A 576,716-nucleotide genomic window follows, 5' to 3' on the forward strand; every position below is an offset into this window, starting at 1 on the left:
TCCAGTCTTTAGAAATCCCATGTAAATTATCCACATTCACAGATTACCAAATTTGCCAGAGGTTATACAGTAACAAAGAATGGGGTCAGGATTTGAAGATGACGGTGTAGACAGATCACGTGTGCTGTGGACACCATAGTCATTTTCACATGCTATTTCCTGCAAAATATGAAGGATTTAAAGGTCTGAATTGTGGATTTGGACCACCAGGCTTTTCCAGCCTCACATATCCATTTCATCCACCCCATAGATTTCAAAGATAGAAAGGCCTCCCTCCCTGTGCCTTTTAACAGACCAGTGCCTTTCTTCAATGTCAGCCATTCACTAGATGAAGCATAGTTGTTCTTTAGAGTGTGTCCTAGATTCTAGTATTTATAACTACTGTTACTTATCTAGTAGCACAGGGACCTGGGTTCCGATCTTCCCTCTCACTATGAGAGGGAAGGACATTCATCCTCTCTGGGTCTCACGTCATTCGTTCATTTAGTCATTTACTGTAGGTTCCAGGAAAGCCACAGTGAATAAGAATAGCTTGCCTTCCTGGAGCTTACATTCATGTAAGGACAGACAATAAGTGGAATAATTATAGAATATGTTAGAAAGGGAAAGTGTCATGGGGAAGAATTTAAGCGAGGAGTGGAATCCAGCAATGTGTAAAGTTGGGAATATATAGACTACTTCAAAGGACTATGGGGATTAGAGGCAACCAAAATACAACCCCAAAAGTGTAGGGTGCAAAGTGGATACTCCAAAGATGATTGTTTTTAAATCACTGTTTCATTCCTACATAAAGTTGATTTGGTGTTGGTGGCAGGCCTTGAATGTCACCATCCTGAGCCTTCTGGACAGACCTCAGGATCTAAGGGTCCTAATGATGGAAAGAACCACAGGCTACCTTAATTTCATAGGCCTCAGTTGCCTTTTAGGGACTCCTTCATGTGCAGGAGACTGTCTTTAAGACTGGAGAACCAAGCTGGTCATCTCTGAGCACTCTCCTAAGTGCAGAGATGCATTTGAGAGACCCTGGTTTCCCTGTGTGTACGGGCACCAAGCACCTGCTGCTGAATTTCCAGTGTCCCACTGGAAAACTCCTAAAAGTTGCTGGTAAGTCTTTTGGTTATAAATTTTCTCTAGACTATTGGAGTTACAGTCCAACTTGGCAGTACTTTTCCTGAGTTTAAGGGCTCTTAGGATTTACAAGACCCAAGTGAATTAGCATGACCTTTAATCTTCTTGGAGTAATCTTTTTGAATACAATGACATTTATTAACACATCATGTGAAAATTGTTAAACAGATTTTCAGAAAATAAGAAGGTGGTGTTTTGGAAGGTCTGACTTAAGATGTAGTCTTTTAATATATTTAAAACTTACTGTTGGAGGTCCCAGGGAAGCTCTTGAAGTCTGTGGCTTTCGGTGCAGATAAACCTCAGAACTCAATTTAACTATTTGAATGATTCAGTTTGAAGTCGTCTGATTTAAAATGAAGGCATATGGGTGACACACATTTCGCCCCAGGTTCTCCTGACAGGTGCCTCAAAAAAATTATATCTGAATGACAGGAACTTGAAGCCAGGAGGCCTAAGGGACTGGTTTTACATGTGATAGACCATGCATAGGGAAAGCCAGAGTTTCAAGTAGCCCCCAATTCAGATACCACCAGGCAGCCCCTCAGAACTGCAGATCCTGGTTTGCAGTCAAACCGCCCCTCCTGTGGAAGCTGTGCAGCTTCCTTTAGGGTAAGGAGCCACCAGGCCTTAACAAGTGCAGGTTAATGATTGCCCCAAATAATAAGGAGCGGGCAGAAAGACAGGCTAGGAAAAGAGGTGACAGGCACATGGAGACAGGGTATTATTCAGAGCTTTCCTGTAAACAGGAAGGCACTTTTTGCACCTTGCAGAGTGATTGAACCTGAATAAAAATACAAATTACTGTATGCTGAAATACAGGCCTTAGCCAGTTTGGCCAAGCTCGTAGGGATTATGGTCGCTGTCAACTTTCTTGCATTTCTGTTTTCTGTCACCTAATGCAATGTTGATTGATTTACATTCAGGATCCCAGAGAGACTTGATCTAGAATATATTCTTTGAAGTCTCTAGCATGGATATTTATTGAAAAATAATGTAAATTCTTCTTGCAGGTGTTTTAGTTCATTCCTTTCATTGGGAAAACATGCATTGATTCTTTCACCCTTTATTCTCACAAAGTAGGGAATGTAAAAATGTGTAATAAAAATCACCAAGAAATTGGTATTTCTGCTGTACAGTGAAGCTCATTTGCCTTTTTTTATTCTGTAAAGATGTTCCTGCACCTTGCATTGCTTTGTGCTATATTCGAAGCCCCAGATATGGTCCTTTGTGGAAAAGTATGGCTTACACTGCTTTCCAGAGAGTCAGTCTTTCTAAAGCCTTCCAGGTCACATTCCATGGGTGCCTCCTTGTGTGGGTTGTGCTTCCTCTGGTGACTTTCCTCTTCATCTTGTGTTCCTGTATTTATTGATGCAGGTGTGAGCAGTAGGTAATGCTGTTGTGTAAGAGAATTAGTTATTTTTCTAAGTAGGCACTGTTTCCTGCCACTGCATTTTTTTTTGCCTCAGCAATCAGTGGAAATGACTGTTAAAAAACCAAGGAGTTCTTAGCTCTGTTTCTCAGATTTACCTTATAGATTCCCCAAGAATATATTGGTGTGGCCTCAGGAGTCTTGAGACATCAATCTAAGCAATACTGCTTTAGGCCATTTGGTAGATTAATTACAAAAGTTGCATCTTAATATATCATGAACATGACAACAATATGGTTACAGTTGATTCCACACCCAGATTTGCACATATTTGTCTGTCATGATAACTGTGCAGCGCAGGTGTACCATTACTGCAGTTTTACAGTGGGGAAGTCTCAAATGTCAGGTAATTATGCTAAAATCCAAACTCATATCCCAGTCCCTTTCAAGCCTCTTTAGTACATACTGCACCCTACCTAATAAGAGTGGCACTAATGCATGACACTGTGCAGTCTATTATGAACTCAACCTGTTATAAAAAGGCAGCACCTGCATAATTTGTTAAATTTTTATCTTGCTTATCAAACTGAGATTTCTGGAGTCAGACCAAGCTGGATTTTAATCTTGACTCACCTGCTTTCTAGTCATATGACGTAAGAGGAAATCAGTTAATCTCTCTGTCCCTCTGTTTCCTCATCTGTAAAATGGAAGTATTATCCCATTGAACTACTGCCATCAGTGAGTTGTATTTGTAAAGGGGCAGAAGTCATCCTAACACAATTCATTGACTGTTACCTGTTTTTGCTGATAAAGCACACATCTCTTACTAAATGTTTATTAACCCTGCTGAAAAGGATTATATAATGAAAACCACTGCAGTGTCAATTTCTCTCTCAGGAGTCAAAAAACAATCCATACAAAATTTGGGAGAAAAAAATTTAAAGAAAAGACTCCATTACTTTATCACCACCATCTTAGTTGCTGAGGTAAGCAGTCCAGAAATTGAGGTTTCTCACTGTGCCAAGAAACCTGGGTAAATTGGGGCAGTGAGGATTCTGATTGTGCTCTAAGGACTTCCTGTCAGTCTAGGACTTCTCCCTCTGTCACTGCTGGCTCTGGCTCACAGCTGCTCCTGTGGACTGCATGTTCTACAAGAGGGCAATTGGGAATCTTCTGCCCTGAGCCTTGTATCTGTCACCTCACAGTGCTCTGAGTTTGGATCTCTGATGAAGCACACATTGATATTCTAAATCATGCATATAAGAAATCTCATTCTCTGGGAATTTTCTTTTTCCTTCTTTTCAGATGGGGGGCGGGGTTCAGAACTAGGTATGAGAGCCACTGTCCCGTGACTGGAGGGAATCTTCCACTTGTGGGTGCTGTGAGTCACATGTTAGACGCATACCCCAACCTCATGTAAGCAGACTACCTGCTTAGCACAGTTTCTATAGTAATTTTTACATATGTTGAATTCTGAGATTATTTTTTTTAGGTGTCTGACAAGTATACATCTTTTGGTGTAAGCCCCTCAGGCTTTTCTGGACTCACCAATAGTTTTAGATTCCTTCCTTAAATCTCACAAGTCTAAAATCCTTGCTAGGTCACTACAGGAAGTACCTAGCCAGTTTCGAGGAGAAAAAGGCTTTATGATGGAATTTCTCTGCCCTTTTGTTATCTATGTGGTAATTTACTTTGTAAGTAATTCATAGTACTCATATATTTTAGGGCTGGACAGTTAGCTGTGATATCATATAAAATGAATCAACTTAGTGCCCTCAGAGTTTTTTAAATTTAGCATAAAGGAGGTTAAAAAATATTGGTATTGTTGAAAGTGACAGGCTTACAAATATGACTTTTAGAGGAGCTGTAACAGTACTCAAAGATCTTGTATGACCAAGATATAAGAAGTCAGGCAGCCCACCTATGTATGTCACAGTGCAGCCTCCAGTCCTTGAGCCTAGGAGACCAAAAGCTGTTTTGATTTTGAAACATTACACCATTAGCTTCATACACTTTGTGTATGATGCTAGTAATAGGGATCCTGGGGATGGAGGGAGGACTATTTCCTAGCCAGCCACAGTTTTTATAACTACCTGCCTTCTAAACGTGTGTGTGTGTGTGTGTGTGTGTGTCCAGTTAAACTTGGTATGAACCTCCCCTCGCTACCTACCTCCCCTCACCATTACAGTTTGAGACCAGTAGTTTTGATCAGAAGAGTCTGTGCATCCCTCTCCTGTTAATCAGTTTTCTATTGACTGTGACAAAATACCTGAGAAAAATCAGCTTAAAGCAGGAAAGATTTATTTTGGCTCAGTTTCACAAGTTTTAGTCCATGATCATCTGGTTCTGTAGCTTTCGGGGCCACAGTGAGGTTGAGCATAGTGGTGGGGAGCATTTGGCAGAGTAGGCAGCTCCTCTCATGGTGGCCAGGAAGCAGAGAGAAAGGGTGTGGGGTCCCTATGTTGCCTTCAAAAGAAATTCCCAAAGACCTATCAACCTAGGCCCCAGCACTTCCTGATATTGCCATAGCCTGGTGACATCTGGCCTTTAGGGGACAATCAAGATCCGAACCATAATAGCAAGGAACAGGGAAGAAAGGTGTTAGCCAAGAGAGAGAAGCAGTGTTGGCCAAGGTTTGGAGAGATGGACATGTATGCATATTGGAGTGCATTTGCGCAGTATGGAGGAAAAAGAATGGCCAAGGACACAGGAAAGGTAGTTCCGAGCCCTGGAAATGCGATTTGGATGTCATGCTAAAGAGTAAGGGATTTTTTTGTTTGTTTGTTTAAGTCAGTGAGAAATCATCAAAGATACCTTTAGGGGTATGCCCTGATTTCAAAATAAAATTCTGGTAGCAAAGGGTGAGTAGCCTGGAGGGGAGAAACTGAGGGCAGGAAAACCAATTAGGAAAGAATTGCAATTGTCCAGGAAAATGAGGCTACTCCAACACAGTTGTCCTCTTTCTAAAATAAGGTACTTACCCCTAGTACAACAACAATACAATAATAAAAATTAAAAAAAAAAATGAGGTACTAATCAACCTACTTGGTTTTCATCCTCGTATTTCTGAGGCAAGAAAAATCCCTTAGCCCTTCTCTGATTCAGAATCCCTCCCTGTTAATAGAAGATGACAAAATATGCATCTTACCTCATGCAGAGAGGTACCGAGAGAGATTTGTAATTGCAGCCAGGAAAGGGGAAATGTTATTTTAAACACCGGTCGCAATAATTCCTCCGGGGGAAAGAAACTGCCTTTCCCCTTAATGGTTTATTATAAAATTTTCAAACCTACAGAAAAATTGCAAGTTGAGTCAACGCACCGGAAGAGCTCTTTGGAAGGAGCTTTTGCAGAAATGCCAAGTACTCCCTTCCCCAGGAAGTGGCATTTCCAACACAAGGACCCATAGGATGAAAGTGCCATTTCAGCCTGCTTGGTTACAAACAGTGTTCTGTAAAGTGAGATTCTGTAAAGAAAGGCCTGTTTCCCATTGTTTCTCATTATGAACAACAGGTAAGGGATGCTACTACTGTTTTTCCTTATGTTGAGTTAAGGGTAAGGGGAGTGCTAGGAGTTTCACACATTAACTGAAGAGTTGGACCTAATGTTTCCAGGCTGTACTTTTTCCTTGAACTTACAGTCTGTCTTTGCATGCCTTTTCCCTCTGCTACCATACCCTTTTCCACAGCTACAAATCCACTTCACTGCCTCTTTTTGGAAAAGGATCACTGGCATATATGAGGGAATGCATGACAGACTGAAACTGCCTTAAGTTTTGCCAAAATGACTGTCTTCTGTGTTTTAAAAAAATCCATGCTCAGATGGGTGAAGCTAATTAAGATACACTGTAAGCACATATGTAAATGTCACAATGAAGCCCCGTAAATATGCTAATAAAAATAAAAATCCAGAAGGGCAGAAGTGTTTAAAACAAAAAAAAGCCCATACTCAATATATGTGCTGAATTGAGCAAGATAGTCTGAGAGATAAAAAGATAAATCACATGTAGGTGGTCCCTTCAAGAAACTTAACCATCATGGTGGGGGCACCATGCTACGTGGGAAGTAAAGGCAGGATTATCTTGAGTTCAAGGTCAATCTGGGCAAAGATAGGGGTAGGACCCTGTCTCAAAAACAAAATTTAAAAGTGGGGGGTGGAGCAGAAGGCATAGCTCAAGGGTAGGATGATTGCCTAGCATGTACAATGTCCTGGGTTTGATTTCCAAGACAATAAGAAAGAGAGAGAGAAGCCGAAAAGTTTGACTGTGATGTCAGGAGGAAATTACAAGAGTAGTATTCAGTGCCATATTAGAATAGTATCAGCATTCATGACCCAAAAAGAAGGCCCTGTTTTATGACTGAGGGAGTCAGTTACGTCAGAGGAATGACTTGACTTCACGGTGAGGAACTCCAAAGTACTTCATTTTATATACGAAAGCTAAATGGATACAGAATGAGTAGACATGTCACAAATACGTATGGAAAAGACGATATATGCTCCTTTCTAAAGCACATTTATGTGAGTAATGAATGATTCGTTCTTTCAAATGGCAGTATTGCTCTAGTGCAGAAAATTGTTCTGATTCATTTGTTTCCTGTGTTCATGGATTTCTTGGAAAACTTACTGGTGAAATCTGTCACAAAGTAATTGGGCAATTACAAAGTACGGAAGACTAAGCCTTTTTAATCCTTACATGTCTTCGTTCTTATTTTAAGGACAGTTTAAATATCACAGATCCCAGCCTGCATTTGCATGCATTCTTCCGCGTACCAGTTAGATTCCTTTACTGCAGAGAGCTCCAGGAAAACAACTAGAAACATGACTGTGCCAACAAGGAGTTGTATAGAAAGGGAAAGCAATGAAGATTTATTCACTTATTAATAAGTTAATGTAGGTTGCTATTTGATAATTCTGATTTAATTTTAGAAGTGATTTATTTGCTTTAAAAAAATGTCTGCACTGCTGCTGTGAGATTTGAAACGACAAAGTAAAATTCACCAACAAATTAGATAAAAAGTCCCCCTCCCCTTTTTTAAACCTAGGCTGGCCTTGAACTCTGAGATCCTCCTGCCTTCACCTCTGAAGTGCTGGAATGCTGAAAGCCCTTTTCAAATGTCTGCACATATTATACCTTCATCTCCTTTTATAAAAACAATAAGCATTATTTTTGAAAAGAGGATTTTAAATATTCTTACCACACAGAAATTACAAATCCTTGAAGTGCTAGATATGTTAACCTGATTAAATCAATCCTCAAGATAGACACATACCAAAACATCACACTGCATCCCATAATTATGTACAATTTTATGTGTCAATTAAAAATAAAACTATTTTTAAGGAGTAAAGCATTGTTGATTTATTTGGAGGAGACAATACTTACGTATGGAATAAAATGCAAAGGAAGCAAATGGGAAGCAGGAAACCTCTTTCTTGGCCACCCAGTTCTCCCTCAAGCTTCCAGTGTTAACTAGCTTCATGTGCATCTACTCAAGAGAGCCAATACCCAGACAATCACAGCATTCATTGTCATTGGTGCAATTACGAGGCAATTCTAGCAGACTAAACATACAGGAATGCAATTTGATTTTTCACTTAACATATTTTGGAGATGGCCTGATAACAGAAAACCACTGTCCATCCTCCTGACTACTGGGGATTGAACTCAAAGCCTTGAGCTTGCTAGGCAATCACTCTTACCACTTCAGCCATCCCTCATTCTTTTTATGGCTACATAGTATTCTATTGCAATAAGCATAGGGTAATTTAGTATTTTTTTTTGAGACAGGGTTGCACTATGTAGCCCAAGCTAGGCTTAAACTCACCATCCTCCTGCCTCTGCCTCCCAAGTGTAGCATAGCCCAATTTAACCACTCATAATCTGCTTTATTATTATAAGCAATTACTGATTTAAAAAAATATTCATGTGTGTGTGAGATGCTAGGGTTTGAACTCAGGGCCTTGTGCCTGCTAGGCAGGTGCTCTTCCTCTTGGGCCATGTTCCTAGCCTTGTAGGATAATTTTTTTTTTTTTTTTTTTTTTTTTTTGCTGTACTGGTGCTTGAACTCAGGACCTACACTTTGAGCCACGCCACCAGCCCTTTTTCTTTTTGTGTTGGGTTTTTTTTTAAGATAGAGTCTCGAGAACTATTTGCCTGGGTTGGTGGTCCTTCTGATCTCTGCCTCCTGAGTATTTAGGATTACAGATATGAACCACCGGTGCCTGGCTTAGGATAAATTCTTAAATGTGTAATTGTTTGGTCAAGTATGTGAGTTTATAGTTTTGATACAGGTATTGCCCAGATCATCTTCATTTTGTATTCCCACCAGCAATATATTTCCGCATACCTTAGCTGACAGTGTGCCCGAAAACACCGCTAAATCTGATAGATGGACATTGATACTCATAACTTTGTTTGCATTTCTCTTATGCAGGTCAGTTAAGCATTTCTCATAGTTTTTTTTTTTTTTTCTGACTATATGTATTTTTTTTATTATTCATTTATTCACATATGCATACATTGTTTGGGTCATTTCTCTGCCCCCCCGCCCCCCCATAGGTTTAACTGCTGTTTCAATTTCCTGTATTTACATTCTTTACCCATTTTAAGTGAATTGTTTTATGCCTTATCTTTTCAGCCACAATATTAAGTTCATTATAGCCAATGGAGTTAAATCCCACTAATGAACCATTAGTTTCACACAGTAAAAAATCCTTAACACATAATTGAGTATTTTTTTTTTTAAGTTTTGTGCGAGCTAGGCATGCGCTTTACCACGGAGCAGCCCTTTAGCTCCTTCAAGCACACTTTGAAACATAATCCACTGATGGCTGACTTTTCCTTTTTCTCTCATTTTGTAATGAAAACTGTCCTTACTGCTTAAGCTCTCTGAAAGTTAAAGAGCCCTGGGTTTTATTTGTTTTATTTTAACCCAAGAAGAGTTATTTCACATAAACTCTGTTTCAGCCATAGACTATTCACACTCTAAGCAGTTTAACTCATTAATATAACAGCCTTAATATTCTCTCTGAATGCACAGTTCCTGCCTCTTACATGAGCAGAAAAGAGAACGTGCATATCTGAAAGCCTTTGTCTTCTTTCTTCCCCCACCACCATAAGAAGATATCATCTTACCCATTAAAGCAAGCTATGGAAAAGTCCCTTTGCATTTTCTCAGTTTGGGGATGGTTTAAAAGTGTCTGTTTACAGTTCCTAAATATCATCTTTCTCTCAGCAGCTGATAGTCCTCGGCTGCTGACTAACAGGTACATGTTTTCCACAAAACAGATGAATGAGAAGGCTTTTGAGTATTAGCCTTGAACTGGCATTATTTTAGGTACATATCTGGAATTTGCTGAATATAAAATGGCAGTGGAGACAGCAGCACAGCTAGTATGATGGCTAGTGGGAAGTACGTTTGTAAATACCTACAGGTAAGATGTATACAGGAAAAGCTACATGCTGGACTGGGAGGAAACATCCAATCCAAGGAAATAACTGCCAGAATACAATCATTTGTTTTTGTTTTTCTTTTGGTACTAAGTATCGAACCTTATGCTAAGCATGCACTCAAACACTGGTACACCTCCAGCCAGCATCCAGTCTTATCCTGGTGAGATTAAACTCACAGGAAAGTTAGATGCGATTCAGGGAACACGTCTTTAAGCTAAAGACACTTCATCAGAGCAACGCTAATCTTAATAAGAATTATAGAAGCTGGGCAACCATGGCTTGCACCTGTAAAACTACCTACTTAGGAGGTAGAGATGAGGAGGATCATGGCTCGAAGCTCACGAGGGCAAATAGTTCTGGAGATCCTATCTCGAAAAAATCCATCACAAAAAAGGGCTGGTGGAGTGGCTCAAAGTATAGGCCCTGAGTTCAAGCCCCAGTACTGCAAAAGAACAATTATAGATCTTCGTCTATCTTATTAAGAGAAAAACAGACTGTAGGCAAGAAGCCAAACTGAGTTTATAACATGGGATTTATATATATATATATTTATATATGTTATATATATAATATATATATTTATATATGGGATATATATATGTATATGTGTGTATATATATATATATATATATATATATATATATATATATATATATATAGTCTTAGCCAAATTCCCTAGAAAATAAAACCTGAGGCAAAGATTCTTTGCTAAACTATGTTGGGAAGTGAAATCCCAAGGCTATAAAAGTGAGGGAGGGAGAGGTGAGTAGGGAAGGAAGGAATGCAAATACTAGGTGGTGTGTTGAGGAACTGGTCAAACTCCACAGGGAAATGCAGCCACTTGTTGGGCCTTTAAGCCCATCAGGTGAGGAGGGTGATGGGAAGGGGGAATTGGAGGAAGAAGAGTATATTTATCTTCTAATCTTCTAGTTCCTTGGTTCAAAATTTAACTACCGTGCATTTCTGGATTGTTATTCTGCCGCCTAAGGGAGAGGGTGGGGAAGTAGAATGCCACATCTCATTAAACTGCCTGGAAGAAGAGAAGGAAGACAGCCATAAACTACAAGGTACGTGAGTCTCATCAGGTCAGACCTCGTTCTGGAGCCACTGAGGTTCCTGTAGCAGCAGGTAGGTGTGGTTTTACCAAAGTCCTGCCCTTTCCTAGCCTCTGATCTATTCAGAAAGAGGCTGAGGTTTGGGGGTCAGGTACAGCTGGGAAATCTTCAGGCACAAAAATTAGTCATGTATTAAAATTATAAGGAATAGTTTTAAAGTCCCTTAAGATCCAAGAATTAGTGCCTTGTGGAGATAATGTGATTGATTTTCAGAGAAAAGTCACCAAATATTGAGGGGGGTCAGAGCAGAAATTCTATCATTAACAAGATTTTGATTGCTGAAATATATTTCATGATTCTTCATGTAGATCTCTGGAATGAGTTTACTCATGCTTAATCAGATGATGTTTATTATTAAAGGTAAGTTTTAAAGGCGTGTTCATTAATAAAAAATGTTCTTAATCACAATCCTTTGTTTCCAACTCATATGTAATAATTTGTGGTAAGACATGTATCCCAACTTCTAGATACACATTTTACCAAAACACCTACTGCCCTAAGGAAAATAGGACAGACACTCACTCTCTGGCATATTTGTGTGTTGTGGTATGGGTCTGGAAGGCAGATGGTGGTGATGGAACTAGGGAAAAACATCAATGAAAGAGGGTTTATCAATAAAATAAGGTTAGACATGTAAAAATAAAATAACAAAGACATTTCCAAGCATATATATGTATGTGATATTTGGAAATTTGAATGGAAGTTAAGGAAGGATTGAATAAATCTTTCTGAGGAAGGTATAGATTTCAAACTCATTTCTGAAGACTGCAGTACACCCCATCACCAAAAGCTACAGCAAGAACCATTTATTAGCTGGTAACTCACGCCTGTGATCCTAGCTACTTACAAAGCTGAGGTTGGGAGGATTGCAGTCCAGGCCAGCCTGGCAAAAAAATGAGAACCCATCAGAACAATAAGCAAAGCAAATAGTTGGAGGCCTGGCTCAAGTGGTAGAGTGCCTGCCTAGAAAGCACAAAGCCCCAAGTTCAAACTCCAGTATTGCCCCAAACAAAAAGAAACCCACTTCTTGTGTTTTCCCTCAATACATTTTTACCTGAGTGTGCCATCTCCCCCGCTACTTCTCTCTAGGCATTTGCAAACCGTTTCTGAGGTCATGGAACTTGCACAGTGGCACATGGGAAATATTCACATAGCCTGCAGGAGAAAAAAGACAGCATGAAACATTCTGTTGCCACTAATTGAAAGTAATTTATCACTTTATTTTGAGAAGGTCTAATGTCAAAACTTCAAGGAGAGGATAAATAGTCCAACCTGGGCTTGAGTCTGGAGTTTGGATGTCTAAGAAGAATGTGAGCGGATGTGGATTTACATGTTAGTACCTGAAAGTGGATGCAGCCCCCCTCCCTGGAATGAATATACACTTCCAAAGGACTTGGTTCCAGAGGGTGGTGGAAGGAATAACAGAGACAGCTATGTGCCCACACGTTCAGCCATCTGCCATTCTAACCACATGTCTCTCCTCCCCCTATTTCCTGTAAATGATTCATCTATGCTTTTTGGCCTTCTTTAAAGAAAACTGTGGAGGCATTTAAGGAGGGAAAGTCATTAAGAAAAGTGGAATCTGGAGTTATTAGGATGAGGTAGAGCAGATTAAACAGTCTGGAATTTCACAAAGCAAACAGTGAGGTGCAGACAGTGCCCTTGTCTCTTCTGCCCACATCATCTCAACAGGTTTGCATCCTTCATGAACAGGTCACCCAAAATGGCTGCATGTAAACTATGAGCACACCGAGTTGCTAAAGAGCAAAACAGGAGACAACAGCAGAAGTCAAGAGAAGGATTTTGGTTTTTCCATCTTGAGCTGCTGTTGCTCTCATCATCATAGATGACTTCTGTCAAAGGTTTTATACCAAGGAATTGGGTTTTTCTGACTTTTCCAAAAAGCAGACCAAAAGACTACCACTAAAATCATGCTTTCAAAAAGGAAATCCCAAACAAGAGCCAGAGAAGGTGATTGTGGAAATGTGCTGTGTGGGGAATTCAAATCCTGACCTTGCTTCCAGCTATATGTTGGACAATAGCTAAGCCTCTGGGGACCTCAGGTGCCTCATGGGAAGGCTCAGGGATAAGGAAACCTACTCACTTCATGGAGTGAGGACTAAAGAGAATAATGTGTGTGAAGTACTTTGTGTGGTCCTTGAGACAAAGTAGATAGGCAACTCCTAGGTGTGCATATTGGGCAGGCACTCTACCTGAGTCCCACCCCAGCCCTGCATGCTTCTTTTCCCTCCCTCCCTTCCTCCTCTCCCTCCCTCCTTTCTTTCCTTCCTTTTTTCCTTTCTTTCTAATCTCTTGTAATTTAAGTTCAGTTTTGCCATGTCCTACACCTGAACACTAGCAGGATAAAGAACTTAGAGGAGAATTAAAGCCACTGGTGAATTCTAGGGTGGCAGAAGAAAGACAAATATGGAAACCTGTCTGTGAGATCACCATGTCAATCCAAGTTACGGGAGAAGGAGGGAACAGAGACACAATCCAAGTTACGGGAGAAGGAGGGAACAGAGACACAAGCAGAGCCTCCAACACCCACACCACCAACAGTGGCCATATTCCTTGGAGCGATTGAAGGGCCCAAGTATTGAGGGACCCTATCACTGCATAAAAGATCCCAGACTAGACCAAGTTCTTCAAGACACCCTAGTACAATGCCTCTATTTTCTCCTCTGCAGTGGGTGTTAGAACAGCACTTGTATCTTCGGTTGCTATGAAGATGAGGATAGTCTATGTAAAGGACAGAGTACAGGGCTCAGGACAGTCAGTAATACACACTTAGTATCTACAGTTATTCTTTTGTATTTCATGTAAATATATGGTATTGATTAACCTGTTAATTGACAGATTTTCATTTCATAAATTACTGACTTCCAGTTAATAAACATTTGGCTACTCAATTATTCCATTTATTTCTCGTCAACCATTTATCAAGATGCTTCTATACTGGTGCTCTGCTGGACTTCAGAGATGCCTAGGATACAAGGAGTGTAAAGGCTAGGCAAGGAGAGAAATGGGTGAGGAAAAAGTGGGCAGGACAAGATGTAGAAGGTATCATCAAAACAATCTGTATAAAGCAATCCTGGAACCAAGGACCTGGAATGGCTTCCCAGAGAAGGTGCTTGATCCTATAGGATGAGCAAAAATTTGGGCTGGGGAATTCCAGGTAACCAAATCAGCTTGCAAAAAGGAATGAAGTTGTGGGAAAATAGCTGGAAACCAGAACTTCAGTGCGGATGGCATTTGGCCTTTCTGCCTGGCACCTTCCCCTCAGTTCCTGAATTCAGTCCTCAACCTCTGACTGGGACCACAGAGACCTACCTGCAATGTAGTCCTGCTACAGGTGCTGGCCTATCTGCTCTTAGTGTGAGGAAATGAGAGAGCTCACTTCATTCAGTAACAGATCAGCCAGGCTGCAAGTTCTGTTCTGAGCTCCTGCCCAACAGCTGCCTGTAGGATTTCCATTTGATTCCTCTCACAGGTTCTGCCTTGTGCCCAGTTCCATAATTGGGTTTTACATATGACTCAAAGTTTCTCTTACTTTTTTCTTACCAGTCCTTCCTAGTGTTTGTATCCTTCCTTTCCTCCCTGGAAGGAACCACACAGGACTGGTTTGTTCACAGATGGTCATCGTTTGGGGGATTTTTCTTCACCCTTCTTCAGGTGAAATACAAACTGATGACTTCTTGTTGCAAATCCCTCATGACAACCAAATGACTGAGCTCCCCTGTTACTGCTGAGACGTAAATTCCCATCCATAACCTGCTTCAACTGCTTGTCAGAACTGCCTTGCCAAGTCTACTTTGGCTCACCCCTGATCAGATTCCTAAGCTCCATTCTGAATATTAGTAATGAAAAACACACTACTTATTACTAGACATTTGGGGGAATACAGGCTATCAGGATGCCATATGCTTTGGTCCATTTCCCACAAGCATTTGGACTTAGAGAAGGCATTCAATAAAAGCTATTAGAGAGTATGCTACCAACGAGCCTTCATGTTAGGTCTAGCCCTGTGTGTGCTAATCAGCATTTTATCGCAGCTATCATTTTTCTTTAGCATTGACCAGGAGATTAAGACACCAGTCATACGCTACCAGCCACAACTTTTTAAAAAAACTAACTTGGAATGAAGTCATAAGAGGAAATGAAGACCATTTGGAAATTTGAGAACTCACTTTTTTTTTTTTTTTTTTAGGAAGAATTTCAGAATTTCAACCTGTTTAATGCTAGCCCATCTGGCTGCTTTATTAATGAAAACAGCAGTGTCTTCTAGTGCTCTTTGCGAGGCAACAGAACTTTCCACAAAAATCACAGAAAGAACTTTTTCATTTGATATACCATGTTTTGTCTTTTTTTTTTTTCTTTAAAAAAAATAAATCCCAACTGTAGAGCGTTTTAGAGAGAGTACGTGCATAGAGATACTCCGTGAGTCACGCTTGGTGGTGTAGGTCTATTCCGGTGCGTGGGGTTTCCAGAACAATTACATAAGTGTCAGCATAGCCAGGAACTTTTGACATTTGTGGCAGTTTAATGGAGTTCTTTTTCATTTTTGAAAATATCCTAATTGTTATTTCCTTAAATTTAAAATGCATAAAACTGGTGAAGCAGCATAAATTGACTTGAGGCATTTCTACCAAGTTTGCTTTGTTGGTGCAGAAACTGAAGAAAACTTATTTGAAATGAAACACAGGTGATCAAGCTGTAACAAATGCAACGATCTAATCATCTAGCAAGAATCGAGAGCACAAATTATAGGTGAGACACTTTTGTGTCTTTTCCTTCTAGCACCCATTGAGATTTCTTTTACATCTTATATGCCCAGATCATATTGTTGATTTGAATAACCTTACATATGGGAATTATTCAATAACTTGATTTTTTTTTTGGTGCTGGTACTGGGATTTGAACTCAGGGCCTTCCACTTGCTCTACAACTTAAGCTACACCCCCAGCCCTTTTTGCTCTTACTTTTGAGCTAAGGTCTTGCATTTATGCCCAGGCTGGCCTAGACTGTGATCCTTCTATTTATGCTTCCCCTTTAACTAGGATAATAGGTATAAACCACTATGCCCAGCTTTTATTGGTTAAGATGGGGATCTCGTGGACTTTTTGTCCAGGATTGACCTTGAACCACAGTCCTCCAAATCTCTGCCTTCATCCCAGATTGCTGGGACTATAGGCATAAGCCACTGCTTCCAGCTCAATAATTCAATTTTGAAAATGCTAGGATTCCAAAAGTTACTGGAACACACCAATGTCTTGCTATTATCTTTCCAATGATTATTCCAAAATGATGTGATATTCCAAGTATCACTAATATATTTATTAAAATGTTAGATTTTATTTTGTGTTTAGGTACACAACTTCCAAGGTATCTTTTAATATGAGAAACTAAAGAAAGATCTAACAAGGTTGTCAGCTCATCCTTTTCCATCTCAAAAGTGAGCTTTTCAAATCCAGAGTTGTGGGGCTTTCTAGGGAGGGTTAAACTCTTAGTTCTTGTAGATGCTTGTTGAGTGACTTGTACAATTTTGCTACTGGTTTATTTTCCTGCCGATAAGAGGTTATAGTTATGGGCGTTACTGTATATATTGGCTCAAAAGACATGGTGCAAAGGACAAGTAGACAGAGTGGACTCTGACTCATAGAGATTACTATCTGCTCATGTTCTATGAGCTCCTTTTGAGGGGAAAACAGTCCACCAAGTCCAGCTCTGCACACCCATGCACTGGTGAATTCTTTCCACATGACCACAGTACTTAAACACTTTTCCTGTGCAGTAGACCTGGTAGCACAGAGCCCCCTGGGTGTCCCTGTAGAGCTGTGATAGGCTGTGTGAACTGCGTGGGCTGTGGTCACATAGGTGGTCATGTCAATGAGATCACAAATGTAGTAAGTATCCTTGTGATACACAGTCGTCATTAGAGTGTACTTGTTGATTTTGGAGTACTACGCTCTCTTCAGGATTGTTTCCAAGAATCTACTTGAACATGTACCCCTGGGCTTTAAGAGAAATGAAGAGTAATTTGGTGTCCTTGCCAAGTTTCCTAGATAATGGAGATAATATTTTAAGAGGAAGTAATGTGTATGTCACAGAGCTGGATGGGTGGAGGTGGAAGAAGACAGCCTGGCAAGTAAGCAAATGCTACCAAAACCAAGGTCAAGTCAGAATACACCTTCTAGGCCAAAAACAAGGAGGCTGCCTTTTTTCATTTCACTGAAAAACACTTCATCTTACTTGTCTGTATTCCTGGCTTACTTCATCCAGTAATCATCAAGACTGGCTCGGTCTTTCTCTTCTGATTCTCTATCTGCCCTCCTTTTTCCCATCTCTCCAGCCAGTGATTTCAGTCTCTTGCCACCACTCACCAGTACGACTGCAATAGCCCCCAACTCCTCTCCTGGCTTTCAGTCTTACCTTAATAACCATATTTCACCAAAAGAATCTTTTATGTCTTTCCATTGCTAAACAATAGGAATTTATTGGGAGTGTCTGTATCAGCTCACAGAATGGACCAGAAGACTCAGAAATGGATAAAAACTGCTGGGGTGGGATAGGATATGTCCAGGAGCCATTCAACAGTGTTGTCAGTACCCTGTGTCCAAACAAATGATCTTCCACAGTTTCCCCAATTTTCTACCCTTTTCCTTTACTTCAGCGAGTGACCATTGTTCCCTCTTGGTTGGGTGGCTGTTTGTTGGTGAGTGGGTTGGTGAGGGTACCCAGATTTAATAGTCTCATCAGACTTTGCTGGGGAAATCAAGGTGGCATGGATACTGAAAGGTTAAAAATCAATACATGTCCATAATATGTTAATTACAGAAGGGGCATCTAAATGCAGTGCAAAGTATATTTTATCTCACTTATTCCAAGCTTATTAATTCATGTCTTCCTCAATAGACATTGAAATCCTTAAAGGAAGAAGTCCCTGAGACCTTATAAGAGGACTTCTTGTTCATCTTTGTATGTCTGGCCTTTCCTAGACACTCATAGACACATGCCATAAATATTCATTGTGTGAAAGAATGAATCAATGCATCTGCAAGAGAAAGCTTTGTGTTGGCTGGTTTATAAGCTTTCAGAGCTGCTTCCCAGCCCTCAGCCCCAACTCTCAGTGATCCTTTCTTCTGACCTAGAACCACCTATCACTGAGCTCAGCAGCACTCATTCAGCCCACCCTCTGGATGTTCCCAAAGGGAGAGGGAGCACCATGAGACAATGCCTCTCTTTTTGCCTCCATTCATCTCTCTCTTCCACCACCATGTTAGTCTTCACAGACTACTAACATGCTTATGTTCCAGGGGTGCTTAATAGTTCCTGATGTAATAATATCTATCTTAGCTAATAGAATGTGCTTTGAAATCAGACAAATGTGAACTCCAGTAGGACTCCATCAATTACTAGTTTTGCGAGCCTAGATACTTTTTAATTTTTTTAAATGGCAGTCCTAGCATTTGAACTCAAGGCTTTGCACTTGCTAGGCATATACTGTTACCACTTGAGCCAGCTCTTTTTGCTTTTATTCTGAATAGGGTCTCATCTGGACCATGTAATCCTTTTATTTACACTTCCTGCATAGCTGGGATGACAGGCATGCACCACCCCACCCAGCTTTTATTGTTTGAGATAAGGTCTCAAGAACTTTTTGCCTAGGCTGGCCTCGAACTGCAATCCTCCAGATCTCCATCTCCTGAATGACCTGGCCTGGATACTTTTTTTAACCTCTCTGGCTCTTGGGTTACACTTATGTCCATTGAAGATACTACCAGTGTTAATGAAATGACATATGCAAAAACACTTGTCAGCATGCTTGGCATGTGACAGGTGTCCAGTGAATGCCAGCTCCATTCTGCTTTGGTGGCTTATATTGATAGAGACATGAGAGAAATTTGCAGGCTAGAGTAGTTAATTCAAACTGAAAGGAAAAAGAGAAAACAGCAGAATGAATATATTGAGTTGCTCTAACATGAATCAAAGTCAGCTATTAGCTTTTTGCAGACTATATGAGACATTAACTAAAGTCTCATATAGTCATACTTATAACAAATGGTTTGAAGGGAGAGAAAACCCAAAGAACAACAACAGGGGGAAAAGAAACCTAAAACAACAGTCTGAGATATTTCCCAAACCAGAAACTGCACAAGCATAACATTTAGCTGGAAGAGATTATTTTTTTCCTAGTGAGGGTTGTTGTTTTATTCCACTCTAGGATGCTTTCAGATGAAACTCTGTGCACTACAGCTTGTTAGCTTGTTATCACCTGAGAGGTCACTTATCTGGAAACCATGGAGGGAGGGTGGGGGCTCAATAAATTCAAGATCTAAGAATCAGGGCAAACCCAAGTGAACCATGGGGCACACTGCCTGGAAACAGAGGCCTGCTCAGTAGCTTTTCTCACTCCTCTGGCTCCCTTATTTATTTTGCTATCTGATCAATAAAAGAATATACTAAATTAACTATACTATATGTTGTAATAAAATTTTACAAAGAGAAAAAGAAAGAGAAATTCTTAGAAAAAGAAATGAAGGAAACATTGTTGATTGGGTTGTTTTACCTTCACATTTAAAATGAACAGAGCTGGGCATGTGGTTCACTTTTACAATCCCAACACTCTGGAAGCTGAGGCAGAAGGATCTTGAGTTTAAGGCCAGCCTGGGGCACATAGTGAGTTCCAGGTCATTGTGGTCTACAAAGCAAGACCCTATGTTAAAAAACCCAGGACTGCTGGCAGAGTGGCTCCCATTGTAGAATACCTGCCTGGCAAGTGCAAGACCCTAAGTTCTAACCCCAGTACTGCCAAAGGGGAAAAAAAAAAAAAAAGAAAAGGTGGGGCTGGGGATGTAGCTCAGCGGAAAAGCACTTCCTAGCATACTCAAGACCCAAGCACTGCAAATAAATAAATAATAATAATAAAAAATAAAAATAAAGCAAATCACAAACAGAAAATTCAAGGTACAGCAGTAGAAATGTAATGCAAGTTCTTTGCAAATTAAAACGAAAGTGTGTTGTCCCAGGGAAGACCGAAGACTTGACAAGCACCCCTCTTGCCTCCAATCCCGGTCCCTTTACCCTCATTTCCTCTTCTCCAAAGTTCTAAGATGCACACACATCTCTGATGGCTAGACTAGTGTGGAAATATCCGGTATGTTGTTTCATAGTTTGGAGGAGTGGGAAGACATGAGGCAGAACTAAAAGACAGTAAGCTAAAAACAGTATAGCCCGCCTCTCTTCAGCATAGTGTCCTATCTTCCCCGGACAGAGGAAAGCCACCATGCCAGAACAGACGGGAAAGAGAGACTTGATTCTCCACTGGGGACCTGCTTTTCTCCTACAGGAAAACCACTGTGAATCATACTGCTTTCCCTCATCCTGGACAAAGAGAGGCTGGATACCTGACTGCAGGTAAGCCTATCAAATGTCCCTGACCTCGACTTTCAATGTCAAGAGAAGTGACACAAAAACCGAGAATGGCTGAAAATCCTTTACCCTGGTAGCAACAGAAATAAGGAAAGTGGTCAGGTGCTGGTGGCTCACACCTGTAATCCATGCTACTCAGGAGGCAGAGATCTGGAGGATCCAGGTTTGAAGCCAGCCTGGGCAAATAGTTTGCCAGACCTTATCTCGAAAATACCCCACAGCCACTGGCAGAGTGACTCAAGTGGTAGAGTGCTTGTGAGGCCTTGGGTTCAAACCCCAGTACTGCCAGAAAGAAAAAAGAAATAAGGAACTACCTTAGTCCCCAAACCATTCCAATATTCTCTTGTACTTTTCTAAAGCTGTCTCTTCAGCTTCTCCTTCTGTTCTGTGAGGTACTCTAAATCTTTCCAACACACTTGTTTGTTTGCTTAACATATCCGGAGTAAGCTTCTGCTACCCACATCCCGGGATTCTGACTAAAATAGCTGCTCACATGCTTCAGGCTCCAACATGCTGGGCGAAAGGTCAAAGTTTGGGAGGTGGAGGAAGGAGTCACTTGGGTCAAACATTTACTAAGGCACCAAGCTCAGTTTTTCTCATCTCCCAAAGGTTGGCTTTATGGTATCCCTTACAGAGTGGTAGCCACACAAGCCTGGGAAGGAAAAGGAACCCTGGAACCAAGTTTCCCAGGGTTAATTTGGTTGTAATCACCAGATTCCCTAGTTATACCAAAACAATTCTAACAAGCCCCACGATTCCATAAAAAAATCAGTGGTGCTGCGCTGGGGGCTAAGTTTCAGTCTTATAACAGGCTTTGACAGTTGGGCAGTAATTACAGAAGAGATCGTGATGGAGGAACAGCCACTGTAAATAGACCAACCCACATTTAAAAATCACTGCATGGAAACTGTTTCAACCTTAACCCTCTATGAGGAACCCGCATTTTCCAGAAGATCCTCATTCCTTCATTTAGGCAGCAGGGTTTTTTGTTGTTTTGTTTTGGTGGTACTGAGGTTTGAACTCAGGGCCTCACGCTTGTAGGTAGGAGCTCTACCACTTGAGCCACTCCACCAGCCATGTTTTGTGTTGGGTATTTTCAAGATAGATCCTCTTGAAGACCAAAAATCGTATGTACTCCCTCATATGTGGACATTAGATCAAGGGCAAACACAACAATGGGATTGGACTTTGCACACATGATAAAAGTGAGAGCACATAGGGGAGGGGTGAGGATAGGTAAGACACCTAAAAAATCAGCTAGCATTTGTTGCCCTTAACGCAGAGAAACTAAAGCAGATACCTTAAAAGCAACTGAGGCCAATAGGAAAAGGGGACCAGGAACTAGAGAAAAGGTTAGATCAAAAAGAATTAACCTAGAAGGTAACACACACGCACAGGAAATTAACGTGAGTCAATGCCCTGTATAGCTGTCCTTATCTCAACCAGCAAAAACCCTTGTTCCTTCCTATTATAGCTTATACTCTCTCTACAACAAAATTAGAGATAAGGGCAAAATAGTTTCTGCTGGGTATTGAGGGGGTGGGGAGGAGAGGGAGGGGGCGGAGTGGGTGGTAAGGGAGGGGATGGGGGCAGGGGGGAGAAATGACCCAAGCCTTGTATGCACATATGAATAAAAAAAAAAAAAAAAGATAGATCCTCTTGAACTAGTTCCTGAGTAGCTAGATTACGGGCATGAGGCAACATGGGTTGTTGTTGTTGTTGTTGGTTGTGGTAGTGGTTTTTTTTGTTGTTGTTTTTTTTGGTGGTACTGAAGGTAAAACTCAGGGCCTTGTGCTTGCTTGGCAGGCCCTTTACCACTTGAGCCAGGCCCCCAGCTCTTTTTGCTTCATTTTTGGGATAGGGTCTCTCTTTTTTTGTCCAGATAGTCCTAGACTGCAATCCTCCTATTTATGCTTCCTGGGTAACTGAGATGACAGGTATGCACTACCATGCCAAGCTGATTGAAGTGTGGTCTCACTAACTTTTTGCCCAGGCTGACCTTGAATGGAGATCCTCCTGATTTCCACTTCCTGAGTAGTTGGGATTACAGGCATGAGCCACTATGTCCAATTAGGCAGCAGTTTTAAATGAGCCCAAACCAACTTCTTGGTAACAGAAACCAAAGAAAGAGCCAAAGGCTGGCAGAGTGGCTCAAGTGGCAAGAGTGCTTGCCCAGCAGGCATGAGGTCCTGAGTTTAAACCCCAGTACCACCAAAAAACAAGAAAGAGCCAGACTGTGTTTTACTGTACCAAAAGCAGCATCTCAATGTCATAGTATTTTGTATTCCTAGAATATTGTCTTTTGAAATTATTGTCAACTTTGGTGCAAAAACTAACCGACATCACCAATAACCAGCCCGCTCCCCATGGAGTTTAGGGAGCAAGAGGAAAGGATGCATGGGAGATGGTCCTAAAACATTTGCCAGAGTCAATCTATTTGAATTACTTCTTCCTCACCTGTGTTTGTTTTTCCTGTGGGTACCATTTTAGCATTCTGATTGGGAATTAACCTCTGTGTATTCTTTCATTTAGCAAACATTTGTTGAGCATCTTAGTAGAGGGCTCAATACATTCTGTACCTGACATTGGTAAGTTAGGCAGACAAAGTCCTTGCCTTTGATTCCAGTGGAGGGAGACAGAAGTAAACAAGATGGTTATAGATTTTCTTGGCCCACAAGAAGTCCCTGGTCATACTGGTGGGTAAAAGATTCTGATGTCCCTACTTTCCTGGTTGAGAAGTTCATTTGTGTAAAATAGCAATTAGTTGGACACACAATTCAGAGAAGGAAAATCAAAAAAGGAATTTTTTATTTCAAATAATTTCAAAGAGCCAGATGCCAGTAGCTCATATCTATACTCCCAGGGAGGCTGGGATCAAGATTCAAGGCCAGGCCCAGCAAAAAGTTTGCAAGATCCAATCTCAATTGATAAAAGCTGGACTTGTGCCTGTCATCCCAGCAATGGCAGGAAGCATAAAATAAGAGGATTACAGCTGAGGCAGGCCTGGACAAAAAGTGAGCCTCTATTTCAGACATAAGCAGAGCAAAAAACGTCTGGGAGCCAGGCACCAGTGGCTTACGCCTGTAATCCTAGCTACTCAGGAGGCAGAGATCAGGAGGATTGCGGTTTGAAGCCAGCCTGGGCAAATAGTTCGTGAGACCCTTTTCAAAAAACACTATTACACAAACACACACACACACACACACACACACACAAGTCTGGAGGCATGAGTCAAACTGTACAGCACCTGCCTAGTAAGCATGAATCCCTGAGTTCAAATTCCAGTACCACAAAATAATAATAATAATAATTTTGAAGAAATCAAACCTTTCAGGGAAGCATTTATTTCCATGGACTGATTTCAGTATGTTCTTCTCATTTGAGACTTTTTTTTTACTATTTGCATGGCTAGCCTCGAACCGCAAAACTCCCAATCTTAGTCGCTTTTTAATTTTATTTTATCATTTTTACATTTACTCACATGTGTATACATTGTTTGGGCCACCTACCCCCAGCCTGCCCCACCTCATTTGAGACATTTTAATGAGTACCTTGCATTTGTGAAATACCAGACGATTGTGCAGAGCCCCTTCCTGCACACAATTTTATTTGGCCCCATGAGAAGGACTGAGCAAGGAATATCCTGACTTTACCAATGAGAAAACTGAGGCTCAAATGGCTTGCCAAGTGCATTTGGCTGACTCAGGTTTGACGAGGAGCCAGGCCTTCCCCGCCCTGCTTAACCCCATGGCCCTCATTTCTCCCCTTCATCTACCTCATCTCCATCTTTCCCATTGATCAGAATGCTTGCATGCTGTGGACTTGAGTGGGGTTAGCCATAATATTTTGATTGGGAACCAGAACATTTCCCCAAATACACATACCTCCACTAAGTGCATACCTTGTAATTTTCTGCCATTATTTATCAAAAATTATGATTTGTAAACCTCCATCTTTTTTGGGGGGGTGCTGGTTGAGAGACCATTCAATAAAAGAAGCAAATGTCCAGTAGCATTTGTTCCTTGTTATAGGTGGTCATGGGAAGCAATCCAGAGAGGACACAACACATTTAATTATTGTTTTGTACTAAACCCATGAGAAGGCAGGAATGCAGTGCCATGGTTCATAGCATCAACCTCTCTGGTTATAAATGAAGAATCTTGATCTTCCCTGACCCATTTGTCTGATTGATTCATCCTTATAAAATTGATCCATTTAATAACGATGGAATGGAAACCACATATAAATTAACTTTATTATAATAATATGGCCTCTACTAATGAAAGGTAACATTTATACAACACATTATAAGACAGGCTGTGTGCTAAGGGTTTCATGTAATTATCTCTTTAACCCTGCCTTTTCAGGTAGGTGCTATTATTATTTTACAGATGCGGAAATTGAGGCTCCAAAAAGTTAACTGGTGTGCCCAACAGTACATAGCTACAAAGCAGTGGTTTGAAACCAGACCTAGCTAACTGTAGAATCCTCTTTCCTAGTCACTATTTTAATCAGAGCCACAGGTTTTTGGAGTTAGTGCTTAGTTCAATGCCTTATTTTAGACATGAAAATGCAGAGACACTTTCAGGTTAAGGATAACTCTCAAAAACTGGAGAGAAGCTAGCATGGATCTTTTGGTATTTGCTTACAAATTTACAGAGGAATACCTTATGAGAGTTTGAGTAAGGACTATCCATGTCATGTTGTAAAGTCTTGACATCCTCGTACTCACAAACTCAGTTGTGAAGCTGTCTATTCAATAGTAAGAAAAATTTTCCAAGGGACTGAAAACCAGCCATTTTCTAGTAAGCAGCTCCAATTCTACCTGGATCTTCTGATAGAGAATGATCCTCTATGTTATAACAGGGCATTTATCTCAAGCTTTCAAGGGATTCATCTTTGAAAAATTAATAAGCAGGAAGTTAACTGCTGTAAAATGGTGATGTGATAGTTCAGGTTTTATTACTTTTATTGTTTTGATTGTTTTTCTTTTATTTTTAAGAACTCAATAAACCACACTGAATGTTAACAATCCATTAGTTCTAAAGGAAACATATTTAGCTCCAAGAAAATGTCTGTTCTTCTCAAATCTGAACTAGCAAACCTTTTCGTATGAAAAGGTTTAGCATTCGTTGTTTCCACAAGATTAGCTCTATTGATCTGAAGCACCTGTGTTTCTAGAAACGTAGGACATTATCAATTTTTTACCATTTGTTCAGGAAGCTGTGCTTGGACTGGTGTTATTTATCCAGCTGGGTATACTGACTAGCACAGAGAAGATCAAAGTAGCCTGTGATTGTGTAACATCGAAGATCAGTGCTGATAATCAGTCAAGCCTGGAGCATATGGACCTGATTACAAAATAGCATCTTCTACTTTCTTTTAGAATGCTGAGCAAGTGGAAGGCAGGGCTTTCTGTAGCAGCCATAACTGACTTCAGGACCTTGTTTGAGGCCATTCACTGTTCTGCTTAAGTTTTCCGGACAGTGAACACACAGAAAGCATGAGATACAAACCCTAACACACAATTTGCATCAATGAGACCCTGGGGGGTTACCAAAAGTACAAATCCAAAAGGGTGTGGGCGAAGGTCTATACAGCTATGTGTTCCACCCCCACATAGAGGGAGCCTACTCAGCCCTCTCCAGGGAGGGAGGGCTTGTAACTGCATCCCCATTGCTGTCCCTTCAGTCTGCACTCACTGTAATGGCAGGAAGGCAGTGGAAAGAGGACACTCATTAGGGTAAATAGCTCTTTCAGTCCTAGTGTTTAACCTTGAATGTTCAGTGAAAGGGCTGGAGTGGGAGAGCCAAAACAAAGAAGAGGAAAAATGTAAGATGGTTTGACTCAAAAGCAAAACTGGAAAGAACTCCCCAATTTTAAACATAAAAATAAAATACAAAAGAAAACTCACAAGCTAAAGGAAATAACTTAAACTAGAGTGATGTCCAAGTGTCCATTGGTGGGGGGAGCCACCCCCACCAGGAAGGCTTCAAGTGGAGAGGATCCATTCAAACCAGGCACCAGCCTGACAAATGATTGCTCGCTGGATGACGTCTGGCCCAGCTGCTTGAAGAGAAGCTTGTACAAGGTAGGAGGAAAGGAGTACAGAGAACCTGCTGGCAGGCGCCTTCCCTTTTTGAGTTGGAATGCTTCTCAGAGAACTTTAAAGGCTGACAGCTAAATTTAATCAGGGTTAAATCACTGAAATGAAGATGATGTTCTTATGCAACAAATGAGAAGCGATTCTGCAAGTGCTTTCCCTACAAGGTAATGAATGGCACAGGCTCCTAGGAGCAGCCCAGCCATTTGGAAATGTTATGAATTCAGCGGAGACAGGAAATGTGAAAGTCTGGTTCACTGCTAATATTGCTTTCCGGGGATTTTAGGCCTGTAGGTTGAACAGGCAGGGCTGCACAGCTGGTGTTGTATAATGACTGAGCCCTTGCCTGCTCTTAGTTTAGTAAAATGTTTCATACACGGCATCCTAACTACATTCTATATTTAAGATAGCATTTTCTCTAAGGAACTCCAAATATTTTTGTAAAGGAGCTTGCATACAGCTCACAACTAGGGACGTGAAGTAAATGAAACAGCATTTGTGTCAAGGTACTTTGGCAAACCAACTTTGTGGCAATTAAATGATTTTAGAAAATGTACAGGTTGAGTTCTGGCTCTAACTGGCTCCCCACATGATTTATTTTCTTAAAAAATTAATTAATAAATCAACAGTTGTTAGTCAGGTGTGCTTTGTGTGATGTGATGAGACAGGTACTTCACCTGTAGAGTTGTCTTTTCAAAAACCCATAAACTCTGTCTAACCCTGGAAAAGTATGAATAAGTCCTCATGGAAAAACTTTCTACAAATGACCTCACCAGTGCTCTGCAAGGCAACCCAAACAAGTCACTGTCCAGAGGAGCCTAAAGAGAGCCACGATAACTAAGTGTAATGTGGAATTCTGAAAGGGATCCTGAATGGAAAAGGACATTAAGGGAAAAAAACCCAAAAATCCTAAGGAAATCTGAATGAAGTTAGAGGCTACAGTCTATAATAACTATCAATTTGGGTTCTTTAGTGGTGACAAATTATGTATCCAGGTAAGATGTGAACAACGGGCAAACTGGTTGTAGACTAGATGGAAACCTTTCTAGTGGCTTCACAACTTTTTTGATAAATCTAAACTATTCTAAAATTAAATGTTTACTTAACAATAAATGTCCAAATTTAGTTTGGCTCATGGTTCTGAAAAACCAATAACTTGAGTCTATTTCAATTTATGGCTGGTTTAAACTCCAGGTGTTCCAAGTATCCCCTTATTATTGTGTTTCAGTAGGTTACTTTGGAGAGGGAAAAGTGGGTGCTAAGGAATGACTTTTATAATGGTGAAATTTCTCAAAAAAAAAAAAAAGGAGGCCATTAGTAAGGATGGAGAGTGGTTCCATTGGTCCTCAGTCCCCTTCTACTCTTTGGACTAGCTCCTACTCAACTGACACAGAGTCAGTATATAAATGCTGACTGTTAAGGTTATAACTTCCTGGGGTCAATCAGAGATAACGCACCGCACCTTCTCATCTCCAGTGTATGAGATACAGTCAGTGTCGGAATGAATCTTGGGGCTCTTGACAGCAGGAGTCAGACTCTGAGATGTGACCTGTACCTTGCTTTCTGGTCTTTAATAACCTGACACATTATTGCCAGTTAGCTAACCAAGTTCTGCAACTGCTGTATCATGACAGAACTTTGGATTCATAAACTGCCGAGTTCAAGTCTCCACTTCCAAGTTTGCTATTTACTGCCTATGTGTGTCAGGCCACTTAATCTCACTGGTCTTCAAGTTTTCCAGCAGTACTAACAAGGTTGATCCCAATCTTGTCCTAAGGACTAACTTCTCTGAGTTATGTGAGATTCCCTCACCCAATGTCTGGAATACAGTAGGCACTGAATGAATGTTCTTTCCCCTCCCACTTTCTTCATTTCTCACAGAGCCAGGACAGTGGGGTCAGGCACAGCCTGGCAAGCTCAGCTCCCTTCACAAATGGTTTTCCCTGTTCTCATGAGATTAGCATTTCTAATAGCATCAGGAATTCTTCTAATGCATTGATTATTAATACTGAGATTTACAAATAATTGCCCTGATTTGTGCAGAGTCAAGAATTCAATGCTCTCTTAGAATATAACTTACTGATTATTTAATTGTTATTTGGTGACTGTCCAATTTTTTCCCACTAGAAATTGTCTAGGTGGCTCTCTTACCAGGTTCAATTAGGTTAATTGAACCCAGGAGCTATGCAAAGCAGATACTAAAAGAGGATTGTTTCAAACAAGACAGGAACTGGCAGCTCACAGGATGCCTTGCACCAAAGGATGCCTGTGTATCAGTAGATTTGTAGGAATGACCAAGCAAGAAGCAAAGCCCTTAAGAATGCTGAGTAGTGAGGAGGCAGAAGCACCAAAAAGGCAAGTGGCCAGATGGGTATAGGCAGAGTCCCTGACGACAGAGAGGGTTGGGGGTGAACAAGTGAGGGAAGTTTCTGATAGGGGACATTAAAGGAAAAGATTTCCTAACATACAAGCCATTTCTGAATGACAGCTGCCTTTCATGGTCAAGGCATTTCTGCTAGTGAATCAAGTGTATCTGTTATGTTAGGTGTGGTCTACTGAACGGACAGTTTACATTGAGCTGATATAACACAGTACCTTTAGGGTACCAGTGGCTCATGCCTGTAATCTTATCTACATGGGAAGCTGAGATCAGGAGGATCAAGGTTCAAGGCCAGCCTGGACAAATAGTTTTCCAGACCCCATCTCCAAAATAACCAGAGCAAAAATAGACTGGGGGTATATCTCAGGTGGTAGAGCACCTGCTTTGCAAGTGCAAAGCCCTGAGTTCAAACTCCAGTCCCACCTAAATAAATAAATAAATAGAGAATGCCTACTTCTCTGTAAACCAAGTCATCATTAAATTTAAATGACTACACCTTTATTACTTGCTGTCTGCTTTATAACACAATCTGTCAAGTCACTTAGGGCACAATCTAAGTGACATGATCTTGAGCAATTCCACAGGAATCTCTCTGCATTTAACGCAAAAGGATCTTCTGAACTGTGAGGGAGGAAAGAAATGAGTTTTTAATGATTTTACTACCAAGTGGTTTTTGCTATGTTATTTTAGAAAACTTTTTTTCTTTTTGGTGCTGGACATTGAACCCAGGGCAACCACAGAGCTTCCCCAACCCCTTAGAAAATATTTGAATAAAACAGTAACAGAGGTTTATAGTGGAAAAGTTTGAAAGTGAGGGCCAGGTAAATAACTCAACATCACCCCTGATCTCATTAGCTAAGAATAACAATATTAACATTGCTGTTTTATTTTTCTTTTGAAATTCTGTTTACACTTTCAACATAAAAGTATAATAGGAAATGTGAGCCAGGCGCTGGTGGCTCACACCTATAATCCTAGCTACTCAGGAGGTAGAGATCAGGAGGATCATGGTTCAAAGCCAACCTGGGCAAACAGTTTTGTGAAGCCCTATCTTGAAAAACCCTTCACAAAAATAGGGCTGGTGGAGTGGCTCAAGGTGAAGGCCTTGAGTTCAAGCCCCAGTACCACAGGGGGAAAAAAAAAAAGAAGCAGTGAAAAATAGGAAAAAGAAGAAAAAACTATCCATAATTATTCTTCCCTTACCACTATCAGAATTTTGTTATGTTTTCCTCTCAGATTTTTTTCTATTTCTGTAAATACTATTCCCTCTATAACATAGTTGCAAACAATTACATACATGGGGTTGATGGAGTGGCTCAAGTGTTGGAGCACCAGCCTAGCAAGTGTGAGGCCCAAAGTTCAAATCCCTGTACTGTCAAAAAAAGTTGCATATAGAATTTAGTGTTAATGACACTTTCACTTGACATTCACAGAAGGTTTTTCAAGATTCCAAGTTTTCTCTTTAAAAATGTTCTTTTCTAGTCTCACCCTAATATCACATTGTTATTGTATTAAACTATCACTCTACAATTAGCATTTAGTTTATTTCCAACTTTTGTTATTAGAAATAACAATGTGTCAACAGTACTGCCATAATCATTTTTTTAAAATTCTGGAAATATGATTTTGTTACCTCAAATTATCCATCACGTAACTAATCTATGCAGGTGCTAAGATACCTAAATGAATAAGGTATCGGCCCTGTACTTAGCAAGGTATAGCAGCATGGTGGACACAGATGGCCGGGTCATGTCTTTTGATTCACCGTGAGAAGTACTGTAACAGTGAGCTAATGTACAAAATCATTTGTACCTTACTTGATATCCAGTTAGTGCTCAGTAACAAAATAATCACGACGATGATTGCCACCAATGAGTCTCTGCTGGAATCATTTAAATGCTTGTTGCCATGATTCACACTTAGAGAAAAATGAAATCAAGAGAGCAACAGAAAGTTCTCCATCAATTACAGAAACCGTGACAGACCGTGTATATTTAGGCGATGCCAGTAAATAGCAAAGGCTATCAAGTTCCCGCTAATCCCTAAGACAAAGCTCCTCACAGAACAGACACTCCTTCCATGGTGATGTTCTAATGGCATGACGTCATCCCAGCTTAAATGCTGTCAGCCAGAATGACTTTGCTTTTCTGATCCTGACTTGGGTCAGATAGACCACTATCAGAAAAGAGATAAGTCAGTTATACTTCTATTTCAGAAAATATATAACTTTAGATTTGAATTGATATCACTTTAGGTACCAAGGCAGGAAGCGGAACTCTAAAAATTTTCCATAGGTAGGATTTTTGGCATAATTCCTGATTCTCACCACTGCTGTTGGCAGCCAGGTCCACAGACCTGGACAGCGGTTAATGTTTAAAAAGGTACAGTGTGTTCTAGTTAACAGCCCTGCTCTGTGATCACAGGAGCCAAGGAAGGCTTTCTGTGACATGAAAATACAGAAGTAATGCCCAAATAATACGTGTGAGATTAAAGTTGCCTGAAGATAAGGAAGTTACAGCCTTAAGGACAAACTTGAGTTGGCTTGGTCGTCTGTGGAAGTAAGTTTACTGTGGTTTGTGGAAATAACCCACAGCCACCACTGAAATGTGTGTAAGGATTTCAGACAGGAAATGAAGGAAAGGCTGCATTAGACTGAAAGCACAGTGGGATTTCAAAAGCCGAATATAGACTCTGGTGAGAATTGGATCATGGTGCTGCTGCATGGCTGGCCCTCTCATCGACAGTAGTGGAAAGAATTACAATGGTCTGTCTATCAAATCCAGAAAATGAAGTGCTTTTCAACCCTCCTCCTTCCCCTGTTATTAACCCGATTTCTCAGTAATCCCTGTAGGATGTTCTGGGAGAGCCAGCTCAGTGTAGCTCCTGACATTTCCCATAAATGGCACACCCAGGCTTCGTCCTACCCATCTGATTAGTTCTGCTTCCTTCAAACCTCGCTCTGAGAAGCTTGTCCTGGTGACCTTACGGCCATTCTTTGTTCTTGCAAACCCTCAGCAGTTATTTATCATTTGATGTGTTCACTATGACTATGGATTTACTTGTGCCTGGCATTGGGGCTACAACAATGAGTAAATCCCTGTCACTGCCCTCATGGAGGTCACAGTTCACATAAAGAAAACATCCTAATAAAATGTGATAAGGGCAATGGTCAAGTGAGACATGAGGAAGCACAAAGACATTCATCCTCCTGGGTGTCAGAGGGCTTCCTGGAACAGCTAATACCAGAGCTGAGTTTTTTGGGAAGAGGAGAAGTTAGCTAGGAAAGGGCCCACAGAGGGGTGGGTTGGCCCAGGTGGTATGTGAGGTCAGTGGGTGGGGCCAGGAACAGATGAGATGGGGTGGGTATGTAACTTTCACTCGATGAGAACCTCTCTGATTTTTGGTTCTTTCCCTAAAATTGAATGATACGAGTTCTTCCAGGTATCACATTTTCTACTTACTCTGTCTTCTTCCCTGTGGGTCTGATATAGTCCTCAGTGATTTTTCAGAGGAAAACATTTTTTCTAGAAAATACACTGCCAGCTCACTAACCTCCTTCAAGCCATGCTGCCCACCAGGGCTAACGAGACCTTGTGAGGCCATGAAAAGATGTGTCATCCTCTCAGCCTCAAGCCTTTATCAGCTGTCAGGATGGAGCAGGGACAATGTATAGGTCTGACTTAGAGTGGATATGGATATGTGTGCCTGAGTGGAGGAGCCATTCAAACCTCTCACCCAGAAATTCCACAAGTTCTCATCATATGCCATCTTTCTACAATTTCATATTCTTACCTTTGTTGTGATGATTTATATTTTGCATCCAAAAAACTACTCACCAATATTCCCATTAAGATTTCATTGGGTAATTAAAATATATTACTAAGCAAGTATGGAAGTTCTAATCATCCAACGGGCACAGAAAGTAATCTTTTTTATGAATTGAGATTTTAAACTTGATGTGGTCGATACTTCTTCTTTATGATGGATGTGGTTGTTACCTCAAAATTTGCCAGTGCTGGGTGAGTCACTGTCCTGCCTTGATTCATCTGAATTCCACACTGGAAATTCTAATTGGGCAACAGGCCAGTGACCTGTGAGCCTTTGTGAGATTTCTTGAGCCCCTCTGCTTCACGGCAAGGTTAGGTCCCTGAGACAGGTGGAAAGTGGGCATGTGTGCACTCTTTCTGGCCTCATATTTGGCCCCTAAGTAAACAGACCTCCACATTCCAATGCTGCCAAATTACCATTTTTCATGCCCGATTAAATCCCAATCCCTCCCCCACGGCCTGGGGTCAGGGGTAGAGGGAGGAGAACAGGAAGAACAGCAACAACAGGGTCAACTCAAACAAAAAAGATGGAAAACAGCACCCAGCAAGTTTTACAGGTCCGCTACCCCAACACTGTCATTTCAAGGTTATGGCTTTAAAATGGCAGAGAAACAGGTTTCCATCTATATCCTCCTCCATGGAAACTGCCAGCATTGAGCCTGCCACTGGGGAGAAGAAAGAGAAATTCTGGAGCAGGAAGCCAGGCAGCCAGGTGGAGAATTTTGGTCACTGAGCCCAAAGCTTTTAGAACGACTACTTAAAAGACCTGGGAACTTTGATCCTAATAGCCCAGAGGAAAGGCTTAAATAATATTTTAGTGTGAAATGAAACTAATGACCTGTTTTAAAATTCCCCAACTAAAGTTTCCAAACCTTGGTGGTATCTTAATAAGCAAACATTCCATTATGAGATGTTTAAATAAAAGCTACTTTGACCCAAGTCTGCATCTCTAGGACCAAGAACGACAAGCAGGAGTTCCTTATTCATTTAATCATAATCAATTAGATCAACTAATGCACTTCATACATCTTAGAACTTGGGTGTGAAAACTTGGGGAAAAGCAAATAGCGCTTCCTGAGTGACTTGTACTCTAAGCCTCTGTGTCCTTACTAATCTGAGAGGCTCATACTTAACTCAAAAGACAGCTATGATGATTCTGTCCCAGATTTTCAAATCCTCACACAGCATTCCCCCAAAGGTAACTTGCAGTCTCCTTTTCTTCCACACACTGAGTCCTTGTCCTTGCTGTCTTGGCAGCTACATAAGCCATTTGTGGTGTTTCTTTCCTTCCATTTTTCTTCCCAGCAGGGTCTTTTTTATTTTATTTTTTTATTATTGTTATACTGGGGGTACATTGTGATATTTACAAAAGTTCTTACAATATATCATAGTTAAATTCACCCCCTCCATCATTCTCCTTTATCCCTCCCCTCCCCCATTCCTGGAATGGTTTCAACAGGCCTCGTTTTTCCATTTCATACATAAGTAGGTAGTATTTCCACCACATTCATCCTCCCACACCCTTCCCTTATATCCTCCCTTCTCCCACTGGTACCAAACCCCAGAGAGGAAATGTTTTACCTTTCTGTTCTCTATTTTTGAACAACAACAAAAAAAGACATTTTTGTTTATTTAAGATAGCTATACAGGGTGTTTCATTGTAACATTTCCATGTATATATGTATTATAACTGGAATTGGGTCAGCCCCTCTATTTTTCTCCTTTCTACCATAGTCCCCTTATGGTGATTTTAACAAGTTTAAAAATTCTATATTCATTTTTGTATAGGAAGTACATCAGTCATATTCACTGTCTTAATTTCCTTCTTTTACTCTCCCTCGCTCATATGTGATCTTCCCTTAGCATGACCTGTTTTTCATAATACTGCTGTATTTGTGTTGGGTCTATATTCCACATGTGACGGAGAACATGTGGCTTTTGGCCTTCTGAACCTGGCTAACTTCACTTAAGATGATGTTCTCTCATTCTGAGTGAGGTTAGCCTGGCCCAAAAGACCAAAAATCATATGTTCTCCCTCATATGTGGACATTAGATCAAGGGCAAACACAACAAGGGGATTGGACTTTGAGCACATGATAAAAGCGAGAGCACACAAGGGAGGGGTGAGGATAGGTAAGACACCTAAAAAACTAGCTAGCATTTGTTGCCCTTAACGCAGAGAAATTAAAGCAGATACCTTAAAGCAACTGAGGCCAATAGGAAAAGGGGAACAGAAACTAGAGAAAAGGTTAGGTCAAAAAGAATTAACCTAGAAGGTAACACCCACGCACAGGAAATCAATGTGAGTCAATGCCCTGTATAGCTATCCTTATCTCAACCAGCAAAAACCCTTGTTCCTGCCTATTATTGCTTATACTCTCTCTACAACAAAATTAGAAATAAGGGCAAAATAGTTTCTGCTGGGTATTGGGGGGGGAGAGGGAGGGGGCGGAGTGGGTGGTAAGGGAGGGGGTGGGGGCAGGGGGGGAGAAATGAACCAAGCCTTGTATGCACATATGAATAATAAAAGAAAAAAAATGGAAAAAAAAAAAAAGATGATGTTCTCCAGTTCCATCCATTTACCTGCAAATGACAAAATTACATTCTTCTTTGTGGCTGAATAAAATTTCATTACGTGTAAATACCACATGTTCTCAGTCCATTCATCAGTCCATACATCTTGGCTGTTCCCATAGTCCAGCAGGGTCTTGAGAACTCTCTGAGGACAGACACCACGGCTGACATGCTGTGCATCCCAACGAAGACTGCACAGAGTGGGTGCTCACCAGACACTGTGCCTAAGTGAGCTGCTTCATTCTTTTGACCTTTCCCCCTCTCAGTCACACACACAAGGGAAGTGGGGAGAGCAAAAAAAACCTTTTCCACACTTCAATGGCCTTTTCCCACCTTTGAAGACAGCAGACCAACAGAGCTAGAAGCAGAAAGATTTTTCCTAAGGCAGCCTGAGACAATGAAAGGATAGTGCCTGAATTTCTCAACCAGGATGGGATTACTGGAGTCATCACCCTCGACATGGCTTTTGAAATCCCTAGAAAAATACAACTGCAGAGCAATTTTTTGTGACCAAGAGTGCATTTTACAGATAACTCCATGGTTTTACTGAGCACAGTTCTGTAACCTATTGCAAAATACTAGAACCCTTGCAAGGCTTTTATTGATGCTGTCAACCACTAGGTGGGAATATCTGGGGAGACCTGAACCTCCACCAATAGATGAATTCTGTACACAGAGGCAGAAAGACCTTCATGACCACACCAGTCCTTCATCTCACAGACGAGCAAGCCAAAGCTAAAGAGTGACCATCTGCCATAGACCAGCTGGAGGTTGAATGGGATGGATGATCCCACATTTAATGGTTTCCAGTCTGACCCATTTTTCATAAGTAAGTGTTAAATGCCCACCACGTGCTTATTGTGTTTGAGATACAGTGATGAACATAACAATGGTTCCTGTACTTGGACCATACCTTCTTACAGGGAATGAAAAACAAATACAGTCACCAGTATAGCAATGTAGATCAATAAATATAAAGGATACCATGAGAGTCAGACCATGAAAATGGAGAGTGAAGATCTGTTTTGAGCCTAAAATCTGAAGGGACAGAGACCTGGTGTTGTGGTTTATGCCTGTGATTCCAGCTACTTGGGAGGTAGAAATTGGAAGGATTGAGATTCAATCCAAAGCAAAAAGTTAGCCAGACCCTACCTCAACAAACAAGCCAGGCATTTTGGTACGTGTCTATAATCCCATCTACTGGGAGGCATAGGTAGGAAGATCAAAGTCCTATGCCAACCCCAAATCTTGAGACCCTATCCAAAAAATAATTAAAACCAAAAGAGGCTGGAGGTATGGCTTAAGTGGTAGAGTGCCTGCCTAGGAAGCATGAGACCCTGTAAGTTTAACCAAGTGCCATCAAAAAAAACAAAAACAAAAAAACTGAAGGGACACCAAAACTCACCAATCAAGATAAAGAATATTATCCTTCATATACTAATAAAAGTTTTTTAACAAAAGGATATTATCTTGATAAAGACAGTATCGTCCTCACTGAGTTTTTCCTTTTAGCTCAGCCTTCACTATGGCTATTACAGTGCCTGCCTTTGACATTTTAGTATTTAGTTTAGCATGGATTTTTTCCATTAAATTTTTTTTTTCATTTTAGCTAGGTGGGGTGACACAAGCCTGTAATCCCAGCACTTGTGAGACTGAGGATCACAAATTCAAGTCCAGCCTGGGCAGCATTTTCAAAAGGGAAAAGAAAAGGGCTAGAGGGTAGCTCAGTGGCAGGCCTTGGGTTCAATCCCTGGTACCATGAAATAAATACCTGAATAATAAATAAGTAAATAAATAAATTCTCTGTGTTGATTAATGGGTTTTTTTTGGTGCCCCCATCCCTCAAATTTTTCACATTAGGCAAGGACCTCACTCTCATCTCCAGGAGAACTTAGCAGAGGTGGGGGTGGGGGTGAGAGGAAAAGGAGAGTCTTTTGCATGTGTCCTAGAAGAGGTGCAAGTGATTAAGGTTCTGTTTCCACCAGGCCTAACAGTGTATAGATCTGCTTTGTTTGTTAATTTGTGAGACGGGTCTGCTGTATTCCTTGCTTGAAAGAATGAAGATCAAGTTTAAGAAATGTTTTATTAGTACTTACAATAATGAGGAAAAGCTAGATTCAAATACAGAAGGCCTGTCACATACATTATGGGGCTTGAGCATGGGGTTGGGAGGAAAGTGGACAAATAAACAAGCTAGGCATAAGGGTTGGAAGAGATGAATTGGATGCTGACTGTCCCCTCAAGGACATGGTAGGTTTCACAGCTCAGCTGTCTGCTTTCCTTCTGAACTTCCTCTCTAGAGCTTGGTCAGCAAATTCATTTGACAGACAAATACAGTCATTTTGAAACCAGAGTTTTTGGACCCCAGGCCCAAACTCCTGGACTTCCACATGTCAGGTCTGGCCATTCACCTGGATACACTGAATAACTAGACATGGTGAAGCACAGAGGAAGATTTATCACATGGCCCAGGACATGCCATGGGAAAAGGCAAAGTGGGCACTCAGCCGGTCTTTAGATATCTTTGGGGTACAGATATGAGCTTTAGCTTTAAATAGACAAAGAAAACAGAGTAGGGACAGAAGGTATGCAGAATTAAACAGCCCCAGTCACAGGTGTCTTCCAATAGTCAAATTGGTCCGGTGGGGCCTGGTTGATCACTATCTCAGTCCTTGTTCTTCGAGGGTTCCAGAGAAGTTGTTGTTGCTATCATCACTTGAAGGGAGCCATCTGGCTCCCAAAATATGATAACTTCTGCTCCAGGGGGCAGTTTCATCATTGTAGGTAATTGTCCTCATTTGGAGGGGTGGTCTGTCCTGCAAGATTCCACCGTTCCTTAGGGGCAGTTTTAGTCCCTTGTCATAAATGTGTTACTGATCATTCCTGTCCTTCCTTGATTCCAAGGTGGCTGCAGGAGAGAATGGCTCAAAGCAAAGCACAACAGGTACAAAATGGAGACAGAGATACCAAGCTTTTCTCCTGTTTTTAGTAATTCATGGTCCCAAGTAAGGAGTCAGTGCTTTTCAGCAAAAGCAGTTTAAGCGCCTCTTACAATTTTACTGAACTAGCATTTGCCCTCTTTGCCAATCACAAAGGACAAAAAGGAGAACTCAAAACGGACTAATTCAATAGTTTGCTTTCCTTAGAAAAATGCTTAATATGTATGTAAGGAGGAGAAGGTCAGAACCTGAGGGGAAAAAATATCTTAGACACAATTCCTAAAATTTAATGAATCCAGCGAGACATTTCTGGAGGCCGCCACTTTGCGCAACTGCAGTTTCTCATTGTGGCACCCTTGGAGTCAGGCAATGCACAGTCAGCTCATTACAGAGGGCAGCAACAGTTTAGGACAGTCCTAGGTGTCTACCAGCAAATAACAGCTTGGGTGTCTACGGATTTGGCTAGTGCATGAATACTAATTCAAACCATTAGGATTGCTCAGTTTAAACAAGCTGACTTCTCAGATTTGGTCAATTTTCTCTAGCAAGTGTTTAGTAATTTTCTACTGCAGGAGAGATTTTCATTCCTTGAACCCCTGCCATTGCTTAGGAAGAAGGTGTGTGTGTCTTGACAATGGTCAGATTCACATATAATAGATTATATGTAGAACAGATCAGGAAAGACCAAGTTTTGTGACTTTCATACACTCCATCAAGATACAACATGGTGTGGAGGGGGAGGTGGTCCAAATAATGTATGCACATGTAAGTAAATGTAAAAATGATAAAATAAAATTAAAAAAGAAAAAGAAGAAAAAAAATACAGCATGGTATTTCTGAAAGCGTACCTTGGATGAAGAGGAGTTCAAAGTTTAAATTACATACAATCAAAAAATTAAAAGCCAGGTGCCAATGGCTTACACTTGTAATCCAAGCTACTTGGGAGACCGAAATCATGAGGGTCACAATTCAAGGTCAGCCCAGCAAAAAATTTGTGAAACCACATTTTGACGGAAAAAAGCTGGGCACAGAAGCACACACTTGTCATTTCAGTGAAAGGGTAAAACAGGAGGATTGGTCCAGGCTAGCCTGAGCAAAAAGTGAGACCCTATCTCCAAAATAACCAGAACAAAAAGGGCTGGAGCAGGGCTCAAGTGGTAAAGCACCTACCTAGCAAACACAAAACCCTGAGATCAAACTCCAGTAGCGCCCCACCTCCCAAAAAATAAAGTAAGATTTAAAACATCATGTGAACACAGGAAAAATGGTAGAGAAGGAGCTGGAGTTGGAGAGGTCCTCAACATATCTATGATATTAAATCCAAGAGTCTCGACTGGGCAAGTAGCTCAGTTGGCAGACCGCTTTTCTGGCATGTGCAAAGCCCTGGATTCCATTCTCCAGCAATGCACAAAACAAAACAAACAAACAAACAAACCAAAATAAAGGCAAGATCCTGGATGAGACAACTGAGACTGTTTGAATGTAGATGCAAATCCTGCCCTGAGCACTTGGGTTAAGGTCATGATGATGAGCAGGAGCCAGGGAGGGATGCTGAGGACGAAATTTCATGGTATAATGCAGCCTAGAGAAAAAACATTCTTCAAGAAGAGGGATGGATGACCTGCGCAGGTACTGATGGTTGGTTATGTAAGGTGAGACTGAAAGTTTTCCATCGGCTATAGCAACTGAGAGCCATAGGTGACCTCTGCAAAAATGGTTTTGGTGAAGAGCACAAGTAACTATGTAACGGAAGAGAGTTTAACAGAGAGTGAAAGAGACTGGAGCCATACCTCCAGTACCTTTTGCTCTGGTTATTCTGGAGATGGGGGTCTTATGAACTCTTTGCTTGGGCTGGCCTGAACATCGATCCTCCCAGTCTCAGCCTCCCAAGTAGCTAGGATTACAGCGGTGAGCCACCTGCACTCAGCTTTTGTATTCTTTTTAAAGAAGGAAAAATGAGTTATTTGTAGATGATGAGATTCATCCGTGGGAAAGAGGGAAAAATGATGGTGCAGGAAGAGAAAAGGACTTGCTGGAGCACTGTCCTCAGAAAGGCAAGGTGGGGTTATCAGTGCAAAGAGAACCTAGTTCTTCCTCTAGTGAACAGGAAGTGGAAGCTATGGCCACAGGCACTGGAAGGGGGGTTGAAATGGTGAGGGGACTGTGGAAACCTCCTCTGGGTCTGTTTTCTCATAGAAACAGGAAGCTGGAAAGAATGGAAGAATGAGTGGCTTAGGGAAATGGGATATGATTCCTAGGAGGTATGAAGGACATATCTTGGAATTTTTCTGAAAGAATGATTGAGTGACCTTGCCAGGTTGTTCACTGGCAGAACCTTTTGTAAGAGTAAGAAGTTAAAAGCAATTGGTTAATGTTGACCATACATTTCAAAGAAAAAGAAAGTTCTCGCATTTGTTTGAGAAAAAAACAAACAAACCTGTGTATCTATCTACATCTATAAGGATCCACAAGTTTAAAATTGGGAATCAGGATAAATACGGATTGCCCATTCTTTCTGGTGACTGTATTTTCTGATTTTTCTAGAGTAAGCAGCATAGAAATTTGTAATGAGAAAGTAACAGTGAAAACCTTTTCCTGTGTTGTGTGGCTCCTTCAGATTCTGGTGACTCTGAGGCTGTCCTGCATCCTGCTTTGTGTACTGCCTCCACCTGTTCTGAACGTCCTTAAAGCTAAAGCAGCCCTGGGAATGCCACAGGGTGGCTACATCACAGTCAGCCACACACCCATCCCAGCAAAAATAATTCCATATTTTATCTGTGCCAAATTCATTTAAAAATACTTCAGTGTTGCCAGGAGCCAGTGGCTCACGCCTGTAAGGTACTCAGGAGGCAGAGATGAGGAGGCTCAAGGTTTGAAGCCAACCCAGGCAAATTATTTAACCTTAGCTCTAAAAAACCCAACACACAAAAGGGCTGGTGAAGTGACTCAAGGTGTAGATTCTGAGTTCAAATTCCAGTACTGCAACAAAAAAAAAAAACAACCCCAAAACCTTCAGTATATTTAGTTTGTGTGTGCAGGCATGAACTCTAATCAACAGATCCAGGAGTATTTATTAGCACATGAAGTGACCAAATCAACTTCTTATATTTGATTATTAGCATATGGAATGTACTTATATGAACCAACACTAGAGGGTAATTACTTATCATAAGAAAATGTTAGAAATAATGTTTTTGGTTTTTAAGACAGGTCCTCAAACTGAAATCCTCCTGTCTCAGGCTCTCAAGTGTTGGGATTTACAAATATGTGCCACCATGCCCGACCCATAACTAATGTTTTATAGGTGATACTGTGAATTAACAGAGGTGGTTCAGGACTCATTGCCTTTTGTGGATGAAGACATGAATTGGCTAAGCCCAAGAAGCTACATCCACTCAGGTCCAGAGTCCCTTAGGCTTGGGTTGTTCTACTCCATGGAGGTTCCTGTTATTCGATCCAACTCAATGGTGACATATAAAATCCTGCCCTGTGTGTGTGAACAAGTCCACTTCTGACTATGCTTTCACCATAAGGTTCGGGAGGCACACACAGTAGTGAGAGAGAGCTGTCCAGAGTCATGAGAGTCTGTGTGCCTATGTTTGACAAATTTGTTCTCAGACTTGCTTGGATTTTGACACACCCAACTGGCTTGGATCAAATAACACTCATTGGCCTGATAGTGGAAACTACCAAAATTAACCAGAAAGAATCTTATACTTGTCTGTTGCCCAGATTGATTTAAGCCACTTATTACAAGTAAGAACAATATTCTTAGGTGTGTATAATGGACATTGCCTCGATAGTATATAAATTGGATGTAAATCATAGAGGATTTTGCTCTTTTAGTGATCTGTTGTATAAATGTGCATTATGACATGGTTTTAAGACAGCCCTTGGCCATATTTGTTTTAGTAAGATTGATTCCCCAAGTCTCCATGGTGTAGATTCTGGTACTGCCTCTTCCACAGGGGATTCTGAGTGCTCTGTAGGAGGCCATCTACTTTGTTTCTACAATGTCCACTTTTCTTTGAAACAGCTTTCCCAGAATTCAAGTTTCTAGCACCAAGTTGGTATCTCTCTGATCTACTTGCAACTTATGCACTGTTAATGTTTGGCTTACACTGGGTAACTTTGGAGGTTAAAATTGATTTATGCAAAAGGATAAGCAGTGGATCCATGACCTAGAATAAACTCAAGGTTTGATATTGCACAAACACATTTTATAATCTGTTTAACAGCAAACTTGATACTTCCTGAATGTGTTAACCATAACACACCCTCTTCTATTAGAAGAGAGAAAAATATTTTTCTTTCTTTTCATAATCAAGGAAATTATTAAACTAAGAAAATCTGGCTACCCTAGTAGTATACTTTCTTGGGCTGTTCTTTTCATCCTGCATTTTTTTTCATATTCTTGTGCAGGGCCGGAGCAAAAGAAACTCTTATATTTGGAATGGTGGCATTATTTTTTAATTATTCATTTGTTCACATGTGCATACCTTGTTTGGGTCATTTCTCCCCCCTGCCCCCACCTCCACCCTCTTCTGCCCAACCCCCTTAGCTTCCAGGCAGAACCTGTTCTACCCTTATCTCTAATTTTGTTGAAGAGAAGACATAAGCATAATAAGAAAGACAAAGTGTTTTTGCTAGTTGAGTTAAGGATATCTTTACAGAGAGATTCCTAGCATTGCTTTCATGTACAAATGTGTTACAACCCAAGTTGATTCATCTCTAACTGATCTTCACACTGGTTCCTGATCCCCTTCTCATGTTGTTTTAAGGTTTCTGTATTAGTTCCTCTGGAGTGGGGACATCAAACGCTTTCATGTTTTGGGTTTTCTACCTATTCCTATATCTCCTGTATGTGCTCTCCCCTTGTCATGTGATCCAAGTCCAACCACATTGCTGTATTTGCCCTAGATCTAAAGTCTGCATATGAGGGAGAACATATGATTTTTGGTCTTCTGAGCCTGGCTAACCTAGCTCAGAATGATGTTCTCCAGTTCCATCCTTTTACTTGAGAATGATAAGATTTCATTCTTCGTTATGACTGAGTAAAAGTCCATTGTGCATAAATACCACGTTTTCTTGATCCATTCGTCAGTAGTGGGGCATCTTGGTTGTTTCCATAACTTGGCTATTGTGAGTAGTGCCGCAATAAACACGGGTGTGCAGGTGCCTCTGGAGTAACCTGTGTTGCATTCCTTTGGGTATATCCCCAGGAGTGGGATTGCTGGGTCATATGTCAGATCTATGTTTAGATTTTTAAGAAGTCTCCAATTTTTTTTCCAGAGTGGTTGCACCTTTGCGACTCTGTGAACATCACCAGTAATAGGACAAATTGACATTATGTGTTCTCTGATCTAACACCCTGAGGGAAACACAGCACTACCTATATGATGTTTCTGGTCAAATGCATGAGGAAACCAATCACAAGGAAATGTCACCACTGAGGGTGAATGTACAAAACTATAGAAGTGAAATCTTCAAAATTATTGAGGCCATGAAAGTCAAAAAAGAGATTGATGAATCATTTCATACTGAAAAAACATCACAAATAAATATAATGCATATCTTGGATTACATCCAAAAACAGAAAAAAAAAATAAAAGCAATGTTTTCTGTACACATTAGAACAACAGGTGAATTTGGATGGGATGAGTGGATTGGATGTGATATTAGCTGTGACACTGTAAGTATCAACTTCTTGCTTTTGACAGCTGAACTGCACTTACGTAGGACAATTCCTGGTCTTTCAGGAAATTCATATTAACATTTTTAGTGGCAGTGGAACATCATATCTCCAACTTCAGTTGTTTCAGGAAGATGACAGATAGATGATAGATAGATAGATAGATGATAGATATGATAAAGCAAAAGCAGCAAAATGTTAGCAATTGGGGAATCTGGGAAAAAATGTCTATGATAGCTCTTTGTATTATTTTTCCATCTTTTCTATAAGCTTGAAATTATTTCAAAATAAAAAGTTAAAAATTAGAAGTGTTAAGTGTGCCTTGAAGTATTAGTTACTTACCATTACTATTAAAGTGAGAATGCTCTCCATCTCCATGAAAGCAATTACAAATATCTATGTGTGTAGATAGACAGTACACATACCGAGGTACAGACAAGTAGGTTATATGATAACTTCATGATCTCTATCTTACATATGTGTATGTAGGCCATCTGTCTAGGATTCTTCAGTCCTGCTGAACTAGAATATAGCTGAGCTCCTGGAAGCTCTGGAGGTAATTCTGGGATGTGTGCCAACATGGCAAGCTCTGAACCAGTCCTCTTAGTTCTGGAGCTCTGGGGTAGGTCAGGAAACAGGAAGATCTGCTTTGTGTCTTTTTAACTCTCACACTCGAAGTCCAGCATCTGCTATCTTCTCTCTCCTGCTCCTTCACCTTCTAAGGTATAAATACTCAGTGTAACTTCCTAAACTATCTTTCTCAAAATACTAATGTATTCCAGAAACATAAAAACAAAACAAAAAACCCCTCATCTGTTCTTAGGTTAAATAAGTTTGTTTAATGTTTTATATGTTGCTGATTTTGGGAGATTTATAACAGGCATTCATTTGCAATTGACTTTTTTAAAAGCCTATTTTACTTTGCTTAATTCATGGCTTCACAAACATTTTAGGCCATGGAAGTCTCACCCTTCCACCCCCATACACACACACATACACTCCCCCCTTAACTCCTGTATCACACAACACCCAGTGACACTTGTGTTATCCAGAGTTCCTTCCTCCAGAAGGCTGCATTAACCATTAAGGATAGTAAAGAGAAAAGCCTAAAGGAGACCAGGCCTGAGACATAGCTCAGTCAGAGCCTGGCTCAAGTCACTGTTACTGTCATTGCTCTACCTTCTTGCGTTTGTGTCAGCTTTATCTGCAGTGACTTGCCTCCTGAGATTTTAACATGCTGTGAGTAATAACTGTTAGAGCTAAGGCTTTGCTCTTCATAGCCAGGGAAAGAATGTGTTTGCATTGTACAGACTAACCTGGATCCAATTGCTGGATATAAGGAACTAGGATTGCCCTATATAAGGAACTAGGATTGCCCTATTGGCTTAGATAAACCTGGGATCATCCTGATGGCCTCTGGTGTTCCATTCACACATGGTGGCTACACCCAGGAAGGGGTGGAATGGTAATTAGAATGTCATCTACAGTGGTGGAAGTGAAATCAGAGCCAGCAGAGCACATGCCTAGCATGTGTGAGGCCTTGGGTTGATCCCCAGCAGTGTTAAAAAAAATAAAGAAAAAGAAAAGAGAAGACACCACCCCCTCCCCCAAGCTACACAGTGTACTGAGTAGTTTGTTCCATTTCTTTTCTTTTTTTATTCCCATATTTTTGCACAGAAAAATTGAATTTTTCATTTTCTTTATCCCCACCCAGATTTCCTGTAAGCTCTGGCTTTGGAAGTACACTGGTTACTGTTGACCTACATTCAGGACACTTCTGAAATGAACAAAGATTGCTCACCAGTTCCCTCACTGGAGCTGGAATTCCAAAGGTTATTTTCTTTAAGACTTAATCCCAACCTTCTACCTCATTATTTTGAAGTAAAATCCTTCTTAAGACAGGTCCTCACAAGGGCTAACAATGCATCATTATGACACCTGCAGAAGTTTCCATACAGCACTGGTGAATTCAAATATTTATAAGTAACTTTGCATGGGTCAGTCATGCTGTGATCAAGAAAACTACAACTCTAGGTTGACACTGGAACTTTGGTTTCATTTCATGGAAACAAACAGAATTAAATGCAAGTCAAATGTTCCCACTTTTTCTGTGAAGTAGTTAACGTTAATGTCAAAGTACAGTGCTTTCATATGACTACAGCTGGCCTTGAATGTGAGCCACCACTCATCCATCTCCTGAAGTAGATGAGATTCTAGAGCTCATCTACTTCATCTAGGTCTGCTCTCTTAGGAAGCCTCAGAAAGCACCAAGTTCCTGTCTCAGAGCTGGTGTCCAATTAGTAATCATCTCTCTCCTTTCTTCTCTTCATTCTCCCCTGTCTTTCTGTCCCTGAAAACACTGCACCAGAGTTGAACATCTGATACAATACTGAACATAGTGTAACAAGTTCTCCCCTACAGCGAACTCTCCTATTGTCCTTGAAATCGTCAGCCAGGTGTGCTCTCCCTCTCTCTCACACACACACTTCTCTTTTTTTTTTTTTCTTCTTTGATGGTACTTGGGTTTAAACTCAGGGGCTCACACTTTTTAGGCAGGCACTCTTGAGCCACTTGAGCCATACCCCGGGCCCTTTTACCTTCAGTTATTTTTTCAGTGTCTTACCTTTTCTTTGCCCAGGCCAGCCTGGATTGTGATCTTCCTATTTTATGCCTTCCATGTAGTTGGGAAAGAATGACAGATACACATCATCACACCTAGTTTATTAGTTGAGATGGGATTTTACTAACTTTTTGCCCTGCTGGCCTCAAACCCAGTGGTGATTCTTCCAATCTCGGCCTCTGAAGTAGTAGGATTACAGGTGTGAACCACCTCACCCGGCCATCTACACATTTTTAATGTGAAATATTCAACACCTCAATTCAAAACAGGGACAAAAATTGATAATTGTTACTCTATTAAGTCAACCTGGAGGTGAATTCAGTTTGAAATTTTTTAGTGTCATTTTGGAATACTAGTGGCCCCTTAAAGCCTACCTCTGGTTAAATATCTGCCTTAAAGCCTGGTATTTCTGAGAATTTCTTGAGGCTCAAAATTCCTCAAGGCCATCTTAGACTTGGGAGTCTCCTCTGTACTAGAAATCTTTCTTGCTTTTAGCTACTCAGCAGATTTAAACCACAAGATCACAATCTCAGGGGAAAAGATCATCATAAACATTTTAATCTACAATTTCATCACCAAGGGCTAATCTAGCCTCCTTTAAACCATCTCCAGGAATAAGCTAACCTGGACCTGTAAAGGAGGTCCATTTTGTTTCCAGAATATACTAATTTTTCCCAAGTATTCATTAGCTATGGTCAAAGTCTACCTTCCTATAGTCTCTACCCTCCTTCTGCCATCTGGAATAATATTTTTAAATGTCCAGAGGATTTATGTGGCATCCTTTGAAATAGCTAGGTCATATTTCCTATAGAGGAATCCTATGGTTGAGCAGTTGGGTCTGCTCCAGGCTGAGGGATGTAGTGTACTTCCTTGTATCTAAGTGGCTATGTTCCATGTTCCTCCTCTGTCCTGTTCAATCTGTGGGCTGTTGCCTATCAGGAGATCAAGCATAAGAATCTGATGGGGTCTGGTGGAGTGGCTCAAGTGCTAGAGTGACTGCCTAGCAAGCTTGAAGCCCTGAATTCAAACTCCAATACCTCAGAAAAAAAAAGTGAATATATTGCCAGGTGTCTGTGGCTCGTGCCTGTAATCCTAGCTACTCAGGAGACAGAAATCAGGAGGATCATGGGCTCAAAGTCAGCCCTAGGCAAATAGCTTGTGAGACCCTATCTGGAAAAACCCTTCACAATAAAAGAGTTAATGGACTGGCTCAAGCAGTAAGTGCACCTGAATAGCAAGTGTGAGGCCCTGAGGTCAAAGCCCAGTGCCGCCAAAAAAATCAAACAAACAAAAATCCGAAAAGAATCTGTGGTGATGGTGACTACCATTATCTAGGGGATTCTTTCAAGAATTTGGTCTGGAAAAATGGGGAGAAGAAAGTTAGATAGTAACCTTAGCAAAGCAGGGACAAAATAAAAATAGCCAAGTCATGTTAATGATGAATACTACCCAGGTTACCTGTAATTTTGATGGACTCTACAATAATTTGGAATAATTTCCTGCCCTGGATCTCAGTTCTCGGCTCAGTTCACAATTCATCATTTTTCCAAGTTTCCACCACTTTTCCTGGATTGCCACAATCAAGATCTTGCCTTCCTTACCTTCACATAAAGCTTTCTGCTCTACCGGAAGTAAATCAAATGAAGCCATAATCTTTGAACCCACAAGAGCCTAACTAACAGTTCTTACATTCTTCAAGCCTTCTCTCTTCAGGCTAAAGGTCTCCAGCATTTAGCCAGCATTATGAGGTGGCTTCCAGGGTCTTCATCTTCTCTATCTCCCGCTGTCTTCCACTGCATACCTCTACATTTCTGTCTCATCTTTTCATCCCTTGTAATCAAGCATCACCAATGAAGATCGAATGGCAACCCGAACTGAGCCCCGTACTCTGCATTCTCCAGCAGAATGCATTTCTGAATCAATACTTTCCTTCCCGTTATGTGAATGATCAGAGCAGCCAATGGAACCCAGGGGCTGTTAGAATCAAACTTTTTGTTGTTGTTTTGCTTTTATTTATTTATTTGGCTTTGTTTTTGTTTTTTGTTTTGTGGTACTAGGGTTTGAGCTCCAAGTCTTACACTTGTTAGGCAGATGCCCTACCACTTGAGGCATTCTGCCAGCCCCAGAACTAAACTTTTGAAAATGAACTTAAATGGATGATAATCAGCCTGCTTTTGGAAGGTATATGATGTGTTCTGTTAATCTCACTAGCCTCCTTCATGGATGATCTCATTCAAAGTAGTAGCTCTTCTTTCAAGTTACAGAGGTAGTACTGGGAAAAGAAGCAACAGAAAAATTCTAAACTCCAGATAATGTGTTTAAATGTATTACCTGAAAGAAAATGTAAATGTTCTTAGGTGTATCCATATTTTTAGCTGCAAGTAATAGAAAACCTAACAGTTGCTTAGACATTAGGTTAGAATTAGCTAAAAAGGGGAGCAAGTTCCATGTTTTGTTTTGTTTTTTTCACTTGAGGTTAGAATCTGTAACTCTGCCACCAGAGTTCTGCTTAGCATTTTCACACAACCATGTTCAAGACTGAAAGTCCTGAAAATCTTCAGCCACCAGAAGACTTCCCCTTATGTCTCATTAGTCAGGTGGAAGGCACATGGCCAATCTTAGCCACAAGGGAAGAAAGGAAGTGAGTGTTTGGCAAAGGGAAGTGGATTGTCATGACTAGGCAAAGTGTCTGTTTTAGAGTGTTTAGAATGTAAAAAATAAAGTTTTATTATAAAATTAATGCCTTTTTTTTTTTTGAGACAAGATCTTGGTGTGCAGCCTAGGCTGCCCTCCAACTCACAATCCTCCTGCCTCAGCCTCCCAAATGCTAAGATTATAGGTGTGTTCCACTAAACGCAGTTTAATGCATGATTATTAAGTGTTTGCAAAGTAGAAGAAAAAGATTCTCTAATACCACCATCCAAAGGCTTTTCTGGATGCATTATTTTAAAGCTATTCTAATTATATCGTACAGAGGTGATTTTTCTTTTTTCTTTTCCCTCTTAACATGGTTATTTAAGGCTCTATGGATTTTGAAACAGATATTTACCATTTTGAAATAAAATATAAACTACAGGAGACAGCGTAGAACAGTGGGTAGAAGACCAGCTTGAGAGTGAAAAGTTGTATTTTTGGCTAGGGTTCTGGCACTAACCTATCACTATATTTCCATTTCTTCAAAATAAAAGAGGTTAAATTTCCTTAGTTCTACATTCTCAAGACTGCAACACATCACACTGTTCAGATATTGATTCAACCCCATAGGCCTGGGCCACAAAGACAGCAGACCAGGTGAATTGGAGGTTGCTGCCATGTGAAACTGAACACCCAGTGTGTAACAATATAATACATAAAATAGTGGCTCTTCCAAGTTTTCAACAGAAGCCAGAAATCTAGATTTTCATGTTAAGTTATTTGATTTTTAAATATTAGCACTTAATTTGAAAACTAAAGAGACATTGCAGAGATCAAATAAAATGTGTTTCCTGAGTATGAGTTGGTTACTCCAGCTAGCTCTGCAGCAAATTAATCATGGAAAGAGGGCTAAGAAGAGCTTATAAAACATTTTGCAGGCTGGAGGAGTGGCTCAAGTGGTAGAGTGCCTGCCTAGCAAGTATGAGGCCCAGAGTTCAAATCCCAGTACCGACCAAGAAAAAAAAATGTTATATAGCAACTAAATTATTACAATGAATCTTAAAAAAACCCTAATGTTTACATTAATGATGAGCAAACATAGTCCCGGGTTTTACCATTTTATTAACTTTTTTTTACATCGGTAGAATAATTACTTCCTCTTAGGACTGGGTTGAGCTTTGAAGTACTTTCTTGAATAAATAGGTGTTGTACTGGAAACAACCAAGTCAGGACCCTGCTAGGTCTCAACTTTTTTTATATGTATTTTTCATGATCACATCTGGATCCATAGCAAATCTTGTGTGCTTCACTTCACTCGCTCAGTTTAAGCTGAAAATGAGAAGGAAAATGAACTTTGAAGACAGGTGTTCCCTTGAGTGAAAGCTGCCGCCTCAAGCAGTTCTTTTCTTCTTCCTCCTTAATCGCTCTTTTTCAGACAAAGAACGATCAACATCCCCAGACATAAGGCTCTGACACTTGCTGAAAGTGGCGCAGAAAGAGGATTTACCAACTTTGAACTTCCCGTGTGATTTTTGCCTTTGACACAGTTGTTATTAGAGTTCTGAAGAAGCAACAGCCCCCTGCAAGAACACCGGCTTTCCAAACGATTCATCTCCCAGACCTTGAGAGTCAGCCCAGGTGCTGGAATAAACAGTACAGCCCTCAGGCTCTATCCTGGGGCTTGGAAAGGCTTCAGTGAAATTCTACAGCAAAAGGCCAGGCGCTTCCCTGACTTTCTCTTTGTTCTACTCACTTTTTATCTCTGAAAAGTAAAGGGATTTCCTCAGGAGATTAAGCAGAGGAACAACCTGAGGGAGGGATAGTGTTTCTTTAGAATTAAGTCGCAAAAGTATCCCAAAGCCATCTCCACCAGAAGTGCCTCCCCCAACCTTGGGCTGCTTCCTGTATATCCAGCACCCAGTGCCACAGATCTGTCCTGCTGAAAGTTTCTCATTCCCGGGCCACCTGAGTATCTTGGATAAACAGTAGCAGATTCTTCCCTGCCCCCACCCCCTCCAGGGCCTACACCTTGAGCCACTCCACCAGCCCTTTTTCGTGATGGGTTTTTTCGAGATAGGGTCTCTCAAACTATTTACTTGGGCCGGCCTTTCTCCTGATCAACGCCTCTTAAGTAGCTAGGATTACAGGTGTGAGCCACTGGCTCTGGGCTTAAAGAATGCAATTTATTTCTTTAGTTTTTTTTTTTTTTTTCATTGGTACTGGTGTTTGAATGCAGGACTCCACACTTGCTAGGCAGACACCCATACAGCTTGAGCCATGCCTCCAACCCTTAGTAGGGTGTTGTTAAATGAGACTGCAGGGTGCCTCACAGAGCCAAAAGAGAAACACACTTTTTTTCCTTTGCATTTTGCAAAATTTTTTTGCATGCATTATTTTATTCATATTCTTTTGAAATAATTTAAAAATCAGTAGATGTTTCTTTCATCTTCCCTTCCCTTCCTCTTTCTTTCCCTCCCTTCCTTCCTCTTTCTGTCTCTTTGTGTGTATGTGTATGTTACTGGGATTTGAACTCTGAGCCTCACACTTTCTAGGCAGGCGTTCTACCACTCAAGCCAAGCCAGCAGTCCTTTTCTTCCTTTTTTTAAGGCTGGTTGCTATGTAGCCCAGGTGGCCTTGAATTTGAAAGCCTCTCGTGTGATGGGATTACAGATATGTTCCACCATGCTTGGCTAGTATCATACCTCTTTTTTGGGGGGGAGCGGGAGATACTAGTGATTGAACCCAGGGCTCACACATCCCCAACTCCTGATTTAATTTTGGTTTTTTTTTGTCATTTTTGTGGTACTGTGGTTTGAACTCAGGCCCTCATGCTTGCTAAGCAGGTACTCTACCACTTGAGCCATTCCACCAGTCCATTTTGTGTGTGTGTGTTGGGTTTTTTTCCAAAAAGGGTCTCACAAACTATTTGCCAAGGCTGGCCTTGAACCTAGATCTCTGCCTCCCAAGTAGCTAAGATTACAGGTGGCAGCTACCAGTGCCTGGCTGATGAATTTTCTTAATGATAGATGTTAGATGTCACTGTATAAAGAATGAGATGGAGTAAAGAGATCCTATTTGCAGAAGGCTTCTAGGTTTTTGAGATATGCAAATTGTTACTCTACTAATTTGCCCTACTCACTTTTTATTATGATGGAAATGGATAAGATTTTGTGTCAAAGCAGCTACAACGATAACCCATCTCCTGTCAACTTAAGAGTAGACAAAGGGAACATATTTAGCCATTACTCAAAAGCCATTAAAAATTCTTGAAATAAATGATAGCATAAAGCACATTTCTATTAGCTGTGATTCTCAAATTTCTACATTCTGATGTCACTATAGTGACTTTAAAAATCTTCACTGAGCTGGGTGCAGTTGCTCATGCCTGCAATCCTAGTTAGTCCAGAGGTAGAGATCAGGAGAATCACAGTTTGAAGCCAACCCTGGGCAAATAATTCTCGAGACCCAATTTCAAAAATACCCATCACAAAAAAGGGCTAGTGGAGTGGCTCAAGGTGTAGGCCCTGAGTTCAAATCCCAGTACTGCAAAACAAAACAAAACAAAACAAAAAACTTCAATGATATGCTTGGCGCCAGTGGGCTCACACCTATAATCCTAGCTACACAGGCAAAAAGTTCGTGAGACCCCCTTCTTCATTTCTAAGGTAAACCTGTCTTTAATTAATTTCAAAGTGAAATGAGGTTTTTCTCTCTTGGTTAATGATTAGCATAAAAAATTCCAGAGGCAGTTATCTTGCCACACTTCTATTTGAGCCTTTTTAGAGTGCACATAAGTTATGGTCACTTTATATTTTTAAGGAGACATTTGGTTCACACTGTAGATACTGCTTACTACATTTTAGGATATCCTTTTGAAACAGTAGTTTTGGACCCCAGGCCCAAACTGCTGGGCTTCCACATGTCCAGTCACTGACATACAGGCCACTCACCTGCATACACCAAATAAACAGACATGGTAAAGGGCAGAGAAAGGAGATTTATTATATAGCCCCGGACATGCCATGGGAAGAGGCAAAGTGAGTATGCAGCCCATCTTTAACCATTTGGGGTAAAGATGTGAGCTTTAGCTTTAAATAGACAAAGTATTAGGGGTAGGGAACAGAAGGAATGCAGAGTTAAACAGCCCCAGTCACAGGTGTGGCCTGGTTGGTCATTATTTCAGTCCTTGTGTTAGGAGGGGTTCTGGAGAAGTTGTTATCACTGTCATCGAAGGGCAAGATAAACAAGTCGTTGTTTGGTAAGTGGTCTTGTGGGTCTCTGCTCTTTCTTAGGGGTAGTTCCAGTCTCTTTCACAAAGATGTTATTGATCATTCCTGTCCTTCCTTAATTCCATGGTGGCTGCAGGAGAGAATAACTCAGAACAAAGGACAATAGATACAAAATGGAGAGAGAGATGTCAAGCTTTTCTCCTGTTTTTAGTTGATTCGTGGTCCCAAGTGAGGAGTCAGTGCTTTTCAGCAAAAGCAGTTTAAGCATATTCTTACATTTCCAGTAAATATTACTTACTAGAGGTTTTTTTTTAAATTCATATAATGACACTTTTATTTTTTATTGTTGTGTTGGGTGGCCATTTACAAAGGTTCTTATAGCATATGAAATATATCATACTTGAATTCACCCCCTCCACCACTCCCCTTTATTTTCCCCCCACCCCTCATTCCCAGAATAGTTTCGGCAGGGATTGTTTTTACCTTCACATACACACGAACACAGTGTTCGCACCATATTCACCTTCCTACACCGGTCCTCCCCCACACACTGGTGACAAACTCTCTACCTGCCCCCCCTCCACAGGACCTGTTCTACCCTCCTGTTCTCTGATTTTGTAGAAGAAAAAAATACGGAACTCTTTACGAGTTTGTGTGTTATCCTTGCGCAGGGGCCCTGCTAATCTTCTCTGTTGTTCCAATTTTAGTATATGTGCTACTGAAGCAAGCAATGGAATTTAAGTTTTCTTTTTCACATATTCTATGTGATTAAGCATTTTTATTTTCATTATTTACTCTTTGGACATAGGGCATTTGGAATTTTCACTAAAACTTTATATCATGTGGTTTAGAACATGATCAACCTTTGTTTAAGATCCCCTTAGGCACAAGGGCAAATTCGCTTATTCTTCGTAGTTAGTTGTTTGCACAAACACTTTCTAATTAATTCTTTGTAATTTTGTATTATGTGGATCAGTTAAATTCTATTTAAAAAATATTGATATTCCCAATTATATTATATAATGCATTTCTGCCAATCTTTTTATTCACATATTTTTTGTTTTAGAGATTTAGAATTTTTAGATGATCAAGTGATTTCTCCTAATTGTTTTTGTTGTGACATCTACTTTATTACGAGAAGAAGCTTAAATCAGAGTCTTTGTTAATAGGAACATTTCTGAGATTTGATCCAGAAGAAAAATACAAGTAAATCCAAGAAAAAGTAAGTAGTTGTGCACATATTTCCCTTCCCCCACACCCCTTTAACCTCTGCCTCTTGGCAAGCCATTGGACCCATTTTCCTAGTAAACCCAGGCTGCAATTGTGTTACCTGGCTGAGTCACAGCTGGGGCTTATGGAGGACAACCTGGCAATCACACTGTCTGTTTCTAGAGTCAATGTACATTTATAAATCCTCTGGTGCATGAAGTCGAAAACCTCACGACTTGCCAATGAGGTTTAAACCATCAGAGAAAAGGCTATAGTGCGTGTGGTGCATCTCACTTAAAAATCTACTATAAACCCATCTATTTCTACTATTAAAAATCGCTCATGGGTTATGATTTTTTGTCAATAACCTCCAAATATTAGAATCACCTTCTTTTCTCTCAGCAGTCAACTATTTCTGTACAGGGACAGATGGTTTATCTTCCAGTCCTCTTAGACGCATACAATTCATGCTGGGGATGAGAACCTCCAAGTGTGCTCTGCACGTGAATGAAATGTTAGGATCTGTACAGTTTTATCTAGGAGAAAGGCAGTAAGTGAATAATCCTGCTTCTCCAAATGGTCAGAGACCAGGGGAGGATGAGTTCCAGGCAAATCTTGTTCTTAACGATGCTTAATTGATTCACATTCCAGTCCCCTCCTCCGCTTCCCGTGTTGCCGAGCCTTTATTTAGGGTAATTATGGCTTTCATATTCTCAGGCTGAATTCCTCAGGAGTTGCTTAATGGCCAGCATTTGGCCAGCACCCGGAGGTTTTCTACGTATGAAAAGCTCATTTCTTTTATATAATTATGCTTTCTGTTGAAATTTTACAAATAAAACATTAATTTCAGATTAATTAAAGACTGTGCAGGTAACTACTGAGCTAGATAATGACTAGCAGGTCATGGTAATGCCCAGTCAGCCCCAAATATCCCACATGTAATTCTTTTTTTCTTTTTTCTTTTTTTTTTTGTGGTACTGGGGTTTGAACTCAGGGCCTACACCTTGAACCACTCCACCAACCCTTTTTTTGTGCTGGGTTTTTTCAAGATAGGGGCTCTCAAACTGTTTGCCCCGGCTGACTTCGAACTGCAATCCTCCTGATCTCTGCTTCCTGAGTAGCTAAGATTATAGGCGTGAGCCACTGGTGCCTGGCCCACATCTAAATTTTTATTTATGCTATTTCTTCCAATCTACTCGCTGTAGTTTTAACTGTTTTGGGCTCTAAGTGAAGTGAATAACAATATTTTAAAAACACCTTTATTCAGCAACACTTTGTTTTGTTATTCCTCCCATGAACCAGGCAATTAATCTAAAAATGACAGTGCCTGCCTTTTAAGAAGGTCAAGATAGAGTGGAGAAAGCAGAGCTGCAGTTGTATTGCAATCTATGTGGTAGTAGACATGCACAGAGTGCTGTGGAAACACAACAGGAAAAAGCATGCAGTGACATGCAGGATCTTTGTAAAGGTTGATCAGGGCTTTTCAGGTGGGGTGACAGCAGGCTCAGTGTAAATGGAGGTGATGAGGGAATGGCCTGGTCCATTTTATAACGGTGAGCAGTTTAGTAGAGCTACGGATCAGATGTACAGTCAAGGACAAGAGATAGGGGATGTGCAGAAAGAGGCATCCAGCGGGAAACGGCCTCTGAAAGGCATGGAAGGGGGGACAGATGGTGATAGCCCTATATCACCATGCAAAAGCCTTGGATATCAAGAGGCCAGGTCAATCAGTGGAGGGGGCTGATGACGACAGGGTATGTATGCCCACAAAAGGATTCTTCTCCTGTCCCACTGCTCAGTTCACTGCTGCCTTGGGTTAGGCAGGTTCAGTATTTGTAGAATGTCTGGTTTGCTAAGACAAGCTAGAGATCTAAATTGTGGTAAAAAATCTCTAATTTTTAAATATCAGTAGGTAACTTATTAAAAAAAAATCTGTGAGTAAAGCAAAACAACTTAGTGACTGGATTTGGGTTCATCCCATTAGCAAGGAGATTGTTCACCTCTGTAGGCAACCAGTAGCTCAAATTTGTCATAAAATTATAAATCCTTAGTAAAACCCAGGGATACTATCATATAATCCTATATAATTAGAAGGGCAAAGCATACCAAATTTACCTTCTTTCTACATGGTAGTTTTAAGTACACTCTATGAACAATTATCAAATAAATAAAATCTTGAGATTATTCTAGCTTAGTTTACTAAACTTCCTAAACAATTCTTTTCTTTCTTTTTTTTTTTGAGACAAGATATTGATATACAGCCCAGCCTCACCTCGAACTCGAGTCTTGTCTCAGCCTCCCAAGTGCTGGAATGACAGGTGTGTACCACCTAAACAATTTTCTTCTGTACTAGTTGAAAAAAAATTAGTCTGCAAGATTAAAGAAATAGTCTATTTGTGGGACGCAAACTAACCTTTAGTATGCTAATATGATTAATGGGGAGGCCATTAGACTCAGGCAGCTCTAGCACTCTTAAGATTCTCTGCAAACAGCTAGGAAGGAAATCCTAACTCAGAGTAGAGTCATATCCCAGAAGACCAAATTTCAGTCATTCAGAAACCACCTTGTAACCTCTTAAATGGAGTTTATGGTTTGCTGTTCCATGTTAACCAATCAAATATTTTCTGTTTTGCTTCCTCAAACACCTTATAAAACTTACCATGTGTGTGAGTTGGTGAAAACCCAGACCTCTTGCAGTTTGACATGGTCTGATTCTTTAGCAGAATGCTGTTTGCTCAAAGAAATAATAAATGTTTAAGATGATGGAAATGTCTATTACACTAATTACATTGTATACATGTATTGAATTATCACACTGTACACCATAAATGTAATTGTTACATGTTAATTTAAAAAATTACAGCCATGTGTGGTGGACTGTATTCCCAGCACTTGGGAGGCTAAGACAGGAGGAAGAGAATTCAAAGGATTCAAGGCCATAGTCACTAAGGAGAGAGTGGTAGCATCAAGTAATGTAACTGAAGATGAATTTTGTTCTTTTGGTGTTTCTTCCCCAATCACAGATAGCCTGAGGACTCAGAAGAGCTTAGCCACACACCTGAAATTTCATGGGCTTCTGAGGCATTCCGCTCAGGAATTTATCAAGTTTGAGAAACCACTGCCAGGGTCGAGGAGGACAAAATCTGCAATTTTGCTGTCCTTTTCATATTTAAGAAACATGTTCTATACTCACTACAAGTAGGCATTGTCACCAGCCCCAGAGCTGTCTCAACAACCGAGGCAGAGCTCACTCTTCAGTAAGACACAGATGCATGAACAAATAAGTAGGTCAGATGGTAATGAGGTCACTGCAGAAAACGCAAGTGTGGTCAGGGGACAGGGAGCTATGGAGGGTAGTTACCGCACGGGGTAGTCAGGGAGGTACCTCTGAAAGGGCTGAAAGGGCAGTGAACAGAAGCTAAAGATGCCTGAGGGCAGAGTCCAGGCAGAGGAAAAGAAGGAGGCCCTGTGGCCAGAGGGCAGTGAGTGAGGGTGACCCAGAGGGAAACTCTGAGAGGAGGTTAGGAGTGAGAAGACAGATACTAGAAAGTTGAGAGTTGAGCTTTAATTCTTAGGTGGGAACATATTTTTGTAGTTATTTTGAGACAGAGCCTAGCTACATCGCCCAGGCTGTCATCCAACTTCAGATCCTCTTGCCTCAGCCTTCAGAGGGCTGGGATTACAGGTATAAATCACTATACCTGACCACATACTTTGACCCAGGTTTTCAAGAACTATTTTGGTATGCTGGGCAGAGAAACCACTTTGGAGGCACCTGCAGTCATCCGGGCAAGAGATGGTGGTAGCCTGGTCCGCGGTGGAGATGGAGGTGATAAGAAGTCAGGGGTTTCACGAATTCAGAAAAGATTTTCTGAAGGAATGAACAGTAGGGTGTGAGAGAAGTGACCCAAGGATGACTCAAAGTTTTCAGCTCCAGCAATGGAAAGGAAGGTGGGCATTTTGAGGTGGGGAAAACTAGGAAAGTTGCCACTAGTGACTAGGGGAGAGGGAAGCAGAACTGACTTTGGACTTATTTGGAGTCCAAATAAGATTTCAAAGAGGACACATTCAAGTTAGGAAACAGAAGGGGCTGGGATCTGATGAAGACCAAGGAGATTCCACAAAGGCTAGGGAAGGGCGGTAGGGATTATAAAATAAACCTCCTGGAAAAGTTTTAAGGTACTTCATCCATATCATTATTTTATGTCACTTATAAAGTTCTTCCACAACTGTAAAAGTATGTGGTAACATCATGTGGTAAGAAGTAGCTAACGTGTGGGCCTCAGGCAAGGGCACCAACTTCACCCATGAGCTTGTTAGAAACGAACGTCACCCTCCTCTCCCAACCCGGTGAGTCATAAACTCTGGAGATAAGGCCCCGGAAAATGTTTGGACAAGCTCTCCAGGAGATTGTCATGTACACTGAAGACTGGGTGAGCTAGATGATAAGAAGTTTAGTATGTCCAGGTTTTAAGCATTGAAAACAAGAAAAGGAATCACTTTTTTTTTAAAAAAAAAAGGGAAAAATGTCTTTATTGTTTAAAGCATAAAAAGGAATAAGCAAAAATTGCTATGACATTTCTTAGTCTTCTCAACGAAGTTATTAAAATACAATGCCATTTGGTCTTTGTAAGCTCTTGAAAATGTCTAGAAGAACACATTTCATATTATATAAAAAGGCACTTACACACAAGATGATAAAAAATAAAACCTACTCATAGATTCCCACATAAATAGGACTTTACTTTTTCTTTTTTTCCAAAACATAGTTGCATTTTCCCCATGTTCCTATAGATACCATAAATGTGGGTCTGCTGTCTCCCACCTGTGTCCTTGATACAGGTTATTACAACAGCAAGCTGCAATTAATTTGCCTGTTTTTTTTTTTTTTCCACTTTACTCTCCATTTTGTTTAATACAAAACAAAAATCTTAATTTATACCCAAGATCTTTTAGAGTACCTGGCTCATTTTCATTTTGTTTCAAATCACAATTCATTAAAAAAAATTAGAAAGACGATGATGCAAATGTGTTTTTAAAATAAAAAAGTACCTATTTTTCAGCTGCCAAAATCACCCTAAGCAACGATACTTCTGAAGCATGTGTACATGTGTGTATATTTTTAAATGGAGCTGTTGCATCGTTCTGGATTTTTGGCATGCTGAAATCACACTAACATAATCTTTGTGAGCTGTGATCACAGGTTCAGTACAACCCAAATCATTCTGTGCATTCATCTGTGATTGAAAAGGTACATGTTCTTCATGTGCTCCTAACTCCTTGTTTTCCTTTAGGTTGGCCGAGGGATAAAATAAACAATGTGCACCATAAACTAAGTAGAAACTCATTGTCCTATGTCTCACATGCTACTTGAATTAAAATAAGTGTATTCTTGATGTGGAAATTCTGTGGTCTTGGTATTTTTGGAACTGAAAGAAACAGGAGTCAGATCAATAACTCATTCTCTACTTTTAGGATGCTGTTTTAGAAGCAAGTAAATCACTAAAGTAGTACATTAATTACTTTGGGGAATTGCCTGAACATGGTCAATCTGAAATGACTTAGCAACAAAATCCAATGATCTGGTTATTTTCCCGGCAGGAGTTGGACTATAAATAAAAACTGACATTTGAAATATGATGGGGGAAATGCAGATTCGCTTGAATGGTTTTCTCTTTATTATTGCAATCAGAACTGGTAGTGATTTAAATTAGTCCTTGACATTGATTTGTGTGCTTAAATTAGTCCTTAAATATGCCTTTTCTGTCTTTTGTTCTGTTGCTCACCCTTTGAAGAAATGCCATAGTAGTTGGCACGTGGTGTGTGGTGTGGAGTGTCTGTGCTACCTTCCTGAGAACATGCACATGTGCCCATTTATCATGATTCTGTTCACACCTTCCTAGTCAACTTTTCTGTTGGATGGCACCAAAAAGCTTGTGCTGATTTTCAAGGCAGTCTTTCAGCTTATCCTCTGTCAAAGTCAGTCGCTGCTCCAAAATTGAAACCGTCTACAAAAAAAGAGGACAAAATAATCAATGCCTGGTAACCTGGTTATTAGGACAATAATGATGATGTCTGCATAGGTGATCCTTTTCAGAACTGGGACACCAACCAAAAAATTGACTCAAAAATGGGCCCTAGCACTTGTTTTGCCTTATTGGGCCCTACCATGGGGCAAAGCACGATCAAGGAGTCTAAGGAATAAACAGAATGGATATACATGAGGAAAAGGAATATAAGAATTGTGAACTATTCTTTTTTATTTTGTAGTGATGGGGATTAAACCCAAGGCTTTGTGCATGTTGGGCAGGTGCTCTACCGCTGAGCTACACATCCCCAAGTTAAGACAATTCTTGTGTCTGATCTGGAAGCTTCAAGGCCAGGAAAGCTAAGTGGTGCCACAGGCTACCTGGAAGTGTGTGGAGTGGTGGTGGAGGGAAAATGCCATATGCCTGGCCCAGGTACTACAGAAATGTCATCACTGGTCATTCTGTCATAATCCAATCCATGGCAAACCATCCCTACAGTATGACAGACAGAGAGCCAGATCACTTTGAAGATACCATAGTGATCGCCATCAGTTCCCTCAGTCCACAGGCTGATGGGGAGGCCTGAAAAGAAGAATGCATGTGCCACTCTTCCATTAGTGCTGGGCATGCAGGGCTCAGGGGATCTTCTTTGCTCATGCTAACTCCCTCAGCATATGATTACATATACTCATTTAGAATATAAATTTTAGAAATCTAATTCTCTTGTTTCTTTTTTTTAATTATATTATTGTTGTACTGGGGTACACTGTGATATTTACAGAAGTTCTTATAATATATCATAGTTGAATTCACCCCCTCCATCCCTATTCCTGGAGTAGTTTCATTTTTCCATTTTCATACATAGCACATAATATTTCTACTACATTCAGCCTCCTTCACCCTTTCCTTATACCCTCCCCCCTCTCATTGGTACCAGCCACCAGACAGGACCTGTTTTACCTTCCTGTTCTCTGTTTGGAAAAATCTAATTTTCTGTGATATTGTTTGCCTTCGGCTTTTGTATCTTTTTTCTTTTACAATCTTTTCATTATAAACTAAAACATCAGAAAGTCACTCAAAAAGCATGTGTCACTTAATGAATTCTCATAAGAGCACTGATGGCTCATGCCTGTAATCCTAGTTACTCAGAAGGCAGAGATCGGGAGGATCATAGTTTGAAGCCAGTCTGGGCAAAATAGTTTGTGAGACCCTATCTTAAAAACACCAACACAAAAACAGGGCTGGAAAAGTTGGGCACTGATGGCTCACACACCTGTAATCCTAGCTATTCAGGAGGCAGAAATCAGGAGGATCATGGTTTGAAGCCAGACTGGGCAAATAGTTCACAAGACCCATCTCAAAAAAACCTTTCACCAAAAAAAGGGCTGGTGTAGGCCCTGAGATCAAACCCAGTCGTGCAAAAAAAAAAAAAAAAGAGAAAAGAAAGAAAGAAAAAGGGTTGGCAAAGTGGCTTAAGTGGTAGAGCCATAATGCTCTGAGTTCAAACTCTAGTACCACAAAGAAAAAAAAAAAAAAGAAAACCATCATAATAACTATCAGCCCATAAGTAGAACCTTGCTTTCCAGGGCCTCCACACTGCATGCTCTGCTCTTGCTCCGCATAGGCTCCAGTCTGACCTTTACAATCACTTTCTAATATTTTGTTATAGGTTTACTTCCCAAATGTAAATCCTGAGAAACTATAATTTCCCTTTCCCATTTTCGAGACCTGCATTACTTTTAATCTGCAGGTGTCCACCTCTTCCATCTTTTCTTGACAGCTTGTCTGTTGGCAGGCCTGTGAAGCTTTCACTAGTCTCGACTATGGGGGTTGCACACTTGGTGCAGCTTAGGCTGTTTCTCCAGCTTCTGCATATCCTGTAAATTGGCATCTGGATCCAAAGGTCTGACAGAGTTGGAGCCTATGGTAAGACTGCAGTGGTGGCTTATCCTTTCATTAGAGAGCATTTTTGTGATGTTTGGTTGTTTCCATTTTAGTGATGTACAGTGACTACTCAATGCCTGGATCTATTCATTACTGGGACCGCAAATGGTAATATTCTATCATTTAAAAAATTTACTAGTTGAGATAATTTGTAAATAAGAGTTCCCTTATCTACTATTTGATTACTCAGTTGTAGAGTTCATATAGGAAAGGCAATAGAAATTCTTAGTCAACAAGTTTCAAGACAATGAATCGATTTTTCCATTATATCCTGAAGGTAACCAGTTTATTATCATTTAAAAACTTTTGCTTATGGGCTGGGGCATGGCTCACGTGGTAGTGTGCCTGCCTAGTAAGTGCAAGGCCCTGCGTTCAAACTCTAGTACTGAAAAAAAGAAAAAACTTTTGCTTTCATATTCCATAGAATAGGTCATGACTAATTAAGAGTTAACAGTGATGCTGATAAGACTTTCTGTCATTTCTTGAGTGCCTAATATGTGCTAAGCAATTTGCTAGACACTACCTACTATATTGTAGTTCCACATGCTAAAGTCAATACATATCAAAATGTTTAACACTGGTTAACTCCACTTATTCACCACCTAAAATGTAATTCAGTTTTAATTGATTCCTGATTAAAATCAGTACAGATGAACACATAAAACTTAGGTGATATAAAGTCACCTATAATTAAAGTGATCCAGAACACATTTATTTTACTACCTGCTCACAGATGCACTTGTTCCCCTTTTGCAAATGTGCTATGGCTGCTTTAATCTCTTTAATATGCAAAAGGAATCCAGTCCTTCAAATGAAAAAAAATCATATTCATTTAGCCTTGAATCATGTAAAAGGGAGAAATGGGGCATAAAATGAAGGAGTAGGGGAAGGAGAGATTTATTTGTGACAGGTTCTAATGAGGACCTGACACTGACAGGTGATAGTTTAGGTAAGAAGTCATGGAGGTATGGGAATCAGGCCAATTAAAACTAAATTGGGCATGAAATTGAGAGGGTAACTTTTTAAAAACTTTTTAGTTTTTTAGACAAGATCTCACTATGTAACCCAGGCTGGTCTTCAACTCATGATTCTCCCGACTCAGTCTCCTGAGTGCTGGGATTATAGCTGTGAACCACCATGCCCCATAGGGCAACAGTCTTTAAAGGAAAGAAATGCGTGGTAAATATAGAGAAAGTCACCAACAGCACAATATTACAAAGTGAAAATGGGTGACTTAAATATGATTTTCATTGAGCAAATCATATATGACTTCAATTCTCACATGGCTCTTTCCCACAATCTGTCAGGAGTCTGAAATTATAAACATGCCTTCAAGAAGAGCTTTCTCATGAGCTCTTGTTTTACTGACCTAACTGGGGGTGACTGGAGATGCAGAAAGGACAAAAGTTAGAAGACAGACAGGTGTGCTGGGCACTTGGATGGAGACACACAACAGCCTCGTTACTTCTTTTCTCTATTATCCTCTTCTTTTACTTTGCTTCTTTTCTCTTTCTTTAAAACCTTACTTCTAAAGTCTTTCTTCTTTTCTGTTCTTTAAAGTCTCTTGCCTTAGACTAGCTCTGCCTCATTGCTTCTTTACTTTTCTTTTACTTTGCTTCTTTTCTCTATCTTCAAAACCTTTCTTGTGAAGTCTTTCTTCTTTTCTGTTCTTTAAAGTCTCTTGCCTTAGACTCACACTGTCCCCTGTTTTCCTTAACCTCTCTTAAAGTCTTGGCCCTCAGACTTGCACTGTCCCATGTTCTTTTTAGCTTTTCTTTAGCTTAGCTTTTCTAAAGCCTATGTATAAAGTTCTCGGTGTAGAGAGCTGCTCTGGTGGAGACACACCAGCCACCAGCAGTGGTGTCAGTGGCAGCCTCACAAGCAGCCCGCAGCCAGCCAATCAAAAATCCATCAATTAATTCATCAATAATCCTTGCATCCTCCTGCAGCAAGTCTTTTATATACAGTGGTAAACAAGGAGGTGGAGCAACAGTTCTCGGGGAGGGGCATGACTTTGTAACAAGAGAAACCTGTGATCCTACTCTCTGAATGTAAACAATTTAGGAAAAGCAGTTGTGCTCCATTTTGCCTCTTGCTGTCTTCTGGGGCTGGGGCCATGCCAAACTCAGCCTATAAGCCCAACTGTGCTTATGTCAGGTTCTCATAGGTTTCTCATAATCCACTCCCCACAATGCCTCTTAACCTCAAAGTCCCTAATATGCTATCTACAGGACACAAATATGCTTTAATTAGTGTTTCTAAATACTGGCTATAAAACAGAATGCCAGCGTCTGAACAGAATGCCTGATGCCAGAGTCCTATCCCAGACCCACAGAAATAGATCCCTGCAAGGGAGACCTGGATGCATGCACGGTTTGCAGCAACTCCAATGATATAATGCACAGTGTTGGGAACTGAGTTAAGTGATTTCTGTGCAGGAACTATTTCATCTTGAAATATTTATTCTAGACAGGTAATTAACATCTCTTTCATTCACACCTTTAGCCTCTTGTTCTGTATAACTTGTGACAATGTCTGCAGGGACAAATACTGTATATAAATATTGTACACATCAAAGAACAGAAGATTACTTCAAAGGAAACACTGAATCAGCAGAGCTGGAAGAGAAACCTTTGGTGCATCCATTTCAACATACAACTTCCTTAGATTATATTTATACTTCCCAATCCAGAGTTGGAAGACTTTGGATAATTATTTAAGATCCACTACATTCCTTCTTCGAAAAAGGCAAATTGCTTCAAAGAACCAGTTATGATTCAAAACTGGGATGCAAAACCATCATCCTTGGAAGAACACTGTATCAATATAGGAAGCTTTGGAAAGAGAAGTTATATATTCGGCTGTCAGTATTTTTAGAGTAAAAAAAATTATAAGCATTGGCAATATTTCATAATAACCAGAAATGTTGACTTCCAATACACTTTTCTTATGGCCCTAAATATTTCTTTGTAAGTGGCTGGATATGAATACACACCATCACAAAGCATCACTGCTTAGAATCAGAAACATCTATAATGTGGAGCACCACTGCTGTTCTTCATAGTCCATGCTGCTTTTCTGGCTCCTCAAAGCGAGAGATAGCACAGTGTGAGTGTGCACGTGTGTGTGGGGGCATGCATGCACACCCCACACACATACATGCACATGGTCTCTGAACTTCTCCGTGAGACACTGCTTAGGGCAGCTAACCCAGCGTGCCTTGCTAATGACTGCTGCCTTGAGTTTGTCTCGCCAATGAAGAAAAATGCTCCCCTGCTCCGTGAGTTTTGCAACCTGCTGTAACCAACAGGGACTGTTTTGCCTACTTTACCCTGAGGCAAAGCACACCAACCCACCTGTGTCAGAACATTGAGCTGTTCCATAATGTGCTCTAGAGCGTCGGTCACAGCGAGAGGTACACTTCTTTGGCCCTCAGAGAGAAGGTCACTTATGTCATCTGTTTTCTTTTTCACGGTTGTTGGTGGACATTCTAGTGGCACCAAGGAAGGGTTCAAGAAATACCCACAGATGTCTTCACTCTTGTCTGGCAGAGTTCTACATGTGGTTTCCATTGTCTTTAGCATCATAGAAAAGATAGGAAGAGTTATATTTTCCAACTTTACAATGATATACATATGTTTTAAATATTACTCTTTAAAAAATTTCAGACTATGGGGCCAGGTGTGGTGACACTCACCTATAATCCCAGTTACTTGGGGGAGGGGCAGAGACTGGAAGGATCACTGTTCAAGGCCAGTCCAGACAAAAACTTAGAGAGATCCTATTCTCAACAAAACAAGCTGGACGTAGTAACACCTGTCTGTAATGGCACATGCTTGTGGGAGATATAGGTAGGAGGACTGCAGTCCAAGACTAGCCCCAGGCAAAAAGCACAAGATCCAGTTTGGAAAATAACTAAAGCAAAAACAGGTTGGGGGCATTGCTCAAGTGGTAGAGTGCCTGCCTTAGTAAGTGGGAGGTCCTGAGTTCAAACTCCAGTATACCACCACCACCAACAACAAAAAAATTCAGACTTGCATTTAATTATTTATCCTCAAATTTATGGATATTACAATTACAATAAAGAAAAAAGCTAACAGTGAATAGAGAAAATTCATAATTTTCCTTGATTTTCTTTTCAATGAAATACACTTTGGATATGTCTGTCTGAGGGATCAGGTGCTCTACCATTAAAAAGATTATTCAATGCAATTTAATCTTTAAAAATAAACATTCATATCTATTATGATGACTATTATCCAAAAAATGGAAAATTACCATTGTTGGTGAAGCTGTGTAGAGTTTAAAACTCTTGTACACTTCCGGTAGAAGTGTAAAATGCTGCTGTGGGAAAGAGTTTGGCAATTCCTCAAGAAATTTAATCACAGAATTGCCACATGTCCCCAGCCAGCACACACAAAAAAAAAAAAAAAAAAAAGAATTAACACATGATTCAGCAGCCCCTCTGATTATTTTACATAAACAGAGTTGTACATTTTGCTTTTTATAAAGTCTAGCTTCTTTAATTTAGCTAAAGATTTTCCAGGTTCATTTAAGTTGTGCAATGTATGAGCATTCTATTTTTTATAGGCAAATAATAATGCATAATTAGGGTATACCATATTTTATCTATTCATCATCATAGCATTTGGGTTGTTTCTTTCCATTTTCTTGGAAATTATGACCAATGCTGCTATAAACATTACATTTTTTTCCCTGAGGATATATGTTTTCACTTCTCTTGGGTTTATACCTCAGAGTGCGAGATCATATGGTAATTCTGTTTAACATTCGCAAGAACAACCAAAGTGTTTCCCAGAGTGACTATAGTTTCCAGTTTCTCTACAACATCACTAACACTTGCTATTGTCCATCTTTTTTGTTTTAGTCATCCTAGTGGGTATGAAGTAATATCAATTACAGTTTTTTTTTTCTTGTATAGTGCTGGAGTTTGTACTCAGGGCTTCATGCTTGGCTGGTGCTCTATCACTCAGGCCACACCCCCAGCTCTCAGTATAGTTTTGATTTGCATTTTCCCCTCATGTCTAGTGATGGTGAGCATAATATTATGTGCTTATTGGCCATTTGTATCTCTTTGCATAAAAATCCATTCAAATCTTTCACCAATTTTTAATTATGTTATTTGTCTTTTTATTGTTGAGTTGTAAGAGTCTTTATATCTGCATACAAGTTTCTTATCAAATTTATAATTTGCAAATATTCTCTCCCATTCTGTGGGCTGTCTCATGCTTGCTTGGCAGGCACAGGCACTCTACTACTTGAGCCACTCCACTCCCCCATTTTTGTGTTGGGTATTTCAGATAGAGTCCACGATCCTCCTGATCTCCACCTCCTGAGTAGCTAGAATTATATTTTAGGCAGAGCCACGGGCACCAGGCTTTTTAATATTTTCTTGGCGATAATCTTTTAATCACATGAAAGTCTAATTTGTTTGTTTTGTTATTTGTGCTCTTAGTGTTGTATGAATGTCTAGTTCGAGATCAGGAAAATCTACTCCTATGTTTTCTTTCAAAATTTTATAGTTTGAGGTCCTTCATTTATGACCTACTTTGAATTAATTTTGTAAGTGGTATGAGGTAGGAGCCCAAATACATACTTTTAAAGGTGAGTATCTAGTTTTCCCAGAACCATCTATTGAAAAGACTATTCTTTCCTGATTAAATTGACCATAAGTGGGAAGGTTTATTATTGGTATCTCATCTTAGTCCATTGATCTGCATGATAATATCACAGTATTATTTGTTTATTTAGGTGGTGCTAGGAAATTGAACCTATGGTCTCTCACATGTCAGACAAGTTCTTTACCACTGAGCTACATCCCAGACCCATGCTGTCTTGATTAGTGTATGATGCAGTGAGTTTTGTCATTTGGAAGTGTGAGTTCTCGCCCTTTTCTTCTCAGTGTTATTTTACCTGCTCTATGTTCTTTGCATTTCCATATGAACATTGTATGACTCCATTTATACAAGATGCATGGAATAAGTAAATTCACAGAGCTGGAGAGTAGGGTGAAGGTTGCTAGGGGCTGAGAGAAGGATAATGGAAAGTTATGGCTTAAGAGGTACAGAGTTTCTGTTTGCCATGATAAAAAGGTTCTGGAAATAAATACTGGTGATGGTTATACCACATTGTGAGTTTGTGAGTGTATTTAGTATATTTAGTGCCAGCAGTTGTACACCTACAAATGGTTAAAAAAAAGATAACTTTTGTGTCATGTACATTTTAGTGCAATAACTGACCCCTCCCGCCCCAGAATAAAAAGGAAAAAACTTCCAACCACATGGCAATAAACAATTTGACCAGGTGCCAGTAGCTCGCACCTGTAAATCCTAGCTATGTGGAAGGATGATTTCAGGAAGATCATAGTTTGAGGCCAGCCTAGGCAAAAAATTCTGGAGGCACCCATCTCCAAAATAACCAGAGCAAAATGGACCGAAGGTGTGGCTCAAATGACAGAATGCCTGCTTTGCAAGCACAAAGTCCTGAGTTCAAATCCCTGTCCCACCAAAAAAATTTAAGAAAAATAATTTCATCTGCAATAGTATCCAAAAAAGTAAAACACTTAGGAATACATTTAACAAAAGAAGTGCAATTCCAAGATGGCGGCTAGAGGGAGGAAGCAGAAAGCGTGCCTCCTATAGTGAAATCTTGGAGAGACACTGGAGACACACCTTGCAGGCAAAACCATCGAGAAGAGGCAAAACTTTGACCCCTCCACACCTCCAGCCTGCGCAGAGAATCTCTACTTCACGTTAAACAGAGAAACCAGGAGGGCCCCTGGGCCGCCAGTCATCCACACCCAGACGGCTTGGGAAGACGCGAACAAGTTTTGTTCTACTTTATGCGTCCCCTTTGATGAGACAACTATAGAACAACATCTGAGGAACCATCTCCAGGATTGGAGGCTGAGATGGACACCAAAATTATTAAGACTGAAACTTCATTGCATTTGAACTTGGAGGATTTTTTTTCTTTCTATTTTTCATTTTGTTTTATTTTATTTTATTTATATATATATTTTTTTCTTTCATTTACTTATTGTTTATTTTTATTCTTAGCTTTATTCTTTTTATTTTTTATTTTCAATCCTCTCTGTCTTTCTAATGCCTGTTCAGCTTACTGTCGATTAGTACACTAATGCTCCCTGTTTATATCTTTGAAACTTTTTTGATTCTTTGTTTTGTTTTTTCCTACTTGCCTGTTTATTTGTTTTTCCCTTTTTCTTTAACTTCTTTGCTTTCCATCTCCTCTCACCCTTCCATTCTAAATATCACCATTGTTATTATTACATTGTTGTTATTAAGCTAGAAAATACTTAATTGCACACAGTACAGGGACAGTAACAACACCAAGGGCAATGATGGGAAGACAGAAAAAACAGGGAAACCAGTTTCCCCTCAGCAAAAAATTAGTACAGGAACCAGAGGGGAATGAAGAAAACAGATACTCAGATCCAGTCTCCAACAAAAGGAAGATAAACTATGCCAAAGAACCCAAGGAAGCCCACAAGAATAATCTAAAAGAAGAAATACTACTGATACTCAATGAGAATTTTATAGAAATGATACTGGATATGGTCAACCAAAATGTAGAGGAGACACTCAAGAAATTCCATGACAACAAAATTGAGAATTAAAAAAAGCAAAAGAAGAAAAAAAGAAAACCATAGAAGCACTGTATAAACACCAAAGTGAAACAGAGAACACAATTAATAAAGAGATAAATGAACTCAGGACAAAAATAGAAAACATTAAAGAGGAAACCACCCAGGATATGGAAAACCTCAGAAAAAAGAACGAAACAGAACTGCAAAACAAAATGGAAGGCCAATCCAGCAGAATAGAAGAAACAGAAGACAGAATCTCAGAACTTGAAGATGGAATGGTAATTAAAGGAAAAACTGAAGAACTATTAATTAAACAACTCAAGACTGTGAAAAGAAAATGCAACAACTCACTGACGCCATCAAAAGACCAAACCTGAGAATCATGGGCATTGAAGAAGGAGAAGAGGTGCACGCAAAAAGAATGTGTAATATATTCAACAAAATAATAACAAAAATTTCCCAAATCTAGAGAAAGATATTCCCATACAGATGCAAAAGGCCTCCAAGACACCAGATCAAAATAGAACTATCCCACGACATATCATCATTAAAACAACAAGTTCAGAAACTAAGGAAAGAATATTGAAGGCTGTAAGAGAGAAAAAACAAATAACATACAAAGGTAAACCCATCAAAATCACAGCAGACTTCTCAACAGAAACATTAAAAGCAAGAAGAGCGTGGGGTGAGATCATCCGGGCACTGAATGAAAATAACTTCAACCCCAGGATACTCTACCCAGCAAAACTATCATTCAAAATAGATGGAGCAATAAAAGTCTTCCATGATAAGGAGAAACTAAAACAATATGTGACCACAAAGCCACCACTACAGAAGATTCTTCAAGGGATTCTGCACACAGAAAGTGAAACCCAACTTAACCATGAAGAGACAGGCAGCACCAAACCACAGGAAAAGAAAAAGCAAGACAGTAGAGAGTAACCTCAGCTTAGGTACACACAATCAAACCTTCAAACAACTAAGACAACTAAATGACAGGAATCACCACATACCTATCAGTACTAACACTTAATGCTAACGGACTTAATTCACCCATCAAAAGGCACTGCTTGACGAAATGGATTAAAAAGGAAGATCCAACAATTTGCTGCTTACAGGAGACCCATCTCACTGACAGAAATAAGCATAGGCTTAGGATGAAAGGCTGGAAGAAGGTTTACCAAGCCAATGACACCTAAAAACAGGTAGGAGTAGCAATACTTATCTCTGACAAAGTAGACTTCAAACCTACATTGATCAAATGAGATAAAGAAGGACATTCCATACTAATAAAAGGGGAAATAGACCAAAAGGAAATAATAATTATCAACCTGTATGCACCCAATGTCAACGCACCCAATTTCATCAAACATACCCTGAAAGACCTAAAAGAATATATTAACTCCAACACAGTGGTTGTGGGAGACTTTAACACCCCATTATCATCAATAGATAGGTCATCCAAACAAAAAAATCAATAAAGAAATCCAAGATCTAAAATATACAATAGATCAAATGGACCTAGTTGATGTCTACAGAACATTTCATCCAACTTTCTACACAATATACATTCTTATCAGCAGCCCATGGAACCTTCTACAAAATAGATCACATCCTAGGACACAAAGCAAGCCTCAGCAAATAGAAGAAAATAGAAATTATACAGTGCATACTATCTGATCACAATGCAGTAAAACTAGAACTCAACAACAAAAGTAAAGACAAAAAACATGCAAACAGCTGGAAACTAAATAACTCATTACTTAATGAACAATGGGTCATTGATGAAATAAAAGAGGAAATTAAAAAGTTCCTGGAAGTCAATGAAAATGAAAACACAACCTACCGTAACCTATGGGACACAGCAAAGGCAGTCCTGAGAGGAAAGTTTATAGCCATGAGTGCATATATTAAAAAGACTGAAAGATCCCAAATCAATGACCTAATGATACATCTCAAACTTATAGAAAAACAAGAACAAGCAAATCCCAAAACAAATAGGAGAGAAATAATAAAAATAAGAGCTGAAATCAACGAAATAGAAACCAAAAAAAACATACAAAGAATTAATGAAACAAAAAGTTGGTTCTTTGAAAAAATAAACAAGATCGAAAGACCCCTGGCAAACCTGACTAAAATGAGGAAAGAAAAAACCCAAATTAGTAGAATCAGGAATGCAAAAGGGGAGATAACAACAAACACCATGGAAGTCCAGGAAATCATCAGAGACTACTTCGAGAACCTATATGCAAATAAATTTGAAAATCTAAAAGAAATGGACAGATTTCTAGATACATATGATCATCCAAAACTGAACCAAGAGGAAATTAATCACCTAAATAGATCTATAACACAAAATGAAATTGAAGCAGCAATCAAGAGTCTCCCCAATAAGAAAAGTCCAGGACCTGATGGATTCTCTGCTGAATTCTATCAGACCTTTAAAGAAGAACTGATACCAACCCTCCTTAAACTGTTCCATGAAATAGAAATGGAAGGAAAACTGCCAAACACATTTTATGAACCAAGTATTAACTTATCTCAAAACCAGGCAAAGACACCTCCAAAAAGGAGAACTATAGGCCAATCTCCTTAATGAACATTGATGCAAAAATCCTCAACAAAATAATGGCAAACTGAATTCAACAACACATCAAAAAGATTATTCACCACGACCAAGTAGGCTTCATCCTTGAATTCAGGGGTGGTTCAACATACGAAAATCAACAAACGTAATAAACCACATTAACAGAAGCAAAGACAAAAACCACTTGATCATCTCAATAGATGCAGAAAAAGCTTTTGATAAGATCCAACACCCATTTCATGATAAAAGCTCTAAGAAAACTAGGAATAGAAGGAAAGTACCTCAACATTATAAAAGCTATATATGACAAACCTACAGCCAGCATCATACTTAATGGAGAAAAACTGAAACCATTCCCTCTAAAATCAGGAACCAGACAAGGATGCCCACTATCTCCACTCCTATTCAACATAGTACTGGAATTCCTAGCCAGAGCAATTAGGCAAGAAGAAAGAACAAAAGGAATACAAACAGGTAAAGAAACTGTCAAAATATCCCTATTTGCAGATGACATGATCCTATACCTTAAAGACCCAAAAAACTCTACTCAGAAGCTTCTAGACATCATCAATAGCTATAGCAAGGTAGCAGGATATAAAATCAACATAGAAAAATCATTAGCATTTCTATCCACTAATAATGAACAAACTGAAAAAGAATGTATGAAAACAATTCCATTTACAATAGCCTCAAAAAAAAATCAAATACCTAGGTGTAAACCTAACAAAAGATGTGAATGACCTCTACAAGGAAAACTATAAACTTCTGAAGAAAGAGATTGAGGAAGATTATAGAAAGTGGAGAGATCGCCCATGCTCATGGATTGGTAGAATCAACATAGTAAAAATGTCTATACTCCCAAAAGTAATCTACATGTTTAATGCAATTCCCATCAAAATTCCAATGACATTCATTAAAGAGATTGAAAAATCTACCATTAAATTTATATGGAAACACCAGAGACCACAAATAGCCAAGGCAATACTCAGTCAAAAGAATAATGCTGGAGGTATCACGATAGCTGACTTCAAACTATATTACAGAGCAATAACGATAAAAACAGCATGGTACTGACACAAAAACAGACATGAAGACCAGTAGAACAGAATAGAGGACCCAGATATGAAGCCACACAACTATAACCAACTCGTCTTTGACAAAGGAGCTAAAAAATATACAATGGAGAAATAGCAGCCTCCTCAACAAAAACTGCTGGGAAAACTGGTTAGCAGTCTGCAAAAAACTGAAACTAGATCCATGTATATCACCCTATACCAAGATTAACTCAAAATGGATCAAGGATCTTAATATCATTGTCTGGTTCCTGATTTTAGAGGGAATGGTTTTAATTTTTCTCCGTTAAGTATAATGCTGGCTGTAGGTTTGTCATATATAGCTTTTATAATGTTGAGGAACTTTCCTTCTATTCCTAGTTTTCTTAGAGCTTTTATCATGAAATGATGTTGGATCTTATCAAAGGCTTTTTCTGCATCTATTGAGATGATCAAGTGGTTTTTGTCTTTGCTTCTGTTAATGTGGTTTATTACGTTTATTGATTTTCGTATGTTGAACCACCCCTGCATCCCTGGGATGAAGCCTACCTGGTCGTGGTGAATAATCTTTTTGATGTGTTGCTGAATTCGATTTGCCATTATTTTGTTGAGGATTTTTGCATCAATGTTCATTAAGGAGATTGCCCTATAGTTCTCCTTTTTGGAGGTGTCTTTGCCTGGTTTAGGGATAAGTGTAATACTGGCTTCATAAAATGTGTTTGGCAGTTTTCCTTCCATTTCTATTTCATGGAACAGTTTAAGGAGGGTTGGTATCAGTTCTTCTTTAAAGGTCTGATAGAATTCAGCAGAGAATCCATCAGAAAGAAAGGTCCTGGACTTTTCTTTTTGGGGAGACTCTTGATTGCTGCTTCAATTTCATTTTGTGTTATAGGTCTATTCAGGTGATTAATTTCCTCTTGGTTCAGTTTTGGATGATCATATGTATCTAGAAATCTGTCCATTTCTTTTAGATTTTCAAATTTATTTGAATATAGGTTCTCAAAGTAGTCTCTGATGATTTCCTGGACTTCCATGGTGTTTGTTGTTATCTCCCCTTTTGCATTCCTGATTCTACTAATTTGGGTTTTTTCTCTCCTCCTTTTAGTCAGGTTTGCCAGGGGTCTATCGATCTTGTTTATTTTTTCAAAGAACCAACTTTTTGTTTCATTAATTCTTTGTATGGTTTTTTTGGTTTCTATTTCGTTGATTTCAGCTCTTATTTTTATTATTTCTCTCCTTCTATTTGTTTTGGGATTTGCTTGTTCTTGTTTTTCTAGGAGTTTGAGATGTATCATTAGGTCAACTATGAGCAACTTATCTTTGACAAAGGAGCTAAAAATATACGATGGAGAAACAGCAGCCTCTTCAACAAAAACTGCTGGGAAAACTGGTTAGCAGTCTGCAAAAAACTGAAACTAGATCCATGTATATCACCCTATACCAAGATTAACTCAAAATGGATCAAGGATCTTAATATCAGACCCCAAACTCTTAAGTTGATACAAGAAAGAGTAGGAAATACTCTGGAGTTAGTAGGTATAGGTAAGAACTTTCTCAATGAAACCCCAGCAGCACAGCAACTAAGAGACAGCATAGATAAATGGGACCTCATAAAACTAAAAAGCTTCTGTTCATCAAAAGAAATGGTCTCTAAACTGAAGAGAACACCCACAGAGTGGGAGAAAATATTTGCCAATTATACATCAGACAAAGGACTGATAACCAGAATATACAGGGAACTTAAAAAACTAAATTCTCCCAAAACTAATGAACCAATAAAGAAATGGGCATGTGAACTAAACAGAACTTTCTCAAAAGAAGAAATTCAAATGGCCAGAAAACACATGAAAAAATGCTCACCATCTCTAGCAATAAAGGAAATGCAAATTAAAACCACACTAAGATTCTACCTCACCCCTGTTAGAATAGCCATCATCAGCAACACCACCAACAACAGGTGTTGGCGAGGATGCGGGGAAAAAGGAACCCTCTTACACTGTTGGTGGGAATGTAAACTAGTACAACCACTCTGGAAAAAAATTTGGAGGCTACTTAAAAAGCTGGACATCGATCTACCATTTGATCCAGCAATACCACTCTTGGGGATATACCCAAAAGACTGTTATTCCAGAGGCACCTGCACATCCATGTTTATTGCGGCACTATTCACAATAGCCAAGTTATGGAAACAGCCAAGATGCCCCAGCACTGACGAATGGATTAAGAAAATGTGGTATCTATACACAATGGAATTTTATGCAGCCATGAAGAAGAACGAAATGTTATCATTCGCTGGTAAATGGATGGAATTGGAGAACATCATTCTGAGTGAGGTTAGCCTGGCTCAAAAGACCAAAAATCGTATGTTCTCCCTCATATGTGGACATTAGATCAAGGGCAAACACAACAAGGGGATTGGACTATGAGCACATGATAAAAGCGAGAGCACACAAGGGAGGGGTGAGGATAGGTAAGACACCTAAAAAACTAGCTAGCATTTGTTGCCCTTAATGCAGAGAAACTAAAGCAGATACCTTAAAGCAACTGAGGCCAATAGGAAAAGGGGACCAGGAACTAGAGAAAAGGTTAGATCAAAAAGAATTAACCTAGAAGGTAACACCCACGCACAGGAAATCAATGTGAGTCAATGCCCTGTATAGCTATCCTTATCTCAACCAGCAAAACCCCTTGGTCCTTCCTATTATTGCTTATACTCTCTCTACAACAAAATTAGAGATAAGGGCAAAATAGTTTCTCCGGGGTATTGAGAGGGGGAGCGGGAGGGGGTGGAGTGGGTGGTAAGGGAGGGGGTGGGGGCAGGGGGGAGAAATGAACCAAGCCTTGTATGCACATATGAATAATAAAAGAAAAATGAAAAAAAAAAAAAAGGATCTTAATATCAGACCACAAACTCTAAAGTTGATACAGGAAAGAGTAGGAAATACTCTGGAGTTAGTAGGTATAGGTAAGAACTTTCTCAATGAAATCCCAGCATCACATCAACTAAGAGAAAGCATAGATAAATGGGACCTCATAAAACTAAAAAGCTTCTGCTCATCAAAAGAAATGGTCTGTAGACTGAAGAGAACACCCAGAGAGTGGGAGAAAATATTTGCCAGCTACACATCAGACAAAGGATTGATAATCAGAATATATAGGGAACTTAAAAAACTAAATTCTCCCAAAACTAATGAACCAATAAAGAAATGGGCAAGTAAACTAAACAGAACTTTCTCAAAAGAAGAAATTCAAATGGCCAAAAAACACATGAAAAAATGCTCACCATCTCTAGCAATAAAGGAAATGCAAATTAAAACCACGCTAAGATTCCACCTCACCCCTGTTAGAATAGCCATCATCAGCAACACCACCAACAACAGGTGTTGGCGAGGATGCGGGGAAAAAGGAACCCTCTTACACTGTTGGTGGGAATGTAAACTAGTACAACCACTCTGGAAAAAAATTTGGAGGCTACTTAAAAAGCTGGACATCGATCTACCATTTGATCCAGCAATACCACTCTTGGGGATATACCCAAAAGACTGTTACTCCAGAGGCACCTGCACATCCATGTTTATTGCGGCACTATTCACAATAGCCAAGTTATGGAAACAGCCAAGATGCCCCAGCACTGACAAATGGATTAAGAAAATGTGGTATCTATACACAATGGAATTTTTTTTATGCAGCCATGAAGAAGAATGAAATGTTATCATTCGCTGGTAAATGGATGGAAGTGGAGAACATCATTCTGAGTGAGAATAGCCTGGCCCAAAAGACCAAAAATCGTATGTTCTCCCTCATATGTGGACATTAGATCAAGGGCAAACACAACAAGGGGACTGGACTTTGAGCACATGATAAAAGTGAGAGCACACAAGGGAGGGGTGAGGATAGGTAAGACACCTAAAAAATTAGCTAGCATTTGTTGCCCTTAACGCAGAGAAACTAAAGCAGATACCTTAAAAGCAACTGAGGCCAATAGGAAAAGGGGACCAGGAACTAGAGAAAAGGTTAGATCAAAAAGAATTCACCTAGAAGGTAACACACAGGCACAGGAAATAAATGTGAGTCAACTCCCTGTATAGCTATCCTTATCTCAACTAGCAAAAACCCTTGTTCCTTCCTAATTATTGCTTATACTCTCTCTTCAACAAAATTAGAGATAAGGGCAAAATAGTTTCTGCCGGGTATTGAGGGGGTAGAGGGAGAGGGATTGGGTGGGGTGGCTGGTAAAGGAGGGGTTGGGGGCAGGGGGGAGAAATGACCCAGGCGTTGTATGCACATATGAATAATAAAACAATAAAAAAAAGGAAGTGCAAGACTATACACTGAAAACTGTAAGACATCACTGAAAAAGATTAAAGTTCTAATTAAATGGAAAGACATCCCAGATCCTGTGTTCATGGATCAGAAAGCATTGTTATTATGGCAGTACTCCCCACATTAGCATACCGATTCCATGCAATCCCTACCAAAATCCCAGCTGATGTTTTTGCAGAAATTGCAAGCTGATCCTAAAATACATTTATGTATCTGTTCCTTGTCCATTGTGTGTCCAGTGGTCTGACTGTACCACACCTACTTTTCTCACACCATCTCCTGCTGAGCTAGTGTCTTGTCTGGCATTTAGCAGGCACTTGAATACCTTTGAATGCTAACCACTTACTTGCAAATTCATTACTATTTCCACAGACGGAAACCAAATTCTCTACAACCAAAAACTATGTGCACACACTGCTACAGGTATCACTATCCACTTTGTAAGAACAGCTACAGCCCTTTGTGGGAAAAGGTCCCAACCTAATTCACAAATCAATCAGGGTGCTTAGTGGAAAAAGGGCAGGAGAAAAATGGGCAAAAATAAAAAATAAGATCATAGATAGTCTAAGCAACAGAAGAACTCCAATATGGCCTTAATAATACTTTCCTGGCTTGGAACCATATAATATTCATATGACACTGTCATACAACATATGGAGAAGAGGCTGGTGGGGTGTTTCAAGTGGTAGAGCGCCTTCCTAGCAAGTGTGAACCGCTGACTTTAAACCCCAGTAACACAAAAATCAATCAATCAACACAAACTACATATGGAGAAGAGTGAAAAAAGCAAAAAAGGGTACAGCAGAGAAGAAAAAAAAAAAAAACAACCCAAATCTCCATCTCACGTTAGGTAACAGACGTTATCTGTCTCTCAATGAATTAGAACCCACATATTAACAGATTCTTCCCACCAACCAATGCTTCCTCTGCATCTTGTGTATACAGGTGAAGAATGAAATGCAGTTTCAATGCACTGGTTCATAAAATTAAAAAGAAACTGATGTTTACAATTCTGAGCTAACAGAAGTATTCATGAAACTTTAGTATTCATGTTTTGAGTACTGCATCACTCAAAGCTTTTATCCATGATGCATGTGCATATGGCCTGGTGTCCGCTCTCAAGGATTCTCTGTGGAAGTTCTCTGTGGTAAGAGAACTAAGTCAGGGCAGGGCATAGATCCCCCACAGGGCCTAGCACATCTCTGATACTGCTGAGTGAACAAGAAACACAAGCAGACAAATGGCTGCAGGGCTGCCAAAATGTAACAATTACTTTGTTAGTTCATAAAAGGAAGAAGTCACACTACGTCCCCTTTTCTTATTTCATTATTATTGCCCACACTTGAACAGTAGGGAAGTGATATATTCATTGGTTCATTCAATAAGGATTTCCTACAGTAGGAAGGAACATATCAGACATAGTATCTCCTTTGTGGAGCAGGGAACCACTTTACCCAAAAGCATGTCAGGGTGGTTACTACTCTTAAGTTCTCCTTTGCATAAACCAATGATTGCCATACCAAATATGAGAAATGCAGTTTGACAAAAGTGGCTGAAATTTTTATCTCTACAGGTTAAAAGGCTTCACTTTTCACCTGAACAAATTAAAATAGAGTAAAACAACAGAGTTGATGGAAGCAAACAACTGTTTCTTTTTCTTTTTTTGGTGGGACTGGGGTTTGACCTCAGGGCTTTGAGCTTGCAAAGCAGGCACGCTACCGTTGGAGCTACACCTCCAGTGTTCTTTAATGGATATGATTTCTTCTATTTTTTGTTCTCTTTCCTTTTCTCTCTGTCTCTCTCTTTTGAGGCAAACAACTCTGAAAGTCGTATTCTGTGGTCAAATGATTCCAGTTCTTTAAATATTGTGGTTAATTTTAATACACAAATCTTCACTTGTTACTTATAAAATGAATTTTAAAATACATATTTTAATTTTAATTGGCACGCAGTAATTGTACAGGTTTACAGGCAGTGTGACATTTCAGTGCATGTATGGAACAGGGTAATGACTAGATTAGGAATTGGCATATCTATCACTTCAGATAAGAGTGAATTCTTTTAACACATCAACAAAGTAAAAATTTTGGCAGTGCTGAACACATTTTTATTAGGAAATTAATCATTCAACAATGTAATCAAGATTTACATATCTAAACTATTATTACCATCTATATCATTAACAAAAGAACATTCAAGATACTGTGGTACTCAATTAGTTATGAAAGTTCACACACTGTATTTATTCCCCTTTCTCCTTTCCTCCTCCTCCTCTTCCTAACCACACTGGGTACTGGGACTACTTTCACTGCTCTGAGACTTTGTACCACCAGTACAGCACTTATCATTTCTGTGTTTTTATGTTTACACATCTGCATTTCTTAGTAGATTATGATCCCCCTTCCTCTATGGGTAGGAGTCATAACTGTACCATCTTTCTTCTCAGGTGTTTCGCATAATGCATGAGAGAGAGCACAACACTGGTCAAACTGAATTCAGACAATTGTCCTGTATTAGCTGAGACATCCATCCAAAAAAGCATTAATAATTTGAGCGTTTGATAAGAAGTACAATCCCAAGGTTAAGCCAATGCTATTCTCTGCTAAAGATTACTACCCTGAATACCTCCTCAAAAGCACGACGAGGGAGCAATGGAAGCCTGTATCACATATCTGGAAATCGCTTCTTGATTTTTAGCCACTAAAAACGTATTTGATGGCTTCTGGTAGAACAGCATAAGGATATTTCTGACAAATGGGAATGCAAAAATAAGCATTTCACTTGAAAAGATTAATAATGACTTGCACTTCAGATATATAATAAATTGTCTAGAATAAGTCAGTTGGTGTTTACTACTAACATTTTTAGTCTTGGTTTAATTCTGTAAGTGGAGAATAAGACAGAAAAGTCTATCCAAAAAGTGATCTTGGCCCCTGTGGCCAAAGTAAGTTTCTTGTCACCAAAGTAGATTTGTGATGGTTATTTGATAGAGATATTACATGAAAAGTACAAGCATCAGATCAGAAATTCAACTGAATATATTTTTGAGTCCTTTCTGTGCTGGACATTCTCAGACTTTTTTTTTTTTTTGTGGTACTGGGGCTTGAACTCAGGTCCTTCACCTTGAGCCACTCTGCTAGCCCTTTTTCTTGATGGGTTTCTTCAAGATAGAGGCTCACGAACAATTTTCCTGGGTTGGCTTCAAACTTTGATCCTCCCAATCTCTGCCTCCTGAGTAGCTAGAATTACAGGGTATGAGGCATTGGCGCCTGACTCAGATTTTTAAAATCTCTCTCTCACATACATATAAAATACTTAAACTAGGGTAACAACAATAATAAAAAAGACTTTTGCTTGAATAAAAATAAAAGCAAATGTTAATTTTCAAAGAAAGGATGCATTATTTATTTGACAATTATTTTTTGAGACAAGGTCTTTCTACATAGCCCAGGCTGGCCTTGAACTCCACAATCCCCCTGCCTCAGCCTCCCAAGTGCTGGGATTACAGACATGAGTTACCATGTCTGGCCTATCATTTATTTTTCAGTGATAACATTCAGAATAGGAACTAGACACTTCAATAGACTCATTAGGGATCTAAGATAGTGAAAACATACCATTTATTCAAACAAAATTATTTCATTTAATACCTATGTGCCAGCCAAGATTCTATGTCCCAAAGATGTAAGAGTATATTGCTTTCTTATTTTTGCTACAATAAATTAGCATAAACTTAGTGGTTTCAAATAATGCAAGCTTATTAACTTATAGTTCTGGAGTCAAAGTCCAAATTAGGTTTTTTTCTTGGGGGGGCGGGGGAGCACTGGGGTTTGAACTCAGGGCCTCAAGCACCCTTACTGCTTGAGCCACTCCACCAGCCCTTTTTTTTTCTTTCTTTATCTTTATTCATATGTGCATACATTGTTTGGGTCATTTCTCCCCCCTGCCCCTTCCCTCTCTCCCCTACCCCCCTCACTTCCAGGCAGAATCTATTCTGTCCTTTTCTCCAATTTTGTTGAAGAGAAGACATAGCAATAATAAGACAAAACGTTTTTGAGATGAGGATAGCTATACAAAGAGATTCCTAGCATTGCTTCCATGCACAAGTGTATTACAACCTGAATTGATTCATCTCTACCTGACCTCTTCACTACTTCCCAGTTTCCTTCCCATATTGACCTCTGTTGTTTTAAGGTTACTGTATTAGCTCCTCTGCAGTGGGCACATCAAACACTTTCAAGTTTTGGGTTTCCTACCTATCCCCATTCCTCACATATGTGCTTTCCCCTTAGCGTGTGACCCAAGTCCAACAACATTGCTGCATTTGCCCTAGATCTAAAGCCCGCATATGAGGGAGAACATACGATTTTTGGTTTTCTGAGCCTGCACCAGCCTTTTTTTGTAATGGGTTTTTTTGAGATAAGGTTTCAGGAACTATTTGCCCGGGGCTGGCTTTGAACCATGATCCTCCTGTTTTCTGCCTCCTGAGTAGCTAGGATTATAGGCATGAGCCACCAGTGCCTGGCCCAAATTAGGTTGTATAGGTCTATAGACAAGGCACTGACTAACTTGTATTTTCTCCTTTTGGAGACTGTAGGGGAAAACCTGTCTCTTGTCTTTTCCAGTTTCAAGAGGCTGCCCACATTCCTTAGTCCATGTTGTATCACTCCAATCTATTTCCTCTGTCATAGCTTTTCTCTAATTCTCATGCCTCCTTCCATGGGCCCACCTAGATAAATCCAGGATAATCCCCATCTCAAGTCCCTTAACTTGATCACATTTGCAAAGCCTCTTTTGACAGATATTCAGAGACTCTGGAATGAGGACATGAATGTATTTCAGCTAACTTCAAGGAGTGAAGAGATTCTGCTATTATAGGATTATACTCCACAGTGGGTATAGTAGAAAAATAAATATATAGATATCTGATATAATACCATGAAGTAACAAGAGTTGTAAAGAAAAATAAAGCCAGGTAATGTGTTAGTTTGTATTATAACTATACTCATGATACAATCTTTAATGGAGGAGTAGCGAATAAATTTTGGACTTGTTATGTTTGAGATGCCTATTGAACTTACAAGTGGAAAAGTCTGTAATACAATAGGAAATACAAGATTCTGCATTTCTTTGGAGAGGTTGCAGCTAGAGGTATAAATTTGGTGATACTGACACAAAGATCTTTACATGCATGGTAGTATAGCCACTCAGGGAGAAGCCAGAAGAGAAGAGTGGCAAAGAACAGGTTACTCCAGAGGCACCTGCACACCCATATTTATTGCAGCACTATTCACAATAGCCAAGTTATGGAAACAGCCAAGATGCCCCACCACTGACAAATGGATTAAGAAAATGTGGTATCTATACACAATGGAATTTTATGCAGCCATGAAGAAGAACAAAATGTTATCATTTGCTGGTAAATGGATGGAATTGAAGAACATTATTCCGAGTGAGGTTAGCCTGGCCCAAAAGACCATCATATGCAGACATTAGATTGAGGGCAAACACAACAAGGGGAATGAACTTTGATCACAAGATAAAAGCGAGAGCACACAGGGAGATATGAGGATAGGTAAGACACCTAAAAAATTAGTTAGCATTTGTTGCCCTCAACGCAGAGAAACTAAAGCAGATACCTTAAAAGCAACTGAGGCCAATAGGAAAAGGGGACCAGGAACTAGAGAAAAGGTGAGATCAAGAAGAATTAACCTAGAAGGTAACACACACGCACAGGAAATTATTGTGAGTCAACTCCCTGTATAGCTATCCTTATCTCAACTAGCAAAAACCCTTGTTCCTTCCTATTATTGCCTATACTCTCTCTTCAACAAAATTAGGGGGCAGAATAGTTTCTGCCGGGTAGTGAGGAGTAAGGGGGGGGTAAGGGAGGGGGTGGGGGAAAGGGGAAGAAATGACCCAAACATTGTATGCACAAATGAATAAAAGAAAAATTAAAAAAAAAACTGGAAGAAATAAGATGAAAAAAAAAAGATTTTAGAAGGCAGGAAGAAGAGGAACAAGAAAGGGGACTGGTGGCCCTTGAGGTAAGAAGGTAACAGCCAGAAGCCAAGTGAGTAGTTCTGGGTAGAAGGAAGGATCACGTGCTGAAGTGCCGGTTTAGATGAGTCATGGGGACCATGGAACAGAGCCTGAGTAGAGTGGATTCAGAGAAATGGAAAATGAAGAAATGAAGGAAGTAAGTCCAAGATATTCTTTTTTTTTAAAAAGAGTTTTGGAATAAAGAGGAACACATTAATATGATAGGAGCCAGGAAGAGATGAGTGGTCATGTGAAGTTTTCCTTTTTTTGTTTTTGGAGGGGGAGGAGGGGCAGTATTAGGGTTTTTACTCAGGGCTAATATCACTTGAGCCACAATCCCAGCCCCTTTTGCTTTTAATTATTTTTTGGATAGGGTCTCACATTTTTGCCTAGGCAGGTCTGGACCATGATCCTCCTACTTACCCCTCTGGTGTAGCTGGAATTATAGGCATACATAATCACACATGGATTATTTGTTGAGATGGGGTTTCAACATGCCTGGGCTGGTCTCAAACCATGATTCTCTTGATCTTTGCATCCCAAGCAGCTGGGATTACAAGCATGAGCCACTGCCCTTGAGATTTTCTTTTTTAAAGATGAGAAATAATGTGTGCTGATGGGAACAATCAAGCAAAAAGGAAGCACAGGATGGTGTCATACCTACTTGGTAAATGGGATAGGCTGGGAAGTGGTGGAGTACCCCTGGAGTAAGACCAGACAGCCAAGGTGTCTTGGTCAAATTCACCTCCTCTGTACAGGTGTAGAGTAGGTAGAGAAACTGACTCAACCCCAGTTGGTGTTTTTCTGGGTGTGGACAACAGAGGGAGAAAGGGATAAGAGCACAGCTATAATGATGAACCATGCAACTAGGATGGGTAAAGGGGATGGGCAGTGAAAAGCCTGGAAGCTTGATGGGTTGGCGACTTCTCTGGGGTTGATGAATCATCAAACAGGAGGAATAGGAGAAGTGGTAGCCAAGGAGTGGGAGGCTGTACGCTGAGTCTACCATCAGCACAAAGGATTCAGACAGTCACAGAGTTCATCTGAGAATCCTGACAGAGAGGGTGCCCATCTTTCAGAAGTGACTAAGTGTGGATCTATTTTTGGTTCTTAGGACCAAAAGCCAGTCCTTGGACCACTCAGGGCAACAGAAAAGGAGCTATAGTGCCACCAAGTCGTCACGGACCCACAATGCAGAGGTCATGCATAATTTCTACATGTCTTAGTTAGGCTGTTGATCTTGAAGGAGAAAAACCACATAATTTCTAACTTTTATACTTGTACAGTATATTATGTATTCTTGTAAGAACATACTCATTTGAATCAATTAAGTCTGATTGATTCAAAAATATTTCTAGGATAAAATCAGAGAATGTCATGTGAAATTTTTTCCTCCAAAACTAAACTTACTGAGTTGAAAAAAATCTTGTTTTTTTCTTCAAGAGATACCACCATACTTCTTTTTCTTTCTTCTTCTTTTTTTTTTTTTTGTGGCATTGGAGTTTGAACTTAGGGCCTCATGCATTCTAGACAGGTGCTCTTACTGCTTGAGCTACTCTATCAGCCCCATCTTTTTCATTAAAAAAAAAAAAGAAGACCTTCAGAGTTTGGGTATAAGATTTTACAGTGGGTTTTTATTTTTATTCTTCAAACCAAATTTAAAATTTCATTTTCAACAGAAGACTTATAAAACCCACCCCTATGGAGCTATCAACTATAATACTTAGAAAAGACTATTGAGGCCACAAATCTATTGCTACCACTTTCCTTAATGTTTATTCTCTTTTCTGTAGAAATTTATTTTGACACAACTAGGACAAATGAAATCTATACAAAAATGTCCTTCCGAAAGTTTCACTTTCCATATGATTAAAAAAAAAAACCACAAACTATCAATTCCCTAAAGGAAGATCTGTCTGCTAAGGCTCTACCCTGATCTAGAAAAGTATACCACACCAGACATATCTCAATGAAAAAGTACTGACTAGAACTATTTGGCATGGGGACAGAAGGAACAGGTACTCAGTGAAAGAGAATTAGTGCTCTCTTCTGAACTAGAAAGGCTACAGGCATATGTTGTCTCAATATTCTGGACAAATGTAACATCAAGAAAGCTTCCTGTAAATTCAAAAGGGAAAATAGATAGCCATTACTTCTTTCATGAACCGTACTGTTATACTTCAAAGGGGACTCAGAGTAAGAGATTTGTCTATATTCCTTTTTTTAATCTATAATTCAAGAACATTTAGTATGTTAAATGTCTAAGTCAGAAATTTATAGTTATCCTCAACTAGCATGCATGAGGCCCTGGGTTCAACATCACTGCAAAAAAGTAAAATAAAAATAAAAATATCTGAGCTGGGCACTGGTGGCTACTCCTGTAATCCTAGCTACTTGGGAAGCTGAGATCAGGAACATCATGGTTCATAGCCAGCCCAGGCAAATAGTTTGTGAGATCCTATCTCAAAAATACCCAACACAGAACAGGGCTGGCGGAGTGGCTCAAGCGGTACTGTGTCTGCCTAGCAAGAATGAGGCCCTAAGTTCAAATCCCAGTACTGCCAGAAAAAATGATAAACAAATAAATGATCTTTGCAGTGCTGGGAATTGAAGTCAGGGCCTTGCACATGGTAGGCAAGCACTCTGTCAGCCCTTTTATTTGTATTTTGCTTTTGAGACAGGGCTTCAAAGCTACCTTTGCCTGAGCTGGTCTCAAACTTGCCATCCTCCTACCTCCAACCCAAGTAGTTGGATTATGGGCATACATTGCCATGACAGGAATTTTGGTGTTTTGTTTTGTTTTTTTTTGAGGCAAGGTCTCACTCTGTAGCCTCCTGAGTACTGGGATTACAGGTGTGTACTACCTTGCCCAATTAAAATTATGGTTTTTTTTTTTAAAGTAGATATTACATCTTGGAAAAAATGAGGGGGGTTCAACTTAGAAAGCCATATTTGGTTTGGTTTCACCCACACCATGTCTCAGAGAACTCACTGGTTTCCCGTTTTAAAATGCTGCCCCTTTTTGCATGCAAACAGCAATCAAATGAAATTAACACACCACACAGATATGTAGTCTCATGCAACACTAACATTATTTGATGAGCCAATAATTCTTGTTTTTGAAATTTGGTAACAATTGATTTTTTTCCCCCTAAATTCTATTTTTTCTAATTTATCTTTAAAGAGTTCTCTGTTCTGGATACTGATACTTTGTTCTATAGAAATGTCTTTATATATATAGATATATGTTTTTAACATAGCCAAATTTATCAAACTTTTCCTTTTGTGATTTGTGTATGTTATGTTTTTTTTTTAAGAAACCCTTGCTTACCCAGAATGTACAAATACATTCTTCTGTTTTCTTTAGAGATTTAAGGTATTGCTTTTCACATTTAAGTCTTTAACCCATCTGGTAATGATTCTGTTCTTGGTTAAAAGTAAGAACATAGTTTTATTTTTCATATAGCTGACTGTCCCAACAAGGTTTATGGATCAGACCACTTAGTGACAGTCCACCTTCACGGATGTGCAAAGTCAAGTCCATATTGGGGTCTGTGTGAATGCTCCCCGTCATGGGCTGTTTCTCCTACAATGACACCACACGTAGAGCTTCGTGAGCCTTCAGTTTTCAAATTTCTTCAAAATTATCCTATTTTCGGCTCTTTGTTTTTTCATGTAAGCCTGACAATTAACTTTTAAAGTTTCATAAAAATCTTACAGGGCTGCTCATTGGAATTGCCTCAAGTTTGTAGATTTGGGAATGATCAGCTTTATAACATTGAGCCTATCTACAAATATAGTATTCCAAAAAACATTGAGTATTTCATAAATTTCATATTATCTTGACATGGAGCCACTTCAGTATTCTCTTTCATTTCAATTTTAGTATGGGTCCTCAGAAGTAAATAAACCATTACCATTTTGTATCCTAATAGTTACACAGAAAGCCAACCAAATGAGCACGTCAAAAGTATGTCTTCAAACAACTAGTCTCATTTTTATGAAACAAAGTTATGACAGTCAGAAGCATTACTTAGAATATGTGTTTGAAAATTTATATTCCAGGTTTGCTTATTCTCTGAAATAAATATTATTATTCCTTGGCTTTTCTTATAGATTCTATTTTCGATTCTTTAAAAACTCTTTGAGTGCCAAATTTAGCAGAAGTGAGTTGTGTGTTACAAAAGTCATGAGATAATTTTAAAACACTGTACAATGAAATCAAATCATGATTTGCTCACTTGAATAAAACTTCAACATCCTACTGTATTTGTTTTACCACTATAAAGAAGTAATTTTAAACCAAGAATTCATTCAATTATTTAACAAAGCTTCATTCAAAACCCTTTGGGCAAGCTGTATGGATCATTTTTTAGAGGACAAATGTTTTATTTATTGTTCTATTCATCATCTAGCATAATGTGAACATTCTCGTGGGATTAATGATAACTCTGTGATTATAGGGAAACAGTAAGATATATTCACAGCTAGGTACTGAGAACCCTCCTTCTGTTCTATTTATTATTCATTAAATCATTTGACACCCAGAAAATGAAAGCTTTCTATGTGGGCTCAATATACACAGTGTACATTATTATTAGTTAACTTTAATTTGCATTTATAAAATAATGAAGTCTTTCCTCATCTTCCCCAAATAGATGCAATCTGCCTCTCCTCCAAATCTCTGTAGTAATTCAGTTTTACTTCCTAAGGCAATTATTAACTTTTGTTTGCATTTCTGCTACTTGTGTTCTAATTATCTGTGATATCACATAAGATGGTGGTTATATAAATGGGACTACAAGTCACAGATTTGGTTTTAATCCTTTCTCTTCTGCATATGAATTATTACTTGTGACAAATTACTTGACATCTCTATGTCTTTGTTTCCTCATCTGTTAAAGGAGGTAACACTGGGCTACAATATATGACTGTGTCGCAAAGATTCAATTTATAGGTTGTGTTAAATTACATACGCTCATCCGTATCATATCATGTCCCTTTGTTCTTTCATTAAATTCTAAGCTGCACTGTTCTAGAAGGTAGATGGCATAAATTACAATCTTTTAGACACCTAACAACATGCTAAATACCTCCTATGTATAAGGAACATTATTCTAGTCTAATAGTATTCTAATAATTAATAAATTTCTTGAATTAAAGATATTTCTCTATTCATTATGCTCTAAGATTTTTCTAATTCCTATCATGTGTATATTTTCTCAAATTAAATAATAAGCTATTTAAAGGCATGTAGAAATTCAATAAATAAATGAGCCATATTAAATAAATGTTGACTGAGTCTTCTTGCCTTTGCACTTGCTGAATTCTATTCCTATTCCCTTTATCAGGCAAATTCTTACAGAATCAGTTTAAATACCAATGACTTCTGTGATACTACCTCTGATTAACTTCCTGTCCCTTGCCTTAATTCTCCAGGGCTCATGCAGGCACACCCACATCCACATTCATATACACCACACATTCTCTTAAACCACTCCACTAATTACTCCCATAGCAACTTAGGTGCATATCACTATTACTGCACTTAGTCTTTTCTTTGTACATTTCCATTACTTGATATGTTACAGCTACTCAGCAAATGTAGTGAACAAAAGAGCAAATACATTCTATCTGACATCTTTGCTCATTCTTCCCCTCTACTCACTCTTCAACCTACTTCATACTAGCTTACACCTGTGTTAAGTCATCAGAAGAGTTCTTCGAAAGGCTAACAATAATGTCTGCTGATTTGATCAAACATTTTTTAAAACTTCCCTGGACTTTTAGTCACATTGACTTGTACGTCTCTTTTTATTTTATCTATCTATTTATTTATTTTTGTGGTAGTGAGGGTTTGAACTCAGGGCCTCAGGCTTACTAGGCAGGTGCTCTACCACTTGATCCACCCCACCAGCCCTTCTTTTGTGCTTGGTATTTTCAAAATAGGGTCTCCAGAACTATTTGTCTGGGCTGGCCTTGAACCACAATCCTTATCTTTGCCTCCCAAGTAGCTAGGATTCTAGGCATAAGCCACCAGCACTGGGCTTGTACCATTCTCTTGACGCGCTCCTCCTCCCCGGGCTGCCATGACCTTACCTCCTCCTAGTCCTTCCCTGCTTCCTTGGCAGGCGTATCCTCTTTCAGCAGACCATTTTATTAAAATTCCTTGAAAGTCAGTCCTGAGTCTTTAAAAATAATTTTAAATCAATATACATATTTTTAGTTGACACAGAGTAATTGCACATTATGGGGTAGAGTGTGGCACTTCAATACATGTATAAAATGTGCAGTGATCAGATCAAGGTTGATGTATCTATAACCTTGGACATATATCATTTATATGTTGCTAAACTACCTCTTTGTGCCCTCAGGCAATCTTATCTAAGCCTGCTGCTTCAATTCCTACATTCATGCAGAATAGCCATATGTTCTTATTTCAATACTAGACTTTTCCTTTAAGCTACATTTACGTGCACACTATTGTATACCTGCCAGGAACTATTAGATATTTTAAAGCCACATTAAATTCAACACATCCAAATTGGAACTGTGATGGAAAACTTGGTCCCTTGGAAAATTCCCTACCTTGATGAGTGGTATAATATTGTATAAGCTAGTAATTCAGGGATTATCTTTGGCCACCTCTTCCTCTACACCAACTCATAATGAATTCCATTCTCTTGATCTCCACTATGGTGATTCTTAGACTACTGGCTATGCTCTTACTTAACTGGTTTCCATGGGTCAAATTAACTGCCACAAACATTATTTTCATGATGTAAAACACAATATGGTGAAAAGGCCTGCATGTCCAGTTTCTATAATCTTCTCTCAATTGGCTTCATAATAACACCGTGCCCTACCCAATCCCTGGGCTCACCCTTCTTTTCAGTTCTAGACTACACTAAGCAGGACAGCCTTTGCACGCACGGTTCTCTGCCTAAAGCGTTCCATTACTCCCAACTCTCTCACTTTGTCTCCTACTGAAGCTTCAGGTCACTTTTCAAGTTCCAATATATAAATCACCTGGGGATCTTATTCAAATGCAGGGTCTGATTTAGTTGAGTCCTGGGTGGGACTTGTGAATATGCCTTTCTGCTAAGTTACCAGGTGATGCTCAAGCATCACCCACGTGTCATATGTGGAAGAGCGAGGTTTTGGATCTCAGCTGCAGTGTCTCTCTGGGAAACTCTCTGACTCCCATCTCATGCACACTAGGCCAATGCTTGCCATTCATATTTTCCTTGTATCGTATAACTCTGCATGGTGACTTCTGCTTACCACTGTAACCCTGCCAGTCTCCCAAGCCCTCCTCTCATCTAGTGTCTGGCACATTGATTTTTGTGAAATGAATGTGGCCCACTGGCTTAGCCCCTGACTTAGGCTGAGGCACTTTCCTTTATGACACTGACACCACAGAGTTTACTGTAGAAATCCAGCTCATCTTCAATTAGCACTCTAATAATTTTCTATTCTTGCTGAGATTCATTCAAATGGCTTGCAGAGAACTGTCCAGAAGAGTAGTTGATTCCTTCTATATTGTCCTTTCTATAGTAAGAATCTGGTTGACCCTAGTCTCAATGTAGTTGACCATAAGGAGCAGAGGAAAACAAGCAAATACTACTTATTGTGGTCAAATCCAAATTGCTGCCTTGGGGTAAGGAATAGTTTAGGAAAAGGTGGAGCCAGAGGATCAGGGAGAAATTTTTTAATACATCCTTAATTTGTTCTATTAAAAGTATCACTGCTTAAACTCTTATCAAATTGATTTTTCCTTACACTTAGGAAAAAATATTGACTAAAACACTGTAGGAAAAATTATATAAATTATTAGCTAGCTAGAACAGCTACAGTCTTTGCATGAAGTAAGTTGTAATGGAAAAATATAATAAAAGAGCTTAATTTAACAAAACGTATGACAGGCAGAAGCAATGTCTCTCTACCAGGGCACAGTTAGAGAGAGATTATTTTTTCCCAGTGATGGAGGTAAGGAGATAACCCTTTGATATTATAAATTGCATTTATAATTCACATAATACTTTACATAAATGATTCCTAGAAAACTAAGAAAATAAATTTTGAAATAGTGTTCATATATTGAAATTTAAAAAATAATTTTACAATGTACTGAACTGTACAGAAAGCACGTTTTCTAAAAGTACAAATTTGTAAGAATATACTTTGCAGTCAAATTCTTTAAATTTCAACTGATTTTCCAAAGCACACAATTATTTTCACTTTATCTTAGGGATAAATTTATAGTTCTGTTTAAAATAAGGAATGATCTTTATGTATCATGTTGAAATTTCATTAAATTGTTATCCCCAAAAACATTTTTCAGAATTTAGGATACCATTTATTCAGCATGGTACTTCACCTGATGCTAAAGGTAATTTAAGATAAATTTATTTGGCATGATATCAACCTTACAGAATGATAAAGTAGGACACAAATTCATTTTACTGAAATTGAAGCTTCAAATGGAAGAACTGTCTAAGTGAGCTATAAAATTTCTTTGAAAGTTCCACCTTTTTGGACAAGGAGATAACACTGTAACACACAAAGCTCTGTTAAATAGTCAGGCCAAGAGATGCAAGGGATGTTGTGGACATGGAGCCTGGATCCCTTGGAACTATGGCCACTAGTGATCTGAGGAATAACAGCAAGAGAGAAAGAGTTGGAAGAGATGACCTTGATTCTGCAAATAGCCACATAGTTATAAAAGTGCCTCCAATCAATAGGGAAAAAATGTTATTTTGGGCTTGGGCGTTCTTGTGATCCTTGCCCACAAGATTTCCAACTCAATAAACTGAGGAATCTGTTTAAAAATCAAAGTCATGGAGGGGACTAATTCAAGTATGATATATTAGATATACTATAAGAACTTTTGTAAATGCTACAATGTCAACCAAGCACAACAATAAAAAAAATAAATAAAAAAGATAATAGAAAAGAAAAAAAAGGTCAACAAAAAATAGGATCCACTTTATAAAAGTCACATTAACCACATCTGTTGCAAAGTGAGATTCTCATCTACTCCACAAAGGAAATAATTCTCATGCCCACCAGAACTCACAGCAATAACACCACCAAAGCAAACTTCTGCACACACAGATTCTGCCACAAAAAATAACAGAAAGTCAAAATTATTGATGGGTATGGGTGGGGATCTTGGTGGAGTGGTAGAAGAATAGTAACAACAAAGCCTGCCAAAGAAGGTAAAGTCATTGCATCGCTATAAAACAGATTAAAGATATGACAGCTCAAACAATTTTCATATCAGGAAGCTATAGTTACACAATTAGGCCTGAACAACCTGTGACGAGCACGCCATATGGCACATCTTCTGGATAATCAGTAAGAGGCAACTATGTCCTGGACACAATTCTTTCTGATGAGGATTCTAACACTAAGTTAAAGATTTGTGCAAGCTGCAGTATGGTACATCCCAAGGATTTACATACTTGGCAAGTGGGAATAGGCAATATATAAAATCCCAAAGTGGCTTCCACAACCAATTACTTACGAGCATCAACTCTAGGCCTGATTTCCCCATCTGGCACCACCCTGGAAGTCCCTAATACTCACCCTTTTTTCTTTTTCCCCAACCAGTGATACTGATCAGGCCTTATTGGTTGTGTAGTACAGTGAAGAAATATTTACTTATGTTAAACCATGCTGACCAGGAAGCTAAGCCCAAAATTCACAGAAATAAGGTATGAGTCTGGTGGTTTTAAGCTTTTGGGGTAGCAGGTTGGGCTGGAGTTCAGAGTTAGGACTTAGACATTAGTCTAGTTCAGGCTGTGCATGCCTTCCTCACTTTCTACCTGTGTAACTGGGGCAAGTTGCCTAATCTCTTTAAGGCCAATTTGTGGAATGAGAGAACGTAGATTGAGCATGTGTTTGCTTAAGAAAGGAGGTAAATGCTATGCAGTACATGAAAAAATGGTGGCTATTTTTATGGGAACCACAGGAATGTAATGAGAATGCTCCTAAACCTGATTCAGTGAAACCTGAAAACACTTATCTATAATGTTGCATTCTTAGATGAGCAACTTCAGGTATAAAATTGGCAGTTCTTTTCAAATTACTTTAAAAGTCCAACACAAAGCCATGCATCATTCCAGTTGGATGTTTTCTGGAAACTGACAACTCTAAAGTTCATATAGATAAATAAAGAGCAAGAATATCCAAAAACAATGAAGAAAAAAATTATTGTAAAACTACAATAATTAAGGTATGAGATGGATCAAGACCAAGTAGAATAGTAAGAAAGAAGAGAAAGTCTCCAAGTAGAATATAATGTTTAATGAAGGTAATTCAAATTAGTGAAAAAAGAATACAAACTGATGGAACACTTTGAACTCTAAATCTGTACCTCATAACTAAATTTATCTGGAACTTAAGATCTTATTGGTAAAGATAAAACTTTAAAAAGAACAGCTAAAAATATATTTTGGTATTTGGGAGGGACTTTCTTTACATAGAATCCAAACAAATCATAAAATGAAAATAATAGTTTTTAAATAGTTAATGCAGCTAAAACCTATCAATGACCAGAAATAAAATTCAAGGGGAAATGACAAACAGGAAAAACATATTCGCAGCATATGGGAAAAGGGTCAACCTTTTAAATTAAGTTGCTTAAAGGTCAATTTTTAAGTGAATAAAACAATGTGAAAATGAGAGAAGTGTACAAATAGGCCATTCTCAGAAACATAAGTGAGCAGTAATCATGAAAACAGGTCAAAGCTCCCAAGTCACCAAAAAAATGAATTAACTTGATCATATTTCTTATTTATTAAACTTTTTAAGGCTTTAAAAATATTAAGTAATTAAAAATTATAATACCTAGTATATTGAAAAGTAGGCAAAATATAAAACTTCATATATTACCAACGGGAATAAACATTCACATGCATATTTTAGAGTGAACTTAACCTTATAAAATTTTTTTAAATGACCTTATTCTTTAACCCAACAGTTCTACATATAAAGAATGTTCCTTGATTACAGGTACTTAGAAATTGCTTTTGGGAAAAAGTACCAATTGCTCACTTAGACCCGCAAGTTACCTGGAAGTAGCATAAAAAGCTTGGCCTCCCTCCCTCCACTGTAGAGCTGTCATTGCTCTGAGCCATTCTCTTTGTAATCACCTTGCAGCCACCTTGGAATCCGGGAAGGACAGAACTGATAGATGACATTTGATAAGAGTTGAATCTACCCCACAGGCAACAATGACTTTCTTAATGTGACCAGGTCCTGACTGACCAAACCTGAGATGACGGTCAACCAGACCACACCTCTGGCCACCTCTGAATACTGGACCACACCTGTGACCAGCACTGTTTAATAATTATATCTTTCATCCCCTGCTTCAATTCTTCCTGTATTTAAATCTAAAGCCCATGTCTGTACCCTGAAGATGGGCTGAAGTGCTTCCTGCAGCAAGTCCATGCTGTGTAATAAGTCTGCTTTCTCTACCCTTCACCATACTTGTCTCTATTTAGTGTATTGGGGCTAGCGGCTAGACCTGACACGTGGAATCCCTGGATTGGGCCTTTGGCCTAGAAGTCTAGTTATAGCTCTTGGTTTTAAATGCACACTTTAGAACTCTGTTTTGTGATGCAGAGACTGGGGCTCTGAAAAATAGTTTCCTTATCAGTTGATTTGCCATCACACTCTGCCAATGACAGGTATAAGATGGAGGTCAGAGGCCAGAGAAGAGCAGAGACTTGCTCTTCCTTGTCTGTTTGCTGTCCTTGTCAGCCTCTTCCCAACAGCGGTTCCTGGATATTCCAACACCAGTTGGTCAGCGCCCCTACTGGTCAGTCCTGAGCTCCTGACGTAAGAGGTGCTTAAGCTGCTTTTGCTGAAAAACACTGACTCCTTACTTGGGACCATGAATTAACTAAAAAATGAGAAAAGATTGGTATTTCTGTCTCCATTTTGCACCTGTTGTCCTTTGCTCTGAGCCATTCTCTCCTGCAGCCACCTTGGAATTGAGGAAGGACAGGAATAATTGATAACACATTTATGACAAGGGACTAAAACTGCCCCTAAGGAATGGTGGAATCTTGCAGGACAGACCACCCCTCCAAATGAGGACAATTACCTACAATGATGATAGTGATAACAATTTCTCTGGAATGCTTGAAAAACAAGGACTGAGATAATGGTTGCCAGGCTCCACTGGACCAATCTGACCACCGGACACACCTGTCTATGCATACCTTTTGTTCCCTGCTCCTAATTCTTTGTCTATTTAAAGCTAAAGCTCACATCTGTACCCCAAAGATGGATGAAGATGGGCTGAGTGCTTACTTTGCGTCTTTCCCCAGCACCTCCTGGGCTGTGCAATAAATCTCCTTTCTCTGACCCTCACATGTTTCTTTATTTGGTATATAGGGGAAGTGGCTGGACCTGACATGTGGAAGCCCAGGAGTTTGGGACTGGGGCCCAAATCTCCCGTTTCACTGAGGCTAGAGGTCAAGGCATATTCTCCAAGCTCCTAGGTCCCAGTAATCCTGATGTTTTCCTGGAAGACTATACTTCAAGATGTTAACAATGGCTGTTTTCTGACTATCTATATAGTTTTTATATAGTATCTTGTGTGAAAGTATATGTGCAGTTTTTTTTTTTTTTTTTTAGTATTATTCATTCTTCCTGGAATTAAAAATGTTGCACTTCAGGAACATGTGCTACATAGTAGTTAAAAGCACTAGAGCCAGGTATAGTTCAAAATCCAGCTTTGATACTTACTGGCTGGATGAACTTGAGGAAATCCCAATGCCCAGGTATATGGCACACATCAGAAACCTGTGAGAAATTCTGTTGACTGGATAAACACATTTTTTCTCTTTATAAAAACTTAATTTTATTTTGAAATGATTTCAAGTTTACAGAAAAGCTGCAAGAATAATAAAAAAGGTCTCATATATTCTTCATTTAGATTCACCCATTTTGTCACATCTGCTATCTTTCTACCAAATATTAGTGATTTTTTTTTTCCTGAATCTTTTGAGAGAGGTTGCAGATACCATGCCCCTTTATCTCAATTACTCCAGTGGATATGTCCTATAGACAAGAGAATTATCTTACAAAACCATGGGATGATTAAGAAAATCAGGAAATTTAACATACTATTATTTAAAATTCAGTCTACATTTGATTTTTGCCTCTTTTTTTTCTTGACGTGCTAAAGACTGAACCCAGGACTGCAATTATATTAGGCAATTGTCAACTGTTTTAATAATATCCTGCAAAGCAATTTTTCTATTGGCCCAAGATCAAACCCAGAATTATACTGTATTTCGTTGTCATTAAACACAAAATGGCTATATAATATTCCATGTATTGAAACTTTTATTTAGCCAATACCTTATTAAAGGGTACACTTTGTTGATATTGTTATAAATAACAGATGCATCCTTGAACAGAAATCTTTGTATATAGATCTTATTATTGTTATTTTATTTTGGTGGTACTGGGGTTTGAATTCAGGGCCTCCTGCTTGCTAGGAGGGTGCCTGACTGCTTGAGCTATAGCTATAGCCCTTTTTGCTCTGGTTATTTTGGAGATAGGGTCTCACTTTTTGCCCAGACAAGCTTAGCCTGTGATCTTCCTATTTTTGCTTCCCACAATAGCTAGAATGACTGGTGGGTGCCACCACACCCAAATTTTTCTGTTGAGACGGGGGGTCTCACAAACTTTCTGCCAGGGCTGGCTTGGAACCATGATCCCTTGTCTCTTGTATAGCTTGGGATGACAGGTGTTTACCACAGCATCCAGCTATATTGGTTGCAATGGGGTTGCATGAACTTTTTGCTCAAGCTGGCTGGGAACTGTGATCTTCCTGATTGTAGCCCCCCAAGAAGCTATGATTACAGGTGAAGCCACTGGCACCTGGCCAGATCTTTTTTTTTTTTTTTTTTCAGTTGTGCTGGGTGGAGGTACATTATAGCATTTATAAAGGTTCTTACAATGTATCAAATATATCATACTTGAATTCATACCCCACTCCCCCCACACACACTGCTCTCCTTCATGCCCTCTCCCCCAATCCTGGAATGGTTTCAACCTTCCCTAACCTTCTATTTCTTTCCCTTCCCTTCCCTCTCTTCTCCTTCTCCTTGTTTCTTGTGGGACTGGGGTTTGAACTCAGGGCTTTGCGCTTGCAAATCAGGCACTCTATCACTTGAACCACACTTCCAGTCCACTTAGTCCATTTTGTTCTGGTTATTTTGGAAATGGGGTTTCACAAGCTATTTGCCCAGGCTGGCCTCAAACCATGATCTTCCAGAGTAGGTAGGATTACAGGAATGAGCCAATAGTGCCTGGCAGATCTTACTGTTTCTTTAGGATGATTTACTATGTATCATACAGGGTCCAGAAGGAAAGCAAAAATGACAAGTAGTTTTAATAGAGAGAACTGGTCAAGGTGGTTTAGAAGTCTGTGAAGGCGCACTAGGAGTTCTAAGGTAAGAAGTGTTAGTAAGTGCACAAAGCAACTGCCTTCCAAAGTCTGGGGAATAAGAGACAGATTAGATCACTAGTAACTAGACATTTGGAGTGCCCTTGCTGGGCTTAAAGGGTTTGTTCATAAGGAGGAAAGAAGAATGTTCACTGAGAAGACATTATGAAAAGAAAGAGGAAATGCCTGGCATTCCTTCTCCATCTCCTCTTCAACCTAAAACAAACAAGTAACTCTCATGTGCTTCAGAAAATACTCCAAATAAATACATGAGAAGTAAAAGAATTTTGCCACCATAAACACTGAAATCTACCAAAATTTTGTGGCGATTTGGTAGACAGATTAAAAAGTACATATGATATATAATCTGGGTTTTATGCTGGTCATCATTATCTCTAGCAAAAGAAAAGCAAAATAATGTAGGAATTACGGAAATAAGGAAATCAAATTATCCTAAAACATTCATTGATTATAAAAGTCAATTCAAATCCATCTGCAATTTACGTGCTGGGGTTTGTTAGTTTATGTAAAGGAACATGGTTTTATTTTTTGACCGACTGTGGACACACTATGGTATCTTCTATAGATGTCTGTCTCAGGAAGCAAAAGGAAGGAAATTGAAGGAGACAGAACTAGGCAAGGACCGGTGCTGGGCCTTAATAGCCAGTTAACAAAGGTCATGAGGCTTTAAATCTTTCTGAAGCTCTAATATATTTTATATGACTTGACTTCATAAAGCACCAAGAACTGTCTGAAAAGTTTATTTTACCAGACTTGCTGACTACTTCCACCAAATAATTTACTGTCAAGTGGCAAATAAAGAAAGGAGTGAGCCAATTAGCTTTACTATCTAAGCAGCACCAAATAACTCAAAGCCAGATGGACAGAGATATACAGAACAGCTGAAAGCTAAGTCCACTCTTTCCCCTGAATCTCCCTCAGTCCCACAAATGGCATTGTGCTCCCTAGTAAACTATCCTCTGGGTCAGCAGGAAGCTCTTTATGGCTGACAGTCCAGGAGACAAGCACTTTCCAGAGTGCTGCCCTAGTAATTTCCTGTGTGAAAAGCTCACTGCTGCTCTTGCATTCCTTAGGGTGCATTTCTTCTCATCTCAGAGGATGCTCTTCTTCCACAGGAAGAGGAAGGAGCCAGTTGTTACTGGATGTGTGGGCTGAGAGCTGTCCGGCATTTTCTGCATGCCTCAGTCTCAGCTGTGGGAACCCAGGATGCAGCTTAGGTTCCCAGGCGGGGGACAGCCAGTATCACTGTGGCAGTGGAGAGTATCTCAGGAATTGGAGAGGCGGAAATAAGACTGGAACTTCAACACCTCAACTTCCCAGAAATGCGCTAGCTTTCTAAAGGAAATTATAACAAGTATTTACTCTGTTGGGCTCCCAATAGCTTGTTTTATAAAATCGTTTTGTAGAGCTTCCTTTTTTCTTTAAACATATTTCACATAGAAAAGTTAAGTCCTAAATCACTTTTATCAGCAGGAATAAGGACCAGTTTGACTGTATGAAGTATTATTTAACTGGGACAATTTATAAAAATTTGATTAGTATAAAGTTTTTGGTACAGTCATTAAGTTTCTTCCCCTGTGACTCTTAAAGGGAAAGAAGCTCAAATTTTCAGTGTATCTCAAATACTTAGGACTTGTGATTTTTATTTAAAAAACACATTTTTTTTTTTTTGGCAGTACTGGGGCTTGAACTCAGGGCCTATGTTGAGCTACTCCACCAGTTCCTCCCTTTTTTCCTGTGTGATGGGTTTTTCAGATAAGAGTCTCTCAAACTATTTGCCCAGACTGGCTTTGAACCATGATTCTCCTGATCTTTGCCTCCTAAGTAGCTAGGATTACAGATGTGAGCTGTTTTTTCTGGTGAGACTAGGATTTGAACTCAAGGCTTCATACCTGCAAAGCAGGAGCTCTACCACTTGGGCCACACCTCCAGTCCAAGAACACATTTAATTTGGAGGAAAATATCATAACAGTAATCTCTTTCACAGTGATACTGTGAAAACTAAACTATTCAGATCTCTATCTTTAAAAAAAAGTATGCCACATTCCTTTAGCAGACTAAAAAATTTTAGTTACTGGTTTAAAAAAAAATCTAGAAACATTTCTTTTAAAAGGTCAGCCTCACATTTACAGCTGTTTGTAGTCTTTATAACATATGGGTCATGGTGTGCTTCAAAAGCAAGGACCTAACTAATTTGGAAAGTGTCCTGCCCACCTTTTATATTTTCTCTATTTTAGAGATTGTCCCTGAAAAAGTATAAAATGTGTTTTCTGTTTCTAAATGGCAGGAGAAGTGTGAAAATGTATTTTTTCTTGTTTACTTTTGCTAATTTTCATGTATGTCCTATTTCTTAAATACCTTTGACAATCTAATTACTTCAAACCTTTCAATTTCAAAAGGGAATGATTTTAGATTATTTCTCAAATCTTATAAAAAATTCTTCTTTTACTCCTATTAAGCATCTTAGATTTTAACATTTAGCTTTTTGAGTTAATGTATAAAAAAGTTCCTGATCTCACCTAATGTATTTATTATCAGTTGAAGTCAAGACTAACAGTCTCTTAATAAATTAAGAAGCAGTAAAATGAGGGAGGCATCAGTTGGAGAGTTCCGTAGCCTGTGGGGACACTCAGCTCATGCTTGAAGATGCCATAATAATGCCTGTTCCCCAAACTCGGTAAGCAGCCACAAAGTTACAAACATACCTACTTTCAAAAGTCATATGCACTAAACTTACAAATAATTATAAAGTTTAAAAACTTTAAGAAGAACCTCCCCTAATACAAACTGAGAATATGTCTATGTGCAAATCCAGGAAATTTAGTACACAGAAAAGTAGAGGAGGCAGGAGGTTTGTACACATAATTTATCTTTACTTTCCTAGAAAAGTAAAGGGAGGATCCAGAGATAATGAATAATATAGCCATTTTATACTTTCAAAGTTACAGATTTTAGTATGGGACATTTAAGTTTGCATAAACTGTGTTTTCAAGTAAGTCTTTCCAAATCTTTGCTTACATAAGCAGTTAAGAACTGAAATAACTCTGAACTAGTTATGCAATGTTGTCTGGTAACCAGGATGCACTGTTGCCACAACATCCATGAAAGCAATCTCTGTATCTGCAACCTACTCTTTGTGTCCATGCATTTTGATCAATATGTGATATTTTTCATGTAGTATATGCCATATGATGGCCTCCATGAAAGTGAGTGACCTTTTTCTTCCTGAAACAGGCTTATGTAAAAATCTTTGCAAAAGACACATTAATGCATTTTCTTGAAAACTCAAATCCAAATGAAATTTAGAAAGAACTATGCTTCCCAAAGTCAGAGTGTCTCTTGCACAGATTCAGCTGATTACTTTTCCTGATCCTAGAACCCAAGACAGGAAAACCACAATTCCTTTTTTCTCAGCAGTCCCTCTGCCAAAAGGAGGAAGAGCCAGGAGATATTGTAAGCCACCCAGAGATTACTCAGGGATACACCTTACGGTCCATGGGAAAAGGAGACAGGGAATCCCACAGCTGACATCCAATCTGTCAGGAAATCCTCTTGGCTCTGCCTTCAAAATATATCCAGAACTGGATCTTCTCTCATCACCTTTCCTGCTACTGCCTGGGTCAAGCCAGTGTTGTCTGGTGTCTGCTCATTGTACTAGCTTCCTAATTACTCTCCTGTTCTCCCCATCACCACTCCCAGCCTGTTCACACACAGTGGTCAGAGAGAACCTCTTAGGGCATAAGTCAAATCCTGTCCCTCCTCTACAGAAAACCTTTTGTTGGCTCCACTGTTCTTCCAGATCTGCTCCTGCTGACCTGGAATCCTTCCCAGATACTCACTTGATTCACTCCCTTCATTCCGGTAGGTCTTTACTCCAGTGACACCTGTCATGAGACTCTTGTCCTGGCCATACTATCTAACCTTGCAACCCTTTTTCTATTCTCTTTCAATTTGCCTTGGTGCTTTTTCCACCATTGTGGGGTTTTTTGGTCCACTATACTACAAACTATTTTTTTTAGTCTGTGAATTGCCTGTTTCCTTGACTAGAATGAAGGATGCAGGTTTCTCTGGGCAGGTATTTTTGTTTTGTCCATTTCTTTAAAGCTAAAAATGGTGAGTGGCACATAATAGTTATTTAATAAAGATTTATTGAGAGCCATTTGTAGATGAGTGGGTATCCTCCATGGTTTCTAACACATTTGTCATTTATTGAGGTAGGAAATATAAAGAGCTCTAAGTAGCTGGACATGGAGGTACATGTTTATAATCCCAGCCTAGGGAGGAGGAGGAAGGCAGATCATAAATTTGAAGCCAGCCTGGGCTACACAGCAAGACCCTGTCTCTTAAAAATAAAAAAATCTGAAACTAGATGAATGTACTTTTATTTCCATGGTACACATTTTCAATTTCTCCAGAGGCATCTGCTTATACCTTGCTTACCTTACCTGGAATGCTCTCATCAAAATCCCACCCGCCTCTGATAAGGTCAAGGACTGATCAAAGATTTTCATGTAGAGAAGTCTTCTGATTTATTCCAGTCCACTGACAATCTCTTCTGAATACTCCCACTAACAACTTTTCCTTGTCAATCATGTATACTTGATAACAAGTGCTTGAAACTAACTTTATCTCTTACACAGTTATTTCTACTTGGCTTAGGGTGAATGTTTCAGGGGGACAGACAACCAATCTGACATCTTATTCAGCATTTCACACCATGCCTACATGCAGTCTGTCTTTATTTTGACTGATGGATTAACAAAAGATTAACCTTGGATTTTTTTCTATAATGTAATAGCAAGTTCTCAGTTTATTATAAATAATTAATTTGACCTGAAGTACTGCCCTTAATTCGAAAGAAAGACATACATATTACATCCATACTCTGCACAGTCACCAGGACAAGGATGAGAACACTGTCTCAGTTATCTGAGAAGGGTCCAGTGTTTTGACAGTAGGAACAACCACAGTAAGATTACCAACTTCATTTTGTTTATTTGTAGGACAAACAATATAAAATTAACACATTGAAACTGAAAATATAATTTACCTCAAGATAACAAACTTCCTTATATTTATCCCTTTTGGGGAAGGAGTAGAGAAGGAGGTCTGGAACACATCCTGTAACCATATCACACATCATCTTGATGCAAATGCCCTCCTACAATTTATTATTATTTCTTCCAATGCTAGAGATTGGACCCAGGGCCTTGAGAATGGAACTCTACTGCTGAGCAATGTCCCCAGCCTGACCTAGTACAACTTTGAAGACAAAAATCTTGGTCTAGTTCTAACTAACTAAATGAAAACATTAAAAGACTCAAATGGAACCCTGAAGTACATAATCTTTAGAAAATTAGTACAGTATATAAGCAGCTTAATATAATCAAAATAAAGTTTGGGGCATTTGAAAAGATTGATGCTCTTAAACTGTGTCTATATGGCAGCCAGTACTATTCTCTTACAGAAACTTTTTTTTTTAATAACAAAGGTTTAAAAGTGCTCATTGCAAATGGCTTATTTTGAGCCCCAAATATTATACTAAATTTTCCGCCAGGCATTAGAGACAAAAGTGTAAACCACAAAGATAATAATTGTTATACTGTATGCCATAATTTCTTCTTCATATTAAGAAAACATCAGAGTGCTGGTGGAGAGGCTCAAGTGGTAGAGCACCTGCCTGGCAAGCATGAGGCCCTGAGATCAAACCCCAGTGCTGCCAAAAAAAAAAAAAAAAAAAGAAAGAAAACATCAGAGCATAGGTAATATCAGTGCATTTAGGTCTCAAAAATCATTCTGAATATTATATTAAGACAAATAAGGGCAGGAATAGAAGCCTATAAAACTTTTTTTAATTTTTCTTAAAAACTTGACAGAATAGTTGGGGAACTAGCTTAGGGGTAGGGTGCTTGTGTCTACCATGCACAGTCCCTGGGTTTGATCCCCAGCACTGCAAATAAATAAATAAACAAAAATGACAGGGTGAATATGATCAAAGATCATTATATACATGTATGAAAATGTCATAATCAAACCTAGTATTTTGTACAATTAATATATACCAATATAAATACATTTAAAAGTAACATATTAAAGGATAATCTTTTTTGGCAGTTCTGAGAATTGAGTCCAGGGCCTTGCAACATGCTAGCCAAGTGCTGTACCACTGAGCTATGTCCCCAGCCCTTTTATTTTTATTTTGTATTTCTTTACTTATTTATTGAGACAAGGTCTTGCCACTACTTTTGTCTGGACTCAAACCTTCATCCTCCTGCCTCTGCCTCCAGAGTAGCTAGCATTACAGGAGTGAGCCACCATGCTAGGCAAGAGTGATCTTTTTCACATCATACCCTCATGAAACTTTTTTCCCCAGTCTAAAAACACCAAATAACCAATCCCCCAAAAGAAAATAATCACAAGAACAAAAACACAAATTACCTTTCAACTGTACTATTTTTAGTTTCCAATATGTCTCTGGATTTTTTTAAAATCAAAATCACATGCAAAGTTCACATGAAAAATATTTAGTGCAATTGTGCTTATGCCAAATCAGAAACACAAGCAAAAAACAGTCAATATATAGAGGAGACTACAGATTAAGAATTACCTGCCACTACATAAATAGGAAGGCAAACAGTTCAAAAATTAATCTCACTTTAGTTTGCCTTGCACCTGCCAGGCAAGCACTCTCCCACTGAGCTACATCCCCGGCTCTTGTTTTTTTTAAGACAAGGCTTCACTATGTAGCTCTGGTTAGCCTTGAACTTGCCATCCTCCTACCTCTGCTTCTGGAATTACAGGGGTGTACCCCCATGCCCAGCATCAGTTTAGTTTTTATATCAATTATCCCTCAGGGAACTAAAAAAAAAGACGTGTACATTGAAAAAAAGAAAACTCTTATAAAAATCTAAGTGCCTTACGAGTTTTGGAAATGCTGGTAAAATAAAGATATTATGCCATATCTAGAAGCAAGCAGCCCTCTTTAGATTATAAAAGAATCTATCTGGGTAGGACTTCATTAGCCTAATCCCAAACCAATCTATAGCAAACTATTTTCTTTTCCTAGGTTTTCTTGATTGCTTGCTTTTTATGTAGCAGGAAGTTCACAACTCAAAATGACAGTGAAATCCTTTCTTTTCATGTGAAGTCACTGATATTTCACTGGTGTTGCTTATAAAATGACAATTTAATATAATTCAATCTAATAGGATCCCTTCTGTGGATAGTAATTGCTGTTTTCAATCTTATTAACTGTGAAATTTGTCATGTGTTTGTTACACAGAATTGTCTGTTCAAAGTCCCTTGTACATAATGTTCCTTAAATTAGGGTCCTAAAATACAGCCTAGTGGATTTTGGCACCTCTGGATTATCATCAAGGGACAGACACCTTCTGTTCCTTGCTAGGTGGCAGTTACGCCCACTTCCATAGTACACTTGAGAATGTCTGGATTCCTCAGGTCATGAGGCTTTGCAAACTTTGAAAAGAGAGTGATTCTCAAAAGGTGGAATGAAGATTTTTTTGGTTTGTTTTTGTTTTTTGAGACGGGTCTTTCTTATTTAGCTCAGACTGGACTTGAACCCAGGTTGACTTTGAATATGATCTTCCTGCCTCTGTCTCCTGAGTGCTGAGGTTACAAGGGCATAACACCACACCTAGCCGGCTGGAACAGAGATTTTTAATTCTCTGTGATAGTTCCTGGGCCAGGTGTAGTCAATTTTAGTCTACTGATTGCCTCTTAAGAAGACAAAAACACATTATAAACCACCTATCTTTTGCTCCCTCTCACTATAGGGTGAAAGACTCAATTCACCAGGATTATAAGGTTTAATTGCATACATTTTGAGTAATTCATGAAACAAATGTATTGATCAGCTGCTATGAGCCAAGCATTGTGGCAAATTTTCAATGTCTAATTAATTTTTAATTGGACAAGACATGAATGCAGAAATGCTGTAGGACTCTTTTGTAAACATGAGCACTGGAAGAGACAAGACCACAGAGCAGGTTGAGGTCCTGGTTGCTATCAGTGAGTCATAGACTTCCCTTTGACAATCAGTCCCTTGTTCACCACCACTCAGTTCTTGTCACTGCAACTTCTCGTGAGAGATCTAGAAGTCTCTGCTGAGGGATTAACACTGAGAAAACCCTTTAATAATCAGAGAACTGTTTGGTACAAGATAGACTCAAAATGGATTAGCTCTCTGCAGAATTCCTCTGTAGTAAATATTGCTATTGACATCTACTGGTGAGTCTGTAATGTCACGGTGTCAGGGTAATTTTGTTTTTGATTTTTTTTTTTTTTTTTTTGGCCACATATTACAAATAATACTTAACTGACACAGTATCAGCAGTGTCACCAAAGACCACGCTGTTCTTCTCATTTGTCCTTACAAGTAGTTTTGCACTAACTGATAGGATTCACTGAAACAATGATTTGCTTGGAAAAGATTAAGCAGACTCCTAAATTGAAAGGCTCAAACTCTCAATCTTTAAAGTCTTTGAACACACTGAATAAATAAATAATATATAATTTTTATAAGTGAAATTTCAAGTATTAGGAATCTTAATCTCTGGATAACCTTGACTGGTATTCTGATAGCTCCCTAGGAGAAATCTAGAAGTAAGTTTAGCACCTTGGAAAGACAAATAACAGAGTAGGAAATGTTCTCTGGGACAGCAAGTGAAAAGTCACCAGGTGTTACCTTAGTAGATGAAAATGAGTATGAATTAGACTGAGCTCAGGGTTTAAAAAAAAAAAAATCTATTCTAGATATTGGCACTGTTCCCCTTTGTGGCCATTTAGATACATTATAAATAAAAGTTTTTGTACAAGGTCTTGCTATGCTAAAATGCCTTTCATCTTTTCCCTAATTCACATATTTTTTAAGGCAACAGATTGCTTTAAATAATTAAATGCACTTAAATTTTTTAAAAAACTTACTGTGGTAGAGTCAAAAGAAAGGACGTCCACAACAGGGGGGGAAGAAAGCTGCAAATCGATTACTTCAAGCTTTGGATTAATCTGTATGTATACATAAAAAATTATTGTGACAATTTTGTACTTACAAAACTGGATGCTATTCATAAAATCCTAGAGGATAACCCTAATATGATCAAATTAAAGTATATTGGTATATTCATTTACATGAATACAAACAAAACGGTTGCAAAATATCAGCTTACTAAATATATCGATGTATAAGATAATGAAAAATAACTGAATTTATCCCAGGGACAAAGTGGTTTTTACATTAGGAAATCAGCATAATTCACCTATAAAATAATACTTTAAAAAAAATGACCCACCTCAAAAGATGTAGAAAAATATCCTAGTCAGTTCATTAAGAAAGGAAATAAAAAGTGTTAAGATGTAAGGAATAGAAAGGAAGAAATAAGTTGTCATTGATATATAAAATGATTACCTATGGAGAAATCTTACAAAGAATCTATTACTAAATCATTAGAACTACTAAGAGAATTTAACAAAATTGAAAGAGATAAAATCAATACACAACATTCAAAATAAATATACAAAGATGAATAAGACCTTATGGATAAAAAAAAGAACAAAACTATTGACATTAAATAAGATGCAAAAATAAGTAGAAAGGAAGACTGCAGAGAGCTCTAAGAAGCAGAGCGCTGCACATATATAAATAAATACAGAAGGAGACAAATGGGAACAGAGATGTTTCGAGTTTTAACACTGGCTTACAACATGGATTCCTGCCTGATACCACTTATGAGGGTAGGCAGCAGACATATTAGAATCTTACATGTTATGCTAAAACTATAAAATAAATAAAAGCATACAAGAATATTTTTACAACCACAGCCTGAACAAGACATGTTAAAATTGCAAAAGCAAAACTGTAAAGCAAGAAAAAAAAGATGTCTGATTGTACTGAAATTCAGGATATCTGTTTAACCATGGACATGGCAAAATTAACACTCAAACACTGGAGCAGAAGGACATGTTATGGAGAAAGATCACTAACATATACATAAAAAGATTTAGAAATCAATGTGAAAATAACAGGAACCACAAGAAAAAAGACAAAGAAATGAAAACCAATCATATGAAGAAATGCTCAAAAATATTACTAATGAGAAGAGTGAAAATTAAAGAAACACACTGCTTAGCATCTACTAGACTGCAAAAACTAGATGGATCAATGCTGTCAACATGGTTTACAGCACGGCTTGTAATGGCCAGCCCTCCCCCGACCTTGACTACAAATCTCTGTTAACAGTGAGTTCCATGAAATATTATATAGCTTTGAAAATTAATGGTAAACAACTTTGTACAACATGTGCCTGTGTACATTCAGATTTTATGTATATGAATCTCAAGAGTTTAATGTGAAATACAAAGTTACAGCAAAATATGTTCAACTTGATTCGTATTTTATATGAAGTTTAAGACTATTCAAAACTAAACAATATTGAATTATAGATTCAAATATATATTACAAAATTATAAAGGAATAATTTCCTAGATTGATGACTACCTCTGAAGAAGGTTGTTTCAAAACTTAAAAAGATCCAAAACACAAAAACTAAAGTTCAAACATCAACACGATACATAAGACAATGAAAGAAGCAGGACTTTATATCAAATGAATACTACCAGCATAAATGTACTGAAGTCCTCAAAGAAAAATCTACTGGCAGAGTGCTCGGAAAGAAAGGTAACCTACGAATTTAACCTTAGAAAAGACAGGGAGGCAGATGCACGCAGCACTCCTCAGCACAGTGGCAGAATGCTGACAGGACACCTTTGCAGGGGGGTGGGGGTAGAGGGCTTGGGGGTGTAGAAATAAGAGGTTGGCAAAAGTCAAATTATGAAGATTGAAGAATTTGAGAAAGCACAAAAAGTTGGAGCCTCAAGTGTTTTAGAAAGAGTGAATACACATCTGTGTAGGAAGAGAACACAATGAAATGCACTGAAAACTGTTGAATGATATGGGGTGAAGGGAAAAGGATAAGAAAGAGTAATAGAGGGGGTTAGACTGATTAAAGTTCAATATATTTACAGGTAAAATGCCAGGGCAAAACTCCACTGAACAATGAACAGACACTAAAATAATGAAGGGCAGGAATGTAAAACAGGTCATGCTGAGGGAAGGGCACTAGTGAGAGGGGGAGGGTGAATGAAGAGGGTAAAGGAGGTGACTATGGTGAATGTATTTTGTATACATGTATAAATATGGAACAATGAAACCTGTCAAAGTCATTTGATGAAAGGGGTGGGGAAGAGGGAGAACAATGGAGGAGACCAACCAAAGTGGGATACATTGTACACTTGTATGGAAATGTCACAATGACAATCCCTGTAAAACTATCATACACTAATAGTAAAAAAAAGTGTTTTAGACAGAAAGGCACTTAGAGAATAAAGAATGACTTGGGGATGACAGTGAGACACCGCAATAGTTAGGACTGTAGAGATGAGGGCTGAGCCTGTGATAAGAAAAGTGGAATGATTTTTTGAAGTCCTTATGCAGTTTTAAATGTCTTTTCCTTTTTCAGACAGGGTCTTACTATGTATCCCAGGCTGACCTCCAACTGGTGATCCTCCTGCCTCTGTCTTCTGAGTGCTAGGATTACAGGCATGTTACACCATGCCAAGGCCAACTGTGTTAGATATGGAGGTGAATAGACCCAGAAATTGCCATGTTACAGCAGAGGGTGAGAATGGGGACTACCAGTCCAGCTAGCCAACACCTTTGTTTCTTTCTGGATGTTTCAAAAGCAGAAAACAAACACAGCCTCATTGTGTTAGCTCTGAATCTGGAGCTGAGGCCATGAAGAGAAGCCTGGGGTGGGGGGTAGGGTGACTTATTTTCCTTTTAATCTTAAACTAACTGTCCAGAGAGTTTGCAGACATTTTATTCTCTTTTATCTACTGCCACCTAGTGTAAATATGCAAATGGTTACCAAAGAAAACAGTTTGGCTTCATCCCAAACCAGAACTTCTCAAAAAAAAAAAAAAAAATCTAAATCATATAGAAAAGCAAGCACCTCTTATAGAAAAATCTTTGATCTTGGACAAGTTTGGAAACTTCAGATGTAACTCATAGTACTTTGCTACATTGTAGCACAAAGTGCTGTCACATGAATAATTAAGAGTTGGCTGAGTTCTTGCCAACTGAACAGGGTATATATCATTGGGACTCATGAATGAGGGAAGAGAGCCTACTGGAACTTAAGGGTCCTACCCCACATTCCATTCTGAGGTTCTGGTATCCATCACACTGAAAGTCTGCGTCTAGAACGCCTCTACCGACAAAGTCCATAAGCCTTCACTGGACATGCTGGGCCGGCCCAGCATGTGCATTGCTGTACATCCTAAAATTAGGGCAATGTCTAGCACACAGACTCTTTAATTTTTTATTATATTGAAGCATTACATGGAAGTAGTTGAAAATACAGAATGGAACCAGAGTACCTGGGTTGAAATTTTAAGCCTGCCACCTACTAGCTTTTAATTTACATGTGGCTGAAGTCTTACGTGGATAAAAATGTTACTTACTTTCATAGGGATTTCAGAAATATTAAGTATTTTATGTAAAGCACTTAGAAAAGTTTTGTATAATTATTAGATATCATTGCTATTATTATCATGCAATCTTGAAATGACATTTATTGAGGTTCAAACCAGTAAAGCCTATACCTTGGTTAGAATTAATATACAAAACTGGTAGACAGGCAGTCATTTTTTATTCTAAATGATAATGTTTTCAACCTTATTAGAAGATTGAGATGAAAACCCAGTCTCAGATTTGAATTGATCATGATCAAACTACCACAAAATATCATTATCCAAATTTTTAGTTAAGAATGTGCTCCTTCCTGCTAAATCTCATGAAGAATTTCATATGCATTTTATAGTTTAAGGTAATATCAAGTGGCAATTATAAAATTGAAAGCCATCAAGATAATTATCTCATTAATAAATTAGGTTTAATAATTTATTACCCCTTCTTACAATATTCTACAATTCTATTATAACTCTTTGATATTTTACTGTCACCAAGATCTATCACTATCCCTTAGAAGGCTTTACTGTTTTCCCATCACATATACAAAAGGGGAGCAGGCTGTACAGGAAAATGTCTACATATATTAAATTCCCTCTTTGAAAGGAAAGTTTGTTTTTTTCTGAGGCAATGCAGTATAGTTCAACTTAATGACAGAAGATAAGGTCAGCATGAACCAGTGCTGTGAACAACACAGGCCAGGTTAAGATACCTTGTGTTAGACCTGGGCTGCTTTTCTACTGAAGAAAGGCATTGCTCTCACGTTATTAATGAAGATGGAGTGCCTAGGGTGGGAAGGCTAACAAGACTTTGTAGACAAACCAGTAGAAAGGATGCGGGAGGTCTGTTTCACACAGCAAGGATACAATGCCTCATGCCTTCTTTCACATGGCTTTCTCCTTTCATGTCTTCTAAAAGCAATCTGGCTATCCCCTCTCCCTCTGTCCATACAGGAACTATTAATTTATATATTTAGGCAAATGGTAGCCAAGATCCAAGACTGCAGAATTCCCCACCTTCAAATATGTAAACGAATAAAGAAAAAATAAAATTAAACACAGTGAAAAAACAAACAAACAAACACTTCAAATTGGTGTTTTTTTGCAAAAGCCCAAACAACTGCACCCAGAAGACTGAGATTATAAATTCAAATGAGCCTCATAGAAAAGATAAGAAAATACCAGTTATAGGAATGCTATCTTGCTTCAAACTCAGAAATAAGGTTCCTGCTAAAGAGAAAATTAGAGAAACTCACATGCTGTTTATTCTTCATATTTTAATAATACCTATTTTTGTTTAAATCATGAGTTCTAAAGAAAAGTTCTTGCAGCTTTAAAATATTTCCAAAGTAACATATGTAACTTGCCTAAAGCTTTGAAAAATTTTAATCGGCAAACTTTAGAATTTTAAGTACAATTTACTAATTATAAATGGATACAGTACAGCTTCTATTCCAATTTACACTATTCCATTTGAGGTGAAAGTTTTAAATTGAGTAGGGTTTTTTGTTTGTGTTTTTTGCCTGTGTGCGGGATCTATATGTGTTAATGTGACATAAAGTCTTTAGAAAACAATTTGGCACTTAATAATTTTTTTATTCATAATGCTAAAGATATCTTCTCTCCAGAAAGCTTTCTACCTTGCCTTTATTATGGGATTTTAAAAAAGGACAGTTACTTATTCATATGCAGAATCTTATTGCCTCTCTGGCATTTCATAATGCAGTACCTGAAAGTGCTTTACAAAAGAAGCCATACGATACACCTAACTTAAAGAACCATAAGTACTTACAGACAATTTAAACCAGGTACATGAGGCTGACTCCCTCAAGGCCACCCAGAAAATTCAGTCACAACCCAGAAAATTCAGTCACAATGCTCAGCATTAAGTACAGTGTAACTGACCTCTAGTTCTATAATGAAAAGTCAGCTTTTAATAGAATTTTTAAGTGTGTATGTGAAAAATACAGTTGAGAGTGGCTTTGCATGGCCTGGGTCATACTGACCTAGCAATCAATGCATCCAGCTGGTTTTATGGCTTTCTGGCTATAACGTCAGAGCACAGCTGCTCAGATAACTTGTTGACATTTTAAAGAAAGTCTAGCACTTAAATGCACTGGGGCAAACAGTAAACCATGGAGAAAATGGTTCAAGTCTCTCTGTATGCTGGGATAGCATGGTATCATGGAAAAGAAACATCACTGAGTGAGGAGGGAGGAGACTCAAGACTCGCCTGCAGCTCTGCCACCCTCTACTCTGCTAAGATGGCCAAGCAGACGAAGGGGCAACAGGGGACTTTCCTCCTAATGAAGTCCAGCCAAGCCACAGAAATGCTAAAATAAAAAATACCCAGAGTCAATAAGCCAGCTTTGGTACACAAGAAAAGGATGCTAAGTTAAATTAAAATATGTATCATATTTATTTTACACAAATATACATGACCACAGGGCATCAACACATATACTTGTAATTGTAGAAAGTAAAGAAGAAAAAATGTGATGAACAACAAGCAAATTCCATTCTTTCTTTTAAAGAATAAAAGAAAAAAATGAGTGCTGGAGATGTGACAGTGTTAGAGCACTTTCCTAGCATGCATGAGGCCCTGGGTTTGATCCCCAGGACCCCCAAAGAAGAAGGAAAAAAAATAATACAAGTAGCATTAAGAAACAATAAAGCAGCTGGGTGCCAGTAGCTCATGCTGTACTCCTAGCTACTTGGGAGGCAGAGATATGGAGGACCACAGTTAAAGTCCAGCAGGAAAATAGTTTGAATCTTGAAAATACCCAAAACAAAAAAGGGCTAGCAGCATGGTTCAAGTGGTAGAGCATCTGCCTAGAAAACATGAGGCCCTTAGTTGAAACTCCAGTAACCCCCCTTCCCCCCAAAAAGAAACAATAAAGCATGGTGGCTAATACTTTACCCAAACTGGTAGATCATCAGAAGTAAGAAAAAAATTAAGAAACAGTCTTCTGGTCAAGGAGGTAAACACCTGCAACCCCAGCATTAGGAGGCAGAGGCAGAAGCAGGAGGATAGCAAGTTTGAGGCCAGCAAGGCCTACATGGTAAGACACTGTCTCAAAAAAAAAAAAAAATCTGTCTGTACATACACATGCACAAGCTGTGACCAATAAGAGTGCCTGAAAAAACACCAAGACTAAAGAAACCCAAACTAAAGAAGTGGTTAGGGTGGGGAATATAGAGATAGGGAAGGTGGTTTGGGATCTGAGCCTGAACCATGAGTGAGGCCACTGAGTATTGCCACTCAAGAATAAGTCTCGAATTCAAAGTGCCACTCTAAGAGCAAAGAAAAGCTCTGAAATGATCAAAATGAAGTCACAGGAACAGATGACTGGGTAATATTCTGTTACCAGCTCTTAGAAGAGAAAAGGGCTTAAGAAGAATGATACAAAATGGTAGCAAAATACTAATAGCAGCTAATAGATGAATTCCTTGTTGAAGAGGAAAACTCAAATTTATAGGACCCAAGGGAATGTGTCAAGAAAACCTACAGTTCTAGAAGACAAAGGTCTAGAAACGATGTGAGCAGCTCCTGCTGGATAAGCCAGTGATTCTGGTGAACAAGTGCGATGTACTTGTCAGGACCTGGATGCTCAGGAGAAGCAGGCCAAAGAAGAAGATGAGCATTTAGAGTGAACTCTGGAGCAAAACAAAGGCAAGATGGCCAAGAAAAAGGAGAAATGTGTTCTTCAGTAGCTGTCAGACCAGAGTCTCTCCAGCATTTTAGGGTTTTGAGTCCCCTGACAGAAACAGTCAGACTGGTTGATTTACAATTTTTAATACTTTGTTTGGCTGGATTGTATCCTGTATACTATCTCCCCTTTTTCTCCTTTCCAGATAATAAACAGAACTCCAAAATAGAGGAAATTCCAAGATGGCGGCTAGAGGGAGGAAGCAGAAAGCGAGCCTCCTATAGTGAAATCTTGGAGAGACGCTGGAGACACACTTTGCAGGCATAATCACCGGGAAAAGGCATAACTTTGACCCCTCCACATCTCCAGCCGGCGCAGAGAATCGCCACTTCACCTTAAACGGAGAACCGAGGAGGCCCCCGGGCCGCCAGTGGCCGGCGCCCATACGGCGTGGGAAGACGCGGACCAGGTGAGCTTCGCGGTACCGCGGTTCCCCCACAGACAAGCCTGGGCCAGAGCAGCACAGCCCACTGGACAGACTGACCTCCACCCGGGAAAAAAGAGAAACAGTACTAAGCAATAAGAACAGTTAAGACACGCTGGAAAGAGGGTGGGGCGCCCTGAGCGCTGAAGATTGGGGGAAGGGAATCCTTCCCGGGACTGTAAATAAATAAGCCGGGTGGGCCGGAGAGGCTCTGGCGGGAGCGGGGCGCACCCAGCAACCAGGAGCGGGGACGCTTGTGAGAGGAGGGAAGACCCACTTCCCACGTGAACTGTAAATAAACACGCAGGCCTGACAACGCCGGGCTGTGTCACCTTTCCCAGTGCTTGGAAAGGGGAAAGCTGTAGCAGAGGCTCATGCACAGGAGAAATCTGAGCAAACAAAGCCTGTGGGACCAGGTGAGTGCTAAGCTCACCCCAGAGATCTGCATAAATAACGCCGCCAGCTACAGGTGGAGAGCAGCAGGCAGGCAAGCCACAGTTGCAGATACCACTCTCAGAACTGCCCCCAGACGCTTTTTTTTCTTTTTCTCCCTACCTTTGATGAGAGAACAACCGAATTACACCTGCAAGCCGAAAAACTTACTGAAACTGTATTGCATTTGAACTGGGGACACTTGGTGGGGCTTTTTTAAATTTATTTTTATTTTTATTTTTATTTTTTTTCTTCTGTGTGTGAGTGTAGTTTTGTTCTACTTTATGCATCCCCTTTGATGAGACAACTACAGAACAACATCTGAGGCACCAACTCCAGGACTGGAGATTGAGACGGACATCCAAATTATTAAGACTGAAATTGCATTGCATATAAACTTGGAAGTTTTTTGGTTTTTTTTTTTTTAATTTTCTATTTTCCATTTTATTTTAATTCATTTTTATATATAGATATTACTTTCATATACTTATTTTTTATTTTTTTATCTTTGATTTTCAATCCTCTCTCTGTCTCTCTAATGTCTGTTCAGCTTACTGTCGATTAGTACACTAACACTCCCTGTTTATACCTTTGAAACTCTCTTGTCTGTTACCTTGTTCTGCTTTCTCCCTCTTGTCTGTATATTTGTTTTCCCCTTTTCTTTAACTTCTTGCTTTCCATCTCAGCTCACTCTTCCATTCTCAATATTACCATTGTTATTATTACAAGCTAGAAAATATTTAATTACACACAGTACAGGGACAGTAACAACACCAAGGACAATGACAGGAAGACAGAAAAAACAAGGAAACCAGTTTCCCCACAGCAAAAAATTAGTACAGGAACCAGAGGGGAATGAAGAGAACAGAAGCTCAGATCCAGACTCCAACAAAATGAAGATAAACTATGCCAAAGGACCCAACGAAGCCCACAAGAATAATTTAAAAGAAGATATACTACAAGTACTCAATGAGAATTTTATAGAGATGATACTGGATAGGGTCAACCAAAATGTACAGGAGACACTCAAGAAATTCCAAGACAATAAAAATAGAGAATTTGAAAAAGCAAAAGAAGAAATAAAGGAAACCACAGAAGCACTGTATAAACACCAAAGTGAAAGAGAGAACACAATGAATAAATGGATAAATGAACTCAAGACAAAAACAGACAACAATAAAGAAGAAAACAGCCAGGATATGGAAAACCTCAGAAAAAAGAACGAAACAGAACTGCAAAACAAAACGGAAGGCCAATCCAGCAGAAAAGAACAAACAGAAGACAGAATCTCAGAACTTGAAGATGAAATGGTAATTAAAGGAAAAACTGAAGAACTATTAATTAAACAACTCAAGACCTGTGAAAAGAAAACGCAAGAACTCACTGACTCCATCAAAAGACCAAACTTGAGAATCATGGGCATCGAAGAAGGAGAAGAGGTGCAAGCGAAGGGAATGCGTAATATATTCAACAAAATAATAACGGAAAATTTCCCAAATCTAGAGAAAGATATTCCCATACAAATGCAAGAGGCCTCCAGGACACCAAACAGACCAGATCAAAATAGAACTACTCCACGACATATCATCATTAAAACAACAAGTTCAGAAACTAAGGAAAGAATATTGAAGGCTGTAAGAGAGAAAAAACAAGTAACATACAAAGGTAAACCCATCAAAATAACAGCAGACTTCTCAATAGAAACATTAAAAGCAAGAAGAGCGTGGGGTGAGATCTTCCGGGCACTGAATGAAAATAACTTCAACCCCAGGATACTCTACCCAGCAAAGCTATCATTCAAAATAGATGGAGCAATAAAAGTCTTCCATGATAAGCAGAAACTAAAACAATATGTGACCACAAAGCCACCATTACAAAAGATTCTGCAAGGGATCCTGCACACAGAAAGTGACACCCAACTTAACCATGAAAAGGCAGGCAGCACCAAACCACACGATAAGAAAAAGCAAGACAGTAGAGAGTAACATCAAGTTAGGTACACACAATCAAACCTTCAAACAACTAAGATAACTAAATGGCAGGAATCACCACATACCTATCAGTACTAACACTTAATGTTAATGGACTTAATTCACCCATCAAAAGACACCGTTTGACAAAATGGATTAAAAAAGAAGATCCAACAATTTGTTGCTTACAGGAGACCCATCTCACCGACAGAAATAAGCATATGCTTAGGATGAAAGGCTGGAAGAAGATTTACCAAGCCAATGGCCCCGAAAACAGGCAGGAGTAGCAATACTTATCTCTGACAAAGTAGACTTCAAACCTACATTGATCAAACGAGATAAAGAAGGACATTCCATACTAATAAAAGGGGAAATAGACCAAAAGGAAATAATAATCATCAATCTGTACGCACCCAATGTCAACGCACCCAATTTCATCAAACATACCCTGAAAGACCTAAAAGCATATATAAACGCCAACACAGTGGTTGTGGGAGACTTTAACACTCCATTATCATCAATAGATAGGTCATCCAAACAAAAAATCAATAAAGAAATCCAAGATCTAAAATATGCAATAGATCAAGTGGACCTAGTAGATGTCTACAGAACATTTCATCCAACCTCTACACAATATACATTCTTCTTAGCAGCCCATGGAACCTTCTCCAAAATAGATCACATCATAGGGCACAAAGCAAGCCTCAGCAAATATAAGAAAATAGAAATAATACCATGCATACTATCTGACCACAATGCAGTAAAAGTAGAACTCAACAACAAAAGTAAAGACAAAAAACATGCAAACAGCTGGAAACTAAATAACTCATTACTTAATGAAGAATGGATCATCGATGCAATAAAAGAGGAAATTAAAAAGTTCCTGGAAGTCAATGAAAATGAAAACACAACCTACCGGAACCTATGGGACACAGCTAAGGCACTCTTGAGAGGAAAGTTTATAGCCATGAGTGCATATATTAAAAAGATTGAAAGATCCCAAATCAATGACCTAATGATACATCTCAAACTCCTAGAAAAACAAGAACAAGCAAATCCCAAAACAAATAGAAGGAGAGAAATAATAAAAATAAGAGCTGAAATCAACGAAATAGAAACCAAAAGAACCATACAAAGAATTAATGAAACAAAAAGTTGGTTCTTTGAAAAATTAAACAAGATCGATAGACCCCTGGCAAACCTGACTAAAAGGAGGAGAGAAAAAACCCAAATTAGTAGAATTAGGAATGCAAAAGGTGAGATAACAACAAACACCATGGAAGTCCAGGAAATCATCAGAGACTACTTTGAGAACCTATATTCAAATAAATTTGAAAATCTAAAAGAAATGGACAGATTTCTAGATACATATGATCATCCAAAACTGAACCAAGAGGAAATTAATCAGCTGAATAGACCTATAACACAAAATGAAATTGAAGCAGCAATCAAGAGTCTCCCCAAAAAGAAAAGTCCAGGACCTTTCTTTCTGATGGATTCTCTGCTGAATTCTATCAGACCTTTAAAGAAGAACTGATACCAACCCTCCTTAAACTGTTCCATGAAATAGAAAGGGAAGGAAAACTGCCAAACACATTTTATGAAGCCAGTATTACACTTATCCCAAAACCAGGCAAAGACACCTCCAAAAAGGAGAACTATAGGCCAATCTCCTTAATGAACATTGATGCAAAAATCCTCAACAAAATAATGGCAAATCGAATTCAGCAACACATCAAAAAGATTATTCACCACAACCAGGTAGGCTTCATCCCAGGGATGCAGGGGTGGTTCAACATACGAAAATCAATAAACGTAATAAATCACATTAACAGAAGCAAAGACAAAAACCACTTGATCATCTCAATAGATGCAGAAAAAGCCTTTGATAAGATCCAACATCATTTCATGATAAAAGCTCTAAGAAAACTAGGAATAGAAGGAAAGTTCCTCAACATTATAAAAGCTATATACGACAAACCTACAGCCAGCATTATACTTAATGGAGAAAAATTAAAACCATTCCCTCTAAAATCAGGAACCAGACAAGGATGCCCACTATCTCCACTCCTATTCAACATAGTACTGGAATTCCTAGCCAGAGCAATTAGGCAAGAAGAAGGAATAAAAGGAATACAAATAGGTAAAGAAACTGTCAAAATATCCCTATTTGCAGACGACATGATCCTATACCTTAAAGACCCAAAAAACTCTACTCAGAAGCTTCTAGACATCATCAATAGCTATAGCAAGGTAGCAGGATATAAAATCAACATAGAAAAATCATTAGCATTTCTATATAGTAACAATGAGCAAACGGAAAAAGAATGTATGAAAACAATTCCATTTACAATAGCCTCAAACAAAATCAAATACCTAGGTGTAAACCTAACAAAAGATGTGAAAGACCTCTACAAGGAAAACTATACACTTCTGAAGAAAGAGATTGAGGAAGACTATAGAAAGTGGAGAGATCTCCCATGCTCATGGATTGGTAGAATCAACATAGTAAAAATGTCGATACTCCCCAAAGTAATCTACATGTTTAATGCACTTCCCATCAAAATTCCAATGACATTCATTAAAGAGATTGAAAAATCTACTGTTAAATTTATATGGAAACACAAGAGGCCACGAATAGCCAAGGCAATACTCAGTCAAAAGAACAATGCAGGAGGTATCACAATACCTGACTTCAAACTATATTACAAAGCAATAACAATAAAAACAGCATGGTACTGGCACAAAAACAGACATGAAGACCAGTGGAACAGAATAGAGGATCCAGATATGAAGCCACACAACTATGAGCAACTTATCTTTGACAAAGGAGCTAAAAATATACGATGGAGAAATAGCAGCCTCTTCAACAAAAACTGCTGGGAAAACTGGTTAGCAGTCTGCAAAAAACTGAAACTAGATCCATGTATATCACCCTATACCAAGATTAACTCAAAATGGATCAAGGATCTTAATATCAGACCCCAAACTCTTAAGTTGATACAAGAAAGAGTAGGAAATACTCTGGAGTTAGTAGGTATAGGTAAGAACTTTCTCAATGAAACCCCAGCAGCACAGCAACTAAGAGACAGCATAGATAAATGGGACCTCATAAAACTAAAAAGCTTCTGTACATCAAAAGAAATGGTCTCTAAACTGAAGAGAACACCCACAGAGTGGGAGAAAATATTTGCCAATTATACATCAGACAAAGGACTGATAACCAGAATATACAGGGAACTTAAAAAACTAAATTCTTCCAAAACTAATGAACCAATAAAGAAATGGGCATGTGAACTAAACAGAACTTTCTCAAAAGAAGAAATTCAAATGGCCAGAAAACACATGAAAAAATGCTCACCATCTCTAGCAATAAAGGAAATGCAAATTAAAACCACACTAAGATTCCACCTCACCCCTGTTAGAATAGCCATCATCAGCAACACCACCAACAACAGGTGTTGGCGAGGATGCGGGGAAAAAGGAACCCTCTTACACTGTTGGTGGGAATGTAGACTAGTACAACCACTCTGGAAAAAAATTTGGAGGCTACTTAAAAAGCTGGACATCGATCTACCATTTGATCCAGCAATACCACTCTTGGGGATATACCCAAAAGACTGTTATTCCAGAGGCACCTGCACATCCATGTTTATTGCGGCACTATTCACAATAGCCAAGTTATGGAAACAGCCAAGATGCCCCAGCACTGACGAATGGATTAAGAAAATGTGGTATCTATACACAATGGAATTTTATGCAGCCATGAAGAAGAACAAAATGTTATCATTCGCTGGTAAATGGATGGAATTGGAGAACATCATTCTGAGTGAGGTTAGCCTGGCCCAAAAGACCAAAAATCGTATGTTCTCCCTCATATGTGGACATTAGATCAAGGGCAAACACAACAAGGGGATTGGACTATGAGCACATGATAAAAGCGAGAGCACACAAGGGAGGGGTGAGGATAGGTAAGACACCTAAAAAACTAGCTAGCATTTGTTGCCCTTAATGCAGAGAAACTAAAGCAGATACCTTAAAGCAACTGAGGCCAATAGGAAAAGGGGACCAGGAACTAGAGAAAAGGTTAGATCAAAAAGAATTAACCTAGAAGGTAACACCCATGCACAGAAATCAATGTGAGTCAATGCCCTGTATAGCTATCCTTATCTCAACCAGCAAAACCCCTTGTTCCTTCCTATTATTGCTTATACTCTCTCTACAACAAAATTAGAGATAAGGGCAAAATAGTTTCTGCTGGGTATTGAGGGGGGGGAGCGGGAGGGGGTGGAGTGGGTGGTAAGGGAGGGGGTGGGGGCAGGGGGGAGAAATGAACCAAGCCTTGTATGCACATATGAATAATAAAAGAAAAATGAAAAAAAAAAAAAAAAAAAAGAACTCCAAAATAGCTTTGCTTAAGGATTTCTGGTGAGTTAATCATTTTCTGTGAAATACTCACCTTGTGAGTAATTGGTACTGGAGGTGTTCAAGAAACTGTTCAAAAGAAAAACTGCTTCCCTTGTTATTTTCCCTCATTTTCTTAGTGGGAGGAAATGTGAAACATTTTTTGTTGTTGTTGGTATAGCAGAATGACAGTGAATGGGGGGCAACAGGGAAATAAAAATGTCATTTTTTCCAGTTAGTCCTGCCATATGTAACATTTACTCTTTTGCCTATATTTCATAGTTAGATCATTTTCAATCTATTTATTAAACTGTGTTCTATTTCTATAGTTAAACTGTGTTATATTTCTATAGTTATTTTACATTTCACTAAGGATAACAGAGTTCCTCTCTGCTTTCCTCTGAAGATAGCCCTTTAAAAGGGAGCCTGAGACAAGTCCTGCAGTTTGAAGGTGAGCTGAGAGGATGACTAACTGACATGCAGCAGTTTTCAGAGACAGTTTTATCATCCAAGAATGCACCACCTTCTTCTCTGGATAATTACTTATTACACCTCACTTGGTTCTTATATTTTGTTGGGTCTCAACATTGACTCAAGAATGCTGTTAATATTTATTCTGTATTGATAAAAGTCTGTCTTGCCACTACAAGTAAATCTCCCCAGTTAATAGTTTCTTCTCTAGCATAGCACTATCATTTTTTGGAAAAAAAAATGTTTATTACAATACTGAGTTGTGTAAATTTTCAACAAAAGAAGATTTCTTACCTTAAAAAAAAAATCTACAGTTAAGTAGATAATTTCATTCCTAATAATACATGTAGACAAGCAATAAAATGGTCTTGTTTATTAGATTTAATGCCTAGATGTTTTCTTTTAAGTGATCATGTAGGTTACAAAAGTTCTTGTCCTTCGTCCCTGTTCTCATGAGACCCATCATATAACCTCCCTAAAAATGTCTAAAATATGAAGTCAACTCAGACTTCACAGTCACCAGAGGCCTTTACTATTATTTTCAATGCAAAAGTTTTTTATTTCATTTATTTATTTATTTATTTATTTATTTATTTATTTGAGACAGGGTTTCTCATGATCTTCCTACCTCAGGTTCTGGAGTACTGGGATTACAGGTGTGCACCACCACACCCAGTTCTATCAATGTAATTTTTCATTTTATTTCTGAGCCTTCAAGAAGTCAATATAAGAGCCTTTAACATTATTACACATTACCATATGCCTATAGTTTTATTTTATTAGTGGAAACAACTGACTTTCTCAAAGTGCTGCTGTTTTAGGGCAGGACTAGGTTTTATAAATTATGTATAATTTCAAGCATCTTGTGGCCTAACAAACCCATAATGTACATAAAGTGTAGGAGAGATATGCACAAAATACTCACTTCAACAGTCTCAACTTTTCTTTCATGCGGATGTGGTGTTCTTGGATAGATGTCAAGAAGGTGTGGTTGTGAATCAAAATGCAATCTTTTGAGATTTCTTTTATTAAGATCTTTACAATGCAATTCATCAAAGTTAGACCTCCACAATAAGACCTAAAAACAAGTAAATGATGTTGGCAGTTATTGACTTGCATGTACAAATAATTGAACTGATTTAAAAAATTGAATATACAGAATTATCCTTCAAGGTAGCCAGAAAGCCTACTATATACACACATATACATGTACATACATCTATACATATATATTTCAACAATGTTACAATTTCTAAACACTTTTTTTAAGGCATGGTGGGGGGTAGATTTAGCATTTTAAATTGTCTTCATGTTTGGCTTAAAGTTCATAGTAAGGTAATACGTTGTTACCTTGAAATTCTACCCCCTCCACCATCACCCAAGGCCCCAAATTGTGCTTTTTGGTTTGATCATCTACTATATTCAATAAATCTGGCTATCAGATGAATGTTCATCATTTCATGTAAATACAGATTTGCATCATAAAAGATTTGTTCTTATTGTCCTCAAGTACACATTATGTAGCTATTTAACACTTGAAATAACAAGTCATACAGGACAATAAATTAGGAAATAATTCAGGTAAAAGGGCTTCACTGTAAAACTGGACATTTGCTGAATGTCAATTACAAGTGTAAGTAAGTATAAAAATGAGCAAAATAAAATAACTGCTGAATTTCAACTGTATGAATTGGAAACATTTCAGCTATTAGACGGCAAACTTCCTGTCACTAAATTAAAATATAAACCCATTGATAATCATCTTAACATACACAAACTATCTGGTTGTTAAAACTCTTACCTGAAGTCAAAGATTCCTTTTATCCAGCTCAAATCCCAGTACCCAAATGAAAGAGGAAGGTGAAAAATGTACAAACCTGTGTATCTGCACCTCCTGATGCAAACAGCTCTCCACCTTTTGAAAATGAAACAGTAAAGACGGGTCCCTAGGAAATAAAGGGATAAGAGAAAAAAGTACTTGGTGAACTTGGTGATGCCTTCTCATGGTCAAGAGGACTGTGAGTAGCAACTCTGAATCTTAGTTTACATAGACTACTTATGCATATTAATGCTGGCAGATTAAAGATAATCAAAGAACCAACCCAATTATATCAAAACACAAGTAAATGATACTAAATAAAAAAAGAAACATTAAGAATTAATGAGCAAATAATCTTTTTCTCCTTTAACGAAATTTGTACACATGTAAGTTGAAAAAAATTTTTGATAAGGTTTTCTAGCTTTCTGTTCTATATTCAATCAATGATTAGCAAATGATTAATACACGTGTGACAGGAATGAGGTTATATAAGCAAAGACCTTTTCCTGATCACAATAGGTTCTGCTGAGTTTTCTTTTCTGATGTAGGCAACAGTGAGCCCCTAAAAGTTTAAGAGAAGAACATAAATAGGAGGAGAGTAGTGATTGATGAGAATCAGTATCACAATTGTAAGAATAAACTGGAAGCCAGTTAAGGAAGTTATTATAATTACGTAGGTGAGAGATAATGAGCCCTTGAAATTAAGCAATTACTGTGGAGTTGGACAAGACTGAATTTGGCCTAGTCACAAGGTCACATAGCCTGTAGGTCAATTTTTCAGTCAAGATAAGAGGGATTATGTCTCATCTCAAATATATCAAAATATTCTGTTTATTTTGAGTAGTCCTTAATCTGTACAAGCAAACTTTGGGAGAAAATATTTTGCATTATTCAAGTACACCATGCCACAGACTTAGGTCATTATAGTTTCATAAACATCCTCACAGCTAGCCTCTGAAACATTCCATCTTTATGTACAGTGTTTTTCTTCTAAAATGTTATGTATACATTTTCCCTATCATTTTGTACTTCCTTCATGGGTATATCAATCACTGGCTACTTTTACTGGTTGTGTTTTTTCAGACTAAATCCATGTGTATTCATGTATCTGAGCTGGTTAGCCCATTTGTGCTTCACCCTAACACTGTTTCAGAACAAAAGCAAAGCAGGAAGCCAGGCAAGGATATATGAAGGTATAAAGAACCCTTCTCAGGCTGGGGGTGTGGCTCAAGTGGTAGAGCCCCTGCCTAGCAAGACTGAGGCCCTGAGTTCAAACTACACTACTGCCAAAAAACTAAACAACAACAAAAAGCCTAAAAAACCTTTCTCTTGTAGACCAAAAAGCCCGTTTGATTAAAGAGCCTATGCTTGGCCAAAATTAAGTACCTAGTGTATTAAAAAAAAGATTTACTTTAAAATACTCAGAAAAGTTTGAATATTACCCACAAGGAAGGATAGTTCTTATAATTATTTTTCTCAACTCTTCCTCTCCATTAGTTCTAAGTCAACTGAGAAATAAGACAAAGGAATAAGGCATATAGGAGTCAAAATATCACCTTTCTCACTAATAAAATTTATAGAAAGAGAATATGGATCATCAGTAAGGCAAATGAGCTTTTTTAAAACTGGTAATGAATGAGCCAGGTTTCACTACCCATTTACAGGCAACAATGGGTAAGGACAAGACTCTCCATAACAGGTATCAGAGGAAAGCAGTGAGGACAGGCTCCCAGCCCAGGGCAGGAGAGTAGACAATGTTGCCAAATTTCTCCTAAACTCACCAATAAGATTAGAGAAAGGAACAAAGGGTGGGGTGGGGGGGTTAGAGGCTATATCAGTTAGTAAAACGGCATATACATAAGGAGAAAGATACGCAGTAAGAAATAAACTTAACCATTGCCTTTAACTAGTCAATCTATGCTACATATTGATGAAGATAATAGTATTCACTTAATTGGCTATTGAAAGACATTTGCTTATTCTTTAGGTGCTAGGGATTGAACCTAGGGCCTCACACATGATAGGCAAGCACTCTACCACTTGATGCATTACCCTCAGCCATTTTATTTTGTATTTTGTTTTTGAGATAAGAGACTCACTAACTTTTGCCCAGGATGGCCTCAAATTTGCAATCCTTCTGAATAGCTGGGATTATAGGTGCAAACCACCATGCCCAGCTCAAAGACATTGACTTTGACAGAAATTATTAAGTATTTCCAAGGGATAGTAAAGCAGTCTGGGAAGTAAAAAAATTTCTGATAGCAGCAATTTTTGTGATGTTCTCCTACACCTAGAAAAGTAATACAGGCATATAATAAAATGAATCAAAAATTTAAAATGCATACTGTTTAAAAGACAAAATTAGGGCTAATACCGTATGTCCTTGAAGTGTATAGATGAGTCTTCCTTCTAAGAGATCCAGAATCTTAAGGGAACCATCAGAAGAGGCAGTGATGAGATAGTTACCCGAAGGATGGAATGATAGACAATTAACTGCACAGCTGTGAACTAATTTGTAGAAAACAAAAGCAAAATTCAGAAAATAACTGCTTCTTTACTATGTCACATGATCTTTAACATTTTGATAGCTGTATTTCAATACAATTGATGTCCTTTGTAATCCTGTGTGCTATTTTTCCTCTTTCAGAGAACAATCCTTAAATTCTAAAGATGTTCATTTGCACTCTTAGCAGTGTTAGTGTGAAAACAAGAATCAATTAGAGGTAATGTCGTTACACCACTAAAATTCTTTATAGCTTGCTACAGCAGATAAACATTTTGGCATTATACAGCATTGCTCCAATTAATGAGACAGAAAAACTTTAAAAAGGAGAATGTGTCATGTAGGGATAATCTTATTGACTACATAATTACAAAGTCTTTGGCTATATTACCAATGTAACAGTTGATTACTACCAGCTCATATAAGGTATATAAGTTAGCCTCCAATTAAATTAATAGGACCGGAGATGTGGTTCAAGTGGTAGAGTGGCAGAACTCAGAACCTTATTTCAAACCCCAATGCCAAAAATATGTTAAATTTAATAAGTTGGGGCTTGGGATTATGGAGTGAAGATGTTTGTGTTTGAGAACTCATTTCTGGACACCATCCTCCCAATAGTAGGCAGCATAATGCAATAATGAGAAGTGCACTCTCTCTTGCACTTTGTCAGCAGGAAGTCCTAAGTTCCATCAATTATGTGAGCAAGTTACACTTTTAAAGCCTCAATTTCTTATGTTTAAAATGGAGGAAATAGTGATACCTATAGATGTGTGGCCATTAACTACACAGTAAACACTGAATGAGTGATAGTTTTTATTACTCTCACCTGTGATAATAATGTGGATTTAGTGTAAATCCACTATAAACCAAGAAAACCAATTCACTTCTTTTTAGTTTCAATACACAAGCACAGTGGAAAGTTGTTTCCTACCAGTTATAACATCCATTTGGACTCACATAACTCCTTGTGATTCAGAATGGAAAGTCAGATAACCAGAGTTTGAAAATTCCACAGTTAACTTTACTTTTGTAGTCCAAGCCTCATTTTTAAAGCCCTCTTACCTCCTCTCCCCTCTTGCATCTGCAGTTGATGGAAGTAACTATACTGTTCTGTAGCTAATTCACATACAGCTGTGACCCCCCTGTGAGGACCAAACCTCACCAAGAAGAAGAATTGACATTTCTCAGAGAAGCCACTGAAGACTGAATTTTTTCCTTGGGGGAACTGTTACCTTGATAATGCTGGAGTAATTTGTTCACTCTTATATCCCATATTTTCACAGTATGATCAGATCCCGCTGAAGCTATGCACGTGCCATTAGGGTTAAAGTCCACAAAATTTGCAAATCTAGGAAGGAAGAACAGCATGGCCTAATGTTTCAATTTCTTTACTCTCATTCCTTTATTTAAATTGTTAAAATGAAGTCTCCTTAGTAAACTGGACTACACAAGTGTACAAAAAGAATAGACTTACCCTACAGAATCTGAGAAGTTATTAACACACTGCTTATTTGTGGTATCCCAAATTTTAATAGTTTTATCCTCACTACATGACACAATTAATCTTCCATCAGGTGAAAATCTAGAAAGCAGAAGAAAGAAGACTCTATTTGGGAAAGGTTCCTGATAATCACCTCCACACCACATCCAAGTCAGGCTGTACCATGCAGCAGTCACACTCTGCGGCAAACATCTTTCCAACTAAGTATCATCATGACAAACATCAAGGGACCATTAAAAGATCAAAATATGCTAAGCAAACTAGCCTTGTTTCTTTTTTCTTTTTATTCTTTTATTCAGAAATTCAGTTTTATGGCTTCTGTTGTAGGTTTTTAATACAATTCTGCACTCTTTCCAAGCCAAAGATCCTGTAATTTTGAACATTCTTTCTCCTATTTCTGTCATTTTTCTGGGGTCATCCATATAACCCAGGAGAGCCTTTTCTACTCATCCTGCCAACCCTGTAGTGAAGCTTTATATTACAAAAAAAAAAAAAAAGACTATTGGTTTGAGTATTAGAATTTGAGTGACATCATCAACAAAAGAACCTAATTTACTAAGTTTCCTGGACTTGAGGCCAGAAAGCTCCAATGAACTGAAGATAGGACAACTCATGCAGACAGAACAGAAACATATGAGGAAAATCTCAGACACCTTGCCTCCTGCTTTTATGCTGTCTGTTCTTTTAAGATCCTTTCCAAGTTTCTCTTTCTTTCTTTCAATACTAAATGCCTTTTAAAAACAGAAGCATGGAGGACTAAGCAGAAAATGAAATGAAGTTTAGATTACTAGGAAACTGTGAGCAGCATTTTTATTATTAATATTTTAGTAATAACAAAACCCAGAAAAGACAGTTGTAGGTCAGTTTTGTTTGTAGTTTCCTCCTACACCCACAGTCCAGATTACTGTAAGTCATCAATTAAGGGTGTGGAATGTAATTGAAGGTTTTCTTTTCATTCTCTCCCCACCCCACTCTTAAGAAAGACCTAAAAATAATTCTTCCCAACAGAAAGAATTTATGGACTCATCATGGGGGAAGAAAAAAACACATTTAGGAGTATTATTAAGTTCAATGTGAATTAATCTTTTTAACTGGTGAAAATAATCTAAGGGAAAGAAATTTTCCATGTTGGGTAGGTTATCCTGGTTTTATAATAACAAGTAATATTTTATTAATCTTTTCTTTCAAAATATATAAGAGATTCAAATATGGAATACAGTATTATAGAAACGTTCCAAATACAGGAACTTATTTCACATAGACTCTGTGGAAGAAAAATTTACTCAGTATCCTCATGAAAATAAACCACATAAAATTATAAACAAGGAATCAAATTGGATTTCTTAATTAGCTATCTTTTAAAAATTAGTTAATATAAACATTTTAGGTGACAAAAATATTTCTAGAGATTATCTGATTCTTATTTTTTGAGAAAGTAATGATAAAAAAATTTATAATACGGAATTATCAGATGAGAACAAAGTATAAAAACACACTGTGGTAGTCAATCTTTTTTGTTTTTTTTGGCGGTACTGGTGTTTGAACTCAAGGCCTACTGTTTGCTTGGCAGGTACTCTACCACTTGAGCCATGCCTCCAACCCTTTTTGCTCTGGTATTTTGGGGATAGGGTCTTGTTTTTCGCCCAGGGCAGCCTGGACCTTGATCCTGCTATTTTATACCTTTTGCCATTGCTACAATGACAGGTGCATGCCACCACATCCAGCTTTTTTCCATTGAGATGGGGTCTTGCAAACTATTTCCTAGACCAGTCTCCAACCTCGATCCTCCTCAACCTTCTAAGTAGTTAGGATTACAGGCTGAGCCACCAGTGTCCAGTTTATGACGGTCAATCTCGATTATCAATTTGATTAGACTGAGAAATATCTAGGAGATTAGTAAAGCACACCTCTTGGAGTATCTGTGATGATGTTTCCAGAGATGATTAGATCATGAGGGCTCTGACCTAATGAGTGGATTGGTCCCTTGATGGATTCCTAACATGATGGCATTACTGGGAGATGGTGAAAGGTAGGAAGCAGGATCTCACTAGAGGAACAGGTCACTGGGGGCATGTCCTTGGGGCTATATCTTGCCCTGGCCCTTCCTGTATTCTCTTTCACTGCTTCCTTATAGATGGGATGAGAGCTTCCTCCTGCTTTGCCATGCCCTCCAGTGCCATGACGAACTGATGCCTCTGAAGCCATGAACCAAATTAAATCTTGTTTCTGTCAAGAACAACTAATATACTTAGCCTATGACATTATTAACCAAACCTTATCACCATCATCACATTATTATCCTATTTACATTAAACACATATGTCCTAGAATACTTAACACTTTACCTATAACAACTAACTTAATCTTCAAAATAACCCTATAAAAGAGGTGCTATTGCTTGCAGATAAATAAACTCATTGATAGATAAATAAGCTGAGACATATAAAGGAGTAAGGAGAGGGATACAGATTTGTACAAGGCTGTTGGTCTACACAGCCAAACATCTGAAACACTCTACTCAAGTCTCTGATGAAAAGGAGAATTTTTTCTACTGGCCATATTATTAGAGCACTGAAAATCTTGGGTAAGTTCTAAACTGGAGGGAAACCATGAGGCAGTGTTCTCCAGAGGGAACAGACCATCCTTTTATAAGCTGTAAGTAAAATAAGCATGGTCTCTTGAGGAATATGGGAGAAGATACTCATTAATTGAATGAGCAACCAGCACTGGGCACCACTGGGTAATAGGAATAAAGCTATAAATGAGATAACATGAAGGTTTCATCCTAGGAAGGAGGGAGGACACACAAATGATATAGTTTTACATAGCAATATGAAAAACGTTTGTAACAAAAAAGGCACCAAAAGCTCTACAGAAGAAACAGAATTTTAAAGAAACTTGTAAATAAGGAAACGCAGGTTACCTTGATCAGCTAAAACCTCATCCTGAGTAGGAGGGTGGTCTATAGCCTGGGAATAAGTTCCCAGTGCTAAAGAAATGAAGGGCTGTGTGCCTTCAGTAACTGTGCGGATGATCACTGGTAAGCAGGTGGCAGAGGGAGGGGAGGCTTCACTTCCACAAGGAAAGGGGGATCAGGGCTAATGCCTTCCCCCCTCTCCGGACATCACATTATAATTCCTGCATATGTTTCTTGAATTTGGATGGCTTGAAAGTGAGGATAGTAGTTTATATCTCCTCCTCCTTTTTGTTTTTAAGTAGAGACATCAAAAAATAAGAAGACAGGCCTCTCTTTAGCCTGACTTTCATAAGGAAAGATTAAGCCCTTATTGTCAGGACCCAAACATTTGACACGGCTGCTAATTTTAAGAATGTTAGAAAGATATAAAATTTCTACTAAGAATTATTAGATTTCTGACTCTCAAATTCAGTAACACCCAATTGCCTTTTAAAACTTCCCCAGAGTGTCACCCAAGATGGGTATTAGTCAGTGGTGACTAATGGATCAGCAGACATGGACTGTCTGAAAGGCATCAGAGAAGTCAACTGAATTACCATTGAATCCCTTAATGTTTATTGGTAGAAGAAAATGAGGAAATTCTTGAACTTCATTCTAGAAAAACTGGTTCACATGTCCTTCAGAGTAGCCCAAATTATATAACAGGAGTTCTTTAGAAGACTACAGTGTACCTGAAACTGTTTATAAAATTTTATGTCTGTATACAGTGTCAAAAAGTTATTTTGTTCATTAGAGAACCATAAAAGGTTTTAAAGTGCTGTCATAAGAAATCCATGCTTTCCTTTAGCTCTCTCCCTTCCCCTCCGCTCCCCTTCCTTCTTCTGCCCTCCTCTCCCCTCCTCTCCCCACTCCCTTCCCTCCTCTCTCTCTCTGTCTCCTTTCTTTCTCTTTCTCTGTTTGTGTGGTGCTGGGGACTCAAACTCAGAGCCTTGCTATGCTAGGCAAGTGTGAGCAACACTCCCATACTCTTTTGGCCATTTGTTATCATTAAGATATATTTTCCATAAAAACATTTCTAGCTGTCAGGCTCTGAGACCAAATATAGTAGGTATGGTTCTATGTTCCAGAAGGAATGAATCATTAGCAAGAGACTCTGAAGTCAGTGGCTCTTCAATAGGAGAGGGAAGCAATAAAAAAGTAGTGAAATAAGACTGCTCAAAAAGTAGAGTCCTGATTTCTAGGTATAGTTCTGCAACTGCTTAGCTATGTATCCTTGTGAAACTTACATTCACACTGGCCATGGTTTTCTATTTGTATAATGAGGAACAGTTTGGACTGCATTTCATATACACTTTTTAAAAAATTGGCAGTCTCAGAGTTTGCTTTGATAGGATTTGGTGTTTATATAATGAAGGTGAAGGTTCAAGACAATACACATAACATTTATATTTTTTCAAGTGTTGGTCAACATTAGAAGAGAAGCCATCTGTTGACTTCAGAAACAGAATTCATTTCTACAAATGAATTTGCTGAGAGACAAAGAATAAGTGAAAATGACATAAAAAGATTACATGTACCATGAAATATACTAATTAGTTGTTTGGTCATTTATCATTTATATGCTGAGATTTCTTTCCTGTAATCTCCACTCATGCGTTCAGATGCCTATCGGGTGTCCCCTCTTGAGTAGCTGGCAGAAACCTCCAACTCTGAACTTGTCCAAATCTGCACTCATCATTTTCATCTCCACATCGTTCCTTCTGCATTCTCTTTTTCAGTAAATGGTTTCTCAGCCTAGAAGCCTAGGAGTCATGCTAATTCCTAATTCCCTTCCATTGCACCACATTTCAATCATCATCAAGTCTTGTTTCCTCCAGACACTACTGGTCCTGTGCTCTTCTGTTCTCCACAAGCAACAAAAGCGATCTTCAAATCGTAAATCAAACAAGGCCATTTTTCAGCTTAAAACCTTTGAGTGGTTTCACACTTGCTGTGGGCAAAAGTCTGACCTTCTTAGCACTATTTCCTGTAGGTCCTCCGGCACTTGCCTCTTGTTTCAGCTTCATCACCCTACTCTTCCTGGAACTACACCCATCTTCTCTTAAGTCCTTGCTCTTGCCTCAGCATTTCTCAAATGGTATCCTATGCATCAAGCCCTGCCTCCCTACCCTTTATTTAGTTTAAAATACACATTAGGGTTTTATACCTCCTTCAAGTCCTCTGCTCCATGTTACTTCCTTAGGACAAGCCTTCCTCAATACTGCCTCCCAAACAGGTTAGCTCCCCAGGGTGTGGTTCCATATTCACACTTATACTTACTACTAAGTGTTCAGTCTGCTTCCCCATTAGAACGTAAGCTCTAAGAAGAGAGAAGCCACAGCTGCCCCATTCACTGCTCTTTCCTAACACAATGCCTAGCATTGAATAAGCCCTCAGTAAGTATTTAGGGAATAAAAAGTTTAAGGGAATTGAGACCAATTTAATATATATAGTCAATGAAAGCTGGTGCTTAAAATCATTTCAGTTCATTGCACAATGTGACTATACTTAATGCCACAGAACTGCATGCATAAAAATGGTTAAAATGGTAAATTTTATGTTATGTATGTGGTCTCTGACTGACAATGGATGGACTTAAGTGCAAAAACTATATGCATTCAGTAGAGATGGTACTTCAAATTTTCACTTCTTCCTTGGGCTGGGGAATTTATACTTCTCAACATTGTAAATTATACTGAAAGCAATACCTTGTATTTATTTATTTGGATTTTTTTTTTTTTTTTTGTGGTGGTGGTTGTTGCTTTGTTTTTTGAGACAGGGCCTCACAGTATAGCCTAGACTGGTCTAGAATTCTTGATCTGCCTGCCTCAGCCTGCCTAGTGCTGAGGTTATAGAAGTGTACCACTACAGCCAGTAAAGTAGTACCTTTTAATACAAATGAGTACTTATTTAAGATAAATTTCCAATTAAGAAATTACTGCAAAAATCCTCATATTTTTGCAAACTGATTTCTAAAATAACTATGCTAATTTATATTTTAAAAGTATAAATATAGCTGGATATGGGGGTGCACACCTATATTCCCAGCTACTTGGGAGGTGAAAGAAGGAGGATCATGAGTTCAAGATGAGCCTGGGCAAAGTCAGTGAGATAAGACACTGTCTCAAAAATAAAATACAAAAGGGCTGGGGTCATAGCTCAAGTAGTAAAACACTTGGCTAGCAAATGAGAGGTCCTGGGTTTGATCCCCAGCACAGCGGAAAAAAAAAAAAAGCATACATATATTTTCTAATAGATAGACTGTCTTAAAGTATTTCTGTAAATTAAGATGCATGGTCATAAACAATGGTTAGTTCAGAGAACTCAGCTATTCATTTCCTCTCACACTAACAGGTGCTAACTATACACCACATAGAATAAGTGTGGGTTCTAGGAACAACCTCAAACTCATGGCAAGTACTGGACACAGAGATGTCCAAAGAATTTTAATTATTTAAGTTCAAGGTGTACATTTAGAGCAAAAATACTAGAGAAACAATTGCTCTTCTGATTCTCTATATTCATTTAAATACACTGCCCACACATTGGGTGAAGAGTAAAGTCACTCAAGTAGTTTTTAATGTTTAGCTGTTCAATTCATGTACAATTTTTAAGAACACAGTGTGAAATAAAGATCCAGTCTTATATTTTTCCAAATAGAAATCTAGTTATCTTAATCATATATTGAATAATCCATGTACTTCCCTATTGATTAGAAACAACATCTTTATCATAAAATCAGTTCCTATATATATATATATATTCCTATATATATATATAGGCTACTTCTGGGCTATGACCTACTTTCCTAATCCTGCACCATTATCAACACATTTTAATTACTGTAATTTTATAGTATGCTTTAAGAGCCGATCAGACAAGTTTCTAATTTTTTTTCTTAATCAATTTTTCTTGGCTCCTCTTGCACATTTATTTATTATGATCACAAGGATTCAAAATAATCTAGTTAGGTTCGTTTGACAGAACACCCACTGGGGTGGGAAGGATGCAATAGTTTTCAGACTTACTCCCTGGCCACAAACAATATACAAACTAGACAAAATACACAAAACAACTGGTTTTTGTTGTTGCTTTTTGTGTTGTTTTTTTGGTGGCACTGGGGTTTGAACTCATGTCCTTGACCACTCGCCAGACAGGGACTCTACCAATTAAGCCACACCTCCAGCCCCAAAGCAAGTGTTTTTAGGCCTTGGGCAAGAGTTAGCATAGGGTTAAGAATCTCAAGAGATGAGAAAGTATGAGATGAGCTCAAAATCACCTAGATTTCTCCCACAGTACTTTCCAAGTTATGGTACAAGGAAATACAGCCTAGGATACAGTGATCTCAGTGGATAGAGGAAAAGAGAAATTGGAATTCAGAAGGGGTAAAGAGCTGGAATTTTGAAGACAGGTTATGAGAAAAAAATCATGGAGAGCATAAACTACCCAAAATTCTACCTAGAAGTCCTTTGAGTCTTAGGTCAGATACAAAACTGTCCATTCACAGGGCAGAGAACAACTATTTGGAGGCTATGTGTTGAACAGATTATAGAGGTTACAGAGCACCAAGACCTTCAAGTTCTGTCCTGACTTTGCTGACCACTATAGCCCATGAGTAAAAGCTACCCTAAATCCACCCTACAAAAGCTAAATAATCTAACCCTCATCAGAATCCAGCTGGCTAGCAGAAAGTCTTTTATTACCAGAAAACTCTAAATAATGATAGACAATCTGTACTCTGAAACATTAGGCAATGTTTGGACATACAATATAAAAGGTCAAAGAACATACAAAGAAGCAAAATTTCATCTAAAGATGGCACAGATGTTGGAATTAGTAGACAAGGGCTGTAAAAATAATTACTGCGATATGTTCAATGACTTTTTTTTTCTTTAAACACAGGGTGGTGCTATATTTGCCCAGGCTGGTGTCAGAACTCCTGAACTCACTTGATTCTCTTGTCTTAGCCTATGGAGTAGCTGAGACTATCACTGCACATCACTGTGCCTGCTTCATGTTCAAGGATTGAAAGGAAAAGTTGGACATCATAAGGGAACAAATGGGGGATCTTACCAAGAAATGGATGACAAATTAAACAGCAAATTGAACAGGAAAAGACTAGTGAATTTCAGGAGAGGTTAATAGAAACTATGCCAACTAAGCACAGAGAGAAAAAAAAGGTGAACAAAGTTTCCATAAACTAATTAACAATTTCAAGTGCTCAAATGTGAATCTGGAGTCTCAAAAAGTGATAAGAAATTAAGGAAGAAGAATATATAAAGAAAATCTTTCCAAAGATGAAATATATCAATCCATAGGTCCAACAGTTCAGTGAACTATAAAAAATAAAATATAAAGCCATTCCTTGGCTCATGATGACAAATTGCTTAAAAAAAAAGAAAGATCTTAAAGCAACAGAGAGAAAAAAGAGACAACATTACATATAGGGCAGTAGTGGTAAAACTAACACAAAAAAAGCCAACGCAAACCAGTCCATCAGGGTTTCTATAACAAAGTACCACAGACTGGGTGGACTATAAACAACAGAAATTTCCTTCTCATAGTTTTGGAGGCTGAGAAGTCCAAGCAGAGTGCTGGTAGATTTGCTATCAGATAAAGGCCCATTTTCTGATGCAGAGATGATACCTTCTTGCTGTGTCCTCACACGGTGAAGAGGCAAGGTCTCCATGGAGTCTCTTATAGGGCATGAATCCCATTCATGAGGATATGGCCTCATAACATAACCATCTCTCAATGACTCCAGCTCCTATCACCATAGCTTTGAGGGTCAAGATTTCAAAATATGAATTTTGTAGGGGACGCAAACATTCACTGTGATGCTTAAGTTTAGGTGACTACTTGACTGGCCTAACAACTACTTAGAAACCTGGAAAAGTATTATTTTAGGTGTGTCTATGAAAGTGTTTCCAGAGGAGATTAGCAGGTGAGCCCGAGTGGACTCGATGGGGAACAAGCCACCCTCAATATATGTGGGCACCATCACAAACATAGAAGACAAATTGGTTTCTCCCCCAAGAAGAGGCATATATTTGTTTCTTGCCTGGCCGTCAGAAGTCAAGGCTCTCTGATCACTGGATTCCAGGACTTACACCAGTGGTCCCCTTCACAGATTCTGGAGCTTCTGGCCTTGAATGGAATGTTACACCATCGGCTTCCTTTCCTGGTTCTGAGGCCTTTGCAAGTGAACTGAGCCACATCATCATCAGCATCGCAGGGCTCTGGCCTGTAGACAATCTGTCCCTTGACAGACTTCTCAGCTGCCATAATCATGTAAGCCAACTCCCTAAGATATCTATATGCATCCTATTGGTTCAGTCTCTCTGGGGAACCCTAATACATAGGCCAAGAGTTAAAGGGAAAATCACCTGTCAACCTAGAATTATACATGACACTAAAATTAAATTATCCTTTATAAAAGCCAAACAAAAAGGTGAGAGGAGTTTTCACCCAGAGACTAGTACTATAAGAAATGATAAATGACATTTTTTCAAGATGAAGAAATGATACCAGATAGAAACTTGGATCTACAAAAAATGAAGGGTGTTAGATCTGGCAAATCTGGAGGCAAATACAGAAGACATTTTTGCTCTCCTCCTTTTGGAAGTACTGAGGATTGAACACTCTATTACTTGAGCCAATATCCACAGTCCTTTTGCTTTTAGTTCGTTTTTCAGAAACGGTCTCTCATTTTTGCCAGGGCCAACCTCAGGAGACAATCCTCCTATCTATGCCTCCCAAGTGTCTGGGACCACAGGCTTGCACCATCATACCTGGCTTGTTTTTATAAGGTCTCGCTAACTTTTGCTTGGACTTGCCTTGAATCAGGATCCTCTTATCTCTGCCTCCTGAGTAGCTGGAATTACAGGTATGCTCCACCAAGCCTGGTCCTTGTTTCTTATTTTCTTTAAGAGAAAATTGACTACTTAACATTTTGTGAGCTTACATCAGATATAGAAGTAAAATTGCCAAGAAGTGGATAATGGAGATGCATTTTTGTCAGTTCTAACATTACTTATAAAATGTCAAAATTTAAGAGCAGATTGTATTAAGGATGTATATTGCAACTGCTAAGGGCTACCACTGAACATAAAATAAGACATGGGTAAATTTAAAAAACATCAAGAGAGGGATACTAAGAAACACTCTGTGCTGGGGGAATGGCTCAAGTGGAAAGCATCTGCCTAGCAAGCACAAGGCCCTGAGTTCAAACCTAGTACCACCACCAAAAAGGAAAGAAAGAAAGAAATACTCAAACCGAAAGAAAAAAAGGACAAAGAAATAACAAACAGAAAACAGCAAGACAGTAGATTTAAATCAAATTACAGAGCCAGTTACATAAATTTATTTATTTATTGGTGATTCTAGGGTTTGATTCAGGGCCTCACACTTGCTAAGCAGGTGCTCTACCACTTGAGTTACTCCACCAGCCCTACATAAATTTAAATGAACTATGAACTGCAATGAAAAAGCAGAAACTGCAAGCCAGGTACAGTGACACATGCTTATAATCTCAGCACTGAGGAGGAGGCTGAGACAGGAGGATTGAGAGTTTGAAGTTTGTCTAGGCTACACAGTGAGGCCCTGTCTTAAAAACAAAAGCAAAAACCCCAAAACAAAATAAAAAGCTGGGAGTGCAGTCTATAATCCTAGCACTTGGGAAGTAAAGGCTGGAGGACTCAGAGTTCAAAGCTAAACTGAATAGCGAGATCCTGTTTCTAAAAAAAAAAAAAAAAAAGGATTGCAAACTCAACTACTCAACTGCTTAGCAACTAAACTATCTTTTCACAATCAAATACATAAAATACATTCAGTATATGATAGTTGCTTTCTTAATAGCAATCCCCCAGACTACATCCAAATGTGCATAATAACTTTTGAACAGCACCTAATGGTGACTCTAGCATAATCCCTAGGAAGAACAGGAATGTGAGGGCAGTTAGTAATTGTCATTAATTGACCTTTACATCCATTTACTTTGATCCTCACAGTGACTGTGTGAGGGAAGTACCTCCTCATACCCATTTTACAGGAAGAAGAGTGAAGCCCAGAGAGGTTAAGTTATGTACACAGGACGACATACTAGTGAGCCCATGTTCTTAACCACTCTGTGCTGTCTCTCTGCTGAAGCTAGTCCATCCACGGAGAGGAGGTGCCCAGCAATAGCGAAAGGCAAAGAGTAAAGTGTTCAGCAAATCTCCATAATGGCTGGGGGAGAGAATGCCTGACCAGCAGAACTGACTACGCAGTTTCCTCAGCAGGAATGCATATGTGGAGGAGCTGGACCCATAACCTCACTTCCAAACATAAGAAAACTACCCATTGAGAGTGTTTTTTTTTTTTCAACAAACTCCCCTTGTTTTGTTTCAGGCCTCATCGAACAGCCTTCTGATTATATTCAAACCATGTTGGTAAAGTAAGAAGGCTCTAACTAAGGCATGCAAGAGTTCTAGGCCCTTGGCAGTTAGTGTTGTCATTATAAATAAGTAAACTGACATCTGGCTTATGTTTCACTCTGCTAAATTTATTTAAGCATGACTCAGTTCCCGATGAGAAATCACCTCTGGATATACAGACTAAAAGCAGGACTTCATATCCTGAAGACCTTTGGAAGAAAGTCCTGGATCAGGATGACTTCATAAGGTTACATGTTCACAAGAAGACATAGAAATAGTCTGGGAGGCCTGAAACTGAGTGGTTAATTGGGCTAACACATTTGTCTCAGTTCTTTCTTGTTCTAACTACAACAAGATGAACCAAGAAGAAATGCTATAATATGTTCACGAGAATTCATTAACATGCCGTGGAGCGCATATGTGGAAAGCTGTCAAAGTGAAACCCTTATTCATTAAATTTAGCCAAATTATTTATCAAATAACACTCCTCCAGGGAGGCCTCTGCAGAGTTTCATGTGAGTCACTCACTCCAAACAGTAAGAAAACAACTCATTAAAAAAAAAAAAAGCCCTAAGAACCACAAGGTACCAGCAGATAAAGGCATTCCATTAAGACCGGGTGTGTGCTGAGTAACCAGCCTGTCAATATGAACAAAGAGTTGACCAAAAAGTACAAGGAAAGTAGCAAAGCCACCTAAACATTTCCACCCATAACATGCATATGTAGTACTCCTGGGTTTGCTATAAAAGATCCCCCAAAATGTTTCTGCCCTGAAAGAAACCCATGGAAACTCCCACCAAAGTTTCCTGTGCAGTAGAGGGCAGCCTACTCTTGATTCATTCAGCCACATTTCTGCATAATTCCTCTGAGCAATCCCCTCTCCAAAGTACTCTACAAAATGGTTCCCATACCATATCTGACTGTTTTGAACACTCATTCTCTGGATACCTACCTCACTAGCTCTCTCAATTCTGTCAGGTCTTAGCTCAAATGTCACCCTGGTAAATACACCTCCCTAAACTCTGTATGTAAAAGAGCACCCCAAAACCCTATCATTCTCTAACTTGTTGCCCTATATGCTTTTCTGCCTGAGCACTTATTAATACATTTGTCTATATCCCTTTGATAGAGGATGCTCCACCAGAACAAGAATTTTGTCTGTTTTACTTTCTCTCATATCCACAGAATTTAGAGCAGTTCTTGGCAAGAGAACAGACATGAATAAAGTACTTACAGCTCAAAGTCTAACAGGGAAGAGAGGCCCAAGGCAACAAACAGACCTCCTAAACAGTGCGGCATGGTGACACCAAGAAATCTTGGTAAGCTTGGGCTAGGACAATAATAAACCTCTGCTGGAGAAAGATGCACAACAGGATCAGGAAGGAAGGCTGGAAGCAGTGGGCACAGTAATGAAAAGCAGCATGTGGAAAGGCTGGGCACAGATCACTGAACATCAAGGAAACTTTCATAGCTGCAAAAGGTGAGTGGAGAAAGGGACAAAAGGACATGTTGTAACAGGAAGGCAGAGCATACGTGGCAGGGCAAGGTGTCACGGAGGGAGATGAAACGGAGGAACAGCACGACCAGATTTGCTTCTTACAGAAGCAGGGGCAGGGTGGGAGTAGGGGTGCGCTGGGGATGGGGTGAATGAAGGTAAATCTGTAGGAAGGAGAGTATTTAAAAGATTGCTACAAAAGTCTCCACAAAAGAACCAATGGCACTAAATCTAAGGCAGTGGGGTTGAAGATGGAAATTAAAAAGGTCATCTTCACTGGATATAAAAATTCTACTTTTTCCATACTCTGTTTCAGTTTCATTTCCTACAGAAAGCATTCTATTTGGAGGAAAAAGCAAAATGGAATATTTCTCTCTCTCTCTCTCTCTCTCTCTCTCTCTCTCTCTCTCTCTTTCTCTCTCTCTCTCTCTCTCTCTCTCTCACACTCACACACACACACACACACACACACACACACACACACACACAAGTATGTCTATATCCAGAAACCAAACTATGGGATCAGACAGTAAGTCATAGTTCTTCTGTCCTCTGAATCAGCATTGTTTTATTTTCAGGTCAGCTCTTTGTTCACAACTTCCCTTAGAACCTACAGGTTTAAGTCTAAAGAGGAAAGACCTGACATTCCAACAGAAGTTGCTCCTACAGAAGGGATGCTGTGCTCCTGCTGGCAAGCCTGAGCTTCTTGTCCACTTCTGGGAAGGAGATAGGGCCACTGCAGCCCATAACATAACTGAGGGAACATGGGGGAAGGCTGATTCCTCAGGGAAAACTCACCACTTACACCAGAAAACAGGAACATATGCCAGGCAGTTGGAAGCTCAGAGTTCCACCATCACATCCAACTAATAAGGGAAAACTACATTTTGAGTGGCTCCTCTCAGTTCCAGTTTCCCCCTAACTGATAGTGCCAGGCTAGAAGAAAGGCAGTCTTATGGTACCACTTAATCCCAATCACTGTGAATTTATACCAGTCCACTGAGCAAAACCTCCTCATTAGTCTTAGTTTCCAAAAGGCTGAGAGTGAGCAACAAACTTGCCCAATGGCAATGATGAGGTGCAGATAGATGACCATTTGGTCTCACTACACTTCCTGTGTTCTGACCACAGCTGAGTAATTCATGTTCTCCAGGGCACATCAGGTTCTCTCAGGCCATGGTTTATGCTGGTTTCCCCCACCATCTTCCAACATGAAAATTTGTTGTGGCCTCCTCTTCTTTCTTTTCCTCAGCTCTGTGCCTAGAATGTCTTTCTTGACTTTTCCTCCAACGAATCTAGTTTAATGCTTCACTCATATATTCCCTCATCATCTTTTGTACCATTTCCCCATAAGACACAGCTTCCTATAATCACTTAGTGTCTATTTTTTTCTATGCAACTATAAAGTTCTTGAGGCTAGGACTGTGCCTGTCACCTCTATACAACACAGACACGTGGGACATGGGGGGCTGTGCTTACTAAAGGAATATTCTGAAGACCAAAACTCACACTGTGGTGACTTGTTGCACGTTCATTTGCCTTACGTTAGCATTACCTTTTTAAAAAGTCTCTTACATGAACAACTTAATAGTACTCTTTCTTGTTACCAGAAAAATGAACACTATTCCAGTCACTCTCATTCCATTAATACTTCAGTGACAGGAAACTCAGGCTAAACATCATGGTGAATTTATAGTATCCAAGGTTATGTGTTTAGATAGAATTGTCTCCATATTCCTTCCAATGAGTGATTTATTCATAGGTCTCAGAATTATTATGAACCATTCATTCTTTTTGGAAGGAAGTAGGAGCCCACAAGACACAATGGATAAATAACAGCTATGAGTATTAGTAAAACTGTAAGTGAAACATTCTATTTACTAGTAAATGAATATTCAGTGTTTTGTTCATTGTTGAGCAATCTGTGGAGGGAAATGCTTCCTTTGCCAAACCTACCCAGAGCTGGCTCATACTGGGAGCAAAATAACTTTTCTCAGTACCCAACCCAGCTGCCTATACCTCTTCCTGTTCTACGGCTCTTACTCTATTTTACAAATAAATGAAAATAATTTGGTCAGCCTGATCGGACCACCACAAATGTCATCTCCTTAGGCAGGAAGCAATTATCAATAGACGTATAGAATTATATCTTTAAAGGCTTAATAAGATGTCCAAGGATGGTGATGAGGATGATGGCTAAAATTCACATAGTGACTACTGTGTCAGAGGTACTATTCTAAGTGCAATCTACACGTTTGCTCATTTAGGTATTAATACAAACTGTATGGCAGGTTGCTATTATTATTATCCTAATTTTATAAGAAAAACTGAGACACTAAAAAGTCAAGTGATATCCCTAAAGTTCATACAACTAATAAGTGGCAGGGCTAGGATTTCAACCTATATATTTAGATCTGGGTGCATGTTCTTAACCACATAGCTATATATAAAGAAATAATACTGAGGTGGACAGAGCCCAAATGTGGCTGAGATCTTTAGAAGAAAAAAACCCTATTCACTAAAAATATGACGTTCTATCCTTTTTAATTTTTGTCAGGCTCATTGCTAGGGATTCTAATCAATACTTCCTGAGCAATAATGCCCCACTGAAACCACAGCAACAGTGTATAATATGGGTTGTAAGGCCAGATGGACATAGCTAGGCTTGAACTCCCACTCTATCACATCCTAGCTTGGGTCATGTGGCTAACTGGGGATGCCTGGCACACTATTCCACTCAGCAGGCACAAAGCAGGGAAGCTATATGGTCAAGTTCCCCCAAGTGACCACACCTGAACCTCTTCTGTGAGAACTATCCTCTATCCCCATGTCCAGAGTGTGTGGTAGGTGTCACCTGCTCCTCATCAGGACAACTGTCTTAGCTAAGCACCTGACTCGGACTGAGGGAATGCTAACACCTTACTGCCAGGCAAAGTGCTTGGAATAGGACCCCAACTGGGAACAAGTCACCCCTGGCACTTTTCTAAAGGAGTGGGGAGGAAGCTGCTGTTCCTCTGCAATCACAAGGCAGTGAGGACTTAAGCCTGGAGCTGCCAGTGGCCTTGGTACTATTGTGTTTGACAGAATGAAGCAAGCATGTGAAGCCCCAGAGACAAGATACCAGGGAGAGACCTGACAGTTTTGGAATCCCTGGTTCCAGTGTTCCCCTCCCTACTTCAAGGTTATCAAACACATCAGCCAGTTGTTCATGTAGGTAGAGAAAATGAATTCACCTTAGTTTCTGTCATTTTCAACTAGGTGAATCCTATCTTTAGCTCTCCAAAACCTATTTTCTTCATCTACAGAAATAAAACAGCTCTACCTTTCTAGGCAGTTCTGATGGGGAAATAAGATATGAACTTAAAGTACCTTGGCAGTATATCTTATGATTAGAAAGGGCTGTGTGGCTGTTAGTTGACAGGTCCACAATAGCATTTGTCTACCTACAGACTCTGCCAAAGATTCTTGAGTTCTTCTTGACTCCTCTCCTGTGTCACAAACAATATGATAGCAAGTACCACTGGTGTAACTTTAAACTCTACATAGAATCTAACCATTTCTCATCTCCACTGCCCCTACCTTTGTCCAGGTAGGGACTTGCACTGCAATAGCCTCCTAACAATATATCCTTATTGTTATTATTATTGTTGTTATTATAACATATATTATTATATGTTATTATTTGTTTATTAATTTTCACATTACTGGCTATTGAAACCAGCCCCTGTGCACACTGGGCAAGCACTCCATCACTGAGCTACATCTCTAACCCTTTTTAATTTTCTTTTGAGACAGGATCTTCCTAAATTGCCCAGGTTGACCTCAAATTTGCAATCCCCCTGCCTTATCTCCCAAGTAGCTGGCATTACAGGTATGTGCTATCATGCCTGGCTCTTGCCTAACTTTTTTTTTAAATTAGTGTACAGTAACTGTACAAAATAATGGGTTCCATTATGATACTTAAACATGGATATGCAGGTATCTCTGTTGTATGCTGCCTTTTAATTCCTTCAGATTTATACCCAGGAATGGTATAGGTGGATCATATGGTTGCTCTATTTCTGGTTTTTTGAGGAAACTCCACATTATTATCTATAGTTGGCCCTACTTTCGACAGTCTGTTCTACACACAGTAGTCAGCAATCCTTCTTCATTAACAGGTAAATTGAAGAGAGGAACATGGTCCAGTGGCATTTCATCTCACTCAGGATACATGTCAGGGCTGTCCTTATTCTGGCCCTGGTCTCCCTCTGGGCCTAACCTACTCCAATCCTGTTCCCTGTTCCCTGTTTTTCCTCAAATAGTCACCAGATTACCACCTCCTTTCATAAATTTCTTCAAGCCTTCCTCCCTGCTTCCTTTAGCTCTCTGCTCAACAGCTACCTTTCTGTGAGAAAGGCCTGGCACACTGTCCCCTACTAATCCTGCTCTGTTTTCCCCCATACTACTTTCTATCTTCTGACCTACTGTACCTTTTGTCCTATTTTTTTCTATTGCCTGTCTTTCTAGAACACAAGTTCCATGAGAGCAGGAGGTCTGATGACATCTCAATGAATGAATATGCCCTCCATCCCTTTTCTGGAGGGTGTTGGGTGGGGGAAATATGGGCTATAGCAGAAACTTTTTACACTTACTTGGCACAGCGTACCCAGTGGGTGTGTCGGTATAAGGAATATAAGAAACGTTGGCGGTGCATATTCCATACTTTGATGGATTTGTCTTCAGAAGCTGTGACTAGAAACTGGCCATCAGCTGAGAAGTTCACACTTCGAACTGGACCTGTATGTGCTTTAAATTCTGAGGATTTCCCTCTCCTGGAAATGAACAGTTTAATATTAATAACTTACTTGACTTAATTATAATTAACATTTAATCACTACATAAGAATTGGAAAAATAGCTTAACTCCGGTAAGCCTAAAAAAAGCATGAGAGGGCTATGTTATATTGTACTCTTCATCAGTATCTCTTCATACTGGTTCATTCATTAAAATTAAAATTGATGCCTAAAATTGTCCCCATCCCCAAAATGCATTTCCTGCTTATATTTTACTTGGAAGGTAGGAAAATATAGTATTTTGAACCCATCTCTACCATGCATTTTAACTACCTGTAGAACTCTCAATCTATAGAGAAGTTACAACCTAGAAAAGCTAAGATTGATGAAATGAATAGCACCAAGGTGTTGTTTTATATCCAGGTCACATGGACGTTGTGTGGGTTTGGCAGTCTGGATTAGGAAGAGAAGATATCCCCTGCATCATTTGCCTTCATACACAATACCCGTAGGTGGTCTTTCTTTCCTCTTCCACCTATGTTTCCAGTTACCAGTGATGAGAACTGAGACCAAGGATGTACTTAAGGCCTTGCTGACTTAGTAGGCCCAATCTTACATTCATAAGCATGACAAAGGATAAATGGTAAAAACATACTGAAATTTCAGAAACATTTTTTTTCTTTGTTAGGGAGGGAAAAAGATAATAGAAATAATGATGGAGTAAACAATGTGAATCATTTGAAGAGAAAAGCAGAAAAAAATGTTAAAACAGGAGCAGCCTGTGTTGCAGTTATAAGGTGATATTTGGGAAATACTCTGTGTTGGTGTTCTTGAGTTCTCAAGGCACTTTCACTTTATAGTATATCCAGGACTTAATTTTTCCGTTTAGAAAATCATATTTATACTAGTGACACCTTATGGGAAAAATTGCCACACTGCTTGAAAAAGATCACACAAAACACAGTCTGGGTTTTCATGTAAGTACTGCATTCTAACTGACTGCACCACTGGAGGCCCTCCATGGGCTTTTCAAATGTTCACACAAATGTCCCACACAACCGTGTCTCATCCTGTATTTGCTACCTTGGTTGGTTAGAGCAACATCCGCCTGTCTCCAAGCCAGGAGCCTGGAAGTCACAAGAAACTCCTCCCCCTTCCTCTCCTCCCACATCAAGTAAGTCAACAAACCTATCATTACCATTTCATACATATCCTTTTAGTACTCCTTTCCAGTCTGTCTCAACTCCAATTGCCTTCAGATGGATATATTCTCAACCTAGATTACTGGAAAAGCCTCTTAACAGGCCTCCCTGCTCTAATCTTCTACCCGCCCCCCACCAGTCACCTACATATTGTGCTCATGACCTTGCTCAAAATGTAGCTCCAAGCACATAAATCAAGTGTAAACATGCCACTAGCTCCCTAACATAAAGTGCACTGCCCAAGCTCTTTGCGTGCCATCCTGCCACTGTGCTGAACTTTGTACTTAGAACAATTGAAGTGCTTGAAACACACCTCCGCCTGCCTTTGCACTTGTGCTTTTTCAGTGACCAAGCCACACTGGCTCAATTGCTCCTTATCTGCTCAACTGTTTTACTTACTACTTGTATCATGGCTTTTAAAAACTAAACCTGTTTCTCTCCCATTAAGCAGCATGTTAATCAATTCATCTCTAGGACCAGCACTTAGCAAAACAAAAATCAATATTCAAAGGTTCTTAGATCTAACATGGCTTACCCTTTCCAGTGACCTGTAGCAGGCAAAGTTAATGTTATCATTAATTTCTATCATCTGACATATTATAATCCACCAGGAATAACTGAAATTATCATTCAACGAAACATTCAGGGATGACTTCAGTGATGTTTCAAGGGAGATCATTATGAGCAGAAATCAGAAGTACAGTTTGGCCTGAATTTAAGCTTAAGACCTAGAGGAAACAAAGGAAAGGCTTGGCATTTGCAAAGAGCGGGAAGCATGAGACAGTCAATCTGTCTCATGAGAATCTGCCCTGATATTTAGTTGTACATTCCACACTCCAGCAGGGTATTCTGCTTGCCTTCTTTCTAAAGGCCTTTCTCAGCTGCAGGCAGGCCTGACCACGAGATCCTGCCTGAACAGGTAGCAAATAAGAAACAAAGAAATTTGTGCTCTGTTTGTTGTGCTGCTGCTGCTTAGCTGGTTTCTCCTCCTTTTGAATCTGAGCTGGCAGTGTGATATATTGCGACTAGCAGAATGTGGCAGAAGTGATACTGAGCAAGTTTTAGGACCAGCCCTTAAAAAGGTCCAGCTGCTTCTGCTTTTACTCTCCCAGACTGAGCTGTCACACTGCAAGAAAATTCAGGTTATCCTGCCAGATGACCAAAGTGCCCCAGCCAATTGCAGCATCAAGGCCCTGGCGCTGTGAGTGCACCCAGCTGCTAGTGCAATGCACCCAACACCAAATGGGGAGAAGATCCACCCTGGCAACCCATAAAATTGTTAGAAAAAAAATCACTTTCCCATTCAAATACTCAGTCTGGGGCACCATTAGGCCATGACAGATAACTGATCACTGATAAATCATCAGCTCCCATTCTGTTGCCATGATCCAACCATTGCCCTGGTTCTACCACTATGTAGAAAGAGAAAGCAGAGACAGCTACACAAACATAATCACCATACTTAGATTAGCCACTACAAGCTAATGACTGAGTGTGATTGGTTTGAAAAGTCTTTTACAGAGAGATTTTTTTACAACAGGATATGATATTAAAATGCAATGATTTATATTTTCATCAAAATTTTTCTTTAATAAGAAAATCCTGAAGCCCCAAAATAAATGATACCAATCGAAGAATAGTTTGGGCCCAGGGGTTTTCAGTAGTGATTGAAGGGTCCCTAAGACATCCTTGAATGGGCATCAGGAGGTTAGTACACTGTAAATTTTTGATACATGTCAAGTATCTTTCTGGGGAGACAATCTAAATCTTACATTAGATTTACAAACAAACTGGTAACTACAAACCCCCCCCTCCCAGTTTTCAAAAAGAAGATGTAATTATGAGGTAAAGATAAGAAAAAAAAATTGTAAGAAATGGTTGATTTTAAAACAAGGGCAATACAGGCATTCCCAAGAATTGCATTAGCAGCAAGGTGCAGCATTCTTCCACATTTCTAAATTCACAGCATATCAAGTGTTTGCTTCTCTTACTTATCAGGAATCCAGAGTCTAATGGTTCTGTCTCGTGAGGCAGATGCCAATAAGTTTCCATGCGGAGAAAACTGCACACTGGTTACAACATCCTTGTGACCCACATATCTGTAAGCTCTAGCTTGTGGTTTCAAATTCCATAGCATGAGAAAGGTATCCCAGGAAGCAGTAGCTATCAAGAAAAAGAACAACAAAACACTGTTTGTTAAGATTCAAACAGGCATGTCTCATTACAGTAGGCAGCACATCTAACAGCAAAGTGTCCTGGTAATAGAGAAGCTGGAGGTTGTAGGGCTGACCGGGTAATAGCAAATATATTAAACCACATTACAAACATGCAAGTCTGGCTGCACCCTATGTAACCACAGCAGGATTCCTGGTCCCAGCATTCAGTGAGAGTTCAGTAACTATTTATTACAAGAAGGCAGCAAAATATTTCAGAGTATATTAGACCAAGAGTCAGTTTAACTCTCACTGTCTGGGTGATTGGGAAGTTACTACACTCTGTATCATGAGTACCAAAAAAAGTTTTGTTTTTTGTGTTTTTTTTTGAGAGGGATGGATAATTTTTAAAACTGTGAAAATAACTTCACACTTAATACAAATCACATTAATATACACTTTGCTCCAATCCACCTATAAGTATTTTGCCCTGTTTGGCTTATAATTTGCTCAGTGTTTTTCTTTCTGTACACAAACACATGTGTACAAACACAACACACAGATAATTTTTTCCTGAACCATTTCAGACTAGGTTACGTAAATCGTGTCACCTTTATTCCTAAATATACTTCAGCATGTTTTTCCTAAGAATAAGGATATTCTCTTTATAAACTCATAGCATGGTCGTCAGCATAAGAAGATTATCATACATGTAACACTTTATCTACCAACTGTATTCTAATTTTGTTAATTGATGCAGCAATGCTTATACTTCAGGGTAAGATGATTTTAAAAGTCTCTGCTCTGCAATTTTATGACATTTGGTGATTAATAAAAGAATCATGTGTATCAGACATTAGCTTAAAACTTTGGGAAGGGAAACAAATGTGATCAGTTATGGAAATAAAAGCTTTGATGAAGAATGACAACAAATGAAAGTTCAAACTTTTGCCTAAAAAACAAATGTTATGTTCGAGAATAGTTCCAATAATGGGAATCAGGTCAATGAAAATCACTAAGTCTAGATTATAGAATGCTTAGAAAAATTGTAACTTTGTAAACTTGATTTGCAGTTAGCATGATTGTTAGAGAAGAAAAAATTAGGGCATGGGTTTATAAAACTACTGAGGCTTTGTAAGTTCTTTAGACAACTCATTTGGATTTAACCTACACATTATCTCCATGTAAAACAGTTAAAAGTGAGTTTATAAATTTTAAACTACAATGTTACTTAGCATTCTCCTTTTTTAAAAAAAAGTATAAAAAAGTGATCCTCCATCATAACTCATTCAAATTATAAAATGTCCATATCAGGGTCTGAATTATCTGGGATTAGTATAGTCTAAACAGGGAAATAATTATTATGTGCATTATGCCCTGGACCCTATATGAATTCTATATATCATGCTGCAAACAAGATATACAAAAGCAAATAAGACAGAATTCCTTCCCTCAGAGAATCACAGTATAGTATGGAGACATTGTCAATAGTATCATACACATACAGAGAACTTTTATATATTACTTATCATTAACAATCTGAGGACATTTGAGCAGACTACTTATCATTAATGATAAAGGATGTGATCAGGTGGTCCTTTTTGAGGACATCTGAGCGGAAAGCTGAGTGAAATAGAAGCAATCCAGGCTAAGATTTAGAGAGATAGCACTCTGGGCAGAAGGAACCCCACATACATACAAAAATCTGAGATGAGAATGCACATGAAGACTGAGGAAAGCAAGGAGTCCAGCATGCCACAGTAAGAAGGGAGAGAATTACAGGAGGGAGGCCTAGAAAGAGGGCAGGCCTCAGGCAAGCAGCCATGGTGAGAAGTGCATATTTTATTCTAAATTCAAAGGGAAACCACTGTAGGATTTTGAAGAGGGAGAATCTCATGATCTGCTAAAAATTATCACTCTGAAAATGCAGAAGACATAGTCTATTAAAAAAATGTGTTGGATCCAGATAACAAATCAACAAAGAAACCTCAGAATTAAATCATAGACCAAATGAACTCAATAGACATCTATACAATATTTTTTTCCAGTACTGCACAGTCCATATTTTTCTCCAAAACAGATATTTTAGAACACAAAGCAAATTTTAGCAAATATAAGAAAGTTGAAATAACTCCCTATATTCCATCAGACTGCAATGGAATAAAACTAGAACACAACAGCAAAAGTAGCTACAGAAAACAAACACATGGAGACTGAGTAACACATTGTTATTTCACTATGAAATAAGGGGGGAAAACCTCAAAAGTTCCAAGAATCTACTGAAAATGAAAACATAACCTATAGGAATCTTTGGGACACAGCAAAGGCAGTGCTAAGAGGAACATTTATAGATATTAGCATCACAACAAACAATAGGGGAGTATCAGAGGAAAGGGAAAGGATACTTGGGGGTGAAGAGGATCAAAACATGAAGACAGCATAATGAAACCCACAAAACACGTTTTGAAAAAAGAGGGCAGAAGAAGAAATGAAAATATAATGAAGGGGATAAATTTGTTCAAAGTACACTGTACTCATGTATGGAATTAATACAATTAAATCCCCTTGTATTATTAATATGTGCAAATTCAAAAATAAAATTTAAAAAAAGAGAAAAAAGACCCACCAGAGATCTTAAGTAGCCTAATAATCACCTCAAGCTCATAGAAAATCAAGAAAAAGCCAAACCCAAATAAGCAGACAAATAAGATTAGGGCAGACATTAATTAAATTGAGACTAAATAAGATTAACAAATCTTTAGCCACTCTGACTAAGAGGAGGAGGGAAAAGACCCAAATTAATAAAATTAGAGATGAAAAAGTGGATATTACAACAAATACCAATGAAATCCAGAGGCTCATGAGGGAACACTTTGTAATTGTAATAACATATGTAAATGTCACAATGTATCCCCCTGTAGAACTATAACATGCTAATAAAAAAAAAAAAACTACACTGCGATTCCATCTCACCCCAGTCAGACTGGCAATTATCAAGAAAACAAGCAACAACAAATGCTGGTGAGGATGTGGGGAAAAATCAACCCCTATACACTGTTGATGGGAATGTAACCAAGTGCAACTACTATGGAAATCAGTCTGGAGGTTCCTCAAAAGACTAAAAATAGACTAATCTTATGACTTCATCATTCCACTCGAGCATGTATCTGAGGGACTATAAATCAATATACAAAAAATATACTTGCATACCCATGTTTATTGCAATTCCATTCAATGCTGCCAAGCTAACACATACCATGGAAAATTACTCAGCTATAAAGAAAAATGAAATTATGTCCTTTTCAGGAAAATGGATGAAACTTGAGATACCATGCTGAGGGAGATAAGCCAAGCTCAAAAGACCAAATATAGCATGATCTTGCTTATTTGTGGAACCTAGATCTAAAATGATAATGAAAGAATAATGCTGGGACATGAATGGAAGAGAGGGACTGTTTGAGGGGACTCGGTGGGGAGGGGGAGGGAGAGAGAAAGGAAAGGATTACTTAGGGGTGTAGAGGATCAAGACTGATATATTCTACATATAAATGTGTATATCTGAATAAAGACAGCACAGTGAAATCCATCAGACACTGTTTGAAAATAGCAGAGCACTAAAGGGGGAATGGGAATAGGAGGGGAAACTTGTTTAAAGTAGACTGTACCCATGTATGGAATTATCATATTATCATATTATCATAATATCATTATGAGTGAAATCCCCTCATATTATTATTGTATGCTAACTCAAAAATAAAAATTATAAAATTGTATTGGGTCAACTGGATTTCATAAAATACTTATATACATATATTTCATATTATATACAAAATTAATTTTATATCAATTATAGACCAAAATGTGAGAACAACAAACTTTGAGAACAGAACACAGAATATCTACCTTGGGGTAGGCAAAGATTGTTTAAACAGGACATGAAAATTACTAAATTACTAAAGGGAAAAAATGATAATTTGTACTATACTAGAAAAATTTTTTAAATTGTTCATTGAAAGTCACCATTAACCAAGTGAAAAAGCAAGCTAGAGTGTGGAAGAAGACATTTACAATTTATATGTCAAACATAACAAAGTGTTCTTAGAATCTATAAAATATTCTACAAATCAATAAGAAAAGAAGGCACATGACAATAGACAAAGGGCTTAAGGAGGTACTTTATACAAGAGGACATCCAAATGCCCAAACAAACATACAAAAAGGTGCTCAATTCTGTTAGTCACTAGGAAAACACATACTAACATCACATCGAGGTATCACTAAACCATCATCAAAACGGTCACAATGAAAAAGATCAGTAATAACAAATCTTGATGTGGATGTGGACTGACTAGAACTCTTATATAATGTTGGTGGTTTAATCACTCTGGAAATTTGTTTTGAAATATTTATTGAAACTGAATATACACATCATCTGCTTCAACAGTTACACTCTAAGATCTATACCCAACAGAAATTATGTATGTTTAGAAAAAGGCATATATCATGTCTGGGGCAGTAGTATTCAAAATAGAGAAAAACGAGAAACCCAATGATCCACCAAGTAAAATGGATACAGTCACGCTGTACATTTTCTATAAAATTAGGTTTTATTTGTATGATGTTTAAGAAGAAGCAAAACTAACTAGTCAGAAATCAATGTAGAGATCATTTGGATGACAAAGAGATAGGATAGTGGCTAGAAGGGACTTCTAGCATGGTACAGATATCGCTCAAAGGCCAATGTATTAAGGCTTATTCTCCAGCCTGCAGTACTTTTGAGAAAGGCTGGAACCTTTAAGAGGTAGGGCCTAGTCACAGGGGAATGACCTTGAAAGGGATATTGGGACACCAAGCCCTTTCTATCTCTTTTTTTGCTTCCCAACCACCATGAGGTAAGCAACTTCTTCCACCATGGGCTTCCACCATGTAGACTGCCTTGCCCACAGGCCCCAAACTGACAAAGCCAACCACCAATGCACTCAAATCTTTGAAACCATGAGTCAAATAAAATCTTTCTTCCCTAAAAGTTGTTTATCTCAGGTATTTTGACATATTAATGCAAAGCTAACTAATACAGGATAGTACTGGTAATGTTTCTCGCTCTGGGTGTTGGTTATATAGGTATGTCATATTGTGAAAATATATCAAGTTGTAAATTATGATTTGTGCAAATTTTTTGTTTGTATCTATTCTTCAATATTTAGAAAACCCCCAAATCTACCACTCCAACTATTGTGTGTAAAATAAACAGGGAACAGGAAACAGAACTGAAGAAGAAAATCAATTCAGAGGTATTACAATAATGAAACCAGGAGAAGGTGATGGTCTGTAATAAGTTTGAGGCTATGAAAATTGAAGAAGTAGTCAAAATTAAGATATGCTGTAAATAAACAAAAAGCCTATGAAACTTGTTCATGAGATGTAAGGGACAGAAAAAAAGAAAAGGAGCAAAAAAAGAGACAGGCTTTTGGACCAGGCATCTAGGCAACCCTTAATGTCATTTAATGAGATGGGAAAAGCTGGAAGAGGTTTGAAGTGAGGCAGGATGGGGTGGAAATGAATAGTTCATTTTCAGACCTAGTAAGTTTGACATGCCAAGTGGACACACAAGTAGAAACATCAGGTGGAGAGATGGATATCTCTCCTGCCTGGAGCCCAGAGAGTTTTTGACCATCCAGAGTCGTGGCTAAAAGAAGCAGCAGCAGATTTAGATTTAGGTGAGGTGACATTTCAGAGGTCTACCAATTATGAGATACCTGAAGCAGAGATGTCTCAATTACAACAGTGTGCTTTATATTTTCTTCTGAATTTCAGGAAATGAAAAAAAAATCCACCTAAGTGTAAACACTCCATGAAGGCACACACACTAAAAAGTATGAAAACCAACGAAGAACTGTTCCAACAAACTACAATGTCATTATTATACAAGGTATTAGATTGTCAATATCAATGTTGTACTGTGTCAACTTGAAATTGCTTTCCTGTTTCCACAGGACAACACCCTATCCAAACATTACCATGTAACTTAAAATGTCAAAACTTGTAGCATTCATCATCCAACTGGTCTACTTTGAGATACAGTGTTAAAAGGAGGAAGCTAAGAAAAAGGTTAGCTAATAAATCTATCAATTTGAAAAAAACCTATTTATATTTTCTTTATCTACATTGATACATTTATTTATCTATATTGACACATTCTTGAAATGACAAGCCACTGTCTGAAGAAATACTTGTTAAGACATAAGAGAAAACAAAGCCCATGCTCTCCTAGGCTATTGCTTTGTCTCTGGAGGTGACAACACAGAACATTCTAATAAGAAGCCTATTTCCATACTGTCTCAAAGGCTGGCAGTTTTTGTGTCAAGTAGCAGTAACTTTCTCTCACTCACTGATTTAAAAACCAAAGATCAACTGTAGTTATTTAGAGGTTTTCTCTAAATCTCTATTTTCTAAAAACAAATGGCTAGTTTTTTTTTTTTTTAAAGAATGATCTCAGGTATCTCTTCAATTATAAAACAGACACCTGATATATAACGCCAATATTACAAAAGGGTATTTAACAAAACCTCCTTCCATTCCTTGGCCACCTGGTTCCCTTTCCTACAGGGAACCTGCATTATTACGCTCTTGGGAATTCTCCTATGTTGTTGTGTCCATTCTCATGTATTTTGTATACAATGGTATATTTGCTCTTCTGCATTTTGCTTCTTCACTCTCTCTCCCTCAGTGCACTTAGTATAATATATGTTGAAGGTCATGTTTTGTTACTATGCAGAGTTTCCTTATTCTTTTCCCCTATTTTTGGTGGATTTTTATTTTGACAATTTTAAGCTTATGGAAAAATTATAAGGTAGTACAAGAAATTCTTATACATTCCCTACCCTACATTTTGCCACTGTTTACATTTTGTCCTTATCATTTTCTCTCTACAAAATATTTATATATGTTTATTTTTCTCTACTATTTGCGATGAAGTTAGAAACCTAACTTTGAATTAAAAATTCAAAACATTAAACACCAAAGAATAATTCAATAAATAACCAATGAACTGGAAATACTTTTGAAAATACAAATAACCAATAAATAAATGAAAAAGTATTCAACATCTTTAACTATCAAGGAAATGAAAATCAAAACTATACTGATATTCCACCTACTAAAAATAGCTATGAACAAAATAAAAATCAACAAATGTTGGCTAAGAATGAGTCCACTATAGAAATTAGTATGGAAGTTCCTCAAAAAATTCAAAATAAAACTTCCATATGATTCAGCTATACCACTTGTTGGTATATATCCAGAAGAATCAAAGTCAGCTTTCCACAGAGATATCTCCATCCCATCATTGCACTATTCATTATAGCCAAGTTATGGAGTCAGCCTACGGACCCATTAATGAATGAATGAATGAAGGTGGCATATATACACAATGGGGTTTTGTTCAGTCATGAAGAAGAATGAAATTATGTTGTCTGCAGAAAAAATGGATGGATCTGCAAAACATCATTTTAAGTGAAATGATGTTTCTTTTTGTACGTGGACTCTAGATGGAAGGGGAAAGGATATGAAAGTACAAGGGGGGCTATTAAGGATGTGGTATGAGGCAGAGGTAGAGATAAGAAAGGGTAATAGAAGCAGTGAATATGATCAAAGCACATTATATGTATGTATGTAAATGTCATGAAAGTCCTTACTTTGTAGAATTAAGATATGGTAATAAAAATAAGCTTCAAGAATTTTTGGCAAATTTTTATTAGGATTTCAATGAAGGGAAATTTAAAAAATTCCAAATTGCATTCTGCTTCAAGAAAAGAAAGAAAGAAGAAATTGACTGTTCTTTACCATCATTTATTCTACCAATATCCCATATGTTAAGTAGGGATTGAGTTAAAGATGGGGTAACCTTGAAGGGGAAAAAAAAGGGGGGGGAGTGACAAATTCAGTATTAAAATTTTGAACTTTTAAACCCAAATTGCTGAAGGATAGCTCAGATTCTGCGAGTCATGTGAAAATACTTTTAAACTCTTTTAATGTCTATCTTGAATGTGACTCTCTGGGAGACAGAAATTGACCTAACAGAAAAGAGTATAGCTCCAGAATCAAGACTCCAAATCAGGCTCATCCAGGCTCTGTTGCTTACCAGCTATATACTTTTAGATAAATTACTGAATTTTCAATTTCTGCACCCATAAAAAAGGTTAACAACATCACAGGTCATTTCCCCCCACCCAATTCCTTCCTCTTTCATCATTTCCCAACCCAGTCTGTGAAACCCAAGAGCCCATACTTTCCAAGAGGCTAATAGTGTATGTGTGTGTATGATCCACCATGCTTCACATTGTTTTCTCCAGAAGTTTAAGCCTTAAGTATCTGTGGCCATTAATCACTGTGTAAACTAGCTCCCCCATAGTGCTCTGAATATCCCCTCAGCTAACACTGTCCTTGTCTCCTTCGCAAAAGCTACCACTGGGTCAGAGGAACCCCCACTGCATGACCTCCCTCCCAGCCAACATCCACCTCTCTGAAAGTTCCTCCTCCTGCCCAACTACTTCAACCCTGACCTAACTGCTTGGGGACACCATGTTTCCTGAAACCCTCTCAAGCAGTGATGATTTCTCTTCTACGCTTCACCTACTTCAGGTAGAACTCTCTTCCTCTCTGTTCTAATTTAACAGCACCATTACTTCATTCTTCAACAGATATCTGACCTCTACAACATGTGGCATTGTGGGGGAAGAGGTTGTACTCAGTATCAAAACAGGCAAAATCTCTAAATAATTCAAGTGGAGAAGCAAAGAACTATATATACATAGGTGAATATATAACTTTGTTTTTTTGTACTGGGGTTTGAACTCAGGGCCTTGTACTTGCTTAGGCCAGCATTCTACCATTTGAGCCACACCACCAGCCCAATAATTTCACTTTTTAAATATATTTTTATGTTGACACCTAGTCACTGTAAATATTTATGGAAATTTCAATATATGTATTCAATGTGTTCTGATCAAATCAAAATGACTATCAAATCTGTTACCTCACATCATTTTTTTGTGTTATAAACATTCAAATTCCTCTTTATTAACTCTTTTGAAATATTCAATTTATTTTTTATTTTTTAAAAATTTTTATTTTATTCATACATGGATACAATGTTTGGGTCATTTCTCCCCCCTTCCCCTGCCCCCTCCCTTTCCCCCTGAAATATTCAATTTATAATTTTAAATTGTACTGAGACATGAAAGATAAAATAGGAAGTCATAATGAGAATTTTGTTTGTGGGTGGAATAATTAGTTTAGAAACAGCAATCAGTGGTATTTTAAGGGGAGTTGAAGGACAAGGAGTCAGTCAAGTGGAGAATGAGGCAGGGAACATTCTACAATGAGAGAAAAACAAGGTCTTTCCAAAGACCTTTTCTTCCTCCTCAGCAATCTATGAGCAATTCTATGGTCATATCCTGGACTTTGTCACCAGCGGACTCGAGGAACCCCTACTTCCCCAATAACTACTTGAAACCCACCATGGCTTCCTCAGTAGTTTCTACTTTATCTAAAACTTTAATCCCAGAGCTCAGTATTCACTTGTCATTGAGTCAGTGTTCTTCATTGAGGTTCCCTTCTCACCAACTTCATTTCCCAATGTAATTTGTATCCCATCTCTCACACACACTCAACCCCTTGACTTTCTCCCTTTTCTCTTCAAGTTCTGCCAAAATCCAAATCATTTTGCATTTTCTCGGACTACATTTGTGCCAGTGAGAATTGCTGGACACCTCTTCCTCCACTGACAGATTGTAAACTAAATTCATGATCAGTAATTTCACACAGGTCTTCCTTTGCACTGCAAATAGTGTGCAATTCTCTATTAGTTCCCTCCCACATTGTCTAACTTCTCTCTCTTCAACATTTGTACCCTACTCTAGACTTCAGCTTTCATGATACCCTATGCAATGGCATTCCCTATCTTTCTGACTACTCCTTCCTAGGTTATTCTGATATTTCCTCTTTCATTCTAAAGGTTGGAGCTATTCAGGACTCAGGCCATTTTCTCTCATTCTTCTGCTTCTTCCCAAGTGATCTCATGCCTTCCAGACTTTAAATCTCACCTATATGCTTGTAACTCCAAATCTCTTTCTTGCTCCAGGCTACCACTCTAGTTTGAAGGCCTCCATCTTAGTATGAACCACAATCATCTCCTGATGATACTTTTATAATGGCTGCTAAATCTTTCTACTTATAGTTCCATCTCCATACAGTACCACTGTGATCTTTTTGAGGTGTAAGTCAGAACATCACTCCTTTACTTAAAGCAATTTTCATAACTGAGAGAACAAAATCCAAAAACATGTCTTAGTTTCTTATGGCTACCATAACAAATTACAACAAACTTAGAGGTAGAGCAGTAGAAATTTATTCTCTCATAGATTTCTGGAAGACAGAAATAAAGTGTCAGCAGAGACACATTCCTTCCACAAAGGGCCTAGGGGACATCACGTTCTTTTTCTCTTCCAGCTTCTGGTGCTCCATGGCTTGTGCTGCATCACTGCATCTCTGCCTCTGAATTCATATGGCTTCCCTTTATGTCTCTGAGTATTTCTCTCCCTTCTTTTTTGGTGACTGGGATTTGAACTTGCAAAGCAGGTGCTCTACCACTTGAGCCACACCTCCAATCCACTTTGCTCTGGTTATTTTGGAGATAGAGTCTCAGGAACTATTTGTCTGGACTGGCCTCAAACCACCATTTTTCTGGTCTCAGCCTCCCAAGTAGCTAGGATTACAGGAGCGAGCCACAGGCACCCAGCCTCTGAGTATCTTTTTTAAACACTTGTCATTGGCTATTTCACAATTATCTCATCTCAAGGTCTTTAATTATGGCTACTAATACCTTTTTTTCCAAATAAAGTCACATCACAGGTTCCAGGGATTAGGATCTAGACATATCTTTGGGTGGGTCACCTAATGCCTACACTATAGCCTCTGAAGCCTTGCCAAAGCATCCTCTGCCTTCTCCTATACCTTCATTTCACTCTTCCAACCAGGTAGAATTCTACCAGATTCTAACTTGTCTGTGGTTCTTTTACATCCTTGATCTAGGACAAGTTCTTTCCTACACTTGGTCTTTGCCTATGCTACTCTCTCTCTCTCTCTAGTCTTTACTTAGCTAACTCCTTCTTTAGGTCTTCAGTTAAATATAGCTTCTGTGTAGAATTACTCCTTGACCCCAAACATTTAATTATTATCTCCACTGTTATCATCCCTCAAAACACCCCTGTTCCTTTTCTTCACAACACTGTTTTCCTTTGTTCCATCAAGGTGCACTTACATGTGGATTTGTGAATTTACTTGCTAATATTTGTCTCCACTGGACCATGAACTCTTCATACCATCTTGGGAAACAACATCTGTTTTATTCACCTCTGTATGTATACTCAGAGCATTGGACAGCATGTGGCATACAGTAGCATTAACTAAACAAAAGAGTACTGAATAAATAGAGAACTTCCCCTTTCTCTTTTGAACAAGATTAGAAAAATGCAAATAAATGGGTTAAAATGGTGACCAAACAGCAGAGCTGCCTGCAAAAGAAACAATAGTACTGATGATGATGATTACCAAATTTGAAGGACTTCTCTGGTCTTCCATTCTGCCATGGACAACTATACAACTCAGGAATTCATTTCACTTTTTACAATAATCTCTCCCTTTTATCCAAAAAGACTGATTGAGGTTTCTCAGAATTTTTAAGAAAAATCCCAATACAAACTGATTTCTATGTTCTACTTACTACAAAGCTAGAGGATTCACATAAATATATAATTTTTTTAATTCTGCAAATTACAAAGTGACTTAACTATTATTAGTAATCTATTCTGTTGGCTGTTCTAAAGTTTACCATCACAGAGTCACAGAGAAAAATATCTTCTCTGGGACACTAAAATTTTTCAATCTAATTTGGATACAATTTACACACCATAAAATTTACCCTTTAGTACACAATTCAGGGTTTTGCCCCAAGTTGTGAAACCGCTGTCACTAATTCTAAGACATTCTCATCACAACCTCCCATTCCCCCCAAAAGTTCTCATTAGCAACCATTTTCTATTCCTCCCTCCCTCAACTCCTGGTAACCAGGAATATACCATCTCTATGGATTTTCCCATCTTTAAAAAAAAAAATTCATGAACCTGAAACAGAGATAAAGTAATTTGCAGTTATAAAAGTCACTTAGTAAGACAGCAGAGTTAAAGAATACATATTTACAGAATTGTCCAAGTATATAAAAACACAGAAAAGTGAAAAGATGTTTAGTATTACCTATACATGTTCCAAATGTGCCTATAAGACATCTGAGATGCTCAAAGTACATTATATACTTATATGAAAAATGCTATAATGAAACCCACTATTTTTTCAGTTAATATACACTAACAACCTTTTTTTTCTTTTTTGTGGTACTGGCATTTGAATACAGGGTCTCACACTTGCTAGGCAGGCGCTCTACCACTTGAGCCACTCTGCCAGCCCTAATAAAGACCTCAGGTAAAAGCAGAGTCCTTAGATAGCCATTCTCAGGCAGCATCTCACCAGGGAGCTGCAGTGGTGCAGGGTGTTGGCCAAGAATCACTAAAATGAAAGGTGATATTGGTGGAGGGGAACTGCACTCATGTACAGGCAAAGAATGAGGTTATGTGGTTTATGGTACAGTTTTCTTTCCAACCCAGGATTCTGAAGTTAGTGCTCAGGTGACTGGGTACCCAGTTACTTCCTTTTATAATGGCCCCAATGAGTCCCAGATATTCTCGATCATTTCCAGTTGTTCCTAAATAGTTAATGCAGTAATAGTGCTAATACCACTTTCTGATTAATGACAACTTGTAGGAACCTTCCCTTTTTAAGTATTCTATTGGCATTTTCAAGTAAGTAAAAGAATTAAAAGCTTAACTTACCTGTGTTGCCATCATAAATGTGTACAAGAGCAGTAATTCCATAGACTAAAATCACTGGAATTCGTTTGCAAAAATAATTAGGCACATGTTTTATTTTATATACTTTACTCAACATTACAAACATCATTAACAAAAAGAAAGAAGGATGAAATTGTTCCTAACACACAAAAATATTCATTGTTCAATAGACAGTAATCTGAACAATATTCTTTGTAATCAAAGATATTATTTAAGAAAATTCAAAAAGACAAACACATCAAAAGCATTTTATTGAGACCCTAAAATAACAATAGTATACAACTTAAAAATAATCTCTTCAACCTAGAAAATTTTGATTTGCTAACATGAATGCATATGCAAAAGCCTACCACTGAGTGAGTAAACAAATTTTCTTTTACAAGCAAGTTATTTTGAGTTGTAAAGACCCTTCTGATGATACGTTTTTTTCTAAAAAAAAATTACTGCTAAAAATGCTTAAGTAGATAGTCAATCTAGTCATTGGTCACTAGTTGACACAATGAATATTTAAAGTGGAAACTTCTTGCCCTTCAAATATTTTCATAAAATTATTATTAAGCATGTAAATTAGCTTAAAAGATCAACTCTTAATTGTCTATAGCAAAAGAGAACTTTGGTATTGGTAAGTTAGAATTAGAGAATCAAAATATATTTCATATGTGTTATTACAATGTATTTTTGGAATCCAATTGAAATATGCCTATGCATAAAAACACGAAAGCCTTTTTCCTCTGTTACATGTACTATTGCGAGGAACGATCAGCCCAATTATTCTGAATTACTGGCATTTATAAAACACCATCCTAAAATTTCTCCCCAAAAGATCTCTGGATCATACCTCCCATTTAAATAAATAATTAAATACTTTAGTTTTGAAATCCTTTTTTTTGCTTTTAATAGAAGTATCAAGATGCTAACAATAAAAATGATTCCAACAGGTACTTTAAGAACGCATTCCTTTTGGTTCTCCCACATAACAAGGAAGCTAAAAAGAACACCAAAAAAAAAAGGGGAGGAGGGAGAAAATTTTACAGGTTAAAAATAGAAATTCATTTTTTAAAGGAGACTAGGCAAGAGGAGAAGATATGTTTAGGAAAATATCACTTGAAAAATTCAGAGTATTATTATAAATCCTCCTTAAACCCAGGGCCAAGCACATTGCACACAGAATATTTTCACTTTAAGAGGCAAAAAAGAAAAAAAGAAGCAAATTAGTCACAATTACATAGCAATTTTAATTTTTGAAATGGTCATCCTAAACAATTTTCTTAAATTCAGATTTCGTGAAGTTCCTACTCCCCACCGAAAACTTCTTATGAAAACCTGTGAGCCAATTCTTTTTGGAGCATACATTTTTCTATAAATCCAAACCAAGGTGAAGAAATTGAGATTTAATTCTCAATTCAGCCTGTGATTTCTGGACATAACACTGGTATGAAACCAGTAAAGACACTTAAAAAATATTTTTACTTCTCAAATACTTTAGTTTGGGAATGTTTATGTTCTTATTCCAAAGGTTACTTTTAGAGTTTAAAAGTTTTAAAAACAAAACTGGTTCAACAACTGCCAAAACTGAAGTGACTACAAACACTGACTACAACTTCCTGCCCACAGAGATAGGTGAGCCCTGCTCACTTCATCTATAAAACTACTTCTCTTTACCAGCTTCACAACTGGAAAGAACATCGCTCAATTGCTCAGCATTGTCTATGTCAAAAATGAAGAGATGAAGTGTTATAGAAACTGCATAGTGACTGAGTGTGAGGAGAATGTGTAATCAACATTTCAGAACTGGAATACCACCAGAAGAGAAAACTAAGGTCCACACACAATAAAATGACCAGACCAAAGTTCACAATACTCAGCTAAGCCATCCATCCATCCATCCATCCATCCATCCATCCACACACTCACTGAAAGCTTCCACAAAGCCAGGCTGCTACGTGCTGACAATCTAGTAGGCAGCAGTCACAACTGCCAAGGCAGTCTCTTTTCCTAACAATCTTAAGATAAATCCTTAAATTTCCAGATTGGTAAGAACTTGTAGAAGATTTCCACAGCTTCTGTAGAACTGGGCCCGCTTTCAGTTTCACACCTTTCAGTAAACACAGTTGGGTTTAACTTCAGAGAGGCCTCAATTGTGTTTACTTTAAATGATTTAAGCACTAACAAAGGGAGGCACGGTGTTCTGAATGAGTCCCTTTCTGGTACATTCATAACTTAAGGAAGTGCAATCAGAAAATGCCCACAAAAAGGACAGCTTACAAAATCAGAGGGATTTGAGGTATTGATATATAGATCAGTTAAGTCCAATAGCTCAGTTGACAAAGTATGGAATATTATGTATCTCCCTATTTTATTCAGACCTGGCCATAGTTTTCTGAGATGCCTGTATGTTAAAAAGACCTTCAGAAACTCACATCCATACCAATGCCAGCTTCCAATGACACACATATCTAAATAAGCCCTTTTTCTCCTTAAGATCAACTTTCTTTGATTTTTATTTGATTAAAGGAAAATTCAAAAAAATCACATTCTAAATAATCAAAATAGCAATAGCTCAAACTGCACATTTCTGAGTTTTGATTTAAAAAATGGCACGTGCAGTGAACTTACCCATCAGCATAAATCATACCTCATTTCACTTGGACTTCTATATTCTTTAATATTACATCTGGCACTTAAGTGTTTTGTGCATCTCAATTCACAGTCAGCTTCTTTAAAGAGAAGTAAGAGACCATTATCGACAAAACTGTTACATAAAATAACACATCGGTAAGGCACTTTGAAATATTAAACAGCAGCACTCTGTGCACCCAGTTTCAGTGTAATATCACCAAATGAAACACAGCTTTCTAGTCCTCTCATAGATTGCTGTTGGGTGACTTCTGGTAAAAACACAATCTCCACTGAGGTTCTTTGCCTTTCTGGAAGCTATTGTCAGCTCATGACAAAAGTGCTGTTGTGTTTTTCTATTTCTCAAAACTCCAGATTTGATTTTTATCCAGGGCATCACAAGTTCTCATCTGTACACTAGGTCGACCCTCAGGTGTCCGATAAGCACTAAGACACATTCCTGAGTGGGGATGAAAAATGGTTCCATCTTCTTTAAAATGCCAAATAATGTTTACAGGGACAGGGGACCCATCTTTAGGACAGTTTTGCATTCCTACATGATTTTTTTGCTCAGGAACCTCCGCACATAACTCAGTCACAGAATTAAACCTTATTTCTTTGTTTGAAGTATATTCAAAGAATTGATTGCCTCCTTGACCATGACATCCAAACAATGAAAGGTGTGCACCTGTAGGGTTGTTCTCAGGAGAATTGTAATCTAAACATTCAGAAGAGATTCCCATACTGTGAATAGCCCCGTGCCAACCTGGCCTATCCTCTGGTACATGTAAGTTAGAAAACACATTTTTCAAATACCAGTCAAAGCTCTTGCATCTCAGCCGTTCTCGTAGTAATTTTCTTTCAGAAATATCTCCATAAGCTTCTTTCCGAGCTGGAGGGTTTCGATTGTAGAAATGCTCTTTGTATTCATCCATCCATACTTCTGCTGCCCGAGCAGTATTCTGTAGGAAATTGGGACGAGCATATGGTGCCCGCTTGGGGAACACATGGCCCACGTGAGAACATGGGTGGATCTCCAATTTGCCACCACACTGCCATACCCTAAAAGACAGCTCAAGGTTTTCACCTCCCCATACTTCCATTCCAGTGTCATATGTTCCCAGGTACTCAAAATATTTCTTACTAACAGCAAACAGCCCTCCAGCCATGGTGGGTGATCTGATGGGGTCAATTCTTGATGTCCGTCTGTCCCTTTCGTGTTTGGGGACAGAATGCCACTGGAATGTTAAGCGCCAGTCAAACCCACCAATCATGGGCTCCCCCGTCTGCATATAGAACTCAAAAGTGTTCCAATCAATAGTATCTATAACAGGACAAACAACTGCTGTTTCATCTCTACCAATCCTTTCCAAAAGTGGTTCCAGCCAACCAGAATTACACTCGCAGTGACAATCCAGGAAAGTGAGGACATCACCAGTGGCAAAAGTGGCCCCAATGAGGCGGGCTCTAACCAGCCCCTCCCGTTTATTGGTTCTAATCAAACGGACTCTATCGAGATTGCTGATGTAAGTTTCAAGTTGTGCCTTCAAATAAATTCTGTCACTCAAGTCATCAACCAAGATGATCTCCTTCAAAAGCACAGCAGGGGAAGTTTCTAAAACACTGTGAATGGTGCGGAGCAAAGTCGACCAAGCTTCGTTGTAGAAAGCGATGATGACAGAGGTGGTGGGAAGTCTCCTGTAGTCGAACTTCTTGGATTTACACTCGTACATTCTTTTATCCTCTATGTGGCGGTGCAGGGAGATCCTGTCACTGAGGTAAATGTTGATGGCATATCGCTCAATGAGCTCTTCTTGTTGCTTCAGTTCGCCCTCGTTGAGCTGCAGTTTGCTGGCTCTCCCCCACTCCCCAAGGGCATGGGAATCCGCAGGGGGCTTCTCATAAAGAGGTTGGGACAAATCCTCTGCTCTCTCCTCAAAGGTTGAGAGTCGACCTGCTCCCTGCTCTCTAGCATGGCCGGCTCCTGCGGAGGCATGGAAAGTGGAGACCGAGAATTCCACTACGATATAAGCCACAGTTAAAAGCGCCAGCAACAGGCAGCTCTTGCCCGCCCAGGTCCACCTCACGGCCATCCGGATCCTCATGGCCAGGGCGTTGACGCGGCCACCGAGCCACCACGCAGGGGAAGTGCAGCGGAGCCCACGGCTTGAGTTCCCGGCTCAGGTAGGGGTGAACTTCCCAGCAGGTCCCTTCTTTCATGCAGACGATCGGCTCCTTTCCCGCCACCGGGGTCTCCCAGAGGTCACTTGAGACGCCTCCCCACCCCCCGGTCCTTGGGCTCCGGTTCAGCCCAACTCCTCAGCCCCTACACTTCCTCCTGCTCCTCTCAGAACTTTTCACAAACTCTGCAGCCAACACCACACCCTCCCCGGGCGGAAGACAAACCCCTCCCCTTCCCACGCACTCCTCCTGGCGGTTAGTTCGCGAACGTTGTGTGTTGGGCCCTGCCGGCAGGCGGCCCTGCCGGGCCAGGCGAGAGCCGGGGGGACCCGAGTGGTCCCCAGTTGCACCCCACCCCATATAGGCGGTTCTCTTGGGGGCCCAGCAAGGGCAGGAGCAAAGGATGACGGCCAAATGAGCTGCTTTTGTCTTGTCACAAAATGAAAAACATAAACGGGAGAGAACTGAGAATGAATGAATAAAACTTACCAAGTTGTTTGGAGTTGGGGCTAAAGTCCACCGAGGTGATAGCAGCTTTGTGGCCTTTAAAATAACGCTCCAAAACGGGGTCCTCCTAGGAAGAAAAGTGGTCAAGCTTTGAAAGCAGGTGAGGACCTCCAAGTCCAGGGGTTCACGAGGTCCTTCCCCGGGGTCCGGCCGCAGTGGGCTGAGCGGTATAGGAGCCCTGGCCGGGCGCCCAGACCTCTCCATGGAGACTCGGGCCCGGTCCCTCGCCAGCCGGCAAAAGCCTCCATTCCGGCTTCCTAAGCCCGGAGCATTCGAGGGGCCACCTGTGGGCCCCCCGACAGGCACGCTCCCGGCCCCGCCCCCCAGGTGCGGAGTCCACAGGTGCCAGCGCGCGCCGGGGCTTGGATCCTTTTAAACCTCCCAGGTGATTCTGACGCAGGCGCTCCACAGAAACGCTGTGTGAGTTCTGGGGGCTATGGGGTCGTCCGGGCTCTGTCCGGAGCTCCGGGATGCCAGCAGGACGGCCCGGCAGCCCCGAGAGCCTAGACTCGGTGACCCCGATGCCCAAACCTAGAGAGTGAAATGCGGGCGCACGGGGACGAGGGGCGGGATACTCCGGAGCCGGCTGCCCCACCTGCCTCCATCTCCCGCCAAATGCCGGCATGATCCCCTCCTGGCCCCGCAGCCGCGGGAACGGCTCGGAGAAGGGATAGTCAGCCCATCCTTACCGGGGCGGAGGCCATAGGGGAAGTGGTCAGTGCTGGGCTCCTGCCGGGGGGGACCGGGGAAGGGAAGGGGACAGGGTAGGAAGGGGGACCGTGCGGCGCCCGGAACTGTCTGCCGGGAGCGGCGGCGCCTCCCGGTCACTACAACAACGGCGGCCCAATCAAGGCGCGCGCGGCAGGCGTGGCCAGACGAACCCCGAGACTCCCCGCGCGCGCAACCTGGAGCCTACTGAACCCCGGGCGGGGCGCTGCGGGGTCCTGCGTGTTCTCACACCCAAGACAACGGTGGCGAACGCCCGCGCGCCCCCCGGGGTTGCTGTCCAGAAGGGAATCGTAACCACAAGGAGAATGAGATCGATGGGAGGGACGCTGGGATCGATACAATCAGCGTTCTATTGCGCGTTAAAGAGACGGCGCCACGGTTTTTAACCTGGTCCCCTACAGCATGCGGTGACGGGACAGGGAGCCTTAATAGGATATGAAGAGGTTTGAATTTGCTTAACCACTGTTTTTCATTTGCTGTCCCCTGAGCGATATAGATACAATGATGGTTACAGGTAGTGAATGAACGTTTTTTTTGAAGTTTGCATTCACTTAATTTTTTTTTACCTCCTGTATGATTTTACTCTTGGTTTTTGAGACAGGATCTCCTTATGTAGACCAGGCTGGTCCTCCTGCCTCAGGCTTCCCAAGTGCTGGGATTGCAGAAGTGCCCCCACCACGCTCGCTGTATGTTTCTATTTTCATCTGCTCATACTTTACAGTGGTAAATTCACACAAATTTATAGTCTTCCAGAAGACTTAGAAACATCTGTTTTTGTTTTAAGTTACTAGACCACATAATAATTACAACCATTTCTACAGTAGGCTTTCTTACACATAGTATTATTTGTGCTTTAGCAACAAGGTGTAGTGGTAAAGTTACAAAATACTACCAACATTAGCAAATTATAAACTTCATTCTTACCTTGGTCTAAAGGCCACACAGAGGTAGCTCTCCCAAGTCCTATCCTTCTTTAAAACCCTGCCTCAAAGCATGTATGACACAGCTGAAAAGTATATATAGAATAAAGATAACTAGCAACAAAATGGCATGATAGACCACCAAAACTGGTTAAGATACATGCTTTATGCAAATGAAAGGTGTACTACATACTTTAATTTATAGGTTCTCTGTAAAATGTCTAAGTTTAGCTTTAATGAGTATTATACATGCCGATTAAAGAGGTAGAAAATGACTTTAGATTGCAATACAGTATTATTTGAATTCAAGTATGTTTATTAAATATCTGCTGTATCATGAAAAAATGCTCACCATCTCTAGCAATAAAGGAAATGCAAATTAAAACCACACTAAGATTCCACTTCACCCCTGTTAGAATAGCCATCATTAGCAACACCACCACCAACAGGTGTTGGCCAGAATGCACGGGCGGGGGAAGGAACCCTCTTACACTGTTGATGGGAATGTAAACTAGTACAACCACTCTGGAAAAAAATTTGGAGGCTACTTAAAAAGCTAAACATCGATCTACCATTTGATCCAGCAATACCACTCTTGGGGATATACCCAAAAGACTGTGACACAGGTTACTCCAGAGGCACCTGCACACCCATGTTTATTGCAGCACTACTCACAATAGCCAAGTTATGGAAACAGCCAAGATGCCCCACTACTGATGAATGGATTAAGAAAATGTATTTATACACAATGGAATGTTATGCAGCCACGAAGAAGAACAAAATGTTATTATTTGCTGGTAAATGGATGGAATTGGAGAACATCATTCTGAGTGAGGTTAGCCTGGCCCAAAAGACCAAAAATCGTATGTGTTCCCTCATATGCGGACATTAGATCAAGGGCAAACACAACAAGGGGATTGGACTTTGATCACATGATAAAGCGAGAGCACACAAGAGGGGTGAAGATAGGTAAGACACCTAAAAAATTAGCTAGCATTTGTTGCCCTCAACACAGAGAAACTAAAGCAGATACTTTAAAGCAACTGAGGCCAATAGGAGAAGGGAACCAGGAGCTAGAGAAAAGATTAGTTGGAGAAGAATTAACTTAAAAGGTAACACACATGCACAGGAAATCAATTCGAGTCAATTCCCTGTATAGCTATCCTTATCTCAACTAGCAAAAACCCTTGGTCCTTCCTATTATTGCTTATACTCTCTCTTCAATAAAATTAGAGGTAAGGGCAGAATAGTTTCTGCCAGGTAGCAAAAGTTACCTGAGAGGTAAAAAGATGTCTGAAATGTTTTCCCTGCCCTCAAGAACCCAGGAATCTAGGTTGATGAGTCTCATTTTAATGTGTCATTCTGACTTAGTGGGTCCATCCCTAGAGATGCTGATTCAATATATATGGGGTGAAATCTAGGGCCCTACTGATGTAACAAGCTCAGATTATTGCTATAGGAATCTCAGCTATGTATGATAAGAAACATTGCTCGAATATAGAAGATGATGTGTTTAGAGTACTGATACTCTTACTGATCTTTGGGGCTTCAATGTGGCCAGGGTTCTTGGGTACAACGCCTAAGATTAGAATGTTGCCTAGGTTTGGCAAAAGAACCAGGAAAAGTAGGAAGATAGTAAAGAGTGATTTATCGGCAAAGCAAAAATATACCTCTGGGCACCAGGCAGCAGTTGGATGAGTCAGGACAGTACACATCAAGGGGATAGGCGGGCAATTGGATATGGACCAACTGCAAGGAATCTGTTGGAGCTTGGGGTTTTACTATCCAATAGGGTGAGGTTATTAGAAAGCATGAAACTGAGGCCCTACCCTGGTAGTCACTCCCAAATTCTTCACAACTTGCAGCAACTGCCCAGGAGTTGGGAAGGCATTCACCTACACATTTGATCCTCTTCCTCCTCATTTGATTCTCCTTTTGCCTTCCCTGGTGTAGTACTGCTATTAGAAGGTCATATAGCAATCATTATACCCTCAAGGGCACACCTGACCTTGATATGGGACGTGAACTCCCTAAAAAGGATATAGGGCCATTATCTTAATCATTGGCCTAGAGTGTAGGCCATCTGGGGTTTTAGAATGGAATCTCATAGCCCAGGGAATTCCATGTTCCTGTTCATGCCTATCTAGCTGCCTCTGCTAACAATACCAGGGCTGGGCTGTAGCTCAGTGGTAGAACACTTGCTTAGCATGCACAAAGCCCTGGGTTTGAACCCAACACACACAAAGAATATTGATACCAGCAACCTGTCAGCAAACTGTAAGCTTTGCTGTTTATTTCCAGTTTAAGTTTGGCATTTGCAGAAAAGACTGATGAATTGGGGACATGGCTCAAGTACAGAGCACTAGCCTAGGAAGGTGAGCTCCCGAGTTCAGTCCCCAGCACTACCAAAGCCAGAAAAGGACTGGCATGCTTAAAAATAATGCTGGAATGCTGATGGGAAATGTAAAATGGTGTGGTGTTGAGGAAAGCAGTCTGGCAATTCATCAAAAAGGTAAACATCATTTACTTTCCACTTTGAAAGCAGGACTCAAACAGATACTTGTATACCACTGTTCATTACAGCATTATTTACAATAGTCAAAAGGTAGAAACAACAAAGTATCCAACAGATGTGTAGGTAAACAAAATGTATATACACTTTTAAGTAACATTTTACGGATTAGTCCTTTTTTGTATCAGTCATCTATTGCCATAATAATGCAAAGTGTTAACAACCAACCATAAAACATCAGTGACATAAAAATTAATTAATTTTTAATTTATTGGTAAACAAAACATATTGAGTAGATGAGAAATTACCTATTGTCCCATCACCTTGTATGTAAAAAGGAATTCAGCCATAAAAGTTAATGGATTTCTGATAAATATTAACATATAGCTGGACCTTGAAAATACGTTGAATGAATAAGCCAGAAACATATATATTATATGATTACATTTATATGAAGTTAGGTGGATTCACAGAGACACAAAGTAGAATAGAGTTACCAGGGGAAAGGGAGAATGGGAGTTTTGTTTAATGGTGCGGAATTTTTTTTGAGACAATGCACTTTTGGAAATAGTGGTGAATTTTTACAACACTGAAAATGTGCTTAAGCATGTGGATTGTACACTTAGAAATGATTAAAATGGTAAATTTTATTTCATGTGTGTTTCACAAAACTAAAATTCATAATGGTGGAAACTGAGGAGTAATCAAACCTCAGGAACTCTCATGGTCATGGTATGTCTAATATCTGGTCAGCAGATTAAAAGGGAGAAAAAGTTGGAAACAGACATTAGCTCAAAAGAAAAAGAATTTAGGTATAAATTTCTCTAAGTGTTTCAGTAAAAGTTTAAAAAAACTTTTCAGTTATCAAAAATACATTTAAAGATAATCAGAAAGACAAGAGGCAAAGCAGGTTATGAAAGAATATCTGCATTCTTACTAAAAAATATCTTTCCTTGTTACTTATTTGTCCCTCTTGTTCTAGTTATCTATTGCCACAATAATGCTGTGTAACAAACAACCATAAGATGATAGTGACATAAAAATAAACAGTTGTTTAATTTATTGGTAAACAAAGTGTGTTATTAATTGAGCAGACGGGAAATTATCTGCTGCCCTATTGCCTAAAGTTGACCTTGAAACCTGTCGTATCTCCAGCATTGCAGCAAAACAATGTTTGTCATATCTTATGATATGCTTGTTACAGTTAGGTACTCTTCTCATTTGGGCCTTTGATCATCAAAATCATCTTATTAGAGAGGTACTAATATTACCATTCCCACTTTATAGACAAGAAAATTAAAGTGTAGAAGCATTAAATTCCTTGCCCAAGACACACAGCTAAGGACTGGTAGAGCTGAAATTAGACCCCAGCAGTTTGCCCCCAGGATCTCCTCTCTTAAGCACTAAAGTCATGATGCCTTTTGCATGACTGCAGTGATTTAAAAAAAATTTTAGAACTAAGCAACCTCTTGCAATTGCTTTAAGTGGGGTGAGGAGGGGGCTTGGAGGAGAGACAATGGGGGCAATGTAAATAATGTACAATATAAGTCTAATCAGAATTGTCACTATGAATCTCTCCCTGTATAATGAATATATCCTAATAAAAATTTATAAATTAAAAAAAAATTTGGTGGTTTTGAGACAGAGTATTGCTGTGTAGCCTAGGCTTACCTCAAACTCAGGATGCTACTGGCTCAGCCTCCTGAGTGTTGGGGTTATAGGTGTGTGCCACCAGGCCTGGCTTCATGATTATAATTACATTGTAAATGTATAAAATTTTGTATCCTAGGTTTTAATAAGTTTTACAAAAATAAAAATAACTCCTTTCTTTTCATTCCACAGTCCCCATTTATTACTCCAAATTGGCCCTCCCATAGTTTTTTTTCCATGTTGATTTTCTCCTTTTCTGCCTTTCCTCACTTTTGCAAATAGCAAAAGCTCAGAGGAAAAGAAATCTGGCCAAAGTTGAAGAAGTATTGTCTAACTCAAACCTACTTGAGTTCGTGTAATTCTTCTCACTATGGTGATTATTTGCCACTTTCCAAAATGGCAAACTTGTCATTATTATGGATGCAACCACAGGCAGGACCCATATTTGAAAATTGGAGACTGCGTACTAGGTAGGGTAATCTGATCTTTGGTTAGCCCTTCTTTTCAAGGACCCCCTCAATCCAGAAATTATCCATCTGAACCATTTAAAGGATTGTTTTAGCTCTGGTCATTCCTTGGTTAGTGGTCTTCAATTCAGGAACAAATGTGCCACCTACTGTTCATATCATATATGGCACTTGGATTAAACATACTTTGATGCTTGTTTATAGGCAGTGGTCCTGTCTTCTTGAAATTATCTATCTATCCAAAGTATAGAGAGGGAAAATATAATATTGATTTGGACTATTAAAGCATAAACATTTCTTAAAGACTTGATTTATTTCAATCAACATCCAGTCTCCAAATCCTATCATCTATGTCCTTACAGTTATTTTTTTATCTTCCTATTTTTCTGTTCTTCTGGCTCCTGCTACTTGCCAGGCTCTTCCTCTGTCTCCTATCTTAGTACACTTTAACTTGTTTTCTGACTTCAGGACTCTTTCTCTCTGCCTGTCCGTGCTACCTACTATTGATAAATACATAAGTATCACCAGGATAGCTTGATAACAATACAAATTCTTGGGCCCCAACACAAGTTGTGATTTAGAAAGCCTAGTGTGAATACTGGAAATCTGTTTTTATGCAAGATTTCTAGGTGATTATAAGATGTATCAATATTTGGGAACCACTGGGCATATTGTGCCACAGGTCTTTAAAACGCACTTTAAGTGAACTTTAAAATGCCTCAAACCAAGCTGTATTTTCTATCTGGCCACACATCTTCCTTGGGACAATACTTAAGCTTTTGCAGTCAACTATGCACATGTACCCTTTGGAGGCTTTTCTAGAACTGTCCCTGTGACTGCAAATGTCCTACAACTTCCACATAAAGAAACCTATCTCAGGACCCAGGAAGATATATTTATGTGAAATTACTTTCTCTGGACCTATTCACCCTTACAAAAATATGACATTATTTCTTCCTTTGTGTCCCCATATTATGCTATTTAGCGTTCTACTTAGCACTATTTTATATTGCTCCATTATGTCTATATTTTATGTGTCTAACAACCCTCATTGTAGTGAAAAGTCAGTAAAGGTTAGAACTGTGTTGTATTCATTTTAGTATGATTCTGCAGCCACCACAATCCCTGACAAGTAGTAGAGGCACAATTAATATTTTCTGTATCTATTGATGATATACAATGTAACTAGCTAGCTCTGTATTCACTAAAACTACCTACAAAAGAAATAGAAAACATGATCATTGTCCTCAAATAGTTTAAAAACAAAGCCAGGCACCAGTGGCTTACACCTGGAATCCTAGCTACTTAGGAGGCAGAGATCAGGAGGATCTCGAGACCTTATCTTGAAAAAAAACCATCACAAAAAAAGGATGGTGGGGTGGCTCAAGGTGTAGGCCCTGAGTTCAAACACCAGTACTGCAAAAAAAAAAAAAAAAAGTTAAAAAAATCAAATTGGGGAGATAGGACGAATTTTATGAGATAATTAGTGAAACAACACAAAAAAAGTTTTTGTAAAAAAACGAAGTTATGTAAAGCAGTAGTACATAGTAACTGTAGGAATGATCCAAATATCTATACAGTAGCCATCCTTTTTCCTTTTCCTTCCTTCCTTCCTTCCATCTGAGACAAGATCTCTCTATGTAGCTCAGGCTGACTTTGAACTCACTTTGTTGCTTACCCTGGCTTTAAGCTCTCGACTCTCCTGCTACAGCTTCCCTGGTACTGGAATTATACTAGTGCCCCCAGAACACCTGGATTATTGCAGTTTTGTGCATGTGTGTGTGTGTGCGTGGTACTGGGGCTTGAACTCAGGGCCTATACTTTGAGCCACTCCACCAACCCTTTTTCATGAAGGGATTTTTCAAGATAGGGTCTCGCAGAACTATTTGCTTAGGCTGGCTTCAAACCACAATCATCCTGATCTCTGCCTCCTGAGCAGCTAGGATTACAGGTATGGTGGCCCTGGGGTTTGAACTCAGGTCCTCATGCTTGCTAAGCAGGCACTCTTACCATCTGAGCCACTCCACCAGCCCCCTGGATTATTGTAGTTTTGTAGTGTGAAATATACTAAAGACATTTGACTGGTCTTTGGAGATATTCTTAGGAAAGATTTTATAGGAGAGGAGGACTGTCAGTTTTTAATTTAAAAATATGGTAGGATTAGTAGTTACCAAGAACTGGAAGAAGAAGAAATGGGAATGATTGATTACTTGTGAGAAAGGGGTAGTGATGAAATGCTCTGGAATTAGATAATGATGATAATTTTACAATTTGATGAATAAGCTAAAAACTATTGACTTAGTGGTCAATAGACTCTCCAGAAGGCCTTGTTAAAATGCATATTTCTGGGAGAGTTCAGTAGGTCTGGAATGGCACCTAATAATTTGCATTTATAACAAAGTACAAATTTCCTAGATATGATGTTGCTGCTACTAGTGAACCATCTTGTAACAACCAGCACATTAAAAAGTAGGGGGAAGAAAAAGAGAAAACAGAATAGTGTTTTCTAGAGGCTGGGGGAGGAGTGGATGAGGAGTTATTGTTTACTGGAATTTCAGTTAGTGAAGTTGAAAAAGTCCTGCAGATGTATGATGGCAGTGGTTGCAAAACAGTGTGGATATACTTAATGTCACTGAAATATACTCACAAAAATGATTAAATGGTAAATGTTGTGTTATGTGTATTTTACTACCCTTAAAAAAGCAGGGAGGTGTCAAAAGGGAAGAAAACACATGACTAAAGGTGTTATTCATGGTATGAAAATACAATGGAAAGCATTATAGTAATGAAGGATTCTGCCATTATTGGAGCAGTGGTAGTAGGACTATAAAGAAAGAGATGGATATTTTTACAGGTGTGAAATGATTAAAATGAAGGGGGCAGGGCAGAAAAAAAAAACAGAGATGCTGTCCTTGTTCCTGAACTAATAATACCTGTCTGCAAATGGTTGCCTTATGACCCAAAGAGCCAGAATCCTCTTCTAAGGTGTATAGTTTTTAAAATTTTTAACATTTTACAAACAACGTGATAGCTTTTACTATCTCAGACAAATAAAATTACATTTTTCCTAGCCAATTAGATATATTTTGATAGTTACAATAGGTTTCTACTTCTAAAAAATTGCATTCCTTTTCCCACTTGGAAAACATGCCTGCCTTCCATTTTCATCCTAACCATAAGATCATGCTTGGGAAGGTCAGTTGATGTGGAACATCACCAGGACTTCCCAAGTGAACGTGAAGAAGGACTTGATGATGACTGGCCAGTCTTTGTTAAAATGCCACTCATTGGGCTGGAATATGGCTCACACTATAAAGCACCTACCTAGTAAGTGTAAGGCCCTGAATTCAAATGCCAGTACCACCAAAAAAATTCTAAAATGTCACTCTTCAAGGAGGTCTCCTAGGTAACTCTTTTTACTGTAGCTTTATCTTCCGGGATTCCTTATTCCTTTACCATGTTTTTCTTTGTAGTCTTTGCTGTTACTTTTGCCTTGTATGCTCCTCTCTAAAATCTTTGACTCTTTTTTCACTTCATTTGGTTCTCACCACCTTTTCTAAAATTAGTGCCCCCTAATTCTTTATTACATTACACTTTTATTTTGTTTCACATGTATGTTACTCCCAACTAAAAAGTAGACAAATTATTGGGATTATATTTCACCAAAGGAGATATATAAATGATCAATAAGCACATGAAAAGATGTCCAAGATGTCATTAATCAATAGGGAAATATAAATCAAAACCACAATGAGATACAACTTCACACACTACAATAGTTCTAGTCAATAAGACATCATAGCAAGTGTTCGTGAGGATGTGGACAAGGTCACGCCCTCATGAATTCCTGATGAGAGTGTAAAATGGTACCACTACTTTATTCCTAGGAGTGGAATTGGTGAGTCCTATAGTAATTCTATGCTTAACATTCTGCAGAAGCATCCATGGACATGCCTTCTGTGGCCACTAAAGGGTTCTTAAATGTTTGGTTTTTTTTTTTAATAGAGTAATTATATAAGCCATCAAATACACTCCTGGGTTTGTGTCCATGATAACTGAACACACATAATTACACAGAAACATGGGCACAAATGTTCATAGCAGCATTACTCACAGTAGCCCAAATAACCTAATGGAAATAACCTAAATGTTTACAAACTAATGAATAAACAAAACAGTGGTGCATCCGTATAGTTGAGTATTATCTGCTAATAAAAAAAAGATACACTGTTTAATGCTACAACATGGATGAAACTTGAAAACATGCTAAGAACCCAGACAGTAATGTGAGATTCCTTCCATACGAAATGTTCAGGCTGAGCAAATCCATAGAGACAGACAGTGGGTCAGTGACTGTCAGGACTGGGGGAAAGAGAGAGTGGGGAGGAGCTACTAATGAGAAAAGGGCTTCTTGTTAGGGTGGTGGAAATATTCTAGAATTAGAAATTGGTTATAGATTTACACCTTGATGAATGTACTAAAACCCACTTGTTTTAACACTTAAAATAATTAATGACTTTATTTAAAACACAGAAGCACAAATAACCACTTGTCTCTCATCAAAATATAAACTCTTGGTTGTAGTTTGGGTCTGGACTGTCTCTAAAGGCCCCTGTGTTAATGGCCTGGTCCTCAGCCCCATGGTGCTATTGGAAGGTTATGGAACCTTTAAGAAGTGGAGCCTAGTGGAACGGTATTCGTCAGTGTGGGGGGTGGCAGACTGCCCTCAGAGGACATGTGGAACTCTTATCTCTTCCTCTCTCTTGTTCAAGGTCATGAGGTGAGGAGACTGCTCCACCACAGGCTCCCCATCAGAATGTGCTGCATTGTCACCGGACCAAAAGCAACATGGCCAATCACAGACTGGAACTTCCTAAACTGTGAGCCAAAGTAAACATTTTCTCTTTATAAGTTGATCATCTCAAGTATTTGTTACATTAACAGAAAGCTGGCTAACACATTTATCAGTAACTTCATGAAAACATGGCATATGGTCAGAAGGCAGGATCATTTGTGGAACCATCACCAGGGTATAAACTTTATGACAGCAAAGACATTATCATGTTAATCTGCTGTGGCTTGAATGCCTCCACCAAAACTCTCATTGAAATTTAACTCCATCTGTCAGATATTAACAATGTCAATACTTAATCCCACACTGTTTGGAGGTGGGACCTCTGGAAGGTAGTTAAGGTCAATAAATAAGATCTCAAGGTTGAGTCCAAAATCCAGTGGGGATCCTGGCTTTGTAAGAAGAGAGACCTGAGCTAGGAAGTTCTGTCTCCCCACGTGATATCTTGTACTGCCTAGGAACTCTGCAGAGTCCTCACCAGAAAGGAGGCCCTGACCAGATATCGCCAGTCTTCCCAGCCTCAGAACTGTAAGCCAAATAAACCTATATTTTTAAAAAATAAATTACAGTCTATGGTCACAGTTATAAAAATAGAAAATGGATTAAGACATTCACTAGATTCCAGAACAATGTTTTGGGTACATAGTAGGTACCCAATACAAATTTGTGACTTATGAAAAACTGAAAGAGGAAGAGACATTTCTGTGTAGAATGATCGGGGTGGGGGGGGGTTGGTGTGTGTGTGTGTGTGTGTGTGTGTGCATCAGTTCAGACTAAACTGTGTATTACAATAGAGTTACAGAAGGAAACTAGGTTGTTTCTTATATATAATAAGAAAATTCCAAATCTAAGCTCTTTCTAATATAATTGGGAATATTTTAAATTTGGACATTCTTAACCAGATTGGGAGGCTGAGATGGGAGGATTGTGGTTTCAAGATAGCCCAGGCAAAAAAGTCTATCTTTATGGAAAAAAGCTGGGCATGGTGACATATGCCTGTTATTCCTGAGATGGCCAAAGTGCTAATAGGAGGACTTTGGTCCCAGCCTGCCTGGACAAAAAAGAACCCCAAAAACAAGTAGACATGGCTCAAGCAACAGAGTACCTGCTTAGCAAAGGCAGATCCCCTGAGTCCCTGTGTTTTCCACCAAAACAAACAAAAAGCTCAGACATTCTAGACTTCTTTCCAATTATTATTGCTTAGTGAGCACTTCCGTTGTATTCATATTCTTGCCCCCAAAACTTTCATTCTATAACCTTGGTCAATTATTGGTAGCCTACTGTCTGAGGCAAGCCCACAGATATGTTTCATTTTAGTGTTCAAACATTAAAAATTATTTCAACACCTAGAGGTATGCCAAGTTTGTTTCAATGTACTTCCTTCTGTTATTGTTGTACTTGGTCTATTTCACACATTTAAAGGATCCTTCTGGCCCTTTGTATCAGTCATAAAGCCCTATGTTAAGCTGCTGTAACCTAAATACTGAATACAAACATACATTTTATTAATTTGACATTCTCAAAACCTTCCCTAGCCGGATGCCAGTGAATCACAGTCCTAGCTACTTGAGGGGCTGAGAATGGGAAGATTGTTGTTTGCCAGCCCTGGCAAACATTTCATGAGAGCCCATCTCAACCAATGGGTGGGTACAGTGCCCACCACTGTCATCCCAGTCTATGCAGAAGGCTGAGGTTGGGAGAATCAAGGTTCTAGGCCAGCCCAGGCAAATGTTCAGGAGACCCCATCCTAATGGGGAGAAAAGCTGGAGGTAGTGCTCATGCCTGTCATCCCAATAATGGCAGGAAGCTTAAAATAGGAGGCTTGCAGTCCAGGCTGAATTGGGCAAAAAACAAGACCCTATCTAGAAAATGATGAGAGTGAAATAGGCTGGGCTGGTGGCACTGGCTCAAGTGGTAGAGCACCTGCTTAGCAACTGTGAGTTCAAATCCCAGTACTACCAGAAAAAAAAAAAAAAGAAAGAGCCTCTGAGGAGGTCATTGAATTTGGTAACACAAGCTTGGCACATAGTAAGCATCTCATTCTTACAGGGCTGGTGGAGTGATTCAAGTGGTAGAGTATCTGCCCAGCAAGCAGGAAGCCCTGAGTTGAAATCCCACAGCCACCAATAAATAAACAAATAAAACCTTTCCGACATGAAAATGAAGAATTGTGTGTATCAGTTTCTCAATCATTTCTATGCTCCAATGCATCTGAACATTAAAACGCTCAGATCTTTGATTCTCAGTGGAGGCGACTCACCCCAGTAAGTCACAATCTTTGATTTGGGGGTGTTACAGTGTGGATGGGGATTGTTCCTCACAGGCTCATGTGTTAAAGGCTTGGTCCCCAGATGGTGGTGCTGTTGAGAGATAGCTGAAGCTTTAGGAGGTGGGGCCTAATTGAATGAAAAAGGTCATTGGAGACATGCCTATGAAGAAGATATTCAGGCCCAGGCACTTTTCGTCTTTCTCTTTTTGCTTCTTTGCTGCCATGAGGTGAGCAGTTTCCTCTGCCACATCTCCTCATCATGATGCTGTGCCTTGCCACAGGTGATAAAGAAGTAGGTCCAAGGGGCCATAGACTGAGTCCCTGAGCCAAAATAAATCTTTCTTCCTTTTAAATTGCTTATCTCAGCTATTTTGTCACAGTGATAAAAAGCTGACTAACATATGGAGAGTAAAGATTGGAGGCAGAAAACACAGGCTTGAGTTTTAGTTTTAAATAAAGACTCCACAGAAGATTCTGGCACTCTGCTGCAAGGTGTTGTATACTCGTTGCCATGATGATTACTCACTTGGAGGCTCATGGCTTTCTTAGAATACACAGATTCAGATAAATAACCAAGATAAGGATGACAACATTACAACAGAGACATAAAGGAATAGTAAAGGACTCAACTGTATGTGTTAAAGTACTAGTGCATTTTCAAGTCAAGATGAATGAGTAATTGGCAAAAGAAAAGCCTGGAAGAGCATCCTGAAGACTTTCATGTATTTCCATAAAGGTAACACAAGTATTGTTACTACCTCCTTCCTGGAAGATAGTGTTTACAGGTGTTAGATCTTTGCCCTTATATCTCCTGATATCCTAAGGTTCAGGTAAACATTCTTATCAGAGGAAGAAGAAGGGAGGCAAGTCACAGGACAACAATGCAGCATCCTGGCTTCCTTAGTCCAATGGATGCCGTGGATTGTCATGGAGAGAGGGAACACAGGCAGTAGCAGAAGAGGCTGTTTCATGACTGTCAGTGAGGCACTGAGCACAGCTATGCTGCTTGGATACCCTAGAGGCAAAGTAGGAAGCAGAAGGATGAAAGAGGAATCTCCCTCCTATGTGTGCATAGCCTACAGCATTATACTGACACAGTGAGGACTGCAGAGACTTTTACCTTGCAGGGTTTTGTGAATTACTCAATTTAAGTGGATAATTTAAATCAGTGGTTCTTATCCAGGGACAGTTCCCCACCCCTTCCCTGCCCCCAGCAGGGACATTTGGCAATGTCTAGAGAAATTTATGGTCATCACAACTGAGAATAATGGCTTCTGGTGGGCAGAGATGATACACACTGCTAAGTGTGCTACATGCATGGGACGATCCCTCCAATAAGGAATACTCAGCGTCAAATGTCAATAGTGCTGAGGTTGAGAAACCCCGATTTAAATGAAAGCATCTGCTAAATACTCAATAAATATTGCTTCACCATAGGTTGATCTTCTTGGGTTTGTACAGTTTTAAATAACTGGCAATTTTCTGAAGTACCCATATATACCAAGGGGGACTTGGTAAATGACATACTTCTTAACAACTTTTCTAGCTTCTTTAACTGGCATATTATGTGGTCATGTATGTATTTTTCTCCTACGAAGCTGTTATCAAATCATGGTAGATATCACTTGATGGCTTTTTTTCCCCCATTGCCTTGTTAGCAAGCTGTCTACCACTTAATCTATGCTCTCAGTCCTTTTGTTTGGCTTTTGAGATAGGATCTAACTTTGTCTAGGCTGACCTCAAACTCAAGGTCCTCCTGCCTCCCAAGTAGCTGGGATTACAGATATTTGCCACTATGCCCTACTAGACGTATGTTTTTTGAGATGGGGGAATCTTACTGTGTTGCCCAGGCTGATCTTGAACTCCTGGGCTCAAGTGATCCTCCCACCTCAGCCTCCTGATTGCTGGGACTACAGGCAGATACACTACATAGCATCTTTACCTCCTGAAAAAGTAGAATACTGTATCCTCTTCTAAGTTTCTTTATTTCTATTTTCTGATTTGATCAAGAATTTTTTTTTATGGTGCTGATGTTTGAACTAAGAGCTTCATACTTGCTAGATGGGGGCTCTATCACTTGAGCTACTGCACCAGCCCTTGATCAGGAATTTTTGAAATACTGCCTGGGGATTTGAAAAATGAGCCTATTAATATATCAGCTGATTTATTATCACCAATTACATAATCATTAATTGCCTTTTCTCCTCCTACTGCTGACTAATACTGCTCTCAAATTCTGCACATGTTAATCTTTCTCTATGATGAATATTCAGAACAAAATAAAAAAAAATAATAACTGGTAGAATCTCTGGAGAGCAGGCATTTCAATTCTCTCCTTTTGGAGATGAGAAACCAGAGATCCATGAAGGCATATTGACTGGCCCAACTCTATTTAGCTAGTTAGAACAGACCAAGCCTTCAAGTCAAGGCTCCAGAATCCAGTTCAGACTATCCCCTCAAATTTTGACAAATGAGCACTCTTTACTCTTGTTGAGTGCTCAATAAGAGATGAGTATATCTTTATTCATCTTATACATCTAGTGACATTCTCCATGAAACATAATTTTGACCCTCAGGCTTTACTGATATATCCATTCCACAAATGGGCCAGGCAGTTATATTAGGCATTGAATGTATAATAATAAGTAACCATGAGTATAAGAGTAGAAAACTCACCTTCTAAGCCCATATGGATAACAAGAATGTGTGAGATAGGGTTCGTAGATATAACACAGGGTGCTCTACTCAATTTCCAGTGGTAGGAGCAAACATTTGCTCTTTGCTCATTTTTGAAGGGGAGAGCATCAATTCTCACAACCTCTGAATAGAAGTCCCCAGCTTCTGCTGAGTAGAACACCTGTCAATAAATCCCTACACCCAGGGAAATGTGTATGTGTAGAATTAGACCTGATTTAATTAATCCAGTCAATGGGACATAATTTCACAAGACCCTCCATAGACACTAGAGGAAAGGTAAACAGAGCCCAAATACACAGCTGCTATTTAATAGGTAAGAAATTATATAGCCATCGGTGAGATTGGGGGTGGGGTGGGGAATGTGTACCAAAGATCGGGAAGGGCTGGATAGAAGACATGGCCTTGGAGATAAGGCTTTAAAGAAGAAAAGAGATTGGATTAGGTTGGGGCCTGTGTGGAGAGTGGACTGTGAAGGGTTGGATAAGGGGAACATAAGGGCCCCGCAGATGGAAGTGTTCATGGGAGAATCCTGTGATATAAACACCATGGTTATATTGTGGAAACTGTAAATAGTTGGTTTGCTGAGCACAGGGTACTGGGGAGGTGGGGAGAATTAAGACTGTTAGGTCAAAGAATTTGGACTTAGATAGTATCAGAAGAACCTGGCAGGTAGCAGACGACAATGTGCTCAGCAGGGTATTGAGGAGAGCTTAATTGAAGCGCTGCTTACAAAGGTGTGGGCAGGATGAAGGAAAACTGGCACGGTGGTTTACAGTGGGGCAGTGACAGCAGGATACCATTTCCATCCCTAGCTCTGAAGGGGGAACGTGGGGGAGGGGTGGGGACAGTGCTGACCAGCCAGAGATCTTAGAGCCTGCACGTCTCCATGATAGGAGCCGTGGCCTTTGGTAGAGGGGTACTGCCTGCCCTTAGCAGCCTGGCTTGGAGGAATAACATTCTTTGACTCCTTTGTGACTTCTTCCCTACTGCACAGGGGGCTGTGGATTGAACACAGGCCCAAGTGCTCTACCACTTGAGCCATGCTCCCAATCCCCCCATTGTTTGTATTTTTTTTAAAATAGGTTCTCACTAACTTTTCCCTGGCTTGCCTGAAACTCCACATCCTCCTGCCTTCACCTACTGAGCAGCTGGGAGTACAGGTGTGAACCATCACACCTGCTACTTCTGGTGACTTTCATTGGTTAAAATCACACTAAGAGTCTGAGAAGAAAGGCAGGCCACCATTGCAGCCTCCACAGGTCAGCATCCTGGAGCCCAGAACAGAGTAGAAATAAGTGGCAAGTAGATCTAAAAGGACAAACAGAAAACACTCAGCACAGAAGGAGGGACAAACATTTGAAGGACAAATGGAAAGTCACAACATCCTTTAGGTCCTAGGAGTGGCAGAGGGCTTTTGAAGGACAGGAGTACCTGTTACCCTCTAGAGGGCGCTCGAGGATTTCTCTCTCCATTCACTGGTCACGGGTGAAAACACTCAAGAAAGAGCCCTTGGCTAGGGGGATAGAGCCAGTAGAGGGATTGCCTCTGGAATGGGAACTCCCCCTTTCATATTGATTGACTCCATTTGGGCCGATGTGTAATAACAATTAAAGTAAACAAAGCTAATACTAAGAATTTTCTGTGTGCCAAATTCTTGAATCTCATTTAGCACAATTATTTGAGGCAAGTACCATAGCAATTATCCTATTATAAAGAGACAGAGTCTGGATTTAATCCTACTACATAGGACTATTCTCTGCTCTGTTGTCCAGGATTGACCCAGTTTAGCACTAGAAATCCTGCATCTTTGAAACACCTCAATTTCAGTACAGCTGAACCAGTTTCACAGGTGTTTTCTCAGCTCATGCCTGAAATCCAAGCTATCTACCTGATAGGTAAAGACAGGAGGATCTGGGTTCAAGGACAGCCTTGGCAAGAAGTTAGCACTTGGCCTCTACCTGGAAAACAAGCTAAAAGCAGAAAGGATTGGGGGTGTGGCTCAAGTGGCAGAATATTTGTCTAGCAGATGTGAGACCCTGATTCAATCTTCCATATGAAAAAAACAAAAACAAGTGAACGAAAAAACCTAGGAGCCCTGAGCAGCCTGAGAAATTTCAGCCTGAGAAAATGCATTATTCAGGCCTATTATAATATTCCAGCCCTATTCTTCAATATTTCCCCCACTTCTTCTGTCCCTCTGTTTCAGCTCTTTTTCCTGCTGTATCCATTGAAGTCTTAGCAGGAAGCAGATGGCACCCTCAAAAAGGCTTAGCTGAAAAGAATTTCAGGTGGGGATTATTTACAGAGGTGTGGGCAGGGTTAATGGAACCATCAAGCACTGGGGATATACTCAGGGATTAGTCTTTAACTCTGGAGTTCTGTGGGGGCAAAGGGAGGGAATGCTGCTACCAACCGGGTAATACCTGGAACTGTGCAGGTGAGGTTGCCATGGCTGGCAGCTGGATCTTCTGCCTGAACTGTGGTGAGGCAGGGAGGACAGAGGAGGGTGGCATCAAATCCCTGGCCACTCCTGCCCTCTGGCCCATTGCCAGGGTCTCATTGCAGAGGGCAAAGAAAGGTAAATTTGAAGTCAAGTTGAGGATAGTCTCTCAGGCCACAGAGCATGATAGGAAAGGGCAGAGAACAGGTCCGTGAGTAATCATCCCAGGCCACTCTGTTGCCACTCAGTTGAAAAAAATCAGGTCCCTGGCACAGGGAAAATAGTCTCATCAGTTAATGTCACTGAGGGGTAATGGGGTTCAGACAGAGTCCTTCCTGGAACCTAAACCATGCCATTAGTCACTACCAGGGTACACAAAAGAAAGAAAAAGAAACAATTAGAATAAAATAAATGGCAACAACCCCACATCTGAGTGGGTCTCATCTGATAATACTGATTTCCTTCTTCTACTACTTATTGCATGATTCCTGACCCTTCCCTGGCACCTTGGCAGTTAAAGTGTTCTCACCTGATAGGGTGAGCCAAACCTTTACCCTCACACCATTCAGGTGCTGAGTGGTTCTGCCTCTTTTGAGTGGCTGCTGTTTCCTGGTGACCATTACTATTGGACATGTGAGTGCAATGAATCTAATGGGTTTAGGTATTCTCTTCCCATTTTCTAGCAATTATCCCAATATCTCCTTGATAATCAAAATCAAGCATACTGGCCCATACAGACACATCATTCTCTGTTCTTGATCAAAGGCATGAATAGCCTGAAAGGTTCATGGTCATTCTTGTGTCTTCTAGTGGAAATATTCCTCTCCATTGGCACAAGGATCTCCAGCCCAGTAGATTCAATGTTTCAGAAAGATGAAGACAATATTCTTGAAGTGGGTAATTAAGTGTAATAGTGAGAGAACCTGCTCCCAAATCCACTCTTGCATTTTTCCAGAGCCATGTTTCCAATACCCTGTACTGGCCACTGAACTGACCACATAAAGGATAGCACCCCACCTTCACAAGATGTTATCTCCCAGCAGGACCATAAGTGAGCATTTAATTGGTAATTTCCTTACTTAAGCAAGCTAGCTATTTCTAAGTGATGGTCAGAAAATGAATTCCATGACATGAGCCTGATTCTACTGATGTTTATACTAAGAATAGTATAAGTGATACCAAGGGGTGAATAAGGCAGTGAATCAACCACCTGTATATGGTGGTGATCCTCACAGAAATATGAACAGGAAAGGGAAGTTACTCTCCAGAATATGCAGTTATTCCCCAAAAGACAAAGTACCACCCCTTTCATAATGAAGAAGTCTAATATAATCTGTCTGGATGACTGATGCCCCTAGGAAATGGTACCAAATAAGGGCTCAGTATTGGCTTCTGTTTTATAAATTTGGGGACTTAGCAGTGGCAGTGGCTAGATCAGCTGTAGTGAGAGGAAGTCCATGTTTTTGCTCCCATATATTGCCTCTAATCTGGTTCCACAACCACGTTGTACATGGGTCTTTTGCCTAAGCATGGATATGGCCAGTGTTCAGACTACTGTTATAAAATACCACAAACTGAGTGGCTTATAAGTAAGAGAAATTTATTTCTCACAGTTTTGGAGGCTGGTAGATCCAAAATCAAAGAACCAGCAGATTCTGTGTCTTGTGAGGTTCTATTTCCTGGTTCATAGATGGCACCTTCTGTGATCTCACATAGTGGAAGGGGCAGTGCAGCACTCTGAGGCCTCTTTTATGAGGGCACTAGCCTTATTCACAAGGGCACTGCCCTCATGAACTAATCACCTTCCCACATCATCACCTTCTAATATATCACATTGGTGATTAGGTTTCGGCATGAGTTTGGAGGGATAGAAATATTCAGACCATGGCAAGCAGGGAAGGTGGTTCACTGGCAATGAACCACCTTATTTAGCCTTCTGTGTAGTAAATGTCTTCTGGAGGACATTGATATAGGACTCAAATTGCCTCAAAGGCTGTAGTCTTCCTCAGAAATCCATTGTATAGCTTCCTTTCAGTTTATCTTGGTATTAGTCTTCCAGGTCTTGGATAAATTGCCTAACCTATTAGCCACTGGCTGTAAGTTTTTCTATTTCAGGAAATCTCAAATTATCCCTTAACTCATGTCTCCAACCATATGAATCTCCTGAAGTTCTGTCCACTGGAAGATGTCCCTCAATTTGTAGGGCAGCCCAATACTGACAAGTTCCTTTCCTTCTCATAAAATGGTCATAGGAAATTCCCCATGACATCAGAGCACAATTTGAGGGAAAGGCGGGAAGCAGTAAGAAGTCTGAGTCATCTACTTATGCAGAAAAAAGAGGTGCTGGAAATAGATGCGGGAAGGTGAGGGAATAAAGAATAACAGCTCACCCACGTATGTGCTGTACTTTACCCTTAAGCTAAAATGGCATGATTCTTTAGCAAGCTTCCTCTTAACTTTGTGTAAGAAAAATCCTGATAAATACAAGTCATTACTATTGTAGGCCAATGAGGCAATCAAGGACTGTCATAGCACCTGACCAACACTATATCTGAGGTAAAAATAGGTATAATCCAATATCTATGTTTAATTGATTTTCTTCCAGAAAGTCTATCTTGAAGAGTGAGGTTCTGATAAACCCCTTCTTCATTTTTGTTTGCTTTGTTGCTTTTTTTTGTTTTGTCTGAGACAGGGTCTTTCTGTGCTCAAGCTGGCCTCAAATTTGCTATCTTCTGCCTCCCAAGTGCTGGGATTATAGATGTGCACCACCATGTCTGGTTTCCTCCTGCTTTTTTTTTAAAGTGACATTTATATATTTTCTTTGTCAGTGAAGGTGAAAAAATCCATTTATATAATATTAGTTTCATGTAAGCATTAATGAAACTGTTGGAATCCTTACATGGATTTAAGACAAATGTGCCTAATCCATGAAATTAGAAGTCAGAAAAGGAAGCATGAGGGGAGTACCTCGGGGTTGGTATTGCTGTACTTTCTTCTCTGAGTATTGGTTACATGGGCACTTCATTTTGTGATATTACAAGCTGTGCACTTATGACAGATATGATTTTCTATACATATACTGTGCTCCCATAAGAAGAGAAAATGAAATCTACTTTCTTGATTTCCCTACAAAAGTTTCCATGAACTTGAAACTAGATGAGAAAATCTCATGAAATACTGCAAATCAGTGTATTCTTCCTTCTGAACAGTCTGTCAGAGACATTTATTGAAGACTTAGAATGCAAGGAATTACTTTAGCTATGCCCTGTAGTATAGCAAGGGGGCAATGTATCATCAAAACAACTCACTCATAAAGCAGTATTTACCCAGCACCTATTGTGTGTCAGACGCTTGATCTTCCACAAGGAGCAATATAGACAGAACTTCTTGTTCTTATTGAACTGAGGCCTAATGAGGGCAGACACAGCCAATCAACAATAAAGCAGTAAATTACATGGTGTTCGAGAAGGTGAAAAGGGTTATTGAAGAAAACTGAGCAGTTAAGGGAGACAAGGAAGATTGCAATTTCGAAAGGTTATTAAGGTAGATATCACTAAGAATGTGGTACCTAAGCCAAGTTGTGAAGGAGGTATCAGCCACGTATATAAGGAGGGAAGAACATTCAGGCAGAGGGGATGGAGCATCAGGCAAGAGAGGACCTGACAATCTCAAAGCAAGGAGGCCAGTGTGATTGGCCAGTGTGAGCAAAGGACAAAGGAACTGATGTGAGGTCAGGGCACTCATGGAAGGAAAGGTAATTGTAGACTGTTGCATGATATCTGTTTTTCTTTTTCCAGAATGAGGCACCACAGCAAGAATTTGACCAAGAGAGTGACATGAGCCAACTTACACCTTGAAGGCATCTTGGGACCATTTTAAGAACAGACTGAAGAGGTGCAAGAGTAGTAGCAGGAAGACCAGACAGGAGGCTATTGCAATAATCCAGGTGAAAAAGATGCTGGATCAGACCAGGCTGGTGGCAAGGGACGTGCATGTAATAGAGTTTGAGAATATTTTGAAGATTGACCAGCAGGATATATTGAAAGGATGCAATGAGATTTAAGGAAATAGAGAAGTCAAGCATGATTTTGAGGTTCTGGTTCTAAGCAAGGGTGAGGCTATCATGAACTCAGATCAGGAGACTGTGGGTGGAGCAGGACTTGGGAGGAAATTGAGAAACTCAGTGTTGTACACCTTAGGTTTGAAATGTCTGTTAACCTAATGGAGGGGGGAGATGGGCATTTAAGTACCTGAGTTTAAGGATCAGAATATATGTGTAGATGCAAATGTAAATGTCACATTAATGGACATAGGCATTATATTTATAAGATTTGATGAAGATAAGAAAGAAGAGAATGTAAAACAGGACTGAGAACCAAGGACTGAGGCCTGGAGCATCCCAAGAGAAGCACCCAATAATACAAAAAGAAGAACAGCCAGTTCTGTCCTAGGTTATTTCAAGCCTGCAACAGGACTAGTTGACTTAACACCACTTACCACTGTAATAATTGCCTCCCAGGAACAAAAGTCTAGGGACATTTTTCTAGTCTCTATGCCAAACCATGATCATGAGTAATTGTATAGTACCTGGCTCTTCCTAATTATTGCAAATTGCTGAGTGAATTATTTCAGGACTCTGGGGACAGGCAAAAAATCTCCTATCACTTGAGCTTTTATTAAAGAGACCTAGTGTTTGAAATATTTAGGTTTCCTCACCTTTGGACCCTCCAGGAAAACTGGCGATCAGATGTGCCAGGGTGGTTCCTATTTAAGACTGAGCTGTAAGCCGTCAGACTATACCATACAATGCATCTGCTCTTCCTCTCTGATCAATTCTATCTGGATCAATTATTTTTGGTCCTTAAACATCTATCCTTCTGCCACAGAGCCTCTAACTTGTTGACTTGTTGATCCCTTCTCTGGATCATTTCCCGTTTGAGTAGCTCACTACTTCTAGTCACCTCTTCAGAATAGGCTACTGTCACCATTTCAGCTCAAACTACAGTGCTCTCTTCCAGTTATTGTGCTGTTTATACCACTTATTACTTCCTACCATTATATTGTGTCTCTTTGGTTGGTTACTCTTTGATTCTCCCTCTAAAATGTCTCCTTGAGGCAGGGTATTCTTTTGTTTTCTTCTCAATCCCCAGTATATAGATCTAGAACAAAGTCTTGCCCATAGCAGGCAATACATGTTGGATTATGAATGAATCAATTCACTCAGATCTGGTCAAGATACATTTAACTAAATAACTATGCGAATGAAGATTAGTGCTTAGCCTAAGTAAAAGTGAAGCATTTCTCATGTGGGATGAATAGTCTGTATTTTCTTCTTATAAATTGTACTTGACAATCCTTTTCTCACCGTTTGGCTTTGAAAAGTGGAAAAAATGGTGTTTCTCACTTCACCAGGAACAGGACAGGAATCCATTATAAAGACATTTATAGGAAATGGCTTGGAGGAAAACTAGGTATCAGGAGACTTTCAACTTGGGACCTTAGAGTTTTGATTAAACTTTGACTTTGAAACCTTTCCGAAGTGTGTGCACGCACACACACACACACACACACACACACACACAGCAGAATTAACAGATTTAGATTGAAACCAGCTAACATAGTGCTACATTGTGTAGAGGCTGATCTCTACTGTTACCTAACTTCTGTCAACACAGAAATACAGGAACCCAAATCAGATGTTTGTGTGCCAAAAGGTAAGGATATCAAGGATACATAAGGTTATAAAAGAAAAAAAAATTACGAAGATAAGCGATAAGGAAAGATTTCAGTCTCACATCTTATTCCACTACTGGGAGATAAAAAGATTTTATTTCTGTCTTACACATAGGCTTAGACAACCCCAAATCTTGCTCTTTGTGATGGCCTTATGAGCAGGGCAAATGGAAAGAGGGAAATTCCTGGCAAGCCCTGGGTTGGAGATGGTACAAAAGAACCTCAGTAACTATTGTGTATTTCCTTCTTTCCTAAATCCATACGAACTTGCCCAGTAAAGCTTTCTTTAGTCTTTTACTGACTCTAAAACTTAACTTATTTTAATTTTTGCCTTTCACTTCTTATTTCCTTTCCCACAGATGGTACTGAGTAAAATAGAAGCCTGTAAAAGTAAAGCTTGAAAGACTTTCTTTCCTTTTTTTGGCTTTAAAATGTTTCACATGACTACATGATAGTCCCACCTCACCCACCCACACTTACATTTTTCTTCTTCTTAGCATTAATAGGTCTAAACTTTCAGTGAGGCAGGAAATTTAGAATAAGAAACTGCATGTGTTTTTTTTTTTTTGTCTCTTAAAGGAGTTTTTAAAAATGCTGAAGGGTCTCTGATTCCAGGTACAATTAAGTGTACTCACATCCATCCTGTTTCTGTCATTGAATGATGCTTTAAAACCAGGAAGTATTATACAAAACATCTGAAGACTAAAGAGTAAATAACAGCAGGCAGATTGGAGAAGACTAAAATGGGGAGTTTGTAATTTTACCCCCTGTTGCATTTCTTGAAATGAACTTAAGACTGCCTGAAACCTGAAGTTGCAACTGAGGCACAGACAGAGGAACACAGAAGAGATCCTCTAATTCTGGCTCAAAGAATAGAAAAGGAAACTCCTAACACTTCAAGAGGCTGGAGATGACCATTATTTTAATTTTTTTTTCCCTGTTCTCCAGTCTTTCATTTACTGTAGCTCATGGGAAGCACTGCAGTGGTGGCAGTCACAGGAGTACACAGAAATCAAAACTCTCAGAGCTGGGTGTTCCTCTTCTACTGGAGGAGCTGTGGCCCCAAGAGTGTGAAAAAACTCCTATGGCTTTTTCTCTATATATGTTCATTTCCATTTAATACGAGATGTGGAGACAGTTGCAGGAAATACAGAATAAAACAAATCTAGCAAAATTCCAGCTTCGTGATCAGAACAGTAAAGAGTAGACTCAGGAAACATAGGAGATATCAGGGAGATCACAGAGAGAAAAAGAGTTCAGTTATTGTATTACTATTATTATTAAAGCTGTTTATGAATTCCTGAGCTCACCCTTGATTTATTTGTGCATGGATATGACTTTAAATCACGTGGCCATTGAGACTTGAACAGCAGAACTGGCCACTGCCAGAATCCTTGTATGTACATTGTATGGCACATTTGTGAGACAAATCTGACTAGGGGTGCATGGGCTTTAAGAACTGGACTGATATTGGAATCACTACCAACAGAAGGCTGGTTGGAACTTTTAAACTGAACGTCCGTTGACATTTAGATGAAAACTGTAAGATTTAAATAAGAACTAGAATTTCATAAAATTCGAAATGTCTAGAATACAATCTCAAAGTATGCAACATGCAAAGAACCAGGAAGATTATGACCCACTTGGCAAAAACCAACCAAGAGACCCCAATGCCAAGATGACACCGATGCTGGAGTTATCTGACGAAGACTTGCTAGCAGGGCTATTAGAAAAATACTCCATCAAGTAAGGAAGTAAACTCATATAAATGCAAGAATACAATGCTTCAGCCAAGAAACAGAAGATATAAAAAGAACTGTTTGAAATGTCAAAACTGAGAAAAATAAGAACTTACAAATAAAATCCTTGCTGGGTAGGCTCAATGGAAAAGTTAACAAAGAAAAAGGTGAACTTTCAGATACAGCAATAGAATTTATTGAATTTGAACAACAGAGAGAAAAAAAAAGTTGGAGAAAAAAAAAAAGATTCAGCCAGGTGCTGGTGGCTCACACCCTTCTCCTGGCTACTCAGGAGGCAGAGATCAGGAGGATCGCAGTTTGAGGCCAGCCCCTGCAAATAGTTTGTGAGGCCCCCATCTTGAAAAAATCTATCACAAAAAAGGGCTGGTGGAGTGGCTCAAGGTGTAGGCCCTGAGTTCAACCTCAGTACCACAATAAATGACCCATAGAATGTAACCAAATAGTCTCACATTCATGTCATCAGAGTCTCAGAAGGAAAGGAGAAAGTGAGGGATAGAAAAAGTATTTGAAGAAATAACAGCTGAAAACACCCCCCAATTTAGCAAGAGATATAAACTAACAGATTCAAGAAGCTCTGCAAACCCCAAAGAGGACAAGAAATCCCTCCCAGATATCATATTCAAACTGCTAAAAATTAAAGACAAAAAAAAAAAGGAAACCAGAAGAAAACAATTCCTTAGAGGGAAAGAATGATTTGAATGACTAGGGACTTCTCACCAGAAACCATGGAAAAGAAAGTAAAACTTTTTTAAAGTGCTGAAGGCAAAGAGCTGTTAAGTCAGAATCCTATAACCAGTAAAAATATTCTTCAGGAATTAAGTGGAAATAGAGACATTCTCATATGAAGAAAATCTAAGAGAAGCCCTGTCCTAAAAGAAGTGCTAAAAGGAATTTTTCAGACAGAAGTGAAATGACCCTGGAAATTTGTAACAGCAATAAAAAATGAAGAAAGAACAGCACACATGGTAAATATCTTAGAAAATAGACAATTTTTCTTTTCTTGAATATTTTCAAATATGCTTCGTGATTGAAAATAAAAAACTAGAACATTGTCCAGTGGACTTCTCAATGTATATAGCTGTAATAAATAAATGCATATAATTACATAAATAATATAATACATTGTAATAAATAAGACAATTGCCACAAAAATTGGGAGATAAAAGAGATCTAGATGGTGGCAAGGCTTCTATATTCCACTTTAAGTTTTGAAAAATTAAGTATGTGCATTAAAATTGATGAAATTCAGCTAAAGCAGTGCTTAGAGGACATTTATCGCAATAACTATGTATTAGAAAAAAGAAATGGTTCAAGTCAATCATCTAAGTTTCTAATTCAAGAAAGTAGAGAAAAAAAAAACCCTAAAGCAATTGAAAAGAAGGAAATAAAAAAAGATAAGACAATATTCAATGAAATCAAAAACAAAAAAGCAGCAGAAACATCATTAAAACTTCAAAACAACTTCTTGATATATATACATCTATCAATACTGAAAGCACACCAATTCCCAATGTAAGGTGTGAAATGGGATATTGCTGCAGACTCCATAGACATAAAAAGGATAATAAGGGAATACTATGAACAACTCTACACAAATAAATTTGGCAACTTAAAAAAAAATCAGCTAGTTCATAGAAATATAAAAAACTACCAACATTTGCCCAACATGAAGCAACCCAAATAGTCTTGCAACTATTAAATGAATTTAATTCCTAGTTAAAAACCTTCAAAAAAGGAAATTTCTGGGGACTGGTGGTTTGTACTAATAAATTCTACCAAACATTCACAGAAGTGACCCTTATCCTACAAAAAGTAGAAGAAGAAGAAACACTGCCTAACTCATTTTAAGGGCCAGCATCAACTTGTTATGAAAACTGACAACAGTACAAGAAAACTACAGATCAAAATTCTTCATGAAAACACATATAAAAATCCTCAACAAAATTAAATACAACAACATATAAGAATAAAATACACACCAAGCAAAACTCATCCTGTGAATGCAAGATTGATTAAATGTTGTGTATCAGTCAATGCAACCTACCTAATTAAAGAATAAAACAAAACCCACATGAGTTACAGATGTAAATATAAAATGTACACTTATAAAACTTTTAGAAGAAGACAGGGTTAAAAATCATTATGACCTGAAATTATGACACTGAAAGTCTGATTCAAAAAAGACAAAATCAATAAAACAAACTTCTTCAAAATCAAAACTTTTGCTAAGTAAAAGACATCATTTAGAGCATGAAAAGAAAAGCTACTGACTGGGAGAAAATCTTTGCAAATCACATTCCCAACAAAGAACTTTTGTCTGGAATATACCAAGAATCCTCAGATTTCAACAATAAGAGAACAATCCAGTTTTAAAATAGGCAAAAGACTTAAATAGATACTTCACCACAGAGGATGTATAGATGGAAAATAAGCCCATGGAAAAATATGCAATATCATTACTCACTAGGAAAAGGCAAATGAACACCACAATATATATCTATTAGATGACTAAAATAAAAAATATGGAGCTATCAATTTTTTTTTTTGCAAGGACGCAAAACAACTGTCATACCTTGCAGATGTGAATGCAAGATGGCACAGGCACTCTGGCAAAAAAAAAAAAAGCTTCACAGTTTTTAAATAAAGTCAAACATTTATTATTTGACTAGCTCCATGTCCAGCAATCCCACTCCTAGGTATTTACCATAGAAAAATAAATGTTACCAAAAAAATCCCTGTACACAAATGTTTATATAGTGGTTCTATTCATAGTCACCCCAAATTGGAAACAACCTAAATCTAAGTGTCCTTCGACTAGTGAGTGGATAAACAAACCATGCTATATCTACATAATGGAATATTCCTCAGCTCTATAAAGAAAGCAGCTATTGAATCATGCAACAAGTTGGATGAATCTCAAAGGCATTAAGCTAGGTGAAAGGAGCCTGTCTCAAAAGGTTAGACTCCATTTATATGAAGTTCTTTAAAAGAACCGTAGTGATGGGTAATAAATCAGTGATTAGTGATCTGTAAGGAATTTGGGATTGATAGTAAGTGTTATGGCAAAGGGATAACATATGGGAGTTTTTTTGTTTTGTTTCAGATTTTTTGTTGTTGTTGTTATTTTTGAGACACGATCTGGCTGTGTAGCCCAGGCTGTCCTCAAACTCATGATCCTCCTGGCACAACTTCCCTAGTGCTGGTATTAAAAGCATGTACCATCATGCCCAGCCTACAAGGGAGTTTTTTTTGGGGGGGATAGGGGGATTGATGCTGTTCTGTATCTTGGCTGTAGTGGTGGTTGCATGAATTTATACACATGGCAAAATTTATAGCACTGAGCAAATAGAAAAGGTCAATTTTACTGTGTGTTAAGTTTTAAAAATAAGACCGGAAAAAACACAGAAGATGGCACAGGAGGCAGAAAAGCATTGCCTTACTTATTTTCCCTCTTTCATTGATCTGAGGTAGAGAACAGTTCAGGCACTGTCCTTTCAGATTTAGTACTCTACATGTTTGCTTATTCCCAGCTCCCATCAAAGCAGCCACGAAACTTGACTCACCCAGTGCAGATCTGGAACAGATAGCTGGGGGAGAGGACAGGCTATCAGAAAGTTAATGACTTGGCAGTATGCCATGGTTTAAAGGAACAAGGAGGATATTCAAAACTTAATGGAAGTATTCAGTTCGTGAGATAAGGAGACATGCTTTAGTTTTAATCATCTATTCCTGCACTATGTTCCAAGTGTTTGTTAGGTCAGCAAATGAACAACTTCAAGTTCTTATATTCACAAGAAGAGAAATCATTACCTTTCTGTTCTTCAAAACAAAACTCTGTAGTCAACAGAAATACGCTACCGAGCCCAAAGTAAGACTACAGATTTGTTGATTTATTATTATTAATTTTTTTTGCTAGACTCAAGATCACTGATGGCTTATTTGCCTGTGCACAATTGTTTCTGGCATCCAGCAAACAGCAGAAGTTCAGTTAGCACTTAGGAAATTGAATTGGCTATTAGAAGGTGAATTTCACTGTCTAGGATTATTTTTTGGATAGGAATTCCAAACTAGATTAGCAATCATAATAAAAATGAAAGGAAAATTTCTAGTAGGAAAAAAACCAGGATGTTGTTGAAATGCTTTTAGGTGTCAGAATATTGCATATCAGATCAGAAAAGGGAGGCATTGACTGGGATCCTATGGGCTCCTCAGCACTCAGAGGAGATGGCATGGTCAGGTGAACACTGGTGCCCATGCCACATGGCACAAAAGGAGGTAGCTTTTAAAAAATACCAAGAGTGATCTGGGAATTTGCTTCGGCTTGGCTTTGCTAACTTTCCATTACCTCAGGAAAAACAGGGGTTATTGTTGAGAACGCTCATGTATTAAGCCTAGAAATAGCTCAGGAACTGAGGCAACACAGCCTAGACCAGCACTGTCTTAGAATGTCTATTGCGCTTGGCTGCTTGTATTATTTTTCCTCTTTTTACCCACCAGCTCCTTCTGCTTCTGCATTTGTTCCAGTTCCCAGTACAAGCAGGCAGAGCTCTTGGAATTTTCCAGTTCCAATGAGTGGCAAAAATCTTACTGGACGATTGTAATACATCATGGCCTAGCCAGTGTATTGGTTGCTCTTGGGTCATAAATGTCTATAGCTAATATCACAAGGTTCACACACACTTACTCTCTCACACACATACTTACCCTCACACACACTCACTCACACACACACACACACACACACACACACAAATGGGGGTGGGGGTAGGCATCTCCCTTTATAAGAGTTGTGAGGGGCAGGAACTAATATTTCAAAGACAGAAGTTCCTCTAGTTTGGGGGACAGGACTGAAAGTAATTTGATGACACCCTTTTTGATCATTTATGTTACACAGCAGGTGGAAGAGTGAGCTGGGGCAGGGGCTTTCTTTAAGACAGAAGGATACATTTCAAAGAAGGACTGTGAGACATAGCTTGTGTTGTTGGTTGGGCACTCTATGTCCAACAAAGAGTTGGGATGTTGCTTTCCTGTCATTTGAGGAGCCCTATGCTGCATGTATTTTAGGGGAGGACAGAGTGTGTTGGCTAAGAGCATGACTTTAGGATGTCTAGGTTCCAATTCCAGTATGGTCACTTGCTTTTTGATTTTTGAATAATTAATCTCACCCTCTGAAGTTCAGTTTTATTAGCTATGAAGTGGAAATGATTATCTCTTAGGTTATTTAGAACAAAATTCCAATTTTTTAGTACCTAAAATCCAGCATGACTTCCCATTGCGCAGAGTTAAAATCCCTGTTTGTTACAATGGCTGATAATGTCCTATACCCTCCTCATTTTCTGGGTCCTCCCCTGGTTGGCTCTGCTGCAGCCATATTGGCCTGTGGGCTCTTCCTTATACATTCCAGTCATGCTCCTACCTCAGACTCCTTGGGCTAGTTGTATCTTCTTCCAGAAAAATCTTAACCTGATAACTTCAAGATTCACTCTATTATCTTCTTCATGATGAAATGCTACTGTCTCCATGAAGTCTCCCCTAAATACTCAGTTTAGAACTGTGGCCGTTCCCCCTCTTTCCTGCATTCTTGATTCCCTGTGCCCTGCTCCACTTTTCCATAGCACATATCTCTTCTAACACAGGACATAATTAATTATTGATCTTGTTTATTTCTCCTTCCACAGTAGAATGTAAGGCTCAGAGAATGGGAGTTTTGTGTTTTCTTTGTTGGTTCATCTCTAGTACCTAGAAGGGAGTGGCACAGAGTAAATGCTCAAAAGATGGTTTTGAATGAGTGAATGTGTGAACATGAGCTCCTTACGGTTTCATTTTCTTCCACTTCAACCTCAACTTTTTTTTTAAGTGATGCTAGAGTTTGAACTCAAGATTTGCGCTTGCTAGGCAGGATAAGCCATGTTCCCAGCCTCCAACCTCAACTTTTTGTGATTATCTGATTGCCCTCTCACCCTTTACTTTTATTATTTGTTTCTTCAACAAGCGTTTATGTGTCTGTTCTGCCCCAGGCTCTGGAGAGAGGGCAGTGAATTAAGTCACCACTGTCCTACTTGCCCACAGGGCAGGCAATGAAAATCTAAACAAATAAAATTGTATTGTAATGCAAGGGGCCATTTTTCACTAATGAAAATACCAAGCAGGTGAGGTAGGGAGAGCAACTAATTGTAGGTAGGATGTCCAGGGAGGTGTCCCAGTAGAACTGGCATTTGAGGAGGATTCTGAAGGAGGTGAGAGTATGAGTGTGTGGCTATGGGAAAAAGGTGTTCCTGGCAAGAGAACAGCCAAGGCAAAGGTTCAGTAGCAGCAGAATGATTTGCATGTTCTACACTCACCCAAACAACTATCTGTTGATATAATCTGCCATCCCCACACTTATATCTGATCAGCCCAACCCTATTGGAGGAGCTCACCCCACCTCGTCAGTGGCACTGGAGGCCTATTGTTTCACCTCTCTGATGGGTTCTCAGCATGACTCCTGTTGTTCTTAGCTCACTTCTTCAACTACCTAAGCATTCACTCCAAACATTCACGTCTCACTTAAGCCAAAAATAAAAAGAACAATAGCAGCAACTAACCTTTATTCATGTGTCCTGTGGCTGCAATATGCTACTTTTTTTAAGACTGAAGCTTAAAGAGGCTGGGCAACTTGACCATCAACTCAACTAGAAACTGGTGGAGCTAAAGGTCAAACAAGAGAAGAGGTTGAAAAAAAAGGAGCAGAGGTAGTACTGACCTCATCCAAACCCAAACCCCATCCCTATGTGTAAACTACCTCACCTCACCCCCACTACTTCATGTGCTCCGAAAACAGAGGGCAGGGAGGTAGTCAAGCACAAAAGTCCTCAGATTACTGACATAGTTACCAGCCAAATTTCTTCAAATCTAAAAGATAATCAATTATATATATATATATATATATATATATATATATATATAAAACACTATGATTTGGTGTATATATAATTATAACACTATGATTATATATAGTTATATATATAATTATAACACTATGATTTGGTGTAATGCTAAGAAAAAGTGCTGCAATTAAAATTGTAAAACAACACTAAGACTCTCCTACAAAAGAGATATTTCAAGACAAAAATAAGCTGTGCTCAAAAATGGATGATTTTTAAAATACTCACCAATATCTGTTTCTTGTATCAAAAGAGAAGTCCCTCCTCAAGATTAAAACCTCTTCCAATGTTTTTGTTTCTCCTCCTTCACCTTTTACCAATACAGCCTCCCTTTATCTACCCTTTCCTTCCCACACCTTCGTCAACCTCAGTAATCACTATTCTAAATTCAAATTGAATTTATTTTTGTACTTCCACATGTGAAAGAGTGCATGCAATACTTGTATTTCTGTGTCTGGCTTATTTTACTCAACATAATGTTCTTCAGTTACATTTATTTTGCTGAACACGACAGGATTTCTATCTCTTTATGGCTGAATCATATTCCACCGAGGACATACATTTTTAAAAATTTATTCATTCTTTAGTGGACACTTAAGCTTATTCTATATCTTAGCTATTGTGAATAGTGCTGTAATAAACATGAGCAGGCAGGTGTCTCTAGTATGCCAATTTTATTTCCTTTGGATATATATCCAGAAGTGTAATAGCTGGATCATATGGCAAATCTAATTGTAATTTTTTTGAGGTACCTTCATACTGTTCTCCATAATGGTTGCACTAATTTACATTCCCATCAAGAGTGTATGGGAGTTTCTTTTTTCTCCACATCCTTACCAGCACTTGTAATTATTACTTTTTCTTACAATAGCCATTCAAATTTCTCTCCAGTACTTTCAACTTTACTTTTGTAAAACTAAATACATTTTCAGATATGTGATGGTTAATGGTTATTTTCAACTTGATTACAACTTGGAAGATTAGTTAAGCATGCCTCTGGGTATATCTGTGAGGGCATTTCCAGAGGAGGATTAACTAATGGTGGAAGACCTATCCTGAATGTGGGCAGCACCATCCCATAGGCTGGGGGACCAGATGGAATATAAGGAAGAAAAGAGAAAGTCAGCCTGTGACTTTTCCTGAGGTGACTAGCCCCTGCCACATGTTCCCTCCAATATAATGTTCTCTCTCACTTGAGCCTAGAATAAATGCACCCAAGAATTATGGACTGAAACCATGAGCTAAAATATATCATTCCTCCCTTAAGTTGTATATTGTCAGATATTTTTTTCACAGCAATGAAAAAAACTGAGTAGCACAAGGTCTATTTCATACTGAAAGTCATCTGGTTGCTTCATTCTAAATCATTCTCTGGATATTATTCCGTTTTTAATCTTTCCCTTCTTATTTCTTCTTCCTTTCTGCTTTGTATTTATGGCAAGACCTATAAAGGCTATCAAAGAGATACTAGATATTTTAGTCCTGATTATAAAGCCCAGTATTTATTTACAGCATCTTTTCGCAGCATATGTTGTGATTGGTTCTGTCCAGCAAACCTCCCACAGGGGAAGTAATCTTGCCCCACATCTTTCCATAGAAATACTGTCTAGTGTACATAGTTCAGGAGGACTGACTGCCCCATTTCCTTCTTCTAGGCTTGGGCACAAGATCCAGGCCTGGGCAGAATTCTACATTCAGTTTGGTTGAAACAAGAATGAGTAAACCACATAAGCTAAGACAATTGGAATCCTGCCCTGAAATTCTCTGAGTGCTCTCAGGAAAGATGTACTCTTCCTGCCAAGATTAGTCTTATACTACTGCTGGCCTTTTTGTCCGCCTTGTGGAAATAGCCTAAGAGATGGAGATAGGTTTGGATTTTTGATGTCATTTCTGATCACTAATATTATCTAGATCCTAGATGCCTAAAATAAGAATACTTCTAAACTTTTTTGGCACATAACAGATAAATTTCTTTTTTGCTTATGCTGTTTGATAAGTGCTCCTGTCACTTGCAATTGAGAGTGTTAATATAGCTTTACAGTTTTCAAAGGGCTTTCGCATGCATTATTTTAGATGAATGCATGGTTTGTGGGGATAAGGTATATGTTGGTGTTGCTCATGACTAAATTTCTGGGCCTAAGCGTTACTCAGAAATACTTGTTGAATGACATGGGCCCCTATGTGTTATTACTTACCCCATTTTGAAAAGCAGGGTTCTGAGATCAGAGCCAGTTAGGTATAGAGTTGGGTTACAGTGGACTAGGTTAAGAGTGGATGGCTCAGGGACTGTGGTGAAAGCTTAAACTGGGAGGGGGCATGGAAATGGGATGAATATAGATTAAAGTATGGGTGTCTCTGGACATCAAATCCAGGTTAGTCTTTTCTGTTTTTCTTTTTGAGTTCTAAAGCAGCTCTTAACTCTATTTCCCGTTAACCGTTGCTCCTCTACAAACCACTACCCACTCAGCAACCAGAATAATCCTGCTTAAGTGTCCAATCAGATCCTGTTACCCTTCTGCTTGAAACTTTCCAATGCTTTCCCTTTACTTCTAGGGGTAAAAGCCCAACTCCTCAACACAGCCACAAAATCCTTATGGTGGTATTAGCCCCTGTCCCTTATCTTCATTCCCTCCAACCTTTCACTGGTTCTCTCTGCTCTGGCTATACCAGCCTTGTTTTCGTTCTAGAAAAATGCATTTCTCTCCCAACTCAAGGCCTTTTCTATTCTTCATTTAGTTAATTCCTTAATATTAAGTTACCAACTCCAACATTATTTCCTCTAGAACTTTCCCTGGGTCATCTTTCCCTACTCTCATTTTATTTTATTTATTACGTAACTTTTGAGAAAAGGTCTTGCTATGCAGCCCAGGCTGTCCTTGAACTCATGATCCTCCTATCTCAGCCTCATGAGTGCTGGAATTATAGATGTGTATCTCCACTCCCAACCAACATGCTCTCATTTGAGATAGAGCCTTTTATATCTAATCTTGCTCCTGTGTTTTGATTTTACAGCAACTATCAGTTTGTAAGGATTATGAACCATAGACTCTTCAAAGACCACCAGAACAACTTGCCCACCAAGTAAAACTTCTATGTGTATCAGAAGGGGGAAGTCGAGTTGATAGTCATAGAGTTTTATCTAGACTCAAGTAGTTTAAGGGGACTCTGATTGAGACTGGGTGAAGTTCTTTATATAATAATTTGGTAATGATGAACAATGATGTGAGAGGTTTGAAGCAATCTTGGTAAGTAAACAGTTGTTTGATGAATGGGTTACATGTTCTACTATCCTGAGAAATAGGCTATTTGAGCAACTAAAGTTCAGATAAATGGATTTTGAGGAAGTCCCTGAACTAAACAATAAAGGAATTTATGGTATATATAATGAAGTCATGTTAGTGTAGGTGGCTTTGATTCTTACCCCTGAGTTAAGGTACCAGGATGTAGGCAGTCTCAGTTCGTATGAGACACCTGTGTTTATGCCACCCCTTCCCCAACAGCACTGTGGCAACTAACTTTACATGTGATTAGTGTCCATCTCTGCCAGAAGACTGTGGGTTCTGTGAGCGAACGATCCATGTCTGTTTTGCTCACCATTTTATTTCCTGCACTGGACACAGTACCTAAGGCATTAAAATTCATCAATTAATATTTACTGTGTGAATGAGACCTTGAACAGTACTCTGGATGGGCAGATGAGGAGAGAAATAAAGAGATTGCTTTATCTTCAGTTCTGAGTTATAGTAGTTTCTAGAACACCAAGGCAAGCGTTGTGAGAACACATTTAGATGGGAAAGATGAGAAACTCCACTTTGGAGCCTGGCTCCCATTACTGAGGACAAGAGGATTGCTAGTTCCAAGCCAACCTTGGCTACACAGTGAGATCCTCTCTCAAAATAATTTTTTTTTAAAGTTTCACTTAGAGGAAACAGTACTACTTCTAACAGGAAGCACACATGTGGAATTCAGGAAAGACAAAAATCTGGGGGAACAGATGCAAATTTTATAAAGTTCATTTCTTCAGAATGGCTTAAAAAAAATCAAAGCAATATGGAGCTGTCAGGTGGCTATCATTTCGTATTAGTCAGCTTGGGTTGCCAAGAAAATACCACAGACTGGGTGGCTTAAACATCAGAAATTTATTTTCTTACAGTTCTTATAGTTCAACATATTAGAAAATTCAGTTCCTGGAGAGGGCTCTCTTCTTCATTTGCAAACACCTACCTTCTTGCTTTGGTTTCACATGGCCTTACTTCTGTGTACACATAGAGAAAGGGCCCTATGGAATTTCTTTGTCTTCTTAGAAGGATACTAGTCTTATTGCTTCAGGATCCCACCCTTCAGATTTCACTTAACCTTAATTACCTCTTTAAAGGCCCTGTCCTTAAATACAGTCACATTGGGAGTTAAGCCTTCAACATATGAATTTGAAAAAGATACAATTCAGTCTGTAGCACATGACTTTATTAGAGAAAAATCAAGTTGATAGTCTTCAGTCTGGAGGTGAAGATTTATTAAATGTGCTAGGTTGTAGAGATGATAATAAATACATATATAACACCTCTGTGTGCTAGTCACTCTTCTAAGAGTTTTACCTCCATTAACTCATTAAACCTCATAATCTCTTTGTGAGGAAAATGCTATAATCATCTCCATTTGCAGATAAGGGACATAAAACACTGAGCAAAAACTGCTTGCAACTACATGAAATAGGACTGGCTATATCAACATAGTTTTATTACTCTGAAACATTCTTGCCTAAGAAGACAAAGTTGCAAAATATTCATTTCAAGAACTTCCTAGGGAAGGGGAGTATCAATGAAGAGGGTAAAGGAGGGTGAATATGGTTGAGTTACTTTCTATAAATGTAGGAATAGGAATATGGATGACTGAAACCTGTCAAAGTCATTTTAAGAAAGGACATGGGGAAAGAGGGAGAATAATGGAGGAGATGAACTAACCTGAGATACAATATATGTACATATGGAAATGTCACAACTAAAGCCCCTGAATAACTATTACATACCAATAAAAATGTTTTTTAAAGAATAACTTCCTAAAATTTTATTTAGCTGAACAATAGACTGTTCAACTGGGTACCCAGGTTCCTTATTGAAGGGCTGTTTACTCACCAAGATTCACTTCAAAACCCATGCCATGCAGAGTTCACCAATTCTAAAGTATCATATCACTAACTTAGTCCAGTCAAAATTAGGTCCCCACACTGACAATTTCACCTTAAAACAGACTCCCTGAACCTTATAAATATCTACCCTCGAAGTCCTTCTGGGACACAACAGATTCTCCCAAGGAGGCATTCTCCCTACTTCATGAGCAATGAACTTGGCTTTGCTTGACCAACAGGTTATTTTGGTCTTTTTCCAGGGCATCAGCAAGTAACAAAACCAAGCGATAAATGCCTTGTGTGAAGTGTTTTGCTACGTGGTCACTAATTTAGAGAAGGAACTAAGGCTAGGGTAGTAAATTCAAATGAACATGCACCTCATTTGGGTGAATAAAACTAAAATTAAATTTTAATTAATTCAATTAAATTTTAAAGGCAGAATTATTTGTATCTGTTATAGAGTTCTGCACAGTACTGAACTGAATTGGATATGAGCCTCGACTAAGGACAGAAGTAAGATACTGAAGCAAGAATTGCCAAAAGCATCATCCAAACTGGCCAGGTGAGGAGGAATACTTGAGTAAGGAAGGTACAGACATTAAAAGCACTGGTTTTTTTATTCAGAAATGAGTTTTAGTACTGGCTTTCCCATTTACTGGTCACTTGACTTTGGGCGTGTAACTTCCTGTGGCTTGGTACAGCTCACCTATAAAGTAGGAATAACATGGATACTGACATATGGAGTTAATATGAAGACCAAATGGGAAAGTGAATGCCAAGAGTTTGTCATGGTCTAATTGGTGGTATTAATTGTCATTATAATTTGCTACAGGATTTTAGGGCTTGGGAAGAAGGACGTTATGATCAGTTGTTTACTTGAAGGGGATGGGAGGATTCAAAAAGAAAAAAAAAAGTATTACAGGCAGTGAATCCAAGATGGGACATTTCTGTAGTAGCTTGGTATTTTTTGCATGAAGACCAGTTACCAAAGCCAGTGAGGTCATTTTCCTAGCAAAACTCTCTTCATTAGGATGTTAAAGTGACACTTCATACTATATTTAAGAGGACTGCCAAGGCAAGGTTTAAGACTACAGCAGGAGCTTGACCTTAAAAGGTCAAGAATTTGGAACCCTGAGAGAGATGAAATCTGTGTACAAAACACCTAAGGCTTCCCTGTGGGAGGTGTAGGAGGTGGTGCTGGTGCTGTTGTTCTCCAGATGCTATCACTGATGATGCAGGAGAAATGAGCTCATGGAGCCCAAGGTTGCTTTTTTCCAAATACGCTCACTCACTCACCAGGTAAGTCCTGCCCAGAAGTCTGGAGAGGTGTAGTTCAGCAAGCCCAGTGCTTACTGCATGTATACCAGTTTGGTGTCTGATCTCCAAAGATAAATGATCTTGGAGAGGAAAGATTCTTTTCTCATTATTTCTACAGTTACAGAGCTGAACTCTGTAATGTGCTTACCATGTACCGCTAGGTGCTGTGCTTTATATGTATTACCTTATTTAACTCTTCCCCTAAACCTTTCCAGGTTTTATTATCCTCTTCATTGAACTCTTACTTGATTTATTTCTACAACTTTGTGAAAGAGCCTTATTGGGGGTCAAGAATAATTCAATGATTTGTGAGCAAACAGGAGGGATGTGATGTGGTATTTGATGGAATACAGGAGTAGAGAAGAAAAAGTATAGAGAATCCACAAAAACAAGCTCAAAGTAATGAGTGACAGGATGGAAAGGAGGTTGAAAAAGGGAAGGTCCAGCAAACTCAATTTTAACAATGTGGACTTGGACAGTAAATACACATTCAAGGGACCGTCTTTTAATCTAAGCACAGACATCTTGAAGGGGATCTTGAGGTGATAAAACTGGAAAAGTTGTATTATTTTCTATTTCTAATATCCCACTTGGGAAATTTGGAATTTTTCTAAACCCCTAGATAATTCTTAGAATAAGGTTAAAATTAGAAAATAAAATATTGTATATATGTTCTTATGTTCATCTCCAACTTGGTTTTATGTGACTTGAGTTTTAGGTTAACACCATCTCAATCCACTCAGTGAAATCCACTGAATTTTAGTAATTTCATTTCATATCTTATCTCTCTAAGAGAAATGCAAAAGTATTCACTTCTACACTAGTTAATATAAACCCTTTCCCAGAAATAGTCAAAATACAAATAAAAATTCTTTAAAAGTAACCTGAGGGCAATGACTGAGCTGTGCCAGTTTTGTGAGGTAAGCTCCAATCCTTTCACAAATGTTCTATTTTGTTGAACAGTGTGTATTTCCAAGTTTCAAACTTAAAGGTTCCATTAATCAATCTTTAAAAAAAAATCTGAAAAAATGAAAATATAAAAATTTCCAAATTCTTCATTCTTCCTTAAACAACAACTTAGCAAACATTCCTTAGCATCTTTTATAGGCAATGGTCTGTAAAATTCTGCACAGGGACAGAGATGCACAAACAGGAACCTGGACAGAAATAACAGCTCTGAGTAGGGAATGCATTAGTGCTGCAAGACACCCAAAGTGCAATGATCTCAGAAGAGAGAAGAATTGTTGGATTCAAGGCCCTAGGTAGTAGATAGTTTTGAATTTGGCCTGCATGGGTAAGTAGTGTAAGGAGGATGGGGGCAAAGAAGTGGGGCTTTAGAGTAAGGAGAATGGTTGGTTACTAGCCTATTTTAATGGAAGTGAGATTAAGACTTTTGGGGCCTGATGATAGCTATATTGCTATAAAGTCATTGAGATGCTTTCTAAAGAGTCATTAAAAATTGGGCAAAGCAGTAATTTCTTTGCACAATGTGAGGATTAGTGCCAGGTATATCTCTCTGCCCTCCAGATATACTTTCTATCTGCTCTCCTCCCTGGCAGGCAGATCTATAGAGGCTACAGTATCAAGGGCTTTTCTTTCTCTGGTTTGGGCAATGGAAGTAAATTCCAAGAGATATAATTTATTTCCCAGGCTCCCTTCTTGGGCTGCTGCAGTGCATATAAGAATCTCACAATTTCTCTCAGCCTTTGGGTTTTGATGACAGTTCTTTCTCCTCTTCTAGTTGGGCACAGAGGTAGTAATAGCCGGACACCGGGATTGCCCTATTCCTATTCCTACATCCTACCACACCTTTGTAAATAGTCCTTTTATTATACCTTTCTCGGGCTGGTGGAGAGGTTCAAGTGGTAGAATGCCTGCCTCGCAAGCATGAAGCCCTACATTCAAACCCCAGTGCCACCAAAAAAAAAAAGTTATTATACCTTTCTCACTTTATACTAGAGTGTGCTTGCAACACCCTACTAAGGCCTCTTATCAGACCTGAGACAGAGAAGCACTAGGCATCTACTCATTTCAATCACAACAGGGGCACTGAACATCTATGTTTATGCTATGGGATCCCAAAATTCAGGCCAGAGTATTAGAAGGACATTTGGACACTTGACCCAAATGAGGCTAACCAGATATTCTTTTTGAGAATCTGCATTAAAAATTGTCCATATGGATGGGAGAGGGTGAACTCAGGAATTGAACTCATTTTTGCCCCCTAAGCAGACTGATAAACAGGAAATTAGTCCGTGGAGAAATTCACTTATTGAAGTTGTCTGAATTTGGAATGGCTCTTCAGTTCTTGTTCTAACTCTTCTTGAGTACCAGGTAATTTCTTGAGCTCAAGTACCATGAGATAACTGTTTTCTTATAATAAGCAACAGATGTGCACCCCCTCTCACACACACATTTTTTTGTTGTTTAAGCATGTTCGAGTTATTTCTTTCTTGCAACCAGTCTTAGTAAGGAGAAGACCCAATGCACATAATCCAAGTTTCCACTTATGGAGTACTTACTGTATGCTAGACTTCACAAGACTTTTCTTGTTTAATTCTCTCCACTGTACTAAATTAGTTTTCTTGTGATTCACATCTTTCTTTGCTTAAAACTTTCTTCCAATAAACTGTCTTTCAATTTTTTCTGTATATCTCCAAAGGGATGTCTCATAATTTCTCATAAACCAGTGTCAGCCTCAGTTACCACACAATCTGTTCTGTTCTCTTTCTTCATTGATGATTTAACTCACAGATGTCACTGCACACCATGAAAATTATAATTTGTATATCCAAGTTATCACCTGGAGAGGTTTCAAAAGTTTTGGTCCTTGGGATGCTCAGACATCCTGAACTTGGTGAAGCTATAGGGGGTGTATCTCCCATTTTGTGCCAACTTAGTTCTTTAGCAGTTCTTCATGTGCTTGTATAAAATCTCCTGATTTGATCTGTGAGTTAGTGGTAGAATTTCCCAACCATATTCTATGGCACACTGGTAAAGCTCCACAGTTACAGAGGTACCAGGATATTGTTACTGTTGGCCCTTGGGACAGCCTGCTTGGTACTAGGAAACTGAAGCTCTGTCATCTGGCTTGAGCAGACTTATTTCATCAACTCCAGTGTGGTCTACAGATGCTATTATTTTCTATAAATACAGTGTCATGAGAAAAAACTCAGTGATCTAGCCATTCACACAATTCCCCCATCCTATGCTAATAGGATGCAAACCCAATCTGTACCAGATCAACAATAGACATTTTGTCACCACTTAAATGTTTGCCACTTCCTGTTCTCTCTCTCGCTTTTTTTTAACTAGAAAACAAAACTTGCATGAAAATAAGTGGAGGCAGAGTATGGTGTGAGTGTGTGTGTTTGTGTGTGTGCATGTCTATGTGTTATTAGGAATAAGAAAGATGTTGTCTAGGTGATGTTTCATTAACTGAACATAAATGCCTTATATATATATTTTCTACACAACTTCATTTTTGCAGAGTTAAGTCACCTACATCATCCCACTCTTTCTGAGGACTCAGTCTTGGAAGTATTGGATTGGAGAGTTAAGTCACTTACCTGAGGTCACACACTAAGTGACAAAGCAGTAATTTCAACAGAGGCCTGTTTGTCTCCAGAGCTTGCTCTTTCATTACTGCCACATCCCTTCTTTCCAGTGCTCCATTTAGGATAAGGCCTTCAAATCCCCATTTAGGTAATAAGTTTGGGTATCTGCAGAAGCACACATCTCAGAACTACCTTCAAAAGGGAACTGCTACAAGGAGTCCTCTCAGGTAATAACTTCCGGCTGCAGCAACTTTGGGGTCTGCTACATTGTTTTGAGGCAAGGACACAGACCCTCCCGGTATCTCCAGGAGAGCTCAACCCCATTCTCCTCTACAAGAAATCTATGAACTGGCATTCTCTATTGAGTACCTCCATCCTACCCCCTTTCACAGCTATCAGACCTGCATTGTGGTCTACAGGCTCACTCTGCTTCCTCCTGATCCCTTACCCTGTTATCGTTCATAGGAATTATCCCAAGTACATCTCTTATAATCTTCTCTCTTGTTTGGTCCCTGAAAGAAAGGGCTATGGCACATAGTTCTATTTATCTTCCACAGCACCTGAACTTTGCACATATGTCTCTTGCTTTTTATTTGTATGAGCAAACAGTTTTTCATGTGCAAATGGGCAGTTTCAATATCTTCCTACCAGTTCTGGGGAAGCTCTTGGCCCAAGGACCCAGAATGATACAGATCAAGGATGGCTTTACAGCATTAGATTCACCAATGGGATTTTGCTTAAATGAGGATTCCTGAGCCCGATTCTCAAAAGATTTTGGCTCAGATGCCTGGGGGAGAGCCAAGATGCTCCATTTCTTATGAGTACCCCCAGGGGATTCTGAGCCAGATGATCCTGGAGAAACACAGCTTTAAAGAAACACTGTGCAGCTACACAGTTCCCCTCTTACCCCACCCCCCAGTACTACATTTCTAGGGTTTGAATGTGTCTCCCAAAGTTGATGTGCTGGAAACTAGATCTCCAATGCATACTGGATATATTGGGAGGTGTAAGAGGTAATTAGGCCACAAGGGTTTTGCCTCCATGAATAGAAGAACTGCTATTGTGAGAGTGGGTTCCTTATAACAGGGAGGATTTCAGCTTCTTCTCTTTTTCTTTCATACTATTTTTGCCCTTTCTTTTCTTTCTTCTCTCTCTCTTTCTGTCTTCTCTTACTTTTCTTCTTCTTCTTCTTTTTTTTTTTTTGTGGTAGTGGGGCCTTACACTTGCTAGGCAGGTACTCCATTGCTTGAGCCACACCCCCTGCCTCTTCTCCTTTTTCTATGGGATGACAGAGCAAGAAGGTTCCTCACCATATACTAGCCCCTTCATCTTGACTTCCCAACTTCTAAAACCATGAGTCAGTGGGCTAGCAGAGTAGTTCAAGTGGTGTACAGTGCCTGCCTAGCAAGTGTAAGGCCCTGAGTTGAAATCCCAGTACCAACAAAATAAATAAATACATAAATAAAACCGTGTGTCAATAAATTTCTATTCATTATAGATTACCTAATCTGGTATTCTGTTATAGTAACACAACATGGAGTAAGATACATGTTTGGTGACTGTAGGTATTATTTGGGAGAATCTTGGCATGTTCCAGGACCAGGATTTTTCTATCTCCTGAATATGTTCTAGTCTGCATTTTGAAATAAATAGGGTCCCTAGAGTAGAGTATGAAGATTGCCTGGGACCTGGAAGACACCTAAATTGGTATTACGAACTAACCTCTGGATGTAGGCTGGGATTATGAAAGATACGTAGTTAACCTCATTTTACAATGTGATTGCTACCTTGTGAGTCATTATGATAGTAGTTCAGGTCAGCCCAACTCTGTCCCTTCAAGGGACAGAGATTCTCAAAGATCACTTTCTGACCCCTCCAAGTGCGTGTCTTTGTCCAAGATCCAATTTCCCCTGTACCTCCTTCCATGAGGGCATACTATATTTAAATGGGTTGTTTCATGGATCTTTTTCATGCATTAGCCAGAAAATTCTTTGGAAATGAAGTTTGTTTCTTCTCATCTCTTTTATTTCAATGACTACCCCATAACCTAGAAAATGTAGGTGTTTTAATGATAGTATAAATGTCTGAATGGACAGGTGGGTGGATGGAAAGAAGGAAGGATGGGAGAATGGAAGTTGGAATGAACTAAAGGTGACTGGACACCTCCATGGGACTGCTCACTCTACTTTACTTCTCTGGTCCATAGCCAAGATCACATTAACTTAAATATAAATGATTGTATCACAGAAATATATACTCATTCTCTTTGTGGGTTTTATTTCTTTAAATCCACTTTAAATGAATTAAAAATGCTTATGAGAAGATTTTTAAAAACTAGAGTGAAAAAGTTTTTCCAGTCAAATTGAAAAACTTAGATTATAGGAAGTATTGTGATGTAGTGGGCTTTGGGACCAGTTAGTCTGAGGTTAAAGTCCCTCTTTGTTAATGGTTGTGTAGCTTCAGTTTTCCCCTCTGTAAAATGGGATAAAAATATTTATACCATAACATTTATATAAACTCAAGCCAAGTACCTGGCATGGAGTAAGGGCTCAGTAAGTATTAACTACCTTCTTCATTTCTGGCCTAAATTTAATAGAATCGTGTGCTTGGAAAACAACCCCATAACATCATTTAAAAATTTTTCTAAGTGTATAGACATTGACTAGATGCTCATCTAAATATATGTTAGATGAATGAGAAAATTGTTTCATTGCCTCTCACTTATTCCAAATTCTAATTTTAGTTCCCTTCAGCATTAGGAAGCATATTTAAAAGCATAGCAACATGACTCAAAAGATTAAGATTTTCTTTCCAGAAGTCTTGATTTAAATCCTCAGTGTTTGACTTTTGAGAAGAGTGCAAATGTTGGCACTATCTTCTTTATTAGCAATTTGTAAAGAACTAGGATCTTACACAGCTGTGTGCAGCTCAGAGAGGTACCAAGCAAAGAATAAACTTACTGCCCACGTAAACTCAAGGCAAGAAAACCTCAAGCTGTTTTATATTATTCTGACAGCCTCAGCAAGGTTTCTTATTTTTCTCATGAAGAAACTTGACAAAATTACAAGAATTCTCTACTATATATAAAATTTTTACCTTATTGGATTGTTAAAGATGATGATATATTTGTTCTAGGAGAAACTAAAGATGCAGAACTATGGGATTTTATAGGTCTTGCTGTAGCAATTCATTAGAGAAGACCTCTTTTAGACCTCAAGTTGACTAGAGGATGATCTGGAGGGGGTCTACTCACACCCCTCTTCAAGATGCATTCTGACTGATTGCATCTTATAGTGTACAATTGCAGTGTACTCACAATTGAAGCCCAGATCAATGTGGGTCAGCCCCCTCAAACCCCTGCTGGAGCCTGTTTCTTATTTAAAATGATAGTACTGGGAGAAGAAGATTCAACAAAAGTAGTTCTGCTTATGACTCTGTTTACTGGGACCCATCAGTACAGAACACTGAGAGAAGGCTGCAGACATCTGCATTGACAGGAAAGCTAAGCACGAGGTAGAGACCAAGGAAATGCCTCTTTTGGGCATTAATTGCATGCAAAGCACTTAAGGTTATTATGTATTTGTGTCCTGACTAGGCAAACTGAGAATACTAAATCTTTCTCAGTGTTCTGTACTGATGATAGATTCTAGTAAATGGAACTATAAGCAGAATGACTTCCATTGAATCCCCTTTTCCCAAATTTTTTAATACTTTGACTCTTTTCAAAAGGAACATAAAGCTGCTTTAGAGGAAAACATATAGAATAAGTGGGGATGCAATACAACAGAAAGTAAAGGATGAAGCCAGAAAAGGTGGCATACATACATACAGGATTCCGTCTACTTGCTTAGCAATGGCCTTCAAAGCTAGCCAGGCAATTCCTGCTAGCTCATGAATGATCCCTTTATATGGCTCAAAGTGTCCAAAAGATAAACGCAAACCTGATAATCTGAGACACATAGTAATTCCTAGTACTGAGACCAAAGGGACATATTTTTTTCCCCATGAGTTGGTGAAAGGCGAGTAACTTAATGTGTTATGGGGGCATTATGCAACCCAGATGTGCTTGAATATACCAATATTATCACTGAGCTCTTATTTCAGGACCCTCTATACAAAAGAAAAAATAGCAGAATGCTAATCAGATTAGTACTTGCTTAATAGATGCTTACCCACCTAATATTTCTGCACTTGAAGGCTGTCTGGTAAAAGCTAACTTTGGCATGAAGCTGAGACTTGAAGCAGAAGTGACTTCTCCCATCTCTTCCTGGAAGTGCACATGAAAGTCTATTAAAGGAGATCAGCCCTCCCCCATTTTTTCTGAGTCTTCTTGTCTACTGCATGGAGCAGGAGAAAGAACAGCATAACTAACCTGAGACATAGGGGGATGTTGGCTGTGTGAAAAACCAATCCAATCTTAGAGGCATAAGACAATTACTGTCTCTCATCATTACTGTTATTTCTCCTAACTCTGAGGGTTAATGGCCCTCAGCTAGATGGTTCACACTTAGAGGCTCCGATACAGATATGGTTAGATGGTGGCAGCAGCTGGAGGCTTTGTTATCCATATGCTGGCCACCAATTGGGACAGCTTCTGGAACTTTGGCTGGCATACCTGTAGCAGGCTCCTCTATGTACACTGTATACTGGGCTGTGTGTCTTACGGCATCATGCCTGGGTTCTGAGAGCAAGTACCCCAAGAGACTGAGGAAGAGAGAGGGAAGAGGAAAGAAAAGAAAGGAGAGAGAAGAGGAAAAGGAGGAGAAGGGTGGGGGAGAGAGAGGCCGAATTGCCTTTGTGTTTTTAAATACACTTTATTTTGGAATAATTTTAGACAAAAAAGTTGCAAAGGACAGAGAGTTTCTGTACATCCCTCACCTAGTTTCTCTTAATGTTCCTATCTTTCCTTATAGCAGAACATTTGTCAAAACCAAGAAACCCCTAGTGGTTCATAAATATTTATTATACTCTAAACTTCATCAGGATTTTACTAGATTTTCCATTAAATCCCCTTCATTTACCCAGGGTCCCTGACATTTATGTGGCATCACTGATCATGTTAACTTGGATCACTTAGTGAAGATAATGTTTGCCATGTTTATCTAAAACTGCTGTTTTTCCCCCTCTCTATATTCTAGTGTTTGGAAGCAAGTCACTAAGTCAAACCCACACTTTAAAAGGAAGGGAAGGCTAACTTTCCATCTCCTGGAGGGGGTAGTTACCTACAAATGTTATTTGGAATTCTTCAGTATGGAAGATTTCTCTCTCCTCATTTATTTATATCAATATGGACTCATGTATATTTATTTTATCCTTTGGGTTATAATCCAATACTATGCTCTTTATTTTATTGCTAAAAAATTTCCAGCTTTGGGTATTGGAGCTCCTTTAGTTTGGTTCCTGTGTCCCTTTGCTAATCACTTCCTTACATTCTAGCACTTCAAGATGCTCCAGGATCACTCTTATTTTCCCTGCCTTAGCTCTAAAATAAGCCATTTTTACAAGGCTTGATTTCTCTTATGACAGAATGATATTGTAGTGCCCAGCCTCACATGACTTTGTCGGTTAGTAGAGTAACAAAGGTCTACTCAAGTTCAAAGGGGGAAGGAACAGAATGGACTCCATGTCTCAATTAGAGAGTAGAAGGGTAACATTTTAAGAGTCTCAGGTTGGAAGATATTGTTATGGATATTTGGAAAATATAAACCATCGCAGAGTATTATCTCCATGAGCAAAGACTTACAGGAGATGAGGAAGTCAGCCATGTGGCTGTCTGTGGGAGGGGTGTTCCAGATAGAGGTAGCAATTAATGCAAAGGCTGTACATGAGACCATGCCCAATGTTTTTAAAAAGTAAATGGAGGAGTAATGTGGAGAATCATAAATGATGATGGAGAGGTAAAGGAATGAGGGCAGATTATGTAGGTTCCAGAGGACATTGTGAAGATTGGATGAGTGGTCATTTCAAGGTATGGACTAGAAGATGACATGACCTGATTTATGTTTTTAAATGATTACTATGACTCCTTTATTGAGAATTGACATTGGGGGCAAGAGTAGAAAAAAGGAAAACTGGGATGCAATTGCAGTAATTTATACAGAATGTAGGTGATGGTGGCCTGGACCAGGGCAACAGAAGGGAAAATGGTGCTGAAATGTCTGGATTCTGAACATCTGAATCTACAGCTAAGAGAATTTCCTGCTGAATTAAAGATGGGGTATAAGAAAATGAGGAAAATCAAGAATGGCTTGAAAATGTGGTATGAGAAACTGCAAAAGTAAAGTGGCTATTAATCGAGATGGGAAAGACCAGGAGCAAATTCTGGGAACTGTTGATTTCTGGGCATCTTTTAGACATTCATAAAGATGTCAAAGTAAGACTCTGGTACATATATCTGGAGTTCAGGAAAGGAGTCTGATCTGGAAATGGATGTGAGTACCTACAGATTAAATTTAAGATAAAAATAGATCACCAAGGAATTGAGTAAAGAAAGAGAAGATAATCGAGGATTGGGCCCTTGGACACTCCAACATTAAGAAAAAGGAATCATGAGAGAAAAATTAACCATAAAAGAGAAAGAGAAGCCAGGCGCTGGTGGCTCACACCTATAATCCTAGCTACTCAGAGGCAAAGATCAGGAGGATTGCGGGTTTGAAGCCAGCCTGGGCAAATAGTTCCGCAAGACCCTATCTTGAAAAAAACCATCACAAAAAAAAAAAAATAGGGCTGGTGGAGTGGCTCCAGGTGAAGGCCCTGAGTTCAAACCCCAGTATTGCTAAATAATAAATAAATAAATAAATAAAAATAAGAGAGCGAGAAACCAATAATATAAGAAAATGCAGTGTCTCAGGGAAGCAATCAAAGAAAATGTGTCATGGAGGAAAGTCACCCCTGTCATATGATGTCACTGAATTCCATAAAATGAGAACGGAGACTGAGCACTGGATTAAATAATACGGAGGTCATAGATTTTTCTTGACAAGAGCAGTTAAGTGGAATCCAAGGGGTGAAGAGATGAGTGTATTGATTTTTAGAGAAAACATGAAGAGAAGACTTGGAGATAGGTAGTATAGATATCTCTTTGAGGTCTTTTGCTACCAGAAGGAATCACAACGTGGTCACAAGTAGGGGAAACAAGTTCAAGGAAAGGTTTCCTGTCCATGGGAATGAGCCAGCAAAAAGTAAAAGGCTGATGATTTAGGAGGGAGGTGACAAGTGCTGAAGTTGTGGGGGCCTGAGGGCTGTTCACAGGGTTTTAGGGGGAGCATGTCTTGCAAGGAGGCAGCAGGTGTGGGTGCAGATGCTGCTGAAAGTCCACTCGTGGTGGGGTTCAGGTGAAATTCTCTTCTGATCGACTTCTTTCAGTAAAGTAGGAAATGAGGTCTCAGCTAAGAGCAAGAATGTGAGGTGGGGGGTGTTTAAGGGATAAGGAAAAGGTGTAGAATAGATATCTGACAGAACAGGAGAGTACATGGATTTAGGACAGCATCCTGGAGCAACTTGAGGGCCCTTGAATTAAATCCAAAGTGAAGCCAGTTGGATGGCTATGTTTTTCTCTATGCACTTTCAAAAGCTGGAGCTCAGAAGGCAGAGACATGATTTGGCCAGGATATGATGAAATGAGAGAGGGGTAATGGAGAGGAGGTTGTAAAGAAGAGAGTGATTATAAATGACTAAGTAAATATTAAGATAGTGAGGACCATCAAGGAGATTAATCACAATGAAAAATTGCAGGATGATTGAATTGATTGTTTGGGTGTACAAAAAGCCAAAGAGTGTCATACACAAGGATTAACTTTTATACTGAATTCTCATGTCCACTTGTAAAATTTAGCTTTATAGATATATCAGTTAATCAGTTCCCACCCCCTTGCGCTGGAAAACTTCCTAAGGAAAGGCATTGAAAAAACTTGGAATGGGAAGGAAGACAAAAATACTCTCACTACCAATCATGTTCACAAAAATTAGATAAGGTAGTACATGAAGTTCTCTGTAAATGCAACAATAAATTTCAGCGTTTTGAGCTGGAGATATAGCTTGGTGGTAAAGTAATTGCCTACCCGTGCATGTGCTGGGTTTGATCCCCAGCACCGCAAACACACCAACAGGAAACAAAATCCTCCATAGAGAACGTTTTTCTGTCTTCAGTGAAGGCTTCCAGCATCATGTGAAGGCAAAATGCTGACATTTAGTTTCATACTGTCATGTGTTGGAGGGTGTTAGCTACACCTTTTGCCCCCAGATTTGTTCAGATGTTGAGACAGATGTTGTCACATGTACAACTAGGAGAGTATGAAGATAATTATTCCTCACAATTTGGGCCTTTCTTGGGGAAACAAGGCAGCCACCCAAGTTAGGCGGATAAAGACTGGAGAGAAAGAAAGGGCCAATGGTGTTTGTGTTTGTGGTTAGGAGGAAGAGGTGGAGGCAAAGTAGGCTTTCTCACTGGGAACACACAGACTTTCTCGTGGACTTTCCTGCATGTGGAGTGAAAAAGAAGGGAAGGGTTGGGACCTACCTGAAAGCTGTCAGTGGTTCAACATTACAAATGGGATCATTTAAACCAGACAGGGTGTCTTACATCCATAATCCCAGCTACTTGTGAGGCGGAGATGGCAGGATCATGGTTCTACGCCAGCCCAGGCAAAAAAGAGTTAACAAAACTCTATCTCAAAGAACAAGCTGGGTTATGGTAGCTCATGTCTGTAATCCCAACTGTGTGGGAGGCAGAGGTAGGAAGATTGTGGTCTGAAGATTGTGATCATAGGCGGGTGTCAGGCTAAAAGTGAGAGACGCTATCTGAAAAATAACTAAGGGAAAAAGGGCTGGAGATGGGGTTCAAATGGTGTAAATCTTGCCTAGCAAGTGCAAGACCCTGAGTTCAAACCCCAGTACCTCCTTCAAAAAAGAAGAGGGGATGGCAGAGTATATACTGGGCAACAAGAACAGCCTGGTGATTAAAATTGCAAGCCCTGGAGTCAGGCTGGCATTTAAATCCTAGGTCCTTTAGCTGTTTGATATGTATTAGCTATTTGACCTTAGGCAAATGACTTGTGTCTCTGTTGTATTTGCCTCATCTGGAAAAGGGCAAGAAAAGTAGTTACCTCCTGAGTCGTTGTGAAGCCCAATAGCACTGGTAAATTGTTTAGTGCACGTTAGTAATTAGCAAAACACTGAAACTTCTGGGATTGACATTTCCATTTCAGATATGCGTGGTCCTCATGGCTGAACCATATCTTGTTGCCAGAGGCTCTGAATATGTAATTTTTCAAACAACTCATTTCCTTTACTTTTGAAAGCATTACGTATTCACTGCATAAACTCTAACTTTTAACTTTATGTTCTGTTCTGTTTAAGCTTCTCTAAGAGTTTATAATTAGAAAATAAAACTTTAGCCCTAGAAAAATTAGGGAGGGAATCTTGGGTGAATCAGTTTGTCAAATAAAGATTTCTTTTAGTTTAGGTATTTTTAATTTATCTTTGAAGTTTCATTTTTTTTCCACAAATAGATTCTCTTAAATCATGGTAAACATTGATTTTGTTTGTTTTCAAAAAGTAAAAGTGTGACTTTCCAATATTCCTCCAGGTGTTTATTGGCATCTCCTGTAGGCTCAATGACTCAGTCATTCATCCACCAAATAATTATTGAGCACCAACTATGACTGGAACTCTGGGACAGTCCCAGATATTAAGCACTGTGAACAAACAGGTAAGACTCATTGCCATGGGCCTTGAGTGGGGTAGATGGTCAATGAAAGAATACCACTTTAAAGTCAGGGCTTGTAATTGCATAAGGCAAAAGTCAACTCTGGTTATCATAAAGAAAAGAGTTTTAGAATAGTACTGTGTTCCCAGTGACACCACGGAAGCCTTTGGGCAATCAGGATAGAATGGAGCGTGACTACAGAAGACTGGGCCCCTGAAACAGATCAAATTTGGTCAGGGCATCCCTGCTGCCCTGAAATCCTGTGTCAAAATCACTGTTGCTAAGGGACATTAATACAGCCACGGTGCTGTCACCACCACAGCCGTAGGAGCCCTACACTGCCCTTGTTTCGTTAAGGCACTTGATTAATATTCGTCAGCTGGTAGGGTCATCTGATTGATGAGCCACAGCTCAGGTAGCTGAGCTGGTTTTCTGTCCTGGGTCAAAGGAAATGCTGGGCAACTGACCAACCAGGGAACATTTGACATCCACAACACACACAAAGAAAATATTCTAATGCTGGCTTAGTGCTTTGAAGAGGAACTGTGGTCAGGGACCAGCCAGCATGGGGAAAGCCAAGCTCACCTGCAACAAAGGCTCAATACACAGTAAGTCCTCTTGGTGCTTCCCAATCTCCCCTGGTGCTTCAACTGTTCCAGAGTCTGGCTCTGGGGGAGGCACCAAGGCATTATGTCCCACACCTGCCATTCCCACGCCTCTTTCCCCAGGTGGCCATATCACACATCTGCACTCACTTTGATGACATCTTTCCTATTTAAATACATCAACCTTTCTTATCATCCATCCAAGTGGAAAGACCAATAAACAGAAGGTAAAAGTAATGAGAGGAAACAATGTTCTGGAGACCTAGCTCGACACCTTGCTGAAGGCTCTGAGTCTGGGGCACTTTCAGCAAGTGTGAGGTACTGAAAACTGAATGGACCACTGACAGACACTGTCCTTGACCTTTCTGGAAGAACTGAGAGCAGGGAAAAGGAATATTTTTCAAAGGGTTTTTGAGGTGGCACCGGGGATTGAACTCAGGGTCTTGTACTTACCAGTCAGGTGCTCTACCTCTTGAGACCCATTTTTGCTTTGGCTACTTTTGAGATAGGGTCTTTTTTTATGCCCAGACTGATCTGGATCGGCTTGCCCTTGTAGCTGAGAGGGACAGGCATGCATCAACCACTGTGCCAATCATTAGTTGAGATGGAGTCTAGCTAACTTCGTGCCTGGGCTGGCTTCAAATTATGATCTTCCCTAGGTTTGAGCCACTGTGCTTGGCCTGGAACAAATTTTTAAACCTGTTTTTAGTGCTTTTTACTCTCTCTGAGGGTTCTTTAAAATGATCTTTCATACTTACAATAGCACCAAGCTTCATGCTTTGGGTGGCAAATAACAGAATCTGGAAAATTTTAGAGAGGCTTTAAAATGGGCAAGACTTGTTTAAATTTTAGTTCCTCCATTTACTAACTCTGTGATTTTAAGCATATTATGCAAAATTTGGAACCTCACAATTCTCATCTATAAAATGTATATAATAATACTGATTTTTCCTGATGTATTAAATAGTCTAGTGCTACTCAAATTGAATTGTGCACACAGATCATGTGAGGATTTTGTGAATATGTAGATTCTGGTTCTTAGTGGGGGAGGCCTGAGATTCTGCCTTTCTAATAAAATCCCAGGGATGGCTGATGCTGCCCTTTGCAGGTCACACTTCACATAGCAAGGATGTGACGCTGTGCGGTCCATATGGTAGCCTTCATACACATGTGGCCGTGAGCCCTTGAAATGTGACTAGTGCACCTGAAAAATGCAATTTTTCTTTTAATTTGAATTAACTTAAAAAACCCCGGTACTTGGTTTAGTTGTTGGAAAACAATTTTTAGTATACTTGGAACAACTTCTGAATCCATCTCTTCAGCTGTTAATTTCATGAGATTTGCATAACCAAACATGTATTTCCAATGAAAACTTAACGTTTGAATTGAGATATGCTCAGAGTGCAAAATAAACACCAGATTTTGAAGACTTAGTTTAAAGAAAGTACTAAAATATCTTGTTAATAAATTATCTACCAATGGCAATTTTGGGTATGCTGGATAAAAATACAGTATTAAAATGAACTTGTTTCTTCTTACTTTTTTTTTTAAAGTGGCTACTCAAAAGTTTAAGGTTACACATATGGCTTGCATTCTGCTCCTATGGGAGAGTTTAGGCCCAGAGCAGTAAGCATAGGGCACAGCTTCCCTGTCAGCTGCCTTCCTCCTGTCTAAATTTGGTGGGTGACCTCTGGCTGGAAAGAGGAAGTGAGGTGGTAGAAAAAGACAAGGTTTCTACCTCCCTCGCCAGAGGCTGTGACAAAAAGCCAACATTTGCAGCAAGCTCTTTAGCTCAGAAACTATTTCTTCTGTGGTGGGTTATTTCTACTACATTCCAAAGGCAGGCTCTGGTTTTTGGAGATGTAAAAAAGTGACATGTCAGCAGTCTGGAGTGAACTGCTCAAAGCTTCCTCTCCTGAGAAGATGCTCACTTTTCAAGAGTGAAGGGTCATGGCAAAGGGCCCTTCAAGTCAGCCTCCTTGGTGACATTAAAGGGAGCTAATTAAAACAGCCTGGTCTTCTGCAAGTGCGCTGCATTATCTCCTGGTCAACTCAGCAGTTCCAAAGGAGGCTAAAACATTTCATGAAGAACAGTAAAGAAGACATTTGCAAACTTGACAATAAGCAAGAAGTTAGCAAAGACATGTGCAGAAATGAAAGTTTTCTCCTAATTTACATTATGGTAACTTCACTTCCCCACTCCTGTAAAAAAATTTTTTTTTTCTTTTAAACCAATTCAGTCAAATATTTACATGTAGAATCAGACCTGGCAGCAAATTCAAAGAAAACTATTAAGGCCAGCAAAAGTTGCTTCTGTATCAGAGGCTTTGAGTCTCTCAGTCTCAATTAACCTTTTTAAATAGGAAGTGACAGCCTTGGATGGAAAATGCGGGGAGATTAAAATGTTTTTGAAGAATGTTTGACTACAAAGTAAACAGTTTGATTAAAAAATATTAAATCAGATGCTGGGTCCACATTCCATAAACCTGAAAACACAGGCAAATGTACTGAATAGTTAAAAAGGCTTGGATAAAGAAATCATGAAACAGTTTAGTGATGATCCAAACTTCATGGAATTTTTTTGTGTTGGAATAAGACAGAGAATGTATTTTTTTCTAATTATGTTAGATCTTGACATGAAGTTGTTCAGCTGGCTTTAGAGGCATAACTTCAAAGATACTCATCTGTAAGCCTTCTTGTTCTTTCTGTCTCCAAATGAAGTGCTGAAAAATATTTGCTAGGTGTATTATTCACTGCACACTAGAATGCCTTTTTGGTAATCAAATGGTATTTTTTTATTTTGTATAAAAGAGTACACTATTCTTCAGATTCAGGATTTATTTTGCTTTACAAGGAAGCAGAAGGAAAGTGAGTTTAGCAAATTCATAGCCTAATGAAAATTGTAAGGGGAAGATTTTCAATGTTACAAAACATGCTAGAAGCACACATTTATAAGCCAATGGTTCATTGTCAAGTTCCCAAAATCTTATTCAAAACAGCATTCTCATCTGAATGCATTTACATCTCTAAAAGCAATACAATCCCTTAAGTCTTTCCCATTAGTTTGTTTTAGAGATTTTTTTACTATATTTTAAGTATCCGTAATTTGTGGGCCTTACTGGGTGAATTCAGCACTGCTGCTTACCTGATAAACTTGTCCATCGGGAAGGAAATACCAGTTTCTCCTGTTCCTTTGCACCAGCTGTTTTCTGTCTGGACTGTTTCCGTCTTTCTGAGCTATTTCTCAATTTCTTGCCCAGGGGAATTTCTCTGCAAAATGTTCTTTAACCCTGCATCCCTATGCTTGTTGGACCCTATACCGTCAATACCCTGTCATGATTACGGCACTTACTGTGTTGTTACAATAGTTCCTGTGTCTTCATTCTGGTCCTTCTACTACCTAGCATAGTTGCTGCATAAGGCAGATGCACCATGGAGTTTTCTAGAACAGAATTAAAAGCATCACTTTGAGGTTTCATGTAACAAGACAGCTTGTTTCTTACTGTCACACTGCCTGGTTCTTGTCTCCTTTGGCGTTGTTTCGAAGGTGGGCCTTCCACGCTTGCCCTGTGGAACTATCACCAATTGGAACTCTTCTATTTAGCCTGAGCCATCTCCCTCTTTCTGATTGATGGAGCAATGGCTTCTCTTTCTCTCAATTTAGGAGAGTCCCATAGAAGAGTGACTTTCACCACTCTTGGGTTATATTGCTGCTTCAGTCTGCATCCAGGAGGCAGCCTGTATGGTTTCTGGGAATTTTTAATCACATAGCTCTTTCCACTCTCACTTCTTTCTCAGTGACAGCCTAGTCTACTCTTTTATCCTCAGCTGGTCAGGTCACTATGATTGATGGGCTCTGCCTTACACCTCTGTATATGTGGATTTTTTTTTTCCCTTTAAGGTGACCCTTGTCACTCCTTATAATTTGGATTGCACTGGGCCCTTCCTAAGTCCATCAAAATTTTTTTACTTACAATATCTGAAACCCTAGCTGTGTACACTGCCAAAGGCTTGGAGGGAGAAGTAACAAAAAGAATAAAAGCCTTTAAATATATACACAAAAATCTTAAGCCTCAATGATGGGTTAAGGGTAGATTTCCTTGTATAATGTTTTGTTAATTTAATCATTTTTATTCTTATAATCTGAATAAAAACCAAAGTTATTTTTACTTAGGAGCATTCCATAACAAATATAATGCAAACTCTTCCATAAAATCCAATGATAAAAGTAATGTTCCAAAAGTAGAAGTGTAAAAAGCTATGATGTTTTCTTAATGAAGCTATTAGCTATAATTCCTTTTAGTGCTATCTTCAGAGTAACTCAATTAGTCACATGATAAATCTCAAAGAGGTTTTTTTTTTTATACAAATGAATAATGGCTCATTTATTTAGCTTAGATCCAACTGTGAATTACACATGTCACCTGCTTTCCAACTCCTTTCTAGAAACTGGGGAGGGGAAGAAAAAGCACACAAAAATAAAATGATTTAATTCAGCTGCTTGTTATTTGCATTAAGCATTGTTTTGGAGAAGAAACTTGAGATTGTATATGAAAGTGGATTTATTATTCATGGGTCTTCCCGTTGCACAGGCAATCAGTAGCCACTGCAGTCTTTTTCCTGATATGCTAATTTACAACCTATAACCTATAACCACCTCCAGACACATTTTTCAAGGCTGTGTGCTTTCAACTGACAGTTTCTACATAGGTTCTCCATTCCTGAAAAAAAAGGAAACTGGTGACACAAATGCAACACCTTTTCAATGCTTTCTTTAAATTTGCCACAAACATTGCAGCAAAACTAAGGCTTAGTAAAGCTTAAACCTTCTGGAAGTTATCAGAAAATCTACTTTTAGAAAGCCATCAGTGACACAGCATTTTGTAGAGGGAAGAGGCATGGAAGGGTTGGTTTACTCTAGAGAATTAATTTATACCCTTTTCCATTATTTAAAAATTAAGATAAGTTTAAGCCTTTTTTTTTTTTTTTTTGAGATGGACTTGAACTCATCCTTCTGTCTCAGCCTCCTGAGCGCTGGGATTACAGCATGACCACAATATCCAGTTTAAAAGTATTACAAAAAAAAAAAAAAAATTAAAGACCACTAAATACAAATACTACTTTACATCAAGAATCACCCTCAACTGGGGCCTTGGGCAAGTCACAACCTTTCAAAGGTCTTAACTCATCTATCCCAGAAAAGCTTGATTATTACGAAGAGCTGGGTTCTTATGGCTCTAAATCTTTTTGACGGGTTGGGTTATAGGTTCTACAAAAATGCCCATGGCAGCAGGCAGGTTAACACATTGAGTGAAGTTGTCCAGGGTGAGAAGTTTTTTTTAAAGTGAATCCTTACTATTTCAAACTTAATGGCCACAAAATATTTCATTTTCCTTTTAGTTCTAGCATGAGAGAATCAATAAATGGTTGCCCATATTGAAAAATGATGGTGGTATGGAGTCTGTGGAGTAGTAAGCACAGTGGTAAACAGAGATGAGGAAAAGCACCAAGCTATTGTTACTGTTTGGGAAGGAAGGCCTAATGTTATATTCCCAAAAACGTGACTGTTTTTAGTGAAACTGAATGTTGAATGTAGATAATCCATGAAAAGAAAAAGCCTTATGGGTCATTATAATTATTGCCAAATATAACACATCTACAAATTAAATAGGGATCACAGGATACTGGTTTACAAGTTTCTCTCATTGTACTGGGGCCATTATATTTAGTAATACAGCCTCAATGAGAATTCTTACTATCATAACCCACAGTGTATTTACTGAGCTCCTTTACAGGTTGTGTTCTGTGCTAGCACTTCCTGACTCTTATCTCATTTGATTACAATAACTCTGAGAAGTAGCTGAATATACTGTTAATCTCACTTTATAGACAGAAGATGAAATAAAGATCATAGAAGCCAAACATATCCTAAACCCATGGAACTAATTTTTCTTTCCTCAGAATCAAATCTAGAATATTAACTTGGAAATACTTATATTTAAATAGGGCAGGCTGAATGAAAAAAATCAGGCTACAAAGTCTGTATGACTTAAAATTGTGTTTATACTTTAGTGACTGCATGTTATTCTGCCATGAAGGTATGTTAACACTTAAAAAAGCATCTACCATTAACCAATTGAGCCTCTATTAAAATCATGTAGGAAAGCATTTTTTAAAACCCTGCACTCATTCATAATCATTAATTGATGGCTGCATGTTAATTACTTTATTAGGTGCTGTCCTTTTCAAAGGAATATTATTATGGACAATGTGTCTCTGGGAAGCAAGATTTATAATGACTAAATAAATAGAAGATAAAGAAAGAAGCCACAAGATTTCTTTGAACTTTAAGAATACACTCAGCTTAGCTATATAAATTTTTATGATGTCTAAGCAATCATCTCTGAGCGAATGGCCAGGTTCCCAGAGATGACGACATCCTCAGCCTCTCATGGCTGGAAAGCAGGCAGGCTTCTCTCACTAGCTAAGGTTAGAGAACTACATGAGGGATTGAAGCAGACTTCTTTGCTAGACATTTCATGAGGCTTTGAAATTTATGATCAAAACTTTGAGAGCTACTCCTATTAGCAGGACATACTTGGGAACCCTTTGTCACCTTTGCAGATGACAAAAAGTAGCTCCATGTCTTTTCTCAATTTCTCACTTAACAGTAGAATACCAAATCTCACGATTTCAAAATAGCTTCCAAGCTGCAAAGGGGGATTACAGACATGCTGGAGGAAAGGGACCAAGATGGTGATGCATTTGAAAGCATGTACTTTTGATCAAATAAGCACAATTCTGAGAGTAAAAGGGGGAGCATTAATAATCACACTGGGATGGCAGGCTTGCAAACTGAACCCATCCCTGATAAACTGGGATGCATAGACACCCTACTGTGAACAGCCATAGGAACTGGCTAGTGAATATGGGAAGGAGAAGATGAGGATGGAATTGACACTGGATGACATGCAAAGCTGCATTTATGCATCTGAAAAATTTCATGAAGAAACTGGTTTGATGAGTCTAATTTTCTCACTTAGGGTGATGACCAGGCTAAAGAGGCTTTTCAGTCTATGTAATGGTTATGAGTTTGGCTGTTGAACGTCTGGATTCGAATTGCAGATGACAGTTGTGTAGCAATAAGCAGGTTCTTAACTTCATTATTGTGAAGATGGATAAATTTGTAATCACTTACTAAACCAAGTGACCCAGAATAGGGGCTCAATCAGTGCCATCATGTTCACTGCAACTACTGCTTGAAATAACACACACAGAACAGATCCCTAGTTCAGGCTGATATGGGATCTTTTAGGGATTATCTGAATGGATGGGTACAGCCAACATTTTTTGACTAGTTTGACTTAGAAATTGCTCTTAGAAGCAAACAAAAAAAAAAAAGAAAAATATTTTTCAATCCGAAAATTTGATATTTCTGTCAAGTGATGATTCACTTTCAGCTATGCAGAAAGCATATTATAGAAGTCAATTTAAAATGGCATATTGCAGCCAAGTTATGGAAACAGCGAAGATGCCCCACCACTGACGAATGGATTAAGAAAATGTGGTATCTATACACAATGGAATTTTATGCAGTCATGAAGAAGAACGAAATGTTATCATTTGCTGGTAAATGGATGGAATTGGAGAACATCATTCTGAGTGAGGTTAGCCTGGCCCAAAAGACCAAAAATCATATGTTCTCCCTCATATGTGGACATTAGATCAAGGGCAAACACAACAAGGGGATTGGACTTTGAGCACATGATAAAAGCGAGAGCACACAAGGGAGGGGTGAGGATAGGTAAGACACCTAAAAAATTAGTTAGCATTTGTTGCCCTTAACGCAGAGAAACTAAAGCAGATACCTTAAAAGCAACTGAGGCCAGTAGGAGAAGGGAACCAGGAACTAGAGAAAAGGTTAGATCAAGAAGAATTAACCTAGAAGGTAACACACACGCACAGGAAATTAATGTGAGTCAACTCCCTGTATAGCTATCCTTATCTCAACCAGCAAAAACCCTTGTTCCTTCCTATTATTGCTTATACTCTCTCTACAACAAAATTAGAAACAAGGGCAAAATAGTTTCTGCTGGGTATTGAGGGGGTGGGAAAAGAGGGAGGGGGTGGAGTGGGTGGTAAGGGAGGGGGTGGGGGCAGGGGGAAGAAATGACCCAAGCCTTGTATGCACATATGAATAAAAAAAAAAAGTAATTAACATTAAAAAAAAATAAAATGGCATATTGCTTCATTTTGAGACTGCATTTCTAAATACATACTTGAATTTTAGAAGTAAATTTTCATTTTGCTTTCTCAGAACCAACTAGATTATTTTAAAGGTGATAATTTTTTTAACTTATTTTAGTAAGCATATTTCCATAAAATACGTATTTGTTTTTAATTGTAGTCAATTAAAAAAACTAAATTTAGTAACCTATATGCTTTCTTCTCTTAAACCGATTTTTAAGATACTAGAGACTTTTTTAAAAAAAGCATTATGAGCAAGTAAACAATTTCTGGTACTAGACATCAATCTTGAGGGGCAAATTTACAAATTACCTTTTATGTTAACTTCTTGCCTTTTAGCAGTGTGGATCTCAATTCTTCCCTTTGTAGTTCCTAAACTTTGGTGGCTTATTAGAATCATCTGGGAATTTTTACAAAAGGCCAGTACTCAGGCCACACCACAGACCACAATGCCTGGGGGTGAGCAGGACACCAGTATGTTTTAAAGTTCCCTCAAGTGACTCTAGTGAGCAGCAGTTTGGAAAATACTGATTTATTTCATTGTTCACTATGAGAAAGAAAGATATGACTAGGAACAAAAAAGGCAATTTAACCTGGGTAACAATCCAAATCATCAGAGCACGAAGTAGTATTCAGCTAAACGATAAAAAACTGGGTCACTCATATTTTTTTTCCTCCCCATACCCAAATGTGCAAAAGGTAAGCAAGTCACTTCTTTTTCAAGGGAAGATTATGGTTGGTATTGACTAAACACACAGAAAAAGTGGAAATTACTTCTAATGAAATGAATCTCCTGGGTAGTCTTCTCAAAGTGTTTATAACTCAGTTGGGACTTGCGTGTTTTCTAACTCAATTTTTTATTTAAACCAAATTTAACAAGGGAGGCAGAAACAGCTTTTCACAGGATTGTTTCAGTAGTACCACTTTACATAATTTAAAGTGCTTTCATGTTTCATGTGACTATCTAAAGAAGAGCAGGATTGCAAAACACAAGTTTCTGTTGAGCAAATTGAGAGCTTAAGGTATTAAAAGTTGGTGTAAGGCAGAAAAGAGATCAGAACTAGATGTGTTGGCTGCTAGGTGAATGCTCTCCTCATATCACACTGCTCCTTCTCAAACCTCTTAGAGCCACTGTGTCTCAGTACACTCTCCCAGAAGGGTGACTTTGTTTTTCTTCAGTGCTGGGGACCAAACCCAGGGTCTAGTGCATGTTTGGTGAGTGCTTACCACTTAACTATATTTACAGCCTTTGGGACAGGGTCTCACCAGCCCAGGCTGGTCTGAAACTCACAATCCTCTTGCATCTGGCTCCCAAGTGCTGGGATTGCCACCATGCCAAGTGAAAAATGCACTCCTATTTCTCTTACAGTTCTATTAAGGAAGGAGAGGGTGGTGCAATGACACTGTAAAAGAAACAAAGTACAAAAGGGGCAAGGAATATGTACCTCAGGAAGGAACTGACAGGACAGGGAAGAACACAGGAACACCTAATGTGCTCCCAGCACCAGAGAAAGAGGGGTAGGTGACAGCCACATGAGGTCAGGCGTTGCTAAAGAGCAAGTAAAGGGCTAGGCAAAGCTTTTGGTGGGCTATTTACTTATTTTTTGAGGAAGGGAAGGATGACATGGGAAAGTGTTGACTTAGGAAGATTGGTGCTGTTGGATGGATTGGTGATGGGATAGACAGAGGGCAGGAATGCGGAGAGAACAGTTAAGAAACTAACTGTATGGGCCTGAGATAAAGAGGGACTAAGTGAAAATAAAGACCCTGAGGAAAGGTTGGAACCAAAGAGGAAATATTTGTAGAAAACAGGAAATGCAGCTGATTGCATTTCAATAAAGTATCATGTACATGTGGATCTGATGGCGTTTAATATGTAGATGTAGGATAATGGAACTTTTCATTAGGTAATCCTTTGTTGAATGACTGGGTTAAGTATCAGTCTGGAAGTGGTTTTGAAAAGTGAGGAAATGGTTGTTTGCAGACCTGTTCATATCTTTTAACCATAAAAAATAGTTCAGTAAAGAAGGAATGCTCCTACTGAGAAGGTTGAGAATAAGTGACAAAATGGTAATTAAAGTGGTGAGTTGACTAAAACAATAGTTTAATAAAGATAGATATAAAATCCTGCTCTTTGGGACCAAATCCCAGTAACAAAATAAGAAGCAGCAGATGTCTGCTAAAATATGTAAAGAAACCCTAGGTCTGTGACAAATAATGGAAAAGATGTATGTGAGTCAGACAAACCAGGTCTTGAAATGGCTTTGAGGGAGAGACAAAGGTCTGCAATAAATGCAATGAATGGCCCTGAACAACATCAAAAAAGATGAATAAAATGTTGGCTTAAGCATCTGTGAGGAAAATCTGGAAATGAGTGTGACTTTTTTTTAATTACCAGCAATACCGTGAGCATTCTATAAAGCTGAGAAGAGGTAATTGATGGTGGTTCAGTTTTAGGCACTAAGGTAATGTAACAGAGAGGAGGAAAAGCCATCTAGGCCAAAGACAGAGCAGAAATGAGCTAGCTCAAGTGCCTTGGTTAGGATGGAGTTAATGAGGGCGAGTAGGCTAAACCAGACAGGAGAAAGAAAAGACTGGCAGTCATGTCTACTAGGAAGAATAAAAGCAGCTTTTACAAAGCCAAATAAAAGGTAGTGTGGAGGAGACACTATGATCTTGGAGACTGAAAAATTGAGATTGGCCATCTTGTATTTCTAACCGTGTTGTTGAGTAACACAGTAAAAGTGAGATTCATGTGGAAACTTGCAGACACTAAAGCAAATGAAGAAAATATATAAGTTCACTAAAAATGGCACCACCAGTCTTGTGTCCTCTAGATGAGCAGAACAAGTATAAACACAAAGGAAATAAAGGGTCCGCAGAAATCTTTAGGGGTGGGGGCTACAAAGCAGCAGCAAAAGCTAAGGTGAAATGGAGCAAGTCTGAAAAAGGCAATCGCCTAATTGGTTTCCTAGCTTCCAATCTACTCCTGTCCACAAAGCAGCCCAAAATCTTTTCAACAGTCAGGCTTCCTTGCTCTTCTGCTAAAATCCTCTATTGGCTTCAGGTCTCACTTAGCCTAAGAGCCAAAGTTCTTGCTAAGGCTTCTAACTCTAAGGTCAGGCAGTCTCCTGCTACCTAATTGCTGGTTTACTCTACCCCACCTACAGTGGCCATTACTTTTTTCTGTTCCTCAAAGTTCCAAAGCACCATATACTACAATCTCAGACTGTAAGGCTCTTGTAGACAGACAAGCCAAGTGGTTCCTTTACTTCCCTTGTCTCTGCTCAAATGTTATCAATGAGGACTTCTTTGACAGGGTTAGGTAACATGACATCATCCTCTACCACTTGACTTGTCTTTTCCACTCACTAGAAAACAAAACTCCCTGAGAGGGTAGACCTTGTTTGGTTCACCTCAGAGTTTAGAACAGTATGAATTCCTCAGGACAGGTACCAAGAATTTGTTGAACAAATGAATGGAGAGCAGGAAGTATAGACAAAAGACAAGAAAGCAGTTATAACAGGAAAATAATAAAGAATTACCTGTTTTGGCAGGAAAACAGGGACAGATACTATATACCAGGCTAGTTCTAAGATGTTGAAGGGGTCACAGACTCCAGACTTGGTATGGCTTTACTGTCAGAATCCTAATCACATACCAGAGGTTGAGACCTACTACCTATCCTAAGTCTATAGCACAAAATGAGATACGATCAGATCCTAATTTGAATTTCTAACTCAGTTTCCACAGCTCTCCCTGAGCTCCCATTCTTACTTTTGTACCTTTGTTGTCAGGCTATTCATTAAGATATGCCTTACATTAGATTTCAAAAGCAGTCTTATACACAAGAAGTTCAATACACTTAATCTTCACTAGACACCGTAATGACCATAGAAATCAACAATCATCTCATTTTTACAGACTAAGGGGGATAGACTATTCACAAACTATAAACCATATTAATATAAATAGTACTAACATGGCAGTGAAAAAATGGCTGCAATATATTTAGTTTAAAAATAGGTAATTTAAAATCCAGTGTGCAACAGTCACTCTCGTGGGTAAAATATTAAAGCATTAAGAATTTTCATCAAGGAAAATACTGTTGGAAGGACAAAAAAATTACTGCCTTAAAAGAGTAAACTATCTAAAAGTATAACACTCTAGTTTTCACAAACTTCAAAACAAATTTTACAAATTTCAAAAACAAAAATGCTGATTACGGCATTGTGATAAATTTATTTTCATTCCAAATTTAGTAGATAAAACAATGACCTGGTTAATGTTTTGTATAAATATGTACATCTTAGAAGTACCGAATCACAAAATTCTTCAAAAGTATGTCATTAAAAATATACTAGGGCTGGGGGCATAGCACAAATGGTAGGTAGAGTGTTTGCCTAGCAAGAGCAAGGCCCTGTGTTCAATCCCCAGTACTGGAAAAAATCCCCATTCTACTGAGTAGAATATATTATAGACTCGTCAGCTAGAGGAAGTCTGAGGAAATCTTGAGTTATATACATCTTAATTGGTTATTTTTTGCCTCAATCTTTTGAGCCCTCAGAAAGGGTATGAAGATTCTTAAGATAATCTCTGAAGCATATGCTATCAGAAGAGCACAAAGGGACCATTTAGCAGTTAAGTACAGATTTGTAGGAACTGGGCCCAGGTTAACAAAATGTTAGTGCTTTAGTCGTGACCATGGGCTCCCAGCTGGGGCTCTTGAAAGGGTCTGCCCTCAACTGTGACTTCCAGCTCTGCAACTGAGTCATCTGACCCAGAGCAAGTGATTTAAACTCTAAGCCTCAGTTCTCCATAAAATGGCAGTGGTTCACAGTAATTATTTACGTGATTCATGCACAATGCTTAGCTTATAGCAAGTTCTCCGTAAACACTGCTTATGTTGTACCAATACCATTTATTTTTATTTATTTTTGGTAGTACTGGGGTTCTAACTCTGGATCTCAAGCACTCTACCACTTGAGCCACGCCCCCAACTCCCAATAAACCTTTTAATAGCTGATGATCTGCAAGGTGTGTCAGAAAAAATGTCCTGATTTAAGAGAATCTTGATCCTGCACTGAATCCAAACCACATGGTGTTACTAATTTGGGAAGTTTTCATAGGATAGTGCTGGTTAAGAAAATTGTGTCAGATCCCTATTTCGGAGCCATTAATATTGTATTGTTCAGTAATGACACCTTGAACTCAGAAAATACAGCTTAAACATGCATGCCTTCAGTATATTCATCTGTAAGCTGAAGTAAATATGTATTTTTAATAGGGAAAATGTCAAAGAAATAGTTCTTATGACAAAAAAAGCATAAAAACCTCCTAAATGAGAGTTTAAGGGGCAAAATTACCTATTTGTTGAATTATTCAAATAATTTCCTTTTGACATATACCAGTGAGAGCAGTACAGGAAGACATTGGCTTCCCTTATCATATCCTTTACAGTGTAAAAACACTTATTCTAAAAGGTATTTTCAGTGATTATTTTTAGCTAAGATGATACAATTATGCAAATAAAAGCATCTTTTTGGTCTGCATATGTATGTAAGAATAATTTTAAAAGATAAGGGTTGATATGTGGTTTGGGCATAAGAGTCTTTAGAGTGGCACAGGTTATAATACAAGAGAGCTATAGAGTAAGATATGAGTTCTCTAAAGGCATGGGGAAGAAAAAATGTTGATAAGCAAAAATCTTAAAGAAACTCCCCTTTCTTATTCATTTAATTTTACAAAGAGAAAATAATTCAGTTCTAATTCATAATACACATATAAAACCCAGTATGACAAAATGGAACATAATCCTTCCTGTGATAAATACGGTACTTAAATAATGCTCAATAACTTAAATAATTTATACTATCAAAAATATGGCATTCATAATTATTTAAAGTTTACTCAGCCATTTCAACAGAATTATTAATTTATGTTAACAATTTATTATAAAAACCAAATTAGGGAAATTTTACTATGTTTTACCAGAGTTCAGATACCTGTTATTGACAAGACTGGATTATTTAATGAAAAACCGACTCTTATACTTGATGTGGAAAACTAATTTGTGCTAAAACCAAAACATTACATTCTCAAGGCCTGCAGAAACCATCTATTGTGCTAGGCGGGTAGAAGCTGTGTGTGGGTAGGAGAGTAGGGGTGATACACCCACTTTCAATTTAGAGGCAAGATCATGCAGATCAGAACACTGATTCACTATAACACAACCGTAACATTTCAAGTGCATTACAGAATTGTAATTAGATTTAAAAAATCTCTCAAGTAGAAAAATGAATTCCAAAATATGTTCAAATCAATTTCAATATTCAAAAAGTTCAGTCCCCATTCAGAAACAGATAAACAGATAAACAGTATATTTATTAAATGAGTTAAGACAAATAAACTTTACAAATAGACAAATAATAAAAGGCTCAGTGGCTAAAATAGATGGTAAGCATCATTAAAAGAAATCAACACCATCACGGTTATCTCAGTTGGCTTACATGTGGAAAAAGAAAATTTTCAAAGAGCAATTTCACAGAAATGAAGCCAGTTTTTTTCTTATAAACAAATCACCATTTCTTGGTTCAAAACTGACATCTGTTATGAAAATTACCATATCACATATTTGTAAGATGACAAGGAGTAACTCATCTTCAAAGTGCAAGTAAGTCTATTTACAACCACAAAAAAGGCAATGATGAGGAGAAAAGGATTTTTAAAAAATATACAAAGATTAAAAACATTTGGGATGCAAAATTAAACAATTTTTTGGTTAGAGGATAAAAGAGAAAGTTATTGAATTACAGATGCTGATTTCAGCTATACATACTATATAATGGGATCCAAGATCTTTGAACAGCTTGCTTGCATTTTTTTTCTACTTACATAATGCTCTGGAAATTTCTGGTAGAAATTACCAGTGTCTCAAAGAGAGAAATACACACTAAGCATGTCTTGCTACTTACTTCATGGATGTCATAAGACCCGTTTATGGATTAGAGTTGGTGTAAAAAGCCATTGCTTTGAGTTGAAAAATGAATACTTTAAAAGCTCAATACAAATCCTCCAAAGCACATGCACTTCTAAATCTTTTGGAAATTACATTCATAGTTAAGCATTACCAAAATAAAAAAGAAAACTGAAAACATTTCCCTTTTCTCTAGTCCCTATGCCTTGTAGGCTTCTTCAGTTGAAAGGGTCAATTCTTAGAGTCAAAAGGGTTCTTGGTTCTTCAAGATGAGTCTAGTCCACCACCCTCATTTAGGGTAAACGATTTTTCCAAGATCATGCAGCACATTAATAACAAAATCAAGACTAGAAAGCAGGTTTTGACTCCTAGTCTAAATATGCTTTCCAGCATCTCATGCTACCTCTTTCTACAGTATGAGTCACTATAAATACCTGATGAATAAATGTACAATGATTAAATGCTGACAGAGCCAACGTGTTTTTTCTAAGACTTGCAGAGGATCACTGCAAAAAAATGATGGAGAAAAAAAAGATTTCCCCCACCCACCAAAAATATCAAGCACCATCAACTAAATGTTTCTTTGCTGGGTCAGCACTCTTGGATGTAGTAGTCCTAGTAAACTTTATGTCAGCCTGAGGATTGTGTATCTGGTGAAATCTGGACCCTGACAAAATACCAGTTTCTAAAGGGTAAAGACAAGAGGCAAACAAGGGAAGACAGAAAATAAAGAAACAGAAGGTTCAAGAACCCAATTTGGCTTAGAGATGGGCATTCCAGCATATGGTTAATCTAAATATATCTGTTTAAAATCCTTCCCTTTTTTTTCAAATAAATATCATTTTTATCTATTCTGTTATTTGGCCACTTAAAGAATAAGGTAAGTGTATCAAAGACAATGGTGGTCAATTAGTTTTTATAAAACTGTGAGACTAACTTAGACAAACTAAATTCTAGGAAGAATATGTAAAATGACAAAATTGTGATCACCACCAAGGAATTAAAGCAGTACTTCATGGGGCTGTTACCATCTTGAAATTTATTCCAATTATGGTTAAAGAAAGCAGACTGATGCACCATATATGCAGAACTGAGGAAAGAAGCTGAAATGTCTTTTAAAAAAACATTGCTGTGTATTTATTTAATAAAAGGGCATATTTATTTATGTTTACAAACAAGTTTCAAAAACAAAGGAAAACATGTATGCTTCTACTTATTAACCTTTTTCAAAATGCCAACAGCCCTCATGCTGTATGAAGGTCTCTTAAGGATTTATTAGAAAAATCAATACAGTTCACTCACAGTTCACCAAGACATCACTAAACTAACATTTAGACAAAAACAAAAATGACTAAAGTTCTCTTGTAGTTTGATAGTTTGATTTAATTTGATTTGCCTGAAATAACAAAAGCATTTCAAGCATCTTTCATTATGTAGTTGATGTCCTGCATTAAACAATCTACTAAATTCTGAACAAAAGGTTATTAGCAAGTTTTCAAAAATTTTAAAAATTAAACAGTTGTTTCAAAACCATTAAGTAGTAAATGTATTTAAGAAACTAATTAGGACAGATGCCATAACTTCATTAGAACACCACTGCTCATGTTTTTTTGTTTTGTTTTGTTTTTTTAAACAAAGCATTAGTGTTATCTATTTGGCTATTAGTCTTAGCAATTTATCTACAATATTTAACAAGGTAAATTGTAGGCAAAAATTTAGTACAGTTTCAATAGAAACACCCCCCCACCCCGTTTTTTTTTTCCTGAAAATACAGCAGTATTTGAAGGACTAATTTTTCTCTGCATCAGTTATAAGGAAGCTTCCCATCGATGAACAGGAACAAAAAAAAGTATCTACAAACCTTGTAAACAGATCTGTATCATTTATAAACATAAATAATCCAAATTATTAACAGCCAACAGCAGAAATTAAAGTATCAATTCAATGATCCAGGGCTCTTTGTCTCGCCCAGCTTTACTCCTCCCTCTCTCCCATCAAGGACTGAGATAAACTAAAGCTCTGCTAATATACTGTTCAGGATCATTCTTGGGTACCACTGATGATCCACGGGTCACTTAAGCTGAGTTACTGTTTATCTGTCAGTTCATTTCTCCCACCCCCCAAAAAGCACCCTCAGTCTGGCAGAAAGCTTTGCTTTTTTTTTTTTTTTTTTTAAAAAAATAAATCTACATTCGTACAAGTGTGTCTTCTGTTGAAGTCCAAAGACAAGAATACTATCTTGTCCATCACAATATGTGAAAAGACCCAGTTTCAATTTGTTTCTTTACAATGCAGCTAGTGTGTTAACATTCGGCTTACAATCAGAGTGATGTTTCCAAACTGTGTAGTGGGCTTCCTGGGGATGAAGAGGTAGCAGACTTGTTCATTTCTATTGTAAGGTGAATTCCACTGTCAACAGCATTGTTATTTTTATTAGGAGAGGGTGGAGGACTGGAGTTACGTTTTGTAGGAGCATCATCTTCAGCGTCAGTATCATCAATAAGGGGGATATGAGGCTCTGAATCTTCTATCCTAAACTCAGGATGTGTCATAAAGTTGTGAATCGAACTTCTTGATTCTGGTTTTTCTAACCCCTCATATAAAGAACTACGAAATGCATTCACCACTCGAATCTGTAAACATCAGAAAACACAGAAAGATGTCAGTACACTATTAACTTAATAATAAATGGTTCATTTATGAGTTTGAATCCACAAACAGCTAGGTATGAGTGAATCATATTTGCATGTAATGCAGTGGAACTTGCAATACACTGTAAAAAAATGAATATTTTAGTAGGACACTACAGAACAACAAAACCACATACTCTAAGAATTATGAGGTATATAGATTCAAAGTAATACTAAGAAAATCTCATTGTCTGTGGCTAAAAATTTAATAGCCATTTTATAGGATTTTTTTCCTAAGAAAACAAAAGCAAACATAAAACAAGAACTTAACCATACACAAGCTTAGCTGATTTTTAAAAAATTAATGTATTTTTCAAAACAATTCAAGTAAGTTAAAATCGAGCACAAAGGGTTACTATTTATCATGCTAGGAATTAGGGTGTCACTGACTATGAAAAAGCCAAGCAAATATAAGCTGAATGCCACAATGAACTCACATGTACCCCACTACTCCCTTAATTAAAAAATAAAGACGAAACCCACAAATATCTATAAAATGCCATTAAACAGCTATAAATATTTGAGTATATGCCATTTTCTATAAAGTATTAGTGTTTTTCCTTTTTCACAGATTGCAACTTAATCACTATAGTTCTTTGGAAAGAATAGATTCAAAGCAAAAATAAAAGTCTTGTGGGATTTTTCTGTGAAAAATTTCCCAAGAACACATACAAAGTTCCAAAGTTTTCTAATAATTCACTCTGAACACAACCCAGCAATTTACCTTTGTGCTTAGAAGTCTGTTGAATAATATGGGGTAGGGAGAAAGGGTAAGGAAGAGTAATAGAGGGGGTTAGACTGATCAAAGCACAATGTATTTACAGTCCATACTAACTTAGTCATTTATAGACAGTATACACAGCAGTAAAATGAGTTTCATCTGCCAGTTACTTAGAAACCCTAGCCAAATAGTTTTCTGCAACTTAACATGGGAAATAACAATGGCACCTACACCTTATGGGGTTGTTACGGGGAGCGGTTAGTACTGCTGTTAGTACACTACAGACTTAAATACAGTGTTAGCACACGTCACTCCAGCGCTTTTCAGACTTTAAAGTGCACACTGACTAGCCAGGGATCTTGTTAAAATGCAGATTCTAATCCAGAAGGAGCCTGAAACCCTACAGTTTTGACAATCTTCCAGGTGATGCTGATGCTGCTGGGCCCTAATCCACACATGGAGCAGCACAAGTCTAGTTCATCTGATCCTGTTATATTACCACACGGTACTTAATAATTCTGCTTTATTTGTGTGTTTGTACTTCCTGGTTTCTTTATATAACATACTAGTGGCAAAACCAAAATTTATTGTTCTTGTCCTCCCCCCTTATTATGATGTGAAGTGTTCAACATAAGGTGTGTAAACATAATGCTATCAGTCTATTAATGTTTTACTTTGAAATCCTATGAGTCACATTTTATACATGAGGACATTTAACAAATATTCTTACTGTTCTAATTGTAAACCATAAAGTTTAAAATGCAAGAAGGTAACTTCCTAGAAAAAAAATCCATTGGTGTCAGCAGCCAGCAGGCATGAAGGAGAATGCAAAGTAAGTGATGGGCCAGCCAACCTGTTCAAGAAAACCCTGCAGTTGTTGCTTATTTTGACAGGTTTTTGGTACTGCTGTAAACAGTGAGAAACAGTTTTCTGTGGATTTTTTTTTTTTTTAAACCAACTTGGGGGTGGGTGCCAATGGCTTATGCCTGTAATCCTAGCTACTCAGGAGGTAGAGATCAGGAGGATCGCAGTTTGAAACCAGACCGGGCAAATAATTCATAAGACCTTATTTCAAAAAACCCTTCACAAAAATAGGGCTGGCAGAGTGGCTCAAGGTGAAAGCCCTGAGTTCAAGCCCCAAACAACAAAACAAAACAAAAAACAACCCCACCCAACTGGGGTATAAAAGAGAAGACTTAAGAATCAAGGGGGAAATAAATTCATTTTTTGAACATATTAAATTTGGAAAATATCTAAAGCTCAGAAGAAAGGTATAGGTTAAAGATAGTTGTGAGTCAGCAAATCTCTAGAAGGGGTAAACACTGAGCAAGTGATGGAAATGGGATGTATGTGTTCACACAATCACACATGTGTCTGTGGCAGGTGAAAACAGTGAAGTCCATTCATTTTACCAAAACTTGGTAATGCCCTCTAACCCACCTGAAAGAATTTACTGAAAGGATATCAGAGGTATTTTATTCTAAGCACTGTAAATGTTAATGGAACTGAGCAAATGAAAGGGTAGGTGGCTACCTTGTCAGGTTACTCTTACTTAGTGCCAAGATAGTCTTAAAACCCACATTTCTGGTCTCCCAATTCCAGGTTCTTTGGAATTCAAAAAAAGGACAAAAACATACATTTAACTTGCTGTTAACATCACTAGAATAAGACATTTTGTGAGATTAAACTTAATGCTTCCTTCTTTTCCTCCTGTGTTTAAGCCATAGGACTGTAGTCATTTATCAGTACAGTCAAGATAGCTTAGTAATATCCCAAAGCAATACAAATTTCAAAGAACAGTTCTCAAATTAAGATACATACAGCAAAACAGACATTAACCAAGAATCACTGAACACGAGTTTTACTGTCTACCTATAAAGAGCATAAATAAGAAGGCATGAATGACAAGGAGCACAATACAGTTCAGATCTTGAATGTCTCTCAAAGGCCCATGTGTGAAAGGTTTGATGCCCAGAAGGTGCTACTGGAAGGTGGTGAAACCTTTGAGAGGTGGGGCCTTTGTAGGAAGTTCTTGAGTTATGGAAGGGCTACACTCTGGGCCTTTCTTCCTTCTCTTTTGCCCTCCTGCTCATAATGCAAGCACTTTGCTCCACCATGTGTCCCCTCACCACATCCTAAAAGTAATGCTTGGATCATGGACAAGAACCTCCAACACTGTGAGCCAAAATAAATCTTTTTTTTTCATATGTCAGTTATCTCAGGTATTTTGTTATAGTGACAGAAAGCTTACCTAATTGTTTCTGTAAAGGGCCAGATGGTAAATAGTTTTTTTTTTTTGAGCCACATGTTCTCCGTCATAACTACTGAACTGTCGTTGTAGTACAAAAACCGCCATAAGATAATGCTTAAGCAGATGGGCATGACTGTGTCCCAACAACCATTTATTGGATTTGGCCCACAGGCTGTAGTCTGCTAATCCTTTGCCTAGAAGACTAAATTTTCTCTTAATTTCTCCTTTCCAGGAAGCTTAATTTAGTAATGGAAGCATGATATCAGAATGAGATAGTTTATAAATAAAGAAAAACCACAGAATGTTTTCTCTAGATCTCACTAATAAATCAGAGGAAGAAAAAAATAACCTTCCAGAGATGCTTCAAGTCTAGTATTTGATAAAGCTGATATGGATTATTATCCATCCTTAGTAAAGCAAGGGATCCAAAAGAACCAAAGAAATTTGATATTCACAAGTATTTCTGAGACTTGTTATTAGGGCAAAAGCACAATGAAATAATTAAACCCTTTATTAAACATACTAACAATTCTGTACAATGGCTGATAGTCTGTACTAGCTAAGATAATACTCCACCGGCAAGGTTCAAAGAAATTTAAGGTAAGAGCAACAGAATAGCTATAACTAGTAGCTATTATGCTCAGATATAGCTATTAGTCCAGAGGTATCCTATATAACTATACAGGTGTACATCAGAAAAGAAAGTGAGGCAGGTGTGTATGTGTTTTTGTTTTTGTTTTTTTGAGACAGGGTCTTGCTATGTGGCTGGCTTCAAATTCACAATCCTCAGGCCTCAACTTCCTGAGTGCTAGGATTACAGGTGTGCATCACCACACTTGGCTGGATTTGATTTTTTAACAAAAAGTCTAGAATACAATTAGACTGAAAAATATAGCATCTACAGTATACCTGAGGTCATGTGACAGCCTTCAAATTAAAAAAAAGAGAGTCCATTATTTAAATTACTGTTGAAATAAAAATAAACAGAATGCACATCACCCATAAGATAAAAAAGTTCAACATGAAGCTCACCAGTAGGAAACAATTAGATAAATCTGGAATACTTTATAAGATGACCGACCTGGACTCTTCAAAAAGAGTCCATGCCATGAAAAACAAAGACAGAGAACAGACCAGGTTAGCACCTAAAGAGTAGTAACACACATTGCTGATAATCCTTTCTTGAGTCCTGGATCAAGTTATAATAGGCATTCTGGGGGCAACTGGAGAAATATGAATATGGACTATGTATGTCATAATACAGTGTTACTAAGTATTTTTTTAAATGTGGTAATAAAAGGCTTTTTATTCTGAAGTATGTACAGATGAAATGTCGTATCTGCCATTTTCAAATAGCTCAGAAAAAAAGTATATGTATGGCAGGTGTCATGCAACATTAAGATGTAAATCCAGGTGAACAGTATTCATGTATTATCTTTCAACTTATGTATGAAAAATTTCAAATTTAACATTTTAAGGCACGGAGAGGGGGGCTTTTCAGGATAAAGTCTTATTTTTGGCTCCTTCTTGTGGAATGTAAACAGACAGATGTTTACTTTCCAGTCCAGCTTCATCAACTTCTTATAGTTTATTCTTCTTTTAGTACCATGGAGGCTTGCTATTCTCAATTAGCAAATTCTATTAGGGTCAACCTGGGGGTTATTTTTCCTGATTTTTCAGGGTAGGTTACAGACCCCAGAAATAAATATTCTGTGTTTCATTATCATATTGAAACTTCCAACTACTTGTCAGTTTCCCTAAGTAGACTTCAGGTTCTGGAGGTTCTAGAATGGCTTTGACATTTGGTAGGCCTTCCATAAATGTAGAATGTTTAGCACCCAGGGGTGGGTGGTAAGAGGCCTAGAGAGCCAGACAATGTGTTAAATCTACAAATATAGGGAAGGAGAATGCAAATGACATTTACCAAGCATAAAGGCAGGCAAACTACATTTACCATTTCATTCAGATTAGTAATTTGTATAAGGAAGATTCCTACTGTCCTTGTAAATGTAATAACCTAATGTTACATGGTCAGTTTATCTGCTCTTTGCTTTATACCATGCTGCCTCTGGTTATTAGCTATGAGCAAATCATTTAAATTCCAAGTTAGTGTTCACACTACAAAATGGGGACAGGTTTTCTTGGGCCTGTTTTACAACAAACACTATGAACAACATCAAATAAAAATCACCAAAGCAAAGAGTGTGCAAACAGGCATGCAACATGTAAGTCTGTATTGTCTCCTTAATTTATCCTCTCTTCAGCTTGCCAAAGCTCCTCCAGGCCTTACCCAGCAGGAGAACAAATGCAAAAGAGGTCTCTAGTTAATTCAAGTCTAACTTTAAGAATTTTAGCAATTTTGGTGGTTGAATTGGGTTTATATTTTTAGTGCCTCTAATATACTATAAACTCACCATGAAATCAGGAGACCCTAATTACAGTTATAAGTCTTTTGGAAAATTACCATTTACTAAAAACTTGAAAGAATATTTGCTCTTCTAGTCAAATTAATGGACATAACATCAAATGGTTGAATATTCATCAACATTTTCCTTACTTTTTTTGAAACTTAATAGAACATTTCTTATCTATTATGTGATTTTAAACTAAATTGATTATGCAAATAGAAAAACAAAGACACCACAAAAGTTTATACAGGGATTCCTTCTTTAAAAATCCACAAAGCAAGGCAAACAAAGTTCAGGTTAAGAAGTCAAGCAACTGGATATATATACTGAGAACTTTTCTTCAGGCTGCCAATATACTTTACAAAATGGAAAAGATAAAAATCAAAATGCTAAATTCATTTATAAAAATGCAATTAATTTCCTGGTTCTGTTAGCTCAGTTTCAAATCACATGCTTCTGGGAACCATGCAGAATGAACATGTTTAAAGGCATATACTCAAAAATTTATAGTAGTTTCACAAATTCTAAGCTACAATTTTATTCCCCAGATTAACTATAAGAGTTAGCATAGAGACAAGCTCACAGATTTCATATCTAATCTTTGGATGCAAATGTTCCACCTGTTCTCTAGCCCTCCATGAAATAAAACAACAACAACGACAACACTTTGAGGTCTCAATCCACTTTACAAAAAGAAAGCTTTATGAAAAGCCTGAACAATGAATTTAAACATTAAGGAGAAAATGAGAAACGTTAGGTGTGTGAAGTAGGAAATGTTAATTTCATGCACTTAGGAACACACACTCACACCCCACAGTAGTAGAAGCAGTAGAAGAGGAAAACACTACATGTGTAGGGGTAGAAATATTTGTTACATCATGATGCTGGCTGGCGATGGAGGGTTGCCGCCTTAGAGCCCCCTGAATGGAACTTCCACTCTGGAAAGCATTCACTACATCCATCTGCAAGGAATCAGAGATTGTGACAGCTTGCTCAGCAAGAAAGAGAGAGAGAGAGAGAGAGAGAGAAAGAACAAGAGAAAGGACCATTCCATCTATCAATATATAAAAAGTAAAGAAAAAGGCACTTTTTACAGAGCAGATAAATAGCCAAGAGTAGCATTTTGAGATGAAGGGAACAACAACAACAAAAAAGCTAGGAAAAAAGGAGCTTAGGGGCATATAAGACACATTCTTTCATAATCAGTTAAAAGTTCAGTCAGTCCAGCCACCAGTAGTATTTTTCAAAAGAATAAATTTTGTGGGTTGGGAAGGCTAGAAAGGAAGTTAAGGAGCACACACAAACCTCCTCCCCTGGTCAGAAAGCCCTTACTCCCATCATCGCTCCTACCTCTCTACCAGGCCCATACCTGAGTTTGGATTCTGTTCAGACCTCTAAACCACAAGATTTGACCACGCCGCAACTCCCTCTCAGCGTGATCAATCTCTTCAACATCCTCTGCTAATTCTTCCTCAGGTATTTCTTCCTTTTGTGTTCCATGACCAGCTTCTTTTAGGAATTTTAAGCGGCTAGTTGGAATTGTTGAAATAAGCTATAACACAGGGAAAAGAACTTAAGAAGTTATGTCAAATTCAGTTAAACTGACCAACTTTATACGTAAGGTATTAAAAGTTCCAAGAGTATTCAACTCTCTTTACCAATGCAGCAATGAGAATCTGTTGGTCTTTCTCTTCCAGAATAAAAAAAATTCTTCCTTTAAGTTATACAGAAGATTTTCAATAGCAAATTGTACAATCATGTTTCGATATATATGTATTTACTTAAACTCCTATTAATTATATTTACTTCAAGTAAGATGAAAGGGCAGTTAGTTTTACTGGATGTAAAATAAGCTTATATTTTATTAATGCTAAAAGAATTCAATGATAAAAAGCATACTGAAATTCAGAAAATCATTGAGTTTATACTGCAAAATTTTATTAAGTATATTTTATAACATGCAACTATTCAAAATTAAGTTAATGCTGATTGATAATGACACCAAATAATAAATGCCTCAGAAAACATAAGGGATACAAAAAACGCCAATAGATATGTATTAGATTCTAAGTATTAAAGGTCATTCCCTGTGGAAGTAGGATTTAATAGGGGAAGAAAACCATGCAGTCAGACACAGAATAATTTGGAGAACTTAGAATCCAACCATCTCATTTCACAGAGGTAAAACTGGCTCAGATACATGAAGCAACTTGTTCATGGAATGACTTAAGAGTCCAGGTCTCCTGGCCACCAAAGCCAGTGTTCCTTGGTAGAGCCAGTGTCTACTGGTAGAAAAATCAACAGACAATGTCAATTTAAGCCTGCTGCTATGGTTATATATGCTGTATTACATTTCCTCTTCCTAAAATTAGCCAGAATAGTTGGAGGTTGTGTTCTGCCTATCAAAGAACATTATGAAATAATCAGAATGGTAATCAAAAGAAATGTGAACCAAGTAGGGATCCTCCTTGAAAGATATCTAAGAAGACATCTTTAAAATGAACAAAAAGAAAAGCTTAGAACTACTATTAAGAAAAAGATAAAAAGGCATGAAGATCAAGCTAAATTTAAGTAAAAACTGAAAGTTTGGTTTCACTTGCAGAATGACAATAAATTACTTCCCACAAGTTATATACTGGACATGCTAACCTGCATTAATGCAAATGTTAGTATAGACTTGCTATCAATTTTGCTGTAATAATAAAGGGCTTAACAACACAATGTACATCATTACTACTTATCTTTAAAAACAATGGTATGCATTTGCAAGTAAGAGACTATTGTAAATATGATTTTTCAGGTACTGTATTTTATATACACACAGTTAGAGCTATTCAATCCAAATACTCTAAAATGCCATTTTGTGGCCCTATTTTCCAGATACCATATTTTTACAGAAAGTTCTCTAAGTAAAGCTCAAATTTTTTCTTATGCTACATTTCAGATTAAATTAGATAGCAAAATATTATACAATTTTTATTCTGAAAATATAACAGGTGATAAAGATACAGATTAGCATCCTAACCAGTTATAAATACACCATCTTTAATAACTGCTGCAAATTTTTTTCTAAAAGTTAAACATAAACAATAGGCATAATGAACAGTAAGTGGTACCTTGGGGCAATTACATTAAAAAAATCCCTGAGAATTCCCTTTCTTGACCCAAATGGTAACTATTTAGAAGCAGATAACAGAAGTGATTAAAGAAATACACTGTAGAAATGCTTTTAAAAATTACTTTACTTTTAACAAAAAATGAGGAGAGTTTTACCTGGCCCCAGAGTAGCGTCCCCATTCCTAGGAATATTGACCATAGCCACTGTTCTACTGAAAGTTCTGAACAACTGAAAGGTTTTCCACCAAACTGCACAATTAATATCTGGAGGAATAATTAACAGGACATTTATTTAAATCTTTTACATTTTAAAATTCATACACTGTTAAAATAAACCAAATTTATAGCCACTAAAGCTCAAGGTGAACAGCCACTACTATTAATAATACAGCAGAAAAATAAAATTGAAATAAAAATCTATGCCCCAAATTTAAAACACATGCACTTTGTTTAAACTATGTTCAGTAAAATTTTTTAAAAATCACATGATTAAGAATAACTTTATACTGTTTCCAATATAACTCCATGTAACTACATTACCCTGTATTTTGTGTAATTCTTTTAGTAATTTACATCTTTCACAAAAGAGTATGGCTTGTGGGAGAGACCATATGCTATGCAGAAGGAGTGGACAAATACATTCCCCTTCCAGACAGCATTCATTCCTAACATTTAGATGTTAAGAGATCTATGAATGAACTGTAAGAGAAAGAAAGCAATTTGCAAAGTTCTATGAAATGTGGGCCGATTTAGTGGATCTGCTCTCCCTTATAAAGAGAGTGAACTCCAATGACATACGTAAATGAAATTCATAATACAGTACTTATCTTCCTTCCTTATTCTAAACATTCTAAAACAGTGTACACAGGAACTTTAATAATTAACAAAATATTCATCTCTCCTCTTCTGAGTTTGACACTTGATACAGTAGTTAAGTAGCTACCAAATGTTGAAATTTAAAAAATAATTTTGATAGTTAATAGTAGTTAGCATTTTTAAACCTTTAAAAAGTTAAAAATTCCACTTTTTACATTTATTTGTTAATTCCACTGTTTTAATACCAAGATTATTTGTATTCTTTTACAGAGTCCCAACTAGTTATAAGCAGTTCATTCAGACAGAATGAACAATCAAGTCTGGATTTTCCTGGAGATATGAAAGTGAAATAATTTTCTTTTGTAAAGCAAGAAAATAATCAATGTGAAAAAGTATAGTACTTATTTGAGTGTTCTTAATTGTTTTTTGAAAATTTAAATGTCTTTTTTAGTATAATAAGGGATGTAAAAAGGAAGATATTAAGATGCTAGGGAAAATCAGTGATTATGCAATTGGCTGATTTAGTTTTTAAAAACAATCTTTCGTTTTAGAGTTGGAAGAAATAAAACTGTCTATGTAGTTGTGGTACTGACTTCTAACAAGAGACCAAGTTTCCACATTTTTTTTAATATACCTCTTAGATCAACATGGAAATACAGATATTACAAGGTAATAATATAGAAGATACCCCACCACAAGGCTGTCAAATTTCTGCTACAAGGTACCTGTTTACCAAATGTCTCCTGTACAATAATTAAATCTGAAACTATCTTTTCCAGTTACCCACCTGTACCACAAAGGTGCCTAAAACAATCGTGCAGAAGATGGCATTATTAAAGATTCCTTCGAACACATTTCTTTCACCATGAATTTTCCGGGCATTTATTTCATTGAAAAGTTGCATCAGCACAAAGGTATTAAAAACAATAGTATAATGCTCTGAAGGAGGGGCATGCAAAGGAGCATTTCTTCCACTATCAATATCAAAAAATTTTTCTCCTGAAAGAATGAAAAATTATTTCATAGTTATACAAAATAACTTAATGTATTTTAAAGACGTATACAATAATAAAACCTAGATACTCTATCTGGTATAGAGCAGTATTATCCTAGTATAACTTTCATTTTATAGATAAGGAAACTCAAGATGAGAGGCATATTTCTACATCGCCACCCCCCTCAACACCCCCACCCCAACTATGGTGCAAGATCACTTATCTAGGTTAGTGGCAGAGCCAAGATGAAAAATCCAGACCATTTCCCCCCCATCATCTATCATGTTTCCAAAAGTTACTCAGCACTCACTGACAATGAGGTGAAATTAAATGAAGAGTCAGGAACAGAACTCAGGCTCTTGAAAAAATTGTAACACTAAAACATACTGGAAGACATTAACTTGGAGTAGAAATAATGAACCAAAGGTTGGGTGTTGCTGGCTCATGCCTATAATCCTAGCTGTGCAGGAGGTGGAGATTCAGAGGATTGAGGGTTTGAGGCTAGTCAGGCAAAAAGTTCACGAGACCCCCATTCTCAACCAATAGTTGGGCATGGTGGTATGTGCCTGTCACCCCAGCAACCCAGGAGGCTGAGACTGGGAGGATCGTGGTTCCAGGCCATCCCAGGCAGAAAAGTTTGCAAGATCCCGTCTGAACAGAAAAGGCTGGGCTCAGTGGTGTGTGCCTGTCATTCCAGCTATGACAGTGAGTATAAATAAGAAAATTACAGTCCAAGCTGGCCACAGCAAAAAGCAACATCCTATCTCAAAAATAACCCAGAGCAGAAAGGACTGGAGGTATGGCTTATGTGGTAGAGTGCCTGTCTATCAAGTGCAAAGCTCTGAGTTCAAACCCCAGTAATGAAAAAATAATGAATAACTAACTGAAGCTTTATTAGACATTAATTCTTACCAGCAAATAAGAGTGTAAAAACTACTACAAGCTGATAGAATGCATGACCCAAAATATTCTTCATCATTGTGCGTGAGATGAGAGGCTTATTTCTACCATAAGGTTTCCGAAGCAAGAGAGACTCAGTGGGTGGTTCCGTTGCCAGAGCCAAGGAAGCGAGCGTATCCATTATGAGGTTTACCCACAGCATCTGCACAGCCTTAAGTGGTGAGTCCTAGAAAAGATACGTTTCCTAATAGACATTCACAACTATTCAGGGACTCAGCAATTCTCAGGAAGCCTTGAGAGCTTAGAAACTTAAGGAACAGAACAGATTACATTTTTTTTAATTAACCTAAAATATTAAGCTTCATTTTATTTAAATACTCAAGTACTTTAAAAAGGCAATTATGTAATTTTTGCTCTAAAATAAGTTTCAGTAAACAAACGTCACCTACTTGAGTAATACAAGCACCCGTGAAAGCAACAATCACTGCCACAACATTAACAGTAAGCTGGAACTGAAGGAACTTTGAGATGCTGTCATAGACATTTCGTCCCCACATAACTGCTTTAACAATACTTGTAAAGTTGTCGTCTGTGAGAATAATATCAGATGCTTCTTTAGCTACATCAGTCCCAGCAATACCCTGTTAAAAAAATTCTGTGAATTAGACTAAATGCTTTATATATTCAAAAGGGCAAGAAATAATAAACAAAAAGTTTACCATTATAGTTAATAGTGACTTAAATTTATGCTAAAAGATGGTAATACAGTTATATTAAGCTGATTCTGAGTAAGACATTCTTTCTGGCTTAGCAGAAATCAAACATAAAGAATAAAGCATAGAAAATAAAGCTCAATTAAGGTTAAAAATGGAGGAATAAACAGAGGCACTATCCAATTTCCTTCTAAATGTCAAACAAAATGGTATATTAAAAATAGTGATTCACAGACAAAATTATAGTGAACATAGTAACTCAGCAGACCCAAGGACACTGAATCCTAAATTATTGGTAAGGAAAGCAGAGAAGTCCCCCTCTTTATCTGTACTTCAGAATACTTCTTTAAGATTCAAGACTTGGCAATACCAGGTAGTGCTAGAAGGATGAAAACAGGAGGATCTCTTAAAGACGCTGAAGCATTTAGAAGCCTCAAACTAGTAACAACATCGTCAGCAGTAGAATGGGATAGATTAACACTGTGGATTAACAGAAATGAATGAACTACAGCTATAGCAACAGATTAAAATGCTTAATAAAAGAAGATGGAGGGATGGAGGCATGACTCAAGAGTTCGGGCACAGGTCCAGCAAGGACAAAGTCTTGAGTTCAAACTCCAGTACCAAAAAAGAAAAAGAAAATGGACTTGGGGTTGGGGTTCTGGCTCAAGTGGCAGAGTGCCCTCTTAGCAAGTTTGAAGCTCCTGAGTTCAAACCCCAGTACTGCTAATCAGTATCCAAACAAAACTAGTTCATTAGTCAAACAAGTTTGGGAAACTTTTGATCAAAAAAGGATAAACCTTTTTTTTAGTTTCTTAGAGTTGTATGCTACATACATGTGTGTGTGTCTCCAAACTTGCTTTTACTGCATTATAAGTTATAGGCTTCAGCAAGAGTGGTTTCAAGTCCAAGCCACTGAGTACTTAGTCTCTCTGTTTTTGAAATAAATTCAGATTTTTGATGAGCTATTTTAAAAGGTGGTGAAACTGGTGCTCTACTGCTTGAGCGTCAACTCCAGAGCTTAAAAAAAAAAAAAAAACAAATGACACAACCCATGTACTACACTTTTGATTGCACTGCTTTATTTGCTTGTATTTACTTAAAGCTCCCAGTATCTGTCTTACACCACAGTATAGGAAGAAAGCTTTTTTCCTCAAAATGCATTCTACATAACTGTTTTCCTAGTCAGCTGTTGGATGAAAAGTAGCAGTAAGAAAATTAAATGAAGTACTACAGCAGTTAGTAACCCCATGTTCCTGAAGTGAGTACAAGGCATAGCACTTAATTATTCCTTGTCCCTTGTTAGCTACTCTTTACAAGTCTTCGAAAGTAATTCCAATGCAACTGTCTATAAATTGGTGAGGGGTAGAGTGAGGATCTCTGGACTCAACAAATTTTGCTGTTAAACACAAAGTTTTCCAGAAATGCAAAACATGAGTTTTGGAATTGATAATTTTAATTATGGACCAGTATTTTCCAAGAAAAAGAAAATTGAGGATTTGGGGGAAAACAAGATTTTTTTTTCCCAATCAAAAGGATTGTATCTCTATATGAAATGATGACACTCAATTACTTATTATGTTTTGGAGGTACTGGAAACTGAATTCAGGGCTTTGTGCTTGCTAGGCAGGTGCTCTACTGCTTGAGCATCACCTCCAGCTCCTTTTTGCTCTGGTTATTCTGGAGATATGGTCTCACTTGTTGCCCAGGCCAGCATGAACTACTATCCTCCTTTTTTAGGCTTCCTGCTGTCACTGGGGATGACTGTTGAGTGCCACCATCATGAGCAACTTTTTTCCACTGAGATGGGGGACCACAAAATTTTTTGCCCAGGCTGGCCTGGAACTGCCATCTTCTCCATGGCTTGGGATGACAACGTCCACAACTGTACCCCAGCTTTTGGCTGTGATGGGGTCTTGTGAACTTGTTCTCTGGGCTGTCCTTGCACCTCGATTCTCCTCCCAAGTAGCTTAGAATATAGGCATGAACCACTGGTGCCTGGCTCAATTACTCTTTAAAATTCATATTTGGTTGAGTAGAAGATTCTCAATTGTATTTTAAATTTAAATACATACCACTATCGTAAGCCTGTGTCCTGCTTAAGAAGGTTGTTTTAAGATTCAGATGAGATGACAGACATTTAAGTAAACATTTTATAGAGCAGAATGTAAATATGTATGATATTATTACAACTGTCCAAAGAAATCATCTTCTAGCAAGATTTCATGGCACCACAAAAAGGTAATACATAAACCAATTACTTATAAACCAATTTTATAAATTCTCCCTTAAATTAATCTCTGAGGGACACTGTTTAAACTGATAGTAATTTAGTCAACAAACAAACATCCCAGCTAGCAAATTACATATAAAAGTTGAATAAGTGGGCCCTACCATTGCAAATCCAACATCTGCTTTCTTTAGTGCTGGGCCATCATTTGTACCATCACCAGTTACAGCCACAACTTGGCGTTGTTCTGAGACAGTGCTGTCAATTATACCTTAAATAAAAGCAAATATTTGTGCTGTAAAAATGTTTTCATTAATAAAGTGATTCTGTATATACCAATTAGTCAGGTTTATAGAATCAAGGTTAAAAATATATAACTGAACTAACACAGAAATGGAAACTGCTTGTTGGGCAAAGACCAGTTCTAGAAACTAAGGTTACGTTAGTAAAGTCCTGCTTTAATCATTCTAGATAAATCCATTCACCTAAGATATCAAAAGGAAATACATTTAGATTTTATTGGAAAAGAGATCCATGACTCAATCTCGTATTCAGTATCTATTATGATTTTAGGAAGCAGAACACTTTCTATATTAAGAAATTGTGAAATAACTAAAATGTACTCACCTTTTACTAGTGTATGTTTGTCAGTAGGAGATGATCTTGCAAGTACTCGAAGCTTTGGCCAAATCTTGTCTATCCGCTCTTGCTCAATCTATAAATTTTTTTTTATCAAAGTTAAAATGAGCCTAAACCTAGTTCCGTAATTCAAAATGAGTTATTTACCATTTTTATTAGTGGTTCTTTTAAGTATGGTTAACAGAGTAATAGAATTAGAAACTCCTGGAAACTGTTAGAAATGCAAATTCTTGGACCTGGCTGGGTCTACCTTGTAAACAAATACTCTTGGGTGGGGCCCAGCAATATTCAGTTTTTTTTTTTTTTTTGAGACAATGTCTAGCCATGTAGCCTAGGCTGGTCTCAAACTTGTGATCTTGCTTCAGCCTCACAAGTGCTGGGATTACAAATGTGTGCTACCATGCCCAGCAGCAATCTTGTTTTAATAAGCTCTCCAGGTGATCTCATGCATGCTTGAGTTTGAAAGACACTGTTTTATACATCATTTTAAGATTAAATTTTAAAAATCCCCCAAATGTCTATGAAAATGGAACTTCCTTGGCATGAAAAGTTCTGAGACTTTGTGAACCTACAATGTGTTCCACAACAGCCTTTCCAAGCCCATCGTGCATGTATGAACTACTCCTATAAAGCATTTTTCCAAGACATGCTCACTCTCATTAGGACCAATTTCTTTATCATTAGTTCTTTTTATCTCCTAAAAAGCTAGTTTTTGCTTAAGGTTGAACAAGTATTTATTCATGGTGCCTAATATATAAGTGCACATTCAATATATATTTGCCGAATGAAAAATCCTTACCTCTCCTTTCTCATTTCGTATTCTTCTGTTAAAATCTTTGCCTTCTAGGCAAAGGAAATCTTCCCCAGGATGTAAAATACCACATTTGGTAGCAATAGCCCGAGCAGTATTAATATTATCACCAGTGACCATTCGCACAGTAATTCCAGCCCTCTGACATTTCTTTATTGCATCTGGTACCTGGTTTACATAAAAAAATCAGATTACAATAGAAAATCAGTATTTGTATGCATCCCAGTGAACAAACCTGCACTACTTCAACTCACATTTTTTAACGATAATAGTTCTTCAATTATTTCCAGTAATCTCTTCTTTTCTATTCCACTGTCACTGTCTTAGTACAGGCTTCATTTTTAGCTGAGATCTCAAAATTTGTTTGCACTACTTATTTACTTTTAAAAGCACCTTTCCCCACTGGTAACCATTAGGCAATTATTTTCTGGTTAGTTTTCTAGCTTTTTGTAGTTTTACTGCCCAAATCACAACTGAGTAAAATGCTGGTGTCTCATTTTTTCCTCCCCTCTTTACCTACTCCCTACTTATGATTTTCAAGTCTATATCCTTCCCTCATCTCATTCAGAGCTGAATTCACACTTCTACCTGAAGAGTGGCTATCAGAATCTGGGTGTCTATAAAGGACACTATGCTTTTCTAAATGTGATTATATAACAAAAACTTAAAAGTCATGTGTACCTCATTTTTTCATTTTCCTTCTACTACACATCCTAAGGACCAATGAGGTTTCTATCTGAAACCTCCCCTACATCATGTCCCTGGTATTCACAGCAATGGCTTTTTGAATGAGACCGGGTATATTCAGGGTAGTATGGCCATAGACTCACAACGGCTTTTTAAATTGGTATCCCTGCCTTTATAGTGTTTCTTTTTTAAAAATATACTTAATGGTAGAGTTCTTTTTCTAACATACCAACACACTTTGTTAAAAATACACAATGATTTCTCACTCATAAACCAAGAAGTTCTCAGTACAAGAGAGTGTAACAATTTGGCCTCAGAATAATTTCTAGATTTATCTAAAACTTTTCTTTCTCATACACGTTGACTAATGCATAGTCCACGTATTTATGTGCCTCTACTGCTGTATCCTTTTAGCTAGAAAATCCTTTTCTGCTCCTCTCTAACCAGAAAATAATCCATATTGATTCTACTTGATCAGAGATGCAAATTCAAATGGCTATAGGACCATGCAGGTAACATAAATGAGGAAAACCTAATGAAGAAGACAAACCCAAGATAAGTACCTAATCAGAGCTGCTCAGCTCTAGCTTATCTTTGTCATGGTGGACTGTGAGTTCAGTGTTAACAGAACTTAAGATTTCAAAAGAAAGCAGAAACTGATTTGTGTGTAATCTCTCCATATTTAAAAATTTACACACAGACACCCAAAGGTAGAGAGAATGCTGTATCTTTGGTGAAATAGTCATCACAAGAGGTATTTTCCAAGAATAGGGCACAATTTTAGACAAGGTACCATGGGTACAATATCAAAACATATATGTAGTTTAATTACAACTTAAATATTTGTCTAAGTTTAAAGATTTACATTGTTAAGTATTTCCCTCAGCTGCTTCATTAGCTCTTAATCATTCAAATCACTGGAGGGAGACATATACATTCATCCAAACTAATGTTTACTGAAGGCCACTCTGTGTTAAGTCCTAGTGATGGAATGGAGTGCTAAAGGACCCAGATGCCCAGACTGTATTTTTAAAAAATTAGTATTTGAGTTTGAAAACACTAGTCAACTACTTAAACGTAATGTATTTCCTGATAACACAAAAGGTATCTAAGTAGTCGATGACTGGAAAGTATTCTAGAATCACTGTTATAGGGAAAAATGAATAAGAAGGAGAAAACAGTCTTGTGTTAAAACCATGTGGCAAATAGTATTTAAGGACAGAGTAGAATGGTGGTTAGGGAAGTTAGGAGTTAGGGGGAATGGGGAGATATTGGTCAATGGGTACTTAGCTATAATGAAATAAGAGGAATATATATGTGTATGTGTATACACATATATATATATATACAGAAATAAAAAATAGACAAGTATCTGCCTGGAGTGAAGAGCAGGGGAGAAATGGAAAATAATAGTAGTAGTTATGGAATTTCTTAGGTGATGAAAATGTTCTATAAAACATGATTGCAGTGATGGGTGTACAAGAATGACTGGACTATCCACTTTAAATGGGGGGGATTGTATAATATGCAAATTATATCTCAATAAAGTTGTTTAAAAGTGGGAAACTTTTTATTGAGTACCTAATTAACCTCCAAGTACTTTTTTTTTTTTTTGGTGAGATTGGGGTTTGAACTCAGAGCTTACAGCTTGCAAAGCAAGTGCTCTACCACTTGAGTCAATCCTCCAGTCCATTTTACTCTGGTTATTTTGGAGATGGGGTCTTGGGCATTATTTGTCCAGCTGGCCTCAAACTAAGATATCCTCCTGATCTCAGCCAAGTAGCTAGGATTACAGACATGAGGCACTGGTGACCAGTTTAATCACCAAATACTTCTATTTAAGATTCACAAACTACCACCAATTTTACAGATAAGGAACTAAAGCAAGGCTAAGTCTCTTGTTCAAGTTCCTATGCATATGTAATAAAACTGTGTTTGTTCTAGATATCCAATTAATCAAGATTCCCTATACCAGAACCACACATTTCAGAAGATCCACTAAAAGAAAGCTGTTTCATATTAAATTGTTTTGTTGTGGTATAAAAGTACTCACTTTATCTTGTGATATTGCAAGAAATAAAGTGCCACTTACATGTTGAAGAGAGAGATAAAACTCTACATCAACCAAAATGTCAAGAGCCTGGTAACAGGTGAACAGGTTTTCCAAAAGACAACATACTAGACATCCTGAGTTAATATTTTATTAGGTAGGGTTTAAGCTATAAATCAATGCATAAAACTTTGGTTTTTCTGGGAACAAAGGTTAGTAAACATTATCCAGCTGGATATTTCATAAGCATTTGCAACTCTAAAACCCAAAGATTTCTTGATCTGGTAACATGTGGTTTCTTGTGATTCTCTATGATGCCGGTAATATCTTCCATTATCCACCAAGTTATGCAAGTTTTTAGTGGCTTTCTTTATGAGACTTCTAATTGTAGTGATACCTCAGCTTCATGCCTTCTTCCCTGGCATCTCCTTGATCTCACTGGTAATTTCTCTGCCTAGATTTCTTTATGTCTCCTATGTTTAAATGTCTACCTGAGATACGATTGATGTTTCAATCACCTCAACAATATAAAAAACAGTATACCCAAACCAGCATTCTTATTCCTATTAATTTACCTCCATTTATTTTGACATCATCCCTTTCTTTCGTCTTCCTTGCCACAACTGTAGTCTAAGTCATGAATATGTATTGCCTGGGAGGACGGCAATAATCTTATTGGCTTCCCTGCTCCTACTTCATTTTCTTTCTAATCCCTTTCTTACACAGTACTCAAAATGGTATTTTTAACACATAAATAATGCTATTTCCAACCCAAATTTTAGAATAAAATTCAGAGGCCTTAGTAAGGCTGAAGATCATCTTATGTTTCTTTACACTTATAGCCACACTGGCCTCCTTTCTATCTTTAAAATAGCTCAATACTTTTTTCTCACCTTCAGGCCCCGCATTTTTTGCTGTTTGTCTAGAATGCTTTTCTCACAGCTATTTATATGTTTGGCTCATTGTGAGCCATCATATCTCAACTCAAGTTCTTAATGTGGGCTCCCCCTCAATAACCTTATTTCATCACCCTGTACATATCCTTTACAGCCCTTACTATACGATGTCTTATTTAATTTCTCATTCCCACTACTGCCCTTACAGTACACACTTCCCCCCTATGGCATTCAAAATGTAAGGCCTAAGAGAAGGAACTAGTTATATTCCTCATAGCATTTTCCCCCACTTATCTATCATTCTACCTATTTGGTTTATCTTTTTCTTCCATAATACAAATTTCAGGACTCCTTTGCTCACTGCAGTATTTCTACTTCCCAGAACAGTGCCTGACACTACATATTAAGGCCTGAATCAGTTAGTTGATATGGTCTTTGGACAATTTTTGTGTTTGTGCTTTTTCTTGTGCTGCTTTGCTCGGAATGTACTTATTGCACTCAAACACTCTCCCCTTGTCCCTTGGTTTAGCTACTATCTCCTGATCCTTTAAGACTCAAAACAGGCAAATAACCTTTAGAAAGTTTTAGTTGATTTTTCTAGTAGGTAATATAGCTCAGTGGTCTTTTAAGCATGTGTTTTAGACAGAACTGGGCTTTGAACATACTAGTTTACTGTCTAGAGTTCTATACATCTCAATTTTTTAAATCTGTGACATGAGAGTAATACACCTCATAGAGTTGAACACTGTATGAATATGTGTAAGGCACCTGGCATAGTATCTGGTACAGAGTTCAACGAAAAGATGCTAATCCTTTTAGACAAGGTTGAAACCTCATGTTTTTTGCTCCTATAACATGTTTTGTATATAAGCAGCAATGCACTAACTTCTTACTTAGGTCAGAATGTGTTTATCCATTTTCACCCAAGACAGCGACTTCTTTGAGGCCAGAGACCAGATCTCTAAACTCTGTATCTCTAGTACCTAGAATAGAATAGTACCTGGCACACAGTTGTTGTTCCATAAACTTAAAAACAAAAAAACATACAAAAAATGATAGAAAGAGAAAAAAGCAAAGCAAAGAACTGCAAGTTATCCAACATGGTAGCCATGTTGAATTTAAATAAAATTAAAAATTCAGTTTTCCAGTTGTACTAGCTAAACTCAAGAGCTCAGCTGTCATATGTGATCAGCGGCTACTATACTAAGCAAAATATAGAACATTTCTCTCATTGTAGAAAACTCTACTGGACAGTGCTATCTAAAAGGCTGAAAACAAATCATTTAATGGCATCTGTTTTAATTATCAACTGAAAAACATACCCAGTTCAAGGCATTGTGCTACCTCATGATGTTGTAAACACACAGGATCCCAGAGGCAAGCTGTCTAATTAAATACCATAAAAAAGTTCATATGCATCATAATAACTACCATTTCACTCATCCTGGGTTTATACAGAAAAACAATAAAATAGCAAACATCAAGAATTTTACTAGAACAGTGTTATAGTTAATGCCTAGATCCTTTATAGTTAAAGAGATTCTGCACATGCAGAACACAGAATGTTTCACCACCTCAGGTCTCACAGGATCTTCAATCCCCACAACAGCAATGCATGTAAGGCCGGTGACAATATCATTTTCATTATCCCACTCTGGTTCTGGTTCTCCTGCTGGAAAATCTCTGAATGCAAGACATATGGTTCTCAGGCCTTCTGATGCCATCGGTTCAATCACAGTTTTTACAATATCATCACGGTCCCTTGGTCTGAATACTTTTGCCTCACCATTAGCACTCAAGATTTTGAAACACCTAAAAGGAAATGTTGAATCCAAATATCAGTAATTAAAAAAATAATGGTTAATTCCATTTAAGTGAACTGGAAGGGACAGAAATTATGGGATCGGGTATCTGGAATTTAAAGAATTATATATGTTCCATTTTTACAGACTTAAATCACATTCGCTTTTCTCTCTCCCCTTTACAAAACAGACAGTTCCAACTTGTATGGTTCTCAATGAATAGTTCTCTTATCAGTTATTATAGATATTCTCTAAATTTCTCTTTTGGACAAGCTACTTTTAGAAATTTTCACAAAGAGGGCCGAGTGGCAAAAGAGAATAAACTACATACATACTTGGCCATTTTGACACAGAATTAGACATTTATTTTTTTGGTGGTACTGGGGTTTGAACTCAAGGCCTCCTGCTGGCTAGACTAGGCAGGTACTCTAACACTTGGACCATACCCCCAGCCCTTTTTTTGCTTTAGTTAGTTTTCACATAGGGTCTTGGTCTTGTATTTTTTGTCTGGAGCCAGCAATCAAACTGTGATGCTCCTACCTATGCCTCCCACGTAGCTGAGATCCAGGCGCATGCCACCTTGCCAGGCTTTGGATGTTAATTTTATTTAATACAAAACTATTTCCTTCTTTTAAAGAAAAGGACCAAATTCAATCAGTCCCTTACCTGAGAGGTTGTTTCGTCACCAATTGTTTTAATCATAAAAGAAAAAAAATCTTAATGTTAATGTAAGCATTCTATCAGGACAAAGACAATGCCAAAATAGTATACTGTTCAGAGAAACTAACTCCAAGCTTTTCTTTAATCATATAGAAGAATCATGATACCTCTCCATAATCCTTTTTCTTGGTATATCACCCTCTCCTGCTTCCATGAAAGTACTTCCCAAATCTACATCTTCTGTTTTGTTTTCTAAAGCATCACTGTTGCAGAGTGCCACACAGATGTTATGTCAATACCTTAACTTTAATGCACAGAAGACTACAAGTTGTCTACTCATTGCCAGTGTACTAGGCATCAACATGATCCTAATTGCTTTGGTAAGTCTAAAATTTCTCATCAATACTTATTTACTTCATTGCCTAGGTAATATTTGCTCCTAAGTCCTATATACCTTTCTTCTGAGTATGTCTACTTTCTCTTTCACACTACTTCTTTCTTTTAATGCATACTTCCTAGCTAAAGCTACTGTAATAGCAAAAACCATTTCACAGTTATCTGGCTCCAGCCAACCCTTGCTCCCCAATCCATTTTATTCCCTGATGCAAGAATTATTTTCAGTAACAACTCTGATGACTCCACTACCTGATGAAAATAACTTCAGCTGCATTCCCTAGGCTATTTAATTTTTATTTTTCAGTCTAACATTTAAGTCTCTACAGTAAAATGCAAATATTACTGTGGAGTCCCTATATACTTAACTATACATGCTGGTATTTTATATGTATTACTTTGTTTAACTGTCATAGAGTTGGTGGTCATTATCCCATTTTCCAATGAAGGACAATGGAAGGTAAAGGAATAATCTGCCCCAGATCACAAAGCTACTAGTTGCAGAGGAAAAGTCAAAGTCTGACTGGTTTTTGGCTAAACAAACAAACAAAAAAAACCCACCTCTCCTTAATCATTAATCTCTTACCAAGCAAGCCAGGGATGAGATAGCTTTTTTAACCTTTCACATTAAGATCGGATAACCAAGTGCACTGTACAAGAAGAAAGCTCTATGTGGACTGTGTTGCTACAGAAGCCATCACCATTAATCTGAACTATACAATTAGATAGTTCCCCAAAGTAACATGCATATTCTCATCTCCTTTCCACTGTTGTGGATTCCTTCACACTTGACATCTCACTCCATACGAAAAACCCTCTTAAATACTGCATTTCTCATCTTAAAACTCTCCATTTACCATATGCTGCTTTTTCTGTTATTTATTTGTACATGTGCCTTGTAATCCTGTAAAAGATTACAATCTTTCAAGTGTTTATTAAGGTAACACTAGATTATAGCCCACATACAAATGAATTCTAATTTTCCAAAACTGCCTAAATTTTTTAACAGTTCTCTACTGGAATTAAATAAAAATAGTTTCCACATCTGTAATAACAGATAAACAATAGTGAAATTATATATAAAATGGAATGTCAAAATCAAAGCTACAGGTCTGTAAAAGGACTGTAAGAAACCAAGATTACTATATAAAATGATAGAAGAAAATTAAATGTGACACTGCAATAGAAGAAATATGGTAAACCTCATTTTGATCTAAAGAGGGAATTTTCAAGATACTATAAAACAATACAAAAGCCATGTCTAAAATCAAATATCAAAGTTTACTTCACTGAATTCACCACATTGAATATAGTGGGGTTTTTTTTCCCTATAGCAAAACACTAAGAAATAAGAGAAGCTTGAGTGTGAAAATGGCAAAACACAATGGGCAAATCTCTGGGTAACATAAATATGCTAAAAAGCAAGCTCTGACATCCTATCAAATGTGATGCTCACAAAATTAAATAATAACCACAAAAGAAAGAAGGCATTCCATAGAGCAAGGACTGTCAGGAATTTACTCATCTAAGCATTTTGCTCTTACTTTTTCAGTATTATTTCAGAGGCACCCTTGCTGAATATTCGGTAACTTCCATCTGAATTTTTCAGGACAGTGCTCATAGATTTCCGAACAGAATTGAAGGTGTAGACTTTGTACAATGCTTCTTCTGGTATTTCATTTCTAACATCCTGATAATCTCGTTTTAAATCCAAAAGAAATCCCAACAAGGCACATTCAGTTTTATTACCAACATGACGAGGTAATCCACCCTCTTTCTCTGGTGGCTGTAAAAGAAAAAGGGATAGAAGCCAGCATCACCTTGTTTCCTATGGAAGTTTCACTAATAAAGTAAAAAAGAATGCAACATTCTAAAATAAAATGATATAGAAAATGTCTGTCTATAGTCATATCACATTTCAAAGAAAGACACAGAACGGTAAGGTAAAAAGGAACCTGGGGTAAGAATGAATGGGTTCCAATCTAGCTCTGCTAGTTACTAGCTATGTTAACTCCTGGCAAGTTACCAAACTGTGTGACCTTGGCTTTAGCAACTGTAAAACAGGACCACTTATGACCCCCAAATTAAGTAAGACATATAAGTTTACAGGTGGTGCTTACAAAGTGGGACTTAATTTTAATTCCATTTTCTCTTCCTGCTTTTACCCAACATTTATAAATTAAATAATTAAAAATAAAATCAATTTTTACGGTTTAAAATTAAAGCTCAGTTGCCTTAATGTATTGTAAAGCTTTTATTTTCATAGCGTTGTCACAAAAATCATGTCATTATAAAATCATCAGAACAGTATTGTGTGCAAATGTGATCATCTTTGTAATTAAAGAAAAAAGCTCAGACTTTCAGCTAGTAAAAGGCAAAACTAGATCTAGAACCAGTATTCCTCAACTTCCCAATCCATTCACACAATTCATGTTTGTTTTCACTAAATAGGCTGCAACATTATTTTCGTTCATGATTTTACAGCCAAATACGATTTTATGCTTTCTCCTAAAAATAAGATTTGTAAAACTTGAAAAGTTAAAAATATTTTATTCCAAGGTGGTACAAATCTGTAATTTCTTTATTAATTCTAAAAAGATCTAAGGACAACCTTATAGGTAGGAACTACTAAGAAACCAAACAAAATACAAGCATATGTAAAACATGTTATTTTAGGTAGAAATCTGGCTTCAAAATTTTCTCTAGAAAATAGAGTTGAGGTAATAGTGCAAGATAGTCAAATAAGATAGCCTAAAAATCAGCCTAATGAGAAATCTCAATATACACTTAAAGAAATGAAGGACAGGAAGGCAAAATAGGACCTAACTGGGAATGGGTAGCAGTGGAAGGGGGAAGGTGTAAAGAAAGGGTGAAGAAGGGCAGATATGGTGAATGTACTGTGTATTCATGTATGAACATAGAATAATGAAACCGGCTGAAGTGTTCTAAGAAGGGGGAAAGAGAATGAGGGCGAACAATGGAGGGGGTAAATCTAATTAAGATATATTCTATGCACATATGTAAGTGTCACAATGTATTCCCCCCCCAACAATTATATGCTAATAAAAAAAGAGTTTAGGCTGCGTGAGGTGACTCAACACTCGTAATCACGGTTACTCAGGAGGTGGCGATAGGGAGGATTGGGTTTGAGGCCAGCTTCCACAAAAAGTGAGACCATATCCAATAGCTGGGCAAAATGACCAAAGTAAAAAAAGTCTGGGGGTGTGTGGCTCTCTGAGCTTAACTTCCAGTACTCCACCACCAAGAAATTAAAATTAAGAATATCTGGGCTCACTTCTGAAGGCTAGAAGTTTGAAATCAAGGCGTTAGCATAAACATTCTCTCTCCAAAAATTCTAAGAAATTTTCCTTCTTGCCTCTTCTAGCTTTTAGTCATTATCAGCAATTCTGGGTTACTTGGGTTGTCATTGAATCACTCCAATTTATGGTTTCTAAATTCTGTTTTTTCAAAATCATGAAAGGAGCTGGGCGCAGTAGCTCACACCTATAATCCTAGCTACTCAGGAGGCAGAGATCAGGAGGATTGTGGTTGGAAGCCAGCCAGGCAAATAGTTCGTGAGACCCTATCTTGAAAAAACCTTCACAAAAATAGAGCTGGCAGGTAGCTCATGGTGAAAGCCCTGAGTTCAAGCCCCAGTACCACAAAACAAACAAACAAACCCCCAAAAACATGAAAGGAGAGAAATGCATAATAAATCACTTAGGTGATAAATTTAAAAAAATAAAAGAATGTGTGCGGATGTATTTCAGTAGTTGAGCAATTGCCTAGCAGGCATGAGGCTCCAGTTCAAGCCCAATGCAAAATGTAAATGAAACAATGTACTCTGGTTATAAGGCTTTGAAGTTTCTAAACACCAAATAGTCACAATACAAAAAGTATAAATAAAATGTGTATGTTGACAATAGACTTACTCATAAAACAAATATATCAAAAGAAACCTATGTACATTATATGGATAGGCGTTAAAAATTTAATTTTCATATAGAAATGATAGAGCTAAAGGATTACATGCGATCTATTACAGGTTTATAAGTTAATATTCATGTATGTAATTATTAAAGAAATCTTACCAATATTTTTGATGTATAAGCACAATTCACAGAAATTCCTGTTACTAGATAGGACAAAATATTTGGTGGAATAGCTTCTGGTTCAGGAACCTTTTTATAATGTTTTTCATTTATGTAAGCTTGAACAACTGTCATTCTGTTCATTGTCAATGTTCCTGTTTTATCTGAACAAATAGCTGTAGCATTTCCCATGGTTTCACAAGCATCCAGATGCCTTACTAAGTTATTGTCTTTCATCATTTTCTACAGTGACAAAAAAGGTGGAATTAGGCTACATAGCAAACCAATGATTGTATTAAAATGATAAAATCAGAATTAAACTCCTTGTCTTATATAAATACACTGTAAAAAGCATCAATTTAATATTAGTAATATTAAAGATGTAACACATGTGACCAATTCAAATAAGCTAAATAAAGTACTAAATTTTCAAGGTTTCAATTGCTTTACTTTTGTGTAACACTCTAATAAATGAATGTATCTATACCTTTATGCAAATCACACTGACTATATGACCATTGACAGGCTCCATCAAGTATCCTGACATTAAAAGAGCAATGACAACGTGTGCTTCTAGTAATGTAAGATAAAGGACTAGGTCTCTTTATTAAGTGGAAAATAAAAGATTCTTGTATCAATCTCCAAAAAAAGTAGGTTTAATCAGATAAAATAAAGAATCTGTGAATATGCAATTGCTTGATTATTCATTTTACTTTGACAGATTAAGTTAATACATCAAAACCGTGATTTGGATCATTTTTACCTATTCCATATGCTAGAAATTCTCCTCTTTAGTATCAAAATGTGTTTTACCACTTTCTTTCATTTATACTAAGAGATGCTTTTTAAGAAACCAAATGCTTCACAAATTCCAAAGGGCATTTGAATTAAAATACTTTGATTCTCAACACATGTAAAAGGGGTTAGGATCTACATAGAATTGTTTAACAAAGATTCCCCCCCACCATGATTAGTATTGAAGATGCTGCAGAAAACCAGGAAGAAATAAATATGGAGAAGAGAAATGTGTACTTCCCAAATTACTTGGGACCTGCAATATTAAAGATGAAAAGAAATTAACAGAGGATACATAAACACTATACTGCAGTGAAACAAAACAGTATTTGGTAATACTAGGACTAAATAAATATTTAACAAAAGCTTAAAGAACATTAGCTACGATGCTCTTAGAGTCATTTGCTATTTAAGGATCACAAACCTATCTCCCAATATCTTTCTGGTCAACTGAAAAATTATTATTATTAATGACTATTCACAATGAACTATGACAGTGTTGATAAAATGACTAACCAATGTGTCTAAAACTTGTACCCTATTTATTTCTAATTATTTTAAAATATCAAAAAAGGACAAATAGATTATTAAACTACATTTACCATTTTATTTTTGAAAAGTTGTTAAATGCCTGTAAAGAAAATAAACTCAATGAAGATAACAGTGCTAGAGCAGAAGCTATGACTAATTATTTTCTTACTGTCAGCACTGTTACTTAAGGAGAACTGCTAATTAACATTTCAGAATTTATGAGAGTAGCATTCTTCTGTTAAGGTAAATTTTTTTTCTTTTTTTTTTTACCCACAAAACCATTCTGAAAGAAGGATCATAGTTGGGATGTTTGAAAACCATCAGGAAGGCTGGAGAAGATGGCCAGCAGGACAGCAGGATGAGTACTGAGAGGTAAGTAAGCAAGGCTAGATTGGACAGAGCCCTGGAGGCCATAAGAAGGAATCGGAGGAAATAATATAATCTGAATTATTTTTTGGAAACGTTAAGTCTGCCTACAAGTGTGAAGACCAGATTGTGGGGCAAATGGGGGAATGCAGGAGTCCACAGAGAGCTAACCCAAGTGAACCTCTTTGCTCTTGTAGCAGATAAATGGTGAATACTCTTACCTTAATTTTACAGATGGGAAACAGGAGGTGACAAAACTTAACAACATAACTAGAATATAATGAAAGTCAGGCTAGAACCTTACCTAGCCGAGTTGTCAAGGCTGCCCTCCACAGAATGAAAGGTGTCTATGCATAGAGATATTCAACTGGGGGAAGGTACAGGGAATCAATGACTGCATTCTAAAGAAAATGGTTATACATTTATTGAAACCCTCTACTTTCCAAACCAGAAAAAGTGTAACAAGATGTGCATTTTCTATACTAGCTGAGGCTTTAAACATCACACATCATCTACTTAACTATTTTCCACTAACCTTGACTGAATAAGCTAGTGAGATAGTGACTGCAAGTGGAAGACCTTCTGGCACTGCAACCACTAAGACCGTAACTCCAATAATGAAGAACTTCACAAAATATTGTATGTAAATTGGTGTGCACTCAGCAAGCCATGGTCTCTTCTGAACCCAGAAGGTATCGATTACGAAATACAATACTAGAATAATAACTGTGATGGCAGACATCAACAGACCTTACAGGACAGAAAAAAAGAAAAAGGTAATTATTTAAATATTCCAAACAATACCTATTTGCCAGTTACATAGTGGCCATTACAAAGAGTTGTAACTGGCTAACAACATTTATTTTAATTTCTCCTTTTAATACTTAAGTCATCACTTATACTGTTAATGATTTGATTTTTGCTTTCAGTTATAACCTGCCCCAGAAATGGGAGAAAAGCATTTATAATTCTTAGGTATAATTCTACCTTCTGCCTTCTACTAAGGTTGAGACAAAATAATAGGCAATGATAAGGAAACACCAAAAGTTTAGCACAATTTGATGCTTTACATGTGTAACAGGTAACCTGGCTAATGCTGAAAGAGAACCTTGTTAAGAATCTGATCAGCTGGGAGGTTTGAAATTAAATACTCAATTCTGTGTTTTAAACAAACACTAGATGTATGTATAACCTGAATTATTATTTATTTTTGGTCTACACTTACTGCTTCATTGGCTTAGAAAAAAATACTTACTGCTTCATTAGCTTAGAAAAAAAATAAACTATGCATCACAAAAATACTGAACTCTATGTTATAGAATATTTACCTTCTTATAAATGTATTATTAAAAATAAAGCAGTCTGGATCCTAATATCCCAATCCAATGGCTACTAAATGCTCTCACCTACAAAGCCCACCTTTTCCCCCAACACTATAGGAGTCAGTATTACAATTTATAAAAGCAAATACTTGTTATTATAAGTTTATTGAGTATAGAAGCAAAAACTTCACTTTTTTCCAACATACTCTTGGAAGTAGCAAAATGATGCAATTTAAGTGATTTTAAAAATGCAAATTGGTTCTTTAGCACAGTGTCTTTTGAAAAGGTGATAATATAGGGGCATGCTCTGTTTATATCTATATGCTATGCTTTTTTTCCCCCCAAAGAGTATTTCTATTAATAGATATTTTCTAGTGAAAACAACAGTTTGTAACTTCAGTCTCACAACACTGAGTCTTTTCAACTGAACTAAGTTGTAATCTTTAGAAAATCACATTTTTTTCATAGATAGGCAGTAAAAGGATGAGCAATATATGCGATGAAAGTTTTTTTTTGTAATTGAATAATCTGTTCTGAATAACTTTATTGCAAGCATTTTCTCTTTACTGTCCCCAGAAATTCAAAGAAAGTTGGAGATGAGTGTATAGGTTTATAAATTGGGCAGATTTGGGCACTAAGTCTAACCTGATCGCTTTTTAACTAGTTGATGGAGGACAATTCCCTTTACATCAAATGATAATAGCCCTTAAGCTGCAGTGGTACGATCAGTATATATAGTAAGGGTCTAGAACACTGGATAAAAATAAACAATATTTTAAACTTCTTTTATACTCAAAAACAAACAATTTCCACACTTAACTGTGTCAAAAGAAAATTTAAAACAAAATGCCTTAATTTCTTCTATATATCATACCTGCTTTGCCAATTTGAACAGCCAATTTTGTAAGTTTCCCTTGTAAAACAGATTTTTCCTTTTTTGGCAAATTTGCTTTCTTTTTGTCCTTTTCATCACCATCTCCACCTTCTTCACTCTTTAGAGGCTGCATTTCCATTGCTGCACCATCCTGGGCTTTTGCTATATTTAAGAGCAAATATAATTTCACTGAATTTTAAAGCAATTTTTAAAAATCAGTTTCTTATAGAAAACAAAAGGAATAGGCACTCAGCTGCTCATGTATGTGTGTTTTTAAACAGAGGAAATAAGATAATAGTGACATTAGACTGTGAAATCATACCAGATTTGAGAATGTCATGCTAGGTGATGGGGGTAAAAGCATAAGAAGAAATAAAGGGTCCTTAAACGAACACTAAGGAATTCTAAATCACTTATTTCCCTATATGTTACATTAAGTAATACCCAAAGATTACAAATTCTTCTCATGTAACTTATGACACTGTACAGAATTATGCATGTATAAACAATATTCACATATTTAAATACTCTTAACATTTGTGCTATGTATTTTGTTTCTTATACACTTTTACTACCAACTATGTGACAGATTACATTTCAAGTATGCTAGAATACTTGAAATATTTAAATGGAAAGTTACCTATATAAGCTTACGACCACAAACCATAATTAAAATCTCCTTAACATTGTACAGCAGCATGACTAATGCACAGGCACAAAGCAAAAGAAGCGAGGTTAATCCAAGTTAGCAAACATTGTTCATGGTCCCTGCTACATGTATCCTAATTTTGGACAGATACAGGCTATAGTAGATCTATTTTTATATATAACGAAAACAAGCTTTTGTCTTCCTGAATTTACCTTTGTTGCGATTCTCAATAGCTCCATCTTGTTTCTTATCTGTAGGAACAAAATGGGAATTAAGCTTCCAAAAGAAATGAATACAGTCATGCTAAATTATGCAGAGGTAGTTCACATTTCTGTAAGAGAACTGTAATGTGTGTGTGCGTATGTGTCTCTATGTGTATGTTTATCTACAAATTAGAAGACATCTGGCTTGTAATGACTTGCTGTGTCAATCACTCCCTAGGTCTTACCATTGGGGAATATGCCAAAATAATTTAGGCATCTATACTTGTTTCATTTTTCCATAAGCCTTTATTCTTCTACAAGCTATAATAAACCCAAATATGATACAAGGTATTTTCAGACTAAATACAGATATAACCCTAAGAAAGCAGAAAAGGACAGGGATACAGAAAGAGGAAGAAATGTCATAAAAAGACAACAGGCATAAAGGAAAGCTTTGGTGGGAGTCAGAACAAAATTAGTGTAAGAGACAGGAGAGGCAAGTTAGTAAGACTAGGGAACAAATGTACAGAGTAAGCCAACAGAGTACAGTCAAGTTAATTCCTCAGAGAACACAGAAAGATGAGAGGTCTGAAGCAAAATCAAGGAAGGGGCAGGTCTACTGTTAGGGTAGGCAATTTTTAAAAATGACCAAGAGGACCAGGACCATTTAGCCTGCTTTTTTTTTTCCCAACGTCTTTATCTGGGAGAACTATCTTCAAATTGGAAAACGTGGAAGAAATATGGTCAAAAAGGAATAGATGGGGAGACAGTAAGAGAATACCTAGCGACTTTCAATAAGCTCAAATTTGGAGAGGCTAGACAGCCACACACCAGGCTACTGAGAGAATGGAGAAAGAGCACCTTGGCCTGCATCTGAGTCATTGCCAAAGCAGTCAAGAGAATGGGAAAAGGGCTCTAAGTCCACAGAAGGAAAAATATCATTGTCTTACAAGAAAAAAAATAAATAAAATGAAAAAATAGGCAATGAATTAAATGTTAATTCCTAGGGATATTCTGGATGGATTAATAAAAATACATAAAACCTTATAAACAGCAAAAAGGTGATTATTGGAAGACACTGTGGGGTTAATAAGAATAAAGTTATGATGTAAACTTCCCTTTATTTTTTAATAGGGTCCAATGACTTCTGACTCCTACATATTAGGACAGAGCAGTGAAGAGGCTTTGGTCTTCTACTGACTAGTGCTCTGACATGGAACAAGTTACACAGCTCCGTAAGTCACACTGCACTCATGAGTAAAAAGAGTAAGTCTTTACCTTGTATGGCTAAGAGGATCAATGAGATGGAGCATGCAAAGCACTCAATAATCCTTACTAGTGGTTTTCCAACTATGCTGCCATCAGCCGTAAGAAACCTAGGGAAGCTCACTGAGGGCTGCCTGGAGTAGTACAGTAGGAAAAACCTAGAATGTGGGGCTTGCCATCATCACTTGCAATCAAAATTTTCACTTTTTTTTTTTTGGTGCTAGGAATTGATCCCAGGACTTCAGGTGTGCCAAGCAAGTGCTCTACCACTGAGCTATACCCTAAACCCCAAGAACTTTTCAAATACATTTTTTCTTGAAATAAGGATTTCATAGCTAAAGATAAAATGCAAAGAACCCAATATTAAAAACTGCTTAGGGATGGGGTTATAGCTCAGCGGTAAAGCACTTGTCAGAGCACTTGTCTAACATATGCAAAGCACAGGGCTTGATCTCTAGCATTATAACCCTCCCCACCTCCAACCCAAAGGGAAAAAAAAAAAAAAAAAAAAAAAAACCATGGGATAGAAAACACTGCCATAGCTATGGCTAACCCAGATTTTTGCAAGGCATTTATTTTAGAAGATCTTAAAAAACACATGTTAAGAAATATACTATCCTAAGTAAAATTATGCAAATCTAAATGGTTAAGCCATGGTAAACTGCTTTCAAGGTAAAAGGAAAAGACTCCTAAAGGGTGCACTTGAGTGAGAGAGAAGGGAGGTAAGGCAGACTCTAAGTAGTAGGGTACAGAGGGCTTTGGCATGCCACCCACCCAAAAGTTCTGAGATACCTCCCTACATATGACAGAGTTTAAGACAAACATAAAGCATAAAGGTGAAGTCCTACCTCATGTGTCCAAAAAGTCATCTGTGTAAGTACAGAATGGAATGTGAATTGTAGAAAACTTGAAGATTAAAAATTCAGGAGATCAAAATGTCATATAGCTGACAAAAGTATCATTGAAATAGTGGGGGTGGGGGAGACAGCAAATAGGAAGTGAGATTTCAATTCATTTTGCTGATCAAATGACAGGAGATTCTAAAACTACAGAAAACAGAACAAAGCAAAAATGGAAGTATTTAAGTAGATGCTGAATCTGTCTTTGGTTGGAGGACTGATGTGTTGACTAAAGGCCCTTAATGGACTATTGAAGAAAAAATTTTCTCTCCTTTAATACTACTTGAAAGCATAATATTAGGCAATTAACTTTTTGCAGAATTTTTCATATCAGAATCTCATGAAAGAAGTCTGTGTTCTGTACCAGTTCTTAGGATCTACTAGCTGTGTTTCCAGATACCAATTCTTATTGCAAATTGCTATTCTTACTTTTCTTTTCTTTTTTCTTCTCATCTTTCTTTTCTTCTTCTTCACTTCCAGCTCCAAGTAAGGTAAAGATAATTCCAGTTTGAGAATTCACACCCACAGCTGTAACTACCATTCTTCCAGAGCCTTCCATGACATGAGTACCTACAACAACAGAGAACTTTGTAAAAATTATAGATACCACCTAATTTCAAACTTCAGTAATATTGTCTTTAATATTCTCAATATTTAATAAAACAAACAGAATAAGATGCTGAATAAATCCTAAATTCTTGTGCTTAAGGTTTTAACTCTATAATCAGTCATGTGCACGTGCAAAGGTTACTCTATCACTGACAATGTGATATTGAACAAATTGTAACATCTCAATTCCCTACATGCAAAAGGGAAATAACAGCAGCTACACTTCAAAAAATGTGACATTTGCATTTTTCAAACATGCCTAGGAATTTGTAGGGAATTCCATAAATGCTCATTATTACTAACTGTAACATAAGGTATAAGGGATATTTCGCTAAGAAATAAATGGTTTATGAAGAACTGTACTTTTAACCAGAAGAATTCCACAGCATCAATGTCCCATTACATCCAACCCCACAACACCTATCTAACCCTGGCTTTCATCCCAGTCTGCTGAGATTACAATAGCTTCCTAACTAGTCTGCCTTTCCAGTTCATCCTGAAATCCATTTTAATATTTCTAAAATGTGATTCCATCATATGCCTGTCATGGCTTAAAAATTTCTGACTCTTCATTGCCTACTGGATTAAATCCAATTCACTTAAAACCAACCAACCTTTTAAACTTTCTTGTCCACTACTCTAACACAAAATTCCATTACAAAAGGCTAGGGAGCAGAGATGGGAATATTACCTTAATTCAGACCATGTCTCTCACAACAATTTTACAAGTTGGGAAGCACTGCTGTTCTTATTTTCTAGCAACTTGCCCTACGTAATACAACTACGAGGTGGCAAGGCAAAGATTCAATCTAGCTCTGTCAGAGGACAAAGAGAATATTCTTACTGTAGCGATAAGTTTGCTTACTGTTCTCCAATTTGTACATGTACATTTCTATATCTTTCCTACTCATTAAAAGGCTTTTCATACCTTAGTTTCAATCTTTTTGTGAATTTTAAACAGGCCTAAAAAAACTTTTTTAAGACTTGAAAAAGTCTTTCTAACAGTTATCATTTTTTTGTATTCTATCTATTGGTTCACAACCTTCTGGAGGGCAGGGTCTCCAACACTTACCACCATCTTACATACCAAATCAATGGTCAAAGATTACATGCAAAATAGTATCATTTTAGCATATGTACTCATTCTAGTACTGAAGGATTAATATTTGGCTATTACTGAGTAGCTTCCCCAATATAAATTTTTTAGGTCTTTGATTTTCTGGCTTTTAAGACTATATATTCTGAGTATTTTATTAATTACTCACAACTATGCCACTGAAATGCAAGGGAAACAAGAAATGAAATCCAAGATAGCAATGTTTACTAAGTACTATGTACAAAAGACAATTTGTTTCTTTTATAATTCTGCCTTTCTGCAGACTTCAATTTTTTATGTTCTGTTCTTCCTTACCACAAGTCTGATTAGATGTTGGCAGTTAATGTACTCAGGAAAAGTAAACAGTTTTTGTTCAGGTCATATCCCCATCACTAATGGAATACTGCTTTTAAAAATCTAAATTTAAGAAACCAAGAATGGCAGTGAGAGATGGCATCATGAGAGTAAATTTAAAAATAAATGTGTGTTGTGTTTTCTAGTACATTTTTGGAATAGGGAAACAAATGCAGAAAAACTTTCCCACCCATACTGTAATAAGGGACTCTACAAAGCTAGTTCAGTTTTTCCTTAAACATGGGAAATTTATAGAGTTTTCTTGGTACACTAGGTGTGTTAGGAACCTGAGTACATAAACTTACTGGTCATCTCTGTTAAAACAAAAAAGGACCAAAGTTCAGTTAAAGGAAATCAACCTGAACAGCTAAGCACTATGTAAATAAGGTAGATGTACATAAACGTTCATTAAGTGTATATAGCAAAAGGCAATAGGAGACTATCTCAGTTTGCCAGTGAGTCTGGTACTAAAGTATTGTTAAATACCTCCCCTCCCCTTAGGAAAGGCTACAGATTTGTTTGGTTAACTTAACTGCAGAGTTTCTCAGAAACACAGCAAAGAATAAGTAAAATGAACACACATTACTTAGATACATTAACCTTACATATCCAGGTTTTCTGTTTATGTGGTATGAATTACAAGCACATAAATACAAAGGAAAAGTCAGAGAATAAGTATTCTAATTGGCCTAGGATATTGGGGTCTAAATCTCAAGATATGTTTCTTTGACAAAACATGTAAGTCTATATTAAAATTGGAAGTTTACCTTATTTAGTGTTTATAAAGGTATGTACAAGTAATTACTCTGGTATCTTACAATAAGATTTCTATGGCACATATATAACTAATTAACGTGACTTTTTTTCCTCTTTGCAGTAAGCTCTTTCATCATTTATTTATAAATCTTAAACGGTAATGGTTAATTTTAGGTTTTGCTCTGAAATTTTAACTCTAACTGACCCTTGTAGATATCAAGTTTGACTGTAGTTTCACGTTCAACCAATTAATATATAAAGGACACAGAGGACTGAAAAATTATAGTTGCCAACTTATTAAATAGCTACATCAGCAGGAATCTTCTGACAATGTATATAATGTTAGTGTTTCAATAGCATCTGATAGTGGAAATAGAAGACAATAGGCAACATTTGGCTTCTCTCAAATTCTAGTATAAAATTCAGTTCTGATAAAAATTGTGTAAATTCTATGAAGAATACTAGAAAGTTAAGAGGATGAACCTGAGAAATTCAAATTTAAAGAATTAACATTGCTTTTGGAGTCAATTTGTGGTACTCTGCTTTTCATTCCACATTTTAGAAGGAAGCTGTTTTTTGCATCATCCCTTCAATTTCACTTCCAGCTAAACTTAATCCAAGTTAATTACACATAAGCTATGACGAGTATCCTGAGTAGACCTAGTTCCCCCCTTACCTACATAAATCCTTCTCTTCTCCATTCTTAAACATGCAAATTTACTACATGTGACTTAATACTCCTTTCCCTAATGTTGGTTAGTCATGTAACTATAAACAGTTTGTGTCAGACTCATTGTTTGCCAGTTAAATGAGGGAGTATACCTGAAGGTTTTTATCAGTTCTTTAAACACACACACAAACAACCGTGTCTTTTGTGTATCACAGAAAATCCATTAATTTCCTTTGAACCCACAGTCACTCTTTGACACTTCAACAGGCATTAAGAATAAATGTGACCCAGAAAAATCAGTATGTATCATGAGGCTTATATCTGAGTTTTATCACTACATTAACATTAACTAACACTGACTTTTAAATCTCTCAGATTTTTAGACTCAAGTTTCCTCATTTGTAAAATATAGCTCTGGATTCCAAGATCTGTAATGTCTCTCATCTTACAAAGAGGAGAAAGTGTCTAATGATTATCGGGGTAAGCTAGCTAGCATAAAATACTGACTCCTCTTCATATTAGTTACTCTTAGGGAAGGAAAAGGCTCAAAGTGCATGAAAGAAATTCATACCTGATAAAAGTAAGGGGTCCTTATCTAACGACTTTTTAACATGATCAGATTCGCCAGTCAATGAGCTTTCATCAATCTTAAGATCATTGCCTTGGATAAGTATGCCATCTGCTGGAAGAAGATCACCTAAAACAAGAAGCATGGAGATGTTAAAATGTAAAGGACATCAGAAAAATTTATGTGTTTAGAGTTAGATATGCTGATTTGCTTTACTTACCGTATTTCACTTGAGCAATATCCCCAACAGTAATGTCAGCTACAGGTATCTGAATGACCTGACCACCCCTGATGACGGTGAACTTTTGTTCCTGTTCAATTCGACTTTGCAAACCCCTGAACTGTTTCTCCTTACTCCAGTCATTGAAAGCTGTCACTAACACCACACACACCACTGACAAGAGGATCGCAGCTCCTTCAATCCAGCCGGTTTCACCTTCACCTTCTTCCTCCCCAACAGAAACTACTCCACAAACTATTTGGAAAGAAAGAAAATGCTTATCACAAAGAGATTTTGAATTAATGACAACGTATTTTAGTGTTAACTATTTGTTTTATTTCATCAGTTTTACTTACGGCTCTGAACATTTTATTTTTACTGTGTCAATTTCAAGTTCCCTGCCCCTGAGATTCTCAACCTCAGGTAAGGAGGTAATTAGGGTACTAGTTAAGAGTAAGCATACTGGAAGAGATCAATTCTTACCCCAAGGGCAAGTTACAGACATACCCTGGAGACATCTGGGGTTTCATTCCAGACCACAGCAATAAAGCAAATATTGCAATAAAATTGAGGTTTTCAAAAAACTTAACATAAAATATTAACTATAAAATTTACTTAACACTTAATATACTGTAGTCTATTACGCATGTAAAATGTACACACCTTAATTAAAAAGTATTTTATTGCTAAAAATGCTAAAGATCATTGAGTCTTCAGCAAGTCCTAATTTTTTGCTGGTGGAGGATTTTGCCATGGTGTTGATGGCTATTAACTAATCAGGGTAGAGGCTATTGAAGACTGAGGTGGAACCAGCAATTTCTTAAAATAAGATGACAGTGTTAACTCTTCGTTTCCCTGAAAGATTGTTCTAGCATTTGATGTTCTTTGATATCATTTAACCTACTGTAGAATCTCTTCCAAAGCTGCAGTCAGTCCTCTCAAACCTTACTGCTACTTAATCAACTAAGTTTATTACATACTATTCTACACTCTACCACTTGAGTCACACCTATAGCCCACAAGTAGTAGTCTAAATCCCTTGTCATTGTAACAATGTTCACAGTATCTTTACCAGTAAACTCCATTTCAAGAAACCATCATTCATCCATTCAAGTTTTGCCATGAGACTGCAGCAATTCAGTCACATTTCTAGGCTCCACTTCTAGTTCTGCTTCTCTTGCTAGATGCATCACATCTGGAATTACTTCCTCCTCTGAAGTTTGAATCATCCACAAATCAATTTCTTCCAAAGTCTTGTCAGTGTTATGAGTTGCCAATGTTCTTAATGGCATCTATACTAGTGAACTCTTTCCTAAGGCCTCCAAGTTACTTTGCCCACATCCATCAAAGGAATCACTATCTGGGGTATAAATAGCTCTATGAAACATATTTCTTAAGTAGGAAGACTTGAAATGTCAAAATTACTCCTTGATCCACAGACTGTAGAACAGATGTGAAAACATTAATTTGGTTGTACATCTTCATTAGACTCTTGGGTGATCAGGTGCATTGTCAATCAGTAATATTTTGAAAGGAATCTCCCCAACTCCCTACCCCAGGGTACTAAGTCTCAACAGTGGGCTTAAATTACTCAGCAAACCATGTTGTAAACAGATGTGCTGTCATTCAGGTTCTCTTGTTCTATGTACAGAGCACAGGCAGGGTAGATTTGGTATAATTCTTAAGAATTTCTGGAATGGTAAAACGAACATTGGCTTCAACTTAAAAAGTCACCAGCTGCATTAACCTCTGAGAGTGACCCTGTCCTTTGAACCCAGGAATTGACTGTTCCTTTCTAGCTCTGAAAGTCCTAAACTATACTACACTAAACTGCATTTAGTGTAGCCACCTTCTGGATAACTTGCTGGTCTTGTGGACTTGCAGGTCTTCTGCATAACTTGCTGCCTAACCTTGCTTATTTTATTGAGAAGTATCCTTTCCTCAAACCTCATCAACCAATCCTGGCTAGCTTCATACTTTTCTTTTGCAGCTTCCTCACTCCTCTCAGCCTTCACAGAGAGTTAGAGCCCTGTTCTAACTTTGACTTTGGCTAACAGGAATGCTGTGACTGGTTTGATACTCTATCCAACCCACTAAAACTGTCCTCATCAGGACTAAGGCTCTTTCACTTGGTTATCATCATGTGTTCACTGGAGTAACCTTTTTAGTTTCTCTTAAGAACTTTTCCTTTGCACTCATAACTTGGTTGGTTGGCACAAAGAGGACTAGTTTTCAGTCTACCTTGGCCTTTGATATGTTTTCCTCATTAAGCCTAATCATTTCTAGGTTTAAAGACATGCTACTCTTCCTTTTACCTGAATACTTACAAGTTACTTACTATGGGACTATCAGATGGGAGTTTAAGTTCACTGTCATATACAGGTGTGGTTTGTGGTACTCCAAAACAATTACAATAGCAACATCAAAGATAACTGATAACAGACCATCATAACAGGTAAAATAGTGAAAAGTCTGAAATACTGCAAGAATTACCAAAATGTGATACAAGTGAACACATGCGGTTGGAAAAATGATGCCAATAGCCAAGTGATTTGCTTGACACTGAGTTGCTACAAACCTCCAATTCAATTTGTAAAAGACAAAAAAATGCAAAATCCAGGAAACATAATAAAGTGAAGTGAAATAAAGTAAAGTATATATGCCTGAACTTATTTTTGAGACTCAGTTTCTTCCTCTGTTAAATGAGGCTACCACCACCTACTCCAGAGTTGTTGTGAAATAAGTGTAACACCTATAAAGCAGTGGTTGGCATATTCTTCACACTTAACCAATGGTTAGTATATTAATGATTACATATGGTGAGCAAGACATACATGAAAAGTTAAAATGTTATGTGTAATACATGAATCACACGTCAATTTTACTGCACTGTGACCAAAGCTTGGCTTCTATAATGTAAAAAGTTAAGGAAAGTGCTACTTGTTGATTCCACTGTATGTGCATCTACTAGGTGACAGGCTATTTTAGGAGGTCAGAATGCAGTAACAAGATCCTTTTCCTCATGGAATCCACATTCAGATTGAGGTAGGGATGGTGTACAAGGAATTTAGATAGTAATATATGAATGACTAACTTCAGGTATCTGTAAGTTCACAAAGAAAACATGGTAATCACGTCTATCTATCTATCAAATAGAGGTCTAACTGAGGTTGAATGAGCCAAAGTCCCTCTAAAGTATCCATGCCATTTGGGCTAGGAGCCAAATGTTAATAGAGGACCAGCCACATAGATCTATGGGAAGAGAAGTCCATGGAGAGATTAGTCAGTACAAATGCTCATGGCAGAAAAAGTGTTCAGGAAAGAATCAGTGAGTAGGAACCACTCAAAAACCTCAAACACCCAAAACTACAGTGTCAGTACAATTGTCAGTAAAGAAAGAATAATGGAATGGTGTATTTCGGACTTTGGGCTGTAATCTACTTTTGAGTCTAAAATCAATTCAGTGGTCTACAACTAGCACTTTGGAAAATAAGAGAATAAAAGCTGTGTACCAGTGGCTCACAACTGTAATCCTAGCTACTTGGGAGGCTGAGACTGGGAGGATCATATGGTTCAAGGCTGTTCTGGGGGAAAAGGTCACAAGACCCCATCTCAACCAACAGCTGGGCACAGCAGTACATGCCTGTTATCCCAAGCTATGTGGGCAGCTGGGCAGTTCCTGGCCAGCCCCAGCAAAAAAAAAAAAAAATGCTCACAAGACCCTATCTCAATGGGAAAAGAACTGGGAGTGGCGGCATGCACTTGTCATCCGAGTGGCAGCAGGAAGCATAAAATAGGAGGATCTCAGTCCAGGATGGCCAGGGCAAAAAAGCAAGACTCTTGTCTTCTTCTTATCTCCAAAATAACCAGCACAGTCCTGAGTTCAAACCCCAATACCAAAAAAAAAAAAAAAAAAAAAAAAAAAAAAAATTAATGTTAGATTGGTGTGTGAGACAGGTTAAAGAGAGTAAAGACAGAATAAGAGCAAGAACCGCTGGGGATGAAGTGAATAATCACACACAAAAAAATCCACAAAAACATTAATAGGATTCAGCTATTGATAGGCGAGGTAGAAGCAGGATGACCCGCTGAGTATTGTCCCCTGCTCCAACTCAAATACTAGAACTTGTATTTTAAATATCTTCAAACTGAAGGAATGACCATTTATATCACTGTGGGTAATAACTGAGTGAATTATGGTTTACATTCTTTTAAACAGTAATTGTAAGAATAACAGCCACTCAACCCTCCCCCTCCACAGGTCAGAGATTAACGCTCTGAATTAGAGCAAATCTGGATTCAAGAAGAGATGAATGTTGAAAATACCATGTTGAATAGTTTCAACAACCTGGAAACAGCTAAAATTCCAAACGAGTGGGCTTTTTGTATCATTTACTAAAAACATAAAAATGTAATACATAATAATAGTGTGCAAGAACAGACTGACATCAGAAAATAGAATTTATCAGTCACCTTGCAACAAAAACTTGTGTAACTGATTGATGGGACTGAGAATGACTACTGATTTAGTGGGTAATCTTTTACTCTCGAATTTATATAATGCAGTGTATTCTCAGCTCTAAAAAAAAACCAAGTTGAGAAATAAATTTTAGACCCAAATTACATTAACATTAGTGTTTTATAGCTATTAAGCAATCAAAAATTCAAACTTTATCACTCCTTTTTATTCTTTCAACTTATACTTCTGGATGTTCTTAAAAATACATACATTACACATACACACGTACATATATAAAACTAATAGATATACCACTTGAAGATATGTGTTCAAATTTTTCCTGATGTAATACAGAACCAAAAAAGTTTAAGACCAAAGCAACAGAGGTTATGGAGGAGCTGTGAGATAACTGTGAAAACTTCACTGAACTGAATATTGCTAAAGAGAGCTTTTAACAAATCGATGACTTATTTCACTTCATATATAATTCTACAGATAAGATCAGGATGATCTTAAAATAGACAGTAGTAAAATATTTCTAGAAATTGAATCCTTTTCCTACTCATGACCATTACAAACTTTTAGAGGGGCTCTAGGGAAAAAGACTAACATCAATTACAAAAGGACTACAAGTTTACAGTTATAGACAAAAGCACTTCAATGTTTTCAGTTCAAGTGAAAATACAGCATTAAAAAATCTGTTTTATCAAAGGGACTGTCTTGTAAATATATTCAACCGAGAGATATGCACAATCTAAAATCCATCTATAGTCTATACCACAAGGCAAATATTCCATTTTAAAACTCTGTGAGCTGTTCCTCAGAGTGTGCGTTAGTAATACAGAGAAGCAGTTCTTAAAGTGCTGTCCAGGAACTCCAGAATGATCTCTGAGATCAACCCTATTTTCACAATATCATTGAGTCATTATTTGCCCCATCTTTTATTAACGTATAATAGAATTTCCTAAATATCACATTATATGGGACAGTGTGACAAGTAGGAGAACCTAGCTCTCTTCAACTAAGTCTGACATTAAAGATAACCTAAAATGAAAAATACCAGCACTCTTTTCATTATTTCACTTAAAAATTATGTTTTGAGGAAAGTTACAATGCCATCTATGTTAATATGCGACAGGCTTATTCTAAAGTACATTGATAAAATTTTCAGCTTTACTAAGATATACTGACAAAAACTATATAGTTTCCAATGAAATATTTTGATACATACATTGTGAAATAATTACCATTATTAATTTAATTAACATATCTATAACTTGACAGTTACCTTTTGTGTGGTGGGAATACATTGACATTTTAAAATTTCTCCTCTTTAGCATACAAAAAATACCTGTAGCTATTACTCAACATAATCTAAAGTTCTACAGAGTTCTTAACACCAAGAGTGTAAAGGGGAGCTGAAGGCATGGCTCATATATATTTGTGCCTGCCTAGCAAATGTGAAGCCAAATTCAAATCCCAGTGGTGCCAAATTAAAAAAAAAAGTGTAAAGGCACCTTGACACCAAAACAGTTTGAGAAATCGCTGGTACCCAGATACTCCTCATGATCACAAATTTTATATATACTGTGTACTATATTTTCATGCCAAATACTACCTGACTGCAAATTTAGAAATAATGGCCTTTTTTAAATGCAAGTTACTACTTCTTAGTGTCAAATGTAACAGGATGAAATGATACTTGCAGTACCCCTATAAATCTTAGAAATACAAAGTACGAAAGATAAATAACTTTTCACCAAAGTACAGAAATATCTTTACATGTAATTCCCTTAATTTCTAGTAGTTAATGAAAGGGCATTGTGATAGCTCTAAATTATCTTCTCAGTTGGATTCTAATACAGGAATCGCCTAACAAATTCGGGAAAATTTGTAGTTACCACATTCTATAAATGAAGTAGCTTGGATTTCAAAAAGATTTTTCCTAGGCCTGGTCGGTAGTAAACGTCACTCCATACTATAGCAGAAATCGCAATAAAGTAGGGTTTTCAATGAATGTTACTTCCTTTAGTTTGTCTCCCCCTGCCCTTTTTTTCATGCCAAATTATGTACTATGTATTTAATAAAAATAAATAGAAGTTGTAAAAATAATTTGCCCAAATACTGATAACAGTATTGTCTAAATGCCTTCTTATTTACATCAGTGATTCTCAACCAGAGGCAATTTTACCCAATGGGACACTTGACAAACATGGGTACAAGTTTGGTTGCCTCAGCTGGGGGGGATAGTACAAAAAATGAAGATGGCTCTGGTTCGAGATTTCAACACCGTTGTCACTGAGAAACCTACTTCACACAGATCTCATAAATTGGCTTACTCTGTGACCAACTTTCTTAAAAAAGAAAAAGAAAAAATTTTCCCATGAACCTTACCCAAGCCTCTGAAGGAATTACTTTGCACTATTACCTAACCAACTTTGAGAATTAGCAATACTTATTTGTTATAGCTTTAAAAGGCATAGAATGAAACTTTCACAAACAAAAATATTATGGTGAATCAGACCTCTGACATATAAAACATTAGTGGATAACTTTACATCTACTTGAATACAGTAACCAAAACCCAGGTTAGATTATCTAACTGCTACAGATTATACTAATGGTAATATTCATTTAAAATAAAAATTTTAAAGGCAAAATAAGAAATTTTAAAAATAAAAAGCATAGAAGGAGCAAAACAAAACCACTTGTAGCCATAATTAAAGCAGATCCATCCATTCTATAATAGTTCACTATAGGTCAGGATACTTTTTACAGAATGAGCATCCCTAATTCAAAAATCCAAAATGCTGCTAGATATGGGAACTCAGTTCTATAATCCTAGCTACTTGGGAAGCAAAGACTGAGAGATCTCAGTTGGAGGCTTAGTAAAACCCCATCTTAACAACTAAGCTGACACAATGGAGTACACCTGTAATCTTAGTTATGCAGGAGGCTAGCTAAGTCATTGCCCAGGCTGGCCTGGGCAAAAAGTATGAAACCCTATCCAAAAAATAACTAAAGCAAAAAAGGGATGCAGGCATGGCTTCGAGCACCTGCCTAGAATATGGGAAGGACCTGATTTCAAAATCTACTAATACACACACACACACACACACACACACACACACACCCCAATAAAAATAAAATAAATCCAAATGCTCAAAAATCTGAAATTTTTGAGCATGAACTGATGCTATAAGTGGAAAATTCCACACCATGCAACCTGGCTTCATTCAGAAAATCATTTAAAATAATTGCATTAAAATTTCTTTGCTACTTATGAATCATAAATAAATTTGGTGTTTAAACAGGTCTCATTCCCAAGATATCTCATTATGCATACATAAATATTCCAAAATCTGCACCCTCTCCCAAAGTAAAAGTCAAGATACTTCCAAGCATTTTGGAAGGGATATTCAACTTGTCATGTAAATGGAAAGGAAATTACCCAAATGTTATGTATAAAAGAACGATTTTACTACTTGAAGTCACAGATTTGTGAAGAGAATAGAATTCTGCTTTTATAATGACATTTTCAAACAGAAGTAAAAAACTAAAACCTTGGCATTGTTTCACAAGTGTTCTAAAAATGTGAGAATTGTGACAGTATAGGCAATCATGTATGTGTATGTCCACATGTAATATCTCTGCACATGTGCTCACTGTGAGACAACTCTGTGCCTCACTGAAAAATGCAGACAACACTAACACTATTATTGTGGAAACTATCTGAGGTAATATACTTAGGACTCTCAAAACACTGCCTAGCACACAGCAAACAATATTGAATGTGTGGCTGCCTGTTATTATAAATTGAGTAAATGAACGAGCTGAACTAGCATTGCACACAAAAGCCTTTTTTTGCCCCCTATTTACTTACGTGCATTATCCCCTTCTGGAGGTTGATAAAAAGAAAGGCCCAATGATACTATGGCTGCAATTTCTAATATAATTAAAGTGACATCTTGTAATGCTTCCCATACTAATTGAAGAAAGGTTTTTGGCTTTTTAGGAGGTATAAAGTTCTTTCCAAACACTGCTTCTCTTCTTTCTAAATCTGCAGGGTTTCCACTTAAACCTAGTAAGAAGAAACAAATTTCAGTGAACAGTTTAGTACTTATGAGTGAAAAATACCTATTACACTTAAACATTAATTTGTTACACTTTAGACTGCAATTCACAAGACCAAAGAAAAATGTTTACTTTTATCCTAAAGGATAAAAGTGTATAGCATTTAAGTCACTGGAAAACATGCACAGTGCTTTATTATAAGAAAAGTAGAGTGGATTGAAAGGGTTGGGGATATAGCTCAGTGGAACAGTGTTTTTGGATAGCCTATGCAAGACGCTGTTTCGATCCCCAGTACTACAGAGACAGAGGAGAGAGAGAGAAATTTTGATCTAAGAATTTTCACTTTTCCAGCTGCTTTTTAAAAAAAAATCATATACCATTTGTGGACTGCAAGAGACCAGAATTGATTAGGACAACCTGACAGTTTTTTATGTTGGAATTAAAACATTTCTATCACCTTAGGGATGTTCTCCCTTCCAAAATGGGCAAGTTTATACACATGCAGATTTTAGTTACTGAACCTTGGATAATTAATCAGTTAAAATGAGTTTAATTTTCATTCTTACTTACTGAAGAACAAGGAACAGTTAATTTATTACCTCTAAAAGATTCTCTACTAAAATGTCTTATTCTTAAATTAATAAAAGATTTGCAAGCCACAAAACATGAGACTTAGAATGACCTTTCAAGAAACAGGTAGTGTTACTGATTGAATACACCCACTATCGGTGTAAGGGAAAAGACACACTGCAGGACACAGTATTTACTGTTTGGAGTATGGGATTAGAAAGATATGAAGGAAGAGGCAGGGAGAGAATTGGATGAACATCCTTTTGCCTTTCCTTTACCCTATGGAGCATGTCCCCTTACAACAACATTGATCTGCCAAACCCAGACATAGCCACTTACCTAGTACAAAGCATATATGCACATGTATGCTGTGGGGGCATAACAATATAGCAGTGACAAATCTCATTTTTTCTTACTTTAAGAATGTTGAAAATGGGTCAGAGATACCAGTATAATACTACTTTTAATTTAGCATTTTAGACCTAACTTCTATTTTTTTTTTTGGCAAGAGCCTATTATAGGAAAAACATGAAAGAAGGAAGACTGTAAAGCAGTAGATTTTTGGAAGGACCTCATTTTTAAGTGTTTTAGCTATTAATCTCAACGCTGAGGTGGGCAGAGAACAGAAGAAAGACAACAAACAAAATACACTGTTAGAATAAGTGAGAAAGGAACATAAAAAGTAATTATTCATTTTGTTGAAGGTACCAACAAAAGATTCCAGAGAAAGTTAAAACCTCCCAATGAGCTCTAAGCTTTGGGACAGTCAATGGAAAGAAAGGCAGTAAAAGACTTCTGTAATCAGGATACTATCAAATAATGGGTAGCTTTGTTTTGTCTAATGTTTTAATTAGAAGAAAAAAAAGTGAGATGCTAATCCTATATTGGGTTTTCTTTTTTGAAGAAATGTGTTTCAATAGTTGATTTATATTAATTTAACTCCATTGAATAAGGACTACCACTAACTGCATACAAATAACTTTATTATTTAAAATATCACCACTAACTACAAAAATAACTAGTCAAATCTTAATTGTTATTGGTTATAACAGGAGCCAATATTTTGTTAATGCTGGAAAGAATATTAGCCACAATTTGTAGTTAAACCCACCTGCTTCCAGCATTCCAATAAACCACACCCACTGTGGAGTCCTTGGACCCAAAAAAACCCCCAAAACTAAGTATCATTCTTTATTTTTCTCTCTCCCCTTCATCCAACATCCTATTACTCCCCAGCTTGTCTTTAAAATTATTTTTAAACTAAAAATAGCTTAAAGTGTATTTTTAAAGGTTTAGAGTTAAACAAAAGCAGCTAATTCTAGGATTATTATAATTCTTCTAAACAACCACCATACACACAGCACACACTAGGACATGATACTAATAAAGTTATCTGAGGATTTAGAAGATGTAGGTTCTAGTTTGCTACTGAAATCTTATGTATGTTACTTGTAGGGAGCACTACTATTTGTTGGCATAACTTGCAAGACTTTTGAAGGAACAAAGGAGAAAGTATGTAATTTATAAAATCAGAAACTATAAAGTAATTGTTATTAAACTAAGTAAGGGGGGAAGACAAGTTATAAATTGAACACTACAACTTTTTTTCTCCTTCAATAATTTTATTTATTTATTTATTTTTTATTATTCATATGTGCATACAAGGCTTGGGTCATTTCTCCCCCCTGCCCCCACCCCTTCCCTTACCACCCACTCTGCCCAATCCCTCTCCCCCCCACCCCCTCAATACCCAGCAGAAACTATTTTGCCCTTATTTCTAATTTTGTTGTAGAGAGAGTATAAGCAATAATAGGAAGGAACAAGGGTTTTTGCTGGTTGAGATAAGGATAGCTATACAGGGAGTTGACTCACATTAATTTCCTGTGCGTGTGTTACCTTCTAGGTTAATTCTTCTCGATCTACCCTTTTCTCTAGTTCCTGGTCCCCTTTTCCTACTGGCCTCAGTTGCTTTTAAAGTATCTGCTTTAGTTTCTCTGCATTAAGGGCAACAAATGCTAGTTAATTTTTTAGGTGTCTTACCTATCCTCACCCCTCCCTTGTGTGCTCTCGCTTTTATCATGTGCTCAAAGTCCAATCCCCTTGTTGTGTTTGCCCTTGATCTAATGTCCACATGAGGGAGAACATACGATTTTTGGTCTTTTGGGCCAGGCCAATCTCACTCAGAATGATGTTCTTCAATCCCATCCATTTACCAGTGAATGATAACATTTCGTTCTTCTTTATGGCTGCATAAAATTCCATTGTGTATAGATACCACATTTTCTTAATCCATTCGTCAGTGGTGGGGCATCTTGGCTGTTTCCATAACTTGGCTATTGTGAATAGTGCCGCAATAAACATGGGTGTGCAGGTGCCTCTGGGATAACCTGTGTCACAGTCTTTTGGGTATATCCCCAAGAGTGGTATTGCTGGATCAAATGGTAGATCAATGTCTAGCTTTTTAAGCAGCCTCCAAATTTTTTTCCAGAGTGATTGTACTAGTTTACATTCCCACCAACAGTGTAAGAGGGTTCCTTTTTCCCCGCATCCTCGCCAACACCTGTTGTTCGTGGTGTTGCTCTAACAGGGGGAACACTACAACTTTTAACTCCATTTTGAGGTCAATTAATTTCTAACAATAAATTTACTAATCTAAATATAATGAAACTATTAGTTTTCTAATGGCAGTCTGTTCCCCCAACAGATGTTTACTGAACATCTACTAACTACTTCCAGAGACTATTCTATATGCTTAGGAGCCAGTGTGAATAAGAAAGTTCTACATTCAATTAATATAAAAAAGGGTCACTACAACACTTAGTGGACTGCCAAGAGTTCTCTTGGTCAGCCTTTTTGAAGACCTAATATTTGACTTGAATCTCAATGGTGAGAAATCAACTACGAGAAGACTAAAGTAAGACTCTAGCAGTACAAAAGTAAACACAGAGGCCCAGAGACCAAAACAAAGAAGATTCAGGAACCAGAAACCTAAAGTCCATTGACCAAGGAGAAGAGAGGGTTAAAATGGCAAAAGCAGCCAGAGGCAAAATCACTGGGGATACAGAGGATTGGCATTCACTTTAAGTATGATCACTAAGAGGTTTTAAAGCAGAAAAATGGTGACTAATCTGCAGTTTGGAAATGTCATTTGAATTGCTATGTGAAGGATAAATTGAAGAGTGTAAGAGTGGAGGGAAAAGACCAGCTGGAAGGCTGTTGCAGTATAAAGTAAGAGATGAAGGTGTTTGAATCTGGGTTTTAGAAGTGGAGGCTGAGAGGAGTAACTGGATCTGCCAGGTACTTTGGAAGGAAATCAGATAACCTGGGGAATGATTGGATGTGGATGAAAGGGAAAGAGACAAAGAATATTTAAGATTTTTTTTTTGGTCCAAGTACTAGAGTGGGTGTGGTTGAATGGAATGTTGGAAGCAGGTGGGTTTAACTGAAAATCATGGGTAATACACAATGGAGCTGGTGGGTGGTAGAGAATTTACCAAAATAGGGCAGACTTTGGGAATTGCAGAATTTATGTAAAAAGGAAGTAGCAATTAATGGTTCTGTTGTACAGACTTAAATAAAAGAGAAAAGTAGAGATGTCTAGTAAATAGCTGCTGGTTAGTCACATTTAAAACTCAGGGGAAAATTTAAGCTAGGGAATCATCAACATACAGATGACTCTGGAGCTATGGGCCAGATGAGAACTTCCAGAAAGCCCGTTAGTGAGCAGGCAATAAGAGAACAGGATAAAGGCTACAACCTTCAGAACTGGGTGGTAGGGCAGTGGGGATAAGACAAAACATGTTGGTAAAGTAACTGCTGAAACCTAGAGAAGAGCTTAAAAGAGTAATGTGATTGACTGGCAAATGGTGTTAGAAGGCTGAGTAAGATGAAGACTGAGAATGGACCACTTCTTTTTCATTAGATGAGAGAGGTTGATGACCTTGATAAGGAACCTTCCACTGTTATGGTGTGAAAGAAAGTCTGATTAGAGAAAACTGAACAGAGAATGCAAATAAGCAAGTGGAAACAGTAAGTACAGACCACTTTTTTCCAGGAGTATAATGTAGTTGGTAGATGTAAAAGTGAGTTAAACTGGGCTTTATTTTCATTTTGTTTTCATAAAGATGGGTAACAGACATTAAAGCACGTTATTTACCAAAGGAAATTATCAAGTCGAGAAGATGACAGTGATGATTCAGGAGATAGAGGGTAATACTGGAGCAAAGCCTGAAGAAGCAAGAAGGAATGGAATTCCAGGGTGGGGTGTTAGCCTAACATAGGAGCAGGAAAGGCCGCCTATGCAAGGAGAAAGCAAAGTTTGTGGGGAAGACATACAGCTAAGCTGACAGAAAGGTGATTAAACAATCTGGTCCTTGTTTTAAAATAAAGATGTATCGACTTCTTAGGAATAACTTAGGAATAAATATGATAAAAAATCTGCCTAGTCCAGTGGGCTCAACTGATGGCAATGTAATTATAATGAGGCCAAGGTCATGCTTGAGATTGAGCTCACAATGGCCCATTTAGCTTCATGAAGAGAAAATATAACCAAAAAAATCATGGAAAGCAGCTTCAGAGTTATATGCTTTCATTCCTGAAAATAGCCTATATCCATTCTTTCAGTAAATACTGGCTCAAGAGTGCTATCATTTATATTTGAACAGAAATAAACATTTTATGGAATAAAATGCAAATTATAGCAAGGTCTTGACAATTTTATTAAAAATGTGGCATCTCAACTGCTGGGACGGACTTAGGAAAGGAGGAAGGGTTTGTTCACTGGAATGCTGGAAGCAAATGGGTTTAGCTAAGAATCATGACTAATACATAGCACCTACTAGTCCTGTCAAATTCTGTACTTGAAACTGTGCTAAGTACACATCATGTGTAAGTATGTGATAGAGGGGGTGGCACCAGTAGACAATCTGACTCGTCTGTGAGGGTCAGAGAAAAATATACAGACCAAGAAAATTTGTGGAAGTTTGTGTTTATGTGCACTCTTCACGGAAAACAGTCTAATACTCTCCTATTCTCAACCTGCAAAGGGAGGGGATCTCTCCTCTGTACCCCTCCCTCAATTTTAGAACCACTAGTCTAAAGTCAAATTTATACATTCATTGCCAAATGCCAAATGCCTACCAGATGCCAGGCAGTAGCACACAAAGGGAGAGAAGAGTCAGATAGGATGCCTTTCCTGGTACTTCCAAAGAACTTAGTTTGGTAGGGAAGACTCATAAACAACCAGTTAGACACAGTCCAGTGTGTCAAGTATTATGATGGGGATGTAAGGATATTATAGAAATATGTGTAGGGAACTGATATCCAAATTTAGGAGACTGGGTAGACAGGGCATTTCTAAAATATCAAGCTTGAGATTTTTAAGAATGGTTAAGAGATTAACAATCTTAATAAGAGAATAAACTATTTTATCCTTTATAGAAGACAGTATTTTAGGTGAAGGTAAACTGTTTTAGATCGAGATCAGTACTAAGATGCCCAGGAACAAGAGTTAGCATGACATAATAGTTTTTAAGAAAACTGTAAATTTTGCTACGCTTCAAATATTGAGGACCAGAGTTGAGGGGTTTGCAAGGGGGAGATGAGATTAGAAAGATCAGCAGGGGTCAGATACCACAGAGATTTAGCTTGAATGAGAAGTCTAACTCCATTCTGAATAGCAGTGCAAAACAAAATCAACACTGGCTATAAACAGGAAAGTGAAAGGCAGTACCAAAGGGAGGCAGAAAAAGAAACCAATTACTAATTCCTGAATTATTGCAAGACAAGATAGTGAACTCAAGGAAGGTAGCGGGAAGGAGGGAAGTACATACCCTTGCTTAAGAGGAAGTTAGGTGTAGTTTCATCAGAAAGGTAGAAAAGAGAAGTATGCTTTCAGAAATTTGGAGATGGAGAAAAAAATGGAGATGTATAAAAGGAATTAGGCCTTCAGGTCAAAACATAGGGGAGCTACTAATGTGGGAATCACCAGCATCCAGATGGCTTATGAAGTCACAGAAGTGTAGGGCATCACCCAGGAGAGTGTATCCATCAAGAGAAATCTGAAGATAACCAATACATAAAGGAAAGCACAAAAGGCTGATGAGACTGGCTAGTCAGGAAGAACAAAAACTAAGAGTATAACATTAGGAAGACAGAAGAGAATGTTATGAAAAGGAAAAGGAAACTGTCTACTGCAATCTGAAAACTAGACTAAAAAAATAAAACTAAGGTCAGTCTACTTTAGATTCTTTCAAATATGACTTTAAAAAAATAATACACATGCTACAGAGCTAGAAGTAATGTTAAAACTATCTTCAAAAATATAAGCAATAAAAACTATTGACCTGAGCAGTTACTAAAGTAAACATACAGTCCTCAAGTATGGCATCAATACATTTCTAGGACAAAATCATACAAGATCATGGATCTGAAACTCTCAATGCTAACTCTATACTCATCTATACATAAAAATACACATGCCCGTCAAACCCTGGAGATGGAAATACTTGCTGAATGTCTGTGTTAACCTACACAACCAAGCACATACACTGGGGCATCAGGGCATTCTTGTAGTGTAATTTATCAATGATAATTTATCCTGGGTGAAGACTGAACCTGGAGATTAAACTCAGGGACTCCCACTTGTTACGCAGGCACTCTACCACTTGAGAGCCATGCTCCCAAGTCCTTTTTGGTTTTAGTTTGTGTTTTTCCATGTGTGAATGTTGTGTTTTATTGTATTGCACCATGAATACGATAAAGTATACCAGTACAGTGAGTGCAAATACAAACTGTCTCTGAAACATCATGGAAACTTGAGGCAACCAAAGACAGCTGCTGTTGACCCTATCCTTCCTACCATATGCCTCTTTTATTTCTCTCTACCACTGTCTCGTTTTCTAATTTCCCCCTTTTTTTTTTCCCACTTCTACCTAATTTTGGCAACCATCACTTTAAAAGTAGTGTCTCATTTGATTTTTTGCCCTTTTTTAGTCCGTGAAGCCAATGCCTCTTACAGAATACATTTGGCATTTGCTTTTAATTTTTATGAATTCATTTTCATACTTTGTTTAATGAAGCATTACTGTCTAATAAGCATGATGCCAGGGCAAGAGATCTGTATTACAGAAATCCTATTTTTAGAGAATCTTCTATACGATTCACTATAAAATATAATACAGATAACACAGGAACGCATTAAAATGTAAAAGATACTAACAGTCATTGTAAAAATAAAAGGATCAAGAAATATGATTTAGAATATGAATAAGAAAGCTAATGTAGGGAAATAACAAAGATACAAAAGAAAAAGTGTTAAAGTAATTTTATGCAGTTAGGATGTTGTAAGCAGGTTATTTTGGTATGAAAGTACATTCTTGGATTCTGGGGACTATAGGACAGATGCTTGCTCTAAAAGAGCTAAAAATATGAAGTTACAAGTCTCAATTCCAGTTAAAATTGCAATTCCAATTCCTTTGCTAGGAAGTTTCTATTATGGAAAAAAAACCCCACATCTGGCTCAAAACACTTCCTGTTGGTCAGTACACATATAGTATTCTTCAGGACAAGTTCAAGAACTACTCTATTAAGCCTGGCATGATGGCATATATCTGTAACCCCAGTTACTTGGGAAATGGAGGCAGGAGGATCATGACTTAGAGGCCATCCTGGGGAAAGTTTGCAAGACCTTATCTCAAAAACAAAATATAAAAGGGGCTGGCGGAATGGCCCAAGTGGTAAAGTACTTGCCTAGCATGAATGAGGTCCTGGGTTCAATGCCCAGTACTGTAAGCAAATCCTCCATCCTCCCTCCAAAAAATCCTACTCTATTAGAAAACAAGTGATAAATTCGTGGGACATAAGGAAGCACAGAAATAAAATTACTTGAATATTTAGGATATGTTTTTAAAGACCAGAATGCTAAATAGAATGCTGTAGCTTGGATCTTGAATATCTTCCAAAGGGCTATGTGTTAAAGGCTCAATCATCAGCCTACGATGCTACTGGGAGGTGGTAGAACCTTTAGGAGGTAGGACCTAATTGAAAGAAGTTAGGTCACTGGGGCATCTCCTTAAAGGTACTAATAATACGAACCTGGTCCCTTCTTCTCTCTTTCTGTTTCTAGTTGTCATGAGGTAAATAGGTTCATCCAACATGTGCTCTTACAGATGAGGTACTACCTTGTTACAGTCCCCAAAGTAACAAACCAACTTATCTATAAAATGAAACCTTCAAAAGTATGAGTCAAAATAAACTTTTCCTCCTTTTGAAGTTGAGAATCTCAGGTATTCTGTCAGTGACAGAAAGCTAACACAGAGGACCTAAATCCAAATTTTTTTCACCATGTAATTAAAAAAAAAAGTCCTATTTCCTGTGTTTAAAAAAAACATTATTAAAAGGAGAACACAGGTTCAGGTCTGTAATCCTAGCTACTCAGGAGGATCTAGGTACAAAGCTGACCTGGGCAAATAGTTCAATAAATCCTACCTTGAAAAACCCCATCACATTAAAAAAAAAGGGCTGGTGGAGTGGCTTAAGGTATAGGCCCTGAGTTCAAATCCCAGTACCACAAAACAAAACAAAAAAATCTTTCTCAGTATCTAATTTTTTCAAAAGCTGTATCAGCTGAACTTTTTATACAGGCAGTGTAATGGAGTGGCTAAAAGCATGGTTCTCCATTAAGAACGACTGCAACTGGGTGCCAGTGGCTCAAGCCTGTAATCCTAGCTACTCAGGAGGCACACATCAGGAGAATCATCGTTTTAAGCCAGCCCAGGCAAACAGTTTGTGAGAGCCTATCTCCAAAAACAAACATCACAAAAAAGGGCTGGTGGAATGGCTCAAGGTATAAACCATGAGTTCAAACTTATTGCAAATTTAAAAAAAAAAAAGAATGAGACTGCAGCTGAAGTGAAACTTTGGGTAACTTGTTAATCATTTTTGTGTGTATACATGTATACCGCTGGATCCTTTGGCCATTCAGAATAGGATAAAGGTGCTGTAAGGATAAAATTGAGTTAAGATTTGTTAAGTGCTAAACTAAAATCAACCTGGCACAAAACATGTGTTATCCATCGTAACTGCTACCTATTATTTTTGTTGTTGCTGCTCCTAAGAAATGTCTTGGCTTGTTCCTCCAGACAGTATACAATCTAATACTGACAGTATTTGATTTTCCTTTTCCATTAATTTTCCTCTTAAGCATGTGACACTAACATACTATACTTTTAATTTAGTTGCTATACATTTGGTGAATTGTCTGTCTCCTCTCTTCTAAGAATAAAATTTTTGTGTTATTCATGGATGTATGCCCAGGGCTTAGAAAAGTGCTTGTGACATAGAAGTTACCTCAAAATAGTCTATTTCAGCAAACCTATGATTCATAGCCTTAGATTTTATTAAAATCTCTGAAACTGGGATGTGACTCCATTATATACTTACAATCATCTTCCAATTACTGCCAACACTTTTTTTTTTAGGAGAATATATAAAACACATGACAACACACTAGGTCTGATGAAAGACTATGTCAATGAATGATTAATAAATGAAAGAACTATAAGGACAGGAAAACAACTTTAGTTTTACCAATCAAAATCCATGCACTTTGAAGATCCATTTTAATTCTGACTTTCCCTGGCTATAAACAGATTGTTCTAATAAAAGAATACTTGTTGTCTAGATGATTTCCATGGGCATACAAACTCCTACTTGCTTATTCCTAATGTTCTACTTATTTTCATTTATCTAGCTGATCAGTGACAAAATGTTCAATAGCTTTCTGAATTAAATAGTAAATTAAACTAAAACTATGAAGGGTCCTTTGAAAATATTTCTATGAAGGCTGCTGTTTTTATTTACACTTTCAACAACTGTAAACACAAATATAATGCTTTCAGTGGACTATTTCATATTCTTTAAGACTATTTCAAAATGACAAACTGTTCATATAACAGTAAAGACAACAGTTTGTAAAAATTTTAGCAAATATTAAATTCACATTAGGAAGAACATCAGCAAGAATTTTTTTAAAAACAGAAGAGGGAAAAATAATGCATTCTTTTATGTAATGGCATAAAGCACCAACAATTCAAATTAAATTCTGAGTGTGGAGTCAATGTTTCTAGCGCTTACTCAATTTTACCACAATGCCAACCAAAAGGGTAAAAAACTACCATTTTCCAAATTTTAAAAACTACCTACCAGAAGCAAAATTTTCAATTAACTTCACTAATTAAACCAAAATTAATGTAAGTAATAACAGCACTAAAAGAAACTGCAGTGCAAACTAGTGAGAAATGTCTAATCATGTTTACAAAAATGATAGGGCACAATGGAGATGTAGTCAGTTATCAGGAAACAAGAACTTTGATAGATAGCAGAAAAATACAAAGACATAGTTGGGGGGAAGAGGAGTAAAATACAGATCTGAAAACTGAAGTTCAATATAACTTCTTCTTTTTGCAGTGGGGAATCGAACCCAAAGCCTCATGCTAGACAAGTTTACTTAATCAATGGGCTACATTTCCAGCCCCTCTATATGAACAAATCATGCTGTGGCACTCAACGATTTTTAATGTTAGTATCCCCAACTAATTTGATGATCATGCAACATTCATCATGGTTTTTAGATGAAATGTAGTAAGTACAAATAGTTTAAGTTGAATTAATGAATCTTCCAACTGAGAACAGCATATAATATACAAACCTAATATGTTTTAAAGTTATGTGATAATTTCAAACTGGTTTTGTATATAAACAAGATATATATATCTTGTATCTTGTCACATTACTAAGATACAGCAGCAAGTCCTCCTTATTAGTGGTTCTGACTTGAAACAATCCAGAAAATCTTTAAGAGTTAATAGGTCTTGCAGGAAAAAAACATACTCAAGGAGTATAAAGACCCCCTTTTAAGACATGTCTGAATACTGACATGGGCTTCTCAATATCATATAACCTCATAGAAATCAAAGGAACTATCATTACAATAGTTAGCAATTCACAAAGAACTATTTCAGAGAATTTTTTGTGATTTAAGATTCTTGAATAATTTTGGAAATTACTTCTTGTTATCACATTAAACATAATCATGAGCAGTTGTGTGGCATGTTTCAGAAAATAGGTATGTATAAAAACAGCACAATTAAAAAAAAATTATGAAACCAAAGCCTTCTTTAAACATAGGGAGATTCAATATAATTCAAAGACTGAAAACTATTTTTAATCACAAAAATGTCTGCTAAGTAAAAACTAAGTATAATCTAATTTATAAATTTTGCTTTAGGACCACATGAACTGATGAATAAAGTTTAAGTTAAGTCCCATAAGCTAAAAACAACTTGGTCAGCTACTGGCAGTGATAACTATTTTAAGCCACTTGGCAAAATGAAGGATACTGAACAGAGTTTTATTTCCACTGAATTCCCTGGGGGGTACAAAGCCTGGTTCCATCCTCCATAGCTCTAATGGAAAGGCAGTCTTGTTATTGTAAACAGGCAGCATCAAGATGTATAATAAGACAAGAGATTTCATCTCTAGGAATGCAACAAGTTAATTTGCAACATTGTTTTTTGATCTAAACATACATTAACTGTACCAATCTGATAACTTGTTGTTAGCACCACTATAAGTATGGCATAATCACACAGTAGCCACACAATATAAGCATGTTTATTTATGGGCTGAATCAACAGCATTCTCACAAAAAGACTAAAAACAAACACAATAAAGGTTTACCTTCATTGGGAGATGTTTTCAACTTGGTGCAAATTCCATAGACATCTCCGTAGCTTTCTTGTATTTTCCGTAATGCGTCTGTGGACCTGAGCTCCATGAGAGCACGTAGCTCTGCGAGCGTAATTCCAAAGTCTCCATCATGATTAGCTTCCTTCAAAGAGTTTTTCACACCACTATATGCAACTGAGTTGTTTGCCATGTCTCCCATGACAAGTACAATTTATTAGGAGGAAAATGTTTCCCAAAAGAATCTAATTTTCACTTGATATACTTCCAAGATGAAAATCTTTTAAATACGAAAATCTTTCTTAAACCAAACACTCATTGTATGACTTTGTAAAGCAGCATCAGCAGCAACATTTCCCAGAGAAGTATCTTGACCTTTGGCCCATGGCTTCCTTCCATCAATCATGAGATGTACACATCTATAAAGAACAAAGTATTCAAAAGTTACTAAGTCCATTTTAAGAGCATTATTCACATATGTATACTTTCTGAATGCCATCAGGTAACTAATCCAAGTACACTGCTTACTTATGAAAATATTTATGAATTGTGGTTTCATGCCTTTAAACTTTTTTGCAAGATAAAAGATCCAAGCACGACTTCTTAAAAAAAAAGTATGTGTATCAAAAGATGTTAGATCTCATCACTAAATGAAACTGCATTTCAGATGACTGAACTTCACATTTCAGTATTACGGCTATTAACCTGTTACCACGGAGTACTCAGTTCCAAGCACTATGCTAGCTGCTTTAAGTTCGTCAGCTCATTTCAGAAGTACAATCAAATGTTATTACTCTTCACTGGGAAGAGTAAGGTTTAGAGAAATTGAGTTTTCAGCTAACAAATGGCTGAAGTACCTGAGGCTGGACTGTCTCTAAGCCAAAGTTCCCTTTGATACAGGGACCTCTCGCTCTAAACCTTTCATATGCAAAGTCTCTGAAATGACAAAAGCATAATAAGCCCTTTAGTATAGTATGGTTTCCTGCAATTCTCTTTGGCCACTCTGTTACGCCCCATCTTTTGGCTTTCTAAAACTATCTGTCACATGTTACTACCTCAGGTCTTCTTCTGACCAGCTGAAGAAATAAATTCTCTAATCCTTAGTCAAAACAAACTGGAAAGCTGGTTAAAATACAAGTTGTGGGGCCCCACCTCCAGAATTTTTAATACAGTAAAAATTCAGTAGAATTTTAAATTGCATTTTTATGGAGTTCCCAAGTGATGCTGATGCTATCTCTCTAGGAAGCATGCTGTGACAACCACTGTACTAGAGAACTGATTAAAAACTTAGAATTTTTAACAGTGAGGGTGACTGGTTGAGTAAACTTTGCCTTGGGCTAAATCTGCAAGGATGTGATAGAAATGGATTCTGTATGATATTTTCTTTCATTGCCTACTTCCTTCCTTCACAAACCCTTATGCTTGCCCAATTATTACCAATTTTACTCATCTCCCAGGCAAAGCAGGCACCCTCTTACTCACACATCAATTATTGTAACACAACTTCAAAAACAGGAGAGCTGAGTTATTTGATAATCTCCTTGAGTTTCCATACCCAAAATTTGTTGGCTCAAACATCTCACCAACCCTAAAACAGAATATTACTTGTCAAAAAACATTAACATTCATAAACCTCTGTGTTGGGGGCATATGTCCTCTGGTTTTCAGAAAGAGGAATTTTCCTCTGTAACTCCTGGCCAATTACCAGCTTTTCCTACAGGAAACAGATATATGTAGCTTAACCTGTCTGCCTTCTTTTGGGAGCCAGATGACTGTAGGACACCTGCATTCTGCTGTGAGATTTTAGAAGACCTCAGGTTAAAAAGCCTACTGTTCTTCAAAAGTGCCTGGAGTAGAGGAAAGTAATGGCTCTGGGTTCAATATTAGGCCCTCACTGTGTCACACAAAAACCAAGCCATTCATTTCAGCTTTTATCAGTAATAAAACTGATTTTATCATTACTATGTGCTAATCTTTGTATTTTCTCTTGACAAAATTTAAAACAGAAAAAAAAAATGTGACTTCTCCCTTAAATTCTTCAACAAGAGGGACATGTAACAGAGCTGAGGTAGGCTAAAATTAGGGAAAGTTCAAGACTCAGAAAAATATTACATCTTAGATTAACCATGCTTTGGCTCAGAACTGTCCATGCCCTCCCCACTCCCTGATAACTGGATGGGAATCACCTGGTTCTCCCCTTCCCCTAGGTGGTCCTAAAAGAACCCGAAGAGCAGAAACATGCTCTCTGAGCTTCCAGTTTCCACCTGGGCCCATTCATGCTCCCCTTTGTATTTCCCTTCCCTAACTTTTAAAAAACTCCATTTACATCCATATATTCTGCAATGGATTCTTCCCACGGAACACAAAGGATTTGGAAGTCTGATCACAGACTGTACCCAGTACCATTAACAGAGGTAGGAAATGAACCTATACTTGTTAATTAAAAATCATGCTTCTTTTACTATACTTTACTATACTGCCTCCACTTATAAATCTTTACATTTACTGGATTATAATGGAAGTTTTCGTAGGTCAAAAAACAGTAAAAGAATATCAAATATACCAATTTGTATAATCGAAAAAATATTAAAGGGACACTGTTGTGGATATTTGTTATTTGCCACCTCATTAACCCTTCCCCCAGCTTTTAGTGATAGCCTCACTTTTGTTTTTTTACTGTCAATACTGTGGGTTGAACTCTGCAGGCTTTGTGATTGCTAGGCAGGTGCTCTACCACTTGAGCCACACCCTCAGCCCTACTTTTTGTTTAGGAATCTGCCCTTTTCCAACAGTTAATAAATCTGAATGGGTTCCATCCTAGACACCCTCCCCTCCCTAGCCCATGCTGGTCACTGGTTCAGGAATATGGATGTGACTGGAAAAGGGCCAATGGAGTGGCAATGATACTTTTGCTCTGATCCTGTGGCACAGACTTGTTTCATCTTAATGAACTTAAATTGAGAGAAATGTGAAGAGCTACTGTGGCCACCTAGTACATATGGATGCAATGGAGAAGATATGGAGCTAGAAGGGGTATAAGGGAGAGGTAGCAAACGTGCCTGCCAATTCTAGGGTATTTGAGTCTCTGGGTCAATCAATGACTAAAGTTTGTCCCATCCTTCATCTTTCAGCAATTTGTTTAGCAAACAATTTCTATTACTTTGAAACCAGCAGAACTTTGATAAGTTCATGATTACCAAATCATGTTCAATTCCCCCACACTAAACTGTTTAAGAAGTTCAGAGAAAAAGCACCAAATGAGGACACATTACTCTCCAAAAGTGGACTAATTAAGTTACTGATTACCTACAAATCATATATCATGCTACTACCTATTTTTCTATCATCTATGGCCTCCCACTTCTGCTATTTTCCTCTTTATCTACTCTTCATTCATCTGTCTAACTGAGTGACTGACAACAGTGCTAAGGACAACAAAAAAGTTTTGCTTTTTACTTGTCAGCCTCAACATGACAAGCAAGAGGCCATACAATTTGTGATTCGGATACAACAGAAAACAGAACATTCATATTTGATTCTCTTTATTCTTCAAAGGAATTTATCTTCCACTTAAAAAAAAAAGAAATGTTAAATGGAAGCTGAGGCCTCAAAGGAGGTGTATTTTAAAGAAAACACACAGTTACTCTATGTAGGACACTTAGCTTACAAAATTTATCCTAGAATAAATGACTTCTCAATCCACTGTTGGTAATCTTTGAGTTATCACAGAAAAAGAAGATAGCTGGAAACTATAGTTGGGCAAAAGTGGCTATAAACTTCAAAAAGAAGAATAAGATAGATTCCTACTGGCACACAAGCTTCCCTGTGAATGCGTAGGGAACCAAAAGACAAAGGATGATTTCCAAGGACTTAGTAACAAGTGGAGCTCATAGGACAATTTCAGTTCTGTCACAATATCATTTGACTTAAAGATCATAGAAAAGTTACAAGAAGTTATCTAGATTCAAAAACAAAAAAAAAATCACTCAGAAACTAAAAGAAATAAGAGAATAGTTAAATTATGGAATGAAATATGGAACTCTAAAAATGCATTTTAATACTTTATAGCAACATGAGATTCTTGTGGGCAAGATAGAAAATATATGTTAATAAGCTAAGAACATTAGTAACAAGAGGATCAACCTGGAAAGTTTTCTGTTTGTTTAAATGTATTATTGTGTACCAAAATGCTAAAAGAGTCTAATCTTTTGTTACAAATTATGTTTATTCAGTCTAGAAATTACTTGAAGTCGGGTAAAAATCAGCAAATATGTTAGATGACAGGATCAGGATCCGAACAGACAGATGGGAATGAGCTAAATTTAATTGGTACAAAAAATAAGGTCTCCTATATTTAATTCCAAAAACATAACGGTATAAACATGATATATAAGAAAAGCGACAACAGGGCTGGTGGAATGGCTAAAGTGGTAGATCATGTACCTAGCCAAGAGTGAGGGCCCTGAGTTCAAACCCCAGTACTTGCCAAAAAAAAGAAAAAGAAATACAACAACATATATGCAAAGACAAAGGTTCAATTTAGTCAAAGCTAAATAAGCATTAACTTGCTATTAATTAGCACTATCATGTAAATATTAAAGTGTCAACCTCAGAGTAATTATTAAATTTTTAGTGTGATTACTCAAGTATGAAATTTTAAAGTTGCTAAACCCAACCAAAATCAGATACTAACAATAAAAAACTCTAAAAAGCCTTCATTTGCTAAGTAATAATTATGAAGGAAAGAATCCTAGAATTTAACAAAGGGATGCCGAAGATCATGTACAAGTGCCTATTCTGTAGCCACTGAAACCAAGCACAAATAATCACCTACTCATAATCATTGATCAGAAAGACACTTATAATAAAAGCAAATATTAAACACTCAAAAAAATCATTGAAAAATAAGAGTAAATGAACATTTAAATAATGGCTGATAATTCATAACAATGTGCAGGTTTTTAAGGCAGAAGTGATTGGAATTATATTTCAAAACAAAATGGGTAATGACATCGTAGCCATCAGATATACCACTTGACTGACAACTAAAAAACAGGTTTTGACAACAGCTTCTCATAAAACAACACTGAAGAGATCTCCCTTTTCTTGTTGTTTTTTCCTTTAACATAAAATCAATTGCTCTTCCTCTGCACCTAGACAGTTAAAGAGAGATGACTACTCTTTCTTTATACCTGTTTCTTACTGTGGTTGCTACTGGCATTTTTTTTCAAGTAAGAGCTCCTTCATAAATTAAGAAATCTAACTCCACCAACCCAACCCTCTTAGGTATCAGTATGGCCCTCAAGTCAGTGTGGACAACCTGAAAATCACTACCTTAAATGTTCCTGATAGGGGCTAGATAGTATCATCACTATACAACTGAACATGGATTTAATGCCTATTACACTGAAAAATTACTTAAAGGCATGTCTTACACATCTCTTATCTTGGGAAGAGTAAAGAGGACTATGATCTTTCAACCTTCTACCATAAAGTCACTTCCTGCATGAGGCAGGGAGGGCTTTTACCTAATTCAAATGTTAAAAACTTGAAGTCTTCCAACAATTAATTTTACATAAATGATAGTTTATTGTAAAGTATTAGATGTAAGTGTAATGGTGGAAAGAAAAGATGAGCTGATGTCATACATATCAAAGAGTATAAGATTATGACTGGTGGGGAATTTCTTTTACAAACTCTGGTATACCCAAATTACTTCATTAAAATGATGAAGAAACCAAAGGATGACTCAAATTTAATATTATGAACTCACATTTCTCATTTTACAAGAGTTAAAAAAAATATACACACTCACATAAAAGGGCATAAAGCCTATATAGCTTAGACAGAAAAGTTCATTTGTATCACATGAAAAATGAATTATGTATACCTATATAAGAGTAAATTCACTAAACAGGATCTCAGTTATACAGAACTGAGACAACAGAAAATAAGCATTGATTACAAGTGGTAATTTATTAGTCTTAAAAGATTCATAAACACCTTCCCTGTGTCTGTGTGGACCTAACATTAGTCCCACTCCCTCAGTAATTTACTTAAAGAGTAAGTTATAGCAGCTGCCAAGTTATAAATCCTGCATGACCACTTTAGCAAGTCTCTCAGAGTGAGAAACAGATTAGAATAGGGGAAGACAATAATTTATTCTTCTGCTATAGCTTTTATCACACAGATGCAGCGATTTGCTTACCTCTCTGCTTCTCCCAATGAACTATGAATTCAAGGTAGGGTTTGCCCCACTTATTTTTAACCCCCTACACTGTCTGAACATAGTGGGGGCTCTATGTTTATGGACTCAAATGCTTTTTTGTTTGAACCTTAAATTCAAATAAATTTGAAAAACAGGTTTTGCAGCACAAGCGATGACAATTCAAACAGCAGAGCAAACCAAAACCTTATAACCTGTTTAAAATAATATGTTAAATATGTTGAGTTCAGAAAAAAATCAGCATTCAAGGAGTTTTCAAACCACCTTGATATGAAAGATACATCAACTTGCCCTCAGTTCCTTTTAGACAACAGAAGTTAAAAGGTATTTCTGATTTTCAAACGAATTCTACACCGCTACATGCCAGTGACTTTTAACCAGAGTCCTAGATCCCTGAGGGCATGCAAAGTAACAAAACTGAGCTTCAATATTTCATAAAGCCTGGGGAAACTGACACATCACTTATTTGAGAAATAATGTGTTAGGGCTACCCATGCTATATAAAATATATCAAACCAGTACAAGAATAAACTTAGCAAGTAGACCTAAATAATAAACAAAAATATTACCCGGCAAAGGCCATTTGGAAAGTAAACTCTCAACCCCACATCTAGCTATCATCCTTTCTGAAATATGCTGTTTCTACTTTATCTCCCACTCACAAATCAACCCATTCCAATCTAGTTTCTCCTATGCTGCGTAGAAGCTTATCTCCTAGGTGACCAATAACCCGGCCATTTTTAAGTCTAATGAATATAGGTAGTCTTTATCTGACCTCCAGAAAACCACTGTTACTCCTAACCACTTCTTCCGTCTGGAAATGCTCTGCTGCCTTAATTCTCTTTTGCTGGACTCTTGTTCTCAACACACTGTCATTTCTGGCTACTTATTCTCACTTTCCACTGCTTGCTCCACTTTTCAAGTAATTGTCAAGGGAATTAGTGGGGAGAGGTTAGGTGGCATGGTAATCTTTATCATAATTGTTGTCATATGGTTTTAGTCAGAAAATATGAGATTGGTTTACAGATAATAACAAAAACTTATTTGCATGTACATTTGTAAAGGTTATTTATGATTTGTTTTTCTTGTATTTCAGAATTTCACAATTCAATTAAAATGATGAAACCACACTATAGAAGTCTGGCTCAGTGAAAGTGTGAAAACACCAGCCGGTTTTCTTATCCTGAGCCGAAACAGCTCTTATTCTCATAACTATTAGTCCATAAAGGTATATGCCAACCCAAAGCAAACGGGGTTCTATAAATTGGTGATTCACTCCCTCTCTGGGACTTTTGATAACTGTCACTTCTGGTACAGATTTTTTTTTATGCCAATAAAATACTTAACTAAGCAGTATATGATACAAATTTAATGTGAATAAGCCCAAGCAGAGCTATCTTGAAGCTAACTATAGACATGTTTGCCCAATCAGCTGGTACTATCTTATCCCAAAATTTATAATACCTGTATCTCTTAGGAGGTTGGCCTAATCTTGTAAGGATGTATTTACATAGTCAAAAAACCACAATCCCTCTCTGAATTTACCAAAACCAACATACATTTAAAAGTTAATTTTACATATTTCCTATTAATAATTTCCAAACTTTAGTGTTCATCAGCATCACCTGAGGGCTCTTGGGAACACAGATTGTTGGACCCCAGCCCAGAAAATGTCTTCAGTTGATGTGGAGCACAGTTTTAGAACTTTCACAGGTAGCAGGGAGGCTGAAGCTACTAGTGTGGAGAACCACCACTGAAGGTATGTGTTTCCTGAGGTTTGACTAGGGAACAAACTGTTAGACTGTCATCTTGATCCAAAAGTTTTGGGACAAAAATATGAGCAAATTACTCATGGTTCTTTATTGTGCTAGTCTTAATTTGCATGGATAACTGAAAGCAGACTATCTTCTAAAAATATTCTGTGAGCTGGTACTTTGAACTATTTTGGTTTTTAATACCAAGTACATTGATCTCTCTTCTAGTTAAACTTATGGTACACAATTACTGTAAATAATTTCCTTCACTCAAGTGAAAGCATGGAAACTCACATTGCTACACTTAGAACATACATTAACACCTTAAATATTAATTTTAACAAAATTGACAGGGAGCTATAATATAATGTAGATACCTACATTCTCCTACTCTCCCCTTAAAATAAACTAAACTTCGTTTTCTTCTATTGTTTTATTTAGGCATTTTAGGAACCTTTCATCTTACAGTAAGCTTCCTAGTAAAAAACAAACTTTAAAAATCTCAAAAATAAGGAAAGCTAATTTTAAATAATTCTGTGCAATTTACCAAATATATGTACATACTATATATCTGGCTAAATATGAGAACCAAATGTTCTATCATTTTCTAGTCTCATTGGTGTTGAAACTTTCAGCTATAGTCAAAGAAGAGATTTCTAAATTAAAACACTGGTTTTTTTTTCCTTCTGTTCAGGAGCTAGAAGGCAATATGAACACTTGAATGTCACACCAGCTGCTCTGTCGGCCTACTCAGTTCTTAAGAGCTTCTATCCTGTCAATTCACAGAACCTACACTTACATGCTTAAGGAAACAGGATGCTCATTATGTCACTGAACAAGCTCACAAAAAATAAAGTTGGCAATATTGGGGGAGGCACAACTTTCTGTAAATTAACATGGCTTTCTATCTTATTAAAAACTCAATTTCAAAGATGGTTTATTTCAGAATTTGCAGACACTTTCCCATTTTTGATGGTCTTTTGTAATTTCCAGTTATAGTTATTAAAGGACAAATCAGTAAATCAATTCTCACTTGAGCAATGTGTTCAAGTAATCTGGAAAATAAGGTAAGTTACATTTTAAGAGGATTTCAGGCAAGAATTTGATTTATGGTTAGTTCAATAAAGGGCAAAGAATGTGGACATTAGGGATGTGTTGAACCATAACCCACTCCTCACATCATACTGATTGATGATCTTTTGAACTCATTTCGCACATCCCTGACCTTCATTCCAAGACTTTATTTGTACTCTGTAACTGAGAGTCATGGTCAGAGTTACACATTAAATCACCACCCGGAATTGTTCTATTTTCAAGATTTTCCTCTTTGGTACAAGTTATTTCTCTTCACTTCTACTGCGTCTTGTGTATACATTCTGACCTCCAATCTCAAAGGCCATCAAGAACTCTTCTGGTCAATTCTAGCCTCTTTCAAAAAGCTACATTCCCAATGGTCTTATATCTGACTTGCTCTTATCCTCCTACTACAACCATCTGGTTAATTAGCTACCCCTTGCACAGACCATCTGGCTGAAGAATGCTAGAAAAAAATTTAAAAACTGAGTTCTTAGTTCCACTAGAAACTTACTTGTCACGGTAATATATATTGCACTGACACATCTCTACTACCCAGAATATACCCTTTTTAATTCCAAGTCTTTCCTATGTTACTCCAGCTTGACTCTGCCCAGGATACTCAAGTCTGCTCTAAGACCTTATTTCGATGATTGCCACTGCAAGTCCTGCCTGCTATCTAAATCCTTTTTCTGCCTCACCAATACTCGAATACATTTTACCCCATCTAAGTCCATGTCTCTCCCTCCTCTCCAAAAAAGCATGCCTCTCCTGGATTTTCTTAACCTATGAAGCTATCTTTCCTTCCCTCCCCCCCTCCTTTTTCTTTTATGCATTCCACTTGGTCTTCATCACCTCTCACTTGAACATGGCAAACTGAGTCCGTCTTTGTGCCCACACACACTGAGATGACTCTTCACAGTGCTAAATGATCTCAGGCTGTTTCTCAGCTTCATCCTCCCCTATATTTTGGTGTCATTATACAGTATTCTTCTGTCTTTCCATTGTATCCATTACTTAGTTCTCATAGGTCTTTAATCCTCCTCTTTGCAAATTCACTGGCTTTTTAAATCTTGCCACATCCTAAATGAGGGCATCACCCAGGGATCTATTTACAGGCCTCTCTTCCCTAAATGTTCTCTCTTGGCAATGCATATCATGACCTACCTTTACCACCTTGACCTAGCTCCAAGTAATGTTACAACTGTTAACAGACATCTCCACTTAAATATTTTGTAGTACTTCAAAAATGCAATCATCAATATTAAATTTATCATTGTCACACCTAAATTTGTTGTTCTTCAAAGTTCATATTAGTCCCAAAGATATCTGAGTAAAGCCTACACCCAAGGATCTGTCTTCATAGAGCTTATAGTCTAAATGAAGAAAATAGCCAAGTATACAAGCAAGTGCAATCAAGTGTTAAAGAGAATCACAAAAGGCACATGAAGAAGCAAATGACAAAGTGTCAAGTGAGAAGACTTTACTGTTTAGATTTCTAAACTGGGTTAGTGTTGCAAGGTGGAAAGGGGCTTAAAAACAGAGGTGTAATCACAGTATATCGTAGTTTGATATAGCCAAACATAGGAGAAAAACAGGCAGCACAGGAAAAAGCTGATATTGTGATTTTTTAAAAGTAAACAAAAAACCACTATCTATTTCTATCTCTGAAAGATTTCTTAAATAAGCTTCTCTTCTAAAACACAACATAAGCTTTCTGAGTGTAGGACAGTAGCCACAACTTGTGTTCCTTTCATAGCTCTTAAACAGGCTAGCAGATTGCTTAACTGATCAATCATTAAAATGCTAAAGCTCCTCTAACAGAAAGATAAAATACAGACACATACATAAAAAAGAAATTTCAGATTAATACAGAACTGAGAGGGGGGGTAAAACATGCAGTTTTCAAAAGTTATTAATTCCCTAACTATTTCTGGTAGCTTTTTTTTTTTTTTTTTTTTTGCAGTACTGGGGCTGGAACTCAAGGCCATACACCTTGAACCACTCCACCAGCCCTTTTTTTGTTTTGGGAATTTTCAAAATAGGGTCTTGCGAACTATTTGCCCAGGCTGGCTTCAAAGTGCTATCCTCCTGATCTCTGCCTCCTAAGTAACTAGGATTATAGATGTGAGCCACCAGCGCCCTGGCTCAGCTTTTAAATAAAGATGAAATCATCTCGTCAGACTAGAAAGATTTGAATCATCTTTTGAGAAGATCAGAACATATTTAATTTCCTTTCTCAACAACTGCAGAAAGTAAATTAAATGAACCAGGAAGATGAGGATTACTTTTAAGATGGAGGTGGAAGCCAGGCGGTATCTAGCTTGTGAACATCAACCCCTCAGAACACTTCAGTGGATCACATATAACAGACCAACAGCAAAGCTGAGATACTGACAGATCAGCATGAACATCATGCACTGATCTGCACTCCCCCCCTCATTCGTTTGTCTCAGTATAGCTCTCAGAAGCACCCCCTCCCATCCCATCTCTGTCTCTCTCTCGGCAAGTAACAGTTGTACTACTGTCAGACTAGTGAATTTTCCCTTACAAAAGCTAGCCTATTCCCTTTTCCTTTTTATTAATTTCTTCTTCAAGGAACAATTACAATGTTCCTTCTACTCTGAGCCCACAGTATTGAACTAATCTGTTTCTCTAATTCTATAGTTTCTTGGAGCCTCTATAATACAGTCAGAATGTGAACAGGAGAACATGTGGCAATGCCTTTAAAGACAAACAGTGGTCCTTCAGTAAGTGAGGGCCATCTCAGGTACCAGCAAAAGAAATCCTCAATCACAGAGAAACAAAAGACTCTTTCAGCATTTAAAATAATACCTGACCCACCACTGAATCATAACTAGGATAATGGCACATCCATAATTTACCTACTATTTCAGCTCTCTAATTTGTAAAGTGGGGATAATAGCATCTGCCTCAAATTTTTAAGGATTAAACAATTCTTGAAATATCTTGAATCATCCTAATGTCTTTGAGCCAGCACCTGATACTTAATGACTGTAACTCTTGTGATAGTTATATCTAGCAATGCCACTTTAGTTTCCAGTAAGCTACCATATTTAGCAATTTATATAATGCTTAAGTTAACTTGGTAATGTAAAAGGTACATAAAACATCATTTGTTAAAGAGGCAAAGATATTTAATTTGGTATTTGAATGTGATAGCCTCATATTTAGTACTCCAAATAGTATTCAAGAATTAAAAAGGACTATGTCACACATGTAGTATTTCATAACAGCTCATCTACAAACTAGATGGGTCTATTTCCAAATGAACAGTAGAGTGACACCCCAGAGGGACAAAAAAGCTTTTTTTCAATTAAAATTAGATGTTTAAGACTCTTAGAGACTTAAAAATAGCAATTAGCAAAGCTAAGTAAAACCTAGAAAACTCTTTATGGCTCAATCTTCAGGTACAAAACAGAGAGATATATGTACTCAGTGAGCGCAACCACATAGAATTTATGTACTATAAGCAGACAAGAACCAGAAAACATGAGGAAGAAATGAGCTATGTGTCCAAGCAGCAATGCTACAGATTATTTTCTAAATAAGAAATAAAAATGATAAATACATTTAAAAATAAAAAACATTCTTTTCTAAATGCCTTAGATATTATTTATGCAAAATAAAACAGAAGTGCTTTTTTCAATTGTTAGGCAATGACTTATCATTTCACTGAAATTCTAGTGCAATGAAAGAAATATGACTATGCTGGTAATGACTCAACAATATCCTTTCCAAAAACTCTGAAACCAAAGTCAGTGCTTAGGATTCAGGATATCATACACGTATACTGAACAGCAAATACTGGTTTAACCATCTTAATAAATTTGGTATGAAATGCAGCATGTACTATCAATTAAGGAAGTATAAGTAATCATGCCTATGTTCAGTGAGACACTAAATGTGAAAAGGAAAAATGATATACTACACAAAAGACACACATGCCCCTCAGAAGAACCTTCTCAGAACCTGAGCAAAAGGGAAAGACGTATAAATGGTTCAGGCCTTTACACACACACACAAAGGGCTGGGCATGCAGTAACACTGTTCTAGAATTCCAGCTACTCAGGAGGCAGAGATTGGGAGGACTGTGGTTTGAGGCTATCACAGGCAAAATGATAGTAAGACTTTTGCTCAACAAGAAAACTGGGTGTTACAGCACCTGCCTGTCATCCAAGCTACTTGGGAGTTGTAAATTAGGAGGCTTGAGGTCTAGGCTGGTCTGGAAAAAAAAAACCAAAACAAACAACAAAAACCCAGGAGACCCTAACTGGAAGTTAACAGTTAACTAAAGCAAAAAGGGGATGGATCAACTTGGGTGCCTGCCTAACAAGCATAAGACCCTGACTTCTAAAAAAAAAAAAAAAAAAGCTTCAGACCTCATAAACTGACAGCTTCTCTTGATATGAACTGGTGGGAACATCGAGGAGGAATTAAAATTTTAAATCATTATATAAGATTAAGCCAAAAACCTGTCACTTTTTATAGATGAAAACAAGAAGAATATCAGTAATTTCACATAGTTCAACCTAGTATAAAAAAGTGATCAGTGCATTCAAAATAAGTATTCTAAAAAGAGTAAACTGGAGCACAGGACTCTGTGATTAAGTAGACGAATAAGTAAATTTAACTCAATGGGGTGGAGTGGGTGGGGCACTGAACAGTCAAAAAAATGGGCTGGTCAACCATGAAAGCACAGGCAAAGGATAGTATTTAGAATAGGAAAAGAAAATCTGACCTTTGTCATTCAAGCAGTGTTATTTAAGAAGGGTCTAAGCTCTCAGTGAGACTTCAAAAGTATTTGTATCCTAACTGTGAAGTAAAACACTGATAGTAGTTATCAGAACTAAAAAGACACATGTGTAGGTACTGTGCTAAGAAATTTAGAGGATGCTGCACAGATCATGTGACCTAATTCTTCTGAAGTCCTACTACTTATTATCCCCAATTGCCAGAAAAGATAACTGGTCTTTGAAAGGTTAAGAAAAACCTGACTCCATTACACATTCCAAAAAGCTTCTCTTGCTAGATGTATTGTCCAATGTAGGAAATTTACAGGGAAGAAAATGTGCTATCCAGGATTTGAGAGTCTGTTTCTGAAGACAGTTTTTTTTTTAAAAAAACGAATTAATAAATTGTTATTCTGAGTTTTACATCAGTATTACAAACTTTATTAATTTAGTCAAAATTAAAATCCATAGTTAGCTGAGAGTTAGTGGCTCATTCCTGCAATCCTAGTTATTTTGGAGGCTGAGATCAGGAGGATCTCGGTTCAAGGTCAGTCCTGGCAAGGAGTTCTTAGGATCCCTTTCTTCAAAATAATCAGAGCAAAATGGACTGGAGGTGCCTGCTTTGCAAGTGTGAAGCCCTGGGTTCAAACACCAGTCCCATCCAAAAATAAGGGGGTTGGGGGCTGGCAGAGTGGCTCCAATGGTAGAATGCCTGCCTAGCAAGCATGAGGCCCAGAGTTCAAACCCTAGTAGCCCCTCTCCCCCATTCCCCCCAAAATATAGTTAAGAATGTAGTTGAGTTTCACAGCTTGTAAGTCTGGCTCTTCACCAAGGTAAATGTACTAAGACATATAATCCCTGTCCTGTGAAGTTCCTTTAGGGATAGCCAGTCCCCTTCTTCCCAAAAAACTCTTCCTTTTTGAAATGTCTTCCAGAAGCAACAACAAAGGGACAAGATTCTAATTCTGTCTCTGCTGTCCTGGCCCTTAATCCTAAACAAATCACCTTCTCTCTTGGTCTAATTTTTCTCATGTATACAGTTGGGCTTAATGACCATTCTTTCCTTATCTAATACCTATGGGTTGTCCATTTATCCCATGAAACACTCATCTCTTACCTTCTATGTGCAATTTCCAGCTCTATCTCCAAGGATTCCTTCTTTTTGTCTCTGACTGGCTCTCCTAACCACTTTCTGTCTCTCTCCTACTCACCACTACCTCCATATAAACACCATCAGAGTCCGATTTTGTTCTCTCTTGTCTCACCAGCACCAAGAATTATGAATCTGGATTTGTATTTACATACTACCTGTTCCCCTCATTACATGATACTGTGCGTCAGTCTAGTACATTTGTGTGCCCTTGAGGTATTGATAACTTGTGCCCCTTATAAGAAAGACCTATACACAATTCAGTAATGCTAAGTTCAGAATTACAACTGCACATTAGTATTTTCTTTTCCAAGTTCTGTCTCTTGCCTATACTTAAGACCACAAAACCATATTTTCAAGCCTCATTTCTTTCTCGTCTCTAAAATCTCTAAAATCTTGCAAGTAATTTTTAGTCCTGACCTCAAAATCAACTCCAAGACTTTATTTCTATCATGAGTCCTCAAATTCCTCTAGACCAGACTTTTCCAAACTGGTGTCCTTAGAGAAGGCTATTCACAGTACATTATTAGCTATGCTGTAGAAAAAAATGTTTTCTGTTCAGCACAGTTAAATATGTTTCTTCATCTTTTTCATAGCCTTGCACACTTGTGAATCTACAAGAAGGAAAAAGTCCACATTGCATTTCCTGAGCTTATTTTGAACTACTCTTTTTCCCATGAAGCACCTACTAATATCCACTAGAACCAGTGCACACAATACTTTAGAAATGCTACTGTACTCTTGCCTATTTTAGCCAAAGTATCTACTACCTGAGTGCATATGCACCTCTGATTTCTTGCTATAGTCCCAATATTCTATCAATAGCTAAATTCCTTTTCTTCTCAATCTTATATTAATCTTTTGTACTCCCTCTGAAACCACCGAATTTCAGACTCTGTCACACTTGCTAAACAGGTGCTCTACCACTTGAGCCACTTGGCCAACCCTTGAGAAGAGTATCACAAACTATTTGCTTGGACTGGCTTCGAACTGTGATCCTCCTGATCTCTGCCTCCCTAGTAGCTAGGTTTACAAGACTGATACCATTGCCTGGAGGAATGTGACATTTTGCTTACTGACTCTTTCATAAGCACTCACGATTTCTCCCTGAAAGGTCATTGGAAATTGTTCTTTATTATACCAAATTTTAATTCAAAGCTTACAGATTTCCATCACCTTGATAAAGGCAGCACTAGTCTTATACATTTTAGCTGGGGGCTCTTAAATGGGATAAATAGGGAATGCAGATAAAATAAAAATGGCCTGAGTAGCAACAGTGATACAGAAAGTACCACAGCTAGCACTAGGTCACCATTACCTGAATTTACAGCTAGTTTCTCATTTAGTCCAGCATTTAACATTTAGTTTTTCAAGCTGAATACTCCACACCCAAACTACCCATAAATTTTTGAAGAGGCAAAGACTATCATTCAGGTACATTGATTTTTAATCCTTTACTTCCATCAGCATGATAGGAGCAAGTATTTAAATATTATTTCTACAGTCAAGACTTATCTGATTTCTAGGTATTGGGGACATAGCAGGGAGGATGACAGAACCATCCTTTTCCCAAGGAATTTATATTCTTTTGGAGAAGATATATAAAGACATGCCTGTTGATCTACTGAAATAATTATTTAACTATAATTGTGGTAAGTATACAGTAGTTGGGTTTTTTGTTCTTGGTTTGTTTTGTTTTTGCTTTTTTTGAGATAGGGTCATTGTATGTAACCCAGGCTGGACTGGAATGATGATTCTCCTGCCTCAGCCTTAAGTGTTGGAATTACAGGTGTGTACCACCACACCTGGTCTTTACACTGGTTATTTTTTTAGCCATGGTTACTTACAGTTCCATAAAATGGAAGAAAAAAGTAGGCAAAAAGCTAATACTGGGTTTAAATATTTTCTGATTAGAATTCTTTGGAAGTGGAAGAAAATGCAAGGAATGTGGAGGAAGACAGGGATGGGTAACCTTTGGCTGTAAGGCAATGTAAGAAGCAAATTCTTTGAAACCTGTGCTTATGATAGCCAGGACACTTCAGAGCAGTACATATTTGACTTACTGCCAAATGTAGGTCAAAAACACTCAAGTCTGAATGCTTCATATACAGACAGCACTAGGCTATCAGTTTTACAAGCAGTGAATGATTATGATAATGATAATAATAGCTAACATTCATAGACCATTTTAATCTACTTTGCTCCTATGAGATTGGTACTACAGGCTAGTAGTACCAAATCCCTAATCCAAAGATGTGAAATGGTCTAAAATCTGAAACTTTTTGAGTGTCATGTTGAATTCTGAAGCACTTAGGACTTCAGGTTAGGGATGTTCCACCCAGTAGGCCATCCATATATTCCAAAATTAAAAAAAAAAAAAAAAAAAACCTCCAAAATGTGAAACACTTCTGGACCCAAGCATTGCAGATTAGAGATACTCAATCAGTACTACTTTCCGTTTTATGGTAAGGAAACTGAAGTGAGATAGGTTAAGTAATATGCTTAAGGTCACATAGCTATTAAGGGGTATAGCTGGGATTCACACTCAGGCTCTGTGTTGCTTCTTCCCTCTCTGCCCTGATTATCTTTGCATGTATTTACAGGAAAGCATGGTATCTCACTGCTCTGAGATGATCATTTATTTGGAATGACAGCAAATATAATAAAAGGTAGCTATTTATTAAAATAAACAAAATAACCTACCAAGTAAATGTGAAATACTGTTCTATATTACTGGAAATGCCATTACAGAAAGTGCACTTACTTGAATCAGATATTTGAGCACTTCAAATGGTCATATGCTATGATAAACTGAAAAAAAATGTATCCCAAAAAAAATGTATGCAAGGAGACAGAGGACTGTTATTTATTAAAAATCTGTACTAAAATTCTTGGAAATTTTAATCTTGAAGCATCCTATGTTTTAAATAGGACTTTCATTGTCATCAATATTTATTGAAGCTCTATGCAAAAAATTGTATTACATTACGAAAATACAAACATACTAAAAAAGGAAAAAGATACTGTCCAGTTTATAATCCAAGAAGATAATTCTTCACTTAAAAATGGAGGAGAGGCCGGGCGCCAGTGGTTCATACCTGTAATCCTAGCTACTTAGCAGGCAGACATCAGGAGGATTATGGTTTGAAGCCAGCCCGGGCAAGAGCCTATCTTAAAAAAAAATCCATCACAAAAAAGGGCTGGTGGAGTGGCTCAAGGTATAAGCCCTGAGTTTAAACCCCAGTACTGCAAATAAATAAATAAATAAATAAATAAAACAGAAGAGAACTGGGGGTGTAGTTCGAATGGTAGAGCACCTGCCCAGAAAACATGAGGCCCTGAGTTCAAACTCCAATACATACATACAAGACGGACTACGATTCTCCAATTTGTTATAGCAATGAGTTGTCCATAAGTAAGACATGTATGTAACAGTATGCCAGGAATCATATGTGAATGGCAATTTATATCTTTCAGAGTCAAAATATCTGAGATAGTAATTAATCTATTCTGGATGACCACTTGTGTTCTGAAAGCAGCATTACTACTCATCTACTCATTCTCTTAAAGTTATTACTCTGAACTTTGAGAGTATTTGCTATTGCCATATTAAAAATGAGCCCAAGAAGCCTTTCTTTTATCCCTAGAGTATGTGATATGGCTCAAAGTAGGCACCTTAATATTTGCTAAGTGAATAAACAGAACCACTTCATTATCATGCTAGAAAAAACACACAAATAAAAAATTTATACTTTCTCCAATGCATACTTATTTCATAGCTTGTAACTGAAACAATAAAGTGCTTATACTATATTCCAGAAATGTGGCCTCTACAACTCAAGATTAAGACTATCAAAATATCTCATGATTCAAACACTAGTTAATACTAAGATAAAAAGAGGTAAGAAAACAGTCCTTTCTAGACTACCACCATAGTAATTCTAGTGTTAGGTGTGCTGTTAGGTGTATGTTTCTGGAAAGATACTGCTTTTACCTTAAAGTTCTGACAAACCAGGATTCATTTTTAGGTGTCATTATTTCATTATCAAATGATGGAAGATTCTCAGAAATAATGTTACTTAAAGAATACTTGATATATAAATCTATTTAGACAGATTCTTTTTTACAAATTCAAGAGATTAAGGTCATTAAGTGTTTCCTCACTGATAAGGGGGTATTTCTAATATGCAAAACGCAAAAAAGGGATTTTGTGTTTTACATATCAGACATAATTAGGGGATGGGCTAAGGAAAGAATTGCAGTGATGGAGAACCTCCAATCCCCTCCCATTACATAAAACACAAACTCAGGGTTAAAAAGCAAAAGTTACCCATTTATTCTCAATGTTAAGTTATTTCCTAAACTCATCTTGGATGCACAGAACCATATAAGGCATGGTAAAAGAAATTACAAACAAGATTTATACATACATTTTCTTAGACTTTGTGTGGGCAGCATCAGATACAACTTCATATGACTTCTAACACTCATTTAAAAACTATAATGTTACCCTAGAAAAGGTCTGAAAAATAAACATTTACTATAGTTCAAATTTTAAACAAGTTGTCTCTATTATTAATAGTTATATAAATATCATTTATATTAACAAGATAATGTGATATGTAAAGTTTGGGGAATTCAGCCTTCCCTAAGTGAAGACATTCTTTTACTTAACCAAGCACATAAAATTACAAACAGACGGTTCATTCCTTTTATAGCTGTTATCACATTCACATAAAACAAAACTTGGTTGTGACACTCTTACAAAATAATTATCCTTCTAAATTCCCATTTTTATAGCTGGATGTGGTGTCTTAGGTCTGCAATCCCAGCACTCAGAAGGCTGAGGCAACAGAATCACAAGTTCAAGGATAGGCTAGACTACAAAGTGAGACTGTCTCAAAAATAATTAAATAAACAAAATAAATTCCTAATTCTTACATTTACAAAGCAGATTTTTAAAAATTTTATTGCTTATTAAAGAACACAAAGGAAAAGCAGTCTTTTTTTTTTAAATGATGGCAAATCACAATCTTTCCTTAAAATAAAATTGTATAGAAACTAGTACCCATTATGGATTTAAAAAGAGTCCTGTCACTCAACCAAAACAAAGCAACAAAAAACCATAGTATCACTCTGAAAACTATTTCATAATTTTAAGTATTAACAACTTCACATATCCAATAGTGCCAGGAAAGTATGTAAGTATCAGCAGCGAGAAGCTTCTTTAATTATTGTCAAATGATACTGAATACAGACTCTGTAGGATATTAAACACCTTGCATTTTACATGGTTCTAGGGTCCAGCTTTTGAAGTACTTCTGTGCAGAGCCCAGCTGTTTTCAGTGATTTATCTACAGGAGTTTAATTTCAATTGTATACTGAACGTGGGAGGCAGTGATTATCCTCCCCCAATCTTTCTAGCACATTAATGAACATTTTATGGAAGAGTCTCCAACTGAGATTCATTTGTCCTTCAAGTATTGTCCTCTTAACTCACTAATGGCAATATCTGATTCATTACACTTCAAATGGAAGAACTCAAGATCAAGGTTAACATGAAACTTATGTTCTACTCATTTTAAACCTGAAAATGTCATAGAACAAATGTATCCTCTTGGCATCCTCCTCTACTGTCTTCAAAGGAAAGCTGTATTGTAAATAATTCCTTGAAAATATAGGAACCAGTCCCTTCAACTCTTTTTTGCACTTGCTTTCTTCTAGTACCAAACTTGAAACCAGTGTTCATTTCCTGTTCAATATAGTTCAGAAAATCAGGTGTGGCTGCTCAGAATTTCACCAGTGGCAGAATATCGGTTGAATTATATATACATCCTTTTGACTGTTTTTTTAAAATAAAAAACATAAATGGAGACATAAAAGACAATTTTTGAATACCACAACCAGGGGAGATCTCCTATACCAGATAGGAGACTACATGTTCAAAAAGAGGACCAAAAAATTTTTTTTTTTAATTTTGAAAATACTAATCCTTCTTTTAGATTTCTTAGGGGGAAGCACACGAAAGTACAGACTGGAGACATCATAAAAAAGGTCTAGGGCTTTTAGTTCTTCTGCCTGTGTAATAATATGTGAAGTAAGCAAGGAAGGCATTAATAGATCTCAAAGTTTTCTGAAGAAACTAGTTAAGGAAAAACCTTATTTACTTGAACGAGTCTCTGATACTGAGAAAATCTGGTCAAACTGAGAGGCTGAGTGCAAGACTCAAAAGCACCAAAAGAGCTCCCTTTTTGTGTGGGTCAATGCTGAAGGCAACTTCAGGAGAAAGTCATTTTGATAGAAAGGGAAACTGAGATGCTTTTAAGGGAAAGCATGAGAACCATCCTCTTGTTAAAAAGAAAAAAAACATATTCTGTTTTCCTGGGACTCAAACAAAAGTACAGGTATATGCAATTCTTTAATTCATAGAGCTGAACACCGATTTTACAGGCAACTGATTATAGATAACCTTCCCAATTATACAGATACACTTTTATGTGCTTACCAATTCTGAAATCTTCTCTTAAAAAAAAAACTTCTTCCACTCTTTGGAACAGGGATAGTCAGAGCATATATAAGAGATGTCACCAGGTACGTTTTCAAGCTTAGTCCAAACAACCCTTAATTGCACTAACAAAACTGCAATGACAGTAGAGGACCACATCACTGTGTATTTTTATCAATATGAAAGAGATTATAACTGGAATTTTAAAATCATACAGACTGGCAAGAACACAGAACTCAGTGGTAAACATGGGCATTTTCCTTTCCTAGTGAAATTGTATTAATTTATTTGTCTTCCCTATTTATCTTCTAAGAATGTAAATACCTTAAAGAAGGATAGTGTACAAGTGACTAAGTGAGGAGGACAAGGAGTATTTGAGTCTCTTAAACTATGACAAGGAAGCAGCCACAGCCATTGACATTGTTAGTCATTGCTAAAAACTGAAACCTCAGTTCAAGTAAGTTATTGTCAAGTGAAGTGTAACTATCCAGATCAACCTTCTAGTAATTATTTCTTCTTTTGGCCAGGCCTTTACCCAGTGACATACAAACTTTGTATATACTGTGGCATATTTTAAAATAAAATATTCTAGCAGTGGATATGGGGGTGGGGAGAAAAACCAATCAAAGAAGCAGAAGATATGGGGGCATTCCTTGTAGAGAAGATATGAGGGTTCCAAGGTAGGAACAAGGCTGAAATGTCCAAAAGGCATATAAAGAAGGCCAACACAGCTAGTGCGATCCATTCTGAAAGGCAAAGATCAGTGAACAATGAGTTGGGTAAGTTAGAAAGGGTCAGGTATTGAGGGGCTTACAGCCCATGAGCAAGGACTCTGAATACTGTATTAATTACAATGTGATATGGTTCCGATTTGTGCCTCAAGACTATTATGACTTCTATGAAAAAAATGGACATGGTGAGGGAAGGAGGGATGAAAAACAATGAAGCTGTACCTACTTTTGTCTATTTTCTTGTTTGGCAAGGGAAAGCCTTAACATCTCCTAATCAGTGGAGGATATTTCAAGGACACAGCATCAGGAAAAATCACTAACCTACTAATGGCCACCCTCCCTGTGAGAAGTCAGTCTGTGTAAAAGACTTACAATGACAGCATCAGTGAATAATGAAAAACAGGATGGATGACTGGTGACCAAAAATAAAGGTGACTAACATAGTGCCTTAAAAACAACCCCCTCCCCCCCAAAAAAACCCATACATCAAACCACTGTTTCCAAAATGGAAGTCAATTCCATCACAGAATACAAAAGGATGAATTGATTTTTTAAAATGTCCATTTGGCTTCTACTTCATGTTTTCTTCTAGCGCTTGGAGAAAGAATCTGTCAGTGAATGACATTCGAAGATGCTCAAACACTAATAAGCCTGCAAACTGAGACTACCTTGCTCTCCTCTCTATAAAGCTATTCATGTTATTTACCCTTTCAAAACAATTTCTTTCCTCCTTACAAGACTTATGCTTGTAAAGCCTCCTGTTTACTACTGCTGCTGCTGCTGCTGGGAAAATCAGAAGTGAGAAGGGTAGTCATCCCCATAGTTAGACTTCATGCGCTCTCTCCAATACATTCAGACAATAGGATTCAGCTTTAGTTAGGACAAGGACATACCCTTTGGCCATAGGAAACAGAAAGCTATTTTGCATCTGTCTTACTAAAACAAATCACGAGTTGCCTTAAGAATTAACTGAACTGCCAGAAGAGCTCAATTTCAGCCATGAAGAGTCAAAGTCATTTTGGAATACATTCTTGAAATCTAAATGATAACTCTGGAGAGATACTTGCAATTTATTCTACAAGGATGTCTAACTCACATATTTACATGCATACTAGATACTAAGAACTGTGGTAGGCACTGTGTGAGGCATTCATTAAAGTGCTGTGCTTGTAAAAATAAGGCATTTTACTGGAGTCATATAAACTTCCTTGGTTGTGTAAGCAGCTAACCAGTAACAACTATATTTATATTTGCCATTTTATATTGCTACTCCTATGCTTTCTGGCTTGTGCTGATTGATTTATACCCCAGAGTAGATCTAAAGCTCTTAAAGCATTAAAAAACATTCCTTATTTCAGGTTCTCAGAAGAAGGTAAATATTATAACTTTTCAGGGGAGTGTTGAACTCAAGACCTCGTGTTTGCTAGGCAGGTGCTGTACACTTGAGCCATGTCTACAGCCCTTTTTGCTTTTTTTTTGAGATAGGGTCTTGCTTTATACCCATAAAGCTTAGTATCTGGTACCCAAGATGATCCTTCTATTTTACTTCTGCTTAGCTGGAATGACAAAGCACGTGCCACCATGCCAGCCAATGGTTGACATAGGCTCTAGCTAACTTTTTGCCTGGGATATCCTCAAATGATGATCCTCCCGATCTCTGCCTCCAGAGTAACTAGGATTATTCATGTGAGCCACTCTGCCTAACTATTTTAACTACCAAGCCAAACTAAGACAACAGGAATAAAAAACTTTTGAGGTGGTCTAAGGCAGGAGTTAGCCAAAATCAGTCTGTTTTTGCAAGGTCAAGGTTGTTTTTTGTTTTTAAAACACATTTTAAAGGATTAAAATTTTAAAAAAAGTCAGGTGTAGTAATCAACCTCTGCAATCCCAGCTACTTGGAAGGGGAAGATTGGGAGGATCGCAGCAGGAAGCTGGTTGGGCAAAAACACAAATCCCTATCTGAATAATAACTAAAAGCAAAAAAGGATAGGGGTGTAGCTCAAGTTGTAAAGCACCAGCACAAGGCACTAAGTTCAAACCCCAGTACCATACAAAAAAATTTTGAGGAGAGAGAGGAAAAAAAGCCACAAACATTCAACAAATACTGTACCTGGTCCCAATAATTTATAACATTTGATACCTGACCCTTTACAAAAGAGTCTGCTTATCCCCAGCTGAGGGTAAGTAGTTGCCAAAACTAGCTCTGTATTCAAGTCATTGAAAGACCTTTTTAAAAAATACAGTCCTAAATCTCACTCTTAACAGAATCAGTGGATTAAGATTTCAGAATCTTCATTTTAAAATGTTCTTCTGGAACTTCTGAGCCAGAAGGATAATGGCAGCAGCCTGAATCTCAATCCCTCACCCCCCAAAAACAGTGTTAAGAGCACAAGGGAGTACAAATAAAGCCACACATGACCTCCAGTATCATCAGGAGATAAAAGACTACATGCTTCATTACCTGTAAGCAAAGTAATAAACACTGAACTCTTAACAAAGCTCCTATTGTCTCTGCAAGCCTGTGGGCATGTATCATAAGAGAGGGGAAGCTTAAGAGACCCTACGAAAAACAGAAGCAATCAAAGGACACACATGAAGCAGACAGAATTACTCACAGAAGAAGTCCAACACCAAGGGCCAAAATGCTGAAAACTCAAATGTGGAGTCTACAACATCAAGCTACACAGGAGGCTGAGAGGCAGCAGCAAAAGAGATGGCATGCTTACACAAACCTCTCTGGGGACAGGCAGATAAATTGCAGCAGGAGTTACTCTTGGAAATATGACAGAACAGGAAAATTAAGGATGCTATAGAAACCAAAGAGAAAAAAAAACACACATAAATTCCTGCCTACTTCTCTTCGCTATCACCATTAACAGTTAAAAAAAAAATTCACTATTTTGACAAGTCCATGATCTGCTTAGGGAGAGGACTATGGGTTTGAAGAAAAAAAAAAAAATCAAATCAAAGTCATATCAAAGTACTGGAGGAAGAAAATAGAAAGTGAAAATCACTTTTCTGTGGATGCACATTCCCCACAAAGCAACAATGACTATACACATACACACACACACACACACACACACACACAAACACCATGAAGCAGAAGAAAACTGTCAGGCTTCAGTTAAATAAAATACCCTCAATCAAGTACTTAGAGATTTTAAAATAAAAAATCACCCAGAACCCCAAATTCAAACACAAATAACAGAAATGAACAAAAACACAGGAAGAAACACAATGAGAGTCTATCAATCTCAGGAAAGGAACTAAAAGACAAAAAGGAAAAACAAATTAAGAACAAATTACAAAAGGCTCAAGGGAGAACAAATCTGAACAAAAATCCAACATCAGACATTGATGGGAAAGAAGGAAAACAAGAATGAAAATGAGATCACAACAAAAAAAGGTCCTCCCCAAAAACAGAAGACATGTAAGAAATCCAACATACCTATAAGTGGAGCCCTTAAAGAAAACAATGGAAGTTGGACACCAGTGGCTCACATCTGTAATCCTAGCTAATTGAGAAGCTAAAATGGGAAGGATCAAAGTTTGAGGCTAGCCCAAACAGTTCTCAAGACCCCTTCTCCAAAATAATCAGGGCAAAATGACTCAAGTGGTAGAGTACCTGCTTTGCAAATGTGAAGCCCTGAGTTTAAACTCCAGTCCCATCAAAAAGAAAAGGAAAGAAAACAATGGAACAGAATATTTAAAACTGTAATTCAAAAAAATCTTTCAAGAAAAGGAAATCTAAATCAGCATACTAAAAAGGTCCACTGTATACCTAGAAAATCTTACCTAGAATAATGTACTTCAAGGCATGTAACTCATTAAACTACCAAAAAGAAATCAAAAGACTTAAAAGCAATAAAATAAAGACTTTAAAAGCAACAAAGAAAAACAACAGTGGTGTATCATTTCCAAGAAATGGGAGCCAAGTGTTCCTTCAAGTATTAAGTCAACAGGAAAAAAAAAAAAAAAGGCTTCCTTTTTGTTTATGGTGCTGGAGACTGAACCAAAGGCCTGACATGTGCTAATTAAGTACACTGCTCTACCACCAAGCTACACCCATGGCCCTGGAAGTTTTCAACGTACAAGGACTTGGGAATACTGAGTACACATGCCACCCTCCTGAGGAGTTTACAGATAATGAACTTCATCCAAGAGTTAACTGGGTGAGCTGCAGCAAAAGGACTAATGGTGAGAATTTAATGTATCTAGATGTACGATTAAGACAAAGGTGGCAATCCGGTTAAAAGAAGAAAATGTACATGCTACACATATTGACAAAGCAGAAAAATGCACAAATATACTAAATAAAATAACAGAAGAGGAAATAATTATTTATACAGAGAAAATTTTTAAAAAAGATTTAAATAAATCTTAAAAGTGAGATGCAATGGGTAATTTCTTAAATCACAGTTTACCAAGACTGACTGCAGCAGAGGTAAAAAAAACAGAAAATGTTACAAAGAAAAACATCCATAAAAGGGCACCATGGAAGAATTCTACCATATCTTTAGAAATTAAAGTCTTAGTACTATATAAATTGCTTCAGAAAACACAAAATGAAGGGAAACTTTCATGTTTCTTATAAAGCAAGTATAACACTGATATCTAAACTCAATAAAAACAGAATAAAAATTACAGATCAGTATCACAAGAACTGATGCTAGGGCTGGCACTATAGCTCAGTGGTAAAGGGCTTTCAAGACACGCACAAGGCCTTGGGTTCAATCCCCAGCACTGCAAAAACAGACAGACAAAAAAGAACTGATGTGAATAGTTAGTATATCTGCAATACTACATTAAAGAAAAAACAGAGCCAGTGTGGTGGCAAAGCTTGTGACCCCTGTACTTAAGAGGCTGAGGCAGGAGAATAGTGAGTTTGAGGCCAGCCTGGGCTGCCTCAAAACAAAAACAAAAAATACACCATGATTAAGTGGAATTTATGCCACGAATACAAGGATAGTTGAATATTAGAAAATCTATCATGAAATAGGAATGAATGGATATGTAACATTATAAATTATATATACCTCAATCCTAAACTCAGTGTAGCGAAATATTGAGGATTCAGCAGAATCAACAGCAAGCAAAAGATATCCCCACTAAACTAACATCTTTATGGAGGTTATCGACCAAAGAATTTGAGAAAACAACAGAGATCTGAGAATTGGGAAAGAAAAATGATCTCTATAAATGACATGGAAAACTAGAGACCTCTAATCAATGAAAACTAACTCAAGAATAAAACTGAGTAAGGCATAATGATTAAAGTTAACAGGCATATATCAATAGTCTTTATATATGTAACTAATAACCAATTAGGTGATATAATAGAAAAAATCCATTACAATAGTAACCAATTTTTTTAATTACTTAGAAATAAACTTTACAATGTTCGCAATGTATATTTAAAAAATATAAACACACCCCTGAAAGACAACAGCACAGATGTGAATAAACAGAGATACAATTTTTCAACATCACTGAATATCAGTTTAATGCAACTCTCCTGAAACCTAGGAAACTAGACAAGGTAATGCTAAAGTGTATATAGAAAAAGAAACACATAAGAATACCAGAAAACCACAGCAAATGAAGAACTATGTGGGACCTTTAGCTCTATCAGATACTAAAACGTATGGTGAAGCCCCAATGAATAAAATAATGCAGCACAGACATGCAAAAAGATCAAAGGATTAAAACAAAAGTCCAAAAACAGACACAACTCTATACGGAAATGAATATACGACAATCACTTGTGAGAGAAGGGAACTTTTCCATTAACTGTGGGACTACTGAATAATCATTTACACAAACTTAAATCAGATCTATCCATTCCTTATAACATGACATAAGCAAAGTCAAGAGACAAGAAACAAATCTAGAGATTGTATTACTGCCATCACAGAAAAATGGCTAATATTCCTAACATTTAAAAAAAAAAAAAACTTTAAAATTGAGGGAAAAAAGATCATGCATCCTAAAGAAAAATGATTAAAAATCACCAAAATATAAAAATAACCCTTAAAAAGGTAGGAAAAGCTGGGTGCCGGTGGCTCATGCCTGTAATCCTATCTACTCAGGAGGCAGAGATCAGGAGAACTGCGGTTCAAACCCAGCCTGAGCAAATAGTTTGCAAGACCCTATCTCGAAAATACTCACCACAAAAAGGTGAAGGCCCTGAGTTCAAGACCCAGTACTGCAAAAAATAAAAGGTAGGAAAAGATGTTCATTATCACTTATAAGAGAAAATAAAACTATGCTGAAATGTCATCTCTCACCAATCATATTAATGAAAATTCAAAAGCTGGAAAATGTACTGTTTGTCAAAGCTTTGGGGATATGTCAATTCACCAGTGAAGTATCTAAAATGTCATATGCAGTCTTAAACCTTAGTTCCAAATTTTTTGACTTACTCACATGAAGAGGGGCGTCTATATCCTCACCTCCCTAGAATTTGGGCAGACTCGTGACTGCTTCACCAAGAGAAGTACCCCAGAGGCATTACCATGAGACTTGAAGCGAGGTCATAAAAGGTCTTGCAGCTTCTGTGTAGCTGTTTTGAAATGCTCCCTCTCCTGACAGCCCTTCTCAGAACCCAGGCTGCACTCTGTGAAGTCCAAGTTGCCCTAAGAGATCATGCATGCATGTTCTGATTACAGTCTGAACTGAGCCTAACATCAGTCATCCTAGCCTGTTCACCAGATATTAGAGAAGCCATTGACACATAATTATAGCCCCTAACTAATCTGGTCACTTGAGATTTCCCAAAGAAACTTCCAGACACTATGCGACAGAGACAAGTCACCCCAATGTCTCCTTTCCAAATTTCTGACCAAGAACTCAGAAGTATAATAAAACAATTGTTTTATACAATTAAGTTTGGGGCAAGTTGTAATGTAACAATGGATAACCAGAAGACAGTATATTGGTATGCAAAGAATTTGACAATAGCTAATAAGACAATTCATTAATTTACTCTTCATCCCAGGAATTTACTTTGCAGATATACCTTAGCAATACGAAAATATATGCATGAAGTTATTCACTGCAGCATTGCCACAACTTTGAAATGCTTAGAACTAATAAAATATTTTTCCCTTAGGTTTTGTATCAAATATATCCTGCCAGAAATGTAAATTCATTTATATATATATATATATATATATATATATATATATGTATCATTATGTCAATTTTAACTTCTTTTTTGTTAACTGTGCTAATTTACACTGACATTCCCCTTCTCCCCCCGCAAAAAACAAAAACAACAACAACAAAAAAACTGTTGGGAACTACCTAAATGTTCAAATACAGGAAACTGGATGCATGCAGAATGTGAAAAAGAATTAAGACAATGTTTACTCTAGGGAGAAGAAACACAGAAAGAATAGAGCAGAAAAAACAAACTGGTTACTAGTAAAAAGAATAAAGTAGGAGGATAAAAAAGGAAAGGACTGAATTCTGTGTATACATATTTTTTGGTGTGCAGTTCTGACATTTGGAAGCAACATTAATATTCCATATATTAAAAATATGGAACTAAACAAAACAGATTTTGGGACAGGGAAAACAAAAAAAGCAAGTAAACAGAATGCAACATAAGTAGACAAGCCCAATTGTATTTCAAATGGATAAAATGACCACTCTGGGGAGGAGAGGGGTCTTATGCAAATAATTTTGGCTAACAAAACTTCAATTTGAGGGAGTAAAAATAAATCTTAAACTTTTCTTAAGTTTTTTTTCATAGTGGTATGGTTGTACAAGTTCTCAAAATCGTACCATGTGTACTTTAGTACTGCACAAAGAATCAAAACTGTAAATGCTGTTCTTGCTATGTAAGTACAGGTAAAGAATAGGATGGAGGAAAGAAAGATCAGGGAAACCAGTGGATAGTAGAATTGGAAGAATGACTGGATCTATGGTTTCATATGTTTATATATAACTATACACACAAGTACAAGCAACATGTATATGTCAATATACTTCTTAAAATAAGGATCTCTATGAAGTTTTTCATTTATGACTATAAAATACATTAGGACTATTTCAACACTCAGCTAAAATCAGTCAAATCAAGAGCAATTTTTAAGCCAGACTGAGAAAGACAAATATCACATTCCTCTTCTCATGTGTGGAATCTAGTCCTTAACAAGGAATGTAAAACAGGTTCTGTTTCGGGATGGGCACCAGCAGGAGGGAGGTAAAAGGGGCTGTGCATGTGGCTGAAGTACTTTATCACATGAGTGAAAATGGCCAGGCCCATGGCTCACACCTGTAATCTTGACAGAGGTCTGCAGAAGTTCAGGGCCAGCCTGGGCAAGCAGTTAGCAAACCCACTTCAGCCAGTAAAGAGCTGGGCATGACGGTGCACACCTGTCATGCCAGCTACTCAGGAAGCATAAAAAGCAGAAGCAAGGTCCAGGCAGGCCTGGGCATAACAATCAGACACTATGTGAAAAACAACTAATGCAAAATGGACCGGCGGTGCAGCTCAAGTTGTAAAGAACCCGATTAGCAAGTGCTAGGCTCTGAGTTCAAAATCCATTACTACCAGAGAAAATTAGAACAATGAAACCTATTGAAATTATTTTAAGAAGGGAGACTAGGGAACAAATGGGAGGGATAGAGGGGATAAATTTGATCAGGACACATTGTATACTCATATGGAGATATCATGTACATGGTACTACTAATATATGCTAATAAAAGATTTTTTTAAAGTTGGTTATATTAGTGCATCTAATGTAAAGCTCTCTCCCTTTTGCCAATTAACCCATATTACTATAATCATGATTCCCACATCTCAGGCAAGCACCAGCTATTTGGTTGTCCTTCCGAATTTTGCTGGCAAATTTTCTTATAGCTGTATTTCTATGGGAAAATCTGTTTCAAGCAGTCAATTAAAAAAAAAAAAGAGCTTTTGTAACACAATCCAATTTTACTCACTGTTTATATTTTAAACCCATAAAGCTCACGTAAACTTAAAATCCTTACAATTTTAATGACTGTCTCTAACTTTGCCTTCTTTTATTCCAAATTCATAGATGTAACTTAATAGGACAGTCATGGAATGCCTTACCAAGAAAGGGACACTGGATCAAAGATTTGAAGATGATAAATATTTAGGGAATTAAGTTCATTAATAAAGTCTACAACTTTTACACCCATAACAAACAACAGAGTACTTGCATTGAATTTTCAATCAAAGTATTTCTTTAACTCACTGAGTTGAGAGGAAACTAAATTACTGCTGTTTCTTCAACACTCTCACTATGTCTTCTATTTCCCACTTCAGTCTGTGTCATCATTCCCATCCTCAGGAGTGTTTCCCTTATTTCAGGGACATTGTTCTGCAACCTCCCTTAACCCACACAGGAAATAAGACACTATCAATTCTCAAAGTATGGTCCCCAGACTAGCAGTATCAGCATCACCTTGGAGATTGTTAGAGATGCAAATTATCAGGCTCACTGTAGACCTACTAAATCAGAAAATTTTGTGTATTGTGGGGGGAGAGGAGGGGTGATAGGAAGAGGACTCGCCAAGCCTTCAAGTGACTCTGATGCATGCTAAAATTGTGTACATTCTTTGTTTCTCTGCTATAGACTGAATTCTATACACCTGAAATTCCTATGCTGACGCCTTCAATTCCAATGTGATCCTATTTGAGATTAGACTTTTAAGGCAGTAACGGAAGTATTAAGTGAGATAATATGGGTAGAACCCTAATCCAGTAAAACTGATGCCCTTAATTATAAGAAGAGGTACAAGAGGTGTTCTCATACAATGTAAAGGCTGTGTGAGGAGACAGAAAGACAGCCATCTGTAAGCCAAAGCAACATGCCTCAGGAGAAAATCAGCTGGGTTGACACCTTGATCTTGGCCCTTTCAGCCTCCAGAAATGTAGGAGAAAATTAACTTCTACTATTTTAACCACCAGTCCATGGTATTTTGTTATGGTAGACCCAAAAGACCAATACATTCCCTTTTACCTTAAAAGCAGTATCTAATTTCATTACTTTCTCTCCTTAGGTATGGACTAAAAACACTGGTCATTGTTAGAAAACTTTGTGAGTCAATCTTTCACCCTTTTACATGGTAAAAGAAGAATTATCTTATACCCAATTCCCTTGAGTAAATAAATCTGATATATATTCAGCTACAGCCGTTAGGAACATGCTTTCAAGTACAAAATAATGCTGCTTCCAATATCTACAAATCCATCCAAATTTGACTCATTACTCTGGGGACATGCCTCAAGTGGTAGAGTGCTTGCCTAGCAAGTGTGAGGCCCTGAGTTCAAACCCCAGTACTAGAAATACTAATGTAATAATTTAAAAAAGAATGCTAGCCAACCAAACTCATAAACAATCTATCTAGCCTAAACACTCCCTAAGCAAAGGCTTCCATATGTTTCACTATGCCTCCATCAGTACAAGGCACATTTTATATGCAATCTCAACATGAAACTATGTGATTTGGGAAGGGTTTCATATTGTGTGATATGCACATTACAGATGAACATGAATTTATATTAAAGTGACAGTAAGTGCTTCTACAGTGGATATGTATACACTAAGAGAAAACAACCAATTATTAATTCAGAGAAAAGTATGATCCTGTTTCTACCAAATTAATTCAATATACTTGGGCAATTACTCATATTTTCTACAAATGACTTAACACAAATGATTAGGCTTTTTAAATTTATTAAGCAGTAAGGCCAAAAAAATAACCAATCTAATCACTTCATCCTTTCATATTTACATAATACTGGCAATACCAGTTCCTATGAAGATGATCACACAAAATGCTATTTAAAAAAAATGTTGTAATTTTAGTTAGAATCTAAGTAAAATATTTAATTAGAAAATTTTTGCTCCAATTGAAGGAGGTCAAATTTTTTTGTTTTTGTGGATTATGGATTGAACCCAGGGCCTTCCTTCCAGAGGCAAGGAAGCACTCTTTACCACTTGAGCTGTGACCTCAATCCTTTTGTTTGTACTTTGTTTTGGGGGATAGGATCTGGGTAACTGTAATTTGGCCAGCCTCAACTTGTGATCCTCCTGCCTGGTAGCTGGGATTACAGCAATGTACCATCATAACTGGCTATAAATAAGATGTTTTAAAAACACATTCCAAGGGCTGCAGGTGTGGCTAAAGAGGAACAGCACCTGCCTAGCAAGCACAAGGCCCTGAGGTCCAAACCTAGTACCACAAAAAACAAAATGAAAATACATTCCAAATATTTTTTAATGAAGTAAGTGCCATAGGTCAAAAGTCAGAGTTCTCACTCTGGACTATACACTTCTATGAAACTATTATATCATAAGTGTTCATCATTTAGCACCAACTATACACTTCTTGAAAGATAATAAATTCCATATACATAGGACAGAGACTACCTGCTTTAATCAGTATTATCCCCAGCACCCAACATATTACCTGAAACTACAGTTGGGATAACTATTTTTTTTGAGCAACCACTCAAATAATTTGCTAAATGAATACTATTTCTATAAAGGCTAAACAATGAACAGTGGAATGGGCAGAAAGATGGGACTTAGAACTGGGCTTTCGTCCTCACTGTATGATCTTGGCCAAGTTTCAGGGTCCCTTAGTCTCAGTTTTCTCATCTATAAACGGACAGTTGGACCAGTTTTCTAAGCTCTTTCTAGCTCTAAAATTCTTTGTCTACCCTCAAAATGCTGTAACCTCATTACATCTCCCAGCTCAAGTACAAAAACACTAGTGTTCCCATTCCATGGGCATATGAGGACTTGGCATTTTTCTACTCTACCAGAAAATGCATGATTCCTCTAAAAAAGTCACAATTTAGATTCATTATCAAGTTTACTTTAATAGTTCAGAACCTTGGTTCACTGTACCAACACAGTTCTTGAATTTAAAAAACTTCTATTCATTCTGATTGGCAATGAATAGATGTTCCTTAAACTTTGTTTTCAATACTGGTATACTTTTAAAAACTTACATATGGTCGACATTTCAGGTTCCTCCTTTCCAGCACAGACAAAAGATTCACTCCATTACTGCCTGTCTTTTTCAGAGCCTAAAAGGTATACCAAATAAAATACAGGACAATCCTGCTCACTTTGATTTTCAGATAATCAGCAAACAATTTTAGTTCCATGTAAGTCCCATGAAATATCTGGAACATTTACACTAAAAAAAATTATTCTTTTTCTATTATTATAAATTACCAGTTTCCAAAGAAACATAATTTTAAAGTACAGATTAAGCACTAACTGTAAAATCTGTCTGTGATTCAGAAAGAAATCGGGTCTTCCAGTAGTTGAGCTGTATCTTACTCTGGTCTCCAACCTACTACATTTACAAAACATTGGAAATGAATAGTAAAACAGCCTCTTCCAACTGGAGAAGTCTAGAAGAACTGGAGACTTAACCAGGACTAGTAACCATTATGCCTCTGACAGGAATCTTAAAAACAAGGAATTCCCAATTTGTAGTTCTGGGGCTGCCTTTAACCCATATGCAGCCCACTCTCAATATGGTTTCTTAATCTTTACCTGTTCTTCAACTTGCTATATTGGTACTTATGTTTATTTTACCTAACACACCCTAAGCCAATTTGGGAGATACTTCTTCCTTCTTTTGTACTCTTACCTTCAGTTCTTATCTTTCCCCATACATGCAGTGAACGCAAGTGCTATGAATACAGAATTTCATCAATTATTTTCTGAATATTAAATAAATGTCTGTAGAACACACTGTACATATAGAAGAATAGAAGATATGATACCTGCATGGAATTCAGACTGATAGTATGATAAACCTGGAGATCACTTTTTTAATAAATTCCTATTAATCTCTTTAGTTTAAGCATTAAATGTATAGAAACCCCAATTATGAACTTTGTAGGTGCCAGGATTCTTTCCAGTTAAGAATTTTCTAGGCATCTGATATATTCTAGAATCTTAGATGCTGCTTGTTATTTTGAATGACTATAATAACTGATATTCAAAATATATATCAGAACATACACAGGCCAATAAATGTTTATTTTCCTACCAAGAATCAATTACCTTAAATTATCCTAATAAGGCTGCCATTGCTTAAAACACCTGTGTTCCTATGTTGAAATTTCCTCTGGAAAGTGAGATATTTAAAAAGAAAGTATCTTCAGTGATAGCAAATCTCCATTTGTTTTTGAAGATACATTTGAAGTAACTGAAGCATCTGAAGTTATCTGAAGTAATTTTACAAATAAATAAGTCTAATTAATAAGATGGATAGCTCACACCCTGTATGCTATCGGGATGTTGGGAAAGAAATTGTATCACAGAAACTATCAGAGGCAAGTCTCTATGAAAGGCATTATTTTATAATACAGAATCTCCTAAAGCAACTCAGAATGTCAACCTCCTCACCCCAAATGAGATGTTCATTCTTGTGAGATGAAATCAACAGAATCTTGGGAGAGAGGTGTTGTTTATTTTAGGGTCTTTTATTAATAATTAACATATCTATTATTTGCCATTATTAACTTTTGGCACTGAGTGTTTTTTTTTTTTAATTTATACTGAGTGCTTTTTCAGGTCTTGAATGTTACTCTTTTCCTACTCCAGACCTTCATGTTTTTCCCCTGACATTATCAGAAATACCAGTTTGTCAACAATTACTATTTTCTCCTAAAATCTGAGTATAAATTCTCCTTTTAAGATAAGGACACCACCAAGTATTCATTTTTGTTTATTACTTTAAATGAGTGGCACAATCTTCCCACAATCTAAGCAGAACTAAATTTAAATCTGTCCTTTACAGTCAGTATTTAAGTCAGCAAGAATAAACCAAATCCCTAGCATCTTGTACATTTTGTATCAATATGTGGGTGAACAGGCAAGGATTTCAAGAATCATCCAAGAAAATTCTAATTCCGAGAAAGAAAAAAGAAAAAAACCTGGTTCTTGAGATTACTTTAAACTTCTGCAAACATATCATAGGCAGAACTACACACAGCAGAAAGAGAAGTAGACTAGGGATAAACAACTGATCCATGTTTTTTCTGTCACTGGCACTTAGGCAGGTAAACAGGACTTATTTCTGTCTACAAAGAAAGGAGCCATTACCATATAGGGAGGGGCTACCATACAGATTAAGGGATACCAACTGCTATAGAAGAAAATCACTCTTTATTCTTATAACCTGAAAAAAAAAAAAGCCAGCACTCCAAATCCATTTTCCTAAACTAAAACATAGATCTAAAAGTCTGTGACTGTTTTCAGTATATATTCAAACTCTTCTTCATGTCAACAGCATTAATTATTCAGCAGAACTTATATATGAGGTATATGTTGTATTGGAAAACTTACTTATAAAGACAGAAATTTTATCTTAAATAATTTACTTAAAAATCTTCTGACAACATATCACAAATTACTCATGATAATTGTTAAAAGACAAACATAACCTAAGATTACTACTCAGTTTCAGACCTCTCATATGCCAGGAACTCTGCTAGGTCCTGGGGACAACTATATCAGAGACCAACACTTAAGGAACTCACTCTATCTAGGGAGACAGAGTTGCAAATAGATAAGTTTAAGATAGATAATATTTTAGAAATACTATATTTCTAATAACTATTCTTTTCACTTCCCAACATTCTTAGTCCCCAATAGGAAAATCCACCCCTTTTCCATGCTTAGTCTAAGGGAATTTGAATCCCTAATTTTTGTTTAAAATATCTTTTAGAATTCTATAATTAACAAGTAACACTGAAACCAAAAGCAAGTTTACACATAGACTGTCACAAGTCAGGCAAAGCCATTAAAAGGAAAAGAATTTGCCATCTCAGGGGAAAAAAAAAAATCATACAATTTTCAAAGAAGATAGTGTTTTCCTTTTTATACATTAGCAGTCTGGATCATCATTACATTAATGAGAAAAATAAAAATAAAAAACCCACAAAGACAAAAAAAGGCTGGATCATTACATTAATGAGAAAAATAAAAATAAAAAACCCACAAAGACAAAAAAAGGCTGGATCATCATAACATTAGTGAGAAAAATAAAAAAACCCACAAAGACAAAAAAAAAAAAAAAATCCCTGAAATAAGTCAATAGGAAATTCACACAAAATCTAGACACTTGGCTAAGTTTCAAAGTTAGAGGTCCATTGTAAAGATTGTTAAGGAGCTTACATCACAGAACACAGGTTATAAAAGGCAACCTGTTACTATGATGTTATTCTTAATACAAGGCCAAAATGATGTAGTTGACTTTAACTTGATTAAAAAAAATAAAAGTCTACTACATATAACCACGGGAAAAAAAAGAATAGAATATGCTTTTGTTGTTACTACAAGTACTTCTGCATACATAGTGTCTCATCTCCCCCACAACTAGTACTGAACCAATCCTTTACTTTCTACCCGATATTTTACAATCAAAGAAATAATGACAATATGAAATGATTGCTTACTGCAGAAAAAAAAGAGAGGGAAGGGAGGAAGGAAGGGAGATGAATGTTTCACAAGACATGGAAATGACTAGGAAAGAAATGGGTCTTGAATCAAGAGCAGTATCGTGTAATGTGAGGAATTTAAGCAAGTGGAATATGATGAAGGCACAGACACTGAACAGGCTGTGCATGTCTGTAATATGCAATTAAGAACTCCTGTATTACTGGAAGTGATCGTTGTGACAGTGGGGATGGGACAGTATAGGGGCTCAGAGTCTACCTGGACCCACAATTAATTCACTAAGTAATAAGTGAGAAGCTCCTAATTTTCCAGAAAGGTCAGGAGGGCTTCATGAATCCTAAAAAGTGACTATTCCAGATACAATGAGAAACACAGAACAATTGTTTTTAAATCAAATAGTCTACAACTATTCAGCTTTATGAAATCTTTGATTTTAAAAACTTCCTTTTATACCATCACAATGTCAATTTTCAATTCTTTCTCCTGGTACTTGTACTTGCCTCTAAACAACTTTTTCTCAAATTTGCTCTCATTTGCAAAGTGTACACACTTTAAAAAAAAAAAACAAAGGACAGGAAGGTAAAACAGGTCTTTTACGGGGGTGGGTACCAGTGGGAGGGCATAAGGGTGAATGAGGATGAATATGGTGGATGTATTTTGTATTCATATATGAAAATAGAATGATGAAACTTGTCAGAACTGTTCTAAGAATGGATAAGGGATATGAGAGAACAATGGAAGATGAATCTAAGGTATAAGCTTATAAGCACTTATGTAAATGTCATAATGTATCCCCCTGTACATTATATGGTAATAAAAAATTAAAAACCTGTTATAGAAATGTTTGTAAAATAAGAGTAAACACACCAAGTAAATACCTAAAGTGGAGTGAGACGTTCAGAGTTTTGATGCAGGGACTCCGGCTTCTTAGATTGCTTTCCTGCCAATTTCCTGGTTTTCTACTTTGCTTTACATGGTTTAGGAAGTTGGATAAACAATAGCCTCAGGCTAGTAGAGAAATTATCTTACACCCCTCCTCATTCTTCTATTTCTGCTTCTTGTATTCCTTATCATTCCAAATAATAATTAATCAACTAAATGACATCCCCAAGACAAGAAGGCTAGTTTTCATTGACTTCAACATTAGATAAATGTCACGTTACAGTAAAGTTGGTAATTTCATCCATTTATAATTTTTATAACAAACTCAGAAACATTATTTAAAAGGGGAAAAAAATCTACCTGTTCTGAATGCTCATCTATGTAGATATCTAACTAAATGTAAAAAAGTTACATTCCATCAGTTAAATAATCTATCCTGATCTTTCTCGCTATCACATCCCACTTCTACTGCTGTCATCTTAATTTAGAAGTCCCCAAATGCCACTATAATCTGTGACTTTCAATGATGACCCTAAACTCTTTTTGTATGTTTGCAGCTTTAGGTTAAACTATAATTTCTCTAGTTTCCCCCACAAACCAATCAAAACTCTGTCAGCAACTGGAGGCCTCTGCCTTCTGGTGCTACCTGATATCAAGTACATGGAGGAAGCATGGCCAAAGAATCTCCCTGAAGGCATTCTCCCTCCTTTCAGGACAAAGACTATAGAACTTGGCATGGGAAACCATTCAATGTGAATCTAGGGCTATATAGCAGGGAGGGAGAGATCTGGGACAAGCCCACAATTATGCAACTCAGAGCTGACAGTCTAACGCTACCTGGTAGTATGTGAAAACACAAGCAAAGCTCAGTGCCATTCAGAAAAACCTTTATCAATAACTCTAAGAATAGGATATAGTGACCAGTGAGGTCTGAAAGCAGACTCCAGAATGCCTCTTTATTTGTAGAACAGCTAGAAACAATACACCTCTTCCATTATAGGAAGAGATCAAAGACCAAGAATGGAACATGTGCACACACTTTGGTTCTTGGAAGCATGTATCACCTGATGAATCACCTGACAAAAAAGGAAACTGAGTAAGATCACTGTTTCTGCAGACCTAAAGTTGTGCCTAACAGTGTCTCTTCTCAGAAGGTTAAGGTCATTACTGTCCAGCAAAGCAAGCATGTGAGTATTTTTTAAAAGAATGTATTTAATCAAAATCTTACATTTTCCAACTCAAAATATGAGGAATTAAAAAAAAAATCAAATCATAAAGCCAGGAATGGTGCTTCATGCCTGTAATCCCAGTTACTTCGGAGGCAGAAACCTGGAAGATTGCAACAGTTCAAAGCCAGACCCTATCTGGCTAAAAATAAAGGGCACGCAAAGGGCATGGCTCAAGTGGTAGAGTGCCTGCCGGGAAAACACAGGCCATAGGCTCAAACCTCAGTAATGCAAAAAAGAAAAGTAAAAATAAAACAGTATCATAGGAATAGCCTAGGAGAACACCTTAACATGTGCTTTAACATCCATTCCATCTGCAATATAGCACCTAAACTTTTCTGGATTAGCAACACACATAGATCTGTACTTAAAAGTTTAGATATTAAATTTTGGAAGTTTTCTCCTCTATTAAAAAAGACAGGTTAAGATACATTCTATTACCAAGCGCTTTAGAAAAACTGTTTATCAGTAAAATCTTAAATGGACAGTAATTTACATTTCTAAGGACTTTTCTTAGTATTTTATTCTACTTAGTTCAGTCTATACTTCTCTTTACAAATGAGTGGTGGAATTCTTGCTTCAGAAAGAATTACATTTAACCAAACAAAAACCTCACAGGTATAAATAGGGTACTATTTAGTCACTTAAACAGTAAAACATAAAATATTAAATGTTTAAATTTTGAATAATAAAGGTGCTATTCTAGAAGCTTAGTTTGCTCTTTTGAGCCAAGCATAAAATAAAGTCTGGAATTAAAAAAAAAAAAAAAGAAACACAGAAAAGCAAAGACCTAAAAGTAGATGAGACACAATGAATATGAAACAAGAAAAGACAAAGAATCCCAAAAACCTCAACAGAAAAGTGGAAGAAAATTTTAATGAAAAGGTCACAAACCGCCACAAGCCTTTAAATCCAGTAATTACAAAGGAAATTATCATAAATGGGAATAAACATCTACAAATAAAAGTGCACACTGAGGATTAGTTAACAGAAGAAAAACATCAGAAATAACCACAGAATATTACCTAATTAAAATGATGCTAATGAAAAATTTAAATACATGAGAAAATAGCAGTTTATAAAAAGCACACAATCATACACCATTCTACATTTTCCAAACATTATACAGTGTTGATACACATTTAATTGGTAAAAAGTTAATATGTCACTGTGCTTTCAGATATATATACATTTTTTTTTTTGGTGAGACTGGGACTTTAACTCAGGGCTTTGCACTTGCAAAGCAGTTGCTCTACTGCTTGAGTCACACCTCTAGTTCATTTTGCTTCAGTTATTTTGGAGATGGGTGTCTCTCAAACTATTTGCCAGAGCTGGCCTAGAAGGGAGATCCTTCTGGTCACAGCCTCCCACATAGCTAGGATTACAGGCATGAGCCACCAGTGCCTTTGAAAACAATAACCCTTTTCATCTTTTTCTGAGGAGTATCTCACTCACAAATTCCACAGAACTCAATCACTTAAATGAGTCATTATTTTTACATTGCTGAGAACGGTATGTGGCAGATATTAAGCAGCTACACAGGTGTTCATTTTACTAAACAATTTAATTCCCTTTATCTAGTTAAGGTAGCTAGTGTTTTAGAGCTGGTCTATTTTTCTACCTTTAGGATGTAAGGCCTAGTCCAAAGAAGTTAGGTCATCAAACTGTGCCCCTTGAAGGGTATCACTGGATCAGTGGGTGCCCCTCCTCTTTCTCTGCTTCCCATGCTCCATGAGGGGAGTGATGCCTCTGCCACATGCTCTGCCATGATGTTCTGCCTCACCACAGGCTAAAACTACAGGGCCAAGCAACCACTGGCTGAAACTTCTGAAATCATGGGCCAAAATAAACCTTTCCTCATTTAAGTTGACTTATATCTGGTATTATGCCACAAATTGTGGTACAGCTATACAGAAAAAGCCATACATGCAATAACCAGGAAAAAACAGTTGTCAGTTGCAACATGGATGAATCTCAAAATAATTAGGCTGAGTGAAAGCCAGACTACAGAACAGCAGTACTGCATGATTCCAAATGGATACATTTCTAGAAAATGCAAATTAATCTATAGTGACAGAAAGCAGATGAGTGTTACCTGAGGAAAGAGGGAGGTGGGGGGGAGGGGATGTGAAGAGGGACATGGAAATTCTTATGGGGGTGATTATGCTCATTAACTCCATCATGGTGGTGATTTCATTGGAATATGTGTACATTAAAAACCCAGGATTTTCACTTTAAATACGTGAAGTTTATTATTAATTATACCTTAATAAAACAAAAAAAATTAAATTACAAGAGAAAAGAACAGGAACAAATAAGCTAAATAGAAGTTATGGACCTGAAAGTGTGGCTTTACTTTGAACAGATGAACACATATACACAATGTCAAAATCTTTAGATCTTTTCTCTTGAGCTGGTCAGAGTACTCACAGAAGACACTTCTATTTTGGCCAGCACTCTTAATAGCTGAGTAGGAGAAGAAGGCTGGGCTCTCACTCAGGTTTCAGTGTGCTGCCTTAGTTTTCAAGTGTTCCCCCACTACAGAGAGTGTTCAGCCTCCTCTGGGAAAAAAAGCTTCTAGTCTGGGGCAAGGATGGGGAAAAGGAGGAGTCACAGAGCTATCCAGAGTGGGGAAAGGTATTTAAGTATCAAATTCTTAAATTACCAATCAGTTCTTCAGTTTTACCTCTTCACCAGAGGGAAGTCATTTTCCCAACTCTGAATTTTTGGGCAATTTGGTAACATAAACTGAGTAGCTACCAGGCTTTTTCTAAGCTAGCTGAGAATTCAGCCTTTCGAATCCACTAAACCACTGCCTTGCAAAATTTTGGTGTGTGTTTCTTTTCCTTCTTGTGGATTTGTAATTTTTAAAAAAGAATTCCCTTACTCTCATTTTAGTATACATTTGGCAGGAAGCAGAGCTAAATGCTAGTTATACACTACCTCTTCAACTGGAAAGCTTAAGTAACGTAGCTTTTTCAATAAATATATTTATCTAGATGAGAGAAGCACAACTTATATTGCATATGAAAAATCAAATGATGATACGGTATAGAAGGCAAATCTAACAGGATAAAACCCAGAAGGTTGAAAAAGATAAAGGGGAGTGGTCTGCTATGGCTATATAAATTTTAAATGAAAGTCAAACATAAAAGAAATTCAGTAATAATTTTTTTTTTTAAAAGACTCTTTACTTTGCACTTTTTGGGGTGGTAACAAAGAAACCAAAGTGATTTATTTACTTAAGGCTATTAGAGTTTGCACTGGCAGTAAAACTCAAACCTAAATCTGGAGAATCCATAAAATACCATAAAGTAAAAAACAAAACTGAAAGTTTAGGTCAAGTTACACCTAGGAGTACCATAAAGAACCAAAGAAAAGTGGGTGGGCACACCTAGCAAAATACTTGAGCAAGAGAGAGGTTCCAATGTTCTACACATATAAAACAATGGTATTTAAACTCAAAGGCAGTTTAATTTAAACTTTACCCTAAATCCACTGTGTGCACACAGAGGGACAGATTCATCTTTGTTTTCTGATACTGGACAGTTTGATGCCTGACAAGCTCCTTTTCCTCAGTTTTGCCTTCATCTCATTCCCATTTCACTGACAGGTCTTCCTTTTTTCAGCCCTCTCTGGGTGCAATGGTGCCCTTTCTTTTACTTGCAGCTCTCCTATCATAGTCTTAGTTGGTGGACGTATACAAACTACACAAAGTTCATGATTCACTTTTTAAACAAACAAAAATAGTAGTTACAGCCATCATTCAGTTGACTGAGCATGAGTAGAGAAGAAAAGGAAAGAATTATAGCAAAGGACAGAAAATCTCATGTAACTCTAGGTATAAGCAAGGCAGTAGGAAGTACATAGCAGCATATGCCATGTGTATTCCAATAAAAAAGATGAAGAGTTATTGCACTAACCAAGTTCACTTTTCTGGTTCCACTGATCTCTAACTTCAGAATTTTCTTTTTTTCCATTAACAAAATCACTTTTGTGCTTTCCTTTGACCATTTTTTATGAATATAACTGCAATGTTAAATAAAGCAGGACCAAGTCCTGAAATTCCTCCTATAAAACCTTATCAACAATTAGATCTATAAAGTTTAAAAGGGTTGGATGAATACTCAATAGCAATTTCATCTATGCTAATCACTGGAAAATGAGTAATTTTGAGAGTTAATTTTTTTCAAGCATTTTTAATGTGACAATTTACATACTAAGTATATAAATCATTAATTACTTAATGTTTCAAATTACTATGGGGTATATCACATAAGCATTCAATAGAAGTGATAAAATAGAGAGGCCGTCTTTCTTGACCCAAGGAAGGCAGGTGAAAGAATACACACCATGCAAACTTTAACAGGCCATATACCTGTACTCGTCTTGATGCCCACAGAGATTGTACACCAGGTCATAAACTCACAGTTGACTCTCAGTTCACAGAAAAGAACCCTCTCAGAAAAACCCGTAATAAACAGATTTCATAACAGCTCCGACAGTACTAACAAACACAAATTACAATTTTGTATTTAAAATTTTAAACTATATGTTTTGAATTATATCATCTTTACATGATGCAGTATACTAATGGATTATAGACCCAATAACATAAGTCCTTAGTCTTTTTCTTTAAAAAGATGGCACAAGCCAGAGTAAAGTTAAGTCGACTTAACTGTTATTAAAATTACTTGCTACAATCAGAATAATTATCTAACATGGACAAATGATTTACCACACTGAAATTTATACAGGGAAAAGTACTTCCTATATAGAAGCTAACTTTTATTGTCATAGAAACACTAGTGTGAAATGCAGCCACCTCCAGGAAGAAAACATACTGTCCTATGCAACCTTCTGAGCAAGGTTAAAATGTTAAAGGTAAAAGAGTCTTAGAAATTCTCCCAAATTTCCTCAATCTTTTCTGCTTTACCTTAGTAACAAAAGCTACACAATGTCTAACTTCTAAATCAAAAAAATACCGATTGAGTATCTGTTCTATAAAATTCTATATCTTCAAGAACCCATGTTTATCTGAGCTCTTCTAGATTATCCCCAAATGAACGAGTAAGAAAAGGGGATATACAATAGATAAAGAATGTATGACCTAGAAGGCAAATGTAGAGGAATTCAGGTAAGAAAATTAATGAAGGATGATTGGAAAGAGAGGACCAATGCTGAGTTTTGAAGGATGGGCATATTTAGATAGACCGGAAGACTTGAGTCCTGTCAGGTAAAAAGAAAAACATACATGTAGACACAGCAAAGTGGACAGGGAGTCTGCAGGACAGTAGACTGACACACAATAAGCAGACAACAGTGCTGCAGTACGCAGCCCAACTCTTAACTCCATCAAGCACAGATCATTTTGAATTCTACGTGAACAGCACCCCCTGGAGGTGTGCAAAATCCTGGTTAGGTAATATTTTAAAGCTGACAAGTGAGATGCTTCACTAAGAATAGTCTGTGAAATAGGCAGACAAAATACTGAACACATTTAGATAGATTCTAGCCACATTCTCATATTAAAGAGACCCAAATGGGAAAACTGCAAAACCAGCATATCCTAGATTTTAGATTTTCCCCCCTTCCCCTACAAAATCCTTAATACTTCTTACAACCAGTGACTTAAAACACCGAACTACTTTACACAAGGCCTTCAGAGTCAAATTGTATCTTCATAAAGAGAAAAAATGAGAAACCACTAAAGTTTTAGAAAAGAAATTATAGCAGGTAAGCTATTTAAAAACAATAAAAATTCTGGCACAAATATGAAAAGTAGCTTAAAGTAGCAGAAATGAGAATTTTGAGAGAACAAGATTATTTTTTCAAATGTTCCTAGGGGAAAACCTCCCTGGGTTAATAAAATGAATAGACCCACATGACTAATAATAAAATTATTTGAAAAGCGTATTTTGGGTTAAACAGTAAAATCCTTTTGGTAAATCTACTTTTCAGAAAACAGATTTTACTCCTGAATTTATCAGGTCTGTACAGTAGTCATACCAGTTTACAGTTAATGCAGTGTAATCTCAGATTTCACTGTAAGTAAGCATTGTCCATTCAAATCTATCCTTATTCTTTCCCCTACATGCCCAGGTGACCTTAATATTAATACAAAAGAAGGTATCCCAGATTTTAAGAAACCATATTGTTGGATATTACTGTATTTACAAATACCAAATAATGTTCTTACAAAAGAGATAGCTAAAAACAACACTGCATACTATTTACAACAGTTCCTATTTAACAGAAAATAGCTAAAAAAGAATATAGGGAAAGTTTGCCTATAGTGTATCTTGATCTCTCTGCCAAAAACTTAACTTAGATATACAATAGTTAGTAAACTGTGGCCCTTAAGATGTAACCAACAACCTTTAGTTTTTAAAATAAACAGGTTCAGTGCTGTATTGAGATGGACTGCTTTGAAACAAATTTTAAGATGTATTTTAAGACTGGCCTTAAATAGGAAAATTATTAAAGGCAATTAAACCATATGCATTATATAATAGTTAAAACAGTTTAACGTCAGATTAAATAGACCTTACAGTATATGACTGAACTACACAAACTACTACTTAACATTTGAGTATAAAACAGCAGTAATGTTGGTTTTAATGCACAGAGTAATAAATTCTCAGTTAGTCTGATATCATTAATATTTTTGAAATGCCCACAAGTCTGGTGTTTCTGAAGTAGTTACTTGCTAAACGAAATTTAAAAGAAATAATTATTCACCAATTTATGCCCCTTTAGTGTGAAGGCCTTTCCCTCTGACAAAAAATAAGAGCTAGAGTATAATCTACATATCTAGTATTATAATGGCACAACAGGCACTACTTTTATGAAAATAAGCCCCTTGCTTCAGATAGCAGACATTAAGACATAAATTTTTTTTTAATTTCTAAAAGTTTACAGTGCTTAGTAAGTAACCACAGACAGAACTTCTGAAAGATTAACAGAAATACTTTCAATTTATGACTTTTACAATTGTCACAAAAACACCTGAATCAACAAATCAAACTTTATTACAACTGTCAAGACTATTTGAAAGTATAAATTCAGCTATATTCAAAATAAATCAATGATGTCCTACCGATTTGTAAAGGCATTTATTCTACATATTAATTTTAACTTACCTATAAATTCAACATAAGATTTTCTCAAAATTCACACTACTGAGCCCCACCCCAAATCTGCTGAATCAGACTGCAGGTGCGGTGCCAGGGAGTCTGCACGTTCAACAACTCCCCCAGGTGATTCTCATGCACACCAATGCTAGAAAATCACTACCTTCCTTGTGAGATCTGTAACAAGGTTTTAGCTTTCAGGAACTAAAATCTCTACATTTGGAACTTTTTAAACTTTTAAATTTCATTCTGTAACAAATAAATATTTAAAAATTTTAAATAAATGTGGTTAATAAATGTGGCAGAAAAACAAGTACATAAAACATTAACCAATAAATAAAAGAAGAAAATTTTGCCATAGCAGATTTTATTTTTAAAATCCATAGTATTCCAAATATATTCAAGTTCATTTATTCAGCTGTTAAGTAAATCAGGGTATGAACTGTTTACACCAAACACAAGCAATGATTAAATTATAAAGTTAAACCCAAACAAATTATTTATATTCCACTATTAAATTGACTCTGATCAGAAGATTATCTTTCATAAATTTACATAAACATATATAATGGGAAGAGCAATGAGCAAAACTAGATACACTCTGGCTATTGTAGCTATGTGATTTAAGAGTCTAGATAAATCACTTTACTTACCAGGAAAAAAAAAAAACCAACCATCTATATTACTCATCCCACAGGATTATTTTTTGTGAGAAATCAAAAGGGATGGTATGTAAATGAGTTCTGAAAAAAATTATAAATCATTATTATAAAACATTATTATTAAGACAGCAAAATCTGAGAGATGCTACCTATGGGTACCAGCTATGAAATAGACTATCAGCAGAAAAGGTAAAATGTATGTATGCCATATAAACATAATAAAGAAGAATATAAAAACTGGAACTTCAGATTCAATTAACTATTGATACTGAATATATTCTATAAATTACAAATATGACATAAGAATTCAATTCAGTTACTTGTCCTATGTGCCCATTTATAACAAATCTACTTCGAGTATGAAGACAAATGAAATTAGATGGTGATGAGGTGCTACTTGTGAAAAATCAGTAAGTTTGTTATTCTCTCTACTTTCACATTTGAAAACTTCTACAATAAAAAATTTTAATGAGACAAAAGTGTAATATGGCGTGTTTAACATTTCTAAAAACTAAAAAAAAAAACTTTAAAGAAGTTATCTCTTTGAAAATTATTCCCAGAACTATTATACATCATTTTCCTTGTAATGTTACTGCAGTCTGAAAATTCCCAAGTAAGCTGTTAGTACCTTTCTACATCAGACACCTACCAGACAATACTTTTCCCTTCCAACTGATGAAGTAAATATTCTTAACCCAAAATACAAAATTTAAATCTTATGGTTCTCCTTCCTGATCTTATTAATTACAGAAGTGGAAATATCAGTTTTAACTGTGTAAGATGTAAGGAAAAAGTGGTAAATTCTCTTTTCTAGCTCAATATTTACAAAAGTTTTAAGTGACAATTCCTTTTAAAACTCATTTCACAAAAGATATTGTTTTATCCTAAATGAAGTTAACATGTCTGTCAAAGGAAATTAGTAAATTTAGCCCCAAAGTAAAGGATTCTATCAAAGTACATGCAATGTATAATTTACTCATCATGCATCAACCTAATAGCTTAAATAATGTCCTGTTATCTAGGGTCATATTCCATAGCTTGAAAGAGGCAGGGCAGCACTAGAGACATAAACCACATTTCATCCCCAAAAGATTTTGTTTAATTTTACTTTAATAAAAACTTATCCACTACAGATGAATTGCTAACGCTTTACAGTAGTCTGAAGAAATCACAAATGTCAAATGAAAACTTTAATGCAGAATAGAATGACAATAATATCTTGTGGTTTATAAAGTAAGTCTATATTTGGTAAAATCTATGTTAATTTATTCATTATTTGTAAGCTAAATTTTTTTCTCCTGTTACATGTACAATAATCAAAAAGTATCCTATGCCTACAGACACTGTGCCTTAAATTTTTGACATGAGAAGGAGGAAAGAGGAGGAGCACAAAGGCAGGGAAATCTCACCAGTTCAGCTGTCACTACAGCATTTGTTTTCCAAGTATGAAAATCTCCATAGACACCACCCTTTCCAATATGGGCTTCATTAAATTTTGAATATACGTACTCTTGCTAAAAGTGCTCATTTGTATTATTTTAAAGTAAGTAATTGTAAACCTTCAGTAAAACCATAAAAGGGAAGTAGATGGAAGTCAATGAAAAAAATATATACCTACACCTTATTTAATCAAGGTTAATAATTTTACTGATTTTGAGTGTTCATTTTAAAATCTGTCAATAGCTCACCAGGTTAAAAAATTTGTAAAATCACTATGATGCTGATAAATACTCTTAATGGGTGAAATGGCTGTTTTAAACATCTACTTACAATGCAGTTATTCCTCTCCTCATTTCCTAAGTAGATCCAGACTATCAATAACCCTATTAGTTTATTATAAATGAATCAAGCTAGTTTCTCACCTCATCTCAGATCGCTACATAAGATCCCAAGCTCCAAGTTAAAAACTATCGTTTCCCATACAATTGCAGAAAATCTACTCAAAGGAGTGAGAAATTACAGAATACAGAAAAATGAAGATAGTTCCCCCTTAGATGTCTAAATGGGCAAACCAGTAATGACAACCGTGTTAAAAAACAAGAATGCATACTCAGAATTCTCACCATTTGAATAAAAGAAAAATCACAAATTTTCAAATTAAAGGTGGCGCTCTGTCCTCAACTCACCCGAATGTGACTCACTTTTGCAGAGTATATGGTAGAAAATAACAGTTACTTTTCAAAGATCTTTGCAGTTACACCCAAGCCAAAATCAGGACAGAAATCCACCCTTAATTACAGCAATTTAACTGTCTTATCCAAAACAAGGTAGAAACTAAAACGTCTCCCTGAAATTATGGCTAAAAAAGCCCATTTCATATACTAGCCTTCAAAGGCTCCCGATTAGAAAAATATTTCTATTTACTTTAAATGTGAACTCACCAGGCAGAAAAAGAAAAAAAAGGGGGATGGGGGTGGGGGAATGAGCACAAGTACAAAAAGCAGATTCTCCTCCAATCCCTCTTAATTCCCCCAATCCGCCCCTGCCGCACACAAGGACAGGGAGTCTCCCTTGGGGAGGCTGGTGACAGGGCAAGTGAAGGCCGTCCATTCACTCACATGGGCCACCATCCAAGGGGATGCCCGATGAGTTTCATACAAACCAGGCTCTTACAAGTACTTCTTATTATAAAATACACCCACGCTGAGCAAGAGCCTTATTTTAAAACAAGATTGTCCTCAGGTGGGGGAGGTTAAACACAACAAAGGCTTCCATGTTGAAAGGCAGACAGGTCAGACATGTGCATATACCTACACATGTATGAAAATATCCATATACTAATTTATCAGGAGCAGCAATCGATACTAAAGGAACCATTAGATTATTAAAAAACCCAGAAAAGTAGTTTGCACAGCAGCCAAAAGGTGGCTGTCGGCAGCGCTCTAGAGAAAGGTAAAAATCGGCGTATGCCTGGAGGAGGGTCGAGACCTCTGAGGTCTGCAGCCCTCGGCCCACCCTGAGCACCCCCGCCCTCCCCTCCTCTCGGCGCCCCAGCCCCGCATGGCGAAAGCACTCCCAACGCTGCGAGTCCCGCAGAAAACTGGTGAATGAAATGCGCACGGAGACCAGGCTGGCTAGTGACCGAGGCACAGATCCAGGGTTCGCTACCTAGCTGGGCCACAGGATTCTCCGCAGGGTGTACTAAAGGGAGCACTATCCCGCGACTGGAATGTCGTCCTCCTCCGTACTGACCCTCTCCGGGGACACGGGGGGGGGGGCGCGCAGATTTTTTTTCTCCCCCGTTAAATTTAAGTCCGTAAACACGAATCGGAAGCCACCGCGAACATCCTGGGGGCCCAGACAGAAGACCTGGGATGAAAGGCAAAGCGGCTCTCCAACTCCTGGGGAGTCACCGTGCAGCCTGACACACATCCATCAAACCAGCCGGCCCGGGGCCACCCTTCCGCACCCACAGAGCGTCCTGGGGGGTCGAAGCCGGGGATTAAAGGGGTGACCCTCCCGGGGCACCACTGCCCTCAAGGTCACTACGCGCCGGGGCGGGGGCCACCAGTGGCGGGATGGGCTGTGGCGCGGCCGAGGCGGTTCCGCAAAGTCAAAAGAGCCGCGGGTGTGGACAAGCCACCCGAGCCGCGTCCCTCGGGCCCCGGGCGGCGACTCCCGGTTGGACCCAGCGCTAAGGCGCACGGCAAGGACCCTTCTCCTTTAGTCTTTCGGCAGGAGACAACCTGTGAGGCCGGCGCCCACCCCACCAACTTCTCCCGGATCCACTGCCATCCACCCAGCGCCCACCTGTCAGGACCCCCGCCACGCCGCCGCGACCTCCAGCCTCCCCCGCAGGTGACCGCCCCCGCCGCGGGCAGGCGGACGGCTACTGCCCACTCACCTCGCCTGGCCGCGGGAACCATTTTCCGGGTGGGGGGGTAGGAAAGCGAGGCTGCAGGAGGGTCGGGGGGTGGGGGGCGGCGAGGAGCAGCGAGTAACGTAGAGACAGAGGGGCTCGGTTCTCGGCTTGTCCGCGGCCGGCTCGCCGGGCTCGGGGCGCCACGCGGAGATGCTGCTGCACCTCGGACAGCAGGCGGCCGTGGAGCCCAGAGGCTCGGCGTCCACCAGCCGGGGCTCCCTACTCACGCTGCACTGCGAGGAGGCGGCGGCGGCCAAGGAGGAGGAGGCGGCGCCCGGCCGGCCCCCGCCCAGAGCCCGGCGGCCGCCGAGTGGCCACCCGCGTCCCCGCAGGACCCGCCTCCTCGGCCCCGCAGAGCCGCACATAGGGCGCGCCGCGCTAGGCACGGGCAGCTTCGCCGGCCTCACACCGCCGTCCGCAACGGCAGTGGTGGGAGGGGTGCACCCCCCTCCCCGCGCCGTGAGCACCGCAGCCGGCCCGCTCCGGGCGGGGCCTGCGGGCAGTGGACGGCCGAACACGAGGGGCTGCGCGCAGCTCCGGGCAGGGGCCCGTTTGCACCGGGTAGCCCTCGGGTTTGCCGAGGTAGGCAAGAGGGAGAAGAAGGACGCTCACCCGTTCCGGTCTGTCGCTCCCTTCTCTCCACACCCACACGCCTCCCTCTCCACGCTGGCGGCGCAGTTGCTCCCGCTGCCACTGCCACCGCCGCCGAAGCTCGCGCGGCCGCCGCTGCCGCCTTGGCTGGGCGCGATCACGTGACGCGGCCCGCGGGGTGCCTGAGGGCGGACGCGCGCGCGCGCGCGCGGAGGAAGCACGGCTGGGACCAGGACTAGAAGCGGATCTGCACCGAGAGGGCGTTTAAGGGGAGGACCGGGCGAGCGCGCCCCCAGCGAGCGAGCGAGCGCGTGCCCGGCGATTAGAACTTGCCGCGCGGTCGGGAAAGGGTGTCCGGGAGTGAGGGGCGGGGGAGACTCGCGCCTCCGCGCGCCCCTCCCTCTCTTCCGTCCCTGAGCGCTCTGGCTCGCTTCTGCTCCCGCCCCCTCCAGCTCTCCCTTTCCCTCTTGCCGCGGCCTGTGATTGGCTGGCAACCTCTGACGTCTGTGTTTCCATGACGTGTCGGGGCAGGGGGAGGGGGTGGCGGGGGAGGAGGGGGCGGCTCGGGCGCGCGGGGCGGTGACTCCGTCAGTCACAGCTGCTGTTTCGGCGCGGGGCCGGGAGGCTTCCGCGATGTAGGGAGGCAGGAGAGCGATGACTGTTGCAGAAGTGCGGACGCTCTTCACCTGGGGCTCCGCCCGAGCCACCACCACACTTGCGCCCCTCCAGCGCCCGGGAGCCCGGCCGGGTGCGGGCGAGGGGCAGCGCTCCTCGTGGGGAGTGGTGGAGCGAACCCCTTATCAGCGGACATTTGTGGGGCCCCCTCGCCGCGCCTCTGCGCCCCCTCCGCACCGGACTCCTTACTGGTCCCGGGCAATGACGCACGCACCGGACGACCAAAGTACTCCGGGCTCGCTCCCTCCTTTGGGAGCCCGGCGCCCCATCTCTGCTCCTGCTGGGTCCGCAGACTTTGGGGATCCCCGCTGCAGCGCCCGAAGGGTTCGCTCAGGCGCTCGGCCGGTGCACACAGGCCTCGCAGGATCTGTGATTAAAACCCCCGTTTTTCTGTTTTTGGTTTGCTTTTCCCACCTATGCCAAGCTCGTGGCTCTTTCATTCACTTGTTAATCCCTCAACCCTGCACCCTTCTTTCCTGAGGGGAAAAAGAAATGGGGAGGGGAGAAAAAAAAAACCAAACACGGGATATTGTGCAATGTTTAGATGCTAAGAGGTAATTTTTGCTAGTTAAAAACAGAAAATTGCCCTTCTTGACATCTAGTTTTAAAATAAAAATGCGTTTTACTTCCCGTGTACACATATTTAAACGTGTATCGTGCTCCATCTTTGACTAATTGCCGTCTAACCATCTCCGCTCTTCAGACTTTATCGGTGTTATTTTCAGTATCACTTAACCAGAACAAAAAAGATACGTTTTGCAGTCTTCATTCGCTTCACTCCAAAAATGGAAGAAATTAATAGTTGTGCGGTCTCCTCAGGGGCATCCAGGCAATGAGGAAGACTATTATGTATGCTCACTACCCGGTAGTATTTATTTTAAAATATCGTAAAGGCTTGGAAACAAAACATTTGAATTCAGAAACAAAAATTGCTAAGCTATTGCTGTTGAAATTTTTTTCAGTTTATATATTTCACCAGGTTAGACATTACCACTCCTCTGAGCCGTGACCTTGATGTGCAAAATTAGCACTGGGCAGAATGATAGCATTTTTCCTCTCTTTAATCGCTGTTAGAGAACTAGTTGGTGTGGTATAATAAATAGCCCTTCCTGAAACTATTTCCAATCTGTTTAATAGAAGAATAAATTAACTAAATTTCACTTAGGTAATTTCCAGTATTCGCTCTCCCTGAAAAGTCTTTCAGAATGGCTCACATTTAAGAATCCTTGGCTTTTTTCCAACTTTTTCTCCAAGGTAGTCACAATAGGAAATTGAGTTCTGCATTTTACTCTAATCAAGAATTTGACGTTGAAGTAATATATGAATTGTTGCTATAGCACAGTAGCAAAATGGGTAATAGATTAGAATCTTCTCACTTTGTGGGTTCGTTGTAGTTCTAAATTATAAAATACATGCTCTTGAAATATTGTGAAAAAATACGGAGCATCTTCATTACAGAACAGTATTTCAATAAAGTTTTTGTTTATGGGTATATAGATGTACCCATAAATGAAGACGTGGGTATCCTAGAACATATTTGTATGCATTTTAATGAGATGTAAGTCACAAACATGATAAACTTTTACCCTAATAATCAAGATAATTGTACTGTATCATTTAGTTCTTATATTTTCGTTCTTCAAATACAAAATAAAAAAGCTGAAATCAATATAGAAATAATTGCATGTTGCATTAAGAAATTCAGTTTTTCCTCCCACAAGCTTAGTACTGAAATCATAATGGCATATTTCTCAATGTAAAAATCAAGAAAATATTGGATTGCTGAATTCATGTTTCTTCCTTTTTCCTTTTTTTTTTTTTCCCATGCTAAGAATTGAACCCAGGGCCTCAAGCACTCTACCACTGACTTAGCCCTTAAACAGTTTCTTTACAAAATAGAAGGAACTGAACTACCTGAATTCAATGATGCCATCATAATGACATGACATATTATCTTAATCTTAGACCTAATTTATCCCATCGTTTTAACTGATCTGCAGATATAAGGAACAACATGTTAGAATTTACTACTGAAATACTTAATTTTTACAAATTTTTTTTACAATTTTACTTCTTATTTAGACAGGTTACTATTTGTGATGCTGGGGTAAATCTAAACTATTGACATCTACCGATAAATTGATCAGTTTAAGACACATAACTACAATAGGAGCCTCACACCTATAATGCCAACACTGGAGTGCTGGAGGCAGGAGGATCATCATGCGTTTAAACCCAATCTGGCAAGACCTTGTCTCAAAAAAAAAAATCAAGATGTATAACTCATGGGGACAGTTTCCTAAAGTCCTCAGTGTAACTAAGTGTAAGGGGAAAGAAATACTAAGGTCTTGCACTGTCACGTACATCTAACAGTAGAACACAATAAAAGTGCATGAACAGTAGCAATTTCTAAAGCACATCCTTTGCCCAAATGCACATCTGTACATATTCTAATATGCCAGTCCTGCTCATTGCAGAATACTAAAGAGTACTGACAGGTGTAGTAAAGGGAGGGAGGGTGGAAGGATATGAAATGCTTCATTAAAAATAGTTGTATGTGTTCTCAAATTTCCATTAATCTTGATTTCCAAAGAGACAGAGAGAGGGAATGAGATTGAGGTTACATAGCTGAAAACCACAGAGAACTGTTATCTGTTAGTAGCAAATTAAATTTGTTGAATTAAATGGAGTATAATTACAAGGAAGCATAAAATAAAAATGTTCCCATCATATTATGGAAAACTTATATGTGAAAAGTGCAAAATGGTCAGATGTCATCATTTGATGGTAATTATTTAGTGCCTAAATACTTCCACCCTTCTAGGTATAAGGGATTTTTTCTACCCCAAATGTTGTATAATCTAGGTCATACAGTATGGTCCTACATCTAAATTCCAGAGAATTGAAAAGAGACAGCTCATACCTAAGTGTTGTTGAGGAAGATTTCCTAAGAAGGATTTGGATCTCACTTATGTCATAAAAAATATAGAGAATTTAAGCTAATGCAAAAGAAGATGTACTGTAGAATGAATTCAAGCAAAGGTATCTGTAAATTAACAAATTTGCCACATTCATTTTCCCATATTTGTCATTATCCAAGAAACATATATTTACTATTTTTGGCAGCCCTCACCTCCTTAAGTGGGACTCACTAATTTCTCCTTTAATAATGATGAATTGTGATGTAGTATAGGGTTGTTAAGAGGTTTGGGTGAAATATTTACATAAAGTTCTTAACACAGTTTTGGGGTATTTTGGTTGGTTGGTTGTTTTTTGAGACAGGGTCTTGCTATATAGCCAGACTGGCCTGAAACTCACTATGTAGCCCAGGTTGGCTTCAAATTCATGATTCTCCTCTTCTACTTCCCAAATGCTGGGATTATAGATATATGCCACCACGCAAGCTTAACACAGGTTTTGATGTGCAATAATTGCTCAGCACCAAATGATATTATTACTCAGAAATATTAATTTTCTTGTTCCTTATTATCAAGTAAATGCACTGTAAAGAAAAGTATATATTTTTCCTTGTTAGATCAAGTAAATTATGTTAGAACACAATTGTTTCCTGTGAGACAGACACTATTTGTGATTCTTCTAAAACACACCAAGTTTAATCACTAATCTTTATTTAACTTGGCTCATATAATCTAAGCCTCTCCCAGCAAGTGAAATCTTAAATTTAATGAACCAGTTAGATATTCTTTTGACTAGGAATAACCAAAACCAGACTAGTAGTGGCTTTAATAAATAGAGATTTTTAAAAAAATCAGTACTGGGGTTTAGACTCAGGGCCTTGTGCTTGCTCTACTGTGAGCCATGCCCCCAGCATTTTTCTGCTTTAGTTGTTTTTCAGAGAGGGTCTTCTCACATTGCCCAGGGCCAGCCTGTGACCCTCTGGATCTCTACCTTTTGAATAGCTGGGATTACAGACATGTCCTACATGTCTAGCTGAGTGTTTGTCATCTTTTTGTCACTGTGACAAAATACACAAGAGAAACAATTTAAAGGTCTATAGTTTCAGAGGTTTCATTCTGTAGTGGCTGGCTCCATTGCTTTTAGGCTAAGGTAGAATATTATGATGGGGAGCATGTGGTGGACCAAAGCTCCTTACCTCATGGTGGCTGAGAAACAAAGAGAAGCCGTAGGAGAGAGAAAAGGGGGAAAGGGCCAGGGATAAGATGTTATAGCCTTCAAGGACAGCCCCCCACCGCACAATCCCCTACTTCCTCCAACTTGGCCCTACTTCCTAATAGTCTATTCAGCTATGAACTCAACAATGAATTAGTTCACTAATGAAGTTACGACCCTCGTGATCCAATCAACTCTCAACACTGCTGCAGGACCAAGCTTCAAACCCATGAGCCTTTGGGGACATTTCACCATATTCAAACCAGAACAAGGATTATTCTCACATCAGAAGTTCAGGATAGGTGACAGCATGGTTGATTCAGTTGGTAAACACAGCCGCCAAGGATCCAGGCTCACAGCTTTTTACTTTACCATCTCTAGTACATGCTATCAATAAGAAAATTAACAGGATTTTCTTATATTGATGGCAAATCCTACATTTTTTTGATTTTTAATGTTTACATTTTTATAGAATTTCTCATTTTGTAACCTTTCCTTGGAAACTCTTTTTTTGAGGGTATACAGAAGAATTACCCTTGTGAGCTTAGTAATACAGATCCCTGGGCCTCAGTACCAGAGTTTTTTATTAAGTCTGTTAGGAGTAGAGCCAGCTGATCTGCATTTTTAATAGTCACTTTAGGTGATTCTGATGCACCACGCTATCTGTGTTCCTCCTCTGTCACAACATTCTTTCATGTGTTTTTTTATTAGTTCTTTATCTTCCCCTGCCTATTTCCAATAGTAAATTATTATACATGAGCATTTCTCTGTATTGAGTTGTACAATGTTCACAGTTCAGAGTTCATGACTTCTGCTCCTTGTAGACAAGGGTAAAGTTACTCAATTTGTTATGTATTTGTTGATCCTGACAAATATCTTCTGAGGTTACTAAGGTGGAAAACAAGAAAGATCCTATTCAGGAGGCATTAGAATCAAGGTAATAGTTCACTTACTCATTTATACAAAGAAACTTTTAGTAAACACTGACTACATTTCAGGCCTAACAGAATTTGGCATTGAATAGATGCTTAATGTTAAATTTTGGCTCAAATGAATGAAAACCGGTTCTCTGATGATGATCCTAAATTTATGTCCATAGCCTTATTTGTTTATTCAAGTGACCTAAGGAAACTTCTCTCATGATCAGTTTTTTCTTTTTTTTTTTTTCTTCTAGATAGGAATGACAGAAAGAAAGCAGTTCACAGGTCATCAAAAATAAGTCACTGAGATTGGGAGGGTGACTGTGGCTCATGCCTGTCTAGCTTCTCAGGAAGTAGAGAGCAGGAGGATCACAGTTCAAAGCCAGCCTGGGCAAATAAACCCTGTCTTGACAATACCCAACACACACACAAAAAAGGGCTGGCATAGTGGCTCAAATAATAGAACACATGCCTAACAAAGGTGAGGCCCTGTGTTCAAACCCCAGTACCACCAAAAAAAAAAAAATCATTGAAACCTGTTTTGTTTACCAATGTATTTTTAATGGGAAAGGGATGAGGGGATGAATGCTGGAAAACGCTGAGGAATGTATGGAGAGGTATGAGGAAGGTGGGACCTAGAACACAGAGAGGGGATTTACTCTGAAAGGAAGAGGCATCTCTTTTTCTGGGGTAGAAGATAAAAAGCAAGGAAATGTAAAGGACGAGTGAAACTTGAGGTTTTGTGGGAAGATGACATAAGTTCATACATGTCATTCTTAATATTCTTTATACAATAGGAATATTTATAAGTGCTTATGGCCATTGGTCAGAATTAAGTAAAGCTGAGGAGTGGAAGGGGGCAGATTACAGAAATAAGGATGAACAGAGGATAAAGGATGAACAGAGGATAAAGAAAATACAGAGTATGATTTTATAACAATATAAGTTTGCATGCTATTTTCTTGTGCCTCAGAACTGACGTTTCTTGTTATGATTATAGCTGGTAAGAGTTCAAGAGAGTCTGGTGCAGAGCTTCCTAGCAAGAAAGAACATGGCTGGCAGGGTGGCTCAAGTGGTAGAGTGCCTGCCTTCCAAATGTGATGCCCTGAATTCAAATCCCAGTACCACCAAAAAGAAAAAGAATGGACATGGCCTTGATAATCAGACTGTCTTAGTCTGTTCTGACTGCCATAACAAATACCAATACTGGCTAGCCAAAACAGCAGACATTTATTTTCTTATAGTTCTGGAGTCTGGAAGTCCAAAATCATGGTGCTAGTAGGGTTGGTTTCTGGTAAGTCCGCTTTACCTGGTTTGCAGACAGCCACCTTCTTGCTATTTCCCTTCATTGGTGCAAGTGCATGGAACTAGGGTCTTTTCCTTCCTCCTATTATAAGGACAACAGTCCTATCAGGTTTGGAGACCCACCCTATGACCTCATTTAACTCTAGTTATCTCCCTACAGGCCCTTGTCTCCAACATGGTCGTATAATGGACCCTTGACTTAGGATTTCAACATACAAAAATTGAGGACATGATTCAGTTCATAACACAGATTCATATTTTTTTGTTTTGGCAGTACTGGAGTTTGAACTCAGAACTTCACACTTGCTAGGCAGGAGCTCTACCACTTGAGCCACTCTGCCAGCCCTTTTTTTTGTGCTGGGTATTTGCCAGCACAAACTATTTGCCCAGGCTGGCCTTGAACTTTGATCCTCCTGATCGCTGCCTCCCAAGTAGCTAAGGTTACAGGCATGAGCTACCAGCACCTGGCTAACGTGGATTCATTTTTGTGGGCATTTTTCAGAGTTCACATATGAGGATCCTCTTCAGATCTACAGGTTTAGATTTCCTGCATTATGTAATTATACTCCTCAAGTGTTTGTGTGGGCAGTGTGTATAAATGCTGGGGAAAATATAGGAAATTATGATAACATTCAACTGAGTATAAAAGCAGAAGAAATCCGTAGGTCTAAAAATTGAGAGCTCAAAGGCAGAACAAGTACACTGTAAACAGGTATTAGCCCAGGGAATTACTAAACCTAGAAGTTAGAAAAGTATAATCATGGAGTTTTAATGACAGGAGATATGGCAGGATCTGAGTGAAACACATCTGTTTCACTGAAACCTCATGGGGTATGGTCTGAATGTTATGTTCTCACAAAAGTCTTATGTTGAAATCCTAATCCCCTAAGTGACCATATGAGAAGGTGGAAACTTTTATAAGATGATCAGGTCATGAGGGTAGCCTTATAAAATAGGCCCAAAGGCAGGATGCAAGGGAAAAAGAACCCCTCAACACTGTTGGTGGAAATGTAAATTAGTAAAACCACTATGGAAAACAGTATGGAGGTCCCTCAAAAAACTAAAAATAGAACTGCCATGTGATCCAGCAATATCACTTCTAGGGATATACCCAAAGGAATGTAAATCAGGTTACAACAAAGACACTTGTACATCCATGTTTACTACAGCATTATTCACAGTAGTCAAGCTATGGAAACAGCCCAGATGTCCTACAATTGATGAATAGATTAAGAAAATGTGATATATATAGAGAGATATAGATATAGATACAGATATATACAATGGAATATTATTCAGCTGTAAAGAAGAATGGAATGTTGCAGTTTGCAGATAAATGGATAGAACTGGAGAGTATCATGCCAAGTGAAGTAAGCCAGGTTCAGAAAGACAAAGGTCACATGCTTTCTCTCATATGTGGAAGTTAGCTCCAGATACAAACACGAGTATTATCATATACACAGAACATTATATACACATTATCATATACACAGAACATATTTCCAATAGTGGAACTTTTAGAGGATTCTAGGCAAGGAAGAAAAGAAGAGAATGATAGTGAATAATACTGAAATACACTGCATATGTGTAAGAACAAGACACAATCAAATGCACTGAAACTACTCAACAATATGGGCTAGGGGAAAGGATAAGGAATAGTAACCAAGGAGGTTAGACTGATTAAAATACAATGTACTTACAAGTAAAATGCAAGGCAAAGACCCACTGAACAATGAACGCACTCTTAATGAAGGACAGGAATATAGAATAAGTTATATTAAGGGAAGAGTACCAGCAGGAAGGGGAGGATAAATAAAGAGAGTAACGAAGGGTGAATATGGTTGGTGTATTTTCTATACATGTATGAGTATGGAACATCGAAACCTGTTAAAGAGGGGAGGAGAGAGGGAGAACAATGGAGGGGATAAACCAAACCAGTGTGCATTATATGTATACATTAAAATGGGTACATTGTGGCATTTACAAAAGTTCTTACAATGTACCAAATTTATTATACTTGAATTCTTCTTTATCCCCCCAGAAAGTACCATTTATGAACTAGGAAACAGGTCCTCACTGGACACCAGAACTGCCTTTACCTTGATCTTAGACTTCCCAGCCTCCAAGTAAGTAACAAGTCTCTGTTGCTTATAAGCTACCTAGTGTATGCATTTTTTTTTAAAGCGGTCAGCACAGACTAAGATACTGTATAAAGCCAGAATCTTGCCTTTTAGCCAATAACATCCTGGTACTAGTTCCTACCAACGTCACCTATTTCAATTAAAGGAATAGAGGAGTCTTGTCTTTTTCCCAGGACTTTGAAGAAGATATAGCAAGGATGAAAGACATAAAATAAATCCACCCTAGATATTTCACTGAGAAACTCCATGACACCAAAGACAAAAAGGAGTCTTAGTATCAACCAGGAAGATAAAACAGAAACAAGCAACTAGCCTTCAGCTAACTTTGTATTAGCAATAACACAGGAGAAGCGATAAAGGAATGTCTTCTTCAAAGTTCTTAGGGGAAATAACTCTGCTTGAATTCCATATTTTGGTAAAATATAATATGACAGTGAAGGTAAATGAAATATTTTCAGAAGAACACTAAGACGGTATACTTCTCACAAACCAAGTGAGCAGGATTCCCTAAGAAAGCTGCTCATGCTCATAAACATTGGAGGGGAGGTTGCATACAGTAGTTGTATGTCTGCATAGGCAACAGATACGTTATCAATATCTGCTTTCAACTTAACAGAGTAATGAGACATGAAAAGGGATGCAAGGGTAAGTGCAGCAGTGACAGGAAGACTTATCTATTTGCCCGTGATGTAGCTCACCATACATGCCTGAATTTCCCTGTAGGGCAAGCTGTCTCCAGGTGAGCACACCTATCAGGAGATTGCAAGGAGCAGCTCCAGACAAAAGAGTTGAGTTACAGGAGCAAGAGGTTGGTAGGACACATATCTCTCATGATAAGAAACAACAATGGAAAGCCTTGCTGCACTCTTCCAAAAGCTCCCACACATACCCCTGTGAGTCAGTGTTTGTAACCCTGTCACACGGAAGGCATTGACAGCCAGAGGAGATTATAAATGGAATCTAGCCAAGAAAAATACTTTGCCTTTTTCTTCTCCTCCATTCTTCCTCTCTTCAACACTGGAAGAACTACAGCTTTGAGAAGGGAGGGAGAAGGGGAGTAAAAGTGCAAATATTGAGCGTCCCTCCTCTGAATAGAAACAGTGAAGGGAATAGAAACTCTTAGGCTCAGATGGTCTTAAATTTTCATAGTTGGAAGGTTCTGGAAAGTCAAAAAATCTGCACTGGATATTGTTAAGGAACAGGCATAGGGGATTCATTGGGTAATAGGTCAACTGTTGAAATCAGTTATACAAGGAAAACGCTTCATGCAGTTATCTTGAGGCCATAACCAAATAGATAGACAGATGTCTTTATTTATATTTAATTTATTTTTTGGCACTACTGGGGTTTGAAATCAGGGTCTCACACTTGCTAAAGAGGCGCTCTACCACTTGAGTCACTCCGCCAGCCTAGCAGATATCTTTAGAATAGTGACATAAATAAATTGGAAAACATAAAATGCTTGAAAATCATAGTCATATGAAAAATAGCCTAGGTAGTTCTCTAGGGAGACAGCCAAGGCAGTAAGTGAGGAGTTACTCTGTAGTGGAGGAAAGAAGTGTGTCACCAACTTTGAAATTTTGCAGAAAAAACTGTAAATGCTCATCATCATGAAAATCTGGCAACAAGTTATCAGATGCATCTTCCTAATTCTACTCTGGAGATCTAGGAATTCTTTGCAAAGTTTCTTTCTTTCTTTTTTTTTTTTTTTGTGATACTTACTGGGGTTTGAATTCAGGACTTTGCACTTGCTAGGCAGACAAGTGCACTTGAGCCACTGCCTCCAACCCCAAAATTTATGATGGAGAAACGTGGGGCTAGCTTGTCACAAAATCAAATTGCTCTACCTACTCTACTCTAGATCTGGCTATTGTGAATTTTCTGGTTCCAGACCACCTGACAAGTTCTGACTTTTCGCTTTCCTTTTCTGCTTTGGAACCTAAGTCTGCCAGATTCTTACTGTTTGCCCTTAACTCCTATAACTGTGTCATCTTAATCATCTTGATTCCCCAGTTTCTGACTAGTGATGAGACTTACTTCTCACATCTATTTATAATCACTTCTGCTTGTTTGTTGCTTAGTGTCTGACTTCACTGACCCTTCTTGAACTTTAATTATGCCTGTTTCTGGAAAAAAAAAAATGTCCTGAGGGCTGACTCCTTTGCCTGGTTAAAATTCTCAGCTATTCTGCACTTCTGGCTTTCCCGGTTCCACAGTCTAGTTTCGTTACCGTCAATCCCGATCCCAGCACTAAGAATTAAGCATGTTTGTCTTTTATTGATTTCACTTTCTTATTTCATTCACCTAATTAAAAAAAATCATTTCTCAAATGCCTTGCTTTAATACAAACTTTATGAAGTTACTCTACCACCAAACACAAAGTTTACCAAGCAAATTTGTTTTTGTCAATAAAAGCACCTTGTTTATGGAACTAGCAGAACATTTTCACAGAAATATTTTGTCAAAAACAATGGGATCTGATCGTTTTGACTTGGTTATGTTAGGCAGGCCTGGATTCGAACCCAAGATCTGAAAATTTACCAGCTGTGTGATTTGGGGCAAGTTCCTTAGCTCTGATTCTTTAGTTTCCCCTATCTAAAATCAGAACAACTTGCTTGAGTCCTTTTGAGGATGAAATGAGATAATGTGGCTTTTCACAGTCGATATCCAATGACTAGATGTTTAAATTAATCATTTTCTCACATAATAGGACACTTTTTGGAGTAAGCTTTCATATTCTCTAGTGTATATAATGATAATATAATTTACCGGAAAAATGTAGAAAATGTAGTCAAAAGTTATATGCTTTAAATGGGGTTTTTAAATTTTATAATTCATAGTCATCATTAAAAAGAAGATTTTTAAAGTTTAAAGAATTTTGAAAGAGTAAAGAAGTTGAAATTTAGGTTCTATTTGTGTGACATGTATTAACATAATAAATGATTTTTTGATCATTTTAGTGCTATTCCTACAAGATTGCTATGATTTAAGTTAAAGTCAACTCAATGGCTATGCAGACATGGCAAAAAATTAGCAAGTGTTTCGGAGTAATGATTAAGCAACAGAGCATATGGTCTTCCCTGAAAACAAACATAAACCATTCTTCGAAGGCTTAAGATGACCACTGAACTCTGAACCAGAACCCAAATAATGAATACCAAGCAATCTCCTCAACTAGCTGTGTTATCCCAACAGTGCAGCTGCAGGCTAATTAAACAGCTCAGATGCTGTGCTGAACTTCAGTACTGCATTTACAGAATTAATTCAGAGGACATGTTATTAAAGTCTGGGGTTTATCAGAAGAAGGCAGTCTTTTTTTTTCTTTTAAAGCAGCACTTAAAATTAACATTCTGGATAAGCTGCTTATTATAGATGGAGCCTATGAGATCCTTCATATAGATGCAAAAACTAAGCAATGAATTTCCAAGCAAAATAATGAGACCATTGCATTCTGAGACTAAAGTCTAAAAATAGTACTAGAGATAACCTGAGAGCACTTTCAAAAGTAAGTTTATATTCTATATGACTATTTCTAAGATTCTAAAGGCCACATTAATAACCACTAATATGCTAGAATCTCTGCGTATTTAAAATACATATGTAGTAATTCTGTACTTCTGTACTATTACCTTTGAAATAGACAAATGATAATTATAAATTATTATGAAGTATAATACTTTTCTTCTCAATGTTAACAATTGGGTTTTAAAATTTATATTTAGAAATCTGAACAATAAAAAACACTCTTATCAGTAAATGTTGATGGCCATCACTATTTAAGTTAACATACATGGATACTAAGAGTAGAAGACATGGGGACTTTTTTGGGGAGGTGGTACTGGAGTTTGGACGTAAGATCTCATGTTTGCTAGGCAGGCGCTCTACCACTTGAGCCACTCTGCCAACAAGATATGGAGACCTCTTTTGGAGGTCATATAATATGTTATATTATTTCAGGTACTTTAATGTACTATATACTCAAGAAGACATGGAGGAAATTGACAAATTCTTTATAATCCTGTCTACTCATCTCTGGAATGGGGAAAGTAGCACTTAGCTTACTCTTTTTAGAGCTCTAACAACCTGAGATAGCATTTTTTGAATAGTTCAATATTTCAGAAATTTGTAAAGTTCCAAGTGAAAGTCACTCTTCACAGCAGTTAAGAGCCTAGACACTTCATATAGACAAGTGAATAAACCTGATCTATAACATATACTCCTATTTATAAATTTCATAGATTTGAAAGAAATTAAGTAAAGCTAAAGGGTAATGTAAGGGAATTTTCTTTCTTTCTTTCTTCTTTTTTAGATAGAGTGTCCTGGCCATCCTCAGACATTGATCCTATGACCTCCCTCATACCCGGAATGACAAATATACACCACCACACCCAACTTTTTTCTCACTAACTTTTTGCCTGGCTGGCCTCAAATCAATCTTCCCCTTCTGTGTAGCTGGGATTATAGGTTTTTACATGTCTTTTGAAAGGTATTTTTAATTTTCATATTGAATTATGAAAAATTTAAATCTATATATAAGTATAGGATATTTTACAGGATCACAATACTGTATTTACTTGTGAACTAGAAAGGCAAAGAAAATCTGATGGTAACCTTTTAAGGTAAGTTCAGCTGACATATTTTTTAAGCAGGTACACATATCAACTCTCAAAGAACACACTCTGCATGTGTTCTAACAAAAGATTATTTCCTAGATGGACAATTAAGTTCTTCAGTATAGGAATACCATTCTTTGGTCAAGGAGTAGATTTCCTAACTAGCTGCTCCATACACCCTCTTAAATGAGTCTAAGTAAGAATAAAAGACTTTCTCAAGGACTGGTATTTTAAAGCTAATTAAATGAAGATAAGCAGAATGCTTATTAGTTTGGTAGTTTTTTTCCAAGAGTCTTTACATTAGCTAAGACACAGAATTTCACAAATACCCTCTCTAGCTAATTCAAATCAGTCACTCCCTTGATAAGATGGCACAGTAAGCTCTTGCCCTTGTTTCTGAACCATCACTGAAGCTGGTTGATCAATGGCTATTTTTCCACATTTAGAATATAGTTTGGAAAAAGTCCCTGAAGAAAATATTAGCTGACTTGCTAAAATGAGATAGTGGCGATTTTTTCTTGGAGTGAATAGATTTGGGAGTAAGAGATGATAGAGAAAATGTTATTAAGAAGTCTACTACCACTCTTAGGAAATAAGTTGGATAACATTTTGATAGTATGTTAAGAATTTTTGGAAGTAGAGGGGGAGAAAGCAAGATGACATTAAACAAGAAATCTATTTAAAAGGAATTTGGGATCACCAAAGCAAAGATGATTAAGATGTTGAACGATGCTCCTGCCTAGTAAGTGTGAGGCCCTGAGTTCAAACCCCAGTGCTGCCAAAAAGACAAAACAAGATGTTGAATTACTGGAGGTGTTGAGCATACAAAGATAGAGTTAGACATTCTGTCTTCAATTATTAGGGCTACTATCTGGGGAGGATAGTAGACCTACCCATAGGCAATTTTTTGCTTAATAGAAGCAATCTCTCTTGTTTCTTCAGCACTGAGTACCTAGCTACATTCCTGGTACCATAATAATACAGAAGGTACGAGAAATACAAGGCTCACAGTCTAGTAGGAAAAACAAAGAAGAAAGAAATTCTAATTCAGTGTGATAAATGCCAAGAATCCATGTGTGCCATGGGAAAATCATAGAAGAGATGATGCCCAAGTTGAATTTTCAAAAATTAACTTGGCCATAAGAGATAAAAGGAGAAGGCTTTTCTTGTAGAAGGAACAATACATACAAGTGACAGAGAATTTTGAGGAAATATTATCTCTTTCGAAATTGCAGGTTATTCACAATGGCTAGACCATAGAATGTAACTGAAAGTTGGATGTGGCAATGAAGGTAAAGAGATTGTGTGAGACCAGTGTCTGTATATGATGGAAGATGCCTAAACCTTATCCTGGAGGCAATGTGAAGCCATCCTGGGGATTTAAGGAGTAGGTGACAGGAGCAGATTTATTTTAAAAAATTACTCTGATAGCATTATGAATTAAGGTGGCAGGACTGAGACTCATTCTCCAAGGAAAATGGGCTATTTTAGTAATGCAACTGACAATAGCGAGAACATAAACCAGGGAGTGGTGGTAGACATAGAGATGAAGAGAAATATTAAAGAGTGATAGTCTATAAGATTCTGATATCAATCAAATTATCTAGATAAATATCTTAGGATGCTAAAGTATAAAATGTTCACATACATCTCGGCTCTTCTCTTTCACAAAAAGTCCTAAGGGGTGTGTGTGTTGAGACACAGAGAGAGAGAGAGAGAGAATAATAAGGCAGTGAAATAATGTATTTGAATATATGATACATATAATATACATAGCACCACAATGACCAATTACATGATTAAGATAAAAGAATGGAAAATACAGAACTCTTCTTCTTCCCTGAAGAAGAAAATATAGAACTCTTCTTGAACAATATATATCACATATATAACATTTATGAAAGTTTTACATATACAAACTCTATAGTAAATGTATGTGGTTTCTATATTCCCTCTATGTGACTCAAACTGTAAAGATCTGGATAAAAATGCATTTTGGATTTGACACAAAGGTACATAGCCCATCTCAGTCAAAATTGTCATATTCAATCAATTTCTATTAACAACGATTAGAAGGGAATCGATCTGAAAAGGAGCCAAATGGCAAAATCATTTTTCAAAAAAAAACAAAGACTTCATAATAAATACACAAAATACAACTTTGTAAGCAATAAAAATAACTGAGGCTCAAAATGGTTAATTCAGTGATAAAAGATAAAATGATAGAAAATATCAAACTCTCATTCTCTTTGGGCTAAATTCTTGGACAGTATTAAGATGACCTATTTTTTGGAACCTATTTTCTCCTTGCTGTCCTTTGTCATCTTTTCAATACACAAAACACCCTCTTACTGCCCAGGCTCCCTCTTCCTGGTGCTCCACTCTGACCTCATTTCTAACAGCATAGAGTCTTCCTTTCCATGCTATAAACCTATGAATTACTGCTATAAACAGTTTGAATTTTAGGCACCTTGATTAGTGCCCACCTTTGGGTGGGTCTCAAATCACAGAACATACAACAAACTCCCTTCAATGATAAGTTTAAAACTTTTCTTCCAGAATGAGCCAGTATAATATTATATCTGAGTTGCTATTCAATTATTTTCCATTGTGCAAACATTTATCTCTCCATTGGGCCCTTAAAAAAAAAAGGATATGTAGCAATTGCCTAGTTCACATTATTGTGAGGATGATGACTCAAGGCATTGAAAGATATGTGACTTTCAGACTTTATGCCAGGTCACTTTTCCACTGTATCTTGTGTAGTGAGTGTGCTAATTACAACAATTCTAAGGGTAATAATTTGTAAAATTTTCCATGACTGTAACAGGGCATGGAATTTTAATACCCTCCATGGACAAAAGTTCAATTTCTTTTGTTTGTTTCCTTATTTGGCTACCAAACTTGCTGGTAGTAACTTAATGAGCAAAGAGTAAACTATTATCCCTTTAATTGGTTTCTACTGGCTTATTCATAGGAGTCGTTTTGATATGCATTTATTATATAATTAACAGAGATATGTGACTCCTTTTAAGTCATTGGCCATGCAAGGCTTTATGTAAAAATCAGTCACCTTTTCTGTTACTCTAGGTCAGCATTATAGTCTTACCCTTGAAGACTGCCTTCTCATAGCCTCAGCAGACTCCTCTGTCTTCTATACTTCTCTTTGAGTTCTTTCTGAAATTGGATACCTGTAAATTCTGCTAGGCATGGTGGTATAGGTCTGTAATCCTAGTAGTTGGAATATAGAGGCAGGAAGATCACAAGTTCAAGGCCAGTCTGGGATACTAGTGAGAACCTGTCCCTAAATTGGTAGATAAATACTCAAGTTCTGCTGCTGTTCTCATTTGTAAAAAAATCACTTTATAATTTTGAAGAAGTCCAGAGTCATCACACTTGTTTTCCTACCCATTTCTCCTTTATTTCCATAATTTTTATAACCTATTGTTTTAGAGATGTTCTTCTACTTTAACATTCAAACTTCCAATTTGGTAACAGAAGCCATTATAAAATGTATGCTAGGTAACGCTTCTGATCTTTAAAAATTGTACTTATTAATATCACATTTTTAACTTTCTTTTTTTATTATCATCTGATTGTTTTATTGGGGGTACATTGTGACATTTACAAAAGGTTTTTCAACATATAGTAGTTAAATTCACCCCCTCCATAATTCTCCTTTATCTCCCCAATATAACATTTTTAGAAGTTGAGAATGTTTTCATTTTTTGTGTTTGTTGTGTATTTGTTTAATTCTTTCTTCTGAATTATTCTGCATTTGACCACCAGCTACCTTTACTTTCTTCTTTTTCTTCTAAGAGCTCCAAGCTTTTTCCTTGGATCACTACAATATGATCTATTTCTTTCCGTCTCAAATGGTACACTTCTGTTCTGAACTCTTCCCTACTCTTAAGTAGTACAGAAAGTAGTGCAGAATTTGTGCTGGGGATATTGCTCAGTGGCAGAGCATTTGCTGGCCATTTACAAGGCCCTAGGTTCAATTCCCCAGCACTGCAAGAAAACAGAAAGTACAGAATTTGAGTACTGTAAATGCAATTAATATTCTTTGTTAGCTGGTAGGAAAGTAGCTAACTTAAGACGTAAAGTAGCAGGGTAAATTACTATACATAACAGTTATATGAGGCTGAGTGCCAATCTTGTTCTTTAAGCTGTAGGAAAAAAAACATTTTCTTACAAAACCGTGAGTAAATACTATTGGTAATAAGGTGTTCATATTAAAATGTTGATAATACCAGGAGTTGGAAATGCTAACATTTCCCCCTCCCCAATGATACTTAGTAGAAACTGGAAGTAGATGCTGGAGCATTTTCCTTTCTAATATTGTTTCATAGGTAATTCTAATTCTAATTTTAAGTTAAAAAATAAGCATTTTATAAAGCTATTTCTATTGCCAATGAAAAATTGTGTTGACAGCTCCCTAGTACTAATTTGTCAGTGGTAACCCGGCTTTTGTTTAAAGAATTGATTCTATTGTTCACACTAGGTAGGGCAGAAACTAAACTGACTAAGGAGATAGATAGATCTAAATTTCTGGAGCACTTTTTTTCCCTTCTCAGTATAAATATTTAATTATGTCATGAGAAAGCCTTCTGAAAAATTGTGACACAAAATGGGATTGATTCCTCCCTGTAAGTAGGCCACTGGTTATGTATTCGAGAAAGGAACTAACACTTTTTAAGTCTTTCTAAGTGACAACTCTATAGTAGGGACTTTAAATTATCCTCTGTGCCTTATCTACACTGTACCTTAGAAACTAGATATTATCATCTCTAATTTATAGCTGAGTGATTAAGGTTAAATAACTTGCCCACAGTTGCATAGTTAGTACTAGGAAAACCCAGGGTTATGACACAAGGCTGATTCTAGAGCTAATGTCCTTTTCATATTCTTAAAATAGGTCCTTCCTGTTCATGCTTAGGGTGAAATTCAGCCTTGCAATATATCAAAATACCAACTTTGAGAGGCCTGTTGTTTGGTGGATAAGACTATGGACTCTGGGGTTGAAATTCCTGGGCTTAGAGCTAGTCCTGTCCCTGGCTAATTGTGTGGTCTTGAGCATTATTCACTTTCATAATCTGTGAAATAGCTGATTACAATACATATTGAATAGTGTGGTTTGCAAGGACTGAGACAATACATATAAAATACTCAATCAAGGGATCAATATGTAGTAGTATTTTATATACTTTTTATTCCTATAAAAATTGCTCTTCTTGTGGGTAGAAAAAGATGCATGGGTTGTAAATTCTTTTCTTCCTGGCTACTTATGTCTAGCTCATTTGGCAATCAGTGTTCTGCTTTAGGTTCTTGCTTGATTTTACATATTCATTTTTCCTTTTGATACATGTAGGAGATTAAAAAATGCCCATAAAATTTTTGCTAAACCTCCCTTTGAGAATATTCTCATTCTTTTGAAAATAGACCAGACTTAGTGACTTGCTTGATAAATAGATTATGACAGAGAAAGACTTCTGAGACTAAGTAATAGGAAATCCTGCATCTCACATACTTTGAATATATATTTGAATGCCCATATCTTTGAATGCCCCCTCTCAGAGATCTCAGTGACAATGTAATAAGTCTGACTGCATTGAGACATCCATACACAGACTTTCCAGTCTATATTCAGCACTTCTGGTCATCAAACCCATCTAAGCCCAGTCTTCTAGTCATCCTTGCCAAGATAATTTAAGTAAAGCTGTCATAGGCCATTCAGACCAGCCCTTTTACAAGCTGAAGATCCTTAGTTGACAGAAGACACTCCCAGTTGAGCTCTGCCCTAATTGCTGACCCACAGAATCATGGGACAGAATAAAAATGTTTGTTGTTGTAAGCCATTAAGTTTTGGGGTAATTTCCTACATAGCGATGGATAACTGAAGCAGTTTATTTATTTGTTTTAAAGAAACTATTGTGCCAGCAACTGTTCTGGGTACTGGGAGGATTCATTTGTAAATAACCTAAGCAAGGTTACTGCTCTGTTGAAGGTACTGTAATAGTTAGGATGCTCATATATATATATATATATATATATATATATATATATATATATAGAGAGAGAGAGAGAGAGAGAGAGAGAGAGAGAGAGAAAGAGAGAGAAACAGAGAGAGAGAGAGAGAACAGAGAGAGATGCAAGAAGAAATTTGTTACAGGAATTTGTTTGTGCACACAATCTGCTGTGTTCAAGCTGCAGAACCAAGAAAGCTTGTGTTGTAATTCAACCTGAGACTTGAAGGCCTGAGAACCAAACTCCAAAGGCCAATTGTAGGAGAAAATGGATGTCCCAGCTCAAGCAAAGAAACCATATTCTCCTGTCTTCTACCTATTTGTTTATCCAGATTTCAACAGATTGAATGATGTCTAACCACATTGGGGAGAACTATCTGCTTTACTCAGCCTACCAATTCGAATGTCAGTCTCTTCCAGAGCACCTTCACAAACACACCTAGAAACAATGCTTTACTGGCTATCAGGGCACCCCTTACACAAGTCAAGTTGAAAAATTAACCATCATACCCACATTTGACTGAGAGATAGGGATAGGTAATAAAAAATAGACAAGTAAGGGCCAAGTGCAGTGGCTTACACCTGTAATTCTAGCTACTCAGGAGGAAAGGTAGGAGGATGGCAGTCTGAGACTTCAAAAATGAGAGATTCTATTTATGAAAAGACTAAAAGCAAAAGGACCAGGATGTGTGGTTCAAATGGTAGAATGCTTGCCTAGAAAGTGTAAGGCCCTGAGTTCAAGCCTAGCCCAGTACCACAAAAAAAGACAGTAAATGCATTAGTTTACTGAATTAATTAATCTGAATATTAATTTCAGATATTCATAAATATGGAGAAATAGAAAGCAATGTAAAAAGATAGAGATTGACAAGAGTAGGTATGCAGAACTATTTAGGTTGGCTGATCAGAAAAGGCCTCTCTGAGAACAGTTCATTTGAGAAGAAATCTGAATGAAATTTAAAAATTATGCAGTTACTCAGTCAGTCCTCGTTAATCCATACGCCCATTCATCAGACAATCATTTATAAACCACTGCTCTGTTCCGGGCTTTGTACTAAGTGCTGAATAAGATAATTACAATGTCTCATGAGGCAAACAGTCATGTAGAGATAATAACAGCATCTGTGACTATGCCATCAAAGAGATATGCTTCTGGAGCTTTCGGGGCACAATAAAGTCCTGTTTAACCCAGCCATGTGGAAATTAGGGAGACCTAATACTTCTTGAAGTTGTATGTCTTTCAAAGGGTTAACTTGAGAAATATATAATACTTATTCAAGAATTGAGACTGCCTTAGTTGAAAACACATCAGATGAGATTGGGTGCATTCAGGGTGCTATGGCTGTAGACTCAAAACACATCAGGATCTTCCCTTTTGCCATTGTGCATATAAGAGCATAGAACCTGGCCCAGAGACACTGTACAAATATTTGTTCTATTAAAGTTGCTCTAAGATTCAGTGTGTTAAGTTACTTTTCTGAGCTCAGATATATCCATCAGACTTATTTCTAAATTTCCCTTTTTTGTTTCCCCAAATTCATACTAAAACAGTAAAGATTTGCCACGATTGAATAAGAATGGTTCATTCTCTTTAAAGGATGACCTCCAAAAGTAGTGTTAAAAGCATTTTCAGCAGTAGTAACAGCGGAGTCAGCCAGAGAGCAGGGTCTCCTGAAGAGACTCATTTGGAGGAAGCAGAGTTCACATGGATATTTAAGTGATGCTATTTTTTTTTAAAGAAACAATAATTTCACTACTTTTAATTTTCCTTTTGGCAGTACTGGGGTTTGAACTCAGAGCCTCACGCTTGCTAGGCAATTGCTGTACTGCTTGAGCCACTCCAACAGCCCTTTTCTGTTATGGTTTTTGCGTGATAGGGTCTCTCAAACTATTTGCCCATGCTGGTGTGAGCCACCAGCACCTGGCCTCATTACTTTATAATTATGCAATGTTTTTGTTGGTGTTTATTGAGGTGAGCTTTATCCTATTGTGCTCATGTTCTCAATGATTTTTATGCTCCATTAATTCCTTCAAACATATCTTCCACTTCAAATTTCTGACTAATTGCTTGTCTATACCTAAAAGTCTCCCAAAACCCTCAGCTTAGCTAGCTTTCTCCTCTTCACAGGCATTTACTTCTCCTTTAATTATTCCTTAATGAATAATATTACCTCCAGTCATTTTGCTGAAGATAAAAAATGTGGAAGCCATCTTGGATACCTTTTGCTTACCCAGCACTCACAATCTCTTATCAAACCTTGTTGCTTCTACTTTCAAAATACATATTGAATTTTGGATCTCCCTCTCCCACTTCAATTGCCTAGATTCAAGATTTTATGTCTTTTGCTAGACTGTTGTCTCTTCTGCCTGGAATGCTGTTACTCACCTTGATTCTAAGGCAAATGCATTTCTTAAGATTCAGTTTAAGCTCCTCCTTTCTGCATTCATGCTTCTGTGATAGCCTTAACCATGCTGTTGTGTTATTCATTTAGGAGGCCTGCTTTATGTATTTTTTTTATAGCTTAGTAAAATACATGGCATTCATTCATTTCATTCATCTCATTCATTCATTCATTCATTCAATAAGTATATTTTAAACACAGGACAGTCTGCTTCTTCCCACTTGACAAAACAGACAAGATCTCATACCTTGTGGGGCATATGATATAGTGGGAGATAGATAATAAAAGAAATAATTGCAGTAAAGTGCAATGAGTGTAACGATAGGTGGATGACCGGAAGTAATGGAAGGGTATAATCTAATTATGTGGGTTAGAAAACAGTTTTCCTGAGGCAGTAACATTTAATCTGAGCCCTATAACCATATTTAGACATGGGAAAATAGGGCTAGAAGGGAGCGTATTCCTTGTAGAGGAAAGAGCTTGTGCAAAGATCCAGAGGTCATAGAGAAGGGATTGAAGCCATTGAAGTTATTGTAAAACTACTATAAAGCCATCAGTAAATATTTATTGAATGAATAAGGTCTGGATACATGAGTCAATCTGTAATGCTGAGTTGTCTGGAGAACATAAAGTGGTTTTTTTTTTTTCAATCATACAACAAACTTTTAAAAACTTTTCTCATTTTTGACAAAGGTGCCAAAAACATACGATGGAGAAAAGACAGCCTCTTCAACAAATGTTGCTGGGAAAAGTGGTTATCCATCTGCAAGTAACTGAAACTAGATCCATGTCTATCACCCTGTACTAGTATCAACTCAAAATGGATCAAAGACCTAAATATCAGACCTGAAACTCTGAAGTTACTACAGGAAGGAGCAGGAAACACTCTGGAACTAATAGGTATAGACAAGGACTTCCTCAATACAACCCCAGCAGCCCAGCAACTAAGAGAAAGGATGGACAAATGGGACTTCGTAAAATTAAAAAGCTCTGCACAACAAAAGAAATGGTCTCTAAACTGAAGAGACCACCTACAGAGTGGGAGAAAATACTCACCAGCTATACATCGGACAAGGGACCAATAACCAGAATGTACAGGGAACTTAAGAAACTAAACTCTCCTAAAATCAATGAACCAATTAAAAAATGGGCAACTGAACTTAATAGAACTTTCTCAAAAGAAGAAATTCAAATGGCAAAAAAACACATGAAAAAATGCTCACCATCTCTAGCTATAAAGGAAATGCAAATCAAAACCATACTAAGATTCTACCTCATGCCTGTTAGAATAGCCATCATCAAAAACACCACCAACAGCATGTGTTGGCGAGGATGTGGGGAAAAAGGAACCCTAATCCACTGCTGGTGGGAATGCAAGCTGGTGCAACTACTCTGGAAAAAAATTTGGAGACTCCTTAAAAACCTAAACATAGACCTGCCATATGATCCAGCAATCCCACTCCTGGGGATATACCCAAAGGAATACAACACAGGTTATTCCAGAGGCACCTGCACACCCATGTTTATTGCAGTGCTATTCACAATAGCCAAGTTATGGAAACAACCAAGATGTCCCACTATTGATGAATGAATCAAGAAAATGTGGTACTGGTGCACAATGGAATTTTACTCAGCCATGAAGAGGAATGAAATCTTATCATTTGCAGGTAAATGGATGGAACTAGAGAAAATTATTCTGAGTGAGGTCAGCCAAGTTAAGAAGACCAAAAAATCGTATGTTCTCCCTTATATGTGGACTTTAGATCTAGGGCAAATGCAGCAATGTGGTTGGACTGGGACCACATGACAAGGGGAGAGCACATATGGGTGATATAGAAATAGGTGGAAAACCCAAAACATGAAAGCATTTGATGTCCCCACTCCAGGGGAGCTAATACAGAAACCTCAAAGCGACAAAGGTTATCATGAGAAGGGGATCAGTAACCAGGATAAAGATCAGTTAGAGATGAATCAACATGGGTCAGAACACGTGTACACGAAAGCAATGCTAGGAATATTTTTAGATAGCTATCATTAACTCAACTAGCAAAAACACTTTGTCTTCCTTATTAGGCTTGTTTCTTTTCTTCAACAAAACTAGTGATAAAGGCAGAATAGGACCTGCCTGGAACTGAGGGGAGAAGGAGGAGAAGGTGGGAAAAGGGGGCAGAGGGGAGAAATGACCCAAACAATATATGCACATGAGAATAAATGAATAAAAAAAACCTTTTCTGAACATATAAACACCTACCACTTAATTTCACTTTTAATTGAGAATTCAAGCTAACTAATAATTTTTTTTGGCAATTGCATTGGTACGACTGTCATTGTTAGTTGCCTATATTCATATCCACTTCCTATAGCTCTTCTCGCTTGCTAACAAAACCTAATTTTATTGCAATGTTCTTTATCTCAGGCAATAGATTGTGCTTGCTCTAAAGTTGTGAAATTCAATGTGGTAAACCACCAGTTACATATAGCTACTAAGCATGTGAAATAAGCATATGCTGTAAGTCTAAAACATAGACTAAATTTCAGAAACTAAGTGCAAAAAGTAAACTACCTACTTAATAATTTTAAATTGAGTGCATGTTGAGATAATAATCTTTTGGGTACATTGGGTTAACATATATCAATCTAATATTTACTTGTCTTTTTACTTAAAAATGCCTTATTTTAAATTAAATACATGGCTTGCATAGTGTATTTTGGAAAGCATTGATGTAGGCTATTAAAAACAATCCTACTTTTCTTTTCTCCTTCCCACTTTCCTTCAAAGGTAAGGATGGCCATGTGACCCAATTCTGTCCACCAAGAACTGAGCAGAAATCCATTGGGGGTTTTCTGGGGAAAGTTTTTGTTTTATAAAAACTCCCAGTAAGAAGAGATTTAACTTTTTTTTCTTTCTCAGTTGAACTGCAGACCATCTCCCACTATATCTATTGCAGTCATTTTTTAAGAAAAAACATTTAAAAATCATTTTAGTGGCTCGATATTTATAGAAAAAAAAAAGCAAGAAAAGCACAGAGTTTTTTTGTCTCTGAAAACATTGATTTATTGCTGCTATGTAAGAAAAGTGACATACAATTTATTTAAACTGCTTTGATTCAGATGAATTATTAACTGATATAATTATATCTAGGACTCTCCTCGGGATGTATTGTGGACAACCATTATACCTGTTCTTAGCACTCTCTCTCAGCTATGTACTTACACATGCTGTTCAAAAAAAATTCAAATGTCTTTTATTGAGCTATCTGTTCTGTAAATGTCAGCTCAGGTTGGTTGATAGTTGTTCAAGTCTTCCATCCACACTGATATTTTATCAATAATTGAGAGGGGTGTTGAAATCTCCAACTATCATTGTGATTTGATTATGTTTCCTTGCAACTTTATCTGTTTTTTTTGTTGTTGTTATTATTTGTTTGTTTGTGATACTGGGGATTGAATGCAGGGCCTTTCACATTCTAGCAAGTATCTACTGTTGGGCTATATCCACAGCCCTTGGTTTATTGAGATGGGGCCTAGCTATGAAGCTAAGGAAGTTGTGATCATCTTTCCTCCACTTTCTGAGTGCTGAGATTATAGACATATACCACCATGCCTGGAAGGTTCATGTATTTCAAAACTTTGTTATTAGGTATGTAAAGGTTTGGAACAGTTATGTCCTCCTGATGAATTGATGCCCTGTAACCTTGTGAAATGTCTCTTTCCATCCCTGAAATTTTTGTTCTAAAATATCTAATTGGTCTGATATTAATGTAGCCACTCCAGAATTCTTCGGATTAGTGTTATCATCTTTTCCTCATCATTTTACTTCTAACCTGTTTATGTCATTATATTCAAAGTGGGTTTCTTGTAAGCAGCACATGGTTGGATTCTGCTGTCTTATTCAATCTTGCCTGCTAATTTGAAGAGTTTAGTACATGTACATTTGACATGATTATTGATATGGTTGTGTGAAAATTTACCACATTATTGTCTGTTTTCTATTGTCCCCATCTGTTTTTTGTTCCTTGTTTGTTTTCCATTTTCGTTTACATTATTATTTTACTTTTACTTCATTCATTAGCAATATTTCCTCAACTTGGGAAGGCCATCAATCTCTTCCTGTTTCTCTCTCACTGTGTCAATAAGCTGGGATAATAGGGGAATTCCAAGATGGCGGATAGAGGTAGGAAGCAGAAAGTGAGCCTCCTATAGTGAAATCTTGGAGAGACGCTGGAGACACACTTTGCAGGCATAATCACCGAGAAAAGGCATAACTTTGACTCCTCCACATCTCCAGCCGGCTCAGAGAATCTCCACTTCACGTTAAACGGAGAACCGAGGAGGGCCCCCGGGGCCGCCAGTGGCCGGCGCCCATATGGCTTGGGAAGACGCGGACCAGGTGAGCTTCGCGGTACTGCGGTAGCCCCATAGACAAGCTTGGGCCAGAGCAGCATAGCCCCCTGGACAGACTGACCTCCACCCGGGAAAAAAAGAGAAACTGAGTACTAAGCAATAAGAACAGTTAAGACATGCTGGAAAGAAGGTGGGGCGCCCTGAGCGCTGAAGATTGGGGGAAGGGAATCCTTCCCGGGACTGTAAATAAACGAGCCGGGTGGCCAGAGAGCCTCTGATGGGAGCGGGGCACGCCCAGCAACCAGGAGCGGGGACGCTTGTGAGAGGAGGGAAGACCCACTTCCGACGTGAACTGTAAATAAACACGCAGGCCTGACAACGTGGGGCTGTGTCACCTTTCCCAGTGCTTAGAAAGGGGAAAGCCTGTAGCTTTGCACAGGAGAACTCTGAGCAAACAAAGCCTGTGGGACCAGGTGAGTGCTAAGCTCACCCCAGAGATCTGCATAAATAACGCCGCCAGCTACAGGCTGAGAGCAGCAGGCAGGCAAGCCACAGTTGCAGATACCACTCTCAGAACTGCCTCCAGACGCTTTTTTTTCTTTTTCTCCCTACCTTTGATGAGAGAACAACCGAATTACACCTGCAAGCCGAAAAACTTACTGAAACTGTATTGCATTTGAACTGGGGACACTTGGTGGGGCTTTTTTTTTTTTTTTTTTTCTTCTGTGTGTGTGTGTGAGTGTAGTTTTGTTCTACTTTATGCATCCCCTTTGATGAGACAACTACAGAACAACATCTGAGGCACCAACTCCAGGACTGGAGATTGAGACGGACATCCAAATTATTAAGACTGAAATTGCATTGCATAAAAACTTGGAAGTTTTTTGGTTTTTTTTTTTTTTTAATTTTCAATTTTTCATTTTATTTTAATTCATTTTTATAAATAGATATTACTTTCATATACTTATTTTTTATTTTATCTTTGATTTTCAATCCTCTCTCTGTCTCTCTATTGTCTGTTCAGCTTACTGTCGATTAGTACACTAACACTCCCTGTTTATACCTTTGAAACTCTCTTGTCTGTTACCTTGTTCTGCTTTCTCCCTCTTGTCTGTATATTTGTTTTCCCCTTTTCTTTAACTTCTTGCTTTCCATCTCAGCTGACTCTTCCATTCTCAATATTACCATTGTTATTATTACAAGCTAGAAAATACTTAATTACACACAGTACAGGGACAGTAACAACACCAAGGACAATGACAGGAAGACAGAAAAAACAAAGAAACCAGTTTCCCCACAGCAAAAAATTAGTACAGGAACCAGAGGGGAATGAAGAGAACAGAAACTCAGATCCAGACTCCAACAAAATGAAGATAAACTATGCCAAAGGACGCAATGAAGCCCACAAGAATAATTTAAAAGAAGACATACTACAAGTACTCAATGAGAATTTTATAGAGATGATACTGGATAGGGTCAACCAAAATGTACAGGAGACACTCAAGAAATTCCAAGACAATAAAAATAGAGAATTTGAAAAAGCAAAAGAAGAAATAAAGGAAACCATAGAAGCACTATATAAACACCAAAGTGAAAGAGAGAACACAATGAATAAATGGATAAATGAACTCAGGACAAAAATAGACAACAATAAAGAAGAAAACAGCCAGGATATGGAAAACCTCAGAAAAAAGAACGAAACAGAACTGCAAAACAAAACGGAAGGCCAATCCAGCAGAATAGAACAAACAGAAGACAGAATCTCAGAACTTGAAGATGAAATGGTAATTAAAGGAAAAACTGAAGAACTATTAATTAAACAACTCAAGACCTGTGAAAAGAAAATGCAAGAACTCACCAACTCCATCAAAAGACCAAACTTGAGAATCATGGGCATCGAAGAAGGAGAAGAGGTGCAAGCGAAGGGAATGCGTAATATATTCAACAAAATAATAATGGAAAATTTCCCAAATCTAGAGAAAGATATTCCCATACAAATGCAAGAGGCCTCCAGGACACCAAACAGACCAGATCAAAATAGAACTACTCCATGACATATCATCATTAAAACAAGTTCAGAAACTAAGGAAAGAATATTGAAGGCTGTAAGAGAGAAAAAACAAGTAACATACAAAGGTAAACCCATCAAAATAACAGCAGACTTCTCAACAGAAACATTAAAAGCAAGAAGAGCGTGGGGTGAGATCTTCTGGGCACTGAATGAAAATAACTTCAACCCCAGGATACTCTACCCAGCAAAGCTATCATTCAAAATAGATGGAGCAATAAAAGTCTTCCATGATAAGCAGAAACTAAAACAATATGTGACCACAAAGCCACCATTACAAAAGATTCTGCAAGGGATCCTGCACACAGAAAGTGACACCCAACTTAACCATGAAAAGGCAGCAGCACCAAACCACAGGATAAGAAAAAGCAAGACAGTAGAGAGTAACATCAAGTTAGGTACACACAATCAAACCTTCAAACAACTAAGATAACTAAATGACAGGAATCACCACATACCTATCAGTACTAACACTTAATGTTAATGGACTTAATTCACCCATCAAAAGACACCGTTTGACAAAATGGATTAAAAAAGAAGATCCAACAATTTGTTGCTTACAGGAGACTCATCTCACCGACAGAAATAAGCATATGCTTAGGATGAAAGGCTGGAAGAAGATTTACCAAGCCAATGGCCCCCGAAAACAAGCAGGAGTAGCAATACTTATCTCTGACAAAGTAGACTTCAAACCTACATTGATCAAACGAGATAAAGAAGGACATTCCATACGAATAAAAGGGGAAATAGACCAAAAGGAAATAATAATCATCAATCTGTACGCACCCAATGTCAACGCACCCAATTTCATCAAACATACCCTGAAAGACCTAAAAGCATATATAAACGCCAACACAGTGGTTGTGGGAGACTTTAACACTCCATTATCATCAATAGATAGGTCATCCAAACAAAAAATCAATAAAGAAATCCAAGATCTAAAATATGCAATAGATCAAGTGGACCTAGTAGATGTCTACAGAACATTTCATCCAACCTCTACACAATATACATTCTTCTCAGCAGCCCATGGAACCTTCTCCAAAATAGATCATATCCTAGGGCACAAAGCAAGCCTCAGCAAATATAAGAAAATAGAAATAATACCATGCATACTATCTGACCACAATGCAGTAAAAGTAGAACTCAACAACAAAAGTAAAGACAAAAAACATGCAAACAGCTGGAAACTAAATAACTCATTACTTAATGAAGAATGGATCATCGATGCAATAAAAGAGGAAATTAAAAAGTTCCTAGAAGTCAATGAAAATGAAAACACAACCTACCGGAACCTATGGGACACAGCTAAGGCAGTCTTGAGAGGAAAGTTTATAGCCATGAGTGCATATATTAAAAAGATTGAAAGATCCCAAATCAATGACCTAATGATACATCTCACACTCCTAGAAAAACAAGAACAAGCAAATCCCAAAACAAGTAGAAGGAGAGAAATAATAAAAATAAGAGCTGAAATCAACGAAATAGAAACCAAAAGAACCATACAAAGAATTAATGAAACAAAAAGTTGGTTCTTTGAAAAAATAAACAAGATCGATAGACCCCTGGCAAACCTGACTAAAAGGAGGAGAGAAAAAACCCAAATTAGTAGAATTAGGAATGCAAAAGGGGAGATAACAACAAACACCATGGAAGTCCAATAAATCATCAGAGACTACTTTGAGAACCTATATTCAAATAAATTTGAAAATCTAAAAGAAATGGACAGATTTCTAGATACATATGATCATCCAAAACTGAACCAAGAGGAAATTAATCACCTGAATAGACCTATAACACAAAATGAAATTGAAGCAGCAATCAAGAGTCTCCCCAAAAAGAAAAGTCCAGGACCTGATGGATTCTCTGCTGAATTCTATCAGACCTTTAAAGAAGAACTGATACCAACCCTCCTTAAACTGTTCCATGAAATAGAAAGGGAAGGAAAACCGCCAAACACATTTTATGAAGCCAGTATTACACTTATCCCAAAACCAGGCAAAGACACCTCCAAAAAGGAGAACTATAGGCCAATCTCCTTAATGAACATTGATGCAAAAATCCTCAACAAAATAATGGCAAATCGAATTCAGCAACACATCAAAAAGATTATTCACCATGACCAGGTAGGCTTCATCCCAGGGATGCAGGGGTGGTTCAACATACAAAAATCAATAAACATAATAAACCACATTAACAGAAGCAAAGACAAAAACCACTTGATCATCTCAATAGATGCAGAAAAAGCCTTTGATAAGATCCAACATCATTTCATGATAAAAGCGCTAAGAAAACTAGGAATAGAAGGAAAGTTCCTCAACATTATAAAAGCTATATATGACAAACCTACAGCCAGCATTATACTTAACGGAGAAAAATTAAAACCATTCCCTCTAAAATCAGGAACCAGACAAGGATGCCCACTATCTCCACTCCTATTCAACATAGTACTGGAATTCCTAGCCAGAGCAATTAGGCAAGAAGAAGGAATAAAAGGAATACAAATAGGTAAAGAAACTGTCAAAATATCCCTATTTGCAGACGACATGATCCTATACCTTAAAGACCCAAAAAACTCTACTCAGAAGCTTCTAGACATCATCAATAGCTATAGCAAGGTAGCAGGATATAAAATCAACATAGAAAAATCATTAGCATTTCTATACACTAACAATGAGCAAACGGAAAAAGAATGTATGAAAACAATTCCATTTACAATAGCCTCAAACAAAATCAAATACCTAGGTGTAAACCTAACAAAAGATGTGAAAGACGTCTACAAGGAAAACTATACACTTCTGAAGAAAGAGATTGAGGAAGACTATAGAAAGTGGAGAGATCTCCCATGCTCATGGATTGGTAGAATCAACATAGTAAAAATGTCTATACTCCCCAAAGTAATCTACATGTTTAATGCAATTCCCATCAAAATTCCAATGACATTCATTAAAGAGATTGAAAAATCTACTGTGAAATTTATATGGAAACACAAGAGGCCACGAATAGCCAAGGCAATACTCAGTCAAAAGAACAATGCAGGAGGTATCACAATACCTGACTTCAAACTATATTACAAAGCAATAACAATAAAAACAGCATGGTACTGGCACAAAAACAGACATGAAGACCAGTGGAACAGAATAGAAGATCCAGATATGAAGCCACACAACTATGAGCAACTTATCTTTGACAAAGGAGCTAAAAATATACGATGGAGAAATAGCAGCCTCTTCAACAAAAACTGCAGGGAAAACTGGTTAGCAGTCTGCAAAAAACTGAAACTAGATCCATGTATATCACCCTATACCAAGATTAACTCAAAATGGATCAAGGATCTTAATATCAGACCCCAAACTCTTAAGTTGATACAAGAAAGAGTAGGAAATACTCTGGAGTTAGTAGGTATAGGTAAGAACTTTCTCAATGAAACCCCAGCAGCACAGCGACTAAGAGATAGCATAGATAAATGGGACCTCATAAAACTAAAAAGCTTCTGTTCATCAAAAGAAATGGTCTCTAAACTGAAGAGAACACCCACAGAGTGGGAGAAAATATTTTCCAATTATACATCAGACAAAGGACTGATAACCAGAATATACAGGGAACTTAAAAAACTAAATTCTCCCAAAACTAATGAACCAATAAAGAAATGGGCAAGTGAACTAAACAGAACTTTCTCAAAAGAAGAAATTCAAATGGTCAGAAAACACATGAAAAAATGCTCACCATCTCTGGCAATAAAGGAAATGCAAATTAAAACCACACTAAGATTCCACCTCACCCCTGTTAGAATAGCCATCATCAGCAACACCACCAACAACAGGTGTTGGCGAGGATGCGGGAAAAAGGAACCCTCTTACACTGTTGGTGGGAATGTAGACTAGTACAACCACTCTGGAAAAAAATTTGGAGGCTACTTAAAAAGCTGGACATCGATCTACCATTTGATCCAGCAATACCACTCTTGGGGATATACCCAAAAGACTGTTACTCCAGAGTCACCTGCACATCCATGTTTATTGCGGCACTATTCACAATAGCCAAGTTATGGAAACAGCCAAGATGCCCCAGCACTGATGAATGGATTAAGAAAATGTGGTATCTATACACAATGGAATTTTATCCAGCCATGAAGAAGAACGAAATGTTATCATTCGCTGGTAAATGGATGGAATTGGAGAACATCATTCTGAGTGAGGTTAGCCTGGCCCAAAAGACCAAAAATCGTATGTTCTCCCTCATATGTGGACATTAGATCAAGGGCAAACACAACAAGGGGATTGGACTATGAGCACATGATAAAAGCGAGAGCACACAAGGGAGGGGTGAGGGTAGGTAAGACACTTAAAAAACTAGCTAGCATTTGTTGCCCTTAACGCAGAGAAACTAAAGCAGATACCTTAAAAGCAACTGAGGCCAATAGGAAAAGGGGACCAGGTACTAGAGAAAAGGTTAGATCAAAAAGAATTAACCTAGAAGGTAACACCCACGCACAGGAAATCAATGTGAGTCAATGCCCTGTATAGCTATCCTTATCTCAACCAGCAAAACCCCTTGTTCCTTCCTATTATTGCTTATACTCTCTCTACAACAAAATTAGAGATAAGGGCAAAATAGTTTCTGCTGGGTATTGAGGGGGGGGGAGTGGGAGGGGGTGGAGTGGGTGGTAAGGGAGGGGGTGGGGGCAGGGGGGAGAAATGAACCAAGCCTTGTATGCACATATGAATAATAAAAGAAAAATGAAAAAAAAAAAAAAGAAAGAGAGGAAGACCCACCTAATGTATGGTTAAATAAGCCCCAAATCTTCTCTCTATTCCTAGGTGTGACAGCTTCTTTCTGCGGGGGAGGGACAAAGGGTGCCAAAATAAATGACACTTCCTAAAAAAAAAAAAAAAAAAAAAAAAAGCTGGGATAATAATAGACCTCAAATCTTTTGTCTCTTGCCTCTCAAAGATCACTGCCTACTATAGTTTGGATTATAAATATTTCTCAGAGGCCCATGTATTGAAGGCTTGGTCCCCAGCATGTGGTGTAATTGAGAGGTCATAGAACCTTTAAAAAATGTGGGGTGTAGTTGGAGGAAGTTAGGTCATTGGGTCAGCTAAAGTAATTTTTCCTTGGTTTTTTAAAAACTGTGCTATAATTCAGAGGATAAACACATATCTTTAGTGTACAGTTCTATATGTTTTAAGAAGTGCAGATATAGAAGGTTTCTATAGCTTCAGTAAATTACCTCATGGCTCTTCTTAGTCTATTCTCATTCCATCCACCAGAGACAACTACTGTTCTGATTTCTATTGGATTAGAATTGCAAATGACTTCTTTTGTGTCTAGTTTCTTTCATATACTATGATGTTTTTTTGGATACATTTATATGGTTAGTGTGTATTGGTAGCTTGTTTCTTTTTATTTCTTAGTGCTAACCCATTGAATGAACACATTACAAAATATAGAGGCTTATTAAGGAGAACTTAAACAATTTCTAGTTTGGAACTTTTATAAAGCTGCAATGAATATTTTTGTAAAAGTGTTTTGGGGATAGATGCTTTCATTCTTCTTGAGTGAAGAGTAGTGAGTAGAAATTCTGGGTCATTTGATAGGCATGTTTATAAGAAACTGTCCAACCATTTTCTAAAGTGGTTGTACCATTTTATTCTTCCACCTATGGCATATAGGGGTACAGGCCACTTTACATTCTTCCCAGCATCATTCATGTATTTTTAGTGTTTTTAACACTAAAGTTAAAAACACTATAAAAGTGTTTTTAACTATAGCCATTCCAAAAGACATGGAGTGCAATCTAATTTGGGTTTAATTTCCTGATTAGTGCTGTGGAATAATTTTTCATGTACTTATTGGTCATTCATATTTACCCTTAGTGAAATTTCTGTGTAAGTATTTTGTTTACTGTGGAAAACAAGTTACTTGTCCTTTTCTTATTGAGCTGTAGAAGTTTATTCCAAACACAAGTCTTTTGTAAGGTAGGTTTTGCAAATATTTTCTACCAATTTATAGCTTGCTTGTTTTTGAAATGGGAGTCCTTTGACAAGCACAAAATTTAAATTTTATTAATGTTCAATTAATCAAAATTTTATTTTATGGTTATATTTCTGTATTCTTCTAAATACTCTGCCTAACATTATGCCATAAAGACATTCTGCTGTGTTTTCTTCTAGAAAAGGTGCAGCATTAGTTTAGGTCTTTAATCCATTTGGAATTAATTTTTGCATATGGTGTGATATATGTTTATTTCTATAGAGATATCCAGTTCTTTCAGCACAATTTGTTAAAAAGACTTATTTCTTCAGCGAATTGTTTTTGTTATACTGGTCATAAATCAATTGGCCATATAATTGTGGTTTTATTTAACTCTATTTTGTTTCACTGATGTGTTTGTTAACACCTATAACAATACCACACCATTCTGATTATTGTAATTTCATAAAAAGTCTTAAAATCAGTTAATATAGTTCTTTCAATTTTGTTCTTTTTAAAGATTATTTTAACTATTCTAGGTTGTTTGCATTTCCATATACGTTTTGAATCATCCCGTCAATTTTTAGTTTTGAAAAGTCCCTGGCATTCTGAATCAGATTATACTAAGTCTATATACCAATTTGGGAGAGAATTACCCATCTTAACAATAGTGAATTTTCCAATTCATGAACATACTTATTTCTCTGCTTGCTTAGATATTCTTTAATTTCTCTCAGCAATGTTGTTTAGTTTTCTGTATGGTGGTTTTAGACATCTACTATTAAATTTCTATTTTTCATATTTTTGTCACTATTTTAAATTGTGTATTTAAATATATTTGTATTCCAATATTCATTGCTGGTATACAGAACTGCAATTGGTTTTATGAATATAGACACAGCTCCTGATTTTACTGAATTCACATCATACTTTGAATAAGTTGTTCTCTTACAATTCTCTAAATACACAGACATTTCTGCAAATAAATGAAGTTTTGCTTCTTTCTTTTCAAAACATATGGTTTCATTATTATCTTTTTGACTTATTACACTGACTAGAATCTGCATTATATTGCTGAAGAGATGTGGCAAAAATGAATGAATATCCTTGCTTTATTCCCAATCCTAGGGGAAAATGTCAGCCTTTCATCATTAAGTAGCTCATATTACTTATTTGAAGATAGCTCATATTGCTTATTTGAATATAATTATCTATTGCTGGATTTGATTTCATACAATTGTTTTTATATTTAGTTATGAAAGGTATTTCCTATAGTTTTTTTTTTCTTTTTTTGGGGGTGGGACTGGAGTTCAAACTCAGGGCTTCATGCTTGCAAAACAGGAGTTTTACTGCTTGAGCCACACCTCCAGTCTCTATAGTTTTATTTTCTTGTGTGATTTTAAAATCAGGGTTATTCTGGCTTCATAAATTGGGTTGGGAAGTATTCTTTACTCCTTTATTTTTTGAAAGAGTTTGTGTGACATCAGTGCTATTTCTTTCTTAAGTGTTTGATGGAATTTACCCCTGAAGCTCCAAAAATTTCAGTTACTTCAGTAGACCTAAACTTCAGTCTCTTTTTCCTCCATCTAGCAAAAGGCAATTGCTTGGTGTTTGGACTCCACTTTTCTGTGCTAGGCTGAAAATTGCCCTTAGTAGAGAGCTAGGGTGAGCAGGACTTCATTTTGTGATTTCCTGCACTCTAGGATGACAGGCAGCCCTGTAGTCTCCATTGTCTAATGTCTGAAAACCCTTGCTTCATCTATTAAATCCAGCTTTACAGTTGTTCATGGCTAAAGCTTAAGGCCAACCCATTGTTTCCATTATAGTCAGAAATGAAGGCTTAGAATGATATTTTGTAAGGAGAAACACATTTTGTCAATCCTTGGCTCCAAACTCTCCAAGTAGAATGCCACCTTATTTAGAGCAAAAATTAAATTATTTTCTATGGTTAAAAGATTCTGTATGAGCTGGCCTTCTGCTTATTATGTAGTCTCATCTCCCACCATTCTCCCTCTTGCTTTGCTCTAGCCACACTGGCTTGTTTGCTTTCTTTAACATAGCCATACTCGTTTCTTCTACCTGTAAAGCTGTTTCCAGGATCCTCTCATGACACACTCATCCCATCCATGTCTCAGTTCAGATGACTCCACCATAAATAGTGTTTCCCTGAACACTCAGATAGAGAATTACCATGTGTATTCATAGCTCTTAGCACTCTTCAAACTTACATATTGTATAATGTCTTCCTGATGTTGGATATAATGTTCATGTGTGCAGAAATCTTATTAATTGCTATGCCTATAGAGCCTAGAATAATGCTTTACACATAATAGGTGTTCAACAAATCCATTTAAAAATGAACAACTAGTATCTTAAAAACAAGAGGTGCTTAGGAATCATCTACGTTAGTGAGTTTCAAATTTGTCTTGTGAAATTAATTTTCCCTTAAGCTAATAGTTATTGCTAAAAATACAAAGATATGGGTGTCATAATTTAATAAGTTTGGAAACACACTGGCTTAAAAACACTTGAAGTCAGGAGTTTTCTAAACTTTTATTATAGTAATGTACATTATGAATTTCAAATGCGAAGATGCTATGCAAAGTTGTGTAGTGTCTTTGAATTTTATTTGCTATAAAATCTTGTTTGTGAACACTTCTGTTAATCCTCTCATAAAACCACTGTTTCATTAGAACAATATGGTAAACATTTGACCCAGTGTAATTGATTCATTTTGCAGATTATTATGTTGAATATTTTGAACATGAAAGAAATTTCCTGACTTGCTCAAGATCTAAAAGCTATCAGCTGCACAATTGTATGGTCAAAAGTCCAAGTTTCTGTCCCTTTGACCATAGCTATTTTCACTGAATCATTGTTTTATTTCTATGTGCTTTTTGAGAGTTTTCTTCTCTTCCCCTCTAATTTCCTGCTTCTCTGTTGGAATTCTGCCTAAAATAGTAGTGAGTTGGTTCTTTTTGAGGATCTCAGGCATTCTCTTCTTCTTTATAAATCTTCTTGTTTTCTTTTTTTTTGTTTTAAAAATGACTGCATATTAATTGTATAAAGTAATGGATCTCCTTATGACATTTTCATATACGTGTGTAATGTACTTTGATTATATTTATCACTCTCATTACCCTCCTCCACTGGTTCCCTTCATCTTCCATTCTACTTCTATCTATTTTTTTAAAATCTAGAATTCACATATGAGAGAAAACATGTGATATTTATCTTTCTGAGTCTGGCTTATTTCTCTTAATACGATGATCTCTAGTTCTGCCCATTTTCCTGCAAATAACATAATTTCATTCTTTGTTATGGCTGAATAATAAACCATGTGTATACATATCACATTTCCTTTATCCATTCATCTATTAGGCTAATTCCATAACTTGTATTTAGTGCTGCAATAAACATGGGTATACTATTGTATGCTGTCTTAGATTCTTTAGAATTTACACCCAGGAATAAAATAGCTATATCATGTGATAATTCTATTTTTAACATTTTGAGGAACCTCCATACTAATATCCATAGTGAGTGCAGTACTTTACATGCCTATCAACAGTGTTTAGGGGTTTCTTCCCCCAACCTCCACCCTACATCTTCTTCTGATTAACGTACTTGAACTCAAGTGAATGAATTTTGAGACACTTAGAAATAATTTTTCCCTCATTACTTCCAAGATCCTGGCTTCATTCTAAAGAGAGAAGTTGAGTGGATTCAGGTTCAGTTACTGGAGGGAAGCATGCAGATAAGGAAAAATGAAAAGGTAAAGACAGAATATCAGCTGGTACATGTAGTAGCAATTACTTCTATTTCAAATAGTAAACAGTTGCCAATTAAAATAAAACTTAATGTATAGATTACTGATTTAATGGTACAGAATTAGTCCTTGTTAAGAAATGTAAGCTATAGAAAATTCTGGACCAGGTGATGGAGGCTCATGCCTATAATCCTAGCTACTTGGAAGGCAGAGATCAACAGGATCTTTGTTCAAGGCTAGCCCAGGCAAATAGTTCAAAAGACCCCCCCCAACATAAAAGGGCTGATGGGGTAACTTAAGTGGTAGAGTATCTGCCTAGTGAGAGTGAGGCCTTGAGTTCAAACCCTAGTACCGCCAAAGGGAAAAAAAAAAAAAGAAAAAGAAAATTCTGAAATCCTGGGAATTAAAACAATTTAAAAAACACACACCACCATTTTAATCAAGAACATTTGGCTTACAAAATCTAATGGTTACTCTCTATGATAGCTATGTAATGAGTTTTAATTCTGTATTCATTATGGAAATGACGTTGAGCAAGTCACTTAAACTTTCGGGGCCATTATTTCTTCATCTGTACCATGACTAAATAATCTCTGAATCTGGGGACTAGAGTAAGGGTGATGATAGCTGTGGTCTAGACTATGGATTAGATAACGTTTTCTGTAAAAGGCCTGATAGTAATTATTTTCCGTTTTACAGGCCATGTGAACTTTGTTGCAACTTCTTAATTCTGCCTTTGCAGAGACAGACAATATAGTAGTCTCCCCTTATCTGAGGATACTCCCATGGGTGCCTGAAACCATTGGTATTACTAAATTCCACATATAGACTATTTTTTCCTACATATGTACACATATGATAAAATTTAATTTATAAATTAAGTAAATTAAAAAATTAAAAACAGTAAGTAGCAATGAAATAAAGGTTACTTAAATATAAATACTGAAATATTGTGACTATCTATTGGATAACTGACACTGCAACTGAGTGTCTAAGAGGCAGGTAGTATATACAGTATGGATACACTGGACAAAGGGATGATTTGCATGCTGGGAAGGACAGATAGGGATGCTGCCTCTTAGACACTCAGTTGCAGTGTCAGTTATCCAATAGATAGTCACAATATTTCAGTAGTACTACTCAGAACGGCAGGCAATTTTCCTTACAAATTATTTATTTTTGGAATTTTTGATTTAATATTTTTATTTTTATTTATTTATTTTTTTTTCTGGCCAAGAGTTTCTTTATTGTGGGGTGGGAGAGGGAAAGAGCAGAGAGGAGAGAGAGAGAGAGAGAGAGAGAGAGAGAGAGAGAGAGCTGATTTAATATTTTTAACCACAGTTGACAGTGAATAACTGTAACAGTGAAAAGCAAAACTCCAGATAAGAGGGAAATACTGTATTTTTATAAAAAATGAATGTGGTTGTGCTCTAGTTAAATTTTATTTACAAATCAAAGTGGGCTATAGTTTTCCAACTGCTAGTGTAGGCCATCAATAAATTCTCTGACTTACACACATATCCCTAAAGTTATCTTATATGAAATGATGATCTATTTTATAAGCATGATAGCTATAGGCAGCACAGGTATAATCTGCATAACTTGTAGAGGTTCTACAGTGGAAATTCTGCACTCTTTGTGTTTTAATCTTTGTTTTCCCTTTTATAAGATCTCATGCCTCAATCTTATGGCAAAAAATAATTCAAGCTTTTCAGAAGACTTTGTTTATTTATTTATTAGGAGTACTGAGGTTTGTACTCAAGGCCTTGGGCTTGCTAAGCCGGCACGCTACCAATTTAACCATGCCCCCAGCTCCTCAGAAGACTTTAGTGGTAATGCTAAAACTACTTTACATACATTTTGGGCTTCTGTGAATTTATCAGTTAGGCATGCTTTCAGCTGCCAAAAAAAAAAAAAAATCAGACCAACAATGATTTAATCATCAAGATAGTTATTGTTGTCTTAAGAAGTCTGGAAGTCGGTGGCAGCTCAGAAACTCTTATCTTTTTATTCTGTCTTCCCACCTCTTTCATCTTGTTGCCTTTTGTTTTCCAACTTAAAGTCTTATGAGGACAAGAGGTTACCATGTTTCAAGCATTGTGTTTTTACACAAGTTTCCAAAGCAGAAAGGGAGAGAGAATATCAAAAGACTGGCTTCTTATATTCATTTTCTTTTATCATGAAAGGAAATCTTTATCAGAAACCTTCTAGAAGACTTCCCCTTACTTCTTAGTGGGTGGAACTAGGTCACTTACCTCTGCTTAGATCAATCACTAGCAAAAGGGAATGGAGTTTCTATGACTGCCTTAGACCATGGGTTGATAGACTGTGGGCTGTGGACAAAACCCAGCTGTGGGTTGTTTTTATAAATAAAGTTTTATTGGAACACAGCCATGTTCATTCACAGCTATATCATCCATTGCTGTTTTTGTGCTATAACAGCAAACCTGATTAGTTGTGACAGAAACCATCATATATTTACTACCTGGCTCTATAAAGAAAACTTTTTCCCTCCTCTGACTTGGGCTATCATACATCTCCCAATGCTTGCCACAAAATCAGGATTCTTTAAACAAAAAGAAGCAGGAATGGCTTCTTCAGATGGCAACAAATAGTGAGACCCCTACAATCATTTACAAAATCATTTGTATAGTACACTAGTGCAAATTCCAACAAATGGCAAATTTTTGAAAACTCTTTTCCACATTCTCGGTTTGGACATTCCACCCCTTATTTCTGTTGCCATTCTATCCAATCTTAAAAAAACAAATCCTTCATCACTGATTTCTTTTCTCTCAATACTTCATTTTAGACTTCAGGAATTTAAGAATTCTTCAGACTCAAAGGCTCTAAAGGGAGTATAACCTAAGATTTAATTTTTGTGTAAAAGTGAATTTCAAACTTCCCCCCCATTCTGCAACATGTGCTAAGGGTGTCTCCTGCTTCACATTACTTGTGTGTCTGATTTATTTTCCTGGCAGTCCCCTGTGACTCTAACTGGTGTTTTTCCTGGGGTCAGATCTGCTCTCCATTGTAAGAAAGGAGATATTGGTAAGCAATTAGAAGATGTATAATCAAATACTATTGAAGAAGAAGCAGTCTTTTAGAAAGTTTAAGGCAGGTGAGAGAAAGATGCTAGAGGAATTTTCTGAGTGCTGTCAAGTTCAAGTTCTTTATCTTTGTGTGCTGCTTGTGAGTTTGGGTTGTGGCTAGTTGAAGAAATCTATGAGAGTAGACAGTTTATTTATTTTTTTCAAAATCACGACTCACTCTCCTACTCCTTTGCCCTCCCAAAGAGCTATAGCTTTTCATCTCGGTGTCACAACAGAAGTGTTTAAAAATAGAGGAACAAGGGTCTGGGATGTGAAGGAGACGGTTCAACTCACTTTGTTCAACAGCCATTAGAAGTTAGTTTCAACTTGTCAGATCTAAGCTTATGGAGAGGTTTAAGCCACAGTTTGATGAAAAGTTCAACCAGTGAAATTTTGGAATACAGAATTCTATGAGTTAGGACACACAGACCTTCTATGACCCATTGTGTAACTGAAAGTATAGCTGAAACTTCAATTAAGAAGAAACAATTTAACTGATTTGATCTAATTGGCCTTCCCTTTCCTAGGAATAATAGCCCTGTAGGACAAGGAAGAGGAAATAAACAAGGGCTTTGAGGGTTTGACTTAAAAATCTACCTACTTAAGCCCATGGACCTCTCAGCTTTCCAACATCCCTTTCCTCATGCCCTCTCCACAGTAGCAGGTGAAGATTTGCTCCTGTGGTTGTCACTGTCCACTGTCCTGCCCCTGTCCAGTTGTGTCTGCTCCATCCAGTCCTCTTCTCTCACTGCAGCTCTCACAGAGGAGTGTAAGGGTTTCCGCCTCACCACTGCTCACAGCTCTGTTTCAGGATCCAAATGTCAGCCTGTCTCTTAGTTTACAGGCTTTTCTGCCAAAGAATCCGGAGCATTTCCTCAGGCTGGGAGGAAGTAAATTTGAGTGACACAATCATATGTCTTCCTAAAAAGTTTTCTTCCTCACTGCTAATAATAGGTATAACAGGATGGATTCTGGACATCCTGATCTCTTCCCACTTTAGGTGGGGAGGTATATTTCTCTTTTCTTTCTAGGTAGGAGATCATCGATTGCAGTTTCTTAACCTTTCCAATCTCAGTATTTCTTTTGAATGCACAAGCAGGTTCTTAAGCAGCTCAAACTCTTGGAAGCCTGTTGCTTTATCCCAAATTTTCAATATTTTTTTGTTGGTACTGGGGTTTGAACGCTTGCCTTTGTTAAGCAAGTGCTCTACCACTCGAACTATGCTTTCAGCCTGTTTTTCTTTAAGCTTTTTTTTGCAGATAGAGATTTTCGCTTTTGCCTGGGCCAGCCTTGGACCGAGATCCTCCCACCTCTGCCTCCTGTGTAGTGAGATTACTGGTACTTATATGATTATTTGAGATTGGGGGGGGGGTTCTCAGTAACTTTTTGCTCTGGCTGGCCTAGAACCAGAATCCTCCTGATCTTAGCCTCCCAAGTAGCTGGAGTACAGATGTGAACCATCTCACCTGGCCTCAATGTGAGTATTTTAATTAGATTCTTCCTTCTTTTTTTTTTTTTTTTAGGAAGGAACAAGGGTTTTTACTGGTTGAGATAAGGATAGCTATAAAGGGAGTTGACTCACATTAATTTCCTGTGCGTGTGTGTTACCTTCTAGATTAATTCTTTTTGATCTCACCTTTTCTCTAGTTCCTGGTTCCCTTCTCCTACTGGCCTCAGTTGCTTTTAAGGTATCTGCTTTAGTTTCTCTGCGTTAAGGGCAACAAATGCTAGCTAGTTTTTTAGGTGTCTTACCTATCCTCACCCCTCCCTTGTGTGCTCTCGCTTTTATCATGTGCTCAAAGTCCAGTCCCCTTGTTGTGTTTGCCCTTGATCTAATGTCCACATAAGAGGGAGAACATATGATTTTTTTTGGGCCAGGCTAACCTCACTCAGAATGATGTTCTCCAATTCCATCCATTTACCAGCGAATGATAACATTTCGTTCTTCCTTCTTTTGGGCCTCAATATACATAGAGTATTAAGCTTTGATTTTTATCATACTTGAAAAAATAGTTTTATACATTTTCTAACTACCCACTTTCTTCCTATTTAGAACATCTCTGCCTTAACATATGTTGACTGACATGGGCCTGTTAGAAAAGGTACTAAAGCATGTGAGGTTGGGTTTGGAGGTAAGGGTGGCCCAGCTCTCATGGCTTTGATATTCTGTCATTGAGTTACTTACTGGACTTGTAGTAAACATGTACTCGATTTAAGATGATATGTTAGTGGTATTAGAGAATAAAAAGGTGCAGAAGATATGGCCAGTGTTTCAAATAGCACAGATGGTTCAAATAATACAAACGTTTCAAACAGTAGAGAGAACACATAATGTAGATAAAACTGAGTGAACTGGAGACAGAACCTATGCTTACATTATAAATTTGGATATCATTAAAAGTAGAGAACATGGTGAGCAGTTAGGCAAAAGAGCATAGCACCTGTTCTAAATTCTTTAAAAAGATGAGTAAATGGGAACAGGAAGAGATTATTTAATATCTACATAGTTTCAGTTTTGCAAGAGGAAAAGCGTTCTGGAGATGGATTGTGGTGATGGTTGCATAACATTGGAGCACTAAATCCCACTGAACTACACACTTAAAAATGGTTAAGATAGCACCTTTTGTTGTTGAGACAGTGTCTTGTTATTTACCTGGGCTGGCCTCAAACTTGTGATCCTTTTGTCTCAGCCCCAAAAATGTTCAGATTATAGGACTGTGCCACCAAACTCAGCCAACATAGTACATTTTATGTAAAATATATTTTACCACATAAAATATCAAAACAAAACAAAATAGTGATAAAAATAAATGAACATTTTAATGATATGAGTAAACAAACAAAAAACACTGCCTCTGTGGAGTTTCTAATCTAGCAAAGACAGGTAGCTAAAATACAATTAAATTATTTATATTTTAGGAGGTTATAAGTGCTTTAGAAAAGGAAAGGAGAAAAGGGTGAGAAGTATTAAGAATTCTGAGGGAGGCTGCTATTTAAGTAGGAATTGTCAGGATAGGCCTTACTCCTGCTTGACCAGAGACATGGAGATGATGGACTTAGTTACAAAAATATACAGGAGAAAAGCATTCCAATGTAGTGGGAACACCCAGTGCAAAAGTGCTAGGGTGGAGCATGTCTGGCATTTACAAGGACCCAAAAGGAGGTGAAGGATCTGGGACAGAGTTGGGTAGAGGTAAGGGTTGAGGTCACAGAGGCAAGCAAGACCAGGTTATGTACATTCTTGAGATCATTTGAAGGGCTTTGATTTTTACTCTGAGGAAAATGGGACCATTGAAAGGTGTTAGGTAGAGGAATGGATGGTGTGATATATTTTAAAAGGAAAATTATATAGAGAGGGAATAGAATCAAGGTAGCAAAAGAAGCAGCAGGGAGATCAGTTGGGAGTCTGTTGTATTCGTCTGCTGGCAAGAGATGGTAGTAGCTTGGACTAGAGTAGTAATAATGGGGTTGGTGGTAAATAATTACAATTTTCATGTAATTTTAATGAAGAGCCAACAACAGTTCCTGAAGGATTAGAAGTAGGGTACAGAAAAGATGGTCCAGGTTGATACCAAAAGTTTTGACTTAAGTCCTCGGACAGTTGGTGTACCATCACGGGAGAGACAGAGTGAGCAGTTTTGTGGGGGGACAATCACGAGTTCTGTTTGGAACACATTGCATTAATTCTGTTATGACAAAGTTTTTAAAAGTTGCACAAATGAGGGTCATGGAAAGCATGAATCAGTGATAGGGTATCTTTCCTCATAGTGTTGGCTCAAAGTAGCTGTGTCCTTTGAGATGCAGAAGGAAAAAGAGGATGCAGGATTGTGAGAGCTGTGCCACTGACTCATGTTTTTCATGACCCTCATTTGTGCAACTTAAGAAAATTAACTGCTATGATAACAGAGCTCACAACTATTGAACTCTTATTACATATTAGATATATGACATATTAACTATGTCATTGAAAGAAGTGGTGACTTTCAGAAACTAGTGAGTTTCTTGTCCAAATTCATGAAACCCAGTTGTCTATTGTTGAATTGCAGTTGAGAACCCTGGAGTGTTTTATAGCTTACAAACACCCCTTGGCATTCATTATTCATCCTCACAGCTGTCTTATGGCATAGGTCAGTGAGGTCATTCTTTTCATGTTCAGAGGGTTAAAGTGGTTTGCCCAGCACAAGAACAACCGTTAAAGGTTTCGGGTTCTCTGACTTCAAGGCCAGTAATTTCCCAATATCCTCTTGTCACTCAACTTTTCATTTAGAACATTTTTAAACTTACAAAACTTTTATAATAGTACACTAAACACTTGTGTACACTTTACCTAATTTACCAATTGTAAACTGCTACATTTGTTACATACACACACACACACACACACACACACACACACACACACACACACACACACAGTTTTTTTTATGACCTATTTAAAGTAAGTTTCAGGTGTCTGGTCACATAAAAGTATACTTAACCTACATCTTTTAAGAATAAGGACATTCTCCTACATAATAAATATTTTCACACCTAAGACAACTAATAATAACTGTTCAAAAATATCACTTAATATGCCATCTAAATATAATTTTCTATATCTATCTCCAAATGTTCTTTATAGCTTTATTTTTTCTTTGTAGCTACCAATCTAGGATCATGAATAGCATTCGAGTATGGTATCTTTCATTTCTTTTAACATAACTATTTCCCATTTTTTTCATCCTTTTTGAACAGTCCAGGTTACTTGTCACGTAGAGTGTCCCAAATTCCATATTTGATTGATCGCTTCCTCACAATTAGATTTAGGTTAAAAGTATTTTCAGCATAAATAGTACAACAGGTAAATGTCAGGCTGCTCCACTGTTGGTGAAATTAAGTTTGATCACTTCATCAAGATGGTGACTTCTAAATTTCTTCATTGTAAGGAAAAGCATTTTCCTTTTTAATTAATAAGTTTTCTATGGAGTAATACTTTGGGCCAAGTAATACTTCCAATCCAGGGAAGATCCTTGCCTGAATTAGTTACTGCACTGTGGCTTCAAAATCCCCATTATCTCCTCATGCTTCCTGAAGACCAGGAGTCTTATTCTTCTAGGGTGTACTTCTTGTACTCTAGTCTAACGTACACGGTGTCACCACAAGGCACACTAGCCCTGCAGTGGTGGAAGGAGCAAGAATTGAGCTGTGGAAGAAGTAGCAGATGAGGTAGCAGGTCAGGTGATTACTGTGTTCCAGAAATGCTAGGCAGAGCATATAATTGTGAAGCAAAAGTGCTACTTTAGTGACAGTGAAGTTTCAATTCTGTAATTTTGGGGTGGTCACAGTTTATATTTTCCATAACTTAGCTTTTTTTTTAAATAGGTTTTGTGTGTGTGTGGAAGAGAAAAGAATTAAAGCAACATATATTCTTATATATACTTCTTTGGTCCTCTATTTTTTTTCTTTCCCTTTTGCTTCCTAATGTCTACATCTTTTAAAAAATAGCTCAAAATTTCTCTGTGGCTTTTTTTTTCAACTTACCTCTTCTAATTGGCCACTCCCTACATTTGTCTTCTGGTTTATCAGTCCCTCTTGCTCTTTTAGGTAGGACTGGGTTTTGGAAAGTTGGACACAACTTTTAATTATGACATATGGTAACCTAGGTTCACCTTTTCATGTAATAACACACCTGACTTTAGAAAATGCTCATTTAAAAAAATATCACAATATATTCTCCAACAATCATTAGTTATCTCAGTTGTACTCTGACTATTTAAAAATATACCATTTTGCTGACCACACCCTTTCTTTTTTCATAAGGCTGAAAAATAGGAAGCTATTTTTTTTTTCTTTTATTTTTTTCTTGGTAGTTTCTAACCACATTTTTGCACTGTGGTTTCATGTAAGCAATTGTTTATAATCAACTGATAAGAGTTGTTTTGTACAAAAGTCATGCTTCTGAGATAGAGAAATGAGTGAAAGAACATTTGAGAAAATGTATACTTAACTTTCCAAGCATCAAGCTTCCATAGTAATAAAGACAAATGATTTTCTCTAATTTTCTCACTTGTTCCACAAATAGCCTTTTGGTTATTCAAAGATTGTTATCATGATCCACTTTGTAATTTAAGGTGTAAATTTTATTGTCTTAAAGTAGTTTAATTGATTATTTATTTTTTTAAAAGAAAAAACACACAACCTTCCCCCAACTCCCTAACAATTATTTCCTGAATAATTTTGTAACTTAAAAAAGTAATAGCAGTACTACAGTTCATGGCATAGTTTTAAATTGAAAGTTGTAATTTTGTTACATTTTGATATGATTTTAATTCAATCCTCTGGACCAAAGTTAGGGAAGGAGATGAGGCATGAGGATGGGAGAAGGCCTTGGTACTGCTTGTGGAAGTCCATGGAGCTGCTTGTTAGTGTTTTAGGAACATTGTGGTTAGGGAGGAAAGGGCCTAAGAAGATTGGAGCTTCTCCCAGTCCTTTACCCTGCACCTGTCAAGTTGTTTATTCAGACAAAGAATGCTGTTTTCTTCCAAGTGTTAATTTAATTCTTATATAGCCCTTCTGAGTCTAGAAATCTGGGTAAATTATACTGGATAAATGAAATTTCAGAATAGATTGTCTGAAGATCAGTTTTGAAGCCTTTTCAATATTAACCAGGAGTTTTCTAAACTTAGTTGACTCTGAAAATTACTGTTCCTATTGAATAAGCCAAAGCAACACAAAATGTGCTAAAAACCCAAAAAACAGAAATCAAAACCAAAACCTCCTCAGTGGCATCTGTGCTCTGTAGAATTAACTTTGGAAATTAAAATTTAATGATTCTATATTGGAAGTTAAGGCCTAAGCCAGATTGCTTTTGAATACACCTTTGATCCTTAAAACAATAAAATTCTAGCTAAATGTTAGCAAGATCTTGTTTTCACCATTAAATATTATAAAATACTATAGATATAGAGCTTCTTTAAGCAAAAATTTGGATACGTGGTTTACTAATTTGAATGTGATCTTAAGAGGAATTAAAATGGTATTTTATTGGATGGTAAAAAATAACATCATTTTAAATTCAAAACAATATTTTATTATGATCAAAATATATATTTGGTTTATGGTTCAGATGTTTTGTTTATAAGTTTTAAGAGAATTCTTTTGAAATTAAAAAAACAAAAAAAGTCAAAATACATTATTAAAGATTGTTTGATGCCTAGGTCTATGTTTTTGAAATTTGTGGTACTATTCAGATGAAACCTTAACAAATACTATTGTGATTTTTAAAAATCATAAAATTCTAAGTGATTTAATTGTGCAACTAAAATTTATGAGAAAATGGTAAAAAACCATTTACTAAAGACTAGTTGAAAATGCTAAAGAATAGCTGAAAATATATAAAAAATTTGATCCACTATTTTTAAAAAATATTAATTTTAGCCAGTCATGGTAGCACATACCTGAAATCCTAGCATTCAGAAGGCCAAGGCAAGAGGATTTTTTTTCTACCAACCCTTTTTCCTGTAAAATTACAACAGGAATAGTCTGTTTTTTTTTTTTTTTTTTCCTGCCCTCTGTGTAGGAACTGTAGTCTTCATATATTTTCAAGTAATTCTGAGTATCCCTAGGAGGTGGTCTCCAATATGGTGATGATCTAGTCCTCTTGAATATCATTTAGGGTATGCTATTTTCTTTCTCTGGAGCTCATCATAATAATGATAGCGAAAGTGACAATTAAATCACCCTTATTCATACAGTCTCTGGTGGTAATGTTGCTAGTGTCACCCTCTTTTGGTTGCTTGATGTTGTTGTTAAACGTGAATAACAGATGGCAGCAGCATCCTGCTCTTGCCAAAGCAACAATGACCCATGGAGATTTGGGGGATAAAGTTGTCTGTTCTCCCTAGTTTTCACCTTGCACAAGATTCAGGACTCCATCAGGCTGATCTTGAGGATATTGTTAGTGACCACTGCTATCTGATTGGCTTTTGATTTTCTCTGCCCTTGGGATGAATTCTTTCCCTGTAGGCTTCTGACTTTTCAAATAAATAATCCCCCCAAATTTCTGTCCTATAAGTTCTTCAAGTACATCCAGCCAATAAATATTTGCCAAGTGTGTGAATAAATATGTAGCAAATATATGGGAAGACAAGGCAGAATCAATTAACTGGCTCCATAAGGCCAATAAAGTAAGTCTGTGTCATTGTATCCAAAATTACAGTGACCTCTATCTAGTCATCAAAGTCCTTACTGACATTTTTTTTCTATATTTAGCACTCTTAATGACTTTTCATTTCTGTTGACTGGAACATTTAATTGCCCAATAACATGTTGGTATCTTAACATCCTATATTTGGTGGAATTTATTTCTGAAATAATTTTTAACATTATGGTCTTCTGTGGAATCTCATTGGTATATATTCAGTGAAGAACAAATATTTGAAGATTCCTTGTAAGAGATGTTAAAAATGTTAATGCTTTTGCTTGAAAGTTACTGAGGGAACTGGAGGAATGGCTCAAACGGTAGAGTGCCTGCTTTGCAAGAGTAAAGCTCTGAGTTCAAACCCTAGTCCTAAACCACCCTTCCAAAAAAACAAGTTACAGAGGCTGATGAAATCGAAGGAAAGCTTGGAAGAGGTAGGTGGGGTTGAGGCTTGACCGCAGACACATCTAGAACCAGTGACTCATGCTATCACAGCTCATTGTCATTTATTCAATTTATTTTTCTGTTTTAATCCTTTTTGGTGGTGTTCTTTTTTTTTTTTTTTTCCATTTTTTGTACGTGTTCATTTTATATCTTTCTTGTTGCTGCTGATATTTCTCTGTTTGGTACAAAATATGGTTGCCAGACCACTTTGGTTATCTAAACTCTGGGAGGCCTTCAAGATGACCCCAGGTGTCTGTGAACTTAATCTTACTGGGAAACATTTGCATATTGTTGACTTAAGATGAGCTCATTAGAGTGGACCTTAATCTAGTAAGTATGGTGTCCTTATAAAAGAGGATATTTGGACACAGCCACAGACCTGTACTGGGGAGAATATCACATGTAAATAAAGACAGATAGAATGATGCATCTATCTACAAATCAAGGAATACCAAAGATGCTGTCAGCAAATCACAGGAAAGAAGCCCCTAAAAGATTCTCCCTCATATTCCTCAGTAGGAGCCAATCTTTCTGACATCTTTATCTCAAACTTCTGGCCTTCAGAACTATGCGACAATATATTTCTGTTGTTTATTTATTTATCTATTAATTTTTCATTATTTTGGGGGGCAGTATCAGGGTTTGAACTGAGGGTCATAGGTGCTCTACTATTTCAGTCATGTCTCTAGTCCTTTTAATTATTTTTCAGATAGGTCCTGATGTTTTTCCTGGGACCAGCCTCAGAATATGGTCCTCCTATCTATTTCTCCCACATAACTGAGATTACAGCTGTGTACCACCATGTATAGCTTGTTGGTTGAGACGAAGCCTCAGTAAATTTTTGCCTGGCTGAGTCTCAAGTCATCACCCTTCCAATCTCAGGTTCTGAGTGGCTGGGATTACAGATATGCCCCACCATATCCAGTCATTTTTGTTGTTTAAACCATCCAGTTTATGATACTTTGCTACAGCAGCTCTGGCAAACTAATAAAGAACTATTTAATGGGGGCTTGTGGGTGGGATTATGTAGAACCACGGGAACTATGTAGGTGGTGGAAGTTGAGTCTTAGAAATGGGTACTGGAGGGCTGGGTGCAATGATGCTTGCCTATAGGCTCAGCTACTAAAGAGGCAGAAATAGGAGGATCACGGTCCAAGGATGACCCTAGGCAAAAGCACGAGACCTTACCTGAGAAATAAACTAAAGCAAAAGGACTGGGATATGACTCACATGGTAGAGTACTTGCTTACCAAGGGTGAGGCCCTGAGTTCAAAACTTAAATACTGCCAAAAAGAAAAACTAATGAGAACTGAATGTTATCTTTATGTCATCGATGTTCACTGTAGAATTCTCAGTGCAATTTGTTGTGATTTGAAGCTCAATGTGGATTAGAAAACTTGAAAATCTTGGCTGTGAAGATTTTTTTGTTGAAGGAATTACAGAGTTTCACTCCTAACAGTGGTTAGGAGTGAAGTGAATGATCAGGAATAACCAAAAAGCAATTTGTATGTATTATTATTTAATGACATCTGTTCTTCTGTACACATTACTGGGAAAAGTAAAAAAAAAAATCTGCTTTATTTCAGGGCAGACAGATATCTGTAGCAAAGTAGAATTTACATGAGGGAAGCAGTAATGTTTAAGAGCATACTGATAAAATGGTGAAGTTGAGCAAAATGCTAGCTTCCTGTCTTAAGGCAATAACCCCTCTGGTTATTGAATGGCTTAGCTTCTTTTGCAGTTTCTTATGGCAGGCTTTAGTTGAGATATGGTCTTGTAACTACTGCTGGCTTCTACCATTTCCATCTTGCTCTTCACTACAAGCCCTAGTATTTACCAAGTTAGACCTCGATGATCAGTAGTTTGCATCAAAATGAATAAAGACTGTCTCTCTTTGCTTATGTTTTCTAATCTGGGAATGTGATAGCTATGCTTCTAGATCAAGGATCACGCAAACTACAACTCACTCCTTGTTTTGGAAATACAGTTTCTTTTAAAAAAATTATTTTGCTGGGTGTTGGGGGTACATTGTGGGATTTACAAAATACAGTTCTTTCTTTAGAATGTAGCACCATCCATCACATCACTTGCTTACTGTCTGGTTGTTTTCATACTATGCCAGCAGAGTTGAGCCACTGGGACACAGACTACATGGCCTACAAAGCCTTACATATTTACTATCTGAGATTTTCCGGAAAAGGTTTGTTCACTTCTGATCTAGATAGCTGTGAGGGGAAAATACTTTTGATTTTTGAATTAAGTCTTCTAGGGACAGACTTTTAAACCTTTGTGGTAAAACATAATTCCCACATTACTAAAATGGACTGCGCAGTTTTGAAAAGGATAGCATGGCATAGAGCACCTCACTGAACTAATTTTTTCTTATTTATAGTTGTTTGTAATTAGTAGTTATTCAGTTTTTCTAATTTCTTTTTTTCTATTGTATGGGGTCCCATACTAGTATGCTCAGAACATCCTTGCTGTTGAATTGATTAGTTTATTGATTTCAAAGGATACAAATAATACAGATATTTCTATTTGGGGAATAAATGTTTAAAAATTTATAATAATGAGACTTTAGAAAGTGACAATCTTTCTGAGCTTTAGTGACCATCTTTGTAAAGTGAACATTATAAAAGTACTCATACAAAAGGGTTGTGAGAATTCAATGAGATGGCCTGTTTAGAGTGTCCAAATATATTGCATAAAAGATTTAATTCTTGCTATTGCTGGTGCTGTTTCTTTAGCTTCATGTTCTAATTCCTCTGACACTTTTAGCTACTTAGAAGACCTTTGATTCATTCATTCATTCAGTAAATATTTATTGGTTAATTACTGTATTAGCTTGAATTCTCCAGAGAAATAGAACCAATCGAGACTTACATATTTATATAGATTAGTCAGAAAAATTGTGTGGGAACAAGCTAGAGACTAGAAGGTCTTAGGATTTGAGAATGAAGAGAGCTGATGATCTAATTTTCAGCCCAAGCCCAAATGCCTGAGAGATAGGAGAACCCATGGTGTAAGGTCAAGTCCGAGCCAGAGTATAAAGGTAGAAGACAGATAGTCCAGCAAAAAGATAGGCAGAGAGATTACATTCCCTGTTACCCGTCTTATTCTCTTTAATCCTTAAGTGGAGTCAATGAGGTCCATTCACATTGGTGAAGGCAATCTTCTTTATTTGATCTACTGATTTAGATTTTAATATGTTCCAGAAAGAGGCTCAAAAGCACACATCAATTAATGTTTAACCAAACATTCTATGAGCCAGTCAAATTGACACACAAAATTAACTATAAAAAAAAATCTATCCATTGTCAATCTGGCACTCATATGAATCTTCCTAAACTATACTTAATCGCCAAATAAAAATCATAACAAGGTATTAATTCTACCTAACATTATGAAACAAACTTGCATGTAATCAGAAATGCACTAACCCTTTCCCCAGAAGAGGAGGTATAGTTTTTGAGTGATGGTTACTATTGTCTTTGATATGCCCTAACTTAAATACTATGATTAAAAAAAAAACTATGATTAAAAAATAATACATGAATACTGTGGTGTAAAGGCAATACATTTTATGTTATATGATAAGTGAATAAGAGAGAGGAAAACAAAGATATTTGCTTATTAATACATAAACATATGCTTATATATACATATATATTCATATTATATATACACATATATTCATATTATACATACATATATATTCATATATACATATATATTCATATTCATATATATATATTCATATTCATAACCAATAAGGAAGAAATATTCATGGCAACTACAGTCCTTACTTCTGTAACTGGTCACATGATCCCAGCTGGTATTTATAACTAATTCTACTAGCCATTCTGTTTTTCCTTTGCCTTCAGCAGTCACCTGAGCAGACTGTGGTTCTTTACTTGGTAGAGTGGCCTAAACATTCATTTTTTTTTTTAAGACTTATTGATTTTTCTGAAATGAGATTTTAAAAAAGGGATATTAGGCTACCTTATAAAATTATTAGTAAATTGGGGGAAAAAGATATTGACACAAAATATCTTTGAAACCATAGAAATGATAAATGGAATATAGCAAATGTTTACAGAAGAATGTAAAAGCCATTATTTTCAGGGCCTCCCCCTTGCTAAGCAAGTGCTCTACCATTTGAGTAGCACCCCTAGACCAAACCTTTACTCTTGAAAGGTTTGGGCCATTAGTAATCCTGCCTGGATTGGATTGTAGTTTTCCTTTGGCCTTAATCAAAGAGCATGGCAGTACTAAGAGATGCCATGAGGGCTCTCCTAAATGCTTACTTCTCTTCATTGTGGAGTAGGAGTCTAATTACTCTTTGGTAGCCAGGATCAGTCACCCCAGCCAGCACAATAATTCCCTGCTTTGCTGTTGATTCAGAGGTGTAGGGAGACCAAAGTGATCTGGTGGCAGTCTTAACTTCTGGTTCAATGGAGTCATTATCATGTCTCCTGTTGGAAGCATTCTTCCTGTTGGAGCCCAGACCTCTAGGCCTGCTGAGCATAAAATTGTGGGAATTGGAAGCAAAAATTTTGCTAGTAGATCACCAGGTATATTAAAGAATGGTAACTCCCATTTCTACCCCTGGATACCTAAATCCATGAATGCTAGCTGTGGAACTACTAGCACAATATGCTGGATGTCAATTCAGAGCATTTACAGCCTTCTGGAGAATGCTGCCCCAGTCCTGAAAAGCACTGCCCCTTTGCTGGCCCTGTCACAGAGACTTCAAAAGGCTATTCCTTCATTCTATCAACACAGCCTCTTCAGAATGGTAGGGAGTACATTGTATAAATTGAGTCCTCTTTTCCTCTCAACTAATTATAGGGAACTTTCCACAAAGTCCTAAGTGCAGGCTGAGAAAGAGAAGTCAGTGTAGTGGACACCTGAGGCATTTGAGTTTCTTCTTCATGTAACTTACTTGTGTCATTTGTGCTGTTTAGGCTCCACCTGAAACAGTGGTTTATTTGTATAAACCACTTCCATTTGATGCAGTGATGCTGTGCATGCCAACTTTGTGGTTTGGTGGTCAGATAATACCCAATTCATGATGGGCAGATCAGGTCACCTGGAAATTTGGTGGCTCATGGTTAGATATTCAGTCTCATGGTTAGATATTCAGAATCAGGCTAAGAACTATTTCTCAAAAGGCAAGTGGTTATTTGAGGATGGATGTTTTGCTTCAAAATCCTAAAGACTTGTGCTGTAATCCACTGAAGAGGCTTGTCAAAGGCTTTAAACATTCCCATCTGCCACTGTTGCTAAGTGTATTGGATCTGCTGGATCACAGGGCCCAAGAAGCAGAGCAGCCTGTACAGCAGCCTGGACCTATAGCAAAGCCTTCTCTTGCTCTGGGCTCCACTCAAAACTAACAGCTTTGATAAATGGGCTGGAAAACACACCTATAGGAGAAATACATTACTCCAAAATCCAAATAGGCCCCCTACAGGCTGTGTATTTCTCTTGGTTGTAGGAGGGGTCAGATACAACTTATCTTTAATCTTAGAAAGGTTATCGTGACATGTCCCACAATATTGGACTCCTACCATTTCACTGAAGTAGGAGACACCTAAACTCTTGTTGAATTTATTACCTATTCTCTGACATGCAAATGGCTTACTGTATGTCTAGGATAGTTGCGACTTCTTGTTCACTAGGTCCAATCTGCTAATGCCACCAATGTAATGGATCAGTGTGATATCTTGTGAAAGTGAGAAGCAGTCGAGATCCTATTCAAGATCTCATGCTTGCTAGGCAAGTGCTCTATAGCTGGAGCCACACTCCCTATCCCTCAGGATACGTTTGAAATAAATTATGGCACAGTGCTTGAGAGTTAATAAACGTCTGAGGTAGAATAATGAAGGTGTATTGCTGACTTTGCCAGTTGAAAGCTAACCCAGATGTATGTGCAATGGTTCAATTTCTGTTTCTCTGTCTCTCTCTCGCCAACAACAAACACAGCTGTTCTCCTCACGGAGCTTACTTTCCAGTGGAGGTGACAAAAATAAAGTGCTATGAAGAAAAGTAAAACTGTGGTGGAGGAGTGGCTCAAGTGGTAAGAGTGCCTGCCTAGCAAGCATGAGGTCCTGGTTTAAATCCCCAGTGCCGCCAACAAAAAAGAAAAGTAAAGCAGACTAAAAGGATAGAGAGAGATAGGCTAGGGAGAGATAGGCTCTAGTGAGGGCCTAGTGGTCAGAAAAGTAAGGAAGAATTAACATGTTCAGTGTTTGTTTTCAGTAATGTTCAACTGATAATATTTAGGCTAAGTTTAATCAGGGCTTTGATTAGATGAGGAACAGGACAAGGGAGTTCAGGGTATGTGGAAATGAGTAACTGATGTGAAGAGAGAACTGAGTTGATACAGGTAGAAAAAGAAGTGGTAGAGATACTCAATTGACTAGAGATCCCATCAGGGTTGAAGAAGCTATGGAGTGAGGGTTTTCAAGACAAGTGTTCAGGGAACAGAATGCTTTAAATCTTAAACTTGAGGTTTCAAAGGAACATAGTGAAGTTATAATGACAAGGATAGGTGGTAGGCGTAGGAACCTGAGAAAACTGAGGAAACTGTTGGAAATTAAGAGCCTATGAGGCTGGGTATTTGACAGATATCCACAAGTTTGTTGCAGTTATCAAGAATGATGACAAGGGTCTCAATGAAGAGTCATTGAAACCCCTGTTAATCTTCCCTGTAATCATCATTCTTGCCTGAATGTTCCATGATTGTCTTTTTTCTGAGATTTTCATAGATGATTTCTGTTTGGAATATTCTTTCCATTTATTCTTCCAGTTTAGATGCCTCTTTCTCTGAAAGGCCTGCACTTACTGCCCAGAAAGGCTTGTTTACCTCTGTGTTCCTGTGGTACTTGGTAACTATTTTTCTCATGACCCTAAATTGTAGAGAAAGTTTTTGTTCCTAACTCTGCCTCTTCGTGTAGACTGTGATGGCCCAGAATGCAAAGGTTATATCTTACACATGTTTGCATCTGTTCAACAAACATTAGTCAAATGAATGATTTTCTATTAGAATATGAGCAAATCAAGGGTGTGATCGTATTCCCCGTATATATTACAGTGTGCAGCATAATATAGTCCTAAATATTATTAAATAATTCCACTATTATTTTCTAAAGAAAAAAGCCAAGATTCATTGACAGTAATTATTCTTCTACCTATAGTAGTGAAATACTTGGTAGTATGAACAACTCAGCTGACATTTGATTACAATAAAACTTGAATCATATCCAAGCTTTTCTATCAATAAATGTTTAAACCACACCAGCTGACTAATACAAGGCAAACGGAAAGTTGAACCAAAGTGAACATTTACAGTGAAACTTTAGGAGGGAGTTGGAGAGGTTTAGATTCAAAGGTCAGGTCAGTTTGCATGGAAATATGCTTGGAATTTATCCCAGCTGCTGAGTGGGATAGCCTGGAGGTGCACAGATTGTGGAAACAGCTGCTTTGTGGAGCAATGAAATTGGGGGTAACTTCTCAGCAGTCAAGTTCTCTTTATCAGGAAGCACTTCTTTTAAGTTTGTATGACAATATGCACGGTAATTCCTCTCAGAGAAAGCCCACCACAGTGGTTCAGATATCGCTTATGTCAGAATGCTCAGTCTCACTTGTGCATTAGAATTCTTTGTGGATCTTTTTTCAAAGAAACTCAGGCTGCAGATGTTCTGATCCAACGAGTGGTTTCTAGAGCTTCACAGGTGATTCTGATGCACCGCCGAGGTTGAGGACCACTGAGATAGTCATTCCAGTGAAGGTCTTTATTGTGAATTATTTATTCCCTGAAATCTAACATTGACTGAAATCTTTAGGCTTATTAAATTATTTGCAAATTGCACATTAGAAAGGGGTTGAGCTCTTTGGTGGAAGGTCCCCGTTATGCTATGATTCATCTATTAGAAGGAATCATTTTGTTTTCTTTAGTGTTGCATGAGTTAAGCATTCATTTACATGGACGCTGAGCTTCAGCTTTCAAACTTCATGACTAAGCTGTGAGATAATGACAGCCCTTTATGGAGGTAAATGCTGCATGTTTCCTGAGGAAGTGAGGCAAAACACACATATTTGACACTCTTAGATGAAAAAAAAAATCATACCCAATTCCTAAGTAAAGCAGAAATTACAGTATTAAACTTTCAGATTTAAAACATTTTATCATCCATTTTAATCTTCTTTTAAAAAAAAACCTCAGGAAGTACTCCTAACGTTATTGAAGAATATGTGACAGTTTCTGGGTTCTGTTAACACATAATAGATTAAAAACAATTTTATGACTCTGAGTACATCTTGCCTTTATATATTTTTAGCATTTATTTATTCAGCTTACACTTTATTATTTTACCTTAACATAATTCCCATTTTCTATGTATGCATTTGCTCTTTAAAGATAGTGGTGTCTTTTCCTTATCTTCTTCCTTTTTCTCATTTATCTCTATAGGAGCAATTTAGAGCAGGTCCTTTTCCTTTTTACTGACTGAGTTTAGAGAAGAGCACTAAATTTACAGAAGACCTAGGTTTGAATTCCACTCTACCATCTGCCTGGGACCTAACCCTCAGGGAGGCTCCATTTCTAGAATGTTAAAATTCTTTACTAAGGATGACTATAATAAGGGCTCCACAGAACCATGGGATGAAAAATACAAAGGACCCATCTACATATTAATACTTGACACCTATGAGTTTATTTTCTTCTTTGCTATGTAAAGGATCCTTAGATATAAAATTCTGCCCAGGGAAATTGGATCCTAGGTCTTGTTCTTGTAGCCTCCAAACCATTGCCATTTGCAAATTTTAACATTCTCAAAATATGCCTCACAGTTGTATCTTAAAGATAGAGTAGGAGGTAAGACTTTTTATAAAAGATTTAAACTGATCACAGCTTAATCTTTCTTTTGCCTTCAATTTAAAGCCTTGAATTAGAACCAAGCCTGCTTTCAGTTAAAGGGAAGCCATTTTGCAAAGAGCATCAATTTCACTTCCTTGTATTCCCAAATACACATGCAGGAACAATTCTACAAACTAGATTTTTTACTTAATCAATAGCACCGTCGTCATATAGGCAACTCAAATCCTTGGGACCTTGTCCTTTGCATTTGACACATATTGGTCACCATCATGACTTACGTGGCTAGGCTCTACACTTGTAGTTCATCTCCAAGCTGCTAGAGTACTTTTGCCTTCACTCTAACTCTGTGTGGTTTCTGAATGTGTGTTGAATGTAGGTCATATTTCTTGCCTGACACAAAGCTCCCTATCATTTTATTGCTTCTGCTTTGTCTCCCATCACCAGCTTGTCCCCAAGGTGAGAGAAACTCCCATCCCCACTGCACACTGGATAGGTCTGTATCTCACCACCCGCAGGCAGAGGCCCAACTCTCTTTTATCTCTGCTGGCCACTCAAGGATTCCAGGCTTTCTCTTATCTGTCTCTACACATTTTAGAAACACGTGAATGTTCAGCTTAAGTTTCAACTCTTCTGGGAAGGTTTTCCTCTCCCACTAAAAAAGGCCACAAAGAACCCTACTTGATAAGTATTTTGTGTTCTCTCTTCATTTGGGCAACCACATCTTATTTATTGTTTACCTTCATTCAAGAGGTTTTAAGAGAACATTTCTATAAATCTGTAGGCTATTTAAGAGCAGAAAATATGTTGTTTGGGTCTCAGGTCTGCAATTGGCTAGCTAAACCCCTAGGCAAATTACTTCAATTTTTTGTTTTGTTTTAACTTTTAATCTCTAAAAACATGATAATTCTGTTTTTACACAAGCTGCCACACAGAATTGTTAGGTATGGCAAATAAAAGTTTGTCATTGAAAAAATGCTTTGTAAATGGTGATAACATATACAGTTAAAATATGTTAGTTTTTAATTTTTTATATGTTAAAGTGCTAACACAATGGAGGATTTACTATAAATGCACATAATTAAATTAAAATAATATTAATTGGTATCTTTAATGCATTAATAAGCTACATTCAGTGATAGCACTCATTCTTAGTATTCCAGTTTATTTTAATGGAGGTATGTATACAAGTGACTATTAGATATTATTAAAAATTCACGGAAGCACTAATAATAACGAAGTATACTTTCACTGGTTCTGTGTTAGGCAGTCAGGATCCTACGACCCTCCTAAATTAGCTGCTTATTTGGGTGGATATTTGTAAACCTGAATTCCTGTCACTACCTGTGTAACAGTCATAAGAGTGAAGGTAGAAGTGGACTCATCATCCCCATGCTGATGATTCAATAGCTTTCCTGACTTTCATCTCTTTCCTTTGCATGACACAATTCTTTACATAAGGAATCACTACAGGCTCATAAACTTTATTATATGTTTGTAGAGCCAGATTAAATCCTAGGTGAAGTTCTCAGTGGAATCTCAGTCTTTAATGGTGCTGCCCAGGCTTTCATTTTAGAATTGTGACAAGATGACTAGAGCATTTTAAGGTCTTGATACAAAGCACAATACACAGTTGAAAGCTACCATGAATTCTACTATTGGGCAGAATACTATTCTCTGAAATACTAATCAACAAAGAATTAGAATGTTAAATAAAGGGGTAGAAATTCAAATCAAGAAGAATAAGTCATATTTGAAATGCTGACAGACTTTGAACTTCATTAGGCAGCAGATCTTGACCCAAATTAGAGAATAATGAAAAATTTAAGGTCTAGATTTAAGAGAGGGCCCACATATAACTTCAGTTAGTTTTCTGGTTATTTATCCACCTGCTTATTTAATTTTTTTTCTTTTCTCCTTTTATTTTTATCATTTTTACATTTACTTACACGTGTATACATTGTTTGTACCACCTCCCCCCACCCCTTACCTATTTAATGTTAAATATAAAATGAACAATGAGTTTTCAAAATTCTATTAATATACCTGAATTAGAGATTTTTTTTAACTGAACAAGCATCAGGAAGATAGTTGTTATATCTATCAACTATAGGGTGAGCCAAAGTGATAATCAGGCCAACTACCGCGGCATAACATCAAATTCGATGTGGGCTGACTTTCAACAAAATTTTAAAGCAGAATCTGTGTATTTACTTATTGATTCCAATCCTTTCTGGGCTTCAGGTGTCCCTTACTGTCCCATGTTTATCACTGTAGCACCTCTCTTTCTTCCTTATCCAACAGTTAAACAGACTTGCTCATTGTTTTCATTTCCCTGGGTGGTCTAACAGGAGACTTTAGACTCTTAGTTGGGCTATTGACCAAGTATGTTACTTCTTTTATATCATTTGCTTTTCGGTAGGATCATTTTATTGTACATTAAGAATAAAATAATAATAATAGCTAGTTTATGCCAGGCGCCAGTGGCTCATGCCTATAATCCTAGCTACTCAGGAGGTAGAGATCAGGAGGATCGCGGTTTGAAGCCAGCCTAGGCAAACAGTTTGTGAGACCCTATCTCGAAAAAACCCATCACAAAAAAAAGTGTGTGGTGGTGTGGCTTAAGGTATAGGCCCTGAGTTCAAACCCCAGTACTGCAAAAACAAAACAAAACAAAAAAACCCAAAAACAGCTTATTTAATCTCTTACTACATAACAGACATAATTCTGAGCACTTTATATAAATTAACACATTCAACCTTACATCAATTCTGTAAGCTATATACTAATATTATTGCATTTAACAGGATCTGAAAAGACAGATGTTACGTAGGTCATAATTTAAGAAGTGATAGGGTCAAAATTTTGAAACCAGACAGTTAAGTTCCAGAATTCCTACTCTGAATCACTAAGCTATCCTGCCAAAACATGGGGCTGAGGAATATACAGTTCATAGTGGGAAATGTCTGTGCACTGAAGTAATAAATACCTGTTCAAATCCCATCTCTGCCCCTGTTTTGGATGTGGGGCTAGGGCAAGATATTTAATTCTTCTGCAATTAATTTTCTAAGATGAACAGTGGTAACCATGGTACTTACATTCAAAAGTTTATTATAACACAGATAAACTAATGCATATAAAGCCCCTACCAACAAAGTACAAAGCATTTTTCACATATTGAATGTATGATTGGGTGGAAATATGGAAGATATTTTTGTGCAAAGGGCTTTGCACTGCTACTGCTTTTCTTAACCTCTGTGTGGACCATTTGCAATTTGCAAAGGCAGCATCAGATTGCTTGGGCCAGTGTCTCAGTCAGAATTGGGAGAAGGTTAAGAGCAATGTGAATCTAAGAAGTGGAGGTGATCATCGTCATTCTACACACCAGGGATGCCTCAATTATAGTGCACGAGAGCCTCAAATTCATAGCCATTTTTTGTCAGCCAACTTTTAGAAGGACATGAGAAAGTTACTAAGTAATGCTAAAATATTTTTACTTACCTAGACTATAGAAACTACTGAAATGTCTCATACTGCGTTTATACTTGATGTATCAGGGAGAAAATGAATTATATTTTAAAAAATATTTCCTCTAAGTATTCCTCAAAATATAAAAATTTGAACTTTGTTTTGTCTCTGTGGGGAATTCTTTTTAAACTTTACATTCTAAAAGTGAAGCCCATTAAATAGCTTTATTAATTTTTCTTGCTAATTTTGCAAGCATCAGGAAACATGTTACATGTACCAGATTTTCACATTCAAAGAGTAATGTCAATAAATTCATATCTCCCAATGATCTCATGAAGACTGGACTCAAAGAAAATTTACTTCCCAAGTATTGATCACTTAATTAACAATACTTAAAATGTTTATATTTCAAAACCAAATTCTAATGGGCAAAATGAGTCTTGTTATTTTGAAGTTTATTTGGAGAGAGGTAGCATTAAGAATATTTTTCACCTGATAAATGTCATTAATTGTTTACATCAGCTTTGCACATAAGGGAAGATACTATCCTGCTTTATAAATAGGTCTTGTGGGAAAACTGTTTCTTCCTTAACGCTAAACAATCTGATATACATTTTTAATGTAGGGATAGTTAAATACAGTTTGAAAGCTAACCCATGTTAGATTATAACATGCCAAATTTCGCAAAGAGTGGACTTCATCATTCATGGTATTTTAAGGACTCATTAAATTTGGTCTCCATAGTATCTGGGATATATAGAGAAGCTAGAGAATGTATTAGTAAACTAAATAATATTACTCACTTGTTAAAAAAACAGGCACTAGCTAAGAGGGATAAATTGTCATATGGGAGAGAATATTTAGGTATAAATAAATTCTAATAAAGTTAAACATATGAAAAATTATAAGCGGCAGGAGACAGTGATTGCCAGCTCCTTTCCTAATTCATTAAGGATGGAAAAGGAAGTGGTTTGAAATTGCAGACAGAGAGATTTAGGTTAGATATCAGAAAGAACTTCCTAACAGTGAGGGTGGAACTGATCACTTTTTAAAGAGCTCCATAGAAAAATAGAAAAGATGAACCAATCTGAGTTATAATACATATATACATGGAAATGTCACAATGAAACACCCTGTATAGCTATCTTAAACAAACAAAAATTCATTTTTTTTTTTTTCACAAAAGTTGAGAATAGGAAAGCAGAACGATCTTGTCTGGGGAGTTAGTACCAGTGGGAGGGGGGAGGATATAAGGAAAGGGTTTAGGAGGTGAATATGGTGGGAATATTATGTACACATGTATGTAAATGGAAAAATGAGACCTGTTGAAACAATTCCAGGGATGAGGGAAGGGAAGATGGGAAAAATGATGGAGAGAGTGAATTCAGCTATGATATAGTGTAAGAACTTTTGTAAATGTCATAATGTATAATGTAGCCCTAGTACAACAATAATTTTAAAAAGCAATGTTAGAAATAAGTAAGTAATTAAGTAAATAGCTCCTTAGGACACTTAAGAATAGAATCAAAACATTTTCCCTGGGGATGGTTTAAAAGTAGTCCTGCTCAATCACAGCAGTGGCATTGATAAGATTGTATTGGGAAGTTTTTGTAGATAATCAGTGACAGTTGGGGTGTGTGTGTGTGTGTGTGTGTGTGTGTGTGTCTGTGTTTAAAACTGAATAGATGTGACTCCTTATCACAAAATAAACCAGTGGACTCCATAGCACAATGAGAAAGCTGTGTGGCATAGTAAAACTCAGGATACCTTGTTAAGATGTAGAGTGATAAAAGTTAGAAATTCCTGGTTTAGGGGTTGGGGATTTAGCTCAGTGGAAGACCACTTCCTGGCAACTGCAAGGGCCTGAGTTTGGTCCCCAGCCCTGAAAAAACAAACAAACAAAAACAAAAGAGAAAAAAAAAAAGAAAGAAATTCCCAGTTTCTAAAAACTAAACTAAATACTGTCTTTGAGGTTAACTGAACCAGTACAACCAGGTGTGATGGTGCACACTGGAAATCCTAGCTATGGTAGAACACAGAGATGGGAGGATCGCAGATCCTGACAAGCCAGGGGCAAAAATTACAGAGCCCTTACGTCAAAAAAATAAACTGGAGTGCTTGTGCCTGTCATCCTAGCTACTCAGGAGGCAGACAGCAGGAGGATCATGGTTTGAAGCCATCCCAGATCTTATCTCGAAAATATCCAACACAAAGGAAAAAAAAAAGGGTTGGCACAATGGCTCAAGTGAGTAGAGTGTCTACCTAGCAAGCATGAAGCCCTGAGTTCAAAGCTCGGCACTGCCCCAAAACAACAACAGCAACAAAAAAACCAAAAAACAAACTGGAAGGTGGATGAGGTGGCAATACGCCTATAATCCCAGCCATACAGGCAGGAAGGGTAGGAGGACTACAGTCTTGGCTCCAGGGCAAAACCCATAACATTACCTAAAAAGTAAACTAAAGCAAAATGGAGTGGAGGAATCGTTCAAGTGGTAGAGCACTTCCTTACCAAGAATAAGGCCATGAGTACAAATCCTACTATTGCCATTTAAAAATGACCCCTTTGTTTTTATGAAAAACAAAAAAAAAATTCCATATTAATCCCCCTTTTTGCCCTTTCTTGGAAAACTTATTTTAAAAACTATAAATTTATAAGATAGGAAATTAGAATAATCCATAAAAAGTATGCCAGCAAGAATTTAGCTCCTACACTGCCCTGTATTCAGATAGGAAAATGAAAGCTTAGGAAAGCTGAGAGGAGAGGATTGTCCAGGCAAAAACCAGGGATAGAAACTTCAGTGGCTGCTGTGGTTCACCGTTCAGATGCCTCTTGCTCACCCACTGCCAACTTTAATGTCTGAGACACTCAGTCCATCTGTCGACAGCTGGGAGTGTTGGTTCCTGAGACAAACAGCCAATTTCCTCTCCAGAAATTACCCTCTTTCTCTGGGTATTGTCCTCTGCCAAAAGGAGGTTCCTTGCGTAAATCTGTGCCTCCTCCCCAGGGGCAGTCTGCAGTCAATGACTGATTGATGGTGGAGCTGGGGACCAGCCTTTTTGCCTCAACTGGGGACAACCCTGAAGGGCTATTCCAGCTCCAGAGCTCCCCTGGGGATCAGCTGAGACCTTTGTTTCAATTGCATCCCAGTTCAGTTTCTCTGTCCAGCTCTGGTTTCCTTACATCTTCACAAGTAGGTATCTGTCCTGTGAGTGCTTCCCAAAAAACTTTCTGCAGGGAATCCACATCTGAGTCTGGTTCCCAGGGACCTGGAGCTAAGGTAGTCAATGCCTGCAGTGGTTTGAGAAGACTCTAAAATGGGACTTTGGAATTGGATCATTCATTGACCAGCTGATGATGAGGACCTTATCCATGGAGGTACTCAGAGTACTGAGTACTTCTAGCAAGGAATTCTACTTGATTTACAATAGGGTAATATATTGATAAACCTGTAAATAAAAAATATCACAGGCCAAAAGTGTATGTTATTTAACTAACCTAGTGAATGTCATAGCTTAGCATGGGTTGTTACCCTTCTGTTCACATGGTTGACTGAAAGCTATGGCTTGCTATCACTAACCAGCATTACAAAAGAGTATTATACTGCTTATCACTAGCCAGGGAAAAGATCAAAATTCAAAATTTTGGAGTATGGTTTCTACTAATGTACGTAACTTTCACACCATGGTAAAGTTGAAAAACTTAAATTTGAACCACTGTAAGTCAGAGACTGACTGTATATTCACTGTTGTTAACTTGGAAGGGATAATGTTGAAAGGAATGCCTTGAGGGTTTTGGAATGATTATCATAAGGTGGTCAATGAAATCAGATGTTCTTACTGAGTGTTATCTTCACATCGGAGAATGGCAAAGATAGACCAAGACTTGTTAAATTATCAAATCAAAGTCAACTTGTAGAAGTTAGAGCATCTCTTTGGCAGTATGTAGGTAGAGTCGCATCTCTTTGGTCAGAAGATAGAAAATGTTGAGGACCAAATCTAGAATCTAATTATAAGGCTCATGAAATTTAAGAGAAAGTTGAAATTTCAGATCTGGCAAATCTGCTCTGACAAGGCCAGAGACCTTATTGGGAAGGAGTAAAACCCTGAGATGTTAGCTGGACATGTACCTTGCCACTCCTTAAGACCCCAGATTACCCAAGTCTTCTGGGCCTGCAGTGGACACTCTTATAAGACAACTCTCTTCTAGCTCAATGTCTACTCCCACTTCACTTCCAAAGATAGATGGTCAAGGGACTGAGGGAAGCCACCCCTACAACAACTCATGTCCTGCTTCTGGATCTCAGCAACACTGTGGTGAATGCATGTAGTTCTTCTGCAAAGAAACGTGTGGTTGTTTTCAACATATACTGAGGAAAGGGAAACACTAAGCATTTCCGAGACTGTTGAACATAGGATCTTAGTTGACATTCAGGTAAAGAAGTGGGTCATGGTCCTCCCGTGAAATTGGTCAGAGAAAAAAATGGAGACCTGGTCAGGAGCTGGTAGCTCATACCTGTAATCCTTCCACTATGATAATCCTTCCAATATGGTATGAAGCCGTTTTGCAACTGAAATGTGGCTTATATGACAGAGTAACTGAATTTCAAAATGATATACAATCTTAATTAATTTAAATTTAAAAAGTCAATAGTGTTACAGGCTACCAGATTGGATAGCATAGCTCTACAGCATGTTAACCTTATAAAGATTTCTAATATACTTTCCATGTTTTTGTTCATCAGTCTGATTAACATGATGTCATCCACCAATTGGACATATGTGATGTTCAGCAGAGAATCCATACAGTCCAGGTTCCTTCAAACCACATTACAACAGATCTATGAATGTATACTTATCATCACCCCATGTGAAGGCAACTGGTTTTGCTCTTCCTCTTTGATAGGGATGGAAGAGAATGCATCTATCAAATCAATAGTCACACACCACGTACTGAAATTGTGTTAATATGCTCTAGCAAAGACATCACATTCATGCAGCAACTACAATCAAGACTACACTTGATTGAATTTTCAGTTTGTATCCAGTTTGTATGTGTGTGTGTGTGTGTGTTTGTGGGTGTGTGTTTATTTGTTTTGTTTTGTTCTGTTTTTAAGAACCAGACTGAAAACTTAGATGGAAATATGATAGGAACCAACCGCTCCTTGTTTTTTTTGGATAACTGAGGGTGATGCTCATTTACAGGAGGAAATATTGTTTTTGATTTATTGCTTTGCCTAGGGGCACATTTCAGAGTCTTCCACTTGGCTTTCTTCTCTGAAATTTGTCTTATATATAAGCCAATGAAAATATGTGGGAATTCATCAACAACCATGTATATCCATTCTAATTACATGTTCTGGAACAGGTCAGTGATGAACAAGTATGTCTAGGCCCAGTTCCTGTCTGACAATTTACCTTGGTCACAGGGATCTTGAGATCTGATACCTCTTCTCTTGGTGTAGCCCAGAGACCATAGCTGGTTGATGTGGGGGTAAAAACACCAAGCCCCTTTTCCTCACTTGAGCACAACTCTGAAGGGCTAGTGAGCTCCCGAGTTCCCATGGGATCTGCTGAAGCCTTTGTTGTAACTTTATCTTCTCTCTTTGACTGGTTTTTGCTTCCCTGTTTCTCTCATATGTATTATTTCCCATGTATCAGTCACCAAGAAATGTTCCACTGCCGGGCGCTGGTGGCTTACCTCTGTAATTCTAGCTACTCAGGAGGCAGAGATCAGAACGGTCATGGTTTGAAGCCAGCCCTGGAAAAATAGTTCATGAAACCCTATCTTGAAAAAAAATCACCAAAAGGGCTTGTGGAGTGGCTCAAAGTGTCATCCCTGAGTTCAAACCCCAGGAAAGAAAGAAAGAAAGAAGAAAGAAGAAAGAAAGAAAGAAAGAAAGAAAGAAAGAAAGAAAGAAAGAGAGAGAAAGAGAGAAAGAAAGAAAGAGAGAGAAAGAAAGAAAGAAAAGAGAGAGAGAGAAAGAAAGAAAGAAAGAAAGGAGGAAAGAAAGAAAGGAGGAAAGAAAGAAAGGAGGAAAAAAGAAAGGAGGAAAAAAAGAAAGAAAGAAATGCTCCATCCCTGGCATTTTCCCTACATGCAAATCTTCACCTGGGCATCTCTTTCCTAGGGAGCCCAACTTAAAACAGAATGCAAATCAACTGGCCTCTAGTCTTGGGCTTTATTCTAGCCCATCATGCTTGTCAAATATGTATATGATATATAGTTTACATGCATTTAATTACTTAATTCCTAAGAACATTAGTAACCGTAGTTACTTTATTAGTAAAAGTACCAGTACTGCTATTTTAACTCCTTTTTTTTTCTTCTCAAGTCTTGTTTTCAAATTGCTCCTCTCTAGGGTTATAGGATGCTTAATAGCTATATTGATCATTATTACAGTTGATCTCTTTCAAAGCCCGTGTAGGAAATAACCTATAAATCAGTGGTTTCTTTTGCTTATTTTGGCAACAGCAAATATAACAGATGAATTAACAAAAAATACTATTAGTTACTTCATTACTGAGAGATGGAATTTCTCTCAATACTTTCCTCATCTTGACTCAGAGAGAAGGATCATAGCAGAGAGATTTGGATGCCACCACCCTGGATGATTGGTCTAATTTGTGTGGGAGTAGTTTCCTGATACAGAGGCATTGCTTTAACAATTGCTACCCTGGGGTATATGATTCATTTGGGAAAAGAAGAAATGGTGTTGGATGGAAACTGTCACTGACTTCCCAGTAGGCAACTTTATTTTTCTGTGCTTCACTTTCCTTGTTTGTAACTGGAAGAAATACTATCTAAGACTTTTTTTTCCCATTTCCAAAATTATATGCTTATTTCCTAATCAGCAAATGATCTCATGGGTTAGAGAATTGTGTTTTGCATGCTACAAGCACCAAATTGATCAATTTTTTATTACAGTTTTATTTTTATTATTTAGTAACCTAAAATCATTAATCTTATAGAAAGCATAAACTTTTTTTAGTTTATCTTACAAAGAACTCTATACTGTTTGTTTTATGTAAAGAAAACTCCAGAGGTTACTTAACATTTTGGTTTTAACCACATGTTGGTAGAAAAGGCTAGACACAGGCCATTTCTGGTAATGACAAAATATTAAGAAATGTGAGTTCTGGTGGACGACTCAAGTGGTAGAGCACCTGCCGAACAAGCGTGAAGCCCTGAGTTCAAGTCCCAATACCACACACACAAAAACAGTTAATTGTAGCTGGGTACCAGCGGCACATGCCTGTAATCCTAGCTACTTGAGAGGCAGAGATCAGGAGGATACAGTTAAAAGCCAACCTGGGCAAATAGTTTGTAAGACCCTATCTTGAAAATACCCAACAAAAAAATGGTTGGTGTAGTGGCTTGGATGGTAGAGCACCTGCCTAACAAGAATGAAGCCCTGAGAACCACAAAAATAAATAAATAAAATAAAAAATGAGTTGTTGTGGAGTTTTGAGTGTTTGCTGTGATTAGCGCTTAGGGAGATTTTAGAAATCTGGCTGGATGTAAGACTAGAATATTGCCACAGGTCAGATTATGAAAGACAAATGGAAGTTTCCAGAGTACCCACCCATGTTTCTCTGCTATCAGTACTATGGAGGAAGATAGTGAGGGATACAGTTGGTTAAGGGGTTAAAAATGGAAAGTAAAATAGAATACATGGAGAAAGCAAAAAGAGAAAGTGAAATCAAACTACTTCCTTTTTGCCTCATCATTAAGTTCTACTTGTACTCAGAGACTGAGAAGAGCAGATAGACCCAAACTTTTTTCTTGATTAGAAGATATTTTGTCTTCAGTATCTCCCAGATATTTTCTTACCATATGACTTATTCCCTTTATTCAACTTTATATAAACTATCAGACATTATGAACATATACACTCTGTAGTTAGCTCTGAAGTATAAACTAAAGAGTTGGATTTTGTGGCCTTAAAATGATCATGACTTTAGCTTTCATTCTAATCTACTCCTACTTTTGGAACTTTCTTGTGGACACATCTTCTGTGCTCCCAGTGCATATGCATGTCAGGGGTCCTTTCCATTCTGAATACTGTGTGCCTTGGATTAAAAAGGTGCTGTGCTGCTCGGGATCGTAGCCACTAGCCAACACGCAGCCACTTAAACTTCAGTACAATTAAATTTAAATTAAGTTAATAAAATAAAGTAAAATTACTTAAATAAGATTAAAAAATCAGTTCTTCAGTTTTACTCACTACACTTCACAGATTTAGTAGTCGCATGAAGATATTGTCTACCAAACTGGACAGGTGACATAGACAACATTTCCATTACTACAGAAAGTTTTATCAGACAATGCTGTCCAGTGTGAAGTCATTAGCGTGTGTTCCTGACTGAAGTTTCCCCTATGTGGACTTTGGGTGATTCACACTTGAAGTAACTGTAAATCTAGCTAGGTTTTAGACTCCAGCTAAAGTGAGCACTTAGAAAGTTTAGAGTCACTTACAATGTCCTAATCATTTTTTTTCTTCAGAATTAATTTCTTCTCTTTCCATTTCTATTGCACTATTCTTAATAACCATGATAATAATGATGGTTAAAAGTTAAGTGATATTTATGTTTCAGATGTTGTGTACTTCTTACATGTCATCTCATTTAACTCTCGTAACAATTCCATGAGGTGAGTAATGTTATCATCTTCATTTTATGAGTGAGAAAATTGAGTCTTAGAACAATCAAGTGACTTGCCCAAAGCAAATAGCTGATAAGTGGTGGAGCTAGGATTTAAACCAATATTTGTCTGACCCCAGAGCCAACCAGCAGTTAGATTGTACTGCCTTCATTTTTACATTATGGACCTCAATGGAGGAAAACTATCTGGCTACTTATCTGTTCTTATGTTTTTCCATTTACGTCAGACTAAGTATTGTTGTGAGACTCATTTTTCACCTTCAAAAATCTTACTGCCTCTATTATGTCCTGCTCCTATTTAAACCTCTATGATTTGACTTTTTAAATGTTTATTTATTTGATTATGATACTAAGGTTTGAACTCAGGCCTTCCCACTTACTGATGCAGAGGCTCTATTACTTGTAGCCTTGTGAGACCCTTGTTGGATTTCTGGACTACAGGGCTATAAGATAATACATTTATGTTGTTCAGTCTGCTGAATTGATGGTAATTTGTTATGGAAGCAATCAAAACTAATACAATACTGCTATTCCATCTACTTTGTGCAGTTGTGTGCTACTATGTGTAAAGCTTTAGTGGAAACTGTAAAATACTATACACAGGCTAATTGCTGTCATTGGTATTCTCACTGTCACCAGGCTCTATCTTGCTTTTCAACTGCCATCTTTTAAAATGACAGTCTTAGAAAGTAATTGCTACATTTTGCTGAGTATACCAGACTCTGGATATCTGAATATGTGCTGTGTAATTTAATCTCCATGAGATGAGATAGAAAGCATTATTATGACATTTTACACATATGAAATTGTCATGAAATTTGACCCTGTTGGATTTTATAATATTTATATTTCTAAAATTTTATCTGTCTTCAGAAAAACTAGTCAGGGTGAGAAAGTTTAGAAATAGAATTCCATTGACAATGTGCTATGAGAAAGTTCTAAATTTAATTTATTAGCTCTTTTTTTTTTTTTTGTTACTGTGGTTTGAATTCAGGGCCTCATGCTTGCTAGGCAGGTGTGCAACCTCTTGAACCAGTCCACTAGCCATATTTGCTCTTTTTTGATAACTCCAGAAGAAAATGAAAATACAAGTTATCAGAGAAAGAGATGCAGTACTTGAAGTGATTAAATATGAGCTATTTTCCAAAGTGGTGTTCATGAAAATATGTGTAGTTTATCTTATGATCTTGGCTGGGAAGATCCCTCCTGCTGAACTTGAGCTGTGATCAGACATGGGTCCCAGTGAGTCATCTACTGTGTGTATATTTTGTATGATAAAAGAAATTAAAGAAGAATGCTCGGTCTGAAAATGAAGTTTAAGGTGCAGTGCTTTGAATCCTGAAACCCTGAATATATCTCCACAGATGAAAATGTTCTTTGAAAATTAATTGAAGACATCCAACCTCATGCTTGGAGATAGCTTCCAGACAGCTGCAGACTTCAGTGATATTCTTGCATGTGGTCAGAACGAACCTTGTTTTTGGCAGGCAGAATTGTGGATATGGCAGATTAATAAGAAGGTAAGCAAATAGGGAAGGTAAGCAAATATCTTTATTTAATTACTTTGAGGTGATTTCCCATATTTAAAGGACAGTGTCTGTGGGTCATGTACTCTGAAATTTCCAGTAATTATGCTGAGCCTTTGTATCCCTGGTCCTCAATTTTCTTTCTGATTCAATGGGTGTTATGGTTTGGATCTTACATGTCTCCCAAAGGATTATATGCTAATGACTGGGTTGATAGCCTGTGGTGCCACTGGGTGGAACCTTTAGAGGTGGGGCCTAATGGGAGGAAGTTAGGTCATTGGACATGTGCTTTTTAAAAGAATATTGTGTGCTTCCTGTTTCTCTTTGCTTCTTAGCTATCATTAAGTGAACAGTCTCTTCTGCCATGTATTTTGCCCTGATGGACTGCCTCACTACAAGCCCAAAAGCAACAGGGTAAAGTGACTTTGGACTGAAACCATAAACCAAAACAAACTTTTCCTTCTTTAAGTTGATTTTTCTTACATTTCTTGTCATAGTGATGGAAATCTGACTGAGGCAACATATTTCCCTGAGTTTGGGAACGTAGGCTCTGCTTTTGGAAAAAAATTTCTTGACTGGATAAATTTAAAGAAAACACACTTATGCCCTCATGACCTTAGTTCCAGGGCTGGCCACAGCCAATGCTGAAGTAGGCAGATTTTCTTTTTTCTAGGAATGTGTACTTCCTGATTCTCTGCACTTTTCTCCCTTCAAAATCTTTCATTTCCAGAGCTCAAAATACTCTTGATACCCTCTCCTTCACAATACCCCTTAATGAGCTGACTTACCTTTTGTATTATTGACATACTTAAGGGTATTTGCATTTTAATGGAGAATTTGGTAAGCAAGATTATTTCAAAGGAAGAGATTTCTAATGGTAACTATAAAGTTTATGGGTAAGGTGTCTTCTTCAAACCTCTCAAACAAACATTGATTAGCAGTTTCTTATGTCACCTCAATATCCTTTCTTTTTTAGTCCGGGAGCTAAGTTCCCTGGATACTAGTTTCTAGTTGCTCAATAGGATTCATCAATATTTACGTATTCTAGTTATAACTAAGATCTCATTAGGTCTGTGAGTGACAAAAACAGATACAACCCATATTCATGAAGCAATTAAATCCACGTTCACAATTAGTCCAATAAAACTTACCCTATTATAAGAAATATGGCAGAAACATTATCTCAGACCCTTTAAACTACTATCTCTTGTAAAGTATGAACTATATTTACCCATCAGTCTAAGAATGGTTACAAGAATAATGCTAATTGTTAGTGTTCTGTACATGTTCATAGAATAGACCATGCATTAAACAGCTCAGCTCTGTACCCTGGCACAATGCACATTGGAGGTCCAGGGAAAGTTAACTTTTTTCCTTCCTCCCTCCCTCCCTTCTTCCCTTCCTCTGTCCCTTCCATTTTTTTTTGTGGAACTCAGATTTGAATTCAGGGATTTTTGTTTGCTAAGCAGGTGCTCTACCACTTGAGCCATGTCCCCATGCTGTTTTTTTTGCTTTAGCTATTTTTCAGGAAGGATCTTACTTCTTGCCCAAGGTTGGTCTCAGACCATGATTCTCCTACCTATGCCTCCTGTGTAGCTGGGATCACAGGCTTGCACCATCACATTCAACTTAGTGATTGAGATAGAGTTTCACTAACTTTTTGTCTGGCCTGGCCTTGTAATGCAGTCCTCCTGCCTGAGATAGGGCTTCACAAACTATTTGCCTGCACTGGCCTGGAACTGTGATCCTCCTGATCTCCGCCTCTTGAGTGGCTAGGATTACAAGGAGGCACCAACACCCAGCTCATTACTCCTGATAATGTAGAAATTTAGCATTTTGTTTTGAATTCACTAATATTTAGGTGACTGTGTCATTTCAAAGTCAATGCAATAGAAATATAATAAATAAATTGGAGGGGAAACAAAAGCAAGCAAACAAATAAACAAATGAATTAGAGGAAGATCTCTAGGTTTTTGGGTTCTTTGTTAGGGTACATTTAAAATATTACTCAGACAACTTAGCAATTCATGCTAAGTCTTTCCAAAATGATGACATCTGCATATGTCATGGTTCAAGCCACATATGGTTATTGTAAATCCCTCACAAGTAATTCATCACTCAAACGTTATTCAGTTTCTCTCCTAAATATTCCGTATGTGCGTATATGTCCTTTATCTTTAGCCCCACTCTTATTTCTCCCATTCAAACTTCCATCAATTTAATTTTCACTTGTAGTTTTACATTTCAGAATTGAAGAAAAATTGGAAAAATAGTAAAAATAACTCTTATATGCCTGTCACCCAAATTTTCAAAATGTTAGCCCTGTGTAGTACTTGTTTTTACTTTTCCTTTTTCTGTGTGTGTTTTTTCTGAATTATTTGAGAGGAACCATGATGCTCCCTTACTTACAAATAACTCATGACATTACAAAAAACCCCACAAGATCTTTTATGCCATAATCATAGCGCAATAGTCAAATGACTATGAAATTGTGGGCAGTGAGGGCTGGGAGATCTCAGTGAGAGATAGGGCTTAGACCTATTTTCAGTGTTTCTGGGTTCTTATCACCTGGAGATGAGACAAAGTAAGTAACTGGAGAGAGCTTTTATTACAAAGGAAAGCATATACTGAAGGGAGTGAATGTGGAAGTTCTCAGAGTCCTGTCTGCCAGGGTTTTGCACAGTACATTCTATGGTCAAACTTAATGTAGGTGAAGATTATTCATGAACTTAAGTGAGGGAAAAGGTAGCGAATTTCTGGAATGGGGCAGAGTTTTCCTTGAATAGCTTTTTCTCCCCTTTTGGTACTTCCATAGGATTTTGAATGTGTCATGATATATGATACATGATGAGAACAGTAAATTCTGCAAGATTAATGATATGGAGCTGCTACTTTAATAAAGCAAAAGACAGTTAGTGGTTGTCCCAGTCAGTCTTGCTGGTCCCAGGTTACCTGCCTTTGTCTTTCATGACACTGATATTTTTTAAGTAAACAGGTCAAGTATTTTGTAGACTAGCTTCAATTTGGGTTTGTTTGATAATTCTTAGAACCGGTGTGCCAAAATTCAGGTAGCCATTCTTGGCAGGAATAGTGAGGATGTGATATATTCTTCTGAGTGCACCATACAGGGAGGTTCAAGACATTGATTTGCACCATTACTGGGAATGTCAACTTTGATCACTTAGTCAAGGCGGCGTCTGCTGGTTTCTATACTATTAATTTATCATTTTACTCTTTCTAATAAATGTCTTGTGGGATAGCACTCATCATTTTTCATCAGTATAACATGATGTCCTCTCTACTGGATATCTATCATTAGCCTAACCATGTCCTCTTCCCACCCATTTCCATTCTGCTTTGAACCTTCAAGGCTGATGTGTGTAGATTATACCAATCTGGTACTATAGTTCTGGTTGAGTTAGTTAATATGGAGAACCAGGGGAGATCTGAAAAAAATAAAGGGTGAGTGAGGTCCAGGAATATGTTATCTTATTTTCTTTCCTATAGTTTCTTCCCCTAGGACAGGCTACATTTCTCATTGGAAAGTCAGGCAGGCCAGCTCTTAGGCTGAAGCCTCACTGAGTTTTTTAATTGGCCTCTCCCCTTTTTGCTTCAAGCCTGGGGTAGAGCACATATTCCCTTGAAGTTTCCTTAGATTGCCCACATTCTTCCCTTTGTAAACTCTCCTCATATTTCCCAACTTGAATGTGTCATCCCTTTCTTACCCAGATCCTTACACAGTCTCCTATTGCATTGCTAGCTGCTTCCTTTCTTATTACCTCTGATGCAGGTGCTGCTTGCTGGTCTCGACTCTGGCTTGCTTTTATGTCAGTCCTGACCTAGGTGGAAAGGACATTCTATGCCAAAGGCATCAGGGAATCGGATCTTGGATGAGCTGTTCTGCTCTGCTCTGCAGCCAGTCCTCCAGAATGCCTGGGGATTTTCCCTTACTCCCACATCCCTGATGTAACTCGTACCAGCAGATTTCTGCCTTGGTTTTCTGCTTAAGATTCTGACTTCCCATGAGGATAGAGAGCTCCTCTGGCATAGTAACTTTTTTTTTTTTTCCTTACAAGAACTTTAGTATCATGTTTCACTCTGCTGCCCTCTTTTCCAGAATGCTGGACCCTCATCTCCAGATTCCCTCTTATTAACTGGGATCATGTTTAGGATAGAATGCTCTTGCAGGTATGTCATTTTTCTTCTGTTTGCCCTTCAAGACACTTTATCACTGTGCTCCACAGTTTTTCTCTCTCACCTCCATACTGACCTATGTGGACTTGTTACCAGAATAAGCCCAGGTTACCTACCACTCAAAAGCCAATACTTGGGAGACCAGAGTTGATAACAAGGTTTGAAGATGGAAGGACTATCTCCTAAAAGCTTCATTTTGGAGGCAGGGAGAGCTCAGGAACACAAAAAAGTCTGTATCGGGAAGGAAAGGCGGAGCAGTGTAGGAAGGCTATATGTGTTGAGTTGGGTCTTTATCATCCAGGGTGTGTGTCTCCTTTCTCCTTCTCTAGCCACTTTGCAATGGACATTGACCTCCTGGAATTACTTCCTGTAGTTCTTTGGACAGATTACTTTTTCTGAAAGTTAAACCTCACAGTGATTCAGATGCTTTATGTTATTTGATGAATAGAACTTAATGACTAAGGAGGAGTGTTACAAAGTTCACCAGATGTCCTTGGTTCTGTAAATGTAAAGGAAGATTATTTAGCCATTAACATCTTAGCCAATTAGAGGAGTTTTTGGTCAGAATTTAGAGTGAGAAGTATATAAACCTTGCAAAAGGATTAGGGAGGAGACATAAAAGTAATTCTGCTAAGTTAGGTATGGTGGTGCATGCCTGTAATCTTAGCACTGGGAAGTGGAAAAGAGGGGCTGAGGATTGAGAGTTTGAAGCTAGCTTGGGCTACATAACTAGACCCTGACTGAAAAAAAAGTAATTCTGCCAACAACTTTTCAAAGTGGCTGCCTTGTTCTAAGTTTATTAATCCTTGTCTTTTGGTACCAGCTTGGTTGGGCAAATTGGGAAGTTCTAGCAAAGGAGAGACTGAGTGGGACCAGGGCATTTATACCAAGAGTTTCTTCCCTTTAAGGTTACCTTAAGTTGTCTACCTCCTTCCATTGGAGGTCAGAGCTTTTCTCCAGGTGGTCCTCTGCTTACAGATTCTGGTAATTGTTTCCATTCTTCACCCCTTCAGGCCTACTTGTTATTGAACTGTTTGCCCATTGTACAGTATGTTAATAACTGAAATGATGAGTTTTGCTAAAGAGAAAGCATTAACTCATGAAGTTGCCACCTGTGAAGACAAGAGAGCAAGTCTCAGATCTATCTCTCTGGTTATAAAATTTAGGGATAAATGAGGGATAAAGAGGTGGGGTGGCCTGAAGCATGGGGAAGTAAGTACAAGTGAAGTCATTGGTTGTCTGTGCATGCATAATCAAATGTCCTAGTTCTTCATAGGTTGTATTTTCAGAAAAGGGCAGCTTAGTCTGCTCTAAGGGTGGAATTTTTACCCTCTGACAACAAAAGGTCACCTATTGGACACTTGTGCAGTTCCAAGTGAAGGGTCAATGGTTTCAACCAGTTTGAGCTACATCTAAGTTCCTGAAAACAACCTAAACAACCTTTGGCATTGTGACCCTTCACAAGTGTTATCTGCAGCAAAGATAATGTGAGTATGAGGCTTAGCTAGTTGAACTCTAAAATTGGTGTTAAAAGCAAATAACTAAAAGCAAATGAAGCTAGAAAGTTTATTCAGGGTTTCCCTTGGTTTCACAGGCATGATTACAGCCTAACTGGGTACAGGGTATTGCATTCTCCTTTGTAGTCTAATCTTACACCTTTAGAAATACTGTATCCCTTTATCAAATCTCCTTGAATTATCCTAAGCTGAGTATCATTGGTGCTTCCTTTTGGGACTCTGACTGATACAAGTTTTATGGATAGTCTTTGCTGTCTTAGTGAATCATCTAATGCCTGAATCCGCATTTTGCTGGACTTGGTGGATTTCAGACAAAGATGACTACTGCAGTCAAGCTTGAGGATCACTGTGCTCTTTTGGACTGGTCATTTAACTATAGACACCAGTCCTTGGGCACCAGTCCTATAGGTGGTTCAGTTTCTCCCAGCATTGTTCCTGCCCAGTCCTGGCCTCATTCCCCTTATCATTTACTTTCACTGTTAAAGTATCAGTCTGCCTTGTAGCAGAAACAACACTTGCTCAAGTGAAAACACAAGTCTCCCTATCTGTATCCTGCACGAGACAGACTTAATTTGGACCTGTCCCTTATGATGTTAGGAAAGAATTCAGAAAAATCTTTTAATCTAGTTCTATGGGTGCAAAAACTTCTACCATATTCATACATAAATTGCCAAAGAGCATTCTTTTCAATATGGTTGTCTAATGTAGCTTGCAATTGCCATTGTTTTTGATATTGAAAAATAAGTATAAATGAGTTTCATTCTGCTAGGATTTATTGTCAAGAATATCTTGTACTCACCTGATTATCCTATAAATCTCTCCATCTATGAGATATTTGAAAGTGTTTTAAAAATTGAGCTACCAGATAATTAGTTGTGTTTTAATATTTTCAGCTTATTGATGTTTTTAGGTTAGTAAAATGTTCATAAAGCTAAGAAATGTATCTTCATAAGTATCTTAAATTATGCCAGGTAGAAAAGATAATTCATAGTGAAATGTCCTAAATTGCAAAGTATTACTTTGAAATATTTTTAATTCAACTTACATTATAAAAGCCTTACATTTGGAGTTTTCTAGTACTGCTCGTTACTTCAGTGGTATATTAACTGTTTATTGGCAGTGTTTGAACTCTATATTTTTGGTGGGCTATTACTTGCTCTGATGTTTTAGAATTGCTATTTGCACTGTTTTCAGTTGGTAGGCAAGTGATGAAGTTTTGCCATTATTTGTTTCATGTTGAATGACTGATGATCTTGGTCCAGTTCTCAGCGGGTGTGCGTTTATTGCTGTTGAGGCTGGTATTAGTAGCTCTTCTCAGCAAAGATGACAATGACTGACCTGGAATAGACTCCAAACTAATTTTCAGCTTTGAAGATGTTCCTTCCAGGTCAGGATTGAAGCCAGCTAGTAGCACCATGTACTAGAACAGAATTGTCACTAACCACTTTTCCCCCTTCTGTGAATCAGAGGGACCATCAAAACTATTGAGGCAAAATTGTTAAATGCATTCATTAGTAGAAGACAAGCAACCTCTAGAATCTTGGAATGTTCTAAAGTTCATTCCATTTACATTAAAGATAGATACTGGAAGAATTTCATAAGCACTGGATTTCTGATTATAACCAGTGCTTCGGTATTGAGAGGTTGGCTGTATTGCTTATCTGCTATTTTTGTTTTGCCAATGTCATCTATTTGACTCTTCTTTACTTTTTGATTATCCACCAAAGCAAAAGAATGAACAAGAAAATTACTTAGGAAATGAAGAGCTCAAAATAAAATGATAAAATTAGGTTTTAGTATGATGAGTTACTTGATATTAGGTATAGTAATTTCATTCCAGTTAATTTAAGAGCTATCTTGATCTTTGTCATTTTTAGTAAAAACGTAGAACAGCAATACTTGGAGGGACCCTAAAAATGATTATTTCAACTCTAATTTTCCTATTGATTAGAAAAATGTTTGGATAATTCACAAGCTTTATGAAAGCTGGACCTCAATTTACTAATGATATTATGCTATTTGTTAAAACAATGATTATGATAAAATGGTATAATAATTCTACTTATAGCTACATCTTAAAAAATTGCTGGGAAGGGAACGTCTACTTCTTCACTGTTTGATATCTTGTAAATTTGGTGTAGTTTATTGCTAGCCCTTTGCTTGGGAATCCATGCTATTTAACCTTGTTGTGTTATCCAATATAGAAGGCAAGTGGAAAAATACAAGGAGCCTTGTGCTAAATGAGATTTGGACTCCCCCAGAAATCTTTATCTAGAAGTGCAAACCAACCTGTGAATGGAAACACTGAAAACTCTGTGCCCATATCTTAGCTTCCAGATATGATGTGGCTGTGAAGTGGCAGGGGCAGGGAAATGTATCAGGTCATTTATAGTAATCTGACTTGCTGCTTTGAAACCTTAAAGTTGAATGCTGAAATTTTAACTACTGGCAATGAGATTGCTATCATGATGGATTCTCAAGCAGGTTCCTTTCTGCAAGTTTCCTTTCTATGAGTTGTGTTCTAAGGGAGCTGTACCTTGTTATCGAACAAAGATGGGGAAACATCCAGTGATGCTATGTCCCTCTGGAAAATAATTTCTGTCTAGATTGAATACCTAGGTGACATAATGAGAATACATTCATTCATAAACTAGGTCCATACTGGGCCCTTTTGGTAACTGAATTGAGAGACTACATTGCTACTTTACCTTGGTTGCCCTTAAAGCAGGTTTATAGCTTACCTGAAGGTTAAAGTCAATTTATATATATAGCAAGAACCACGGTTAAAATTTTTTTCCAACTTCTAACAGTGACTTAACCTGACTAACGTAGCTGAGCCCCAGGTGTTTGTACCCTGCATCGTTTTTCTTATCAACCAGCCTTGCAGGCCTTTAACATGTGACAGTTGAAACTGTAATATTGAGGTCAGAGGGAAACTGGTCCAGGGCTAAAGCTGAATATCATTACCATGCTGCTGATACCATCCTGAGGCACCAACTGACTGACCTCAGCTCTAGAAAACATTGAATAATTTTCAGGCCTAAGGACAGGGCACATGGTTTGGGCTTTTGAACTTGATGTTTTTACATCAAATGTAGCTTTGGGGTGTATGTGAACTGCCATAACAAATAGCCTTCATTTCTGAAAATGTTGTTGGCATTAAAGCAGGAGACTATCAATTACTGTTTAAGTAAAATTATACAAGTAATGTTTTGTATTTACAAAAATCCTTTCACATGAATTGTCTCCTCTTATTCTCCTAATAATCTAACAGGGCAGACCAGAAGGTTTTTTAAATTCTATTTCACAGATGAAAAAATTGAGAATTCTAACAGCTGAGAGTTTTTCCCAGGGATGTTGCAGAGCTGATATCTGATCTTTTGGCTCCACGTCCAGTGCCCTTTCCACTGTGTAACCCTGGCTGTCTGAGAGAGATAGACCTTCAATCAGCCAGCCAGCCCATCAGCTAAATGGCTGTACACATAGGGTATCCAGAGCAATGCACTAGTAATTACATACAAGGTATATCTCATTTTTCTCTTTGTAAATCTGAAATGATGAGGCAAATGATTTGATTTGGTAATGATGTTAATTAAAGGATGTTCAATACAACAAATTCATAAATTAATTATCTTGAAAAATTTGGATTAAGAAATTACATTCCATAGTGTACAAAGGTTTAGTATAATTTTAAAATAACTTTGCTAGGATTTTCAGGAGACTATTGTTTTAATTGCTTTTAGATGAGTGACAGAGATCATTTACTTCAAACTTCCTAAAAAGCTATGAGTAAATACATGCATATTCCAAGCCATGTGGTCTATGCTCTGCATTTATTAAAAATTTCATCCAGTGATCAGAAAGGCAATTCACTGGGTATCAATATAGTTAAGGAAGGGGAAACACAAACAAATCTGGAATGATTAAACTCAGTAAAGTATTATCTAATCCCATATTATTAAAAGAAAGAAAGAAAGGAAAGGAAGAAAGGAAAGTGAAAAGAAAGGAAGGAAACAAATGAAAACTGAAGAAATCAAGAATTGTGTCAAATATTTATTTTGTAATTTCACAATCCTGCTAATATGAAGACATTAACTTAGCTATTATGGACTTCTGAGGCATTTCCTAGCACCATTTTTCTGTCTGTTCTGGTAAGTTTTTGTTCTTAAAACCTTTCCCTTTCTTTTCCATTTATGAGGTTCCAAATAGCATTTATATTACTCTACATAGCCTATCAGACATTTCACAATATTTATGAATATAATTTTAAACTTGTCTCTTTTGCTTTCTGTGACGAAAACCCTACTTTCAAAGGTCAGAAAACTGAGTTTTACAGTTGGAAAAATAAGCATAGGCATCCCTTGACTAAGGTGGGTCCATATTCACAACCAAGTATCCATGGTATGTGTATTGGAGAACAAGTACTCTAATGGTGGATGTTATGGTGACTGGCACCTATCCCCACTTCTTTGCAGTTCTGCAGAAACAAAGAAACACAGAGGCTATCCTTAGAAAAAAAATCTTAGAAAATTTTACTGTAGGCCTGGCGTTTATTATGTTAGACACTAACTTAGATTAAGCCTGATTTTAAGGCATTTTTTTCATATAGATTTTGGATTTATGCTTCCATTACAGCAGAAGAAGATATATGATTGGCACCTCCAACAGACACCCTGCATGCTGAGACACAGTGGTATTAATACCACAGTTCAGAGATATTATCAGTTAAGTAGATTTTGTAGGATGCCTTGAGGACTTAACCGTTAGGTAGAATACTGATAGATCACCAAAGGGAGTGTTGGCAGTTTCTCATAGACTGTGTAGTGACAGAAGCACAAAGATTCAGCCACTGAGGCAGTGAAAAACTATCATGGCAGTGCGCTGGACCTTAAATGAAAGTTAGCATTGATCAGATGGGGAAGAAGTAGAGATAAACATTAGGTCTGAATCCCAAATTTCATAGAAGGATATGGGCTGAGGTGTTCCAGAAATATGTGAATTTGGGTCAGAGTTTCAGAAATAACAGACGTCAGGAATTCCAATCAATTGGGTAGAGATGTGATCAAAACTCTTCCCTACTTCTTTGCTAATGTAATTTTTATAGCTATTGATCTTAGGATTTTTGGTTCACTTGAAGGAACATGGAGAGTTGGGTATGTGGTTCAGTGGTAGAGCACTTGTTTAGCGTGCAAAAGACCGTGGGTTCAATCTCTAGCACTAAACACACACACACACACACACCCCCCACAAAAATTCTGTCCAGAATGAGATTTTGGTAATCACATGAAATTCATCATATTGTATAGCTTAGCTGAAGACCTAGTTCAACTACCAAAAAGTTTTTATGAAGAATTTTGAGGCCCTCTTCTAGTCTTCTAATGTCACCCCTCTCTTGGTTATGAGGGCAGCTTGTTTAATAAAGAGAGCAATCTTGTCTAGGGACTTTGAACTCTGTTACATACAGACTTCTGATGTCATGGAATTTTTTTTTTAGCATTTTTATTAGCATATTATAGTTGGGGAGTACATTGTATCCCCTGTACATTTATGTAAGTGCTTACAATATATCTTAATTAGATTCACCCCCTTCATTTTCTCCTTTATCTCTCCTCCCCCTTCTTAAAACAATTTCAACAGGTTTCATTGCTATATTTTCATACATGAATACAAAATACTTGCACCATATTTGCCCTCCTTCACCCTCTCCTTAGGTCTTCCCCCCCCACCCCCCACCACTGATATACACTCCCAGAGAGGACCTGTTTTATATTTCTGTCCTTCATTTTTAAGAAGGACATTTTTGTTAGTTTATGATCATTATAAAGGGGGCTTCATTGTGACATTTCTATATATACGTGTATTATATTCCGAATTGGTTTATCCCCTCCATTGTTTTCCCTCACGGAATCTTGGTTATAAGAAGTTTGCTATCAGCTTCATTGGAGTCAGGTGGAGATAGAGGTAATGTTCAAAATGACTAGTTAGGGCAATGGAAATAACCAAAAGGCCATAATGAAAGTCAATATGTGGCCATTCTTAGCTCTCAACTGTGATGTGACAGAAAAGTTCTAGTAGAATACAGGAATTGGCGTTCTGCTTCTTTTGAATATTGATGTTGAATTTCAGCAGACCTATGCACCTTTGATTTAACAGTATCATTCAGCATTGAGTGTGTCCAAAATCATCCTATAGTTAATAGGGCTCAAGTGACTGTTTGGGGTTTTAGCCTCAAAATATGCCAGTCCAACATTCATCTGGAGGTAGAATAAGCCATAAGGTATGTAATTATGCAGAAAAGTATGCTTTGGGGTTGATGTGTTAATTGACATTGCAGAGACTATAGTGCATTTGTGGTGCTAGGAAGCAAGAAAGTCTGATAGATGCTGATAGGCTAAGAACTCTTCTTATACTTCACTTTGAAGGGTTGTCTGGGTGACCTCTAAGGTTACTGTCAGGCAAGAAAATGGGTCAATGTTACCCAGCTTGCTTTTTAAAAGCTTAATTTTTGTAATAAATAGATAAATGGCTTTAAAGGTAAGCAAAATTTTCATATCAATTTATTTTCAAAGATTATTGTATAAGCTTCTATTCTATTTCTTTTTTTCTCTTATTTTATTAGGGTATGTTAATGACACTCTTTTCTTTTTTTTTCTCTCTATATTTTTTTAGTGCTCAGGTTTGAACTCAGGGCCTCATGCTTGGTAGGCAGGTGCTCGCCTCTGAGCCACTCCACAAGCCCTCTATTCTTTCTCTTGATATCATTTTTATATGCATTGTCCACTTTAAATTTATATATACTTTTGGCTTTAGAAAACATTTAAGTTTCCTGAATTTTATTATCTAAGAAAAAGCATGACTTGGTGAAGAATCAATTAAAAATAACTTTACATTATGTTTATTTGGTACTAAACAGATATTTAAATGTATAGCAAAATTTAACTTCCTATTATTCATCAAAACTTGAAAAAACTGCTTTCATTCCTATACTTAGAATTCTTACATTTTGCTTCTAGAAAAGCTAGCTTATTTTTGTAATTTTTTTCTTTTTTTCCTAAATGGTAGGGCGAAGAGAAGATTTCAAGCTGCTATTTCCAAGCACTTATCCACAAATAACATACTAAGGGTTTGGAAACTCATTATTCCTAACAAATTATAAGTCAAGTTGGATAAAATGTTACTATATTTTCTTTTCTAACAATGCCTTTTAAAGTACTGGAAGCACATTGATGTGATAGCTTAAATTTTTTGACCAAAAATGTCATGCAATTTATGAATTTGGTGTTGATCATCTTGAAGAAAATCTTTAGAATTAACATTTTATACTTCCTATGAATAGTATATATTATAAACATATCAAAGTTTTTCCTAAAAACTGGAGAAAAAAGAGAACTGACAAGAAGGCTGTGGGGTGACTCACAATTACAAAAGAAGCTTATGGATAAAGTTTAAGAAAGAACAAGAGCCTGGGAGGTTTTAGGATCTCACAAGCAGGATAGAATAGGACTAATTGATAGTTCTATCAGAGTGTCATCACAGATGACATTTTTTCCCGTGCTGGCTGCCCAGGTAAAATTCACAGTCCGAGGAAAGGATATTGGATTGGCCTGTCCTGGTTACATGCTTGGCTATGGGAGACAGGATCACTCTGGTTGGTTAATAGTCCCACTTACACTGCACATAGTAGAGAAGAGGTACTCGTAATTTCCTATGAGGGAATTACAGTGATACCTTCAGAAGGTGCTGGGTGAACATGAAGAACGCATCTTAACACATATGTTTTTAATTAGTTACTCATACTTTAATTAGACATTAAAGTATACAATATATGACTAAGAATAAAAAGTATTTAGAATTGAAAAATAAGTAAAACATTTGACTAGTAGTATTAAATAGGGTAATAACCTGACTGTATGACTGAGTCATGAAAATACCCATCTGATCACCATTGGTTGTCATGAATGTTTATTTGGTAAGCTCTTGGTGGCTATAAGATACTTCTAATTCAAACACTTAAACAATTATCTTAGTTATCCATTTAGCCTGCCCCCTCTTTCTGCCATGGTAGACATTTGGCTTCTTGTCATTCATAGTGCTTTCCCAGGGCAGCAATCTCTTGGTTTTCCATTTGTTTCAGGATAAAACAACTTCATCCCTTTCTCCAGAGGTGGGTTCTGATGAACTGAATGGTATTCTTCTGATCACAAGCAGTAGGTACCAAGGAACAACCTGGCCCAAAGAACAAGGACAATTTTTGGACACTTGTGGGAAAGAAGATCTTTATTTTTCTTCAAAGTTATCTGGAGAGGTATTTTCTGTTTCTCTGGATAGTATGGGTTATAGATGAGAGGTCTGAGTCTGCCAGTCATTTCATTAAAATAGGAGACAGCAAGTCTGATACAGGTAGAAGTAAATTCAAGAGAATTTCAGAGATATAGAGATCAAACTGTACCTGAAGCAGTCACTGTTTATAGACTTTAAATGCATCCAAAATGCATTTGATCACTTATGCTGGGTTGAGTTAGAGTTGGGAGCCAAACACATCCTAACTGCTATACTGCCAGAAAACCTTTGTCAGCCACAGGGACCATGAATTGTTGGCTGTAAAATGCTGCCAGTATATGATGTAGAAGGTCATCTCTAACAATAAACATTTTGTGATATTAACCTGATAATACATGTTGGAATTCAAGACAAATTGGGGAAATTCATGCTAGGTGATTGGACATGCATTCTTCAATGAATCTCGGCTTTTGGTGAATTACATTTACTATCTAGGTAGTTATTTCTAGTTCAGAAAGAGGAACTTTCTTAATTTGCTTATCTTCTCTTTTTTTATGTCCCTTTTAACTTTTTCTTTTATTTATTTATTTTTAATTTTTTTTATCTTAATGTCTTCTGTGTGACCAAATATTTGTGGCTTCTATACCTTTTTCTTCTAATGCATCATCTTTCTGTATATTTTCAAATACTATTAATGATCTCAACTTTTGCTTTTTTGGAGGCAAAAAGAAATTACAAAACATATTAGGTATTTAATAAACATGTTGAATTAAGGCTATGATTTTATAGGTAGTCTATTTCTGAGTCAATGTTTTTGAAATTGGGCTGCACCTGGGTAGTTTTATCATAGTGGTTCGTGTGGTGATTCATACCTGTAATCCTAGACACTCAGGAAGCATAAGTAGGAGGAGCATGATCTAGGCTGGCCTGGGCAAAAATGTGAGACCTTCTCTCCAAAATAACCAGAGCAAAGAGGGCTGGGGTCATGACTTACATGGTGGAGCATCTGCCTAGCAAGTGCAAGGCCCTGAGTTCAAATCCCAGTACCATACCACAAAAAAAATGTTTCTTAAAGTTTAGTGTATATCAACTCACTTGGTAAAACTTATTAAAAGATTCCTAGGTCAATGTCAAGTTTCTGGTTCCAGAAACTTGTAACTAGTTCTGGGCCATTACTGATGCTGCTCCTTTGGAGATGACTGCTTTAAAAAACATTCATCCCTTATTATTTAAATCAGAATTTTCTGGGTTGAGGGGATTTTTAAGGCTCCCCAGATGATTCTAATGGAAAGCCAGGATGAGGGCCACTGTCCTAAACAGAGAGCACGTCTGGCTTCTATTTATGGCATAAGTACTTACAGAGTTTCTTTATTCTAATAAAAATGTCCTTTTCACATCTCAAGTGAACTCCTTGATCTACTTCTGTCTTACTAGGAAAAGTCAATAAACTTAAGTTAAAAGAAAAGAAAAAAAAATACTTAAGTTGATTATTTGGGAGAATCATTGACCAACTCTCAATTCTCTCCTGTCCCAAGAAGAACTGTGGATTAACACAAAAGAATTCCTTTAATTCCCGCCAGGGTCCAAGCAGGAAATAGGAGTAGTTTGATGAGGAGCATTAGTTGCACAGGTTATATAAGAGATTATCAATTGCTGAAGGGACCAAGAGAGATAATAGTGTTATCAGAGCCCAAGGGGTCTGGGTTACCTGAAGGAAGCTGGAACCAAGATGGGCTTTTCTAATGGTAGCTGCAGCCAAGGATGTTCCCCAAGCAGACAAGGAGGAATTCCCTGCCTTCTCTCTTCCTTCTCTGTCTGCAATCAACACTTCTCCTTGACTAAAACCACCACAGCATAAGCTGTTATGGGAATCTTAGAAAAACAGCCTTTGGGTCAGTTTGGCATACAGAGCAGAAGAGAAGAAAGGTGAGGAATAAAATTGAGGGCAAATAAGACACAGACCAACACACTGTTCTTATTTTGGGGACAGTTCAGCCTCTTACAGATGAAATTGAGAGAATGACCATCTATGCATGCCATTTCAATTCTAGCAACAATTGGTGTTTTAGCTAATCATATTAGGGTTTTAATTTTGATTTTATAGTGGATTGTATTTGAATTTTAATCTAACCTTAAAAGCTTGTGTTTGTGAATGTGATATGTATATTTTCTGTGCATGTGAGGAGTCTCCTTTGGTCAATAGGCAATCTTTTCCAAATACTGTACAGTAGTTCCCTTTCACTCATGGTTTCAGTTACCTGTGGTCAACTGTAGTCTGAAAATATTCCAGAGATAAACAATTCAAATGTTTTAAATCACATGCTGTTCTAGGTAGTGTGATGAAATCTTATACCATTAGCTCCATCCTGCTTGGGCATGTATATGCAGCTCTCTCATTAGATCCTTATTAACCATCTCAGTTACCAGATAGATTGTCACAGCATTGCAGTTTTTCTATATAGGATTCAGGCATCCATTTAGCTCTTCGAAGATAAACTTGGAGGATAAGGGGAGATGACTGTATTCAGTTTTTATAGTAAAACTTCAAAAGGATTCTTTTATAAGACTACATCAGCATTATTATGCATGATTATTATGATTATTATGCATGATTATTAGCATGATTATTTCATTATCATGAAAGGTGTGGTCCAAGACTGGGATAATCCCTACTATAGACTTTAGAGCACAGATAATGGTTTCTTTGATATTTTTAAAATTTTAAACCATGGAGTGACTCTATATGCTTTCTTGACGACCAGGGTTCAAACTCTTAACCAGCCTATCGGCAGGACTCTTGTTCTACTATTGACACACTAAACTCTCATGCTGCATTAGAAAGAGCTTCTAGGGTTCAAAGTTTCAATTCAAGACAATCTCTTGAATTCCACTGCAAACTTAATGAAGCGATTCTGAGTTAGCATGAATCTATTACTTGAATGGATAATATTTAATACTTATTTTTGCTCCATTTCCATAGCCTCATCAGAGGATTTTTCCTGAAAAGATTATCTGGTACATGTTTTGTCCATGAATCCCTTAATTATCATGTCTTTCAGTTTCCAGGATAATAGTCATGATGTTATAGTGTGATATATATTTATATATAAATGTATAATATTATTAGTTATTATTTATCATTGATTCCTCATCAAATTCTATTCTATATTTTATGAAAGGATCAGTTTTAGGAACCCCCCCTAACAATTCCATATTAGGAATTAATAACTAAACCAGCGTTATTCCAGACCTGAGTGGGTGGCCAACACCATCTGGGGCCGGTTAGTGAATTAGCAGTTTCAGCATTATATAGTCCTTGTAAAAAATACTGTTCCTTGGCTCACCTGAGTCCCTTACAATCTTTGGGTCATGCCTTACTTGAGAAAAAACTATGGGAAGTCAAAGCTTACATTTCCTATGTTCTCTATAGTCAGGATTCACTGAGGTGCCTGTGTGCAAGATTTGGAAGTCAGAAGTGAGGTGAAGGCTGTGTCTTTGTTGTTGCTGTGGGTAAACTTGATCATGGAACATTTGCTTTTCTGCATGGAACATTTGCTTTTCTGCAGTAGGTTGGCTGTTCTTCTGGTGTTGAGAGGTGGCACATAGAGCATTCACTGTGTTGGTGTGGACTGTGGCTAGGGTGGTATGCTCCTAGAATGAGCAACTGTAATTCCCCTGTTTTCCAAATAGGTAGTGTTAGAAGTGGCAGCTCACACATAAATCCATTGTTATATCTGAGAATCATTTCTGCTTCTCTGAAAGCAAAGACCAAATCTTACTCCTCTAACCCATCCTCGTCTGTAATTCTAGTTACTCAAGAGGCAGAGATCTGGAGGATCGTGGTTTGAAGCCAACCCTGGGCAAATAGTTTGCAAGACCCTATCTTGAGAAAACCCATTACAAAAAAGGGCTGGCTTTGTGGCTCAAGGTGTAGGCCCTGAGTTCAAATCCCAGTCCCACAAACAAACAAAGATTGAATTCAGCTAACTGGTAAGATTAGATTATGTCACAATGTGCTTATTTGCATTCTGCTTTCTTTAATATGGTTTATGTGTAGTCTTTGGATGACTGGTTCTATTTTATTAGCCTTGATATTGATATTTTATGTACCTATTAATTCAAAAAGGCATGGTAGGATATTTCTATGCTAAAATTAGCAATATTTTAGTTAAACATCTGAACTAAGATGATTTTCCTGAGGACAACGACTTCAGAGGAATCTAAGAAGAAAAATATAACTACACATAATATAATATCGTTAATTGCCAGACAATGGGACGCCTGGGTGAACAGGAGGAACTTCACTGACATTCCTAAACCAGAGGATAGCATTTGCTGTTTTAAGTGCTGTTTTTTTGTGCTTGTAGACGCATCTTGTGATATGTGTAGAAAATTAAATTGAAGAAAAATAAAAAGAAAAATTCATCGGTAATACCACAATTCAGAGATCACCTACTATTAATCACTATTAATATTTTAGGTTTATTTTATTCAGTGTTATTTCACATATAAATGTGTGATAAGAAAGTCTTTCATTATAGAAAACTTCATACACAAGAGTGTATCAGAGCATACATAATGAATATGTATCCATCGTCTGTCATCCACAATTGTTAGTTTTTTGCCATTCACATTTTATTTATTCCTCACTCTATTATTCATTCTTACTTTCACTTTTTTGTTGTGTTATTTAAAAAAAATTCTAAACATCATATAGCTTTATCCATAAATACCTCAGTATATTTCTTAAGCTATAAAGCTTTTTCTTGTTTTGTTTCTTATACTACAATGCTTTTATTAGCCTCGTCATAATTAAAATAGCATTTCTTTAATATCTAATATCTCATATCATTTCATATTTAATTTTTTGTATTTATACCAAAGATTATTTTTTTTAGTGAAGTTTGTTAATAAGGACCCAACCAAAGTCCATACACTGCATCCAGTTCATCCACACATTTACATATGATTTAAGTTTGTTTCAGTCCATTAAAACTTCTATTCCTTTTTTTAAAAAGTGTCATTTTAATGGAAAGATCTGACATGTGGTTTGTAGATCATTTCACAGCCTGAATTTGACGAGTTGCTTCCCCATTATCTCACTTAACCTGTCCCTTATTTCCTACATTACTGTTCATATCAGTCAGCTTTCCATTGCTGTGACAAAATGCCCAAGAAAATCTACCTAAAAGAGACAAATTTATTTTGGCTCTTGGTTTCAGTCCATGGTCACTTGTCTCCCTTGGTCCTGGCCTGTGGTGAAGCAGGGTAACATCATCGTTGTCACTTCGTGGTTGTTAGAGAAAGAGAGAGAGACTCTCAGGTAATGGTTACATTTAATGACTAATCATAGAAATATAATTAATTTGACCATTTCTGTACATAGGTTGTTCATACTTTTGTAGTTATTGTTGATATAGTTTGTTTGTATAAACTTATGTTCAAATACCTGAAGATGTCCTTTGCACACATTCTGAAAAGCATTATAAATTCCAAGAATTTGAAGGTGTTTGGTACCTAATGACAGGGCTGATATTATTGCTTTATATAAAACCTTTCTTTAATCATCTTTATTTTTGAGGTAGAAAGCTTATTTGAAGTTGATGGCTATTTCTCTTTCACTATTTTTCTGTCCTTAACATAACTACCTACCCCTGGAATTAGAAGATGAGAGGATTGAGAAGCTGAGACAGCGGGAGGAGCTCTTGATAAGTAACCTTCCATAAAAAGAAGTAAAACATTGGCTTATCATAGTGACTATGGGGTGGAGTATCTCTGCTAGAAGGTACTATAAAATCCTAGCCACTGGTCTCATGGCTTACTGGGTGTACACATCATGTCTGTCAGCATAGACCACTGGGAAGGCCATGAAGGCTAGTCTACAAAATAGCACTCTACACAAAACTCTGAGGGTGTTACCCAGACACCTGAACATTTTTTCTGAAAAAGAAGAAGTTTGTTTTGCTTGATTCTCTTGGGCAGGCTATTTATTGACATGTAATTTCCATACTATAAAAATTAATCTATTGTAAGGGCAGTATTCAATAAGTTTTAGTAAATTTATTAGGTGTGAAACCATCACCAAAATCCAGTTTTAGAACACTTTGTTTATTTGACACTATGCTAAGGTTTGAACTCAGGACCGTGTACTTGCTAGCCAAGTACTCTACCATTTGAGCCACCCCAGTCCTATCTACTTTTTTTAATAAAAAGGATTTCAACACATCTCAATGATGGCCTGAGGTTTGAGATGGTTATTAATGAAGCATAAATTTAGGTCCTCTGAGACAGATTATGGTAGGTGAGAGAAATTGTGGAGTACACATATTTATTAATGACTCACAATAATTATTTACAAACTGACAGTTCTACTATGAGTTACCCACGTTTCATAAGATGAAGTGGGTTCAATGCTTTGAAGCAGTATATTTATAACATAAAAATAGCTTTTTCTTTAAAGAAAAAAAAAGCCCTCTGTCTCTGTGTGTATGTGTTTTTGCCACGGTGACAAATACCTGAGAGAAACAATTTTAAAGGAAGAAAGATGTTTTGGGGGTCATGTTTCAGAGGTTTTAGTTCATGATCAGCTAGCTAAACTGCTGTGGGGTTACGGTGTTTCCCTCTGTCTGGGAAGGAGAGAGAGACAGACAGCATACCTATTTTGCCAGGGTGAAATATATGCTTCAAACATAATCCTTCAATGACTTACTTCCTCCAACCAGGACCCACCTTCTAATAGCTCATTCAGTATACATTTATCAGTAGTTTAACCTATTGATGAAGTTGGCACCCTCATTGTCCAGTCACCTCTCGATAATTGGATGCTTTAGATGAGGACCATGCCTTCAACAGAGGAGCCTTTCGGGGAACACTATAAACAAACCATTCAAAGCAGCACTCATTGGAAATATCAACTATTCTTAAAACATTTTCTTTTTTTTCTTCTAGATGAGATTGTCTGTAATAATTTCAGTTTATGATATTTTTATTTGTCTCTCTATTTCTGCTGGCAGGATCACTGTCAGTTATAGTTTTTGGTTTCAACAATTTTTGTTTTTCCTCTGCCTTCATAATTAATTAGTTAATTATTTACTTAATGTGCTTATTTATTTATTTTTCAGACCCAGAGGCTTGGGCATGGGAGGCAAGTGCTTTAACACTGAGTTGCCTCTCTAGCTCCTTTACTGGTAGTTTAGCAAGTGATTGGGACACTGTGTAGCCTAGACCTCTAGTCAACTGCCAACTTTGAAATTTTCCTCTGGATTCCAGTTTTAAGCATTGATATACAGGTTATGTCCTGGCAAGTCTTAATCATCTACTTAAGTATCACTCTGATAAGCTAAGTACTTGTCCTTTTTATTAATATATATTAATTATACAAAGGGATTTCACTGCGGTATTTCACAGTGCACATTTGTACCCCCCTGTTGCTCTCTCTTTTCCCATCCTCCCTTCCCCCAATTTTCATCAACTTTCAGTGGGTTTCATGGTACCATCTTCATTCATAGATATAATCTATTTCAATGTTACTCACCCCTCGTCATTTTCTTCCCATCTCTCCAAAAAGTCCCATAATTATATACACACACACACGCACACACGCACACACACACACACACACACACACACACACAATTTTAAGTCTAGATTCTACATATGGGAGAAAATATGCAACCATTGTTCTTCTGAAGCTGGCTTATTTTGTTTAACATGATGATCTCTAGTTCCATCCATTTTCTACAAAGAACAAAATTTCATTCTTCTGTATGGCTGAACAATACTCAATTGCATATATGTACCCCATTCCCATATTCACTCATCAATTGAAGGGCACTTAGGCTTATTCTATACCTTGGCTCTTGTGAATAGTACTGCAATAAAAGTGGATGTGCAGGGGTCTCTATTGTATCCTGACTTATACTCCTTCAGATATATGTCCAAAGGTGGTGAAACCAACTCTATATATACTTTTTAAAAAAATTAGGATATATTCATTGTACAGGGGGGATTCATTGTGACAATTCTGAATAGGCTTTCATTGTACATTGGTTAGATTGCCCTCACCATCTCCCACAGTGACCCCCTTCTTGCTCCACTTAAAGCAATTGCAAGAGGTTTCATTGTCCTATTTCATATATGTGTATGAAGCCCATCAACCATATTCCCTCACCTTCATCTCTTCCATTCACCCCCTATTTCCCTCCCCACACTGTACCTATTTTACAGTCTTCCAACTCTGTTTCTTAATGAAGTGAACAGCTAATTCATGTTGCAATTCATTTAATACCAAGGTAACTTGGTAACTCAGTAAGGATGTTAGTTTTCTTTGGCAGGTATAACAAATTGCCACAAATTTGGTGGCTTAAAAAATACATTTATTCATTTATAGTTCTAGAGGTCACAAATCCAAAATCATTATCATTGGGCTGAATTAAAGTTTCAGCTGGGTTGCAGTCCTTTCTGAGGCTCCAGGGAAGAACCTGCTTCTTGTTTGTCCCAGCACCTAGTGACTGCTGGCATTCCTTGGTCTGTGGCTGCACCACTCCAATCTCTGCCTCTATCTTCACATTACCTTCTTTTTGTGTGGTCAAATCTCTCACTTATAAGGACACATATATATGAGGTCCACCTGGATAATCTAGGTGATTAAGGTCTCAAGATCCTTAATCACAACTGTGAAGTCATTTTTTTTTTTTTTTGCCATATAAGGTGACATTTACTGATTCCAGGGATCAGGAAGTGAATAACTTTTGGAGAAACACATTAAAAGATGTACCTGTGAGAAAGTGGTCAATGATGTAGCACTATGTATTTGTCTAGTTGACCAAAACACCAAATGGCAAGTAAAAATTTACTTCTGGATATCTAAATCGCCCAAAATTATGTAATAAATGTCATTTTTGTAATCTGAAAAAAATTTGTCATCAATAGTTCTTCTTTCAACAAAAGACAGAGAGAAATTACAGTCCATATATTGAACATTCATACCACAAAATAATTGACTACACAAAGAGGCAGGCACTGTTATACTAACCTAGGTTCTGAGGATACACTGGTATACAAGAGTTCACATTTAAAGTTGTATTGTTCAATATGGCTGTCACTTGCCAAATGATGAAATGGAACATTTGAAATGTGACTATTGAGAATTTGAAGTGTGGCCCAATAGTCACAATATATTGTGATTAAATATATTGTGAAAACACATTGGATTTTGAATATTTAGCATGAAAAAGGGAGTATAAGATATCTCAATAAGTTTTTAATAGCTTCCTGTTGAAATGATATTTTAAGCAAGCTATATTGAGTAAATAAATTATTAAAATAATTTCATTTGCTTCTTTTTACATTTTTAAAGTAATGTTAACAGAAAATTTAAATTACATATGTGGCTTGCATTTGCCATTCATGTTGGATTTCTATTAGACAGTACAATTCTACAGGCTGGGAGAAGAGAATAAATGACATTCTAATAAATGGATTGAAAATTGATACATTAGAGCATAACAGAGCAGGCTTCTCTAGGTTGGGCAATGGAGACTAGACTAAATTTTATACTGAGTCCTGAATTACATAAAAGTGTCAGTGTCACAAGGATTTTGGGGAAATGTTTCCTAGGCAGAGGCAACATCAAGTGTAAAACCCTAATGTGGGGAACAAGTTTGGTGAGTTAGAGGCATATAAAGAAATCCAAAGCGTAAGAGGGATATTTGAGGAGACTAGCATAGAAAGGAAGGGGTGAGCCAATTCATTTTATGGTCAGCAGAGAGCTCAAATTCAAATTTTCTCCGATGCTGAATGAGATCATTGGTATTTAAGAGAAAAATGTAAGGGAGAATTTCAGTATTGTAGCTGTGGAAACTTGGCAAGTTATTCACTTTTTTGCCTCAGTTTTCTCATTTAAAATGGCAGCAGTAATAATTGTACTATCTCATAGGGTTATTATGAAGATTAAATGGATAATGTATATTCACTCATTCTAAGTGATACATGCTGGTCATTACTGGTTTAAACCCATACCAAGGTAGAGCGCTAGAGAGATAGGTACCTATTACTTGAATTACCTATATAAATGTCTTTGTAGGAATATCATTAAGTATGCTCTTATGGGTCATGTAGTAATATTTCTGCTTTTCTATTTAACTATCTTTTTATACTAGGTTATTAAACATATCTTAGTTAAGATTCTATGTAAATGTTTTCTGAGAATTTAGTACAAAGAAAGTATATTGTCTGAATTACTTTATATCAGTTTATTAGACAATGAGAGGTAAAAAAGAAAAGGAAGAAAAAAATCTCTCATTCTCTCTTTTTTTTTTTTTTTTTTGGTGGTACTGGGGTTTGAACTCAGGGCCTCATGCTTGCTAGGCAGGTGCGCTTATCACTTGAGCCATTCCACCAGCTTCTCTCATTATTTTCTTGCTTTCCTTTTGTATTAGCTAACATGATTATCAGAATTAAAATTTCTTCTTGACTTTTAGGTTAATATAGACTTATGGGATTTATGATATAATTATGTTCCATAGGCCAAATATATTGTTAAAGACCTTCTTTCATTATTTAAAAGCTTATGACAGATGTATTTTATTATATATTGGTTTAAATCATTTTAAAAATAGTTTAAGTCTAAATTAAATAAAAAATATAAAACATTGTTTTTATGAGAAAATGCATTCCAAGTTTCATAGAACCAAGTTATAAAAGAGCTTTTTTTGAAATATAGCCCATTTATAAATTCAGGAATTTTTCATATATTTGGGGGAGGGAAATTCTTAAATACCTTATTAAATGTTCTCTTCTCTTTTGAGGATATAGTTCCTAAAAAGCAAGCAAAATTTAGGACTCTGATTTTTAGATGATACATATTAAACTTGAGGACAAAAATATTGGGCAAATTTATCTTTGTGTAGAAATTATTCTGTTTTAAGGATAAATAGATACCATACATTTTTTAAATCTAAGGACATCTTTCTTAGAATTCATTCATTCATTGCCTGTTGAATAATCATTTTGTACTAGGATTGTAAATACATAGATCACCAAAGTGTCTATATGACAAAGCAGAAGTGTTCTTGGAGCCAGATAACAAAGGACCTTATATAACAAACATATAATGTAGAATCAGAATTTATCCTGGAGGTAGTGGGGTGCCATGGAAGCATTTTAGACACAGAAATGACGTGATCTGATGATCATATTTGCTTATTAGAATGATGAATTTATTTATGGTGGTGATGGGAAGATGAAAGCAAGTGTGTAGGTGAGACTGTACTTACCAAACAGGAAACTTTTTCATAACAAATAGGAGAAGTATTTGGGAAGTGACAACAAGGACGGGAAAAATGGGCCAAATACAGGAGACACCTATGTTGAGAGAATTTGGCAAAATTGGATTGACTTATGTTTCCAACTTGGGCAATAGAGTAGATAACACTGGTACTTGAAGAGACCAAATATTGTGAAGGTTGTGGGATTTAATACAACGTAGTTGTTTGGGGCAGGTTGAAACTGAGATCTCATGGGGCAGCTAAATTGTTTGTGGATGTATTGGTCTAAAGCTCAAGAATGGAGACACAGATTTATGAGACTAAAACATTGTTAATCATTGAAGCCATAGGTATAGATAAGATTTCCTACAAGAGTGTGTACATAGAAAAGATTGTTGGAAATGGGATCTTGGGGGAATGATCTAAACGACAATGAGTGAGGAAAGTCCAGGGAAGGAGCCTTTGAGATGGCAGAGTTTGAAGGAGAGAATACATAATGTCAGATGTCACAGAGAGGTCAAGTAACGCCAAGAACACAAACAATGCTTTGGAATTTTAGATTGGTATATGCTATTAGAAACGTTCAGGAACAAGTTTAGCAGACTAGAGGAGGTGAAAACTGAGTCACAGTATGAAAATTGAATGAGGGGTGAAGACAATGAGTTTGACTTTGGGTTTTGAAGGGAAGGAAAAAGTACAGTAGTTATAGGGGGACAGAGAAAGGAGACAGATTGTTTTAATATTGGGGCTGGTGACTACAATTTTACTTTGAGCAAACCTGCAAATGAGGAGTGGATATTTGATGACAAAAAAAGATGGGATTCAGAGTAATGAGTCTCCTGGGTGGCAGGGATAGTACCTTTTCATTGTAAGTCTGTTGAAACTTTAGACAGCTCCACAACAATTGGGTGACTTATATGTGTCCTTCATCAATTAATAATCTTCATTTATAACCAATGGGAGTTTTAAATGATGATTTTTATTACACTCTCAAAAAGAAAATATGTCTATCGACATGGCCTTCATAAAGTCTCCAGAGTTCCATTTTTCCTTTACTCATTCCACAGATTTTATGACTCATTAAGACTTGTTCTCCATTAATTCAGACACAGATGTACTTGATGTCAGGGATATGATGATGAACCAAGCCCAGTGCTTGCCCTTGAGACACTGGAGTTGCACACAGGGTCCTGCTAGAAGTTAATCTCAAGTCCCTTGTGATTTCTGCTGCTGATAGTGATTTAATAGTTGTATACTGATGATGCTGACATAAATCTTGGTCCATTTTTCCATTTAGTATGATAGTGACAAAAAAAAGGTGCTGAGAGCTAGTGGCTCACACCTTTACGTAATCTCAGCTAATTGGGAGGCTGAGATCAGAAGATTGAACTTCAAGGCCAGCTAAGCAAATAGTTCATAGGGTCCCCATCTCCAAAATAACCAGAGCAAAATGGACTGGGAGTGTGTCTAAAGTGGTAGAGTGCCTGCTTTGCAAGCACGATGTCCTGGGTTCAAACCCCAGTCCCACAAAAAAAAAAAAAAAGCATCAAATTCAAATTCTCCTTTTCACATACTTTTAGTGGAAGTTCCATGGAATAGGCCTGTAGAATTCCTCTCATGAATATAAAATGTTTGAGTATTCTGGGTTTGTTTTTTGTTGCAATGACAAAATACCTGAGAAAATCAACTTGAAAGGAGAAAAGGTTTGTTTTAGTTTGTAGTTTCAGAGATATTAGTCCATAGTCACTTGACTTTGTAACTTTGGGCCTATGAAAGCACAGTACATCATGGCAAGAATACCTGGCATGAACACCTGCCCACTTCATGGTGGCTGGGAAACAAAAAGAAAAACAGGAAGTAGCCAGAATCCTAACATCAAAGGCAGACCCCCTAATGATCCCAGTTACTTTCACTAGGCTCCACTTCTTAAAGGTCCAACCACCTTCTGAGAGTGTCACAGACTGGCGACCATGCCTTTAACAAATGGGCCTTTGGAGGATGCTTTCAAAGCATAGCAACTACTTAAACATAAACCAATTCTTCACCAAAATAGTGCTCTTAAGGCTGTTAGTTTCTTTTCTTGCTTTTTTCCTTTTCTACTATTAATTAAGTATCTTGAGGATAGGCAGATTACCTGACACTTTTCTTTCAAAATATCTTATACTGAGAAAAGGCATAGGTGCTTAGGATTCAGAACACCTGAGGTCCATCCATAATCAACTATGTAACTTACTAGTTGAGAACACATTATTTAACAGCTTTTACAATATGAAGATAACACCTGTCTTGCCTACCGCTTGGGTTTTCTATTTTATGCTTTTTAAAAATAATCCAAAAAGCAAGAAGGCAATTTGTAACTTAAAAGTACTATGCACCTTGTTTGGGAGGGTCCCAGAATCCTACTGTACTTTAGTTTTGTTCATGCCCACAGTTTTTCACTTGGGATAGACAGCAACTTCTCATTTGAACTGGGTTTTTGTCCTTTGAAACAGAAAAAAATTCTAACTTGTGCAGTGGTTTCCTTCAGAATTCAGACACTGGCCTCATCAGAAGTTTGGTCTGAGAACCAGATAGAGTGCAGCAGTGAGGCGCAATGAAACTGTCTCTTATAGAAGGCTATCTGGGTGCAGAACCAGGCACTTCCTCAGGGACTGTCTTTCAGAGGACAGGTGTGGTAGTGTGGACTGACTGAATGCTTGTGACAATGACTGAGACAGCTAGAAGCAAAACACACTGAACCTCAGGCAGGTTCTAGATCTTCTGGCCCCTATGGTAACACTGGTGTGCTCTTATTGTTGGTAGAAAGAAATAATCCTCACATTATTAAGATTCAAGATTATTTAAGGAAATAATACATGTATTAAATTATAGATGTCAGGAATTCTGGTCGGTTTGGGGGAGCAGACGTCTGAAGGAAATGAAATCAGACTTCCTTGTAATTAATTAGCACTTACAGTCTTGTTCATGGTCAGTTGAGAAGGAATCATCTACTCTTGATGGATCGTTTAGAAACTAAATACCTTTGCTACCCAGGCGACTCTGTCGGGGGGTATTAATGATTGACAGTACTTGTAGGGTGATCTGAGTTATACATACTGTGTAATTAAAGTTTTCTTTTTTTCTTGTCTTGACTTTCTGTGACTTAACATATTGTGTAACTTTTCCCTGTCTAAATTTTTGGGTTCAGAAATGAGTAATAACATCAGCGAACTTGGTATTTTGGAAGAGCCTAGGTTCTAGACACTAAATCATTTGGCATTAACTTTATTAGGTTTCTGGCAAACATAACCACACAAATGCTTAGTAAATAATAGTGTTTGCTCTGAGCTTATTGGTACCATAGAAAGGTTTTGGGTATTATTCATTCATATCTGTTAAATAATATGTACTTTTATCAACTTATCCTTACCAATTTTACTTCTGGCTTTTGGACAGCATCATGTATTCCCATATAAATATTTATAAAAATATAGTTTCCTCACCAGAATCCCTTTCTATGAGAGTTACATGATACTTATGCGTGAATGTGTTAGGACTTGCACCTGTCTTCCTTCAGACACACCTGTTTTTTTATGACTCGTTTAGTTCCATGGCTCATGTAAACAGTATTTCCCAAGCAGCTATAGCCCCGAGGTATTGTATGCCTTATCCTTCTGAGGTCTAAAGTCAGGTACACATGGGAAGAAATGAGTTAAGTTCACCAGAGGTGGCGCTATTTTGACCAATTTATCTCCCCTGAGGAAGTACAGCCCCAGTTGTCAAGAACAAAGGCTCTGGAATGCTACAGAGCAGGATTCAGACACAAGCACTTTCATCCTAACTTTGAACCTGAGCAAGTCATTTCAACCCTTTTAAGTCTCAACTTCTTCATTTGCAAAATGAGGATTAATTGAACCTACTTGTTGGTGTAAGATTAAAGGAGTTAATATATATAAACAGAGTAGCAGTGTAAGCCTGAACGACTACGACTAGCTATCAGTTATGATTCAGGCATAGAGAAAACAAAACTCATGGCTTTGTTCAGACTATAGTAGTCAGATTTGGTCTCTCAGTTAAATCAGTGGTTCTCCATTTTGCACGCACACACCTGCCTTCAACTGGGAATATGTGACGATAGCTGGAGTCATTTGTTGGTTGTCCCATTTCATAGGGGTGGGGGAGCAGAGAGGCTACAATTGGTATCAAGTGTGAGTACAGGTAGTGGAAATAAACTTTCTATGATACACAGGCACCTCTCTCTCCCCCATTCCATTTCTTATTGAGGAATTACGTACTTCAAAATGTTAAGAGTGCTAAGGTTGAGAAACTAAAGTCAATGGAAAGGAATCCTTGTAAGGATGAGTCATGAATAAATCCTAATCAAGAAACCAGTTTATCCACAAGTATTCACTCCAGGTGTAACACCATTACCTTCCAGTTGTGGAGCCTCTTACAGGTTACATAGCATTGTCACACACATTAACTTATTACATTTTGACAAGAACTCTAAAAAAGCAGCACCCCCACACTCCACCTCTTATTTTGCCAGTGAGGAGTTAGGCTGAGCGGTTGACTTCCTCACAGCAGCACAGATGGTAATTAAACCCAGATGTTCTGAGCCCCAAATACAGTGCCTCTGACACTCTCACATGCCCAGCATTGCTTTTCTGTGGGGAATGCAGGAGGCATGTTAGACATGGTTCCTCCCCTAAGAGTCTTACTCAGTCGTTAGAGCTTCACACCCATAGATGGTTTATTTATACCTATTGGGCAATTATAGCTACACATTCCTCCCCCCTTCAGTGTTACAGAATATTGCAAGGTAGCTAGCCTGAAGCCAGAGTATTTTCTTCCTCCCCAATCTTAGAGGGCTCTTTTGCAACATCAATGTAGTAACTAGTCTGCAAAACAAGGGTGCTACCCTTTCTTTACAATCTGTACTTTCATAACATATGCCGTCATGTTCCTTCCCCCCACCAGTCCTCCTACATAGCGCAGATGGTGCCTGGCCTGCTCTTGCAGACTTCTGATTGCCTCTACTTCTTTGTCATGCCCATCTTCTTCAGAGCACTTGAATGTAAGGAGCTGAGGTTTACTAGTACGACATCCGACTTGAGGCCCAGATGCTAAAATCTTCCAAACTACAACCAGTTTCAACATGTGAACTTTGTTCCTCTCAGATCGGCAGCTCTCGGCAGGTCAGCACCTGCAGATCATTTCATGAAGTTTTAGAAAGTACTAATTTTTTTAATTCAGAATTTAGGAAAGTTGCGGGAATGTATTTTAGAAAAGCACAGATGGGAAATGTCTAGCCATGGCATAGCTGCCTGCTATCAATGTACCTTGCTAAGAACAATGTACCTTCCTCTTTGTACATGCTGTGAGATTAGTTTGATATTATTTTGACAAATGAATAAAACTGATTCAAGCTGACACTCAGTCACAAAGAAGTTTTAATACCTAAGCTATTAAAAAAGCAGCCCAAACACCAGGTAATAATCCATTCCACAGAGGAAAATAAACATATTCATGATTAATTTAGTGCATATTTATTATCAAAAAGTTATCAGAGGCTTTTGGAAAATTTTTCTTCATGAGTTCTTTGACAATGATAATAAAATTTGCCCTGGCATGTCTTATTCAAGTACACATAGCTCTTATCAGCACAAACATTAGCAAATATATATGAGCATATAACATTTCAACATATACAAAAAATTCAAAACTATTTGTACCTAATGATATTTTTGTTTATTTGTTCCTATGTTTATTTTACTTTGGGAAAATATATCTTAATGAAAATAATTGAAAGTTCAATGGTGCTTCCCAGACAAATGATTTGGGAAGATACAGGACCCAAGCTGGTTTTCTCCCTGCCTAAGGACACTAAGGGAAGTAGAGTGTAAAACAGAATCCTTTTTGATTTATTTTTACTCGGGTGGCTTTGGAAGTTACTCAAAACTTATGTGCTCCATAAAAGACAGAACTGAAAGTAGTACAAGATGCAGCTTAAGCAGAAACTACCAACTAGAAATATTTTCCAGAGTCCACCCCCACCCCTTGTGGTGGGCTGTTAATTCACCCTCAAAGCTGATCACATAACAACATCCTAGTTATGCCAGTGCAGGAAGGATGTACACGATGCTTTTTTTTTTCCTGCACGCCTTTCCATATGTTGTTCCCCTTCTCAAAGCACGTCCATCAATTCCCATTGCTTTAAAGACCTGAGCCCTTAGCATGTTATACAAAGCCCCTTATAGATCTGGTCTTGATTGTTGCTCTTGCTTTGGTGGACACCAGCAAAACAAGCAAGTGTGTGCCAGGAACAGCCAGGTATCTATGGTGTGACTACTCTGACCTAGGCACAGGGCTTGACACGTTGCCATTGTAAGGATTTGAAGAGGGCAGCAGTGGAGGGGGGCAGGTCTGGGCATGGTGGCTCATACTTATAATCCTTGCTATTGAGGAAGCAGAGAGCAACCTGTAATCCCAGCCACCTGGGAGTCAGAGAATTGTGGTTCAAGGCCAGCCCAGGCAAAAAGTTATTGAGACCTCATCTCAACCAGTAAGCTGAGAGTGGTGGCACCAGCCTGTCATCTCAGGTACACAGTCAGCACTAGTAGAAATATTGCAGTCCAGATCAGCTCCAGGGAAAAACATGAGATCCTGTTGGAAAAACAACTAGAACAAAACGGCTGGAGATATGACTCAAATGGTAGAGCTCTTGCCTAGCAAATCCAAGGCCCTGAGTTCAAATTCCAGTATTTATGATGAAAAAGGAGGACAGTGCAGAATGGAGGAAAATAACATCAGAAAGTTGTAGAGACTGTTCAAGAAACTGAAACTTGTTAGGGCATCCCAGAAATATTATATACTAACTTTTACAGAATGAATTGCTTTGAAAACTCTTAGTTTTTATGGTGGAAAAGAAGGCCACTCACTATCTAGCACTATCATTTGAGTTGAAAAAATGGTATGCCAACATAAAGAAATGAAATAATTTTCCTTTATGACTTCCTTGTGGGTGTTAGTTCAATGACTGAATAAATTTTTATTGAGAATTTACCAAAGTCCAGGCACAGTGATAATACTTATGATATGACAGACAACAGACTTTTTGATTCCTTTCCCAGGGTGGGTGCAATTGTATGGTTGGCCATTAAGGAGTAAAGAGAAAAATTATAAATTATACGTGAAGAAATACAAAAACAAGATGCTGAAATAGAGACAAATGAGGAGAGTTCCCACTTTTGATAAATTGCAGGGCAAGGCCTGAGAGAGGAAAAGTAGCCAACCATTCCAAAGAAGAAAGATGAATTTTCAAGGAAGAGGGATTGGCTAGAAGAATGTTAGGCATGGTTGCAGAGTCGAGATCATGGCTGGGTTCTATTGGGTAAGAAGGAGGAAAGGAGAAATTCCAAAGGAAAAGCAGAACCTGCAGGAAATTGTAGCTCCTGCCAAAAGGTTAGGATCTTAGTCTCATTTTCTCTTTGAGGATGGGATGCACTATATTTCCAACATGGTTACATCAGTGATTTTTTTCATTAATTTTATTTTATTAGGATATATTCATTGTACAGGGGCAATTCATTGTGACTATGCCAAATAGGCTTATATTGTATATTTGTTGTTCTTGTTCTTTTATCTTTTTCTGGTGGGAATGGGATTTGAACTAGGGCATCACACTTGCCAGACAGGTGCTCTACCACTTGAGTCACTCAGCCAGTTGTACATTTGTTAGATCACCCTCACCGTCTCTCTGTCTCAACCCTTTCCTTACCCCACTTAAAGCTATTGCAAGAGGTTTCTTCGTTCTATTTCATATATGAAGTCCGTCCATCATATTCCCTCACCTTAGTTTTCTTCATTCCCCTCCTCCCTCCCACATGTACCCCTGCCACAACACACTGTACTTATTTCACAGTTCTGTCTTTCATTAATATCTAAGTCATACATCAATACTTTTAAGTGAATTATCTGATGTACGTATTCACACACATATTCATTTGGGTCTTAAATCTTAAAAATATTTATAAAATAGACTGAGAATGCTTATAATGATTTTTTTCAGTGGAAAATATATGAAGATACTAATAAGTTTAAAATGAGTCATTTTATCTTTTGACTCGTTGTACAATAAAAGGAAAAAGCAAGTATCGGTCTTTAGGAAAAAAACTTAGTACTTTAATCTTCCAGCTATTCAATAAGTTGCTGAGAGTATAAAGGGAATTTTGATTTCTAGAAAAGAATTCCTGAGAAGGTTTTGGTTGAATAATTTGAAATTATATCTCCTTTGAGCCACCAATCAATTTTATCCTTCAGTTTATGTCATTCTCCATGGAGAAAGCAATTCAGGCGAACTGTATCCCAAGTCAGGGAGGCAGATATCATTTACAGGCCAACCTCTTAGATAAGGTTTCATTCCCATTGGTGCAGGAAGATGTTAGTGCTCATAATGCAGCCAGGACCAATGTGATTTTGATTCCGTCTGGGTTCTAAATACAAGTTGTGGTAAAAGGTAGATTCCCAAGGGTGACTTGAGAAATATCTGTAGAAGTGTTATTTACTTAAATACCATCCCATCATTTAAAAATATGCATTGCCTATTCACTGAGCTGACATGTACAATTCTGGTATTAAATAGTAATTGGAGCAAAACAGAAGATGGTTTGAAAACAGAATACCTGCTTGCACAAATTGAGAACTCATTTACTTAAAAGTTCTGAGTATATTAGAATAAGAGAACAATGATTCCAGTTTATCATGGAGCTGAATACAAATTACCTGCCATCAGACTTATAGCTGTGTTAGGGTCCAGGTAAATTTACAACCATACCATTAAATCAAATGAAAAATAACATTCAATGCCCCTTTGTTTTGAACTTTCTCCCAGAATTTTATTTCCCTTTCTTTCAAAATTGGTTTACCTTTCACAGACATGACTTTATTCCATTGCTGCTTTCCTACTGATGTGCTTCCTTTTTCATGATACAGTGAAATTATAATGAAGAGTGAATTATTACAAGCTATCCTGGGTGGGTGTTATATAATATGCCCAGTAGATACCTATGAAGCCATACTTATCAAATTATAATGGGGCCAACTCCTTAAGAACACATGTTTGTGTCTCATATGACTAATTAATGAAGACTGAAATAATTGATGGTGAATGTAACAGAAGTATACCAGTAGATACTTAGTTTATCTCCCTTTTCACCATTGGTTCTTTATCTGTGGTACTAATATTAATTAATTTAACAAAACAATAGCTTTGTTTGCTTTCTATTCAAAAGGTATGCACTGTATAAGATTTAAAAATAACCTCAAAATAAATTATGAATGGTGGATTATTGTAGGAAATTGAAATTAATATCAAAGAGTCATTTACAAATTGTGTTCTTAAATTTTCAGATTACAGGGGTCTATTTTTGTGGATAATAAAGTGGTATACAGGTCTAAGTTTAGTTTACTTATTTTTAAATGACTGAAGTTTTCACTCTCATTTAACATGACAAATAAGGACTGCACTGATTGTCACTTCCATGATTTGAAATCTAAGTAAATTCTTTTCAATAGCAATGCAGTAGCACCAGCTGGCTAGTCAGACCTGTGGGTATCAGTGTAACCACAGTATTGAAAAAAAATGGATTTTTAATAACATTGAGTGTAGGAGTGAAAGATAAAAACAAGAAAAAAAAGAAAAGATAAAGTGTCTTGTGAGTTATGGGCCCATCTATGGATGGTAAATAATAAGGTTGTGTTACCTGAGAAGCAAGAGGGGAAGGTGATCCCATAGTCATAACAAAATTTCGTAAGAAAGATGGTGTACTTTGTTTTGAAAGCAATGAGAGATCAATGATGACTAGCACTAGTCCCCAGGTCTCACAGGTCAAGTGTTTTGGGGTGAAATGAGGCTTTTTCCCTCCATACTTGTAATCTTTCTTTACTTAGCTTAATTTCTTCTTTTTTTCTTTTCACACAAGGGTCTCTCTATGTAGCCCAGGCTGGCCTTGGGCTCATGATCTTCTTGTCTCAGCCTCCCAAGTGCTGGGATTATAGGTGTTCCCCAGCATGCCCGACTCTTAGCTCACTTTGTTGGCATTATATCCCTACCTCCCTTCCCAACCCTGCACAGAAGAACTAGAATTTATAAAGATTTAGGTAATTGAGGTCACAGACCTGTAGGAAATGATACCATCCTGTTACAAGAAAAGCCAAGAATCATTCTTCAAATAGCTACATATAACATCCAGGTCTTATATTTTTCATTATTTTGTTAACTTAGGTTTTTCATATTTGGAAAATATGGAAAAAAATTTCATTTTCCAAGTAGATTTTCTACACTCCCTTTGTAGTATGCTACTTTGTTGGAAAGTAATAGGAATTTACCTTTTTCTCATTTTGAGTTACTATGTGTTATTTACTTTGAGGAAAATGGAACTGGCTGTAGATGACATCATTCTTTTTGGTCTTTTGTCTCTTTTGATGGGTGAAGAGAGAGCTATGTGAGTTTTCGTATCTGTCTTTTGCTTTTAGTACAAAGATAATGGATCACCTTTTCTGAAGGGTCTGACTTCCGCTTTTCAAAAATTGTCGAGAATAGGAGTCATTGAGATGTGCGGGGCTGCAACAATACCTGCTTTGTTGAAAGAGGCAGCTAAATTCATCTACTGAACTCTTATCAAGTGGCTGTGGCTAGGGGAAGACAATCGCTGCTAAATACTGAATGTTTAAACAGAAATACTTCAACAATATTAGGCAGAAGTGAAAAAGGTTGAATAGCATATGATTCTTCCAGGGAAACTGATTTGTTAGCAATGCCGATTGGATGCAAAGTTTCAGTTTTTAATAGAAAATTTATAGAACCAAACGGCATTTCAAATTCTTTTCCTTACTGACAATGTAAAAAACATAAGCAGTGAAAAGCAACACTAAAAACATGACCCTACTGTTTACTTCAAAATCTGAGACTTAGATAACAAGTTTCATGAACTTTTGATTCTTTGTTGCTCTCAAATAAACCTCAATTCAATTACAAAGGCAACTAAAAATTTCACACATTTGCACTGAATATGAATTACGTATGAATTCTAAAGTGAGCAAAATGAACAGGAGTACTGTGTACAATGTCATGGTAGGTAAACTGCCTGTTAATTTTTTTCCAGATCAGTTTACATAGTGTAACTATACCTTTATTTTATCTACCTTTAAACTTAAGTCACCCAACAGTAAAGGATCTGAACTGGTAACATAGTCTAGATAACAGATAAGACAGGGAGTCATGTGGTACAAATGGATGCTTCATTCTCTTTTTTTAAAAAGAAACTTCTTAAGGCAAGGCACCTGACTCAAAGACATTTTTGCACATCACAAGCCTCATGCATAGTTTTGTAGCCCATTGATGACCAAAATAAAGTATTTCAAGCTGAGAAATATTTTCTCCTATAGGATAAAGACAATTTTTTCATGGGCAAAGTGCTGGATGAAGGGGATTTTATAATTCCATCACCTGTTTTCACAATCATCAAACGCACACAACATCTAAGTCCCATTAATGGAAGATGGAACCATTTGGACATCTGTTCAGTTGATGTGGTAAGAATAATGCCTTGTGCCTTCAGTGCAAGTGCTTTGCAAGCATTAAGTGACTCAGTACTTTGTGAACCAGGTAAGCAATTACCTACACTCTACTTTCCCTTTGTGCCTTCACATATCTAAGGTAAGACTGCTGCTGCTGATTATCTTTGAATACGTAATGATAATTATGAATTTTAAGTGCCTAATTAAGTGTTCTCAGGAGAGGCCATATCTAGTTCTGTGTTTTATATGATATCTTAATGAAGAAAAGGACCACAGCACTTCATCATGTCACTTCCAGTATGTCCGTTAAAGTGACGCCATCCACAGAGCAAATGCTCACACATGGGTGGCTCTCTTAGAATGAACATGTATGAGGATGGATTTGGTTCCTCTCATGACCTGCACTTTCAACACTAGTTCAGCTCAGGTGGCTTTGCCCTTGCGCTTTCTTTTTGGCTGCCTATCTGTAGGGTTGCAGCCTCAGGAGGAGCTGGCAAGAACCAATGGATATATAGATATAACAGTTTTGCACTTATAGGCATAAGGGAGTCAGATATATGAGGAGATGTAGGACAGCAAAAGAATGTTTTGCTACATGTATATGTAGTTGGTAAGGGTTGTAACTCAAAGGAAGGAGAGAAGAAACTCCAATAGGATGTTTCTAGCTATTGACTGTAATAGCTCTTGAAGAATCATACTTTCCTGTTGCCTTGCTGGCTTTCAGACAGGCGTGACAAAAAGTAGGCAGATAATATCACTTCTCTTTTCTCTGTAGCACTGCTATTTAAGACATTGTTGTGTAGACTTCTTCATAAATGCAATGCAATTACTCATTTATTTTAGAATTTGATGCCAGGGAATATTTCCCTCAAAATCTTGTTGCAGGAATTATGCAGCTTATCATATGTGCTTTGTTGCCTTAGCACTCAGGAAACTCAAAGATAAGTAATGATAGTGATTGTATCAGTTTTTGTGATTTTTCTCATTTATATAACAATAGTCATATCAGTCAGAATTTGGTATGTGGTTCAGGTAAACTGACATGGGCACATTAACTATATAGTTTCATGTGCTAGTAAGACTTAGAATGTCTATTGGTTCTGGGAATTTGACTGATAAATCTTTTGGTACCAGTATGATTAACAAATGTAGTGACAAAAATAATGGAATTATGGTCCCCTTGTTCATTGCTAAGAGGCAGCACAATGCTGTCTGATGTAAAGAACCTTGGATTCAGAGTTAGACTGAGCTGGATTTGAATCACACTTCTACTTTTTCTCTGTATCATTTGGGGCTTATTGCTAGCATTCTCAATTGCAGTATTCTATTCACGAAATGTGTAAAGCTCTTAAAACAGTGTCTAGTCCAAAATAAGTGTTCAGTAAATATTGCTAATGATAATTATTCATTAAAGCTTAAATTAGATGACAGTGGTTAAAACTTGAAAGCAGATGTTTCTAAATAATTCCGCAAGATGCAAAAGAAATATTAATGAATTCGTGAACATTTTCCTTTGAATGTAGAGGCTCTATAAACATTCAACTATGTTTATTAAAACATTACATAATAGCTTTTCTTTTACCTATGTAACATGGAAGCCTAAAGTATCTGTAAGATTTCACTCAACTTAATAATATTTTTAATTAAGAATGCTAAAAGTATTATCAATGTTTTCATAGGTTGAAATCTTAAAATCATTTTTATGAAAGTCAAAAGATTTATTAATGAATTATGATTAAGTAATTAATGTCCTAAAGTTTCCTAGTTCTAAAAATTCAGAAACTACAGTAGTAATTTTTATAATCTACATGTGTATAATTACCCTTACTTAACAATTTACAAATATGTTTGTACAAATTTACAAAAATGTCCAAAATTTTGCTTGTAATTTGCTTATTTGAAACTTAAAATTAATTTTCTTATGATAAATATATTATAAATACTGACTTGTTTTCAGAATCCCCCTTTTCAAAGCCAATGTAATTCATAATAAGAAAGCTTAAGTTATGTGTTTTCAGTAGAAGGTAGAAAATAATTCTCTGACAATACATTCTTATTCTAAAGTTAATAAAATGTATTTAAGCATGCATAATATTTTAAAAGCATTTTAATTATATATTTTCCCATTATGTGACCTAAAATCAAGAAAGGTTGAAAAAGAAATAATTATAGAAATTATTTTGAACGAGTGTAATTATTTGTGGGCAAAAAGGCCAGAGGGAACTTCAGTGGAGAGTTCAATGGAGAATTCTGGGCTCTTTTTTAATGATTTTGGAGGTTCAGTTCAATAACTCTATTTTTTCAGTAGAACCTACCCCAATTGAGAGTTTGTGTTGTATATTTCAGTGACAAAACTGACTAAAAATCTCTGTGGGACTGGTTGTGTTGTACAATGGTTAGAGACATCTTTAGTGTGAGTGAGGCTCTTGGATCAATTCCTAGCACAAAAATAAACAAATGATCAAACAAACAAAAAATATTACCATTTCTGTACTTGCATACCAGTGAAGATCAAGTCCAGCTGCATCTCACAGGATAATCCAAATAACCTCAGGTTAAAAAAGAGAGAGGTACATTTCCCTTCCATTAAAGAGGTCTGGAGTGAGAGAGTCCAGGCCAAAGATGAACTTCAGCTTCATCTCCCTTGCTCTTCGGCTGCCTCTGGCTTTTTTTTTCCTAAGATCATTTCATGGTCCATGAAGGGTTCTGGAACTTTAACCATCCCTGCTGTACCTAAAACAGCAGAAGGTGGAGTGAGGAAAGGATGAGCACATTCCTTATTTTGAAAGAAAATTTCTGGAAGTCTTACATAACGCTTTTGTTTACCTTTCATATGACCAGAACTTAGCCATGTGGCTAAGAAGACTGAGAAGACATAGTCAAGAAAGACTGAGAAATGTGGTCGTTTAGCTATCTAGTAAGGTTCCTCAGCATAAATTTGGGATTTACTTACTGTGAAAGAGCAGGAGAATAGATTTTAAGAACAATCAACAGTCTGTGAAGCAATTGCAAGACAGTTCCAACATAGAAGTTGGTTGATAAGTAGAAAAGAGAATTTTAACACTGATCACTAGAATGAAGGCACACAGAACAACAATGGGTGGTCAGAGAACAAATGCCATTCTAGATTGGGGAATGTTGTCATGAAAAGGACAATGACTAAGGCAACCCAGAGGGGTGAGTAGTGTTGAAACTCTTGATATCAATATGCCTTAAATGTTACTTAAACTGAGGACTAAGCACAAAATTTCAAAGAATCTGGGGTGATTCTTTAGAAATGTTTGAATGTCTTGGGGGATCTTGGACCCATGGTTGGAAAATACTGGTAAGACCATTGAAAGGAAAAAAATAACTTCTTTCCTGTCAAGGACAGAATATTATAGCAGTTAAGGGCTTGGGATGGAGCCAAACTGCCTTTGTCTGAAGCTTAATTTTGTCCTTTACCGGTAGCATGGCTTTGGGAAAGCAATTCACCTTTTTAAACACTTCAGCTTCCTCATCTGAAAAATGGAAATAATAATAGTCCTCGTTTCATGTTTTATTATCAGGATATGTGCATGAATATTTATGAAGTATCTGACATGTAGTTTGTCTTAGTAAATGTATTTTTAAAAAATTCAATTTGTTACTCCCTCTACACCATCAGTAATTCAAAACATTATATAAAACCTACTCTCATTACTTAGTTTCCCATCCTGTTTTTGCTTTGTGATTACTGGGAATAAAAGAAGGGCCTTTTTCCTGACTCAGACTTCTTGATAGTCTCATTTCATGAGTCACACAAAAAGAACCTTAAAGACCCCCAGTTTAGAAAGGATTCAATTTGGTTCTTAGCTAGTGTTCCTTTCTCTTCTCAGATTCTACCTTGAGGAGGGGAGAGGTTCATTCTTCCTCTTAGAAAAATGAGCAGGTTGGGTTTGAATGTAGGCTTTGCCACTTCTACTGCATTTCCCCTTAACTTTTCTAAAGTTTATTTTCTTCATATATCAAAGGGAGTAGCAATGTCTCAGAGCACTATGGTGAGAATTAAATGAAAGGATGAACATAGAAAGCTTATCTTAGTACTCAGCGTGTGGTAAATGTTCAATAAATTATATCCATTTTTTTCTGGTACTGGGGTTTGAACTCAGAGCTTGTGCTCCATGGTTATTATTGGAATTAAAGATATCATGGTATAGGTATGATGACTGACCCCCAAGAATTAGTCAGATGATGAACTTTCATGTCAGCTAATTTGGCTTTCCAAATGTCAAGCATACAGAAGGGGGAGGCTGGGATTAAAGAAAAATCATTGTAGTTGAGGAGGTGAAAAGCTGGAAAGGCAAGAGGAAGTGAGCTCTTAGCTGAGGTTCTGTATTATAAATTGTATACTTTCAACTTGAATACTAAACATAAAATGGAATACATCCATTGGTGTTATTTTAAAGAACAGTTTTTAATATTATGCAAAAATCAAAACTGAAATTTGAGCAAAGTGAATTTCTGATCATTTACCCAAACAGAAACAATGGCTATGAAGCATCCTATGAAAACTCAATGCAGAAATCGCTGAGTGTAATACTATGTGAGAGTAATGTTTTAACTTATTTCTTGGAATTTCTGGGCAGAAGTGAGAATCTCCTAAATAATAGCACATGTTCACATGGCCATAATCAATTATTGAAAAAAAAAGTAGAAAGGGTCCCTTGAGACCCATTTATCCAAACTATATTGTGCCTTGCTAGGAAATTCTCAGAACTGGACTGATCAACTCTATAATGTGCTTCAGTTTTCTATGATTGTTTGTGGCTCAGAGGTTTTGTGTTACACAGTCATTGCTCTCAGCTGAAAACAAGTGATGGGCTTGATATTGGATGTAAGATTTTCAAAGTGGTATAGGAGAAGTAAGGAACCACAGTTAGCTAACTAATATTTCTTTCCTAAGGACAGATGACCTTTATGGAGCTGTATTTCCAGAAAAACTCATCCTTATGATGAAGGGCTCTCTCTGTGGATTGTCCCATTACCCAGTGAAGCATAGTAGCCTAAGCTAGGGGCCAATTATTTTCTTTTTTGCTCTTTGATCCACTCTGGCCATTTCTGGGAAGTTTAAATACTATTCATTCAAGTTCATTTTGTTGGCATCTGATACAGACATGTTCTAAGTAATTTAATAGTTTTTTTCCACATCATACACTTGAGTTATTTTTTAACAAAGGTAAACTGGTACAAAAGTTATTATTTATATAGCATTCTAAAGCATTACATATTTTTGATACAAAGACTGATATAAATGTGCTCCTGGTAGTGCACCTGAACTTACGATGACCTTCATCCTACAGAAAACAGAATGCCTAACCTATTCTTGGGTTTCTTATTATGCAGTAGACAGGACAACGTTAGTATAAAACACATTGTTAAAATTGGATAGAAACAGTCTGAATAAACTGTTGTAAACCTTCAATGAAGTGAAGAGGTAACAATTTCTACAAAAAGATTGCTCCATTTTGGGCCAAAATTATAGTTCTGGAAGGGTTTGAGAAGTTCACCAGATGGGAGGCTGCTTGAATTTGTAGCCATATATATCTTTTTCTTCTGAAAGAAAGAGGCATTTGTTTCCTGACATGTTATCAGGAAAATTGTTCATTTTTATTCTTCATCTGTCACTCAAAGTTGTCACTACATTTAGTGGCTATTTATTCTGCACATCATTCCTACCTCTAATAGTGCTGTCAGCCTGTCTGGTATTCATAGGCCAGCAATGCATTTCTGTATACTTCAAATACAACTTCTGGAAAGTAACTTCCTCCTTCTGTTATAAATCCCAACCAAGTCACTGCAAGAAGTTTGAGTCTGGACACCCTCCTTTCTGTTCCTCATTTTTGATCAAAATAGGAACTACTGACATTTTTCTTGATTGGTGGACTCTTGTTTTCAATTATTCCTTGAGTTGAAGTGTTCAGTTCAAGCCGATAGTGCCATGCATTTCCACTGAGCCTTCTTTGGGACAAAAGGCTCAAATTCAAATTTGAGTGATGGGAAGAAAAGGTGCAAATTGATCTGCAACTCTCATGTCATAAATATTTTAATAGACTGAGTTCAATAGTATTAAGAAAGAGTGACATCAATTTTTATTACTCATTTTTTTCACATTTGTCTTAGAGTTTAGAAACTAAATGCTGACAATGTAGCCTGATGGGAATTCCACTTAATGCATAAGATTCAATGGAAACTTTTTTCAAAGTAAAACAGAACAAAAACCAAACTCAACACAAATCTGAGTCCTCTAATTCTTCCTTTACTAGTAATGTATTGCATGATTATAAATAAATTACCCAGCTTCTCCAGTCCAGTAATTTCCTGGGTGATGCAGTGAAAACCAAAGTCATTGCATAGAACAAAACTACTTAATAAGATTTTTCCGGAAGGATTTTCATTAAGGTTCCTAATTTAAATGTTTATAATAATAATCTATTTACCAAGAAATGATTAACTAATACCTGCCAAAGATAAAGATTAAAATATAATTATTTGAAGCAAACATGATAATATTCCAAAATGCATTACCTAAATGAGCTTAAAAGCAAAAAATGCTGGATAACTTTAGAATTTCCACTTCCAAAAGGAATTTTAGTGTTGGATCTTGTCTCTGCAAGGGACAAATGTTTTATCATGTATTACTGTAGTAATTACTTTCTAACTTATGATTAATGAATCCAGTCAGAGCATAGTCAATAGGTTCAGAGAGGCTAAAATATAACTATAGAAAGAAATAATCTCCCACAGGATTTTATTCTTTTTCATGTAAGTGATGGTCACATTGTGTGATACTGGAGAGAGCCCTGTGATTGGGTGAAGAGACTTAAGGTCCAGTCCTACCTTCTACTAAAAAGTCTCCAGACCACTCTGTGCCTCAGTGTTTCACCCATAAAATGAGTTAGGCCAGATACACCCTGATCTCTCTTTAAGTTCAAATATTTCATTTAATAATTTGAAAATTAACTTATATTATATACAAACATAAGAAAGTTAAAATATAATTTCAAAAGTTGAGGTAGCCATTTTAAGTATAGAGAAATAAAGTGTTGCAAGTATACTGTATTAACGTAAAATGTCAGAAACATTCTCAGTCTTAAAAATAAAATCTATACTCTGCATTGGAGAATGAACTATAACTGGAAACATCAGGCAATACTAGCAACTTGACATTGTTCCTTCTGAATCAGAGTTTCTCAACCTTAGCACTGTTGATATTTTGAGATGGATATTTCTTTGTTGTTTGGGGGTTCCCCTGTGCATTTGATCTTAAGCAGCTTCCCTAGCCTCTATCCAAGAGATGCCAGTATCATTCTTATTCCCCACTTACATGTTGTGACAACTAAAACTGTCTGCAGATATTTGTGCTCAGTTGAGAATCACTTCTCTAAAATGAATAACCTTTTCTGGCTATCTGTCTTAATCTGCACTTAAGGAACCAGTCATAATGCTAAAACACATTTTAAACAGGTACATAAAGTCCATTGCATCTTGAATGTAGTTCTATGAATAAAAACACTAAAAAATAAGTATTGTTACTATTAGTTGTTATTGTATGTTAATAAAGTTACTATGGTAGACAGTGTGCAATCTAAATTTCCTCAATTTAGTGTTCATGAAGTAAATTCTTGTAGTATAGGAAAAAATATAATCTTTATCCCCAAGGATCCTGATTTCTAGCTGGGAAGACATACTATTCTTGAGTCTAAAATGGATGGCAAAGTGTTTACCAAGTGGGAAAATAATTCATGAAGTGTTCATGAGTGAAGAGAGTGAGGAGTGAAGAGCTGATAAGGGAGAGAGGTGAAGTGTGGGGGGTGGGGAGTGGGAGGATGGGGAGGGTGAAGTAGTTTTTGCAGTGGGAGGTGCCACAAGGCAGAATAAGGAGATTAAGTTGTGGTGAGGGACAGCAAGTGCACCCAGGAGCAGTAAGAATGAAAACTAGGGAGGAAAAGGAAGATGAAGGGAGCAAAGTCCCAGTTTGGCAGGAGGAGTATGTTCTAGAAGGCATGGTAATGATGGATAATAATAGTGGAATGGGGGAGGATGTGAGGAGAGGGTGTAGGAGGGTGAACATGGTGCAAATACTGTGTACACATGCATGTAAATTGAAAGATGAGACCTACTGAAACTATTCCAGGAATGGGGGGAAGAGGTATAAAGGAGAATGATGGAGGGGATGATGAATTCAATTATAATATATGGTAAGATCTTTTGTAAATGTCACAATGTACCCCCAGCACAATAATAAAAAATAATAATGTATTATATATTTGAATAGTGCTGAGATAGATTGTAAATGTTCTCACCCTTACATAAATAAAGATGTAAGGTAATGGTTATGTTAATTAACTTGATTTAATTATTTCACAATTATACACATTTCAAAGCATTACATTGTACCCCATGAATAAATAACTTAATTTTAAATAAAACACTTGGGAGGAGATTGCAGAATTCTAAGGTTTAGCCTAAGGGCTTAGGTGTATCTTTATATGTAAGCAAAGAAGTTCCATTTTGAGAGGGGCACTGAAGGGAGAGGTTTTTTTTGGGTTTTTTTTGTGGTGCTGGGATTCAGGGTCTCAAACTTGGCAGGCAGTTATTCTATCACTTGAGCCAATCTCCCAGCCTGTTTTTGCTTTATTTTTCAGATAGGATCTTGCATTTTTTGCCCAGACCAGCCTGGAACATGATCTTTCTTTTTATTTCTCAAACTGTTTAGCTGGGATGACAGGCATGCTCCATCACACTCAGTTTATTGGTTGAGGTTGGGGGCGTCTCATGAACTTTTTGCTAGAGTTGACCTCAAACTGCGATTCTCCTAATCTCCACCTCCCAAGTAGTTGGGATTACAGGTTTGAAACACTGTACCTAGCCTTAAAGGGAGATTTTGATGGAAGCAATACTTATGACAAAGGTTTTGAAAGATATTGAATGACCACTCAGAATGCCATTTTACTCCCAGGACGGCAGACAAGGGATGACTTTCCATTCCACCCAAAATGGTGATAAGTATGGAAATTAAGAGTGTAATTAGACTTACAAACAACAATTTCGCAGCTGTTAAAGTATTCTGTGACTGGACACTCATGTCAGACATGGCTTGACTTTTCAGAAACCTCCCTGACAAGTGAATGCAAAAGACAAAATGCCAGAATCCTCCAGGGCATGAAACTATGTGGAGGGCTAGACAGAGCATGGCTTTTGGAGTCACATAAGTTTGAACTGAGACTTGACTTTGTCATGAACTATTTGTATGATTCATAATTTTCTCATCTATAAAAAGGGGGGAAAGGTGGATTGGAAGGAATCAATGTTGTGTTCAACAAATTAGGAAGAATCCCTTCTATAACATTGTAAAACTCCTAGCAGAATATCTGGCGTTTAGTGAGAATTAAGTAATTAAGACCTAAATTATTACCTATGCTACAATATAAACACATCTCCTTAAGAGTGTTGGATTTATACTGTAACCCTCTTGCAGTTGCTTTTTGCTTGTTAAATGTATTGTGAATGCATAAAATGGGAAATTAAAAAAATACTTAATTTTATTTTACTTTTTAAATTTAATGAAAAGATACAGTACAAGGAGGAAATCTTCAGCTAAGCCTAGAGAATATGAACAGCTCAAATGTATTTATTGTTGTAAATAAAAGGCCAGAGAAAGAATGAGAAGATTCCAAGGCCCTGGGAACAGTTATGGTGAGACAAAGATAAGGCAAAGCTGATGCCTTGCATGAGGGCCTGTGGCCCAAAGCAGAATGCAGTGTGCATGGGGGAAGAAGCATCTCTTAGAAGAAGCTCTCTATGCTTCTGGATATATCTGGGAATGCTAGCTTCTCCATATTGTTTCCTATATCCTCTCCTTTGTCAACTCTAAGGGAAATAGGTGTAAGGAAATTGAGCAGCTCAAACTCATGCTACCACTTCCAAATCCAGGAAGGCATGGAAAGGGGCAGTTGTCCTGGTACAAAATGAGCTGAGGACATACAACTCTCATTCCAGGATTGTTCTCTCTCTCCCACCCCCAGCCTTCTCTGTAGAAAGGAGCAAGATGTGTGAAGGAGGTGGCTATGTAGTCCTTTTAACCAGAAACCAGAAGAAATGTAGCTTACCTCAACGCTATTAATCAAAAGGGAGTTTGACTAGCGATAAGACTGGAGAAAAGAAAATTGGAGGGCTGGAGGTGTGGCTCAAGCAGTAGAGCACTTGAAGAAGGCCCTGAGTTCAAACTCCAGTACCACCAACAAAACAGGAAGATGAAAGAAAAGGACCAAATCCTCAGGTCAGAAAAGTTACTGGATTTCAGGGGGTTGAATGGAGTGCTAGTTTATCAAAAACAATGCAGCCAAAGCAATGTCTTGGTTCTATCCCAGGATGCCAATCTGTGACTTCAGATTTATTAGGAGACACAAATAATGCCTTCCCATCAGAGGCAAGTCAACTTCAGTTTTTAGGACACTCTTGTTCTCTGAAGCTCTGCAATGGCCCTGGTGTTCCTAAGTGTTGGCATATTTCTGCTTTTGTGCCCTTGTGACTTACCCTGTCCAGATTATTTTGGTTTTGTTAAGGTTTTCACTTTTGTTTCCTTCTGTGTTTTGGCTTTCCTTTATTGCTGTCTCCAGAGTGTATTCCTGTAATCTGCTCTCATTTTCCTTGGTTCATTTTCTGCCACACTTTTCTAGTCTTTGTTTACATCCCTTCATTTCACAATCCAGTTGATCAAGGTATAGTGTAACTATAGAGGAAGTTGTGTGAGATTGTTAGAAAGGACTGTGCAGTGTTTTATAAAACAGGAGTACAGGGATGACTATCAAGAACACTGAATTTGCTGGGGATGTTGGTGCTCACCTGTAATCCCAGTAGGAGACTTGAGGTCTGAAAAGTAACTAAATTAAAAAGAGCCGGAGGCATGGTTCAAGTAGTAGAGTGCTTGCCTAGTAAGCACAAGGGCCTGAGTTCAAACCACATATTTTGTCTTTTTTTTTTTTGCATATGTAATATTTATTTATTTTAAAATTATAGATCTTTCATTTTTTTTAAAGTTTATTTTATCATTTTTACATTTACTTACCTGTGTATACATTGTTTTGGCCACTTCTCCCCTCCCCCACCTCACCTCCAGGCAGAACCTGTTCTGCCCTCTTGTTCTCTGATTTGTTGAAGAAAAAACATTTAACATAAAAAGAAAAACATAGCATTTTTGCTAGTTTGAGGTGAAGAAAGTTGTACCAGGAGATTCCTTGTGTTGTTTCCATGCACATGTGTATTACAACCCAAATTGGTTCATCTCTACTTCTTGGTCCTCTTCCCATAGTGGCCTCTGCCAGTTTAAGATTATTATATTCACTCCTATATAGTGAGCACATCAACCACATTCAAGTTTTAGGTTTCCTTCCCTTTCCCTATCCCTCCCGTGTGCAGTTTCTCCTTAGCATGTAATCCCTGTCCAATAATATTATTGCATTTGTTTTAGGTCTATAATCCGCATATGAGAGAGAACATGCGATTTTTGGCCTTCTGAGCCTGGCTAACTTCACTTAAGATGATGTTTTCCAGCTCCATCCATTTTCCTCGAACAACAAAATTTCATTCTTCTTTGTGATTGAATAAAATTCCATTATGTATAAATACCACAGTTTCTTAATCCATTTGTCAGTAGTGGGGCATCTTGGCTGTTTTCATAGCTTGGCTATTGTGAATAGTGCTGCAATAAACATGGGTGTGTTATGCAGCCATGAAGAAGAACGAAATGTTATCATTTGCTGGTAAATGGATGGAATTGGAGAACATCATTCTGAGTGAGGTTAGCCTGGCTCAAAAAACCAAAAATCGTATGTTCTCCCTCATATGTGGACATTAGATCAAGGGCAAACACAACAAGGGGATTGGACTATGAGCACATGATAAAAGCGAGAGCACACAAGGGAGGGGTGAGGATAGGTAAGACACCTAAAAAACTAGCTAGCATTTGTTGCCCTTAACGCAGAGAAACTAAAGCAGATACCTTAAAGCAACTGAGGCCAATAGGAAAAGGGGACCAGGAACTAGAGAAAAGGTTAGATCAAAAAGAATTAACCTAGAAGGTAACACCCACGCACAGGAAATCAATGTGAGTCAATGCCCTGTATAGCTATCCTTATCTCAACCAGCAAAAACCCTTGTTCCTTCCTATTATTGCTTATACTCTCTCTACAACAAAATTAGAGATAAGGGCAAAATAGTTTCTGCTGGGTATTGAGGGGGGGGGAGCGGGAGGGGGTGGAGTGGGTGGTAAGGGAGGGGGTGGGGGCAGGGGGGAGAAATGAACCAAGCCTTGTATGCACATATGAATAATAAAAGAAAAATGAAAAAAATAAATAAATAAACATGGGTGTGCAGGTGCCTTTGTAGTAACCTGATTCACATTCCTTTGCAAACCCTGTATTTTTTCTTCTAAGTGTTCATATACTGTCATAACTTAATTCAATCCATGAACTAATATTGTATGTCTACCTACTGTGTCTAGAGTTTGTGATGAGAATAGAACTAGAGAAGGAGACCAGCAAGAAATGTTTGAATAGATAGAATTGTGTGATTTGCCAGTTCCTGACACCAAGGATTTTAATCTAGTAAGTTATTTGTATTTCCAACAAGAAAACAAATGAAACTTAATGGAAAGGAGAAAAGACAATGTGCTCTGAGTACAGAATGAATGAGGCTAAAGTCATCAAGGCTAAAGTCATCAAGGAGTTCTGACAAATCTTCCAGAGGCAGAAAATGTGGTGTATACGCACAGTGAGGTTTTATTTAGCTGTAAGGAAGAACACAACGATGTTATGTGCAGAAAAGTGGAGGGAGCTAGAGGTCATCATGTTAGCAAAATAAACCAGGCTCAGAAAGACAAATGCTGTATGTTTTCTGTCATATGTGGAGTCTAGATTTAAAAAAAAATAAATAAAAAAAACCTGAAAGAATGTCTGGGAAGAGGAAAAGGACCAGCAGGAAGTGGAGGGGAGATAAGAGAGGGTAATGGAGAGAAAAATATGATCAAAGTATATTATATAAAAGAAAAAATGAAATATAGTAGTGTTTATCATGGCTAGTAATATTTCTTGGGTTTTTTTAAAACTGTACCCTCCTGCATACCAAGCCCAAGCAAGAGTCCTCACCTCTGGGTTTATTGCATGGATAAAAAGTGGGAAAACATTTGTAAGAAGAGACTGGGGGAGTTGGTTGGGGGTCTAAATTCTGGATCTTTTGCCTACCTGGGAAGTTACTTAACCTCATTGAACTTCAGTTTCTCCATCTATAAAATGGGAATAAATATATTTTATAGTTATTATGAGGATTAAACTTTAAAACCAGTTATCACAAAAAAGAAAGAAAAGAAAAAGAAAATCCTGCTAAATGGTAGCAAATGCGGTTTTCCTAATGTCTCACTGTCTGACCTTTTAAGAAAATGTGCGATGTTTATGGTTTATAGTGGAAGAAATCTTGCCTTCAGTCCTTCTCACCTCCGCTGACCTCCCTTGTACTCTGAGGATAATGCCAGAGTTTGCTGGAGCTCAACCTGCTCATGAGATGGTTCCTTATCTATTTTATTACCCAGAAGTCATTCTGCCATTTGATGTTCACTAAATATGGTACCTTGTTATCACAGAGGACACTGTCCAGAGACCACCTGTGACAGCAAAAGCCAAGTCAAGACTCAAATTCATCAAGGATTTGGATAGAACATGAATAGCCCTTTTCACTGTTTAATTTCACTTATTTCTTGGTTTCAATGCTCTCTGACTTCCTTAAGATATTTTTCTTTTGACTTAGAAATACAATTGCCTTGTTATATTATCTGATAACTTATAAAAGATAATATAATTCTATGTTGGCTTTCTATTCTGAGCTGTTCCCATTCATCTCTGTCTTCTCAGTGTCCAGTATGTAAATTTTATATTATGCTGGTTAAATTGTTATTTCTAACTAAAGTACATTATTCTCATCACCTAAAATTCTGCTTAAAGTGAAAAATTAGGGATCAGCAGTAATAGATAAATTCAGAATATATCTTATGTATATTGGAAGCCATTAAAATCATGATTTCAAAAAAATGCCTAATAGTAGGGAAAATGCCTTTAGACAACCAAGAAAGCAGCAAGATGCAAAGTCATATAGGTAGTATAATTCTAAGTAGGTTAAAAAAAGAAAATATATGAAGAAAAATATTAGAAGGAAAATACCAAATGTTACGAATCTGGTGCAAGTTTACGGCTGGTTTAAAATATTTGCTTTTGTTTCTGTGCTTTCCAAAGTTACTTTTTAAAGTGTATGTTACATCATAGTAGGATTATAATTTTTCTTAATCACACCTTGCTTATGATATTTTTTTCAAGTTACATTTTCCTATTTTACAATCTCCCCAGAAACCTCCTCTCACTTTCATGCCTTGTTTTTTGTATCTATTAAATACTGGGCAGGATGTGTGGTTCAAGTGGTGCCTGCCCAGCAAGCAAGAAGTCTTGAGTTCAAAACTCCAGTACCACCAAAACAATTCTAGGCATTTATATGTACATTTGGACAACTCTCATTAGTAATATATTTAGTGCCACTTGAACGTCCCATAGGTTTCATAACCAGTAAGTGCTGCCTCTTTCAGCTCCGTCTTCTCTACCTGATTCTTCTCCTTTGCTTGTTCCTAAATAAATCTATCGGAAAACATATGCACAGTTAGAGAGCACCCACTTGATTAAAAATTTGTTTGGGAATGCATGGCAGAAGTGTGGGCTCATGCATTCTTTATATTTGTTATTTCAAGTCACAATGACTTATTTTGTATGTGTTGTACATAAGTTCCTTGTTGTTTTTATTCCTTTATAACTTCTTACAGGTACCAGTACACAGTGTCTTCCATCAGGTTCTCAATAAGTGCACCTACTGAATCATTAAGACTTACTAGTTTATATTATTCACAGAACACTATTGTTTTGGATCTAGAGATGGCTTGGCACATTTCATTACGTTATAAGAATGAGACACAAAAATTTCCAGACAATCCAAACAATCAGAGTAGAAGTGATAGCTGTGATATTATGTGTATCTTCATAAAATTGAGAAAATTTTCCAGTTAACTTTTGGACTAGTATGTTTGAAGATGCTTGTGTTATTAACGCTTTTTCTGTGACTACATCTTAGCAGAGAAATCTCACGTAAGTGATTTTTTTGAGGAGTTAAAGTGTAGGAATAGTTATTGAGTTCCAAATATATTGCCTAAATGAAGAATTTTGGTAAGGTCTACAGTAAAGCTATAGTAATTAAATAACCGGTGACAAGTATCCATGACAATTCTGAGATTTCAAGTACAGTATTGAATCAGAATATTTGACAAGATCATTAACACATTGATAATAATTGAAATGCTACCAACAAAACTAAAGGTATTGGGCTTTCTCTCCATGCAATTTTAAACTTGTTTCATTCAGCAAAATTTTATGTGTTCTTGAATTAATTGCCTAATTGTTCAATTGATTATCTAGTCACGTCCCTGGCATTCTGCTGGATGTAACGTGGAGTACAGAGATGAAAAAGACCACAGTTCCTGGCATCAGGAACTGATCTCAGTGTAGTAAGTTACTTGTGTACCAACAAGAAAACAAATTGCAGTAAATGAAAATGGGTAAAGGATAAGAACAGTGGTCTCTGAGTAAGGGACGAATCAGTCTGAAGGCATCAAAAAATTCTGTCAAGTCCTCCAGAGATGAAATATCTTGCTGGTTGGTGGCAAAGGTGGTTTTCCTAACATTTCACTGATTGCCCTTTCAAAAGGATATGCAATGTTTATAAAGCAATCAGCCCTGTAGTTCTGATCTAGGACAGTGGTATGTGCAAAGGAACTCAGTTTCTGCCAGTAATTCCGGAATATCTTGAATAACTTACTTGCATTTCTCAAATACTCTCAGAAAATTTCCTCTAAATTCCTACTTTTCTCTTCTCCATAAGTTGCTTTCACACCTCACAGTTATTCTCACTCTTAGCTTCTTCCCTGAGCCATTTCTTCTGCCTCCAGTTCTGACCGTTTTTACTTTCCTCTGCCTACCCTCTCTTGCTATTTCTTGTAATTGGCTTAAGATGCTTTGTTAAGTCTTTCTCCTCCTCCAACCACCTCACAGGCTTTGGTCCTCTCTGTTGGGTTTCTGACCATTTTACACTCTTAATGTTAAAAGCACTGCTTTCCTCTGACATCTTTTCACTTCTCAGAAGATAGAGGAGGGGAAGTAGCTGCAGAAAGCCAGAATCTTCTTTAGCAGGCTGGAAAGGCTCTTACAGGAGTAGTTTTTGTGTTCTTATAGAGGTAGAAACCTTCCTTAAAAGCCTACAAAACCTGAAGTCCTGTACATCATTTCTTTTATCTATTACCTAATTCTTCAGGGACAGTGCTGTTGTTTGAACATTTTTGTCTGACTATTGCCGTTCACTTCACTATCACTGTGATTGACTAAGGAAATAGTCTTCAACTGTAGAACTGTCATTAGTATTATATGTATTTAGTGTGTCATTCATATGGAAGACAAAATACAAGAATTCTTCTTGTGAATTTTCTCTTTCTTAATTCTTTCTAGTATTTTCCAGCATTGGAGGTTTAGTCCTTTGGTTTTTCTTGGTCTTACCTGGAAAAAAAAGTGGGCTCTTTCATATTAATATTCATGACCATGCACACATGCTGTGGAATAATCAATTAGCACCATTAAAGACATTATTTTTCAAAATGGTATATTTTCTAAAATTGATCCAATTAGTAAATATTATGACTATTAGCCTGTGTACCATAGAATGAATTTGATGAATATTCATGGAATATGATCTGAGAGATGAATTTTTATGTAGCTTCTTATGCTGGATGAATGGATGCATGCACAAATATATGTAGTTTTAATAATAACATAGGGTAGAGAAAAATATTTGACTAATATTACAAAAGTCTCATCCATGTTCTTTTCCATCAAATTCATCTCTAAACCAGAAATTCTAATAAGCTGAAAACAAGTAGATGTGAGCTTTTCCCAATTCTTTGCTTCCTCCCACTCTTGTTGGAAGTGCTAATGAACTGATGGCTCAAATAAAAGGCAGCACATGGTAATCACTCAGATTTTTGTTGAATGAATGATGAATCCCTCTAAGTCAGAACACAGAATGATGCAAGGTAGGACAGACCTCAGTGTATCCTGTTCTTTATAAACTGTATATCTGGTCCCTGCATAATCACAGAGTGGCTGAAGATAATTCATCTGAAAGACCTATTTAAGGAAGGAAGTGAAAGTCATAGGCTAAAAAATGACCCATAATCAGGTGCTGACAGTTGTGTGTTGAAAGGTTCTATGTAAAGCCTAACTTTCCAACCACAAAAAGGGACCTGCTTTGTTCAACATTTTGGAGTGAAGAAATTAAGGGGAATGCTGAGCTAAGGTGAAAAGCCTAGAAAGTTTTAACTTTCATGCTTGACACAGTAAAATAAAAGAAATTTACTGAGTAGATTAAACAAATAAATGTCCAATCATGCATTTAATTTGAATTTCCATGAAAATTTGTAGATTTTGTAAGAAGATGACAAAATTTATTTTTGATACAAGATAGGCCATCTCATATTCCAGAGAAGGGAAGACTCCATAAAATCCTGTACAGGTGACTTGATGACTCAGGGGCAGCATTGTAATTGATGTCCTCTGCTGAATCCTTATAAATTCACATGTACACTCATCCTCGAATGCATTTATTCTTGCTTGTTGTTGTTTAACATATGATTAACTCCGTATTCATACTAAGCTTTGTGCTAAGTTTGGGGATATAAAAAACAAAACAAAACTGTGTCTCCCTCTGTTAAGAAACTTACAGTTCAGTTTGTAAGATAAGAAAGTGGTCTTTAACTGTACATGCTGATAAGTGCTATAACAAAAATAAACCCAGATGTTAATTCAGACTGAGAAATCCAAGAAGGTTTCCAGAAAGTATTAGTTCATGAACTGAGCTTGGAAAAATAATAGGTTTAACTAGATGAAGGAGAGTCAGTAGTAGATGATTGCTAAACACAAAAATTCTACAGCCAGGCTCTCTGGGTTCACTGAAGCCTTGAGTTTGCCACTGACTGCATGACTCTAGGCAAGTTACCCAATCTCTCTGACTCTCAAGTTTCTCCATGAGCAGGGACAGTAATAGTATCTATGACTTACCCATCCTGGGGTTGTAAGGATGAAAAAAATCCAAACAGTGTATCACAAACGTGGGAGAGGGTGGTAAGTATCCTAGGTAGCAGGTGTAGCTGGTACAGTGACCTAAAAGGATGCCACATTCAGAAGAAAATGAAGAACAGAGAATAGGACCCAGGGCTGGAGAGTGTTAAAAAAAATAAGACTGTAGAGATTGGAGGCTTTGGTAAAAAATATAGATTACTACTCAAAACATCATCAAGAACCAGGAAACATGTTAAGCAAACAAGTAATAAGATTAAATTCACATTTTAGACAGGTCAATGTGGCAATGTGTTAGAGAATGATTGCAGGGTAGAAGGTACTCTGGAGGCAGGGAGGCAGATTAGAATGGTATTTCCCCAAATTACCTGATGACAAAATTCATCTGGGGTGCTTTTGAAATGTAGAGATCTCCAGACTCTTCCAGTACTTCTGACTCAGAAGACTTGTGTCATGTCCAATAATATATCTTTTTAACAAGCATCACTCATCATTCCTGTTTGGAGAGTGCTTATGCAAATAGTGAGTTATATGGTGATTGTAGGCTTGTCCGTGAAGACTGATGAGAAGTTAAACAAAAATTGTAGAAACTCTGAGGTTGGAAAGACAGGGAAAATTTTAAAAAAGGACAAAGCAGTAGGACCTGGTGACCTGTCACTCAGTTTTTTTGTCTTGAGTGACTGGGCAAATTGTACAAGAGTTTGGAAGAGAAGCAGTTCTAGGAGTGAGGTTAGTGACATCAGATTCTGAAAGGCCAACTTTGTAGTGTCATTGGGAAGAAAGGACAGTCAGAGGTTAACTATGCATGCCTCAAATACAGGAAAGAGATTTGGAAATCATCAGCTTATAAGTAATAACTGAAGCTTGGCAAACTCCAACATTTAATCAGTGAGCAGGGGAACATAATCCTATCATATTTGTTTTTTCATTTATTCACTAACTCATTCATTCAACAAACCAATTTTAAGTGCGTGCTTTGTGCCAGGCACCATTCTACACAGTCCATAAAGAAGCCTGTGAAGAAATAGCTAGGAGGAAAATATTAGGGTCATTGAAGCCAATGGAGAAGAATATGTCACATGGGTGTCAAGACTCCAAATGAGATGATGAGTGAAAAAGATTCCCTGGATTTAACAAGAAATATGGTCATTGGCAATGTAGGAGAGAATAGAATAGATTCTGCTGAGTGATGGGTAAGAAATTGAATTTGAGATGTGGCTTGAGGCATGAATGGGTAGTGAGGAAATGGAGGTAATAAAGGAAAAGGAGAAATAGGTAGGTGGTAGATGTAGAAACCTTATGCATGCCCCTGTGCAATGTTTTGTACCTATTCCCATCAAAAGGTAGGACCTGCAAATAATGTATACACATATAAATACATGTAAAAATGATTAAATAAATTTTTAAAAAATAAAGGAAAAAAGAGGCAGGGCCTATTTCTTAATCCTTTAATCTGGCCTTGCTTATTTGACTTTCTGTGTCCAATGGGGCAATCACAAACAGAAATTTGAAAAGTGATTGAGTATTGTATTATGTGTGTATTTTGTATACTTTTGCTGCTTTTGGAAATCCTGTGATTGCAAGTAGGTAAATATAAACTTCAGATAATTTGCTGGAGATCTTGGCTAGTCATTTCTATCAGTGTGCTGGCAGCCAGCAACAACTGATAACCAGTGCCAGACATTGTATTAATCCTTTGCCATGGAGTACAACCACTGAGAGAGCCTTGCTAATCCTAGCAGATGAACTGCCCAGCAAGTCCAGCCCAAATAATTGATGCATGGAAAAGTGACTGTTGTTTCAGGGTGGTTTCTTACACAACAAAAAATTAATTGAGATTGTTTGGGTGTTGTGAATTTCCAGCCTCAAAATTCTCTTGGGGTTTGTATTTGTTTCTGAGACTTTGTGCTCGATTAAGGTGTTAGAAGATTTAGAGTTGTTTTAGTCTTTTTCCTCTTTCTAACACACTGTTACAGAAATAACAAAAGCATAATATTGAGGAGTTGAAAGGCTGGATCATATGTATTATTGATTCATGCTATAATATGAGTAAATCTTAATTATGCTGAGGAAAATAAGCCAGCCCAAACAAACATTCTGTATACTTCCCTTTATATGAAATTCTAGAAAATGTATACTCATCTGTAATAACAGAAAATAGATCAGCAGTTGTCTGAGGATAGGTTGAAAGAGGAAGGGGTAGACTAACAAAGGACAATAAGACACTTTTAGGGATGATGGAAATATTGTCTTGATTGTGGTGTTGGATTTATGGGCACATATTATGTGCATATGAAAACTCATAAAATTATATATTTTGAAGATGTGCAGTTTAATGTATAATTACTTCAATAAATCTGTTAAAGAGAAAAAGAATAGCAAATAAAACATTCCAATTTCTTATTTGTGAATGTAGAATCAGAATAATGGTCCCCCAAAGATACCCATATTCTAATCTGTAGAACTGGATATAAAGATACGTGAACATTATCTTCTGCAGCAAAGATGCTCTTCAGATGTAATTAAAAGTGTGCACTTTGAGATCAGGAAGTTATCTTGATTGATTGTGAAGGTCCCATGTAATTGAGTGGGTCAGAGAGATGAGCTGGAAGAAGGAGGAGCGATTTGAAGGACTCAACTTGCCAGCTGGCCTTGAAATTGAAGAAAGGGGGTCAGAAGCCAAATAATGTAGCAACTTCTGGAAGCTGGGACTGAGCCTCAGTTTACAGGAAGCATGAAAATGTGGATTTTAATTTTACCCTTTGATAGAATTAAATTTTGTGAATAACCCAAATGAGCAAGAAATGGCTTGTTCCCCTCCAGAACCTTCAGAAAGAACTGCTGCTGGCAGACACTGTGATGCGATCCATACTGCCTGCTGATCTACTGAGCTGGAACACAGGCTGAGATTTGGAGGATTGTGGTTTCAGGCCAACCCTAGCAAAAAGTTAGTGAGACACCATCTCAGCCAATAGCTAGGCGTGATTGGATACAACTGTCATCCTAGCCATGGCAGGAAGGTTAAAACAGCAGGATTGCAGTCCAGGCTGGCTGGGTGAAAAATGGGAGACCCTATCTCCAAAATTATGGCAGTCAAAGGGCTGGAGGTGTGGCTTACGTGGTGTAGAGTACCTGCCAAAACCAAACAAACAAAACTGCTGTAGCCACTCAGGCATGATGCTGCCTTAGGCTGGTTGTGGAGGCTTTGACTCTTTTGACCTCTTAGTCTGAGCTATACACTGATGACATTTTCTGCCAACTGTAGAAATACCCTCTCATTTAGCAGTGGTTCCATCAAACATCACATTGTAGATTATGGGTTGTTTATTTTTGTGCAGACTTTGAAACCCAACAGACTCTAAGGGAAAGCATTGTGTATTTTTTCAGATACACCTCAGACAGTCTTTTGAGGTTTTAAAACTGGAAAGCAAACTGTCTAGGTTTAAATACTAGTCTCACTCTACACTTTACTAGTCACTTAGCTTTCTGTGCATTAGTTTTTCTCATCTGGTAAATGGTGCACTGAAAGTAAGGATTTAGTGAATCTATCCATGCAAAGCACTTTTTTACATTAGAAGCACCCAGTGAGTGTTGGGCTATTGATTGTGATTATGTCTCTGCTACCAGTTAGGACAATTTCCATCACAGTAGTGGATTCACCTAACTTCATAGTTACTAGCAGAAGAAACCTTAGTTTGGTTTTTGTGTGTGTCAGTCCTGCTAAGAAGATGCAAGTCACTTCCTCTGGCTTTTTTGCCCTAAAAGTTCCTGTTTCTGTTAAGGCAGAAGACGGAAGAGAAAGTGACACAGGGATGTTTGCTGAGCCAAGTGGAATTCTATCCAATGACTTCTTCCTAGCCTATCAGAAGGGTGTGTTGCCAAAGTATGGATTTTTTGTTTTCACTTTCCCCATCTCTTCAGCTCTTTCAGACCTTGATCTCTCTTCTGAGTCTTTCCCTATCAACCTGTGACAATGAACTGAGATTCTGAAAGTTCTATTGTCTCCCAAAGCAAAACGGAACATTCCAATCATATTTAAACAGAATCATTTACAATTCTTTTACATATCAGTTTTCCTGTGTGGCATTTATTTGAGGAAAGGCTCTCAGATATGAGGGAGTTGGTTTTAGAAAATTAAGTCAGACAGACTAAAATGATGATGTGATTCACAAGAAGAAACAAGATACATTATGTGATAGGAGAGTTATTTTTGGAGAACTTATTTTCATGACTCTGAGTGCACAGAGGAGAAAACATATGGATGGTATTGCTAATTTTGTACTGTGTTTGCTTCAGGCTCTGTATGCAGTTTCTACAGACCAGGCAGCCAATTCTTTGGTCTCCATTTCTGAATGGAGAGAGGTGCTGTCTGACAGATGAATAGTCAACTGAAAAGAAAGCAGCAGAGTTAACGTAGGTAGCTCTCCTCTCTGTGGCTAGAAGATGACATGGCCTTCCTAATAGGCACATTATACACTGAGGTAGAAGTGGATGCCAGCTCTGAGAACTCCGTGTGGGCAGACTTAAGAGTGGGTATTTTTGATTTGAAAATTTTGTTAGTTGCCATAGTAATTGTCACAATTATGTGGTTTGCTCAGTCTTTGTGATACTGAACACCTCTTAAAAGCATCCAACAAAACAGTAGCATTTTACTTTTATTTTCCTCCTGGGGCATACTTACATAAAGAAAAACAATCATGTGTGATTAGATTTTAAGTTCAATTAAAACAACAAAAATTATCACTTGCATATCTTTATGTGAAGTATGTTCATTTCCTAATCATTTTTTTTTGAGTTGTTTTTTTTCAGCAGAGAAATCATCAGAAAGTGACTTTTTTTTTTCTTTTTCCAAAACAAGGGGCCCCAGAAACCAAGGTTACAAAACTTCGTAAAGAGAACAGGAAACTCCCCTCTTGTTATGAATGTGTTGTGTCAGCAACACTGCTGCTCAAGTTCAGATTCAAATGTACACTGAATCAGAAGTCTGTTTCCACTCCCATCCCGGGCATCACGGAACTCATGGTGGCCATTGGTTACTTAGTCCCTGAAGGTTGTTCCAGGACTAAGTTTTGCAGGTGGCTTTTGCAATATTGTGAAGCATTACTTGACTAAGAATATATTTATAATGCAATTATAAAAATTTGAATGCCTATGGCTAAATCCTCACAATTCTCATTATTTTTCTAATAAAGAAATATGTCTATTTTATCCATCTGAATATTATATTTTTTGGGGGGGCAGCACTGAGAGTTGGACCCAGAGCCTCAAACTTGCTAGGCAGGCACTGTACCATTTGAACCACTCCACCAGCCCTTTTTGTTTGGGTTATTTTTGAGATAGGATCTTGCTTTATGCCCAGGCTAACCTGGACTGCATTCCTCCTGTTTGTTCTAGGCCATAGCTGAGGATGACAGCCTGAGCCACAGTGCCCAGCCATTGGTTGAGATGGGGTCTCAGGAACTTTTTGCCTGGGCTAGCCTTGAACAGTAATCTTCTTAATCTCTTCCTCCTGAGTAGCTAGCATTATAGGCTTGAGTCATCATACCCAGCTGAATATTCATCCTTGTTAATTTAATGTAAAGATATAATAACAAAAAGTAAAGAGTGTCATTTTCTTTGGGTTAGTTTCTTATTTTATCTGAAGAGCTGTAATCTTTGCCAGAAAGTCAAAGTCAAACTTCAAGTATTAGTTCATACACTCAAAAAAATTCTTTTTTCCGTGCTGGGGATTGAACACAAAGTCTTGTGTATGCTAGGTGAGTACTCGTCCACTCAGCCACAACCTGGGCTGTAAACTATGATTAAGCTCTGTAATGTGGGAATTGTAGTGCCTCCATTGCTGGCAGATTCATGAGAGAAGCAGAATGTGGAAGTTCTGCTTCATCTGGAGTCAGGATAACTGTGCATGTTGGCATAGGGACAAGAGGAGCTGACTACCTCTTAACTGTTTCCAATCAAATACCCCAAAAGAATTTGGGACTGGTAAATGGCACTTCTTAAACTTAATATAGTAGATTTATATATAAGTTCATCAATTTAGATAGTAGGTCTCAACAGTAGAATTTTTGCACTGTTAGTTATTTCACTGCATTTGTTGTTTATTACCAAAGTTTATGTTCTAAGTGAACTTTTATTTATTATTAAAGACACATTGATCACACAAGTTAAAACAACAATAAGATATCAGTACTGTGTTGGTCCACTAAATGGTCAAAATCCAGAATACTGACAATACCAAATACTGGAGGAGTGTAGAGCAATGAGAATTATTATTTATTGCTAGTGGGAATATAAAATGGTACAGCCACTTAGAAAGATAATTTGGCACAGTCTTATAAAACTAAAACTATATCCAGCTCTTTAGTGTTTAGTAAGTCGTGCTCCTTGGTACTTATCCAAAGGATTTGAAAATATATATATATACACATGAAAATTCATTTATGAGTGTTTATAACAAATTTATTACTAAATTGCCCAAACTTGAAAGCAACCAAGATGATTTTCAGTAGGTGAATGGATACTGTGGTGTATCTAGACAATGGTATATTATTCAGTACTAAAAAAGAAATGAGCCATCAGCCATGAAAAGACCTGGAGGAAAAGAAAATGCATGTTGCTAAGTGAAAAAGCCAATCTGAAAAGGCTGGAAGAATTCAAATTTATCACATTCTATAAAAGGCAAAACTCTGGTGACGGTGATACGTGATTGTCAGGGGTTAGTGAAGAGAGAGAGCTGAATAGGCAGAGCACAGAGGACTTGCAGGGCAGTGAAAATACTCTGTAATACTATGTTGGTGGATATATGCCTTTATATATTTTGCCCAAACCCATATGAGGTATTAATGCCAAGAGTGAACCTGGTGGTGATGATGTGTCAGTGTAGGTTCATCAATTGCAACCACTCTGGTAGGGGGATATTGATGTGGAGGAGGCTATGCATATATGGGTATAGGCTGTGAACTGCTCAAAAAAATAAAAGCTTAAAGAAACTTTGATCATGAGAATTTTATCAAAACAGAAAAAATGACCAGAAAACTCTACACTTTGAGCAAATTCTTTAGAGTGAATCCATTTGCAGTTGAAAAAGTCCAAAGGTTTATTGTTTGGCCTTTCTATGTTCAGCATTTCTGGCTGGAAATGTTGAGGTTTATATAAATGTTAAATTTTCATTAAAAAGAAAATAATGTATAGCCAGATGTATACTCAAGTAATGCTTTCAAATTTTTATTAGGTACATTAAATAATACATATAATTAGGAAAAATGAAAAAAGCCACAAACCACTATTAGCTTCACAACAAATTGCTCTTCCTTCTTACTTAAATTTAATTTGAATAAAGCATTCTCATGGTTCAAAAACACATAAGAGATCACATAGTGAAAAGTGTCACATCTTCATCCTGCACTCAGGCCCTGGTTCTAACCCTAAGGGTAACAGTTATTACGAATTCCTTGACTATTCTAGAATTCCTTTCTGCATATAAAAGCAAATTGTTTTTTGCTTTTTTTTCCAAAGATGACATTGTAGATACACTTTTCTCTTTTGACTCAACAAACACTGTCCTACACTGTTCTATTTTTTCTCAGTTATACTATTTTCACTTAATAAACTTGAGATACTACCAGTTTCACTACATGGAGAGTTTCTATGTTCAGTTTTTAACAATTATATAATTACAACATAGGAATTATAAAAGCATAATTATGTCATATGAGTATGTCACTATTTATTTAGCCAGTTACACATTGGTAGACGACAGGATATTTCCAAATTTTACATTGCAATGAGTAATCGTACACATGCAACATTTTACATATTACTAATGTATGTCTAGGGTTTCCTAACAATGAAAAAAGTTGTTAGCAATTTGTAGTTTATGAAGATATTAACACATTTCTTAATTTATACTCCTATCAGTAATACTCTTTTCCCCCAGAGTCTTATCAAAGAAGTATGTTTGTTAACTTTGAATTTTTGCCAAATGAGAGGTAGGAAATGGTGTTTCAGTTTACATCTCTCATTTTTTAATGAGTGAAGTTAATTATCTTGTTCACTTTAAAGCAAATTTTATTTCTTTTTTCTGTGTATCTAAAGGGTATTGTTTTATCAATTTATATATTGGGAAGTCCAGGTCTTTTTGATATGAGTTGCAAATATTTCTCCCAGTTCATCTCTCTCTCCCTTTTTTTAACATTTGCTTATGATGATTGTTTCCATAAAAGGATTTTGATTTTTATATAGCAGAATGAATCAAAATAATTTATGACTTGGGAATTTTAAACCATAAAAGGTTAGACAGACCTTTCTAATGCCAGATTTGTAAAGAAAAATCTTTTAAGTTTCATATTGTTTTATGGTTGCATTAATAAAGATTAAGTCTTTGGTGCATCTGGACTTTATTGTGGTATATGAGGTAAGGCATAGAGACTACTTTACTTATCCCCATAGAATTTATTGACTAGTTCTTTCCCTCAATAATTTGAGATAGAATCTTTTTTATACACTCAATTTCTTTATGAAGTTGAGTTTATTTATTTCTTAGCATTCTGTTTTACTAATAGACAGTAGGGCACACAAATTAAAAAAAAATTTTTTTTGAGGACAATTTCTCATTATGCATCCCAGGATGGATTGTAATTCACTGCATTGCCCAATCTGACCTCGAGCTCAGGAACCTCCTTCCTCAGCCTCCTGATGGTTAGGACCTAACCATCAAGCCAGGCTTGAGAGCAGAGACTTTTTAAAATTAACTATGGAATAGACATTTGACATACAGTAGCTCTCTTTTTCTTTTTTTCTGGTGGTACTGGGGCTTGAACTCATGGCCTTGTGCTTGCTAGATAAGCAGTCCTACCATTTGAGCCACACACCCAGTCACTGATGGCATCTCTGTTATTGTGCATAGTTCTCATTCATTTGCTCATCCAATAAATACCTGAATGCCAGAAAAATTCTTAGTTACTGAAGACACAGCAATTGGGAGGAAAACACAGAAAGTTTAGATTCTTTGCTCTCATGAAGTTTACCAACTGGCAAGAGATTTCATTTCCTTTTATCCTGTGACACCTAGATACTATTGTTCCTCATTTTTTTCAGACAAGTTCTCAAGGCTTGGAATGCATAAGTAATGTCACTTGAAGGAACAGGGTCTAGATTTTAACATACCTATTGATTCTACTATTTCATGTTGAAAATGCAACCCTGAACTAGAGAGCTATTCAAATAAATCGATGTAGATAACATAGGAAATAGAAGGATTTTTTTTTTCTTATTAGACTGCTTTTGATTTTTTCTTTGCTCATTCCCATTTAATTTAAGTTGGTATTTAATTTTGGCCTTTGCAGTTACAGGATGTTGATAACAACATTTTCAATTAGAAATGAAGAAATGCATTAAACTAGCACTGTGGAAAACACATCTCCCAACCACCAAAGCGCCTGAGTTTATGTAAAACAGACAGATTTCTTTTGCTGTCAGGTTTCCTGCTTCTCATTTCACTCCCACAGCAGTGTATTTGAATATTCAGGAATAAGGTGAGAGGGAGGAGTCAAGTATTTTGGGTAGGTGACTGTACTGTACCTGTGCTTTTCACTCAGCTGTGGAAGCAAAACCCAGTGTCAGTAGAACCAGATTACTGAGATCTTTGAGTTCTGAAGCTTCCAATAGAAAATATATTTATAATGAATTATCTTCAATTAAATTTTAATGGCCTCTAAATTGTATATAAAGTACTAGTGCTGAAGCACTCTCCTGTGTGGATAAACATCATTAGTGTGTAAGTAGGAAAACTTCTTTGGCTTCTATTTCCCTCTGGGTTTTCTAACAGCTCTGTGGATCCTTTTCTGCTTAATGTGAATGTCAATATGCTTTTCTTTCTGACTTCCCCAGTGAGCCTCCTGTGTTAATAGCTGACTTTTGACTTGTCATTTTTGGAAAAAAAAAGTAAAAAAAAAAAGTGCTAGTTCTCTGCTGAGGTGAAACCTTACCTGTCATTTGCACATGCTCCTCCGACAGTGCCTTGTGATCCTTCAACTTGCAGGAAGTCCTTGGAGAAATGAAAAGGACAGGCCCACCTCCACAGCAGAGCAAGTTCCAGGCTTAGTCACATCAGTGGGATGAATGCTGACATGGTATACTGACAGGTCTTTTTAAACCCAAGTGCTCTTGCTGATCAGGACATGGCTGCTTGGAAGCCTGGCATTACCCCAGATGGTATGGAATTTGGTTCTTCAACTTGTTCTTCCACTTGGAGTGTAAGCTTCTTTCCAGCTAACCACACTTTCTGGATTAAGTGGGGGTGTGAAAGAGGGATGGGAGATAACATGGAGATTTCCCTTGACCACCTGGTTTCTGAATGGGCCATTACAGGAATACTACCCTGTAGTTGGCTTACAGCTGCCACCCACGCCTGTCTAAATGGCTACACGCCAGTGGCCTAGTTCAGAGCAGCCGTTTAGACTGCTTGTGTGGTCATGCCAACCCACAGCCAGAGATAGCTTGCCAAACCCTAGCAAACTTGAAGTTCACGTCAACTTCATGCTTTCCCGTTAGGACATGGGAAGAAAGAAAGTATAGATGGACAAGTATTCATGGCAGCCAGGGTAACTCATGTCCTAGTTTTGCCAGATTAATTTTCTGCGTAACTAATTTTTTGTTGTTGTTGTTGTGCTGGGGATACATTGTGACATTTATAGAAGTTCTTACAATATATCATAGTTGAATTCATCCCCTCCATCATTCTCCTTTACCCTCCTACCCCCATTCCTGGAATATAACTGCTTTTTTAAAAATAAAGATATTTTTTTGCTTTAAACCTTTTTGATTTCCTATACAAGATAGGGTGTAAATAAATACAAATAAATAATAAAAGCTTTCACATAAAATCTACAAATCACTTTATTTACTTAACCAAACACATTAATAGCCTTGAAATTTCAATATGTTTTATGTAGGGTGTTCTACAATCTCCAAGCACTGGTTTTCAAGTAGGAAATGGACAATTTGAGGATAGGGGCTAATGGGATGGAATTTTGGTGTTAGATATTTGTTCTTAATGCTTTCTCTGCCTCTTAACTCTGTAATCTTGGGCAAGTTGTTGAATCTCTCTAAACTTCAGTGTCCTTAGTTGGAGAACAGATGCAATTATTATAAATAGCTCTCATTACACTGGGTTGTCAAAAGGACTTACTGAGATCATGTGTATAAAATACTTATTAACATGATGCTGGGTGCATAAAATGCCAGCAGTGAAATTATTGAGGCTGCTAACACCACCACTAGGCTGAGCATTTCTCTCCAAACCACTGAGAGAGCCCAGTCCATTCTATGAATGGTGATATGAGATTTTAGTCATTAGGATATCTTATAAAGAGAAAAAAGTAGATAATGAATATTATTGTCCTAAAAGAGGCATTTCGTGCAACAAATGGATTTTAGCAAGGGTTTGATAAGGTATTACTAGGGAAATACTCAAAGATATGAAAATTACTGCTCTTGTCAGAATTGCATCAAGTTGAGTAAAGCAATTGTTTGTGTTTTGCTTTACTCATTTTATAAATTTCTTTTTTTTTTGCAGCTGTCTTTGATGACTCTAAAGAAGAGATATGCTGTATGTAAATATGTGTTTTGCCCACACAGTTGGAATAGAGTAAAACTAATATGTGGTTAAAGGTTTCAGGATGATTTTAACTTCAATAGCAAGGAGAATCTTCTCACTATTATCACAATGAAAAACTGCTGGGATTCAAAGAGGAATTTACAGAATAATGATTTCTATATTGATTAGGAGAAAATCAACTTAGTGTTGGAAACTTAATGCCATGGAAGTTTATTGCATCTTATGGTCATAATGACCACTTACTAAACTTCTTACTAGAAAAAAATTTCCCTAGTATTTTCTTTTGGTGTCGCTGTAAATAATTTAGAGTCCTTTTTGAAACTTCAGAATTAGAAGCACAGTAAAAAGGCACCAAAACTTGCCCTGAGGGTTAGCTTCTTTGGAAAGGAATAAAATCAAAGTTTTCCAGCCTCAACCTTATAAATTTGTACCCCAATTTGTAAGAGCTGATAAAATTCTCTTTCTTTTGGCTGAAATTTATCTCTTGCTAGTTGTATAATACCAGATTGGTATCTTTGTTCCCTGAGAAACCCTATCTCAGTTCCTGGTGTTTTATTGTTATAAATCCATTCTGACATTGGTACGTTGACAACCTGTTTGGCATATGCACAAGTCTGAGTGAAAACATTGGGAGAAGTTTTAATTGCCTTACATCCACTGGTGGGTATTTCAGACTGTCTCTTAACTTTTGATTACTCAAATGTTACTGACCAAGTCAGGAATTAATCATCTGCCACTTTTCACACTATTACTTATAAATAAGAATGGCTATTTTATGCTAATATATTCCCAATAAACCTTATCAGCCATTTTTTTTTCTCTCAGAATGAAAATGTCTTTTCAATTGAAGGATGACTTGAAGATGGGAACTACCATCCCACAGACCTGTGGAGTGAGTGCTTTGTCTCTGTCACCATTTTTCTGGGAAAAAATAACCCAAAAACCCAACCCACCCCAACCCAAACCAAACCAAAACAAAACAAAAATACTTTCTGGGGTGTTTATTGAACAGGATGTACAAAAGACACTGCTGGCCTAGTCTACCACAAAAAATACCAGTGATAGTCTCAGGACTTGGGAAACAAGGATATTTGTGGGGCAACTGGCTAAGATGCCTTCAAATAGGAGACTGGTATTGAGACTATAAGAATGATCCAGAGCAAATTATATTTTATGACCTTTCTTGCTGCCCTCCCTTGCTTGAAATTTTATACACATGACATTAGATTAAACTTTAAGACAGTTTAAAGGAGGAAATAAGTTACATATATGAATGAGTAGGATTACATTATTCTCCACACTTTCACAAATCTAAAAAATAAAATTTGTAGTTTACTATAACACATTTCACTTTCTAATTAAGCATGTTCATATGTCTATCTCTGCTGATAGACAGCATTTTAAAATTCAAGAGGGTGGAACATGACTCCTTTGTTTTAGCATTGTGTCTGTGATTCATCACAGGGTCTAGAGTTTTCATGATGCTCAGTAAAGGTTGGTTGACTGTTAGGAATTGAGGGACACTACCATCCCTTGGCTTTGGTCATGATGGAAATCAGATATTTTTTGAAAAGATTCTGTATAAAACATATTTGCACAGAAAATATTTATGACCTCTCTCTTTCTTGTCACATCTCTCTCTCTCTCTTAATGCCTCTCTCCACATAGATCAGAGTATTTTGAAACATCAAATGTGTTCATCCACATTTGACATTTGGTGTGGAGTAGACTCCAAGATTCAAGGCAAGGGGTAGAACTCAGGGCTTGTATAATCAGAAAAAGAACAATTCAGAAATCCAGGGACAGAGAAGAGAGAGTCAGATTTTCCAAGGATTGATTAATGATGCCAATGAGACAAGAAATCCAGAGAGGAACAACACCAGAAAAATCCTAAAACTGAGATAAAAATGGAGAAAACATAAACACACACACACACACACACACACACACACACACACACACACACACTAACTTTTTAGGTCAAGGCTGTCACTGTCAGCATGTTCCTTGACTTGTCCTCTTGACCCTTCAAGATAGGGTCTTGTGAGCTATTTGCCTAGGCTGACTTCAAACTATGATCCTTCTGATCATCTTGGATCATTGTGTGAGTCACTGGTGCCTGGCCAAATTCTTTATTTTTTCCCTCAACCTTTAGAAATAGAGATATTTCTTTTTTCTTTTTGCTGTACTTGGGTTTGAACTCAGGGCCTTACTTTTGCTAAGGAGGTGCTCTTCCACTTGAGCCTTCTACCAGTCCTGACACCCTGACTTATTGTTTCTTTGCAGTGCTATTTAAAAAATATTTATTTAAGAAATACCCTGCAAATCAGTACAAGCTCCTGAGGAATAGCAAGCTCATGTCTTACCTATTAAGTGCTCACTTGTATTTATTTTAAGTGTGAGACGGTGGTAAACAAGAGGAATGTCTACAAAGAGTATGGTCCCTTTTATACCAAATAAGCAACCATCAGATGAATTGCCTTTTCTATTCTTTTAAGCTCCCCCAACCCAGCTATTTTCTGGGACTCTTTTTATTTATTATTATTATTTTTTAATGAAGGAAATGCAGGTGGGAGAAGACCAGGTCAAAAAAGGAAAGGGCTTCTTTTATGATATAAATTTATAAGTAATACATTTTTTATTTCTTTCCTTTTTCTTTTTTTTTTTATTTTTGTGCTGGAGGTACATTGTGGCATTTACAAAAGTTTTTACAAATTTCAAATATATCATACTTGAATTTACCCACTCCATCATTCTTCTTTATTCTCCCTTGCCTCCTCCCCCATTCCTGGATAGTTTCAACAGGTCTCATTTTTCCATTTAGCAATACATCTTTTAAAGATAAAAGGGTCCATGAACAGCTATGAAATGTAAATCTTGCATAAATGAATAAACAATAACATGTGGTTGCTCTGGCCAGGAATATTCGTCATATGTAATGGAAAAAGAAATCCTATTGTTTGGAAATAGATCCTTATGTGATTTTAAAGATTTATTACTAAATACTTATTCATAGGAAGAAAATGTTAGAATTATTTAAAAATTTTTGTTTTGGTCAATTTTATAAGTGGTTAATTTTTGTTGTACTAAACACAAATATTGTGTTGGGAAAAAGGAACATGTGACCAAAATACATGAACAGCAGTAAATTCTGTAATGCAAACAATAATGAAACTATTACCACATATTAATCTTTCCTAGATAATTGCCAAATAATCTCCTTTGGGCTGGGATTCTTTTCACACAAATTAGACACTCTCCAACTCTAATTTTAAGGGATCTACTATCACTCTGAGGGGTAACAGTTTCTAAGCCCCCTTTTCAGACATTTGGGTGAAGGAAAAATGAGTTGTTACATGTGTTATTTAGAAATGGTAGGAATTCTCACTAGACTACAGTGAGCCATAATTTGTAATTGTGTATGATATTTTAAATGGTGAAAGTCCAATGAGGATTTTTACATAGAACACTTCCTGTGAGTTCTAAAGCAATTACTGGTATTAGAATATATCCTGGGGAGTCTGTTTTCAATTTGACTATTTCTTTCTTTATCAACATCTTTGTTATTGATCAGTTAATTCGTGTTAACTGAAATATCCTCAAACCCTCACACCCTTATATACACATATAACACATAGGTCCAAATATTTACTAATCCAACACCCTTCAATTTAGGTTCCAGAAGTTGCTAAGTTTGGAAGCACTGCACTCTTCTAAGTCTATACTAACAATTTTAAAAGCAAAAATGGTGGCTGTATAATTTAGAAAGAATTTATGAGCAAAGAGGTTTTAATAAACAATTCTGGATATCCCTCAGTTAATCACAAATACATAAATGTACCAAGACATATCATTTTATAAGGATTAAAATTTTTTTAGTTCAGTTCAATTTTCTGATTTAGAAGATATGAGAAATACCACTAGTAAAAGTAGCACTATTAAGAATTGCCACTTCTGGGGACTTTACTTCTAGATCCTTCCTGCACATATATTATTTAATTTTCACAATATGCCTGTGAATTTGGGGTTGTTAATCTGATTTTTATAGATGACATCACAGATCCAAAAAAGAGCAGAACTGAATTTGAACCAGCTCTATTTCATTCAAAGTCTGTGTTGCGGTTTCAGAATTATGACTCTAAAACAGCACAGGCAGTTATGCCCTATTTACTAGAATGTTTTTTAGCCAAGTTTGTTATAAAGTGCGTTTTTCTGAAGGATACTCCACTTTGCCAAAGGTTTATGTTATACTGTCTGAGACTATTTACCAGTATTCAAGTTATAAGGGCAGGGACCATGTACTTTTTTCATTTGTGTACATAGTACCCAGCAAATTGGGGGTGTTCAAGAAATATTTGAAACAAACATTGAAGGAATTAACTGTGGGAAAAGATTATCTGTAGACATAACAGAAGCATAGTTAGGAGTTCAGGGAGAAACTTTAACATTCAGTTTAGTTTGGAGAACACGATCTTAATAAAACTAATATCACTCAAAAATTAGAAAAATTATTATATTCCAAATTAGTCATAAAGTATATTTCTAAAAATCAATTATAATATATATCAGGACTTGGGATATAATAAATGCCTGCTTTATGATTTTCTCTCATTTAAAGCCAAGACTTAAAATTCAAATTATTTCAATGAGTTTTCATAATTTTTTGGAATATATATAACTGAAAATTCAGAATTGATTTCCCTACTTTTGCTACCATTGAAACTTACTGAATTATTTTTAGTCTAACAACATTTTGCAGCCTCCCTTAGCCTGCCTATGTAATCAGTTCATGTCTTTGTACGAGTACAAAGACACGTGTCTGCAAACATTTTGAATTTAGGGACACCAGAGTGTCCATCACTGGATCTGTAGGATTGAACACATAAATACTCAAGAAATTATTGTAGAAAGAAAAAAAAAGGAAGAAAATGAGAGAGAAACAAGAGGGAAGGGGAGCAAAGAGGAAGTGAAAGAGACTGGAATGGTGTGAGAGAGAAACTTCACTTTTGCACTGACAGAGAAAAAGTTAAAGATCAAGAATGCTGAGTACTTGCTTAGAAACAGAGACCTGTGGTAACATCAACCAAGACCTTTAAATGTCAAGTGACTTCCCAACATCCTAAAAGGATAGTCCTTTAATAATTGCCATTTTGACTAAGGTTTGCATCCTTACTATTACTTCAAATAAGATTTATAGAGTTTAAGGAAATTGCTAATCACCGTCTGACATTTAACTAATCCTATAAATTGTGGTATTAGTGTGATCATTCAAATGACTGTTGCTACAAGAATGCATTTATTAATTAGTAGCTACAGAATACTAGGACTCTCCCTATATAGCTATCCTTACCTCAACTAGCAAAAACCCCTGGTCCTCCTTACTAATGTTTATACTCTGTCTTCAACAAAATTAGAGATAAGGGCAAAACAGCTTCTGCCTGGAAGCAAGGGGTGGAGGGGAGAGGGAGAGGGTGGGAGGAAAGAGAGAGAGTGGGGGGTGGGGGGAAGAGGGGAGTAATGACCCAATCATTGTATGCACAAATGAATAAAGGAAATAAATAAATAAATAAATAAATAAAACCATTTACCACCAAAAAAAAATAATAAGTAGCTACAATCTCCAGATTCCCCATACTCTAGGAGATGCAGTGACTTTTGACCAATTTGAAATCCTGTTACACTCATTTTGACTCAGTGTCATATACTCATATTACACGTGATTTGATGATAACTTGCTCATGTTCATCTTAAATACCCAGTATCTTTTCAAATATGAACCCCTATGTTTCTTTCATGTCTCTTACAAGCAGATGTAGGGAGCTTTTTTAGGAAATTCAAACAGAGCATAGGTTCTGAGGTAATCAGTTTTCATGCTCACACTAGATAGAGAATGCGTCTATCTCTTAAAGTCAATCGGGAGGCAAGCATTTATTGAACACTCAAAGGATGAACTACAAAAGGATCTTGAATAAGAGTAATTTTCAGAATATAGTGTGTCAGCCAAATCCTTATTTTTCCTTGTCACTCAGAAAGGGATTTATTTATGATGACTTTCCAAATAGCTGATTAAAATACTTAACACTAATTCACCTTTTTAACTTAAGATGAAATGACTGAATGGGGATTTCATGAAGAGCTCTTCTCAAGTTCAGATTACACAAATGATTCTTATTCTTATTCTTCGGGTGAAAATAAAAAATGAGAAATTACTAAAAAAATCTCTTCTTCTAAAAATCTAAATATTATGTAAATTTTATATAATTTGCTCATTTAAGAGTCATTGATTGAGTACCTACTATTGACTGAGGCTGTGGGACATGGTAATGAAAATTCTGTGAAATTCTTTGATTCTACTTTAAGAATGATCATGTTTTTGAATATTTCTGCCCCAAAGGTACTTTGTTTTTTTGTAATGGAGTGGAAAGCAATTTTATGGCTTTCTTCTAGTTCTGTCTAGTCAACTTGTTGAGCCTATCACAAATTGCTTACCTAGTACAACGTACTTCAAGCGATTGTCTTTTCCGAACCATTAATTCGATTGGAGATCACCTGATGTTCCTAAATTAACCATGAAGTATGATGTGGTGCAATAAGCATGGGGTTTGTAATTAAATTCTAGCTTTCAATAATGATTTTTTGAAAAAAAATCCCTGTGAACCTCAGTTTTTTTATTGATAAAATAGACTTTTTCTTACACAATTGTTGGAAATATTAAAATGAAAACAGATATGCAAAGTACATAGCCAAATTTTTGCTATATCTTAGTAACTCAATAAAACCTCTATTTATCTCTATCTTCATGGTTCCAGAAAAGGTGTAGGGGAAAATGAAAATCACTGAAACTGCCAGCAATGCTGCCTTGGCTTTTGAGCCCACTATGCACTTTATAACATAGTTCAAAGCAGTTATTCTCTAATGAGGCTGGTTATTAAAAATCCCTTGGAAATGGGCCTAAGCCTCAAGCTCATATTCTGAGTTCAGGTTTAAGTTCAGATTCTGGTGCAGAAGTCTGTAATAGGGCCCAGAAATGCATGTTTTGTAATAATATAGATTTTGATGTCAAGATAGGCTGGCAGTTCCTTAACTACAGAGTGCTATTAGAGACCATTGTGACAAAAGGAGACTGCTCACCTCCCAAAGATCATGCTTCTGGGTTAAACACTTAGGACTGAGCAAAACAAACTCATATGTGACTGGGTTAGTGTTGTGGGGAAGATGGCCATTTCCCTGGAGAATGTAAAAATGCTGACGTTCATCTCAGAAACTAACATTGAAGGGTTCTGAAGAGATAATAGGAGCCAACAAGGTGAGATTCCCTGATAACAAAGTTCCAAATGACCTGGTATGTCCTCTCTTCAAGTAGTGGAGATTCTGTAGGGGGGGAATTGCTATGGTTTGAATGTTTATGCTCCCTCCAGATTTCATGCTGACTATTAATCCCCAGTGCAAGAGTAATAAGAGGTGAGAGTACTAGGAAGTGAATAGGCTATAAGGGTACTCCCTCCATCAGAGCATTATAGAAATGTTGGAGGGAATTAGGTAGTCCCTTCTTGCTATTTTGACCTTGTGGTATTTGAGGGCACAGCATTCTTCCTGCACAGAGGGCACAGCATTCAAGGCACCAACTTGGAAGCAGACAGTAGCCCTCACTAGACACCATGCCAGGCTTGATCTTGGACTTTTCATCATTTGAACTATAAGAGATAAATTTATATAATTCATAAATTTACCCAGTGTCAGGCATTTTGTTATAGCAACACAAACAGACTGAGACAAGATGAAGTCAGGAAAAACCACTGAAGTATTGAAACACAGTAAAATGAAGGACCAGTAGATCATAGAGAACACCTCATAATTTGCATTTAGAGGCCACTGTCCCTGGCCTCTTGCTGTGGTGAAGGAGAAGTGGGAGGCACAGGAGCTGACTTTTGGCTCTCTCCTGGTTTAGAATTGCTCATCTAATGGAGAGAGGCTAGCTTATTTGATGGTTTCATTCCTTTGGGGTACTGCTGAGATTGAACAGAGAAATCTTCACATATTCTTGATAACTGTCTTTCCTCCATGACCTAAAAGAGTATCCTATCCACAAATGTACTCAGGAGAACAGATGTGCATAGATATTGGGTGAAAGGGGTTTTTACCATCCATGAAGTTTGGGAGATGGTTGACAAAGACAAGTTTCTTTACAGTGATTTTTCTCAGGTCATTTATTAAACTAGTACACATTGTGAAATCTGCAAAAGACTGAGTTTGGAGCATTTTCTACAAATTTCTGACCAAAGTTCCTGTATTTGGTTTTCTCTCTTTTTTATTTTTATTTTATCAGTCTTACTGATCAAATCCAGGGCCTTGCATATGCAAAACACATGGCCTACCAGTGATCTACATCCCCAACCCCTCTGTCATTTTTTAAGTGACAGAAAACCAGATCCGATAGGCATAAGTCATAAAGAGTACTTATTGGCTCATAGATCTACAAATTCTAGGCATGGTTGAATCCAGAGGCTTCAAATGATGTCACCAGTGTTTATCTCTCTCCATCTCTTGGCTCAGCTATCCTCTGGGCTGGTTTCATTTTCACAGTCTTTTTCTGTGTTGTAGTCCTTGGTGACTCCAGGCTTAACTCATATTTACAACTATAAATTTCACTTTTGCAAAATCTTTTCTAAAGAACTTATCAAGTGAATCATTTTTGAATTTAGAAGCATTTAAGTCTTAAACAATTAAGCTAAAATAATAAGAATATAAAGTATACGTTCTGAATATCCTGTTTTTATATAAAAGTCTTCTTAATGACAACGTATGGCATGGGCCCATGCTGGTTTAAGACAACAAAATTGCCTAATGGAATCTGTCCTTTAGAGATACTCATGTCTTTGGGAACTCAATTGTCTTTCTAATTCCCTGACATTCTTTTCACCCTCAATTAGTATTTTATAATGTACAATGTTTTCTAATTGCTTCCAAAGATATTAGGGTGCACCTTGAGTTAATGAAATACATCATCAACACATTGTGGTCAGCATGTGACTTTGCAAAGTACATACTATTTGAAATGGAATCTTTCAAAAAACTTAGGCTATTACTCTCTATAACTTCTGACCACAAATCTATCTTGATTGATTTTTGTTAGAAAACTACAGAACGTATATCTAGTTAAAATTTCTTTATTAGTTTTCAACTTGCAAATTTATGACTAGACTCTAGATATATTTGACCATGAATCACAGGATTCTTCATTAGTGTCCAAAATTGGTTCTAAATCATCCACATCACTACACTGGTGAGAACTGCTGAGCAGTCAATATGAAAGAGGCTTCACTTTAATTGGTCAACTAGTAATCATTTTCACTTTCAAATGCATAATGGTAATGACTTTATTTTTACATATGTGGTATTTTGGGGGATTTTGATTTTTCTAACCTAAGGAAATTATTCTGGCAAGTTAGAAATTGGGTTCTCTGGAAAATGCTCGTTTTTCTTCATATTTATTTGCTGTGTCCTTATGATCAACTAGGAAGAGAACTATACTGAAAGCAAAATCATTAGGAATTTTCATACATGGAATCTCAAACACTTTGTCAGTCCATTCTGTCACACTTCTTGGAATTCACTGATGACAATATCTTGAGAGATTTCAAGATTCTTCAACAGTTTCTGAATTATTAAAAAAGAGATCACACTCTGCTTAACTATGAAACAACTGAATTTTATTTCTTTCATTGCTTGAAAACTACTTATCTACAATAACTTCTTTGAATTATTTGATCAAAGAGAATACTCTGCAAAATGATAGAACGAATAAATAAAATGTATTTCTTTGTCTCAATAAAATGCTTGACAGCATGTGGATTGCTGGGTGTGGTGAATAAAATGCTTTCTTTCACACTAAAATACCCCTTCAGGCAGCAGTGTTCTTTCCAGGTTATGCTACTTAATTATCATAATGACTTTAGGAAAGAAGTAGCACTTGCTAACCTCCCTTTTACAGAGGAGGGAACTGAGGCATAAGAAAGTCAAATGTCTAAGTGTTATAGAGCTTATAAGTGGCAGAACTGAACAGGCAATCCAACTCTAGAACTGGTGACATTAATCCTTGCAATGATGAGAGTTTTACTTATCTCTTGACAGTATTACCTAAGGCAACCACCATGCAAATTCCAGATTACCTCCAATATCGAAGACACACACACACACACACACACACACACACACACACACACACACACTCACACAGAGGATTGCCTGATGGTTCAGCACATTTTGCTTATTGCTTGGCTTTTGTTTCCTTGACTTAAATTAAAAAGACTTTAACAAAGCTTCCATAAATAAAAGACCAAGAAAATAAAAATCTCATATTTGTACTGTTACACTAATAAGCTTAATAACAATAATCCACAAACATCTGCAATCATAAAATAAAAACTTCATTACCATTTCAATGCAGTCACTACAAATCCTCAGGTTAGCCAGTACACCAGCTGTGTCCTGGTGCTTCACAACACAAAACAGCAATTCATTTCAAATTACCACTTTCTGTTAGTGACTCTTGCTCTCTGGCTCCTGTCCCAAACACTCCTGCTGTTCAGGTCTATTGTTTCTCCTCATTAGAAGCTTTTTATTTTTTGGGAAAGCTTGAAGGATTGTCTTGTGAAAAATTAGGCTAATCATATAGCTTCTGATTTCCCACTATTTGTCCTCCAACATTCTGGACATAGTCTGCTTTCTTTTCCCTCTGTCCAGTGACATTTAATAAACAATTCTGGAGTACTTCACCCAAAGAATGACATTGAAAGAGTTAACAGAGCTTATGCTTTTTTCTGACTTTGTGAAATGAACTAGTCTAAGATTCAGATAATGAGTTTTGGTCTTTCTATAAGAGCTGTGGATGTCCGTGGCATTGTTCCTGCCATGGGCCTCTAAATCATCAAATTCCATATCAAATTACAGAGAGCTTCCCTCTGAGAGTTTATGGCCTTGGACAGCAGGTTAAAAACCAGACTGGTGGAAAAAGAGGATGGTCTTTGAGCTACATGTAACACACATACCAGTTTATAGAAACTTCATACTACTTAAGAGATCTTGCTTACTAGGAAGTTTATTTTTATACTGCAAAATACTTATCTATTCTCTTTCATCTGGAACTTAAACTTTTTGGAATTCTGAATACAACTGAAGAGAGGGAATGAAAATATACTTGATCTTAGCCCTACTGATGATATATAAGATTTTAGGAAAACATTGTCTTTTGGATTAACTCTTCCAGAGCTGAAACATAACCAAGAAATCTATTTCTTGTGAAGATATGCAAACTCAAGTCTGTTAACTGTGAAAATAGAGGCCACTTAAATATTCCTTCTATTTATAATTTCTAATCAGGTGTTAGAAAAAATATTAGGAGCAGTATACTTTTCACATTTTCTTCTGTTAGGTTGTCATAACCCATTATTTGTACTGATGACCTCATACTATTTTCTCAGGGACCTAGGGGATCTATAAAAAGGTTCTTCAGATCTTACTCTAGGAGACTTTCATGAAGCAGGTAGATACTTTGGTGACCATCTTTCTTTTAAACATAGCAGCTGGTTGAACCCGAGGCTAACCTTAATAGCATATACCACATACTCTTTGAGGATGTACCTATTTTGACATTGCCAATGAAAGAAGGACTTCTCTGACTGCTAACATGGAATGGAACTTTGCTGAGATGAAAAGTGGCAGCCATTAATGACACTACACATTTTTCCTAAGCTGTCTGTTATACAGACAAAGTGTCATTATTACATGGTAAATTTACAAAAGCAAATGGTAAGAAGATTGAAGAATTTGTCTGTAGGGTTCTGTTACACATTACAAAGATGGCTGCTGGGGAAAATTGGTAAGAAATATAGTAATGGGCTCATTTTGATAGGTTGAATTAGTTAATTTTCACAAGGATTGCTTTTAAATTTTGACAAAAAATTTTCCACCAAAAAGTGTGGGTATTGTGATATGAGGAACGACAATAGAACACTTGTTAAAAGCTGATTGGGTTAAAACACAAAAGCTAAGTGTGAGCTAACATATTTTGAGGTCTCTTTTGGCACCAATACATCAACATATTTGGTAGCTGATAAATGGTGCTTGACATGGGTTCAAGATAGATAAAGTGACACCTTTTTATCCACACATTGTGGCCTGTTTTGATGATTGGTCTCTAAAAATAGCTTTAGGATGAATGGAGGCATTCTTTGGCACTGTTAGTCATCCCACAATGCCTACTTGATCACCTTGTAGCCTGAATGCCTGTTTTTAGGCGATCCCAAGGAGCAAGTTGTGGTCATTTTAGAGATATCGCTAATGATCCTATTTATACTTAGATGATAGATTTCTATGGTGAATGTGAACTTTCAGTACTGAGATTCAATGCAGATAACTGAAAGCAGTTATTATACAAGCACTACCAGGAATGTTGGGTCACCATCTGAAGACATTACATTGTAATACACCACCGCAAATGTACCATTCCCACATGAATAGTTTGCACTGACTGGGATCAAAATTTACCATTTCTAAAAGGAAATAGGAAATTTTACTGATCCTGATCATCAGCAATCAGGTGTTCATGCATGCGTCAATGTCAGAGCATGATATGAGAGACAAATTCTAGGAGGCAGGACAATTTTGAATTGAGAATTAGTCACTAAATTTGATGGTTTCATTCAGTACTGAGTGTAGGCACATGATAGAAACACTCGGTAAATAAGTAACTCTTGCTGGGATAGTAAAGATACTGAAATAAAACCTAATACCCTTTTACAGGAAACAGAGCCTTCAATCAAAATATCCATCGGGATGCACACACCCACAAAGGCACATTTTTTTTTCCCTTAGAAATGATCTGTATACTTGAAATATATTAAAAACCTATGGAGAAATTGAAGCAGCAATAAAGAGTCTCCCCAAAAAGAAAAGGCAAGGACCTAACAGATTCTCTGCTGAATTCTATCAGACCTTTAAAGAAACGAATACCAACACTCCTTAAACATTTTCACAAATGAAAAGGGAAGGAACATTACCTAACTCATTCTATGAGTTACACTCATCCATTATTCTATGAGTTACACTTGCCAGTATTATACTCATCCCCAAAACTGGACAAGGACACATCCAAAAAGGAGAAGCACAGGCCACACTCCATAACGAACATTGATATAAAAATCCTCAATAAAATAATGGCAAACTGAATCCAACAATATATCAGAAAGATCATTCACCATGACCAAGCCCGCTTCATCCCAGGGATGCAGGAATAGTTCAACATATGCAAATCAATAAATGTAATACAGCATATTAATAGAGGTAAAGACAAAAACCACTTGATCATCTCAATAGATGAAGAAAAAGCCTTTGATAAGATTCAACACCACTTCATGATAAAAGCTCTAAGAAAACTAGGAATAGAAGTAATGTACTTCAACATTATAAAGGCTATATATAACAAACCTGTAGCCAACATCATACTTCATGGGGAAAAACTGAAACCATATCCCCTAAAGTCAGGAATGAGACAAGGATGCCCACTCTCCCCACTCCTATTCAACATAGTCCTGGAACTCCTAGCCAGAGCAATAAGGCAAGAAAAAGAAAAAAAAAGGAATACAAATAGGTAAAGAAATAGTCAAAGTATCCCTGTTTGCAAACGACATAATCCTATACTGCAAAGACCCAAAAAAACTCCACCACAAAACTCCTAGACACCATAAATAGTTTCAGCAATGTAGCAGGATACAAAATCAACTTGGAAAAATCAGTAGCCTTTCTACACATCAACAATGAACAAATTGAGAAAAAATATAGGAAAACAAGTCCATTTACAATAGCTTTAAAAAAAATCAAATATCTAGGAATAAACAACAAAGGATGTAAATGACCTCTACAAGGATAACTACAAAGTACTGAAGAAAGAGATCCAAGAAGACTACTGAAGGTGGAAAGATCTCCCATGCTCATGGATTGGCAGAATCCATAATAAAAATGGCTATACTATCAAAAGCAATCTACATGTTCAATGAAATTCCCATCAAAATCCAATGACATTCATCACAGAGATTGAAAAATCTACCCTAAAGTTCATTTGGACACACAAAAGACCACGAATAGCCAAAGCAATACTGGAGCAAAAAGAGCAATGCTGGAGGTATCATAATACCTGACTCTAAACTATACTACAGAACCATAGCAATATAAACAGCATAGTACTGGCACAAAAACAGATATGAAGACCAGTGGAACAGAATAGAGGACATAGATATGAATCCATGCATGTTACACCCACCTAATTTTTGACAAAGGTGCCAAAAACACACAATGAAGAAAAGATAGCCTCTTCAACAAATGCTGCTGGGAAAAGTGGTTATCTGCCTGCAGAAAACTGAAACTAGATCCATGTCACCCTGTACTAATATCAACTCAAAGTGGATTAAAGATCTTAATATCAGACTGGAAACCTTGCAGTTAGTGTAGGAAAGAGCAGGGAATACTCTGCAAGCAATGGGAAGTAGGCAAGGACTACCTCAGTAGAACTCAAGAGGATGGACAAATGGGACTGCATGAAATTAAAAAGCTCCACACAACAAAAGAAATGGTCCCTAAATTGAAGAGACCATCCACAGGGTGGGAGAAAATATTTGTAGCTATACATCAAAGGACTGATAACCTGACTATACAGGGAGCTCAAAAAACTAACTTCCCAAAAATCAATGAACCAATAAAGAAGTGGGCAACTGAACTAAACAGAACTTTTCCAATTGGCCAAAAAACACATGAAAAAATGCTCACCATTTCTGGCCATAAAGGAATTGCAAATCACAGCCACACTAAGATTCTACCTTACTCCTACCAGAATAGTTATCATCAAGAACACCATCAACAACAAATGTTGGCAAGGATGCAGGGAAAAAGGAACCCTCATACACTGCTGGTGGGAATGCAAGCTAGTACAACCACTTTGGAAAACAATATGGAGGCTCCTTAAAAAGCTAAACATAGATCTGCCATATGATCCAGCAATACCACTCTTAGGGTTATACCCAAAGGAATGCGACTCTGGTTATTACAGAGGCAGCTGCACACCCATGTTTATTGCAGCGCTATTCACAATAGCCAAGCTATGGAAAATGCACCATGACTGATGAATGGATTAAGAAAATGTGGTATTTATACACAGTGGAGTTTTATTTAGCCACAAAGAAGAATGAAATTTTGTCATTTGAGGTAAATGGATGGAACTGGAGAACATCATCTTAAGCCAAGTTAGCCAGGCTCAGAAGGCCAAAAATAGCATGTTTTCCCTCATATGTAGATTATAGACCTAAAACAAATACAGTAATATTATTGGACATGAGTCAGACACTAAAGGGAGACCATGCTTAGGAGAAATAGGGAAAGGGAAGGAAACCTAAAACTTGAATGTGGTTGATGTGCTCACTGTAGAGGAGTGAATAAAGTAATTTTTATCTGGCAGAGACCTCTATGGGAAGGGAACCAGGAAGTAGTGAAGAGGTCTGGTAGAGATGAACCAATGTGGGTTGCAACATACAAGTGCATGGAAGCAACCAGGAATCTCTCTGTAGAGCTATCTTTATCTCAAACTAGCAAAAAGGCTACGTCTTTCTTATTATCTCATGTTTTCTCTTCAAGAAAGTTGGACAACAAGAGGACGGAACAGGTTCTGCCTGGAAGTGGGGAGGGGGTGTGGGGGTGGCACAAACAATGTATACACATGTAAGTAAATGTAAAAATGATAAAATAAAAAAATTTAAAAAAATCTATGGATACTCGGCAATATTCTGGGAATGATATATAATAAATCAACCAAATAAGATCTATGTTACTTAAAAATTACTTAGAAACATACATTTAAATTCAGAGGGCAGAATACTATTAGACGTAAAAGTGAGCAAGACAACGTACTGTTTTTGAAGAAAGCCTGGATTAAATAAGCAAATAACTTTGATGATTCACACAAGGTAAGATTTAATTTAAATTTCTTGTTTTCAGGGTAACATCTCATACATTTTTCTGTAGTGGATATTTCTTTCATCCTTTACTTTCCTCTCCTCATGTGCTGTTTCTATTTATTTGTTCATTTGTTCCTTTATTTAGATTGGTTCTGCTTATGCAGCCCAGGTTGGTCTTGAATTCTCAGATCTCCGCCACCTCCTTCTAAGAGCTGGAATTATAGCCTGGGCCACTGAGCCCAGCACCTCATATGCTGACTTGCTTAATATCCCTGAAATTGGTTATTTTCTGAACACTTTTCATTCTGACTTTTTGATGACTATATTTCTCCAGAGTGATCTCATTTTACGAAGGTCAGATAAGTTGCACTATCATTAAAATGCCTTTTGATTTTTAGTCATGATTTATTTTAACCCAAAGGTATTTCTCAACTTTTTTGCAACTCAGGGGTAGACTAAATTAACAACCATTGTAAAAAAGAAAGTGTAGATATTAATCTTCAGTCAAAGACAATTTGGAAGTTAACGGTGAAGGCAGAACTGGAAATGGGGGCCAAACAAAGGGGATAATGAAAACCATCCTGATTAAAGTCAGTATATTGAAATATTTCAACAAAATGAGACTGATCATTCATGCCCTGAGGGAAAATTGCCATTCCATTCTGGATGTATTTCCTATTTTTGAGAACTGAAAATTTGCTAAAGTAGTAGATTCATCCAAAATTAGCTTGTAAAATGCTTGCAATAAGCAATATCTGCAAATCATGGTCAAATGGCATTTTGTATGGATATTCAGTGACAAAATGTCTTACATAGGTTAAAGTAAAATTATGAAAATGTCTTCTATTTCTTTGGAATTTCATTACCACATTTTACAAATTTAATATCATATACTGAGCTGATATGAGCCAAAAAATAATATATTTTTGTATCTGGCAAGGATACCCAGCTTCTGTACTTGAGAACCAAGGAAGGCTGTCCTCAAAAATATGTGAGATTTTTCAAAGAGGAAAACTTTGCTAATGCCACAATCGATCACTAGCCTCATATCTTGTGAAATCAAATGAGAACTTGAAAAAATGCCTCCAGTGTACAAAACCCCATATGGTAATGATTGAATAAGAAAATAGTGGCTTAACAAGAAAGGAAGGAAGGAAGGAAGGAAGGAAGGAAGGAAGGAAGGAAGGAAGGAAGGAAGGAAGGAAGGAAGGGAGGAAGGGAGGGAGGGAAAGAAAAAAAGAAAAAGAAAGAAAGGAAAAAAAACAGAACAAAACCAAAACCAAAGCAAACCTTCTAGTTTAGTGACTAGAAAGGGTTCAATGAAAAAAGTTAGTTTATTTCCCGACATTTAATGGGGAAGGAGGTTGGCATAAAGAGAAGTGGGAGGAACTTAACTGGTGTTAAGAGAAGGCTTTGTAGTTTTAGGTGCTCTTTCTGTCAAGAGTGGGATAGCTTTGATCTGTGTCTGATCTTGGAAGAACATTGGTGAATCATGGTATAAGTTTTTAATATGATTTAGCTAGACAGTAAAAGCAAAGTTTAACTTTTCTCATGGAAAATGAGTCCATCATCTTGTTCTCGCTTATCATACACACACACACACACACACACACACACACACATTTTTTGTAGTGCTGGGTATAGAACACAGGGCCTTATGCATGTTAGGCAAGTACTCATACTACTCTCATTTCTTTTATTTATTTTTGGTGGTACTAGGGTGTGAACTCAGGGTCTCATGCTTCCTCTGCTGGTGCTGTAGCACTTGAGCCATACCTCCAGCCCTTTATGCCCTTGCTATTTTATGAAATAGCGTCTTGTGTTTTTGTGCCCAGGCCAGCCTGGACCTCAGTCTTCCTATTTATGCCTCCTATATAGCTGAGATGATAGGCTCACTGGACTATACCCAGCTTATTGGTTGAGATGGGGGTCTCACTATTGTTTTTTTGCCTGGGCTTTCTTCGAACTGTGATCCTCCCCATCTCTGTCTCCCAAGTATAGGCATGAACAACCTTGCCTGTCCAAAAATTTATTGGAGGCTTTTCTGGCAATGGAGGGCAATGCTGCAGATTGAACCCAGGGCTTTGTGCATGCCAAGAACATGCTCTAACACTGAGTTACACTTCCAGTACCCCCCTGTATTTTTAATAGAGTTGAATTACAAAGTAAATGAGCAGTGATTTTTAAAATAACTTTAAATTTAACACTTTGGTAGACAAAAATCTGTGCAGTTCTCACTTCTCCTAATAATTATACCTAAGTGGTCCACTGTGTTTTCATTTGGCAGTTTCTCTTGGAAAATTATTTGGGCTGTTTTCACATTTATAGAGTTCAAGGTAAATCCCAAACAGAGTTATAAACCACAGGAATTTTCAAGCCTACATGGTCCCCGATCTATTAAATAACCCCATGGGGTAATAAGCCTCCTTGAAATCAGATCTCAACCTGGGTAATTTGAGAAATTCTCATTCTGTTCCTGCCTCAGAGAAAATCCAATAGGAGTGAGTCAGTTTCTCTGGTTCATATCAGTCAGGGTTGAATCAACTGAGGGAAGATACTTTATAAACAACAATGAAATTACTGCCCTAATAATAAAACCTTTGGTTTTGATTTTCTTCTATAAAGATGATGGATTTGGGATAGTATGAAGGATCATGAAGAAGTGGAATCTTTCTCTCTTCTTTTCTTGAGTTGATCCTGTGAAAAGGTTGGGCAAGGGAATGTGGAAGAGGTGATGCTACATAATGATACCTCTTGGAACCCTGTGAGAAGCACAAATAACATGGAGAGGCCACATGGAGGAGAACCCAGTTCCAGCTAAACCTCCAACAAGAGCTTGTGTCATTTTGGATTCTAGTCCAGTCTGACCTCCGGAAGAGTATAGCTCCAGATGACAGGACATGTAGCTGAAGATTGCCTAAGTAAATCCAGTTAACCCATGAGTGACAAAATCATGAGTGACAAAATAATGATTTTGGTTCTTCTATGTCACTAAATTCTGGGGTGGTTTGTCACCTATCAAAACTCATAGATACATTAACATGAACTCCAAGTTTGCTTTCAGCTTAAATGCAAGTATTTGCAAGATGTCTGGCTGGAGAATATCTGTGATTTCAAAATATTTTTTCTCTAACTGTAATTGCGTTGAGTGGGTAAAAATCAAAGTTGGGGCTCTGGCAGCAAAATTTCCTCATACTTAAATCATTGTAAAAATGGTGAAACCAAAACAATTACAAAGATAATGATTGGTATTTAGCGCTCTCTCTCTCTCTCTCTCTCTCTCTCTCTGTCTGTCTGTGTGTGTGTGTGTGTGTGTGTGTGTGTGTGTGTGTATGTATGTATAGGGTTATATCAGTTTCATCTGGTCAATGTGACATGCCAGTACCTCCTAGGGGAAGCTCTTGGACTTCAAAATTCTGTCCAGATTTTTTGAGTTGCATGAGAAAGCCTTCATTCTTTCATTATTTTCATATTGAATTAGAAGCTTTTTTACATAAATATAATTTTCTTCAGCATCTGTTGATTTTTTTAGACCATGAAATTTAGCAGGAAATTAAAAGCATGAAGATTTGCATAGCATATTGCTGAGTTATGCAAGTTCGAAATAAAATTTTATCTAATTCTGTCACAAAAATCTGTTTTTTAGAAACATAAGGCCTGACAAGCTCACATTACTCATATTCACATTTGTGAATGCCACCTCACTTTCCTCCCAAGATGATTCTGTTGCTCACCAGTTTGATCAGCCAGTAGAAAATGCATTTGCCAATAGCCTGGGTCAGGTGCCAGTTGCTCTTGGACTCATTTGACTGCCATGTCCCTTCTGGAGAGAACATGTTGCCAAGGAAGTAGCAGGAGTCAGGAGAGAGACAAGGTCAGGAGATAATAGACATGGCATAAACCATGGTGGGAATTAACAGAGTTCATCTTGGGATACAGGCATTGGGTACAAGGCCAAGAATTTAACCAGAATCATTCAGGGACGTATTGAACTTTATGGGTCCTCAGGTCTCCATCTATCTAATGGGAAACATCAAATTCCAAGAGAAGGAACTAGTTATAAGCTTGGGAGATTATGTTTCAACCAAGTAGAAGCAAGAGTAAAAGAGGGAAAGAATGTAATTGGTTATATGAGCATATTGATAGACAGATCAGGTTTAGAAAGTAAACTTTGGAAAGATTACTGGCATTAAATTGATACAAATGGTGGAGGATTTTCAAAATATTATCTACAGTCAAACCTGTGAGAAAGGAGGAAGCAATAAGTGCCACAAAGACCATTGGACTGAGAATCTGAAGCCTGCAATGAAGACCTAGTTTAGAAACTTCCTACTTGAGGGAAATTTAGTAAGTTATTTTATACCAAAATTTCAATGGCAAAACAAAAGGGTTGGTACAATTGAGAGCTTGTATTTTCCAACAATTGATATCCACCTCCTCCAGAAAGGTGTGCTGTGTTCCACAAAGGAAAGCTTGTGAGACACCTGGCCTATGTATTCAAATTCTAAACAGAATCCTGTCTTTGTAGTTATTGGAATTTTCCTATATCTAAGATCTCATCTAGCTATAACTATATGCTTCTTTTATTTTAGTATTGAAATTATGAATCAGAGTTTATTTTCATGGTTGGATTGGCTGTCAATTTTCAGTCTATTAAGAAACTAATAGAAAACCTGATTTCTGTGGTTAGTGACATCAGAACTATGTTGCTACTCTTGCTTTCACTCTGAACCCAAGATTATTGAGTGTAGGAAAGAACTTGGGTGTAGTGTCCTTGAAGCATCTTTTATGAACCAACCTGATAAAGGGCTACATGATTATATGTAGGAGGTAAGTTTTCCAAGATAGAGCCATCAGTGTTTGTGGACTTAAACTCTGTCTCTTGATGATCTAGTGAAGGGACTTGTTCAAGGGTTAAGACATAGTGTATTTGTGCCAAATGAAGATCAAATAATATCCCAGTGTGACATGAGTGGAGATTTATAAGTGCTTATCTAAAAAATGTGCAGGAGATGGAACCCTTTGTTTTGCTAAAAGGCATAAATGCTTGCAGGTAGAGGTGCTGGTATACCATGTTTCTTTAGTGTCTCCTTGAGGTAGACAACACAGAGGGGAATTATATTATATAAAGCAAGAAATATGTCACCACATAAGTTATATTGTTAGTCCTAACAGTTATTTGTCCTCTGAGATGTCAAAAGCATTTTGTATAAAATTTTTCTGGGATGTGTATGATAATGAAATAGTAGAGACTAGTTTCTCTTCTCATCCATGGTTGGATAGGAAATTGGCCCTAGAGATGTATTAAAAAAATGCATTTATACTTCACAAATTTATCATCAGTCTTGTTGATATGTAGTTCTGATTAGATTACTAGGAATCATCCTAATCGTCACTACCATTATTGCAACTCCAAAAAGGGTACTTACTTCATATCAGGCATTGTGCCAAAAACCACCATACTATAACTCTTTGAATGCTTCTGAGACTGTGATCATGCTGATAGTATAACCCCTATTTCATAGAGGAGAATTCTCTAGGCCAGTGGATAATGAAATGCAAAGTATTTGACAGCCGCTGTCACCAGGTCAGTGTCTGGCAGGAGTGGTGCACAGATATCTTAGTGATGACAGGTTGAAATTGAGCCTTCATCTTCCTCCACACTGGGTTAAGACCAATTCTATCTTCAAGTCTCAGTTTAAATATTACTTTTTCAAAGAAGTATCCATTCCCTAGGGGTATGGCCTAGTGTTCTCTCTGCTAATCCCTCTTAACACTGTCCTTTTGAGTAAAGCTATTTACACCTCTAATAACTTATTTACTGTTTATGTCCTGAAAAGCAGTGTTGTTTAGTCAAATTCCTCATTGCTAGTTGGGAGTGGAGGTGCATGACTATATTCCCAACACTTGGGAGGTGAGGTAGGAGTATTGTAAGTTTGAGGCTAGACTGGGCTACATAGTAAGACTGTGTCTCAAAAACAAATAAACAAACAACAGCAACCCCCTTCAAAGTCCTCATTTTACCTCTCCTTGCAAAAGTGATACAGGTTTGCATGTGTGTATGGGGGTGTGTGTGCGTGTGTGTGTGTGACCTATCAATCATCAATAAAAGTAGTAAAAATCCATATTTTTATTATGATGATAATCTAAAAAAATATATTCTCAATTATGTTGGCACCAAGGTGTGATTCATTAATTGGCATGGGTTCAGGAGAGTAGGACAGAGGTGAACCCAAAAAATACATAGCATATTTGTGCCAAATGAAGATCAAATAATGTCCCAGTGTGACATGAGTGGAGATTTATAAGTGCTTATCTAAAAATATGTGCAGGAGATGGAACCTTTGGTTATGGAACTGGACTACATTGTGAGTCACTGTTGGTTTCAACAAAGCATCTTCTACTCTACTCAATTAATGATGCTAACTTGAATTTTATTAGTGTGGAAGCTTTGTCTTTATTTTTTGCCATTTATAGCAATTAACATCTTATTGAGAGTTTACACTGGTACCAGTCATTGTGCTAAGCACTTTGCATACATTATGACAATCTTCACAGTATTCCAGTGGGATAGGGGTTATTATCCCAATTCCAGAAATGAAAAAACAAAGCAAAACAAAATTGAGGCTTGGGGAGGGGAAGTGATTTGCTTTAAGTCCTACTATACCTAAGCTGCAAAACATCTAGTATGTTGATAGATGGTATAAATGATGGCAAAAGCTATGTATTTATTCTAGACTTTTGATATCTGTTTACAACTACATAAGAGCTGGAGGCATAATATATTCATATTTATTCTAGACTTTTGATATCTGTTTACAACTACGTAAGAGCTGGAGGCATAATATATTCATATCTATTTTTAGGCTTATATGTTTTTATGTATCATGAAATACAATTTATTTAAATGAATACTAGGTATCTGAAATAATTTGGATTTTTTTTGTCCATGAAAGGTAGACATTTTCATTCCCCAGGTCTGAGAAACACTGGATAAAGCAATGGTGTCCATGGAGGTGAGACCTGTGTTTCTCTTGCTTACAGCTCTTTTTCCACAGATGGTAATTTCCCTTCTGTCCAACACACAGTAGGTTCTCAATAAACACTTGGTAAACAAAGGGAGAGTGAGTCTCTCATCTTACTGAGGATCTCTTTCTTTTTCTAATGTGTTCTCTGGTGTGAGTCCATTCTCTGGGCTTCATAATGAATGAGCATTGATTGGGTGGCCTTTTTCTCTTCCTGCTAACTTAATATCGTGCATGTTTCCCACAGCACCCTTGGTAATCTCTACTTTGCTGTCAGTGTTTCTGGGCCAGGGTTGCACAACTCCTGGCAAAAAATAAACATATTACTTTATAAAATGAATTATCTCCAGTCTCCTTTTCATACCACACATTTTTCAAGTACTTTGTAATATGATCCAATTTATCAAAACATTTTCAACAACTTTCGGGAGCATACCTTGGCATAAACATGTTTAGGACATTATATCTGATGAAAACAGTATGTAATAACAGAGGAGATTACTTTGACATTAAGTCATTTAACCCCCCAAATAAAACATAAAACAAAATAGCCTTGATGTCCTTTAAATGCATTAATATCAAGATACATCCCCAAAACACATTATCAGGAAGCAAAATATTATGAAAGACATAATAATAAACGTTAGACAATATTTTTAAATGAAAAACTTTCTCTTCTTTACTAGGTTGCAGAAATAATCTGCACTGAAATAATAAATTGCCATGTGTCTCTACAGAGATGAAAAATGTTGAGACACAGAAAATGGACTTGGATTATACATTGATGGGTCACTTATTTCTAGAACCATATGTTTTTGTCTTACTGAGTTTTCCCAGGATTGTTGTGAGATAGTATACATGTGGAAATTTTTTTGAAACTGGAAAAGACTATATTTATTATGTGTTTTGAAAAATAATTGATTGAAGTCATTTGATTGGCTAGAGGGTAACTAGACCTACTAACTAGTTACTTTAAAAGTAACTGAAGTCTGGGGACATAGTTCAAGTGGTTGAGTGCAAAGCCCTGAGTTCAAATCTCAGTAATGCCAAAAACAAAGTTTATAAAAGTAACTGTTTGAGTTATTTTCCAACCACTTCGAATGGATTTAATAATTATACCTAGCCTGAATGACTATTATAGAGGTGCCCAGGAGGTGAAGCCTATTAAGATAGTCATTTTACTAGGCTTTATCATTTAGTTGAAAAATTATATGCACAGTTGTTCTTATCTATTTGGCATCTGTTGACATTGTTTTGAAATTAACAACATTTGTAAGATATCTAGATTATGGAGATATAAGAATGCAATTAAAGTATCAATGAAATAATACAACAGAGACAAATATTGCATATAGAGATTTTTTTCCCCTAAAATCTGTTATGTTTTTGTTCTCTATGAATTAGGTTTGTGACAGATGGGAGATAATATGGGTCATCTGGTCGTAGGAGGCTGCCATTATGACAAACACCTGTTCTGGGTGTTCTTCTCCCTCCCTTCCTCTTCATAGTAGTAGAAAATCAATTCAAAGGAAATATTTCAAAAGAAAAAACATAACAGCTACAAAAGACATGTAGGGATAATGGTGTTCATCATTGTATTGCTGTATGATTCTTCCTGTATTACTTACATCACAGCTGTGGGGCGACAAGACCACAGGGTCTTCTGACATACAAAGTTCCAGATCATTTTGTCCCTTACTATCAGAGGTCTTAGGTAATAGCTTCATATTTCTAAACCTTGGTGTTCCTAACTGTGATTTGAAGGTTCACTGAGAAAATGAATTAGGACTTTATAAAACAAAAACCATGTAGAAAAACATCAAGGTTTTAGAACTTCATTAAAGTAGGATTCCCTAGAATGTGCCCTGTCCTAGTAATGTATGCTGTGAAAATCAAAGAGCACACAGGATTGACTATTTCTCAAACTCACTTGTCCTGAAAGCTTTGTCATCTATTACAATTCAGGATAATTATATCCAAATGAGACTACACATCAAAATCACCCAGAAGGGAATGCAGGGCTTGTCTGGACCTCCCCACATCTCTTAAGGCAGAATGGCAAGTGCAGAAGTTGGGTAAGCAAGTCTCAGCTCTTCATAATTCTAATTTTTACTATAATTATCAGAGGGGTTCAAGACAGGCAACCCCAGAATGTATTGCTTGGTATATTGATTATTTTAAGTTGGAGGGACTTGAGAAACAGCAGATACATGAATGGCTTTGTTACCTCCTGTTTTCTACCTAAAACAGGCTGTAAAGTTTCCCATGAGAAATGTGATCTCCTTGTACTAGGAGCAGAAGAACACACTCAGTACCAGGGACTAGGAATCAACACTGAAATGGGTCTGTGCAAACTCACTAAAATAATGTTTTTCTTCTCTTAGTTTTCTTCAAAATGTCTCTTAATCACTTCCCTATAATTTAATGCCTCTCACCCAAGATGCTTTGTCATTTCTTTGCCAATTTATTCTTTCTTTTCCTAACAGGTATGTGAGACTTCTGGTCTGCTCACTCCTTTGGGTCTTTGTTTCCTCATAAAGGCCTCCATGTTCATGTAAAATGTTAATAAAATCTACATGCTTTTCTTTGGTTAGTCTACCTTGTCAGGTCAGTATAAGTTTTAGGGATTGTATTAAATACACATTCCCAGGTTCTACTCCCAAAGATTATTATTACCTAGATCTGAAATGGGGTCTACAAGTCTACATTTTTGCAGAACATTCCAGGTGATTCTGAAGCAAAGGTTTTGTTGACCAAATATTGAAAAACACGAACCTACAGTTCACATCTGTTGTTGTACATTACATTTACCCAGGAAGCTCTTAGGAGCATTGTCCACAAGGGTTCTGATGCGACAGGTCCAGGGTAACCACTGATTCAGGAATCCTAAACTTGGTTCACATGGGCATGGTGGACTTAAATCACAGATTACTACACCTAGCTCCTAGACATTCTGATTTAGAAGATCTGAGTTGAGGTCCAGAAATCTATATTTTTAATAAGCTAACGAGATGATTTTCATCCTTAGGCAAGTTTGGGATAAAAGGTAATAGATACTCCACTGTCATTCTACAAAGTAGAACAGAGGTTCCTGGAGTGGTGAGGACCTAGGTTAAGAAAGATTTGATTTAAAAAAAGCAACATCAGCAGGAAAAGTGAGCTTGTGAGCATTGGAAAGAGAAGGAATGCTTCAGTGGTAGAAGGATATTAAGAGTCATAAAAAGAAGACAAAGCAAGCATTAGGAGAAAATTCTACACGGATTTTTCTGTTTTGACATTTTTGCACAACCCTGGAGTCATGTTAGTCCCAATGTGAAGAGTTCTAAATTCTACTAATGCCTAATTTATGATGTACTCAAACACTTCAAAAAAAATCTAATTTTTAAATTCTGAAAATAATTTAATTTTTAAAAAAATTTAAAATATAAAATGGTGTGTATAAAGCTTTGTTTCCTGAGGATCCATGGTTTTCTTCAGATTTTAAGTAGCTAGCATTTACGGACTTGAGTGTAAGATGCAGCTAGTGGCTCTCTGTATTGCTTTTCTGTAGAGTGGGAATAAAAATGTGTTTGTGTGGTTGTATACATGTCACTTGGATCCTTTATCCACTGCTGACCTTTGTTATGGTTTTAGAATTTTTAGATTTTTAAAAGCATGTTGCCAACTGGGTGTGGTGGCTCACATTGTAATCCCAGCTATTCAGGAGGCAGAGGTAAGAGAATCACAGACAGAGGCCAGCCAGGCAAATTTAGTACAAAACCTCAAAAAGCTAAAGGACTGAGTGGAGGGTGTGGCTCAAGTGGTATAGTGCTTGCCTACAAGCACTAGGCCCTGAGTATAAAAAACAAAACCAAAGAACCCCCCAGCATGTTGCCATGAATTTCATCTAACAATTAAAGTGCAATGTGGCCTCTGTATGCTCAGCTCCTGGGAGCCTGGATGTCATTCTAAAACCTCCTGAGAATTCCCACAGACATTCCCATCATGGGATATTTACAGTCAACTGAAATATCTAATTTTCAGAAACATTTAACACCATTGATGCTAAACACATTTGTTTAAGGAAACTGAGTACTCAGTTTTTAATTCCTCAGAGGAATTAAACATTTTGTATTTATCTAATACGGGATTATTCATGTTGAACCAAAATGGCTGAGGAAATAAGAAATGGTTAACTCAGTGATTTAGAGGTTAAGATCTTTCAAATGTTCTTTTTTAGTTCTGAAGTATTCATTTAAATCCACGATAGCAAACCTCCTGTCCCTGGCTTCACCTCCCCTCCCCTTAATCTTAACTCCACTCACCAAGGCTATGACATACCAAGTGTCCCAGACTTTTTTGACTCCTGGGTTTTTTCCTGGGTTTTTTTCTCTGATCATCTGGAGGCTAGAAATGATACACAGTGTTGGCCAGCAAGCAAATGCTGGATAAATTCCATCGTGAATGTGCTTAATAAACACAGTAGATGCTTAAGGAAATACAGGACATGTTACGTGTTTAATGGTGAGTATTTACTACATGTTAAATGGTGAGTATTTACTGAGGATTCTGGGAGAAGGAGGCACTGAATTGGATGTTTTCAGTGGCAGAGGAATTTACCCCTCAAAATTGTCCTTGTTCCTGACTGTGCTTTACTTAGTCTTTGGAACTTAGACACATGATCTTCTTTGCTTTTCTCCTTTACCACTACATCCCTTCTGATTCTGCTGCTCCTCCTTCCCCAAGGAAAAAAGAGTCATACAATCTCTTCTAAAATGTTTGGATCAAAATGGGTGAATCTGTGACTTTCTGAAGTCACGGGTTCATTAGGAAAGGATCATCTTCCAGATGGCCTCCACAGGGGCCCAGAGTGCTACTTTCATAAGTTATTTAGACCTAGTTCTATTTTTATCATTTCTGTGGTCTGTGGAGTGTTTGGAAAACATTAGTGGAACCTGCAAGGGCCACCATTATTAGAAATGCGAAAACTGGAAAAATTAGGCTTTTAAAAAAAAAAAAACTGTTTTTTGGTTTCCAAGGATTCTCCATGTGAATATTTTCCAATTTGGGGGTGGAGGAAAAGGAAAAATGTAGAAGATATTTTCCTGCCATTTTTTTTTTTTTACACAGTCTCTAGGTCACACCCTAAAAATTTCCAGAGCAAATGTCCCTCAGTCTATGTGCATTTTATGTTTAAGAATGGCAATGTTAGCTTAGGTCTGCGGTTTCAGGGCAAACAACTATTTTTAGAAAATCCCAAATGCAACTTTTATATTGATAGGAAATAAGCTGAGTGATTCTGTTACTTTCAACACAAGAACTGGCTAACGCTGTAGAGGAATCTATGTAGATATGAAAAAGTCCGTTGAGAAATTGCCAAGTCTAATGGGTTGACCTTTCTCAAAAATCAGGCCAAGAGACACTACAGGAAAAATTGTTTCTTTACCTGCTGGGTGACTTTTCTCAAGTAACTTTTTTGTGGGGCACACTGGGATCTTTCTTTGCTATTGATCAGTATCAAATATGACCCACAAAGTCCTTCTTGGTCTATTAGTCTAGTTTTTAATTTCTTTGTGTTTACTTATTCTTGTGCTGCATAAATTATTTAAAGACCTACTAAGACTGAGAGGAGTCTTGGAGAATCTCTACTATGATACCTTCACTTTACAGAAGAAAAACAAAATCAAGCCCAAGGACCTTCAGTGACTTGCACAATGTCACCCAGTTAGTTTGTGATAGGATCAGGATTTGCCTTCCTGAAAGGGACTTTTTTATCATATAGTATGTCCTCTCTGCACTGTGACATCTTCACTGTTCTGCATCTTCTAGCCCTCTGCTCACTTTTGTTCTTACTCTAGAGAGGCATACATCAGAAAGAACACAGTGAATAGAAGTGCAGTGTGGGAAGGGGAAGATATGGAACAAGGTCATTACTGTCTCCCTCACTATAACAAAGGTTACTTTTTCTTATCAGCCTTTAAGAAAGACAAAGGGGTCCTTTCAGTAAAAGGAGTTATTTATGGAACTCCAAAGGCTTTGCCAATTAGAAAGGGGAATCCAGAATTGAATCTACCTCATTCCCTCACCTCCCTGTGAATTCTAAAAATGGATTCTGGGTAAGATATGTTAATTCATAGAATTCGAATGTAGTATGTAGCCTTTAAAAGATGGGAAATTACGGGCTACTGGAGCAGTGATATTAAGAGAAATTTAGATTATACACATAGGTACATAATTCTTTTCATGGGATTTCTAGAATGTCTATTAGATTGTAAAGTCCTTGGGAAAGAGGACTTTGTTTACTGCTGAATTCCATTCTTAGAGCACTGCTCAGGTACACTGTGGATGTTGTGACATATTTGTTGAGTAAATGAATTAATGAAAGAAATGGCCCAGTTGTAAAGGACTCACTTGAACACACACTGAAACAAACCCAAAACACACTGAGAACACATGATCGTCTCCCACAACCCTGACTCTTCCTCCCCCAATGGCTCAGGTATGATGAGAGTGATGATTGAAGCACAAATTCTTTGGTCATTGAGATGCCATCAATCCTCTGCAGTTATGTTTCTCTGCTTACATTTTAATTAAAAAATGATAATTCCTCTTAATTGGTATTGCTGTGGCAGCTGGTGAGGCCCTACCTTTCATCAGATGATCTTATGTTTACCTTCTGCTGCTCAAACTACAGAGTCACTGTTTTTTCCCCTCTTGGATCATTGTTCCATTGCTTCTGCAACAAGTTTATTTTTGCTTCTGTGTTCAACAGAAAAAGGGAGAAGTGACTAACTAGATTTCCTTTTCAGCTTTGGTTAAAAAACTGGTCAGTGCCCTGGGAAGAGATGCTATGAATATGAAGGGCAGATTGCTCGTGGAGAAATTTCCGAGCAGCCACTAGAAAACACACTTAAGTGGGGTAACATTTAGCAGAGTTAAAAGAGAAACTTTGCTTTACTTTTGTTACAGTCATATCAGTACTTGCAATATTATTCATGCATGTTAGAGCAACACAAGATAATTTTTTTCTCTAAATTAGGAATAATTTTAAACCTTCAAGAACATAAACAATGTAGGGATTTTGAGAAACCAAGAAAGGGAGTGAAGACATTTGCTTAGTGAGTCATTGAGCTCGACATTTGGGCTGACTTTTGTGGTATCATCTCTACCTCTGTTTTTTACTAGGCTGGTGGAGTGGTTTAAGTGGATGCAGTGCCTACCCAGCAAGCATGAACCTGAGTTCAAACTCCAGCACCACCAAAAACATAACATTGGTACCCAGCAGTGTGGAATAGCACGAATTTTCAAGCTCTTTTGTAGAAGAGTTGGAAAAGTCCTCCAGAATGCCCCTTTGTAAGGTATTTGTGCCACTGAGGCTCATCGTGATGCTTTTATATATATAATAAGTTGAGTCTTTTTCTGGAACAGTAGAAATAGAGATACAATGTAAGCCAAATATACATTTTTAAATTTTCTAGCAGTCACATCAAAAATAAATGGGTAAAAATATCAGTATATTTTACTTAACCAAGAATTTCAAAATATTACTTCATTTAATCTATAATATAAAAATATCACATAAAATTTTTGATGAGCTATCTTGCATATCCTTTAACATACTAAATATTTGAAATATAACATACATTTTATATACATAGCACATTTTTATTTTGGACTAGCCACATTTCAAGTGCTCAAGAGAACATGTGGGTAGTGCCTACCAAATTGTACCGTACAGCAGTAGATACTCAAAGTTCAGTATGATTGATGTAAGAAAAATAGTACATTGATATTTATATAGTTCTGTCTGCTATTCTATTTCATCACATAGTAACTCTGAGAGTACTTTTATAGGTGAAGAAGTCTTTCAGTAACTCAAATGCAGGAGACGCATATCAGTTCATGGTTTCTTTGGGGGCTCTCTGATCTATAGAGAACAGATACTATTAGCATTACTGATAGGTTAAGTATATTACTTTGACATCTGGCCAATTGTTGGAAGCCATAGTAAAGGACAGATATAATGGTCAGTAATCCATTATGACAAAAAGTCTCATTCTTTTTAAAGGTAGAAAGTGAGTTCTTTAGGAAGAGATAATTTGCTAGAATTTGGAATATATATACCTGTGGGCAAGGAGACAGCAATGAACACAATTTCAGTTATTCATAGAATATATTGTCCACATAGTGACATGGTATTGGGAATATAAAGTTCTACAGACCTTAATGATGCAAACCAGTGATAAAAAAAAGTTTAAAAGTCACTATTACTTATGCCATTATCACCCAAAGCACTGTTTCCCTTTACACCTCTGCCTCTCCTCCTCCATCTCCTTCCAGATGTCTATCAGGCACCTTAGCTCAGATTAATGCACATTTTTTCAAGGCTATGGGTCATTGCTCACTATTTTAGGTTATTTGAGGATAAAGACATGGTCCCTCCTCTCCAGCAGTTTACTGTATAGTGAATCCTATTGATTCACTTTACCCTTTCATTCAGTTAGTTTCATTGAAGAGTTATAAATGAGGTTTTATAGGGGCACAGAGAAAAGAAATGTTTCTTTGCTTAGAAAAGGGGAGGTAGCATTTATGTTTGGACTAGCCTGGACCTTGTTTTTTCTTTTCATGCTTTCAGCATATCTGATATGACAGGCATGCCCTCAGCCACTACACTCAGCTTTCATAATGATGAACTTTTTGCCCAGGGTGGCCTTGAACCATGATTCTCTTGATTTCTGCCTTCTGAATAGCTAGGATTAGAAGTGTGAGCTGCTGTGCCTTGCCTGTTCTAAGACTTTTAAAAAACGTAATCTAATTTAATTCTCAAATGAACCCTATTAAACATTTAATTCTAAGTGTAGGGGAGGAAGAAACTGGAAAATTCTGAATATCACCTCCTTTACATTTTAAAGAAATATCATCCTGGGTTCTGCATACAGACCAACTGAAAGTGGGCAAGAATGGACACAGGAAGCATGTTAGTGTGCGTTATCATTGGTCTAGGAGAGACATCATGATGTTTGGACCAGGAACTTCTAGAAGAATGCCTAAATTCATTTTTTGAGTAGGGAAAGATTAAGTCACAGGGCTGCATTGCATAACATTATGGAAAGAGGAAGAAAGTGGTGGCTACAATTCAAAACTGGCCAAGTAAGGTATGTTAATTCATTGGGGGAAGAACCACTTAAGCTGTTCTTCTATCACCTATGTCCTAGAAAAGAAGCCCCCCAAAAGAATACACTGTTCTTCAACATTTCCCAAAGCCCATATGAGGAAAGAAATTTAAAACAAATTAAGACACTTATATTGTATTTTAAATGATCACATAAATCTGCTGCAGGAAAAAAAAGAGTGTATTTTGGGTTGCTAAAGAATTACATCTCCCAGTTGTTCCTTAGGCCATAGCTCTCTTATTTCTGTCACCATCACTTTACTGGGATGGTTTTTGCAAAGAGGTGTTATCTGTTTAGGATGCTTTCTGCTAATAGAATTAGCATATCTGGTTTAAATGGGATTATGAAACTAGAACATACAGAGTGAGATCTAGCTTTAGGAAAGGTTTGCTCAGTTGTGTATCAAGGTGACCAAGGACCTTGTTTCTTTCTGGTTGTCTGTCTTGAGATGACTGTCATCAGCTCCCAAGGCCATCTGCTTCCTTGGTCACATCTGGAACATCTGTGTCTCAGAATCTAAGTCCTAGGGTTCATCTAGACCATCTTAAGTTTATGTGCTCATTTGTGAACTTAACATTTGTGGCAGGGAGATTTGGTTCTCTGGAACTAGGGCAAGGGGTCACTCTCACACCCTTTATATGACTGAGAATGTGTGAAACAGGGAAATGAGTTCTCAGAGAAAATGTGGAGTTCTTTTCCCACAAAGTAGAAGACTAAAACTGGATAACAAACAGCAAACCTTCACTAATGTCCAAATACAAATGCTGTTTTCCAGTCATCATTTTAGTGGAAATGACTCTGATTCTTTGACAGAATTTCTTTGTTTCATTTAGTGATACCACTCACATCCAGTTCTGGGTACCCCTTATAACTATGGTGCTTACTCTTTGGAAAACTATTGCCCTCTGACCCTTAAATGTTGGTTTTCTCCAAGGCTCTATTCTTTATTTTCTTCTTATTCTCTCCTAAAGTAGAGAGACCTAAAATTTGTCTCACTAGTGGTCTGGGTTCTACAAAACCTTAAAGTATTCAAGTAAGACTTCAGGGGGCTGATGAACAACCTAGAAATTGCATGCATATGTTGTGCATATGTGTAGGTAGGGGAAATCAATAGCTTTCATTAGCTTTTTCTAAATGGTTTAAGAGCAAAAGTTTAAAAATCTCTATTACTTGTGCCATTATCACTCAAAGCACTGTCTCCCTTTACACCTCTGCTTCTCTTCCTCCATCTCCTTCCAAATGTTTACCAGGCACCTTAGTTCAGATTAATGGACATTTTTTTTAAAGGCTATGGGCGATTGCTCACTATTTTAGGTTATTTGAGGTTAAAGACATGGTCCCTCTTCTCCAGCAGTTTACTGTATAGTGAATCCTATTGATTCACTTTAAATTCTGTATTTACTTCCCTAAGCCATATTATTTAAGGACCACATTTGAGCTTTTTGCCCAGACTGGAAACTCAAGAATCATCCTAGAGCATGACTCTTTGTGGGCATAGGAGAGATTGTTTCCTTTGAATTACTCTGGAGGTTGAGTACTTATATTCCACATTAAAATGCAATTTTGTATTTGAAGACAATTCCTATGGTTTTGTACTGTAAATTATAGCAATAAAGTTTGACAAAATATTTCCTGGCAGCTGTGCCCTCCAAACTTATCTCAATCCTTTTGTCCTTTACCCATAAATCATTTTCTACTTTTTCACATTATCAGTATGAGAAATCAAGTACCCTGATAACATAGCCTTTACCAATGATGACTTGGTAGTAAAAATGAGCACAGGACAAAGGGGATTTTTTTTCCTTTTTTAGAGTCAAATTTTTGCATTCTAAAATGTAAAATTAAAAACACTATCATTTATCTCACAGTGGACATTTTTTCTTCTTATCAATCTTAAACTCTGAAGGAATTACTGCATTGTCATTTGCCTGGATCTGATACTTCAAGAATTAAGAACAGCCACAGACTACAGTTGAGAGATAAGATGTAGATTAAAAGAGCCATTAACTCACACTGGCGTTGGAAGAAAGATCATGTGTTGAATTCCATTTGGATGCAGTTCAAAGAACCAAGTGAAGTGGGAGGTGAAAGGCTGTGAATAATTTTTGGTGCCCTGGAACTCAACTTTTTCTCTTGGAGCAGCAACAGAGGAATCTCATCACCAGAGATTAGGTAATTTGTTAGACACTCTCCTCTTCTTCATGAACCACTAAATTTCTGTTGCATTGTCAGAGACTGTAAGTCTAGTGGTTAAGCTGTGTCCTGGGTGTCTGTACTGCCCCATCTACCTCACTTTTCCTCTTCAGGTGCAGAGCCAGGAGACCAGAGCAAGAATCAGGAATCATGTTCCCACGCACACTGATGGATCTCAACTGATGCAACCCTGCAAGCTTCAACTGCAGAGATGAAATACAATTTAGATACTTTATTGTTGACTTGAAGACCAGAAAATCAGGCACTATAAGATACAGGACAGAGGTAATTTAAGGATCATCCATAGCAGTGATTGGCCCAAGTTCTTTGAAAAGTGTCTAGGAGATGGCTTGTCCTTTCAAGATTCAAGATCTACCAGAAGTAATTGACCTGATTCTTGGTTTAGCTGTTAGACTTGGATATACAGACAATGCTGAAAAAATGCAAGGACACTGATAATGCAAAAATTGCTGACAATACTAAAAATGCAGAGCCTTTGATCAATTTGGATGTAAATACCCTGATTTTAAGGCTAGTCTAATGGCTTTGGCTGACCTTCAGATTCAACCTTATCATAATGACTTGGTAATGCTTATGGCAATTTGCATTTTGGTTTAGGAGCCCTGACACAGGATGCAGTTGCTAAAGCAAATCAAATAAAAGAGGGCTTGGGCTGGGGATGTATCTCAGTGGTAGAACACTTGCCTAGCATGTGTGAGGCTCTGGGTTTGGTCCTCAGCACAGCAAAAGGAGGCTGCTTTTGACAGACACAGAAGATGCAGCTGGATGCAGCTGTTCACGTTCTGAAAATGGTGCCACAGAATTGCTCAGAAGCTCCAGACAAAAACTAATGGAGCCATGGTAGCTTTCAGGCAAATGTTGCTGATCCAAAGACAACACAGATGGGAGAAAGTTAGAAGAGGAGCACGTTAAGATTTCGGTTTCTTACCTAGTTAGTACAACTGGGAACTATATATGCTGCCAGCATGTGTATGGAAATCAAATGATAAATTTTCAAGTGAGGAATCTCTGTGTTCTAGAGATTTTCTGTTTTTCTTCCATAAGGTTTGGGAACATAGAGTTAAAACAATTAAAACACAACAAAAAAGTGCATCTTTGCCAACACATTCCCAGATTTGAAATCTATCTTGATTTTACTATGAGATCTCAAGCAGGTGCTTAACACTCTTGTGCCTCAGTTTACTCATCTTTAAAATGGGTGTTATGATACCTACCTCAGGAAATACTGAGAAATTTAAGAGGATGTGTGTGTGAAAGCTTCAGAACAAAGCTGTTGGTCTACTTTCCATTACTGTAAAATACCTGAGGTAAATCAACTTAATAAGAGAAAAAGTTGACTTTGAATCAGTTTTGAAATCTTCAACCCGTGAATAGACAGACCCATTGCTTTTGGGACTGTGGGGAGGCAGCACATCATGGTGAGGAGTACATAGCAAAGGAGACCCATTTCCACCTCATGTGGAAAGAAAAAGAGACTAGCATCCTTCAGTCCCCTTGGAGGGCACACGTCCAATGACCTAAAGCTGTTAATAGGCCTCACCTTATAAAAGTCTTACCTCCTCCCAAGGGTGCCACCTTGGAAACCAAGCCTTTAACACATGGGCCTTTGGGGGACATTCCAGTTCTAACTATAATGGATGCCTCTCATAGGCATGTGCTACTTATTTAGCTATTTTTTTTTTTAGTGAGTGCTATACCTTTTCAGGGAGACTTGCTAGCTATATTAATTTCCCCAGAGTTGAGATGGAAATAATAATAATAATAGCAAGTCCTTATGAAAGCTTCCTTTCTGCCATATGCTGTTCTAAGCACTTATGTATATTTAGCCCCATTCTGGAGATGAGAAAACTGAGGCACAAGGAAGCTACACAAACATGTCCAGGGAATACCACTTCAAACGTGACAATGGAGTCTGTGCTCTTCATCACTGCAATGAGGGGAATTCAGAAAAGATACTTTTATAATAGAAGTGACAACGTTTTGAACTGGCCTTATTGTTCTCATTATGTCTGTGCCTAGTTTTAAAATAGTGAGCAAAGTAGGATATCTCAGGCAAAGGCTCATGTTAGAATCATTCACAGGCTACATGCAACCCAGAGTCTAGATAATCTGTTGACCAGTGAGTTGTTGCTCCCTCTTCACTGTAAGTACTAGAAGCAAAGCCAGGTGGATAGCCCAGCTGGGTTACCAAGCTGAAGGGCTGTGGAAGATGCAGGTCTCTGGCCGGGTACCGTGGCAGAGGTAGGTGGAAGAGCCTGGAATAAGGCGTTGGGCTAGGGGAATGAAGAACCACCATTTGTTATGTGATGGCATTGGCACTGCACAGAGGGAACCCAGGAGGGACAGATTTGGCATAAAAAAAAGTTCTAGAGTTTCTGCAAAACAAAAGGCAGCCATAAAACTTTCTTATAGTTTTGAGTCATAGTATTACATTGGGACCAAAGAAAGATTACTGTCACCTAATATCTACAAAGACAAAATGCAGAAAAAAATGGGAATTCCCAAATCTGTGTGTGAGGATTCTCATTGTAGCAGTATTCACAGAATAATAAAAGAATTGAAAACTACCTAAATGTTCACCAACCATGGAAATGGCTAAGTAAAATTTAAAAAGTACTGTCTGATTTAATATTATGCAGTTATTAAAGTGATAATTATAGAGGCTATGGAAAATCAGAGAATCATACTTAAAATATTTTAAGTGAAACTACAAAATTTTATCTCTTTTATGGCTATAACTATTCAAAATTATGTTGGTAGACAGGGATTTTACAAAAACATATAAAATGTGAATTTGGTTCAGTTTAGGATAAATCTTTTCTTATTTTAATCTATACTTTTATCAGCATACTACTGGGAGGGAACAAGTAGAATTCCAAGCAGGGTGTAAAATGAGTGTAGAAGCATGGAGTTGAAATACAGTTACACGTAGGGTCATGCAAACTCAGAAAGTCCCATACTGAACTGTTCTTTTCTCCACATTCTTCCCTCTTCCTGGGAACATTACCATGCATCATATCTCCTAGGTGCCAACCTGGGAGTCATTCTGATACTTCCATTGAACATCTACACCCAATCAGACACCCAATGGGATTCTAACCCTGAAAGTGTCTGAAAGACCGTTGCTATTGCCTGGGGTCAGGCCTATATCTCTCTCATCTAGAAATGCTGTTTTCTTACTACCAATGTTCCTCTCTTTTTACCCAGTCTCTCCCATATTACCAGACTAAATTTTCCAAGTAGGAATCTGGTTATGTCTATATGTCTTATTGCTCCCCAGTGACTCCCCTCAGGGGAGGTAGAAACACGAGTAGCTCTTGGGTTGGCTAAAGGCCACACCTGTCAGGACCCTGCCTTCCTCTCCAGGGACGAAGACCATAAGAAGTCAAGGTGCTCATGTTTTGGGGTAGGGCGTTCAGTGCTCTGTCTGCCTGCAGTGCAGTCACCATCCTCTCATACAGCTTTGTTCATCCTTCACACTGGATTAATAGTTTGTCTGATTATAGAATTCCAAATTGGAAGATTTTTTCTACCCAATACTTTAGAGGTATTAATTACTCTAATGACTCCTCACTATTCATGATACAGATGAGAAATCGATGCCCTTTTGTTTCCCAATTCTTTGTACATGATCTGATTTTCCCCACTTCTTTCTCTGGAAGATTTTAAGTTCTTTACCCCTGGTGATCCAACCACAGTGACATATCCTGTTATTTTTTTCTGTTCATTTTGCTTGAGATACGGTGAGATCTTTTTAATTTCTTTTAGATGTAAATAATTTTCTTTTATGATTTCTTTGATAATTTCTTCCTCTCCATTTTCTTTATTCTTTCTTGAACCCTACTCTTTGAATGTCAGAATTCCTGGATTGCTACCTTAATCTCTTTTACTTTATTTTTGCAGTTCCATGATCTTTATTATTTATTTACTAGATTTTTAAAATACACCTTCTATACATTAACTGATTGTAAACATTTTTCAAAATTAAAAATTTGATTTCCAAGAGCTGTTTGCTGTTCTCTTAATGTTCCACTTAAAAAATCTGTTTCTTTATGATGAAAACTCTCTGAGAATATTAGGGATAGTTTCATTTATGTTTGCTTAATTTAGTCTTACATTATATCCCCTGGATTATTTTTGTTTATTCTAGATTCCTTTTTCTTTGTTGTTTTGGTTTCTCTGTTTTTTGTTAAAGGTTTTTCACAAATATCTGTTGAATCTTGTCTGTCTAGTCCTATAATTTAAGTTTAACCACTTGCATATTGCAAGGTGCTCAGAGGAAAGGGGTTAGATAGTCTCATTTTTCCCAATGTGGAATTTCCCTGTGTTCAGTGTGGTGTCTCATCCTGACACTCAGCTTGCTGATAAATCTCTTCTTTCTGTTCTTTCTGGGCTGTGCCCTACTCATTGCTATTCTCCTTCATAAGCAATTCCATTTCTACTTTTCTCTGATTTGAAATGTCAGCACATATCTATCCTTTCTCCATTTTCCAAATTTTGCTGATAAACCTATCAACTATTGTCTCCACTTCCAATTTGTCCTTGTGGATTTTGTTTTTGTCTTTATATTTTTCTGTAAAAATGTCCCTACTGTCATTCTGACTTGGTTTGGGTGGTGATGGTGATAAGTATGCATCTCTCTTTGCAATGTTCCATCAATGTTCCACTCTTTCTTGAACTCCTGGTCAAGTCTGTTGTAGGCCTGGTGCTACAGTTAGGAAGTATGTAATTGGGGTCAGTAAGAATTTCTTGTATGACAAATTGGTGGACTCATGGATGATGCCACAGTGCCTTTCATACTCTAAAAGTTTGAATATGTGAGAACCTGAGGTTCTGGATTCTCTGACCCTGAACTTTCTTCCCACCAGGCACAGTGAACTTCAGGGACACATCCTGATGAACTAGAAATACCTGTATTCATTTGTACCTTTGATTTTGTGCATATCATAGCCTTGCTGGATTTGAATTTTGGTTGTCATCCAAAGGGAAAGCAACTTTGAACTGAGTCTCCATTATTCTTCAGGCTTCAGCTCTAACCTAACTTTATAGGTTAGACTGCTCATCCATTGGAATGACTGATACATATTTTTGGTTGCTCTTTTCCTGGATATAGCCTATTCCCAAACTTCCATTAGTTATCAAATTTATTAGTTTTCATTTCTTTTCTCAGTCCACCACAGTGTAATCTTCTTGGAGGCAGAAATGAATCATGTTCATCATTGTATTCCCAGTGACATATCTGACACAAAATAGATGCTCAGTAGTTGTTGAGCGAAACAACACAGGGGTCTATGGCACAGTCAGACAAAATACCACCTGACAAAATCATTTGTGTTGTTCTGATCATCTGCAATGACTTACTGAAAAATCAATACCAACGGTATTTATTAGGAAAACAAGCAATACTCAATGATTAAACAGCCTCTTTGATTACTTTGTCTCATTAAGAATTGAAGTCTCTGTGTTAAGATTTATTTTATTCTGGTTGGTGTTTCAATTAGCTATCTGCTTTTATAAGATTATAACCTATTTGAGGGCAGAGGCTGTACAAATTGTTTCTTTCTTTGCACAGTGCAAAGCACAATGAACAGATATTGTGAGCTTAATCCATATTTCAGAATTAAACTGTCCTGAATTTTTCCAAACATGTGGAAAGATGGAATATGTGCTGCTGCTGATGTAAGGCTGTCAGTGAGTGAGAGAAGAAAATTAGCAGGATTTTGCATTTGTTATGAATAACTTCACTTTTGGAAATTGATCAACTGAAGATTTAACTTATTGAGCAGATTCTCACATGATAATTCTATTCCTCACCTTATCTCTCACAAAGAACTTTCTCTGACACACCAAATTACAAGAATTTCACACATAAGTCAGTGACATGTCAATAAGCTCTGAAAAAAAACTTGATAGATGGTCCCCAACAAAGCAGGCAATAATTGAATAATCTTAGGATTATTATCCTGACACATATTATCAGATCTATACAGAATTAGTTTTCTATTTATTTTATGACAACCCAAAGGGCAAATCCAATTTTCCCTCTTACTTCCTTCTCAAAAGAGAGAAGCAAATTGTGCAATGTTATTGCTGCCGATTTCTTTAGAATTTTGAATGGCAAAAAGAATGAAGTGACTGGAGTTCTGAAATTATCAGTTTGTGTGGACACGAAGAAGGCCAAATGAGTGGCATGATTCAACTCTCAAATATAGTGTAGCCTACTCCATGGGGTATAAATACAGAGCCTAGTGGCTTTGGACAGATGTTTCTGGAACAATGTTATTAAGTTCCTTTAAACATTTAGAAAGTGTATTTATATTAATCATTATAATCATAACAAGGATGTGTGTAGGTGTTTAAAATAATACAAATATCACCTATATGGCACAAGTCCCTGAGCTGCGAAAATGGTTTACCAAGCTGCAAATAGCCAGGGTAGCAAATATATTTTGTGTTGAAAATTTGTTTATATCAAAGAGTAATTTAGTGGTAACATTACAAAAATAAACTTTAAATATAGGGTCTAAGGTTTAATCGGATTTTTAAAAACAGCTCATAGCAGAATCTATAAAGTGCCAAATACATATAAAATGAAGTTTGGATCTGGCTCTGAGCTGCTAGGAAAATGGATGAAACAGGAACAACTATTAGTGATCTAAAGATGAATCATATATTGAATACTTAAGTTTAAAGGCTTGGAAGTTTTACCACATAAAATTCAAGTCAAAACTCTGCAGGGAAGGAAGAAAACCCTTGAGGGAACCATGTACTAAGTGAGAGGGCCAGGGTACCGTGATGCCATGGTGGTGAATGTCACTCAAGTGATAGACTCAGCTTGTGATTTCCAACTTCTGAAACTTTCTTCTTTCTCAAGACTATGCACTTGGTACACAGCTCTTAAGTTCTCACCTAACTTCCTTTATTTTCTCTCCCCAAGTTGTGTTTATAACTACCAAATTGTTGCTTGCTTTATTTGGTAAATTTCCTTTGGATTGTACTTTAAGCCCATGAAATCTTTATTTATTTAATTTATTTTTAAGCCCATGAAATCTTTAGTATCTCAAGAGGACCAATGTAATTCCTTCCCTGGTTGGTCCAAAGATTGAAGATTCTTTATTTTGCCACTGAGGATAACAAATAATTTGAATAAATATGGAATAAGAGTCATATTCTCTTGGGGGGGGGAAATCTTAGCCAGAAAAAGGCAATATATTCTTTGAGTATTTTAGTTCCCAGTCATAGAGAGTGAAAAATAATTCTTATTTCTTTTAGTATTCTGATTCTTGAGCTGTGAAAATTCATGGAAAATAAGGTTGTTTAATAGCTCTCAGTTTCCTTACAATGGCTATAAAATATTTCCATTCTTCACCTTCCCTGATATTTCTCAATGTTGGACTACTGTTTTGGTTTCAGTGATATATAACCTTCTTAATTTCTTCTCACTCCTTGTTACTTTTCCCTCTTTGTCTTTTTCAGGATCCTACTGTTTGATCTCCAAATATGGTCACTACTCACTGTTCCAATTCCTTTTCCTTTCTCTCTGCGGATAGTTCCCAATTTATGATGGTTGGAATTACAATTTCTTGACTTCAATTGTACAAAAGCTATCCACATTTGGAAGAAATGCTACTTGGAATTTTGAATTTTGATCTTTTCCTGAGCTAGTGATAAGTGGTACTGAACTTTCTCATGCTGGCCTGCTGCAGCAAACCACAGCTCCTAGGTTAAATAAGCCATACTCTTCAGTGTACTGTGTTGTTAGTATTGGTTTGGATATTGTGTTTTCACATACCATAATGTCTTCAATAAATTACATGAGACATTCAATCTTTCATTACACAATAGGCCTTGTAGATAATGTGCTACATGTAGGCTATTGTAAGTGTTCCAAGCACATTTAAAGTAGACCAGGCTAATCTATGGTGTTCAGTAGATTAGATGTATTAAATGCATTTTCAACTTAGTGGTATTTTCAACTTATATGGGTTTATTGGAACATAATTAAGAAGTATTTGCAGCTTGTCCTGTACTTAATTTATCTACTGCTTTGACTTCTACCCTTACCCTCTAGTGACTTGAAAGAATGGTAAGATATAGGTAAATATTGGAGATCATAAAAAGAAAAAGCTGGAAGAACTGTAATATAGAAAAGACTACATGACAAGGCTACGGATTAAGCTTGAGTGATTTGGAAAATATGGAGGGAAAAAGTGGAGCTACACTTCAAGAAAGCTTATTCAGATGGGAATGTGTCTTAGTTTGATTTTTAAGCTCTTGGAATTAAAGGAAGGATGCTCTGGTAGAAATATTCTGAAAATGTGGAACTAAGGCCTGACTGAAAAATTAGTGTTGGTGATATAAAATTTGAATCAGTTAAGGTACAGATGAAAATTTAAGCCATGGAAATAGATAGATTCATAAGAATGAGAATATAAAGAGATGACATCTAGAAATAGAAAATTAAGCCTTATCAATAGTCATTTGAGTTATGCCTGGAGATTTCATTACACATGAATGGAAACTGGAGGTTACATGCTAATTTACTCAAAACACATAGTCTGTTTTGTTAGTTTAACACTATACTAAGCCAGGAAACACAACCTTCTTCTCCATGGTTCCTCCATTCTGCTTTGGCTCTTCAGAAACCTGTTATTCCTCCTTTGGGGAATGTGGGAAGAGGAAAGGGAGAGGCTGGGAAGGGGTTGACAAGGGAGCATCTGTATTTTCTCCACATACTCATATTTCTTTCTCTATATTCTGCAATTTGTTCTATGCTCAATTTATCTACTATTTTAGCTTTTCCATAGTCCCTCTGGTGAATTCTCATTATATTCATATGTCAAAATGTGAGTTCCCACTGTGTGGGTAGTATGTGACTTCATGGATAGTTTAACTCACCATTCTTTTCTTTTTCTTCTTTTTTCTTTAATCCAATGAGTGAAGATAGCATCCCTCCTTCTGCTACACAGGGACCTAGTGGGAACTAATGAGAAAAACTCCAGAGGGCCCAGGGGATGCATATGTATGGATATTTCACAGCACACTCAGGCAGCTTATTGTCTTTAGTTCCAGTAAAAATAGCCCACTGGGATAAGTTCAAAGTCTGTGGAATCTGGTGTTAATACAATGAGACTTTTGATGTTGCCAATGAATATGCTTTTGAACTTCTTTCTAGAACTCACATGCTTTATGAATGTGGTGATGATGATAATGAAGCTAATAATTATAAATAATAATTCTATGCGTTAGAAATTTGTCTTCCTGATGATACAATTATTTTTCATACCCTTCTCCTAAATTTTAATTAGAATGTGTTGCTTCTGTAAATTGGAAAGCAGCAACAGTCTGATAAGACAACAGATATTGGAGCAGTATCCATTTCATACTCTCTTGGTTACAACCAGTGTACCATCGACTTTCTTTTTTGTTCCAAATTTGATTGACTTCCAAGAGGAAAATTTCCTAAGTAGCTCTTGGACCCAAAAAGAAACTGGCAAATGAAGAAATTTATGTTGTAACTTGCATTGTAATTTCAGTACAGCCCAATGGGAAAGGTTGTACCACACGAGAGAAAACAGTGACCCATAAGAAAATTAAAAAAAAAAAAAATTGGATCATTCCGATATAACAAAACTTTTTCAATTCTGCAATCAGTGGCCATTTAAAAAGAACAAGCACACAATTTAGATTGCCACTCAAGGACTAAAATATGAAGGAGGTGATTTTAGACCTGTAATGTCTCCCTATAAGTTATATAATAATACCTTCAAAAAATCTACTTCAGAATACATTTTTTATTTCTCTTGGGGAAAGAATATAGTGACTGAAGAATTATGATTGTGGTAAAATACAGAAAATGTTTAGTATAAATGTCTATGTTGTATTTCTTTCATTCAAATATCACACAATTATGAGGGAAAGGGAAAGTCATGGTGAATCAGAAAGAGCCTGCGCTTACTAGAAAGTCCTTGATTTAAATTAACACTTGTATGTTTCTGCTTTTGTGACCTTGAATCAAATATTTAATCCTACTTTATTTTTGATTTATAAAATGAAGAATAATAATTACTACTTAAAAAGTTTTGTACAGATTAACTAAATGTGTTTGGTACATAGTAGGTGTCTACTAAAAAGGGAGTACCCCTTTGCTTGGAGAGATAAAAATTTATATGACATCACTGTATGATTTCTTCTTTTAATAATTCCCCCTTTTAGAACCTTGAGTAGTGAAAACATCCAAGGAAAAAAGAGCTACAGAGTCAGTGTTCATTTAAATTACTATAACATCACACAGAAAACACATACTGATTTTTGTGAGTTGCTTTACAAAAAAGATAATGGAAAATAAAAACTGGTAAAAAGTTTCACCCTACGTGAGTTTTGAGTTATCTGCCATAGGAAATGTTCTGACACTTTGGATTTTTGAAAGAGTTAAACAAAATCCCTGGTGAATTTGCAGGAATATGCATACCTAGATAAAGCACTTAGCACAGTGGCCCTCAACAGAAGTTTTTCTCCATCTACTCAAACTAATTATGCTTCATGTTCAGGAAAGAAAAATTCTGTTCTCAGCCCTTCCTGTATTTTATTATATCCATGGCACCATGGCCAGGTTCTTTTGTTTGCTTGATAGTTTGGTTTTGATCAAGAACTATTTTGAGAAAAATGAATTAAGGAATGGAAAAAAACAAACTCTGGCACCTTGCATTGCAGTAACAGGTATTTTTACTTAAGTCTTCTGCCAGTGTATCATTCCCATCTTTGTACCTTTTGTAATATATCAGTGAACCAAGGGAGAAAGATTCCACTTCATATGGTTTACTAGGTCCTACTCATTGCTATTGTGAGATAGAAACTCTCATGTTTTTTTAGAAAATCAACAGTGGGACTTTTATAAGAATACACATTTTTCATAATACTCTAATAGAGTTCTTATCATTAAAAACTATCATTGCTAATAGAAACTCTTGTTATTTACAAGTAATATTTCTTTAAGTATTGGTGAAGTTAAAAATTTTCCATAGATTTTTTTCTTCTATAGTAAATTATCTTAAATTCTCTTTCATCTTTTTCTATTAAAATTTTAATGTTTTTATTTATTGACTCATACTGCTGGTACTGGGGAGTTCAGATGATCCATGGTGAATTTTATTTCATACTAATAGCTTCTTTAGTTTTCTTCCCCTCAGTGCCCAGGTACTTACTCAATTTGCATAACATTAGATTGTATTCTTTATATGTTGGTCTATAACCATTTTTAGGTGTGTGCTAAGAAACTGAAGCCAGAGTTAAACTCATTGAGAGCTGGAGGTATAATACCTTAAAAATTATTTTTTTAGATCAGTTTGCATAATTCTGCACAAGCTGTCTAGTCACAGGGATTCAAAGTTTCAAGGAAATTGAGAATCTAATATTTGAAAAATATGTCAGTTCGTTGTGTTGGGAAATGGAGGTAATTTTAAAATTTTCAACATTTGTCAGATTTCATGGTTTTTAACTTTTTTTTTAAGCTTCTGAGTAATGAAGTTTAACTGATACTACACCAATGACATTTTTAACAGTAATTTTATTAGACAACTTAAAGTTGTCTCTTTTAGAGCAAAGAGATACAAGACAATATGATAAAATATTTATTCTATTTAATTCAGCAAGAATCTATTGAGAACAGCACTTAAGCATAGAGAATCAAAAATTACCTTGTGTTAGTTACAGTGCCTTGCTCTATGCTTGGAGCAATGATTCTATCACACAGAGAAAGGTCTGTGAAGAATTTATTTTGTTTTGCCTGTGTAATTTATTATTTTGTACATAACTTCATATAATTTTATTCTCTATAATTATATTTCTGGAATACTTTGTTCTTGTCTGCTTTGATAGTACTGCTGCATATAATCTTATGCTCCTTTCAAAGCATATTTATAAGCATGGTTTTAGGGGAGCCTTGAGAACTCAGTACAATATCAATAGACAATTTTATTAAGTGTGTACTACATACCTGACTCTGAGTTTCAAGTGGATTCTATTACTGGACTGTCACAACAGTGCCATTGATGATACGTTACCATCATCTCTGTTCTGTGGAAACAGAACAGAGCCCATGGCATGACTTAGGACCCCACAGTTTGCTTGACCATTAAACAGACTGACCTACAGCAACATAGAAAGTTATAAAACAACTGACAGGTAATGAAATTTTTCTCAAACTCTATATGCATAATTGTTGAACTTGTTTTGTAGTACCCAGTAGAATATTTTCTGTGTGTAAATACAAGCCCTGGATATTGGTCAAATGGTGACCAGTCCCCTTCCCCCACTTAAAATCTCTAAAACTATACAACAGATGTTATTCAGTTATAATTCTTTTACCTAAAGGCTTTCCTAAATATGTAAAGCAAGAACTACAAAGAAAAAAGTGGGTGATTTCAATACACATATTCAAAGTTAGACCAAATAGAGAAACAAAATAATTAGAAGAAATAAATAATAAAATTAAAATCTATGAATTACAATATACAGACTGTTATATCCTGCAAATAGATCATATATCCTGCAAATATATCTAGAATATTCACAAAAATTGATCTGATGCCTGGTCGAAAAAAACCTTAAAGCCCAAACAGAAGATTTCACAATCCATTTTCTCTTAGAGCTATACGATTCAAAACTTATGAGACACTGTGAAAATTATGCTCAAAGGAAAGCTATAGCTTTAAGTGGCATCCTTGTTAAAGGAGGTCAAAAATGATGGTACCTTGTACTCATCTCAAGAAATTTAAATACCATAAATCAGAATGTGTTAATAATAAATACAAAATTGAAAACTTATGAAGACGGAAAATTAACAACAGATAGAAAGAATACATAAAACTGAAATCTGCCTATTTGAAAAGACTAATAAAATAGACAAATTTCTCATAAGCTAGATGAAAGAAAAAAGAGCAAGGGTGTACTGTAAAATGTCAAATTGTAGACATGAGAAAGGAGTCACAATCATGGATGGAAAGAGATTAAAACTTCATGAAATGCTTTGATAACATGTTTGATAACGTGGAGAAAATAGATGTTATAATGACCACAAATCACTAACGTTGATCTAAAAGGAAAACTACTTAGTACAACAAATGCTATAGGAAACATTGGGAAGGTGAATAAAAAATAAGCCATTAAAGAAATTAATATGAGCAGATGGCATTGTGGCTGTGTTTGACTAAATCTTCAGAGATTATGCAACCCATGTATTTAAACTATTACAGATCATAGCAAAAGATGTAAATAGTCTCACATATTTCATAAAGCCAGCATAATCTTGGCTCCTAATTAGGACAGTGTAGATAAAATGCTATAGTCCAACTCCTCAGAAGTATAATGGCAAAAATTCAAATTAAATAATAATAAAACTGAACCCAGACTGGATAAAATATACAAACTAAGTAACACTATCAGTAAATAGCATTAACTCCAGGAATGCAAGAATAGTTCAAGAAAATCTTATATGTTGAAGTAGAAAAATTGCAATTTTACCAGTAAGGACAAAATACTTAGAAAGCATTTGCTAAGATTTGGTGAACATTTCTAATAAGAATTATAAAAAGTAGGAAAAGAAATTGTTTTTGATTAAAGCCTATCAGAAAACAGCATCAAATAATTGAAATCATTTATGCTCCCATTCCATAACATAAAAATAAGATTGCCCCAGGCGCCGGTGGCTCACACCTGTAATCCTAGCTACTCAGGAGGCAGAGATCAGGAGGATAGCAGTTCAAAGCCAGCCGGACAAAAATTCATGAGACCCTATCTTGAAAAACCCTTCACAAAATAGGGCTGGTGGAGTGGTTCACGGTGAAGGCCCTGAGTTCAAGCCCCAGTACTGCAAAAATAAATAAAAAAATAAAAATAAGATTGCAATATTTACCTTCAATAAGAAAATTCAGTAATTGATATATATATATTTGAGAGAGAGGAAATTACATCTACTACTGATAATTTGATGCATATCTGGAAAACCTAAGAAAAGAAATTCCAGTACCATCAAATAGAAGTAAAAAGAAAGAAAACAAGGTAAGTTGATTGATGTGTTAGCTTTCATCACTGTGACAAATGTGTTAGATAATCAATTTAAAAGAGAAAAGGTTATTTTGGCTCACAGTTTTAGAGGTTTTGGTCCATGATCAATTGGCTCCATTGCATTTGGATTTGTAGCAAGGAAGTACAACCTGGTGAAACACAGCTGCTCACCTGCTCACCTTGTGGCAGAGAAGCAATGAAGAAAGGAGAAAGGGGCTGGAGTCCCATTACCTCTTTTAAGAGCACACATGAAGACCTCCTGCACCGGGTCCTATTCGTTGAAGGTTTTACCTCTCCCAAAAGCACCATGCTGAAGGCTATATTACTACTGTTTGGGGGACACTTAAGATCCAAACTAGCAGTAGTGTGTATTGTAATTTGAAGAATCTATGATGTCATGGTTTTTAAGATATCGCATTAGTTTATGTAGCACCAGGAAGGAAAAACTGGTGCCAAGTATAATTATAATTAAAATGTCATCATTTTGGAATATATCCCACATTCAAAGATTTTAAATTATGTTTTGGAATTGATGAAATAAATATAAAAAAAATAGTTTTTCTGCATACAAGTAATAACCATTTACTTATGATAGTGACAATTATTAAATATGCAAGAATAAATTCATCAAAAAAGATGTGAGACTTACTGGGCATCGGTGGCTCACACCTGTTTATCCTAGCTACTCAGGAGTATTGAGGCTTAAAGCCAGCCCAGGCAAATAGTTCTCCAGACCCTATCTTGAAAACATCCAGCATAAAAAAGGGCTTAATTAGTATATAAAGTCAATGCTAATTAAAAATCCTGAGTGTACTTGGGGGGAGAGGAGAGTTGACATGATGATTTAAAAAAAATCATACTGAAGAATAGTTATTTAGCATAGCTAATAAAATTAAGAAAAGAAAAAGAATGAGGAAAGACTAAGCATAACAGGTAATAAAAACAGTCTGCCATAATGAAATAGGGAAGTACTAACACAGAAACTAACGAACTGAATAAGGATGGGAAAAAGACATCATACGTTAAAATTCAGAGGGAAAAGGATGGTTTGTTCCTAAATGATATTGGTAAAACTGGCTCTCTTCCCGGAAGGTAGAACCTTAGACCCTCATCTTCAGTCATATAAACTCTAGGTAGAGTAAATCATCACTTGTAAAAAACAGAATAAGAAAATAGGGGAGGTAATATGCATAACCAATGTTTAAAAATATTTGCTGCATAAATGACAGTTAAAGTGTTATTTCCTATAATATGCAAAAGGAGTTTGCAAATTGGTAACAATAAGCCAAAAACAACAAAGGTAAATGGACAAAGGGTTTGAGTAGATAATTCATAAAGAAATAAGTTCAGATGGACCATAAACAAATAAAAAGATGGTCAACTTTTTTATAAGTTGGAAAAATAAAAGAAAAATGAGATTATATTTTTTATATACCAGTTTGAAAAATATAAAAAATATTATACCTACTATAAGTGGTAATTTGGGGAAAAAGATGTCTTCATGCATGGTGGTTGAATGTCCTTTTTGGGAAGCAATCTGAAAATATTTAAAGAATAAAAACAAAAGCTTTAAGAAATGAAAAAAATTAAAAATAAAATGTAATGAAAAAATTCAAGTAAAAATATACTCACTGACTCAGCAGTTCAATTTCTGTGATTCTGAGTCACAGAAATAAAAGTGTTAGTACGTAAGGATGTCTATGCAGTTCTATTTCTAGAGGCTCAATACTAAAAAACAAAGCAAAGAATTGATTTTGAGCAAGAGCATGAGCAAAAAGAGAAACAAAACTAAAGAAAGCAACAAGCATGCAAAAAACTCAAAGAGCTTAGAATTCAATGTCTTGATGGAAAAAGATATCATTGCAAGGTTGGAATAAGACTCAGACACACAGATGAGAACTTAAAAAATGACCAGAATCTCCATCAGAGGAACTAGCTGAGTTAATAGTTTTAATTTTCTTGGCAGAAATTAGAGACTGATTTCAGAACTCACACTATGGCCTTTGCATTTAGTTTTATATGTTTGGATGCTAAATGTTTTGGAAGTCTCAAAGAATTTTAAAGTATGATGATTTCTTAATTATCATTTCAAAGTCTGGCTTCTATTGGTGAAATGATAGAATCATGATTTTTTTCTCTCAGCGTTTAAATATGATCATAGTCTATCATATTTTATCTTGTAAAGTCTTAGTGCTTCCCAGAAATTAAGTGAATATAATATGCTAATGGTTTTCACTGTATGCTTTGCTCATGGTAGGACTTTAATAGCTGTTTAACAGGATTAAATTCCACTTTCTTTCAAGAGTGGTTTCCAGCTGATAAGTCACCAAAGGCTGATAAATAAGAATTCCCTCATCTAAGGACCCTCACATTTCTCTTGATGCAAGACATAGGCTTTTATTTAAGTACTAAAAGGATCTGTAAAATGCAGGCCTTCAATCACAATGAATACCAATTTCACCTTCAGTCAAGTGTGTTTGGCTGGTAACAGGTGATTAAACCTATCAGAGTACCTTGCTAACTGGGGGCCCTCACCACATTCTCACAGTTTCTAAGGCAACTGGCTAAAGAATTTAAGAACTGAGGCCTCATTTAGACTGATGCCCTTGGAAAGGCAGGATTTCTTTTCCAGTTTGTACTGGGAGACAAGGCTTGTTTGTTTCAATGTTTTCCATTTCTCTGAATTTTACAACACAAGGTGCTCAGATACCTTTTGGTAGAAACTCCTGGAAAATGTTACCAATATAAATATGTAGAGAGCTCAGTTTTGCCAATCCAAAAAACCACTTGGTGTGATTACTGGTAAATAGGAGGCAATTCAATGAAAACTCTGTTTTTCTTTTAGCCTCACTTTTTTATTTACTTATTTGCAACACAAGCTGTAAACGGTTGTATTGACAGTGTTGAGCTAACACCTCAGTTAAGGACTCTTTACAAAATCCATGGCTTTTTATGCACTTTTACTGTTCAGCCTTGACAGTCACTGTTATTGAGAAAAATTTAGTGGTCCTCTGGAATGAGCTCTTTTGGTTTACAAAATGGCTTCCAGGGAGAGTCAGGGCTTACGTCTAATGGGAGGTAAAGGCAGAATTTTTTCTTTCTCTTTTTAAACAGCTAGTCTCATTCCAACTAGCAAATTGTTCGCATATTTCTATAGTCCTTCTGGCTTCAGCCACAGCCTTGCTTTCTCCTTATGGACTCATTATCCAAATCTCTGAAATGAAGCAGTTATTTTTTCATTAACTCACTGAAGTATAACAAGAACATTTCATTATCACCAAAAAGTTACTACCTTTATTCTTTTTTCTTGTGAAAGGAATATTAAATCTTAGCTATCTGATGTAAGAGGCAACGTTTGCATTCTTTGATGCAAGAATAATGGTGATTAATTTCCATACATTTTCAGGGCAATCATGTTGTTATTGTGACTCTGAAGGTCCTAAGGTAACTTCAAAATAGCACTAAATTTGGTCATCTTGTGGAATGACTTCAGTATGCAAAGTTCACACTGGAAGGTGAATTTGGAAGTCTTACTAGTTTGGTTCACTAATATATCCATGACTTCTACAGTACCTGGAATATAGAAGGGCCCTTGACAAGTGTTTATTGAATGGATTAATGAATTAATGAATGAATGGGGTATCCTGCATTCATTGGGAGCTAGGCCATAGTAAGGTTAACATGGTAAGCTAACTGGGAATAATGGGAACTTCGAGCCATACTCAACAAGAAATTGGTGGGACAGACTTGGCTGAAAGCTCTGGAGGAGTTCATTTTAGCACAAACAATACAATTTAGTTGTATGGATTGATATGAAAAATGGTAGTAATGATAATGAGCTAGTGATTACACACATTACAATTAATCCATGCAAACTTTTGCAGTGAGAAAAACGAGTTCTTAGAAATTTAATGACTTGCCTTATACTACATAACTAGTAAGTGGTAGAGTTGAGATTAAAAATCTTGGCTACTTTTAAGTCCAGGCTCTTTTTGCAAAGGATGTGAATAATAGGAACTGGGTGTGGGTTTGTATTTAGTAGGAGGAGGTAGGAAAGGCCAATAATGAGGCAGAAGAATTTGCAAGTGAGGAGCTCAGGATTTCAGGACTCTATGTAGGACCATAATTCCTTAGGAGCACAGGATCTTTTAAGTGGGTAGCAGGGACCTAGTCTCTGGGTAAGAATTTTTGTGAAGGGGTGGGAACATCTGTTAAGAGGCAGACAAGATTCTTGTCTCAGAAGAATTGGGTTATTAGGACACAAAGATAGTGTCTCAAAGCATGGGTTATATGGGTTTTCTATTACTGAGTAACAAATTATCACAAATTCAGCTTGCAGCAACACTCATGTGTTAGTCAGCTTCCTGTCACTATAACAAATACCTGAGATTAATCAACTCAGAAAAAGTAATAGTCTATTTTGGCTCACAATTTTGGAGGAACCAGTCCATGATCAGTTAGCCTCAATTGCTTTGGGCCTGTGGTGAGGCATTTCATCATGATGGAAGTGAGTGATCAAAACTGCTCACCTCATGGTTAGGAAGCAAAAGAAAGGAAGAGGCTGGGGTCCTCTATACTCTTTAAGGGCACATATCCACTAGGCTCTGTCTCTTAACAGTTCCACCAACTTCTAATAGCACCACTCTGGGGAACAAATGGGCCTTTGGGCGATATTTAAGATCCAAACTATAGCACTCACAATATGCCCACAATTCTGTAAATCAGAAGTCCAAGCAGGCTCCATTAGGTTCTCTACTTGGACATTCCAAGGCCTAAACCAGGGTATTTATTGGGTGAGACTCATATCAGGGTTCTGGGGAAGAATGTGCTTCCAGGGTCATTCAGTTTGCTGGTGGGATTCAGTTCCTTGTGGATGTCTGACTGAGGTTCCTATTTTCTTGCTGACTATTGGCGTGGTTTTACTGTCAGCTCCTATAAGCTACTCTTGGGTCCTGGCTTGTGGACCTCTCTACTCACCAATGGAGAACTCCTTGGCATCAAAACCCTCCTTTTTCTTCTACCAGTTGGATAAAACAGGCTCACTCACCCAAATAATCTCCCTATTTTAAGGTAACTCTTAATTGCATTGTGTAATCCCTTTTTCTTCCATGTAAAATCACATAATCGTGGTCATGATATCATATTCACAATCCTGGAGAATAGGTAATGGAAGGTTTTTTTTGGGGAGGGGGAGGTAATTGTAGATTTCAGCCTAGAAAGCAAGGAAACCATTGGGATCAGAGTAAGGGCAAGCGTGGGGTGCTAAATTGCAGTGTATTGAGCTCTTTAAACTCTGCGTGCTTAGGTCAACTTGATAAGACATAGGATGACTGTGGCCTAATCACCAATTCTGTCCCATTCTGAGTCTCATTCAGCAAGTTCAAAGGCAAAGTGACTTAGGACAACGAGAAGAAAATTGCCCAGGCACTTATCTACCTGGAGCACGGGTCTTCTGACATCCTTTAGGAAGGGTGTAAGAGGTGCATGACTACTTTTTGACATTGTGAATTTTGCTGGTGGAGGAAAGTGCATGGTGATATGAGTAAGTCTATATCATCTCTGGCCTTCTCTGAAGCCTCTATCTGTACATGGGAAAAAAAATATGTTTTTGCCCAAAGGCTTATTCACCTGTTCCCAGTTGTCATTTTAGTGTTCAGAAATAGTCAGGGGACTCTTGCCTGCAGAGTGACTTTGTAGCAGCCCTCACTTAACAATCAGCTCCACAACTAGACATCCTGACACTGAAGAATGGTAATTTATGAGGCCTTTGCTATTTTTATTTCTTTATGTGGCAGAAAAGAAAACTGTTTTACAGAATAAATTCCCTCCGTTTAGGCAGAGAAATTTTGCCAAAGGCAATAACTAAAAATAAAATCTTCCTTTCTTGGGCTTCCTCACTTAATCAGAAAATTGTAAAGGGACAGTGAATACCACAACAATCTTAGAATATTTTAGAATCACCGAGTCCCCCGCTGATATAGAAACTGCATTGTCTTGAATACCTAGCTTACCAATTTGTAGTATATGGCTTATAAAACAGTCTGGATGAGACAATTTAATATTCTCAGCAGTATTAAACGTCAGCGCCAACCGTTGGGCAGAATTCAGATTTCCTTCCTCCCACCTTCAAAACACACTTTTGTTCTGTCTTTTTTTTTTTTTTTTTTTGAAAGACTTAAGTTCTGCATTTTCATTCATGATCAAGTGAGCTAGATCTGGCTAGTTGGATTCTCAGAATAATTGTTAGACTCTTTAAATAAGCAGCCATCCTCAATTAACTTATAAGGGATGTTGGCTGCAAGGCCTGGCTCTCTGAGCAGACAGCCAGTTAAGGGGATAGTTCTTTACACACTCCATTTGCATATCTGACAGTAACAACATGCACTTCTGTTCTCTTGGCCCTGTTATTTAACTTCCATCAGAGAAGAAACTAACAGGTATAATAAACCTTCCTTATTTTTGTTTTGCAAAACTGTGTCAATAAGAAAAACTTGCCCAAACCCACATTGGTGTAATGCTTTTTACTCTACTACCCACTATTTTACTATTTCATTTTCAGAGGAACAGTACAAGACAGTATCTTTGAAGGGCATTCTGGGCACAGTTTCCTCTGCAAGGCCTCGATCTTCTTAAAGATATGTCACTTTGTAATGACCATTTAGTCACCAAACTGAACCATAAGGTATGTGACATATATGGGCTTTTAAACATAAAGCCTTGTATATATTCACGAAGATGTGAATATAACTCAGTAGTTTGGCTTTAGATCCCAATACCATGCTTGAAATGAGTGGCTGTTACAGCTTTTAACCTTGTGTTTTCTTTTGCTTGTAATAGATTGGAGAGTTATTTTGTTCCTGAAACCCTTTCTTTGGAATGCCTGGCTACCTACATTATGACTAGTAAATAAGGTGCCTGGAGTCACCAGGTGATTCCAGGTGTCAGGACTGTACTCTGGGAAGGGTTGATGAGCATTTGACTGGTTATCAGAAGGACATACCCCCAAGCTATGTCACAGCCATGATACCAATGGAGAGTTGTGGATGAAAGTCTTTGGTTTTGGTAAGGGTCTGGAGGAAATCACTGACTTGTATAATGTGCTGTTTAATTGTTCTGGAGGCAGAAATCAGAAATCAGGGTACTAGTAAGGTCACACTCCCTCTGGGACTGGATAGAATCCATTGCCTCTTAGCTTCTGGTGGTGATGGTCAACCCTTGATGGTCTTGTGTTTGTAGCCAGCATGCCAATCTGCTTCTGCCATCATATGCCATCCCTCTCCCTCCACATGGCACTCTCCTCTCTGTATGTGTCTGCACTCAAATTTCCTTCTTCTTGTAAGGACACTTGTCAGATTGGGTTATGGTTCACCTTAATAAGTTCACTCTTAACTTCATTAAAGCTCTAACGCAATTGTTTCCAGAAGGGTTCACATTCACAATTATTGATGGGACATCAATATATCTTTTTTGGGGGACATCACTTTTTCCACATTTTGGTATTAAATGAACTGAGCCTGGAATGGTTAGAAAGTATAACACAAACTCTCTCTGTGAACAGGGGTCACTTTGTTCCCCACAGGGTCTCTGTAAGATGGGAGCAGGACAAAGATTGCTCACTTTTATACATTTTTTAATGAGCCCCAGTGTCGCTATTTAAAAATTCACTGATTAAGAGGAAAAAGAATTTCCCTCAATTCTACTTGCCGAATGAGGAAAAATGTTTATAGGATTAATATGAGTATTTTATAGATGAACGAACAGACATGGAAATTTTAAACATGTTAATCACATCTATGCTTCAGACATGGTAGGTATTGCTATTTAGTTTATTTAGGGAGTTACCTAAATTCCTGTAGTTCCTATACCTAGGAGAGAGATGAAGAATGGTCTTTGAATAGCCAGTTGGTAAAGTGAGTAGTCATTATTTATTTTATTGAGACTATTTACATATTATTCTTAACTGAGTCACTTGGTGTACTATAATTCCATTTTCTTTTCTTGAATAATTTTTGTTGGACTTAATATTTGCTAAAATATTCATTTGCTTTGTTTTCTATGTACCTATCACACAGCAATGTTCGAACTCTGGTTCCAAGCCTCTGCTCAGTATTGTCTGGCATATTAGTAAGCACAAGTTTTACTGTGTTCTGGAACTACCTCCTACCCCTGTCCTGAACTCTCTGTCCTCTCATTTAAAGTGTGGACTGGTTGATCTCTAGACTGGCTGTGTAGCCAGACATCCTGAGACACTCCTTGACCCTCATCCTGGGTGTTCCTTTTGCCTCTTCCCTGCCCGGGGTTCTCTACCTGTTAATTTTTGCATTTTGGTTAAGCACACTGTCCAGGTTCTTCTTTAGGAAGATCATATTGAAGGTACAATTTTTGCAAGCTTACATATCTAATAATTTAGTTATCTGTAATTAAAGGAAGGGTGTTTAATCTCCTCCCTCTTTGATTGATAGTGTGGCTAGTGTCAGAAGTGATTTTCCCTTTAATTTTAAAGGCATTGGCTGATTATCTTCTAACTTTTAGGGTTGTTGAGAACTCTAATCTCTACGTATGATCGTTAGTGTGTAGACTTATGTTTCCTCTCAGAAAGTAGCATTTTCTTTTCTAGCTATATTCTAAAATTTATGCATAAATACACATAGTTTTATTCACTATTCAGGGAACTTATTGGTTCTATCAGAAAATCTATATCTATAGTTTTAAAAAATCTCCTTTTACTTTTTTTGACTGCAAAAATAATTTCCTTCCTACATTTTCACTGTGCTTTCTTCCTATAATTGCTACTGATCAATGTTAGCTCTTCTTGACTGATCCTATGCTTTTCTTATCTGTTTCCTCCATTTTTTTTTATGTTTTATCAGTTTGTTTGACTTTCTATATTTCTTTAAGACTATATTCTAATACTCTGGCTTACTTCTCAATTTTATCATATTTTTAATTTCTAAGAGCTCTTTTGTATTCTCTGTTTCTTTTTAACATTCTGGTTTGTTTTGGTGGTACTAGAGTTTGAACTCAGGGTTTTGAGTTTTCTAAGTAGGCGATTCAGTGCTTAGAATCCAGATCTGTTTGCTCTGGTTATTTTGAAGATAGTGTCTTGTTTTTTGCTCAGGCCAGCATGGACCATAACCCTCCTATTTTAGGCTTCCTACCATAGCAAAGACGACAGGTATGTGCCACCAACTTCAGCTTTTATTCTGTTGAGATGGATTCTCACGAACTTTTTGCCCAGGCTAGTCTTAAGCTATGAGCCTTCTGATCTCAGCCTTCCAAGTAGATGTGAGCCACAGGTATAGGGCTTCTTTTATAATATTCTTCCCTAACTCATGGATTAAATACAATAATTATCTGAGATTACTACTTAAAATTTTTTCTTAGATTTTTCTTTATTACTTTTATTTCAACATTTTCTATGCATTCTTATTTTGGTTTAATTGTTTTGGGCCCATTTTTATAGTAACAATTTTCTTTAGTTATCTGATGATCTTATTTCATATCTAAAGAAAAGCTTACTGGAAGCTCTGTCTTATAGGCTGGTGGTAGAATTGACTTTCAAGTCATTGAGTTGGAATTTAACAGTTTTATTGGATAAACCCCAAATTCAGTATTTGTCATTCTTTACTATTAGACTGGTCTGTTTCCTCAGAGATGAATATACTCTACAGACTGGTATATTCTTAATTTAAGCAGCAACGAGTTTCATCATTCAGTGAGTAGATTTTCACTTATTTCTCTCAATTTTAATATAGAACATCCTTCCTGCTCTTAGCTATTGCTGGTATTCCTGTGCCCAAAGCTTGGAGTTCATTTTTCCAGAGAATAAACCTTAACTTGCCTACTTGATTAGGGAGAAATAGAGGATAAGAGTAGTTATCTGGGGATCTAACTTTGGAGACTCTTTCTGTTTTTAGTCTTACATCTCACCAACTGTTTTTAGGTACCTGGTATCAGCCTCCAGACTTTCAGGGGATCTGTAGCATAAAGGCACGTACAATGAATGTGATTGTTTTTCTCATTTTGATAGATAAAATTCTCTCTTGCCTTTCTTGTGTTCAACCATCTCTACCCTCCTAAATTGTGGATTTTTCCCTTTGAGTTCCAGATCCCAACATTTTATTGATAACTTTTATTTACTGTCCTTTTTATTTATGGCTTAAAAATAATTTACCGTCTTTTTTGTGATTTTAGAAAAAAAGCTGATAGATTATATTTAAATCCCTCATCGAGCATTATGTTTCATGCTATAATCCCAGTTCTTGGGAGACAGAGGCAGGAGGATTGTGAATTTAAGGCCAGCCAGGGCCAAATAATGAGATTCTGTCTCAAAGCACTACCCCAATTCACAAAACAAACAAACAACACCTGCTCACTGAGGTTGGATGAGCTTCATTTTCTCCATCTTTAAAATGAGTGGGTTAGACAAGACCAATGTCACCAATGTCATTTAATAAATGGTAGACTGACTATTCCAGAATCATCATGAGAGTTTGGTAGATCCAAGTCTCAGTTCCTACCAGTTTGGAAATCTATGTGGTAGCATGGGCCCTAAGCCTAAGTTTTATAAAGCTTCCTAGGTGTTTATGATGACAACAGCATTTAGGAAGTATTGGAGCAGTTTCCTGTGATCTTCTAGTTCTTTTCCTTGGCCTGTCCCCTGACTGAGGTATAAAAGACTCTGATATCCATTGACTACTGGGAAAATGGGGGGTTCCTTCTGGTTCCTGTGAAAAGTCTGCTTTAAGCACACATTAGGCATTAACTTAACACTGACTTTTGGCTCCTTTCTAACTTCTCCAAATTTCACAATTTTCTTCCTTATAACCCACGACTTCTTTAGTTTTGAATTTTCCTGGGACTCCCATTTTCTATATCTTTTAAAAATTGGCACATGTAAGTATATACATGCATATTTGAGACAGAGGCCCTGGACCTTACTGAGTCTTTCAGTTGGAACAGGTAGCTGTTCTTCATAGAGTTGGAGCACAGTAGCCTTCCCACCAAGAATCAGAATTCAGACACATGTCCTCTGAGCACAAAAGTGAGCATTTTTTATGCTTCCCTGAAAATGTTTAATCAAGGATGACACAATTATTACAATGATCTAGATGACTTTTTTCCTGTCTCTGTAGAGAGGATTTGTTTGGACTTTTTAGTTAAACAAAAAATACCATTTTAAGGTATATTTATGCCAATTATATACATTTGGATAGTTGAATGTTTCATTGCACAGTGTCTTCCTGTTGCTTAAAAAGTGCTTAATAAATATTTGTGAACATAAGAGCCAGTGTCTAAACAGTTCATTGATAGAAATCCAGATTGTTTATCATCAGCTTAATTCCTTGAAAGTCATACCCAGTACTTTGACTTATTGGTAATCGGTACTCTTACAAATATTATCTTAGGTCAAAGAGTTTAATGAGATCTTTATGGACATTAAATTTTGTTTTAATGATGAAGTTCACTATACCTACCACACCTTACCATGACTTACATTATAGTGTATCATATAGAAAAGTAGGTAGTGATTAATGTTGGTAATATTTAATCAATATCTTACTAAATAAGAGTTCATTCCAAAGTATTCATTAAGTACCCTCTGTGCTCCCAGCCCTGTCCTAGGCAGTGTAAGAGATAAAGAAGTAAAAGAATTTAGACCCTTCCCTGATAGAATTTGCAATCTAGCCAGATACATTTATAGTTTAGGAGTTTATAAGTTCTAGCTTTTCCTCCCTTCCTGTTTACTCTGACAAGCCATTGGCTTCCTGTGTCATGTGTGATTCATCACTTTGTGCTGTGCCTATTGGTCTAAGCAGTTCTCACTGAGCAGAAAGACAATGTAGAACAGGTTTTGCAGATGAAAATACTGGATTCAAGCCCCTTTTGTCCCACTTGTTAGATCTCAGACCTTGGGTGGGGCTTTAGAAAATCAGTCGAACTCGAAAGCCTCAGTTTCCCCATCTTTAAGAGAGATAAAATGCCCACCCTCTACATTTATTACAAAGATTTGAAATAATTTGAAGAAAGTATATCATGTGTTATGTGCATCATAGATGTTTAATAATATTGACTAGAGGCATAACTGCTGGGAATGTTAAAGATTTAACTGGAGAAGTCACTAGTGGCAAATGGCTCAAATGTCAGGAAAATCTTTCAAAAGGTGATTAGGGTAGCAGAACCTTTGCATCTAGTCAAAACATTTAGTTTGCTGTGTCCTTACTATTATTTTTATTAATTGATGCTATTAGTTTTGGGCATTGCTGCCTCTCTGCCTGTCATTTCTCATAACAAAAGGAGAAGAATTAAAAAATAATGGATCTCTGATCATAGAAAGTACCTTTCAATCTCTCTAAAGCCCAGAAAAGAAGTCAAACCTTATTTATTTATTTAACAACTATTTACTGAGTTCCAACATGAAACAGGAACACAGAGGAAGTAGCTGTTGGTAGGAAAGTTTGGTAGAAATGATGAGAAATAAGGATGTAGAATTAGGTGGAGACTGGATCATCTGAGATTTTGTAGGCCACATTCTTAGTTTGTACCTTATGACAGAAACAAAATATTACATTAAAGGATTTTGAGGAGAGAAAAAAATCTACTTTTTATTATTTTTTAAATGATTGTTATGGCTGCAGGTAGAAAATGGGTCAGAGAAGGCAAAACCAAAGTAAGGGAAGCAGGTGAAAGATGGTACCATAATCAGGCAGGAGGTAATAGTTGCTTTATGTGGGAAGAGGGAAAACCTAGACTTGCTGAAATCAAGCTTTTGAGGGTAGGGATTTAAGAATCTTCTTGATATTCCTAGAATGATAATATGATGTATATAAAGTATATTATCCATTATCCTTGGGGAGGTCTGGGCAGTAACCAAGGCATCAATATTTGTCCAGTACAACATACAAAATGAGATATACTGGACTACAAATAAATAGCCCTCAATCATTTCAGAGAGGATGGCTGCCAAGTGGGTTATGAGAATTTATTTATTTATTTATTTTACAGTACTGAAGTTTGAATTTAGGGCTTCATGCTTGCTAAATAGATACTCTACTGCTTGAGGCATGCCTCTAGCCCTTGACTTTTTAGAGTTTTTGGTGTGGGAAATTGTGGGAAAGTTTTGACAATTAATTACTTAAGGAAGATGGAATAAACAAAAGGTGAATTAAGAGTGATACTTGGATTTTTGTTTGAGGAACTTGGTGGATGGTGGTACCTTTCAGAGAAAGAGGGGACAAAGCAGGGCAGGAGCATCTGTGGCCATGAGGATGGACTCAGTTTGGGTATAAGCTAGCAGTATTCATGGGATGTTTTAAGTGTCCATCATTTAGAAGCTTCTCAAGAAACAGGACATTGTTGTCAATGTCAAAGCTGGAGAGCGAACATGAAGGACGAGGCTGATGTGTCTTTGAATTTAGCATCACAAGGACTGTTGGGGTCTTTGGAAAGAATGTTAGTGGTGTGGTAGGAAAAAGAACTCCAGATATAGTGGATTGGTTAGTGTAAAAAAAGTAAGAAAATAAAATAATAATTAAATGCAGATACATCTTTAAAAAGCATTGCATATTTATTTGTTGTGCTAGTTAAAATGAGATCCATCTTGCAAGTCAATGGGCGTTAAAGTTGGTAACTAGTTACATAAATTATAAAAAGATAAATAAGCCATATTCCTCACCTTTAACAATCTGGTTACAGAACACAAACCAAGAAAAAATATTATATGATTAAGTCTCTCAAAAGGAGTGCTTTGAAAACATTTTTTTCAGTCATAGTATACATCTAAATTCCTGTGGAACTTTGAAAATATAACAAGGCTCTATTCTTGGATATTTTGCTTAATTAGATCTCAAGTGGAGTCAAGGATCTGCATACTGAATAAGTCTGAAGGTGACTGTGATAAGAAGAGGTGGATCAGGAGTAGGAATATGAATTTAGGTATTGCCATAAGAGGTGCAAATTTAAATTATAAGAGAGCGTGAACCAGATGCATTGCTGCATACCTGTAATCCTAGCAAAAGCGAAGACCCCCAATTCACCAAACAAGTCTGACATTGTGGTGCATATCTGTAATCTCAGCTATGTGGGAGGTATAGGTAGGAGGATTGAGCTCTGAGACTGGCTCTAGGCAAAAACTGCAAGACCCTATTTTAAAAATAACTAAGAGCAAAAAAGACTGGTGTATGGCTTAAGTGACAGAGTGCTTGTGTAGCAAACAAAAGGCTTTGGATTTAAGCCCCAGTAACCCTCCCCAGAAATGAATAAAATAAAAAAAAACAGTGAGAATGTGAGATGAGACCAATGAAAATTGAGAGAAGAACCTGTATGCATCGTTTTACTTAGAGGCAAACCGGAAAGGTGATGTGAAATAAACCAGGTAAGGTTTAGGGAACGACCAAGTGTTACATGAATATGAGGTGGTGTTATAGAGAAGGGTTTTGAAAAATATTGAACTAAGGGAGAATTATTAAAATGGCTGGGAGGGTGTGGCTCAAGTGCATTGGAAGATTATTTTAAAAACAACTTCCACTGTTTTTGTTTCTGATTATAAAGATGTTACAGAGAAGCACAACAAAGAAAGTAAAATTCCTTGTAGCCCTATATCCAATGATAACCACAGTTTACTTTTTGGTTAGTATCCTTCTTGTTTTTTGGCAAACACTTAAAGACCCTAGATGGAAAGAGTAGCCATTTATTTAGGCTGACATTAGTTTCAAGTCAAAAAGATGCTTTGCAAATAAAAGTTTAGGATGAATAGATTATGTTTGAATATTAACATGTGGTAAAATGACTTTCTGGATAGGGCTGGAGCTTTTCTGAAAAGTTAAACTGGAAAGTACAGAACTGGAGCTGGAGAACGACAGCCTTCGGACCATGTCCAGCCCTGTGCTGGTTTTGTAAGTAATGTTGTTCAGAAGTACACTCTACACCCATTCGTTTATGTGATGTTTATGGCTGCTTCCCCACTGCAACCCCAGGACTGAGTAATTGTGATAGAGACTAACTGGCCCATGAATCCTAAAGTATTTATGATATGGCCCTTTATAGAAAATGGTTATTGATGCCTGGGAGAGAACAAAGTCTCCAAGCTATGTTCTGTGGCACATTGGTTTGCCATAAAATGTTAATAAATGTTTTGAAATAGAGCCCTGTGTTCAAATAAGTTTAGAGAATACTGGACTAAACAAAAATAACAAAATGGCATACATTTGAGGCTATGTGGTTTTAATCCTAGGATGTTTGTCTGGAGACCCTGCTTGGTTCCAAAGATCAGAAAACCATCCTTGTCAAGTGAATCACTTGGGTTATCTTTGTGATCTGACCTCTGCAAGGAAATTTTAGCCTGAATTAAAACTTCCAAGGATATTTTCCAGAATGGAGAGAGATGGATAGCAGAAGCATTGGAGGGAGTCACTGGAGTAAATGAAGCATTCAGCTTTCTGATTGCTTTAGGGTAGAATTTGAGGTAGAAATGTTTCCAGAGTCACCATATGACTTTCATAGGCACTGACCTTTGTGAGAACCTTTCTCCATTAAAGCAAATAGTGAAAATTGTATTTTATGACTGCATTGGTATAAGGACAAATATTATTTAGGCTGGTTACATTCGTTTTTTTCTTTTGATTTTAAAATTAGAACTCTTCATGGTTCCTCCAAATATCATGGGCCCTAGACACAATGTGTAAATAGGGTGAGCCAACCCTGAGAATTCCAAGGTATAATAAGTTTCCTGCCAGACTGAAACCTTACATACTTTGTACTACCTTCCTACCTTAGCCATTTAAAACCTCTTATGTATGATATAGGTTTAATAATTTCCATTGAATGAATGAATGGGTGATTAATTTCAAGGCTGTCAAATACCCCATTAGTGGATAAATGGCTTCAGTAAAAAGATAGTGAGGCTTCTTCCAAAGATGTCACCAAGTTAACACAAATCATTAAAATAGATCTAAGTACCAGCATGTGATGGAAAGAACTTTTGAAGTCAGATTTCTTTTTCTTTTTCTTTGGTGATGCATAGTTGGGTCTTATACCACTCAACCATATTCTTGGCCCTTTGGGAAGTTAGGTTTCCTCTCACTAATTAGAGCAAATTATTTTACAACTCTGAACCTTAATTAGGAAAAAATATTAATTAAAATGAAGTATATTCAGAAACCAGAGAAAGTAGCTGAAATATTCATAATAGTTCAGTTATGAAATTCCTAACAGGTTTCAAAAACAGTCCCAGTGGTAATCTACCTAGTTCATTTAAAAATTAAACTTTCTCAAAAATGTTAATCACATGGAGGGCAGGGGAGAGAAATGACCCAAACAATGTACACACATGTGAATAAATGAATAAAAAAAAAAAAAGAAATCATAAAGATTCAACAACTGCTTTGAATAAAAATTCAAATAGCAAGACAGAAAAAAATGTTAATCACAGAGGATCTAGTTATAGACAATATAATATGCTTTAAAAGAACAGGGCACGGGCCCCTTCTAAGAGCAAAACAAATCAGAAAGTTCTTAAATTCAATAAAAATCCTAATAAGCCAACTAACTCAATTTTCTTCTAATATAGGTCACTCCTCGGAGAATATCCTTACCTGTCTTTTGTCATTGTCTATTTGAAAACACTAATACCCTGACCACAATGTTTTGCTTTTACTAGAAATTTTGTCTAATCTAATATACAATTAGTAGAAAAGAGGTGATAAAATTAATATATCACATAACAACATCTACACCAGGAAGATTTAGAAAAACAACTTACAAAACAAATATGCCGACTGCTATTCATTTGTTATTAAAGCAAGAATGAGAGGTACTATTTTATCTGACAGTAGTTTCCAAATGAATGAAACAACTCACCATTATAAAGAAGGGAGGTTGGGCCAGTCACCTCTAAATTACAGACATTTCTATGATTTTCTCCAATGGAAAAAATGCATAACTCAAGGAAAAGCTAAGCATCGCTTCTGAAATATATTAATGAATACATGTGCTATGATATTTTTCATCCCAGTGTGGGTGGAAGAAGTGGAAAGACTGAAATTTGTTTAGTTTCCTCCACAGTTCTTTCTCCTTTGTAGTCAGTGCTGTTCTTGACTTGGAAGCAGAGAGTTGTGTAGGCTGGTAGTGCTGTTTCATGATATCCTCATCCACTCTCTGCCATTTTCTTCCCTGCTGAATAATGGAAGAAGGAAGATTAGTTGGGATTGAGTGAAGCTGTAGAGGGGATTTTACCTTCTATCCCCAAATGTCATTTCATAGAAGGGTCCTGTCTGATATAGAAATCCTACTCTTTGGATAGTCTAGGATAGTGTGGACTATATATATATGTGTATATATATATATATATATATATTTTTTTTCACTGTTAGGCATATGTGCTTGTTTTGACTGAGGAGGAAAAGATCCACTTACCTGGGGAAGGTCTAGTCCATGTTTGGGTGCTAACGAAACCTTCTTCATGGAGGATTTGAGAAGACTGGAATGAAAAAAAAAAAAAAGAGAAGACTGAAGCTTTTGCCAGAGTCTAGGACAGTTTTAAGAAGAAAATTTTCATACATATGATTCTTGGACAAGGTTTATCATCTCACTTGTCAATGAACTTCGTTGACAAAGTGCATTTCATGAAGATTTAAAGTCATTTTGCTTGGAAATGTTCAGAGATCTTTATCGAAATATGTTATTGATGTGGAAAAGAACTAGATAAAAATTTTAAAAAGCTGTGCAAGAGAAGCCAAGTGGATCCTTGACCCTGTAATCAGGATTATCTGGTAATTTTTTTTTTCCTCTTAAGGCAACAGCTTGTGTTTTGTCATGGAAGAAATGAGAACAACTAGAATGTGTTCTAGATTAGATACCAGGTGTTGGACTATAGAAGACGTCAGTTCTGACAGATTAGTTTTCAATGCCAAGTACAGTACAAAGTTTGTGGTTTACAATCCCTGCCTTCCTTGGTTCCTGGTTGCTTCACCTGAAAACTCCCCTCCCCTGAACCTAAAGCTGCATTTCAACCCTGTTGCTGCAAGTGGGGCAAAGCTATATTGCAAAGGTCAGTCTACAATGAGAGAGGAAGAACCAACTTCTAGGAAGGTGTAAAGTCCTCCTATGACTGTGTCTGAATGCTTTTCAAATGGATATTCTAAAGCAAAATTTCCATTTATTTTTGTTTCTTCTTTTGAATTTGATCACCTTTGGACATCAGGATCCCTGGCATCACATTGGAACCAAGTCTGAAATGACTTTGTAGTCTCTGGAATACAGTTTGGCTAGAGGGAATGTGGTTGCTGTAGAGTAACTGAAAGAAATGTCTGAGTTTTTTTCAAAAGATTATTGGTCCTGGGTTAATCGTGATTTTAATTCACATGAAACAACTTCAAAACTCAGATTATAAAAATCCTTTTGCAGTTTAAAGAAAAATGTTATGTTAGGATGAGACAAACCTATATTAATAGGTTTGGTATAATAGTCTGGGCCTATAAAACTCTTCTGATGGCCCTGGGACCAGGCATATTGAGGAAAAACAACAGATATGTTTGAGGCTTAAATAAACACTTTTTTTTCTAGTTAAAAGTTTACCACTTTTCTAATTTTGCTCCTTAGCAAGAATGCTAGTAAATACCAGATTAGACATAAAACAATTTCTATTGACAGTGACTTAACAACACGTTGAAATTCTCACCATTGTTAGGCTGGGGCAATGATTCTGGCTGAACCTTCTTCCTCTTTTACTGAAAGGATTGGCCTGTGTGACCTCAGACAAGAATTTCAGCAAAATGCTGATTCTAATCCTGGTAGCAATCTTTGGGTTTTCAACAACTCTTTGTGTGGGCTTCAGCCCCCCTTCCCTCTTTTAAAACTTACAATTAACCCTGGTAAAGAGCCTTCTTATTGAAATTTAGTTGAGGGACACATAATTTAAATGTACATCAGGAAACAACAGAGACAGAAACTAGGAGTTTTGCCAGACACCTGGGAACAGCTCTATGTTATCACAGAAACTTCAAGTTGGAAGAGGCTTTAGAATCTTCCTGCTAAGACCCCGTACTTGAGAGATGAAGGGAGGCAGGGAGGCCCAGATGAGATGACTTGCACAACATCTTAGAGAGGTGGTAAAGAAGGGATTAGCAAGCAGGTCCCTGGCCTTTTCTCTTACTCCATGCTGCGACTAGAATAGTAAAGTCCACTTCAGTGTGGAAATGCCTTCTACTAAGATTGGAGGACTATGAATCATTGGATTTTTTTTTCTTTCTGAAGCAATAATTCAGAGAAAACTGCATAGAATATGCAAGATACAGGAAGACAAGAGTCCTAGGCTGATAGTTTCTACCCTGGTTGTTTATCAGGCACATATAGACCAGTAAATTCTGCTGTTTAATAATTATACTTGATTTTAAAATCTCCCCAGGCATCCTAGGTTAGGTTGTTTCCTTATGATTGGTGAAGTCTCCATTTATTAGTATAGGTAGATTCCTGTTGTACATAGAGAAGAGATGGCATGTTTTTTGCTCAAGAATCTTGAAGTTACTTGGGGATATACCCAAAAGACTGTGACACAGGTTACTCCAGAGGCACCTGCACACCCATGTCTATTGCGGCACTATTCACAACAGCCAAGTTATGGAAACAGCCAAGATGCACCACCACTGACGAGTGGATTAAGAAAATGTGGTATCTATACACAATGGAATTTTATGCAGCCATGAAGAAGAACGAAATGTTATCATTCGCTGGTAAATGGATGGAATTGGAGAACATCATTCTGAGTGAGGTTAGCCTGGCCCAAAAGACCAAAAACCATATGTTCTCCCTCATATGTGGACTTTATAGATCAAGGGCAAACACAACAAGGGGATTGGACTTTGATCACATGATAAACTGAGAGCACACAAGGGAGGGGTGAGGATAGGTAAGACACCCAAAAAACAAGATAGCATTTGTTGCCCTCAATGCAGAGAAACTAATGCAGAAACTTTAAGGCGACAGAGGCCAATAGGAGAAGGGGATCAGGAACTAGAGAAAAGGTCAGTTCGAGAAAAATTAATTTAGAAAGTAACACTTATGTACAGGAAAGCAAGGAGAGGAATCTCACACTATAGCTATCCTTATCTCAACCAGCAAAAACCCTTGTTCTTTCCTATTATGGCTTATACTCTCTCTACAACAAAATTAGAAATAAGGGCAAAATAGTTTCTGCTGGGTATTGAGGGGGTGGGGGGGAGAGGGAGGGGGCAGAGTGGGTGGTAGGGGAGGGGGTGGGGGCAGGGGGGAGAAATGACCCAAGCCTTGTATGCACATATGAATAAAAAAAAAAAAAAAGAATCTTGAAGTGAACGGACTCTATTCAGTTATACTCACTCCTGATAGGAATGGTGACAGTTGATGCTGTAATGTCATTTTAGAAATGAAAAGCATTTTGTATTATGAAATATTACTTTATGTAGTTATCCTCAATTTAACTTTTTTAATTTTAGTTTTTCAATAACAAACATGAAGAGTGGGTAGACTTAAAACTCATCTTGAGGATAAAGTGGTTAATAATATATATTTTAATTTTAGGAATCTCAGTGAAGGATTTTAATATGTGGCTTTTAGGCTACCTGTCGTGAGGCCACTTTATGATGTAGAAAGTTTGTAATCTAATACTTTATTGAAGATTTGTTCCAGTGCTTCTGCACTTTTCCCATTAAATCGACTTGGATGCTACGTATCTGTTTTTTTCTTAAAATGTATCTTTAGATTTCAGTGATGAAAAGCTCAGAAATTCTTTGCGTTCAAGCCCCACCTGCTATTTAGGCAAGGAAAAAATAATTTGATGGTGGGAGACGTAACTCAGGGCTAGCAGTCTGCTTTTCAAAGATGTTATTTCCAAGGTATTGAAGGAATGCCTTCGAACTCCTGAGCAAAGGATAAAAACACAGATTTCATAAGAGGCAGAGTATTCTCTTTAAAAAGCACAGAAAAAGCCCAAGTTACCTTTTACAGACTGGAAGATAACCGTTTAACCAAGATAAAAAGCTGTAAGTGGTTATTTATCTGCAAGGACTATTACTTTTCACTAGGACATGATTTTCCACTAAGCCCAAGCCTGTTCCAGGTAACTTTCTGATTTTTTTCCATTGAATGAAAGTACAGGGCTGTTTTCACCATTGTAATGATACTTTCTTACAACAAACAGCAGAACAAAAGCCCTTGTTTATCTTGTGCTCTTGTCTCTATGTACCTTTGCTTTTATGGCACAAGAATGACACAGTTGTCCTCTTTGCGTTTCTAACAATCAAACTTTTCCTTAGTTGCTAGGAACTATCTAAGTTTTAATTTACTTCATAAGCAACTGAAATAATAAAATTACTACTTTTCTCTTCTCAAGGGACTTGGGCCCTTTTAAAAAGCATTTACTCTCTTTGCCTTTGACCTCAATTTTAATTTCCTCATTCAAAATATAGAAATAACAAAAATATTTCTTCAAAGCATTATTGAGAGGATTAAATGAAATAACATGTGTCTGAAAAAGTATCTGTCAGCCTCCTGTCTCTAGTGAAGTCTATGTTGGCTTAACTTTAGTCCTGGATTATGCACCGACAAATAATACCATTTTATTGTTTTTTTCTCCTTATCCATGCTATTCTTGAGTGACTCTCTGTTTTTAGTTTTGTTCTGTATTTTATGTATAATTATCACTAGACACACTTTTACAATTTCTTTTTATTCCCTCTGCAGTGGAAAAAGACAAAAAATTCCATGGGGTTCATTTATAAAGCAATAAAAGGAAGTCATCAAATAAAATCAAGAGACCTACTTATTTAAATTGTTTATTATCTTGCAAGTGAAGATAAAAATGATTTGATAGAACACGAATATTGAAGCAATAAAACCTTGAAGCTGCTGTATGAGTACTAGATCGGGCCCCAGCTAGAAGTGATTTGGAACAGACTGAATGGAACTTACCTGTTGACTCATATTCTGGGCAAGAGATTTGAGTCTGTCCTTTCCTGTAGTTTGCTGATTTCCCTGGAACGCTTACAACTCTTGAGAGCAAACAGGATCCTATGGTAACCAGTGAACCAGATGGACTTTGTTGCCAGGAAAGGTACACGAAACAAAACCAAAACAAGGCAGACAGGAAGACAGGGGCTTCCCCAGTGGTTGCACTGAGTGATGGCAGGGGAAACATAAAAACACCATTATGAAATTGCTTGCTGCAATGTTTTAATATTGGTAGTGTCAATGGTAGTAGTAAAATCTGTATTAAATGTGGTAAAAGCTATATCCTTTTTCCCCTTTGGGTGCTTTGCTTTTGATTACATAAGCACAGATTTCTATAATACTGTTCAACAACTAGGATCTATTGAGAACCAACTCTATGACAGGAATTTTATATTTATTTTAAAAAAGTTTTACATCTGCCTCGAAAGTATATTGTTATATTGGCTTTATGGGTTCTCCTGAACTCAGTTTAAGTATCAGCTACCTCTGATGACCAACTTAGGTCTCTCAGTCATATGGTCAAAGGATTCTCCTTTGTAGCTCTTAGAACATTTGTCATTATGAAGCCAGCAATCTTAATACTTAATGCTTACCATTTACATTCTCTGTTGGCTTGTACAGTAAGGCAAGGACCATTCGTTGTCCTCTGGCCCATCCCAGGAGCCTAGCACTGTGCTTGGCACATAGTGGTTGCTCATAGACACCTGAGGACTTGCTGACATTTTCAGAAGACCATGTCTCAAGGAAGTGGCTTTTACTAAATTGTGCACAACTGATGAAACCACAGCAGAGTTCCTTTTCATCAAACACTCTTTGGAAGCTTTTTTGTTTGTTAAGAAGTCAGAGAACACAGACATTCCTACTCTTGGTATTACATTTCAGCAATCTAAAAGAGAGGAATGCAATTTTTCCTCCATTTTGAAGATGCAAATGGAAGTTCAGGGTCTTGCCTAGTCATGCACATTTTATAATAATAAATAGGCCGATGGTAATCAGAGTAACGAATTATAAAAATATAGCAATACAGGCCTCCTAACCTCCAGCTGCACAGTGTTTAGATACAGATTCCTCAGAATCTCCCTTACCATATTTGACTGATTAAAGAGAATCAAAAGATTAATGAACTTCTACCATAATCATTTGTACATTTATTAGGTTCTTTTATTTCTTGACAATGAGATCTTTGAGAGCAGCAATTTTATCTCTTTTCTATACTCCCTGCTTAGATCCTGCCACTTTTATAATAGCAGCTCAATAAATACATGTGAAATGAATCATGTTACCATCATCCTTATGACTCTGCTGGTTAGTGTCTTTCTTCTATCTGTATGTGTCATTAAAATCTAGATTATGTTATGGTAACAACTATAAAATTTTAGGTTACTTTCCATTCATGTTGCCAGGGAGCTTTGCTTATTACTGTCACACAGGGACTAAAGCTGCAGGAGATTTGCTGTCTAGTGACACTGTCATCTAATCATCAGACTTCAGAACTTACTGTGGCAGGTGAGGAGAAAGAGTGGGCAAGTCAAGCTCATGCCATGAAGGCCTTGGTCCTCAGTGTTATTCACACTGCTTTTACCAGAACAAATAACTTGGCCACAGTTAACCTCAAGGGGACAAGAATATATGGAAATGCAGCTCCATATCTAACCAAAAATAAAAGAGAATTACATTTTAGCACACACAATCTCTATCACATAACCATTGTCTTTGACTTCAAGCTCTGTAAAGGACAAAGGCAGATAGCAGATAGGAGGGGGAGGAGGGAGAGAGACAGAGACAGAGAGGAGAGGAGAGGAGAGAGAGAGAGAGAGAGAGAGAGAGAGAGAGAGAGAGAGAGAGAGAGAGAGAGAGAGAGAGAGAGAGATCCAGGAAGAAAAAGAGATGGATGGTGAACAGGAGAAGAAAAATCTCAGCTGGTAGAGCTTTCCTGGCAAGGTTAGCTCCTGTTCTGAGGTAGAAATGAAACCAATCTTGTCCTTTCAATGTCTGTATGTATTGATCATCTGCACAACTCATCAGTAAGTTGATTATTCTTTTACCACTGTGTATCACATTCTGTCAATGTTCTGTTACCATTCTGGGTCATGGTTGGTTGGGGGAAGGGAATCATTAAAGTTTCTTGGATTGTCCCTCGTGCATGAAGTACAGAAATATAAATATTCCTGCCTTCGTCCTGTCTTAAATTTGAGGTAGGTGTGACAAAGAAATGAAAATAAGTAGTAGTGGTGTCTTTGGTACTGGAATGCATTATTACTTTCTTCTTCATATTTCTCTGTCACTAAAGTTTCTTACTGCATTCCTTCCTGGTTGGGGTTACAAACCACAAAAAAACAGTTATGGATGCCTTATTTATGGTTGCATCCCTGGAGTCTCAAGTACCAGGCACACAGTCAGTGTTCAATAAGTAATTGTTCATTGATAACTTAAAAGGGGCAACTTCAGGGGAAGAGTTACAGGACCTGTAATTTTTCATTTCCCAAAGTGAACCCTTCAGGGACTTGCAGAAATTCTAAAGTTACCATTCATCTGATTAGTTTTGGTTTAGGCAAGCTAAGTAGAGAGATTAATTTTCATCTTTGGGTTGGTCCTTGGCAAGGTCTGCTCAGTCATTTTCTTCCTAGTTGTTAGTTTGGAAGTCCCAGCAGTATAGCTTATGGCTGGCAGTCAATTAGTTGTGAATTTATTTTTAATCTTCCACAAATGTCCCTTGTGAACCTGTACAGGATGCATCATAATTATCATCACTACTATCTCTTCAGCTCCCCTGCATGCCTGGCAAAGTACTTTGCAAAACAGATAAAATATAGTTCGAGTCTAGAGGATCTGACAGAGCAAATAGGGATCATTAACTTTTTGCTATATTTGAAAAATATTTTGTGTGGGGGGAGTGATTTTCCTATTCTCTGATAAAATGATTCATGAAGGACTAGAGATTTAGAGAAGGTTATAAAAGAGGAACAATGGTAGAGCACACAAATACCAAAAAAGGGTCCTTAGATAACTGTATAAATTTAATAATTAGTAAATCAGATGGTTACTAGGTAGCTATGACGGCTTGTTGAAAGATTTTGGGTAACATAACTGATACTTTTGTCCACTCACTTACCTGTTCAGTTGCTATAGAATAAATGTTAGAATATATTGGCAGTCAATTTATAATTCTGAGGCTGTTTGATCCATTAAGAAATGAAGAAGCTGGGTGCCGGTGGTTCACACCTGTAATCCTAGCTACTTGGGAGAATGAAATGGGAGAATCATGGTTCCAGGACAGTCAGGCAAAAAAGTTTGCAAGACCACATCTCAATGGAAAAAAGCTGGATATGGTGGCTCACACTTCATCCTACATAAGGTGGGAAGTGTAAAATAGGAGGGTTGTGGTCCAGGCTGGCCTGGGCAAAAATGAGACCCTATCTTCAAAATAACAAGAGAAAAAAGGGCTTGGAGGTGAGGTTCATGCATGAAGTCTTGAGTTCAAACCCCAGTACTTCCCGAAAAAGAAAAGAAGAAACAAATGAAAACAAACGAAGAAATAGATCATTTTTCAACTGAACCTGCTGGGAACAAACATCCACCTAATTGCAAACAAACCTTTGAAAATATGCCTTCATATGATGCCACTGGATTGAAAACTAACATTTGTCAGCATTTACTTCTTTCTTTGAATAAACATTATCCAATTTCAGCTTTTTTTATTGTTGCATTGGGTGGAGGTACATCATGGCATTTATAAAAGTTCTTACAATATATCAAATATATCATACTTGAATTCACCCCCTCTACTGCTCTCCTAATCATCCCTCCCCCCATTCCTGGAGTAGTTTCAACAGCTATCATTTTTGCATTTACATAATGTGCACACAGTTTTTGCATCATATTCATCCTCCTACCCCTTTCCCTGCCATCTCCCCCCTCCCACTGGTATTAACCCCCTCCTCATCTCCCTAGAGAAGGACCTGTTCTGCCCTCCTTCTCTTCAATTTTGTAGAAGAAGAAAAAAAAAAAAAAGAAGAAAAATGACATTTTTGCTTGTTTGAGATAAAGGTAGCTACACAGGGAGCTTCCTTGTGGTATTTCCATGTATATATGCATTATAACCCCAATTGGTTCATCTCTATTTTTCTTCATTCTACCTTAGTCTCTTCCTTATGGTAGTTTCAGCCCGTTTGAGAATTCTATATCCCTTCTTGTATAGTGAGTATATTAACCATATCATCTTCTTAGTTTCTTCTTATATCCTACCCCTCTCATATGTGACCTCCCCTTAGTGCGACCTGTTTTTTTATAATATTGCTGCATCTGTATTAGGTCTATGTTCCACATATACAGAACATGTGGCTTTGGCCTTCTGAACCTGGCTAACTTCACTTAAGATGATGTTCTCCAGTTCTATCCATTTACCTTTAAATGGTAAAATTTCATTCTTCTTTGTAGCTGAGTAAAATTCCATTGTGTATAAATATCACATTTTCTTAATTCATTCTTCAGTAATGGGGCATCTTGGCTATTTCCATAACTTAGCTATTGTGAATAGTGCTGTAATAAACATAGGTGTGCAGGTGCCTTTGTTGAATCTTGACTCACATTCTTTTGGGTATATTCCTAGGAGTGGTATTGCTGGATCATATGGCAGTTCTAGTTTTAGTTTTTTGAGAAGATTCCATACTGTTTTCCATAGTGGTTTTACTAATTTACATTCCCACCAGCAGTGCATGAGGGTTCCTTTTTCCAGCATCCTTGCCAGCATTTGTTGTTGTTTGTGTTCTTGATGATAGTTCTAACAGGAATAAGGTAGAACCTTAACATGGTTTTTTTTTATTTTTTATTTTTTTATTGTTGTAATATTTATATGTGCATACAACGCTTGGTTCATTTCTCCCCCCTGCCCCCACCCCCTCCCTTACCAGCCACCCTGACCCTTCCCTCTTCCCACCACCCCCTCAATACCTGGCAGAAACTATTTTGCCCTTATCTCTAATTTTGTTGAAGAGAGAGTATAAGCAATAATAGGAAGGAACAAGGGTTTTTGCTAGTTGACATAAGGATAGCTATACAGGGAGTTGACTCATATTAATTTCCTGTGTGTGTGTGTTACCTTCTAGGTTAATTCTTTTTCATCTAACCTTTTCTCTAGTTCCTGGTCCCCTTTTCCTATTGGGCTTAGTTGCTTTAAGGTATCTGCTTTAGTTTCTCTGTGTTAAGGGCAACAAATGCTAGCTAATTTTTCAGGTGTCTTACCTATCCTCACCCCTCCCTTGTGTGCTCTCACTTTTATCATGTGCTCAAAGTCCAATCCCCTTGTTGTGTTTGTCCTTGCTCTAATGTCCACATATGAGGGAGAACATACGATTTTTGGTCTTTTGGGCCAGGCTAACCTCACTCAGAATGATGTTCTCCAATTCCATCCATTTACCAGCAAATGATAACATTTCATTCTTCTTTATGGCTGCATAAAATTCCATTGTGTATAGAGCTCCCTGTATAGTCTGGTTATCAGTCTTTTGATATGTAACTACAAATATTTTCTCTTGCTCTATGAGTGGTGTCTTCAATTTGGAGACCATTTCTTTTGTTGTGCAGAAGCTTTTTAATTCCATGTAGTCCCATTTGTCAACCCTTTCTCTTAGTTGCTGAGCCATTGGAGTTCTACTGAGGAGGTCATTGCTTACACCTGTTGCTTCCAGTGTATTTCCAGCTCCTTCAAGTTGGCTTTATCCTAAGGATTCAGTGGTGGTTCAACATACACAAATCATTAGATGTAATGCAGCATGTTAACAGAAGCAAAGACAAAACCCACTTGATTATTTCAATATAGAAAAAGCCTTCAATAAAATCCAACATCCTCTCATGATAAAAGCTCTGATGAAACTAGGAATAGAAGGAATGTACCTCAACATAACAAAGGCTATATATGACAAGTCAGCATTATTCTTAATGGAGAAAAACAAACCATTTCCCTTAAAGTCAGGAATGAGTCATGGGTGTCTACTCTCTTCACTCCTATTCATCATAGTCTTGGAATTCCTAGCCAGAGCAGTAAGATAGGGAGAAGAAATGAAAGGAATACAAGTAAGGAAGAAGAGTCAAACTATCCCTATTCATAGATGACACAATTTTATACCTAAAAGACCTGAAAAACGCCACCAAAAAACTCCTAGACACCAAAAACAGCTTCAGCAAAGTAGCAGGATACAAAATCAATTTACAAAAATCAGTATCTATATACCAACAACAGATTGAGAAAGAATATAGGAAACAATTCCATTTACAAGAGCCTCAAAAAAAATCAAATGCTTAGGAATAAACTTAACAAAGGATGTGAATGACTTCTACAAGGAAAACTAGAAACCACTGAAGAAAGAAATTGAAGTAGACTACAGAAGATGGAAGGATCTCCCATGCTCATGGATTGGTAGAAACAACATTGTGAAAATGGCTATATTATCAAAAGCAATCTACATGTTCAATGCGATTCTCATTAAAATTCCAATGACATTCATCATAGAGATTGAAAAAGCAACCCTAAAGTTCATTTGGAAGCACGAAAAGCTGTGAATAGCCAAGGCAGTGCTGAGCAAAAAGAACAATGCTGGAGGTATCACAATACCTGACTTCAAACTATACTACAGAGCCATAGCAATAAAAACAGCATGATATTGGCACAAAAACACATATGAAGACCAGTTGAACACAATAGAAGACCCAGATATAAATCCACGTAGCTCTGCCCACCTAATTTTTGACAAAGGCACCAAAAACAAATGATGGAGAAAAGACAGACTCTTCAATAAGTGTTGCTGGGAAAACTGGATATCTGCCTGCAGAAAATTGAAACTAGATTCATGTCTTTCTCCCTGTACAAGTATCAACTCCAAGTGGACTAAGGACCTTAATATAAGGTCCAATTTAAACTTTTAAAGCCTATTTTCTTGAAAGCAAATGGGTACTTGATTTTAAACTCACTTCTACTTTTTGAAAAGAGCATTATTTTTGCATCCTTCATGGTATCTCTGATTATTTTGTGTGTAGATAGAAAATAATTTACTGTCTGATGGGAACAATGAGCTCTGAATATCATTACGATATTGTATCTGCCTTTATAGCTTAAAAATATTTTGTGGACAAAAATCTGGGAATCATTAATCATTAGTAAAAAATATTGCTTAAAAATTAATAAAAGGCTAGCTCATTGCTATTCCTCTCCTGTTCTAATCCCCTGAAAATAAAATCCTATGCTGGCAAATTAAGGTGAGAAATACATATCTGAACTAAACATCACTGTAATGTGTGCTATGAAGAACAGTCAATGATTTGAATGATTTGAAATTTCAGAAAAGCCATGAAGGTAAGGCAAGACAAAGTTACTATAAACCTCTAGTAAGAAGAAGAAATTGTTTCTTCCCTTCCAAGGGCACAATAAAGAAATATTTAGACTCACTAGACTCTTGTATATCTTTTAAAATAAAAAACTTTGAGGTGCACTTTTTAATGTGCAGCTGTGTTGAGATTTGATGCAAAACATAATGTCCTGTTATTTCAGAAATGTGATTAAAAGAGAGAGAAAAAGATCAGCTTAGAACAAACCAAGGAACACAAAGACAAATGTGTGTGAATGGGAGCACGCGTTAACCATTGCCTTTGTATTAGAATTGTGAAGGCTTAGATTCAGTCTCTCTGCTTAAGGGAACAGTGTCCTTGCTCTGATATATGACTGTAAATGTGGGAACTTTTCACAAGACTCTCATTTTTCTTTATCCTTAGGTAGACAGCCTGACATCCAGAGGCAGGAGGCTGGGGCAGTGAAAGGCTGGGAGTTCTCAAGTCTGTTAGATCTCATGAACTGGACTCTTCACTATTTCCTCACCATGTGACTTTGGATCAGTACCATAGGATCTCTGAGACTCACAAGTAAAATAGAAATAATAATGTCTTCCTTTTAGGCTTTTTGTGGTGATTAAATGAGACAATATATGAATTGTTTCTAGTAGAATGAATCATGTCTTGGCACAACATGGGGTCATTGTGAGCTATATTTGCTCACTTAGTCATTTGCTTAGTTACTTACTCATTTGAATATATATATATATATATATATATACTTATTTGAATATATATATATATATATATATATATATACTTATTTGAATATATATATATATATATATACTTATTTGAATATATATATATATAGATAGATGGGACTGGGGTTTGAGCTCAGGGCTTTATGTGTTCTACCACTTGAGCCACACCTCCAGTCCTGAAAAATAGGAATTGAGCCCCTGATGTGATTTGGATTCTGAGTCTACAGTTAGGTTAGATAAGCATGGTTCTTTCTCCATAGTGAATTAGAGAATCATGGAAGTAAATGACAGATAGGTAAATAGTAATCACAATTAATCATGATTTGGAAAACTGTGATACTCTAATATAATGATTTCTTCTTCACTTATTAGCTGAAACATTTTTATAAAGAGAAACTTCCCTTTAATTACTACTTAAATAGTTCAGTTCCCATGTAAAGGCTTTTTTGCCTTTACTTATCAACAGTAATCAATAAGTTTTTCAAGTATAATTATGCCCCATGAATGTAAACATATTTGTTATTAAATTTCTTGCACTTTGTAAAACTATGAATGCTCAAATTGTTTGGGTTTTTGTGAAGAGGAGCAAGTTGACTCTTGAGTCCTGTTCATGTGACCATAGTCTGTGATAGTTTCCCTGCTGTTTGTTTCAACAAGATGCTCCAGGCACATGGTGTATATCTTCTGCCCCAGTCTTTAGAGAATAGTATTGGTGACTATAATCTGGACCTAGGAATGCTAATGTGTGCATGTATATTTATGCATGTATATAGTTCTGTATACATATGCATTTTAAGAAATCTATATTTGTAAAAGATAAACTGCATTATGAGTTCATACTGATACTTCCAGTTCAAATTCAGGGACACTGGTTTTTAATTTAATTTCTTCTATCTTACACTTATGTCTTCTTTTTTCCTTGGTTCTCCAGGTCACCAAGAATGCTAATTAAAATACTGCACTATTCCTCATTTGTTTTATTTCACAATATTTACATTCTTGACACTGCCACCACAATGTGATTATCTGAAACTATTAAAATTTTTTTTGCAAAATTTTTGACCTCTGGTATAATCTACTAATGATACCAAGTGACTATGATTTAAACTTGCCTAAAGTAGTCTCTGTTGAGTGGTTTTGCAAATAACTGGATACAGAGCTACATTTTTTAAATTCTATGTTTTGTTTTTAGACTTGCCTTAAGATTATTTTGTAATTATTGGAAATACTTACATGGTCCCAAGTCAAAGGTCCTAAACAAGGAGGATTTGAAGAAGTTTAGTTTCTGAGCTTTCCCCATTTAAGTTATTATTTTAAATTTTATGTTTTATTTTGCTTTTTATTATAAACTGACATATATAATTCATATTCACTCTTTTGATCTTCCCCCTTCTAAAATAATAGTGTACTCTACCCAATTTTCACCACTTTGCCTTTTTCACTTAATGATGTGTAGTTCTCTGTGTGGTCAATTTGATTTGTTTTTTCCCTCTGTGTTTTTAAGTATGTATATTTTGGTAAATGGGAGGATTTTTCTTTTTGTTTTGATAGCTGTCTTTATATTAACATTTTTAAGTAGCATACCTCTTTGATTTCCTGACCTGGTGTGTCCCTTCTGAAATATTGGTATTAGCTAGCATTTTCCATGAAGCTAATCACTTTTAAAATGGTTTGATCAAATACCTTTTAATAACTACATGATAATTAGCAAATATTTTACTTTTCAGATGGCCTCCTGATTCTCCCATTTTAATAATGGTTCTATATGTTGTTACATATCAGTTATATAGTATATTGTTTCTGTTATAGACGTCATTATTGTCTCAGGAGTACAAACATGTATGGTTTGTCCTTTTCCATATAGATTTGGGCTTTGGTGGATACCTTGTCATTAATTTTTTTGTAGATATTTTGATGTTTTATTTTTAAGGCAGATTTATTTAGGGGGATTTTCAATTACCTTCAACTTCTCAGAATTCTCAAAATTGCTCAAATGCTGAATGATTTTCTCTTACATCTTTGTTTTATATAAGCGGTATTATTTTTAGTGCATGTTTTTGCAGGATGTGTTGTTTTGTAAGAATATATTACATCAGAAATGACTGCGTGGTAGCATCTTATACTCAAAGTTAAACATAACATTTTGGAAGAAGAAACAACATAAAGTACTTATTAAGTAAATATTATTTGTGTATTGTTTCCAATTTGCATCCCCAGAGAATGACACATTCTTTGGATACATAAACATTAAATATGCAATTAGAAATAAGAAAGATGAGATAGAACAGAAGCAGAAAATGTAATATTTTACTAGTAACCTGTGCTTTATGCATGACTTTAAACTTTGTTCGGGTAATTTATCAGTTCTTAGTAGAGTAATAAAACACTGGATTTAGCATCATTAGAGCTAATAATAAGATTTCTTCCTTGAAGCAAATCCTTTATTTTAGAAGAAAAGTAAAACGTTAACTCTTAGGAATCATTATGCAATAACAAAGAGAGCAGTAAAATTTTATAGTAGTTGGACCAAGTCCAGTGACTTTCTGGATTGTGAAAAGTTCAGTGAAAATTGAGTAAATAGCTCACATAATGGGAAGTTTAAGTACTAACGTGGGGAAGTTGGGGAGACGGAGGCACTCCTTGCTGCCATGTACATAGTGGAGCGTCTAGTGATGGCTACCTTAGATTGTGCTATTGTACCCATCATAGGAATAGGCAGATTATCATATTTATGAGTGCACATTTAGTGCAAAGAAATAAAGAATCCTTGGTGGCCTCATGGCTTGCAAAGAACTTGGGAGATTGCATTACACATTTCTGATGATTCTCATCTTTGCTCCCTTGGTGTTTAGAAAGAAAACTCCAAATGGAATAATGATAACTTCCGCACCTAGTCCTTACCATAAAGCTAAGCGCTAAGTAGTTTACGTAAAGTGTCCCATTTGGTCTCCCCACAGCACTGTGGGACACACAGGTGAAGACAGTGATGTACAGAGAAGTTACACCTTCACCTAGGTGAAGGTGAACCTAGGTTAATTGACTCCCGATCTGTGTCCTGAGTCAGTGTATGAGAATGTCTTCTGAAAACCACATAGTTGAAGTGAAGGTGAAGCCATTAAAGGGAATCTATTTCTCTCCAAGCTAAGTTCCTTTTCAGGAGCCTGGGAGAATGTACACTGGACAGAAACTATAGTTCTTTTTCTGTTGTTGTTGTTCTTTTTTGTTTTTTTGGTCAGTACTGGGGTTTAAATTCAGGGCCTAACACTTGCCAGGCAGGTGCTTACCACGTGGGCCGCTCCACCAGACCAGAACCTACAGTTCTTACCCGAGGATGTCACAGTCCTTCTTCAGTTGACATTTAACAGAGGATCAGCTCAGTTGCTCAGCTGGCTCAGTTCAACAAGCTCTTCGAAGTGCCATATAACATACCAGACTCTAGAGACAGCTTACATAAACAGATGTTTGCACAACAAAGTGGTTCTCTCAGTTCTGGAGAACTGGTGATGATCGTTTTCCAGTTACAAATCAAGATGTGAGGAAGTAGTTGGTGAGTAGTGAGAGATTTTTTAAGGGCGATCCACTTCTTCTGGCTGGTCTGGGACTTTCTTAGTTTTAGCACTAAAAGTTCCATGTTCCAGGAAACGCCTCACTCAGTCCTTAGCAAACTGAAATGGTTGGCTACATAGGTTTCTGCTGGTTTGGAGAATTACCAATTTCCCAGTAAGGAACTAGTGAATCCCTAGTCAATTCTACTGGAAAATTGTCATCATGATCATTACTCTAAAAATGTTTCAATTGTCTATGAGTAAGATTTTAGTGAAGTGAGCTTGATTTGCTCCTCTATTCAAATTGGGAGTTCAATAAATATTTTTACTTGTCTGGTAAGAATTCATGCTTTCATTGAGGACTTTATAAACCCAAGGGTGAAGCTAGAGGAAACCCAAGGTGGGTCTAGTCAAGATAATAAGTGCACATGGACTGCTTGTGAGGAAGAAGCTTGTTTAATGAATAATGAACTAGATTAGATTGACTCTATGTTCAAAAGTCAACTGGCAGGGTTTCAACAATATCACCACCACAAGAGTCCTGAGTGTGCAATCCTGCACTTCCTGAGCAGGGTCGTGAAGTGTAATGTGCCCATTTAGAACACACGACGTGGGGCTTATCACATGTTTCACCAAGGGTATCAAGAGCACCCTTTTATTATTTTGAAACTTTATGGCATCACTTTACCATTTTATGACAAGGCTTGTCCATCACATTACCACTGTAAAATGTCCAGAACTCAGAAAGTTGTCTTTTCAAGTATCCTATCACATAGATAAAATTGTGTCACTCTTTCTCCCTTCCTCTTTTTTCCTCTCTCCAGAGCTTATCACATTCCTTCTCTTCTTCCTTGCTCTTCTCTTCCTATTTTCTTTCTCACTGCTGTCTTCCTTTCTATTTTGCTCTTTTTCCTCCCACCTTCCCTTTTCTCCTCTTTTTTTTTCTCTTCCCACCCTTCCTCTTTGAAGGAATAGGGAGATTTTTGACTTTCTTTGGATTCAACACTCATTCGTAGTCATATGCATCTTATCAAACACAAGACAACTTGTTGAGAACTCAATGAGAGCTTTGTTTTCATTGCTGTTGAAAGAAGTCTCCCAGAATATTTCACAGCACAGGAGGTAGATGAAAATGGAGTTAATTCGCCATGAGGAAGGGACAGATGTGCTTCCTTATCCTTCTAAAGAAAGTGCAGGTCTTTTTTGTTCCATGGCCTGGCCACTTCCTGAGCAGCCCTGAGGTTCTAATATAAGCTGTTTTGTGTGGAAATACCAGGGAGGAGCTGCATGTTGAGGGGAAACGGAAATTCTACTTCATTTTACTTCTTGTTTTTTTGAAAGAGGTGGAAGTTGAGGAGAGACGGGAAAGGACAAAGCTCAAGAACTGGGATAATTCTAACATATGAGACTCATCCGTAAGTTAATTCTGAAGTTGGTGGCTCCAGAAGTCACAGTGTCACTGACCCAGGTAAAAGTCTGCATTGAAGGCCCTCTTATGAATGCCCTAAAACAATTTAATTAGAAAATCTATCCCATAGCCCATCTGAGAGACCTTTTAACTGCTCTGACTGCCCCAGCTGAGGCAGGATTCTTGACAGACACCTGTTTCCAGAAGCTGCCTATGAATCATCACATCCTTTAAAGATCAGCTGTTAGCAATGCCCCAGAGAAGACAAGAGAAGGTTCTTGATTACCTATGAACTGGGATGTTTGTGTATCGAGAGAAAAGCGTGGCCTTCTCTGTTATGCATTAAAAACTCACAAGAAGGGGACAGATGAATCTTGACACGCATTGACTGTGATAGCATATGTGGTAGTGGATATATGATCATGTATGGGAGGGTGAAATATAGAAACGGAAAGGAAGACTTGAAGTTTTAGCTCTACCGCCCTCCGGCAGCCATGACTTGCTTTGTGAAGTTGTTAATTGACTGAAACTCTCTGGTCTTCAGGTTTTTGTCTTATGTTTTGTTTTGTTTTTCCATTTGTGGTGTAATCTGTTTGAGTCTCTTAGTGTAATTCTTTGATTCTATAATTTAGGAAGCCGATACACTTCTAGGGAAGAGAATAATGAATTCAAATAAAAATGACATGCAATTTTAACCTATTAGATTTTTTTTAACAGTTTTTTCCTAAACCTCCCATCTCATACCTAGGTCCAGTCCCAACCTTTGGGATGTGAACTTCTCATTGAACTTAGATAACTGAATGTATCCTGTGAATAATGTAAAAAGCTTATGGGAGAGAGAGAACACAATACTTCATTATCTTCACACACTGGTTACCCTTGAAAAAAAGCTATTGTGTAACCAGATTAACCAGTAAGCTTCCAGGAATCATCCAGCCCTTTTCATTTTTCCTTAAGCTAGATTCTTGACTAAATCTTATTTTATTTTTTGGCAGTACTGGGGTTTGAACTCAGGGCTTCACACTTGCGAGGCAGGCGCTCTGCCACTTGAGCCACTCTGCCAGCACTTGACTAAATTTTAAAAGAAGAAAATCAGTTCCTTGTGAAAGGACTTTATGGCTGTGTGACTAGACGATAAAACAAGTAACCATGAAAAAGGATTGTTCCACATCTCTACTGAGAAAGCAGTGTAATGACTGACCAATCAATATACGATTACTTTACTCTCAACTTCAACTCTAGTGACAGTGGAGAATTTCTCTTTGGCCACAAGAACATTGTTACATTTTACTTAATTTTCTGTAAGATGCCTGAGAAAAATACCACCTCAAATCAAAGAACATTTAAGCACTTTGAGTAAATAGACTTGTCTCTTCATAAGGTCAAATATTTCACAGTTTGGAAAATAGTACAAAATGTCGAGTAGCTGGATCTTTGAAATTTTGGTTTAGTAATGAGGAAAATCATAGAGCGGCAATAGGAAAAAAACATTTTTTTCCCTATGACATTCTATGAAAGGCAAAAATCCCATGTTCCTGATGGTAGTCTTATGGTTTGGCTTGAAATGTAGCAACAATAAAATAAGATACACTAAAATTAGGAATAATGGGGAACATAGCAAGTGCGTTATAAACCTTAATTTTAAGTCTATGAATTTAATCTTAGTTGATGAACTAAAACTTTTATGAACTATAGTATAAAAAATACTGGGCAGAGAAAGTAGAAAAAAATGGCACGCTACTGATTTCCTCCAACTTATTGGGTTTCCTCCAACTGATTTCCAGGATGCCTTCTTGAGTGTTGTACATGTACCCAGATCCCCTTATTTGTATCTATTTCAGGTAGTAAAGTAGAAACAAATCTCACTTCACTTATGTGAGAAGGGATGGAGAAAACACTGAAAGGTTTCCTTTTCTTTTGGCCCACTGGGGCATTTTCTCTGTGGGCACTTGTAATATCTGACTAAAAAATAGACACAAACCAAAACCAAGGCCTGGTCTGAGATACTGAAGAAAAAATATTATACAATATACTTCATTGATATTTCCAATCCAAATTTGTAAAAATTTAAATGGATAATAGATTATTTTTCAGTGTATCTAGGAACAAAACATGCATTAAACATATAAGTTTGCTGTTAAGGTTGTACAAAATATTGAATATTCACTCATCTAAAAGTCACTAATAACTTTCTTTGCTGTAATTTATTAACATTTGTTTAGATACCTATTCTAGATATTCAGTGTTATATAAGTGTCAGGAAATATGTTAGGAAAAGCTAAATAATGACAAAAATTTTAGAAATATTTCTTTATAGACTCTGATCAAAATCAGTTTTTGCAAGGTCTACAGTTTTTAACAAACAGGTGGAAGGAGCAGGTAGATTACAGCATTAAGGATTTTTATTCTTTATCATTTCTTTTTCAGCACTGCACAGTGCAGTGACCTTAAACTCCTTCAGGAAGCTGGATGCAATTCTTTTCAAAGTTTGAAAACTTTGAAAAATGCTTTCTGGAGTATCACTTCTGTTTGTGCATATATACCAAGAACAGAATTAAATAAATTAAGCATCTAATCATGTTGCAATGTGCACAAAATATTCAAAGGTGGTTTATGATGGGAGAAATGATTCTTTATAGTGGCAATGCATAGATAAGCAAAAGTAATTTGGAAAATGTAAGTCAAGCTAGGTACAGAAAAAATGTCTTAGTTTTGCTGATGCTACAAAAGTTCACAGTATTACACACTGCTTGAGGAAAATGAGAAGGCTATAAAGGCTTTAATGAAAGGAGTGAGGCATGAAAGTGGGGAATGGTGTGGAATGGCTTATGTCTTCCTTCTGACTTCTTCCCTTTACTTGTTCTTCAATAAACATTGACCAACTATCTGTAATGTGTCATGTGTTGTATCAGGTCTGCTGTTGGAGAACAGGATGTGTGCAAAGGCAGGAATGAGAAGTATCTGGGAAGATGGACTGTGTCTAGACTGTTGAGAACATTGACTGTCAGGTTAAATTATGATAATAGTTAATGTCCATTTAGTGCTTGGCTTTTCTAAATGTTTTATACATGTTGACTTATTGACCTCAGTCAATAAGTCTGAGGTAAGTGCTATTATAACTTCCATTTTGTAGGTGAGGAAACCAACATACAGAAAAGCTAACTTGCCCAGGGTCACATAGAGGTTCGTGGCAGAGCTAGAATTTGAATTCCAGGCAGTCTGTTTTTCAGTGTGTGCTTTTAAACATCATGCCACATTATAAATTGATTTTACCTTTTTTCTTCAGGAAACCAGGAGCCATTTTGGTTTTGCTCTTAGTTTTTTTTCTTTTTTACGTCAGTTCCTCACCTACAAAATCAGCATAATAATAACAATACCTATTTCATAGGATTGTAGTGAGGATTAAATAGGATAATGTAAGGGAAATGCTTTGAAAATTTACCTTAAAGTGCTTTGAAATATGCCACATGACGTTATGAATATTACATTCAAGCTGTTAATATAAAACAAGTGTTCAAATAAATAAAACCTCGAGAAGTCAATATTTATCAACATTATCAGCTAAGTACCAGACTTAACGAAACGAATGAAAACAAATTGGTGAGGGAAGAGCACACTTGAATGAGAGAATGTAGTGATGGCAGATGGAACATGGCCAGATAACAACTGTTCTTGAGGGCCTGTTCTGGAGATTCTACCTGTGGTTTACGTCCTCATGTGCTTACAGTTTATATCCATTAAGGTTTGTACCCCAACTCACAGCTCATGAAAGGCTCTCAAAATCTTTATCCCATTTCATCCTATCATTCTTTGAGAAACCTGCATGGGAAGTGCACATCTCTTGCTCCCCAGAGAAGTACTATTTCTACAACATTGGGATGTTTCTTTTAACATTGTTATCATCAGAATCATCATCATCTATAGCAGCAGCATGATAATAAAACACCTGCTGTATGTCAAGCATTGTGTGCTCTGCACAAATCGCACATTCAACCCTTGCAACAAACCCTTGCTGGATATATCCTATCCTACTTCATGAAACTCTAGCTGTCCATTGAGATAAAGCAAAGTCCTTTGACACACATTGATAGAATTTTCTTAGTATGAAATTGCTTTCTGTAGTGATATTTGATTCCATAATTAATGAATTTGCACACTTGAGGTGAGTGTGTGTGGGAGGTTCTTGGCTTGGAGTGGGAAAGTCTTTCCAAACTGGTGTGGTAGGAATAAAGGGACTGTTCCTTCTTCCTAAACAAGAAGAAAGATTAGTGCTACCCACAGGTTAAAATCCTCTTCTCAACAGCATAGCTCTTCACTCCTTCTATAGCTGTAGTATATGGTCTAGATTGCTGCAGAATGTATCTCATGGATAAGTTAGCCTCCTTCACAACCTAGATGTGATAAAGTAGAAAGGAATCCTCCCCTGATATACTAGCCTGGATCAAAGGCAGTGTATGAATAGCAGAAAATGAAAAGAGTGAGTGATTGTACCCAGCTGGAAACATGGCACCCTTTGACCTTGTTGTTGGTAAGCATTCTCTTTTAGAAACAGAAGGGAACAGTGAGAACTGATAATTGATGATAATTAAACAGTCATAAAGTGAGTGAAAGTTAAAATATTAAACTCCAGGACATTTATTAAGGCCTTCATGAGGGCAAAGGTCATAGGCTGTATTGACTTCCATAGCAATTTTCCAAAAGTACTTACTAGA

At 37.4% G+C, this 576,716-nt stretch overlaps 3 protein-coding genes, 1 long non-coding RNA gene and 2 pseudogenes across 19 annotated transcripts; 2 read left to right on the forward strand and 4 right to left on the reverse strand.

Moving 5' to 3' along the window:
* Positions 1 to 54,119: 54,119 nt before the first annotated feature.
* LOC141426041 (U6 spliceosomal RNA) lies at positions 54,120 to 54,220 on the reverse strand (annotated as a pseudogene).
* A 5,220-nt stretch (positions 54,221 to 59,440) lies between these two features.
* Poc1b (POC1 centriolar protein B) lies at positions 59,441 to 168,675 on the reverse strand. Of its 3 annotated transcripts, none has more exons than XM_074084090.1 (12): positions 168,531 to 168,675; positions 167,824 to 167,908; positions 149,414 to 149,585; positions 146,080 to 146,259; positions 128,554 to 128,661; positions 128,312 to 128,427; positions 126,951 to 127,084; positions 124,635 to 124,703; positions 123,683 to 123,835; positions 107,747 to 107,827; positions 66,032 to 66,250; positions 59,441 to 60,710 (listed from the first exon to the last, which is right to left on the reverse strand). In XM_074084090.1, exons 1-12 carry the CDS (start codon positions 168,543 to 168,545, stop codon positions 60,606 to 60,608), a joined length of 1,437 nt encoding a protein of 478 aa, XP_073940191.1. In that variant the 5' UTR covers positions 168,546 to 168,675; the 3' UTR covers positions 59,441 to 60,605. The 3 variants fall into 3 exon arrangements, with proteins under 3 accessions (XP_073940191.1, XP_073940190.1, XP_073940192.1); XM_074084089.1 differs by lacking the exon at positions 168,531 to 168,675 and adding an exon at positions 168,437 to 168,518; XM_074084091.1 differs by lacking the exons at positions 66,032 to 66,250; positions 168,531 to 168,675 and adding an exon at positions 168,437 to 168,521.
* On the reverse strand, positions 162,968 to 167,814 carry Galnt4 (polypeptide N-acetylgalactosaminyltransferase 4). The gene has a single exon (XM_020168371.2). The coding sequence runs from the start codon at positions 167,256 to 167,258 to the stop codon at positions 165,510 to 165,512; it is 1,749 nt and encodes a 582-aa protein (XP_020023960.1). The 5' UTR covers positions 167,259 to 167,814; the 3' UTR covers positions 162,968 to 165,509.
* Positions 168,676 to 179,331: 10,656 nt separating the features above from the next.
* Positions 179,332 to 328,605, forward strand: LOC141425808 (uncharacterized). Of its 12 annotated transcripts, none has more exons than XR_012450933.1 (9): positions 179,332 to 179,499; positions 190,175 to 190,323; positions 206,379 to 206,480; positions 220,379 to 220,501; positions 260,971 to 261,092; positions 266,813 to 266,894; positions 271,071 to 271,171; positions 304,545 to 305,207; positions 305,897 to 310,933. It is a non-coding gene; the product is annotated as an uncharacterized lncRNA (long non-coding RNA). The 12 variants fall into 12 exon arrangements; XR_012450931.1 differs by adding an exon at positions 289,400 to 289,506 and having other exon boundaries at positions 179,335 to 179,499; positions 304,545 to 310,933; XR_012450932.1 differs by having other exon boundaries at positions 179,335 to 179,499; positions 304,545 to 304,676; positions 305,058 to 310,933.
* Positions 235,716 to 349,407, reverse strand: Atp2b1 (ATPase plasma membrane Ca2+ transporting 1). 3 transcript variants are annotated; one of them, XM_020168369.2, is made up of 22 exons: positions 349,270 to 349,407; positions 297,217 to 297,641; positions 284,717 to 284,914; positions 276,375 to 276,629; positions 276,158 to 276,283; positions 272,531 to 272,671; positions 269,946 to 269,984; positions 269,085 to 269,246; positions 267,424 to 267,638; positions 265,197 to 265,439; positions 262,650 to 262,891; positions 259,825 to 260,062; positions 254,606 to 254,785; positions 253,795 to 253,882; positions 253,332 to 253,438; positions 250,674 to 250,865; positions 250,237 to 250,450; positions 249,117 to 249,328; positions 247,670 to 247,777; positions 245,766 to 245,948; positions 245,272 to 245,358; positions 235,716 to 238,959 (listed from the first exon to the last, which is right to left on the reverse strand). In XM_020168369.2, exons 2-22 carry the CDS (start codon positions 297,422 to 297,424, stop codon positions 238,648 to 238,650), a joined length of 3,750 nt encoding a protein of 1,249 aa, XP_020023958.1. In that variant the 5' UTR covers positions 297,425 to 297,641; positions 349,270 to 349,407; the 3' UTR covers positions 235,716 to 238,647. The 3 variants fall into 3 exon arrangements, with proteins under 3 accessions (XP_020023958.1, XP_020023959.1, XP_073940193.1); XM_074084092.1 differs by having other exon boundaries at positions 238,796 to 238,959; positions 245,207 to 245,358; XM_020168370.2 differs by lacking the exon at positions 245,272 to 245,358.
* A 156,355-nt stretch (positions 349,408 to 505,762) lies between these two features.
* Positions 505,763 to 526,723, forward strand: LOC141425809 (RNA transcription, translation and transport factor protein pseudogene; annotated as a pseudogene).
* The last annotated feature ends 49,993 nt before the right edge of the window (positions 526,724 to 576,716 follow it).

This window comes from Castor canadensis, chromosome 8 (assembly GCF_047511655.1).
Source record: "Castor canadensis chromosome 8, mCasCan1.hap1v2, whole genome shotgun sequence".
NCBI lineage: Eukaryota > Metazoa > Chordata > Mammalia > Rodentia > Castoridae > Castor > Castor canadensis.

Bases quoted from the DNA above. Each gene is read 5' to 3' on its own strand.
- Atp2b1 (XM_020168369.2), bottom strand. From the start codon at position 297,424: ATGGGAGACATGGCAAACAACTCAGTTGCATATAGTGGTGTGAAAAAC. The intron at 260,063-262,649 runs GTAAGAGCAAAA...ATTTCCTTTTAG, and splicing joins TCTGAAATAATACTGAAAAA to GTGTTTCAAAATCTTGAGTG. The intron at 245,359-245,765 runs GTATGGGCCTGG...GATTCCTTGCAG, and splicing joins TGAACAGAATCCAAACTCAG to ATGGATGTAGTGAATGCTTT.
- Galnt4 (XM_020168371.2), bottom strand. From the start codon at position 167,258: ATGAGGATCCGGATGGCCGTGAGGTGGACCTGGGCGGGCAAGAGCTGC.
- Poc1b (XM_074084089.1), bottom strand. From the start codon at position 168,466: ATGCCGGCATTTGGCGGGAGATGGAGGCAG. The intron at 149,586-167,823 runs GTAAGTTTTATT...TTTTCTTGATAG, and splicing joins CCCCAACTCCAAACAACTTG to CTACTGCTTCCTGGGATACC. The intron at 60,711-66,031 runs GTGGGTTGGTGT...CTTTTTTTGTAG, and splicing joins AGCTCAATGTTCTGACACAG to ACGGTTTCAATTTTGGAGCA.